The following is a 576,716-nucleotide window of genomic DNA, read 5'->3' as shown; positions in this document are numbered from 1 at the left end:
ATGTGCAGCCCACACTTAACAAGTTGGAGGTTATGCTCATGACTTCAAGGGTGGAATATCTACATAAGTTGTCTGGTATGCTTCTGGGAGGGAGCATTCTCTATTCTTATGTATTTATTTATTTATTTAGGTTATAATCCAATACAGTTTTACTTATTTTTTTTGCTTAAATGATGTGCCATCTATGATCATTTGGAGTTCTTTCAGTTGACTCTTGTGTCCCTTTGACATATCTTTATCATTGTGTGTGTTGGTATGTGTGTGTTCATGTGCATGTGCATGTGTCTGTGCTTAACACTTTCTTACTTTTCTAGACGTTCAAAATGCTCCAGCCTTATTTGGTATATTCCTTGCAGCACCTAAGAAATCAACTATTACTCCCAGGAGTCCTCATGCCACACTTTTAAGTCCAACATCACCTCAAGCTAAGTAACAAATGTACATTTTCTACCATTCGGCCCTAAAAGTCTAGAAATGTTTAAAAATTTCACCATTGATACTTTTCCATGAACAATCACCACCTCCCCTTTGCATTAGCAGCATTTGAGAGCTAAGACTTATCCTCTCCTCAAAAAACCTCCTTCCCCTACACCAGGACTTCGACTGAGGCCAACTATCTTCACAGAGATCCAAGATTCTTTAGCATGCCATCTGTTTGGCAATCTCCTGAGATAATTTTCTCTGCCTGATTTCTCTGAAGTGAGAGGCATTACATTTGCCTCCACACTCATTTCATCTGCTTTTTTTTGTTGTTGTCTTATCATGCCGCTCGACTATCCATTTTCTTGAGTTTTTTTCTTCTCTTTCAAAGCCACTGTTTTGCAGTTATTCAATAAAATTAGAAATGCCAAAGGCTTCTTTTTCTATTTTCTTGCGTTATGTGAAAGAGCTTTTAGAACACTTCACTGGACTTTAAACTACTTATGAGAAAGAGGCATCCTGAAAAGAAATGCTCTTTACTTTACGATTTTCCTATGTTCTTTTCTTCAGCTGGCTTGAACAGAAAAGCATTTTCTGATTCCTGTATTTGCTTGAGCATTTTAGAAATATTTCTTTGCTTGATGTACTTCAATTTTTAAAATGCCACCACATGCACTGTGCAGTTTGTTTTTTTAAAGCTCAATCAACTCTTTGCCAGTATCATATCAACTATCTTATCAGTCAGTATACTACCTGAATTCAATCTACTGGAAGTTTGTATAAATTTTTAATGAAAAGGGGAATTAAATGCATTAAAACATACAATATTGAAAAATACTCTACCATTAATCCATTCTTTCTCTCTCCCAATTTATAACTTGAATTTCTCCTTTCCCGAACACTGCCAAATTTGTTTCAGATTAGACTCATCTGTTTTCCTACTTGGGGATTTTACTCATTTGTATTGTCTTAAATTTAATTAAATGCAGATTTGTTTCTGATAGTTTTTGAGGGTAGGCTAAGAATCTATAGAATCTTACCTTCTCATAAATGAACACTTAGTAGGCACTTATATGAATTGTTAAGGTAAAAGGCTCCTTAAGTCCTTAGTCTGGTGGTACAACATAGACTAAAAGAATTATTATCTACAAATACTCAATTTTACCTTTGTTAAAATGATTGTTGAAACCAAAACCCACAAGTTCTATTGGTGTTTAATGGAAATAGGTGAAATGTGGCATAGTTTTGAGACTATAAAGCAGAAGGACTTTGGGGAAAGTCATCAGAAAGACGTGACTGCAGATTGACCTGTAAACTGGACTCAGGCACTCAGAGGCTTCTCACCCGGTCTCCTGTCCTTGAAATGTGGGTTCTGCTTGCCTTTCCCCTCTCCCAGAGGCTGCTCCAGGGACACAGCCATAAGGTGGTGATGTGGTGTGGAGAGCACCTGCATGGTATCCATGACTGAGCCCAGTTAGGGCCTCTATAAACTTTTAAGATTTGGAGGGTGGGCGTGGGGATGCATTAGGCTTGCTTGCCAAAGACAAGCCTGTATGTAGGTTCCCTTTTCTCTTATTAAACTGTCACCTACCAACCTGGATGGCCTGCTTCTTTCTTCTGTCTCACCCTGCCCTCTTTGCCCTCTGCATATGAGGGGCCCATTTTAGATTACACCAAGGAAGCTCCTGGAGGGTTATGAACCAACAAAGGAGTTATCCGTCACCCTTTGTCTAGAAAAATAAGGGAGAAAGTGTAGAACACGTACATGCCAGTTACTATAACATTTAAGGTACATCTGTACTTTATGTCGCCATCATGAAGTTGTATTTCTGTCTATATCTGCCTACTAACAGAAGTACTTGGGCTTCCCCCCCTTGTTACTAGCATTGAGATTTAACAGAAGATCAACTTCACCTATAAAGTATATGGTACTTACTAAATACTAAGTAAATATTAAATTTGTCCCTCATCTTGATTAAAAATCTCTTAGATCAATGTTTTCCCTCCTGTTTTCCATGAAATACTAAGATCCTATGAGCTATGAACAGATATTCCCTGAAAAAATGATTGTGTGATGAAGTAAATCTGGGAAATGCCAGATGAAACAGGGTTTAATTGCCTTCTTTTCTACAGAAGTTTTCAGGGTCTTTAATGTGCATCATAATGCTCTAAGATAGGGATATGGTATACGGCATTCCCCGCAGACATTTGAGTACAGAACATTTCTTTTTTTAATTTATTTTTAATTAATTAATTAATTATTTATTTATTATTGAAGTATAGTTGACATACAATGCTATATTAGTTTCAGGTATACAACATATTGATTTACAATTCCTTTTTTTTAAATGTTTATTTATTTATTTTGAGAGAGAGGGAGCAAGAGAAACAGAAAGAGAGCAAGAACCCCAAGCAGGCTCTGCACTGTTAGCACAGAGCCCAACACGGGGCTCAAACCCACGAACCATGAGATCATGACTTGAGCTGAAATCAAGAGTCGGAGGCTCAACTGATTGAGCCACCCAGGCGCCCCTAATTTGACTATTCTATACATTACTCAGCGCTCACCAAGGTAAGTATACAGTCACCATCTGTCACCATACATGATTGCAATGTTATTGACTATATATCCTATGTTGTACTTTCCACCCTTGTGACTTATTTATTTCATAATGACATTTTGCACCTCTTAGTCCCCTTCACCCATTTCGCCCATCCTCCCTCCCCTTTAGCAATCACCAGTTTGTTCTTTGTACTTATAAGCCTGCTTCTCAACGTGTTGCTGCTGTTGATTGTAACACTTTCTTCAAGGAATACCAATACTCCCAGATCAGTTTTGGGAAATGCTAGATTAATATGAAGAACAAGGGAGGAAGAAACTTCAGACAAGTGTTGGTAGGAGGAGGATGGTGCTGTTAATAGCAGCAGGAAACAGGAGGGACAAGTTTGCAATGGAAAATTATTTCATTTTGAACATAGTGAGGTTCCGTTACTCTCTGGTACAGATGAGCAGTATATGTGAGAGTCAAGCTCAGGAGAGAGGTCAGGGCTGGAGTTATTGATGATTATTGATCAAAAGTCCTCCACTATACAGTCTCAGCACTCCAATCCATTACAATCACTCATGAGATAGGTCACAAGTAACCTTTGCCTAATATTAGTTAAAATACCAAGTTTTCAAGTGATTTACACTTCCAAAGAGAATAAAGAGTATTAAAGACTTTTCTGTATGTAATGTTATGAAGAAAATTTATTTTCTCCGCAATTAGTGAGTAAATGAATACTTTAATAAATATGAGGGTGGAGGCTGGGCTTCCAGGTCCTCAAATCAACAATAGTAGGCAGACCTTCCCCACATGTGAGGGTGAGTTCAATTCCTGAGATAGAAAGGGGGAGAGAAGACTTGTGAGAGTTTGGGTGAATGGATGACACAAGAGAAGGGGGGAGAGGAAGAGGTGTGAGGGCAGAGACAGTGAATGGAGATTTTCAAGTAGAGTGTCACATGCTGCATGATATAATGCATCCTCATGCCCCCACAACGGAAATAAGCAAAACACAATTTGCTCAAGGTAGTTTGACTTTTTAAGAGAAACTCATTTTTCTTGGGCAGAGTACCATGACAGCATCTATTTGTAAGAAAAGAAAAGGGATAGCCAGGGTCCAGGTGACCCCTTGGGCGGACTCTGTTGGCTACCTGCCCAACATCTGTTTCCCTCCTTCTGTCTTTCTGACAGGACCTTGCTTTGCCTGATGTAACCAAGCAACGGAATCCAGAAGAAGCTATCCCCATTTGCATGAAGCTCAGGAGAAGATTCTGGTTTGTCTAACCTAATCATGGCATTCCCCTTGCTGGGTTTCAGGAATGTACATGTAACCCAATTCTGGCCACTGAGATTGCATGATAGAGACATCTGGGGAAGCTTTCTCAACTCCTGAGAAATGCACTCAAGGAGAGACAATCATTCTTTTTCCTCTGGACATCCTCATGTCTGGACATGACGGCTACAACAGCTTCAACCACAATGCAGCCAGTGTGAGGAAGGCAGAGGCAAAATACGTGCAGAGACTGGATGTTAGCAGACTAGGGACCTGCCCTACCCTTGGACTTCTTGTTAGGTGAGATCATAAATGTGCTTATTGTTTAAATCAGTTTAATAATTTTGTTTCTTGCAGGCAAAAGTATGTGAACTAATGTATGCCTATAATAACATCACTCTAATTGCATTCTGAAAAAGTTTCCCGGGTAGGAGAGCATTTTTTTCTACAAATACATCTCATTGCTGTACACCAAGACTGCAAACTGCATACCTTTTCTGTTTCAAATTTCACTATTTGGCCAGCTTCTATATTTTCTAAGATCTGGGTACTGGTAATATAAATTAAGCTTTCAGAAAGAGAATATGAATTTTAAAATAACAGTTTTGCCTGGAAGATGGGAATTGGCACCTATCATTAGTATTTTTTTTCTTTTTTTAATGTTTTATTTATTTTTGAGAGAGAGTGAGTCCGTACATGAGGAGGGGAGGGGCAGAGAGAGGGAGACAGAGGATCCAAAGCAGGCTCTGTGCTGACAGCAAAAAACTCCACAGGGGCTCGAACTCACCAACCATGAGATCATGACCTGAGCCAGAGGTCAGATGCTCAACCCACGGAGCCACCCAGGCGCCCCCTGTGTAATTTTTTTCTTTGAATTGCAGCTCAATAGAATACCTATTCCATGGTTAATTCTTGGTCATCCATGTGCTGTAAATAGGTACACTGTGAAGAAGTCAAACTTGAATGTCATTCCCATACCTCATTTTGATTATATATTGCAGCTTTCTTGGGGGGGAGAGAGCTTGTTTTACTCCTCCGAGATGGCTGCTGTCCGTTCCCAGTCTGTGATAGGAAAGTGACTTGTAAGAACCACGTGGTGTTTGTGTTCAGGGGAATACAAAAATGACAAAACTCTGTCACTTATTCATAAATATTTTTCAAGCCCATAAAATAAAGACAAGGCACCATGAGCAGGGATATAATGAGTTGTCGCCAGTAACCTTTAGCGAACTTACAGAACAATTTCATTTTCCGTACTAAGAAATTTAAGTGAGAAGGCTTGAGGCAAACACAAAGAGGCAAATTATACCACTTTAAACATTACGTCTCAAACATCCAATTCAGCACCACTGTCCTCCAAGTTTATAGCTTCTGTGGGCAGTTACACTTTAGATAACCGAATGTGTAACAGTGGTTGTGGACCACAGAAAGGCAGTGTGCACACTGCTTTTTCTTTGGTGCAGCATTTCCTTAAAACAATTTTCCTCTCAGCCCCTCTTCCACACCATCTTTTCAGCCCTTAGGCTCAGCAGCTGCCTGTATCGTGCCCATCACATGATAGCATTCAACTTTTACCCGCCACAGGAGCGGTGTTTGTTCTGATTGGTGCTCTGGCTTACAGACGAACAGTGTTTCACTGCAAGAATGATTGCAGTCGGAATGACGGAAGCTCTGGCAAACTGTCTTGCCCTCGGTGCATGAAACTTTCTTAGGCCAATTTTGCCAACTCCTCCCATTTCCCAAGATTACCATTGAAGCCCTTGGTAATACAAACATGCTAATTATCTGAATCCTTCTAGACAAAGCCGTTCCGATTCCATGGATTGCAATTATCAGTTACCCATGCACTCATTCCTAACGGCATAGGATTATGACAGGGGTCTTTATGTGAATTCCTTCAGCACTTCCGAGTGCCCACTGTGCTTTAGAAACACGTGGCCCCCAGATGAGTAGAAATGATCCCTACTCTTCAAGAACCCCTGTGAAATGGCCATAAGATAATCAGGTGAGTGCCATGAAAGACTCATACAAAAGTCACAAATGGTGGAGGAAGTAACCGATTCCGGACTTGGGGAGAGAATTAGGGACTATTTCACTGGGGATAAGCATATTTTTCAAAACAGTAAAAAAAAAAAAAAAAAAAAAAAAAGTCACAATTTTATGTTTTGAGCCTCTCTGAGTCCATAGCATGCTTACTTCTCTCACACTTTAACTCTGATTCATAAAAACAATGGCCAATGAATAATATGGGAAAACAAGGCTGCACATCCATACAATACCAGGTAGAAAGTGGTCAGGCTACGGAAGTACAGAGCTGATCTTCTGTTGGGAGAATCGGTGGGACATGGATTGTGTGACCACTTGGCAAACTGCCCAGAATATGGGCCACTGAAAAGTCACAGGCTAAATGAACAGTATTTCCTTAATCACTAAGAGTTAAATCATATTTGTCTTAACAGTGAGCATCTAGAGAAAGTTCTGGGCTTATTTTTAGGGGTCTTGATTCTAATTCCAAAAGTCACTTCACCAATTGGAAGCTTAAATGCCAAACAGAAGTAATGATAATCATACACACACACATTCATACACACACACACACACACACACATTCATGTACACACACGTATACAATATCCATTAAGTTGTGATGATGGAATTATGTAAATATACTAAAAGCACTGGCACATGTTGGTTCTCAACCCTGTTAGCTGACTCTAGACCTGGAAATTCTATACTACGTCTGGCCCCTGACCTTAACCTCTAGAAAACTCAGGTCATGTTCCTCTCCCATGTAACTGTTGCCTTCTCCAACTTCCAACCCTGGATGACTGGGTTTCGGGGTATCCATAAAGCTCCTGGAAAGGTATGAAGTATTTTGGGTGGATGACACTATCCTACAATGTGCCAACTGCTTTGATCCTTTCGTTGCAATGAGATAGTTCTAGGACAGTAGGAGATAGAAGTCAACAGGTTATTTTTCGTGTTCCTTTATTCTCTACTTGCTATTTCCAGCTGTCTACCAAAGAAGGAACTTCACAGTTCTCAGCTTGCTATCTCAGCTATCCAGTGAACCCTGATTGGAGCGTTCACTTTGTCTTAGGAGTGGGCCTGGAAGAGTTATCCCAACCCATAAGCATTGTGAGGACTGCCAATGACAGGAGCAAGGGTCTGAAGTGACAAAAAAACAAAAACAAAAGCATAAAAACCAACAAAAAAAAAGCCACCAAATTATGTTACCAACTTAAGACAAATGGGAAAAGTCTCTCTGTTTCTCTTATAGAAGTACCAAGTAGGGAGATAGCCTAGGTGGCTCAGTTGGTTAAGTATCTGACTTCAGCTCAGGTCATGATCTCAGAGTTTGTGGGTTCAAGCTCCGTGTCGGGCTCTGTGCTCACAGCTCAGGGCCTGGATCCTGCTTTGGATTCTATGTCTCCCTCTCTCTCTGCCCCTCCCCTGTGCTCACACCCTGTTTTTCTCTCTCTCTCAATAATAAATAAACATTAAAAATTAAAAAAAAAAGAAATACTAAAGGGAAGAGGCACAATTTCTGTACAGAAAAGGACTTCTCACAAGAGTACAACAGTACTCTGGCAGACTGTACAAATGGACCAAACTACCCCCTCTTATCCACACTCTTTGGGAGAACCCACCTACGACTCTGGGATGGCCCCAGGACGTGCTCCAGTCGGGCTGTAGTAAATATGACACAGGCAGATGTTTGAAAAGCCTTGTGCACAGAGGCTTCCCCACACACTGCTCTTGGGGACTTCGCCATCACCATGTGAACAAGCCCAGTCTGCTGCTCAGCCTCTCCGCCTCATGATGAATGACCCCCAGCAAGGGCATCCCTGACCTCCAGCTCACTCTGAGCCAAGAGCCAGTCAGGTGAGTGAGACCATCCCAGACCATCCAGCCCCAGTTGTTGCCACCCAGACTAGAGAGACCACCCAGGAGACCACATGGTTAGCAAATGCTAGTTGATAAAATTACATATTCTCTTTTGTGGTTGCCCTGCAAAAATACATTGTGTGTGTGTACATACATGTATACTTTGTCTTCTAGAAATGGACACACAGACCTTAATAGTAGCTTGCTAAACATTCACAATTTATTTCATCATCTTCCAGAGGAAAGCTTCATTACTTATGACGTCAGAGTGTTTCCCAATGTTCTCTTCACAGGAATATTTGTAACTTTTACAGGGTAAAAGGTCTGGATTTCTTTAGACTGTCAAAGGTGCTCATGAACACAACAGATTAAGATCCGCTGCTTAGAGGGGAGATTTTAGTATGAGGGAAGAGTGTTGGAAAATGAGATGAGTTTGATTCCTAGACAGCAAGCCTAAGTTACTATCCTGATAGGTGAAAAGTAGAAATATGTAATAAAAAAATTAAAGAATACATTTCTACAAAATACAAATCAAGACTACATTAACATACCACCTCACACCAATCAGAGTAGCTAAAATTAACAACTCAGGAAACAACAGATGTTGGCGACAACATGGAAAAAGAGAATTGTTGGTGGGAATGCAAACTGGTGCAGCCACTCTGGAAAACAGTGTTGAGGTCTCTCAAAAGACTAAAAATAGAATTACCCTATGACCTAGCAATAGAACTATTAGGAATTTATCCAAAGGATACAGGAGTGCTGATTCATAGGGGTACATGTGCCCCAATGTTTATAGCAGCACTACCAACAATAGCCAAATTATGGAAAGAGCCCAAATGTCCATCAACTGATAAATGGATGAAGAAGATGTGGTTTATATATACAATGGAATACTACTTGGCAATGAGAAAGGACGGAATCCTGCCATTTGCAGCAATGTGGATGGAACTGGAGGGTATTAGGCTAAGTGAAGTAAGTCAGTCAGAGAAAGACAGATATCATATGTTTTCACTCATATGTGGAAGTTGAGAAACTTAACAGATGACCATGGGAGAAGGGAAAGAAAAAAAATATATAGTTACAGAGAGGGAGCCAAACCATAAAAGACTCTTAAATACAAACTGAGGGTGGAAAGGGTGGAGAGCAGGGAAAATGGGTAATGGGCATTGAGGGGGACACTTGTTGGGATGAGCACTGTGTGTTGTATGTAAGCAATGAATCATGGGAATCTACTCCCAAAGCCAAGAGCACACTTTATACGCTGTATGCTAGCTAACTCGACAATAAATTACATTTTAAAAAATGTTTAATAAAAAAAGAATACATTTCCATAGCATTTCGCAAATAATCTCAGTATTACTTTGACTTACTGTATCAACATTATCAAAAACACTGGTTAAACACACACCCGTGCATTCTAAATCTTCACACGACAGTGCCTGCCTCCAAAATTTTCCAGGATTCTCTTCATTTTCAAATATTGTCACTTTGTAACAGAAATTCCAATATTTGATTCTAAATGAAATCTTCCAGGCTGCTTCTCAAGTTCAGAACGAAAATCTTTTTTTTTTTTTTTAGATTATGTGTACCATTTTTTTAAAAATTATGTTACAAAATGTTATGATCTTGAAAGATAAATAACCCAGTTAAAAATGGAAAATGGATATGAATTAAGATTTCTCCAAAGAAGATATACAAATAGCCAATAAGCACATGGCAAGATGTTCAACAGCATTGGCCATTAGGGGAATACAAAGGAAAACTGCAATGAGACCCCACTTCTCACCAACTAGAATGGCTATGATCAAAACAATGGAAGACAACAGATGTTGGTAAGGATATGGAAAAATTGGAGCCCTTATGCACTGCTAGTGAAAATGTAAAATGGTAAAGCTACATTAGGAAATAATTCGGCAGTTCCTCAAAAGATTAAACAGAGTTCCCATATGACACAGCAGTTCCCCTCCTGGGTATATACCCAAGAGAAATGGAAACATACATTCACCCAAAAACTCATACACAAATATTCATAGCACCATTATTCATAACAGCTAAAAGGTAAAAGTAACCCAACGTCTATCAACTGATGAATGGATACATTGTAGTATATCTTTATGAGTACTGACAACTTCATTCAACATAGATGAAGCTTGAAAACATTATGCTAAGTGAAAGAAACTAGTTAGTCACAAAGACCACACAGTGTATGATTTCACTTATATAAAATATTCAGAATAGGCAAATCTATAGAGAAAGAAAGTAGATTAATGGTTGCTTAGGACTGAGAGCTTGGGAGGGAATGGGGAATAACAGCTAATGGATATGGAATTTCTTTTAGGTGTGATGAAAATGTTCTAAAATTGATTGTGGTGATGGGAGCACAACTCTGTGAAAATACCAAAAAGCATTGAATCATACACTTTAAAAGGGTGAAGTTGATGGTTCAGAATCATATCTCAATAAAAGTTTATGAAAATGTTATAAAGCTTATGATCTTAATTGGGAACACTAATTTACTGTGTGAGATTTTGGGTTTTCCACTTTGACATATGATGGCTGCCTCATGTTTGTCCCACCTCAGCTATTTGGGAGTGGGCTTCCAGTTCTTGGCAAATTGCCCACCACTGTCGCTGAAATAAAGTCAGCTGCTGGTCAACACAGCTTTGAGAAAGTATCTTCCCATTCCTGCCTGGGGTCTTATGAATCTGGAGTTTCCCTCTACTTCTGGAACACTGTTATCCAGGGCTTTCCTTTCTAAGTAAACCAGTAAGCTGGCCAGGCCCTACTTATCTTCATCTGCCATCTCCACATCCCAGGGGTTGGGTCTAGTATGCTTACTTCCTTCCTCACTGCCAAATGGATTTCTAGTATAATCCAGTGGATTTGAGGTTCCCCTGTACTTCTAAAGTGAAGCCCCTGGCTGACTCCCCATCTCTATTTTCTTCATCACATACCCTGGGATCTTGACTCCTATTCGAACTCAACCAGATTTGCTACGTCCCTTCTACTAGGATTCAGTCTCTACTAACCTAACCTTAGTAACCAAGAAGCTGCCAGTTTTGCCATTTTTCCGCTATCCATTCCCCTCCGCTACACAACTTAATTATTTCATGTTTGTCCTGCCCCTCCTTAGGTAAAGGGTCACAAGGCCTCCATAAATGAGTGAAGTGTACCAGGTAAGAACTACAGCAAAATGATGATCTTAGCCCCCATCAAAAGAATGCTTTCCCCCCTGCTGATTGTTGCTGTATTAAAATGAGGCCTTCTGCTGCCAGATCTGCCAATTTGTCAAGGGCATGGAAATCCAGACATTTAAGTAAAATCTCCTAATTTATATAATTTGCCTTGATTTCTTTTAGTTAATGAAAAAAAAAATCATGAAGACCATACAAAACTTACCTGTAAGCCAACTTTAACTCAAGAACCACCATTATGGGAATTATCCAAAGGATACAGGAGTGGTGATTCGAAACAGGTACCCCAATGTTTATAGCAGCACTATCAACAATAGCCAATTTATGGAAAGAGCCCAAATGTCCATCAACTGATGAATGGGTAAAGAAGATGTGGTGTGTGTGTATACACACACACACACACACACACACTAGAATACTACTCAGAAATAAAAAAGAATGAAATCTTGCCATTTGCAGCAGTGTGGATGGAACTGGAGGGTATTATGCTAGATGAAGTCAGTCAGTCAGAGAAAGACAGATATCATATGATTTCATTCATATGGGGAATTTAAGAAACTTAACAGAAGACCATAGAAGAAGGAAAAGAAAAATAAGTTACAGAGAGGGAGGCAAACCATAGGAGACTCTTTAACAAACTGAGGGTTGATGGGGGTGGTGGGTGATGGGTATTGAGGAGGGCGCTTGTTGGGATGAGCAAAGGGTGTTGTATGTAAGTGATGAATCATGGCAATCTACTCCTAAAGCCAAGACTACACCGTATGTTCGGTAAATTGACAATTAAAAAAAAAAAAAGAACCACCACTGCAGTAGATCTATTTAGGATTTGCCCAACCAATCTCCCACACTCCCCACAGCAGTCTGCATCTGCCATGGTGGGCTCACACCAACAGGTCTGACAGAACAGACACAAGGGCCAAAAGGAAGCTATGGTACAAATTTGTGTGTGTGTGTGTGTGTGTGTGTAGATAGATAGATAGATACACACACATACACACACACAATATAAATATACACAACACACAAGAGAAACCACTGAAGCAGTTATCTAAAGAAATCCAAAGCAATACAAAATACTTGCACCTATAAGACCTGGGTTTCAGAGTAATATTGTAAAGTTCATTCAGTCCAACATTCACTCATTCACTAATGGATGGCAAGTGAATATTTGGAATGGAGCAAATCTCTGCTGTATTCTTTATTTCAGTGTGCCATTTTACTTCACTAGTTCAAATATAATCTCTTATTCTCCTTCTAGACCAAACCAAAGTGGATTTTTTTAATGTTTATTTTTGAGAGAAACAGAGACAGAGGCAGACCACGAGTGCTGAAGGGACAGAGAGAGAGGAAGACACAGAATCTGAAGCAGGCTCCAGGCTCCGAGCTGTCAGCACAGAGCCCAATGCAGGGCTCGAACTCATGAATGGCGAGACTGTGACCTGAGTCCGAAGTTGGATGCTTAACTGACTGAGCCACCCAGGCTCCTCCAAAGCAGATTTCTACGTGGATCCCTCATGGTACACGTAGGCCAATTATGGAAACTGTGATGTTAGTCATTCTGATAATACAGAATTTCTGCTAAAGCAGATTAATCTTATTTTCTAGGTACCAGGCATTGTTCAAAGATAATGATATGGCCATTAAGACTTTTTCCTTACAAAAAGGGAAGAAAACCAAATGATGAGAAGCTATTCATTTATATTTGCATACTTCAAACAGCTGTCTACCCTAGATATGTTACTGAGTGTTAGGGGTGATTAAACTTGAATTTATAGTTGGTGGAAGGAAAGGTAATCCTAGGCAGGTAGCCACTACAATAGGCAATATATAAAGAATTAACATTTTAATGCAACAGAATGAAACTGGGTCACTTTCTTACACCATACACAAAAATAAACTCGAAATGGATTAAGGACCTACATGTAAGACCTGAAAACAAAAACTGCCAAGAGAAAACATAGGCATATGTAAACTCTTAAACATTAGTCTTAGTAATATTTTTCTGGATCTGTCTCCTCAGGTCAGGGAAACAAAAGCAAAAATAAACATTTGGGATTACATGAAACTAAAAAAGTTTCACTTTTGCACAGTGAAACCATCAACAAAACAAAAAGCAACCAAGTGCATAAGAGAGGATATTTGCAAATGATATATCCAATAAGGGGTTAGTATCCAAAATATATAAAGAACTTCTACCACTCAACATAAAAAACACATAATCTGATTGAAAAATGGGCAGAGGGGCATGTCTTTTTCTGAAGAAGACATACAAACGGCCAACAGAAAGAGGAAAAGATGCTCAATATCACTAATTCTCAAGGAAATGCAAAGCAAAATCACAATAAAATATTACCTCATACCTGTGAGAATGGCTAGTATCAGAAAGATAAGAAATAACAAGTGTTGGTGAGGATATGGAGAAAAGGGAACCCTTTTGTACTGTTGGTAGAAATGTAAATTGGTGCAGCTACAATAGAAAACAGTATGCAGGTTCCTCAAAAAATTAAAAATGCAAATACTGGAAATACTATTAACCCAGTAATTGTACTTCTGGGTATTTATCTAAAGAAAATGAAAGCACCAATTCAAAAAGATATATGCACCCCTGTGTTTATTGCAGCATCATTTATAATAGCCAACCTAAGCGTCCACTGATAGATGCACAGATAAAGATGTGGTACACCTTTCTTTTTCAGTGGCTTTTTTTACTTGGCGATGAAAAAAAAAATGAGATCTTGCCATTCATAACAGCATGGATGGACCTAGAGGGTATTACGTTAAGTTAAATAAGTCAGACAGAGAAAGGCAAATACTATACGATTTTACTTATATGTGGAAACTAAAACCAAACAAATGAACAGACAGAAAAAGACTCATAAATACAGAGAACAAACTGGTAGTTGCCAGAGGGAAGGGTAGTGGTGAAGAATAGGTGAAATAGGTGAAGGAGATTAAAAGGTACAAGCTTCCAGGGGCGCATGGGTGGCTCAGTTGGCTAAGCTTCTGACTCTGGCTCAGGTCATGATCTCAGGGTTTGTGGGTTCGAGCCCCACGTCAGGCTCTGAGCTGACAGCTCGGAGCCCGCAGCCTGCTTTGGATTCTGTCTCCCTCTCTCTCTCTACCCCTCCCCAACTTGTGCATGTGCTCTCTCTTTCTCTCTCTCAAAAATAAAAGAGGTAAAACTTCTAGTCCTAAAATAAATAAGCTAAGAGGATGACAAGTATAACATAGGGAATATAGCCAAAAATATTATAGTAACTCTTTATGGTGACAGATGGCAACTACACTTACCATAGTGAGCATATTGTAATGTATATAATTGTCAGATCACTAAGTTGTACACCTGAAATTAATATAATAGTGTATATCAACTATACTTCAATTGAAAATAAGAAAAAGAATTAACATTACGCTCATAATATACATTTACATATAATATATATATGTGTATTGTGTGTACATGCAGACACATACTTTAAAGCAGCAAGAAATTATAGTCAAATTCTGCTGATGAATGCTTACCAGGCATATCCACATTTTCTTTTTCTTTATTAGTTGTCATTTCTCCACTCACAAGGCTTATGATCTCCACCATAATTTGCTGATCAAGAGTTGGAGGCAATGCTAAATTAGCATTTATCATAAGTGCTATTTCATGAATTTACATTTTAAAGAAAATAATGACAGCAAATTAATCCTAGGCTGACCAAATAGTTAAACTCACCCTCCAAAGAAAGAAAAGGTCAAAGGTACTTCAAAAATCAATTAGAATCTGCTATTTATGTACCTCTGGGCAACCTGTTTAAATCTCTGTGAGCTTCTGTTTGCTTATCTGTAAAATGGGATGTTAAGTCAAAACAACTGCTAAGATTTCTTCTAAATATAATATTAGATGCAGACATCAAACCCTAAAGTTTTCCCATCAAACCCTAAAGTTTCACTAAGATTCTGGCTACATCTCTCCTATTCCATATGCTCAAAAAGTATTGTCTTAAATAAGGAAAAGCACTATGCTGAATAAACAATCCACACTGCAGTTAGCCAGCATAGATAAACCAAAGTCTATAAATAGATATACACCCCACCTCCACTGCAACTCTCTCTCTCTCTCTCTCTTTCTCTCTTTCCCGTGTTGCCCAAACTTCAGCCATTTGACTTTCATGTCAAATCTGAGTACCATGTATGTTATTTTCCCTTAAAAGTGGAATTTAAGTTGGGTTACTTTTTAAAAAAATTATCCATTCTAAGCAATCATAAGCTTGACTGTGCTAGCTTTATACATTTTTTCTAATAAAATTTAAAATAAATACATAGTCCATAAATAAAAGAAAATTCCAGCAATTACCATCTAGAATTGTGTTGTACACCTTCCCTGGTATACACATTAAACTTTGGGAAATACCAGAGTAGCTTTATGAGAAGAAGGATATATACATGATGGCCTAGAATATTTAAGATATTGTTTTTAAAGGAATCTACTATAGTAACACCATTTCCATTGCATTTATTAGGATAGCAAATCAACTGTTATATCCATTATTCTTTCATTAGAGAATCTGATTCCATATATTATTTTAAAAAGGGGACAATAGGACCACCAGTTAATGGGTAGAGTTTTTGTTTTATATATGAATTAGCCTAAGTCCCACTTTCATCATGCCAAGTGTTGATGCCAAATCTTTTGGAACCATCTAGATCTGTGAACTGAGAACGGCATTTTCTGTGGATTATTGAATAATCATCTTGACAAGGATAATCCTATGGGGGAGAGGGGGAGAAAGAGAAATAATATTGAATGACCGAAATACGTAAAAACGAGTGATTTCTAAAAGTTGATCTTATTAAGATCCAAGTTTAATTTTCACACAATTAATTTAATATCTCAAGTTACAAATGCTTCAATGAAAATATGGCTATTGTTTCATTTACAAATACTTTAATTCTCAAAGAAGAATCTAGTTCTTTTATTTATAAAGCTAAAAAGATGAATTGTTATACATGTAAAATTTTTCTAAACCATAAATATACGGCACAAAGAACCGTTTAAATTTCATGATCATCTACGTAAGACCAAAACAATTACAATTTACCCATCATTCAACATCTTTTTAAACTGAATATAAGTTATAATTATTCCAAAGAATATTATCTTGGGTTGTATCTTTCATAGTCGCTATCAAGTGACTTGCCAGTAAATGCCAAACTCAAAGGTTCATTCCTCTGAGAAATTTACCTCAGGATAACCCAGTATAATGTTTAAGGTATTTATCCCTAAAGCACTTCATAGAAACTTCCGTTGTAATAAAATGAGACACTGTCATTGACCATTTCCAAAAGGGAATATTGATTCTCTCAGATTACATCAAGGATAATGGTAGACAAGGGACATAAAGCCCTTGAACTCACTATCTAATTTCTGCTTCAAATTGGTGCTAATTTTAAAGCACTAACACAATATTGAAATTAAATCACCAGAACTATAAAACAATGAAAGAACATCAAAATAGTTCTAATCTTAGATTGGCTTTATTGAAAATAATTGGAAAATGTAACCATTTATTCAACCATAACAATAAGTATGGGGTCAATCATGGGTTGGGCACAATAGTTGAGTGTTTATGTCTTTTAATCCATAGCAGGACTCTGACATAGGAATTATTACTCCCACTTTACATATAGGAAAAGATATTGCTTAAAATCTCAAGAAAAAGAGATTTTAAGGAATGCCAATATTAAGTAATTCAGCCAGGACTTGTAACTAATTATCTGACTGTAAGATGCATTCATTATCCCTCCAGGACCCTCATGAAATTCTTAATAATTAGGAGATGAAAAGAAACACAAACCACAAAATCCTAAAGCTACATTATATCCATGTTATTTTCTGTATAGTTTGGGCTTTTGTTTTTTGGAGGCAGTGTCTAATTTCTCTGAGGCACATATGTTAGTTTTTGGTCTGGTAGAGGCCCTTCCAACGAAATTTGAGCATTACTGGACAAACCTGCCTGCTCAAAGGGAGGCAGGGTCTGCTCATTCCTACACCAGCTTCTGTCAAACTAAAGGGAGCTTCAAATTCAGGGTCAACGTGTTTCTCTAGCATCCCCTAGGCAGAGAGGATGATTTATTTTGATCAGGTAGGTGAAACGATTAAATGTGATGTTTTAAGAAAAGGATTCTGGCAGCAAGAAGGTATTGACGACTGAAGGTAGAAATGATCAGATTCCAGAACAGTAATTAGAATTAGAATGACAATAAGAATTCACATATCATTAACTGATGTATGGATAAACAAAATGTGATCTATTCATACAGTGAAAAAACATTATTTGGTAATAAAGTGAACAAAATACTGACACATGCTGTAGCATAGATGAACCGTGAAAACATTATGCTAAGTGAAGGAAACTAAACCAAAAAACTACACATTGTATGATTCCTTCTAAAGAATGTCCACAGAGATAGAAATTAACTTTGTGAGGAGCTGGGGGAGGGGGAGAATGAGGAGAGACTGTTAATGGGTGCAGTGGCCAATAGATCACGGGGCACCCAGGCATTTGCTAAGCATTATTTATGAGTTGTGTCTGTGAGGGTGTTTCTAGACGAGATCAGCATTTGAATCTGCACACTCAGTAAAGCAATTTGCTCTCCCTAATGTAGGTGGGCATCTTCCAATCCACTGAGGACCTGAATAGAAGAAAAAGGCAGTGGAAGAAAGAATTCAGTCCCTTCCTGCCTGATAGCTTGAGCTGGGACATTCTTCTTATCCTGCTCTTGGTACATGGTTCTCGGGCCTTCAGACTTGGAATGAATTACAGCCACCAGCTTCCCTAGGTTTCCAACTTGCAGCCAGCACGTTGTGGGACTTCTCATCCTCCATATTGCATTAGCCAATTCCTTAAAATAAATCAATCTGTCTCCCTCTCCTCTCTCTTTCTGTCTATCCTAGTGGTTATCTATTTGTTGAGAAATGTGACTAATAAAATGCATATGGAATTTCTTTTGGGGGTGATGAAAATGTTCCAAAACTGATGATTGTATGACCCTATGTTTATACAAAAATCACTGACTTGCATACTTTTACAGGGTGGATTTTATGGCATGTGACTTATATCTCAACAAAGCTATTATTTTTTAAAAGTGGATAAGTAGGGGTGAGCAATCCAAAAGTTAGGAAAACTAGTTAAGAGACTACTGCCTACTCGTACACACATGAAATTGAGTCCCTTCTATCATCAGAGGTATATTGGTAAGTGAGTTCCCCACCAGAAAAAAAAAAAAAAACCACACAACTTATTTGTGATAATTGCCAAAATCTGTGTTGTAAATACTCCCGCTATGGCTGACTTCATGCTATCAAAGTGAGGTCAGTAAATATTGGGTTGGGAAGACGTGAGTATAATTAGCTCATGAAAACTTTAAGAAATGACTCCAGTTAACCCTGAATCCACTTCTCCCACCCCCCATTGTGTGACGGCCACACGATTTGGGTAGATCAATCCTACTGCAAGCTCTAGGGGCAGAATCTAACTGGCCTATGACAATTATAATAATCTCACGTCCACTCTCAGTGATCTCAGTGATTGATCCAGTGTTGGGCATGTGTTTTGAGTTTGTCCAAATAAAGTAAAGCCCAAGACTTTTGTTCAGTGGTTTGGAGGAAAGAAACTCTTTTTCCATTACTGGAAATGAGGAAGCATCTAGCCCAGGTTGCTATTGGTACTGCTCCTACAATCAGTTTAGCATGAAACCAACACCATAAAAGGCATATCTGAGAGTCAGTAAGAAGCATGATGACATTGCTGTATCAATCCTTTACTGAAACATGACTTTTCAAAAAAAAAAGCGTAAACCAATAAATTGCTTTTATTGTCTGACCTGAGTTGGATTTTGTACAACCTACTAAAAACATCCTAACTAATGTGTACCTGAATAATAGGTAATGTTGGAACACTGAAGTACTAAGAATCAGAGCAAAAAAAAAAAAATGGCCAAAACCAAGGAAGTAGGACAAGTATGTATTTATAGTAGGAATAAAGGCAAACAATAAATTTGTGACTAAATATATAATCAAGAATTAGAAGAATGTGAATATGGAATAGGTAAACAAAACAGGACAATAAGAACACACTGCTGGGATCCAGGAAGGTATAACTATTATATGAAAGCAGAGCAAGAATGGTTTTTCAAAGTTTAATACTAAAGGCACAAACTAGAATAAAACAGCTGTACCAAGAGCCACCTTAAAGGACCTTAATAGTGACTGCAGCTTAGACCCAAGGCCAAATTGAGACGGTAGGAGTCTTAAGAAGTAATTTAGTGTGCCACTCAAATCAAGTATACAGGGGGTAATCATTTCAAAATGATGCGTAGTTTTGCCCTTTCTGTGTGTAACCAGTCATTTGCCCAAGGTGAGATCAAAATTTGTTTCAGAATAAAATGCTAACCAAAGAACAAAGTAGTATCAGCTTCTAATATGCAAAATAGGATTTTTCAGCAAGATAATAGCCTTGCAAACCACTCACAATTGTGAGGACTTTAGAATACCAATGTCCAGGCCTGGAAGACTTCACATTATAGAGTTCTCCAAATGTATAGAAAAAAATATCCTTTCGTTAAGGCTTAACCAAAGGTTGGAATGAATAGTCGGAAGATAGGGAAGAGTCTGGGGAATTATAGGAATGAGAAAACAAGAGAAAAGGGAAAAGCAGGATGGCAGAGACAGCCAATGTATTTCCCAATTTTCCCTTTCCCAGACTTTAAGCCAGCAGAGTCCCTCTCACCCGGACAGAGGGAAGTACATGAGACAAATCAGAGTAATGATGGAAAGGCATAAGAGGGGCCCCCATCCCTCATGAGAACTCTTGAAACTGACCATCTCAGGCTGCCCTTTCATCTGCCTGGAGGCCACCACACCCACGCTGGTGGGGCATCACACTTATGCAGAGGGAGACTCTGAGTCACTTTTGGCATCCTGTGGGGAGTCTGCAGAGGGGGTTACTAACAGGAGCTGCAGAGCTGAACACTGGAGCTGGGGCTGAATGGGAATCACAGAAGTCTTCTGTGGGGTCCACGGTATTTATGGGAGTGGAAACGAGGCTGAGTTATCCCAAGCAAGCCATCTGGGATCTAAGCTAGCCCAGAGAGAAAGAGTGAGAAATAGAAAAAGACGGACGGTTCAATGTCCACAGACTTTAGCCACCAATGCCAGCAAGGAAAAGAGCGGCCAGGTGGACTAGGGACATCATCCCAGAGACCAGAACAGGCAGACAACAGCACACAAAAATCCTACTCTTGCCCTCTGGCATCAGGATGCTAAGGCACATCCCCCTCTCCATACACCTGGATACCATCTTAGGGAGAGTCCTAGTTACCATTACTGTGTAACAAACAGGCCAACCCATGTAGAACAGTACAAAACAATACCCATTTCCAGAATCTTTGGGTTAGGAATTTGGAAAAGGCGTAACAAAGACAGCATCTCTCTGCTCCACAATATCTGAGGCCTCAACAGAGAAGACTTGAAAGCTGGGAGTGACTTGAGGGCTGGGGTTACAAACATCCCTCACTCCGGTTGGTGGTTGATGCTGGCTGCCCGCTGGGACCTCAGCTAGGGCTGTTGACTGAAACCATGATGCAGGTCCTCCCCGCATGCCTGCTTGGGCCTTCAACATGGTGCCTGGGTTCTGAGAATGGCAGTGGCACTGAGAGAACCAGGAGGAAACTGCATTGTTTTTTATCACCTGGCCTCCAAAGTCACATAGCATCACTTCTACCATAGTCACGGTTCACCCAGTCCTAGGGGAGGTGATAAGGACTCTGCCTTTCAATGGAAGGAGTATCCAAATCACATTGTAAGGGCATGTGGGATGACCACATGTATTGCACCATTTGGGGAGAATGACAATCTGCCACATGGAGAAAAAGTAGGATGTGTTGGGGTTCTCAAGACTATCCCTGGATTCAGTGATTTCTAGGAGGAACCACAGGACTCAACATGTAGTTGTATTTGTGGTTATGATTTACTACAGCAAATGGATACAGAGCAAAATCAGCGAAAAGGCACACAGGCTGAAATCCAGAGGAAACCAGGTGCAAACCTCCAAGAGTCCTCTCCCAGTGAGTCACACAGGATGCACTTAATTTCCTCAGCAACGGATTGTGAAATACTGTTTACTGGGGAAGCTCATTAGAGCCTCAGTAGCCAAGGTTTTTCTCAGGGGCTGGTCACAGACGCACTCTTTGCCTAGCAAAATTCCAGACTCCCAGAAGGAAAGCAGGTGTTCAACATGAACCATATTGTTTGCACAAACTGTTTAGGTGCAGTGAACCACTCTCATTAGGGAGTTCTAGTCCAAAGTCAAGTTTCTAGATGCCAGACAAGGGCCAACCTTGCAAGCAGGCTTTTTAAGAGAGAACAGTCTCAGTTCTGCTGTTAGCTCTTTTCTGCAAACAAAGGATGGGAGGAGATCTCTGAGAAAGTGAGAGTTTTTTTTAAAGGGAAATCAAACACTTCCTATAGGAACTATTTAAATTACAGAATCAGACTAAGCTGTAAATGGATTGAAGGGTGAGTGTTTTCCCACTGGTGGTGGGCTCAGGAAGAAGGCCAGTTATCCATTAGACACTTTTCCTCTGCATATGTGAGTTGTAAACAGTTGTTATATTTCCACACCCTAACATAATATTTAAATATGTACATGTTCAACATTTATTTAGTGGGACTAGGAAGAAATGTTTAGAAATTGCATATAAAAACAGAGGTGCGAATCACCACACATTGTTGACTGTTCACTGTTCTAGTGCTACACCGACCCTGAGTTCTGACAATGTTTACTTAAGATAGGATAATCACCACAAGCTTTTACTGGGCCCTTAAGGTAGATGAGGATCTCTGGTAAAATTTGTCTGGGGTGTGGACTGAATGGGTATCGGTGCACAATGGCTTACGCAGAGCCAGACTAGAAGACGCATTTCACGGCAAGAATTTAGAGGACTCACCAGGCCAATGGGGCTAAAGAATCAAAGATGAACTATAGCTTCAAATCTGGATGGTGGGAGAGTTCTAAAACCAGTAAAAGAATATGAAAGACATGGAGATGGAGGGAGGAATTGTTTTAGGAGATAAATGATGAGTCACATTTTAAGACATTTTCAATGTGAGATGACATCAATACAAAATCTTTGTTTGAAATGTGGTGCTGTGGGATAGACGGCTGGGAAAGAGGTCAGTGCCCTGTGCACAGTAGTAGATATTGGCTGGGGAAAAATAAAGAACAGTATTGGAACCATGGATGATATTTGAATACAGACTGTGAATTACATAATTACACTGCATCAATTATTCCTAAGTTTAAAAATATTACCATAGATATGTGTCCTTGTTCTTAGGAAAATCACATGGAACTATTTATAGGTAAAGGGGCACAGCCTACTCTCAAATAGTAAACAATTGGTCACTTGGGGTAAAGATTATATGGGAGTTCCCTGTGCCATTCTTGCAACTTTCCTATAAGTTTGTAATTATATAAAATATATTATCTCACCCCCCCCCAAAAAAAAGTAATGGTTGGAGAGCCTTGGGTGTGGATGAATTCTCTGAGATTGCATAAAACGAGAAGCACAGAGTTCTGGATCCCAAGTCTTATGGACACTCATGGTTGGGTCCATAAAGAAGCCATGAGGGACAAAGGAGGAGAGGTATGAAGTGCTGCAGGGTCATCAACTCTGAAGGTAGAGGGAGGTGGAAGAATGCAGTGGGAGCCAACAGGTGCTCACTCCCAAAGAAACATCATACAGAGCAAGACCCGACAAAATATAACCAACAGTGCCGTTCCAGAGAAACAGAGAGGAAGTCTAATGAAACATCCTGATCAGAGGTAGAAGCAGGCATTGGTGGTATAGTGGTGAGCATGGTGGCCTTCCTGATGAAAGGTGGAAAGGAAAGAGTGCCAGAGAAAGATACATCTATGGCCAGGACAAACAGGCCGTAGAAAGAGGAAGCACTAAAGATGCAGCAACAGAATCACTATGGGGAGAATCTGCCTTCAGGTTAAGAAAGCTTTCTTCCTTTTCTTCTAGTTCTCTTCCTCCTTTTAAACAAATCTTGGAAAGACAGGTTAGGACGTTACAGGAGGGTCCTCTGGGTGAGGGGGCCCCCCACTTGACATTCTCTCATTGTGAAGGAAACAATATAGTTTTACCACCTATGTCAATAAAATGTATCAGTATCTTTAAGTGACAGGTATCCTGCTCAGATCCCCATCCCCTCACCACCCTCATCTCCACTGACCCTTGGGTGCTATATTCTTACTCTGAACACCATTATCTCCTGAACCTTCTTTAGAATAAAATGACCTTACCATTTCTTGGTCAGCTGTGTACTCAGTCTTGACCAAGTTCTGGCTGTACTTAGTCTTATTTGACTTCACCTTTTTTCTTTAGGATCTTTTATTTTTTATAGCTTAATTTTTCAAGGTCATTTTCAGTTTGAAGACTATCTTCTGGAACATGAGTAACTCTGCCTAATTTAATAGTATACAATAATTTGAAAGCTTAGTCTCAATTCCTTCATCCAGATCATCCATAAAAATGCATAATGTGTTATGATTCCTGGCCAAATCAGTCACTGTGAACTAACCTTGTGTCCACCATTACAGATAGCTATTAGCCACCTGGCACTCATATAGCAAAGACCATTCTTCCCTAGCATGCCTGTAAGTATGGTCATTTGGGGTACTCCATTTACTCTTAAAAAGGCATTTGAGGCAGCAAGCTTATTTATGTGAATATCACAGTGGATGGAGTGAAAGTAAATATACAGGTAGATTACCGTGATATTTTGTTTCATTACTTTCAATATACATAATTTATAAAATTCCTTAGCTGTTATACGCACTTGACTGAAGACCTGTCGTCCTCTAATAAGATTGTCTTCTGTATACACATGCGGAGTGATGTGAGAGCAAAAGAACAATTTCCACACAGCCAAGTCTACTTTATCAACCCTAGAGATGATGGAGGATAGGCATCCCAGACAGACTCCTTCATCCATTTCCTCACTATTTTAAAAATGACTTCATTGCTATTGGATATTTTCTTCTCCCAGTGATTGTATCACAGACACAAGAGTAATTGGCAAATACAGCTACAACAAACATGTTACTAATTGGATATATTTTTGTTATATATTTGAAAAACATTTACTACTCTTTTTATTTGATAAAATTTTACAAACGAAAAACACTTATAACCAATAGAAGGATGCATCTAAAGGAAAATAGTCATGGGAGGCACAAGGAAGGTTAGGCTATCATATAAATATAAATATTAATATCACTAAAGAGTCTGATTATCACGAAGAAAAATATGGAGACCCGCATGAATAATCACTTTACAAAATAAGCTGACTTTAAACAATATCATAAACTTTAGTAATGTCTAGCATCAAAAACTAAGCAATGCCACATTAAACCTTAGCTATTGATACATTTTTAATGCACAAACTTTGATTGGTCCTATCATAGAAAAAATAAATACGATTTTTTTATTCCTCAGTGTGTATTATGTGAGGACACCTGCCACTATTTTATACTTATAATGGCATGGTTAGTTATAAATTTGAGGCCCAGTGTTTTCAATTAAAATTTTTTTTCTTCCTTTACACAAGTCAAATATGTTCAATGTAGAAGTTAAACATAATTAAAAGAAAGAAATTAGAACTAAACTCTTCTGACTTAACCCAGAAACAAAAGAAGATCATAGCTACTTCACTTCAAAAGGCAATATAAAGTGAAGGTGTAGTTTTAGAGAACACAGGGTTCTTTCCTCTAAAAAGAGACAACACAAAAACTGCTTGAAAATCTGAGTTTCCTGAAAATTAAGACCACAATTTCTCAACTGTTGGTGATACACGAGATGAGGATGAGTTAAAATATTAACTTCCTAATTTTTTTTTTAATTTTTTTTTCAACGTTTATTTATTTTTGGGACAGAGAGAGACAGAGCATGAACGGGGGAGGAGCAGAGAGAGAGGGAGACACAGAATCGGAAACAGGCTCCAGGCTCTGAGTCATCAGCCCAGAGCCCGACGCGAGGCTCGAACTCACGGACCGCGAGATCGTGACCTGGCTGAAGTCGGACGCTTAACCGACTGCGCCACCCAGGCGCCCCTTAACTTCCTAATTTTTAAGTAGACTTGAATTAAATGTTTGCCAAGGTCCTCATCAAAAAGATTACTTGGTCATAAATAAATACCATTAGGATGGGACAGGATCAATGAGAGAGAATCATATCATCTCGAATACATAAATAGTAAAATTTGAGAGCCCAAGAGCTATATACGTTAGTGAAAGTCCTCCAGAGAAATAGAAACAATAGAAGATAGATAGATAGATAGATAGATAGATACATACATACATACATACATACATAGAAAGGAAAAATGTCTACTTATCTATCCACCATATCTATCTTCTATTTCTTCTATTTCTATATGTATGGGACAACAGGTGACCCTTGAACAATATGGGTTTGAACTGTGCAGGTCCATTTATACACAGATTTTTAAAAATAAATATAGTGCAGTACTATAAATTTTCTCTTCCTTATGATTTTCTTAATATTTTTTCTCTAGCTTACTTTATTGTAATAATGCAGTATATAATACACATAACATACATAATGTGTATCAATCAACTATTTATGTTGTTTATGTTATCAGTAAGGCTTCTGGTCAACAGTAGGCTATTAGCAGTTAAGTTTTTGGTGAGTCAAAAATTATTTGTGGATTTGTGCATCAGTCAAAAATGATTTGTGGTTGGGGGGTGGTGTCAGTGCCCCTAACTCCCACATTATTTAAGGGTCAGCTGTGTATATATATAATGAGAGATCCTTCCTTCCTTCCTTCCTCCTTCTCACCTATTAGCAACTATATATTCCCCCCAATAAGTCAAATCTTTTTGTATTCCAATGGGGAGGCTGTGGAATGGAGCTATGTGAACAAATGCCAGCAGATCCTAAAGTTGAAACTGGGGTCTAGGAAATGTGGTCCCTTAATGCTGGCAGAATCCCATGAGACTCAGAACTAGAACTATTTGCCTCAAAGTACAAAATCATGTGTATACATATCTATGCATATACATATATGTGTATACATATAATCTCAGCACAAACGTGTAACACACAATGAGATCTTTCAGGCATTGTTTTAGACTGAGGAAGGCCACCATTTCCTTCTGAACCCAAGTAATAGAGGGCCGTTCCTGTGGTTAGCTAACAGCAGTATTTTGGAACACCTTGACGTCAATCAAAAGATAATAGGTACAACCACATGACCCCTTCCCTCTTCTCCAATTTCACCTTCCAACCCTATCTCATTTGCAGGTGAATCTAAAACTCTTTTGCATTTTAGTCAATAGTCAATGTAATGAGAAAAACAAGGATATGCAGCAAATGCCCATTATTCTTTTGTCAGTAAATATTGAATTAGAACATTAACAGGACACAAAAGAGAAAATTAAATAGTAGATATATTAAGATTCAAGGCAAAGAAAAGTAGTACTAAAATAAAAGTCATGAAAACACATCATGGAACCTGGAACATTACCTAGTTAAAAATTACACTTCATTCTGGAGTATAAGGCTTATACATGATTTTTCAATGTGGCCAATTCAATGGTACAACTTTGCACACTATATGTTTTTAAAAGAGAAACAGAAAAAGAAAAGGACTATATGCTGAAACGAAATTATGGAAGATCATGGGAGTACAGAATGGAACAAAAATACAATGAGAGGGTTTTAAAAAAAAGTGAGAACCAAAGCTAATTTCCTTCAGATGCTTCCTATAGCACTCCCAAGCTGTTCTAGATTCATTTTCTGTCTCAGCTTTTGGTATTTTCTGCAGATCATTCTTTCCCTCCTCTTCTTTTTAAGGGCCCTGGTAGGCATCCCTTCCTGAGAGGCAGAAAACTAAAGGCAAGTCTAGCCTTTGGGGAGTTTCTTGCATGTGGATAATCCCAACTGAACAACAGTGGGTTCTTAATGATGCTGTCCACCTCTGACTGCTAGCCAAGGTACATTTTGATCTGGGATGATACTCAGAGTATTTATCAATCTATACAGTCACTCAGACTGAGCATGTCCTAGAGGCCCCTGGTAAGACAAGTATTAAACTTCCAGAAGGTCCAGGCTGGGCCCACTCAACCATGAAGCACAGGAAGCCCAGTACCTAGAGCCCACAGTACTTTTGGGGACTCACAAAAATGTTGTCATTTATTTTAAAATCAGAATTTTTAAGATGAATCTAGTAACAATGTGAAGGTACTTAGTGCCACTAATTCTACGTTAAACAAGGGTCATATAGTAAATTTTATATTACATATATTTTACCACAATAAAAAATGCAGATGCCATTTTGCAAAACTAACTGTATTAAATGGTAGAAACTCTTAGCTAAGCCAGGAAATGTTGCTGGCCATTTAATATTCATAAACATTTTAGGGTAGAAACTGATGATAGCTATTATACACAAAGTTTTGTTTAAAATAGGGTACAAGAGTACTTCTCAGAAAAAAAAAATAAGTATTGTACGCTTTAGTTTTGTGTAATAACACCCACTGGTACATTGGTAATAACTTCAAGAGGGTTAACAATAACATGGTCATATAACATGGCCATAAAATACAATAATATAGTCATAAATAGGCATGAAGACAGTATAAGGGGGAAAAGATGCGTAATCTTTACAAAACGCCAATAAGAAATACAGCGTAAGAAATGTATTTCTTTAATAAGCTTTTAAATCCTGCCCCCCTCCAAAAGTGAATATGATCCAACTTGGATTATATTTGTCTTTATACCAATGCAGTTATACAATATATATTGTTTAAAATTTTTAATGGAAGAAGGAACCCATGACAGCCAAAGTCCTTAGGGTCCAGGAAAGGGTCCATAATGCAGTCCTGGGTCCTGGGAGTCTAGGGAAAGGGCTGGAGCTACTCACAGGGCAAGGTTGTGGGGAATTCAAGGTGACAGAAAATTTCTAATCAGCACAGAAATGTCAATATTTTAACAATGAGATATCTGTGCCAGTGCATAAAGCCCCAGTGGTAGAACAGGTCAATCCTGCTGTTGTTGGGAATAATGCTAAACAGATGCAGTCTCTTTTTATACCTACTGTGCACCATGGCAGGGATATTCAACATTTTGGGGGTTCAAGATACACATATGCCTGGAAAGATAATTCAATAGGCAGCTCTATTTAAGAAAACAAAATGGTACTTCACACTTGATAATAACCAACTAGATGCACCCAAATGGCAGCTGCATGCCTGGGAGGAGCTGTTAACCTCCAAAGAGCTCCCACTAAGGGTTTGGTCATTTGACTTAGTCATTGGCACTACCTTTCTTTCCTGCTGTCCTGTAGGTTGATTTCCAACACCCATATTTAGAATCTAGCCAACACTCTGGCTTACTATTTTTTCACCCTCTCAAGTCAATGGTTTGGATTCCATTATAGAAACTCAGCCCCATGGCCACATACTGGGCTCTGTCATTCCTGAGAATTGTTCTACATCTTTTGGAGGCTCACAAAAATGTTGCCATTCCTTTTAAAATCAGCATTTTCAAGATAAATCTAATAACAATGTGAAAGTACAATGTGAAATTCCAATAAATTCCAGTATATCCCCCTTTGCTCATTACCTCCAATTCTTCCAGCTCTTTCACTTCTTCACTACTGCCATGATTGGTTTTTGTTCTCAACATTCTCATTCCTTTGACCCTTCAACTTCCTGAGTTTTCTCTCTGCCTGGACTAATTCTTTTCCTTACTCATTCTGAGTGTGTTCAGTAAACTCTCCATCATTATACTTGGCTCACTTGTCCTTTATCCTAAAAGCTCATGTACCCCATAAACAGCCAGTCTTGGACCAATCCTCTAATGTACCTTCTCTGTAAGTTTTCCTCTATTTTGGTTCTTTGGAAGAAGGAGGGGGAAGCTTTTAAGAGAAAGTATCTTTCATTGAAATTGGGATGAGCCATAATAGCCATAATGAATACCTAACATAAAAGGTGGAGTTTTGAGGAAGTACCTTCCAATTCTCTTCCATTCTCCTTAAAAATGATTTCATAGCTTCCTAATATTCTGTGTTAATTTACTCATACCTAGAGCTATAGGATGATAATTTGCTTCACTTTAGAACTCCTATAATGCTATCCCACTTTATGCAAATATCAATTAAACAAATATAAAAAAATGATAATATAAAAATTAAGTCTCAATTCATGCACAAAATTTGAAATATGAATCCAAATATTTTAAGATTTCTTCAGGAATTGCATAATTGCAAAGGCAATAGCCTGAGAATGGTGTACTGTGTTTATGCTAGGTCCACACGGTTTAGACTCTAGCAAGAAAAAATATTCTTTCTTTTGTCAGTATTTTATGAATCATACACTTGTTTATATGCACAGTAACTTCTGTGTCAGAGTTCAGTCATTATTTTACTGTTATTTAACCATTTGCTGTCATTACAATTAAAAAAATTTTTTGTATCCTATAACAATGTAACAAGGTAAGCATTCATTAAATGGGGGCGCTGGGAGCAGTGCTAAAAATATGCCTCCACGTCAATTACTTTGGCATGGAACTTAGAAGTGAATGAACAAAATTCTAAATAAAACCACGGAACTGCCATGGCACACTGTTAATGTGGACACAGCAGCATGAGAAACATTAGAAATAATGCTGAAATATTAAAAGCACAAACATACAACACAATGGCTAAAGATTTATGCACCCTAAGAATACAGCTCACATTCTTAATATTTATGCCTATGGAGAAATTAGTCCTTTGAATTTTGTGAGTTTTTAATTATGTGTCTTGCAACTGCCTTTTGTTTAGAGATGCAGTCAGATCCCATGTATATAAGGAAATGGACCTGAACTGCATTTTTAAATAATATATTTATTGCCTTGTGGTTTTTCTAATCAGAAAAGCCACCATGCTTGTTGCATTGGAAAATTCTAAAATGTGTAAAGATGAAGAAATCACCTAGAATCTCACCATCCAATGTCCAAATTTACTAGCATTTTGACAGTTCCTTCAGGGTTTTTTTTCCTCGATATTTTTACATAGTGTTTATATGAATACACTATATCCATATAATAAACTGTAATATGTGTACAATTTTGTATGTTAATGTTTCTCTTAACCTTAAATCAAGTTTTATCAAGACACTAAGAACCATCTGTGGACATTATATAGGCTGCAAAATATCTCCTCATATGATTATAACATATTTAATTAGTAATACTCCTAATACTAAAATATTAGGTACTTTCCAAGTTTTGTCATTACAAATAATTCAGTGATGAGTATCCTTGGATATGAGTTTTATCCCTAGTTGAGTTATTTTTATCTGAGGAAGTTTCTTAGAAGGAAAATTATTAGATCAAATAGTATCTTGATATATATTGCCAAATTCTTTTCCAGTAAGATTAAAACAACTTCCTGGCAACAGATAAAAGTATCCATTTTACCCCATCTTCAGCCCATTAAGTATTATTATTTCTAAAAATATTGCCAATTTTATTAGCAAATATTTTTATTCTTTTAATTCAGATCTTTTATTATTTGTAAATAATATATTTACAAATAGCTACATTTATTAGCTAGTTGCTTATATTTCTTGCTTTGTAAATTGTCTATATATGTCCGTTAGTCATTCTTCTAGGTTCTCAACATTTTTCCTTCCAATATGTATAAGTTCTTTATGTATTAGGCATTAATCCATAGATATCATATTTTATTTTTTGATGGTTTGAATGCTCTTTTTTAATGAGAAAAAATAAATAAGAATACGACATATAATAAAGTTAGTATCATGAATCTTGTACTTCCCTAAATTGGCTATATCACTGTTTCAAAACTTTTGATTATTCTCATCTGGTTATTCTTTCAAAAAATTCTTACAATCTTACAGTTCTAACAGAAAACAAAATCCATTGGGATTTTCAATATAATTAAATGTATGAATTTAATTCATAATCAACTTAGCTTTCCACTCTCCTAAAATGGTTCTTATTCCCTCGTATTCAATATTTCTGTCTCACTTATCTTTGGATGTATTTTTTTTTAAATAAACTTAATGGCTTCAAACAACAATTTATTATTATCTTCTTGGAATCTTTCATGGGCTGCAGTCAGATGGCATCTGGAGCTGCCCTCCAGACTCAATGGGGCTGTATGTCCAATATGGCTTCCTCACTCATCAGTCAAGCTCATCAGCGTTCCTCCTCATGTCCCCTCCTTCCAGCAAAGTACCTCGATTTCTTACATGGTAACACCGAGCTCCAAGAGTTGGAGGCAGTCTTCTTCAGTCTAGTCCAGATCTGGCATAGTGTCACTTGCCATGTTCTATTGATCAAATCTGTTACCTGACAGCTTAGATTCAGAAGGTGGAGTATCATTCACCTTGTCCTGGAGAAGTGGCCTGTGCAAAGTCCCCCTTTGGAGACAAACTACCAACCACACTTTCTTTATTGATCTTTTTTTGGTCTAGAATTTTCTTCACAAAAGTTTTTGAAATTTGTGTTGCTATAGTAATTTGTACTTTTTTTTTCTCATAGTTTACTAAGCAGTTAGGGCTGATATGAAGGAAAGATCTTGTTTTTTGATATACTTATTTTGTATTCAATTGCCTTACTAGATGGTCTTATTTATTCTAATTACTCCTCAGTTTAATATTTTAGTTCTCCTAAGAAGATAATCATACTCTCTGAAAATAAAGATGACTTTTTATCTTTTTCAATAGTTAAATACTACCTATTGTACCAGTCAAGACTTTCATAACAAGACTAATAGGAGGCATCCTTGTTTGGTTTCTGTTGTATAATTTTTGAAGTGCAAGTATATTGAAGTTATAAACTGGACATATTTTATCAACATACACATCTCCCAGAGCTAAATTAAACTACTTATTTTTATGTGTCAATGCAATACAAATGAATAGAAAGGTAGGTTTTTATTTCACATAAATTGAATTCAGGGAAGGGGCCAATAAAACAAGATGAGGAAGAAAACAACTAATATATTTTGGACACTGCAATATTTTCTTCCTGATATCTATAAACTTCCAAAAGGAAATCATAGCCATAAAATATTCCATTGACTCCCACAAATAGCTAATATCTCTAAATAAATATAAAACATCATAAATTTCTGCAATTTGTCCTTTCTTCCCAAGCTTGACTATTTATACTAGAAATAAAGAATCATTTTAAGTACATAAATAAATATTAGAATAGGGCTTTTCAGCCATCTTATACTCACAAATGGCTGATAATCATATGGTGGAGCATAGTCTTCAGCATATGTTGTCAATGCACACCTAAGAGGGATAAGTCAATATGTGAGAAAAGAACAACCCCAAAAAGAATGATATTTAAGATGTTTAGTGCTATCTGCTTTACATGAAATAAAAACATTTCAAGGAGGATTGGTCCTAATAAAAATGTTAAAACCTACAACTGGAGCACCTGGGTGGCTCAGTTGGTTGAACTTCCGACTTTGGCTCAGGTCATGAACTCATGGTTTGTGGGTTCCAGCCCCACATCAGGCTTTGTGCTGACAGCAGGGAGCCTGCTTGTGAGTCTCTGTCTCCCTCTCTCTCTCTGCCCCTCTTCCGCTTGTGCTCTTTCTCTCTCTGTCTCCCTCTCTCAAAAATAAACATTAAAAAAAAACCCTACAACTATCCCAGACCTTGTTTATAGCATTATCTACCACTATAGGATGCCCTTCCTTCAATTACTTCCAATTCAGTACCACTTACTACTCTCCTGTACTAATGATATGCTACCAAGCCCAAGTCCCTGAGCTTAGGTGCATTCCAGACTTTTGGGATTCTCTTTACCATTTGCTTTCGGCGTCTCAAACCCTTTTGACTCTATGCCCCATGTTCGCTGCTAGATGACAGCTGAAGGAGATAATAGAAGACAACCAGGTGGACCGAGATTATATAGCTTCCCTAACCTCCACCCAATTAAACACAGAGCAATGCTGAATAAATATATCCTCCCTTCCCCAAGTCTACAAGCACAGCCAAGCTCCAAGGGGAAACCCTGAGGTGCCCGAAATGAGGACGATGCTCACTAGAATGGCAAGCTGTAAGATGACATGCCAAGACTAGAAGGTAGAGTGTGGGCTGCATAGGAAGGGCTGGAGACATGGCTTTGGGGTCACGGAAGGCACAGAAGGCTGTCCTACTCACAGCCAGGAGTCTGTAAAGTCTGTAACCTCAAATAAAAGAAATCAAAGAAACTCCAGCCACCAGTTTAGGGAAACTTGCAAGAAAGCTTCTCTGTTTAGAACTCAGCGTGGGACAAAAATTATTCTCCAATGAGATATAATTAAATAAAATAAAATAAATTAAATAAATAAAGCCCTACTTCTGTTTCTGGCAGTATTATGGGACTAGACAGTCAAAGAAACTCTTCTGAGAATTCTCTTCTGAGAAACCTAAAAATATTGGGCACAAGGAAATTTAAACATTTTAATGCTTGGCTATGCTGGTGAGAAAGAGAATTCAGTAAGTAAAAGAATTCCAAAATAACAAGGAAGTCAAACTCAGAATGGTTATTGGGTACAGGTGCTAATATTTTACTTGGTGATAACCACCAGTTCCTTCAGGGCTTTCATGGTGTGGTTTCCAGAGTAGTAGTATTAGCATTACCCGGAAACCTGCTAGGAATACAAACAAGTGGGTCCCAACCCCAATCTGCTGAGTTAGAAAGCTGGGGGTAGGGCCCTGTGGCCTGTGTTAACAAGCCCTCTAACTGATGCTGACGCACACTCAAGTTTGAATACTGGCAGTTAAAAGAACAAATACTAGAAATGTAATTTTCAAACTAGCAAGTAAATTTTTAAACTTTTATTATTTTTTTAAATCTAAGTTTGTTAACATATAGTGTAGTAATGGTTCCAGGAGTAGAATTTAGTGATTCATCACTTACATATAACACCCGGTGCTCATCCCAACAAGTGCCCTCCTTACTATTATCCACTTTGCCCATCCTCCCACCCAACACTCCTTCATCAACCCTTAGTTTGTTCCCTGTATTTAAGAGTCTCCTATGGTTTGCCTCTTTCTCTATTTTTATCTTATTTTTCCTTCCCTTCCCCTATGTTCATTTGTTTTGTTTTTTAAATTCCACATATGAGTGAAATCATATGCTATTTATCTTTCTCTGACTGACTTATTTCACTTAGTTCCATCCATGGTGTTGCAAATGGCAAGATTTCATTCTTTTTGATCACTGAGTAATATTCATTGTGTATAATAACACATCTTCTATATCCATTTATCAGTCAATGGACATTTGGGCTCTTTCCATACTTTGGCTATTGTTGATAGTGCTGGTATAAACATTGGGGTGCATGTGCCCTTTTGAGTCAGCATTTTTGCATCCTTTGGATAAATACTTAGTAGTGCGATTGCTGGGTTGTAGGGTAGTTCAATTTTTAATTTTTTGAGGAACCTCCATACTGTTGCAAGTAATTTTTTTAAAGACCAATCTAATAAGAAGAAAAGAATAAAAGGAAGAAATGAAAATCATTTTTGCTTATAAGACAAATTAAAATCATAAAAATAAAATTAAATGCCTTTGCAAATACAATGAAAGTAAAAGGGTTAAACTCATCAGTGAAAATATTTTCTTAGACTTAAACCGAACATAATATTGTATTATATAGTACAACTCTATGCGTCTATACCTAGAATAAATTATTTTCAAACGAAGTTTGAAAATAAAAGGATATAAAAAGGTATATCCAGAAAATATTAACCAAAAGCAAGTTAGTATTCTTATATTAATATCACATGTAATCGACTTTGAGTCAAAAGTTATTAGTAATAAAGATCATTATGTATTGATTAAAGGAACAAACACCAGGAAGATCCTAAGTCAAGAAACCTAACAACACAGAATGTGTAAGTCAAAAAATGACAGAATCACAAAGATAAAATGACCAATCCACAGTCAGGACAAGATTGTTACACTTTCCTAGATCCTTTGTTTCCTTAAACCCAAATATCTACATATATCCTCCAAAATCTGGTGATAACCCCCAGTTTCTTCAGGGCTTTCATGGTGTGGTTTCCAGAGTAGTAGTATTTGCATTACCCGGAAACCTGCTAGGAATACAAACAAGTGTGTCCCAACCCCGATCTGCAAAAGCAAATAAAATCACACAATCACCCATGCCTAGTGCATAACAGTGGCTAGAGAAAACTACAAACTTCAGCGCATGTGTATGTGGGAGAAAAATCCAAAATCAGTAGAGCCATATCCAAAGCCCATACTGGAGCAAAATCAGGTGGGTATTACATGGAAGAGAGGAGAGAGTGGCAAGTCCCTAATGGGGATGGAACACAGAAGACATCACCCCCAGAAAAGAAAGCATCCTTCACTGATGGGAAATACTGAGAACAAGTCTGTGACTAGAGGATCTGAAGATTGGCTTTCCAAGAAAGAGGCTTGGAAAGTATTTAAGACCACAGTGGCAGTCTTGGGAAGGACCTGCCTCTGGGAAATTGGGAAGCAACTAGCAAGGTAAAGAAAAACAAGAATTCAAGCTCAGAAATGAAAGGTCCTAGAATCACCACTTTCAAAAAAGATGGCTTCAATAAAATATAGATCACTTCACTATTCCAACAGTAGAGGGCACTCTTGAACTAAGAGATTAATAAAACTGCCCAGACTTCTCACTCCTCCTTAGAATTACCCGATTGCTGCTCTTCCAGGAAAATTCAACATATGATAAACAGAGTAGTGCAACATCACTATGAGAAGAAAACAGTAAATCAAAATAAAGACTAAGCCGATGAAAACCTTTTCTATAAACATTCCCAAATAGGCACAAATTCTGGATTCTATTCTATGAATTGGAGATTCTAGAAAACGCAGTAAAGCAAGGAAAAGAAGTGTGAGTATAATAACTGGAATAAAAGAAACAAAATTCTTATTTTCCACATATAAGATTATCTACATTTTAAAAATCCAAGAGAATCTACAAATCATAACAACAGGCAAGTTTCAGGGAGGTTGTTGGATACAAGATCAATATACAAAAATAGCATACCCATACACCAACAACAAGAAATTAGAAAGCATAATTAAAGTCGAAATATCTCATTTATAACTGCAATAAAATCTCTAATTTTCCTATAGGAATGCATCTAACAGATTTAAAAGACATTTATGACAAAAATTTTTAAATCTGCTGAAGGACATAAAACAACCCCTTTATTTATAGGTGACTATTCAATATATGTTACATATACATATGTGTGTATGTATAATTTCTAAAAGGTTTACAATCTGACATTTTATATATAATTCTTGATTAAATTATGATTTGAATTTTCTATCACTCAAAAGACACCATAAACAGTGTTACAAGAGAATTCATAGACAAGAAGATATTTACTGAAAAATTAACTCAAATAATATCAATATCCAGAATAAATAAAAAAATCTTAGAAATCAATAAAAGACAGTATCCTATAGAAAAATGGACTAAGACTATAAATTCTTCACAGTAGAAGAAAACAAAATGGCTATTAATATTTGAAAACAAATTCAGGCTTAATATTCAGTCTTAAATTCAGCAGTGAAATGCAAAGTAAAACAGTAAGTTACCATTTAATATCCATTTGGTAAAAATTAAAAATCTCTACACTGTTTGTAAGGATATGAAAGTATGAGCATGTTCATACATTATTAGTGGCAATATCTTACAGAAATGAAGGTGCATATATCTTAACTAGCAATTATATTTCTAAGTATTAAGAAATCCTTGCACATATACTCAAGAAGACATACATAATATTCAATGCAGCCTTATTTGTAACAGTGTAAAACTGGAAGCTAATGTCCATCAATATGGTGAATATATTGTGAATATATGGTGAATCTATAAGTCATGATAAATGGTCTTTTTTAAAAAAATAAGAAGCAAACATGGCAAAGATATCAACTTACATTATAACTAGGAAATAAGTAGATGGATGTCTGAAGAGTATTTAAATGGAAATATTACATAATCTTAAAATGTTTAAGTGTTAGTAGATGATGGCGAACTTATTTCTCTACCCCATCCTCATCCAAAGTTACAACTCAAATGATACAATTATCAGTCAAATAGAGTGATGCTTTGGGCAGGCCAACCTCGCAAAGCAGCTTTGCGCATCTCTCAACCCACTTAAAGCACTTAATGGGCAGAAACCCATTCCACCTAGCTCAGGTCCTTCTCTCTTTCTTTATTATCACCTCCCAGCACAGAGTCTGATACAAGGTAGGCACTGAGAAATATGAATTAAATGAATAAAGCAATTAAAATAAAATTAGAATATAAAAAGATAGAGATTTACTACAAAACTCAAAGTAAATAAAGGTAGAGGGTTAAAATATTCAGTTATCTTTTTGAAAATGCAATGTGGCTCAACAAAATGGAAACTTTTATAATAGTGAATGATGAATTTCAGTCAGTCAGCTATAAACTCTTTGTGATCACTCACCTCCCCCAAGCATTTCAATCTGAAAAACAGGGCAACAATCTTGAAGTGATATATTTTGTCCAATTTGAAACAAGATGGTCTTTTGAAAATAAAACCATAGATCTTCCTCTTCGATATCAGCTGAAGGCTATAGCCAAATAAATAATATAATGAAAGAATAAATCCCTTAGAAGAGAAATGGTCTTCAGAGAAACTCAAGAAAGCAAGAGATGAGGAAACTAAGGGAGGCATGTGTTCTAGGCACAAGGAAGAGGTGTCCTGGCTCATAAATAGACCTCTCTGGAAGGTTCTGGGAGCAGAGCTGCAATACATCAATGTCAGTGTTCCAGTCTGATTATGACAGCTAACAGTGACTTTAGCTCATTGTCTGGAATCACCTCAAGCCAGCCTTGTGTCACATGTCCCTGCTCTACCACTCCATAACTACCCACAGCTGATAGGTCTAAACATCAGCTCCTAGTTCAGATTCCATCAGGGCTCTGCCATGGGATTTCTTACTAGAGATGAATGGGAAAGAGTCAGTCCCTCTTCTGTGATAAGAACCATGGGATGTAAAGTACCTCCCCTCAGAAGGAGAAAAGGAAGCCAACAGGGAGAGAATCCTGGTTCTAATTCCAGTAGTCTTGGAAGCCCAACTCTTCCAAGGACTTTCCCAGAGTTCCATCTGGTAATTTAAACTCCTATAATAAACTCTCCTTTTGACTCAAGGTCATTTTAATTGTGCAATTTTTACTTACAACTGAAAGAGTCCCACTATAATCAGGTAGTCAGGATCTGAGGCCATTGATTATTGTAATCTTATAACTAACTCACACACTCTGAACAACACTCTGATTATACGTTGCCTTCCTATCCTTTTTTTTTTTTTTCCAAGAGAATCCTTTTGTTAAGGCTGACATGACTGGTATGCTTGAACATTTTATTTCCCATTATAAATTAACTAATTAGAATAATGGCTTTTCTTGTGAGTTTAATGAACATAAGTCAGTCTTCATGAGTCAGATAAATTCTGAAGCACAGATAAAATTGTCTTTCTGGAAATGTAAAACTGAAGACCAGATGCTGATAAATTTACCAATATAATGCCATGCTGTAAGAACGTTTGGAAAGTGGACAGCTGGCTTTCACCCGGCACCACCCACAGTTTGCCACACATGCCCTCTTCAACCTTTAATGGTTGTAAGGTAGAGAACTGCTAAAGGTGTTCTGCAAGATGAAAAAGGAAAAGAAGTCTGATATTGAAGTTTTTATTAAAGCCATGATATTAGTTAAAATGCCTACAACTACACCAACCTCTATGGTAACATGTGTAAATCTGACAAGATGAAATACCAAAACCCAGGGAATCACAATTTCTTAAACCTGGAAGAAATTTAAAGGTCAACCACTTCTTTTCTGTTTTGTCTGGAGGACAAGCAGATATTTCACCCAGCTTCCCAGCAACCAGAACAAGGGCATGTGACATCTATCTACTCAGCAAATCAGACAGTCCCACCTAAGAGTCTGAATCTGAGTAAGTGACTCAAAAAAGCAGAGAATTAATTTGGAATTAATCCCATTTCCGGCAGCAGTAGAAGCAGCATCTGTTATTTAGGATGAGGAGAGGCCCATGGCAATGGATTCTACTTGACTCCATGTGGTAGGATGGAAGGGGAGGTTACAACCACTCTGGGAAGTTCTGTCTCATTCTTAACAGAAATCATCATTCTTTTTTAATCTCGGATCTACCTAAGGAATGAAGCCACACAGAGCAAATCTGATAGTTCTTCCACATCTGCTGAATGCTGCCCTCCCCCTTTTTAATCCATCACTTATTTACTCTCAAACTCCCCCAGCTGTGTAATTCTCATCTCAATATGTTCAGTTAATTTTACTTCTTGCGAAAATTTCTCTTGGAGACTTCTGTTCTGCTCTGGTCTCAGGAGATTCTTCGCCCAAACTGTGACACAGCTGGCTCATTAGTCCTGGGGATAACTGCCTCTGCTCTCATTGAAGGATTTTCTATTTTAGGGGGCCCTTATCTTTTTCTACCTTTGTTTACTCCCTCTTTTTTTAAATCATTAGCATAGAGTGTTATGTTAGTTTCAGGTGTCCAATATAATGATTCAACGATTCCATACATTACTCAGTGCTCATCAAGGTAAGTGTGCTCTTAATCCTGTTTATCTATTTCACTCATCCTCCCACCCACCTCCCTTATGGCAACCACTCGTTAGTTCTTTGTATTTAAGAGCTGGGTTTTTTTGTTAGTCTCTTTTTTCTTTGTTTATTCATTTGTTTTGTTTCTTAAATTCCACCTATGAATGAAATCATACCATATTTGTCCTTCTCTGACTTACTTCACTTAGCATTATACTCTCTAGGTCCATCCTACAAATCAATCTCAAAGAAGCTAGAGGGCAAGAGGTGGAAAGAACAGATGAAATGGCAGACAATTTGAATCTGCTTTTATTCCTGATCCAAGCCAAGCCTTTGCTAAGTTTCCTAGCAGTGTGGAAGCAGTTCTCTCCTTCTGTCAAGAACACAGAGTTATAAACCCAGAGATTCTAGTGTCTTCTTGACTATCAAGTGGCCTTGGGGTCTTGAGCAAGCCATTTAAACCCTTATTTACCCCCATTATTTTTTATCTTATTATTTATCTTATATTTATCTTATTTACCCCCATTAGTATCTCTTCCATAAAATCTTAGAGACTAGACAGATAGATTAATTAATGGAAAATTGGATTCTTTGATTATCTCTGTGCTTTGATTTCCTTGTTTATACAATTAAGAAAATACAGACTCATATGACCTTGTATAAATGTTAGGAGTGGATAATGCATGTGAAATACTTTGAAGGAAATGGAGCACTCTACACAATTAAGCATGAAAAGCAATGTACTATAGTGGTTAAGGACACAAACTCTGCAGTCAGACAGACCAGACCTGAGTTTTAAAACCCAGCTCTGGTGCTTCCTAGGCTAAGGAAATTTTGGGAAGTTATTTTACCTCTCTGAGCCCCTTTTTTAATGGAGATAGCTGCAGTGTCTATCTCAAATAATGAGAATTAAATGAAATAAGGCATATAAAGCCCTTAGCTCAGTGCCAGACACACAGTATGTGCTCATTGACACAAGAAGAAAAAGCGATACTGCAAGGATACTAATTAGAGAGTGGAAGAACATGGTTCTCTTTGCATTTTATTTGAAATATTCAAGCTGCTGAATGGATTGAAAGGGACAAGACTGGAGGCAGAGGAACTAGTTAGGACACTTATATTTGCAACTGAATCTGGGTCACTGACCTCGCTCATGCTCCAGTGTCAACTATCCACCTGCTATCTGGTATTTTCTCTTCCTCTTACCTTCACTGCCTCAATGAATGGCCCCATTAACCCCCAGGTGCCTAAGCCAGAGGCCTGGGAATCAACCTTGAGTCTTCTCTACCCTTATAACTAATCAGTTACCAAGTAAATGTCTATTCCTCTCTCTTAATATATCTAAAATGTGAAATCTTTTCCTCCACACCACTATTACTAGAGGTCAGGACGTTATCATCTTTTGCCTTGGTTAGTTCAATAGCCTTCTCACTGCAGTCCCAGTCACCTACAATTTGCCTTCTGCTTTTTAAACACAAATCTGATCATTTCTACCCCATACTTGAAAACCTTTCATTCTTGCCTTCATGATAAATTTCAAATTCTTTTTTTTAAATTTTTTTTAACGTTTATTTATTTTTGAGACAGAGAGAGAGACAGAGCATGAACAGGAGAGGGGCAGAGAGAGAGGGAGACACAGAACTGAAACAGGCTCCAGGCTCTGAGCTGTCAGCACAGAGCCCGACGTGGGGCTCGAACTCATGGACTGTGAGATCATGACCCGAGCCCAAGTCCGACGCTTAACCGACCGAGCCACCCTGGCGCCCCAAAGTTCAAATTCTTTAACATAGCTTTCAGGCCCTACCTGCTTTGTCCCCAACATCTTTCTCCAACTTTGGATGCTATCACTGAAAACTTGTACTCTATGAACCAAGACACGCCCATCACAGGTACCATTATCCCCTGCCCTAAATCCCTGTCTAGGGTGCCCTTCTCTCCTGTTGATCTGGCTGACTCTAGCTCAAACTTCATGACTCAGCTTAGGTTTCACATCTACCTGGAAGCCTTTTCTAACCTTCCAAATCTGAGTTATGTTCTCCTCTTGCATCCTCTGTTCACCCTAGCATGTTGCAACGTGTAGGTTGGCTTATTCAACAACTATTCCAGCCTCCCTTCTTGTGTGTCTTTCTCTACTTAGAAGACTCTTGTAGCCAAGGGTGGCCATCTAGTAGATGAAGAATGATGGTTCTGAGGGGGTTTCCCTTTACCTCTTCACTTTCCCATTTCTTCCTTTCTAGAACAGATTGATGATGTTGGGAGGCACAGCAACCCTCCTGACACTATGAGGATGAAAGCTTCCTGCAAAACTTGTAGAGAAGACAGACAAAAATGCCCTGCATCATTGATGACATCATGTAGCTGCTATACCAGTCTTTTCTTTTAAGTTAATTTATTTTCGAGAGAGAGGGAGGGACAGAGAGAGCATGCATGTGGGGGAGAGGCAGAGAGAAAATCCCAAGCAGGCTCCATGCTCAGCCCACCGTGGGGCCCGATCCCACAAACTGTGAGACCATGCTTAACCGACTGAGCCACCCAGGTGCCCCGGTGACATTCCAGTCTTATTCAAGTTACTACTAGTGAGGTTTTCTGTTACTTTCAACCAAGGGTATTCCTTACTGATACATGAGTACTGATTGGTTATTTTTCTGTCTCATGTATTAGACAGTGAGCTACTTCAGGAATGGGTGTCTTTTGTCTCTATATTCCTAATACCTAATTGTTCCTAATTCATAGTAGCCACTCATTATGTCGAAAGGATGAATTCAGATATGTGGAACAAACATAATTTCCTCAGGACTAATAATTTTTGCAAGCCATTTTGAAGGGCATTGTAAGCCTTATCTATTAAGGTAATAATTTAACTATGAAAGTGCTAAATATAGAATCAAATTAAACACAGATAGCAGCAAAGATTTCCATAATGCTGTAAAATTCTTGTTCCTATGAAACCACTTCTATGGCTCAAAGATGCACAGTATAGTACTATCCACTGAGACTCACTGAAGACTTCAAGTAATTATAGCATTATGACAACCACATAAATTTCCAATATTATAAAGAGAAATACTAGTAATGCAGTCTCACCATTATGTGGAATAAAAGGAAATGTCAGGATTACATATAAATTCCATAATATTAACATTTTGAAAATCTTTGCCACTCATTTGTTTCATGACCTCATCAATCCCAAAATTTGAACTGCTTGTATTCCCAATGGATTAGCAATGACACCAATTCACCTGTAGGCCAAATAAAGGTAGAAGCAGCCATATAATCATGGTAGTTAGAGACATGAAGCTTATTTCAGTTATCTACTACTATGGCGTATAAGTTAGTGGCTTAAAATAACAACTATTTTATTATCTCTGATTATTCTGTGGGATGACTGGGCTCAGCTGTGTAGTGTTTTGGTCCATGTGATGTTAATGAGACCTACAGTCATCCAGGTACTTGAATGGATGGAAAGATCCAAGATAGCTCATTCTCATGCCTGGCAGTTGGTTTTGTCTGTTGTCTGGGAGCTTAGTTGGAGCTGTCAACAGATGCCTTGGTTCTCTTCCATGTGTCTTGAGCTTCTCACAGCATGTTGGCTAGAGGCCAAGAATCAGAAAGTAGAAACTACCAGTCTCATAAGGTCTGCTCTCTGATGTCCCAGAGCATCACTTCTGCTACATTCCATTGATCAAAATGAGTCACAAGGCCAGCCCAGATTCATAAGACAGGAAAATGACCTCTGTCTCTTGATGGGAGCTGTGGCATGCATGCACAGAGAAGGAAGGGATTGTTTCTGGGGACTAGAGACCAAATAAGTAAATTGAATAAAGCTGTCTTCATAATTTTATCTTGAGGGCCTCACTGAGCACACCTGGGTATGCAAATAAACTTGAACTTTAATTTGGTAGGTGTAGTGTGAATGGCTATTCTAATGAAGTTAGATACAATACAGACAGGTATGGTCTGAGTCAGCCATGAATCCACTATGATGCCAAAACTTTGGATCTAACAAGCACTATACCGGGTGCTTTCACATAAATTTTCTTATCAAATTTTATGAATTACCCTGAAAGGATAGCAATAAAGTAGGTCATTGCTATCCACCATTAAAACACTCCTGTGCCAAGGCACACAAGCCAAGTCAGGACCTGAGCCATACCCCCAAATATTAACAAATGGGGAAGTGTCCCGCCTACTTAGCTGTTTGGTTTCCATGTATGTCAGGTAACGGCAGATACCTTATATGCAGGAGTAGCACAAAGAGCAATAGCATTTAGGTTGACTCTGAAATCATTTCAGCAAATTTGACCAACTATAAAAGCCATTACCATTCAGCACCAGCCAAGCCACCCATTCCAGGCATCCCAGGTGAGTGAGATGAGCTCAGGCAGGTTTCTGCTTCACAGGGGAAAACTTCCAAACCAAATCCAAGATATGTCTTAGGAACCAGTAGCCATATTATTTGAAAAATGAAAAAATTGAATCTAGAAATTTCAAGAGATAAAGAACCTTTCACCAGTATTTCCTTTAAATGGCTTGGTGCTCAAGACCTGGGCCTTGCCTAAATGGAGCAAATAACATCTCCATGTTCAGAGTTCTCTTAGTTGGCCTAGCATTCATAGAGGCAGAAGAGAAGAGTGGCTAAGACCATGAGCTTTGGCCTTAGACAATCTCAGTCCAAATCCTGACTCATACTTGATTGCTCTGAAAGTTTGAACATGTTACTTGACTTCTCTGTGCTCTTGTTTTTCCCACCATAGAATGCAGATAATGTAGATGGAACCAAGTCGTATGAGTTTTGTAGGAAGTAAATGAGTTAGCAACATCAGAATGGTGCCTGACACATAATACATACCATATAAGTATTTGCTATCAGTTGTATTACTTAAAGTTGTAAGTTATAGAAACCTAGCTCAAACTCAAGAAAAAAAAAAAAAGAAGGAAAATACCAGCACATATAAAAAGAATACCATCAGAACAGTCTTTTTCCACACCTCTGCTTAGTTTCATTTACAGAGAGATGCTCGCCCCACAGCTAGATGCCCTCTGTAACTTGCTACCTGGAAAATGTTAGGGCATCTTGCCCAAAACTTCAATTATAATCCTAGAATGCTTTCTGATTGGCCATACGGGTCATATGACCAACACATGGGCTTGAGGGAGGTGGGAGCAGGGGGGAAAATCACCCCATTAGCACACAGCCTGGCCACATTACACTGCATGGGAAGCAAAAGGTCCTCCAATGAGTAAGATGAGGAATCAAGAATGGGATTCTGGTCTGTCTCACTCCTATTGTATGCTCATTCCACAATATCATTCTCCTCTTCACATTTCCTTTGTTGTTACCCTCATCACCTTCATCACAGGGCATTTTTTAAAACTTTTTTTCCTTCTGGAAAAATGTCCACCAACTGGGTGGCATTTTACCAAGAGACAAGCCACCACATAAATGCCTGAGTAGGAAAAAAAAGCAAATGCCTTGCCCTGGAGTTTGAGAAAAGGAAAAAACAAAATAACACCTCTTACTATTCATATTCAGTCCCTTTCTTCTGAAGAGTGCCAAAGGTTTTACAGATGCTAAATGCCCCAGTGAGAGAAATAAATTGAAAGAGTTTAAGCTGTGGCCTAAGCTCACTATGGTTACTGGGAAGTAATCGCTCCGCACACATATGGATAAGTGCTCTATGCCAACAATGAGCACTTAACTGCCTGAACTACTTTTTGGCCTCATTTAACTTGTCCATTTATGAGACTACAGATGCCTTTCTCCTTAGAACCATAAAATTTTAGAGCAGGAAAGGACTTTACAGATCATTTGGTTCAATCTCTTCATTTTATAGATGGAAACAACTGGAACCCAGAGAGGCTTATTAGCCAGCACAAGGTCATATAGCAGGTTTAGTGCAGGCCCAGTAGAACCATCTCCTATCTCTCCATACCATGCCTTTTCTGAAAAACAACTATCTCCAAAAAGCTACCCAGTGATCCAAAACACTATTAATTTCTTTCTTCTCCAGTCATGTGGATCACATAGTGTTTGGATGACTTCTGGAAACAAGACACATTTATTATAAAATTTTGACAATATACACTAATCACTAGCACCGGGATACAATGAAATTTGGTAAAAATGGCAGGATGCAGTAGTTAACTGCTGTCCTTGTAAGAGGTCTACCTTTCATACTTCTCCATCCTCCAGCAGATAGTCAGTACTTCTGGGCTGCCCTCAAACTGACACAGGCTCCCATGCGTATGCTTCTCACCCAGTGCATATTCTATGCCAGAGTTGGCTTTCACTGTCAAAAAAAATTAGCTCCTCCTGTGAACCATTATCCCAGGACCATGCATGGTTAATATGCATATTTAAGTTAAGGGCTTCTGAGAAAAAGATCTTAAAACTATATTTATACTAAATCTCATTTGCAAAATTGAATCTGCTTGATACAGCTTTTGTTGTTGTTTGTTTCATTTGTTCTGTTGTTTTGGTTTCTGGTTGGTTGCTTGCTTACTGGTCACAGATGCCGTCCAAATATTATACATGGAAAACCTTACTTCTTAGAATGAGTCAGCTACAACTATCTGTTACAACGGACAAATCATAAAATGATTTTGTATAGATCATCACATATCTAAGGGCCTTCTGATAATCAGTGAATTAGCTTTCCAGGCCTCATGAAGAGCTTCCAAATTACGTATAAGTTCCCGAGAACTTGAATTCGTGAGAACAAGATGGGAGGGCAAAGAATATCTTAATTTACTAATTATATTCAGGTTCTTATCCACTTTTCCTATGTGCCTTGAAGGAAATGTGTCTCTCATTACTTTGCTATGCCTTTAATGTCTCTACCCATGTAGTAAAAGGAGTATGTGTCAGAGACCTCCTAGCCACGCAACTGTGCCCACCTGAGATCAGAAGAGCACTGTTGGTGGCTGTGGTCTTTGGGCCTCCCTGACTCTCACCCCTGCTGTTACTGGTCAGGGTGAATTCCTTGGAAACTCACTGATAGAAATGTAACCAGCTTTCAAGAGAAACAATAACTCTACTTCTAGACAAGCTCAATCCAGCCTCAATGTATATAAATCCTCACTTTTAAAGTTAAGTCATTGATAGTGCTTTTAGTCTCAACCTTACTTCCCCCCACATTATAATTTTTAAAAATTTGGGGCGCCTGGGTGGCGCAGTCGGTTAAGCGTCCGACTTCAGCCAGGTCACGATCTCGCGGTCCCTGAGTTCGAGCCCCGCGTCAGGCTCTGGGCTGATGGCTCAGAGCCTGGAGCCTGTTTCCGATTCTGTGTCTCCCTCTCTCTCTGACCCTCCCCCGTTCATGCTCTGTCTCTCTCTGTCCCAAAAATAAATAAACGTTGAAAAAAAAAATTAAAAAAAAAAATTTATCTCAGTCTGTGACGTATGTGGGAGGAGTTATCCACAGAGTCCTTTTCTCTAGGTAAGGCCAGGAGTGATGAGTGCTGTCCAAACTGTAGTCCTTCCGATTTCCAATATGTTCCAGAGATGTTTGCTGCCAGTTTAAGGAGGAAAAGTGTTGTGTCTTCTTGATATTGGTCCAAAATAAAGTAGGTTGGCTATCAGTTGAGTTGTGAGAAAAGAAACAGACTGTTGGGTGCCCAGGTGGCCCAGTCAGTTAAGTGTTTGACTCTTGGTCTCCCTCAGGTCATGATCTCACCATACGTGGGATTGAGCCCCACATCAGGCTCTTTGCTACAGTGGGGAGCCTGCTTGGGATTCTCTCTCTCTCTCTCTCTGCTCCTACCCCCCAGCCCCGTGCTCATGCCTTCTCTCTCTCTCTCTCTCTCAAAATAAATAAATAAAAAACATTTTTTTAAAAAAGAAAGGACTGTCAAGTGCCATCAAAATATAATGAATGTTATCTAAAAATTAAAATAAATGCATCTAGCTAATGTCCCCTTAACAACAAAACTATACCTACATTCTGATTTTTGTTAAGAGGTAACTGGAAGTTTAAATTTACATTATGATTACAGCCTTTCTTTTATAAGTTGAAGCACATTACTTTGGTCCATTGAGCAAACTCATTCTTATTCATTGCCTTTTAAAGTTGACATTTAACTTCCACAGCTGTACAGTTGGTAAGAAGCAAAAGAATATTTAATATTAAAGAAAGCAGACTCTAAAACACCACAGCATCCTATGGTATGGAATATCCTATAATTAGCGTACATTAACTGAAAGAAGGAATTACATACGGAATTAGTGAAGGACAGTTGAAGGTACTCATGTATTTATTTCCTTGCTGATAATCAAATAAGACAAACAAGTAATTCGGCAATTCCAACTAAGAAGGACTGATTTTTCTAAAAGACTATGTCTTCCAATGCATTTACCAAAATAGAACTGAGAACTTTTGGTTCTACAAGTCTTGAAGCCCTAAATCAAATAAGATAGGAAAGAGCAATACTTCTCCTCTGTAAGAATTTTCTGTTCAACACCAGAAATAATCTATTCATTCAAGAAATGATTACTATGCAGCTGCTATAGGTCAAGCTCTCTGGTAGGCACGGGGGATGGAGCTGTCATGGTCTTGCCCTTTAGAGCAAGTTTAGCAAGAAAGACAAACAGGGATGCAAGTAATTGCAACTAAGATGAGTATAGTGTTAGGATAAAAGAAGCACACAGTGCCATGGACACCCACAAGGGATCTACCAAGTCGTAGGGGCTGGGGTGACAGTAGGAAGGGAGGGTCCTTTGGAGGACGTGACATTTCAGATGAAACTTTACAACTTCAGAGTTAAGATTAACGGTACACATTGCATTTTGCTTCTCCAAAAAGCTCCACTAAAATCATATGAAAGAGGCTTTAAAAAAATAAACCCACAACGATATGAAGAACAGGAAAAGGGACATGAGAAACAAGTTTTGGAAGCTTGGAGAAGATGAACAAACAAGTGGTGTGTGACTTAGCAGAAAGCTGAGTAAGTCCTGAAGCAGCAAAGGACAATTGGGCTGGAGTTGCTGGAGAAGCAGCTAGAGCCGCAGGTCTCTGTCACTCTCCACTGCTGGGTACAGCACCTTCTCTCTTCCAGCAGGAACTAGAAATTTATTCACCAGAAAAGGTAAAAGAGGGGTGCCTGGGGGACTCGGTCAGTTCAGCGTCCGACTTCAGGCTCAGGTCATGATCTCACGGTTCATGGGTTTGAGTCCCATGATGGGCTCTGTGCTGACAGCTCGGAACCTGGAGTCTGCTTCGGATTCTGTGTCTCCCTCTCTCTCTGTCCCTCCCCTGATTGTGCTGTCTGTCTGTCTCTCCCTCTCTCTCTCTCTCTCTCTCAAAGGTGAATAAAGATTAAAAAAATAAATTTTTAAAGGGTGAAAGAGAAAGTCATTGATCAACAACATGGTTCAGTGACCATACATAATGAAGGATTAATATTGATGTCCCAGCAAAACGCTCTGCTCACTCCAAGAACACAGGTGCCAACCCTTCACCCTTCAGAGGGTCAAATAAGGGAGATTTCTCTGGCGAATCTGACCAGCCCAAGAGGAAAGACTAAAATACTGGCACCAGGGCTTCTGGGGGGTGGGAGGGGAGGGAAGACCCACCTAGATCCTTCCAGTAAAACTCCAAGACAGTAAGTTTCACTCACAGGCTCTTAATCATGAGCAGAAAAGCAAGGATTACTAGACCCCTCAAGAAAGCCTCCAGCACAGATAGATACCATACAAACAAAACCCAAACAGAAACAAAAAAAGCATTTTACATGAAATAGAGACTATGCATGGAGAAAAAAATTTAAGAAAAACAAACTATATCATTAACATCCCCAGATAGATAAGATATTATAGTCATGAAATAAAAAAAGGATCCAATAAAAACAGAAGGATTTAAACAAACAAACAAAAAACAACTCAATAGTAGGGTCGAAGAAACAGAGAGAAGATAGTAAAGAAAAAAATAAAACAGAAAGACAAGAAAAGTAGAGGACAAGGCCAAGCAATTCAACACCCAAATAAAGGATTTCCAAAAAGAAAGAACAGAGAAAATGGAAGGTACAAATCATCAATGAAATAAATTAAGAACATTTCCCTGAATTGATAGAGTTTCTAGACTCAGGTTGCTGAGTGTCTAGCCCAGCAGACTTGCACAGCACTTACCACGTACACATCAATTACTTTTCTAATTATCTTATGTATATTAACTTGCTTAATCATCACTGCAACCCTAGAACATGGACACCTTTATAATTATCATCCTCATTTTACAAATGAAGAAACTGAAATGGCTAAGCCACTTGCCCAAGATCACACAGCTGGTAAGTGGGCAGGGCCAAGATTTGAAGGCAGGTCATGTAGCGGTGGAACCCACTGCATGAGATTACCAGGTAGGATGGAGCATCACTGTAAAATTTCAGAATACACTACAGACAGTTCTATTTGATTTTTTAACACCAGGGGTGTCTATTATTTCCATAGTGCGTGCAGGGCTGCATACTTGACTGAGAACCCAAGGGAACCCGATGTGGACTCCTGTTCCCACCTCCACACACAACTTCCTTCTCTCTGACACCCTGGTCCTACAAGTTTGAGTCACATTCAGAAGTTCTAAAATCCTATTCCTGCTTCCTAGCTCAACAGGAATATTGCTCTGCAGTGGGGCTCACCTGCCTGCATCACAGCTGGAAGACATGTCCTCAGAGAGTAAGTCAGGGAGAATGAGACGCCCTCACCCCCATCTCAAGGAGCACAGAGACACACAGTTGCTACCCAACACTTGATGACAGTTGCCTACTATATTTTGCCCGGTTCTATAGTTACTCGTGGCAGGATGGTAAGTCTGCAACCAGTCCTTGTGTCTGAAGATATCTTTGTCTGACCCTCCCATTTAAATAGTTCTAGGTTCAAAATTCTTTTCCTTCAACATTTCAATGTTATGGGTTCACATCCAGTGTTGCTGTTGGAAAGTTAACGTCAAATTGATTTTTATTATTTTGTCTTATGTTTGCAACTGTTTATTTCCCCAAGTAATAAAGCTTTAAATTCCCATTCCATTTGTTCCACCAGGTCTGCTTCCTCTGGTATAAGTCACCTATGTCTTGTTATTCTTCATGATGCTTTTTATTCTTTAGATGTGTCATGATATTTTTTAACTAGAACTTTGTCTGTATTATTCCTGAGACTACCAGATGCCTCTGCTTTGATGACCACAAAGGTGGCCCATTGAAAAGGGAGGCCTAGCTCGTGTCTTCAATGTGAGTGAGGGTGATGTGGGTTGAGCACCACTGCTACCGCTCTCTGGGCTTAATGGTGCTTTTTCTCCCTGGCATTTCTTCCTCCTTTACGTGCACTGCCTCGTTCCTCCATATCCAAGATTGCTTTCTCGAACTGGAGTTGGAGGAGACAACTCAGGGATCTACTGGCCATCTGTGGCTGGAATTACAGATTTCAATGCTGAGATCAGAGTGATTTCAGGGAGGTAGATTGTTGGTATCAAATCATCTAGTATGTAGAGCCCTGGTGTCTCCTTTTCTGTCCTGGACTAAAAATAGTAGACAAAGCCAGTGCAGAAAAATCCAACTTTGAGCTTATACTCCAGGTTTGCAAACACAATAAACAAGACTCTTTGAGCTCCTGCATAAGACTGGCCCACCGAGAACACTGCTTGCATCCTGGTCTGGCTCAAGACTCCATCTAGAGACTTCAGTCTTTGCCTTCTCTCTTCTCCTCCTCCCCTACTCCATCTCCCAGCCCGCTCTTCCTCTAACCCATCATTTTCTTTAGAGTTTCTCAACATTTTGATACAGTTGTCAAAGTCTGCCTCTGGATTCATTCTGCCTTTCCATGTTGTTGCTAGAATTTCCAGATTTCAGTGCAAGGAAGGGAGCCAGTGGGATTTTTTTTTTAGCTCATCATCTTCATGGAAGCCAGAAGTCCACCCTCCTCAGCGATCATTTGGAAATACTCCCTGTGGGCCTTCCAGCCCACTTAGATATGCTACAGCAGCCTGTGGGAGACACAGGCCAGGCCAGCCCCACTGCAGCAATCAAGGTTAGAACCTGCATGGTAGAACACCTGGCCAGAATTTCAAGTGACTGTGAAATGGGGTGTGGGGCATTGTCATTTAGGACGTTTCCCACCTCAAGCCCAGGCAGACTGCAAAGTAGCTTAGTTCTAATGCCAGACAGTTGTCACAGGAAGCAAAAACATCTAAACTGCTGGTAATGATGACATGTCCCCATGTCCACACAGCGCACAATTCAATACTTAGAATTTTATAGAGCTTGTAAGTACCTATATTTCCGTATTACTTATCTATATGTCATTACAGAAATTATGAAAGTTTGTCTTGTTTACAAAGATGAGTGGAAGATAAATTCGTTTTCTGTAGTAACAAGTCATGCCTCCCCAAAATAAATATATTTCTTTTATCAGTAAAAATTAGCAGTCTCTTGCTCTATAGTCCAAGCTCATAACTCATAGTAATGTTCTATAAAGTCACTGCAAACACTGAATTAGCAAACCCTGAACCGTTGCTCTAGGGGAAACACAGGGTTAGGTTCCTGAGAGCCTCTGGCCACAATATTTTCATCAGCCAATTAGTACATGTCCTGGTTTTATCTGCGTTTCTATTTAAAGTCACTTTATTTAATATGCACTGTTAATTCATTAACATTGAACATGGCCAACAGCACCATAACTCATGCCTGAAGGAAACTTACCTAATGCACATGTTTTCTCCATAAGTCACATCACAGTCCTCTTGTGCTTGGAACACAAGACAGCACTTTAACATTGCACTTGCAAGCCATTTCAAATAGCAAAATCACCAACAAAAGGCACACGCAAAAAGGCAAAAGTCATTGCAGTAAAAGACTGTGAGAAGGACACTCAGGTACAGTACAAGAGCCAAAATGGGAAGATACAGTTCTACTTTCCTCCAGGTCAGCTGGGAACGTGCACACTGGTTGGCTCAATTTTTTTTTGCCTTTCTGTGCAGATCCGTGAATGACTGCAACAGCACCCTGAGCATTGATTGATTTGGGGGTTACGAATAAATTATAGCAAGTAGGAGAATTTGCAAATACAGAATCTGCAAATAATGAGGATTGACTATATTATTATTACTAGTGCTTGCATATTGATGGGAAAACAATACTTTTGTTAAAGGAGTCTGTGAAATGCTATGTAAAGGGTATTTTGTTGACTATGTAGACTCCTCATCCCCTCACCTCCGCAAACAAACCTCCTGATTAATTAAGAAGTATTTTGTGCAATCTGCAGCAGGTTTAGGGACTACTAACATTTTGCGATGATCTGGTGGGTGTCTAGTAAAGAGAGCTCCAAAGCCAGTAGCAGGCAATCCAGTGTCCCTGGAAACAAAACAATAATTTTTAGAGAATATGTCAGACTGACATTTATAAACTTTTATAAACTTTCAGAGCTATACAAAACTTATTTGGGGCTGGATTTTTTAAATCCTTTTTATTTTTTATTTTAATTCTAGTGTAGTTAACATACAGTGTCACGTTAGAGTCAGGAGTCAATATAGTGATCCCACCGTTCCATACAAAGAAAGCAGTATTTTGATTGCAGTTGGCTAATAATCTAGTTATTCAAGCTGCTAAAATGGAGAGTGATACAACAATAGCCAAATTGTGGAAAAAGCCTAAATGTCCATCAACTGATGAATGGATAAAGAAATTGTGGTTTATACACACAATGGAGTACTACGTGGCAATGAGAAAGAATGAAATCTGGCCCTTTGTAGCAACGTGGATGGAACTGGAGAGTGTGATGCTAAGTGAAATAAGCCATACAGAGAAAGACAGATACCCTATGTTTTCACTCTTATGTGGATCCTGAGAAACTTAACAGAAACCCATGGGGGAGGGGAAGGAAAAAAATTGAGGTTAGAGTGGGAGAGAGCCAAAGCATAAGAGACTCTTAAAAACTGAGAACAAACTGAGGGTTGATGGGGGAGAGGGAGGGAGGGAAGGGTAGGTGATGGGCATTGAAGAGGGCATCTTTTGGGATGAGCACTGGGTGTTGTATGGAAACCAATTTGACAATAAATTTCATATATTAAAAAAAATAGTGTGTATTGATTACATGCTGAAATGATAATATTTGGTATGTGTTAGGTTAAATAAAACGTATTGAAATTAAAAAAAATGGAGAGTGATAGTAGTAAAAGTATGGCTGTAAGTAGGACTGATCAAGCAAATAATGGTGCTTGGTATTGAGATAAGGCTTGTGGTTTTGTATTAATTATAGTAATAAAATTGATAGAACCTATAATTTGGGATATACTTGTTAAATGTAGGGAAAGGATAGTTAGGTCAACAGAAGCTCCTGGATGAACAGGATTACCAGCTGGCTGGAGGTGGGCACACAGTGCAACGTGCTCCAGTACCTGCTTCAACTATTGATTTTGTGAGCAAGGGACACAGTGATGGGGGCAGTAGACAAAATTTTTACCTGAGAAAATACTCTATCAGGAGCTCCAGTTATTAATGGGATTGGTCAGTTTCTGAATCCTCCTTTCAATTATAACTTGTATAACCATTAATGGGATTGGTCAGTTTCTGAATCCTCCTTTCAATTATAACTTGTATAACCATGAAGAAAATTATTACAAATGCATGGGTGGTATAGCTGGGGAGGAATTTTTATGATAGATTTTTATTTTTTTAAATTTTTTTTTCAACGTTTTATTTATTTTTTGGGGGACAGAGAGAGACAGAGCATGAACGGGGGAGGGGCAGAGAGAGAGGGAGACACAGAATCGGAAACAGTCTCCAGGCTCTGAGCCATCAGCCCAGAGCCCGACGCGGGGCTCGAACTCCCGGACCGCGAGATCGTGACCTGGCTGAAGTCGGACGCTTAACCGACTGCGCCACCCAGGCGCCCCTATGATAGATTTTTAAAAGATTTTCATGTCTGCACCTTTCATGCACTTTGCAAAATAAAATGTCCCAACAAGTAAATTAAAAATTCAGCATTTTGTCATTGTTTTCACTGCATTTTCCAATAGTTACAAGATAAGACAAAGTCTATGGATAGAGTTTTCCATGGAAAGGCACTATACCAAGTTTCAGGACTACAGATATGAACAGATAAGAAATAGTTCTATGGGGTGCCTGGGTGGCCCAGTTGGTTAAGTGTCCAACTCCTGACTTCAGCTCACGTCATGATCTCACAGTTTGTGAGTTCGAGCCCCACATCAGGCTCTGTGCTGGCAGCACCCCTGCTTGGGATTCTTTCCCTCTCTCTCCCTCTCTCTCTGCCCCTCCCCTGCTCACACTCTGTCTCTCTCAAAAATAAATAAACGTTAAAAAAATTTTAAAAAAAGAAATAGTTCCTACTTTCAAGGAACGATTTCAAGGGAAACACACATACATATAAATAAGTAGAATGTAAGTCCAACTGTTATGTAGAGCATTAACAAAATGCTCAGAGGGCAAGAATATAAGAGCAATTAATCCTGATTGACAGCTCACCTAATTTTTACTACTTGTCAGGCAATATTTCTATGAACATTTCATACTTCTTTACACCTACACTTCCCAACAACCTTATGAAGTAGATACTGATTTTAATTCCCATTTGACAGGTTGAAAAACTGAAGATTATAGATACTGTTTACTTTCACAAGTAAATGGTGGAGCTGGTGTTCAAACCTAAATAGTCAGAACACTGACCAGAAAAAAAAAAAAATGTGTAAAGAGGACCCATAATGGGTAATGCTGATTGGCAAACACTTGAAGGAAAGGGAATTCTAGACAGGGGGAACAGCATGAACAGAAAGCACAGGAGATTGAGATGTGTTCACCATGCTTGATGTGTTCCTGTAATGGGTATCCAGGGCCACTGCACCTCCTCACTGCTCATCCAGACCCTTTCCTGCACATATATGTTCTGTAAGTGAAGGAAAGTATTAAGAATACCTTTCAATAATCCCAGAGCTCATTGTTTCTTCATTCAGTAAAGCCTTTCTCTTTATTGTAGCCAATTCTCTGTTTAAATAAACTTGTGCCATTTGTTCATGTGTTTCTGATATCCAAATCTGGAAAAATAGAAGCTACATATGAGAAAAGTAAATACATTGCCAAAAATGGTCAGTTATTAAAATATTTTTGTTGAAGTACATTACTGATTTTTTTTTTAAGAGAGAGAGAGAGAGAAAGGGAGTATGCGTGTGTGTGAGCAGGAGGAGGGGTACAAGGAAAGGGGGAGAGAGAGAATCTCAAGCAGGCTCCACACTCAGTGAGGAGCCCCACTTGGGGCTTGACCCAACAACTCTGGGATCATGACCTGAGTTGAAATGAAGAGTCAGATGCTTAACTGACTGAGCCACCCAGGTGCCCCAAAGTATATATTGATTGTAATTGTTGACGCTGTTGACATTAAAAAATAAGTAATATCTTTGGGCACCTGGGTGGCTTAGTTGGTTAAGTGTCCAGCTTCAGCTCAGGTCATGATCTCACAGTTTGTGGATTTGAGCCCCACGCCAGGCTCTGCACTGACAGCTCAGAGTCTGGAGCCTGCTTGGGATTCTCTCTCTCTCGCCCTCTCTCTACCCCTTCCCCACTTGTGCTCTCTCTCTCTCTCTCTCTCTCTCTCTCTCTCTTAAAAATAAATAAACTTAAAAAAATACCTCTTAGCAGTCAACGATTTCATTGTAAATATGTGAAAATGCCAATTCCTTACTATGTTACTGGAAAATAAAAAAATCAAATTGGTTGTTTCTATGAAATGCCTTCAACTAAATACTGCTTTCCCCTTTCTTCTCAAGGATCATATATGTTAATTTCTCTAAGTAAGAAAACGTTTGTAGCAATTGCTTTGTAAATCACATGGGACTTCAGATACCAGCACCAGCAAAGAGCACCAGCAGCAGCAGCACCATCATCATCCATTCTCTATCAAGGATGACTCAACAAGCTATCAAGCAATTACTCCTATGAGAAAAACCTGCAAATTGCAAGATGTCCTCAAACCAATTGAAGAAGCATCAGGGGTAACATCTAGGGGATCTTACGAACAAAAATTGGCATTGAGTATTCAATATTTTTTCCATTCCAAACTCCAGAAGATCATGAATGTGGAGGTTCACAGCAGAGAAGCAGAACTCACCACGACCAAGAGAACCCATTACTTTCCCCAAACCTGAAGACTAATAAATATATATATATATATATATATATATATATATATATATATATATATATATATATATTTTTATTTTTTTTAAAGAGAGAGAAAAATCTCTGTTTAGATATTTGGAGACTTGAACTGCAAGAGTATCTTAGCTATAGTCAAATACCCATGGCCCACTTTGGGTCAGTAGAATAAGGTACTGCTGTAACTGGGAGCCTACCCTACTCAAAGCAGTTTTATAGTCTCTGGTCCTGGTTCCCTGGTCTACTCCATGGCTCTATAGATCCTTGGCTTCTCTGACCAATGTTCTCTAAGGCCTCAACCTCCTGAATCACCATCCACCCAGCCCAATTTCTCAGCTCTGACTCCTTATACCCTTTGCTCAACTACTCTTCCTCATAGATTCCCAGGTTCACAAGTCCATGGTAAAAGACACTGTATTATTGAGCTTCATATTATATACTTTAACAAAAAAATAAGACATTTACTTTGGGAAAAAAATTACTATGCACAATTTTGTTTTAATGAGTAAGGTTGACCCAAAAATTAACCTTAGATAATGCTCTGGTCATATTCAGCAGTAAAATATTTCAACATTTTCAATCAATCAACACCTTTGAAAATTATATGAAACGAAGATATTTGCAAACATGAAATAATGAGGAGTTAAAAGAAAAACAGATGATAGCATTAGTGGATTTAAGTTTATTGACTGAGTATTAAGCACTTCATAGGCATGATTTCATTAAATACTGAAAGCAATCCTATGAGTCTTGTGTATCAATCGTAGTCACAGAAAGAAAAGAACAATCAAATGGGTAACTGAGTAGAGTTTAATGGAAGATTAGTTTATAAAAGTGTGGCCAGCATTCAGAAAATGTTGAAGCACCCTGAGGGTAGCAATTGTGGAGAGCCATAGGGTAGAGCAGTTACTGGAAACTAGCAAGGCCTATAGCTGTAAAGAGAAGGTCACTTGGTACTTGTGGGTTTCAGAACAGACATACAGTATCTTAGTCCATTTGGATTGCCCTTATAAATGCCATAAACTGAGTGACTTATAAACAACAGAAATTTATTTCTCACAGTTCTGGAGGCTGGGAACTCCAAGATCAAGGCACCAGCAGTGGCTGGTGAGAGCCTACTTCCTGGTTGATGGACAGCCATCTTTTCACCGTACCCTCACACGGCAGAAGGAGGGAAGGAACTCTCTGAGGTCTCTTTTATTAGGGCACTAATCCCATTTCTGATTCCATCCTCATGACCTGATCACTTCCCAAGGACCTACCTCCTAATTTCATCACCCTGGGGGTTAGGATTTCAACATTTGAGTTTTGGGGGCACATAAACATTCAGTCTATAGCACACAGCCACTGCCAAACCATGGCCCTGCAGGGAGAAAATCACAGAATAAATGTCCAAGCTAACTCGCCCACCACCTCTGATCATCTGTGAGTGCCTTCCACAGGCTAATCTGAACAGAAAGCCAGAGGACAAGGAAGCTCATCAAAGCCATCCATAAAGGTCAGCTTCTGGGCACAGAGCAAGGTTGAGAAGGGTGGAAAGTAGATCTGAAGGGAGAAAAGAAGAACACTTGGCATAGTTTTTATTCATTTTAGGGAAGGGAAAACTGAGGCTGAAACAGATTAAGTAACACCTAGGTAAACCAGTGAGAAGGTAGAAGTTACACAATTCAAAACATGCAATCTGACTCATTCATTGATCAATCCATATCTATGAAATTCCAGGCTAGAATAGTAAACTAACTCCAGAGTCTCTACTGACTGTAGCTTAGTGAGTTGCAGTAAAGCCTGGGGATAATGGTAATAACAACAGCACATGTCAGACGCTATTCTAAATGTCTTCACGTTAAGTGTTCATGAAAACTCTAATATCCCCACTTCACACTGGAAAAAATAAAGACACAAAAAGTTTTAGACTCTTGATCAAAGTTACAACCTAGTAAGTGGTGGAGCCAAAGGTCCAAGAGAAGCCATCTGCCTCCAGAGCCCAGTCTGAACCTTTGTTTCCTGTATCAGGGGCAAATGTTGTCCCCCAATTTCATCAGTAATAGAACATCAAAATTTCAGGTGGGCATATGGTGTTTCAAACTACATTTTCTAGTGTCCTTTATTTTTAAAAAAAAAGTTTTTAAAGTTTTAATTTAAATTCCAGTTAGCTAACTTACAGTGTCATATTAGCTTCAGGTGTACAATATAGTGATTTAACACATCCATACGACACCTGGTGCTCAACGTAACACGTAAACTTCTAGTCTCCTTTATACATAAATAGAACTAGTGACTGGTTGTGAACAACGAGACATAAACGGAAGTAATTTATACAACCTCCAGGAAAGGTCCTGCTTCTGTTTTTCTCTTCCTGCTGTCTGAAATGTGAACATAATGACAGGCTTCTAGCCACCATGTTGGACTCTGCACAAAGGATGGCAGAGTAGAAAGCTGGAAGGAATAGGTCTCTGACAATCTGCGCGACTTCCATGCCAGTCCTGACCTGCTATCCTCCAGACTCTTTACGGGAAAGAATAAAACCTTATGTGAACAGCCACTGTTGATCTGTGGTTTCTGTTGCATGTGGGCAAACCTAATCCTACACCATTTTAATGTGAAAAATCACTTTGGCCTAGAAATGTTCATAACCTGACATAAGGGTGCATAATTTATAAAAGCACTACCATATGTTTAAAAGTCTTTTGGGCTCTCTATATACATATATATATCACAAACTGGAGATTGGCAATTTGGTGTGTGAGATAGCTAAGTTAACAGAGCACAAACTCACAGGATAATCACTAAAATTTCCATTAAATTTGCATAATAAAATCTAGCTTGAGTCAAATGATAATCTAAAAAATATCTAATGTGTGTATAGGAAGTTTGCTTCGTAACTTTATTCTTATTCCCCATTTTCCTATCAATTTTTCTTAAAGTCCCAACTTGTAATCTTCCAAGATGAACTCTTCCTGTATGTACAGCATTTAAGAAATCCCAGTAGACATGTAACCTGGGTAACTGGCACAGGGAAAGAGAAAGTCATTTATGACTGCCCCTCAAGTTCCACATTTGAGGGTAAACAGACTCTTTCTGCTGTGGATGACTTACTTACAGAAGAATCTCTCTTGGGAAGATTCATTTTAGATGATCACTAATTGACATTTCTTTCTTATGTTGCTTATCGGGTCCCCAGAAAGCAGACTCCTCTGACTCATACTGAAGGAAATGCAGATATTTTCCTTTTCTATAAACATTTTTTAAATGTTTATTTATTTTTGAGAGAGAGACAGAGCATGATCAGGGGAGGGGCAGAGAAAGAGGGAGACGCAGAATCAGAAGCAGGCTCCAGGCTTTGAGCTGTCAGCACAAAGCCTGACGCAGGTCTCGAACTCATGAACTGTGAGATCACGACCTGAGCCAGAGTCAGACACTTAACCAACAAACACCCAGGTGCCCCTGCAGATACTTTTCAAGTCAAGTTCCCTCTCTGATGCCACAGGCTGCTTTGGGAATAAGTCAGAGCTCAGTCAACCAAGTTTCCCAACTTCAGGGTAATACTTAATCAAATTCCCTGCCCAGAATGAAGTAGCTTATCCTATGGGGATAGGAGGGGTCGAACTCAGCACAGAAATTCTCTCCAAATTCCAAATACTCTCAGCCAGGTCTCTTTAATTTCAGCCTTTTCTTTCTTTCTTTTTTTAATCTTCAAGGTGGATAAGGGACCAAGAGGCTCAAAACCAGTCACTGCCCCCAAATGCTTCGCATGTTCTATGTGACAGATTTGGCACCTCACTCTGGAATACTTAAGTTGGCATCTATTATCACAGATCTTCAGTCATAACTGAAGAGTTTAGTTTTACCCTGTAAAACAGCACTTCCCCTGTCAACTGTAGCTTTCTTGTACTATTGCCAAAAAATCATCATCATCAAGTAATATTGAGACTTTGTTAAAAGTCTTTATCTTTACGCGTACCTGGGTGGCTCAGAAAGGATGCTTGGGATTCCCTGTCTCCCTCTCTCTCTGCCCCACTCATGTGCACTCTCCCTCTCTCGAAAATTAATAAATTAACTTTTAAAAAGTCTTTATCTTAAAAAAAAGGATGATTCTTATTTCTCAGCAGTAGTTTTGCTCTTGTAAATTCTGGCTCTGTTTTCATGTCTAGGAGAACTCAGCAGCTCCACATACAGATTATTTAAAAGATCTCGAGAGAAGCAGAGAGGCCCCCTTCCCATCATTATTTTGAACAACTGGGACTCATGGGGTACAATCAGAAAAATGATTTCACTCTTTTTTTCCACTACTTGTTCAATCTTTTCTTATGATCACTGTCAGATAACAAAACTGTTTCTTTTAACAAAAACAGTCTCAGTTAAGTAATTAATATTAGTAGAATAATCACAAGAGGGCATTTTAGTTGTTGTCTGAGGGAAGGAAAAAACAGAGCAAGTGAAGAAATAGAAAATCAGCCAAACCTCCCCACGTGGACACACTCCCCTCTACGGACTTCCCTGGCCTGGAGCACACTCTAACTGGAGGAGGAGAAAATCTTTTGCCTTCAATGAAATTTATCATTTTGATGAGATACTTTAATTAGTGAAATGTGACCAATAGACTTTCTATTATCTGAGAGTGAGCACAAAAATTATAAAATATGTACAACATTTTATCCAGGGACACCAGAAAGAAGTAACTCCACAAAGTAGGGTGAATAGACAGTGGGGACAAAGAATATGTGTGTGGGGGGGCGTGTGATTGCATCTTTTGAGTCCCATTTGTTCAACATAACAGTGGCATGTGCTTAAGCAAACTAATATACTGAAAAAGTAAAATCTAGTTTCTCTAAAAGTTAAATTAGGCATGATTGTTGATACCGAAAAAGAATTGTGAAGGAGAGTGATGGATCAAAATGGCAGACGCCTGTGTTCATTTTGTCCCAAATCCCTAGAAATGGCAGAGAAGATATGCTAGAATAAATAGGCCTACAATATCATGTGCTGATATTGGAAAAGACACTCCAGAGTAGACCCTCGAGAGGACGCTGGAACTGGTGGCATCAGCTCTAAGCCCAAAGATTATGGAAACATGAAGCAGGAGGACGCCCTCACTCCACAGCCCGCTATCCCCAAACATCTTCCTTTTTCCTGGTTTAAGTGGTTCTCCTCCAATGGTATTTAAAATTATTCCATTTACAAAAATTTGATTCATATGCCTCTTTCAGGTACTTAGAGCTGAGTGCAAGAAACATCTGTAAGACTATAGAGGCCAAAACACTATTCTACTATGTCAAGGAAGAAAAAAAAATACCTGAACCAATTAAGTAAATTATAATTGATTTTCTCAGATCTGGTAGAATTATATGCCTTTATATCCTTTTTAGGTCATCAGTTTTTAAATGTCATACTTCCATCCACTAAAACAGTTCATATTTGAGACCTACTTGGCTGTTCTCTATCACTTCATAAAATGAATGATAGCACACTTTTGTACTATTCACTTATTTTCCATTTTAAAGTCCAAAATGACTGTAATGCTATTAATAGTAATATTAGCCTAATTTGCTCATCCATGTTGCCCTTTTAGTTCCAAAAATGCCTTGGCATTGATCCATTAGCTGTATAAGAAAATCTGTTTAGTAAAATCACTCATGGTTTTCCTTGTTCTTTTATGTCTGATAAGTTCTCAGCTTTATGACACAGCATCAAATGTACGTTGTACTTAATTCTTCTGAGTTTACTTCCTCAGAAGCAGTCTTACATACTGATTGTGACACAGCCTTTAGAAGTGGTGTGAGAATCCTTAGGTGAGGGGCTTTGCAAGTGAAGAAGCAATGATAGAAGGACTCCTGAGCATTTTAGTTTACATGGGACTCACTCTGGTACAGCTAAGCAGCACCTGAATAAAGTTTAAATAAAATACCAAGGCAAAACACTACAGTTTAAAATACAATTTCCCATAATTTCTTAGACGAGTAAAATAATCAGAGAAACTCCAGTGGCTCAAATGACTGCTCCCCTGTGAATCTGCAGCCCCATGGCCCCACTGGGTCTCCCCAAGCCTGAAGGACCACCACGGTAGGAATTTGATTGTGCCACCACTGAAACCTGACTGGCATGTTTCCAGATTTCACCAACAAATGGTTCTTTAGATTCAGTTCGAGAGCTTCACTGTGGCCGCCTCCACTAGGAAGCCATCCATGATCCTCCCCTCAGCCCATTTCAGTTCAGGTGTGCCTGTCAGCATCCTGATCTTCTCCCTATCGTAGCATCCGTCGTACACTTAGCCACTGTGGTTGTAAACCTGCATCGTCTCACAAGCCTGTGAATTCCTGATGTACAGTGACCTTGTTCCAAATTATGTTTCTTACCCCAGCACTTAGCAAAATAATAGGGCCTTAATACATATTTGTGGAATATCTTTGTTCCTCCCTCCCTCCCTCCTTCCCTTTTTTCTTCCCTTCATTCCTTCTTGCCTTCCTCCTCCTCTTCCTCCTCCTTCTTCTTCCTCTTTTGCCTTTTTCCTTCTTTTCTTCCTTCATTCCTTCCTTCCACAGATGTTTATTAAGCACCCACTCTATACCAGGCACCATTCTAGGAACTGGAGATACAGCAGAGAACAAAACAGACCAGGCTTTTCTCTTACGGAGCATGTGTTCTAGTCAAGTAATTTAAATTCCACGAAGAAAACTAAAAGAAGGGAAGGGGATAGAGAGGGGTGATGTGGCCTGCTCTTTTATACACAAATGGACAACTAGTTCACTGAATAGGTGGGACTTGTAAGTAGGTACAATCAATAAACAAATCTATTCTTCCTCCATCACTGCTCATCCATAGTCCTTTGGAGAGGTGGATTCTTTCTTATGCTCCTTGATGAAATATAGAACAGTTGCCACCACTTTATGGTCACTCTCAGCTAATATAAACATCTTCTGGCTCCTTCTGTCCCAGGAGGAATCTAACTGAGGTAAGTAAAATACCCAGTCCCAAGTACTGGCCAAAACTCCATTTAAAATGAAAGTTTCATTTAAAATTCCTGTACCTTGGGTCAGCTTTAGCTTGGCATAACTCAGTAGGAAAAGGGGGCACATTTAGCTTCTTCTCAATTGTCCCCCTTAAACTTCTTTCCTACTCCTCAACTCCCTCTGGCTTCTGGAGGGTTTAAGATGAGTGAGTGGGGATATGAGGAAGAGAGAGGTAAATGCAAGAAAAATAGAAGTATCATCTTGTTTCGGTTTCCTCTGGGCATGTCTGAAGTCTGACCCTCTCCAGCATTGATTGATGTTCGAAACAGACCTCCTTGAGATATTCTGTTGGATATTAAGATCCCTTCTGGAAATATTCAGTGGTTATGTTCCATGACACAGGCTGCCACTGCCTGGACTTAACTGTCCTTCCTCAGCCCCTGGGAACCCAGTCAAGGTCCCTTAAATCCCTACATGAGGGGCTCTTGGGCAGGTTCTGAGATGACTCCCTGTCATCTTTCTCTTCTACATGGCCCACATCTGATCCCCAAAAGCCACCCCTGGGCCTGAGTACTCATTTATCTTTGTCCCACCAATAATGTACAGGTAGCTAGTTCCTCTCTTTCTGCTCTGCTGTTTCAGACAGATCACCCGAACCTCATATCTGTAACTTCACCAGGCAGATGAGACTCACAGTACACCTTTTCCAAAACCCTGTTTCTTCTCTCAAACTCTACTTTTGGCTTCTTGGATTTCAATCCTCTTGTATCCTTCATGTGAGTGCTGGCCTAAGGGCACCATCTTTGGGGGCCCCACTCAAGTGGCCTAATATTTCACTTTGGCACATGGGACTATGTTTTTGTTTGTGGCCTTTTGGAGTTTCAGCCAAAATGTAGACACAAAGAAAGGCTAATTTAAAAGCCTGGTACAAACAAACAATGCTCACAATAGCCCCAGCTACAGCATATATGGGCAAGGAGAACTTCATGCAGCAGAAGAGAAATGCTGGTGGACATAAAAAACAACCACTCAGCAGCAATACTGCAAAAATCCAAAACTGCTAAGAAGACATTTAGGAAAAGAGACATATGGGAATGGGGCTAGCTGGCATGTGTGTAGACGTAATTCAGCAAACAGGATAGAGGTTATAGATAAGATGTAAGAAACCGATGCCCCAACACATATGTACTGAGATGTACATAATGCCCAAGTCAGAGGACGAAAGCCAATCAGGTTCATTTTCTGCAGGGAGGATGCAGTGTTGGGGGTTAAAAAGACCACTGGGCTAGGGGTGGAACAACTTAGTGCTCCAAGAGGCAGTTGGAGAAGTATTTAAGATCTTAGATTCTGTAATCAGAGGGGAAAAATAGATTTTAAATTTTAATACAACTTTATAGCTGTTTGACTTTGAACAAGTCATTTAGCTTCACTTGACCTCAGTCTCTTCATTTATACAATGTGGGCCACTCAGAGGGCCAATCTGAAGATTGGTCCAGACTCTGAGATAAAGTCAGAATTGATCCTATTGAATTGATCCTGTTGAATTGAATTGATCCTGTTGCATCAGTAGGATGCAATTCATGAAGCAACTTCATTTTAATCATACTGCCTCTTCCAGCCCCCATGGATGGCTAGTTCTCTCCTTTCGCTTAATGGAAATTTTAAGCAAGTCCCATAACGCTTCTAGGTCCCTCAATCTCAAGAAGGATCTCATTTTAGTTATGAAATTTTCCAGTCCAGAGACATAATCAAAACTTCTAACTGTATTATATTTAAACTTCTCACTTTTCCAACTGGGGGGTGCTTTAGACGTAGAATCCTGCAGCAGGTGGGCCTTGCTGTTGCACATGTGTCATATACCTGGAACCCAAGTCATCTAAATTCCAGGACACAAATATTAATCTGTCTCATTCCCTTGAAAACTGAGGAAGGAAAACCTCTCACCTGAGGAAGAAGGGGCATGCAACCCACAAATAAATAAATCCTTCCTGAACTCTAGACTCTAGTCTTCAAGGACATAATCACTCATACTGGCCTAACCTGGTTTAGAATATCTTAGCAGGTGCCTAGATGGTCTAGGATCTTGCTTTAGGATGTGTGGTTTTCACCAACTATTGAGAGTATCCTAGTGTTTAGGCCTCTATCAAAACTCTGTGGCAAGAGGAAGAACTCATCCATACTCCTGCTATATCCAGCATCACACCCGACATATGAAAATATGAAGGTTCTGTGCCTGTATCCCTCTCCTTTTTACACCTGGGACCTTGGGGGGAATCACTGAATATCAGTGAGTCTAGGTTTAGAACTTGAATAATAATATCTTTCTTGTCAACTTTATAACTTTGTTGAGAAGAGCAAGAAACAAGATGGATGAACCAGTGCTTTATACACAAAAATACACAAAAATGTAACTTACTATTAAGATATGAGAATAGCATCAGAAATAGTTGACCCATTGATCTATTTTCATTCCTATCAATATACCTATAAACCTGGAAGAAGAAGCACACAGTTTCAATGACCATGAACAAAATAAAATATTATCTAATTTATACATCCTCTATTAAACCTGAGTCTTGATTGCTATGATGTGTAGATGGAACAGAATGAATGTTTGAGGTTCCTACATCTCATAGTTCACCTCATCTCACATCCTCCCACAACCCAGAGGTCAAGAACATTTTCATTGAGAAATCAAAAATAAATGGTTTTTAAGAGTCAAAGATGCTAGGGGCACCTAGGTGACTCAGTCGGTTAAGCGTCCGACTTGGGCTCAGGTCACGATCTTGCAGTTCGCGAGTTCGAGCCCTGTGTCGGGCTCTGTGCTGACAGCTCAGAGCCTGGAGCCTGCTTCGGATTCTGTGTCTCCCTCTCTCTCTCTGCCCCTCCTCTGCCCATGCCCCACCCCACCCTCTCAAAAAAAAAAAAAAAAGAGTCAAAGATGCTAAATGCACGCCAGGTAATGCCTGCTTTGCCCAACTTGCTCTTGTCCTGACCATGTAGCCCCGTGCTCAAGAAAGCAAGGCAAAGCTGGCTCTGGTGGAACAGGGCAGAGTGGCTATTGACAGAGTTGAGCATCAGACTTGGGAACCCCTCCACGTACTGGCTAGTGACCAAAAGACGGCTTGGTGCAAGGTAGAAGGGCAATGTGGGAATTGAGGAAACTATCAGAATGCCCTTGAGATTGGAGCTATAGGGGCAAGAAGGCAATGAGCAGCAAAACAAAATAAGGATGCCAATGAGACAGTGTGTGTGTGTGTGTGTGTGTGTGTGTGTGTGTGTGTGAAAGGGGAGGGGGAGGATGTCTTGCTTTAGACCTGTTTTGGTTCCTGTGACTGTCCTTGATTCCATAGCCAGATAGCTGCATCTTTGTAGTAAGTCCCCATTTTTCAGGCTGTCCTTATCATTCTCTGTCCATTGCAAGTATAAAAGGCAGGAAGGTAACAAGCATGGGCCCTGGATAGGCTAATTCGTTCCCATAACCCTGGAGAACTGAGAATCTTCTAGCTCCATTTCCAATATGGAATTACTCATCTTACTGGGCTTGCCTTATTTCAAGCTAGCCCTGACTTTGGGGGCAGAATGTGATGCAAACCCAGTCTTCTGAACACATTCACATGTGTCCTAGTCAAATTACCAGCTCTTCAGGCCCCAAAGCCATCCTATAAGGCCGAATTGAGTCTTTAGGCAGTCCTAAAGCTCTTAACATGGTAGGACACAATTTGGGGGTCTCTGGAGAGGTGAGCTCCTGCCTTACACTGATTGGGCAGGCACCAAAATAGCCAAGGAGTAAGCCACTCACGGCAATTCAAATAGGAAGTACTTGTGCAGTGAATATTCCTTTAGGAATTGGATCATACAAACGTTAGGAGAATAATACCAGCATGTTTTAATAAGTCACAACTTCACCACCTCAAGACAAATACAAAAGACTTGAAATCAAAGAACTGGATTCAAACTCTCACTCGGCCACTCCCAGCTGTTTGACTTTGAGTAAGTCACTTAACTTCTAGGAGTTTCTCCCCATCCGTAAAATAGAAACAATAATACCTACTGCACAGGGTTATTGTGAAGGTTAAAGGAGACATTGAACAAAATGCCGTGGCTACAGCAACAGCATCATAAGAGCACTAATAATTTCTTGAGTGCTCACTACATGCTAGGTACTGAGGTAAGCACTTTATTTGCTTTATCTCATTGAATTTTCCCAATAATAACTTTATGAACTGTGCACATTTACAGGTAAGGTCACTGAAGCACACAGTGACTAAGTCACCTGCCTAAGTAACCAACATAGCTTAGGAGGGTGGCACAAAGTGCTTGCACCTTTACTTTTCCATGTTTCACCTGGAAGAAGATTCCACTTAAAGGAAATCAGGGGCACCTGGGTGACTCAGTCAGTTAAGCGTCAGACTCTTGACTTAGACTCAGGTCATGATCTCACAGTTTGTGAGTTGGAGCCCCACATTGGGTTCTGTGCTGGCAGCACAAAGACTACTTGGGATTCTCTCTCCCTCTGTCTCTGCCCCTCCCCTGCTCATGCTCTCTCTCTCTCTCAAAATAAATAAATAAACATTTAAAAAACATTTTAAAATAGAAGAAATCAGTAGCAATTACTTACTGGGGGTTCATTGGTTCCAAGTCGCCAATATGTTGAATTACACAGTTTTTTTATTTCCTCGGGACCTTCTATATCATAATCTTTGGGATAGGCTTCTCTGTCATGGTGCCTGAGAAAATAAATTAGAATCTGTTAAGAGATAAATCTTAGTTATCATGTATTGCTTTAAAACAATTTTTTAATGATCCAATGCAAATTTACCATATTTATGACATTGCTTTAATTACAAATTCACTGGATGTGGGATATATAAAGTATTTTCCACCTCTTTTCAAGTAATGCTGAGGCTATTTTCTAAAAACAACTTAGCACATATGATAAAACTAATAGTATCACAAGCACAATACTTATCCAACACAGCAATTACTCAGTGACTCCAATGAACTGAAACTTATTCAATAATGTAGATTATTTACCAAAAGTAAATTCAAAAATAAGACATAGTAATAAATTAAAAAGGCAATTTGTCACGTTAGAAATTTTTTCTACCATCAATTTCTTTTTTTCAAAATGAGAAAGAGCAAAGTATCTGTTAAATGGATTCATAACATGTGCTTCTGGCATTTAAAGAGAGTTTAAAGAAGGCTGACAAACATAAGCTGAAAAAACATGTAGATGGAAGAGGGAAAAATATTCCAAACATCTAGACTACAAGGGTGGATAGAAATAATAATAATGGAGGGATTGGGGAATGGGGAAGGAAAAAGGAAGTGAAGTGGCCTACAGAAGAAGTATCTATTTTTGCAAAGCTTTCTTAGGTGACATAAAGGAAGCTGAACCCAAACATCCCTCAGAAGAGGCCTTGTTATTGAGGGAATACAGGGCTAAGATTATGTAAGGGACACTGAGGTACTCAAGAATTCATCCATCCATCCATCCATCCATCCACCCATCCACCCATCCATCCATTCAATTGTCTATTCATTCAGGAAATATTTTAAGTACCTACTGCATGCCAGGAGGGGATGCCATGGGAAACAACCCTAATGCAGTCCTTGCCTTCAGTTGCTCACAGCCAAGCAAGAAACACAGACAAACAAGAAAATTCTACAATGGGCACAGGGTTGTGGAAGCAGAAGAGCATCCACTCACCTGGATGGGGCACCGAGAATCCAAGTCAGGAGGCCCTAGGCCCACCTCATCCCATTGTTTTGGGACTGGGCCCCTACACTGCATTCGAACTATACCCTTGCTTCCCCACCTCTGAGAGGAGAACAGAGAACTGCATAGAACACAGCAGAGAGAGAGCCCAGGGTAGAGCAGCAGAGCTCAGGCATGTGAACTCTCTGCCCTCCTAACATCTGAGCATTAAATTGCAAAACACTAAAAGCATTTTGGTAGCATATCGGCATTTTTAGAGAGCCTCACAGGAAACTCTCACTTAAATCCTTAGGGGGGAATATTGAACATCAAAAACCAGAAGTGAGAGAGTGAATGGGGCCATGGGTTTGAGTCATTGCTCAGGTCCTAGCTGTGTGACATTGGGCAAGTCACTTAATGTTTCTGTGCTTTCATTTCCACAGTATAAAATGAGGACAGACGTAATACCCATGAGATTTTTGCAAAATGAAAAAAATAAAAGCAGAAGATCCTTTATTACTGTCAAGCACCATAAACACCTATGTATAGTGAATACTAATCCACCAAATTTTTGGTGTACAAGAATTGCAACTTTAGTTTTTCCATAATTGTACTTAATTTCTTTTCCAAATGCTCATATTGCCAAGATGGAAAAACCTTAATCTTGGTCAATTATGGATCCCTTCCAACTCTCAAGAGCTTGTGTGATGCTGCAATGCCAAGAATCCATTTCTGTTGTCATCATCTCTCCCTGCTGACATCTGTGGAAACCTCCTCATTCTCCTGTAGTCTTCTAGTATGGATCCACACAGATCTCTGCTCTGCCCTCCTGGTCCTGCCACATGGACTCTGTGTAGACTGGCACTCTGCCACAAGCATGCCATTTTCTAGGCCACCAAGAACCTTCTTGTGTCCCTCTCCACCCAGGGTTCCTGGAAGCCAAATGCCATCCCTAAGCTGTTTGCCTGGCCCATCAAGGTTTCATGGTCCCACCACACTGGGCTTGGGAGGCACACAGAAGCCCCACAGTTCAACACCTCCAAAATCATTACCCGGGAATAGAGGGCTAGGCAGTGACAGGGCCCACCTGCTCAGGGATTTCTATAAGGTCTTAATTCCAATTTGGGGGTCCCAGACAAACCCACATGCTCTCGGCTTCTCTGGTGCCCTCCATCTTCAGTCCATGAACTCTTCATCTCCCAAGGGACGGGGCACCCCGGCCCTTCATCTCCTCTTCCAAATCTAGGGCATCATCCTAAAACCCATCTTAAAACCCATGCTTTTGAACCCAGAAGCCAAGAACTTGGTGTTTTTATTGCTTTCTATGTCTTTCTTCCTTGAGGCAATAAAACCAGACTATCTCCCGGGGAGCATGAGAATGAAGGGGAAAAAGATAGTTAACATTTCATTGTGTGACCCTCAGTGCTCACTTCTTTACTGGTTACCACAGGCACAGTGCCCAGGGTACACGGTACCTTTAGGGTCCCACAAGAGTGTTTTAATAATTTTTTAATCATAAAATAAGAATACAATCCATCTTAGATTGTAGCCATCTTTCTACCAATGTAATCATAAACTATCATTTTTAACTTTTTTTTTAAATGGAGGAAAGGAGCCCATGAAGGCAAAGATAGTTAATGTCCATGAAAATCAGAATGCGGTCCTGATTATGCCACCATATATTTTAAGTTGTATTATAACTAGATTATTACAAAAGATGCAGATACGTTTACTTAACAGCAATCTCAGTACTAAAAGTCCAGCACTGAAAACACGAATCTATAATGAAAATGTTTCTGGGGAGGACTGCGCTAATGCAACTGGCATTTCCTAGGGTCTGCCAGCTGCCCGTGAATGTGGTGCCCACAGCCCCCTGTAAGTTATGAGAGATAGACAACTAAAGAAGACCTGCCCCTACTTCTCAGAGGCTGCCAGCCGAGCGAAGAGAAATATAGGTGTTTAAAAATTATAAAGTATATAGAATAGAATATAAATATAAAATATATATTTGGTACATACTAAATATATTATATAATATATATAATACTATACTATATATACTATATACTATATACACTATATACTATTTACTATAGTATATATAGTATGGTATTATACCATACTATAAAATATATACAGTAAAAGTGATTAGGGTATTATAAAGGAAATGAGAGACTTAATTAATTCCCTGATTATTTTGTCAGGTGAATATTGGCTTGTGCCTCAGTTTCTCTGACATGAACTGAGAATCATACACTGAGGAAACAACTGAACCAATAGATTGAGAGTCTTAAGTGAAAAGTGACATGTCAACGCAAAATACTATTATATGTAATAATACTTTGTCTTTCTACACTATGCTTTAGTTGAGAGTTTTCAATACTTTGTTAATGCCAACTAAGCCTTACAGCATCTTTATGAGACACATATCAAGGTATAATAATAGATAATAAAGGAATATACACACACACACACACACACACACACACACACACACATACACACACGTTAAAATCCTGGATTGTGAGTAACTTGTTCCGCAAGTGTTCCAAAAGATGAGCAAACATTTCTAACAAACTTTAACTTGATAAACGAGCAATGTCTTGCAATATGAGTAGTACATGAGGTAGAATGTCACATAATCACAAATGAACCAATGGTTCTTCTCTCTCTCTCTCTCTCTCTCTCGCTGTCTCTCTCTCTGCACAATTGTGGGTCATCATCTCCCATGCTCAGATGCTTGGTCTCAGGCTGTGGTGTTGGACAGAAATCAGTGATTTTTTCAGAACATTGGAAGGTGCCCACAACTGGCATCTGACTATTGCATCAAACTGTTGGATCTCAAGCAATAGCAAGAGATTATGGAGGTGAGCTCGTCTGCAGAGGAAGAGGAGAAAAAGGTGGAGAAATCCCTCACTTCAAATGAGATCAGGAAGATGTGTAAAATATGGGAAACACTACAAAGTTTTGTAGAAAATCACCACCCGAACAAGGCTGTAGCAGTGTGAATGATGAATCTGTTTAACAACAACACTATGTCACATTTCCGTGAAATCCTCAAAAGGAGGCAAAAAAAGTGTCATTGGATAGGTTCCTTGTTAAAGTTGCATGAAAAGAAAAAGACTCCATTGAGCCAACAGATAGCAGTGATTCCATTAGTGACAGTGAAAGTCGTCCTACATAACAACCCTCCTCTCTCTTGTCTCCCTCACACCGGCCACAAAGGTTTTCAAAAGCAAGTGCAGGTTAATTTGTTATTTGTCTTTATATTTTGTATTTGCTTTATTATGTTGTATTATATTACAATATTGTAATCATTTTTATATGCATATTTTTAGGCTGTGAATGAATCATCTGAGTTCCCATTATTTCTTATGGGGAAATTGGCTTTGACATACAAGTGCTTTGGATTACAAGTATGTTTCCAGAACAAACTGTGCTCTCAAATGAAGACTTTACTGTATTTTAATAGCTTTGTTCTCCTTGCTACCTGCATTTATTAATGGTCACCATACAAGTGACCATAACCTGTTGTTTATTGCAACAGAAATTCTTTAAGAGAAAATAATAAAATAAACAAATAACAATAAAATAAAATTTACAATGTCTCTGGAGTAGTACCTTTCAAACTTTTTGAGCACAGCCCCACTCAACCCACCCCAACCCACCTAATGCCTGAAGGCATTTTTAGTTGCTATGTCCAGATGTGGAGGGTTGTTACTGGCGTCGAGTGGCTAGAGGCCATGATGCTGGAAAACATCCTACCCTGCACAGAACAACTCCCTGTCCAACAAGGAATTACCTGGCTCAAAATGCCAAAAGTGTCAAGGTTAAGAAAGCTCTAGGGAACAGTTGTATACCAGACTCTTATATCAGTGGTTCCCAAAACCTGAATGTTTCATGGAAGAAATAACAAAACAATCCCCTAAAATCTGTAGAACCAACATAAAATTGCCAACTTTTGTTTTGACAGAAACATTATTTTGACAGAAAATAAAATAGCCATTGGGGCGCCTGGGTGGCTCAGTCAGTTAAGCGTCCAATTTCGGCTCAGATCATGATTTCGCGGTTTGTGAGTTCGAGCCCGCATCACGCTCTGTGCTGACAACTTGGAGCCTGGAGTCTGCTTCGGATTCTGTGTCTTCCTCTCTCTCTGCCCCTCTCTGTCTCTCAAAAATAAATAAATGTTTAAAAAAAGTTTTTTAATAAAATAAAAATAAAATAAAATAAAATAGCCATCTATTGCCTTTAATAGGAAGACTCCTAACACTAAAGATACGTAAAAACCATCTCAGATTCCTTTAAACCAAATACAGTTAGCTATATACAAAACTTGCTACATTGTCTTTACAGTTTGTATTATCACCTTGGATTGGTAATAAGGTCATTGTTGACCAGCAATGGTCTAGTCTACTGACTGGCTTCTCCAGACATTAATTTGTCCAGACATGAATTTGACAGCAGCTGGTCAGCAGTCAGTTCAAGGTCAAAGCTGCTTGAATACAGATACTCCATGCTGCTGACTGAAGGAAGAGCTGTGTCTTCCAGGCCAAGCACGCAAATACTGCTGACATTCTTGCTGGTCCACAGGGCTCCCTGCCAACATCTTCCTTGACAAGCAGCCTTCCTTCTGCTTAGGACCCTGCTCTGTCAAGCCCAGAGCTGAGTGCTATGGCTATTTCGTTACATGAGTAATCTTTATGTAAGATATCCTTAATAATAAGAGATGAAACTTGCATTCTCTACCTTGTTGTGGGAGAGATAGCATGAATATGAATAGAATTGGGAATGGAGAAAGAACTGACAGGACAGGATCAGAGTTGCCAACTGTATGAAAAGGAGCTTGGAACCATGACCCTGTTGTCAAAAATGCCAGAACTGATTCAGAGGGGATTAAGGTCAATGGAATCTAGTAAGTCAAAGCTAGCACGAGCAGGTCCTATTATGGACAAATGCCCAACATATCCAGTTGGTACATAACTTTCTACCACCAATCCTACAATCACTGGAGCCCTCTAGATCCTGAACTTTCTATCTTCTCTGGCCTAACGTGGTCCCAAGTAATGCCTTGTCAAAAGAACTTTCCGGGTCTGCTTCTGGGGTCCTTTGGGAGCTTGGGTTTCCTACCACAAAAGTTGCATGATTCCACATCAAATCAGATCTGTTAGCGTCCCCTGAGTAAACACATACAACTCCTCCCGTGAGTTGTAGAAAAGACTCAAGTCGGAGAACACTCAGGCAAGGACCTGCAGTTCTCCTCAGGCTGCTCCAAGCCAGAGTGGTTCAGCTCCCAGTGGAGGACAGGGTGGGGTTAGGCCATAGGATTCTCCATGCAGGAAAGGAAATAACTCATACTCTAGTGAACCAAATGACATTCAAGTTATACTGAAGTTTACTCTCACTTTCTGGGGTCCCATGTCTATGTGGGGTATGCAATAAAACCTTTATCACTGCTCCACCTTTCACATTTTTTCTTTATAACTGTTCATTAATGAATCTGCCTTCTCATTACACTAAGAGTATTTTAAATGGCAGGGATTATTCTTTGTTCATTTTCATAATCTCAGTACCTAGCATAGTCTAATACATTATAAATGCTCATTAAATCTTACATGATTGATTGACTGAATGTTCTTACATTGTGCTACTGTCACCTTAACATAAATGTTGAAAGCAGAGGCTTTCAAATGTGTCCATAAAAATAAAGAGCATCCTGGCTCACTCTGCAAAAGCACACAGAAAGGAGTGATTATGCATATAGAGATGCTAGTCCTTTGCAACAAAAACTTGTCTCTAGAGGAATTATAAATCTGCTTGCTGAATGGGAAAGCTCTCAACATACATATGCATAACTCTGATTGCAATGGGGGTGTGAATCTAAGCGATATCTGACCTGAGAACAATGAAAGTCCTAGCTGTTCTAGCTTCTCGTTACTTGACAAGAGACACCTTTTCTTTGTGAATTTCAAAGATGTTAAAAATGTTTAGTTAAGACTCCAGATGGAAGAATATATTAATTTTAAATTTTAGAATTATTAATGTAGTTCACAACTACTCTGTCAGTTATTGTATTTTCTGATTTAAATCTAACCCACAAGAGAAGAGAAAGACCTTTTCTATTAGGTTTTATAAACATCTGCTATCTAGAACTTTAAAAGAAAATTACCCCAGAGAGTCAGCTATATTTCCTGACACCTTAAAAGCATAAAACCAGCAGAATCAAAGGCTACAAAGAAACATTTGACAATGCTCTTTAAAGATTTCATGGGAAAATGATTTACGTGCCAAGGTAGTGTTATTTGGTAGCACACTCATCAAACTGACAAATGAAGACTTTTAGATATATCTGCAGAGTCATAAAGGAAATCTTGTGTCCTTGGGAGAAATGATGACATTTCAAACTTATGAAGAGGGATTCTGGTTTTCAGTGTGTCTCATGCCATATGTGATTTGTGCATCTATAACCTGAAACCACAGAATTTGAAGCCTAAACTGCACTCAAAAGACAATGACTTGACAAAGGCAGATAAGTGAAGTCATTTTCTTCACTCGACATATATTGAGTGGCATGTAAATAAGACCCTTCATTATTATGAATTTTCTTTCATAAAATCTTCAGAAAAAGGAGGCCCTATGGAGAATATTGGGAGGAAACAAAAAGGAGTCTAGTAGTGGGAGCCTGTGTCTAAACAGTTTAAATGTTAAATAAATGTTGTCAGTCTGACTAACTGCCAAACAATGACTTTGAAAACAGATGAAAGGACATGTAGTAGACAGAGTGACACTGTAATTGATGATCCCACCTGGAACACTTTCAGAGGGAAATGAGGTACTAAGTCCACAGGGAGGGGTGGAAACCAGGTCTTTCCTGGTCAAACCAGGATCAGGACATTCCATTACTCCATGTTTCGACAATCAGATCTCAGTGATCTTCAAATCCTAGGATGCTTTTCGGGGTTTCTTTGATCCTGACCTCCAGAATCAACTTATATTGACTGAATAAAGACACTCTGGAAGGTGGAAGAGTAAGACTAAAGAGAGACATAGAGTTTTTCAAGTGTACTATAGACTGGTAATTACAGTAGTCCAAAGAAAACCTTGACTATATATCTTACACGAGTGGCATGAAGACCAGTTTGCTTCCCTGCAAAACAAAAAGCAAACACCTGATCACCTGTATAAGCTCCTTCCCTACAGTCTTAATATTGCTGGTTTAAATAATTTGAGTTAACTGTTCTAGAATAACATCAAAAGGTTATATTATGTGAGCTTACAGTCCATTTTAATGCACACTTCTGTGAACCCATGAGCAAGGCATATTGCCTTGGTATTACAAGGTTCTTTGGTTTCAAAGCAATTCATTTCATTTACATGAGAAACAAATGAATAAGCCTTTCTTCATAAATAGAATCTAAAGTTTATTCTTCCATTATGAACATAGTTATACAAATAAGCATTTTCCCCATGTCTTCCCAGAAATCATTCAAAAGCAGCCAAGGAAGTGGAAAAATTAAAAGCAAACTAAATTTTTGGCAAAGTCAGAAGTTATAATCCCCAGATCACATTGTGTGCAAGGACTCTCATAAGCAGCCAAGATCCAGTCAAAGACAAGTGGAAGCAAAGAATGTGTCAAAGACAAGTGGAAGAAGTAGAGACAAGAGACTGTAGTGAGAAATCTCAGTAATGAGATTGGCCAGAGGTGGGAACTCTTGGAGTGACAGCCAAATGATATTTCCATAGTTATGCAAATAAATTCACAATGGAAACAATGGAAAATGCTACATAAAATACATAGTTTTTAAATTCCAACACATTAAACGGATTTAAGGGCTGAAAATCCAATGGGGGAATTTCCAGGCCAATTTTTGGAAGAAAGCCTGTAACCAAAGGGTTAAGTAGAATTTCAAAACACTAAATCTGCTGATGCCCTTGAGGTGTTTGCCAACACTGCACATGAGCAACAATCTCAGGTTTGGAAGGACAAAACTCTGGCCCTAGAGCCCACCTAGGAGGGGAGTTTTATAAGAAAGTCTTTCATATGTGATAGACATTGTGCTTGCTAGTATACTTTCTCTTTCTTTCCTGGGAACACAAGAGGTTAAAATTCTCAGCTCTCTTGCAGTTAGTGGTGCCATTTGATTAGTACTGGATAATAAAATAAATTTTAGCTGAAGTAACAGATGTCATTTCTTTGACAGTGAAAGCTCTTTTACAATTCTCAACTCTTCCCCTGCCGGAGCAGTCCATGACTTCCTAGATGATAGAGCCTAAATCATCCTGAATTGCAGAGTATCTATGTGGAGGAGCACCTACTCCCCACCAACAACCTACAGTCAACTTTGTGAGAGCAAGAAGTAAACCTTTATGTGCTTAAGCTACTGAGATTTGCAGGGCTGTTATCACAGATTAAGTTTAGCCTATTCTAACACAGAAATCAGTACCAAAAGTGGGTGGGTATTATTGTAACAAAAATCTAAAATATATGGCATTGGAAAAGGCAGGCAAAGACAATAGGTAACTGATATTGCAGGCTGGAAAGGCAAAACAATTCAAAGCCCCAGTAGGTAAAGAGTCAACTCATGTACCTAGAACAGCCAGAGAAAGAGATTGGGATAAAGTTTGTTAATTCTATGTGTGAACTGTGATTGCTTTTTGCCAAGGTATTTATAAAAGAGAGAGGTAAATTCAGAAAGTTGGCTGATTTACAAGAAGATAAGGGAAATGAGAGATTCCCGAAATTTGGGACCTGAAAAGTTGGAAGAGTCAGCAACTTTTAGATTTCAAACAGTAAGAGAGAAAACTGAGATCTTTTCGAGACAAAGTTCTATCAAAGCTGAGCTTCACAGCAATGTTCACCCCATTGTTAGACACTCCCAATGAATTAAGTTGTATTTAAACAAACATCTGCCTAAGGAGATAGCCATGCAGAAATTCCCAGGGCTTCTGATTTCTGTAACTACAGCAGTCTCAAAGTGATAATTGAGATATTATGAGGAGAAAAAATAAGGAAATATAGCAGAATTCTGACTAGAAAGAATTGTGAGGTTATTAGCAGTTGGAACTATCTGGATTCAAACAAAAATACTGGTGAATTTCTTAGAAATTGTTCTTCCAAATAAGCCAGGAGTCTGCACTTAAAATCCTTTAAAATATCCTTAGGCTCCCAAACTTTTGGAAATAGGAAATGAACGGAGAAAGCTGAACAGCTCACAGAAGAGCATAGTTTACAACATCCATTGCAGGTGTGGTCAAGGAGAATAATAGAAAAGATCACACACTGAGCACAGCCAAAGACCACAGAGAACAATGGGAAAGGGAGCCTGCTTTCAGAAAGCAGAATTGGATCTAACAGAATCAGAATCTAACAAAGAACATTCCTGGCACCAATGGGCTCTCAAACAATGCATACCTGACAGGATTTAAGAATGACTGTGGACAAATGACATTTCTGTCACTTCTGTCCTTCCTCTTTCTGACCAAGAGTGCTTATTCCAGTTATCTGTCCATGTCCTGCCATTATGTACTGGGAGAAAAAATTTGTCTTTTTGCTTTATAGGTTTTTGAAGCAAGTAGAGCTACAGCTAGATTTCATAGAGAGACAATAGCATAACATGTGGAGATCTTGAACTTTTGACCTGTGACTGGGTAGAGTTTGGGTCATTATCCTTGCATAAATGACTGAATACTGTATATGGAAAGAGTGAAGCCAATTTTTGGTGTCCTGCCTGAACACAACACATGTAACTTTTACAAAAATTAAGAACAAATATTTTTATGTTTGAAAGATATAAATGACAATGCAATAAAACACACAGTGTGTACAGTGTGCTCTTGGTTTTGGGGGTAGATTCCCGTGATTCATCGCTTACATACAACACCCAGTGCTCATCCCAACAGGTGCCCTCCTCAATACCCATCACCCACCCTCCCCTCCCTCCCACCCCCCATCAACCCTCAGTTTATTCTCAGTTTTTAAAAGTCTCTTATGGTTTGGCTCTCTCCCTCTCTAACTTTTTTTTTTCCTTCCCCTCCCCCATGGTCTTCTGTTAAGTTTCTCAAGATCCACATATGAGTGAAAACATATGGTATCTGTCTTTCTCCGCATGACTTATTTCACTTAGCATAACACTCTCCAGTTCCATCCACGTTGCTGCAAATGGCATGATTTCATTCTTTCTCATTGCCAAGTAGTATTCCATTGTATATATAAACCACATCTTCTTTATCCATTCATCAGCTGATAAACATCTAGGCTCTTTCCACAATTTGGCTATTGTTGAAAGTGCTGCTATAAACATTAGGGTACATATGTCCCTATGAATCAGCACTCCTGTATCCTTTGGATAAATTCCTAGTAGCGCTATTGCTGGGTCATAGGGTATTTCTATTTTTAATTTTTAAAAGGAACCTCCATAGTGTTTTCCAGAGTGGCTGCACCAGTTTGCATTCCCACCAACAGTGCAAGCGGATTCCCATTTCTCCACATCCACACCAGCATCTGTTGTTTCCTGAGTTGTTAATTTTAGCCACTCTGATTGGTGTGAGGTGGTATCTCAGTGTGGTTTTGATTTGTATTTCCCTGATGATGAGTGATGTGGAGCATCTTTTCATATGTCTGTTGGCCATCTGGGTGTCTTCTTTGGAAAAGGGTCTATTCATGTCCTCTGCCCATTTCTTTACTGGATTATTTGTTTTTCAGGTGTTGAGTTTGATAAGTCCTTTACAGATTTTTGATACTAACACTTTATCTGATATGTCATTTGCACGTATCTTCTTCCATTCCATCGGTTGCCTTTTAGTTTTGTTGATTGTTTCCTTTGCAGTGCAGAAACTTTTTATCTTGGTGAGGCCCCAACAGTTCATTTTTGCTTTTAATTCCCTTAACTTTGGAGATGTGTTGAGTAAGAAATTGCTTTGGCTGAGGCAAAGAGGTTGTTGCCTGTTTTCTCCTCAGTTTCCTGTCTCACATTTAGGTCTTTCATCCATTTTGAGTTTATTTTTGGCATGGTGTAAGAAGGTGGTCTAGTTTCATTCTTCTGCATGTTGCTGTCCAATTCTCCCAGCACCATTTGCTAAAGAGACTGTCTTTTTTCCATTGGATATTCTTTCCTGCTTTGTCAAAGATTAGTTGGCCATACATTTGTGTGTCCAATTCTGGGTTTTCCATTCTATCCCACTGGTCTATGTGTCTGTTTTTCTGCCAATACCATACTGTCTTGATGATTACAGCTTTGTAGTAGAGGCTAAAGTCTGGGATTGTGATGCCTCCCGCTTTGGTTTTCTTTTTCAAAATTACTTTGGCTATTCTCAAAGCTAGAACAAACAATCCTAAAATTTGCATTGAATTACAAAAGACCCTGAGTAACACATTTTTAAAGAGATCCTTCTTCAATCCGAAAATATTTAAACACTTTATCAAACTACTCTTGAATCAAAGATCAATACAAACTTAAATTGCTGAGTTTCTAAAAAATACCAATAAATTGAAATATCACTTACAAGAAGCCATAGGATATAGCTATACCAGTAGACACAAAAAATTTCTAAGCTTTAAGTACTTATATCAAGAAAAATGAAATGAATATAAGTAAAACATCTAATTCAAAAACATAGAAATAGAACAATCAAGCCAAAAGAAACCAGAATGTACAATAATTCAAGATTAAAAAAGCAGATAAAAGCAGAATTAAATATTTTAGAAAACAGAATAACCAAGTAAGCAAAATGGACAAACATCTAATAATCAAAAAAGAGGGTAGGGGAGATATAAACAAAATAGAGTGATATAATATCCACATTATGGAATATTATTAGGCAATAAAAAGAAATGGAGTATTGATGCATGCTACAACATGGATGAAACTTGAAAACATTATGCCAAGTAAAAAAAAAAGCCAGTCACATAGAACAGTATATTACTTTATTCCATTCATATGAAAGGTTCAGAACTGGCAAATCTACACAGACAGAAAGTAGATTAGTGGTTTCTAGGGCTTGAGGATTAGTGAGGGCAGGGGGAGTGGATTCAGGAGTAACAGATAAAAGGAACAAGATTTCTTTTGATGTTAATCAAAATGTTCTCAAGTCAATTGCTTTGATAGATGTTCAACTAGGTGAATATACTAAAAGCCACTGAATTACACAATTTAAAAGGTTGATATGTATAGTGTGTGAGTTATATCTTAATAAGGTTGTTAAAATAGGATATAGCCATCAAAATAGAAGAAAAAATTTTAAAGCATTAAAGACTACTTTCCATAACTCTATGCAAATATATTTGGAAAGCTAGATACCACTTGTAACTTTCTAAGAAAAGCAATTTACCAAAATTGTCCTCAGTAGAGACAGAAAGTCTAAATAGACAATTCTCAAATAAAGAATAGAGAATGCTGTCAAAGAAAAAAAGAGTTGTCTGCCAAACAGGACCAGGCCTGGATGATTTTATTGTAGAAGGAAATTTCTTATCTGTATCTTAATGTCTAGAAGAATGTTTGACTTGCCTTGATGTCCTCAAGTGTCAGAGGTACAAAGGTATGGATAAGGTCAATAGGACCTACAGTGGATCATGCTACTTACATTCACTACACTCACTTTGACATAAGTGTAAAACAACCACAGGCAGCCTTTCCAAATTATTTATACTTATTATAAGATGGTTTAACACACACAAATACAATTTAAAAAACCCATGCAATAGATTAGGTTAGATTACATTAGATCTCTCTAATAAATCACACAATACATATACTTCTATTGAGGTCTAGATAGAAGGCCACAGTATGTTCATCTTTAGATTGCCTGCATGAAATTTTGGTTGCTTTGCTGGCATGCACCCCTACACTGAGAGTAGGTGCCACTAAGTTCTGAAAGTTCAGGATTCTTAGACAGTAATGAGTAGAGAATTCCTTTTCTGTGATGGTCACACACCATGGAGTTTTTCTGTTCATACCCTTGTTATGAATGGCCATATGTAAATTAGCTGACCTGAATGTGTTGGCCCTAGATATATATTAGCTCTGTTGTCCCCACTCACCTGGCTATAATTATGGATATGTAACTTAGGCATCACATAAATAGATGGTTAAATGCTATTAAGATGCTATGACCATTCCTAAAACTAAGAGTCACAATTCTTGGAGCACCTGGGTGGCTCTGTCAGTTGAGCATCCAACTTCGGCTCAGGTCATGATCTCGCAGTTCACGAGTTTGAGCCCCATGTCAGGCTCTGTGCTGACAGCTCAGAGACTGGAGCCTGCTTCGGATTTTGTGTCTCCCTCTCTCTTTGTCCCTCCCCTGCTCACACTCTGTCTTTCTCTGTCTCTGTCTCAAAAATAAATAAACATTAAAAAAAAATTTAAGAGTCACAATTCTTGTAATCACACACTTTACATTACTAGATACTGATAATTACACAATAAAAAATGTCCACACCTATTACCAAACACTCTAGTGGAAGGGGTAGTAATGCTCTCCACTGAAAACTAGCTAACATGCCACCTTTAGTTTTCCATGTGAGCCCCTAGGAGTTAGGATGACCTCCTCATGAAAGCTCTACCTGGTCCAAAAGGCCTAAGGGCTCCTCTTGGATGTTCCCAGAACACCCTGCTTACCCTACTACTAGCACATAACACAATGCGTAGTATTTGCCTGGTCAGCCTTGCCCACTCCTGTCACATAGTAATCTTGACCTAACTGCCAAATCTCAGACCCAGCAGAGTGCCTGCAACATAGCAGTGGTTTAATAAATATATTTTTAAAACAAATGATATTTTAAACAAAAACAGAGCTATTTAGAAATAAAAACATTTTTTAAGTGATTTTTTTTTTCAAAAGCTCATTTAACGCTTCTGGTTCCTGGTTGAGCATCTCAGTATTTTTCCAAATGTTTAAAAAATTCTGACAAGTCATTCATACATTTTAATTTCAAAATCTTCTTCCTACCACTTTCTATAAAAGAAAGATAAATTCTTTGCAATAAGTAAGTGATATTATGTTAATTCTTCCATTTGATTGAACCTAGAACAATCTGATTGGGGATCTAACATCTTACCAAAGAAACATATTATAATTCTTCTGCCAATTAATTGTTAATGCATCAAAACTTAATTAAGTCAAAATAAAGAAATGTAATATGTGACTAATAATTAAAATGTAATTTTATTTGAAAATTAAATAAAGAAAACAGTAAAAAATATTAGTATCTAAAAAAACCCAGTAATATAATATTCAAATCTATTCAGAGTAAAGTTTTCAAAGCATTGTAAAAATATATTTATCTAATGTCTTCACAAGATTTCTTTTTACATTACATCTTTTCACATTACATCTAAGATCAATGCTTACATCTAATAGCATTTAACCATCTATTTATGTGATGCCTAAGATCAAGTTTTTAAAAGCGTATTGTGTAGGTTCTGGTTGAGTGGGGTGGTGGAAAGTTTAAAGTCAAAGTAACAGCTAATGTAGGAAATCCCTAATATATTAGTGCATATTTTCTAAACTTTTGCTATAAAATGGGGTGTTTGGAACATGGAATTCATTCTCCACTACAGTACCTCTCTATAGGATATAGCAGATACAGTAGATATCTTAGGATAGAATGGGATATAGTAGATACTTATAGGATTCAGCTCAGCACTCCTTTCTCCTAGTATATTCATCTTGTTCCATTGTTACTGGAGAGCTGCCATATTTCCACCTAACCTTGCCTATTCAGATGACCCCACAGAGATATGTGGTCCAAGACAGGATATCTAACCTGGAATTTTTGTATTCAATACTGAAAACACATTAAAATCAACTTTTTATTGTAGGATAAAGATAAAGATACATCAGATATAAATTCCAGAACTGCGGCAGCCATGTTTTCCATAGTTTTCAATGATAAGATGAAGCAAGTACACAAAGAGGAGGAGAGAGGAGAAACTAAATGAGACCTGGTTGCATTTGCATCTTTTATTACAGTTGTTCTTAAGGTGGAGCTGCACCCTTGTCCTCCTTACCTGGTAATCAACCATTTCATGACTGTAACCAGCCGATTCATTCTCTTGCTTCCTTAGGCTAGTGCAAGCTGAGTATTTGTCACTTGCAACCAAAGAAGTCTGAGCAGTACACACAGACAATAGTACCAACACGTGACTTCCCTGGCCAACTCAGAGAAGTTTATCTAATAATACTAGTTCTAGTGCTGTTAAAAACCTTGAACCCTGAGCCTGGGTATCACAGTGTTCATAGACTGAATCTCACCTTATCGAAATGTTACTGGACCCCAAATTCTTCTTACTTCCTCCCTCATTCCCCACACCCTTACCTAGAAAGAGATCATCAGTAAGAGAAAGAAAGTTTAGTGGAAAAGTATTTGTGACTGTCTGTGAGAGGAAAGACTTCAGCAGCATTACGATGTAGAGTGGCCTTTGGTGGCTCCTGTGGCCCAGGTGGGAGATGGTCCCGAGAGTAAGTAGAGGGTTGGTTCAGAGGGACTTGTCTACAGCAATGATCTTTCCTAATCTAAGTGCACCCCTATGTGGAAATGCCCATTCCATCATACTCTGCCTTACAAGGATCCATCTTGCAAGCAAAACTTGCAAGACATTTTACTTTGGCCGCCAATTAAGTTAAGCAAAACCTCACATAAAGGTCAAGGCACAACAATCCTACAACCACCGGTTTTCAGGAAGAGAACTTGATTGGAATTTCATGAAAGAGAGCAGCACTGAAAGAAAAATTCAGTCAGGGCAAAAGGATACAGTGTGTCCTAGATTTCATCTTAAAAATAGAAAATAAGGTGCTTCTCCCCAAAACTACTACATTGAAGATAATTTGTGGGTATGTGCGTATGTTGAGGAATAAGAATGTAGGACTAGATTAAAAATAACTGTGGCGTAGGAGCTACCATTATAGAACAGAGGCAAGAATGAAAGGGTGGTTAAACCGAATGAATGTGAATAACATCATCCTTTTTACCCAACATAAAACTAGCAATTAAAAAGATATTTTAAAAAGACTCATAATAAACCATGAAGAGTGACTCAGACTCTAAAAGAGATGAAACACTGTGTCTACATTCTGATCATTTAGAGAATGTCTGCTTCAGGGAAAAGCTGCAGCAAATGACATCAAAATTTTAAAAGTAATTTTACTTTATTCTTATTATGCAGATAATACATGTTCATTGTGGAAAATGTAGAAGTGGCAAAGAGGAAAAAAGAAAAAGACAAATAATCCATAAATGTACCTACCATCCAGCAATAAGTATTTTGTGTTCTATGGTGAATGTTCTTTCAATCTCTTTTCAAAGCATATAGACCTACACTTTTAACAAAGGAATTCATTACATACTTTTTTTTTTCACTTACTCATAGCGGGATTATATTTTCAAATATTCATCTTTTCACTTTTCTTTGTTTACCTCTGTAAAATACCTTTGCTCTAATAAATTAAAGGCATCCACATTTGTCTTGGGAAGATTTAGGATTGTTTTGACAGGAATATGAAGGAAAATGAAGCATGCTAATAAACTTCTGAATGACCAAATGGAATTTTTGAGTCCTAAGTGAGGTATTATTTTTCTTGAAAGTCAGTCACTGTGGAGAAATAAAAGGTCTCCATTTCTTAAGCTTCTATTAACATGACCCAGGAGCTCCCAAACATGGCTCAGATAGGGTGACCTCCTAATTTAGGTTTTAAAGCAGATCACTTGAGAAAGTGAAGAAAAACACTTTTAATAATTCTCAGGCCAATGGGAATAAACTCTCCTGGGCAGAGCACAGCACGCACACACCATCTCCAAGGGGCATTTGACAGAAGCTGTCAGAGCGCCAGCTGCGGGGAGCCATGTTGAGGGATGACATGCCCCTAGCACAGTGGCTATGGGGTGACCAGCCTAAGTCAGGGGCTTGGGGAGGAGAAGCATGACAGGGGGATCCGTAGAGCCAGCAAGAGCCAAAGTGGAACTAAGACTCTAAGCAGAGACATCCAGTCCTCCACAAAGTCTATTGGTCACAAACTCACCAGGAGCAGGGTCAGAAGTTGAACAAAGGAGGACGTGAGCAACAACAAGGACCCACACATAGATCTGGGGGCGCCTCTCCCCACCTCCAAAATAACACACCATCTCAGTCCCTCACACACACAGATCCACTGGGGAAAGGAGAGGAGAGGACGAAGGACTCAGAAATGGTGGGCACTCTTCTGAAAGAGACAATTTTAACTTAAAACAAGCTGTTTAAACTTGAAGAGACTGAGATGCTCTTTAGTTGGCAAGTTTGAATTTTTTCCTAGTGACTAACAATTGAAAAGCCATCAGGATCAATTTTAGAAAATAAATTTTATATATGCATCTGAGTTGTGTGCAAATTTCCAGTTCTGCTATCTACTTGATGGTGAATATATTTCATGTCTTTGGTCTACTATAATGCCATCTCAAATGGTCACATGATATTATAATTTAGAATTGTTTTTTTTTTTAAGCAGGAGTTAAGAAATAAAAATATCTCTTTAAAGTGTAAATTCGTTTGTCTCTATATAAACTCAATTTCTTCTTAGTACCTGTCAGTCCCTGATAAGTTAAGCACCGCAACTAGTAAGAGTACAAGTTGAGCTCTATTTTAAATTCTTTACCATTCAAATCAGAAGAGGAGTACATTATATCCCTCGAAGCTCACTTACATAGAGGTGACCAAACATACTTCAGTGTCATCCTATTACATCAGGATCGTGGCTGTGAAAATGGATTCTGGCTTTATTATGAGTTTGTGCTATCCTGTAGACTGTTTACCTCCAGGCATTTTTACAGCATAAAATAGAGGGTCCCATCCCAGTGCCTTTTGGGTTTCTGTGTGTGTTCATTCTGCCCGCTCATTTGTTCATTTCTTTGATGAATGTTAACTGAGCACCTGCGGTGTCTTTATGCCTTGTCCTGAGGTTTGCTCTTCTCACCTCTCATTATTGGCCCCCCCCCAAAAAAAAAAAAAGCCTCTCTAAAGGCTCTTCTCTCTTCTCTCCAAAGTCTATGCTGGAGGGAGGAGGGGGATGCTGGCTAGAGAAGGTCTGTGTAACTCTAGCATGGCCCTGATTCATGTGAAGAACTCCAAATACTTCCAGGTTAGTCCCTGAGAAAGTCACTGGTTAAATACAGGTGGAATGATACAGCAAATTAGAAAACACAGCTCTATTTTCTTCAGAAGGACACTAATGATATCTAGTTGCCTTGAAACTAGGTTCTCCCCTGATTGTGGAGTGCCTTAACTGTACCCTGTTCAGACGACACAATAGAGTGTGAGTCGGAAGAGCATCACAGAAAGCTCTTTCTTTCCCAATCCAAATGATTTTCCATAGAAATCTGTAAAACTATGAAGTTCCCTACCCCACAATTATCACTGCATTTTATTTTTCATCCTTCTTTTCCTTTCTCTTTCTGTTTTCTTCCTATTATGGGGAGGGAGGTGAGGAAATGGAAGAGTAAACTGCACAGGCTCTTTACTTAGGGCTTAGGCAGGGGAGAAAAGTAATTGAAATTACACATACATAAAATTAACCTGAGGTCTTAAAACTCTAGGTGTCACCATGGAGACCAGAGCATGAACTGTCTCCATGGAGACTCAAATGATTTTTTAGACTTTAAATTATCATCACTTATTACCTGATGTCGATTTGGGCAATGAAGAGATGGGTTAAAATACATACATAACAATGTAAGAAGCAGCCTCACACCAGAGAATTTTCATTAAGGGCAAATGTAGTTGTTCTGGCTCTTAGTATTCCATCATTCCAATGAGTGGGAAGATATCCCAAGAGAAGATTTCCCCTCAGCTCGGAATTCTCACGGAGCCATCTGATGATACGGCTCCACATACGCTACATGAATGAATAGAGAAAAATAATTTCTAGGAAAGGTCTCTGTGACACAGAAGCATCAGTGTGATGCAGGTGATATGCTTTGTCCATCACTCCAGCTCCAAGGAGGATATGGTGCCGAGGCAATGTCTTATTCTAGTAATGGACCGGAGATACTTTTAACAACCATGCTGGGTATATCACTTCACCAGGTCTATTATATACAGATGGTTTTCAGACAGATTTGCATTACAAGCGACAAAAACAGAAACACAGGAATCATGCAAATGTTTAAGCTATATAAGAGGTAAAGCAGAATTTTTCCCAGTTACAGATTCTACTTTGGAAGCCTAGAGGTACAGTAACTTAACTGATCAAATACTCAGTCGAGAGGCCATCCAAATGGTGTATCATAGATAGTAAGTATTCATCAATTAAAGTCATTCATAAAAGATTAAAATTTAATAAAAGTTTTAATATATAACAAGTTAGTAGAAAGCAAACAATTATGACTGGAATGCATAAAAAGATAATTGTTGATTCGATTATGCATTTGGAAGTTGATACAATTTGAACTTTACACAGTTTTTTTTTTTTTTTTAAGACAGATCTTGGTGACTAGTTGGCTACAGAAGGAAAATAAGGATGCCAGCGGCACAGCCCAGTCAAAGAAATGTAAATGTTTCTCACATTTTATGATCAGTTCTCATTATTTGAGGATGCTATGTTTTATAAAGTTGTCACAAATAATCAGCAAATAGTGAACCATTGCTCCTAGGGGAAATAAAGGAGTAGGTTCCTGTGAGCCTCTGGTCACATTTTCATCAACTAATCAATATATAACCTGGTTTCATGTATGTTTCTGTTTAAATATACTTTATTTAATATATTTTGCTGACTCATTAACATTGAACTCACTGCCAACTGCACTATAACTCATGACTGAAGTTTATTTAACACATATTTTCTGCATCCTGCACATCACGGCCTTTTTGCACTTAAGAACACTAGACAGCACTTCAGTAATATGGGGAGCATATTAACAATGAAACCACCCATAAAAAGCACAAAAATGCTCAATAGACCGTGGTGGGGAAAAAAAACCCGACTTGTTTACAGTTGATAGCTGAAATAAGAACGCAGAATGTCCACTTTGTCTGATCTCACCTGGGACCATTGAGGGTGTGCGGGAGAGGGGAGGAAGAGTGACTCAAAAATTTTGTCTCTCTGTGCATGTCCATAAATGACCATGAAAATGCCTTTAGTATTGATTTGGGGTTATAAATAAATTTTAGCAAGCTGGCAAATTCACAAACACAGAATCTGCAAATAATGAGGATCCACTGTACTTACCCACTGTAGAGAATTATTTCTATTTCCCTATGATGTTGCTTCTGACTATTCCATTGCACTTGCCTTTTTTCTTTTGTGCACCTATGGAACTCCTATTCTTCCTTCTAAACCCTGCTCAGGAACCACCCCCCCCCACCCCCACGCCACACACACACACAAACCTCCGCTTCCTGTTACATTTGTCTCTTATACTCATCTCTATTTAGCACAAATCAATTACACTGAATTTATTGGTATTCTTCTTAACTGATCTATGAAATTCATTGAGGTCCATGACCATGTCCTAATACATGTATATAAGCTTTACTGTGCTTATGATGTGCCAGGCCATATGTTAAAAAGTGCTTCACGTACAATAAATTGTGTTTAATCTTACAATAATCCTATCATCCCCATTTTACAGTGCTAGAAACAGAGGCCCAGAGCAGTCATGTCACTTGCCATATCACATGTTGCAGAAATGGTATTGAAACCTAGAGTCCAAGTGTTTAACTATTATATTATCTTAAAAAGTTAGTATTAGCTGCCATGTATTACTGACCACTTACTATGTCCAGGCATGGTGTTAAATGCTTTTGCCAAATTAACTCATTGAATCTACTTTACCTCTGTGTCTCAAACACATAGCAAAGTGCATGACACATGAATGTTTCTTGAATTGAATTCATTTCCTTCTACTCCCAAATGTTCTTTCTAAAACCAACAGCACGAGAACTCTACGTTTTCAGCAGTGACCAGATGACTTCCATGTCGCACCACACTTCTCCCCCACCAAATTCCTCATCTCCTTCTCATTTATGTTCTTCTGTAGTTCTGCTATTGATATCTATGATGTCCACAAGTCATGGTAGTGTATAAGAGAGAAGCAGTTCTTCTTTGTCTTTAACAAAGTTCTTTCTCTTTAACAATCATTTCTAATAGTGATTTATATTATGACCTCATCTTCACGGAGTAACAAAATCACGCAAGAGCTAAGTGTTTTACTTGAGGTCTGTGAGGTAAGCCCAGTATGAAGCTAAGAGAGGATTTTCTATTTCCCTGTATAGTGTTGGGTTCCAAACCTATCCAGCTTCTAACATTGAGCTCAAAATAGGCAGAGAGTCAGTTTTAGGGATAAGAAGTCAAATTAGGGGAGTGGGCTTATAGGAAAGTGGGTAGGCTGTAGAAAGTTTGCACGACACAAACTGCAGGGCTCACATACATTACATGAATGAAATGGGATCAAGGAGGGCTTAGCCTTAGGGCTAGAGTCAAGTCAAATCAGTCATCTTTGTTCAAAGGCAAGTATAAAGGAGACAATCTTTTCCCTTATCTCCACCCTCTGCCTCAGAATATCCCAAATACTCTGAAAGTAATTATTGTCAATAATACAGGAAAATGACCCAAAAGACAAAGTTCTAAATGCCCTAATGCCTAATTTTTTCCCAGTTGTCATGGTTTTGCTATTAGTCACTGCAATATTTAATAAAGCAAGAGAATCTCTAGGTGAATTTGAATTCCCAAACCCAAAGCAGATGAAGTAAATCAAACGCCTCCTGGAGCCAGGCAAGAACCTCTATGAGTGAAATTCCCAGAGAAGGAACTCCCGTCTTATAGGGTAGACAGTGCTCAGTTCCAATAACTGCAAGAAGGAATAAATCCCCTGCTGCCAGGACCTTCAACTTTTCAAGAGAAGACACAATCCTGAAGGTTTATGTACTATTTCTTAATTTTAAATGTGGGCAATTAATTAAAAAAAAATAAATACAGTGCATGCAGAAAAAAACTATGTCCATTGGCCTTAGCCACTGGGAGATGCCAGTTTGTAATCTCTGGCCAGTAGAGTCTTAGTGGCCTAGGGAATATTTAGGGACCTCTTTCAAATCATCCCGTATGCTTCACTGCCCCCAAGAAATGGCAGCCCTGGAGGCCATCCTCTGGACAGCCATCTCCCTCCTGCTGTCCCCTGGTGTCCTAATGGACCCTTCCTTTTTTAAGTAGTTATCTCAGAAAAGTGATTTCCAGGCCTCTGCAAACAGCCTCGCCTCCATCCTCCGTGTGGGCAATCTACGACCTCTGGTAGACAGGAGCTGGCTGCAGCAGGTCTCAGTGTGTCTGGGGAGCTGCTTTTGGAGGCTTTCCTATCTCCTCCTGCTGCCCCAACTCCCAATGCCCTCCTCCCATCCCCACTTCGAAGATCTGTTTCCCTTTCTTTGGTCTCCCTTGTCACCTCTCCCAGTTTTTTCACCTGTCTCATCTTTTCCTTTCTCTTCTCTTCTTTTTCCCCCTTTTATTCTCTTCTCTGTTTATTCCAGCCTCTCCACCCTTGCCCTCTATTGCTGTCCTTTCCTCTCCTCCCCCATCCCTTCTCCCAGCGACCAGGGACTGCAGAGAGCTCGCTCACCAAGAATACACCAACACTGGCTTCGAGTACTTCTTGTGATGGGAGCGGAGGGTCAGGGAGCCCTTGCGCTCCAGCAAGTCCGTGGGTCCGAGCTCAAACCCGTATTGCCTACTGCTGCAATAGTCCTGGCAGAAGCTGTCAGAACTCTCCATGGATGACCTCCACATTCAGACCTCGGAGGATTTCTTTTCTGCACCTATCATGCTCCCCACGCCAGCAGCACCGACCAAGATTCGGCGTCTCTCATTTCCTGGGCAACCTGGGGCGGGGTCAATGGAGAGGGCGGGGCCATTGGAGGGGCGGATCCCTTAAACCTAATAGCCCTGGTTTCCAAGAGTGTGGGTTACTGATTAGAAAGAAACTACATTTCCCGGAATGCAATGAGGAGCGAACCGGCTACAGAGGGGTTGGGAGGCACGTCCTCGGCATTCTGGGATCTGGAGTTTCGCCCGCCCACCAGCCTATTTCTCAGAGTGGCCTTTGGAGTTAAGGGGGATCCGTGGGTCAGTTAGGGGCTAAGGGGACTTGAGCCCAGAGCAGGTCTGCTCCTGCTTCCTGCAGAAGTTCTTTTTTACCATCCATCATCTGTTGCCAGCACACCTTCTACTTACAAGCATGTAAAGTTTAACCAAAAGGGAGCAAGGGAACCCACCCCTCAAACCCTAAAATAGGTCATTTATATTCAGATTTTCTGAGAAGGAGGAGCAGAATCATTCAGTAAATCAGCTAAAAAGTGTGAGGATGAAAAGGCCCTGACTAATTCCAGTTTCAGCTACTCTCTCAACCTAGAAAACAGGAGTTTCTTCTTCTGGGGGGCGGGGGGGGGGCGGGAATAGGGTATGGGACCGAGGAGAGGGTTGGGTGGACGCAAGAATCTGAGGTCCCGCGGGGCGCCTGGGTGGCGCAGTCGGTTAAGCGTCCGACTTCAGCCAGGTCACGATCTCGCGGTCCGGGAGTTCGAGCCCCGCATCAGGCTCTGGGCTGATGGCTCAGAGCCTGGAGCCTGTTTCCGATTCTGTGTCTCCCTCTCTCTCTGCCCCTCCCCCGTTCATGCTCTGTCTCTCTCTGTCCCAAAAATAAATAAACGTTGAAAAAAAAAAATTAAAAAAAAAAAAAAAAAAGAATCTGAGGTCCCTCCAGGCTGTAACACTGAAAAATCCAACCTTTAGGTACAGCTTAGCACTCTGGGGCATTCAGCTCCCCAAGACCTGCCAGTTCTCATTTTAACATTTGATATTTTATGACAACACAAATTCATCACGTTATTGTGTTGTTTATATGCGACAAGGATTCAAAATGATTACCTATGGCATTGCCTTCAAGAAATGACTGGATAGCTGTCTTGCAGAAGGAATGTGCTTATTTCATCTTTGGCTTTCCAAGAGAGGAATATTTAACGCATTAGAAGTCTCCTCCCCAACTCAGGTGAGCACCATAAGGGCATTAGTGGACTTAATCACCGCCATCCCTTGGACCTGGCATATGCTTAGTACATAGCATCATTTCAGAGTATTGAGTGAACAAATGAACGACTATTATGTTAATCCTTTAGATTAACCTGGGCTTCAGGTTAATTTCAGAAGGGACTCACTTTAAGAAGACCACATGTACACAAAAATTCAAACTTAAAAACAAATTAAGAGATATTTCACAATACAAATAGATTCTATAGTTTGCAAAAAGATTTATTATAGCACTCCTGTAAATAGTGAAGTGCTCTTCTGGATCAGTTTTCACAAATTTGATTACACACAACTACTAAGTGCTTCTCTGTGGCCTGTGGTACCCTGTGTGGGCGCCTGTGGTATGCTAAGGCCTCTATTCTACTGACAGCCATAGTTAAGTCACGTTATTTAAAACCAAATAAAGAGTCCACTCTCACCAGCTGAGTGCTAGTAGAGTACTGAGTGCTGTTTTAGCACTTTTCTTCTTGAAGGAATGAAAAGAAAAATAGAATTTAACTTTAAAAGGGTAAATAAGATCCATGTTAAGCTCAATTCTGCCCAAAGCATAGCATATTGCTGTCAGTCCAAAAAATATCGCCATCATTACTATCATCTGTTTTTTTTTTTAAATTTTACTTCACCTATGCTTAAAGTATATTTATTTTGCTTATGCTTAAAGTGATGGCAACATAATATATTTGCAACCAAGATGTCAGGTCTCTGTAGCCAATTTGTGTCAGAGACAGAGCTGTCCAGAGGCAAGTCCTTTCTGTGGTACATGGTTACTACACAGATTTAAAAGTGTTTCGGTACACTGAGTAGCAGTGTGTTAAGAAAACTAAACAAATAGAGCTTATTATTTTAGAGGTCCTTAAACCAAGCTGACAGGCTAGTTGCTTTTTTGTTCTGTTCTTTCCCCTTTACAACAACTTTACCAGCTTTATTGTCTTCTGTGACTGGTAAACACTTTCCAACATCTTTGTGTGGGGATACATGAGATTGACTGTCTAATATCCTCAAGTTCAGATTCACTCCTTTCTCTTTGGATACACCAGTACATTCTGTGGAATTTTTGCTTTCCTGATTCCTTATTGATGAAATAAGAATAGAACGATATTTATTGCAGAGGGGTTTTATTACGGAAGATAATATATTGAAAGCAGGTGGAACAGTGCCTAACGGATGCTCAGTGCTCAATTAAATTTCAACTACTACTGCTATTACTACCTCTGGACTTTGCCATTATCTCTTGGGAAAAGTACCCTAAAATGTGCTTGTTGTTTGTGCAGAGTTTCCTAAGTATATTTTCTGTTTTTCAAGCTTTGTCTGTTTATAAGGTCTTTTTAATGAATATCTTTTTATTATATTTTAATGTGAAATGTAACAGTCTGAATCAGAAAAATGTTGGCAAGATATTTGGACATGTTGCCAATGATAATGATGGTTTTATATTCATATGGAATCTTTTCTCTTCAAGACCATTAATAAGCTTTATGCTTTTTAAATGTGAATTGCTGATCCTCAATAGACTTGAGTTATTTGTGTTTTCCTCAAACTTCATCAAACCAATGAAGTGTGGGGATTAAAGCAATGTCTTCTCTTTATATCAATTTCTTGCGCCATAATATCCCTGGGGTAAGAAAATTATAGCTCAGGTGGCTCATACAGGACTTTTCTGTAGGAAAGTGTGACCAGACCAACTCGAGAAGTGGGAATCCCACCATGTGAGCCTACTCTAATAGATTTATCAGCCTTATCAGATCATTTAAGAAGTTGCCAAGAAGATCTGACCAGAACAGCAAACGTAAAATAGATGTTTATCAGCTAGATGTAAGTGGCCACAGAGGCAAACCTATTCATCTCCTTTCTCTTCCTGTCTTGACAATCATCTGATTGATTCCAGACAAGCCCCTGCCCAGGACCTTTCAAAGTCGCTTTCAGCATGTTCTCCCCCCAGCATTAAACCTTCTTCTACCAGATGTCATGCAATTAAGCTGAGGAAAAAAACCAATTCTCTAAGAAAATTAGCTTCTACTAACTCCATGTTTAATCATTTAAATCTATTTTAAAAACTTGCATTTAAACAGTTTAACACTCAGAAGTTTAAGATTAAGTATTTGTGTCCTAATCAAGGATTGATGGCATAGTATTTTTTTAATTCTCTAGGAATAGGGAGCTCCCGTCACCCACTCTGTGCACATCTTGAGGTTCACTTTATAATATTTGATATAAAAAAGTTAGAGTCCACTTGCTATGTCAAAATGAGTGAGATGTCTGGTCCTCCCCACTGCCTCCATGCTCCCTCGTCCGTCTTTCTCTCCTCCTTCCTCCTTCTCCTTTTCCTTTGTCCATGTCTCTTCCCTTTATCCCTTCCTGTTCCATGCTCTACTCCTTCTCTTCTTCCCTCCCCTTCTTTCTCTCTCTCCTCCTTCCCTCTCCCTGTTTCCTCCTTCTCTTCCTCCTTTGAGAAGTAATATGGATTTCAGAGTCAGAATCTATTGCTGAGCAACCAAGAGAATCTGGTACAACTCAGTTCTGTGAAAAAATATGAAATAAAAATAATAAGATACAGATACCAGGGCCAAAATTTATATGAATAAGCTCATGTTTAATGACCCAGGAACTCTCAAAAGAATCAACCACAACAAAAGCTTCAATCTTCTTTCCTTTCCTTTAAGTATTAATAACTAGCAATGATCTTTTTAAGAATGAATTTAACTTTGAGTATGATTTCTCTGTGCTTCTAATTTGGGTTGCAAACCTATTAGACATTGACTTGCTCTCAAATGATTATTATTAACTAGTATATTGATTAAGTGCTGTCATGCAACAGGCATTATTTCTAGAACTCCTACCATGAGCACAGGGGATTAATTTATTAAATATTCAATGTATAGTATTCTATAATTCAGCATTTCTCTTATTTTGATACCCAATAAGTGAGATTCTTTGGCAGAATTGTCCATAACTATAATGATAAAATTTTCATGTCCTGGATTAGTAACGACATGCTCTAACATAAATGTAGATTAGGGATTTCTTTAACATCCTACAGATTGAATATCTTTAATTATTCAAAGACCAGATATCCATTTTCACAACTTATCTAAACCCTTGGTTTTCTTCCTTTTCTCTCCTCTGCTGCTTTGGTTTCTTGGCACCTTTACTGTTTATTGGCAACAATAATGAGACCATTTGGCTACCAGTTAACCGTTCTTATGAAAGGAGTGGTACTTGAAATTAAGTTCAATATCATTGTGGCTTTCTTTGTTCCTCATGCTCTTTAATCTGGATAAAGGAACATCCTCTCCCAGAGAAGAGGCTTAGAGAAAAGAAACTGGATTTGGGCTCCTTTTGCTCCTGGTGGTGGTGGACATTTTCCCACGTCCCCACAACACCCACGCCCAGCTGCACGGTGAGCAGGCTGGTGAGAAACCTACTGAAAGTCTTCCCTCAGGGGACCAGGTATGTTCAGGATGTTTCTGGCTGTGGAATACACCAAACACACAGCTGAGGATGTCACAGTCTGAGGTAAAGGTTGGGAGCTCAGGGAAGAAGCTGGAGAACTGCCTGAACCTTGAAGGACTTTCTGAGTGTTGCACGATTTTGAGTTTCTGGTGTTCAGCTGGCATATATGTCAGACTTGTGGTGCTATTTCCTCTGTTAACTAAATCTCTTTCTGTAGCATCGTGTTTAGGTTGCTTTAAACTAGGGAGGCTGAGGCTATTTCTTTCTTTTTTAAGATTATTTATTTATTTTGAGAGAGAGCGAGAGAGAGAGAGAGAGAGAGAACATGCACACAAGCGGGGGAGGGGCAGGGAAAGGAAGAGAGAGAATGCCAAGCGGGCTCTGTGCTGTCAGTGCAGAGCCTGATGTGAGGCTTGATCCCACAAACTGTGAGATCATGACCCCAGCCACGATCAAGAACTGGGTGCTTAACTGACCGAGCCACGCAGGTACCTCAAAGGTCATTTTCTAAAGGGCCAGGAGGGAATTAAAAGCAAGTGCAATAACATTAAAAAATAATAATAAAGGAAGTAGACTGAGAGTAAGGATTATCTTTTTTTTTTAATTTTTTTTAACGTTTATTTATTTTTGAGACAGAGAGAGACAGAGCGTGAACGGGGGAGGGTCAGAGAGAGGGAGACACAGAATCGGAAACAAGCTCCTGGCTCTGAGCTGTCAGCACACAGCCCGACTTGGGGTTCGAACTCACGGACCGCGAGATCATGACCTGAGCTGAAGTCGGACCCTTAACCGACTGAGCCACCCAGGCACCCCTAGAGTAAGGATTTTCAAGACCAAAAGAGCATTTACTCTTTTGGCACCCATTTTATGACCAATCAGTACAGTTGACACTTAAACAACTCAGGTTTGAACTGCACACGTCCACTTCTGTGAGGAATTTTTTTCAATTAATATATTGGAAAAGTTTGTGGAGATTTGTGACAATGTGAAAAAAACTCGCAAACTGTGTAGCCTAGAAATATCCCCCCCGCCAAATTAAGAAAACAGTAGTATGTCTGAATGCATAAAACAGGTAGATGCTAGTCTCTTTTATCATTTACTGCCACAAAATATATACGAACCTGCTACAGAAAAGTTGAAATATATCAAAGCTTGTGGACACACAGAGCTTTCATGGCACCATTTGCAGTTGAAAGAAATGTAAACAAATGTAAGAATGCTATATTGAGTCATAACTGCAGAAAACAAACTACATACTGCACTAAAGCAATAATTTGGTAGCCACCTCCCATTGCTACTGCAGTGAGTTCAAGTGTTGGGAGCATCCTCCTGAAATGCCCCGTGACCCTAATCATCTCTGCTTGAGCAGTGTGGCTCTCCAGTAAACTGCATCACAGTAAAAAGCAATCTCTCACGGTTCTCAAATATTTTTCATTGAGTTTAGTGCAACATCATAAACCTTGAATAACACCAGGGGACCCATAGGAAATGCCACTAGTGATGCTGGAAATGTTCCCAAGAAGTCATGACGTTACATGAGAAAGATGATTTACTTGCTATGTCTATAGATTGAGGTCTGCAGCTGGGGTTGCCCACCATTTCAAGATAAATTAACCCAGCATAAGGGTGCAATTGTTTTTTTAAAAAAAGGAGATTTCTGAAGCTGCCATTGCAGCTATGCCAGCAGGCACGAAAACCTTGCACTTTCTTTGAAATACTTTTTTATGTCATATCGAAAATGCAGCTTTTATATGGGTGCAGGATTGCTATATGAAAGCCACACCTGTCAACTCTAATATGATTCATGAAAAAGCAAAGTCATTCTATGACAAGTTAGAACAAAAGGAAAGTGAAGGAACTAAAGCTGGAAATTTTAATACCAGCAAAGGATGGTTTGATAATTTTAAAAAGGTTTGGCTTTAGGGGCATCTGGCTAGCTCAGTTGGTGGAGCATGGGACTCTTGATTTGGGGGTTTTAAGTTGAAGTCCCACCTTGGGTATAGAGATTACTTCAAAAATAAAATCTTTAAAATAAAAGGTTTGGATTTAAAAAATGTCAAGGTACCAGGAAAGGAAGCTTCTACCAACCAAGAGGCCGCAAACAAGTTCCCAGACACCATAAAGAAAATCATTGAGGAGGAAGGAGATCTGCTTAAACAGATTTCTAATGCAGAAGAAAGTGCCCTATTCTGGGGGAAAAATGTACAAATGTACTAGTAAGGAAGAAAAGCTAGCACCAGGATTTAAGGCTGGACAGGAGAGGCTGACTCTACAGTTTTCTGTAAATGCAGTCGGGTTTATGATCAGGACTGTCCTAATCTATAAGGCTGCTAACCCCTGAGCCTTGAAGAGAAAATATAAACACCAGCTTCCAGTCTTTTGGTTGTACAAAAAGAAGGCCCAGACAACAAGAACCCTTTTTTCTAAATAAGTTCCATTGTGATGCTTTGTCCCTGAAGTCAGGAAGTACCTTACCAGTAAGGGACTGCCTTTTAAAGTTCTTTTGATATTGGACAATGCCTTTGGTGACCCAGAAGCCCAGGAGTTCAACACTGAAGGTGTCAAAGTGGTTTACTTGCCCTCAAACACATCATCTCTAATTCACTCTAGATCAGGGTATCCAAAGGACCTTTAAGTCTCATTACATACAGTACTCTATAGGAGAGGAGTCAATGCTATGAAACAGGACCCCGAGAACATCAAGAAAGTCTGGACAGTCTACACCATTGAAAATGCCATTATTGTTACAAGAAAACACCATGGAAGACATCAAGCCCTAAACAATAAATTTCTGCTGGAGAAAACTGTCCAGATGTTATTCATGTCTTCACAGGATTCATGACAGAGGCAATCAAGGAGGTCTAACCCTAACCCCCTCCTCATTGTCTAAGGGTCAACTGTAATTGCTTTAGTATAAATTAGTTGTGGAGCTTTTCCAGGTAACACTAATAATTTCTAGTTAAAGTTTCCCTAATTATAGGGACTCAGCTAGTACAGTTTTGATGACAAATGACAGAAAACCAAATCAAACTAGTTAGGACAGAAAGAGGAATTTATGTACTCACGCAACTGGAAACTCCAGGGGCAATTCTGGTTTCAAGCACATCTGAATCCTAGGGGTTGATGATATCTCGGAATGTTATTTCACTATTTCTTGGTTCTGTTTTCCCTCTTGGGTTAGCTCATTCTCAGGCAAGCTTTCCCCAAATGGCCACCAACTTACATTGCTCCCCCACTCTCTCACAACATAAAGTGCTTCCCTTTCCTCCAGCTCTAACAAAAGTCCTAAATGCTTATTGGCTTGACTTGACTCATGTGATTGTTCTGAAATCACCAGGGCAAGGCCCAGGGTTGATGTAATATACTCCCCAGCTTCATCTGTGTCATAGGCTCCCCTCCAAGGGGAGGTCTGCCCTCTCTGACTAATCTACACTGAAAGTACGGGATTGGACTAAAGGGAAAAACAGATCACTATTCCCAAATTAATGGGAAAGCATGCCTGGTAGGCAAAAACAACAGATACCCACTGTAGACAGTAATAATAAGAGATCCCATCCATATATCACTTTATTAAATATTTTTACATACACTCTCTTACTTGGCCCTTGAAAAATTATGTGGGATGCATATTGTCATTTATATTTCTAAGATGAATAAACTGAATTACACATCTATTTAGAGGCAAAGCCAGTCTTATATTCTTTAGACTCCAAGGAAGGTTCTCATTATTATTCTTCTACAGACACTATATATATATTATATATATATATATATATATATATATATATATATATATATATATATTTTTTTTTTTCCTTCTGTTTGCAGGATCCTGGTCTCTAGTAGGATTACAGGATTATGTCCTTGGCTAGGCTTTACCTCTGTAATTTTTGTCTCCTGTGGATATATCATGACTTTTCTACTTAAGGCATTAAGTTGTTTGTATGTTGGTTTAGCAGTATGTTTCCAAAATTCTTCCCTTATTAATTTCCTCTGAAATTATACAATTCCATACTCCTAAAGCTTTCATAAAATTCAGTCAAATAGTTTGGGTCTCTCATCCCTTTGCCTGTCACTTGGGATCAAATTTCATTCTTGTCCTGAAGAACATCTGGCTCATATTTTACCTTTCTTTTGCTCTCATCCTCCCTGTGTCTGGATTGATTTTTCCTTTCTCAGAATAACCCCATCCCTTTGGGGTGTGTCCATTGTCCCGAACAAGACTATAGGACTTGAGTCTTTCTTCCTCAGAGCTCTCTTGTCACTCTAGAATCCAGAGAATAAAAAGGGTACCTGGATTTCTAAAAGATTTCAACATCAGCTTTTATTCCACAGTGAAAGGTTAAATGTATTGTTTTCCCTAAAGTGATGATTTTAGAACAAGTGTGATTTTATATTCATATAAAATTCTAAGAACAAAAATACCAAGATCTCAATATCCTTTACAAAAATATTCAAAAATTCATTTCTGTCAAGAATTACAGTTTTAATATTAAAGGAAACTACCCTGAAATGTATTTTAAATGTAATTATATAGCTCATACTGTGTCATCTATTCTCATTTACCAGTGTCTATTCTATTTAGTTTAAAATGAACTAAATTTCTATTTCTGACTGAACCTTATTATTACTGAAAAATGCATCATATTTTCTCCCAGTGTAGATATGCATGAGAAGAATATTTTGTGTAAAAATTAATTGCCTTTTTTTTCTTGGCACATTACAAGGAGGACTATTTTGGAAGTAAAAAATATTAATGATTACTCTGATTCACCAATTGGACGTTTCTTCAATACTGTGACACAAAATTTCCTTCCATTGTAGTCGGAATGTGAGATAAATGTGTGTTTTTTTTCCAGATGGCTCTAATTCCTTAGTTTGTATCTAAATTTATAAGTCATGGAATAAACAAGCCTAGAATCTGGCTCCCTGGGACAGTGAAGGTTATTGGGCACAGTATCTTGGCCAAAGGAGAAGTGTACTCCTGGCCTCTAAAATACTACTGAGGAGACTTATCTGACCTCTACACGAGCCTAGAGGAGAGAGCTCTCACCTCACAAAGGCAGCCTGTCCCAATTCTGTAGAAATATAATCATAAGTTCCATCTTATGTTGCACTAACATGAACCTTCTTGGTAGATGCACCTATTGGTCCTGCTTCTGGAAGATAAAAGATAAGCTTTATTTCTCTCTTGTGAAAGATCCTTTCAGATATCTGAAGACAGCTAACATGCCTTCTCTGTTCCCAGGTAAACAAAATAAACAAACCTACATATTTTTCATGTTTATGTTGGTTGAGGCTCTGGATGTGTATCACTTTGATCATGGTCTCCTTAAAAACTGCTTCTCAGAAAAGAGCAGAATGTTTTACACTGACCAGTGCCAAGTACAGTGAGGGCTACTATTGTGTCCCATGCATTTGATCCTTTGCATTTATTAGCATAATCTAGGCATGGGAGAAAGGAAGTAAGGAAGGGTCCCAGACAGGGTGGAAGAGAGGTAAGAAGGGAGGAAGAAAGAGAAAACAGATGAATTGAAACAAGATTGGGGAGAAATAAATTCAAAATACATGTATTCCCTGAAGCTAAAACTAGGATCAGAACTATCATCTAGTGACTAAGCTTTGGACCTCTGGCAAGGCTGGAAAGCTCATATCAAACCTCCTGCATTAAGTCTGGGGCCTTTGAAGGGGCCAGCTGATGGGGACTGATGGGGACTATGAAAATACAAATCCTCTCCCAAGCAAATATCCTCAAATCACACTCTCAGGTTCCCCCAGACTAATTAAACAAATGTGAGCTCATCAGATGTTATTGGTAAACATAGAAGGAAATTAGCTAGGATGAGCAAAACCAACAAAGAACAGATTTAGATCCCCCACTACAATCGCCCCCCCCCCCCAACTCAAATATGTGAATTATTAGATGCAGCCTCTGAGATGATTCTGAACAGAAATTCCAAAGGAAAAAATCTTGGAATCATGAAACAACCTGATTAAGGGATAGATCACTGTCAAAAATGGTCAGAGAAACTTTTAACATGATCATGGATGTATTGGTCAGCAGTTTCCCCTGTTCAGCATAGAAATCTGAAAGCCACAAAAATGTGGAAAACAAAATACAAATTTTGGTAAAATTAAGAGACTCCAAAATAGTTGTAAAGGCTGCTGAGCCTTTAAGATTCACGTGGCAGTAAGTGGAGAGAAGCCTATGAGCAATGTGGTAGGCAGAATCCTAAAATCCATAACCCCCACCAACATGTCCTGCCCTCATCTAAGGGAGTATGAATATGATGAATGCAATATTACACCTGTGATTATGTTACATTACACGACAAATGAGATTTTGCAGATGCAATTAAGAGTACTAGTCAGTTGATTTTGAGTTAATTGACAGAGAGATTATCTGGGTGGGCCTAATTTAATCACATGAGCCCTTTGAAAGCAGAGAGTTTTCTGTCTGATGGCAGAAGAGAAATCTCTTTCATCAGTTTTCTGTCTGATGGTGGATCTAAAACAGAAGGCGTCTACTATATCGTACACCTGAAACTACTATAACATCGTATGTTAACTGGAATTAAAATAAAAACTTAAAAAGCCAAAAACAAAACAACAACAACAACAAACAAACCCAGAAGAGTTCAAGGTGCTGTTGCTAGCTTTGAAGATGGAGGGGCTGTGTGAAGGATGAGAGTGGCTTCAAGGAGCTCTAAGAGTGGTGTGCCCCTGACAGCTAGTAGGAAAATGGAGACCCCGCGCATATAATTGTAGGGAGATGAACTCTTCCAATAATCAGAATGAGCTTGCAAATGATTTCTTCCATAGAGACTTCAGATAAGAGCCCAGCCCAGCTGACACCTTGATCTTAGCCTTGTGAGACGCTAATTACAGAACTCAGTGAAGCCTGCCCCACTTCTGGCCTATAGAACTATGAGCTAATGTTTTAAGCCGTTAAATTTGTGGTCATTTGTTATGAAAACTAAAGTTATAGAAAATTAAGTGATATTTCAGAAAGTACTACTTTTTTTTAAGTTTTTATTTAAATTCCAATTGACATACAGTGTAATATTAGTTTCAGGTGTAGAATTCAATACTTAACATACAATACCTAGTGCTCAACCCAAGTGCCCTCCTTAATCTCCATCATGTATTTTATCCATTCTTCTACCCAATTCCCTTCTGGTAACCATCAGCTTGTCCCCTATAGTTAAGAGTCTGTATCTTGGTTTTCCTCTCTCTCCCTATGTTCATTTGTTTTGTTTCAGATAATTCATATGAGTGAAATCATATGATATTTGTTTTTCTCTCACTGACTTATTTAGCTTAGCGTAATACTCATTAGCTCCATCCACATTGTTGCAAATGGCAAGATTTCATTCTTTTTTATGGCCAATATTCCAGTGTGTGTGTGTGTGTGTGTGTGTACACAGTGGAATATATATATATATATATATATATATATATATATTCCACTTATATATACATAAGAAATATATATATATACATATATATATATATGTATATGTATATATATATATATATATATATATATATATATATACTTCATCAATTCATCAGTGGATGGACATTTGGGCTCTTTCCATAATTTGGCTACTGTTCATAATGCTACTATAAACATCAGGGTGCATGTATCCCTTCAAATTAGTATTTTTGTATCCTTTGGGTAAATACTTAGTAGTGAAATTGCTTCATTGTAGGTTAGTTCTACTTTTAACTTTTTGAGGAACTTCCATACTATTTTCCAGAGTGGCTGTACCAGTTTGCATTCCCACCAACAGTGTAAGAGGGTTCCCTTTTCTCCACATCCTCGCCAACATGTGTTGTTATCTGTGTTATTACTTTTGACTATTCTGACAGGTGTGAGGTGTTATATCATTGTAGTTTTTATTTCTTTCTCTGATGAGTGATGTTGAGCATCTTTTCATGTGACTGTTGTCCATCTGTATTTCTTCTTTGGAAAAACATCTATTCATGTCTTCTGCCCATTTAAAAAAATTTTTTTAACATTTATTCATTTTTGAGAGACAGAGCATGAGTAGGGGAGGGGCAGAGAGAGAGGGAGACACAGAATCCAAATCCGGCTCCAGGCTCTGAGCTGTCAGCACAGAGCCTGACATGGGGCTCAAACTCACGGACTGTGAGATCATCACCTGAGCTAAAGTCAGACACTTAACCTACTGAGCCACCCGGGTGCCCCCCCCACCCCATGTCTTCTGCCCATTTTTTAACTGGATTATTTGTTTTTTGGGTGTTGAGTTTGATAAGCTCTTTATATATTTTGGATACTAACCCTTCATCAGATATGTCATTTGCAAATATCTTCTCCAATTGCATAGGTTGCCTTTTAGTTTTGTTGATTGATTCCTTTGCTGCATAGAAGCTTTTTATTTTGATGAAGTCCCAATAGTTTATTTTTGCCTTTATTTCCCTTGCCTCAGGAAACATATTTAGAAAAATGATGCAGTAGCCAATGCCACAGAAATTACTGCCTGTGCTCTCTTCTAGCATTTTTATGGTTTCAGGTCTCATACGCCATACACAAAAATAAACTCAAAATGGAGTAAAGACCTGGAGTAAAGACCTAAAGGTCTCTTTACTCCATTTTGAGTTTATTTTTGTGTATGGCGTAAGACAGTAATGTTACAAAAGCAACATTCTTTTGCATGTTGCTATCCAGTTTTCCCAGCAACATTTGTTGAAGAGACTGTCTTTTCCCCATTGCCTATTCTTTCCTCCTTTGTTGGAGATTAGTTGACCATATAGTTGTGGGTTCGTTTCTGGGTCTTCCATTCTGTTCTGTTGATCCATGTGTCTATCTTTGTGCCAGAATCAGAATCTTGATTGCTACAGCTTTGTAATAGAACTTGAAATCTGGAATTGCGATGCCTCCAGCTTTGCTTTTCTTTTTCAAGATTGCTCTGGCTATTTGGGGTCTTTAGTGGTTCCATAGGAATTTTAGAATTGTGTGTTCTAGTTCTATGAAAAAATACTGTTGGTATTTTGATAGAAATTGCATTAAATGTATAGATTGCTTTGGGAAATATAGACATTTTAACAATATATGTTCTTCTGATCCATGAGCATGGAATGTCTTTCCATTTCTTTGTGTCATCTTCAATCTCTTTCATCAGTGTTTCAGTTTTCAGAGTACAGATCTTTAACCTCTTTGGTTAGGTTTATTCCTATGTATCTTAAGGTTTTTGGTGCAATTATAAATGGGATTGATTCCTTGATTTCTCTTTCTCCTGCTTATTAGTGTATAGAAATGCAACAGATTTCTGCACATTGATTTTATATCCTGTGACTTTACTGAATTCGTGTGTCAGTTCTAGCAAATTTTTTTGATGGAGTCTTTCGGGTTTTCTATATAAAGTGTATACAGTATCATGTTATCTGCAAATAATGGAAGTTTGACTTCTTCCTTGCTGATTTGGATGCCTTTTATTTCTTTGTGTTGTCTGATTGCTGAGGCTAGGGCATCCAGTACTATATTAAATAAGTGATGAGAGTGGACATTCTGTCTTGTTCCAGACCTCAGGGGAATGGCTCTCAGTTTTACCCCATTGAGGATGATATACGTGTGTGTGTGTGTGTGTGTGTGTGTGTGTGTGTGTGTGTGTTTTATGGCCTTCATTATGTTGAGGTATGTTCCCTCTAACCCTACTTTGTTGAGGGCTTTTATCATGAATGGATGTTGTACTTTGTCAAATGCTTTTTTCTGCATCTATTGAAAGAATCATATGATTCTTATCCTTTCTTTCATAACGTGGTATATCACATTGATTGATTTGTGAATATTGAACCACTCTTGCAGCCTAGGAATAAATCCCACTTGATCATGGTGAATGATTCTTATAATGTAGTGTTGGTTTGCTAGTATTTTATTGAGAATTCTTGCATTCTGTGTTCATCAGGGATATTGGCCTGTAGTTCTTTTTTCAGCGGAGTCTTTATTTAGTTTTGGTATGGGGACAGTACTGGCCTCATAGAATGAATTTGGAAGTCTTCCTTCCATTTCTATTTTTTTTAAATAGTTTCAGAAAGACAGGTTTTAACTCTTCTTCAAATGTTTGGTGGAATTCATCTGTGAAGCCATCTGGCCCTGAACTTTGGTTTGTTGGGAGATTTTCAATCACTGATTCAATCTCTTTGCTGGTTATCGGTCTGTTCAAGTTTTCTATTTCTTCTTGTTTGAGTTTCGGTAGTTTATGTCTCTAGGAATTTATCCATTTCTTCCAGGTTGTCCAATTTGTTGACATATAGTTTTTCATAATATTGTCTTATAATTTTACTTTTGTGGTGTTGATTGTTATTTCTTCTCTCTCATAAGTGATTTTATTTATTTGGGTCCTTTCTCTTTTCTTTTATCAAAAAGTCTGGCTAGGAGTCTATCAATTTTATTAGTTTTTTCAAAGAACCAGCTTCTGGTTTCATTGATCTGTTCTATTGTTCTTTTAGTTTTTATATCATTTATTTCTGCTCTAACCTTTACTCTTTCCCTTCTTTGGCTGACTTCAGGCTTCTTTTGTTGTTTCTTTTCTAGCTCCTTTAGATGTAAGGCTAGGTTGTTCTTTTGAGATTTTTTTCTTGCTTCTTGAGGTAGACCAGCATTGTTATACACTTCCCTCTTATGACTGCTTTTGATGCATCCCAAAGGTTTTGGACAGTTTTGATTTCATTTTCATTCATTTTCATGTATTTTTTAATTTCTTCTTTGATTTCCTGGTTGACCCATTCATTGTTCAGTAGCATGTTGTTTAACATCCATGTATTTGTGGTCTTTCCAAATTTTTCTTGTGGTTGACTTCAAGTATCATAGAGTTGTAGTAATAAAATATGCATAGTATGATCTCAGTCTTTTTGTACTTGTTGAGGCCTGATTTGTGACCTAGTATGTAATCTACTGTGGAGAATGTCCCATGTGACTTGAACATAATGTGTACTCTGCTGCTTTAAGATGGAATGTTCTGACTATATATGTTAAGTTCATCTGGTCCAGTGTGTCATTCAAAGCCATTGTTTCCTTGTTGATTTTGCACTTAGATGATCTGTCCATTGATATAAGTGGGGTGTTAAAGTCCTCTGCTTATTATCAATGAGTTCCTCTATGTTTGTTATTGTTTTACATATTTGCGTGCTCTCATGTTGGGTGCATAAATATCTACAATTGTTAGATCTTCTTGTTGGATAGTCCCCTTTATTACTGGCCTTCTTGATTTCTTGTTACAGTCTTCGGTTTAAAATCTAGTTTGTCTGATATTAAGATTGCTACTCCGGCTTTCCTTTGAAGCATGATAAATGTTTCTTCATTCCCTCACTGAATCTGCAGGTGTCATTAGGTCTAAAATGAGTCTTTTGTAGGCAATATATAGATGGTTCTTGTTTTGTTGTTGTTGTTTTATTTATTTTTATTTTTTTAACTCATTCTGACACCTTATATCTTTTGATTAGACCAGTCTATTTACATTCAGACTAATTATTGATAGATATGTATTTAGTGCCATTGTATTACTTGTTTTGTTGTTATTTCTGGAGATTTTCTCTTTTCCTTTCTCATCTTTATCAATTTTGGTCTTTACTTTCTGTTGAAAGAGTCCCCTTTAATATTTCTTGCAGGGCTGGTTTAGTGGTCATGAACTCCTTTAGTCTTTTGTCTGTGAAACTCTTTATCTTTCCTTCTATCGGAAAGTTAACTATTTAAAAAAAAAATCCCTAGAGATGATGAATGAGATCTGCAGGTACAAAAAAATGTCTCTAGTGAGCAGCACATGGGTTGGGAAGAAAGTGAGGTGAATGCTATCAGATTACCCCCTTATGAATGACATAAGAAGTGAGCAGAAAAGAGGTTCCTCGTTTATAATGTCCATTGAGCCTAGTTCTTATAATCTTTGCTAATAGGACATTTTGATTGCTCTTTTCTCCAATGTAAAGCTATGTCCTTTGTTTCATTTTAATTCTTTTGACTTTGAGTTACACTTGTTTGATATTAATACTGCAACATATACTCTTAGGTTATTTGTGTTTTCCTGGTACATCTTGGCTTATCTTTTTATTCTTAAGTCATATGGCATTACTTAGGAGGGAGTTCACTAATAGATAGAATATAGTCGATCTTTGCTTTTCAAAAAGGAAGTTTAAACCATTTTCCTTGGTTGCCATAACTTAGTTTTTGTCAAGTTACATTATGTTTTTCTTTCTTTTCAATGTTTTCTTGCTTTCTTTTTATCTCTGTCTATGGACTATGCTTTATTTACTATTATCCCCATTGACTTCAAAAGTATTTATTCAATTTTTTCCCATAGGTGCCCCAAAGTATATATTGCATTTTTAATTTTACTAGTGGTTCTTATGAAGCTTTTTCAACATATTCTTTAACTTGTGCTTCCCTGTTTTTCAAGATCAGGAATGGAATGTCACCTTTTGACATCATGTGAGATGACAATGTTGAGAACAAGGTATGCCATGAACACTTATTTAATTAGACTGAGTTGAAATTAGTTCTCATTTTTCAATCTTATTTGAAATTGCTTGAAACATGAGACTCACACAATGGCTCAGGCAGCTGGAGGCGGGGGAGAAATTTAAACAATACCACCTCTGGTAAAGGAAAAATGTTTCTAAATGAATGGTAACAGAGCACTGCCAGAGTTTTGTTATTATCACTTAGTTATTATTACTTAATACTCATTGTTGGGAGCCACTGAAGTGCTACATTTTGAAATGTATGTATAAAAATCAGTTCAGTCATTGACAGTCAATCTCTCTGCCTGCTCAGATGAAACCCAGTGGGGAATGACTGGTTCGTTTACTTTTCAGTGTCTTTTGCTTCCTTATCTAAACTCCCATGTGTAGCAGTACCTCCACAACTCCCAGAAAGAGTCTCTGAATGCCTGCGTGTGGCATCCTGTCCAAGGGCAATTTAATTGTCAGGATATATCATCATCAAGTCCTTTAGCAAGTTGCCCACTTACCACTATAGCTCCATGAATAGCTTTATCAGGATGACACAGTCTTAATCACTTAAATCCAAGAGAGAATAATAGTAGAGAGCTGTTTCAAAGGTTCACACAGTGGTTGCATTAAGGGGTGTGGATAAAACATGATGACTATGAAGGTATTTTGTGAGAAAAATCAGTCATCATTTTAATTTGCCTTCCATTTCCTGCCCATATTATTTTTCCAACTGCAGGATAACTTTTATAGCTGATCCAAGGATTTGTTAGCATGACTCCCAGAGGCTTCTGGGAAAGTGATCTCTCTCCTGGCTCTGCGGTACTAAGTTTAAGAATATACTTGGATCATTGGGTACCTGGGTGGCTCAGTCGGTTAAGCGTCCAACTCAGGTCAAGATCTCATGACTCGTGAGTTCGAGCCCCACATAGGGCTCTGTGCTGACAGCTCATTGCCTAGAGCCTGCTTTGGATTCTGTGTCTCCCTCTCTCTCTGCCCCTCCCCCGCGCACGCTCTCTCTCTCTCTCTCAAAGATACATAAACATTAAAAAAAAAAAGAGTATACTTGGATCAGGAAGCAGCAGGTTGCATGTACAAATATGGTGAATAGGGACAATTCATGCTTAAGTTTACTGTATTGTGGTGTACTGACTCCTATGATTATATTCGGTGTTATATACATTAACAATGACCAGACCATATATAAAAACAGAATTCTGACCTACAACCTGCAACAACCTGCCTATCAAATCAACCAGCCCAGGAAGTCAGCCTGCTATAAGTTACGGTGTAAAGTCACACTGCTATCTCTCTCTAGTGATGGCCCAGGAGGCCAGACAATAACCCCAGTAACAATTGTCCCCAAATGACAATTTGATTAATGATGGCCAATTCTCCTTGTATTTGTCCCCAACCTGCTTACAGCTTCTTCATGCCCACAGCTTCCAATCAGGGCATACTTGAAGCCTTTCCCACCCCGACTCTTCTGCCTGCCTTTGAGTATCTGCCAAAATGCAAGTGACGTGGCTGGCTCCCTTGCTGTAGCAAGCTCCGAATAAATAGCCTTTGCTTCTTCTCATTTGGTTGGTCTTTGTTGAGTTCCAGTACAAAGCTGAGCTTAATGAGGTGCTTCTGGTGTCAAAGGAGTGGTCCCCAGCACATCCCCAGGCTACTCTGCTTAGAGAACTGATCCAGTGTTACACATTTAAGTTTAGATGTAAAGAGAAAGACTATTAACTCCCCCAGAAGGACTGATAAGATTCTCCCTTGGGTCTTATCATCTGTAACTATGTACGTACGCAGTGGTGAGGATTTCAGAAGCTAGAATCTCCATCTGGCCTGAATGATATTGCTGACCTCTGTGATGTCTATCGTGACTGTGCTGACTTCCTTGCATACCCTTTAGAGAATTAAACCCTACTTGATGTGCCCAAAGAGCATGTGGGTGGTCTGTCAGTCTGAACTTACAATGACTCTGTCAATACAATGGTCATGCACACCCCACATCTCAGACTGGGTAGGTAACTGTTATATATTTTGGAATTGAATATAAAGACTTTTGTTTTCTGTCCCAGGCTAGAATTTATAAATAAATGACTGCTTATGGTAGTATTTCTTAACCTGGTACCATTTAGAACTGAAAGGGCAATATAGGCAGAGAGAGCAGCATAAGAAAGGCGAGGAGGCGGGGACATATAGAGTAACGCTGTGCATCTCATGGGACTCCAAAATACGCCATATGGTTTGTCTCTACCTTCCAATGTGCACTTGCAGCTCCTACAAGCAGAGGGATTAGTGCAAGGAAAAACCGAAGCCAACACCTTTGCCCTGAGGGAAGCCTTTTAAGACCATTAAGTTCTGAGTTCTCTTGAACTAAGGGAAAAAGCAAATCGACACAGGCTCCTCTGGGCTTCCAAGACATTTCCATCTGAATGCTGTTCTCCTTCATTCCCACTGCACACAGACCACAGTCACGTTTGACTCTAAGTGGAACCTTAACACAGTCCAGATGTCCATTTTCAATCATTTGAGACCTAAATATGTCAACAAATATTTCAGAGGGTATATTAGATAAAACAGTTATTTGCTAAATATGAATGTCTAATTCTCTCTTTGCATTGCCAATTCCCTTTTTGGTATTAATCATGGTTGCTAATATTCACGTCATCATCTATAATAGAGCTCCCAATCTGTCAATTTGTGATTCACCATTCAAGTACCAGTGATTCTTTTTTTAACCTTAAGATTTTCCTATCTTATATGTATATTGTAGAAAATAAGAAAGAAAAAGAAATAAGGAAGGAAGAAAAGAAAGAAAGGAGGAAAGAAGGGAGGTCACTTAATACCAACACCACTGTTATTATTTTGATATAAAAATTTCCAGTCTTGTTGATGTTACGTAATCACAACATATATACCATTTCATAACTACTCAATAATATGTTAACACTTTTCTACATAATTAAACACTCTACAATGTAAAAGTTAATGACAGGAAAACATTTTTAGGTTTTGAGTAGTCCACACAATGTCTCCTACTGTTAATAATTCATTGTTTTCTATTTTACGTTATTATAAGGAACACTGCTATTAATATCCTATTACTAAACATAGAAATTAACTTTATGGATCAAAAAGCTAAGCACAGCTTTACAACTTTTTTTCTATGTTTGTTTATTTTTTAGAGAGAGAGAGGCAGAGCCACGAGTGGGGGAGGGGAAGAGAGAGAGGGAGACACGGAATCCAAAGCAGGTTCCAGGTTCTGAGCTTGGGGCGGAGCTCACAAACTGTGACATCATGACTTGAGCTGAAGTCGGATGCTTAACCAACTAAGCCACCCAGGTGCCCCAATATGACTCTTGATCTCTGAATCAAAAAGCCCTCCAGAAAGGTTGTAAGAATTTATACTCCCTCTAGCAGTGCATGAATGCGTTCATTTTCCCATATCGCCTTTGTATGAATATCATAGTTAAGGAGGTCATTTTTCCTCTCTTTGCCCTTTCTTCCCTTTCTTCCTCTTGCCAACTGTTAATGCAACACTATACCAAGGTTTTGCTAAAAGAAAGGTTTATTTGTCTTGTCCACATTTCACCACAATGCATCCCAAGAACTGTGATAGATAGAATCTGAAGAATGTGATCCAGCCCTTCCAGGATAGATCAGGCATCTGTCTGGGGAGGGTGGGGGGTGGGGAGAAGAGTAACAGAAGAAAGCCTGGGGGCTGGAGTGGAGGTGAAAAGAACAATGAGAAAAATGAAAATTGATCCTTGTGTGTTCATCTAGGAAAGACTCCAAGCAGAGTTGTAGGTGACTAAATGAGAAAAGTAAATCTATGTTTTGCACCATCCTCTGGATACACTGTCCAGCCTGGACTGTATCCCTGAACTTCAGACTTACGTAATTAATGACCTATTTTGAGATTTACACTTGTTTTGCTATTTCTCTCATAATCACTACCATCAACATACACTCCATTAGGAAAACCTATTCATCCTGCCTTCAAAATATAGCTTGATTTGGTCCCCTTTTCTCAAATGATGACGGATTCTTAATTATTTCCCGTGTTCCTATCATCTATTCTGTACGCAGTAGCCAGGGAATGAAGAGTCACATTGTGTCATCTTCCAAATTAAAATAATTTAATGGCTTCCTATGACTCTTAGAATAAAATCACAACTCCTTATGTGGCCTACAAGCCTTTACTCATGAGTGGGATCCTGTCTACCTCTCCACACTACGAAACACTAATTCTCACCAATTCCCATCATTCTGCACCAACCACACTGACATGGTTTCTGCTTCTAAAGCACACTGAGTTCTCACATTGGAACTGTTGTTTTTGCTGTCCCACCCCCTGATTACTCTTTTTTTTTTTTTTTGCATGTGCAGTACTTCTCATCCATCATGCCCCTCTTCAGAAAGAGCCTCCTTGACTACCCTACTAATGTTGGCTTCAACCACCAACCCATTTACTTTCCATCACACAATCCTACTTTTCCCCTTTGTTAGGAAACCCAAACAACTTTGTCTCCTTGGTCATTGTCTTCTCTAGAATGTAATCTTTATGAGTCCAATGACTTATTTTGCACTGACCTACTGTATCTCTAGCAACCTAGTAGAATGCCTAGCACGTTGTTGACACTCAAAAAATGTTTCAGAAACATTTTTTGGAAGTAAATTAATGGGAGGTATATGCATAGTCAAATAAAATCATATTTTCTTCATGGTAAAAGATTTTTCTCATGTGCACATACAATCATAAGTATAACCAAGGAGTTATTTGATTTTTAAATATTTTTAAATTTGATGAAAAGAAGCATGACATTGTTGAATAGTCTAAAAACTATTTAATCATTGTGTCACTGGAAATAAAGTTTTTGCAAGTTTTCATTATTATAAGCCATATTACCATATATAAACTTGAAGCTAATATATAATTATTAAAATTTCTTACTAAAGTAGCTTTGCTTGGTCAAAATCTTTCTATATTTTCATCAAATTTCCCTCTGAAAATATTAAGCCAATTGATTTCCATCAGCAGTGAACTAAAGTTATATTCTTTTCATTTTTTAATGTTTATTTATTTTGAGAGAGACAGAGACAGAGTGTGAGCAGGGGATGGGCAGAGAGAGGGAGACAAGAATACAAAGCAGGCTCCAGGCTCCGAGCTGTCAGCACAGAACCCAACTCAGGGTTGGAACTCCCAAATTGCAAGATCATGACCTGAGCCCAAGTTGGCCACTTAACTGACTGAGCCACCCAGTGAACTAAAGTTCTTATGTGCATATGGTGTATCAGCCTGCATTCAGCCAAAAAGAACAGAGAGCCGAATGGAAACTAGTTAGATTGGGAATGTATCTCATTTAACAAAGGATGGATGGTAGAGCAGTTTTCAGGATCACTTGACTAAATGGCTTAATAATGTCATTCTTCTACTTTGCCCTCAGGTTGATTCCCCTCAGGATTACAAAACAACTGAAGCAGTTCTAGGTTAAACATCCCAGCAAGACCACAACCACATGTAAAAATGGATTATATCTCCTGGTGTCTCCTTCCTAGAATGAGGAACTCTTTCCCAGAAGACCAAGAGTAGACTTACTTCAGTTCTCATTGGGTAGAAACTGGTGACATGCCCTCTCCTGAATAAGTCACTGATAAGTAGAATGGAACTACCAGGAAGAGTAATAGTCTTAAACCAGTCTGGATTTTATCCTAGAGTAAACATGAGGATTCTACCAGTAAGGAAGAAGTTGAGGTGAGGTGGATCTTGGCAGGCAATCAATAAATAGTATCTGGTAATACTGAATATTCAGATTTTTAAAATCTTTGACAATTTGTTTGACAAAGAGCTATTACTTAACATTGCATTTATTTGACTACGTTAGTTCACATTAACATTTTCTCCTCTGTTCTACTCTTTATCTTTGTTAACTCCTTTGGGAGGTTTCAACCCTTCTTGGTGGCAGCAAAAAATAAATAAAAAAAGAAGAAAAAGGGAGGCTGACAGACTGACATCATTACTAGAATCTCAAATTAATTGACAAGACCCATTTCTTCAGGAGAATTCCCTCCATAATTTCCAAGTCCATATGGCTCATCCAAGCACACTGACTACTCAGTAGAACAGGGAAGACAATACAAATCCACAAAACATTCATTATTTGCACTAACCACATCAACATCAACAGGAGAATCAATAGGGCTGCAAGAAGAATTTTCAAGAAGATTTTTAAATTTTACCGACAACCCAAGACCACCCCCTTGTAATTTCATGTTAAAATCTGTGTTCCACACTTTTCCCAAACCTGTACCCAGACCTTCCTTTAAGGTGGAACAAGTTGGATTACACATAGCTTACCTCCATGTACTCTTTGACTTGTTTTCTTATGGGTTTTCTATTATAATATCACTAACTTAAGGAAAGCTGATGCCACTGAGTGTGGAACTCACACAGTTTATTCTTTTTTTCTTTTTTGAGAGAGAGCATGAGTGGGGAAGGACAGAGGCAGAGAGAGTGAGAGAGAATCTTAAGCAGGCTCCATGCTCTGCCCAGTGCCCAATGTGGGGCTTGATCCCACAACCTGGGATCATGACCTGAGCTGAAACCAAGATTCAGATGCTCAATCAACTGAGCCACCCAGGCACCCCCACACAGTTTATTCTAGTTGGACCATCAGCTCCACTAATTGGAACTCCAACAAGAAACAGTCAGTCTGCAATCTCTCCTCCTTATCTTCACTAGTTTTCTTCCAATATTTCAATTTTAATTATGAATTAAATACAGTTTAATTACAATAACTAAATCATGCTTTTCCTTCTTTGAAAAAATATTTCTCTTTGAACAATAACACCTAATATGTTCATTGGACAGCTATTGGATCGTTCAACATTTGCTTACTGATATATGGGCTATTTATGTATTAAGAATATTGATTATATATCACACAGATTACCAAGTACCTTTTTTTATTTTTCAAACTTGATTAATGTGATATATATATGTATTTATATAATCCATCAGTCTTATGTCTTTATATTTTCTGCTTTGGGTGACACATTTACAAAGACTTCCCAATCCGAGATCAGGTATGTCCACTCATTCTTTTCAAGGATCAAAGCCTTCTGATTTTATAGTAAATGTCAGACTTCATTTATGTGTATAATTATGTATTTAGCTAATGAAAACCTTTCAAATACCAACAAGAAAATTATTTGGGGGCAGTGCATTACAGTTGACATGATAAATGAGGTCTCTCATGCAGGACATAGTCCTCCTGGTGGCGTTCTTCTCTTTCACATTTATCTCCTCTCCCTGGATAACACCATCCTCCCTCACAGGTACTACATCCATACCAATAACCACCACATCCAGATTCCAGACCAACATGTAAAGGAAGTCTCTCAGTTCATTCAAAGTAGGAGAAAATCAGAGTCAGGAGGAAAGAATTGAGACCCAGGGCAAAAGCTCTGATGGAGGAAGGTGAATGTTGTCTATGTTGTGCTGGCTCTATCATTCAGAAGCCAGGGATCAGCTCTGGCTCATTCATCTTCTGTTTGCTCTGGCCAAGGTCAAAGTGATTCCAGCTATAATCTGCCATGGCAAGAAACATGGATACTATTTAGAACCAGAAATAAAGAACTGTGGGAGACACTGAGCAAGGAAAATATGGATGGCTTTTTCTCAAAATTTGCATTTTCAGGGAAATCAGGAACCAAGGCTCTCATAACAGTAAAGAGTATACACCCACTTAACTGTCACAATTATAATTCATGGACTGAAAGGAAGGGAAAGGGGTTCAAGAATCACTTCCCTCTGAGCATGTCTTAAATACCCACTTTTTACATAAAGAGATTGGTACACTGCTGCTATTTAAAGAAAAACTATACTCTAATAGAAATCAAAACCTGAAAATCAAAACTAGATCAGTTGGACTTAATTTTCCAGAGATAAACTAATGAAATTCTTAAAATATTCTTATACATTACTCTAAGGGTTTTCTTAGAAAATGACTTACAAGTGAGAGAATTCAGGATACTGGTGTTTAGGGTTGTTTTCTTTGTTACTGAATTATTGACCAAGATGATTGGTTTAACCTTCCCTATGTTCAGTGAGGGGAGGCACTGGGGAAACTGTCACTGACTACTGAAGTTTAAGAAAATAGATATCTCAAACCAGTTGAAAAAGCTTGATCAAACACATGTAAGTTAGAAAGGGGCAGAATTAAGAACTGGAAATCAGATTTTTAGATTCTAATTTTGGCATTGTTTCTACTCCACTGTTCCTTTTACTATCGAATTCTTGTTTTCTCGGATTTTATACTAAAGCCAAATGATATTTGATTTAAAACAATTTCTATTGATTGGTAATATTTGAGCACTAAGAAGGTAAGATTGGGGAAATGAGGAGAATGGGAGAAGGAAAAGGTTGTCATCATACCCTTTCATTTAATCAGTATGGCTTTGAGCAAAGAGAGAAGAGGAGAGGCCCTGTAAAAAGCTGATGTGTGACACCCCAAATTCTAAAAATAGCTATCCCCGATTTAAAAAACCAAAACCAAAAACAACTTCTAACCATTCCATCTAACCAGAGGAAGGCATGCAATGGATTGTGAAGCTCAACAGAAGAACATGAGCTCTGTCAAGAAGTTGGCCTGGGTTCAAGTCCCAGCTCTGCCACTAATTCACTGTGTGGCTTTGGGCTAAGCCACTTATCTGAGGCATACTGTTCTCATTCAGATAATGGAGAAGAATAAAGCAGCCCCTTTATGGGGTTGCCAAGGATTAAAAGTACTAATAATGTAAAGCATTTTGCACTGTGCTGGGCACAAGATAAACACAGTAATGACCTCTTGCTGTGGTTCTGTCACAATAAAGGAGCAAAGATAGTTCAAAGAGGCTGCTTTATGGTGGCCCAGAAAAGAGCCAGTTCCAGAACCTGGAATCCTTCTTTTATCCACCTTCTTGATGTTGGATCAAAGAGTAAACCCTGATGTTCTATCCACCGTGATCATAGAATTTGGAGGCAGACGGAAGTCTAAGTCAAATTTGCTGTGTAATCTTGAATCAGCAATTTCATTTCTTTGAGTCTCATTCCTTATCCGTGAATTGAAATACAAATAAGATTTCAGTGAGTTGTTTTGAAGGCTAAATAGATGGGTAAGAGATAGTATTTATGCATAAAAAGCCTGTGTAGACTCAAAAACTCCATACAATATGGGTTATAATCATCACTCCACCTGCAGATGTAGGAATGGTATTACTATCCCCAAGGCCTTCTCCTATTTTTCAAGACTCATTTTCCTGATGCCTATCTCCTCTTCCCAGGGCAATTCTAAGTTTCCCTATTTTAACCAAATTAGGTTTGCTTAGTGGACATATTCACTCAGGATTCTGAAATGTCATGGTAGCTCCTGTTTTATGAACTAACCAGAGCTAAGTTCACAATCTACTGAGCTAAGTTCACAATCAGTGAACTAACTCTTCAAGGTTGTAAGATCCAACTTCTCATTTCTCTATGCAATCCTGGTGGAGTCTAACAATGGGGATTAAGTCCAGACATAGTAGGCTCGGTCAGGCTATGGAAGCCTTCTGTCATGAGCAAGAATTTGGAAGCTGTTTACCATATAATTGGCAGTCATATTTTGTGCATTATAAAAATCACTTTGGAAGTTGTGTAGAGGTTAGCAGAGGGCTTGGACTGGAGGTATGACCTGTGTAATCAACATCATCAAGAAACGGAGAAATACGCTAAGAATTCTGCCTAATACGGAAGGCAAGTATTGAAAATAACCTTTCGGGGCTCCCTGGGTGGCTCAGTTGGTTAAGCATTCGACTCTTGGTTTTGGCTCAGGTCATGATCTCACGGTTCATAGGATCAAGCCCTGCCTGGGGCTCTGTGCTAACAGTGCAGAGCCTGCTTCGGATTCTCTCTCCGTCTGTGCACATCCCCTACTGGTGCATGTACTCTCTCTCTGTCTCAAAATAAATAAACTTAAAAAAATAACCTCCCAAACATTTCCATTAATATCCTTAACATTGTAATTTAATTATGTTCAATTATATAATACTTAACCATTTTTGAAATATTAGAGAACACAGAGAAACAAAAGGAAAAAAATTGATTATCTACCTTATATCACTCAGAAAAAAATGCTATTAACATTTTGGGGGTACATGAGTCTTTTCAGACTTTTAATGTGTGTGTTATATGTGTGGACAGGGAGAAGGAAAGAGAGGAGGAGAAACCTGACATAAAAAGAAGTAACAACACTAAACTATGTCAGGAACAGAAGGAACCAGAGATGAAGGTAATATATATGAGAAAGCATTCTTAGGGGAGGGGTGACAAAAGACACAGTCAAAAGTTATATATGTATGTGTGTGTGTGTGTGTGTGTGTGTGTGTGTGTGTGTGTGTACACACACAAAATGGTTACCACAATAGAGTTAGTTAACATGTCTAGTACCTCATATAGTTACAATCTGTGTTTGTGTGTGTGTAGTGAGAACTTTTAAAATCTACTCTCTTGGCTACTTTCAAATTTAACTATAGTTACCATGTATACTGCCTGTTACCACTCTAGAACTTAAGCATCTTAGAACTTAAAGTTTGTACCCTTCCACCACCACCAGCCATTTCTCCCACCCTTAGCAACCACCAATCTATTCTGTTTCCAGGACATTAGTTTTTTTTTTTAGAACCCACATATAAATGAGATAATACAGTATCTGTCTTTGACTTATTCCATTTAGCATAATGTCCTCGGGATGCATCCATGTTGTCACTAATGGCAGGATTTCCTTCTTTTTTATGACTGAATAATATTCCATTGTATATACATATATGCCCTATTTTGTTCATTCATCCACCAATGGACACTTAGGTTATTTCCACGTCTTGGCTATTGTAAATAATGTTGCAGTAAGCATACAGGTGCAGATGACTCTTGGAGACAGTGAGTTCATTTCCTTTGTATATATACCCATTAATGGAATTGGTGGGTCATATGGTAGTTCTATTTTTAATTTTTTGAGGAACCTCCATACTCTTTTCCATAGTAGCTGTACCAATTTGCATTCCCCCAACAGTGTACAAGAGCTGCCTTTTCTCCACATTCTCTTTAGTACTCATGTCTTTTTATGTTTAATGCTTATTTATTTTTAAAAGAGAGAGAGAGAGAGAGCACGCAAAACCAGGGGAGGGGCAGAGAGAGAGAGACAGAATGTGAAGCAGGCTCCAGGTTCTGAGGTGTCAGCACAGAGTCTGATGTGGGGCTGTAACCCACACACCATGAGATCATGACCTGAGTCAAAGTTGGATGCTAATCTGACTGAACCACTCAGACACTCTTGTCTTGTCTTGTCTTTTTAATAACAGCCATTCTAACAGGTGAGGGATGATATCTCTTTGTGGTTGTGATTTGCATTTCCCTAATAGTGATGTTGAGCACCTTTCCATGTACCTGTTGAATATCTCCTTTTGGAAAAATGTCTATTCAGTCCTTTGCCCATTTTTAAAATGGATTTTTTGTTGTTATTAAATTGTATGATTTCCTTATGTTTTTTGGATATTAATCACTTATTCAATATGTGGTTTGCAAATATTTTCTCCCATTCTAAGTTGTCTTTTCATTTTGATTGTTTCCTTTCTAGTCCCACTTGTCTATTTTGCTTTTGTTACTTGTGCTTTAGGTGTCATAGCTAGAAAATCATTGCCAAGACCAATGTCAAGGAGATTTTTTCCTGTATTTTCTTTTAGAAGTTTAAAAAACAAAGCCCACAGGGACAGAAATGATCAGTAATTCCCTATAGTACAAAAGGACTCATTACAGCTTGTTTTTAGTTCTCCCACAGTATATTTTAAATGTTTTTCATTATGTTATATGCATATATGTTATATGCTAAGTTATAGGCATTATCTGACCTTTCTGAGATATTCTATCACATAAAGCAAGATACCCCAGAATTTATATAGCTTTTTTTTTCAAAGTTCAAAACTAGAAAGGTAGTCTACTTTTTCCTGGCCATAGGGAAAGCCATCCTTAGGCATACTATTTCTTAACCCCTCATCATGGAAGGATATTCATAGATAAAAGCTTTCCCAATGTAGCAATTTGGAACCAAGTATGTAAATCAAAAATATTTAGCAATTCTGTCTCTGTGTTTTTTATTAATACATATTGTCCCTGTTATGACTTCCCTTTTGCTGGGATTATTACAGACTGAAGAATGAGCACGATTCTCCATATGGCATAAAGAACTATGTTCAAGGGGTAAAATTAAGCCATCTGTGGTGGTGTTCATATTCTTCCTTTAAATTGGTCCTTTTAATGGTAAATCATTAAAATATATGAACATATTTCACCTTCACTGGATTTCTTCACCACAAACAAAACTGTGTGTAACCTGCACTGGTTACAAACTCCTTTTTAGTTTTTACTTTTTGATGGATTTTGATGACCACACACAGTCACTCCTCCTTCAAAAGCAAAATGCAATAACAGTAAATAATAATATCATCAATTGTACATGTATTTCTTGCCATAGAAAAGCTGAAAATATCATTACAGGCTTTTATATGTTTTTTTTTCTTCCAACTGGTTTCTGTTAAATCTTGGAAATGAACAAAAGGCTGAATTATTAATTCCTCATTCATCCCCAAAGTGATGAAGTTGTTGCTGCTGAGAGATACTTAAGGGAACATAATGCATACAAGGTCATGTTATTAAATAAAGGCACTTAGAGAACTGACACAAAGTTGACAATCAATTAAAATGCATGCTGAATGGATGAATGGATAAATACATGAAGTGGAACTGTGGTTCCTGAATCCAGCTTTTGACTTTTTTTATTCTTGAGAAGAAGTATTTTTTGGACATTTCAAAATGTTGCAATGTTATAGTGGATCAGTGGGACAATTACAAAAGGTATAATATACACATAATGGGAATGTCAGAATGGGAAGAAAGAGTGAAAGGAACAACAGAACATAGGTTTGAAGTAATAATGGCTGAGGATTTTTCAAAATTAATGACAGACACCAAACCACAGATACAGAAGGCTCAGAGAACACTATGCAGGATAAAAAAAAAATTTACATCTTGGTATATCATATTCAAACTGTAGGGAATCAAAGACAATGACAAAATCCTGAAAGAAGCCTACCTTAACTTAGAGGAGCAATGATAAGAATTACATTGTACTACTCTTCAGAAACCATGCAAGAAAGATGAGAGTAAAGTGAAATATTTAGAGTACTGAAAAAAACCCACCAATCTATAGAATTCTGTAGTCAGAGGGGCGCCTGGGTGGCTCAGTCAGGTAAGCATCTGACTTCGGCTCAGGTCATGATCTCGCAATTTGTGAATTCAAGCCCTGCGTTGGGCTCTGTGCTGCCAGCTCAGAGCCTGGAACCTGCTTTGGATTCTGTGTCTCCCTCTCTCTCTGCCCCTCCCCTGCTCACGCTCTGTCCCTCTCTGGCTCTCAATAATACATAAATGTTAAAAAAAAATTTTTTTTAGTAAAAAGGAATTCTGTAGTGAGAGAAATTATCTTTCAAAAGTGAAGGAGAAGTAGAAGAAGTAGAGAAGAAAAATGATATAGGTCAGAAACTCAGATGTACGTAAAGTAGGAGCCTTAGAAAAGTAACAAGAGTAAAATAAAATCTTTTTCTTGTTCTTATTTGATCTAACAGATAACAGTTTGTTCAATATAATAATGGCAACAGTATATTAGGTGATTATCACTTACAGATAAGTGAAATGAATAACAGCAACATTATAGGGGACAGGAGGAAGGAACTGGGAATACACTGTTATGAGGTACTTGAAGCAGTATGTTATTTGAAAATAGACTTGGATTAGTAGTAAATGTATACTGCAAACTCTAGAATAACCACCAAAAAAAAGTTTAAAAAGAAGTATAATTGATATGTGTTATGGGCTGAATTATGTCTTTCCCCAAATTCATGTGTTGAAACTCTAAAGCTTAGTACTTCAGAATGTGACTATATTTGGAGATAGGGCCTTTAAAGACAAAGAAAGAGAAAAGTGAATTAATGATTATGTGATTGTTGATAATAAATCAGCTAACATATGAATAGGTTATTTTTTCATGTCCACAGGCACTATTGTAAGAAATCCTGATCTAATATAGGAAATAGAATCCTAGAACCTTAGAAATGTATACTACCTTTTTGGAAGTTTAAGGTGTCATTAACTGACACCCACATAGTTTGATAACAGACACTTAGGGGTAAAATATATATTATCACATCTCGTGCCAATTGAAAAAACTAAAACAGTGATTTTTTTAAGCATGTCTTATAATGAAACTTTGGTATACACAGTGAGTTTAGGGGACTGCCAATTATGTGAACTGTTATGAAAACCAGGAGATCAACCCAGAAGGGTGAATGGATGTTTACTAAGCATTTAACAAGTGCCAGGCACTGTGCTAAGTGCTTTCATTTAAATCAAGGTTTCTCAACCTTGGCACTTACATTTGAGGTTAATTTTTGTGAGGGGCTGTCCAAAAATAATTTTAAAAAGGTCAATGGTCTAAATATATCAAAAAAGATGGGGGCTGTCAGAGTGGATAAAAAGGCAAGACCCGGCTACATGTTGTCAACAAAATTACATTGGATCCTAATGGAGGAAAATGGATGCAAAGGTACTGAAACAAGGGGAAAAGGTAGATAATAGCTAACAGAGAAATGGAGAAACTCTTGAGAAGACTACGTGCTCCATAAGAATTGTGTGCCCAGTGCTTAGAATGGTGGCTGGAAAACAGTAGGTGCTCCACAAATATTCATTGCATTAACACATGAATTTGAAAATCTGAAAGACAGTCAGGAACCTAATGTATGTCATTATCCAACAACCACCACAAAATCAATCATTCGTTCACATGAAAAAATAAGCAAGTGTTATTCTTCCGAACAGCCCATTAAATGCTCCTGTGCGTTCACTTTGTGTTTTCTTCAGTTAGTGTTTCCATAGCCTGCTTTGTACGAAACCCTTAGAAACAAAAAGAGAAATTAAAGAAACAGGATGTAGAAAGAAACCCTTTCAACTCGAATCTCCTTTTCTATTCTCTCTCTATATTCAAGTGTGGAAGAATGAAGGCAAGTGGTATGAAACAGAATTTTCTTCTATATGAGTGATCTTAAAATACAGACAGACACACACACACACACACACACACACACACACACACACCACGCCTCAAAATACTACATGGAGCATGTTCTAATGTTTTTTTAGTTTTTTGTTTTTTGGTTTTTTTTGCAGTGGGGTCAATCCAAATGCTGATAGAAAAGGAAAGAAGCTCAGAATTCAAAACCAGTTTTCCCCACTCAGATAATTCATGTGTTTCCAAAGCCACATCTACCAGCAAAGAGCTATCTAGAATAACATAAATTGCCCTTGAACTTCTTCTTTTATCAGTTCTTGAAAGCTTGAAATAGCCTAGGCTATATAATTATGTATTCTAAAGAGCTAAGTTCTTATCTTCACGTCAATATATAAGAATGGACTGAGAGCTTGCTTCTAAACCCTGTGCTAGAATTTAAAAGGACAAGCCTAGGGGCACCTGGGTGGCTCAGTCAGCTAAGCAGCTGACTCAGGCTCAGGTCATGATCTCGTGGTTCATGGTCTGGAGCCCCCCATCAGGCTCTGTGCTGACAGTTTGGAGCCTGGAGCCTGCTTTGGATTCTGTCTCCCTCTCTCTCTGCCCCTCCCCCACACATGCTCTATTTCTCTGTCTCTCAAAATATAAATAAAAACATTAAAATTTTTTTTAATAAAAAATAAATAAAAGGACAATCCTAGACTTTTTTTTTAGCCATCTTATTTTTAAAATCTACATTTGGCTGCTAATAATATACAATTAACTCCCCCTTAAAAATAAAGGAATTAAATTGCATGGCACTGAGTTCCAATTCTGGTTTATAATTCAAAATGAAAAAGTCTTATTTACATGGTCAAAATGATGTCAGGGAGCAGTTTAGATTTTTCCAAATACAATTTCTGAAATACGAGTCTGAAATATATTTTGTGTAAACAAATTATATCTCCTTTATTAGTATGGTACTGATTGAAAGCTTTTAATGTTCTAATAGATAGATAAAACTTTTTAGTTTCTCAATTTCCAAAGGAAGTCTTGACATGCAAATTAGATTTGATCTAAGTAAGATGGTAGGTAAGTGAAATTAATCTGATTTAGAAAATAAGTTTCCTGGGAGCCAGGTCTCTTTTGGTCATCGTCGTCAGCTCCACTGACATGCATGCATATAGCAGATACCCAACAAATGTTTGCTCACTTGAAATACTTGATCAAATGGATTGTTTATGTGAAAATGGATGTTGCTAACCATAAATGAACCCCATATTTTTATTGCATCAAGTTAAAAATATTACCTTAACAGTTCCAGCTGTTGAATAGAGTACTTGAAAGATACAAAATCACATTAAAATTAGTTCTACAATGCAGGTTTCCCACTAGTTAGACTGACTCTCCCTAAGTAACTAAATTTTTTATGTTTTAAAGAAAACTAAATTTTTTAAGTTTTAAAGAAGAATATAAAATTAATTTTTAAAGTGCTTTCACTTATTTTTCTTGATAGAAAAACACATATTTATGAAATAACACCTTTCTTATTGAAATGGAAGAGAGTTGTTAGCTCTTTTGAAGCCAGTAATAAAGAGCCCTTTCATTCCTGATATTGGTATTGAGTTGGCACTATATCATGGACTTAACCTAAGCATTTTATCAATGAGGAAAATGATTACAAGATGGCTTACATTAGTTGGTTCTATTACTGGGGTATGATCTGTTGGCTCAAATGTCTGTCATCAATGGTATCCAGAAACCTAATTCACTCTGATGCTGACAGAAATGCGTGTGGACTTTTGGGGGCCCTGAAGTGCAATGTGGTCAGAACAACACTTGGTCAGAATTAAATCTTGTCAAAAATTTTGAGAGAAAATATCAAAATGAATGTATTTTAACTGAAATATACTTTTACATTTTATTTGAACTTTTGTATAAAGAACATATTCATTAGCATGGGATTAAATTTGCACAAGTAATACATAAAGTCATTTTAACTGGAGTGTATGAAATACAGGAAGTTTCAAGCAAATAATATTCATGAGACTGTATAATATTGTTAGTATTAATTAAGGCTATTTCTTTGCATTAATAAAGTGGCTATCGGTCAGCTTCCCACCTTACATTAAAAATATAAAAAAGAATGAAATCTTGCCATTTGCAACAACATGAATGGACCTAAAGAGGCTTATGTAAAGTGAGATAAGTCAGACAGAGAAAGACAAATGTCACTTAATTTCACTTATATGTGGAATCTAAAAAACAAAACAGAAACAGACTCATAAATACAGACAACAAATTGGGGTTGCTAGAGGGGAGGGGCATGAGGGGATGGGTGAAATATATAAAGGGAATTAAGAAGTACAAAAAAAACAAGTCATGGGGATGTAAAATTCAGCTTAGGAAATACAGTCAATAATATTGTGATAACTTTACCGTGACAGATGGTAACTATCTTTATGATGTTGAGCACTGAGTCATATATAAAATTATGTTGTACACCTAAAACTAATATAACATTCTATGTCAACTGTACTTAATTAAAAAAAAGGAAGATACATGTGAACACAATGGCTTATGTGTTCAATTCAATATTCTTTGCTGTCAAGAGGCAAAAGAAATGGCAGGAAAATTTTGTTAAAAGTCTTACTATATTCAATATTTGTAATTTCTGTTCATTATAACTAAACTATAAAAACTATATTTTTTTCTAGCAAACTATTATCCACAAATACTCTATTTCTATGAGAAGTTTTCTGTCTATAAAACAGAAGATAGAATGTCCTTGTAAGTCTATCTCACAATAAATTTCCTCTGGATTAGTTTCCTATAAAGTAAACAAATTTAAGTGAATTAGCAAGACAAAATGTAATTAAGTATATCTGAGCCACAATGCATGTGCTGATGGTACTTTTTGTCACTCAGACTCAAACGGAATAAGGAAATACGAATTTCAGAATTCTAAATTATAGTTATCTTTACAATTATTCATTTTACCTTTAATGAAATATTTCAACACATTTTATGAATATAAATCAATTAACAATTCTTCTTATAATACTTCATTAATAACTACTAGAGTTACTTGGGTTAAAAATCCACAGTTGCTAAATCATTGCTTTTCTTTATTAAATTATATAGTAAAGAGACGTTACCTCTATACTTTTGCCCAAGGTTTTTGCATGATCCCATTTGTTGTTAAGAATGAAACATGTGGGACACATGGATGGCTCAGTGGGTTAAGCATTGGACTTTAGCTCAGGTCATGATCTCAGGGTTTGTGAGTTCAAACCCTGCGTGGCGCTCTGTGCTAATAGAGCGGACCCTGCTTGGGATTCTCTGTCTCCCCCTCTCTCTCTACCTCTTCTCAGCTCTTGCATGAACGTGTGCGATCTCTCTCTCAAGACTCTCTCTCTCTCTCAAAAATAAATATTAAGAAAAACATAAAACATCTTTTCTGCAAATAAAATATGCTGTCATAATGTACTCACAAAAATCAATTTGTGTTTAATTTACAATTAGTGAACTATATCTAATGAATCCAAAAACACTTCAGTAAGGTCTGTTGTTATGAATTCTAGATAGAAATGTCTGCTGTTTTCACCTGGCATATGTTGAGAGCTAACTAAATACCTTACTGTCTTTTTTAAAGTTAAAAATCCATAAACTAGTGACTTATGGCCTAATGCCAAGTTTCTTTTTCATGTACATTTCAAATAAACCATTTTGCCAAATGACAGTAAGACTTGATAAACTTGGCAAACATATAAGAGTAAAGACAAGGAAAAACCCAAAATTTTTTTTAATTTTTTTTTAACGTTTATTATTTTTGAGACAGAGAGAGACAGAGCATGAACGGGGGAGGGTCACAGAGAGAGGGAGACACAGAATCTGAAACAGGCTCCAGGCTCTGAGCTGTCAGCACAGAGCCCGACGCGGGGCTCGAACTCACGGACTGTGAGATCATGACCTGAGCCGAAGTCGGACGCTTAACCGACTGAGCCACCCAGGCGCCCCAAAACCCAAAATATTAATCCTGTCTATAAAATGTAGAATCCCCTATAAACATGTAAAAAGTTAATATTTTCTTTACATATAATGCAAAACTAAACCTGAAACTTGCTTTGTTTCCATCTTAAAGTAACAGTAACTATGTTTACTGTTTAAATAAAATACTGCTTCATAATTAATACTGTTTAATAACGTATAGTTTAAATAAAACAACCTGTTTAAATTAAGTGTAACTATGCAATCCTTTGCCATAGATTTTTTTACCCTAGGAGTAGGCCTATAGCACACTGAGATTTTAAGGGGGTTAACAGCATAATTCTTCCTGTAAATGAGTTAATCCTAAAAGATAATTTAATTAAAAGGAACACTACAATTTCAGAACTACCAGAATAAAAAGCTGCCTAATGAAAATGTTCGTGTTCTTTAAAACTTTGTATACTTGTAGCACCCAGTCTCCTAAAAAACAGTGAGTGATTCTATAAATATTCATAAATGACTTTCTGTGATTAATCTAAGTATTTTAAAAATGTCTTTTTAAGTTTCCATTCCAATCTTTGTCTCTTAAGGCAAAGAATAAGAGATTTCAGATAGTATTGTTATAGGTTTATACTCTAATGCAGACTTCTATTTCTAAAGTGGTGGGCTAGATTGTTCAATCTAATCTTCCAGCTGAAAATAACTGCAATGCTAAAGTTTAAAAAAATTTCCTCAAAGCACCAAAGAGCTGTCAAGAGACTAGAAACCAATAGGTCAAAAATCTAAGGGAAAGGGGAACCCAAATAGCTATAGCTAAGTGGAACACCTGACCTCCTTAGCCATGCTTGTCCTCAGGACACTTACTGATCCAGGTACATGCCCTTTGGTTTTGGCAGTCTCACCTGTAATGGGAATAGATGTCAAGACCAAGGGCCAACCCAAGATGAAGAATCAAATAGGATCTCAAAGGGACACGACTGATTAGAGTATGGATAAACCAGATGTAGACACACCCTTACCTCTCTCACTCATACTCATGGCACTCTGTGGAACATGGGAGAGAGTAAAAGAAAAATATCCTGAGAACTTAAGACCATAGGGTTGCGTTAAGACAGATTTTTTGTAAAAGGTTCATATTCGGGGAACCTAAGCTGTGATCTGGCTTAAGGTGGTGTCAGACTGGTGGTATACCAGGCACCTGAATTGAGCAAAAGTAAATCCTTCTATGAAAAAGGTATCTTTATCTCAGGCTTTAAAGAATCCCTTCAAAATATTGTCTCATGAATGATAAGTCCACATGGAAACAGTATCATAAGTAACTAAAATAATAACTCAAACAGATATGTAAAGACTTCAGATATTGGAAATACTACATACAGTTATAAAATAAGTACAGTTATTCTATTTAAACAAAGAAAAAGATAACCCTGAAAATATCTGAGAGGAGCAGGTAACTCTAAAAAGAAACCTACCATATTTGTAAAACAGCTTCTAGAAATAAAAAAATGTTTTAATGAAATCTAGAATTCTAAGCATATTAAACATTACTAAATGGTGATTTAGAAGGAAAAGAGGAAAGAATAGGTAATATCTGAAGAAATATTGAATGAAAAACACCCCAAATTTGACAAAAATTATTAATTAATACATGAAAGAGACTCAACAAAACTCCAAGTGGGATAAATTCAAAGAAAGTCACAGCTAGGCACTTCATAATCAAAGTGTCAAAAGACAAAAGAAAAACTTGAGGACAGCAAGAAAAAGGTTTTTCAATAGAATTAACACCTGATTTCTCATCAGAAAAACACACAAGCAAGAAGATAGTGGGATAATATATCCAAATACTGAAAGAAAAAGAGTATCAACTAAGCCTCCTACATCCAGCAAAACCATCCTTCAAAAATTAAATGGGGGAAAAAAGACATTCCCAGATAAAAACAGGATTGGTCACAAGCATATCTGCCACGCAAGAAATATTAAGGGGAATCCTTTAGTCTGAAATGAAAAGACACTAGACAGTAACACAAATCCACATGAAGAAATACAGAGCACTAGTAAAGACAACTGAATAGGTAAATAGGTAAATAGGTAAAATACAGTATAAATGTATTTTAAATTTGGAATTCCTTTTTTATGTCTCCTATCTGATTTTTAAAACAACTGCATGAAGGAATGATTATAATCAGTGCTGATGGGCATACAATATATAAAGATGTAATATATGTAACACTAACAGCACAAAGGAGAAAGGAGGGAGTGAAAACATATAGGAGCCAAGATTTTGTACACTACTGTAAATTAAGTTGTTTTTACTATGAACTATATTGTTATAAAGCAAGATTTTAATTGTAATCCCTAGGAAACCCAACAAAAAAACTCAAAAAACAAATAAAAAAAGCTCATTAAAATGGTACACTGTATCTATTTTAATACAAATCAAGGAAATAATAGAGGAATAAATAATAATAGAGGAATAGAGGAATAGATTTGAAGACATAAGGAACTTGGTGGAGGGGAGGCATCTGGGTGGCTCAGACGGTTAAGCATCCGACTTCAGCTCAGGTCATGATCTCACAGTCTGTGAGTTCGGGCCCTGCGTTGGGCTCTGTGCTGACAGCACAGAGCCTGGAGCCTGCTTCAGATTCTGTGCCTCCCTCTCTCTCTGCCCTTCCCCTGCTCATGCTCTGTCTCTTTCTGTCTCAAAAATAAATAAAAACATTTAAAAAAAGACATAAATAACTTGAAAGGAAAAGGACAGGTGATCCCTTTCAAAATAACACCAGCAGTCTTCACAGAGCTAGAACAAACAATCTTAAAATTTGTATGGAACCAGAAAAGACCCTGAATAGCCAAAGTAATCTTGAAAAAGAAAACCAAAGCTGGACGCAGCACAATCCCTGGGCTTCAAGCAGTATTACAAAGCTATAATCATCAAGAAAGTATGGTACTGCCACAAGAAAGACACTCAGATCAATGGAACAGAATAGAGAACCCAGAAATGGACCCACAAACGTATGGCCAACTAATCTTCGACAAAGCAGGAAAGAATATTCAAGGGAATAAAGACAGTCTCTTCAGCAAATGGTGCTGGGAAAACTGGACAGGAACATGAAGAAAAATGAAACTGGACCACTTTCTTTTCAAAAAATAATTTTTTTATTGTTTATTTTTGAATGAGAGAGAGAGAAAACAGGGGAGGGGCAGAGAGAAAAGGAGATACAGAATCTGAAGCAGGCTCCAGGCTCTGAGCTGTCAGCACAGAGCCTGATGTGAGGCTCAAACCCATGAACTGTGAGATCATGACCTGAGCCGAATTCGGATGCTTCACTGACTGAGCCACCCAGGTGCTCCTCATCTGGACTACTTTCTTACACCATACATAAAAATAAACTCAAAATGGATGAAAGACCTAAACGTAAGAAAGAAATCCATCAAAATCGTAGAGAAGAAAGCAGGCAAAAACCTCTCTGACTTCAGCCACAGCAACTTCTTAATCAACACATCTCCGGAGGCAAGGGAAACAAAAGCAAAAATGAACTATTGGGACCTCAGCCAAATAAAAACTTCTGCACAGCAAAGCAAACAATCAGCAAAACTAAAAGGCAACTGATGGAATGGGAGAAGATATTTGCAAACAACATATCAGATAAAGGGTTAGTATCCAAAATCTATAAAGAACTTATCAAACTCAACATCCAAAAAACAAATAATCCAGTGAAGAAATGGGAAAAAGACATGAATAGACACTTCTCCAAAGAAGACATCCAGATGGCCAACCAACACATGAAAAAAAAGGCTCAAAATCACTCATCATCAGGGAAATACAAATCAAAACCACAATGAGACACGACCGCACACCTGTCAGAATGGCTAATGTTAACAACTCAGGCAACAACAGATGTTGGCAAGGATGCAGAGAAAGAGGATCTCTTTTGCACTGCTGGTGGGAATGAAAACTGGTGCATCTGCTCTGGAAAACAGTATGGAGGTTCCTCAAAAAATTAAAAATAGAACTACCCTACGACCCAGCAACTACACTACTAGGTATTTATCCAAGGGACACAAGTGTGCTGTTTTGAAGGGGGCACATGCACCCCAATGTTTATAGCAGTGCTATTAACAATAGCCAAAGTATGGAAAGAGCCCAAATGTCCATCAACAGATGAATGGAAAAAGAAGATGTGGCGCATATATATATATATATATATACACACACACACATATACATACATATACATATATATACATATATATGTGTGTGTGTGTGTATATATATATATATATACACACATACATATAGTGGAGTATTACTTAGCAATCAAAAAGAATGAAATCTTGTCATTTGCAACTAGGTGGATGGAACTAGAGGGTATTATGCTAAGTGAAATTAGTTAGAGAAAGACAAATATCATATGACGTCACTCATATGAGGAATTTAAGATACAAAACAGATAAACATATGGGAAGGGAAGCAAAAATAATATAAAAACAGGGAGGGGAACAAAATACAAGAGACTCTTAAATACAGAGAACAGGGGGCGCCTGGGTGGCTTGGTCAGTTAAGTGTCCGACATCGGCTCAGGTCATGATCTCACGGTCCGTGAGCTCGAGCCCCGCGTCGGGCTCTGTGCTGACAGCTCAGAGCCTGGAGCCTGTTTCAGATTCTGTGTCTCCCTCTCTCTCTGCCCCTCCCCTGTTCATGCTCTGTCTCTCTCTGTCTCAAAAATAAATAAATGTTTAAAAAAAAAATACAGAGAACAAACAGAGGGTTGCTGGAGGGGTTGTGGAAGGGGGGATGGGCTAAATGGGTAAGGGGCATTAAGGATCTACCCCTGAAATCACTGCACTATATGCTAATTTGGATGTAAATTAAAAAACAAATAAATTATAAAAAAAAAAGAAGGAAAAGAAAAGGATGGGAAATGATACACCACACAAATGGTATACAAAAGAGAACTGGAGTAGCTATACTAATACCACAAAAAAAATAGACTTTAAGACAAAATCTGTTACTAGAGACAAAGAAGGATATTTTATAATGACAAAAGGACTTATCTATCAAGAAGACATAACAATTTTTTTAATTTTTAAAAAATGTTTATTCATTTTTAAGAGAGAGAGAGAGAGAGTGAGCATGAGTGGGGGAGGCGCAGAGAGAGTGGGAGACACAGAATCTGAAACAGGCTCCAGGCTCTGAGCCGTCAGCACAGAGCCCAATGCGGGGCTCAAGCCCACAGACCACGAGATCATGACCTGAGCCAAAGTTGGACGCTCAACCGACTGAGCCACCCAAGTGCCCCAAGAAGACATAACAATTTTAAACATACATGCACCCATCAACAAAGCCCCAATACAGGAGGCAAAAACTGACAGAATGGAAATGACAACTTAACAATAATAGGGGCACATGGGTGGCTCAGCTGGTTAAGCATCCAACTCTTAGTTTTGGGTCAGGTCATGATCTCATGGCTCATGAGTCTGAGCCCCACATTCAGCTCTGGGCTGACAGTGCAGAGCCTGCTTGGGATTATCTCTCTCCCTCACCCTCCGCCCCTCCCCTTCTCCCTTTCTCTCTCAAAATAAATAGATAAGCTTTTAAAAAATTTATAAAAGAAAAACAATATATAAATTCCCATCCATTTATGTATTGCCCATGGTTGCTTTTATGCTACAATAGCACTCGAGTTGAGTAACTGGAATAGAGGCCATACAACCCCACAAAGTCTAAACTATGTTCTATTTAGCACTTTAAAAAAAGTTTGGAACTTCTGGTTTCAGCTACAAAATGTATACAGCTTGGAAGTCTTCACCTACATCTTTAAAACAAGACTAAAGGTAAACAAACTGAAAATAAATGACTTTTCTTAGACCCATCAGAGAATTAAGATCACAGGACAAACCATCACCCAGAAATCTGAGAGACAGCCAAACAGAGAGAATCACAGCTGAGATCAGCTTATGTGGAGCAAAGATGGTGGAGTCTTAAACTGCTATGAATACTTAAGTGATAATCTTCACAAATCGCTGGACACTGAGTGTGTACCAGGTCAAGACTGAGAAGCTCCTTGGGGACCCAATCTTAGGGGAACCCAAAGACTCTTATGAGTTTTACCTCAAGGAACCCCACCAGGTTCTCATGGTAATGACCTCCCAAAATACCCACCCACTTTAAATTACCATTTTGAAATACACCCAAAGCATTCTCTGTAATAAAGGCCAATGCTCCAAGTAAAATGATGTTACCAGACCCTTACATGACCCAGGGAAGGGCAATTAGCCAACTCCAGCCCCTCTTGAAATCCTATTTAACCTAAGAGGAAAAAGATCAAAAAGCTAAGGAGCACTTTTGAAAGTGACAGCCCAAGAACTCAAGCCCACTAGAGACGGAGACTCATTCATAAAATTACAGAACAATTCCTCTCCCACAACATCTTAGCGCCACATCAGCAGGGTTCCAGTATAATCATAGCGGATTATAACTGAAAGAGTGTCCAGACACAAATTCTATGTAAGAAGGAATTCTTAGGGAAACCTAAGGAAATGCACCTGAGTAAATGGAGTCCTGTGGCCCCTACAGCTGTAGCTACAGCTATGACATGAAACACAGTCCAGCTCCTAACTACAAAAACATAAAACCTCTTACTAAAGGCCTATTTCCCTCAGTTTCTATTGCCCCAGATATCACGTCCAGTTTTCAACAAAAGATTAGAAGGCATGCTAGATGGAAAGAAAACAAACCCTAGAATCTGAAGTGACAAAGCTAACACGAGAACCAGATTTGGTAAGGGGTGATGAAAATGTTCTGAATTACATAGCGGTGATGGTTTTATAACCTTGTGAGTATACTAAAAACAACTACATTTTACACGTTAAAAGTGTGAACTTTATGGTATGTGATTATCTCAATTTAAAAAGGGTTTTTAAAAAAGATTTAACATGATTTGTAACTTTTTCCAAAACAAAAGTTTTCCTGTATCATCCACACCCAATTTGTGAAAATAACATTATAGAATAAATCTATGAGAATCACAATGGAATAAATTTTAAGAATTATGATTTTCATTGTATAGTTATTTGCTACCTATAACATTAACAATAAAAGAGTAAACATACTGTCTTTTTGCCACTCAATAAATATATACTTAATGTCTGCTTCATATAAGAAACTGTACTATGTTGTTGGGCTACAAAAATGAAGCTGACGATTCCATAAAACAAAATGAAAAGTGCCAAGCAAAGGCTACATAAAGTACAATGGACTTAAGAATATAGGAGAGTATTACCACCTGGGGTGATCAAAGAAGTCTTCATAATAGAGGTAGTATTTTAATTGGGTCTTTATTTATTCATTTAACCAATGTTGAAATGCTCATTATGCTCAGGTAATATGCCAGGTGCTAGGAAAACAAAATTAAAAATGAAATGGATTCTCTCACTGTGTCATGAAATAAAACTCGAAATGTGTATGTACAAATATGTGTGCTTATTTACATATGTATGGATAACTAACTACAGTATAAAGTAATGAGAGCACTTTTGAAGAATGAGTGAATGTCAGCCAAGAAACATAAACCCTTTTAATGGCTCCCTGACGCCTTCCAGAAAAATTTCAACTGCAGAAATACGGCCTTGAGTTTCCTATGATTAAGCCTCTGACTAAATTCCTAGGTGACTTCCTCTACTGCTTCTTTATTACATCTATATTATGTGTTAGCTCTTCTGTCCTTTCCTATTTTCCCCCCAACCTTTCCTTTCATCCCTCTAACCATTTATTTAAGTACTAATTGAGAGCCCACTACATGCAAGGCGAGGCACAGGGATACAACACCACACAGGACAAACAGGGTTCTAGCTTTTGTTGAGCTGATCTTCTTTCCAAGGGTAAAGATCCTGAACGAATAAGACAACCATTAGTTACATGTGATATATGCGACAAGAATATACAAGTCTATGAGTATACAATGATAGTTTTAGTCCTTTCCTCTGAGGTATTTGACTTCACGTGTAGTAAGTAGCAAATACTCTATATTCCTTGGGAAGAATTTATATGACAGGGGATGGAAGATAAACCTTAAAACATTCAAGGGACTGAAATCATAGTGAAGTTGCTAAGAGTTCAGCCATCTGGGACATGTCAAAATATTTCTACCAAGGTGAAGGGCAAGTTGCTTCATCTTGCACACTCTGCCACTGAGAAAGAGACACATGGGTCACTTTGGATTCAGGAGGCAAGATATACTCCATGTGAATGTTCTAGTTTGAGTAATTTGCTGAGTAATTCATAGTTTTGAATGGACCCCAGAGCTTCCAGGAAAGCTGATCTTGGGCCATATGATCCAGAAGACCCAATAGCAGGGAGGAAAAAATCATGGCAATACCTTAAGGTTAGGGAAAAAGGCTTTTTCCCTAAGGTTTGGGGAAAAAGCCACCTATTCATCTTCTACAGATAAATATTACCCATTTGAGAAATAGTTCCAGGCTTGCTACTGGGCTGCCCGGGCTAAATACCTGATTCATGGTATACCAGATAACCATGCAACATGAGCTGTCCATAGTGAGCTGCCCAGTGTAGCATGTAGAAAACAAAAAGGATATAGAAAGGAAGAAAAACTGGAGCTAGGTAATAATGCTCATAGTTGACATTCAGGTGACTGCAATACTGAATCTGAAATCACTTTACAAACACTGTCAGGCCAGTAAAAGTTACTAGTTTGGTCTTCTTTCGGTTACTGAGACAGGCTGTGTAAGCTCTTTTCTTCTTAGAGCCTTCACACATATTGTTTCCACTGCTGGTGTGGCTCTTTCCCTGCTTTTCACCGGGCTGGTCCTTCTCATCTTTCATGTTTCAGCTTAAGTATCACCACACAGAACAGACTTCCCTGATCACATTTTCTAAAGCCATGCCCTTACCCCCACACTATTATCATCTATCATGGTACTCTGCCTTTCCCTTCTGTGCCTTGTATTACAGTTTGTTGTTATACATTTGTCTGTTTACTTGAATATTGTGTAGGTCTTCCATCAGACTGTAAGTCCCACAACAAGGCAAGAATAATGTCTGTTTTTCTCACCATTGTATACCCAACCATTGACACACCATCTTATACACAGCAACAGTCATTAAAATTTGTGGAATAAGTAAGTGCAACTGCTTGGACTCTCATTCTTTCAGCAATGGTAGTCACCCTTCTCCATCTATAAACCAAACAGCCCATATTTTGCACTGGCCTTTTTGCACACTGATGGTGATTTGGGAGACTTACCAGAGAAATTAAAGTGCCTAAAGTCAGCAAAAATTGGGGAGTTACTCTATGGCATTTCTTCCTAAAACTTAGACAATGGGACTATACTCCTCTATAAATGCTATACTCAAGTAAGAACATAATTCAGTATTTAACAAAGAATGCTCATCATTTCCTATGGGTAATTTTGGCCTAACGTTAATTTTGACAAGTGTCAGCACTGGCTTAAAATAGGAAAACAAGAAGCAACTGAGAAATATGGTGTATGTTTGTAACCAAAATTCTGGGTTGTAAATTAAGAAGGAGATGAAAGAAGAGGAGGTACAGCCTTGTCTTACTTTTTTTTTTAATTTTTTTTAATGTTTATTTATTTTTGAGAGAGAGAGCACAAGCGGGGAAGGGTCAGAGACAGAGAAAGAGACACAGAATCCAAATCAGGCTGCAGGCTCTGAGCTGTCAGCAAAGAGCCCGACATGGGGCTCGAACCCATGGACCGTGAGATCATGACCTGAGCCGAAGCCAGATGCTTCACCAATTAAGCCACCCAGGCGCCCCAGCCTTGTCTTACTTTTAGGCAATTACTGAAGAAGTCTCAGACTGAAACTCTGCTGTAGTCAAATGAACCTTTTACTAACTTTCTAAATGATTTTTTAACCTAACTCTAAGGTTTTAATACAGTAATATTTATACCAAGGAACAAACAAAACAGCAAACAGAAAAAAAGCCCTAAGAATGTACTCACAATTGGGAACTTGTTTCACTTAACCATCCAATAGGAGGCATATTACTAAGAAAACTCCTACAACAATTTGACATCTTCAGTATACATGAAACATTCATTGCATTATGGAAACATACCTATCTCCCTAGCTATTTCCACATACAAGTCCTGGACCGCCTCTTTTTCTCCGTGTTTTCTCTCACACAGCTTCTTCTGTTCTTTTCTGAAGATTACATCATGGGTCTCCTGGGCCTCTGTGGCAGGAAGAAAGAAGAGGGCCAAGCAAAAGGATGATATTTTCAGACTATCAAATGTCAAGAAAAATAAAACATCACTTAGTCAGCAACAAAAACCTTATTATGCAACTAGTATCCTCACTTCTGTAACCTCAGGGATTCTAATATCAGCATTAACTGCCTATTTAAATCATCTTCATGATTAGCATCTTGATAACATTTACCAACTCTGTCAGGTTAAAAAACCTTCATGTTTTAAGTAGGAGGCTTATAATCAGTATACTTTTCTTTAATAATGTTAAACAGAGTTTCATATTGAAGGTTAGTATTTGCCTTATCTTAGTTTACTGTTGTGTTTTAATACTGATTTACTTATTGATTTTATTTTAATTTTAGAGAAAGAGAGCATGCATGCAAGTTGGGGAGAAGGGGGGGGAGAGAGAGAGAAAGAGAGAGAATTTTAAGTAGGTTCTGTGCTCAGCACAGAGCCCAATGAGGTGCTCCATCCCATGACCTTGGGATCATGACCTGAGCTGAAATCAAGAGTTGGACACTCAACCAACTGAGCCACCAAGGTGCCCCAATACTGATCTACTTGTAATGAGGCTTTCTTTAGTCACAGAAATAAGTAATCATTTACATAGTGCTTCCAAGTTTAAAGAATGGTATCAAATGCATTCTCATCTTTATCTCAACAATTAATGAAGGGCTAACAATAACAACTAAGTGTAAAAACATAGTACTTGAGAGGGGCGTCTAAGTGGCTCAGTCAGTTGAACATCCGACTGTTTATCTGGGCTCAGGTCATGATCTCAAGGTTCGTGAGTTCCAGCCCCACTGTGAGGTTCTGCACAGACAGTCCAGAGTCTGCTTGGGATTCTCTCTTTTTCCCTCTCTCTGCCCCTCTCCTGTGCATGCATGTTCTCGCTCTGAAAATACATATTAAAAAAAAAATCATACTTCATTATCCATGAAATTTTCTTTGGGGAAAATAAACCCACACCCCAAGGCAAAGGGTATACCAAAACTCTCCTCAGTTTAATGCACGTGCCATTTAAAATTCATTTATTGGGGCACCTGGGTGGCTCAGTCAGGTGAGTGACCAACTCTTGATTTTGGCTCAGGTCATGGTCCCAGGGTCATGAGATCAGGCATTGTGTTGGGGTCTGCATTGAGCATGGAGCCTGCTTAAGGTTCTCTCTCTCTCTCTCTCTCTCCCCCCCCCCGTCTCTCCCTCCCTCTGCCCTTCCCCTGCTCATATGTGCACTCTCTAAAAAAGAAAAAAATCATTTACTAATTTCTTTTCTTTTTCCTGAAGTGGTATTTAATAAAAACTTCAAAAATGATTATCACTCCTGTTGGCCTCTTTTAAGAATTCATTAAAAGACATTGATATTGAAGCTTTCTGACTAGCATCCTTATTTCCCTTCTATTTCTTTGCCAGTAAACTCTTGGATTTTAGGTTAATACGATACTGATACAGCTGTGGTTTGGCACACTGTAATTACATAGTTACTTACAATGGTAATATTATAAGGAATCATTTCAAATTGAACATTTACTTTTTCTTAATGGTGGAAAGAAGTTTGCTTTTGTAATAACGGCGCATGGCAAGAACATGTTTAGTACTATTTACACTCTATCTTGTGTAACGTTACCCGTGGGAAATGGAGTCCAACCCAAATAAATAAATAAACAACACATCATAGTGTTAGAAGTAGAATAATAGAGTGAAGATTGAAAGAGATTATAAGTTTCTTTACAGCACTTCACGAAAGAAATTACTAGGCTCGTCATTAAAATCACCTTGCTTTCTTTCCTTCCAAGGCCCTTAATACGTACATTAGGTTTTTCATCGTAGAAAATCTGGAACATCCAGAAGAACATAAAGAATGTACATAGGTCTTAATTATCTCAAGTAATTCCATCATATAGCAATAACCACTGTTAACATTTCAGTTTATAAACTCCCAGTCTATTATATGTATGTATATGTGATTACATTGATATTACATACAATTTGTTTTACATATACATAATTAGCATCGTCTTGTATGCTGTTTTGGTATTTCTTTTTGTCATTATGTATCTACCTTTTCCCCATTATCAAATAGTCTTCTAAAATAATGAAAAGTATGATTCTGAGGGGGGGTGGACTGTCAAAATATATTCACAGATATGTGAACAACTAGAGGTCACTTAAAAATCAATATCTCTAAGAAAATTAATATGCATACGAGATAGTTGACTTACAAATATTTTTATTAACATAAACTTCTAAAATTCTTCTTAAATTATAAATATTATACTTTGTTCTTTGAGTTACTTAGTAAAATTCTCCTATAAATATATCTCCCACTAAGAGTTTGGTATATACTCTTTTAGTTTTAATGTGCTTTTATTTATTTATTTTTTTTAACAATTTATGATGAATTTACATCTTTTTTTTTTAATTTTTTTTCAACGTTTATTTATTTTTGGGACAGAGAGAGACAGAGCACGAACGGGGGAGGGGCAGAGAGAGAGGGAGACACAGAATCGGAAACAGGCTCCAGGCTCTGAGCCGTCAGCCCAGAGCCTGACGCGGGGCTCGAACTCACAGACCACGAGATCGTGACCTGGCTGAAGTCGGACGCTTAACCGACTGCGCCACCCAGGCGCCCCTTAATGTGCTTTTAAATGACAAATAGTATTTGATCTTATAGATTTACTATAATTTACTCAATTCCCAATGTTGGGCATTTAAGGTATTTACAATATTTCATTATTAGCAGTAAATATATTTTGCAGATCCCTGAATGTAAATCTTTGACAAAAGATTTCAACAAATCTTTTCAACAAATCATGCTAAATTTATCACATCCTCTCCTTATATACATATCATTATAAAGTCTCATGAATTTACATTCTTAACTTCTTTGAATCTATTTCTTTATATGCAAAATTAGAGGGCTAGATTACAGTTCTAATATGCTCCAATTCTAAAAAATTTGAGTTCTAAACATAAATCCAAAATTGGGTGAAACAATTTGTGAATTCTTAGAAGAAACATGAGACATATAATTCACGCCTTTCAAATGAGTTCAAAGAAGGTGTGTGTGCACCTAGATGTGTGTTTGTGGGAGGGCGTAAATAGAAAAACAGAAAAATTAATTATCTTTCTGGAATATCAATTTTACTTCGGGATCTAAGGACAAAGTTTGTGGTTTTTTTCCTGTTAAATATATTAGAGTGAAAAATTTTAAATCTCATTTTTTTTTAATGTTTTATTTTGGAGAGACGCAGAGATTGTGGGGGCGGGGGTGGGGGTCGGGGAAGGCAGAAAGAGATGGGACAGAGAGAACCCCAAGCAGCCTCGGCACCGTCAGGGCAGAGCCCGATGTGGGGTTTGAACTCATCAATCATGAGATCATGACCTGACCCGAAACCAAGAGTTGGAGGCTTAACCGACTGAGCCACCCAGGTGCCCCCAAATCCCACTGATTTTTAAGATAAAAATGGAAGTCTCTGAAAAAAAAAATGTTTGTATTTTTGGGAAGTCAGGATTTATTTTCCATCTTTTGTTAGGAAAGGATGCAAGGCTTTTAGTGAAGACGAAGAAGACTTGCCAGTTGTAACACGAACCATTTGAGGATTGGTATCATATTCTTAAAGAGTAACTAGGATATCTGAAGTAATCCTTGGCCTTGGAATCTAAACACACATTCACTCACGTCATTGCCTCATTTGGGAACCTGTCAAGAGGTTAAGGATTGTTTCCTTTTACTCAAATGTCCCACCTGGCTTTTATACAATTTTATGAACCTTCTGATTCATTTCTTTTAAAACCAGAAGGCCGGCGTCCAGACAGCGGGTCTAACTAACCTTTACAAACATACCCACAGGGAATAGCATCCGCTGGATATAGTTCGTTTATATTTCTCACTCACGAATTTGGCAACAAATGTATGGTTTCTACTTTCACAATCATCAATCCTACTTCAAATGTGCCACATGTTTCACAGTAAACAGACTATGAGCTTGATTTTAAAAAGTTTTTTTTTTTTTTTTAAAGATACGGATCTCAAGCAAGGATTAAGTAAAAATAAGTGAACCAAAGGCACCCAGATTTTTCTACCACAGAATGGTGAAGGGAAATCTGATCTGTGAAAATTATGGCATTTCAAAATCTAAATGAAGTAGAAAGCTAGGTTTTCTTAAAAAAATTTTTGTAGCAGGGTTAATGGCTATTAAGCGCAAACTTCGTCAGGATCTTGGTTTTCTAACTCCAAAACTGACACGCAACGTTCGAAGCACGCCAAATGATGTACAAAATGAAGTACAGTCAAAGTAGAAAATCTAAAACATATTCCTGTATGTCCACACCCTATATCCAGGTGGCAAATAACTTTCCTTTTTCCTCTTTTAATGGATTAATTAAATTTTTCTTAATTCACTTTTTGAAAATGGCTGCTCGGAGGGCGAAATTGGCACGCGGGTACAAAACAAGGTCACCAACACGGTCCAATTGGGGCTCACTCCGCCACCAGCGTCTGCGGACCGCCTCGTCCCTCCAGTTGGGAAAATAAAGCGAAGAGGCTCTCAAACACTCGGGGACTAACAGCTCCAGAGGACCTGCGCTCTCCGTTAAACTTTCCTCCAGAAGCTCCCGGGGGCTGGTTCCCAGAGCAGTTGACAGTGGGTGGCCCGGGCGGCGTCGGGGGTGGGGTTCAGACCGACTCTGGCTCCGGAAGGTTGACTTTAGCAAGACTCCACCCTCCTCGGCCCTGAGTGGACTACAAATTAACATAAAACGTGTAAAACATTGACCTCAAGTAACTCCGCAGCATCTTCCGGGACACTTGGAAACTCGGGTACCAGCAAAAGTCGGGGACCAACCAGGCGGCCTCAGCCCCAGTGGGCGGCTGGCGCCACGCCCCGGCCTCCGGCGGCGTGACCCGGAAGTGCTCGGCGGCGGCGGCGGCGGCGGCTGCGGCGGCGGCCGCGACTGCGGCGGGGGCGGGAGCGCGGCCAAACCGGCGCACACGCGCGCGCTCCCCGCGGAACTCCCGCCGGCCGTCCGGCGCTCTCCCGGAGGCGCGCCCGAGCCGCCGCGGCCGCCACCAACATGGCCGAGACGAGCGAGGAGGTGGCGGTGCTGGTGCAGCGGGTAGTGAAGGACATCACCAACGCCTTCAGGAGGAATCCGCACATGTGAGTCGGGCGCCGGCGGCGCCGCCGCCTCGGTCGCCCCCGGGGGTCTTCGGGGGCGGGCAGGGGCGGAGCCGAGCCGCGAGCTGATATCTAAGGGGCAGGTCCCGGCCCGCGCGCCCCTCGCCGGAGGGGACCGAGCGAGGTCGGCGCCGGAGTGTTGGCGGCCGCCGCAGGGCCCGCTTGCCGCTACCGGAACGCGGTCGCGGGCGAGTCCCTAGAAGTGACCTCGGAAAATCAAAACGGAGCGACTTTTTTCGCCCTCCTTCCCACCCCTTCCCTAGGAGTTCTTGCAACTCGAAGGACTTCACCCGTGTGTCCACATCCTGCATCCGCGTAAGGTACACGGGCACACACAATGTGGCTCTGTAGATGCTTTGTAAATACAACTCTTTGAGGTTCGTCCCGGACCGATGGTAAGGGGGGGGGGCAGTGTCACCGATCGTCTTCTTTTCAGTGGACCAGAAAACCCTCAGCTTCCTAGCCAAAGGTAGTTTGAGGCTGCTTTTGACTTTTGCCTCACTTGTCCCAAGGTTGTGGAAGGACTCGGATGAAACAGCCTGCTTTGAAGGTGATCAGGGCATTTTCAGGAGTGTAGCTTCGGTAGGTGTCGGATGGGTCTGGTGTAAAGCGGATGCAAACTTGACACTTTGTAGCGTTAGCTGATTCATAGTTACAGGGAACATAGTCACTCTGTTCTTATCCTGACACTGCTGCCCTCTTTAAGTAGGACACCACAGGGCTGACACATGTATCGTTCCCTCCTTCCTTTTCATGGTACTTGGAGTACTCTGGGAAGATACTAGAAGACACTGTATTCTTTCTGACACTTCTGCTTTCATGTAACGAGCGAAAAAGGAAGCTAATAAAAGAAATGTCTACAGTATACAGAAGAGTCGGGAGAAGCAAGAGTGTTTAATTACCACCCTTCTCTCGTTGCCCCCTCCCCTACCAAAAGAAAGAGTCATGGAATCCAGTTTTATATTACTGTATTTTCACTTTTTCTAATTGTGGGGTTTTTCTTTTAATATTTTATTTATTTTATTTCTTTTAAGTTTATTTATTTTGAGAGAGACAGAGAGAGCACACATACGCATGAGTTGGGGAGGGGCAGAGAGAGAGGGTGAGAGAGAGAGAGAATCCACAGCAGGCTCCACAGAGGCTAGTCCGGGACTTGAACCTATGAACCATGAGATCGTGACCTGAGCTGAAACCAAGAGTTGGATGCTTAACCCACTGAGCCACCCAGGCTCCCCTAATAATTTATTTTTTAAACTGGAACACATGAATACTTACTCTTTTTAAGCCTTTTAAGCCCGACACCCTTAAGCTTTTCTGCCTAAAGAAGGTAGCAGACCTACATCTAAATGATGCTTCTAGAAATTCAGAAGTCCTCAGATGTCTTGCTCCCTTGTGGCACACAATTGGAGACCGTAACAGCGCCTCATTAAAAACAAAAGGCTGCTGGTCTCAGAACGCACCTGCTGCCTCTGACAGCGTCCACTTCCTTTCCCCTTGTGACTGCTGCCTTTTTTTGAGGGAGTGTTGGGAATGATCTCCTGGCAGTCACCATAGTGGGTCCTGGGTCTTCTGAAGAATGCTTTGATGCCTTGTATATCAGTCTTTCAGTCCCTTTTCGTGAATGAGAGCTTGGGTGTAAATAAGAGACAACCTCAAAAAAAAAAAAAAAAGTTGGATAAGTGAAGGGCCTCTTTTCTCATCAATGATGTTGTTTTTCTTGAAGAAATTATAGCAGAGATTAGAAAGAAGTCTAACAAGTACAGTAGTTTCTCTTCTCTGCGATGGATTTAAAAAGCACATCGGTGTTTTATATTTGAAGAAACTGAGATTGAGTGTTCACTGGCTTGGTGGGTTGAGACAGTGCAGTTTGGAGCACATCTCGTTCTTCTGGGTCCTATTTACTGAAACTCATTAAGGACTTTTATACCCCCCAATCTTATTTTTAATGGTGAAATCTCATTAATACGCTTCTATCAGTGCCAGATTTAATATTATCAATAAACACTTAGATCTTTCAAGATTTAATAGTTTGAAATAAGTTGAGCATTTGAAATAATTTGAGATGATGATACATACTATAGGCCTGAAGAATTGAAATAACTCATTGCTTAATATTAATCCTCAGCTATTTTTTAGTATATGTTTCCTACAATAATGATATTTTCAGTAGTATTACTGCGCAGATTCTTTCAGAATGTTTGATTTGGATTTTTCAAAATTGCCTGTACTTCTTCCCGTAATCTATCCCTCTTACTTCCAAAATAAACAGGCTGTATTTCTGGTTTGGGCGGGGGGGGGGGGGCGGGGAAGGCATTGTTTATTTTGAAAGTTAGTACCTAACTATATTTTTCCGTATTACCAAGAAAAGTTTTTCTCTTTACTTTCTGTTTTCTTTTTTCTTCAAACACAAGATAGTTTGTAATTTTATTCGACAACATCCACTCCATTAAACATACTGACTTTGTTTCTGTAAGAATGCTTCCCAGGAGGAGTCGAACATGCATTGGTTAAGATGTAGATTTTGTTACAGTTGGATATGGATAGGTTACCCTCTGTTAACCTCAGTTTCCTCTTCATTTGGTGAGGTTGATGAGAACACGGGAAAATCACCTCACGCTGTGTCTGGCCCTTATCTGCCACTTGGTAGATACTAGATTTAACCTGAATTTCCGTATTCCTCAGAAAACTGTACTGGCCAACTGGATGATGAATGTGAGGTACTTCATAAACTGAAAAATACCATAGAAATGTTATTTGTGTGGTTGACTCTTAGAGAATACCACTGGAAAACAGCTGAAGGCTTGACCCAGGGATTAACAATAGTTTAATGTATAGACCTTTGCTAACGTGGAAGACAGATGTTTATGGTGTAATTAGGGTCATGTCAAAGGTTTCTTATCTACTGAGTTATTTTTTTTATTAATCTTTAAAATATTTATTGAACTCTCACTGTTTATGAGATGGTGTAGGTAGTATCCTCATGGTATAGATAGGAAGAAGTATAAAATCTAGTTCTCATACTCAAGGCACAGAAATATCTATGATGGTGGAATTGCCCCGTTTCTGTGCTGTCCAGTGTGGTAGTCACTAGCCATGTGTAACTATAAAATGTTTCAAATGTGGCCAATGTGCATGAGGAACTGAATTTTAAATGTTATTTAATGTCGTTTGACTTACCCATGGGTCGTATGTGCTCAGTGACCACTGTATTGCACAATGTAGCTCTAGATAGAGACCAACACCCACCTGCGTGGATAGTAAATTAGGATTTACGGCAGAGCAGTTAGTGGTAGAGGCTGGGCTAGCAGCATGGGGAGCAAGTGCTGTGTGAGTGTATTAGACATAGAAGGAAGGCTTCGTATGTCTAGGCCAAGGGCCTTAGGGGAGGTGGGCTTTGAGCTGAACTTTGAAGGCTGGTAGGATTTACAGTTTCAGAGAGGGAGCCACCTCCACATGGAACTGGAAATTAACCTGAAGCAGCAAGATGTGATAGAAAAGATACAGTAGAGTCAAATTATGGAAGTCCTTGACTTAATTTCTTGCATTCCATGTATGCATTCAGCAAAAGAGCACCTGTATTTCACAGATAGAATTCCAGCCCCTGGGTGTGCAGGTCTAGGAGTGGGGTGAAGACTGGTGAACATATCACACATGGTCCTTAGCCCAGTGGAACAAATCACACAGATTATGGGAAGAGCCTGAAAGAAGAAGTATATTTGAAAGAATAATAACAGAGGGGACTAATTTATATTTGAAGCTCAGGATAGTTCTTTTGAGGAAATAGCAATTAAGTTGAGACATGAGGGATAGATAAGAGCTGGGTCAGGGAAAATACACTGCATCGGCAGTGGAGAGGCCCCAGTGGAAATTTTTGAGTAATGGAGTAGTAAGGAAAGGCAAATCTGTAAGTTGAGCTGAAGAGTAGGAAACCACAATCCTAATTGTCTTTTTACACTTGATTTTTTATGTGTTTATTTAAATAATAGTATAGTTGTAAAAGTTTGAATTTGAATCTTGGCTTGTCAGTTAGTACCTGGGTAGACTTAGACAAGACTGTTTATAAAGAAGGGTTAAAATTTCTGCTTTATGAGATTATTGTATGAAACAAATGAAATAGTTTATGTAAAACCAAACACAGAGCAGTACACATAATGAACACTCAATAAACAATAACAATTTATGTAGCTGTTTTAAAAATAAGTCCAGTAAGTGATATGTGAAATTAGTACTCTTTAGAATTGAGAAAGCCTATGAAGTTTCTGAAACATCTTGATTTAATCACTGGTAGTTTTAATTGTCTATATGAAAGGGTTAGCTATTTCACTAACTCTCCTATTTCGTCATTTAGGAAGGATTTCCAGGGTAAAGAAATAACAAAATGACTATTGGATTAAGAAGATTTGTACCGTTTACAGAATCCTTGGGCTTGTTTTCTGTGTGGTCGCTCCATGTTACAGGATCAGTTTAGTATTTGGGGACCGTTCTTCCCACATAAAAGGGAAACTGGGTGATACTACTTTTGAAAATAATATGTGGGCCTACTCTAATTGAGGGTGTTTCTAAAAAGTGCAGACAAGAGAAGCTGTCCAAACATCAGGAACAAAGTCAGTGTCCGTGTTATATGAACCTTGAACTTCATCTGGAAGCCATTGGATCCCCATTGTGAAGTGAAGCACTTAGAAAGCTGTACCATGCTGTGGATGATCTTTTCAAGTAAATATGTTGGTACATTCCATTTTGCTCTTTTTTTGGAGCAGCCTTCGAAGATAACCTAAAAAGTGAGCTTCGTGGTATCTCTTTAGTATTAGAACTTTTTCACCATTCCAAACCTTCATGTCTTTAAAAATCCTATGACGTTGGTTACACAGGTGTTGAGTGTGCTTGTTAAACACCAGGAATCTAAATTGCCAGAAACCTGAAAAAGACTGGAATTTGGTGGTGGTGAAAGAGAGATTTTTCTTACAACATTATTTCACAAAGAAGTAACTGGAGTTGTATTTCATATTTATAGCACATTCATTGCAACCATTTATATTAATATATAAAAATTAATTATGTAGGAAAATGTTTAATGTGAACTGTTGTTTTTAAAGAGGATTATAGGAGAGTATGCCCACTATAATCCCACTTCTGTGAAACATTTAGAAAAAAAGGATGCATTCCCAAACAGTAGTGTAGAGGGATGACAAAAGACTTTTAGTTTATTTTTTGCCCCCAAGTTTTCTAACTTTTCTTGAGTATGAAATTAGAATTTAAATAGCCAGAAATCTTCCCAGAAATCTGGAAGGAATTAATCTAAATTCTGCCTGCTTTCACTGATGTTTTTATCATTAGCATCATGGGTTCTGGGCTAACTATTAAGAGATCCAGATTTTTAACTTAGCATTAGCAATGTGACCTTGGGTGATCATCTTAACCTCAGTGGACCTCAGTTTCCTTGTCTGAAAAAATGAGATACTGGGGGAATGAGGTCCCTTCCAATTTTAAAATGATTCTGGAATCCTATTCCAAATTGTCTGAAAAAAAAAAGTGGACTATGACCTCAGGGACTCAGCATAGAAGAAGTCTGAAGTCAAACACACTGTTACTTGGAAGCTTACTGACCTACCTATCTTTCTAAAGTACATGTTATATTTTTAGAAAGCAGCAAAGCACTGTATTTTAGGGTCAAATAATGACAAAGGCTTAACTTTTTTGCTTCAGCTTCCCATCTGTTAATCGAGTAACTTTTCTGTTTGGCCTCAGGCTCTACTGAATTAAAGATAATACACTTCATCTTTGCCTGTCACTTTATAGCTTACCACATACTTTACCTCGTGTTTGCTTTTCCTAGCAGGCGTTGTTATTCCTGTATTGCAGATAAGGGTACTGATGACCAGTGACTTGCCACATTCCCATTGGACTTTTAGACCAGAGGGTAGCGAGAACCCTGGACCTTGGAAGATTGGGTGCTTTTGCTACCTCTCTTTTAATGTTCGCTCCCCCGATGTAGCCATTTTCATTCTCCTTACATGAGAATAACTGTCAGGTTTCTCAGTCAGAATTTGAAAGCTGAATGAGACCTAGCAGTCCATTTCCCTTAGAGATGTAATGCAATTCCACCATTTTACAAATGAGGAAAAGTGAGGTCCGTAGAGGCCACATGAAAACTTAGGACTTAGGCCCTCTGCATTGGAAGGAAATCAGGGACACCTGAGTGGCTCAGTCCATTGAGTGTCTGACTTTGGCTCTCGGGTCATGATCTCTGGGTTTGTGAGTTCGAGCCCCGCGTCTTCGGGCTCTGTGCTGACAGCTGAGAGCCTGGAGCCTGCTTCGGATTCTGGGTCTCTCCATCTCTCGGCCCCTCCCCTGCTCATGTTCTGCCTCTCTCTGTCTCTCAAAAATAAATCAATGTCAAAAAAATTTTTTTAAAAAGAAGGAAATCAGATATAATGTTTTCTTGGAGAGTCAAGAAGTGATATTCTTTGAAAACGATTGATTTGAATGTTATTCCTCAAGTTCACAATAACCAGCCTTTCGGCGCAGTTACTGTGCATCTGCATTATCAGGGCATTCTTGTTTTTAAAAATTATTTCCTGGGAGAATGGTACCCAACTAAAGAAGTGTGTTTTTTTATTTGTGCAAAGGGCTCTGTCCTTTCATTTAGGTACCGGATTATTAATTGGGCATTTTACTTTTGGTATAAATAATGAGCAAGGCAGGTTTTTACATGGCGAATTTAACCCCCCCCCCAATGTACCCAGAATATAGGATTCTTTTATTCCTGTTTCTCTGGCATTATACTGTTGACTTCTGCAGTTCTTTGAAGTGTTGTAAGTGGTTATTAGATCTCAGAGATCAGACTTCCTTAAAATAATGATGGTGAGTTTATTTTGTTTTACTGTAATTCTAGTTTAATTTTTAAATGTTCTACTTTATATAGTAAAACCTGAAAACCAGAAAATGCCGGAGACTCAGCCACGTATTAGGGATAGCTCTGGATGTGGCTAGTTATCCTAATAGCGGATTAGGTAGATTTTACATTAACCAAACACAAATGCAAAGCATTTTTGAATACTGGGTGAGGAGCTCAGGTGTGCTCTCGGCATTGCTTTAGTTCTTCTCACAGCACTTTCTTTATACCACTGGAATGGCACAGTGGTAACATTTTATTATAGATATTGATACCACTTCCATCAAAACTGTCAGCCCTATGAAGTCTGGGTCCACCTTGTTTTATTCATTTTTGCATTTTCAGAACCTAACACAGTACCCAGTATCAGAAAATGTTTAAATAGTTCCGACGTCGTATATCAGCACACTTCTGAATCAACTGGGCCAGTGGTCAGGACAAAAAAAGCCTTAGGTCTCAAAATCTACCTTAAGTTAAATCACCTTGAAAGAATGGTTAGTAACTTAACCCGTAGAGTACCCTTGTTTCTTGATGTATCCCTCTGTCCTTAAGGAAGCGATAAGTAGAAAGTAGCGTACCTCTGTGCTCTGCTCTCCAGTTTAGAGTTTCCAGGAAGGATTTTATTTTAGTTCCATAGCCTCCCGCCAGTTTAACAAAAAAAGAGGGCTTTTCTTATAACCTGTAATTGAACATGTTTCCCCCTCTTGCATCTATCATACTACTCTGTTCTTGGTCAGGGAATCCCAGGGACATAATAGATAATGTCATACATAAGCTCTGAAAACCAGTTTTCTATTTTTTTAATGTAGCCAGTTATCATAACTTGTTTATAGTTGAAAGGCATGTGCAGGTTTTGCAAAACCATTTTTATGCTTGCTGGTTCATTTCCTACGTAAGTCAGCGGCTGTACATTCTGTTTATTGAATCTCCACCTCAAATGTAAATTTTCAACTAAGTTGAAGTGGTTTGAAAGAAGATGCCACCTTAAATGCAAATGATCAGATTCTAAAATGTATTTTCTGTTTCAGCAACATTTATCGGTGTGTGTTTATTTTTTTTATTAATAACGTATAAAAGATCATAAGAAGAGGCCCACAGTCTCATTGACAAGATAACGTCTTTTGATAATTTGTTTCTGCTCATACATTATTAGGCAACCCACAAGTACATTTGTTGACATTTTTAAAAAATAGAAATGATACATTCAAATGATTAGGAAATTTAAACTGTATAAAAATAAAATTCTTTGTCCCCAAATTTCTTGGGATTCTTCTTCTAAAAAGATATATATAAAAGGCTTTGTGCCATACACTGTTGGGCATTTTGCTCTTCTTCTGGTTTCACAGATCTTGGCATCCTTTCCAAACCAGTGTATGCCAGTCTGCCTCATTTTTGTACATCTCTACCACATGGATAAGCCACATTCTTCTGTCTTATGTTGACACAATTTAGATTGTTTGCAATTGTGTTGCAGTGTTGCAATAAACATCCCATTGGTATACTTTGGCCTAGGATAACTTCTGAGCAGTGGAATCACTGGGGGTCAAGAGTATGTGCAGTTTAAAATTTTGAAAGACGTTTTCATATTTCCATCCAAAGATTAGACCAGTTTTCATTTCTGTCAATGGGGAGTCAGCATACTAATTTTCCTGTACTATAATCTGTATTAAAAACTTTTTTTTTTTTAGTGCCTACTAATCCAGCAAGTGAGCTAAATACTATTTTTAAGAGAGGGAAATATGTTGCTTTTCTTTTTAATACTCTGGAGGATTTGAAAAGCTAGCAGTCTTATCTTTAATTCTTCTTTATGTTTTACATATTCAGAGATGAGATTGGTCTGATCCCATGTCCTGAAGCAAGGTATAACCGGAGTCCCATAGTCCTGGTAGAAAACAAACTTGGTGTGGAAAGCTGGTGTGTCAAGTTCCTCCTACCGTATGTCCACAACAAGCTCCTTTTGTACAGAACAAGAAAGCAATGGCTAAACAAAGATGGTAAGTATGAACTCTGTCCTCTTCTTTTGTTTTTTAGAAACAGCATGGAATACCAGGCGAAGAACCCTTTTTGGGTGTTGGCATTCCTAGATTTTGGTTCTGGCTCTTTCCTTCACTGCCTGGGCAGCAGCTTAACCTCTCTGTCAAATGAGGAGTTTGGACCCATCAGTAGTTTTCAAATGTTTCATCGAAAGTGCTACAGGACTCTGGGCCACCTACTGCAACCTGGGCAGTAAATCAGAGGAGTTCTGATTTTACCTGTTTATACATCAGAGCTGTTTGTAAAATTTTATTTGAAGAAAACATCCTGTGGTAAAGAAGTTTGAAAAGTACTAAGGAAGACTCTAGTACAAGCTCAGGTTCTTGGGTGGTAATCCTTTAGTAACTCTGTGAGCACTAGAACTCATTTTGGTAGCAGACCAAATGAGATAACGGAGGTGTGTTGGTGGTAGTTATACTGTGAACCAGCTCAGTAATTTATGGAGGTGCTCTTGTGCTTTGAATCCCATTTGAGCTTTGGCCCTCTGTATCCTGTTCTTGTGCTGATAGAAGCAAAAGAAAACGGTCCCAGAATTCACTTCTTTTGCTCCTCTGAGACAGTTCTTTGCTGCATGGGACACTCTCTGTTCATCCTGCCTGGTCTCTTTTCCTAGCTTTCCCCCATATGTGACATTAAGCCTCCATGTGCACAAATCCCCTTTACTTTTTAGGTTTAAAAAAAAAAAAAAAAGAGTCATCCAAGACCGTGTTCTCGACTGTTTTTATGAAGCTGCCCCTTTCTGTATAGAGTGGTACCTTCCCCTTTCCAATACAGCGGTACCTTCAGAAGTGCCCAATACGCCTGGAGGCTAATTTTGAATAAGAACTTTGTTTCCTGGAGAGTTTTAATTACCAGCTTGGTAGCCATTACCATGAGCCTACTCATACCAGAGGCTCTTCTAAGCACTATGGGGATAAAGAGGTGAGTAATACAGGTTCCCTTTACGCAAGAAGCTTACAGTCGGGTGAAAAACAGCCTCCTTGTGGAGTGTTGCCAAAGGTATGACATACTGATTTCCTTGTATTCCTCTCAGCCTCATCCCTAAAGGACTGTCCCAATAGCCCTTTTCTCTGTTTAGACCAATAGAAAAGGAATCTGATTTGAAGATTTAATGTGAAATAGTTTGAGTTTTCTTGTGTTGACTCAATTAGTCCTCTGATACATTTGTCTTACTGTTAAGGCTCTGCCTAAGTTTATGGCATAGTTGAGGTTTGTGGCATAAGCGTAATGGTCTGAGTTCAGGTATAAATTGAAAGGTAAGGGTATTTATCAGTTGTTGGGCCCTATTTCATTCTGCCTTCCATCGCCCTAAGTAGATGGATAGCATGGTTATGAAACCTGTGGTAGCTTTCGGTAACATTAAGGTACAGAATAACACCATGTGAATCCATCCGGTTATTTTTTGCCAACACAGCTGTATTGTGTATGTTCTGACAAACAAAAATGTATAATCGAGCCAATACATAGCTAGCTTGGGGAGAGGGGAGACAGAATGATGCTCGTGTGGTGGAGAAGAAGCAGTCTGAATTTTGAAGTGCCAAAGGCTTCTGTTAATGTTGTTCCAGATCATTAGTTTTTGCCGATTCATGTGTGCTGGCCCAGCCTGCCGTCTCCCTGGAGGCTTCCAGGTCCTTCTCTCCATCTCCCTGTGTCTTGTCTCTCCAGATACTATTGTACTGCGGGCTTTGCCACATCTCCTCATGAAGTGAGGAAAGGTCCAAGAGGACCCAGGCAGAATCAAATGGTTAAGCTCATCACACGAATAGCTAGCGTCTAACCTTCGAATTCTGGTGCAACTGTGCATGAGAACAGAACCAACATGACATTATCCTCACCCAGATCCTCATGGAAACAGTTTTGAATTTCACTTTTTTGGTGGGTGGTGACAGCATAGTGTAGTGTGGTATCACACAGTACTCAGGTTGTATATTGTGTTAAGAATAAAAATATGGAAGTGAATTTCTGATAGGACAGGAAAAGATACCTGGTAATGCTGACTATCAGAGAATTCTACCAAACTTGTCAACTGAAGCAGTTACTACACAGAGGTGAGTCTTGCTAAAAAAAAAAAAAAAAAAAAAAAAAGTAAAAATTGCTAGGAAAAATCAGTTATTTCGTGAAAATGCTGTACCTTTAAAACTGTTTTTGTAGAAAACATACATAAAAAGCACCAAGTGAAGAAAGCTGAAAGAATTTCAGAAATGTCAGTATCTGTGTGAGTGATCAAGCCCAGATCCTAGGCATCGCTGGGGAATGTATTCTGCAACTGGAGGTGACCTTTATTCTTGGGATACATTTTTTCTTTTTAACCAAACTGAATTCATGCTCTCATTCTTGTGCTGAATTCCTTAAATGTTTGCAAAGCACCTGTACTGGTTAGAGTTCTCTGAAGAAACCACCAGAATATGTTATATATAGAGAGAGATTACTTATGACAAATTAGCTGATAGGATTATGGAGGCTGAGAAGTCCCGCAGTCTGCTTTCTTCAAGCCGGACACCCAGGAAAGCCAGTGGTAAAATTTAGTTTGGGTCAGAAGGCCTCAGATCCAGGGGAGCCAGTGGTTTTAAATGCCAGTCCAAAGGCCAGAGGAGATTCGGTGATGTTCCAGCTCAAGCAGACAGGAAGCGAAAAGACAGGACACTAAATACCTCTGAACAGATTGTATGATGTTCACCCACATTGGAAAGGGCAGTCTACTTGATGGAGCCTACCGATTTAAATGCTAAACACCCTCACAGACGCTCAGAAATAATGTTTAAGAGCATTTAACGTGGGCACCCTGTAGCCAGTCGGGTTTAACATTAACACCAGAATGAGCCATCACAGCCTCCCTGTTAATTAGTGCCGGTTTTTAAAAGTCTGCTGCAGTAGTAGCCATATTTGGTCTGGGAGAGGAACAATACTGTAATTCTGATTTTTGAGAAATCTGTGACAGAAACGAAAAGGAAGAGAGAAGTCCCGGCGTTGTGACCGAGTAGAGCTCAGTCCCGCAGTGTGTGTCCAAGGGTGCCCATCCGTCATTTTCCTGTGCTGCTCCCTCTTTCTTACGGCCTCTACCCAGAGCCGCACTCTCTCTTCAACAGCCATCTTCCGTTCTTCGTGTCTGTCTTCTCGTCTGGACAGATGTAATTATCTCATAGCTGGTCTACCCTGTGTTCAGTCCCTTCTTCTATAATCCATGTTCATGACACCACTAGCCAGTTGTTTCAAACGATACTTCCCAGCAGCACTTCTTAGAGACACAGTTTGAGGGATGCTTGTCTGAAGTACAGATCTGGGCATCTTCTTTCATGACACCTATGGGTGTCAAGGTGGAGTTCAAACTCCGTGGTGTGGTGTTCAGGGGCATTCACAATCTGTCCCCAGCCTCCATCCCCAGCCTTTTTCCTCTGCTTTACATCCAGCATCGGAGGGTGTAGGTTTGCAGCCCCCAGGCTGAGGCCAGCCCGCAGATAGATTTTGTTTCCGCCTATAGGATGTTTTTTTCAACGATTTTTCATCTGTTGGATAAACGTTTAAATTCAAGATGAACTTTTAAAGTTAAGATGGAGATCTGGATTTGTTTTCACTTGAAAAAGCAGGTACATAAGTTTCTGCACAGCAACAATTGGCCGGGGCTCGTAGCCTCTGCTTTCTCGTGACTGACTCAGCCTGTTCACTTTGCCGCAGCCTCCTCCTGTCCATCAGATACGGAGGCAGAGTGTCGACTGCTCCTTATCATCAGGTTTGCTTTGCTCTTTTTTTTGACATTCACTCAAACCCTAGAAGCATTAGAATTTGCAGCCATTTGCCATACCTTCCAGCCACAACAGACACTGTTCCATTCTCGGACTTTGCTGTGCACCACTGCCTTATTTCCATGCCTTTGCTGAGGCCAGCTTCATGTCTTATGTTGTCACCGTTGTTGTGGTGCGAACACACACCCACACACAGCACACACTTGTGAAGGCTGTTTGACTGCTCCAGGACGTGGTAATTCCTTCTCTGCACTCCCCTGGGGGTCTTTATTCAGACTGCTTGCATAGTAGCACTTATCACACTTCATTGTCGTTGATTATTTAAAAACATTTTCCCCAGGTAGATTGTGAGTTTGTAAGAAAGAGGGATTATGGCTTGTCTGTCTTTGTATACTCAGCACCATTGTGTGTTCAACAGACATTTGTCAAATAAGTAACAAGAGTTTGGTAAGCGAGAGGTTTTAGCTCAGTCTGGCTATCGATTCACTGATTGTATTCTGTAATAACAGGGCCTTTCTGGTGTTTACCACATAGCTTTATCTCAAGTGTCTCTTCTTGTGGTAACCTGAAGGTATTTTGGAGGAAGAGATTAGCCCACCTAGTTGGCCTTGGATTTATTTCTAGATGCATGAAAACATATCTCTGTCAGAGACAGTCGTCCATTGCAGCGACCATTACCAGGTGACTCCTGGCTTGGGGCCATTTCTGGAATGCCATTGTGACAGAAAGAATATTGATTTTTCTCTGACACTTCTGTAGCATCCCTTTGTTCTCTCCTTGTCACAGTTGAAATTTAGCTATTTTTCTGTGTATAGTATGTCCCGATTCATTTTCTCCTTGTGATGTGATGTGATGTTGAGTTAGACATGTATCAGAGTGTGTGTAACAAAGAAACATTCATTTGCTCATATATGTTCTGGTATTTGGAGAGAGATCTTGGGTGATTTCAAGAGACCATGGGGATATCAGTAGTTCACATCTGCTGGGTAACAAAGAATATGGTATGTGGGGCACCTGGGTGGCCCAGTTGGTTGGATGTCTGACTATTGATTTTGGCTCAGGTCATGATCCCAGGTTCGTGGGATCGAGCTCCACATTGGGCTCCATGCTGAACATGGAGCCTGCTTGAGATTCTCTCCCCTTCTGCCCATCTCCTCCTCCTCCTCTTTCCTCCTTCTCTCTCTCTTTAAAATTAAAAAAAAAAAAAAAAAAGAATACGGTATATAGTTGATGAAATGTAGAAGTAAAATAGTTCCTGTTAACTATTGATTATATATGTTTATCTTTAGATCTTGGTTCAGTCCTGACTTGAAGAGGACAAAGTATTGTACACAGTGTGCTCGATTAAGAAAGAGCATCTGCTTTGCAGGAAAACATCTGTATTTAGACTCCATTTGTTAGCATGCTGAAGTCACTTGGCAGTGACTTTAGGCAGATTATTTAACCTCTTCCTATTTCCTCACCAAAAAAAGGGAATTGTAAAAGGTGTCAGAGGGTGTTGAGAGGATTTCCTGAGCCAGTGTGTATAAAGCAGCCAGCACACTCTGTCCCAAAAATAAATAAAAAAACGTTGAAAAAAAATTAAAAAAAAAAAAAAAAAAAAGGGGCGCCTGGGTGGCGCAGTCGGTTAAGCGTCCGACTTCAGCCAGGTCACGATCTCGTGGTCTGTGAGTTCGAGCCCCGCGTCAGGCTCTGGGCTGATGGCTCGGAACCTGGAGCCTGTTTCCGATTCTGTGTCTCCCTCTCTCTCTGCCCCTTACCCGTTCATGCTCTGTTTCTCTCTGTCCCAAAAATAAATAAAAAACGTTGAAAAAAAATTAAAAAAAAAAAAATAAAGCAGCCAGCACAGTGCCTGGCCTGTAGTAGGCTCTCAAGAAACATGAGTTTCCTTTCTCTGGTTTATCCAGAACCAGAGGAGAAGAAGAATGGAAATATACATGTAATTCAGGAATGATTCTTTAATTATGTCCAATATTTCTAAGCTGGTTACTTCTCCTTCTTTGACCCTTTCCCATTTCTGACATTTTACTTCACTCTTAACCTCTTGGATCTAACTGGAATACTTCCTGACGGAGGTCCTATCTGAACTTGAGTCTTGAGTTTGGAGGAGTTGGCAGTGTGTCACAGAGGAGGGGAAAAGGGCTTGTCGCTCTTGCGGGTCACCAGGCACCACTGATGGTTGAGGCTGTTGATCTGAGATTCTTACAAGTTAAGAAATCACCTTCTGTTGAGCAGTCACTGCTGAGACAGCTTGGGAGATTGTTTTCCTCCCTCTGGTGGCATCCAGTCCCACTATAGTTTGTGGAACTGGGCTAGGAGATACAGGCTTTGGAACTGGAATTATCATTGAGTGCTTACTGTGTGTCAGGTACTGTCCTAAGGCTTCGTGAATGTGAATCGTTTAACACCCCATGAGGTAGTACTGTTAAGAGCTCCATGTTACATACGAGGAGGACACAGAGGCTCAGACAGATTAAGTGACCCAGTAAGTGGTAGGGCTGGGCTGTGAGTCCAGTAGCTGCTGTTGCCTTGCTAGGGCGAGCCCCTTTCCTAGAGGAAGCCTGACTCTGATTAGCTCTCCTTTCCACACAGCCACAAAATGAAAAGTGGCAACTTACATATGTTCTATGTTTACTGGCTTCTGCCTTGTGCTGCTGTATAGAAGTATCTCTGTAATGGAGGATGAACTTGTCTTCAATTACGAGTGTGGAAGGAGAGCTGTGTTAAAGTGTAGTTGACTCTTCAGCAGTGCAGGGATTAGGGGCAGTGGAGTCACCCCGCCTAGTGCATTCAGAAATCTGCATATAACTTTTGACTCCCCAAAGACTTAACTAGTAATAGTCTACTGTTGACCGGAAGCCTTAGTGATAACATAAACAGTCAACATGTATTTTGTGTGTTATGTGTTTAATATACCATATTCTTACAATAAAGTAAGCTGGAGAAAAGAAAATGTTAACAAAATCATAAGGAAGAGAACATACACATTTACCGTGCTGTACTGTATTTATCAAAAAATATTGGCATATAAATAGACCTGTGTGGTACAAACCTGTGTGTTCAAGGGTCAGCTGTACAAATAAATGGTGACTGCTGTTGGTCACACACATTTTAATGCCAAAAGGGAAAGCCAAAAGACTAAGTACCAGTTTACCTAGGTAGTATAATGGATTTCGAAAAATTGTAGACTTGAAATTCTGGAAGCTTGTCCTATCATGCACAAGCATTTCCATATAGCTACTTAACAATTGGATTTTTTTTAATTCCTTATTTTATAAGTTTAGAAATTTAGGTAGTTTCACTGTAAGAACTCATTTCTGATTTCTTTGATTAGTTGATGTTGAAAGTATTCATTTCTTGGGTGGTAAGTAGTAATGATGTTCCATTGAGCAAGTATTTGGTTTGGTTGAACACTCACTGTGTATCACGTAACTATGGAGAAATGGAATGAATCTCATTGGCTCACAACAGAGATTGATGTTCTCATCATCCTTATTTCACAGATAAGGAGACGGAAGGTCGAAGATACTAAGTTATATTGGCAATTAAGTGGAGAAGCTGGGATTCAAACCCAGGCGGTATGGCTGTAAGGCCTTACCACTCCTCTGTGCTGGGGGTAGACATGGAACTTCTTTTGTTGGGGCCATATTTTTCTCATCTTTGTTGAGTGAAGGAGTAATCTGAAGGTGTTATTAGACAGGACCTTCCTCCAAGAAAATTTACAGTCTCATCAAGAAGAGATTATTTATACAATATTGGTAACAAAGTAAGGTAGCACACAGAACATAGAAATAAAAGATTATTGGGATTCTCTATCTCCCTTTCTCTGTGCCCCTTCCCCACTCTCAAAAATAAACTTTTTTTTTTTTTTTTTTTTCCAAAAAAAGGAAGATTGTGTCTAGGTAAATAGGTCAGGAGAGACTTTATGAGTAAAATTTTTTGTTTTGTTTTGATATTTAGATATAGGAGGACATTTCTGGCAGAGAAGAGCAAGCTGGTAAATCTGAATTGTCCAGAGAGGGTAGGCAGATAGGAGGTGTGTTTAGAGAATGGAGGGGTTTACTTCAGGTGGAGTGTAACACAGGAAGGGCAAGTAGTAGAAGGGCAGGCTGACCAGGAGATTGTGGGTTCTTGTTTCTGACCAGGTTCTAGCTTTCTGGTACATTTCCCCAGCAGTCTCCTGGCGAGCACCCTGTGTGAACAACCACGCCCCTTTATCCTTGCTCATACTGGTTTTCCGGTCTGCGGTGCTCTTTACCACTTTATTCACTTATAGCCTTCCCTGGGTACTCCAGTAAGAATTATTTTCAACTGCTTTGGTGGTCCCCAAAATATGGTATGTGTTTCTGCTTCGTAATTATTTCCTTTTGTCTTCTATAATTGTATGTTCTCTCCAACTAAAGGGTAGCCTTCTAAAAGGCAAGATCAGGTCTTACTTATCATTATATCCCTTCTGTTAGTCCTGAGGGCCCACTTTAATATATGCACATTATCAATATTTCGAATATTTGTGGAATTAATCAAATAATAGTATAGAAAGTTACAGCTATTTTTCTTGGTAAATATTAAATTAGTGCCAAAAGCTTCTAAAGGTAAAAGAAGAGAGATTAATGAGATTATTCTCTTTTTTTCAAGTTTATTTATGTACTTAGCACACACGTGAGCAGGGTAGGGGCAAAGAGAGAGGGAAAGAGAGACTCCCAAGCAGGCCTGGCAGTGTCAGTGTGGAGCCTGATGCGGGGCTCGAACCCATGAACGGTGAGATCATGACCTAAGCTGAAATCAAGAGTCGGATGCTTAACTGACTGAGCCACCCAGGCACCACATAGTATTCTTTATAGACGTAATTGTGTTTATGCATATAATGACTTGTCATGAAGATAGAGGACAAAAAATGTATGCTAATGCTACCTTTTGTTTCTTATTTACTGAATGTCATAGTAATGAAATCACAGTCTCACAAAAAATATTAATTTTTAAGATGCTTGAGAATGAAGTAATTTTTTTGTTCATATAGAATATTTTTATTTATTTATTTATAAGTTTTAGGTCATGCCATTATTTTTTTTAAGTTTATTTTTTTGACAGAGAGAGAGAGAGAGAGAGAGCATGAGTGGGGGAGGAGCAGAGAGAGGGAGACACAGAATCCAAAGCAGGCTCCAGGCTCTGAGCCGTCAGCACAGAGCCTGGCGCGGGGCTTGAACTCAGGGACCACGAGATCATGACCCGAGCTGAATTCGGACACTCAACCGACTGAGCCACCCAGGCGCCCCTGTTCATTTAGAATATTTTTAAATGCCTATAGAAATACATTTGTACATGTTCTTTTGTGTCCCAATTATTTATTATAGACGCATATTTTAATTGCAGTATAATTGAGTTATTAAAGACAAGTCAGATGCTGACTTTGCCACATACTGATTGGGTGTCCAGAGGCAAATTATTTAAACTTATATCAGTTTCCCTATCTATGAAGCAGAATAAGAATATCTTGAACCATAATCCTGAGAACTCAATGAAATCATGTAAATAAAAGACTTACTGTGGTGCCTGGTATACACTATTGCTAAAAAATTATAATTATTTTTATTATTTTGTTTTACTTAGTGTTTAATATGAGCTTGGTAGAGGTTATCTCAATTTCATGTCTCTGCATTGATCATCTTAATCCTAAACTTCTCTTTTCAGTTTTAATAAAAGGAAGACAATACGTCTAAATATATTAATGATTTTGTTCTATTAAACAAGCTTTTGGAGCTTATTTGAATATATACGAGTTCTGTCAATATCATGATCACTAAATAGCTAATGAATATGAATGGGCTGTTAAAAAACGAAAATAGAAAATACCAAACAAAAATGAAAAAAATGTTTATATTAATAATTGTAAATTAAAGTTGTAAGATAAAACAGAAACAGAATAATTTTGTATCTGCTACATTTATTTTTTATTTTTTATTTTTTTTAAATTTTTTTTTCAACGTTTTTTATTTATTTTTGGGACAGAGAGAGACAGAGCATGAACGGGGGAGGGGCAGAGAGAGAGGGAGACACAGAATCGGAAACAGGCTCCAGGCTCTGAGCCATCAGCCCAGAGCCCGACGCGGGGCTCGAACTCACGGACCGCGAGATCGCGACCTGGCTGAAGTCGGACGCGTAACCGACTGCGCCACCCAGGCGCCCCTACGTTTATTTTTTAAATACAGTTACCTCGGTTAGAGTTACAGGGACATAAGTACACACTTGTTATTCTTGGCAATGTGAATAGATACAATTCATTTGAAGGACAGTTCGGAAATGCTTAGTAGGAGCCATACTGGTATTTACATTGTTTGACCTAGTAGTTCAACTCCTGGAAATATGTCCTAAGAAAATAAGCTAGGAGACAAAAAGTGTGTTTATAGTAATGTTAACTATAATATTAAAAGCAAACAGGAAACAACCTAAGATAAAGATAAATGATAGTATATTACACTAAGAGCTTCTTATGTAGCTGTTAAAAATGCATACTGTAGCAGTATTGGAGAATGCATATGAAATAATACTGAATGAAGAAAGAGAACAAAATTGTGCATTTGTCATTGCTATGACTATGTAAAAATGTGTATGACAAAAGATAATCTTTGCAAAGGAACGTGAATGAATTGTGTTAAATGATCATGAGTAGGTTTTTTTCCCCTTTTGAAAAATTGCACATAGTCAACTACTGAAATATTTGTGGAATTAAAAGAATAATGGTATAGAAATCATATTTCTTTTCCTTGGTCAGTATTACATTAGTGCCAAAAACTACTATAAGAATGAGGAGATTAATTTGCATATTCTTTGTAGGTACATTGTATTGTGAAGTTGTTTGAGTGTCAGCTTTTAAAAGATTGTTACATTTGTCATAAAGTAGAAAAAAATCTTGAGGATATCTTCATACTTCCGGCAGCTTAGAGCAAGGTGTTTACCATTCAAATTATATGACATGGCATATACATAAGGATAACAGGAGACACAAATATACAGGGCCTTGAAAGAGAAGCCAAGCCTCAAAGGGTAGGACTCTTTTTAATGTGACTTCTCTTTATTTTAGAACTGATAGATGTCACATGCACCCTGCTGCTTCTAAACCCAGACTTCACCACTGCATGGAATGTAAGGTATGTCTTCTCACCAGTGATCAAATGAACTTGTCCAAATTTCTGAAGACCTCTAAGCCCCATGAGTTGTTAGCTTTTTGAAAAATGAAATATAAACCATGTATCTATTGCATTTTATGCTTATGTCTTCTGCCTGTTCTTTATATTACCTCCATGGACAGTTCTGACTTAAACTTGGCTCCTCCTTGTATGTCTTTGTCTTTGCTCCATAAACTTTCCTGTCTGAAATATAAATTATTATGTTGAATTATAGTATGCCATTGGATACATGCTTTTATTTTCCTTCCTTTTTAGAAGAGTAGATGCAACCAGTGTAATTGGTTGGTTTGTAAGGCATTGGTTATGTATTTGTGAAGTACAGTGGGAAGTATGTAGGATGAGGATTCAAGGCCATGACCTTTTAGTCTCCGTTTAGTTACTAATATTGTGACCTCTATGGGCAGATCACTTCAAGTCTCTGGCACTTGGGATTTGGGGAAGGGATCACATACATTGATTAGTATCTTAGTTCTTTCATCTGGTTATTTTAGCTTTAAACACAAAATACTTTATGGAAATATCGAAGTTCAGACCAGGTTCCTGTTTTTTTTTTTTTTTTCACTGAAATTTTTTCAGTTATATAATATGTATGGTTTTTAAAAAATGGTGGTCTCTTTGACTAATACAAATTCTCTTAGAGGAAAGCAGGATACAAGTTAAAGATAAAAGTGAAGTCCTGTTGAACATTGTGAATACATTTTAAATTTTCCCATAGGAGAGACCATAGATTATAGCTCTTTATCTTTAAAGATGACTTAAACAATTTATTTAATCTTCTGGGTAAGCAGGGTTACATTCTTAGTTCGTGTTCTGTAATACCTAGTTTTGTATGTGTCACTGATTTTTTAAAATTTAGGTAACTTCTATTATATGTCTTTTTAAATTTTTGAATAATTAGTATTCAGGTATTTAGAGTAAGGAGTAAGAAAAGTATAGAATGAGTTATAGGCTTTAAAATTTACGTAATCTTAGAATTCTGATTTTCTTTTCTAGAAAGCACCACAATGGTTTGTTCATGAGTGGCTACTATATTATAGGGACATACTATAACTTTACTCGTTACCTCATTTAATCCACACAATAGTCGACAACATTTGTTCATTTATCAAGTATTTATTGATCGCTGTATGCTAAGTTCTCGGCACTGGGACTAGAACCACGAACAAAATAAACAAAACCCTGTCCTTGTGGAATTTTTATTCTAATAGGGGAAGAAAGGAAATAAAGACATTTACTAAATAAAATATACATTAGATCAAATGGTGGTTAAATCCTGCGGTGAAACTGGGACGGGAAAGTGGGGAAGGCCGGGAGGAGGATGGGAATACTAGTATTGCAGTTTTAAGTAGGGGGCAGCAAAGACTGCCATGAAGATGGGGATCAATCTGTGAGTTCTGGGGTACGAGCATTCCAAGAAGAGGGAACAGCAGCAAGCGGGAAAGCTGGCGGTGGTGCCCAAAGTGCTCCTTGGTGCACTGAGACAGCAAGGCAGCCCGCGCGGCTGGCACAGCGGGAATGAGGGAGAGAGTAATAGAAGAGGCCGGAGTGTAAGGGAGCCGATCTCACAGGGCTTTTGTAGATCTTCCTAAGCTGTGGTAGGAACTTGGACTCTTACTCAGGGGGAGATAGAAAGCCCTGGAAGCTGAAGAGGGACAGTATCTCACTTTAGAAACTCTAGCTCCTGTGGAAAGTAGACTATAGGAGTGCAGGGGGGTGGTTGGGAACTTAGGCAGTGGTTGTGGTAAAAGATGAGATGCGGTTAGGTGAGAGATGCTGTGATTGGAGGTAGAATTTAGAAATGGAAAAGGTGAGATTCTCACTGTATTTTATTGAACTGTATAAGCTTTGTATTTAATAAACCAATTTTAAAGACACAGATGATGAATTCGATGCAGGAAAGAGAAAGAAGAAGGTCAAGCCTGTGTCTGGTTTTTGGCTTGAGGAATGGAAAGGATGGAGTTGCCCTTTACTGAAATGGGGCTGCTTGGAGGAGGAGCGGATCCAGGTGGGGGTGCTGGGTGGAAGTGAGGAGTTCAGCGTGGGACACATTAGATTTGTGTCCTTGTACTTGTGTATGAATCTGAAGTTCAGGCAGGAGTTCGAAGCCAGATGTAAATATGGGAGTCACTAGAAAATGGGTGGTGGTATTTAAGGCCCTGAGACTGTTTGAGGCACCCAAAGGAGTGGGTGTGGATAGAGGAAAGAACCGGCGTAGAAAGCACTGGGACACTACAGGTTTCTAGTGTTGCACAATCCAGTATAGTGGGACACAAGCCATGTGCGGCCCTTGAAAGGCGACTCATCTCACTTGACATGTGCTGTAAGTGTAAACTACGTATCAGATTCCAAAGACTCAGTACCCCCAAAGGTAAAATATCTTGTTAGTAATTTTTAGATTGAATTCCATGTTGAAATTATATTTGGGGCATATTGAGTTAAATAAAATACATTGCTTTATACTTGTTTGTAAGGTAGCTGTTATAAAAGCTGAAATTACATACAGGGCTCACATTGGTGACTCACATATTTCTGTTGGGCACTGCTGTCCTAGACTGCGTGATGAGGAATCCGTAAGGGAGACTTTTAGGAAGGAGCTATAAACTCAGAACTGAGAGCTTTCTTATGGGTAGGGACCACGTCTTTTTTTTCCCCCCTTTCTTTCCCTACCATCGACTACTCTAGTGCCTGGCACATAATCAGCCTGGCACTGAACATAATTAAATTGAGTGAAAAAGAAATGAAGGTAATAGAGAAGTGGGAGTACCGTTTTCCCTCGTGCTCTCAGTTCATCATTATCACAGAGGACTTGAAAATCCTTCAACCAGAAAAAGATTGTTACTAGCACAGTGTACAAACATACACACGTACATAGACATCTACACACACACATATATAATTTATTGTATATTTTATAGGGAAGTTCAGTTCAGGAGAAAGAACCTGGTCTTAACATACATGGATCTCGGTCCTTTTTTCATTAATTAACTAGCAGTTGACTTTAGAGGCAAACACTGTTAACTTCACAACAGTTTTAGTTTCTATATCTGTGAAATAAAAGATTTGAGCTAAGTAATTTTTTTATGATTCTTTTCAAACTGTTTTCAATTTTTGCATGGTCTGGTTTTTGGGAAATTCGCTCCATAAATGTGACTTCAATGATATTCACAGCAATCACTTTTGAAAGTTATTCTAGTAAGATGATCAGTGAAGTTGTGTGCTAAAGGAATAAAAAGGAAACTTTGATTCTTTAAAAAAAAGTCCATTTGTGGGTGTGTGTTCTAGTAAGTCTTAATTCGTATCAGTAAGGCTGACATGAAGACATAGGATCATGAGTACATTTTATGCAAAAACAACCAGCTTTGGAAAGTAAATTGATCTAACCTTGTAAGGTCTCTTGCAGATCAAATACTTAACACTCTGTTTAATTGTTGGTGTATTTCTTGTGCAGTAACTCTGGGAAGCATTGATTGATTTTGACTGTATGTTAGAAACCGCTAAAACATGGTATTAATACATCAGCATTTCATTTTATAGGTATTGTGGCCTCAGGGGAAAAAATAGACGCAAGAATAAGTTTTTGAGCTGATTTCCTGTGATTACAGTGAGTGATGGATATAGTTTAAAAATCCAGCCAGTTGCAGAAAAAAAATGAATGGTACTTTTTTTGCCTTGAAATTCAGCAAAGTACTTCATGAAGGAGCTTGGCTTCATAACAGTGTCCTATTTTTTCCATCATTCCGTGAACCTACATAGAGTAACAAGCAGAACATCTTTGAGCAAAGATAAATAACAAAATAGCTGACGCCAAGTTCCCATGATCGTGTCCTTTACTCATAGCCTATCGAGTTAACCTGGGGACTTTATTTTATGCAGGTTAGATGTTTGCTTCCAATCTGAGTTCCAGGACCTTGAGTCTAAGTTACCTATTCTCCCCTAGCTTCAGTTGTGTCTTCTGTAAAATTGAGGTGATAGTAGGTTGTGCCGTATGGAATTGTTTTTATAAATCAGAAACGATTAAACCTAAGCATCCAGATCCTGGTTTCTAACGCCCTTCTCTAATAAAAGGAAATAGGCTTCTTGAAGAAATGTCTCATTCTAAGAGCAGGGCAGGAAATAGATAAGATGCGTGTGGAATATCTCAAAGAGCCAGAAAGTAAGGAAGTGCTCAAAGAGGAAAATGATGGGAATATGTCAGGGGTTTCTATAGCCAAAGCTTGAACACCTGAGCAATAACATACCACTGGATTGTACCCTGAAGTGTAAAATGGGTGCTCATAGTGGCTCAGTGACATAAATAATTGACTAAGCAAGCAAAAAGTAGACAGATCTCCCGTATAGAAGGATTCCAAGTAATTTATCCAGGCGGTCCCCTCAGGGAGCTGGAGTACAACTCCCCTACTCCTTAAGTGGAATTTCTTTCCAAAAAGCACGGTGGAGAAACCTGACATGTACCATCTTACCGAGGTCATCAAGGTCAGCATCAGCTGGGACAAGTCATGATATTCTGTGCCCTGGGAAATGATGCGATAAAGGTGGTACTTTGTGGTCTCTTCCTCCTCAAAACCCTGGTCTAACCGTAAGAAAAGTTTCATATAAAATACCTCATTAGGACTCATAAAGACTGTCAAGGTTTATCTGAGCAGCCCAAGGAGACATAACCAAACGCAATGTGATGTTCTGGTCAGGGTGCTGGACTAGATAAAGGACATTTGGTAAAAATGAAGGAATTCTGAATAAAGTATGGACTTCCAATAGTAATTTACTGATGGTGGTTCATCAGTTATGACAAATGTACTATAATATATTAATAAAGGAAACTGGGTACAGGGTATACAAGAATTCTCTGTACTATCCTTAGAACTTTTCTGTAAATTTAAAACAATTGTAAGATTGAAAGTTTATTTAAGACTTTTTTTTCTAAGTGATCTCTACACCCAACATGGGGCTTGAACTTACAACCATGAAATCAAGAGTCACATGCTTTACCCAGCCAGGTATCCCAAAAGTTTATTTAAAAAAAGAAATAAAATTAAGACATAAATTCTTAAAAAAAAGAAACTGCCTGGGTGGCTCAGTTGGTTAAGCGTCCAACTGTTGATTTTGGCTCAGGTCATGATCTCGCAGTTTGTGAGTTCGAGCCCCACATCAGGCTCTGTGCTAACAGTGCTGAGCCTGCTTGGGATTCTCTCTCTCTCTCTCTCTCTCTCTCTCTCTCTCAAAATAAATAAATAAAGTTAAAAAATGTTTTTTAAAAAAATAATAAAGACAAACCCCCCAAAAAACCCCAAAACAATTGAGTATCGGCAATTTCATATGGTTCTACATAATATAGGATTGTTTTGAGGATTAAATTAGATAATATGTGTAAGTCACTTAACACAGTGCCTGATTCAGGGAAAGTGTACAGTAAATGGTAGTTTTTATGAGGATGATTTTTATTATCATCATTATGGTTATTTCAGACAGAATAAAGATATACAGTAAAAAAAAGATGGCATTTGTTTATTCACTCATTACTGTGTGCCATGCACTGAGCTAATCAGTGAAGACTTAGCCATGGACAAGATACACGGCCCCTGGTTTCCTACAAATTAAATCAAGTGACAGCAGAGAGAAACCATAACTAATAACTTGAGATGGAGAGAAGACAGAAAAACTTAAATGAGACAAACTTTGTAGAAATATAAAAGCCCTCGCTTAATTTCATCCCAGTAAGTTGTGCGTGTAGCACAGCACTGTTCCCATCACCCCCTGCTCTTAATAAAACCACACAGGTGGCCTTTTCCTTTCCAAGGTACTTCTCCCCACATTTATTTGACCTTTGTTTTCTTCCTTCGTCCTCTGTTAGCAGTGTATCACCTAAGGCTTTTAGGATGAATCTCAAAGCCCAGCTTATTCAATATGCCTAAAAATAAAGCCACCTCAAATTTAAGGTAGTACTCCATTTCCTCAATAAGAAAAGTCTAAAAAAAACTTTTTAGGCTAATATCAATATGTAATCTTAAACTATGTGCATGAGATAAACAAATGTCATACTCTGATAATTTTTAAATTTAGTCACATACCTTTAAAATAGCATGTTATGTAAAGTATTTTAACTTATTAATTCATCATATTCTTACATTTCATCAAACAATTTAATTCAAATGTTTTATGTGGTTTATGGACATCAGTGACTTTGTCATCATGAGAGTTATTTTTTCAACTTACTCAGCAGTTTTCCAGAGCACATCAAGTTTACATGTATCTAGCTCGTCTGAGATATAGCACTTTATGAATCCATGTGTGACTAAAATTTTTCTCAAGATAGATTCCTACTTGAATGCATTCGAGCAGTTGATTTTCTTTTATGATTATGTCTTGGTTCTGTGATAGCTATACCTTAATCAATTACTGTATTTCTTTTTCAAGTGATCTTTAAAATTTTATGACAGTATTTAATGCCTACAGTGTTCAGTCCTGTCCCCAGGAATGTTTATTAAATTGTTATTTAAATTTTGCTTGCTTTCTTATGATTCTATTTGGTGATATTTTATTTATTTTTTTTAATGTTTATTTTTGAGAGAGCGAGAGAGAGAGAGAGAGAGAGAGTGTGAGCGGGAGAGGGGCAGAGAGAGAGGGAGACACGGAATCTGAAGCAGGCTCCAGGCTCTGAGCTGTCAGCACAGAGCACAATGCCCGGCTCAAACTCACAAACCATGAGATTATGAGCCCAAATCAGACGGTTAACCGACCGAGCCACCCAGACGCACCTATCTGGTGATCTTTTAAAGCATCCATATATGATATTGATTGAGGTTATTTCAGGCTGATATAGCTTACCATATATGTTGTTCAAAATAAATTAAGGGAGCACCCCTAATTTTACAAACTTTGTAAAGATTCAGATATAAAGTGACTGCTCTTTTCTGAAGAAAATTTTGATTATTTCCTCACAGACATATATGACAGTCTATGTAGGCAGTTGTAAATAAGGTGAGGTTTAAAATTTAGTCAATGGAAACGAGGCTGCCTACAGTAAATTCTATACCATAGAGTTTGGTGCATCACCTAGAAGGCTTGTCTAAACACAGTGCTTTGTCACTGGCTTTTGAATCCGTGGGTCTGCGATGAGATCTGAGAATCTGCATTTCTCATAAGTTTCAGATGATGGTGATGCTGTAGTTAAGGACCTTACATTGAGAAACACTGTGTTACAAAGAAGTTAAAATTGGGGCGCCTGGGTGGCGCAGTCGGTTAAGCGTCCGACTTCAGCCAGGTCACGATCTCACGGTCCGTGAGTTCGAGCCCCGCGTCAGGCTCTGGGCTGATGGCTCAGAGCCTGGAGCCTGTTTCTGATTCTGTGTCTCCCTCTCTCTCTGCCCCTCCCCCGTTCATGCTCTGTCTCTCTCTGTCCCAAAAATATATAAACGTTGAAAAAAAAAATTAAAAAAAAAAGAAGTTAAAATTATATAGGAAAATATTTTGCCTCCTTTTACACTGTAGGTATGCTGACTTACTGTGTGAACGAAACATTACTGATGTCAGAAGAAAGAGGACATAGGACTGCGAAAGTAATTTGCTGTTGCATTAGTCTTTCAGTGACTAATACAGAAGTACATAGACTTCCTGTCCAATGAAAGCAAAATAGCAAATCCATTTTTTAAAGCATCCATAAACCTCAGTGTCACTTCAAATTATATTCTGAAATGCCTGACCTAAATGGTTATAAAATATAAATATTTGTTATCACTGTTCAGTATTTTCATTAAAAGGGAAATTGTTTCTCTTATCAAACAAAAATGTAGAAAGAGCACATCGCTGTTGGAAAGAAAATGTATTGTGGTAATTAGGAACTAAATTCATCTAAATAGGTGAGGTATATGATCTGGGCTCTGGTCTTCATGGGATTAAATTTCTCTAAAATAAATGAATTACCAACCCTACCACAGGAAGGACTTTTTAAGATTAGTAAATTCTAGTCAGTGACCTAATTGTATTGTAATAGATTCATTGCAAATTAATTGGGAATATAATCAGGACTATCAGAACCTGAGAAGTAGGTTGAGACCTCTTGCATGACAGTCTTACACCTGCACAGAAGCTCTTCTGTTGGTATTTCAGAGAGCAACGGTCACGGTATCAGGGGCCGTGCAGGTATTTCACCCAGTAATAACATCTTCTGGGAACTTATCCCAAAAGTAATGGTAGAAACAAAAGAAGTCTTAAACATAACGTTCTGTTTCAGAAATATTTCAGAATAGCGAAAACTTGGAAGCAACCCAAATGTCTAACCAAAGAAGAAAAGGTCATTAAATGATAGCGTAGCCAATCAGTGGAAACTATTTGACTGTTTTAAATGTTCACTTTAGAACTGTGGGGTAAGGTAACTCTTAAGCTGTAAAACATAATATAAAATTATATGTTAATTAAATATATATACATATGGGGAAAGACATAAGGGAAAATTGAAAAATAAAAATAGTAATTTTGTTAGGGTAATGTTGAATGAATGATTTTTTCCCTTACATCTTAATCATACTGTGTGTACGATTAACTCCAAGTAGAGCAATTCTTGACTCGTATTGGATCTGCCCTACAGATACTGATGTCAGGCCTTGTGAGTTCTGGAAATGAGACAAGCCAGAGAAGCTCTTTGCCCTCTCCAGCTGGGTAATTCAAGTTCCACTACTGATTTAAGAGCTTCTGTTTCAATTTATTAATCCTGCTAATTTTGAGATAATGAGAATATATTCTCGATTACTTTGTGTGATATTTATGAGAGTTTCATGTTTTGTTTTTTTTTCTTTTTCTTGGAAATTCACTTCATAGTGAGGTTCCATTAATAGCCATGCAGTATGTTTAGATGGAAAGATAAGAGTAACGGTTCTTTTTACTTTTCTTTTACAGAAAAGAGCTGATCCTCTCTGGCACTTTAAATCCAATTAAGGACTTACATCTGGGAAAACTGGCCTTAACTAAATTTCCAAAGAGTCCAGAAACATGGATTCACAGGTGTGGTAACTTTACACTATAGGATTCTTACTTAGGATTCAGAATGGCTGGACAAAAAACACAGTGTCAGTCAGGGTCACATATTGGTTCAGAGTATGAATTCTTAAGCCAAGTTACCTACTTTTAAATCTATATGCCATCACCTGCTCTCTGTGTAATCTTCAGAAATTCAAGCCTCAGTTTTCATTCGTAAAACGGGAATAATAATTACACCTATTTCAGAGTTAATGGTTGGCTTTATATGAGCTAATGTATGTTAACACTGCCACAGTGCCTGGCACATATTAAATACTCAGTAGATTTTAGCTGTTATTATTAACTCTCTGAGCAGTCATAATAGAGATGGCATTTACATATTCAACTATAATGAGCAACTCGGGTTTTAGAATCCATTCAGGTGTGTTTCTGGTACAGATTGCCGTAGTGATGGTTGTGGTTATTAAAACTGACAAAATAAGGGCAGCTGAGGTGAATGGTGTATAGGCCACGCTGAAGTTGCTAAGATGATAATCGCAAAGGATATTTTTAGGTTAAAGGCCCGAGGCAGCCAAAATGCACGTAAAAACTCATCTCAACATCCTGGCTCTCTGAAGCATCTTGCTCTTGGGACTCCACAAAACGACTCCATTTTGACTAAAATGGGATGGTGTGGGCTTGCGGCTGGGGTCAATGGGGAAATTCTTTATAAAGAAGTCCATTCTCAGTTTACTAAGCCACTTAGAACTTTTCTTAAGTCCTGAGCATTTTTAGGATCTTAGTTCAAGATATCTTAGCTGTGATCTTGCCTTTGGCTAGCATTGCAAATCAGCTGCTTCCACTGTGGAGTCCATGGTATTTTCTTAGTAGGAATTGGGATGACACTTCAGAGAGGCATATGAGCGTGTGTATAGAGGTTTGGAAAGGGGTGATGGCAGGGGAAGTGCATTATTGTACCAATTTATAGGTTTATCTAATATTTTATAAAACAGGTTTTTGTTGTTAAGTAAAAACCTTCTGTTCGAAAATGACAAAATGAATTTTTATACTCAATTTCTAGTAACCTTTGGGTTGGAAAATTTCGTCTATAAGAATGCTTCTTACTGAGAAAATATTTGTAAAAACTAAAGACATTAGGTGGTTAGACATGCTTTTTTAGTGCTTTTCATTTAAATGTATGCTAATGAAAATCTTAAATAGACAAGGGGAAAATCTGTGGATAAAGACATTTTAAAATCTCCTTGATGGTTTAACTAATTATATTGTATTTGTGTCTTTCCACATTTTCTGCTATAATAAAGAAATTCTGCTTAATGAAAGCAGTCATAATGCAGTTTCTTATTTGCAAACAAATACACATAGGGTGAGGCATGTACATATAATTAAAGATGTGAACCATGACTCCTCTTCTAGGATTTACCAGCCATTAATTAATATCCCTTCCAGGACCACCACCACCACAACCTGGTACACACACACGCGCGTGCATGCGCGCGCGCACATACACACACATACATACACACCCCTTGTCTTTGCATTTCCTGGCCAATTGGACTTTTTTATATAACTATATTTATATAGTTATATTGGAACTAGGCAATCTCTTTTTGACACATTTTAATGCTTTAGAAAGGTTTCTCTCTCTGACCTTTCTTCCTCATCCTCTCTATCCATGGTCCTGAAGCTAATTATATCTTTAAAAAATTTTGTTACTGTTTTATTTATTTTTGAGACAGAGAGAGAGACAGAGTACGAGCAAGGGAGCGGCAGAGAGAGAGGGAGACACGGGATCTGAAGCAGGCTCCAGGCTCTGAACTGTCAGCATAGAGCCCAATGTGGGGCTTGAACTCGTGAACCACGAGACCATGATCTGAGCTGAAGTCAGACGCTCAACTGACTGAGCCACCCAGGCACCCCAATATATCTTTAAAAACAAATACAACAAAGTAATCCCACTGCCGCAAAATTGGGCTCATAGATAGGCATGGCACGAATGGAAATTAAGATCAAAGAAAACTGGCTGTTTTCCTCTCTGATTTATGTTCTTTCCTCGTTCTCATTCCCACATGTACCTTAACAGGCGATGGGTGCTACAACAGCTAATTCAGGAAACCTCCTTGCCTTCCTTTGTGACAAAAGGAAACTTGGGAACAATTCCTGCAGAAAGGACACAGAGACTAATACGAGAAGAGATGGAGGTCTGTGGTGAAGCGGCAGGGAGATACCCAAGCAACTATAATGCCTGGTCCCATCGCATCTGGGTTCTGCAGCATCTGGCCAAGCTAGACGTCAAGGTAAGGCTGTTCCTCCAGTCTCCCTACGCACATTCCCTGTCTGCCCTTTAAATCTTCTGATAGCAATTCCTCCTCAGAGGAACTTTTAAGGAAGAAAGTAGAGGAACTAATGGCCCAGCAGCCTGGGAAGGATCTAGCAGCTGATACCTCCAGGGAAGCCGTGGCAATTCAAAAAGTTCACATTCCTCACCAGTGCAGTTTTTGGCACTCTTCTGGTTAGTACGTTGGTAGAACTAACACAAGTTTAAGCAGCAAAGAAGATGGAGCATAATTCATTTTGCCCTGAAACAGGAAGAGATTATTAAGCCTTACAGAATTGGACCGCTTCTTTCTTGGTGGTCTTCCGTTCTGCGACTTGATGTGCTGAACCAGCTGGCTGCCTGTTCACCTTCTCTCCTGGGGAGGGAAAAGAAGATCTCACCTGGTGTTCCCAAACTTGGCTGAGTCTGTCAGTCACTTTAGGATTTCTGAGTCTCACCCCAGGCCTACGAAATTGGGGAAAGGACAGGATTTAAGATCAGTATTTTTCACGGGCTCAGGGAGCTTTCTGGATGCAGAGCCGGGTTGGAAGCTGTCACAGCCTAAACCTTTCAGTTTAGAAATGAGGAGATGGAAGTTTCCAGAGAATTTTAATGACTTAGGCTTGGCCACGGTTATATGACTTATTATTCATCAGACTGAGACCAGCTATCCTTTTGCTCCATCATACATATGACAGCTGCTATTTTTCTTCGCTTCTTATGTTTTAGTGCCATAAGAATCCACGGTACTCCTCTGAAAGCTTTCCAGGCTTGAGACACCTTAAAGGGGTCAAAATACCTCGTGTGGTGCTTTGAGATTAATAGAGAAGCATTCTCTAATTTTGCTCACCACCCCCTTCTACATCTCCCTTCTCATGTTCCTGCTCCCCTCTCTGTATCCTAACCAGAGATTCCTCCAGGATTTTTTTTTAAATTCCAAGGGAATTTTAAACCAACAGTTCTGGAAAAGTAACCCCTCCCCTCCGGTTTATATTGGCGTTGTGTTTCGGAGGGGGTGTCCCTTAATGTTATTGGAGTAGAAAGAGCACAAAGACAGATTCATACTGACCTGGCTTCAGATTTTGGCCCTACTAGCCCTGCGTGGAAAGTGAGGCTTTAACGTTTTATCTGTGAAATACCAGCTCGACTGCCTTCCTCAGTGGATTGTGAGAATTACTGGAGTTTGTGCATGTGAAGTACTGGGCACCTAATAGAGGCTCACTGAATTTTAGTTCCTTTCTTTGTTCTCCACGGACAGAAAGTTTAGGTGAAACTGGCTACCAGTTTGCTAGATGAACTCAGTGTAATTTATTCATGAAAAAGTACTGAAACTCTTTCATTCCCAGACGCCAGCCTATATGCTGGGTGTAGCATAATGACAAAGGGAGTGCTCTCAACAAATTGAAAATCTAGTTGAGGAGACAGATGCCAGCAATTACAACATGGTCTGACACTTGCCGGAGCCGAAGGAAGCACGGGGTGTGATGGGAGCCCGGAAACGGCTTCTCATCCAGGCTGGGCTCATTGGAAACGGCTAAGGCTGTGGCCCCGTCAGGGGTCTGGTGGGGTGTGGGAGATCTGGGTCCTTATGGAGTCTGGTCATCCCAGCTCCACAGCTTGGTAGTGCGTAGGGGGTGGGGAGGGGCACAGGGAGCGTTGAAGATAAAGAAAAAGGCAGAGTCCAGGTGAGCCGAGAGGTCTTTGGAAACTTTCCTACCTTGATGTGGCCCTTTTAAAGTGGCATTCCCATAAAGTCAGGAACACGGGGCCAAGGGGAAATTCTTGGTTTCTTGACACTTTTCAGATGTTAAAGATGAGAACTCATGAGCGGTGTGTTGACTCAGCTGCCTGGGTCCAGTCCGAGGCTCACCTGGGCTGTCCACCTGCTGTGCCCTGCCCTTGACCTCGGTGCTCTTCCTGTCACCACTGCTGCCACAGTGCTCTCTGGGGGCTGGATTTACAAAATCCCCTTTCTGCACTTAGAAACCACTGGGCCCTGCTAGGAGATCATGCCCTACTACGCTTTGTCTATTAGAGGAAGTAATCACAGAGGAATCACTGGTACCTGTCAATGAGCTGGCATCTTTTTACATAGACAATTGAAAATACTATTTTTTAAAATGCTGGTATCCAGCATTGATAAGGGTGTGAAAACAAGCATTGTAGAAACAGGTATGATCTTACTGAAGGGTAACATGGCAGCGTTTACAGACTTTACCCAAAAAGAGGCATGTTCCTTTTGATCTAGCACTTCTGCCTAAAGACGTAACGGGAGACGAGGTTCGGTGGTGTCGTGATCAAAGGCTCCACTCGGTGGTCACGCAGACCTAACTTGAATCCTGACTCTGCCACCAAGTTGGCTTGTGGCCCTGGGGGGGGTTTCTTGGCCTCACTAACCTTCAGTTTCCTCATCTGTAAAATGGGCATGATGGTAATCCCTACCTCATCAAGTGTTGTGAATTAAATGGGAGAATCCACATAAAGTGGCTCTCACAAGGGCTCGTACTAAGTGTTGGGTAAACACTGGCTATTATATAAAATATGAACATTTGGTATATAAAAATACTGTTTATCATAGTGAAAAACTAGAACAGTCTAACCCTCCAATAATGACAGATTAGTTACATTGAGTTATATCACAAATTGGAATATTTTGTTGGTACTAAAAGTTATATTTTGGAAGATAATTTAAAGAAAAATGTTCACTATAGGATAAGGATCTAAACTAAATATGAGATGGCCCTAATATAATTTTTAAATAATTAGCATTGAATGAGATTTTGAAGTGTTTGGAATACTGCTTGGCATGTTGTAACTGCTCAACGTTTATATATATCCTCACACATGATGTTACAGATATATTGCTTTGTGTTTTCTGTTACAAGCATGTATACATTTTCTGCTCAGAAAAAAAAAGAATAAAGAATTGTGAACAGTGCTAGGGTGGAATTATGAGATTTTCATTTCCTATTTTCTATTCTGATTGTGTGTTCTAAGTGGATTTAAGTAGATTTTAAAATAGTCTCATTTGTGACTGTGGGGTGAGAGGAAAGATCACGGTTCACCAGTTTATTACTCCTAGCCAATTGAAAGTTGATACCTTGTGTCACCTGAGAAAGCACATAGGGTCATCTCTGCAAAAAAGATACACAGATGGCCAATAAAGACATGAAAAGATGTTCAACGTCTTAGCCATGAGGGAAAAGCAAATGAAAACCAACTAGCATGGCTAAAATGAAAAACAGCAGTTATAAGTGTTGACACGGATGTGGAGAAATTGGAGCCCTTATACGTTGCTGGTAGGAATGTTAAATGGTGCAGGCACTGTGGGAAACAGTTTGGCATTTCTTCAAAAAATGAAACCTAGAGGGGCGCCTGGGTGGCGCAGTCGGTTAAGCGTCCGACTTCAGCCAGGTCACGATCTCGCGGTCCGTGAGTTCGAGCCCCGCGTCGGGCTCTGGGCTGATGGCTCGGAGCTTGGAGCCTGTTTCCGATTCTGTGTCTCCCTCTCTCTCTGCCCCTCCCCCGTTCATGCTCTGTCTCTCTCTGTCCCAAAAATAAATAAACGTTAAAAAAAATTAAAAAAAAAAAAAAAAATGAAACCTAGAATTACCATATATGACCCTGCAGTTCCACTCTTAGGTACATATATATATACCCCAAAGAATCAAAAACATGTTCATACCAAAACTTATTACAGCAACGTTTATAACAGCATTATTCATAATAGCCCCAAAAAGGTAACAACTCAAATGTTCAATAACCGACGAGTAGATAAATGCAATGTGGTGTATCCATCCACACAATGGAATATTATGTGGCCATAAAAAAGGAACAAAGTCCTGATACATGCCATAACATGGATGAACCTTAAAAACATTGCTGACTGAAAGAAGCCAGATTGGGAAGGCCACATAACCCTATAATCCCATTTATATGACATTCAGAATAGGCAGAGCAGATTAGTGGGTGCCAGAGACTGGGGGGAATGGAGATTTAGGGGACTCCTAATAGGAATGGAAGTTGTTTTGAAAGTGATGAAAATGTTCTGAAATTAGACAGCAGTGATGACTGCACAACTCAATATATACTAAAAACCACCAGTTTATTTTTTAACTTCAGAAATTGGTTCTTAAAGTACATTAGAAAGAATAAATCTTCAAGAATAGCTAAGAAATTGTTGAAAAAAATGAAAATGAGGAACAGTGTATACTAGTATCTATCTAAATGTTTATAAAAAGAGAGTAATCTTGGTACTACTCAGTAATTAACACACTAATGGAAAATACGAGGCCCGGAAGCAAATCCCAATACATAATGTGTACAAATTTCATTGAAATATGGAATTTCACATAACTGGAAAAAGGATTCTTTGTTCAATCTGTGATGCTGATTAAGATTGACCTTTTAGCAAATATTTGTCAGGTTTTAATATCATATACCAAACTGAACTCTAAATGGAATAAAAACTTACCTGAAGGAAAAAAATGGAATTAAAAAAATCAGTTGCAGTAATATAGTAAGAAAGATATTTTTTAAAAAAAGAAAGATATTTATAGCATAGGGACCTAATACCTTTATAAAGATCTCTTAAAGACTTGTAAGAAAAATTAAGGACTATCACAAATAGTAAATTAGGCAGTTATAAAAAAAAAGAGAATTAGGCAAAATAGGCAGTTTGCATAAGAAGACACAGGAAGAAGAAGAGAATAAAATAAATATCTAGCCTTAATGGTAAAAGGAAATGCAAATTAAAATGACATGATTTTCCACTTATTAAATTAGTGAATATTAAAGTACTAGTAAGGAATTTAAGAAATATTTAACATGTTCTTCCAGTAGGAATATAAATTACACAGCCCCTCTGGAGGGCACTTTGACAATATATATGAAGAACTTTAAAAAATGTTTCTCACTGTTCCAGTAAATATACTTCTAGAAATTTCTCCTAAGTAAATAAGTTGTGCACATAGACTTTATATATATATGTGTTCAAAAGGGTGTTACTTATACAAGAGTGGAAACAAAATGAGCGAATGGTTAAATTGTGATAATCTTTAGGATGAAATATCATGCAAAAGTTTAAAATTACAGAGTAATATTTAATGACATGGGTATATGTATATAATTTAGTGGAATGAAATCAGAATAAAAGAGTATCCCAAGTCTGTGTTAAAAATAAACTGCGCATATGCATGCATAGAGAAAAGCTGAAAGACTGGTGATAGGCCAGAATGTTAAGAGTAGTTTTCTCTGGCCAATAAGGTGATGAATGATTCTTTTTGCTTTTTTTGTATTCTGTATTTTTGAAATGTTCTAGAATGATCATTTTGTGTCACTCATAATCAGAAAATAACCAAATGTATTTTTAAAAATTTATAGGGCAGATAGCATATATATATATATATATATATATATATATATACATATATGTATATATATATGTATATATATATGTATATATATGTATATATGTGTATATATGTGTATATATATATGTATATATATATATATATACACACATTTTTGGTTTTAATTTTAGGATTGTTACCTGTTATCCTTCTGGGTCATAGCCCTGCTTCTGTGGTTTTCTTGTAGCTATTTATTCACTCATTCATTTTTATAAGGAGTGCTGAAAAAGAATAGTAATATGTGAATTATACCATCTATAGGTCATTGATTCTGTCAGTACCTTACATTTAAGCCATATCTCTATGCAGTGTCTTTAAGATCATTTTTTTTTTAACATTCATTTCTGAAAGACAGAGACAGGGTGCGAATGGGAAAGGGGCAGAGAGAGAGGGAGACACAGAATTCGAAGCAGGCTCTAGGCTCCAAGCTGTCAGCACAGAGCCCGATGCAGGGCTCAAACTCATGGACTGCAAGATCATGACCTGAGCCAAAGTCGGCCCTTTAACCGACTGAGCCACCCAGGCACCCAAGATCACTTTAAAAGTAATGGCTGTCACTTTAAAAAGTCATTGCTTACATCTCTCAACCTTTTTATTCTAGTAAAAAAAAAAATGCCCTGAAATTCCTGTTAAAGTTTCTTTTCTAGTTTAGTATGCCTCTTAAATATATCAAGGGAAAAGAACACAGTGAATTTTTCTCCTAAAAAGTCTGTTAAAAATTTTTTTTTTAATTTTTTTAATGTTTTGGTTTTGAGAGAAAGAGAGCACACATGCAAGTGGGGGAGGGGCAGAGAGAGAGGGAGACAAAAAATCTGAAGCAGGCTCCGGGCCATCAGCGCAGAGCCTGACATGGGGCTCGAACGCATGAACCGTGAGATTATGACTTGAGCCGAAGTCAGATGCTTAACTGACTGAGCCACCCAGGCCCCCCAAAAAGTCTGAGAAATATCTTTAAAGGAATTAAATTGATACTGTTGAAAATCTTTCGTGTCTGTGCTATTTTTTGTCTCAAAATTACAAAAAAAAATTAAAATTTTTGTGTATAGAAATATGCAGTAAGAAATAATCTAAAGGTTTTTCACATTATGTAAATTCCTTTTAAACATGTTTTGTACTCTTCAATCAATATTAAGAAGCCCTACCAAAATTAGTAATCTGATGTAGTATAGCCTAAATGTTCTGCAGGTTAATTCTTCAAAAATGTAACAACCTTAAGGTTAGTATGTATTTTTCTAAGGTAGAAGTTTATCTGGTGCTATTTTGTGCACTATTTTAATCAAATGAACAGTCTTGTTTTCCATTTCTCAGAGATTCACCAGTTCTGGAAACAAACTTATTTGGCTTCAAATAAACTCTTTAGAACTTAAAGGAGATGTTTAAAACATTTCACGGATATAAATCTGCTTTCCTAGCTGGGAGTAATCTTGCCCCTCTGTACTGGTCACTTAATTCCTTAAATTGTTCACTTATAAAATACTTAGACGTCCACTCTGAGGCCACTGGGTATAGAATGATGGAAACAGCAATTAGGAGTGACTAAATATTTCAAACAACTTTTAGAGTTTAGTGAGGATGAAAAGATGTACAGTAAGTTCTGTAATATATATGGGAGAACACACAGAAACTGTGGAGGTTCAGAAGAGGGAGAAATTTCTTCTAGGGAAGAAAGGGCATGTGAGAAATGGAGAGGTGATCTTGGTGCAGGAGAAGGAGTTTACCTGGGGCCCTTGACGAGCAGGTGAAGGAGGAGCCCTTTGGCTTTGTGCGGTAGCTGCCATTCACTGCTGAAAAGTCTATGTCTTTTTTCTTTAGCTGATCTGAAAATCCTGTGATGGAATGTGGCACGCCCTCAATATGGCTTTCACTGATCAAAATCCACTTGCGTTTGCTACTTGTACAAGACAGTGCCAAATAATTTATTTTTTCATAACTGCTGGCTTTTCTTTTTATCATTCCATTCGAAATTGCTTAGCTTGCAGGATTGATAATACGAAGGCTTTAACAATTCACTGCTGAATTTTGTTTCATCTACTTAACAAAATCATTTATCATTGATATGAATTGAGTTTGACATGAACAGTGAAAATTATGAGCTCTTGGAAATTCCTATTTTTCATGCATCATGTTTTTTGCACTAAGCCCTTAGAATTAGGTAGTGAACAAAACTGACATGCTCTGTGCCCTCATGGCACTTACATAGTGAAGAACAAATCACTACCTTGAGTTGATTGTTCAATAAATAATAAGTTAAATATTCTAGTGTTGGTTAAATGTTAAAGTTTACCTCAAAATAACCTCTGAATTTATATTTTCTCTTCAACATCAGCATTCTTGTAAATAATCACCCTAATGTTCATCATTATTCTAGAATTTGGCTTTTCTGTGGGTGTGCCAATCAGAATGTGATTGATCAAGGTCCAGGGAAAGAATGACAAGTCTTAAATTCTGTGGTGTATATAAAAAAATCTCTTATTTATCAGGGAAAGGGGGAAACTAGCCTTTACGGAGCTTCCACTAAGTGACAGCACTGTGTTGGACATTGTATACAAAGTATTGGTAGAAACAATTGTTACCAGAAAAACAAGAACAAATCAAAGAAATCCAAGGCGTTAAGGGAGAAGAAAAGCCTTTGGCTATTCCACTTCTCACTTCCCTTTTTTCTTCCTACAAGATTCTTCTTGATGAACTGTCTTCTACTAAACACTGGGCCTCCATGCACGTTTCAGACCACAGTGGATTTCACTACCGCCAGTTTTTGTTAAAGTCTTTGATTAGCCAAACTGTGATAGATGGTTCTGTATTGGAGCAAAACCCTCTGAGAAGTGAGCCAGCTCTGGTTCTTGCAAAAGATGAAGCAGCAGCAGCTTCAACAGAGGAAGCAAGGATAAATCTTCCCCATCTTCTCGAAGAAGAAGTTGAATTCAGCACTGATCTTATTGATTCCTACCCAGGACATGAAACCCTTTGGTGCCACAGGTAAGAGAAGGGAAAAATCCGCTTTCTGCATGAAACCACATGTCTTCCTGAGAGCTGTAGAAGGTCCTACATCGTAGGCCTGCCTTCTGGAGTAAATATGGTAATCTGATTGTGGAGCTTTGCCTGAGTTCAGAGGAGTTTTCGTTACCACATCCTCATGATCTTCAATAAGAAGTTCCTCATGCAGATCTTTGTCTAATGCTTAGATGGTGGCATTCAACCTTGACTGTGCAACAGCTGTGTTACTTCCAAACTGAAAACAAAAGTTTCTAGACTCCCTCCTTGGAGATCCTGATACTTGTAGCATGTGTGGGGTGGAAGGCTGCCATCTAGTCTTCAAAAACACAATGGAAAGAAACTTAGCAGGTACATTCTGATGCAGAGTCGGGTGTAGACCATTGATCAGACTGTTGACTGGACCTTGAGAATAGTTAAGCTTACTGAAGGTCTGCAAATTAACGTTCCTTAAGTAATAAACTCTTGACACTGGTTGGGGTTTTTTTGTTTTTGTTTTTTGGTTTTTTTTTTTTTAAAGTAAGGTGTACTTTGGGAGCAGGGCAGAATTATTAGGAAGGAGTGAAAGAGGATTAGCAACCTCATAACCTGAGTTCTGAGTACATTTGACAGCCAAGTAACTTTCATGTTGGAAGGAAGTCCAGGTATGGGAACCCCCTGATTGGTTCTTTTTTGAAGCATCTCTGTCTCTATAAATGTGGATTCTGCTTCAGGCTATAGGATTCTATTTGTAGACGAAGGACTTGCTGTGCCAAGCAGGAGATAGGCGTTTTACATATTTGTATGTTTTTAAACTTGTTGAGATTTGCCGCCTTTTGAGGAGACACGTTCAGCTGCTCCTCCATTCTAAGTACATTTAGAAGATGGGAGACCGTCTACCCTCTTCGGCACCTTCCTAAATTTCTTTTTCTCATACTAAAGAGACACTCTGACTCCACATTTTCTAGAGACAAGATAGATACTAACCTCCATGTCATTGGGGTGTTACAGATTTTTTTGTTGCTATTTTATATTTAGGTACATCGGTAGCAAGGTTGAGAAAATTTTAAAATTATATTTGTGTTGAAGAGATAGCTAGATTAACAGAGTAGAAGCTTTGTATAAAAATTATTTGAAGTTTGGGGTGGGGCATGGGGAAAAGAGACAGTTGGGATGGCCTGGCTGTTATACAGGCCAGTTTTCTACTACTGAGCCATTGCCCTTAGGCACCTTATCTGTCCTTTGAGTTTTATCCTCTATAAAATGGGTAAATTATATGCTCCCTGTCTACTCCAGAATATGCTGGGGAAATGGACAGAATTAACTTTTCAGAGTTTAGAGTTGCTAATATGAATAATGAGATATCCCTGCTGCAGGGATATTTAATGAGACTATAGTTATAGTGACAGATTTCAGGGAAAGTTAAGTTGGTTTTTAGATAATAAGACCTGTTCTTATTAAAGGAAATACTGGATAGAGGCCATGGACTACGCCTCTAGCGGAGCTATTTAATCCCCTTGTTAATTCACTTCTGTTTTAGGATATCAGTGAAGTTAATTTTTGGTTCTGTTTTTTGTTGTTGTTGCTTTTTTTTTTATAGCAGAGATTGGGCTACGACCTATTTTCTAATTTCCGATTGTAGTTACAAAGAGTAACAATGCCAGGTGATTGCCATCATCTCAGTCGGTGGTATTAAAAATCCTTTGGGGGTCGTATTATTCTTTCTCACAGTCCAGTATTCTGGGCTTGTAAGACTCTGGTCTAAATATGCAGAGACTTCAGGGTAACTACTCCGCCTCCTTCCTCCAGGTAACTCAGGGTTACCACGGGAGCCATGAACTGAGTACAGTATGTTTTAAAATTATCAGCTTTTTTTTTTCCTAAAAAGTTTTACTTTGTGATATGAGTTTTCTGTATTCTCTCCCCCTCCTCTTTCACAGGCGGCATATTTTCTACCTTCAGCATCACTTACGTGGTAGGTTTCCTCACAGTGTGACCCCATTGTCACCTGCAGACAGCCCTGGGGGAACTTCGAGTGACTTGCACCTCATCCCAGGAGGCCCCCACATGTCTCAGGCCATGGAGGTGGATGGGCTGAATGACTCTAGCAAGCAAGGCTATTCCCAGGAAACCAAACGCCTGAAGCGGACCCCAGCTCCAGACTCTCGGGGCCTGGAGATGGAGCATAGGTTCATCGATCAAGTATTGTCCACCTGCCGGAACGTAGAGCAGGCCAGGTTTGCCAGTGCCTACCGGAAGTGGCTGGTTACGCTGAGTCAGTGAGAGAGGTGGATTAGTCCTGCAAGGTTCCCCTTTCAGTGCAATATTGCTTTCCTTTCTTACATAGTCGCATGAATTGTTTGCTGGTATGTGTTCTTCATCTTTAGGTTAAAAGTCCATAGTAAATCTTTAATTTTATTTATTTTGTTAAGAACTGGCATTCCTCTGGGGATAAAATAACTGTGTAGTTTCTTCCTGCTAAACAGTGAGTCTTAATTTTTTTCTTCTTCTCATCCTTTATATTTCTATACGTGAAGCTTCTTCTCATTTGGTTCTCCTAATCGGTTCACAGACACATCTACCCACCTCAGTGCAGTTGCTTGCTGTATAGGCTAGTTTTTTTTCAATTAAAATTTTAAGTTGTAGTTCAGCCTTAGAATAGTACAAGCTCAAAATTACTCCATCTGATTACTGCTTTGAGAATCAAATGGCCAGATAGATGGGATTTGCAAAAATATAAATCATGTCTCTTTCTCGACTCAAGTTATCGACCAGTGTAACCAAAGTCAGAAGTATTAGAATTTATATAAAAAACATGCTTCCAATGTGTAATCCATTTTAAAGTGGTTATTTTAAAAGAAAAACTAATTTTAAGAGTTTATGTAATTGCAGTACTGGGAATTATTTTTATTACTAGTTTTGATAGATTCTTTTTACCTCAAATTTGGTATGGGCCAAAAACACTCACATTAGCCCTTATATAAACCTTTTTTTTTTTTTTTTAACCTGGAATGCCATTTTCAGTTATTACTACTTGTTTTCCTTTTAAATTCACCATGAAAAGTGAAATATGCATGGAAATGTATCCATAAACAATCTTCCTTTGTAAAAATTTAAGTTCTTGAGGATACACTTAAACCACACAATTTTTATGAAGTGGTTATTACAGATTTGCTGGCAAAAGCCAGGGGGAAAGAATAGATTTTGAAGGTTAGGTCTTCAATCTTTATTTAAAAAAATAAAACAACTTAAAGACTTTGATACTAAACTTATCAGGGATGAGGTACCAAAGTAGCCACCGAACAGCTGTATCTTATTTCTCAGTAATAAGGGCTGGGTTCTTCAGGTCTGTGGGAAAAGGGCCGGCTAATGTTTACTTTCTGAATACGTTTCCCCCCTTTGTAAATGGTCTGTGTTTGTTCTTTCCCTTCCACTTATCTCTTCTTCATTCTCCCAGTCCCTTCCATATTTTTTGACACTTTCACTTTCGTATGTTTTTCCTTACTTGTCTAATTTTAAGGATGTGTTCTGAAGACATTCTCCGTCCTCTTTCCACCGAATCTCATACCCCATTAAACACACAGACACACACAATATTCACAGGAACTGCCCTTTCAAAGGTCCCCTAATGATGGAAAACGCCTGTTGTCCTGTGTGTGTGTGTGTGTAGGATGCCACACTGCAGAAGTAAGTGACCGCCGTGCTTTGCTTGTTTTTTTTACTTGCTAGGTCACCTTTAGGGTGAGGGAACAGATGTAAAGGCAGACTTCTCCTAGTATATATTATGGAAGCCTTGGGCTTGAGCGAGGCACACTGCCTTAAGCTTAGGAAAAGAGCAAGTTCTTTATTTGTGCATCATGATTTTGTTGAGCAGCAAACTGTCAGGGGAGACTTGAGAATACCAGAAAAACTGTCCAGCCTGGCCCTTGTAGACAGAATCTGCTTTTCTCTCTTGGGGCAAAATTTCATAGTATTTAGGTAAGAAAATAATTGCCATTATGAACATAATCCCATGGCCCTTTGTCTACAAATACCTCAAGGTCTACCTAGACCTCTGTGGATAAAACCATTAGTTGATGATTTTCTCTACCTGCAGGGGATAGTGGGGAGACTACACAGAGATGACAGGAGAGATTCAGCCCATTCCACTGGATACATGTTGCCAGATCCTGGCCTCACTCAGTATTCCCTTCCACGCATCATTTTCAGTATCCCAAGTAATAGGGCTTCTTCTGCTTTGATGTGAGTGTCAGGACAGGAGTATAGACAGTCCCCTGTGAAACAGCGGCTCCGCGCCTTTTTTACCCTCCATACGGTGCCCTGCCCACCTTTGATGTTTTCTGCCTCCATGTGTTTTAAGGCCCTTCATACACCCTCTTATGAAGCCATGCAGTCCTTTACGATATCTCGGTCTCTTCTTCCTAATAAAGTTTTGAGTAGGCAGTAAAAACACAAACATCCGAAGGATACTTAGCGTTTGTGACTTTCGTGTGCTACTTTATTTCTAACGTTCGCATTTTTCAAGTGCTGATTCACAGAAGAACCTAGCATTGCCCCATATGGTTGTGTTTTTTTCCTAAATGGTTGACATCTAAACTCATTAGCTGTAGCATGGTAGTATCTCTTTGAGTGAATAAGTTCATGCTGTGGAAAGGATGTATCTTTTCAGGGACTTGTTAGTCTTTACCTTTTTTTCTATAAATATCCTTGTTGAAAGAAAAAGATAGTTTAGATCGATTGACACATTTCATCAAACTTTCATTAGGAGAATAGTCGGCCATCATACTGTCCTGTGGATCAAGAATACTACTGACAAGCCAAAAGCAATAAGATCTGTAAATACCTCCACACCACCTTCCTCCCCGGCCCCACCTTTTTTTAAGTATACCTGTTTTGGTAATTTGGTGTTCCCAGATTCTACTGTGTGCCTTGCACATGGCGAGGACTTATCAAATGTTTATCAAATTAATAAATGATTCACTGAAAAAGGGAAAGATTGATCATGAGTAATGGATAGAATGAGTTATGATTGAGAAATTGATAAGTTAGAGCAATGGATTGTGAATGAATGATACATTCTAGCCTCATGATACTACAGGTGAGCTGTTACATATAGAATAAGTTAATTTAGATGATTCTTCTTCATTTAACGACCTTGTTTAAGCTGTTAAATGCAGCTCTATGATTATGAATTAACTGTACTTTAATATATATTAAAAATTCATAGAACAAAGCTCGTTTGCATTAAGAACACCACTTTCTGTTCATTTATGGTATTGGAGGACAGATCTTGGCAACAGAGCCAGAGACTCTTTGGGGCATTTGAAGGAATTCTTTGATTTCAAAGACTTGTTGATTTGTATTTGTGCAAGGATAGTCATTTTATGCTTCTCCTTTTCTCCTCCCCAGCTTGAACTATAGACCTTTTAGGTATTTCTTAAACCTGTGTGAGTCATTTTCTTTTTCTCTTATTAGGCTTAAGGATTAGATACCTGTTAATGTCCCCTTTTTCTTTTCCAGGTTTTAGCATTTTTGTTACGTCTTTGGAAACTCTGGGCCCAGACTCTCAGTCATATCCCTTATTCCTATGGTACGGTTCTGATTAAAGGCTTCATTATTAATAGGATTAAATGTATACATGTTGTCACTAAAAGCCATTTAAATCTTCAGATAAGGGCTTATGTGACACAAGATATGAAAACAAAAGTTCCTTGACTTTTACATGGCAGTTTGTAGGAAAGCATTTATGGTGGTAGACTGTGTGATTTAGATGAATTCAGGTCGTCGTGTGAATTTATGCTTGTTATATAAAGAGAACTTTTAATATTGTTGAGAACAAGTTACCATTAGTAATTTTCTGTAGCACAAGATAGTATTTGACATGGGCTAAATATTAATTTAGGAGTACAGCTGTCACTTACTATACAACAGTCTAATCCGTATCTTAGTCCCTCTTAATTACAGAAGATACTAAAGGTTTAGTTATAAAAGGAAATAACATATATTCTTTGCAGAAAGCTTTTGTAAGCTAACAGTTATTTTGTTACTAGTAAATCAAATTTTAGACCTTTCAGATATTTAAATGATGCTACGGAATTCGAACAGCGCCATTAAAAACTTTTGACTTCTGAGTGAACTTCTCCAGGAGAATGGTGCAGCCCCTGGCACTTTGCATGCTGCTGCCTCCCCATGCCTAGATGCACTCTTACTGTGCTCCTGTGTACTGGAGAAGTCTGGAGGCACAGCAAGGTGGAGACGTGCCCTGGCATGCAGGCAGCGAGCAGGAAAGAAAATCAGCCCTGAAAATCCTACTTGTCACACAGTGTCTTTGAAACAATAGCTATATAAACCTTGTTAATTTGAGTGCCTTTCTTATTTCTGGAGGGAGCAAGATTAATGTTTAGGGGGAAAACAAAGGACAGAATTTTTATCAAACAGTTGATTGTAACTCATTTTATTTATTCCAGTTGCTAGACACGGTCCCGTGGAGTTTTTTTATCCATTCATGACATACTGATATGAGCAGGTAGGATGCTTTGGTTTGTATTTCTTAGTTAGCATTTTTAAGCGCCCTGCCAAGAAGAATTAGTTCTTTCCCTGTGACAACTAACTTTTTGGGGATTGGAGGTATTTAGAGGACAGCGTGTGCATAATTACAGGTTAGTCCGAAACCTGTGCAGCCCATGTTCAAGGGAAACAGTGGCACTGTGCCTGAAAAGAAAGGCCGTATGATTGTCGTAAATGAATCCTTTGCCTCACTTTAAGGGTTTTAAGAATTCCCTCCCAAATTCTGTGTTGGAGGAAAAGAAGTAAATAGATGAAATTTAAAATATGGCATTTTATGTATTTGGTTACAGGAGAGGGGAGGGATAGAGAGTCCATATTTCAAGATTGCAGATAACTTTTAATTGTAATTTCATAAAAATATACAGCTAAAGATTCCAAAGTGCTTTTCAGAGGACTATTGAATAATATATTCCTAAATGGCAGCAATATGTCGTAGTTCATAGTGGAGACAGAAAACCATTGTGTCAGTTGTAGGTGTGTGTGTGTGTGTGTGTGTGTGTGTGTGTGTGTGTGCGCGCGCGCGCACATGCGCGCTTGCATTGCAGGAGGCACCTCTGGCTCTCAACCTGGACATCTGTATTCTCATTAGGTTGTGTTAAGACTGTAAAACCAAACTCTGTGCTAAAAAAAAAATAGAGAGGAGTAGCTTAGTCTGCTGATGAACCTTTGTGCTTCCAAGAATATTAGCTCTTATAGGTTGTGCTTTTTGGACAATAATATGGTCCACAAGGCTGACCCTGGCATTCTTTTATTAATCTGTTATTCCTCAGGGTGTAGAAGATTTAGTAAATTTAGGACAAAATTTTATATTCAGTGGCAAAAAAGAAAAGGCAAAAGTATGGTAAATATATTACTAGCTCTTAAAACTTTAGTATAGATAGTATTTTTTATAAACCCCTACCAGTGCAGTAGCTCATAGACGCTCTGTGCCTGCCTCACTCTTCACCTCGCTGCTTCAGTCCCTACGGCTCTATTATGAATGTTCTCTTAACGTCTTCTGCGGAAACAGTTTCTGTAATGTATTGTTTTCCACGTTGGGCAGAGGTGGGGGTGTTTCAGTTGACATCATTTTGTTTCTGGAAATCCTGTTCAGGAAATGATTACCGTTCGTTTTCAAACTGACAACTGTTTTGCCTCCTAAAACCTCACTTTCCCTGAAAGAGTGTTCTGTGTGCAGACCCCGTATGTGTTCAGTACATTGCATGATGCCTCACGCCTTGTAGGAATCCAACGGGGCGCAATCGTTAAAGGCTAGAAAGTGAAAACTAGCCTCCCTCTGTCTCGGCACCATTGCCCACATGCGTGGCTTCAGGAGAAATCCAGTATTGTGCGGAAGGTACATAATTAGCTTCAAACCATGCAAGGCAAGATACACAGCTGCATCACATTGTAAGTGAAATTTTGATACTTTTAAGGCATATATATGTGTGTGTTCACATACATGTATGTATATATGTTTAAACGAGATTTGGAACTTGAATTTATATAGTGATTTTACAGAGAATTTTATTTAAAGGGTTTTTATTTTCATATTTGCTTAAAGTGCTCCTATTTAAAAGCAGTTTTCTTTATTAAACCAGCCCCCTCAAGCAAAGTTGGAAACCTAACACAAGTGCCATTTGCCTGAATTAACCAGATATTTGTGTAAAATGTTTATTTTTGTCTTTGGATGCTTATGCACCATGACATTCTGGCTTTTCTTCCATACCTTTAGGGAATCAGCCTTAATTTTATGTATGGCCATCACTTTCCTCAAAGTACTATGCAGCTTACTTCAAATGTTTATTTATCTTTATAAAGTGATCAGTAATACATATTCAGATTTTTTTTCATGTCCTGGGGTGAACAGTTTCACACGTTCAGATAGTGACTCATAAAGCATTTTGTCAGAAGTGCTCAAATATTATCTTCCCTCACCAGTGTCATCTTGCATTTGAAGCAGGTACTTTTTCTTAGTAGTTAAAGAATGAGTGTAGACTGAGTGCAGTCATAGTAGGTGCTCAATAAATATTTAGTCAGTTATTGATCTCATGGCAAATTAACAGCTTTCGGAGAGGAAACTTGTTATCTTTTCACGGAGGAGCATATTTTTAAAGCAATATATGTTTGAAACTGAAAAAATTACATCACTTGGCATCAATTACTAGGCTTATTTAGGCTGGAGTTAGTAACATGCAATAAACGTACTGTTTGTGTAGAACACGGTCTGAAGATAGGAGATGGGGAAAGTTTAAGCAGCATCTTTTTGTGCAAAGCACATTAATAAATGTGATTAAATGTCTTAATAGGCTGCCAAACTCAAGAGAGAGAGAGAATTACTGTAGACGCCTACAGTCGGTTTCTCTGTTGGTGTACCTGGTGTTACCTGGCTTAGGTTCTATTTATTTCTTCTTAAAACTTGGTTGCTTTCCAGTGTCTTCAAAGTGGTAATGGTAAAATGCAGAATTATATTAAATAACTTCTCCTTGTTTTCTCAGAACATCTTTAATATGAGGGAGAAATTGTTATGAAAGATACAGTAGTTTCAGAATCTGCTCATTTGTGACTTTCAGAGCATCTTTGACAGAGCTTACTCGGTGTAAACAGATTTAAACGGTTGAAAAACAAACATTCCAGCCTGAGCTGTGAGGAACAGAGTGTGTAATACGAGTGTAATTAGGCATCGCCTCCTGGCGAGGTTCTTGATGCATGACTGTGATGCTGGCCTCTGACTGTGGTGACCGCTCAGTATTATATTTTGGTGGTGTTCCTGGGAGAATAATGAAATGTGTGCTAGATTAATTTGTATTTGAGATGGACACAATAAAAGATGATGTGGTATCAATATGCCAGGGATTTATACACACTATTACTGAAATTTTTTTAAAAAAGAGGAGGGGAAGAAAATGACAAAAGGTCAGTGATATTTTTTAATAGCCTCTAAGAAAGTTTTTTTTTTTTAAGTCCAAGTCTCTTAGACACTAAGCAGTTGCTAACCTTATTTAACACTGTGGAACTTTAAGGGATAGTTCTCAGATACTGTCTGCTGTTAGAATTGACAACGTGTGTGAATTTTACATTGCTTGCAGATTTTCCAAAAAATGGAGTATTTAAGTTGCAGTTTAATGGTTTTTAAAGATTTTCTTGTAGGTCGTGGTTCAGTGGACAAGTTACATATATGATCTGTGGTGCAAGGTCCGATCCTGGGCATTAAAGATAAGTTTGGCTACCTTAATTTTACTGAAGATACTAATTGTTTCCCTCTGATTGCACTGTTATTTTTTTTTTTAACTATTTTCCTCTGTGTTCCAGTCTGCATTGAAGTTCCTTTAGCTCTCACAATACATAGTAATTGACATTTCTTAAGGATTAAATATTTTGTGAATTCTTTTTACCCTTAAAATGTGTATCTTGCAGAGGGATAAAAATTAATTTTGCAGTAAAGTATGTGCAGAGTGTGCTTACAGTGTCCTGGGAGTTCGTACTCCAGATTACTTAAAGTAGGATGGCTAAATTCTAAGGCTAATAAGTGACTGTAGACTATCTGTATGAGCACTGTCCAGTAGGAAGAAATGGGAGCCACATATGTAATTTTTAATTTTCTAGCAGGCACATTAAAAAAGAAACCCATGACATTAACTTAACTATTTTAATTAACCCAATATATTAAAAATATTTCACTATGTAATCAGTATACAAAATTATGCAGATATTTTGCTTCCCCACCCCCACCCCCCATAGTAAGTTTCTAAAATTCATTGTGTATTTTGCACTCACAGTGCCTGTCAGTTCTGACTAGCTACTTTGTAAGTGCTCAAATAGCCATGTGTGGCTAAGGGCTGCTATATCGGACGGTGCAGGTTCATAGGGTACAAAATTTGACTTTATTTTAAATTGGGGAGATGGTGAGGTAGGCATGAAATTATGGTACTTTAAAAATTAGTATACTTAGAAAAGTATCTAATACAATTATCCACATTGTCTACATTTTAAATTTGCTGTAGAAGTAGCTCAATCTGTTCCAATTTGCCAAGCATTATCTAAGGAGGAAGAAATTCCATGCCATGTAAAATACCATGATATGCTCATTATAACAACACATTATTAACACATTTTTCAATGTGTTCACTAAACTCAGTCCTGTCTCTTCAAAATAATAGCTTAAATTGCATGTTAATTGTGTATCTGTACTTGTTTTGTTTTTATATTATTCTTATAATAATGTGTATTAACAAACAGCCCTAGGATTCTAATCTTCCTATGCATCTGTCTTCCAGTACTTACTGGTACACTTACTAAGTTGTTACAAGTGGCAGAAAAGTAGAATGAACCATCGTTTTTTTTTTTTTTTTCATTGTTTTTATCATGTGATCATGTACCAAGCCAGCTATAAATTATTGTATTTCTGTAGAATATGAAAAATAGTGTTTATGTCTTAACTTTGCTAAATGTTTGCAATTTCTAAGTAAACTTTTCATCTCCTAAGATGAGTGAAAGTGTGCGTTTATTTTTGCTTGTTTTGGTGGTGGTGTTTTATATTTTTTAATTTTTAATGTTTATTTTTGAGAGAGAGACAATGCGAGCAGGGGAGAGGCAGAGAGAGAGGGAGACACAGAATCTGAAGCAGGCTCCAGGCTCTGAGCTGTCAGCACAGAGCCCGATGAGGGGCTCAAACTCACAAACCATAAGGTCATGACCTGAGCCAACGTCAGACGCCTAACCGACTGAGCCACTCAGGGGCCCCAACTCGTTTTGGTGTTTTAAACTCCACTCCATTCTGCCAAGCAGTCCTGTTTAATTGCTGTGATGGTGGTAATGGGATGGATGTGTGAGCTGTTGTCTAAGTGAAACCAACTGATTTGATTACTTATGCTTGTAGAAGGAATTAAAAATGTCATTTGTGTCTAGGACATTAAAAAAATGTCGAAAACAAATTAGAGAAACTGTCACACTTGTCTTTAGAGTGCATTAACAATGACTAATTGACTTATGAAAGTCATTATAACTAGATATGCTTTTTCTCATACATTTTAAATGAAGGCATAGAGCAGAGAATTACTTGATTATTTCGGGGTTCTATCCCATGTTTTCTTAACCTGGAACCTTACTTCCATATATTTTAAGCTGGACACAGCATTTACAGTTATTTAAATGGCTTTAATACCTAAGTATACTCTGAAAAGTATTGATGACGTGGATACTTTTTTTACTCAGATTTTAAATACTCAAAAAGTTGTTTTGTGGGAAAAGCCTTTGCTGCCTTGTCCCATGACTCTTTAGGATTATATTTTAAATAACGCACTATTACCTATGCCTATTTTTGGTAGGAAACAAGGTACAGAATTTATTTGCATCATGCCAAAGTACCACAAACAATGTTTTCGCTTTGATATGCTAAGGAAGGGAACTAGCTTGCTAAAGACAGTGTTGGTTTGCGTTAGTAGGCAGATTATATAAGAAGTGTGACAACAATTTATATTAGCAAAGTGCGTCCCTGGGAAATTGCTTTACCTAATAGGATGCTTCTTGAAATGAAAGATTAACAGTAAAAACAGAGGCAGGATGATACACTAGCTAATTAAAATTTTTAAATATGATAAGCCGTTCATCATTTGTATATATTTAGCACTTTCCTCATGTTGCAACCTCAAATTTTTGCTTTTGGTGTTTTTTGGTTTTGTTTGTTTTAGGAGAAGAAGCAGTGATTTGTTTTTTTGTTGTTACTGCTTTTTTAAAAAGTGGCAGGGTTCCTATCTTTCCCATTCTACTCCAAAATGGCTAGATTGGGCATCAGCTTTATTTAAGATAGCAAGTTACAGTATGCCCTTTTCTTATGAGAAGTACAGTATTATTATATATGCCCTATGCTACAGAATTGAAAACAGAAGCAATAATTACTGTACTAACTTTTCTTTCACAGAAAGATTCTTAGAGTAACCCTGGCTACCAGGAAGAACTCCCTTACCACTCCTTATAATTATCTGAAGAACAGACATAATACTTCTGAATTTATACTTTTACTATCAGAATCCTCCGAAGATACACAAATCTCTTGTATCAGATTCCTTATTTGCTTCTCACGGTAATTACAGTATGATTAACGAAAGGTCCGCTCTCTGTGTAGGGGAGCTAACTGTGGGCTGAAATTGGGCCTCCATCATATTATTTTTGTGTTCTCATATTTCTTAAATCGCTAGTGATCTCTGTAGACATGTTGAGAGAATACTGGAAGGTTGGTGAGTAATTGGTATTGGTGCAGCATCAGTCACCCCTCTGTTTTCAAGGAAATTTGGTAGACACTTACAGTCTAAGGTCCCCTAGAGCAAAAATCACCAGTTTTTTCTTGTTTGTAACTAAGTTGCGACATACCTAATTTGTAACATTGATCTCATGAGTCTTAATATTAGTTATTCCATGTGAAGAAATTTTTAAGTTTAAAGCATTTTGTGTGGCATTTGTTAGAGTAAAAATCAGAAACAACTTGAATACACAGTAGGAGATTCAGTAAATTGGTATTTTCCTACAGTGGTGGTATATGCACTCACAAAAATAGAATATAAAATTACATGAAAAAATGTCATAATAGAGGGCGCAGGAAGATGGCGGCGTAGGAGGACGCTGGGCTCACCGCGCGTCCTGCTGATCACTTAGATTCCACCTACACCTGCCTAAATAACCCAGAAAACCGCCAGAGGATTAGCAGAACGGAGTCACCGGACCCAAGTGCAGACGAGAGGCCCACGGAAGAGGGTAGGAAGGGCGGCGAGGCGGTGCGCGCTCCACGGACTGGCGGGAGGGAGCCGGGGCGGAGGGGCGGCTCGCCAGCCAAGCAGAGCCCCCGAGTCCGGCTTGCAAAAGCGGAGGGGCCTGACGGACTGTGTTCCGACAGCAAGCGCGACTTAGCGTCTGGGAGGTCATAAGTTAACAGCTCTGCTCGGAAAGCGGGAAGGCTGGAGGACAAAGGGAGGGCGAGCTGCGGAGCCCCCAGACGACAGAGCTCAGTTTGGCGGGGAACAAAGGCGCTCGCCAGCGCCATCTCCCCCGCCCATCCCCCAGCCAAAATCCCAAAGGGAACCGGTTCCGGCCAGGGAAATTGCTCGCTCCGCGCAAACACCCAACTCTGTGCTTCTGCGGAGCCAAACCTCCGGCAGCGGATCTGACTCCCTCCGGCTGCCACAGGGCCCCTCCTGAAGTGGATCACCTAAGGAGAAGCGAGCTAAGCCTGCCCCCCCTCCCGCCGTGCACCTTGCCTTCCCACCCCAGCTAATACGCCAGATCCCCAGCATCACAAGCCTGGCAGTGTGCAAGTAGCCCAGACGGGCCACGCCACCCCACAGTGAATCCCGCCCCTAGGAGAGGGGAAGAGAAGGCACACACCAGTCTGACTGTGGCCCCAGCGGTGGGCTGGGGGCAGACATCAGGACTGACTGCGGCCCCGCCCACCAACTCCAGTTATACACCACAGCACAGAGGAAGTGCCCTGCAGGTCCTCACCACACCAGGGACTATCCAAAATGACCAAGCGGAAGAATTCCCCTCAGAAGAATCTCCAGGAAATAACAACAGCTAATGAGCTGATCAAAAAGGATTTAAATAATATAACAGAAAGTGAATTTAGAATAATAGTCATAAAATTAATCGCTGGGCTGGAAAACAGTATACAGGACAGCAGAGAATCTCTTGCTACAGAGATCAAGGGACTAAGGAACAGTCACGAGGAGCTGAAAAACGCTTTAAAGGAAATGCAAAACAAAATGCAAACCACCACAGCTCGGATGGAAGAGGCAGAGGAGAGAATAGGTGAACTAGAAGATAAAGTTATGGAAAAAGAGGAAGCTGAGAAAAAGAGAGATAAAAAAATCCAGGAGTATGAGGGGAAAATTAGAGAACTAAGTGATACACTAAAAAGAAATAATATACGCATAATTGGTATTCCAGAGGAGGAAGAGAGAGGGAAAGGTGCTGAAGGGGTACTTGAAGAAATAATAGCTGAGAACTTCCCTGAACTGGGGAAGGAAAAAGGCATTGAAATCCAAGAGGCACAGAGAACTCCCTTCAGACGTAACTTGAATCGATCTTCTGCACAACATATCATAGTGAAACTGGCAAAATACAAGGATAAAGAGAAAATTCTGAAAGCAGCAAGGGGTAAACGTGCCCTCACATATAAAGGGAGACCTATAAGACTCGTGACTGATCTCTCTTTTGAAACTTGGCAGGCCAGAAAGAATTGGCACGAGATTTTCAGGGTGCTAGACAGCAAAAATATGCAGCCGAGAATCCTTTATCCAGCAAGTCTGTCATTTAGAATAGAAGGAGAGATAAAGGTCTTCCCAAACAAACAAAAACTGAAGGAATTTGTCACCACTAAACCAGCCCTACAAGAGATCCTAAGGGGGACCCTGTGAGACAAAGTACCAGAGACATCACTACAAGCATAAAACATACAGACATCACAATGACTCTAAACCCGTATCTTTCTATAATAACACTGAATGTAAACGGATTAAATGCGCCAACCAAAAGACACAGGGTATCAGAATGGATAAAAAAACAAGACCCATCTATTTGCTGTCTACAAGAGACTCATTTTAGACCTGAGGACACCTTTAGATTCAGAGTGAGGGGATGGAGAACTATTTATCATGCTACTGGAAGCCAAAAGAAAGCTGGAGTAGCCATACTTATATCAGACAAACTAGACTTTAAATTAAAGGCTGTAACAAGAGATGAAGAAGGACATTATATAATAGTTACAGGGTCTATCCATCAGGAAGAGCTAACAATTATAAATGTCTATGCGCCGAATACCGGAGCCCCCAAGTATATAAAACAATTACTCATAAACAGAAGCAACCTTATTGATAAGAATGTGGTAATTGCAGGGGACTTTAACACCCCACTTACAGAAATGGATAGATCATCTAGACACACTGTCAATAAAGAAACAAGGGCCCTGAATGAGACATTGGATCAGATGGACTTGACAGATATATTTAGAACTCTGCATCCCAAAGCAACAGAATATACTTTCTTCTCGAGTGCACATGGAACATTCTCCAAGATAGATCATATACTGGGTCACAAAACAGCCCTTCATAAGTTTACAAGAATTGAAATTATACCATGCATACTTTCAGACCACAATGCTATGAAGCTTGAAATCAACCACAGGAAAAAGTCTGGAAAACCTCCAAAAGTGTGGAGGTTAAAGAACACCCTACTAATGAATGAGTGGGTCAACCAGGCAATTAGAGAAGAAATCAAAAAATATATGGAAACAAACGAAAATGAAAATACAACAATCCAAACGCTTTGGGACGCAGCGAAGGCAGTCCTGAGAGGAAAATACATTGCAATCCAGGCCTATCTCAAGAAACAAGAAAAATCCCAAATACAAAATCTAACAGCACACCTAAAGGAAATAGAAGCAGAACAGCAAAGGCAGCCTAAACCCAGCAGAAGAAGAGAAATAATAAAGATCAGAGCAGAAATAAACAATATAGAATCTAAAAAAAACTGTAGAGCAGATCAACGAAACCAAGAGTTGGTTTTTTGAAAAAATAAACAAAATTGACAAACCTCTAGCCAGGCTTCTCAAAAAGAAAAGGGAGATGACCCAAATAGATAAAATCATGAATGAAAATGGAATTATTACAACCAATCCCTCAGAGATACAAACAATTATCAGGGAATACTATGAAAAATTATATGCCAACAAATTGAACAACCTGGAAGAAATGGACACATTCCTGAACACCCACACTCTTCCAAAACTCAATCAGGAGGAAATAGAAAGCTTGAACAGACCCATAACCAGCGAAGAAATTGAATCGGTTATCAAAAATCTCCCAACAAATAAGAGTCCAGGACCAGATGGCTTCCCAGGGGAGTTCTACCAGACATTTAAAGCAGAGATAATACCTATCCTTCTCAAGCTATTCCAAGAAATAGAAAGGGAAGGAAAACTTCCAGACTCATTCTATGAAGCCAGTATTACTTTGATTCCTAAACCAGACAGAGACCCAGTAAAAAAAGAGAACTACAGGCCAATATCCCTGATGAATATGGATGCAAAAATTCTCAATAAGATACTAGCAAATCGAATTCAACAGCATATAAAAAGAATTATTCACCATGATCAAGTGGGATTCATTCCTGGGATGCAGGGCTGGTTCAACATTCGCAAATCAATCAACGTGATCCATCACATTAACAAAAAAAAAGAGAAGAACCATATGATCCTGTCAATTGATGCAGAAAAGGCCTTTGACAAAATCCAGCACCCTTTCTTAATAAAAACCCTTGAGAAAGTCGGGATAGAAGGAACATACTTAAAGATCATAAAAGCCATTTATGAAAAGCCCACAGCTAACATCATCCTCAACGGGGAAAAACTGAGAGCTTTTTCCCTGAGATCAGGAACACGACAGGGATGCCCACTCTCACCGCTGTTGTTTAACATAGTGCTGGAAGTTCTAGCATCAGCAATCAGACAACAAAAGGAAATCAAAGGCATCAAAATTGGCAAAGATGAAGTCAAGCTTTCGCTTTTTGCAGATGACATGATATTATACATGGAAAATCCGATAGACTCCACCAAAAGTCTGCTAGAACTGATACATGAATTCAGCAAAGTTGCAGGATACAAAATCAATGTCCAGAAATCAGTTGCATTCTTATACACTAACAATGAAGCAACAGAAAGACAAATAAAGAAAATGATCCCATTCACAATTGCACCAAGAAGCATAAAATACCTAGGAATAAATCTAACCAAAGATGTAAAGGATCTGTATGCTGAAAACTATAGAAAGCTTATGATGGTAATTGAAGAAGACTTAAAGAAATGGAAAGACATTCCCTGCTCATGGATTGGAAAAATAAATATTGTCAAAATGTCAATACTACCCAAAGCTATCTACACATTCAATGCAATCCCAATCAAAATTGCACCAGCATTCTTCTCGAAACTAGAACAAGCAATCCTAAAATTCATATGGAACCACAAAAGGCCCCGAATAGCCAAAGGAATTTTGAAGAAGAAGACCAAAGCAGGAGGCATCACAATCCCAGACTTTAGCCTCTACTACAAAGCTGTCATCATCAAGACAGCATGGTATTGGCACAAAAACAGACACACAGACCAATGGAATAGAATAGAAACCCCAGAACTAGACCCACAAACGTACGGCCAACTCATCTTTGACAAAGCAGGAAAGAACATCCAATGGAAAAAAGACAGCCTCTTTAACAAATGGTGCTGGGAGAACTGGACAGCAACATGCAGAAGGTTGAAACTAGACCACTTTCTCACACCATTTACAAAAATAAACTCAAAATGGATAAAGGACCTAAATGTGAGACAAGAAACCATCAAAACCTTAGAGGAGAAAGCAGGAAAAGATCTCTCTGACCTCAGCCGTAGCAATCTCTTACTCGACACATCCCCAAAGGCAAGGGAATTAAAAGCAAAAGTGAATTACTGGGACCTTATGAAGATAAAAAGCTTCTGCACAGCAAAGGAAACAACCAACAAAACTAAAAGGCAACCAACGGAATGGGAAAAGATATTTGCAAATGACATATCGGACAAAGGGCTAGTATCTAAAATCTATAAAGAGCTCACCAAACTCCACACCCGAAAAACAAATAACCCAGTGAAGAAATGCGCAGAAAACATGAATAGACACTTCTCTAAAGAAGACATCCAGATGGCCAACAGGCACATGAAAAGATGTTCAGCGTCGCTCCTTATCAGGGAAATACAAATCAAAACCACACTCAGGTATCACCTCACGCCAGTCAGAGTGGCCAAAATGAACAAATCAGGAGACTATAGATGCTGGAGAGGATGTGGAGAAACGGGAACCCTCTTGCACTGTTGGTGGGAATGCAAATTGGTGCAGCCGCTCTGGAAAGCAGTGTGGAGGTTCCTCAGAAAATTAAAAATAGACCTACCCTATGACCCAGCAATAGCAATGCTAGGAATTTATCCAAGGGATACAGGAGTACTGATGCATAGGGGCACTTGTACCCCAATGTTCATAGCAGCACTCTCAACAATAGCCAAATTATGGAAAGAGCCTAAATGTCCATCAACTGATGAATGGATAAAGAAATGGTGGTATATATACACAATGGAGTACTATGTGGCAATGAGAAAAAATGAAATATGGCCCTTTGTAGCAACGTGGATGGAACTGGAGAGTGTAATGCTAAGTGAAATAAGCCATACAGAGAAAGACAGATACCATATGGTTTCACTCTTATGTGGATCCTGAGAAACTTAACAGGAACCCAGGGGGGAGGGGAAGGAAAAAAAAAAAAAAAGAGGTTAGAGTGGGAGAGAGCCAAAGCATAAGAGACTGTTAAAAACTGAGAACAAACTGAGGGTTGATGGGGGGTGGGAGGGAGGGGAGGGTGGGTGATGGGTATTGAGGAGGGCACCTTTTGGGATGAGCACTGGGTGTTGTATGGAAACCAATTTGTCAATAAATTTCATAAAAAAAAAAAAAAAAAAAAGAAAAAATGTCATAATAAATTAATTTTTAAAAGGATGTTATAGAGGAAAAACAGGAAATTATAGAGAAGTTTAAGATTCTGATTTTATTTTAAACATTGAAGTTAATTACCATTTCCAACAATGGCAGGACAAACACTCCTACTGAACACAAATTAAAATGTTGGAAAAAATACTAAAAATTTTTTTCAAAGCAGGATAAAGAAATCTACATCATACTGAAACTGCAGAACACCAATAGAAAGATAATATCTTACAAGTAATTGAAGACAAAGACATTAAGTCAATAGCTAACTTCTTGTTAGAGTCAGAAGGTATGGGAATGATAAATTTAATGTGCTGGAATTATGTAACTGCCATTATAGAATTCTGCATACAGAAAATGTTCTTTGAGGAATGAAGGTAAAAGAAACATATATACTGAAATCATATGCACATATATGATTTTCATTCATGTAAAATTTTTAAAATAGTCAAGTCTACAAAGAAAGCAAGAAAATTATGATTATAAAGGTCATGATTATTATAAAGCTCAACCAGGTGCATCTGGTTGGGAAAGAACAGAACCATGATCAAGGATGGGATCAAGATAGGGAACTTCTGGACTTCTGGCAGGATTCTGTGTCTTGAATTGGGCCATGTGGACATGTCTTATATATTTTATGTACTTTTCTCCATGTTCTATTCACAATAAAAGAAAAATACCTTTTAGAGGACAAAGTTATTTTTAAATAAAGTTTACTATTTGTGGAATACATAGTCTATGAAATATTCCTACCAAATTGACCTGTAAATTCAACATAATCTATCAACTTTTCAATTAGTTTTTTCAGTGAAATTGATAAACCACTTGAAAATTTATATGAAAATGAATAGGATTTAAAGTAACCAAAACAATCTTGAAAAGCTGGCTTACTCTCAAGCTGTAGTAATCAAGACTATTGTTTTGGCATAAGACTAGACAAATCTTTGGAACAAAATAGAGCCTGGAAACAGACCTACACACGTAGAGTCCATTAATTTTTGACTGAGGCCATCAGGGTCATTTCAATGGGGAAATCTAATAAATAGTGCGGGAATAATAAAATAATCATATGAAAAAAATAAGCCTCAACCCTTAGCTCAAAAAATATACGAAAATTAATTAAAAATGATCACAGAACATAAAACTAAGAACACATAAAAGCACTAGAAAACAGGAGAATATTTTTGCATCCTTGAGGTAGACTGACTGTATTGGACAGGACACAAAAAAGCCCTAATAATAAGGACACGATCAGTAGAAATTTTAAATTTAGAAGGCCATGCAAATTTATAGGAATGTGTGTGTGCTCAGGAAAGACCTGAGAAGGTCATAGCTTTCACCTCTCACTCCACAAGCAGGAAGTGAAGGCTAAGACAGTTATAAACTGCCTGTCGCAACATGCACTCAGGACCCTTCAGCAAGAAGTAGAGATTTGATTCAAGGGACTCTGTCCAATCATCAGCTGACCACTGGGTGACTGAGTAGAGACTTCAGTGGCTACACGCTATAAAGAATATGGGCTTTACAAAAGTAGTTCAGAAAAGTCACTAAACAACAACAATTAGTGACAATAAACCATGAGGATGAAGGAGAATCTGATACCCAGATCTGGCACATTATATTATTCAAAGTGTCTGATTTGTAACAATAATATAATACATAGAAAGAAACTATGGCTGATACCCAAGGGAAAAAAGCAATCAATAGAAATTGCCCTTGAGAAAAAAAAGACATTAGACTTAAATCTTTAAACAAGCTATTTTAAATATGTTCAAAGAACTAAAATAACCATGTTTAAAGAACTAAAGCAAAATGAGAACCATGCCTCACCAAATAGTGATGGGTATTTTAAAGGGAATGAAAGTGCTCAAACTCAGCCAAATAGACCCTAGCTGACATACCTCTGGGAAGACAGATACATAAGTGGAATGAAACAGAGATTCTGCAAAGTTGGATAGTTAATTGTAGTTTTTGTACCAAAAAAACCACAGGGGTCACCAACAGATTCGAATAAGATGAAAGGATGAGTGAAAACATGTCAACTGACAACGTATTCAGTCTGAGAAACAAAAAGAAAAAGAATAAAAGTACATAGAGCCTAAGGGACCTGTGGGGCACCATCAAAGTGACCAATGTATGTATTGTAGATGTCCTCAAAGGGAAAAAAGTAAGGAGAAGAAAATATTTGAAGAGCACAAATCTACAAATCCAAAAATGTCAATGAACTGTAGGCGGAACATATTCAAAAAGACCCACATTGAAGATACATTATAACCAAACTGTCAAAAGCCTGTGGACAAACAGCAAATCTTGAAAGCAGCATGAGAGGAGACTTATCATGTATAGAGGGTCCTCAGTAAGATCAACATGTGATTTCTCATCAGAAACCATGGAAGCTTCTAGAGGGCACTAGCGGATATCTTCAAAGTGCTCAGGAGAAAAACTCAACCAAGAATCTTATATCTGGTAAAATGAACCTTCAAAAATAAAAGAAATTAAGACAGTCCCAGATAAAAACAGAGTTTATCACTAGCAGAACTGCCGTAGGAAGAAATGTGCAAGCGAGGCCTCCAGGCTGAAATGAAAAGACACTACAACTTTCCACATGAAAAAATTAAAAGTGCCAGTGAAAGTAACTACATAGTATGTATGTACACAGTATGTAACTATATACATACCCTTTGTAACTCTTTTCCCCTCTAACTTAAAAGGTAACTGTATTGCAATAATTATAAATTTATTTTCTTGGATCTACAATGTATTAAGAAATAGGCCATGACGAAATAGAAAAAGGGTGGAGAACAGAGCTATGCAGCGTACCAGTTTTTGTATACTACTGAAACTAAGTTGGCGTCAGTACAACCTAGACTGATCTAAATTAAGATGCTAATCCTATTCCTGGGGTGGTCACTAAGAAAATAAGTCAAAAATATGCATAATAGAAGCAAGGGAGTTAAAATGGTGCACTGAAAAATATATAACAAAGAAGGCAACTGTGGAATAACTAAGGAGCAAAATAAGAGACATGGAGAAAACAAAGTGACAGACATAAATCCTACCTTGTCAGTAATTATACGAAAAGTAAATGGATTAAACTCAAAGTAATAGGCAGAAATTGGAAGAATGGATTATAAAAACATGATTTCAGGAGAATGAGGAGACAAGCCATATTCTGGGAGATAATATTTACCAAAGATATAGCTAATAAAAAACTGTTATCCAAAATATACAAAGAACTCTTAAAACTCTAAAATAAGAAAATGAACAACCTGATTAAAACTTGGCTGAAGACCTTAGCAGATACCTCACCAAAGAAGATATGCAAATAAAAAATAAGCATATGGCAAAGCTCCACTCCACGTGTCATTAGGGAAATGCAAATTAAAACACTGAGATACGACTACATACCTATTTAAAAGGCTAAAATCCAAAACACACCACCAAATGCCGGCAATGATGTGCAGCGTTGTTCACAGGAATGCAAAATGGTACAGCCACTTGAAAAGACAGTTTGGCAATTTCTTATAAAACTAAACATAATCTTACCATACAATCCAACAATTAAGCTCCTTGGTATTTGCCCAAAGGAATAAAAATCTTACGATACACACAAAAATCTGCACACAGATTTTTATAGCAGCCCTATGCATAAGTGCCAAAACTTAGAAGCTGTCAAAATGTCTTTCAGTAAGAGACTGGCTAAATAAACTGTGGCCTGTCCAGATAATGAAATATTAACACTAAAAAGGAATGAGCTATCAAGCCATGGAAAGGCATGGAGGAAATTTAAATGCACATTACTAAGCAAAAGAAGCCAGTAAAAACCATGGACTTTGGATGATAATGACGTGTTAAGGTAGGTTCATCAACTGTAACAAATGTACCACTGTGTTGGGGGGTGTTGATAATGGAGAAGGCTATGTAAGTGTGGAAGCAGGGAGTAGATGAGAAATCGGTTTGTCTTCCAATCAGTTTTGCTGTAAACCTAAAACTACCCCCACAGTGAAGTCTATTAAAATAAATAGAGGCACCTGGATGGCTCAGGAGGTTGAGTGTCCCATCCTGACTCTTGATTTCATCTCAGGTCATAATCTCATGGTTCATGGGTTTGAGCCCCGCATTGGGCTCCATGCTAACAATGCAGAGTCTGCTTGAGATTCTCTCTTCCTCTCTCTCTGCCCCTCCCCAGCAGTCTCTCTCCCCATGTCTGTCTCAAAATAAATAATTTTTTAAAATTATTAAAAACAAAGAGAGAAAGACCTAGTCCATAGTTTATATGTGTTCCTAAGAATAAATACTCAGGAATACACTTAAGAAAATAAGTGCAAAATACATACTCTGAAAACTATAAAACAATGCTGAAAGAAATGAAAGAAATATAAATAAATGGAAAAGCATCATATGTTGTTCATGGATTGGAAAACTTAACTTTGTTAAGATGGCAATACTCTCCAAACTCATCTACAGATTCAACATAATCCCTATCAGAATCCTACCTGACTTTTAAGAAATTAAGCTGATAAAGAAAATTTATATGGAATTGTAAGGGACCAAAAATAGCCAATACAATCCTTAAAAAAGAAGTTCAAAGCAGGAGGACTTACAGTTTCAATTTCAAAAACAACTACAAAGCTCTATAGTAATCAAAACAGTGTGGTACTGGCATGAAGATTGTCATGTAAGTCAACTGAATTGTGTTGAGAGTCACACACACACACACACACACACACACACACACCCCAACCATGCACAAATGGTCAGTTGTTTTCTGACAAGGGTGCCAAGACCACTCAATGGGAAAAAAATACTCTTTTTTTCTTTCCTTCTTTCCTTCCTCCCTCCCTCCCTCCCTTCCTTCCTTCCTTCCTTCCTTCCTTTCTTCTCTCCCTCCCTGTCCCCCCTCCCTCCCCTCTTCCTTTCCTTTCTCCTTTCCTCCCTTCCTCCCTTCCTCTCTTCCTTCCTTCCTTCCTTCCTTTCTTCTCTCCCTCCCTGTCCCCCCTCCCTCCCCTCTTCCTTCCTTTCCTTCCTCCTTTTCTCCCTTCCTCCCTTCCTCCCTTCCTCCCTTCCTCCCTTCCTTCCTTCCTTCCTTCCCTTTCTTCTCTCCCTCCCTGTCCCCCCTCCCTCCCCTCTTCCTTCCTTCCTTCCTTCCTTCCTTCCTTCCTTCCTTCCTTCAGAGCACAAGCAGGGGAGGGGCAGAGAGAAGGAGAGACAGAATCCCAAGCAGCTTCACACAATCAGCACAGAGCCCAATGCAGGGCTTCAACTCATGAACTGTGAGATCATGACCTGGGCCGAGATGAAGAGTCAGATGCCACCCAGACACCCTAAAAATACTCTTTATAACAAAAGATTTTTCAAACAACATGCATCCAAACAACATGCATCCAAAACAATTAATTTGGATTTCTACCTCACACCACGTATAAAAATTAACTCAAAAAAGATTAAAAGACATACATGTAGAGCTAAAACTATAAAACTCTCAGAAGAAAACATAGGTGTAAATCTTTGTGGCCTTTATTGGGCAATGTTTTTGTTGTTACGACATCAAAAGCACAAGTAACAAAAGAAAAAACAGATAAATTGGACTTCTTCTAAATTAAAAACTTTTGTACTTAAAAGGACACTGTCAAGAAAGTGAAAAGAAAACCCACAGAGTAGGAGGAAATATTTAAAACTCATATATCTTCTAAGAGATTAGTCTCCAGAATATATTAAAAACCCTTCGAAGTCAACCATGAAAAGCAAACGACCCATTAACTTGTAGGCAAAGGAGTTACCTTCTATCTTTCTACATAGAAGATACACAAATGTCCAATAAATGTTAGGAAATTAGGAAATGCGTATCAGAGCCACACTGAGATACAACTTCACGTTCATATGGGTGGCTATCAATAATGTAAAAATAAGTGTTGGCGAGGGGCACCTGGGTGGCTCAGTCGGTTGAGCGTCCAACTCCGGCTCGGGTCATGATCTCGCGACTTGGGGGTTTCGGCCCCTCGTCGGGCTCTGTGCTGACAGCTCAGAGCCTGGATGGAGCCTGCTTCAGATTCTGTGTCTCCCTCTCTCTCTGCCCCATCCCCACTCATGCTCACACTCTGTCTCTGTCAAAAATAAATAAACTAAAAAAAAAAAAAAAAAAGTGTTAGCGAGTATGTGGAATTGTGAGAAACTTTCATTTTCTATTTTATCTTTCTTATGATGTTAATGGTTTTAAAGAATGTGTAGTTAGATACCTCTTACCATACTGATACGATATGCCACCTGAAAAAGCACATTGGGTTATTTGTCCAAATAATAGATTCAGATGGCCATCATGTATCCAAATTAGGTATCAGGGAGAAAGTTGAACCTTCGGCTCAAACAAGGGGAAAACATTACAAAGTGGATTTATAACTAAATGGGAATAAATACACTTTGGGATTTATTGGGTTGCTTGAGTCTGTAGCAAAGTAGATTAAGGAGTATAAGTAAATATATATCAAAACTGAAAGAAGGGACCAGAAGGGAAAAAATCTAAAAGTGTTGAGACCACTTTTCCAGCTCGTTTACTGGCCTAACCTTGAGCAATGTCATAATCTCCAATGACCACGACAGTATGTGGTTAGAGTAAATGTGTAAAAGTGGCTGGATATAAAACTACATGCCAAGCTCCTTGTATTTTTACTTGGTTGCACTGTCTTTTAAAACATCATGGACAGTTAATAAAACTGTCCCCCTGGCCTCATATACACAGCCTACAGCTGCCAATTTGTAACCTCTGTTCAAGAGTATGATTACTTCATTGGGAAGCAAACCATTCAAAGGCTAACAATGGAAGCCAACATAATTTGGCTTATTATTTTAGTAAACATTGGACAGACAGAGGTAGGTGTGATTACGTTGTAAAGTGGAATTGTTAACATCATGTCAAATTTAAGAATATGTCATCTTTACTGAACAGAAGTTTTAACTGGAAACATTAATAAAACCAAAAATATTTTAAATGTGGCTTCTGGATCTGTTCATTTCAATCATAATGCTTTAATTTGAACCATGTTGAACACAGCAGTACACTGGAAGATTGTGAGAATATTGTTACTGAATCTAGAATTCTGTTTTTTAAATTAAATCAATGGCAAAATATGTAAATGTCAAATTTATCTAATTATAGAAGCAATATTTAAGTTTGGAAAACAGAAAAAAAATTTACTTGAGTTGCCACAATCCTAATAATTGTTTGAATATACATTTTATATATAATAATAATAACAAAATGTTGGATCCTACTTTTTAGAAAATTTAACATTACATCACACTAATTTGTCCATATAATCAGCATAAAGAATAGAAAATGGTGAATCTCAAAGGTAGGATTTTGAAAACTTGGAAACCAATCAGAGGAGTTTTAAAATATTTTTTAAAACCTTAATAAAAGTTTACAAAATCAGCAAAATGAACATTTAATTTGAAAAATTGATTAGAATGTTTTTAACATTCTAAAAATTCCATTTGCCAACACATTTGGTAACACGACAAAATGACCAAAAAGTTAATACTCTTCTGTCATCAAAGTTGATACTTAAAATTTTTTTCCAGGGAATGAACTTCTTACATTTCATTTGGCACAGATTCTAAGTTCAGTAAATATTTGAAGAGATCAATGTTTTACTTTTTCTTCCACTGGCCACCCTTCAAAATGATAAAGATGGCTTTCACAGGTGGTACATGATGGTCCCCATAAACACAGGTACAACTTTTTCACCTCAAGCTTTTGTTTATGCTTTATTCCTTGAGGAGAAATCTCTAGGGCCAATATTAGACTATTAGTTGTTTATTCCATGTGTTGGCTTATAATTCCACAGATGGGAATTGGTTCTAAGCTAAGCTGCACTCACACAGCCTCACCCCATTGAAGAATCTACCCCATGCAGATTACTGTAAGAGTCTCACTCAGAAAAATGGCCCCTTCACAGATGGTTAAATTCTTCCAACAGGATAAAACACGGTTGCTTTTTAACTGGTTTTGAATGAGTCTCCCATTTTGGGATGAGCTGAATGTAGGAGATAAAAGAAAGACAAGCATTCTTTGATGTGCAGACAGCACAACTATGATTTTATCTCAAACTAACAATAACTTTAAAAACAACTGACCCTGCTCCCTAATTGCTGCCACTACAGAAGTACTGGAGATGAATTATTCTGGAACGAAGTTAATAATTATAGAATTCTTTCCCAAAGCTTAAACACGTTTAAAATAATAAACTCTTACAAGCGAACTCATTCGGTTACCGAGAGGTACGTTATACATATGCTTCATCTTGAATAGTGCATCCAGAATAACATAGCTTAAAGCTAGGTGTTCTCTTTGTAATTTTTAAAGGAGCAATGATTTGTTTGTTTCATGACTAAAGCAAGCATCTGGTTTTATTGCCTTAAAAATATTCAAACTAAAAATACTATAGCCATGATTTAATAAGCAACAACTCTTGGCACCAAAGCTCACCCTTTAATCTCTGTTAAAGGGGATCCAAAGCTCTTTGTAAAGAAAAAAATTGAATCTTCCTCCAAGAACTCTCCCTTGCTCATTTCTGTCAGAGGGGCCATTTTATTCAGGGCACCAGATCTTCTGTAGGTCCCTCATTTCCATGAGAGAATATAGGTCTGACCCCAGTTAAACTAGTTGGTAAGGCAGATGTGTTTATTTGGCTGGCCACACAAAATAACCAGAACATGGGTACTCATTACAGAATGCAAATTCACTGTAAAATCTCAGGTGAGAAACACAGTGGTGATGGGGAATTTCCGAAGGATACAAAGATCCATGCATTCTTACCCTAGGATCAAGCTAGAAGAGAATCAGAAAGCCAGGTATTCCTAGAGGAAGTGAGTAGAGAAAGAGCACATACTCTGAAGTCTGAACTTGATTTTATCACTTACTAGCCATGTAATCTCTTGCTGTCCTATCCAATGTATCAGTTCCTGTTTTGCATTTTTTCTATCCTATCATAGTCTTTGTATCCTGATAAGCAGCCTTCAGTTCACTGAGATAAACTGGGCGGGGGTGGGGGGGGGTGGACAGTTATTTCTACAGAAAACCAAACAGATAAATAATTGATAATACATAATATAGAAAGGAAGTCTAATGTATCTTAGGTACTTATAGATGGTTTAATATTTTACATTATATTAACATATCACATCAGTAGCCCAACTAAGGAAGAAAATAATGCCTAGATTATTTCAGTTGATTCTGAAAAGGCATAAAATAAAGTGAAGACTATCCAACAACAAACAGAAACAGACTCATAAATACAGAGGACCAACTGGTTGCCAGAGGGGAAGGGGTTAAGAGGATGAGCAAAATAGGTGAAAAAGATTAAAAAGTACAAACTTCCACTTATAAAATAAGTCACAGAGATGAAAAGTGCAGGTGGGGAATACAGGCAACATCGTAATGGCATTGTACGGTGACAGGTGATAATTACGTTTAATTGAGGTGAACGTTACTTAATATATGGAACTACTTAATCACTATGTTGTACATCTGACACTAATATAGCATCGTATGTCAACTATATTTAAGTACAAAATTTTTAAAAATAAAAAGCAACTGAACCTTATTAAAACCTGATAAATTTAGAGGATATTTGCCCCCTCAATCTTTCAGATTCTGTATACTCCATATGTGCTCCTTATAGTTCTATTTTTCAGGCAGGCATTACTTTAACATTTGAGGATTACTGGGCCACTTTTCCTAATTCATATTTTCATGGCCATGAATTCATTTGCTTTAGAGAAAAACAAGATATAATCTATATGTATACAGTATGACTTCTAGTGAAAAGTAATTCAGTGAACTTGTATGTCATGTTGGTTTATATAAAACTAAATAATGGTTGTGACTATTTGTTATTACCAAAAACAACAACAAACAAACAAAATCCCTGATTGCTTTAAAAAGCTCTTAATAACCCAGGACTAAAGGCCAATACCTTAATAAAAAAAAAAAAAACAAAACTCTCTGAAACCAATAGCCACATAATTCCTCACAGAAACATATTCATTAAAATTGGAAATAAAATAAGGTATATAACTTTCACATTATTTAACATTGGGTTAGAACTCTGGTCAATGCAAATAATAAATGGCACAGAAATGAGATCTACATTTTGGAAAAGAGGAAACATAATTATCATTACTTATGGATGATATTATATACTAGAAAAGCCATGAACATAAAATGAAATTTCTAGAATTGATTCAAGCTCAATAAGATGCTAGACATAAATATGCAATTGGTCCTTTGTTATTAGGAGACAGCATAAATTTGCTTGTTCTTAATACAGCAGCAGTAATCAGTTACAAAACATAATAGAATTCAATGGGGAAAGACTCTATTCACAATGTATTCTGATCTCCAAAGAAATGCAGAGGACCTATATGAAGAAAACCACAAAAATGCTGAGAGATATCAAAAGAGAGATTTCATGTTCTTCGATGGAAAGAACAAATTTTGTAAATTTGTGAATCATATTTTATATGTGTTACTCAATGCCAATTAAAGTCACAGTTTTCTTTAGAAAATGATTACAAAGTTTGGAAAAATAACGAAGTGACTATAACAGACTTACATAAAATTATAATAATTTAAGACATATATAGAGTACAAGCATAAGGGTAGACAGACACATGTACAAAACAGGCTTTACTACATTCAAGAATGAATATGTGATCAATGGGGCACTGCAAACCCACAACAGGAAAGTATTATTCAATAAACTGCTTGGGGGTGGGGGGGCGCCTAGGTGGCTCAGTAGGTTAAGCATCAGACTTTGGCTCAGGTCATGATCACACTGTCAGTGAGTTCAAGCCCCAAGTCACGCTCTGTGCTGACAGCTCAGAGCCTGGAGCCTGCTTCTGATTCTGTGTCTGCCTCTCTCCCTGCCCCTCCCCCACTCATACTGTGCTCTCTCGCTCTCTGTCTCTGTCTCTCAAAAATGAATAAACATTAAAAAAAATTTTTAAAAACTTTGCGAAATACTCATTAAATATTTTCGGAAAAAACAATTCAGATACTCATCACACTTTTGGGGTAGGCTAAAAGGATAAAAGCTAAATTATTAAAACCATTTCAACAGATCTTGACAAAAATAGAAGTAAATCTCAAATTTCTTGAGTGGGGAAAACCAGCTTTGAAAGGATTAAATAATTCAGATAAAAATGCCCAGTAGACTCAAAATTTAAGTCTAAAATTAAAACTAAATTCTAACACCTTAAACTAATAGAACACTGTATGTTAACTATACTGGAATTAAAAAAAAACTACATCCTAACATAAACTACGAATTGAAGGCAACATTTGCAGGAATGTCACAGATTTTTTAAAAAATGAATGTTGCAGTTCTTTACACTGTACGTGCAAATTTTCTGTAAGTGTATTTCAAATAAAAAATAGTTATAAATACCCTTGATATATGAAGAATTCTTGCAACATGATAAGAAAAATACTAAGACCCAGGTGACAAGTTGGTCAAGGATATAAACACAGTACAGACACCCGCGAGCATACACACACACTCACAAAAGGAGGGAAAAAAGGTGGTTAAAAGACATGGCAGAAAAATAGTCAGTCTTAATAGCAAAGAAATACCAATTAAAATAAGACTTCAGGGGCGCCTGGGTGGCTCAGTCAGTTGAGCGGCTGACTTCGGCTCAAGTCATGATCTCACAGCTTGAAGGCTTGTGAGTTCGAGCCTCGCGTCAGGCTCTGTGCTAACAGCTTTGAGCCTGGATCCTGCTTGTGATTCTGTGTCTCCCTCTTTCTCTGTCCCTCCCCTGCTCGCGTTCTGTCTCTCTCTCTTTCTGTCTCTCAAAAATAAATAAACATTTAAAAAAAAATTTTTTTAAAGACTTCAATTTACGCTTATCAAATTAGTAAATGTTTTTGGTTTTGTCTTTCATAATAATACCAAATGCTTGCAAGAGTATACTAAAACACGCACTCTTTCTCATGACTGGTGGGCCTATAAATAAGAATAAGTGATTTAGTTGTTTGTATCAAGAGTCTTAACATCCTTGAATACAGTATGCCCACCTTCAGGTATCATGCTAAAGGGAAAATCCTGAAAAACAAACAAAAAAAGGCTTTATGCATAAAGAAGTTCACTGAGCATCATTTATATTAATGAAAATTTGGAAACAACTTACATGTCAAGCTATTCTGGGGGTTACTGGATAAATTATGAAATATTATATAGACATGAAAATGGTATTTACAAAGAAATTTTTAACCCAGATATTTTTATTTTACTTTTTATTCCAATATAGTTAAAATAGCATGTTATATTAGTTTCAGGTGTACAATACAGTGATTCAATAATTTTATTCATTACTCAGTGCTCATCACAATTAAGTGTACTCTTAATCCCCTTCACCTGTTTCACCCATCCCCCACCCACCTCCTCTGGTAACCTATACTGTTCACTATATTTAAAAGTCTGTTTTGTTTATCTCTTTTTTCTTTATTCGTTTGTTTTGTCTCAAATAACACATAAGAGAGATATGTCTTTCTCTGATTTATTTCACTTAGCATTATACTCTCTAGATCCATCTATGTTGTTGCAAATGGCAAAGTTTCATTCTCTTTTATGGCTGAATAATATTTCATTGCATATACATACCACTTCTTCTTTATCCATTCATCTCTCAATGGACACTTGGGCCACTTCTATAATCTGGCTATTGTAAACAATGCTATAATAAACAAAGGGGTGCATATATCTTTCCAAATTAGTGCTTTTGTATTCTTTGGGTAAATACCCAGTAGTGGGATCACTAGGTCATATGGTAATTCTATTTTTAATTTTTTAAGGAACCTCCATACTGTTTTCCACAGTGGCTGCACCAGTTTGTATTCCCATCAATACTGCAAGAGGGTTCCTATTTCTCCACATCTCTGTCAACACTTTTTGTTTCTTGTGTTTCTGATTTTAGCCATTCTGACTGGTGTGAAGTGATATCTCATTATGGTTTTGATTTATATTTTCCTGATGATTAGTGATGTTGAGTATCTTTTTAGGTGTCTGTTGGCCATGTGTTTGTCTTCTGTGGAGAAATGTCTGTTCATGTCTTCAGCCCATTTTTTTAACTGGATTACTTGGTTTTTGGGTGTTGAGTTGTATAACTCTTTATATATTTTGGATCCTAACCCTTTATCAGATATGTCATTTGCAAATATCTTCTCCCATTCAGTAGGCTATCTTAGTTTTGTTGATTGTTTCCTTTGCTGTGCAGAAGCTTTTTATTTTGAATAGTCCCAACAGTTTATTTTTGCTTTTGTTTCCCTAGCCACAGGAGACATATCTAGAAAAATGATGCTATGGCCAATGTTCAGAGAAATTACTGCCTGGGCTCTCTTCTAGCAGTTTTATAGTTTCAGGTCTCACATTTAGGTCCTTCACCCATCTTGAGTTTATTTTCATGTGTGGCATAAGAAAGCAGTCCAATTTTCCCAACACCATTTGTTGAAGACACTGTCATTTTCCCACTGCATATTCTTGCCTCCTTTGTTGAAGATTAATTGACCATATAATCGTGGACTTATCTCTGGGCTCTCTATTCTGTTCCATTGATCTATGTGTCTGTTTTGGTGCCAGAACCACAGGGTTTTGATTACTCTTACTTTGTAGTATATCTTGAAATCTAGGGTTGTGATACCTCTAGTTTTGTTCTTCTTTTTCAAGACTGCTTTGTCTATTCAGGTTCTTTTGTGGTTCCATACAAACTTCAAGATTATTTGTTCTAGTTCTGTGAAAAATTCTGTTGGTTTTGATAGGAATTGCATGAAATCTGTAGATTGCTTTGGGTAGTATGGACATTTTAACAATATTTGTTCTCCCAATTCATAAGCGTGGAATATCTTTTCATCTGTTTGTGTCATTGTCAATTCCTTTCATCAGTGTTTTATAGTTTTCAGAGTAGAGGTCTCTCACTTCCTTGGTTAAGTTCATTCCTAGGTATTTTATTATTTTTGGTGCAATTGCAAATGGGATTGTTTTAATTTCTCCTTCTGCCACTTCATTATTAGAGCATAGAAAGGCAACAGATTTCTGTATATTGACTTTGTATCCTGCGAACTTACTGAATTCACTTATCAGTTCTAGTAGTTTAAAAAGGAATTTTTTAGGGGTGCCTGGGTGGCTCAGTCGGTTAAGCATCTGACTCTTGATTTCAGCTCAGGTCATAATCTCACAGTTGTATGATTGAGCCCCATGTTGGGCTCTGTGGGACTGCTTAAGATTCTCTACCTCTGCCCCTGCCCCACTCACACATGCATGCTCGCTCTCTCTCTCTCTCTCTCAAAAAAAAAAAAAAAAAAAAGATTTTTAATTTTTTTTTTTTCAACGTTTCTTTATTTTTGGGACAGAGAGAGACAGAGCATGAACGGGGGAGGGGCAGAGAGAGAGGGAGACACAGAATCGGAAACAGGCTCCAGGCTCCGAGCCATCAGCCCAGAGCCTGACGCGGGGGCTCGAACTCCCGGACCGCGAGATCGTGACCCGGCTGAAGTCGGACACTTAACCGACTGCGCCACCAGGCGCCCCAAAAGAAGATTTTAAAAATAATGTGATAAAAATGTGCTAAATAAAGAAGGCAAGATATACAATTGTCTATATACTATGGCCACATATTTTAAAAAACGAAAAGGGAAAAAAGCATTTTTAAAAGTACCTGCTAACAGTAGTTGTTTTCAGGGGAGGGTCTGTTAGTTGTTTTTAACACCTCTTTTATATTTGCCCCACTTTCCTCAGGAGAGTGTATTAGTTCATACTTTTATAATATATAATATGACTCAGAAACAAATCACTGCTGTGTCCAGCACAGTGGGGGAATCTGATGGTATGTGCTCCCCATAGATTCCAGGTTTCTGTCTTTAAAAAAGAATTCTATATGAACTTTTAAGCCAATGGTGGCAGTTCTTTCAGTTCCATCTACACCACCAGCCACACAGAAGCCGGGTGTATAGACAAAGGCTGACTGACCACAAATGCTATTGGGAGGCCCTTCGATGCCATATGATATCCAGTGATTAGTTGGGCCTGAAGAGGAAAAAGAATCTTTTAGAAAAATAATACAATTCTACTAAAATTTTTTAACAATAAATTCTTGTCTGCTTTTTAAATTATTTTTTTAAATAGTCCTTAAGTGTTTTATTTATTTTTTAATATATGAAATTTATTGTCAAATTGGTTTCCATACAACACCCAGTGCTCATCCCAACAGGTGCCCCCCCTCGATGGCCCATCACCCCACTCCTCCCCTCCCTCCCACCCCCTGTCAGCCCTCAGTTTGTTCTCAGTTTTTAAGAGTCCTCTTATGCTTTGGCTTTCTCCCACTCTAACCTCTGTTTGCCTCTTTTTTAAGCTACTTTTTTCAAAGCATAACAATAATAAATGCTTGTTATAAAGTTTTTATTTATGCTCTATTTATGATGGGTAAGGTGATTCTCACTACTATAGTTTGATATATATTACTCCAAATTTTTTGAGTGAATATCTTACATTTTAAAAATAACGGGACCGTTTTAGACACGCTGTTTTTTAACCCAAATCTTCAGTGTAACAGTATGTCACAGTTTGCTTTTAAGACACGAGACCCCTCACTGATTTTAATTGTTTACGATATTCCTTTCTTAGTTTACTCTAATTTATTGAAACCAACGCCCTATTGATAGTCCTTTTGTTACCAACTCATTATTATCGACAATTGAATATTATGAGTTTTCGTGCACTTGTGCAGCACAAAAGTGTCTGAAATACTTGACTGTTTTACAATAAACACTCATCATTCTTGAATATTTCTGTGATAAATTCCTAGAAATGGATTTTCTGGGCTAAAGCTTCTTGCTAAGCAAGTCTCTACAAATGTTTATATTCATAACTACTCTACAATGAAAATGCCTGTTTTCTTACATCTCCAACAATGCAGTACATTACCAAGTTTTATTTTGTTTTGGCCAATCTGATAGGTACAAAATATTGTCATTGCTTTCTTTTGCATTTCTTTAATTATTATAGAGGTTGAGCATCTTTTCATAGATCTCTTGGTCATTTCTGGTTAATTCTAGAAACTGGCTATTATTGTGCTCGCTTCGGCAGCACATATACTAGAAACTGGCTATTATTGTTCTATGTCTGTATTTCTTTTTTTTTTTTTGAAGGAATTATGTTGTTTATTTAAAATTCTTTTTCTAGTCAGTTATTTAGCTATGATATTATTCCTGGCAAATCACTGTGCATATCATGAGGTCTTTTTTTTTTTAATATGAAATTTATTGTCACATTGGTTTCCATACAACACCCAGTGCTCATCCCCACAGGTGCCCTCCTCAATGACTATGTCTGTATTTCTACTTGCTTGTCTTTTCTTGTTGATTTGTCAAAGTTCTTGTTATATAAAGGAATATAGCCCTCTATTATGTCATTTGCATAAATTCCTAAGGCTTTCTTTTGACTTTTTATTTTAAGTTTAATGTAGTTATATTTACCAGTATTTTCTAATTCTGGGTTTGTGTCATGCTTAGAAAGTCCTTCTCCATATATTTATGCTTTCTTCAAGTATTTTTATGATTTCATTATTTTACATTTGTATTTTTGAAGCATCTAACATTTATTTTAATGTAAAGTATGAGATGGAGTCCCAGTTTCTTCTTGTCACAAATGGCTAATCAGTTGGCCTGATACCACTCATTAAATAATCCATCTTTTCTGTACTAATTTGAAATGCCACATTTATGATGCAGTAATCAAATATAGTTGGTGTATTTCTGGGATCTATTTACCTTAGCCCCTGAACCAGAATGTGGCAATTTACTTTTGAGTAAATACATTCTTAACAGAAAAACAAAATACTACTGCAGTGGAGTTCAACATCCCTAGACAAAATGGAAAATTCCTCTTTACCAATTCATCTTTCAAGATGAATCTTTGGCAGTAGGGTTAAAATAACTAAACAATTCAAATTTGGCATCATGCCCAAGTTACTGTGAGCTTTACCCACAATTCCTTACCCCCACTTTACGTGTCAAGGAGGGATTAATAATGTTCATCTCTCGATGTCTGGCCAGTGTGTTCAGAGTGACAAAATAACCACAAATTGAAAGTCTTGTGTATAATAAAGGTTTCTGGCATCAATCTAAGCAGTGGAACTTCTCCTCTGAAAGAGGCCCTGAGTATGAATGGATGTTTAGGTTCATATGTAGATGTAACTATGAATCTCTTTTTTCCACTAGTGTATCTAACCCTGTGTAGGTTTACATTGAACATGTAAAGCAGACATGGTATTTTAGTTTAAGGGAACATATCTGAATGGATACAGTTCACACAAAATCAACAACGGGAATTCCAGTCTGCTTTCTTGCCTGTGTGTGTGCTTGTGCGTGCGCGTGTATGTGCGTGCATGTGTGCATGTGTGTGGAGACTCCCCTTACCACAGCATGAAGGAAAAGAATGACCCTGTAACCCACCACCTCAGGACCTCTGATGGAATGCCACATTGTGCCTTTTGATTCCATTGTGTGGGTTTTATACATTAACTCAGTCCTCCATTTACCCCAGGGATACAGGAGTGCTGATGTACAGGGGCACATGTACCCCCAATGTTTATAGCAGCACTTTCAACAATAGCCAAATTATGGAAAGAGCCTAAGTGTCCATCAAATGATGAATGGATAAAGAAGATGTGGTTTATATACACAATGGAATACTACTAGGCAATGAGAAAGAATGAAATCATGCCTTTTGCAACAACGTGGATGGAACTGGAGGGTATTATGCTGAGTGAAATAAGTCAGTCAGAGAAAGACGGATTATCATACGTTTTCACTCATATGTGGATCTTAAGACCATGGGGGGAGGGAAGGGGAAAAAATAGTCACAAACAGAGAGGGAGGGAGGCAAACCACAAGAGAATCTTAAATAGAGAACAAACTGAAGGGAGGTGGGCAGGGGAGAGGGGGAAATGGGTGATGGGCATTGCAGAGGGCACTTGTTGGGATGAGCACTGGGTGTTGTATGTAAGCCAATTGGACAATAAATTATATTTCAAAAAAAAATACCTCACTCCTCCTATGTAACACCTGTCTGTAGGGTCAACTTGCCTATTAGAGTAGGCACAAAGCCTAGGGTCCTCAATACTTCTAGGGGGCCATAAAGCTGTTTTAATTTCTTTTCGAATCAGAAGCAAAAAAAAAAAGCAAAATGTTTTTTCATATAATAATTAGCATTATATTATTAGCATATTCATCCTTAATTATAATCTTATTATAATATTTGTCTTTGAAGGATGGGGACCACAAGAGCCATAACACAGCCTCACCAGTCCCTCAAAATTAGAAAGGGACAATTAAACATTTTAGGTCTTACATCTCTATTCTCTTCCTGGAAATTCACAATTAAAGGCTCACAGGAGCTCTGCAATGAAAACAACTCAACCCAACCCAACACAACAGGAAACAAATTAAACAACTTTGTTTTTACTCTAGGGTTCTCAAGGCTTATTTGATCCTGGAACTTTTTTTTCTTCTCCATAATAATTACTATTTTCTCCGAGCAATCCATGGAAGAATTTAGGAAATAATTAGCTTTCTATCGCATTAAGATTCAACACTGATCCAGAGAGTCTAGAGCTGAAATTTCTCAACCATCTTTTTTTTTTTTCTTAAGCAGACTGCTGCCCAGAAGCCTAAAGGATTATTCCTTGCTCTATGCAAATAGAACGAGAATGATAACTTGATGCTGTTTCAGCAGCCTCCCACCAACACGGCCCCGCCTTTCCATTCGGCAGGAGAATCTTCTTGTTGCCCAAGATTCAGATTTATGCGACACCGCTCACTGAGACCCATTTCCATTCTGCTTTCTTGATAGGTATGCAGCAGCGTGAGGATGAAAATAATTCCCAAATGGCAAGGAAGGGTGAAAAGCTGCTGTCCTGAATCCCAGAACATGTTACTCCTTAACCTATCAGACCTTACTAGGAGTGACTTAAAATCTCTCGGTTCTCAAAAGGTTGCTCCAGGAACAGATTTCTTGGTTCCATCTGCGTTCCGGCTGTTCCCACAACCCCACAGCCTACCGAGTTTGGCAGTGCTTGGCTGCACGAATGCTTAAAATTACAATGTGCTTTCAAAATTCAATCCACAGCAAAACTGACCTCACCTAGAAGCATCTCCAAGTTACATTTAATAAAACGATAGGAGTTTGAGGTAGAAGGCAGAAGAAGGGTAAGGGGGTCTGGGTTATAAAATAAAAGAAGAAAGTGTCTTTTTTTTTTTTTAAGTTTATGCTAACTAATGTCTCTTTTTAATATATTTTTTAATTTTTAAAAATTATTTAAATGCTTATTCATTTTTGAGAGACAGAGCACAGGGGAGGGAGGGGCAGAGAGAGAGGTAGACACAGAATCCGAAGCAGGCTCCAGGCCCTGAGCTGTCAGCACAGAGCCCGACGCGGGGCTGGAACTAATGAACCACGAGATCATGAACCTGAGTGGAAGTTGGACACTTAACTGACTGAGCCACCCAGGGTGCCCTGATGTCCCCTTTTTAAAATCAGTTTTCTTTTTGATAGAAGTCAAAGACCCTATGTCCTTTCTTTTCAGTTTTCCAGGGTTTATCCATTAGGGAGATGGTCTCTATTATTTTCCTGGAAGCAAATGCATTTGTCTGCCCTTAGTGCTTTAAATAAAGTACATATGTTTCTCAACCGGGAGATGCTTGAAGCCTTTTTGTTAAATGGAAGCCATCAAATCTAGGTGGCCATAAGATTTTTTACAATTAGGAAACAAAATTTCTTTTAAGGAAAGAAGACTGCTCGTTTAACTACAGACCTGAATCCTAGAAGACAGAGAACTTAGTTTCCTGAATACACAGTATTTAGCAAAACAAACAATGATGGCAACAAAAGTGAAAATACAGTTTGGCCATGTCTTGCTTTGTACATCTTTTATCATGCCCAGTGGAATTCGCTAAAATTATTTGTCCATAGGTCTGCCTGTCTTTCTTAATGTAGAAAAGTCCTCAAGGATAGAGAGCTTGTGATATGTGGCTTGGTCTTTCAAATGCCTACCAAGTGGCTAACATATATTAGAAGCTTAATGAAGCTTATTGGATGAAGATGTAAATATTAACCGGCTGGGGCACCTGGGTGGCTTCGTGGGATCGAGCCCATGTTGGGCTCTGCACTGAGAGCTCAGAGCCTGCTTGGGATTCTCTGTCCTCTGCCCTTCCCCTGTCCATGCTCTCCCCCCACCTCAAAAATAAACATTTATGAACAAACAAATAAATAAATAGCGAGTGGCTTTTCAATAGTATCACCAACTGGAAATTGTCAATATGTCTGTGACTATTAGTTATATTGTTACTGTTCATCCTAAAAACTGATACTCTGCAACCATATAGCGAAAGCTCCCAAGACATAGTGCTTAAACTAAATAGAATTTCACAGGATCCCATCTCTGAAGGGCGTGTATTTGTGTGTGTGTGTGTGCGTGACAGGCAGAGAGATTATCTCCTTTGGCTGGCAAAGTCTGATAAAATTGCTTACCCTGATTTTATTTCCTACTAAAGCCCTACCTGGGCTCATTATTTTTGAGTCAATAGAGATATCTGTAACTTTTTTTTTCAGAAGCTATTGAATGCTTACAAAATAGTAACAAAGGAAAAGAAACTATTTTAAAGGGAAAATCACTTCGATAATCTTGAACAACCCAACTGGAGTAATTGGAAGGATAGTTAACAAATGCCTCATCAGCTAACAAATATGATAGGTACCCTACTATATACCAGGTGCTTGGTGGAGGGGACACAAAGGTAATAACAGAACTGACGTTTACATCTAATCACTAATCGTGAAAGGCTTGTGAACTAGTTGGCGGGGGGGGGGGGGGGGGGTAAATACAACATACCTGAAACAAAACACCAATAAGAAAATAGGAACAGAGCAGTGATTTTAAATCATGTTTCCACAGGTCAGTGCTATTCTAGAAACAGAAGTGAGGTATCTCCTGCCAAAATGAATATGGTAGCCTATTTCTTGTTTATGAATTGGTAAAAAAAAATGGTTATTAGAATTATATCAATTTTGTATTTTTAGTCCTATCCATCTTACTTAAACTTTGGTGTTTACTACCACGTAGCTATTATAAGATGGCAAAGAGATATAAACCGGTAGCAAACACATATGTAAGAGAAAAAGAATTCTGAAATTGCCGAGGACTTAATCTCATAGTTTCTTATTTTAAGGAAATATACTCCTGGTTGTAATATTGTATTTTTTATAGAACCAGTCGATTTTCTTCTAGTAAAAGTGTTCCCAGTTTGTGGGATGAATTAAATATATCAAAATTTTATGGTGCTCATACCTGATGACCATAATATTCAGGTATTTTCTACTGAAATAAGTTGGGAAACAGATGTCCAACAGAACGAGCAAACCATTTTATCAATTTTTGTCTATTTATATCCTGACATTGCAGAGAGGCTATAGGCTGTTAATGCTACAAACACATTTTCAGATAATAAGGTACACCAATGAGAGCAACATAGCCTGAAAATGTTTTCCCCGAAGTATGTGGTATCTCAAAATAAACTTGGAAGGATACATCAATCTGGAAAAAATGCTTTGAAATGCAAAGAGAGGCAGTAGTATTTTTATGGACATCATGGTGGTAACGTTATTTTACAGCCACATTTAAGTAATACTATTCGCATTGTTCAGAGTCATTGTAACATTATAGAAATTTTTTAGACTACTAAAGCATCAAAAGAGGAAAATAACCATACTATCCAATGGACTAGTACTAACATTTTGATGTACTTGATTTTCTTGTGCCACTTTTTAACAGTTGTAACTAACTGACAACATAATTTCGTATCCAGAGTTTATTCAGTTAAGATAAAAACTTAAACTTGTTCTCACATTATATAAAAAAAAAAAATCATTGTCTGGAGTGCGTGGGTGAGAGTCAGTCAGTTAAGAGGACCAACTTTGGCTCAGGTCATTATCTCGTGGTTCGTGGGTTCGAGCCGCACATCAGACTCTGTGCTGACAGCTCAGAGCCTGGAGCCTGCTTCAGATTCTGTCTCTCTCTCTCTCTCTCTCCTCTCTGCTCCTCTCCTGCTTGCACTCATTTCTCTCTCTCTCTCAAAAATAAATAAAACATTAAAAAATTTTTAATAAAAAAATAAGATAAAATAAATCTGTGGATGTGGTATCTTAACAGATGCTAATTTAACACTGTAAAGATATATCAATTTATGTACTATTCCCTTATTCGTATATTTAGGTTAAAGTGTTTCATCTTTCACTTTATAAGCCTGAAATGAACAGAGTAGTTTGAATGTCTTTGTTTGCCTCTGTCCATTTCCCTGCTCTTTGTGGTACGTAGGTCTTGCTCTGTCCTCCATCAGCCATGTGGTTTGAGGAGGACTGACCCAACTTCAGGAGTGGGAGCCCGGCCGTTATTGGCCATGGAGGTTGGTTCAGGGAGAAGCATATAATCATTTTAAAAAAAGACAGTATGTTAGAGCGCCTGGGTGGCTCCATGGTTGGGTGTCTGTCTGACTGTTGGTCAGATAAATAAATAAATAAACTGAACAAAAAAAAATTTTTTAAATACATTCCCATGACACTCTTCACTCAAAAAGATCATTCAGAAAACTTCCGAGGCAGAATTACTATTTGTGGCACCAGAGTGTCTCCCATGTATCACATAAACATAGCCATAGCACAAAATTCTCGTTCAAATCATTCAAGGTCACAGTGAAGGTGATTCAGAAAAATAAAGAGGGGCCTGACCTGTTTGGCAAACAGAAAGGAAAGGAAGGGGACCTATCTGAAGCCATGACAGAATTTACATCCAGAGAAAAGGCTGGTGAGATAGAATCAGCATATAAAAAGCAAATGTATTAAAGTTTAGGACATCTACATTTCATAACTGTAATTTAGTTCATAACTTAGTTCATTCGTTTAAAATTCTGTGACAAAAGCACTATTCTGTGGATTAGAAAGGTTTCTGAATTACCAAATGTGAGCAGAACTAAAATCATCGACAACCCTCTTTACCCGAAGGGTGTTGAATGTCTGTTCTACACATACCCTTCCGGTCCTCAGACTGAGGAGCTCGGGGACTGAGAGAGAGAGAAGGGAATCAGTACGGAACTTGAAATCAAGGAAGAGTGTCTACTGCTACCAGCAGAGACATGTCTACTTTTGGCTGTCCAGAGTCATATCAAAGACGTGGTCACACTGCTGTGAAGTCTGAATGGATTTGGTGAATCCTGGAATCTTCAGGTCACCGCTGACAAAAAGAAACCTAAATGAGTAAAAGTTCATGGATCCCTGCCCTCTTTTCAAGTGACAAACAGTGCTTGTTGTGTACGGGGCAGGCTGATGGAGCTTGGGAGCTTGGAGATCACACCAAAGGAAATTATCTATGAGCCAGTGGGAGACAAATTTGTCCAATACAAGGCTCTAAGCTAGTATACGCAGAGACTTCTGATTCACAGAAGCTTGCGGTGCTGGGCAAGCTTTAATTTAAAACCCAGTCTGGGGCGCCTGGGTGGCTCAGTCCATTAAGCATCCCTCTTGGTTTCAGCGCAGGTCATGATCTCACAGTTCGTGGGTTTGAGCCCCGCATACGGCTCTGTCTGATGGCACAGAGCCTGCTTGAGAGTCTGTCTCCCTCTCTCTCTGCCCATCCCTTGCTCTCGCTCTCAAAAAAAAAAAATAATAATAAATAATAAACATTAAAAATTTAAACCCCCCCAGTCCCTTGGCTATAGTATAGTTACCAGCTACAATGGCTGGCAGGCTGCCAATGTTTTATATACTGCCTTCTGAAACACTGAATAGCAGTTCTGACCCTCATTAAAAGTAGGTGGATACAAATATTTTAAGTGCCTTCTAAAAATATGTATAATATATAGGAGAATACAGGAAAACTTGAGATAGAAGAACAAGACCAAAGGAAGAGCTAAAGACATAGATATGACTGCCCTGTGGATCCGCTCATTTCCTGCAATGACCCGCAAACTTGGCTTTGAGCTGTCTGCCAGCCAAGACACAAGAGTAAATGAGCACTTGAGATGAGGATTTGCACTGTCCGTAAGGAATAGCATATTTGTGTTTTCATGGGAGGATGGGGCAGGAGGAAGGAGTTTTCCAGATATTAATATTTGGTAACTAATTAGTTATGAAGGTCTCTAAGCTGCCATTATAACCATTATTACTTTCATTCAATAGCACTTAAAGCTCTGCAGGGTAATTTACACACTTTCTTTAGTTTGCACAAAAATCTGTGATGCAAGATTTGAGACGATGGTGTTATTAAAGCAATAATGTATCCTCACTCATGCATCAAGGAGCTTTGCCTCACTGGGAACACACTGAAAAGGAGAAAATAAGTAGAAAGATCTCTGAGATAACAAACCAAATAGCACCAAGGGATGCATAGAAAAAGAGCTCCTCACTCAGAACCTATATCCCCTTACTTAACCTGAAATTCTAATAAGGGTAGCTAACTTCCTTCCTAAAACCACAGCAGATTAAAAGTTAACAAAACAGGGCTGTTACAGAGAGGCACTCTGAAGGACCCCAAAAGCAGTGTGGTGTAGAAACTGAAAACCCTAAAAACACTCACCGAGTAGCATGGGCAAGAATGTGTTAAGGGTCAGAGTTTCTCTCGCCTGGACCCTGACTCTCCATGAATCAGTTGTTCACATAGGAATGACATGAGTATCATGATCACCCGCCCCAACCACTTACAGCCTTTCAGAGACCTTCCATGGCTGATAAGATAAAAATCCTTATTTAAAATGGCCCACAAGGCTCTGGCAAGTTCTGGCTTCTGCCACCTGCCTCTCTGGCCGGTCTCACATTCCCTCTCACTTCTACCCTACCTGCGTAGACTGCTGTTGCACAATATCTTCTCTCTACCTTGGAAGTGTTTCACGGCTGCCTCTCCTGGGCAATCCCAAAGGTCATTTCCTTGGGAAGCTTTACCGAATCCTGGAGTCTAGATTAGGTTTCCCTGTGAACCCTCAGCCCCTTGGCATTTGAGAGTTGATCCCAGTTGCATTTGTTAGTCTGATTGTTTGATACCTGTTTGCTCCGGGGGCTGTGAGTTCTGGGAGGACAAGGGCCAGGTCTGGAACACATGCAGAATAAATATTTACTGAAAAAGAAAAAAGGTATGTAATGTCACAGGACAAGCATGATACATCTCCCTGGTAAGTATTTCAATTTTACTACAAGATCTTTTCAGGAAGGGAGAATCTATTATTTTCTTATAAAGAAAAAATCTGAAAAAATCCTTTATGGAGTAAAATGCAAACTCATATGAATTTTAAAGCTAAAACAAGATCCCAGGAATGCTTCAGCCTCTGCTTCCCCCACCCCCCCCCACCCTTCTGAAGGCATTGTGCTTAATATGGAAACACAGTGTGGTAAAAGATCCATTTCCCCAGGCATCTGGATAGCCAAGGCTCACGTGCAAATATAACTTATTATTACTGAGAAATCTGTCCCGAAGAGGGGGAGTGACTTGGCACGTGTTACACGGCCAATTACAGGTGAGGCTGACGCCAGGACCCAGGTCTCCGGGGGCCTGTCCTGCCCACTGCTTTTCATTAACACACAGCACCTGCCACCTGCTCCCTACTGCAAAGGTCCCCTCCCTCCCGGCCACATCTGGGGCTGATGCCCTAAGCCAGCCTCAAATACATTTCAAGTTCTGACCAACCAGAATTGAGAAGCGGGAGGCAGGGGGGTGGAAACCCAGGCGGTCCGTTCCCGGCATCATAAGCTGGAGGCTTTTCGCCCGGCCCTCAGGACTGGGCAGTTTCCCTCGAGGGCTGCAAACGCGGCCAAGCTTCGCTCGGGCCCAAACCCGAGGGGCTCTCCCCCTAGCGGCGCAAACGCAGGACTGCAAGCGCGTGCCGGAGCCACCGTCAGGCTGCTCTTCTGAGAAGTGCAGGCGGTATTCACGGGGCTGGGAAGCGGGAAAGCTCGGGAGTAACTAACGCAAGACAACACCCGGCAGGAGCCGACGCGGCTGCCAGGCTTCGCGGTCCTGCGCGCAGAGGTTGGCCTCAGCTGCCGCTTGAGGACACCGAGACCCCTCGGGCTTCCGCCGGGGAGGGCGAGGTCCCCGGCCTCCACTCCGGGATGCGGCCGCATTTCCCGCTCCGTGCGCCCGGCCCGCGCACGCGGGGCTCGCCGGCTGGCCAGGGCGCTAGCCGGCGGCGGCGGCAGGCACGCGCGCCGCGCACAGCCCACCCACGCCGGGGCTGGCGCGCTGGGGCGGGCGGGCCGCTGGGGGACGCCGCCTCGCCGCCTCGCCGCCTCGGGCTCGCGCGGTCGCGCGTGCGCCGCGGGTGGGCGTGGGTGGCAGGGCGCTACTAGCGCCGGCCGTGCGCGAGCGCGCTCCCCCGGCGCCCTCCCCGCGCAGGCCGGCCCGGCTCGGCCCCGGCGCGCGTCACGAGGGGCGGGCGGGGCGGGCAGAAGGGTGGTGGCCGCGGACCGGAGGGGCCCGAGCGGCGGCTGCCGAGCCTAGCCGGAGCTGGGCGAGGCGGCTGCGGTCCCGGCGGCGGCGGCGGGAGAAGATGGTGGCGCTGGAGGTAGGAGCGGCTGGAGCAGAGCTTTATTCCGGGCTTGGCACCGGCGCTGTCAATTAGCGCCGCCTGCTCCCGCGGGCCCGCGAACCCAGCTGTCCAGGCAAGGTACCGCCGCCAGGGAGGGGTGGTGAGTGGGGGGGGGGTGCCCGGCGCCGATGCTGCCCCCACGACGAGCCCCGGTCCTCGCCGAATGGGTGCCCCCGGGCGCGAGAGGGGCTGCATGGAACATAGTGCGGATGAGCGGGGACAAGCCGGCGACATCCAGGGGCAATGCTTTAGCCAGTGGAGCCAACGTGGCGGGGGAAGGGGGCGCCGAAGCAGGGACGCCTGTGTCCGGTGCGCGCTGAGATGCGGGGTTTTGGGGGCAGCGGGCGTGCCTGATGACAGTCAAGGCAGGAGATGAGAGAGAGAGATGAGAGAGGAGGAGAGAGAGAGAGAGGAGTGTGTGTGTGTGTGTGTGTGTGTGTGTAAAAGGTACAGCCAAGGGGATGGGGGTGGCGGACCGAAGGTGTTGGAGAATGACATTTCCAGGAATCCCCGCTAGGATCCCTCATCCCTCGGCCGCGACTCTCCCGGAGAGTGTGGTGATGGCAACGATGAAGGCAGGATGCACTTGGTCTGTGAGTGTGGAGAGAGGCGCTGGGGTAGGTGCGGATTTGTAAAATCCCATGTGTGTGAGTGTGTATGTGTGTGTACTCGTGTGATTGCATCCGCGCTCCCCTAACTGCGCTCCAAACCCAGAGATCTCCCGGTGCCCTGACTCGCTGTCACCCGCTGACTGTGGGACAGTGTTTGTTATCTTGACCCTGCAATTCTGAGTACAGTCTGTGTTCTGCTCGTGTGTGTGGATGGGCGGCGTGCAGGGATTCTCACTTCCCCTTTCTCTGGCTTCTGGACATGAGGATGTGGAAGTGTGCATGTGGGCTTAGGGCGCATGGCAGGCAGGAAAATAGGATAATGGTACCCCTTCTGGGCTTGCTAGCCTTCTGGGGTTTGGAAGGGAGCTTCTATCCCGTGATACTTCTCTCCTCGGCCCCTGTTCTGTAAGGGTCTCAGATGCCCTGACTCTGCAGTTTCTATTGTTTATCTCTTGTCTGACCTGAAGGAGAAGGGTCTTTAATGGCCACATTCATCTCTCCATCCCCACAACTTTGAATATCAACCAGACCTTCTTTCACATTTCAGCACTGCAAACCTTAAGGCTGGAGAACCGGTGATCTTTATGTTGCTTCTTGTAGAATGAACTCTGGAGGTGTGAATAGAAAGATGGGGTCAGGGGAGTGTTTGAAAAGAAGAAAAAGATCATACTGAGAAATGTTTGGTACCCCCCCCCCTTGGTCAGCGTCACATAGGCAGGGCGTTTTCCTAAGGAAAAGGGACACTTTATTTCTACGGCTGGTGTCATCCACTCTTCCAGCTTTCACAATGGCTCGGTGGTGCCATATGTCATTCACGAACTGAAATCTCCTGAGACCCATGATAATGGGGTCCTGGGTTGGTGAGGTCTGCTTTCCTAGCCAAGGTAGCCTGCTAATAGAGAATTTGAAAAATGTCACGCTGGCAATAAGTCACCCAGTGGGAGCCAGGATGCAGAATTGCATCCAGAGAGTATAGCTGTTTAATTGTCTCTGTGTGATAAAGATAGGCTTATGTGGGCTTGGGTAGAGATAGGGAGATAGCATATTCATATGTGTGTCCACTGCAGTTTGACTCCCAGTGCCTGTATTTCTCCTGCGGTATTTGTGGGAATTAATGCACCTCTACACTTAATATCTTGAGACTTCTTTATAAAATGTTGTGTGACTAGATTAGCCTGCTGAGAACATATTTAAATCACAACACCTTAAATTCTACTGCATTGCTGTCAGAATCCAAACTGTCTGCCCCAGTCCTCTTTGAAAAGCCTCTAGCAGGCATGGCTATCCAAGTAAATATATAACACGTTGGCATCAGAGGGTTCTTTCTCTTTTTTCCTTCTTAAAAAATTTTTGTTTTGGCAAAGGTTGCACGATATTGTTGTTACATCAAAAATAATAAAACTCGTGCTGTGCTCATACGGTTTTTCTTCCTGTTTATCTTCTCTTAATTAACGATGATATATAGACCAGGTGCTCTTGAAGCTGTGGACATTACATTTCCCCATGTCCTTCAGTCAAGCCTTCTAAAATTTTAATGTGAGGTTGTTGGATCTCCTCCAAGATTTAAGGATAGATTTATAAAAATGAATTTTGAATCTTAGTTCTTTACTCCATGTCAGTTCTGCCAATGTCTTTCTGAGAAAAGTACTTATGGAATTTAAAAAGCATTCGAAGAGGGTGTGTGTGTGTGTGTGTGTGTGTGTGTGTGTGTTTAAGTTGTCTTTATATTTTCAAGTAAAATCCAGAGATGTAAAGGTCTTACAAGAAAGTTTAAGAATGTTAGAAATTGACAAGGTAAATACACTGTTCAGAAGAAGAATTATACAACAACACAATTGATGACTCAGGCAGGAATTAGTGATTTCCTTTCTAATATAAATGTGATAATTAAAAAAAAATACAGTGGCTGGCTTTTCCAAAGGCTGGACTGGTAAGGTTAATGATACAGCTTGAATCCTATAATTCAGTCTGGTAAACAGCCTTACCTTTTGCTGTAGCCCCCAGCAAGCTGTTTGTTCTGCACGGATGCATTTTCTTCACTTAAAGTACCATTAATGCTTTTCTTTTCCATTATTGGGTCTCTTAAAGAAGTTAGTTTTTCAGAAAACTTGGAAGTAAAAGGCATTTGAAAATTGGCCTGTGGGGCCAAAAGAAATAAACTATGGTACCGTGGGGAGATGGGGCTTGTGTCCTACCAGGAAAAAGTAACTGTTACTAAAATGGAGAGAATTTCAAGGACTAGAGGCCAAAGTTAACCCTTTGGGTTACAGTCATTAACTTACAAATATTTCTTAACTGCCTACTTGATCTCAGGCTGTTTGTACCTTTGAATAGAGTTTGGGGGATGTCCAGAGCGGCACAGATGTGAAGAATAGGGAGACTTAGATCCTGCCCAGAAGAAATTCATGGCCTGGAAGGAGAGACAGGGCATACACATAACTGACTACTATAAAAATGGGGCAAAAGTGAGGTACCTGGGTGGCCCAGTCGGTTAAGTGTCTGCCTTTTGGTTTCGTCTCAGGTCATGATCTCACAGTTTCATGGGTTTGAACCCCATTTCGGGCTTTGCACTGGCAGCACAGAGCCTGCTTGGGATTCTCTTTCTCTCCCTCTCTCTCTGCCCCTCTGCCACTTGGACTATCTCTGTCTCTCTCAAAATCAATAAACACTAACTTAAAAAAATGGGCAAGGGGCGCCTGGGTGGCGCAGTCGGTTAAGCGTCCGACTTCAGCCAGGTCACGATCTCGCGGTCCGTGAGTTCGAGCCCCGCGTCAGGCTCTGGGCTGATGGCTCGGAGCCTGGAGCCTGTTTCCGATTCTGTGTCTCCCTCTCTCTCTGCCCCTCCCCCGTTCATGCTCTGTCTCTCTCTGTCCCAAAAATAAATAAAAAACGTTGAAAAAAAAAATTAAAAAAAAAATGGGCAAAATGGCTGCATTACCCAAAAAGCCGCATTCCTCCCATGCTGTGGGTGTTCGCAAGGTATAACAATGACTTCCAGTGGAAGAATTAGTGAACATTACATGGAAGAGATCACGTTTGAGCTGTGATTTATACAGGCGGTGTCTGGGCTGGCAGGGAAGGAAGGGCATGTGTGAGGAGGAGTGAGTAGCAGAGACTTGGTGACAGAAAAGTGTGTGTTTGCCCAAAGAATCGTGTGTTTTGGCTGAAGTGCAGGGAATGCCAAGGGATGTAATGAGAGAGAAGGTGAGAAAGAGAGGCTTTCAAGGTTGTGGAGCAACCGCTGTGTGGATTTCAGTCAGTAAGTACCAGGGAGCCATGGGAGGCTTCTGAGAGAGAGGGTCAACAGGGTCAGAACTGTGCTTTAGGGCAACAACCTTGTAGCAATGTGTTGGACATAATGCAATGAGAAAAGACTGGTTGGAGGGAGACTAGATAGAGTCCTTTGCCAAATTAAGGGTAAGAGGAAATGAGGCAGTGGGAAGAAGAAGAAGAGAAGGGCTCCAGGTGGGGTGTGGGAATAATCTAAATACTGACAAAGGAAGTCAAAAGTCATCATTGAGCTCAGCCGAGACAGTGATGGGGCTGTTGTCAGAGAGGAGGTTCAGAGGAGGGTGAGGAAGAGGAGAAAAAAGAGCTTTCATTTTGGCCATGACAGATTTGTCCAAATGAAGGGACTAGAATACAGGTGTAGGTGTCTCAGAGAGAAGTCAAAGCTACAAAGAGAGATTTGTGAGTCCTGTACTTAGGAGTGATTTTGATATCTCAGGAATGGCCTGGGAAGAAAATGGAGCAAAACAAAGGGTAAGGGTAGGATCCTTGGGGAATGTCTGTATGTTGAGGGGTGGGGGGAAGAGAAAGAAGAGAATGGGAGCAATATTAAACAAGGGACAGCTGGAGCAATATGGTGGAAGTCACATGGTGACACAGAAGCTGGAAAGGTGAGGGAGCCATCACCATTCCTACATCATTCATACAGCGCACCCCATAGAGCCAAGGGCACAACAAAGGAAAAGCCAATGGATTTGACTCCTCGCTTTCCTCAATTATCTCTGAGGCAGGTGGAAGTGGGGGTTAGAGTCAGGGGTGTGGTGCATGTGGAAAGCAGTGAAGACAGACTTACTTTCAAATAAGTTGGGTGGTGAGAGGGAAGGGGAGTTTGATGCATCAGAGAAATGACATACTATAGAGAAAGTAATGTGTTTCTCGTAGAAGGCGTGGGGCCTACCTTCTCATCAGAGAAAAAAGAATCCATAGGAAAGAAGAGACATTGAAAATCTAAGAGAGACTCTAAACTAATGGAATGGAATCTTCAGGAAGGTGGGGGGATCCTGAAGGAGGGCAGAGGAAGGACTCTTGAGACAGAAGCATGGGAGCTTTCAGGTGGAAAGAGAATAATTTGGCCACAGTCTCCTAAATAAAGTCAGAGGTGGGCAGGTTGAGACCATGGGCAAAATGACAACTTGGAATATGCCTTGTGGAAATGTAGCAGTGAGTCAGTTAGGGGCGAGTAAAAGATTTCCCCCCAACTATGCGGACCACTGCACTGGGGGAGTGTGAATTTATAGTGGAGCCAATTAGCCCTATGTAAGCAGAGTTGGACAACTACTTATGTGATTTTTGTAATTGTGGGCATTTAATGTTGTTAAATACAGTGTTAAATCCCGTTTCCCTTAAACTCAATGAAGAGCGAAAAATGGTTACCTTTAAAATTAGCTAATTAAAAAAAATACTCCACCCGAAGTATTTCCTGTGACTATTCTCCCTGAGGGATTGCTGACTTAAATCAATAAAACATATAGTAAAAGAATGGGGGGAAAAACGCAAGTGTTTTCTAAAAGATGGGCTTTCTCTATCTGTAACAGCAGGATATGGCTTTACCGGGGAGCGTGAAGTCGATTTTTCAAAAGAAAAATCAAATATAGCACCTCACTCAACACCATACTCATCATAAGCAGTCAATAAATATTTGTCACATGAATACATGAATAAATTTATTTTTTTAGTAAGCTAGGGATAGTATCTAAGATCTAAAATACTGGGATTTCTTTCTGATTTACACCGCAGACATTGAATGAGTTACATTCCATGGCCCATACAAGTTTATGATAGAATTAAAGAAGTTTTATTTATTCATACCTGCTATATATGTTGAAGCTTTATAAAAAATTTCGTTTCACAAAATAATTGTGTATCCTTTAGGCTTTTGAGTTTTGGGGCTGTCGTGATTCTGGATGAGTTTATAGCACTTCATCTGTGGTTGAGTGATGGTTGGGGTGTTCTAATGATGAAAGAATCTATTCATTTCTTCAACAAACATTCCTTGAACCCCTCCTCTAGACCAGACAACTATTCTAGATTCAAGGGGTACAGTGAGGGGGAAAAGTTGCTGCTATCGCTGACCTTTTTGTGGGGGGAGATTAAAAAATAAATAAGCTAATATATATAATATGTCAGGGGATGGTAAGTGCCATAAAGAATAAAGTAGGGAAGACACTAGAGCGTGATGATGTAGAGGGTGCTGTTATTTTACAGAGAGTGTTAAGGGAAGGCCCTGAGCAGAGAGTTTAATGAGTAGAGGAATGAGCCATACAGCTATTAGGGGGAAGGACCTTGTAAGCAGAGAGCATGTCAGGAGCTAAAGGCCTAAGCCAGACATGCTTGGCATGATCAAGGAACAGCAGGGAGGCCTCATGGGTTTCCTTGCTTCACCAGGCTGTGTCATATCGTACCTCATAGGTGGAGCAGTCGCTTGGGGATCCTTAAGGGACTTGTAAGGCAGTGCGTGGCTTTGCCTTTCAGTCAGTCTCCCATAAGGCTGTACCAGCAGGTGCCATGTTTGGGCTGACCTGTGTGTGAGTCAGTGCTGGGTTTATCAAAAGACGGGTTGGGGCACCTGGGTGGCTCAGTCGGTTGAGCGTCCGACTCCAGCTCAGGTCATGATCTCACAGCTCGTGAGTTCGAGCCCTGCATTGGGCTCTGTGCTGATGGCTCGGAGCCTGAAGCTTGCTTCGGATTCTGTGTCTGCCTCTCTCTCTGCCCCTAACCCACTCGCATTCTGTCTCTGTCTCTCTCAACAATAAATAAACATTTAAAAATTAAAAAAAAAGAAAAGATGGGTGTCCTTGAGCTAACATTGAAGCTGGAAAACTTGAAAACTGGCTCCGTCTGGGTAGTGATGAAGCTCTAGTCAGCTCCAGGTTGTCCCTCTCCTGGAACTGCCACATGGCTCTTCCACAGTCTGAGTCCCTCTTTAGTTATAGGCTTGCTTTTCTTCCTTCCTCTTTCATGTCCCATTCTCAAGTCCTTGAGGCTGGAACCATGTTTTGTCCATCTGGGCATACCCTACAGCCCCCAGAAATACTCTCTGCATCAGTGAGGGATCATCAAGTACTTAGGGAAAGGAATAGATGAGACATTTCCAAAGATGTAAGTAATCCAGGTGGAAAGAATGAGGGTAAAGCTCATCCACCTTGACTTGTGCAGACAGCTGGTTTAGAGGACACAAAATCGCCACATGACACTGAAGTAGCTTATGCATGCGGGGCCTGAGACAGGGGCTTGGGTGCAGGTAGTTTTAGTGGGGAGGTGATCCCAAGAAGCATGAGTGAGAGAGTGGAGAAAATGAGACCGGGAAGAAAAGAAAGCCAGTAAGAGGTGGGCTGATGAGCAGATTACCATTGTGGGCAATGGAGGCTCGGTTCTGCTGGGATAACATAGAATGCACTTTATCGTTGTCCAGCAAGTGGTGGGGAAACCAGGGTGTTCATCCATCATGTGATACTAGACATGCTGAATCCCCAGCACTTTAGGGGTGCCAGTAATGGCCTGAGCAAGCCCGGGAGGCACCAGAGAAAGCCCTGGGGTGGATTAGCAGAAGGCAGAGCGGGCTGGAGGTGGGGATTTGTCAGTGTGCATGGGGGGTCCCGCAGAGCTGAGAAGGGGGCTGAGGAGACGTGAAGCAGGGCTTCGTTCAGCATGGAACAGAGCGTAAAGAATCTTGTAACAGATAAGAATCAGTCCGATAGCAGTTATTGGTGTTTTAATTTAGGGATCTTAATGCATTGCAGTAGCTACCTGCAATCTGGTTCACTCACGTGCGGACCACGAGGAGCCTTGGTTATGTGGGATGCAGGTCACCATATATGCCCACGTATAAGGTACCCTCGATGATAAGGTGGTCCCCAGTTGTCCCATGAGATGGTTTTTAAAAAGGCTTTACATCAACTTGAAAAAAGCACATTTTAGGGATACAGATAAAGGGCGAAATGTATACTTGTATTCAATTTTTAACTTACTTGCTTATAGTTAAAATCGTATTGTGTAAAAATTAGCAATTTCAAAAATATGACATCCTTCTATTCTCACACTGTATGATATTGTTTATTCCACTGTTTCACCGGCTCCTTTGACTTCAGAGTCTTTTTCGTCATTAGGCCACGTTTGGTGTGTTAATTTCTAACTTGTTTGAAATATAGTAGTTCTTTTTTTTATTTTAATGTTTATTTATCTTAGAGAGAGACAGAGTGTGAGCAAGGTAGGGGCAGAGAGAGAGGGAGATACAGAATCTGAAGCAGGTTACAGGCTCCGAGCTATCAGCACAGAGCCCCACGGGGCTCAGACTCTTGAACCACAAGATCATGACCTGAGCCAAAGTCAGATACATAACCGATGAAGCCACCCCGGCGCCCCAAACTATAGTACTTCCTAAATGCTTGTATGATGCTGCCACTACAAACTATATCCCAAGCCCTGTGTGCCCATTTACATAAGAACAGTTGTTCCTATAGGTGTATATTCACAATCTCACAACCCAGCACGTCTGAATTATTTGGATAAGGACATCCAATATAGGAAGCTGTGAAGAAATATTTACTTAAATTGGTATTAAAAGCGTGGCCTCCTTCGTGCATGTATGCATGTATTCATTCATTCATTTATCCATCCTTTTTCAATCATGTGACCTCCATACACATTCCTGTGTAATATCAATGGTGATCATTTCAGACTCTCTTCCCCAGATTTTTTTCAGGTAATCTGCCTACCCCTCCTTTTCATGAAATCTTCAGGCTTACTGGGAAAAATGTTTTTGACATGGTTTCTCCCCTTAAAATCATCTGTCGTCACAACCAGCATTAATGAATTGCTTGATTTCAGCTCTTGTTATCTTGGAGATAATGGGCTCTTTGCTTTCGGGTGTTCAGAAGAAAGTAATTGAGAGAATGCCTCATAACGTGGAGATTTCTATGGAGTCAAACTAAATCTTTTTCCAAAATCTAATTTTTGGGTGGTAGTAATACCATCCCTGTCCACTAAGTTTCCTCTCCAGCCCCTTTCTCTTCTGTTCCCTGGTAAATCAACTCGTGTAAAACATACAGTCCCCATTTACTTCATAAAGGAGTTGGTTAGTTATCATTCTGAATAACGTAATCATTCATGTTTCTGATTTCTAATACATCCTGTATCTTGAGATCAATTCTGTTTTCATTGTCAGATACACCTTATTTTAAAGACCAGGTATACTTGACAAGTTATGCATACTTTTTCCTCCTGTCAATTGTAGTATGTTTTAAATGCAGAGGAAGAGTTTGACATTGAAAACATTCCCACTCATCAGGAATAATTAGCCCTTAACATGACTGTTCAGTGAATTAGGATTCTTATACCGGACTTCCCTGAAGTGATCACACTCTTCTTCGGTGGCTTTAAAATTTTTTGGACCATGATCCCTACTGAGAATACAATTTACACCATAGCCTGGCAATACAGATGACTAAATGTAAACACACATGTACACACACACACACGCACACACTTATCACTGAAACACAGAGGTTTCACTCAACAGTGCTTGTCCTTTATTATGTATGGTACACTCTGATATTTTCTGTTTTGTTCTGTTCTAGTCCATATGGTTGGCAACCCATTAAAATGATTTCAGCACTAATGGGTTCTGACATGTAGTTCAAAAAACACTGTTCTGTTGTATTACATCCATCAAAAAGAGTGCTTCTTTTTCTTATGGTGTGAAATGATTCTGTGTCAGAAGTTTAGGGTTTATTTCTTTCAGATCATCAGCATACCTAGACATCGGGCGGTGTGCACGTACAATGTCACAGTAGTCCTAAGAGGAAACTTTATTTTTCAGTCAATGTCTTATTTCTGAAAGAAGAAATTATTAGTGTGGAAAATGGAAAGCAGAATCAAATCTTAGTGGCTTTCCTGGGCTGTGCACACCACGCCTAGGCGCTGGGCCCTGACCTCACCGTTGGACTGATTACTCACTGGCCTGCCTAATCTCTCCTTACAATTCTTTCCTCCCCTTCTGCCTTCCTGCCTCTTTCCCAAGCTGCGGCCACCAAGCCCCGGGAGTTCAATTACTTAATTCTCAATTGCAACCTAATATATTTCTTCCCTGATGTGAAAATAGTTTTTACACCCAATTCTCTTCCAAATAACTTGAGAGTACACGAATTTTTTTCCCCCTGAGCTAATGCCTAGGGGAATTTTGTCCTAAAGGAGCTAGAAATTGTTCCACAGATGGAATGTTTCCATAGTGTTAGGGAGCATGAACGTCTAACCGGATCTTTTATGTTCAGGTATGAATTCATCCTTTATGGCTCTCTAGTTATCTAACATAAGTACATATTAATTACTGCTTTATTTTTTTGTTTTTTAATGTTTATTTTTGGGAGAGAGAGAGAGAGCAGGAGAGGGGCAGAGAGAGAGGGAGACACAGAGTCTGGCAGGCTCCAGACTCTGAGCTGTTGCGGGGCCCAAACTCATGAGCCGTGAGATCATGACCTGAGCTGAAGTCGGATGTTTAACCAACTGAGCCACCCAGGCACCCCTGTCAATCCCTGTTGTAAAGTGCTCAGCACCCAGGGGCACCTGGGTGGCTCAGTCGGTTAAGAATCCGACTTCAGCTCAAGACATGATCTCACGTTTTGTGAGTTCGAGCCCCACATTGGGCTCTGTGCTGACGGCTCGGAGCCTGGAGCCTGCTTCCGATTCTGTCTACATCTCTCTCTGCCCCTTCCCCGCTCATGCTCTGTGTCTCTCTCAAATATAAACAAAGCGTTAAAAAAAAAATAAGTAAATGCTCAGCACCTTCCCCAAGCAGTGAATGAAACAACAAGGTAACATCACAACTGCAAAGTGCCAGGCGTTGTGCTGAGTAGTATACACGGTTAACTCACTTGCTTCTCCTAATAGTCTCATTTACTCTTCAACTTCATCAGGACAGGATTTATGCAGCAGACAGGATTCTGAGGCTCCCGGATGTTGTCTCAGTGACTACAAGACCGGATGAGGGCACTCACCCCAGGTCCAGGGACACGTACCGTCTCAGGCTGCTTTTGCACTACAACAGTGTGTAAACCAATGAGCAGGGCTGCATTCCAATAAAACTTTATTTATGGAGACTGAAATTTGAATTTCGTATCTCTTTAACATGTCACAAAGTTTTGATTCCTTTCTTGATTTTTTTCCCCCCAACCATCCAAAAATGTAAAATCATTCCCAACACCCAGGCAGGACATAAACAGGCAGTGGGCTTGTCCCCTGGAACTTAGTTTGCTGACTCGTGGGCCCAGACAGTTCCTGGTGCCAGTCTCCTTTGCCCTGGGGCCCTGAGGTAGCCCCTCACCCCACTCACCCAGCTGGCCTCCCTTCTTTATGATGCCCTTGTCCCACGTGTGTGTGTGTGTGTGTGTGTGTGTTGTCTTTCCAATCTCAGCACCATGGGGTGGAAAGGTTCAGACACTATCATATGATGCTGCCATCAATCAGTTGCCAATATTGAACAAGTCTCTAGATTGGGCCGAGCGAACCTCAGTTTCCCCAGCTGTAAAAGGGAGGATGATGAAACCTGCCTTTCCTACCTCTTCCTATACAGAGCTGCTGGGAGGGTCAAATAAGATATAAAGGGCTATAGAAAAGTAAGGTAGACATGTCACTTCCTTCTTAATGACCTTGGGCAGAAGTGACATCTCCCTCCTCTAACCAAGGGGTTGGCAAACATTTTCAGTGTAGGGCCAGACAGTAAATAGGTCCTGTGGGCCATACGGGTCTCTGTCACAGTTTTAGTGCAAAAGCAGCCATAGACAATATGTAAACCAACAAGTGTGGCTGTATTCCAATAAAACTTTATTCATGTTTGCCGAAATCTGAATTTTGTATCACTTACACATGTCACAAAATTTTGATTCCTTTCTTCATTTTTTCTCAACCTTCTAAAAATGCAAAAGCTTCTCCCGTCTCCCAGGCAGGAAAGAAACAGGCAGTGGGCCAGACTTGTCCCATGGAACTTAGCTCCCTGACTCCTGACATAAATGCTTACAACACGTTGTTCTGCTTGTTAGCAAGCAACCACAGTTCCCTTTGGACCACAGAAACGCGTGCCCACTTTCTTCCTTCTCTCTCCTGTCCTTCCAAAATGTACACCCGCCCACCTACATTTTTTTTCACCTCCTTTAGCACTGGGAAGGATAATAGCATATGGACAGCATGCACATACGTGCACATATAGAGTATATGCGGAGTACATGTTTGTTGAATCAGTGGGGATGAGAAAATCTGTCGCTTTTCTGTGTATCTTATTTTTCCCATCTTTTTAAAGAAATCCCACCTATTCTCTAGCAAACTTTGGGGAATGACTGAGTCAACTTCTGTAATTAAATTTAAGAGCTTTAAACTTCATGCCTAGGAGTTTTCTCTCCCCCCCCCCCCACCCCCGCCCCTGTTATTAACCATAAAAGGAAAAGAATGTCAGGGAAGAAAGAAGGAGAAAACAAACAGTCAATAGAAAATCAGCCTTTCAGCATCAAAAGGGCTTATTGGAGAATAACCAGAATGGCCAAACATTTAGCTTTAGTCCCTGGGGCTTTCTGTCACTACCCTGAGCTCTGGAGGCTGAAGGCTTCTGTGCCTCAGCTGTCAGAAGCCCTGCCTTTTGCTGCATGTTCTCAAAAATTTAACTCGGGGTGTGGGGGGGGGGGTGCAGAACTCTGTGCCTTTGTCTATGAACAAAGAGAACCTGGTAGAATGTACTTTATTTTTTCGTCTGTGTTGCCCTATTGTGTATCAAGGAATCCTGCACATCTCTGAACAGCAAAGCCTTGAACACAGCTCCCAATTTTTTTCTTTCTTTTTTAAATGTTTATTCATTTTTTGAGAGAGAGAGAAAGTGCAAATGGGGGAAGGGCAGAGAGAGAGGGAGACACAGAATCCCAAGCAGACTCCAGGCTCTGAGCTGTCAGCACAGAGCCTGACATGGGGCTCGAACCCACGAACCGTGAGATCATGACCTGAGCTGAAGTCAGACGCTTCACCGACTGAGCCAGCCAAGTGCCTCCCATTTTATTTCTCAATAAGTATAGGCCTGAGAGTGGAATGATTAGGAAATGTGTACATTAAAATTTTTCCTCTCAAATGAGGTGGACAGAAACTGGATGGTGGAATTATAACAGCATGTTATACGAACAACACGTTCGCTAGTTTTCCAGATATTCTTTGATGAATATGTTGCTCTGTGCTCTATCATGAGGAAACTCTATGTGTGTGTGTTTAAGGGGTAAGAAGAAAGGAACAAGCTAGAAAATTGGAACCAATATTATTAATAGAATGCGCCCTTTAGAAAAATTTGTTAAGGAAAGGAGCAGTTAGATAAGCTTTCAAATAAGCACTGTTTTAGTGTGCCCAAATATATTAATTTTCTGTAACCTGGGGAAAAGATCCACGGCTGGTGTGAAATAAATCATAATGTATGCTTTCAGCCTGGCACAGACCATTACAGCTCTGGTAGATGCTGTCTGGCCTCTAAGACAGAAGGTGAAGCTGGTGTTAGAAGTCACGTGAAGTATTTGAAGCTTGCCTGGGGAAGCAGATAGGCTGAGGGGCTCAGGGTTTCATTCCCCATTATGTCCGAGCTGCTCCGGGTGAGATACAACATACTACTTACTGGTAGTGTGAAGACCTTTTTCAAAATGACCCTTAGTGGGTGGAGGCAGAGGGGTGCAGCAAGGTGGTGGGGAGGTAATTACCCATCCGTCTCCAGTTTCTTGAGTAGAAGGAGGCTCCCCTTGATGAAGTCAAGAGACTGTTTATGAAGGCAGAGGACGACAGTTTGGTTCGTTACGTTATCTGCACAGCGAACCTTACCTTTTTTTCTTTCTAAGTGTGATTCCTCCCTGTCTGACCCACCTGCCCTTCTTTCTTTCTTCCACTTGGGCCATTACAGCGGGCTTGTGAACAAGTGGATGGCTCCCCCCCCCCCCAGGCGGGACGTGTCTAGCAAATGTCTGGTTATCATTGATTGTCCATCCATGTGCAGGCTGTGACACTGAAGCTGGTCAGAGGTCTGTACCAATTGGTAGGGTTTGTGGAGGTCTTAGGCTGGGCTCCCTTGAGCAGACGCTGAGAAGAAGGAATCTCCAAATGCCAGCGGGTGGCTTCTGGTCACATGTGTGTGGCATGTAGCAGAGGTCTGGGATCTAACTGTCTGTTACAGTGAATCTCCTGTCTCCAGAGTCTTCTCTACCTCCATCTTTTGCTAGGATACTACAATCCAGTCAATTCCAGAGAAATATGTTGAAATCTCTTGTTTGTGGATCTTCTTGCTTTCATTCTCTTTGTGGATTTATACCTTATCTATGCCTTTGTACTTATATAAGTGGGGTCCCGAGAGGAAAAGAATAAAAATATATGTGGTCACACTGCCACCTTTAAGCAGAAGCCACTCAAAACAAAAGCTCAAGTAGAATCTTTGAATGCAGTAAGGGCACACCCACACTTCAACATTTACAGAACTGCAACTTCTTGGAAATAGGCTGATCATTAGGAATTAGCCAGTCTAAGTATTATCTAGCAAAGTGCTATATTAGCTAAAAGCCGTACTTATAATCTGTTATAGCCATTAGCTGGATAATGTGAGCCAGTCGTTACTGTTGATATCTTTGGGCTCAGCTTGGGGATGTCTGTCTTCTGCAATGTTTTTTGGAAAGTAACCTAGACACAGGTCAGTAAACTATTGATGTCAGCCTCAACCATGCTTCCCGTGTTATCACATCAGAGTTAATCTTGGCAATTCAATAGTTAACAGAAACCTAAGTAAATAACTTTGGCAGTCTCCAAAAACACCATCTTGTTCAGGGAATCTTGAATTAAAGCAACTGCTCTCTGAGTTTAACAGGTTTACTGACAGGCAGGGCTCAGTACCGTGGAGAGAGAGCAACTGTCTCTCCAGTTTTTCTTGCATGACTCCTTCCTCTCCACCTAGCAGACCTGTCATTTCTTCTTTAGTGGAAGAAAATCTCGGGCAGGTCCCTTAGATCTCCCAATTACTCTTAAGTGGTGAAAAGTTAAATCCAGTCTATTAATCACATGATACAGTCCTGTGTAATAATTAAAATTCCAAACTCCTACCTGATTTTTGATTTTTAAAAGTTGCAGTATTACTTGAACAGAAGTGAACAACAGCAATCTCAAGTGTAGTATGTTTGATTTTCACATATTTGAAAAGCCATCAAGACACAGAACATTTCCTGCCCTTCCTGCCTTCTGCCCCCACCCCCAGGCTGCCTCTCACCCCTCCCCAGTCAATATCAACCAGCACCCCAAGGTAACCAAGGTAACCACTACTCTGCCCTCTAGCACCATAAAGCAACTTTACCCCTTTTTAACTTCACATGAAGAAATCACAGAGTATGTAACCTTTTGTGTCTGACTTCTATGCTCAATAGTAGAGAGTTAACCATGTTGCTGTATGTATGGGTGTTTCATTCCTTTTTGTTGCTCATAAGTAACACATTGTGTGAATATACAGAGTTGACACATCCATTCTTGCCTTGGAGATCAGCTGGGTGGTTTCTCTGGGAACATGCTTGTACACTTATTTTGCTGCACGAATGCACTCATTTCTGTAGGCGTGGCATTGCTGAGTCAGAGTAGGTGCATTTTTGGGTTTTAGGGATGTTGTCAGTTTTCCGCAGCGGTCTTAATAATGTCCTCTCCTGACCACAGTTCATGGAAGTTATCGTTGTCCCTCATCCTTGTCGGCACTGGCATCCTCCCGTCGGTTTGGCGCTCTAGCTATTCCGGGAAGTGTGCAGTCATGTTACATGCGTAGTTTTAAACCTCACGTCCTCCAGCTCGAGCAGGCTGTTTCTGCGGAGCCCACGTTATGACCACAGGAAACACACGCCCTGTTCTACTTGCAGAAGTGCCTTTTGCTCTAAACACAATCCCTTCTGTCTTCGCCCTGCTAGCTCTGACTAGCTTTAGATTGCTCACAGCCGGAGTCAGACCCTGACACCGGAGGGCCTATGCCAAGCTCCTGGGGTTCCTCTCGAAGGCTTCACCTGGTGTATTAGTCACCTAGGGCTGCCTTAACTAAATAACACACACTGAGTGGCTTAACCAACAGAGATTGATTGTCTCACAGCTCTAGAGGCTGGAAGTCTAAGACCAAGGTGTCACACAGCAGGTTTGGTTTTTCTTCTGAGACCCTTCTCCCAGAATTGCAGACATCCACTTCTGGCTGTGTCCTCGCATGGTCTTATCTTGGGGGGGCACATTTTGATGTCTCTTCCTGTTCTTACAAGAACATCAGCCATGCTGGATTAGAGCCCCACTCCATTTAACCTTAATTACTTATAAAGGCCCTGTCTCCAAATATAGTTACCTTGAGGATTAAGGGTTTCAGCCTTTGAGTTTGGGGGGGGGGGGGTGGGGAGGAGTGGGCTACATTTCAGTCTATTATTCTTGGTTTAGTGTATATGTAGGGAGAGTACTCTGTCAGTTCTCTAGCGACACATGAAATACTGAAGGCACAGCCAATTTTGTTAAATCAAAGTACAATCAGGGGCACCTGGGTGGCTCAGTTGGTTAAGCAGCCAACTTCAGCTCAGGTCATGATCTCGCATTGGTGAGTTAGGGCCCCGCATCGGGCTCTGTGCCACAGCACGGAGCCTGGAGCCTGCTTCAGATTCTGTGTCTTCCTCTCTCCCTGCCCCTCCTCCACTCACTCACTCTCTCTCACACACACAAAAATAAATAAACATTAAAATTTTTTAAAAAAATACATTTGGTCATGATTTAAAGTAATAGCTGGGAAGATATTTTTTTAATAATATAAGGAAAACACATGCATTAAAAAGCATAAAACACCCACATTTTTATCACTTGATGAATTTTAGATATGTATAAAGTACCACCCATATCAGGATGTAGAAGATAGCCAGCACCCCTTAGATTTCATATTACATGCATTAAAAAGCATAAAACACCCACATTTTTATCACTTGATGAATTTTAGATATGTATAAAGTACCACCCATATCAGGATGTAGAAGATAGCCAGCACCCCTTAGATTTCATATTACTCTTTCCCAGTCCCTATTTGTTACTACCTCCCCAGGGGGAACCACTCTTAGGCCTTCTATCAACATTTATCAGGTTTGATGATTCTTGAGCTTGATTAAAAAAGCACATATGTACTTTTTAAATTCAGATTCTTTGAAGTGGCATAGTATGTGTGAGATATATCCATGTTATTATATGCATAGGTAGTATGTTCTTCTTGTTGATGTACAACAATTTGTGTATCCATTCTATTGATAGACATCAAGGTTATTTACGGCTTTTGGCTATCACGAACTAAGCTGCTATGAATATTCCTACATATGTCTTTCTGTCTTCATTCATATTTCTTACATATATACTTAAGAGTGGAATTCTTTGGCCATAGGGATAGGTGCATATCCAGCTGGAAATATTTTAATTGACTGTTTTTATAATAAAGTACCTTTCTTTTTTATAATTTTAACATCAACTCTTCACAACTCAAGGATAGATGTAGGTATACATTGTGCTTTTATGTGGCAATTTGTTTCATTTGACTTTTTCTGATTAATTTCATTGTCTACTTCAGTTCACTGAATGTGATTTTGTTACTTTATATATCAAAGGTAAACGAGGTATATGCTTGTGAATTCACTAGATACAGAACAGGTTACTCATGCATATTTGAGGAATATTTTTGTCACACTGTTAAGAAGCCAACAAGCTTCTGGGGCGCCTGGGTGGCGCAGTCGGTTAAGCGTCCGACTTCAGCCAGGTCACGATCTCGCGGTCTGTGAGTTCGAGCCCCGCGTCGGGCTCTGGGCTGATGGCTCAGAGCCTGGAGTCTGTTTCCGATTCTGTGTCTCCCTCTCTCTCTGCCCCTCCCCCGTTCATGCTCTGTCTCTCTCTGTCCCAAAATAAATAAACGTTGAAAAAAAAAAAATTAAAAAAAAAAAAAAAAAAAGAAGCCAACAAGCTTCTACTAACAGGCATTTTGTTTGTTTTATCTGAATCAACAAGGTTATGCATTCAGAATATTTTTCATTAGAAATAGTTTTATGTGCAGCAAAACAAGCCAGTGCATATTTCAGTTTTTAACATCTTAGTTGTAAGCATTAGCTGAGACCCATTCTGACCAAAATATAGCAATTTTAGCTAGAATACTGTAAAGCAGCTTTAAAAAACACCTAACAATAATAAAATGGCAAATATTTATGTATTGCTCACTATAAGTAATATCAGATACTGTTGAAAGCATTTAACAGACATTAACTCATTTAATCCTTGTAACAACACTTGAAAGCACGCTCTTATTATCCTCAATTTACAGAGGAAGCTACTGAGGCACAGAGAGGTCAAGAGACTTACCCAAGATCACACAGCCAGTAGGTAGCCAGGGTCCAGAATCTATGCACATATAACCACTATCTCATACTGCCTTTGAACGCTCATCTTTCTGTTTATTCCTGGGAGTAGAGACTGTGGGAAAGAGCATTCCCGCTTTCTCCATTTCTGGACTTTTTCTCAGTTTAGACTGAAGCTGTCGCAGTTAAAATCTTGATTATCACTTTGATTTCCATTAGTCATATGCAAAAGGATGCAACCTGCTGTCACTATCGTTAAAAAAATCACATTAAAAGAATACCTCCCTCCCCCCACCTTTTAAGCCCTGAGGTTATATTGGGGCATCTGTTGGGGGACACGGGAAGTTCCCACGGATGCCCTGAGGCCCTGAAGACCAACACTTGTGTGGCATGAGGATGATCCTGAGAGACACAGGCCTCAACCACTGTGATCAGAAGGCTCGGTCCCCATTTGCTGTGCACACACACTGTGCCGAGCCCGGGCAGGACCCAAGCAGGGCCCACGCAGCGCCTCTCCCCAGGGCGCTTCAGAATCCAGCACAGGAGACAGGCATTCACACAAACCACACGCATGTCGTTGCTGTTGTTACTCGTGTGTGACAGGGACACTGGTCCTGTCAGGGTCACTCAAGAAGGACTTCTCTGTGTGAGGAAGTAGCTGAGGGGGTGAGAGGAAGGAGCTCCAGGGCCCTGGGACAGGAGGAGGTGTGCAGAGGGGACAGTGGATGTCAGGTGGCTGGACGCACCCCCAGGGCCGGGTCAGGCCGGAGCTCCAGGCTTCTCTTTATTCTGAGGACAGTAAGAAGCCATTTTAATGTTTCAGATAAAGAAAAGACACGATCAGATGTGTGCTTTCTCTCTGACAGTAGACTGGAAAGAGGCCAAGAGGAGAGCACATGTGTAAACATTTTGCAGAATGGAAGGTGATTCCCATTGGAGCACATTCCCAAACTCCAAGGGGAAGGTGGTGATTTGGAATCTGCTGGCAGAAGAGCTCGGATTGGAGACGTGTTTAGCAGGTGAAGTCATCAGGGCTTGGGGACGTGCTGGGTGTGAAGGGTGAGGACATAGCAGGCATCACGGCAGATGCCGTTCCCAGGAGGGATGGGGTTTTCGGGCCCTGAAATAAATAAGGGCTGTAATATGGAAAATGACTCAGTTGGGAGTGTGGGCAGGGAGTGAAGAAGGCACTGACCTTAAGGTGTCTGGGAGGCCTAACTGGAGGGGTGTAAGGTGCGTGCTTCGATATACAAGCCCAGAGCTTTAAGGAGAGCTCTGGACTAAAGGATATGCTAATCAAGCGTCATGGCTTTAGAAATTAGATTCATTAATCCATAGGGATGCCTTGAACTTTGGTAGATCAAGTGCTTTACAAAGGCAGCACGGATGAGGAATAGAGCAGAGAGTCAGGAGTTAGACTTGTCGAATTGTCCTTTCTCTAAGCTTCAGACCTCCAAAGTACATCTGGAGTGCTAAAACTGTAGACCTCTATGATAGCATGGGTGGTCCATGCTCTTAAGTAGAGAGCCCGTATATGGCTTTAGAAACAATTTTTAGCTACCACGAAATGGACAGATAGGTTGAAAAGAGAAATGGCTGAACAGATAGCAGGTACTTCCCCATTGGTAAGTATTTGATCAATTTGTCTTTAAAATAGGTGCGCATTTTGTATAAAATGTTTATAAACGTGTTTCCATATAAACTTGGCCAATAGTAAGGTTTATAGTAACAATTGCTGAATAATTGGAAACGTTACTTTTATGTCCTGACCTCTGGGTGTCTAAGGGCAGCTTCTTCTAGTGTTCTTTGTAACTTCCTTGTGAAGGTAAACGCATTCACGAATGCTGACCCAGTCCCTGGGATAACTTTGTTCCTAATTTTGTTCCCATCTCCCTTCCCATGGTGAGAAATCTCGAGGCCAAGTAGTGGCTGGACTGGGAGTAACCAGTGGAAAGGGCTTGGCCCCATCCTCTTTACTTCCTGGCAGGCGACTGCTAGCCCTTCATCTGTCCAGACCCCCGTAAACAAGGGCATCAAGGTACCTTCCAGCTCCAGCCGAGTGCACAGAGGGGCGCTGCAAGGTTCAGGCCCACAGCAGGGCCAGCAGTGTGGCCCCAGCCTGGGCAGCGACACCTGAGGCTCACCAGCCACACAGTGCTGGCCTTCAAGCCCGTTCTTTATCACCCTCATGCACCTACTCCCGGAGAGGCAGGCACCAAAACCCTGCTCTGCAGCCTGTCCGTTCTATTCAAAGGACTCCTGGCGAACTGCATTGGTCATTCAGTGCATCTGGCTTGATTTCCTAGAAAACAGTGCTGTTGGAAACATTTTATCTGAAGATTTGTAGACACTCACTATTATTATCCTGTTTTTGTGTATTTTTGTGTGCTCAAGTCTCCATGTTTTTTTCACAGCACACGTTCTGGTACATGAAGGAAGCCAACTTTTAAGGCTTGTTTGAGGTTTGCTTTTCTGTTTAATGATATGCATAAACGGTTTCTTTCATGACCTTGAGTTACAACTTAAGAATAAATTTGAGGAAACTGTTGTCAGGAAACCCAAGAAAGAAGTGATTGGCTTTGGTTAGTGTCTACCCTGAAACCCCATCAGATGGAGATTATGTGTAATATTTGGGATTCGGCCGTCTATTTTACAGTAGTTTTTAAGCACACTCGCCCTATCCAGCTACTTTGCAGAATGCTGATAAACTCTTGGGAAGGCGGGTGTGTTTTTATGGCTTGATTTTAAGAGTAACAGTTTATGAATCTTAGATATTTTATCTGAGGGAGGCAAGGAACAATAAAATAGCCGAGGAACAACTGCAGATTTGAGATTCCATGATTTGCTTTCTTTTCATTTACTTTGTGTGAAGGAAAAGGTTAAGATCAACAGATAAACTTTCTAGGCTTGAACAGTGCCTGCTTTCTGAACAAAAAGAGCTATAATCCCATTAAAATGTCTTGCTGCTTATGAAACCTCAGGGCCCAGCTTCAGATATTTTATTTGATGACACAGGTTTTGTATTGCTGTTACCACGGCACAGAATCCTGTCGAGGGGTTCTGAATATTAAGTAATGATGCGTTTCTTGAGGAAGCAGCGGGGTGAGAGGCTGCAGGCCCACTGGCAGCTCATCGGGGGTGGGGCTGGGGGCTGGATGTCTTCTCCCCAGTCACGGGCCATGGAGTCAGGCTGCCTACCACCCTCTGTTTCCCTGTGTCCGGGGACTTGGGCATGGAGGGCGCCAACAGGAGAAACAGCGTTGATCGCAGGTCCCTGGGTGCCTGGGTGTGTCTGGAGCTACTAACTCACATCCCTCAATTCCCCTCCCAACTCTGGAACCGGATGAGAAACAAATGGAGCTCTGTTACTGATACAGCCAGTTGGAAACTGTGCCTTGGGTGTGCAGCTGCCAGGGACCGGCTCGCACGCTCAGCCCTGGCTCGGCAGGGACAGTGCAAGCCTGAGAAGCCCACCTGGGAGCAGAGAGCAGGTTGCGGTACAGCCCACAGTCGGCAGGCAGAGGTGAGGAAGGGGAAGGGCTGAAGCTGGGCCAGCTCTGGACTTCCGCCCCGCATTTGGGTCACTCGGGACACACCCCCTCCCATGAGGAGGGGTGAATGTTGGGGTGGGGCCGGAAGGGCCAGGAGGTTTCTCCCCAAGAATCCCTCCCTCATGGGACCTGAGACCAAGAGAAGGAAGCTGTTCCTGAAACAGGAACAGCGATGGAAGGTAATGATTGGCATACCTGCACAAAAAAACCAGACAAGTTTCTAGATGTTCTAAAATAACTTTTTATCACACAAGAATTATAGTAGAAAACTTATAAACCATATAAGCAAAATGAAGGAAATCAGTGTCGTTCATTGTCCTACTAACCCAAAATAATGACTGTTAACAGTGTGGTGTAATCTTTTCCCGTGTGTGTAACAGAAAAATACAGCCTACGTGCTATTTTATATCCTTCCTCATTTCGCTTAGCAATATCCTAAGTTTTAATAAATCTAGAAGGCTTATAAATTGGGAGCTAATCAAAATAAAACTTTTCCTATTTTCAGCTTGCTTATCTGTTAGAGGACTTGCTTTCAACTGGTTTTAAGATTAGCTACTGGAATACACACATGGATGGTTTAAAGCAAAGTAGAACAGTGACAGTGTATCAGCCAGGGTTCTTAGATGCTGGCTGACCAAGCAGAAAACTTACTGGATACAACTCTCTACAACTCTCAGAATTTCGGGGAGAACCAGGAGCTGGGATAAAGGCTGAGCTTCCTGGAACAGCATGCAAGGCCAAGCCTCAGAACCGGTCTGACGAGAAAATGCCATCTCTCCTGAGTTCTCCATGAGGTACAATGAGGTGCAGCTTTTGTGTCAGGACCCACCATCCAGTCCCTGATGCTACCCCCGTGTCAGGTACTCAGCCGTGTAGCCACCACCTCTTCTGCCACCACTGCAGAGAGAGGGGGCTCCCTGTCCTCTCCTTTCACCCCACAAGCTCCTGAGTCCACCTCTGTGTGCACATTTGCCTGGTGGGCAGAGCCCTGGTCCCATGCCTTTTTCTCCAACTTACCCCGGGAAACTGGGCAAGCCGGTGTCTCCATTTTTCTCCCCTGTTGGGGTAGGCAGTCTTGCCTTGCCAAATGGGACTCATGAAATGGTGAACTCACCAAACACAGAACAAAGTTTAGGCAGCAGGGAGCCAAATGAAGGATAAGTGTTTTGCATGTGCCTTGTCATGAGTCCTTCCTTTAACTGATGTTTCCAGATAAATGGACCAACCTCTTACCCCAACATGGTAGAAAAATTGACAGTGGTCCTGTTGGTTCATGTGGCTGGCACAAATCAAGGCTTTCTTACCTGCCTATCTCACAGGTCAGTAAGGATCAAATAAGATGAAAAATGCTTTGCAAACAAGGAAAAACATAGAAGCTATACTTTTTCAACCCCTCGACCAAGTTCTTTATCTCTCCTTTGCAGTCCAACCTCCATGTGAAGCTGTTATCTTGAGGATGACCATCTTGCTCTAGTTCCCTCCCCATATATACTTCTGGTCACTCACCAGTTTGTATCGACTCTTCCCTCACTCCCCACCTCTTGTTTGCTGGGGCCCCATTTCCAGAGCCCTGTTCAGACCTTTGTCATTTTCCATCCCAAATAATTGCAGTCACTGGCATTTGAATCATTGTAACTAGGCATCTTCTTAAAACACAGCTCTCATTACCTACCCCAGCTCAAAACCCATCTACTCACAGAATAGAATTACCTCTCCACTACTCACAGAATAAAGTTAGCTTCCAAAGCCTTCACCGTTAGGACCCTGGCTTCCCAGCCAGCATTATTTCACAGTTTTCAACAGACAGCCCACCCCCCCCACCCCCAATGTCCTCTACTTAGACGGATTACTTGCAGTTTCCCAAACACACCCACCCCCCGGCTCTATTCTCATTGTGTCCTATTCCTGGGGCACCTCCTGCCATCTCCATCTGTCAAAACATCCTCTACGCTTTTAAATTTCGAAACCTCTGTTGTGTCTGTAGTAATTTCTCCTTTTTCATTCTGTTTTGTTTGAATCCCCCACCCCCACCCCCATCAGTCTTGGCAGATTGCCTATCTTATGAAACCTTTCCAAAGAACCATCTTTTGGCTTTGTTAAGTTTTTTAATTTTGGTTTGTAGTTTTCTAATTTATTGATTCCCACATTATTTCCTTCTTTTTGTTAATTTGGGCTTGCTTTTCTCCCCCTAAACTTTAAAAAAGGTTTTATTTTTACGTATTCTCTACAACCAGTGTGGGGCTTGTACTTACTACCCCAAGATCAAGAGCCATGTGCCCTACTGACTGAGCCAGCCAGGTGCCCCTTTTCTAACTTTTTCATTTGCAGGCTTAGCTCATTTATTTTTAAATTTTGTTACTTAATAAATGTATTTAAAGCCAAAATTTTCCTCCAAATACTGATTTAACCACACCAACATATTTTCACATGTAATTTTCACATTCTAATTCAGTTCTAGATATTTCTCCTCTCTGTTTTTCAAGGCCTTTTTTATATGCTACCTCCTTCCTAATACCTGTCTCATCACATGTCTAGAAACTGTTGTATTCTGTCCTCCTTGACTTTGAAAGTTTTTTTCTCTTAGTACCCTCTTATAATCTGCCTTATTAGTTACCTGTGTGGATTTTTTAAGAAGTCTTTTTTCAGCTGTATAAATTTTTTTTTATTTTAATGCCAGTATAGTTAACATACAATGTAATATTAGTTTCAGATATACAATATAGCACTTCACCAGTTCCAAACAGCACCCAGTGCTCATTACAACAAGTGCACTCCTTAATCCCATTGCCCATTTCACCTCCCCTCTGGTAACCAGCAGTTTGTTCTCTATAGTTAAGAGTCTGTTTCTTGGTTTGTCTTTCTTCCTCTCTTTTTGTTTTCCCCTTTGCTCATTTGTTTTGTTTCTAAAATTCCACATATGAGTGAAATCATATGGTATTTGTCTTTCTCTGACTTATTTCACTTAGCATGCATAATACTCTGTAGCTCCATCCATGTCATTGTAAATGGCAAGATTTCATTCTTTTTTATGGCTGAGTAATATTCCATTGTATTCTATACACCTCATCTTCTTTATCCATTCATCTATTTATGTACAACTGGGCTGCTTCCATAATTTGGCTGTTCTAAATAGCTATATGGATGTCCTAATTCCTGCACTGAAGAGTCTATCCCTTAGCAAGGTCTAAGGATTATGTATTGTTTATCTCTTCTGGCTCCAGTCTCCAATACATGCAACAATACCGTATGTTCACTATTATTAAATTGTCTGCAACAAAGGTTTTTATTTTTCACTCCCATTTACTAAATGATCAATCATTAAGTCTCAATCTGCAAGTACTTGTTAAGCATCTTTTGTTTACAAGTCCCTGTGCAAAACGTCCTGTAGGTGGGTTTAAAGCAGCTTAAACTCAAGGTGCCATGCTGGCAAGAGACATGGCCAAGTTGCAAAGAGAACAATAGCATTGCTGGGCCTCTGGAAATAGAACTTTCTAGTAAGAGCATTTGGATCTTATGGATTTCCCTAAAGCCAGGCTAAAAATGACAGAATGTAATTAAATAGTCAAGAGGAATTGAGTTGAGTCTTTTATTGAGAACTAACAGAATTTGAGGAGATGGGGGGAAAAAAACCCTAGTGTCAAACTTGAAAGTCTTCAAAATACCATAGACATGGTAGGGAATACCCACCATGGGATATTATCATTGGGGGTAAATGGATTGTGATAATAGTCACTGAATTAAAATAGGTGTGTAAAAATCAATACTTTATTGAACAAATATTTATGGAACATTTACTCTGTGATACTGAGGGTCTTGGTGATTTAGTAGGGGACATAACAGTTCTTACTCTCATGAAGCTTCTAGTTTCTACATTCTAGTGGAGAAAAAAAATAAATTAACAAGTAGATGTATATCATCATGTCAGGTTTTTTACAGTGTTCCAAGGATGAATAAGGTTTTTACAGTGCTTCAAGGATAAATAAAGCAATGACAAAGAATGTGACAGAGGTGTTGGTGTTTGGATAGGACAGTCAGGGAAGTCCTGACCATTTGAGCAAAGGCCTGATGAAGTGCTGGTGCCAGCCTTGTGAATGTCTATGGGAAGAGCCTTCTAGGCAAAAGGAACAGCAAATGCAAAGGCACCAAGGCATTAGCATGGCTGGATTCCTTGGGAATTGCAAGAAGCTAAGGGCCAATAGTATGAGCTCGTTATCAGTCCAGGTTGGGCCTCATAGGCCAGAAGACTGATCGTGTTTCCCCAGCTCCATATCTACCTCCCTGAGCATTGTCTCATAAGCCAGCCCCTTCTTGCTCACTGGACATTGAGCCTTGTAATATGAGCTCAGAATCCATAGTGAAATAGACTTCAAGATGAGTTAATCTTGAAATTCTGAGAATATGGGTGTAAGACTTTATAAAGTGATAGGAAGCCAGAAGGGTCTGGGCCAGCTTGTTTGGCTCTTATTCCCAGAACAAAAAAAGAGAAGAAACATGAGGCAGATATGACAGGAAAGAGATGGATATGAGAGACTGTTGGATCTTGAGGAAGAGAGGAGATATGTCAATTCTTGTTTCAGACCTTCCAGAGGCCAGCTATACTCCCTGCTTTCAAAATTCATAAAATATCCATGTCCTGGTTAGTAAATCCATGTATACCGAAGCCAGCTTGAGCAAGCTCCTATTTCTTCCAACTCTACGGTCCCTGACTTGGACATGATTTTATGCCTCGTGAGGGGTATGGATGAAGGGCTGTTCTGTTGATACTGAAGAAGGCAAATTCATTGGGATGGGGCAGGTCACCGGCCTAAAAAATTCAATGGCTGTTGGCACATAGGGAAGTATTTCCAGTTTTCATAATGCTTATTTAGCAACTGTTACCTTTTTCTTAATAATTGAGGTATAATGTACATACAATAAATTCAAGGGAGCCTGGGCGGCTCAGTCAGTTGAAGTGTCTGACTTCGGCTTAGGTCATGATCTCTCTGTTTGTGAGTTCGAGCCCCGCATCAGGCTCTGTGCTGACCGTGCAGAGCCTGCCTTGAATCCTCTGTCCCTCTCTCTCTCTCTCTCTCTCTCTCTCTCTGCCCCTCTCCCCCACCCCTCTCTCAAATAATTTAAGTATTGTCTTTGTAATGTGTGCAGTTTTATGAGTTTTGACAACTGTATGCAGTTTTGTATCCTTCAGCATAAACCAAGATACAGATATGTCACCCCAAAAAGTTCCCTTCTACCACTTTGCAGTCAATCCCCTCCCCTCAGCCTCAGCCCTTGACAACCACGGATCTGTCTTCTGTCCTAGTTTTGCTGTTTTGAAGAATGTCATACAAATGGAATCATACGGTGTATAACATTTTATGTCTTCTTTACCTACTATAATACATTTGAGATTAATCCATATTGTTGCATGGGTCAGTATTTCTTTTTTATTGTTTTATTTTTATCCCATTATATAGACATACACAATTTGTTTACCAGCTCATTTTGGCCTTATTCCATTTTTTACTATTATGAATAAAACTACTGAGAATATTCACATTATTTTGTGTCTTTGTGTAGACATTTGTTTTCATTTTTAAGGAAGTAAATCCTTAGGAGTGGGATATATATGTAATGGTAGGAAACTGCCTATATTCAAGTTGTCCAGATAAATAGAACCAACAGGATATGTATATATAGAGAAAAAGAGATTTATTTTAAGGACTTGGCTCATGTGATTGTGGAGTCTTGGTAAGTCTAGAATCCAACAAGCTGGAGACCCAGGGAAGAGTTGCCACTTAAGTTGAAAGATAGTCTACTGGCAGAATGCCTTTTTGTTCAGGGAAGGTCCATTTTTGCTCTATTCAGACCTTCACATGGTTGGATGAGGTTAACCTACATTATGAAGGATAATCTGCTTTACCCCAAGTCCCCTGATTTAAATGTTAATCTCACCAGGAAAACACCTTCACAGAAACATCCAGAATAGTGTTTGCCCAGATATCTGGATACCATGGCCTAGCCAGTTCGACACATAAAATTAACCATCATACTGCCAAACTGTTTTCCAAAGGGGCTGGATCATTTTGATTTTTCTGCCAGCAATGTATCAGAGTTCCAGTTACTCTGCATCCTTGTCGACACATGGAATTTCCAGTCTTTTTAATTTTAGTCATCTTAATGGGGTTGTAGAACTAACTCATTGCATTTCCTTAATGACTGACTAATGAGGTTGAGTACCTTTTCATGTGCTTATTGGCCAGTCATATGTCATCTTTAATCAAGTGTTCAAATCTTTTGCTTCTATTTTTAGTGCATTATTTGTCTTATACCTAAAAGATACAGACAATTCTTACAACACAGTAATAAGTCCTTTAGCACATACATGCTTTGCAGGTATTATCTCCTAACCTATGACTTGTCTTACTGTGTTAATGGTGTGTGTCAAGGGATAGAAGTTTTTTGGTGTGAAGAAGTCCAAATTATCAAATTTTTCTCTTACGCTTTCTGTTTTTCGGTGTGTCCTGTTTAAGAAATCTTCTCTTAGCCCAAGATCACAAAGATTTTTCTCCTGTGTTTTCTTCTAGAAGTCTTAGAGCTCTAGCTCTTACCCTTAGGTCTCTGACTCATTTCAAGTTAATTTTTGTATATAGTAAGAGGTAAGGATCGAGGTTCTTTTTCTTTTATATATGAATGTTCAGTTGTTCCAGTACCATTTTTTAAAAAAAACTATTTTTCCCCATTAAATTATCTTAGGACGTTTGTAAAAAATCATCTTCCTATATATAGTGGGTCTGTGTCTGGATTCTGTTTTGTCTCACTGATCTATATGTCTATCCATATGTCAGTACCACATTGTCTTGATTACTGTAGCTTTATACTAAATGAGGAATCAACAAGTGTTGACTCCTTGAAAACTTTTGCAAATTATATAGATCCCAATTATATAGATCCTGTGTTTTCTTCTAGAAGTCTTAGAGCTCTAGCTCTTACCCTTAGGTCTCTGACTCATTTCAAGTTAATTTTTGTATATAGTAAGAGGTAAGGATCGAGGTTCTTTTTCTTTTATATATGAATGTTCAGTTGTTCCAGTACCATTTTTTAAAAAAACTATTTTTCCCCATTAAATTATCTTAGGACGTTTGTAAAAAATCATCTTCCTATATATAGTGGGTCTGTGTCTGGATTCTGTTTTGTCTTACTGATCTATATGTCTATCCATATGTCAGTACCACATTGTCTTGATTACTGTAGCTTTATACTAAGTGAGGAATCAACAAGTGTTGACTCCTTGAAAACTTTTGCAAATTATATAGATCCCAACAGTTCTAAACTCCCCCCAAGGGGTGGTAGTACCTCAGATGAGGATTGCTGTCCTAAGTTTTCCAAATGTGCTTGATTTCCCAAGTGTGAGAGCTCATGCTGTTCTATGATTTCCCAATCAAAAATACCATATTCTAGGGGTTCATGGGTGTCTCAGTCGATCAAGCTCCTGTTTTCGGCTCAGGTCATGATCTCACGGTTCATGGGTTTGAGCCCCGCATTGGGCTCTGTGCTGGCAGCTCAGAGCCTGGAGCCTGCTTTGGATTCTGTCTCCCTCTCTCTCTACCCCTCCCCCACTCGTGCTTGGTGTCTCTCTCTCAAAAATAAACATTAAAAAAAATTTTTTAAATACTATACTCTAAAACTGTTACAGTTTTCTAGAAATTTTTAAAGCAATGATTATATTTATAGGTGCATACAGGGGGTGTGTAAGTGTGTGTGTGTGTGTGTGTGTGTGTGTGTGTATGTGTAAGGGTTCTTGAAGCTGTTCTTATATGTACCATAGAAAATGGACTGGCATAAAATCTGAATATAGCTTGCCATCATTAACATTTTCTGTTATCTCTCTCTTTCCTTTATAATTTATTTGCAGGAAAAAAAAAAAGGTCAGTTTTCCTATAGGATGTCCCAGAGTCTATATTTTGTTTGGTGTCCCCTGTGATGTCATTTAACATGCTGTCTCTTCTCTGCCTTTTATATAAATTGGTAGCCAGATCTAGAGGTTTTATCAGATGCAGTTTCAGTTGTTTTCTGCAAAACTGTTTCATGAATGGTTTTTCTAAATCCATTCATTTATTGGGCATTACAAAATGATAACTTTCTAATTTTACCATCCTCCTCTTTATCAGGTGGATGTCTTCTATAAAGAGAAATGTCCCTGTATCACCTATCTGGTTACTTTTAATTAATTACAGTTCACGCGGGCAAGGCAGGATAATTGCTTGATTCTTTTTCTTTGTTTTTACCACTTTTTGAAATAAGGAGTTGGTTTGCTGACATTCTCCTAGAGGTTAACCAGTGAGGAGAAGGTGTTATTGTGACCCTTGACTTTAGTGCCATGAATTTAAACACCTTTGATGTGTTTTTGCCCATTACAGTTTGGCCAGTAGGAGCCTATTAAAGCTGGCTCCTGAATCCTTTTGACAGAATCCTTGTAGTCCTTGACAACTCTCCTGTTTCTGGTGATACGATGTTTCAGTTTCATCTCTCATATTTCCTGCGCCAGATCTGGAATCAACCATTTCTCCTAAGAATCTTGTTTCTTTTAGGAAGAAATGGGAAAGACCCTGATCCCCTGGGACTACTCATTGCTACTGGGGTGGCTGTTATTTCTAGGCCAATTTAACGGCCAGAATTGGGAGATACATTTTTTTTTAAATAAAATACATCATGAGTTAATGCTGATACTTCCCATTCAAATTCAATACCATAGGATTACAACTCCCCTTTAAAAGAGAATAATCTGATACTTCAATTTAAAAAAATCCTTAAAGGGCGCCTGGGTGGCTCAGTCAGTTGAGCATCTAACTTCGGGGTCAGCTCATGATCTTGAGGTTCACAAGTTTGAGCCCCACATCAGGCTCTGTTGTGACAGCTTGAAGCCTGGAGCCTGTTTCGGATTCTGTGTCTCTCTCTCTCTCCACCTCACCTCTGCTCACATTTTGTCTCAAAAATAAGTATTAAAATTTTTTTTAAAAATTCTTTAAGGATAGATGAAAATAATACTATAAAAATGTCTTTTAATTGCAAACTGTCCCTGTAGAGGATTTTTTTCCCATTTATAACTAATAAAATAATTTAGTGCAAATGTTGAGAGCATAAGATTGGATTATTTTAGAAATTAAAATCTCAATAAATTCTCCTAGGGTTCTAGAGGCCCTGAGGTAAGGCATGTAGCCACCTGTTGGAGAAGGCCTGTCTCAGGCTACATCTCTACCTTTATTCTCTTGTGACTTCCTTAAAGGTTAAGCCTTTTTTTTTTAAACCTTTAATCCATTAACTTCTGAATGGTCACCAAGGCATCTGAATAAAAGCTTTTTTGTATCTGCTTAGTCTGACTCCAGGCTGTCTTTTCTTAGTAAACATTTGATGTGACGTTTAGTCACTTTAGAGTCTTTTGCTGACCAGAAACCTGAGATTCTTTAAACCACCTAAATACACGCATACTGGGCATGCCTGCATACATACGCTGACTCCTTCACCTCATGCACACAAATGAAGAGAGGGCCTGGGGCAAGGGCTTTATTCACAGGAGGATTTTGTCCATAAAGCTCGATTCCCTCAGCGCACTTGAAATATGATTCTCTGTACAAAAAAATATGATTTGTACATAGCTCTTCAGCGCATCTCCTGAGTAAATACAATTACAACTCATCAGTCGTGTGGTGTTCTGGAAGAAACAGCACCATTTTCAGAGGTTGCTAATGTCGCTTACATGTGAGTTTTGCAGGAAGGCGTTCATGCTTAAGTCATGACTCGTGAATTATATGCCACCCTTGAACGATGTGGTAGGCCTGATCTTCCGGAATTTCCTTCCTTTCTCTGTCTCATGTGTCCTGGCTCCCTTTCCTCTATGTTCAAGGACTCTTTTCTGGCTCCATTTTTAGGCCCATTTTTCATCCTCCTAAGAAAATGTAACTTTCAGCATTATTATTGATAATCATGATTTTGATAATCAAAATTATCATGATAATCAAAATATCATGACTGTATTGAAAATCTTGATGTTGGGGCGCCTGAGTGGCTTGGTCGGTTAAGCGTCCGACTTCGGCTCAGGTCATGATCTCACGGTCCGTGAGTTCGAGCCCCGCGTCGGGCTCTGGGCTGATGGCTCAGAGCCTGGAGCCTGTTTCAGATTCTGTGTCTCCCTCTCTCTCTGCCCCTCCCCTGTTCATGCTCTGTCTCTCTCTGTCTCAAAAAAAAAAAAAAAAAAAAAAAGTAAAAAAATAAAATAAAATACTTTAAAAAAAAAAAGAAAATCTTGATGTTTTATGTTAACCTTGCTCTTCCGTGTTTGGGGTCCACATCAAACGGACAGAAAGTCTTCTACAAGACAAGCACAGCTTCTCTGCACCAGGACTTGTCTGCCTTAGAACTGCCTTTAACCTGGGTCCGGAAACAGGCTTTGCCATTTCACTTACTTGGGCCAGTGGTTCATGACCGAAGCAGCCCGCAAACATTTCTTAATTTTCTCATATAGACTATGACCTACAGATGCAATTAATGATTAATTCATATTGTGAAGCCGAAAGCTGCTGTCGGTGTCACCTTCTAAAATTAAGCTTCTGGTTATAATTAAGAGCTGCCGCCCTGGGGCATCCAGTATGACTGCTGGCTTGATTGTTCACAGGGAGAGCTCCAGGATGTATCTTTCAACTCCTGTTCCACCAGGCCAGCTTGGAAAAGGTGAGGTGGTGCTGGAGAGCCTTGTGTTTGAACTTGTTCTCAAGGGCACGGTAGCAAATGGCTCGGTGGATTGAATGTGGATGGACAGGACACTTTGATCGTTTGAGAGCTGGAGCAGTAGAAAGTCCTCTTATCCTGCAAGTTGCCAGGGAATAACATTTACCTGCATAGAAGGTCGGTGAGGACAGCGAGTGCTGAGAGTGATAGGAATCCCTCACTTTGTCGTCCGCCTGTTACCAGCTCGGATGACAAGAGCCGGAAGCAGAGTGATCTGGGGGAGAGTCTCGACCTTCTGGCTCAGCTGCTCTTTTTTCGCCTGTATACAGTGTTCAAGGTGCCACCCTTCCGGCACGTTCTGTGTGGATGTCACAAAGCGTGCTGTCAGTCTAAATCCCAGCAGGAAACAATCAGGTAATTTAGGAGATCTCAATGAAGGGACTATTTAAAACCACGTGTTCAAGGTTAAGGAAAACATCAAGAGATGATGAAACATCCTAGGGCTTGTAACAGAGAGGAATCTTCACCCACGCTAGATTTGAAAGAGGATTTATCGGGGCGCCTGGGTGGCGCAGTCGGTTAAGCGTCCGACTTCAGCCAGGTCACGATCTCACGGTCCGTGAGTTCGAGCCCCGCGTCAGGCTCTGGGCTGATGGCTCGGAGCCTGGAGCCTGTTTCCAATTCTGTGTCTCCCTCTCTCTCTGCCCCTGCCCCGTTCATGCTCTGTCTCTCTCTGTCCCAAAAATAAAGAAACGTTGAAAAAAAAAAAAAAAAAAGAAAGAGGATTTATCAAACCCTGGGGAGAGTGGCTGTTGCGTAGGAGAGGGAAGCCTGGCCAGAGCTGTGGCCTCTGGAAGAGGTTGCCCGTGGTGACCCAGCAGACAGGGAGTTAGAGGAATCGACACCTTGAGCTCACTTTCCTTCCTCTCTTCTCTCCCCTCCGGTGCCTCCCTGGGCTGAATCCAGCCAGAAGCCAGAGGATAATAAGGAAGCCCATTGAGGCAGGAGGCCAGCCTTCTGGGACATGACAGAGGGAGAGCAGATCCAGGGAGGCAGATGGAAAACACCCAGCGACATCTATTTCCTATATACACACAGAAAAGTGGGATGTTTTATACGGGAAAATGACAGGTGTGGACAAGTGATTCAGATATCTGATTTCAGATCACCCTGTGGGTTTGAAGGGAGCATGCCAGTGACAGTGGGACTGAAAATCGTAGTCACTGTTCTCATCTTAATATTCAGTAGGAGCTTACTCTGTGCCAGGTGCTGTTCAGAAGACTTTATATTAACTCATTTTGTCTTCAAAACAATCCCACGAGGTATCTGCTGTAATCAGTCCCATCCGACACTTGAGCGTGCAGAAGCACAGGGAGCCTGAGGTGTCTGTTCGCAGTCCCACATCTAGAAAGTGGGGCGGCAGGACCGCGGTCCAGGCTCCAGAGCTGGGTTCGTGCCCCATACTGCCTCTGACTCCGTAACATCCAGACACGTCAAATACATTTGCGGTGGGGGGTTGCAGTGTTGATACATGACTAGTATTTGCTTCCAGTTGACAAATGGAAAGGGATTTTGTATGTTAGAAGTCTCGTCCCACACCTGGGGATTTCAGGCTTAAAAGGCAAAGTTCATTTGTTTGTGGGGCATTAGCAGTGACTCTACCTAGAACAATTTACTGGTGGTTTTTCTCTCTTTAATGTTATTTTTCTTTCCTCTATTATTCAGGAAGAAGGTTTTCTTTTTGAGCCTCAGAAGGACAGTAACCCCAGAATAGCATCCACCGAGTGCCAGACCCTAGTTGGAGGACTTGAGAAGGATAAATTAATCGATCTTCATTAACAGCCCTGCCAGGCAGCTATTAACATCCCTATTTTACAGGCAAGAAGACTGAGTCCAGGAGACACAGTTTCTTGCCCAAAGTCAGTTAGTAAATGCAAGCCTAGGTCTCACTTTCTCTGGTTCCATCTTTCCCACCAGAGTGTTTCTTGGACACTGTGACTTGCCCTGGGCCAAGGCAGGTGATGAATGTGCTTTTACTTAACCAAGGTCCCTAAGTATTCCCCCCCCACACCCCCCTGAACACTTATATTTTTCTGTGGGTCATTCCCAAGAAGAGAGGCTGAGGAGAGGCCAGAGACCCTGGAGAAAATGAGGATGGTTATGGTGTCATGGAGAGAGAGGAGTGTTTCTGGAAAGAGGGCGTGGTTGGTTACCTCGGTTACCTATGCCAAAGAGCAGCAAGTCAGATAAATTAAGGACCAGTGGCCTTTGGACTTGGATGCACGGAAATCATTTGGTGGCTTTTGCAAGAGCAGTGTTAGGGGAAGGATCCAGTTAGAGTGAACTGAAGAGTAAGATGGGGGGGGGGGAGGGGGGCAGGGACAGGATGTGGAGGCCGCGTGTCTGGACTCTTCCTTGGAGAAATTTGGCTGGGAGGGATAAAGACACTGAGTGGCAGCTAGGAGGATGGGGTGGTTCCTTAAAGATAGGAGATGATAGAATGTGTTTGTGACTGGTGAACAGGATCCACAGACAGTGTAGCAGAGATGGGGAACAATGAAGATGAAAGTTGGCCTTTTTGACTTGATTCTGTGTGATTTGGCTCCTGCACACATCCCCGGCCCCCTCTCCTTGTTCCATACGCCCAGTCACTCTTGTTTTTCTGTTCCTCTGTGCTAAACTGCATCCCGCCTTAGGACCTGTGCGTTTTCAGTTTCCTCTGCTCACAGGTCTTTGTGTGGCAGGCTCCTCCTTGACATGGAAGGTCTCGGCTAAAATGCCATCTTCTCAGAAAATACTTTCCTGGCCACTCCATCTGAAGGAGTCCCCTGCAGCCCCCTCCAGTCACTCCCCTCTGCCCCTGTTTGCTTCCTTCAGAGCACACTTTTTTCCTTCAAGCCTGCGCAAAAGTCGCCTTCTTATTGGTGTCTCCCTGACTGCCCCATTCAGAATTGTGGCCACTCACTGCCCCTTTATACACACACTTCTAATCACCTCTATTCTCTCTCTCTTTTTTTTTTTTTAAATAAAACAGCACCTATCACCTTCTAACCCCAGTATATCAATTACCTACTTATTACAACTTGTGTTATTATTTCTTTCTGCTGCTAGAATGCGATCTCTGTGAGGGTGGGAATCTATGTCTGTTTTGTTCACTTGTGAGGACTCTCTCGTGCCACAACACAGCCCAGCAAGCACAGGACCTCAGTAATATGTTCACTTTCCACTATTAGAAGTCACCTTCACAGTTGTTGGCTTGCTGGCTAGTTATTTGTCTCCCCTACTCCCCTGAAAGCAGAGGTCTTGTCAGTCTTATTTGCTGCTGTAAACCCTGCACCGGGACTGTGCCAATACCTAGCAAGTGCTCAACAAATATTTGTTGAGTGATTGCTGGTTACATTCCCTAACTTGACTGAACTCCCCGACTTGAGACTTTTGATTTGCCTTGAGTGTAGCTGATCCAAGACTCTCAACCTAGACTGCCAGCTTCAAGACCTTTGCCAGGCTTTGTCCCTCTGGAAATTTCTGGAAGTATAACATCTGCAATAACACAAAATATGGATTCAGACTCCATTTTATGTAACTGTTATCATCATTATATGGGTGATATTATGTCTTTTTTCACTTAATACCTCTAGATCCTTCATAGTACTCAAAAAGTAAGACTAATTATGAACTATTAACACTAGAAGGAACCTTAGAGGTTATCCAAATGTATAGCATGTATCATGATTAGTATCAGGAATGGGTTAATATCAGAATCAGCTGCCTAATCATGATACGTAGTAAAGTTTCAACTAAGAGCTAAATATTTCAAATGTTAGATAACCTTGCCATTCACCAGATATTTCACACTGACATTAAATAAGAGAAAGCGAGGACCCTTGATGAAATCCTGAACATATATTTAAGAGTCATAATTGGTTTCAATTCAGTCTTCAGCTGTAATTTCTGTATTTATGCTTCACGTATGATAGGGGCTATGTATTCTGAAGTTACCTTTTGAATAGTTTGATATCAGCAGCCATAGGTGGTTAATTTTAAAGTTCTTGAAAAAACTGTTAAAAAGCTATGAAGAGATTATTGAAAGCCTAAGAAACAGAATTAAGAGTTAACATAGGGAGAGATTAACACATGAAGTTTTGTAGCTAGTCTATAGAAACCCCTTCAAAGTGGAAGTTCCCATTAGGCATTCTTTCTTTTTAATTCACATATAGTCTGGAAATACGGTATGGACTCACAGGTATAGAGATGTGATGGAAACTTATTTGCAAAAACGTGAGCTATAGGCAGATGAAGACAGATTGATTGTCTCACTGTTCTGCATTTCCAGGAATTTTAAGGAAAGCTACTTAGAAGTTCCCTTTATAGTATAATAAGATTTTAGAACATGTCACTATGCCCATTATTTTTCATTGCCAGCTTAAGAAGTTTCTCTGGTTAATAAGCTTTCCATTGTGGGATCCAGAACATCTACGAAGCTAAGAGGCCTCCTTTGGAGGGGTTGACATGTGCTCAATGGACTGGCTCTGTCCAGCACTATCTGAACGTTTCTTCCCATGATTACCTGCAGAGGCAGGAGGCCAGCAAAGCACTCTCTAGCCAGACTTAGAGTAACCTTGGTTCCTTTTCAGGGTGCGCAGAGAAGGAATTGTGACCCTCATTTCTTCTCCCAGTGAACTAGTTTTCTATTTCTGCATAACAGATTACCACAAATTTAGCGGCTTAAAACTGCACATTTCTCATCTCACGGTTTCTGTGGGTCAGGAGTCTGGGTACAGCTTTGCTCGATCCTCTGTTCATGGTCTCACAAGACTACAGTCAAGGTGTTCACTGGGCTGTGTTCTCACCTGGAGGTTTGACCAGGGAAGAATCTGCTTTCGTGCTCATTCCGTTAGGGGTGAAATGTATTTCCTTCGGCTGTGTGGCTGAGGGCCCAACTTTTGCTAATTGCTGCCTGCAGTCCTCCCACGGCTCTTTGCCACGTGGACTTCTCAGCATCGATATTTACTGCACCAAGCCAACGAGGAGAATCTTTCACTGTAAGAGTCTTGGGAGTGACATCCTATCAACTTTGCTATGTTTTCTTGGTTAGGAGCAAGTCACTGGCCAGGCCTACACTCAAAGCAGGGGTGGATTATGCAAAGGCCTGAACAGCAGAAGGCAGAGTCATTGGGGTCCCCTTGAGGGCTGTCTGCTGTGCTCGGGTATCTCACCCCCTCACTGGTCATAGCCATCACGTTATAGCTTTTGCTAAAGTGAGTAGTGACATAAAATGGAAGAATTGGGGCCTTTTTTTCCTAGTTGTGGGACTAATTTGTATTCCTTTCTCAAGCTTCTTTCTGTATCGTGGGATCGCTCTGGGTTTGAGGGTGGTAAAGAATCCCTGAGGGTAATATAAGGAAAACAGAGGATTTGCTCTTGAGGAAGGAGAGATTTGGCTCTAGAGTTTTGGGGTAACCGTCATGTGCATTCCATGTGGCATTAACACAGTTTCCACTTGGCTTGTCATTATGTCACCCAGGAAATTCGTTTGGATTATAACAGCAAAATGACACCCAGATGGCACACGTACTGTCAGAGGAATTCTACAGTCAGGGTGGGAGCCGGTCCAGATGAACTCAGCAAGCACGTCCCACCCACAAATACTCTGCGTTTGCTGTAAAATTAGAAGGTCTGCCCTCCCATGCAGGCCAGTTAAGGAAAGGTAGATCCCCCAGGGAGCTAGTTAACGGAAGACCTGTTTTTCAGAATCTGACTGAGAGCAAAGGAAAAGTAAAAACCCTAGGGTGAATCTAACTGCATTGAACTATAATGAGCCTAAAGATGGTGTTATTTGATAACAACAACAAAAAAGGGACCCTTCACAGTTTAAAAAAAAATAGTAATTTTGAGATATTAAAAAAAATTCTCTCTCACATTGAGAGTGCCCATAGTTTTGGTAATTATGATGTGGTATATTTCTGTTTACGTTCTTACTAATGACTGGCTTTTGAAGTGCTTTAAGGAATGCCCACAGAGTGCATTAGCTTTATTCTGAATAAAGAACAGATCAGCTGTGTGTGGCATTGTATGGAGGGTTTTGAATAGTGACTAGAAGGCACTTTTAAGTGCTGACAGCCAGAATTACTGAGGTAGAAATCTGAAAAAGCAAAAGCATTATTTAAAATAGTAATTCTGAATTTGTCCAAGTTTTTTTTTCCCCCATAAGTGCTGTTTTTCTCCCACTGGCCTCAGGATTATAAACGTTGGGGACTTAATGGCTGGCATTAGTAGGCAAATAAATATGAGAAGAGATGCCATTGGTTTTTATGGATATTGGTATGCCTTAGGATATGAACAGAAAATCATAATATTCCTTTCTTTTCTTGGACTTCGAAAGCTTGTATTCTCATTCCATTCTCTCAAGGAGGTCTGGCCTAGTCTTGAAGAGCAAATTCATATAAATGGCCCAAAGTGCTAGGAGTTTCTCAGGAGTCAGTTGACAGATAAAGAGGCCAACATGTTTCATTTTTCCCCTTCCCTGTTTTTGAGGAGATGCTTATTTGTGTAGTTTAACTTATAGCCTTTTCTCACTGTCTCATGTGCTATTACAAAATTTGTGACCCCTCTTCCTTAATGGGAAGGGGGATAACATATTAAAATGGACAAAAATTGATTTCAATTTTATTTACTGGATCACCACTGTTGGCTTTCATATCATTCGTCAAAAGTACTAACAGCTCCTAACATACATTTGTCAAAAAAACATACATTTGTCAAAAAATCCCTCTGCAGCGGAAAGACCTCGGTGGCCAAAATCCGAGCCAACACAGCTGCCCTTCGCTTCTGGGTAGATGCTCACGGCTGAAGCTCAGTTTGTCATCAACATAACCGCATACATCACCGGTATGCTTGCTGCCCTTCACTGACCTTATAAGCATGTGAACTATATTTAGACTCCACCAATTGGTTCTAGAAAAATACTAACCTCATTTAAAGGCTCGAACAAAAATTTGATATAACCTGTACTTAACAAATAGCTTTTTCCTAGATCTAGAATTACACTTAAATGGTAGTTAACGTTTGAGTCTCCCCCAGTATCCCAGTTAATCCCCTTACCAGATAACTCCGATGAAACCTTTCCAGATGATCAGGGTAGCATTGGATATACTGCCCCAATCATGTGCTTAAGAACTAATCTGCTGAATTTGTTTCCAGAGAGTAATTTAGGCTGTGATGAAACTCAAACCCAGTGACATATGTTGTCCTCTCATGTATTCAAGTTCAAGGTTGTGCGTTGGGTCAAACTCTCTTGTGGTTGTTGGGATGTGTTTCAGAATTTAGGACAACTTCTCTAATTAATAATAATAATAATATGGTTAACATTAAATTTTACAAAGAATAAATGAAAAGGTTGAGTTAGTTTTTTAATTAAATTAGCTCCAGCTGAGGAAAGCGATACATACTCCCTGGGTCTATGAGTGACGCTTCTCTAAAGGCCCATTAATGCTTGAGCCCTAAGATGAGACAGCCTCCCTGTTTTCATACGCACTAACCCAGTATGTATCTGTGGGCCTACTGTGTGCCGTTCTAGGCGCAGGGGATACCATGGTGGTCATTACGGACAACATGCCTGTTCTTACATTGCATTTGAAGAAGAAGACAGTAAGCCAGACTATAAATGTTCAAGAGTAGTGTCAGCTGAAGTATCAGAGTATTATATAGGACCTTGTGATCAAAAGTGATCAGACAACTAACTACTTCAGATGTGGGTGGTTGGGGAAGGTCTCACTGAGGAATTGAAACTTTAAATGGAGACCCCAATGTCAAAAAGGAGCAGTCCTGGGCAAGCATTGCAGGCAAAAGGGACAGCTGGTGTAAGCCTGATGTGGTCAAGGCCAAGGAAAAGGCCTCTGTGGCTGATGCATACTGGGGAAGGGGAAAGCGGCCCAATGTCTCAGCCAGATTGTACAGAGCTTTGTAAGGCAGGGAAAGGAATTTGAATTTAGATTAAGCACAGATAGGACCCAAAGGTTCCTGAAACATAAACTCCATGAAGACAATATTCAGGCAAGAGGCCTGGTGGGAGACCATCGCTGTGGTTTGGTTGTTAGCAGTTGTGTGTCTGTAACAAAGGCTGCTTGTGACCTATTTTTCCTTTGAAAAGATGGGAAGAAAAACCTGGAGATATATGTCCCAGTTTGACAGTGGAGAAAGAATTTGAAGCATGTTTAAATTTATTTTGATGTCCACATCTGGGTCTCTCTGCACTTAGGAAAACTTAAGCTGTAAATCATGCTTCATTTCCAAACCCTTGCTCAAGAACAAAGTTTTGGTCACACCCTTTTAAGGGTTTTTTTTTGTGTGTGAAGATCAATGTAATTCCTTGGAAATTTGATTTCAGTGGGTTGTTCTCTGGGATTCAGAACATATTTAGCCTTCCTCTGAGGCTGGTCTAGTTAAGGTCAGAGTGTGCATGGTAAGATCTTTTGCGGGGTACCTCACCTGGGCTTTGGGGGCAGGGGTGGGGCATGCTCATTCAGTGTTCATGAGGACAGAACAAGGACCCCCTGACTCTCAAACAAAATGCTGGTTTGTACATACTTTCCTTAATAATTAATAAGAGAAGGGAATTAAAGAAGTTATTGGAGCTATAAAAATTGTTTCCAAATTGAATGTGTTTTTCATTTAGGATCTTGGCTCCGTCTGAGCAAATTGTTCGGTACAGTAAGAATGAACATTATTTGCTCCGTAAGTGTGTGGGATGATTTCATCTTAAGCCTAGCCCCATCCCTCCTTGGGCTGATCTTATGCAGTGTGGCTACTCATTTAAAATTCACTGTACTGGAAATTCGTGCTGCTCTTTATTAAATTTAGAGACCATTTGATTTTCACTGAAAACTGGCTCGGACTACACAGTATCCTAATTTGGGCCTCCAGGAACATTTTTTTTTTTCATATCTGGAATCCCTCAGAAGCACTTTGCCAGCATTTCTAAATATGGGTTATAAATGAGTGAGAAAGAAAAAAATGGATTATGATTTATGTTTTACATTTTATGTTGCTTTACATTTCTAAAAAATACATTCACACCCACCTTATGTAATTCTCAAGACATCCACGTGAGAGAAGTATTAACAACAAATGAGGAATCAGAGGCGCTAAGGTGAATTGCTCAAGGTCACAAAGCTAGACACAACACAGCCATCCACCAGTTTTGCTCCCCATGACATGCAAGGAGTCAGCCGTGTTTCCCAGTGTCAGAGGCACCATGTGCACCGGGATGGCCAGGAAGCCTTGAGAATGCAGGTTCCAGGGCCCCACCCCACCTGAAACAGCCCTCGAGGTATCTAGGGATCTGCATTTTCAAAGCACGCCTCCTCCCCTGCTGATTTTTAGATGCAGTAACATCGGGAACAGCAGATCTCAGGGTCAGCCCCTGGCAAATGGTGCCGCCTGGGAAGATTTGCTGTGCCCCATTCACCTCCTGCTCTCAATCTTGTTCTTCCTTTCCAGATGTCAAGCTCGCTCACTGCTTTCTTTTATCAAACACCTTCTGAAAAGAGGATGTGCTAACCACTCCTCCATAGGGTTTCTGTCTTTTAACAGATCAAGTCTTAAGTGAAAAAGAGAAGGGAAGGGAAGGAAACAGTAGGGAGGAGGTAGGGAGGGTGGGAGGGAGAGAGAGAGAGAGAGAGAGAAAAGGAGGAGAGAAAGAGGAAGAAGGAAAGAAAGAAAAGAAAAAGAAAAAAGATGATCTCTTGGAGAAGTAGAGGAAGCATGTAGGAATCAAGACCCTCTCTGGACCAGTAGAATCCCCCTCATGTCAGCTCTTCTTTCTGTCACAGTCTCTGCTCAGTTCTGGGTACAGCTCTCACATGCAGGATGCACATTCCAAAGTGACTATGGATTGATCATGTAGGTTTTTTTTTTAATTTTTGTTTTTTTATTTTTTGAGACAGAGAGAGACAGAGCATGAGCAGGGGAGGGGCAGAGGGAGGGGGAGACACAGAATCTGAAGCGGGCTCCAGGCTCTGAGTTGTCAGCACAGAGCCTGACACGGGGCTTGAACTCACGGAGCATGAGATCGTGACCTGAGCTGAAGTCGGACGCTCAACCAGCTGAGCCACCCAGGTGCCCCGATCATGTAGGTTTTTGAGTGGAGTGTCTATGAGCCTCTCTCTACTGAACTTGCTGTTTTCTGGACTTTTCAAGCACTATGCTATTTGAACCAAAGATTGTGTCAGACACTGGCCCCTTAGTGACAAAGCTTGGCCTTCTTTTTCTAGTGAGACCCCTTGGAGAGTCTTTGGAGAGGACCCTGGGCTCTGCCAAGAGTGTGGACACTTGAGTCATGAGGTCATCGTCGCAGATTCTGTTGCTGCCTGTGCTAATCACAAAGACAACACGTGCCGTTTCTAGGCTGTGATTGCCAAAACCGCAGCTGACCATGAGCTGCTTTCCAAACGTCAGAGGGGTTTGTTGTGAGCAATTTAGAAATCATATTTCTCATCCTTGCTGGAACTTCCAGGGAGAAATCTTGTGCTTGGCAGGAGTTTAGTTCCTGAGCTCTGGATAAGTTGTTCTGGGACATACAAAAGAATGCATCACAAGAAGATTCAAAAAGGCTGCTTGGTACAAAAAGGTATAAAAACGGGCTTTGGTTTCATTTGCACTGGCCTTAAACGCTATTGTCACTGAATGACTTCACAGGCCAGAAACATCTCTCACTGGCACTTCTCTCTGCCAATGGAAGAACCCACGGACCCTTGCCAGAACCTACCTTTTCTTATAATGACCTAGACGCTGACATGCTCATATCAAATCACCTTTCAAGATTAAGCCCTCAGTGTATGACTCATTTCTGTTTCACTTTCTAGAGATGGTTTTGCTGGAGGAGACATCTGTGATGTGTGAGCCTTGCTCTGCCTCTTATTCACTCTGAGATGGCGGGGAGGTGGGCTAATTCTGCTGGGTCTTCATTTCATTATCTTTGACAGGAAGGGAATGGATTGAATCAGTGGATCCCAAATGTGGATGATGACATCTCCAGATTCCTGGGACCCATCCCAGACCTACTGAAACACAAACTCAGAATCTGAGCCCTGGGAGTCTGCATTTTAAAAGCTCCCCACATGATTTGGGTGCTCCTCAGTTGGGTGGCCGCTGCATCGGTGGTCTTTTAACACCTTGCTGGCTCTGAGGGACTAGGAGGCATCGTCTATCCCATTTATCAGGCTGCCATTTGGGAAAACAGAGCATGGTTTGTTGCTAATCATAGCCAACATTGGGTTCCAATTAATTGCTTCATTTCTGCCAAGCACCGTGGTTTATTCACTAGTAGAAAGTAAATTAAAGACCATAAAACATTTGCCTACAAAGCCTGCCGAGCCTGATTCACTCACATTTTCCTGTTATATTCGTGAAGAATAGTTGTGGCGATGGCCGATCCTCATTTAGTGCCGTGTCCCAAGTACTCTCCTCAGTGCTTGAGGTATACCAACTCACCTGATCCTTACCACCCCTCTACACTGTGGGGCTACTATCATAACTGTTTTACAGTTGTGGAAACTGAGCCACAGAAAGGATAAATAACTTCCCACAGTCCTACAGCTAATAGGTTAGTAGGGCCAGGACTTGAACCTGAGCTGCCTGAACTCGAGAGCAATGCACTTGGCCACCGTGCTATGCAGTCTCCCTGTCACTGGCTTGTCCCGCTTTTATTCTGCATTTCTGGTTCTGTGATGGTTAGTTGGACGAGTGGTCGGCCACTGCTCATGATAGCGTAGCAACAGGGGGCCACGGGTTTGGCAGGGAAAGACGGAGCTGGCGACCTTTGAGTTGATATCATGGATGCTGGGAAAAGTTGGGCCTCACTCTCAGAAGAAGAGGCAGGGCTAGGAAAGCAGAGTGGAGGAAATACCAGAACGGACATGGACAACACAGGTGAGAAGCAGAATCTAGAACGTCAGCAAAACCAAACAGAACAGCAACCATGGAAGTTGCCTTCCTTCCGGTCCAGATGGACGAGGATTCAGCCAAGGGCAAAGGAGCAGAGAAGTATTTTCTCAAAGACAGATACAGTGTTAAGCGGTGCAATGCCAAACAAGTGGGAAATTAGAGAGAGATGCTAGAAATCACGCAGCTAGGACCTCACCAGAGATCTTTCAGAAAGGAATTTCAGCGGCGTTGAAGTCGCAGACAACGAGGTGATGTCGCATGAAACAGTGTTAATGTGCTATATTTAATTTAATTTAATTCATTCACGTAAGCCTCCAGGAAGTAATACCTGTGGAGTTAGAACTTGAAGAAAACCCCACTTGCATCAAGGCTAGCTTACCGCATTCGGTATCTTTAGTTGAGCTCCTCTCGCCAGTGATGATAACCAGCCTTTGGTGAATGCTTCCTCTGTGCCGGGCACTGATTGTTACCGATCGTCCTATTCATCCCCATTTTACAGATCAGGAGACTGACACGCTGAGACGTTACATAACTCGCCCTACGTTTCAGTCAGGACAAGACAGGGCCCAGATTCAATCCTGGCTCGCGCGTCAATCCCCGGCCCTGCCTCATTCTGCCTCGTGTGCCCTGCTGCTGGTTCAGCCTCTTCCCTTCCGGAACCTCACTGTTGTTCACCTGTGCCACTCCTTGCTGTGGCCAGACGAGCCTGAGCCTGTGCACCGTTACCTCCTAGCCGGCATTTCCACAAGGAGATGGAGTGGGTGGAGAGGACCAGGACAGGGCCCCGCAGCCACTTTCTGACCCCTAGGACTTGTCCTGGCCAGCCAGAGAAGGAAGACGTGGTATATTATGTCACTTACAAATAGCCTCAGGAGACAGCCTCTCGGTCACCCATTTTCGAAGCTCAGTGTGTACCTTACAGCCTCTCACGTTGTTGTTTTTTTCCTTCCCGAGGACTGGTAATACCAATTTGTGGGGGAAAGGGAGCTAGAATTTCTCCCAGGTTTTGCCCTGACTTACAGAATAATTTTTCTTTAAAACCCACTAGACCGTCGCCAGGAAAAGTTGCAAGCCACCAGTACTAACTGCCAGGTCTAATTTAGGGAGAGACACAGAGCAACGCTAGTAACCAGCGCCTAGTTTTCCAGAAGACAGACAGGGCTTTGAGACCAAGATGTCAAGGGAAGACTGTTTTCCGTTTTCAGTATTCAGTTGCTTGTTTTTGAGTGTTGGGAATCTTTTTAGTTTTCCTTATATTCTCAAGATTTCAGGCAACTTTTTATATAGAAACCCAGGACAAGAAATTTTAGTTTTGTCAGCGCATTTTGCTGGCTGTGCAAACAAGGAATGGAAAAAAATGCTATTTATGTCATTAAGCAGAACAGTGTGTGTGTGTGTGTGTGTGTGTGTGTGTGTGTGTGTGTGTGCATGAGTGTGTGTGTGTGTGTGTGTGTTGCACATACAAGGGCATCCAAAGTACCTTTGCCAATGTGAATAATTAGGTCAGAACCCATCCATTAAAACTTAGAATTCAGGAAATGTGTGACAGGCTCAAACTTTGTCACCAAGCAGATTTTATTTTGTAGGCAGGTAAAAATGTCATCATGGCTCTTCTGTTTGTCCTAACCCAAGCACAGGGGAGATAGGGAAGGGGCCTGTGTTTTACTGAGAGGTTTTTCTTGTGCTCTTTAAGATGATGGTAATAATGATGTCTTGCCTTTGTGTGGCTCTTGATGGCTGGCAGGGCCTGTGCATGTACGTGATTTTTTTTGAGTCTCACGACAGCCATGTGAGATGAAGGAATAGAGATTCAGAGAGGTTAAGCAATTTATGTAAGGGCACACAGCCAGTAAAGAAGTAGGATTGAAATAGCAAATATGTTTGTAGTATTTGTGAGTCTCACACTTTCTCTCCTGATTTATAGAGACCTCTCCTGTTGCTTCCCTGGTCCTCCCAGCCTTCACAAATGAAGATAGTGTAATCACTCAGAGAGTATGTTTCTACAGTAATGTTCATGTTATGAGTTCCTTTTTATGAATGTAATTTATGTTCTTAGGACCCTCTCCATTGCACATTTCCTTTTCTTCACCACTAGATGAATTCCTTGAGAGTGGGACCTAAGATTTAAATTTCTTTCCAATTGTCTCCCAGCAACAAATACTGTGCTTGTTTCAATAAATGCCTACTGATGCGGTTTGTATTCCATCGCAAGACTCACAACCCCCTTAGATAAAAGGGAACCAAAATATATTAAGTACCTGTCATGCGCTGAGCACTTTGCAAGCTGCTCTACAAACTGCATCCCAGCTGACTTTCACGCAGCCCATCGATAAGCGTTATCATCCCTATTTTGTACCTATGACATTCAGAGAAATTGAAAGACTTACCTAATGTCCCCAGCTAATAGATGACATGGTTAGGATTTGAACCCAGATCTTTCTGGCCTCGATATTTTTGTAGCTCTTCCTCTATAATACATCTTTAAAAAAAAGACTGAAAATATTTGCTAAGAATCTCTTAAGACACATCTTGAGCCCTAGCCTGTCTTTGTATCCATGTATCTCTGCCCTGAGCCTGGGTCCTTTTCTGCCCTGAGCCAAGGATTACACTTCTTCTACCCAGGCCCACCTTGCCTCTCAACCCTGCCTGATTCTACCTGTCACAATCCTCTGATCTTTTTTAACCCAGACCAGCCTAACTCAAATATAAATGGTGATCTTGACTTCCTTCGTACTTCCACGTTTGTCTTTCCAGGGAAGCTATCATATCCTTCCTCACATAAGAGTTATCCAGGCACCTGCCTTGCCCTCTTCACTGTAAGCTTTAGAGGGTTGGAATTTCTCCTATTTAATCATTGTGGCATCTGGAACGGTGTCTCTTGCACATAGCAAGAATACACTAAATATTGAGTGGATTAAATTCACAAGGATCTCCCTGGTTCCTAGAGAAGTGGGTGATGCCAGCCCAGCTGCTTGTATCAGCAGCCGGCAAACAGTTTGAGAAATAGTGGGGTTGCTGCACAAAGCTGTTGTGCACAGCTGTGTGCCTCTCAAAGAGCCTGAGCTCTGTTCCATCTCTGTGAACATGTACTAACGTGACTAGTCCATGGATGATTAATATGTATCATACATGCTGCCCTTATTCCTCCCACACAGCATCCTAGCAGACATCTCCCAGCAATTAAAGTTGGCATTTAAGAAAATGTCCTTGCTGCTCCTGTGTTGGTCGACCTAGGGGTGTGTGTGTGTGTGTGTGTGTGTGAGCTTGATATTAAGACATTGAGAGCCTAGAGTTCTAGCATTGCCTGCTTTAAGCATGTCAGTAAGCACCCAGGCTTAATCTCATGAGCAAGAAAGCAGGATTTAAAAGGAAGTATAGCTCACAGTAGTGTGAATGTACTTAATGCCACTGGATTGTATACCCCAACATGGTTAAAATGGTAAATCCCAATTTCTTCCCCATCATGTTCTCATGTTCTCAACAGTTCCCCAGCCCTACAGCAAATATGGATCATGATCTTGTACCTGTTACTAGCTCTTAAACTGGGGAGGTATGAATAGGGAATAGTCCATAAGTATTTGTCGGTGATGGGAATGATCAAATCTAGGTGGGATGTGTACAGACTCACCAGATTAGATTCCACTATTGGTTATTCAGTGTAAATACAACTGCTCCGTCAGTTTCTACCCTGAGCCATCTTGGTAGTGCCTAGGTCCTCTCCATCTGGCATGAGGCTCTCTACAGACAAAATAGAAGACAACTCCTAGAATACGAACCCTATGAGACATGGACCATTGTTACTTTTATTCAGCATCTTTTCTCTGTCCCACCCCCCAGGACAATGCCCAGCAAGAAATAAATGTAAGCATTAAAATACATGGTTGAATGAAGAAATAGAATTGACGTCTGATTCGTTTTGTTCTTTGTTACAGCGCCTAGCCTAGTCTGTCACACATACAGTACATGTTTATGGGCTAACCTGATGTTTTAGCTGAAAAACATCCCATCCCACAGTAGGCATCTCCTACTTGCACAAGAAGAGCTAATTGACTATTATTCTAATAATTCTAAATTATTAGAATTTGTCTAGGAAATATTAAAGTGAACACAGTGGCACAGGGGTGGAAAGGAGCCACATGTAAGGAGAAGGGATGCAGGAGATGGAAACATTGGATAATTAAGGGCCCAAAGTTGGGAAAGCGTACTTGGTGGGACTATGGCCAAACCTGCGTTCTCAGCATGGCTGCTCTTTAATGCAGTTTGCTGTAGGCAATTGCATCTAATTATCATCTGGGTCTCTATCTCTGCTTCTAGGAAGAAGACCCAAAGGGGGCTTCTTGCAGATAATGGAATTTAGATGTCCCTTTGTCCCCTCCTTTCCCCATGTATGTTGAAGTCGCGTGATGGAGATGCTGTATTTATGGGGACCAGCACCTTAAATAAGACTGGTCCAAGCAAGGTCCTCACTGTTCATCTCTGAAGAGAGAAGCCCCTTTTAGCCCTTGTGATGCTTTGAAGTTAGCTGTGAGTGTTGGTTATAGCTCTGCTGTCTGATCCACCTACCCACCTTTCCTTTTGAGTAATTTGATGATGGTATAGATTCAAAAATTCCTTTCAATTAAAAAATAAAAGAGGAAACCAGATGGATTAAGATACATCTGATCTTGTGTGTGTGCATTAATTCATCACTGTAGCTGTTTCCACCTTGGTAAACATTTCTGTTTTTTTATGCCTGAGTGTGCACCCAACAGTGCTCACCATTCTAATTAAAAAAGATTTTGTGATTTCTCTTCCAAATATGGTACTAAATATTCTTAGGGGAATAGCACTGCATATAAAAAGAGTAAATTGCAGGGCAATTTATAGTATGATGCGTTTGGAATTAAGTGATAATCTACTGTGTTCAGAGTCATCTAAAGTAGTAGGTATGGCTTGTTTCCACCCTATATTACCGTGTTAGCTCTAATATCTTCTAGGCATAATCTAATATAATAACTAACATTTATTTATCTTTTATATGTAATAGGCACAGGGCTAAGTGCTTTACATGTATGACTTCACAAAGACCCAACTGAGAGAGCAACCAGTAACATCCCCACTTTACAGATAAAGAAATGGAGGCTTGGGGCGCCTGGGTGGTGCAGTCGGTTAAGCGTCCGACATCAGCCAGGTCACGATCTCGCGGTCCGTGAGTTCGAGCCCCGCGTCAGGCTCTGGGCTGATGGCTCGGAGCCTGGAGCCTGTTTCCGATTCTGTGTCTCCCTCTCTCTCTGCCCCTCCCCCGTTCATGCTCTGTCTCTCTCTGTCCCAAAAATAAATAAAAACGTTGAAAAAAAATTAAAAAAAAAAAAAAGAAATGGAGGCTTAACCAATTTATGAAATGTATCCAAGGTCAAACAGTTGGCAAGAGACAACCCTGAGATTCTAACCCAAGTAGTCTGACACTGGAGGCATAGCTCTCACCACTGGTTAGTACAGCCTTCCATGAGCAATTGGTTGGTACATACGAACCAGTCTTTGTCCCATTGGTGCTTTACTTTAGTAAATCAAAAATTAACACAGGACATTTGGGGGAAATATAAGGAAATATGTGGTTTTATTTGGGGATGAGTGCTACGGTGTGTTCTTCAAGATGGATAGGGTAAAGCTTAGCTTTAAAGGTGGAGGAAGCTTGAACTGAAAACTATAAATGTGCCCATTCACTAATTCTAGAAGTAGCCATGGATGCTGCTGCTGTTTCTCTTTTTTTCAGTCCAAAGGTGATGACGACACAATAAACTAATGGCTGACCTTCCCACTTTTTAAGCCAAAATATCCTGGCTGAGACTGTGGGGGTTTCTTTTCTTTATTTTCTTTTTTCTTCAGTTTATTTTTTATTTATTTTGAAAGAAAGAGAGCATATGCACGTGTAAGCAGGGGAGGGGCAGAGAGCGAGGAAGAGAGAGAATCCCAGGCAGGCTTTGCACTCCATCTCAGGACCGCCAGATCATGACCTCAGCTGAAATCAAGAGTCATGACCTCTGCCAAAATCAAGAGTCAGATGCTCAACCAACTGAGCCACTCGGGTGCCCCTGTGTGGATTTCTTTTAAAGAGCCTCTACTCTGTTTCTTAGAAAAAAATGAGACAATATCATTTTACTTTTTTAATTTATCCATTGACCCTCAGGACAGGAAATCACCTCTTCATCTGTTTTTTTATCCCTTGTTTTCTTGCCCCCCTCATCACCCCGTGTCACTTCTTTAAGGAAGCAACATGGTCCATGAACAGAGGAAGGACTTTAATTGTACGGATTTGGGTTCAAAAACTGACTTTCCACTCCTTTGCTGTGTGAACCTTGTTTAACTTCTCTGTCATTATTGTCTTTATCTGTAAAGAAGTAAGTGATATGTTAAAGCCCACCCCACAGAGTTCTTGTGAAGTTTACACTACAGATATCAAATTCCTATCACCGAGCAATAGGTGCTAATATAATTCTAGGTCCTCCCCCTGCCTTCTTCCTCTGTCCTATTCCATTGTACCACCATTTTCTGGGTTTTGTTAATCCAAAGCAATTCTTTGCTAATAGGTAGAAACAAGAGGCCGTCCTTTGCTGCACTGGTATTCTATACCAGTCCGTTTGCTTGTATACCAATGCTTTGTTTTTAAAGCGAGGTGGATATAAAATCTAGAGTGTACACATGTGGATTCTTTTTGGGCATATCTATAGCAGGTGAGCCTGTTGGCAAGAGTCTCTGCCTGTATTCTTCCTTCACATCCAATGGGACCATGGGTATATTTCTTATAGAATTCTCTTTGAGTATTTTCCATTCATCCACTCAGTCAGTCAGTCATTGAATAAATATACATGTTGAGTGCTTACTACATGCTAGGTACCTGCTAAGTGCTATGAATAACACAGTCAACGAAGCGGACTCAAAATCTCTGACCTCATGGAGCTTCCAGTTCTAGTGAAAGTCATTTTCACAAAGTGAATAATTTAAATGACATTTTGAAACCAGATTTAATGTAAGCACATTCTAGACTCTGGGCGACCACCTTGAAACTGAATACAGCTGCAAGGTCCCAGTGCCCACAATGACATGTGTGTTATTAGTATCCTGGAGTCAGATGGTTTTTCTTTTTTTTTTCTCTTTTAAACCTTTTATTTATTTTTTTAATATGAAATTTATTGTCAAATTGGTTTCCATACAACACCCAGTGCTCATCCCAACAGGTGCCCTCCAGATGCATATAATTACAAATGATGCCTTCCAGCCAACTCCAAATGACAATATGGGGCAATGTCTGTGACAATGAAAACTGCATATAAAGCCTGAATAGGAAAAAGTGGATGGAGGGAAGCCTGAGTGGCTCATTCGGTTAAGCGTCCAACTCTTGGTTTCTGGTCAGGTCATGATCTCGTGGTTTGTGAGTTCGAGCCCCACATCGGGCTCTGCGCTGACAGTGCAGAGCCTGCTTGGGACTCTCTCCCTCTCTCTCTGCCCCTCCCCTGCTCTCTCTCTCTCTCAAAATAAATAAATAAACTTAAAAAAAAAATAGAAAAAGTGGATGGAGAAGTGAGTCATCATATAACATACAATAGAACAGAGAGGCCAAATTCAAAAGAACCAGGCCACAGTGTGGAAATCTAATTTCAACAATATATTATATGTCAGGTTAATTAATGTGATTCATTTGGATTTTATTGGCTCTATGAATTTGTTTGTATTATCAGTTATAAATTTGTTCTGATTTTATAGCTATGTAAGAACTTAAAACATAAGGAATTTATAGCCTCATAATAATTTTGTTTTAGCCCGAGGGAGGCCTGAGATAATTTTTTTTTTACCGTAAAGGAGGTCAGTACCATTACTTAAGTGCAGAAATGTTGTTCCAAAGAAAGCTTCTCTACAGGTAAAAATCCTTTGGAAATATGAACAGTTTAGGAAAACTAGTTATATCTTTGATTTATCAGAAAAAATAAGAAAAGGGCTGTGAGGAATGATTGTTGTTCTTGTTTTTTACCCCAAAATCATTCTGTATTCTTTTTTTTTTTTTTTGCAGTTGTGAGCTATTGCTTTTATGTTAGTTATGACTGAGTTGTCTCGCTTTTAAGTATTTCTCATCAATTAAAAAAAATTATACCAAATTTTCTTCCTTGCCACACCTTTCCACATGTACATACACACACACATGCACACACGCACACACGCACACACACACACACACACACATACACGCTGACTTCCTGTAACCTCTTCTGACTACATCATACTCACCACTTATTTATTTCAGACCTGACCGCATTATAAACTTCTTTGTACAGGGTTGCCAGATTTGCTGCAAAACACCTTTTTGTATTCAGGGTAACTTGAGCCTATCTGAAAAGTACTAAAGAGAAATCATAAGAAATGATCTCTTTTTAATAATTACCATTTTCTGCTATGTAATGCAGAGAATCTGATTTCCCCTTCCGGATTCTAAGCTCCAAGGCAGGACCCGGGAGGCGGTTCTCTGTTGCGACCGGGTGTGGTACCCACACACAGGGTGACCACACATCTATCCCCCTCTGTCAGCCACTGTCCAGTCTTATGTCTGCTGTCTCAGCTTGTTAGAGGTGCCCCCGCTCATCCCAAAAGTACCTCATTTGGATTATAAATTATAAGGTCACTCTAGTTACACAAAACACTTTGGCCGTATGGTCCTACTAGACCCAAACAAAGAAGCTGCTTCACAGCCTCATTTTAATCACTAATTCCCTTTCTTCACATGCTCTTAATCATAGATCTATCTTTGAGTCTATACAACAGGGAAGTATTTTATGAATAAAGATGTGGTGGTATGCACGAGCTCGTTGGCGATGTCTCTTTTAGGGGTGACAACAAGTTCATCATAGAAATGGCAGGGATCTGTCAGTTTGGAGTGAAGATTGAGCTTCAGCAAAACTTTTTGAAATGTGAGCTGATCAAGACATTTCACATCCAGGTCAAATCCGCTAAATTCTGTTTCAGTGAGCTGTTAGGATCGTAACACTGTTTTCCTTCAAAAATTAAAAACGGAGGGGGTACCTGGGTGGCTCAGTCGGTTGAACATCTGACTCTTGGTTTTGACTCAGGTCATGATCTCATGATTTTGTGGGTTCGAGCCCCACATTGAGCTCTGCTCTGTCAGTGTGGAGCCTGCTTAGGACTCTTTCTCTCTCTCCCTCTCCCTCTCTCTGTGCCCCTCCGTTGCTGATGCTATCTCTGTCTCTCTCAAAATAAATAAATACACTTAAAAAATCCTTAAAAATTAAAAATGAATCATTATGTCCTGCCTAAAACAAATGACTCATTGCCTGGATAAGATTCAGAAGTTTTGATTGGATCCTGCTATTTTGGATGACCATCTTGCCTTTGTCAGAAGTTTATCATTTTGGGGCTAAAGCTGAGGTTTTAAGGCAGCGATCGGGCTCAGATGGTGGTTTGTGGTGTAAGTGAGCACATGATGAATGAGCCGGTCAGTCTGGAGTTAACTCTTCATTTGACCGTGGCCCATGCTGTGCTTCCCCCCTGCCTCTTGTTCTTTAACTTTTCGGTTTGAGCCTTGCAACCCTCACAGAGGACCCGGAAGAGGAAAGAAGGGAAAATTCCCACGTACCAGTTTTCTAGAAAAAGTCATTCGATGAAAAACATGATTGAGTCTGTTTTGCTTATTTTCATGGCACCTGTGAAATGGCACATGTCTGTGGAGAAGGGGGATGAGGTATCTTTGTTGTTTGTCAGAACAAGTATTTTCTGTTTTCTTCCCTTTTTTGTTAATTTTTTTTTTTAACATTTATTCAGTTTTGAGAGACAGAGAGAGAGAGACAGCGCACAAGCGGCAGAGGGGCAGAGAGAGGGAGACACAGAACCCGAAGCAGGCTCCGGGCTCTGAGCTGTCAGCACAGAGCCCGATGCAGAGCTCGAACTCACGAACCTTGAGATCATGACCCGAGCCGAAGTCGGATGCTTAACCGACTGAGCCACTCAGGCGCCCCGACATTTTCTGTGTTCTTGCAAGTATTTTCTTCTCACTGAATATATCTTGTTATTCAGTGAAACACATGTAGTCGCTAGAAGAAAATCTCCATCGGGAGATTCAGAGCTTGTGTTATTCACCAGTCTGTCCCCCTCTGCATGAAACAGTGCCTGGTGCTAAGGAGGTGCAATCGTTTAAATTGCACAAAAATCCGAATGAGTGAATACATTATATGCCTTACACGTAGTCATAATTCTTTGGGCAAATGAATGATTGCTCTTCTCCTACCAAGATAATCTCAGTGTCTCTCTCAAAGCATGGCGTGTGTGTGTCATTAGTTGTACAGCGTGGCAGTTATCTGGTCGGAAACATTTGAGGGGAGGACGTTTGGGGCTTACTGCCATGCTTGAACCTCAGCTGGGACTGGTAAGAACCCTCTTTGGTAAATGTAGTGTAGCATCTCTGGGAAAGTGGGTCTGTTTGTGAGTCAGAGAGTAAGTGCCTGTCCGCCGAGACTGTGTGATTCCAGAACTACCAAAGAACACTGCAGGGCAATGCTTTTTGAATATTTTTTTTCATATTGGAGGAGAGAGACCTCTCTATCAGAGGCAATTTCTGTTCAAATCTTTCCAGCTCTTCTATTTCTGCTCTTTTTAAGTCAGTTTAAAGTTCCTATGAATCTGTTACTCTTCAGAGAGCAAAATCTGTCAAAACAGATTAATGCCCTCACCCAAAACATTTGGCTGTATGGTGACAATCCGGAAGGATTTATCAGAATTCGTGTAATTTAGCCACTTACTAGTTGCCAGCAGGTGGTTATATATAGTTACTCAAGTCAGCACATGCAGGTTATGGAGGTGGGGACAGTTTTGTATCCTCTTTAGCACAAAGTCATAATCAAATTCTAAAAAAAATAATAATAATAACCTTCCTATACTTCAGGCCATTTTCTTGTATTATCTTTTCTCTGAGGTAGTAGATAGGAAATTAGTTGAAAAGAGTGTTTACTGTCATCTGAATATTAAGTAGTATCATCTTTATTCTGTCTGAAGAACTATGTTTAGAGAAATAAGAAAATGACCTCCTGATCAAAAGAGGGATTTAAGACTCTTTGAGTTTGGAATATATTAACTTTCTCTGTTTCAAGCTTTTTCTGAAAGGTGAATATCTTTCTTGCTCACATTAAACTAATGAGCTCAGTAGCGTGCATCTTTTTTGTTGTTAAAACAGGTGACTCCTATGGATACTGTCATATTGTCATCAGCTTTTCTTTTCGTGCTCTAAAGGTATTTAAGGATACCTAAGATTTCTATAGCTCTAAGCTTCACTACTACTATTGTTAGTATTAAACATTTATTTTTTTATCATGTTTAGGAAGTGGGCTAGGCCCTTTACTGCTATTGTCTCATCTGTTTTTTTCTAAAGTTTATTTATTTATTTTGAGAGGGAGAGAAAGTGAGTAGGGGATGGGCAGAGAGAGAGAGAGAGAGAGAGAATCCCAAGCAGGCTCCACACTATCAGCACAGAGCCCGACATGGGACTTGAACTCACGAACCACAAGATCATGACCTAAGCCGAAATCAAGAGTTGGATGCTTAACCGACTGAGCCACCCAGGCGCCCTGCTATTCTCATTTGATTCACACAACAACCCCCTGACGTGGAAGTTGGGTTGATATCCTGGTTTTAATGTTGTACGTGGCTGACACAGAGTCGAGCTGGATGTAGACGTGACCCAGGGCTGCTTTCACTCCTGTGTCCTCAGGACTCCCACGGGAACACCTGCCACCCCCACTTTACAGATGGGGAGGCCAAGGCTCAGGGTCACGCGGCTTGCGAGAGACAGAAACAGACTCAAACTGAGGTCTTCTGCCCCCCAAACCTGGTGATCTCTCTACAGAATCACCTAACTGTAGTCAGTGAAATCATAGGTCACCACAGCCTGTGCCTTTCCTGGTCTCCTTTGAGCTTCCAAGAAGAAGGTGGAGAAACGGGGTTGACAGGAGACCTGATTTTTTTTTTAATGTTTATTTATTTATTTTAAGAGAGAGTGTGTGTAAGAGAGTGGGGGAGGGGCAGAGAGAGAGGGAGAGAGAGAATCCCAAGCAGGCTCCACTTGGCCAATGCAAAGCCCAACACGGGGCTCGATCCCACAAAGTGTGAGACCATGACCTGAGCCAAATCAAGAGTCAGATGCTCAACTGACTAAGCCACCCAGGTGCCCCAAAACCTGATTTTTATGGTAGCTGTGAAATATTCCCTTTCCCTGGGCCTTACCAGAGAGTCATCAGATTGGATAGGAAGGGGCACAGCTGCTTCCCTGAGACAAACCAGCAAGGCAGTGTGGGGCGCTTTGGTCCCACTTCCCGTGGGGGGACACGGAGGCTGTAATCAGATTACTGTGTCTGCAGAAATGCCACAGGCACAGTGAACTTTCGACCTGTCTTGGGTTATTCTAGTCAAAAAAACTCAGGAAGTCCCAGAAAAGAAGCACATTGGTATTCTGACTGTACTCACTCTTAACGTTGGTTCTTAACATCTTGGAGGAACAGACCCCTTAGGGAAGCACTTTTCAAGCTTCCTTGTGCCTCGTGATCCCCTAAAGGACTTGAGAAAACACAGACCTCTGGGCCTCACCCCCGGAGTCTCCGCGAGATCTGGGCAGGGCCTGAGGATTGCATTTCTCTCATAGCCCCCATGATGCTGATGCTGCTGGTCCAAGGCCCACACTTTGAGAACCACCACCTTAGAGAATTCGGTGGAAGTGCTAAATACCCCCTCCTCAGGTAGGTAGCAAGTAGATAGTGGGAATTGATGAACTATTGAGCTCTGGCAAGCTGGCGTGAGTACTGGTGAGTAGTTCGGTATTGAAGGAAATAGGTAAGGGTGTAAGTCACTGTATGATCTGAGGTTGCTTTGGTGAGTCAGTTAGGAACGGCTCCTGGAGGACACAGAGGGGACACTGCCTATTGTGCATGAGTTATAAGAAATGGCTTAGAAAGCATTTACAGTAGGGGCGCCTGGGTGGCTCAGTCAGGACTTCAGCTCAGGTCCTGATCTCGCGGTTTGTGAGTTCCAGCCCCGCGTCGGGCTCTGTGCTGACAGCTCAGATCCTGGAGCCTGCTTGCGATTCTGTGTCTCCCTCTTTCTCTCTGCCCCTCCCCACTTGTACTCTATGTCTCTCTCTCTCAAAAATAAACAAACATCGGGGCGCCTAGGTGGCGCAGTCGGTTAAGCGTCCGACTTCAGCCAGGTCACGATCTCGCGGTCCGTGAGTTCGAGCCCCGCGTCGGGCTCTGGGCTGATGGCTCGGAGCCTGGAGCCTGTTTCCGATTCTGTGTCTCCCTCTCTCTCTGCCCCTCCCCCGTTCATGCTCTGTCTCTCTCTGTCCCAAAAATAAATAAACGTTGAAAAAAAAATTTAAAAAAAATAAAAATAAAAATAAACAAACATCCAAAAAAATTAACCACAAAACCATTTACAGTATGGGCACAGCTGTTATAGGCTGTGGCTAAAATGATTTTTAAAATATTGGCAGTTGCAAAGAAGTGCAGTTCTCTAATACATACAAGTGATATTTAGACTCATTTTCTTAGATTCACTTTTTAATCGTTCATTAACCGTAGCACGAAGTCTACCATTTTAACCAACCTAAGTGTGCAGTCCAGTGGTGTTAACTACGTTTCACACTGTTATGCAACTACCACCACATTCCGTCTCCAGAACTTCCTCATCTTGCCAAACCGAAACTCTGTCCCCGTGAAACAACTCTCCCTGCCCCCTGTCCCCCAGCTCGTGGCAACCCCCATTCTGTGTTCTGTGTCTGTGAATTCGACTGTTCTAGGTATCTCATAAAAGTGGAATCACAAAACGTTTGCTCTTTTGTGAATGGTTTAGAGTATTTTTTGAAGAAATTGTGAAACAGTTATAACGTGCAGTAGTAACACCCATAACAATGAATGGAATATAAGCTAAAATATAACTCGAAAAAAAAACATGTGAAAAAGCTTGATCTTTGGGCTTTAAAGAGTCCTCCTTTGCGGACCACCATGACTTGAAATCTATTTGTTAGTGAACTGTAGACCCAAGGCCACTCTGGATGTATGGATGGACTCCTTTTCCTCTCCCACCAGGTGAATCTTGCTCCTGGTTCCTACAAAAACTCTGTCATCTTGACCACCCCCAGGCAGAGCTGGGTCTCGGGCCCCAGCCTCATGCATGCATTTATTAATTCAGCACACCCTAGGTGCCAAGTCCTGTTCAAGGGGAGCCGGACTCCTTACCCTTTCCATTGCCTCTTATGCCAAAGCTTCCATTGGAGACCTGGAGACTCACAGAGTAAGATACACTGTGTCACGTTGATTTCCCAGGTGACCAAACTCGTGACTTTAAGATGTCTTTTCAAACCTTTAACCATGGTGATGGGACTCTTTCCATAGAGTATCAGTCCCTCCATGCCTTAAGCACAGTGTGACAAACATAATTTAACCTTTCCTCCATAACCTAGGTCTGTGTTGCACTATGGATTTGCTCTCCCACTACATGGCTCTGAGCTGCAGCATGTAATGCAGCAGCCTTTGCTGTTTCAGCTGTCGGTTTTCAAGGTGCCTTCAGATCCCCTTTTAATCTGCTAGTTCTAGGAATATCTGAGGAGAAAATCACATATTCCAAGCTTTGAAAACCAGCTCACTGGGCTGAAGATAGATTATATAGTATCTCTCTCTACTTCTAGCTATTTAGAATTCTGATTATCTGGTTGGGCACATGGCCACGAGAATAGGAAGACCACGTTTCCCAGCTCACACGGACCTATGTGTAACCAGCATGACTAAGGGCTAGTCAATTATGAACGCATCTTCTGGGAGGTGTTCTTAGAGAATTGTGTGTGCTCTTCTTTCTAAATAATCATTAGTTTCTTCTTTCTTCTAATCGTGTGTGCTTGGTACATGGATGTGGTAGCTGGAGCTCCATCTTGAACCATGAGGATAAAGAAAACATGTTTGGGAAGGTGGGAAAGATGTGAGATGAGCCAGCTTCTAGCTTGAAGTTTGTGCTTTTATGCCAGCCATGATCTGGATTTTTATGTGAAGGAGCAATGAACTTATACCTTGTTCATTCCTTCTTAGTTTGTGTCTCAGTTACTTCTAGCTAAACGTCACTGTCACTAAAACACAGGTAAATTTGATGATTCCTGGAAAATAAGTATGTTCTACATCAGTGGTTAAAAAAAATTGTGAGCAGAACCCCAATATATAAATAGATAAAAAGGAACTGGTTTTGATTGGGTGGAGGTATCCAGTGTCCCACTGGTTCAGCTTTCCTTCCTCTCTCCCAGGGCTCTGAGGCAATTCTGATCATGAATTGCTAAAGAACCCAGTTTGAAAACTGGTGTGCATGACCTTACATTCTTTTCCCACACTTAGATTCTGGGAGGTAAACAGAGCCACCCCTCAGATCACTCTGATTGTTGAGCTCACGTTGGGATGTCTCCTTAGGAATCTTACATCATCATCTACCAGCAGCCCAGTAGATCCAGAGTATCTAATGTCAGTGCAGATATGACTAGATTTAGCCAGAGGCTGGTGAACTTTTAGAAACTTCAATCAGTCTGGAAATAATCTGTGAACCCATGAACAAACAAAAATTAACTGTGAATATGAAGGAACACCATTATTGTCTAGATCACACCCCTTGATTGCATGGGAAACACAAGGTTGCTCTCAGACTGATGCCAATGGACACAAAACGGCATCTGAATCAGAGATCCACTAAAATATTTCTTGAAAGAGTGACATACATAGCCCTGAGCTCCAGAGAACAGGTTGAACGAGGCAGTATCAGAGGTCTTTGCCATTCTATAACAAACTGCCATTCTATTAATAATCAGAGAGGCAGAAGTTGGGAACTCAGTGGATTTTCTTTGAAGTTCCCCATAAGTACAGATTCCCATGGAAACCAAAGTAGAAGAGCAAAAGGAGATTTAAAAGAGTAAATATTTAATTATTTAAAGACTTCTTGAAAAGATTTCTTTAAACAGGTATTAAAAATATTAAATATTAGGTAAGTATTCCTTTGACTTACAGCCTGCGTGGTGTCTAGTGTGAGACCTCAGGCCAAAAGGCAACATTACAGACATGACCAGGGCTCTCCCTGGCAGCTTTTCTACAAAGTTGGTTTGAGCCCTAGTTTTTCATCTCTTTATTGTTCAGATGGTCACCTCAAGAGTGAACTGTAACAATATGAGGCTGTAGAACATAGATTTTACCATTAATAAGACTTCTGATAATTGGGGCGCCTGGGGGGGCTCAGTCGGTTAAGTGTCTGACTTTGGCTCAGGTCATGATCTCATGGCTTATGAGTATGAGCCCCACGTCGGGCTCTGTGCTGACAGCTCAGAGCCTGGAGTTTGCTTTGGATTCTGTGCCTCCCTCTCTGTCTGCCTCTTCCCTACTCACTCTCTCTCTGGAAAATGCATACATACATACATACATATTAAAAAAATAATACTTCTGATACTTGTCATGATCTGAGTGCTTACTTCATGCCAGCCTTTGTATTAAGTACGTCATACCACATCTCTCAATTAATTCTTACAATTAGGAGCACCTGGGTGGCTCGACAGTCAGTTAAGCCTCTGACACTTTGCTTCAGCTCAGGTCATGATCTCACCTGACCTGTCTGTGAGTTTGAGCCCTGCATCAGGCTCCTCGCTGATAGCACAGGACCTGCTTGGGATTCTCTCTCTCTTCCTCTCTCTCTGCCCCTACTCTGCTCCTGCTCCCTCCCTCCCTCCCTCCCTCTCTCCTTCCCTCTCTCTCTCTCTCTCTCTAAATAAAATAAACTTAAAAAAATTTCTTACAATTAAATTGTAGTTGTTAATATCTCAACTTGATAGGTGAGGAAATTTATGTCCAAAGAGGTAACTTACCTTCCTAGTAAACGGCACAGCATGCTTCTGGCCTCTTAACAGACTCCAGCTCTTACCCACTGTTTCCCTACCACAAGGTATTCTACAGTTGTTTTGGGTAATGCTGAAAACGGTAGGTAGAAAGCATTTCAGAACTCTTCGGGCCATGAGTGGGATAAGCCCTTAATGTTTCTTTTGTTCACCGGGGATCCCCCAGACATGTTATTGTTATATATTACTATAATTCCCAATCAGATCATAATCATATAATCATATTATTATGCACAATTGTGTTATATTCACGATAACCACCCTCCTCTATGATCTTGTCCAAACAGTTGTTGGTCATTCCTCTCCCCTTCTCTCTCTCTCTGATTCCTCATGCAATCCTTGGTTTACCCTTTGTCTGCTATTTCATGGGAAATAGTAATTCAGATGGATAAGGAGGACCGATTGTCCAAGGGCTAGTTTGACATTCTGGCTCACCAGAGGAGATGCGGGCCTGAGAATCTGATGATACACCCAGCTCCTTGGGACTCCAAACAAGGCATGTGGATCAGTGGCAGGACCCGGAGCTGAGTAGAAATGGAGACTCTGGGACCCCACCCAAACCTACTGGCTCAGATTCGGCATTTTAAAGACTCCCCTGACCCCTGCCCAGATAATTTGAGGCATGTTAAAGATCGAGAAGCAATACCCTTGTCCATAGCTGCAGCCATGATATGGCGGAGTTAATCCCAGGGGCTGTGGACAAGGAGAAAGGATGGGCAGGGGCAACAGGAAGAAGACTCAAAGACTTTCCTTTTTGGAAAGTAATTTTGTATTTTGTTTATTTGCTTAATAATTTGTGTGTGTGTGTGTGTGTGTGTGTGTGTGTGTGTTTTAAATCCTAACCCTCTTATCTACTTTTTCATTGGAGCCAAGAGGAGTGTGAAAGAATTGACCTCATTTGAAATTTCCCTTCAGCAAATGGTCAAACCTTTGTTTTCTGCTCCATTGTTTTCTAAACTGGTGCATAAAAATAACGCTTTTGCTTTAGGCGTGTGCTTGCAACGTTAACCTCCTTTAATTGCCTGATTCACATATTACAACTGTATCTGCTCCGTATGAACCTTGCTCCTCACTCTCTCAGGGTCTCCTTCATGCTCCTTTTGGCCCCTTGTTGATGGTTGTTTGATAATTCATACGGTGATAATTCTGTGAATAGTTTTTCAGTTATAATTGGATGGGATCTGAGCAAGTGAGATATAACACACTGCATTTTTTTCCCTTCCAAGGCAACCCCGTATCATATATGCACAATAGTGCAGTTGCTGACTTCAAAACTGATTCTAGAAGAAAAAAAATGTCATGTCTCCCAGGGATTATCAACGACTAGACCAAGATAAGCTCAAATATATTTACATCAGCCTCCAAATACTGTAATAAGAGGAAAGAAATACAGTCTGTTATTTGACTTTCAGGGGAGAAGTTTTTAAATATAATAGAAATGCAGACTCTTGGCTTTGTATTTTAAATGCATTATCTTTGGAAAATACTATGATATTATGAGGAATGGACAGTGCTATGCCAAAGATTAGGGTCTTCTGATGGTGACAATTACTCTGCAGTATTTGGAATGCCCACATTTCTTACGTGGCATTTCATAACACTTCTTGGTTGCTGAAGCTTTTATGATTTTACCTCATTTAATATAGTAAACTGACATACCATTTGTATGTATATAAAAGGCCTCAGGCTCCAGTAATGGAGTGCACTCGTATTTACAGTTCGGTTTTCAGGTTCAACTATTTTAGTCTTAACAGTATGAAGAAAAGCTTATATAAGAAACCACTTTCTTTGGCACAGAAATCATAAGCTTTGAGGGTTCATGAGAATGAAGGAAGACCTCATAAAATACTGTGACTGTAGGATGTGGAGAGACTCTAGTTTCCTGTTCAACATTCTAATAGAGGCAATATAGGTAAATTGCTAATTGTTGAAAATGATGAATGTATCAAAGAAAGAAAGAAAGAGAGAGAGAGAAAATAAAACCCAGTCATAATGCATTTTGTAAAATTGATTTCTGCACTGATCAGGTCAGGTGAGGACTGGTCACTATTATTAATAATCACCTATCCCGGGGCGCCTGGGTGGCGCAGTCGGTTAGGCGTCCGACTTCAGCCAGGTCACGATCTCGCGGTCCGTGAGTTCGAGCCCCGCGTCAGGCTCTGGGCTGATGGCTCGGAGCCTGGAGCCTGTTTCCGATTCTGTGTCTCCCTCTCTCTCTGCCCCTCCCCCGTTCATGCTCTGTCTCTCTCTGTCCCAAAAATAAATAAAACGTTGAAAAAAAAAATTTAAAAAAAAAAAATAATAATCACCTATCCCATCAAAATCAGTTAGGAAACATAAGCATGGGTTGAGGACCTGGCTTGTTGACACAGCCACGTCTAGTTGTTGGCTTGTGTGTTGGGCATTCAAAAGAAGTAGCAGATGTGGTCCTCTGTTTTGAAGGGTGCACTTAATTGAAGAGATTAGACATCTTATACATGAAGTTATTTAAGAATATTTGTGAAGTGGACCCATGGGTGGCTTTGTTGGTTGAGCATCAGACTCTTGGCTTTGGCTCAGGTCATGATCTCAGAGTTTGTGAGTTCAAGCCCTGCATTGGGCCCTGCACTGACAGTGAGGAGTCTTCTTGGGATTCTCTCTCTCTCTCTCTCTCTCTCTCTCTCTCTCTGTCTCTCTCTCTCTCTCCCTACCTTGCTTTCTCTCTCTCTCTCTCAAAATAAATAAATAAACTTTAAAAATTAAAAAAAAAAGAGTATTTGTGAGGCATCTATTTCTGAAAGCAGAAAATGTTACTCCACTGGAAGATTTTTATATTAACTGTGGGTTCAGGAATCCATAGGAGAATAACACAAAAAAAGACATAGAACTACAGAGAAGGAAAGAAGAAAAGCATGTGCAGGTAGGGGAGAAATGCAGTTAACTGGAAAGCATCAGGACTTAAGATCAGAAGCTCTATTTTGAAAGCATTTAGAAAAATGGGGCCTACGAGGCAGCGTGTTTGTCCTTCTAGAGCCCTGCCTTAGCCTCTCATGCAATTGTTTATCTCCTCTCATAGTCTGGGACAGACCCCCAGGGCCTCTCAGAGTCATGGCAACGAGGGGAGAAGATTTTCCTCACGGGTCTGTTCAGATTTGCTCTTGGCGAAAAAACTTTCTGCTGAAAGTTCCCAGTGCTTTCTTAGGACTTCGGTCTTAACGTTGAGTCTGGAGCCAGATGTGGAGATTGAAATACACAGAATGGTCTCTCTGCGGTTGAGTTGTCTGTAGTGCATGCCAGAGAGCAGGACCCCGCTTTCTTCAGGTACCCAGGTGTGTCCCCTGCCCACCTCCACCTTGGAGGGGTGAGGCAAGGGCCTGGGGATAAGGTCGGGAGAAGCCAGGGAAGCAGAGCACGTGCACTTGGCTGGAAAAAGACTGACACAATTAATAGACATTTGAACACGATTCTCTGTCTGGAAATTGAGGGTGATTATTTCTCCTTCATTGTGTGTAGCATCCTTTTGAGATCGTTTGGGGAGGGATTTTGTCAGACTGGAGAATTGTGATTAATGATGAAGGCCTCGTAGAGCCAGCCTGCGTGAATGCATTATCCTCAGTTGCTTTCCCATCTGTGTGCTCAGATCGCTCAGTGCCAGAGCCTTGAGGCCTGAGCTGGACCAGCCCCATTATTCTGGATGACGAGCAAACAGACACAGAGAGGGTGAGACGCTTACTCTGCAGCTCACAGCGAGTCAGCCAGAAGCCACGGCGGGCACCAACATCTCCTGTGTCACAGGGTTCTGTTCCCCTGGCAAGCTACCACTACTCGGTCCACCGTTCAGCTCAGCAGCTCTTTATTGAACCCCACCGTGTATCACTGAACTGGGCTAAACCCCAGGGTTTCTAAGGTAGGCAAGACATGGAATTCATAGTCTGGGAGGGAAAGAGAAATTGATTGCACATCTCATCATTTAAAAAAAAAAATTAAGGCAGAAATGAGCACTGGCATAAAAACAAAGGACAAGAGCACAGGACCATCCCAAGAGTGCTAGAAGAGGTGCCATTTGAGTGGAGGCTTGAAGGACCCACAAGGGTGACTCCCAGGAAGAAAGTTGAGAGGCTCGTCCAGAGGAGAGAGCAACGTGAACCTCGCCACTGTGCTTCCCGCCAAACCGCCTTCTCTCGACCCTCTTCTGAGAAGCAGTGTGGTCTCCTTGAATCTAGTAATCTCGTGTCTCTTCAAATTGCAGGTGGAGGGTGTGGTGGGTGTTTTGAGTTATTCTTTTCCTATTTCATCTAGTGGAAGATTGACCTAAAATGTTTGGCCAGAGAGAAATAGAAAAGCCAACCCCAGTTTGAACTGCTTGTATCTGATTCCGTCAGGATCTCAGATCTTTCTACTCCTAATGTCAGCTTGTTTTTTGGAAGTGACTTGAGGCCACAGAATGAGTTTACTATTTAATGGACTAACGGGTATCCTAGTAATCTGGAAGGCCTGACTGGAAAGCATGGGCTGAATGAGCTACTGAAGGAAAGCTGTGTGCTGAGCCCACCCACCCCTTGTTTCTGGTGACCCTGTGCTCCCACTCTTGTCATGACATCCTGTACGTACCCTTCTGAAGAATGTTCTAAATGCTGGCGAAAGAAGAAGGTGAGCCAGGGCGTTAGCAGGTCCTTGTTACATGGAACTAAGGAAATTCAGAGGTGAAAGAGAAGAGCAAAAGAAAGCCTTTTCTGTTTGGGTCTCACCTCACACCATTTCGTCTTTTCCCATGAGCAATGAAATCAAGCAACAAGTGTGGACTGAGAATCTTCTAGGTACAAAGCATTTTGCTGAGTGCTTTGAGGATGTAAACAACAAAAAGATACAGTTCTCTCCAGCACCATATATTTTAGTTCAGGAGATACAGCAACACTTTGTGACAAGGTCTCATGCCATGTAGGGTAGAATTCTACTACCAGAACTATTTGTTTAATAGTTATGTCATTTTTGGCAAGTTGCCTTACCAAATCTGACTTTCCATTTCCTCCTCTGTAAAATGGGGGTGCTTGCTTACAGGGAGGGTTGTGGTGAGATTGCATGAGATTATCAATGTGAAGTATGTCTTGTGATGCCCAAGAGATAATACATGCTAGTAAATATTAGCTGCCATCATCATCATCGTGGTGTAGAGGAGCTAAGTTCTGACATCTAAGATCCTATGTCTTCATTGACATCTATGCACAGATCTTTAACAGGAATGTCAAACTTCACATGTCCAAAAATGGTTACTTTTCTTGTCTCATCGTCCGATTAAATGGCATCACCATTTAACCAGTTACTCAAACCAAAGACTTAGGAGACATCGATTTCCTCCTGTTTTTCTTCCTTAATTTCCAACCACCTAGAAACTTTTGTCTGTACTACTTCTAAAAAAATACAAAGAGTTTGTCCAATTCCTTTCCATCTTCATTGCTACCACTCTGGTCCAAGGCATCATCATCTCTTGCCTCAACTATGGACCCCTCCCTATCACACTTAGACTGCTGGACCCTTTCATCCTCTTACTGTGACCTTTCTATTCCTCCAATATGCCACACCCTCTTTTGGCATCAGAGCTTGTACACTAGCTATTTCATCTATTAGGGATGTTCTTTCTTCCTCTCCTCTCCTTAAAAACTTTATTGCTTCTTTGCTTATGCAAGTAGGTCTCTACTCAAATGTCAGTCCCACAAAGAAGTCTTCCCTGACACTGTCTCCCACCTCACTCCCCACTCAGTTTCTTGTATCACACTTACTCTGTTTTGTACCTTCTGGCATATTTCATAGGTGCTATGGAAGGGGAAAAATTACCAGAGTATCTTATAGGCTGTTTTTTGGTAAGGGCTTGAAAGTGGCTTACATCACTCCTGTGCATATTCCTTTAGCCAGAGTTTAGGCTAATAGACCAACCTACCTGCAAGGGGAGGCTGAGAAGTGTAGTTTTCTTATGTGCCCAGGGAAAGGAAGCAATGTAGGGACATGTCATTAACTGCCACAGCTCACATAACTGAGAATCCGAGTGTGCAGTTTTATGTAGATACTCAACGACACCATGGTCCTTTTTTCCATTTCCATCTCTGGATTCCCTTTCAGTTTGGCCACATGTTCAGATAGGCTCTCTTTGACTGAAGCAAGATAAATGCACAAGCTCCACATCTTGCTACTTAACAGTGGTATATAGTTAGAGTCTTTCCTGGAAGCTCCAGAAGTCTCATTGACTCAGAAGTCCCATTGGCTGACCTTCCCATCACATAACCAGTTGCTGTGACCAAGGGAATGTGACCTGAGAGCAATGTGTGTTCTCCATCCCTGGATTTGGGGCATGGGCAGAGGGGCAGTTGAGCCATAGTGAATCAAGATTGGGTGTGAGATAGATACCAAAAGACTTCTTATGGGATATAGGATAAATGGATGCCAATGGCAAAAATACCAAATATCCCCTACAACGCCTGGTAAGATTTATTGACCAACACTGTGCAATTCTCAATATTCCCCAAATCAGTTAATCTAAGGATCAGTGGACCACATTTTAAGGAAGATTTTTCTTCTTTAATTATCTCTGGCAGCAATGGACTACACCAGAAGCATATTGTACAGCCACAGCTATTTGTGAAAGTACATGGAAACTCTTGATTCTTTGATTTGTCCTACTTCAGCCTACATTTTTTGTTGGTTAAGGAGAAACCTAAGTGGCTTCTTTCCAGTTAAGAAATAAGTATTTTTAGATGTGAGTTGTAATGAATATCAGGACTTCCCTTATATTATCCCATCTCTGTTGAATTCACAGAGAATGCAGTTAGAGCTCGTGATAAGTTTGAAAGTGAGACTGAGTAGCTGAAATAAGGTAAGAACAAGACTGTTGGAGGGGAGGAACTTGTAGTCATGCTGTTATTAGGATGTAATTGTGTACGTTGAAATCATCCAAAATTATGATGCCAGGGAAGGACCCAGAACCCAAGGAATGAAACTAAAGGACTCAGAGATTGTTGAACGATGGAGACAATAGTGGGTCATTTATAGTGTGATCAGGTGAACTTCAAGCTGAGGGGGTTTTAGGGAACAAGGAGAGAATGATGCGGTAGGAACATCAAGTAAGGAAGACACTGGGATGCCTGGATGGCTCAGTTAGTTAAGCATCCGACTCTTGGTTTCAGCTCAGGTTATGATCTCACAGTTTGTGAGTTCGAGCCCCATGTTGGACTCTGTGCTGACAGCAAGGAGGCTGGTTGGGATTCTTTCTCTCTTTCTCTCTGCCCCTCCCCCACTCATTCTCTCTATCTCTCAAAACAAATAAGCAAACTTTAAAAAAAAAACAGGGTGCCTGGGTGGCTCAGTCAGTTGAGCATCCAACTTCGGCTCAGGTCATGATCTTGCAGTTTGTGAGTTTGAGCCCCGTGTCGGGCTCTCTGCTGTCAGCTCAAAGCCTGGAGTCTGCTTCAGATTCCATGTCTCCCCCTCTCTCTTACCCTCCCATGCTCATGCTCTGTCTCTCAATAATAAATAAGTGTTAAAAAAAAGTAAGGAAGACACCAATGGCTCCTCCTGGTCCAGAAAAACAAATGTTGCAGTAAAGAAGACCAGTCACCATTCAAGAACTTTAAAGGGGAAGCAGTGCCCTCATGAGATCATCAGGTTGTGGCTAGATAAAGAAGATAGAGAAGAATGTTCAGCAAAATGTTGACGTCTGCCCAGAAGCCAGTTTACCATGATATTAGTGCAGGTATGGGCTGAATCAAGGAAGACCCTTGTGTTAGTCAACCAGAGGCCACCTTCTGTTGATGTCCGGCCCTCCCTGTGGTTCAGAAGATACCGTGTGAGCAAAGCAGGCACAATCCCTGTCCTCATGGCGTTGATAGTCAAATAGAGGAGATAGATATTAAATAATCAGATAAGTATCTGAATATAAGTAGAAACTCTGATAATAAAGATGTGCAAACATTCAGACCATAATAGAGAGAAATCTGATTCTGGCATGATTCTATGGAGGAAGGGGTAAGAAGACTCTAGGTGAGTATCTGGAGACAACTACTCAGTGCTTGATGTTAACTACTATAATGGCCAAGCCCTAGAAGTATACTCATCTCTCTTTTTAGTGGTTATGGTATGTGGATAGGGTGTTGAGTGTTGGCCCCAATTGTTTGCCCCAGCAGAAATTCTATTGAGCAGCCACAATGAGGGTTCAAGAACCCCATGGCAACAGAACAAAATTCATGAGCCAGACAATCAGCCATTGTGGTAGGGCTCCATCATGAAGCGACAAAACAGGCATATACATGGGTGGGCAATCCAGAAACAGGCCCAACTTGAAAATGCTGGGAAAAGTTGCCTGCAGGTGGCATGGCCAACTGCAGGGCTATATAGGACTATATGAGATGAGTGGGAGAAAGGCATGCAGTCCCCAGTCCAAGGAGTATTGAAATGCTCAGCAGGTGACCAGAATGAGCCTCAGTACAGAGATTAAACTGAGAATACTGTCACCAGAAGTGGACCATTGGTTAGGAACCAAGTCTCATGAGTAGGGAGGAAGCCCACTTTTCCAAGCATTGAGTACAGGTCAGAAATAGTCCAGGGGATCTGGATACTGAGCCCTGAATGTCAGACCAGTGCTCCAGAAATCATATCATCAGCGGGTCAGAACTGAGTTATGGGGACCTGGCTGGGCTGAGCCTGCAGCAGGGGTCAGATGACATCACCAGGGCCCGTGGAAGTGGCATCAGCCTGGGAACCAAAGCCAAGGCTGGATCTCTCTTTGAAGTTCTCCTCTTCTCTACAGGGTGCTTCAGCCTAGGGCACCCCCCTGCCCTGGCAGGAATGGGGGAAGGGCATACACCCCTTCCCTTGCTTCCCAGGCTCTTCTCTTCACCCCCTTTATTTTCATTCAGAGGATCCTCACAGAGGTTTACGGTCACGTAGCTGAGTTAGCTGACCTACCAGATGATTATGGTTCAGCAACTATTTTAGTCTTTATATCTTTCCCTTCTGCCTTTAGTATTTTAAGGAGCAGGTAATTTTGCAAATGCCAACTTACTGCTTAGACATGGTGTTATTACTATCTCACATGTTCTTATGTACTTATCTGTTTGCTGACACCATAAAAAAAGTGCCCAAGGGCAGAGACTTTGTTTTCTCCACTACTGGATCCCCAGCGTTTAGATCAGTGTTAGTGACAGAGTAGATGCTCCACATGTTTGTTGAGTGAATAAATGTGAATAAATAAATGAGAACATTCCATTCTAATAGGCTGGGAAAGCTCAATTCTGTTTATAGACATGCTATACCCAAATAAGATAATCCACAGATTTTGACTAGATATCAAAAGATTCTTCTCAGGGGCACCTGGGTGGTGTAGTCTGTTGAACATCCAACTTGGGCTCAGGTCATGATCTTGCTGTTTGTGAGGTTGAGCCCCACATCGGGCTGTCTCCTGTCAGCACAGAGCATGCTTCAGATCCCCTGTCTCCCTCTCTATCTGCCCCTCCCTGCCTCATATTGTCTCTCAAAAAATGAATAAACATTTAAAAAGAAAAAAAAAGATTCCTCTGGATATCATAGGCAAACAATGACTAATGTATTGGACAATAAGTGACCATTCCTTTGTTTTCCTGGCTACTCCGAGAGTAATTCAACTTTTTACGTCAGTTGAAACTTTGATCCTTTGTTCTTGCTTTCCTACAAGACACCAAAAAAAATGAGCTTTGCTTGTTTGTATTTATAACCAACGAAATGGATTTTACTTCATAGAAAAGATATTATTTCCTCTTTAAAATGGACCTATGGTGGGGTGCCTGGGTGGCTCAGTTGGTTAAGTGGCCAACTCTTGGTTTCAGCTCAGGTCATCATCTCACGGTCGTGAGTTTGAGCCCCACGCCAGGCTCTGAGCTCACAGCACAGAGCCCACCCTGGGCCCTCTGTCTCCCTCTCTCTGCCCACCCCAAAATAAATAAATGAAGGGCCCCATAGTTGCATGTGTTGTGATGGTCATGATCACGTTCATCATTATTCTACTCCCATCTTACATATGGAGAAGTTGGGGGTACAAAAGGTTAAGTAACTACCCTGAAATCACACTGCTGATCAGTAGAGGAGCTGGGAGTATTCTTAACCATGAGACTGTAGAGTCTGTAATGTACCTGAAGGGCAGGCACATTGGTAAATATCACTCAAGTCATTTATTAAGTGAATGGAGGGTAAATAAGACATGTTGACTGCCTCCTAGGCTTCTTGTGAGGATCACATGAGTTAATACATGTAATGTACTTAAGACATAAAAGCAGTATCTGCCACATGGTAAGCACTCAACCAACGTGAGCCATTTTCATCCACCACCGCCTTCTAGGAGCTCATGATATTGTGGCAAGATGACAAGCATGGCTATGTATGGTTCTCCACATCTACATTTTAATCTGGGGTTGGCCACTATTTTCTTTCACCGGAAGAAGTTGGGAGAGAAGGGCCGGTGACATTGAATGAAGTTTACTTAAATAGCAAATGTACGGGAAGGGAGTATGACTCAGTTCAGGAGAGAGTGCACATCTGTGCCATTCTTCCACTGACCCAACAGAAAAGCATTTTACAAGTAGGAAGAAAATGGCCGACACTTACTCTGCACTCACCATGCGCTGGACACTGTGCTAAGCACCTTGCGTAGATTAGGCTCTCGAATCCTCACCACATCCCTTCCAGTTATGTACTATTATCCACCTTTGGGAAATGAAGACACGGAAGCCTGGAGAGGCAAGTACTTGCCTCGGGTCCCCCAGCTGGCGCGTGCACTCTACAGAACCAGTGCTTTTAATGACTGTGCAGTATCACACATTGCAGCATTCCCTGGGTGAGAGGAGGGTGTGCAGCCTTCGAAAGCTTTTTATGAAATGCAGGGCATAGTCGGGATGGAAACCCTGGTAATTTTTTTAAACTATATAATTAGAAATCTCTTTTAAGATGATTTTTTCTTTCAAATCTCATTCATTTGCTGGATAATTTTCTGGAGCTAACTCTAATAACACCATTTTAGTATAATTACTTGAGATACAGGAGCTTAAGATAGAATTCTTAAGAACAGTGTCTGATTGATGAGGGGTAATTTTTGTAGTGCAGTAATACATTTAAAATAAATCCCAGTTGTCAAAACCATTAACACTTAGGATTTCTGTGCAGCCCGGTTGTATGTGTCTTCATTTCACTTGCTTCATTCATTCCTTCATTCATTCAGCGTGTATATATCATGAGTGTGCATAGTATCTGGTCTAAGTGAACATGACAGATTCCCGCTTGCATGAATCTCAACTCACCGCCGTAGCTGGGGGGGACCAGGAGTGCAAACAAAAGCAGGAAATTTCGAGACTGGAATCTAAGTCCCCAGTTAGAACAAGAGGCTGCTGACGTGAGACCCCAAATGAGAACAGCCTGAATAGGGAGAAAAAGCCACTATGGGAGAAAAGCAGAGGGTTCCAAAGGACAGAGGAGGGCACCTCAGTAGCATTTCCCCATTTACCAGCCAGGAAACTGGTAGAGGAACCTAGGGAGATGGGATGGGAAGTGGGATAAGCCAGAGGAGAGAGTAACAGGCAGCTTGCCGAAAATCTAGAGAAGCACCCACTTTACCATCCCTTTATCTCAGAGTCTGCAGTTCATTTCGATGGGCTGACACATCACTGTCCGAGCGCCTGATTATCAGGCATGGAGAGTAACGGGTCCCCACAGTGGGAGGGCTCTGTGAACGGCCTGGAAGCAGGTTGGAAAGTTCATGTTTTCACTTCTGTGTTGTGCCCTTAAACGTTATTAAGAAGGTAAATGTCATGTTAAATGTTCTCACCACCACTAACAGCAGCAACAGCAGCCATAAAAAGACATCACCTTTTTGTTTGGACCCCTGCAGTAGCTAAAGGGGCGGCTTGCTTATCTTCCTTTGTATCTGATCCTTTAAATCAGAAGACAAATTGTGCTCTCCTTCATCTGTTGGGTGCTATGTTAGATGCCCATGGGCACTTAGAAGGGGTGTATCTGTGGCTAAAAATGTAGCTTCTCCTTCCTCTTGTGTAAATAACTTGAGCATCATGAAAGAGAGGGCCTCAGGCCTTTTCTAAGAGTCACCTAGAGTGACAGCACACTTTATCTGCTTGTGAAAAGCTGTTGTATTCCCGTGAAGACACAGAATGCACTGGCCCTCGAGCCGGGACGGGACCCCTGTTGTCATCCACCTAGTCCACACTGGGCTACGGTCCCCAGTTCACAGATCGCCTCCAACTTTACAACAAGGCCCTCATGACATTTCTGAGAGAGAAAGCCACTATGGGTGGCTTACCCTCAGATTACCCTCAAGGGAACTGGGGCTCGTGGGTGAGGTGACTGGACCTGCTCACACAGCTGGGAAGTAAGAAGTGGGAGGCAAACCCTAAGAGACTCTTAAGTACAGAGAACAAACTGAGGGCTGCTGGAGGGGAGGTGGATGGGGGCATGGCTAGATGGGGGATGGGCATTAAGGAGGGCATGTGTTCGGATGAATACTGGGTGTTGTATGTAAGTGACGAATCACTAGGTTCTACTCCTGAAACCAGTACTAGACTATATGTTAACTAACTTGAATTTAAATAAATTAATTTAAAAAATAAAAGAAGTCTTGGCGCTTCTGGGCGGCTCAGTCAGTTAAGCGTCCAACTTCAGCTCAAGTTATGATCTTGTAGTTCGTGAGTTCAAGCCCCGCGTCGAGCTCTGTGCTGACAGCTCAGAGCCTGGAGCCTGCTTCAGATTCTGTGTTGTCCCTCTCTCTCTGCCCACACCCCACCCCCCACTGCTCACACTGTCTCTCCCAAAAATAAATAAGCAAACATTTTTTAAAAAGTCTTCCTTCATTCATTAAATATTTATCAGGTGCCTGCTGGATGACAGGAACTGTTCTAGGCTACCCATGTCTCTACCTTCCTGTCCCGAAGCCAGATTTCAAAAGGCAAAATACGAGAGTCCCTGAAGTGTGAGATTTCCATGAAGTCACGTCCCCCTCCCCCACCAACCCCTGAAGACAGTATATTTGTCTAACAAAATAATATGTCCCCTTGCATCATGTAACCTCTCTGAAGAAGTCAGGACTGTCCTTTTTTTTCCCCCCTTGCCCTGAGAGAAGCGTGGTGAGCTAAGCTTCTGGACGCACTAAGGTAAATGTCAGAGATGTTTTCTCAGTGAATCTTGCCGGCTGATTTTATTTTTACTTGCAACAGAAATAATAACTGTGGCCATGCTAACGTATAATCCTGAGGTGAGGAAATTGCAGGGCAGGGTGAGGGAGAAACGCATTTTGACACTTTTCCTTTGACTGATACCACTTCTGTGGCCTATTGTGAGCCTGAATTCGATTCAGGTCAGATGTACCAGAAAATTACAATGGCAAAAAAGGGTGCCTGGAAATGATGCCATTTGCAGGGCATGTCAGTGGCGTCACTGATTGGGGCCGTCTTTGATCTCTGGCACCTGCCGCTCAGGAAATGAGTGACTATCAATTATATAAGCTGTCAGAGGCTCCGAGCGGCATGTCAAGCATGGATCCAAGTCAGAATATCCATCGGGAATCTGGGAATGCGATTCAGCTGTTCAATTTAGGGACAACTCTTCAGCTCCTAATGGGTCTTCATTTTATTTAACTGTTTGAGTACAAACCCTTAAGGCTGCCAAGGTGACACAGAGAAGGATCCGTGGAATTTATGTAGTGGGGACCTGCACGTACTTTGTATAGTCCACAGGACTGTGGTCTCCACCAGTATGGTCACGGAGAACAATGTTCGGTGTAGTGAAAAGCTTTTCACACTCTTGGTTTTTCAAAAGAGGCCTGTCAGCAAGTTTCCTAGGGCAAAAACTAACTGAGCCATAGTTAAACTTCACTAAGAGTCCTATCCCATTAGATAATGTCATCCCACTGTGAAGAGGAACCCAGGGCTTTGCTAGAATAATAGGATACTAATCACTACCCATAGGATTTGTTAACGCAGACCAGTAGGGTTGAGTTGGGTCTCCTTTACCCTTCGTGCAAAGTCTGTCTCCCTGTCTCAATATGTATTCTCTGTCCTGAGGTCAGGCTGGGTGAGGAAAAGTTGTTCTCTGGTACTGTGATCAAGATGAACGTTTCCAGGGCTTAAGTCAAAGCAAAGGAAGAAATATTTGTTGAGTATACACACTCAGCACTAGGCATTGTGCTAGAAACTTCCCCAGTATATGCCCTTGGCAGACATCGCTGACAGCACCATTTACCCATCCGGCCTGGATTCAGGCTCAGAATCCTCAGTATAGGGTTCATGGTGGCCTTAGTCAATCGGTGGGGTTTGGACCACATGCATGTGCCATCCAGGTATTTAAAAATATTTCCTTAACGACAGAGACCCTGGCTCTCCATCTCCTCACTTGTGCTTAGCTGTGTTCACTGCCCGGTAAAGGTCCTTTGTTAAATTAGGGCTTGCGTTTTGAGAATGGCACCCACAGGCCAATGTGGTTAGGTTTTTTTAAGGAAGTGGAAGAAAAGTCCCTATGGGGTTGCAGATAGTCACAGCTCTGGGTCAGAGGCTGGCTGATACAGTCGGGTATGCACCACTATAAGAACCGCTCTGCGGCTAATTGGCTTTTGAGAAATGGGATAGGACCAGCAAGAATCAAATTAGATCTACTACCCAATTGGCTTTCCTCTGTTTCCTCTTCTTCCTCCTTCCACATGCACTCATTTACCTCTCCCTTTCCATCTTACTGTGGTGATGATGTGTTTATGGGAATCAGGTAACACGCATTAATCGAGATCCGTAACTTTTCTGTGAGCACTGTGATGGGTTTGATGAGACACTTGAGAACGTTGGTTTAAAAGTCAGACTGCCTGCGTTGGCCCCTCACTGTCTTTCCTTGCTAGCTGCATAACCTTGGCCAAATTGACTTCTCAAAACCTTAAAATTGCAGCAGTCACAGAAAGCTAATCCCAGCATCACTTTATCGTGAGGATCAAAAGTGATTTTACGATTCGGTAGATGAATATAAAATATAGCCCCTGTTTATACTCTAATTGAGGAATCATAGTAGCAAAGTGGAAATGAAACAAAAATGCAGATATTCCCCTACAGTTAGAGTCACCATAAAGCAAACCGGATACATAAGAGTTCATAGTCTGGGGCACACAGTGTCCATCCCGAGTCCTCTGTCAGTGACGATTGGACTTTCTTAGGAATTAGTACCATCCCTGGAAAAAACACTGCTCCAAGTGCAGCCCAGTGGCACTCTTCGTGCGGCTTTCTTTGTATGTTAGCACCACTCTGTAGGTTATGTTCTGCTGACTCTGGTCCCTGTGTGATGCGTGGAAGGTGAAAGAAACCCTTAATATCAAGCTACATGTTAACAAACACTGAAGTTTCTTAGCGATGCTTGTTTTTTTTTTTTTCTTTTTTAGTTGTACCTTCTTATCTATAAAAATCTCATTGAAATTTCTGTAAGAAGTAGAACTCAGTTATTTCTGGAACTCTGTTCCCTAATCCTCTTTTGTCCATTGAAAGAATGGCTCTCTATAAAGGAGTTTTTGACAGCCCAAGTGTTCTCATCGATTCAGTGATGCATCAGTTCGTCCATCCCTCCTCCTTCCTTCCATCCATCCATCTATTCAACAAACATTTAGTGCCCGATGTGGTAACATGGTCCTAGATGCCGAGTGCACAAAGACAGAGTCTCTGTCCTCATGGAGCAGTATAAATGTTGTGACGTTCTGATAAAATTGCACGTGTTCACACACAGATAGCCTCTGATACTAGACAGACTGCATTGCTAAGCTGGACTCTGAACGCCTGGGCAGGGAAGGAACAGAGGAGGTTCCGGTCGTGGCCGGGAGAGAGGTCTCCCGGCTTCCGTGAAATCCACCACATCTTCCTTGGCCTCCCGTCCACATAATAATATTGTCGGTTAGAGACACTTGATTTCTCAGTCTCTGTAAAGTGTGAATGACAAAAAAATTATTTCATTTTTAGAAACTTCGCAGTTTTTTCTGTTTATAGCATATAAACTAAGTAAAATCAATGTGCTTGCTCTCAAACCGGATCACCACCTCATGGCCCCTTCTATCCAGAAATTCTGGATGAAATTTAAAGAAAGGGGAAATAATAAAAGTGATTAAGACTCAGAGAACTTCAGGCAGGGGATGCCCTGTGAACCAAGCTTCAAAAGATGATTAAAATCTTGACCCTTGATGCTTTGGGCTCCCGTACCTGATCAGCAAGCACACGCTCACAAAGAAAACCACCTACAGCCACGTGCGCTCAGGCTTGACGCTGTGGCTTCTGGGAGGACCTAGGAATAGCTGTAGTGGTTGGATTCCGTGCTCCAGCGTGCAAGGCTAGCTTCTTGCTTCTCGTGCTGTGTTGGGCCTTGCCAGGGGCTCCCCTGACACTGCAGCTGGGATGCTCTAATTTTGCTTGGTTGGTTTAATTTCTCACTCTAGAGGGAGAAAGTGCAATCAATGTTTCCTAATGTGCCTCCAGACTCCTCTAACAGTTACCTTCAGCACAGCGAATCTGAGGCACTTTAGTTTTCAGAGCAGCTAAGAGGTGCAGAAGAGAACGCTTGCAGAGTCACTTGAGACAAAAGGATTTCTCATGCTGGGCCAGTTCTTGGTGATCGCCTAGGTCGCTGCCATCTTGGGGGTGTCATGAGGGACAGGTCCAGAGATGTGGACTCTAGCTGTGTGACCTGGGGCAGCTCACTTAACCCCTCTGGACCTTACTTTTCTCATCTGAAATGGGAAGAGCTTAAGTGAAAGTTTCCTCAGGTGTGGTTAGCCAGATAATTTTCAGTGGCTAAAGAATGAACATTCTTTATTTGCTAGTCATGTATTTTCATGGTCAGTTCCAATTATGTTGAGTGATACTAGGTTTTCATAATAATAATTGTTTCTTGAATTTTGTTTGAGCGACGTTTTCCTCATGTGGTTTCTTTCCTCACAAGCCGAGCATGACTCCTTAGTCGTCTTGTTCCCCAAGTCCTGAATTGTAAACCCTACAATCTCCTTTCCAAAGCCTGTTCTCTTGGTCTTTCGTTCGGTGCTGGTCTTGAGGGAAAATCCTCACGTTGTGTGTGGGGTGTGCTACCCTCACTGGAAAACCATTTGGGTGTTTTAATTTGGAGTTGGTCCAGCCCAAGGCTTCCCAGCCATGCTACCTCCATAGCTGTTGTCTTGTCCATATGCCACAACCTGCTAATAATGGTTTGACTGGGTTTATTTTCCACTCAAAATTGTTTGTGAAGCTCTTACAAATACTTTTCACCTTTACCTAAAACAGGAGTAAAATGAGCACATCAAATAGAAAGAATTATCATGACCCTTTTTATACCGTTTAAACTAGTTCCCTGGGACGTCATAGGATCTTTTACCAGACTTTCAGTAAGACATCAGTAGATTCATTTGCTTTGTGGCAGGCTATCTATAGACCTAGAGGCTTTAAAAGTTTCTGTTTCTTTTTTTTTTTTTTTTCAACGTTTATTTATTTTTGGGACAGAGAGAGACAGAGCATGAACGGGGGAGGGGCAGAGAGAGAGGCAGACACAGAATCGGAAACAGGCTCCAGGCTCCGAGCCATCAGCCCAGAGCCTGACGCGGGGCTCGAACTCCCGGACCGCGAGATCGTGACCTGGCTGAAGTCGGACGCTTAACCGACTGCGCCACCCAGGCGCCCCAAAAGTTTCTGTTTCTTAATCTGGGTCTATTCTCTTGACCAAAATTGAAAGAAAGGAAAGATTTTAGGTTGGAAAGGCAATCACTATATTGCAGGTTTGTAATGGTTTACAAACATTAGCAAGCTCAGAACTTTTCTACAACTCAGTAGCAGAAAACAAACAATACAATTAAAAAATGGGCCAAGGCCTTGAATAGGCATTTTTCAAAGAAGACATAGATTGGCCAACAGGTACATGAAAAGGTGCTCAACACCATTGGTCATCAGGGAAATGCAAATCCAAATCCCAATGAGATTTCACCCACACTTGTTAGAATGGCAAGAGAAAGAAGAGACAAGTGTTGGCAAGGATGTGGATAAAAAGGCGCCTTTGTGCACTGTTGGTGGGAATGTAAATTGGTAAAGCCACCATGGAAAACAATATGGATGTTCCTCAAAAAATTAAAAGTAGGACTACTGTATTATCCAGCAGTGTCACTTCTGGGTATACATCTGAAGGAAATGACATCACTATCTTGAAGAGATGACTGCATCCCCATGTTCATTCCAGAATTATTCACAATAAACAAGACATGGAAACAACCTAAGTGTTCATTGATGGGTGAATGGATCAAAAAACTATATGTATATATATGATGTATATATGTATAATTTACACACACACACACACACACACACACACACAGAGGAATATTATTCAGCAATAAAACAAAAGGAAATCCTACCATATGTGACAACATGGATGGACCTTGAAGACATTATGCTAAGGTGAAGTAAGTCAGACAAAGAAAGACAAATACTTTGTATATACTTTGAAGACAAATACTTTGTATTATACTTTGAAGTATAATATCACTTCTTTGTGAGATCATAAAAAAAGCTGAACCAATATAAACAGAGAGTAGAATGGTGGTTGCCAGGGGCTGAGGAGTGGGGCAAATGGGGAGATACTGATCAAAGGGTACAAACTTCAGTTATGAGTAAGTTCCAGGGATCCAATATATAGCATGGGGACTGGAGTTAACAATGCTGTGTTGTATACTTGAAAGTTCCTATGAGAGTAGAGTTCTGATGTTCTTCCCATAATAACAACAAAAAACTATAACTATATGAGGTGATGGATGTGCTAACTAACCTTATAGTGGTAAACATTTCCCAATATGGTCATGTATCAATTCATCCCATTGTACACCTTAATCTTAAAGTTCTATGTCAATTATATCTCAGTAACGCTGGCTGGAGGGAATTTTTCTGGGAGCTTTTAAAATACAGATTTCTGGGGCACCTGGGTGGCTCAGTCGGTTAAGCGTCCGACTTCAGCTCAGGTCACGATCTCGCAGTCCATGAGTTCGAGCCCCGCGTCAGGCTCTGGGCTGATGGCTCAGAGCCTGGAGACTGTTTCAGATTCTGTGTCTCCCTCTCTCTGCCCCTCCCCCATTCGTGCTCTGTCTCTCTCTGTCTCAAAAATAAATAAACGTTAAAAAAAAATTTTTTAAATACAGATTTCTGTGCCCATTCAATAAGTAGCTATGGCCCCAGATGACCATTAACCAGGTCCAGAGAATGACCCACATTTTGAAGTTCTGTACCTGCATGTGAAAGTACTATTTTTAAGATATTTGTGGGGTGCCTGGGTGGCTCAGTCGGTTAAGCGTCTGACTTTTGGTTTCAGCTCAGATCATGATCTCATGGTTCGCAGTTTCCAGTCCCGCGTCTGGCTCCTGAGAGTGCAAAGCCTGCTTGAGATTCTCTCTCTCTCTCCCCCTGTCTCTCTCTTCCCCTCCCCCATTCACAAGCATGTGCTCTCTCTCTCAAAATAAATAAACTAAAAAAAAGATATTTGGTGGGGCAAGATTTTTGTTTTATCAATAATACATTTATGTGGAGATCCATAAATATGTATCTATGTATATACACATATACAAAAATTGCTATTTTTTTGTAGGAAAAAAGTTTGAATGTCACCAACTTCACAATACCTAATAAAGTTCGAAAGAAAGCATCATAACTGGGGTCAGGAGAGAGGAAATCTCACTGAACACAAACGCAATGCAGCGTCATTTCCGAGTTGTTGCGCTGAGTTGCAGGGACTCCAGATTCATAGTCAGCTGACTGGTGTCTATGGGCCAAACGCTAAAGAACACCTAGGATTTCTTCCCTTTCCACCGACCTCATGGCCAAGGTGGCCGCTCCAGGTGTAATGTGTGTGTCATCAGAGCCCCAGCTCAGCATCGTGGGAATCATCAGGAATACTGAGGTTCTTCAGCAAGGACGCATTTTGTAGGGCAAAAGTTAATCTGAGCAATTGAGTTGGTGCTCATAGACAGCAGCCATCAGCATGTAGGACCGAGCATGGGCTGTAAAGATGTGAAGGCCTCCACTTTGACAAAGTATTCAGATGTTCCAAGTCAACAGTTCTACACCTTAAACTTTATTCTTTTTTTAAAAATAAGATTGATGTACTAGGATGTTCCCTGTTAATTATTTATAACACCTCCCCCACTCCCCAACCAAAAGGGGACTGCAATACATAGATTATAGAGCGTGTAACACAGTAAGATACTACGTAACCGCTAACATCACATTTCTGGAGACAAATGACATGGCAAAAAAACATTCAGGCAACCCCTACCTTGAGTGTTTACTGTGTGTGAAACCCAGCACTGAATGCTTAGGACGGAAATAACAGCTCTGACCCAGCAGGCCTTTCAGAAAGAGAGAAATAAACCGGCAAATATAATGTGGCGAATGCTCAGAATGAGGTACTTACTAGGGGCTCTGGGCCTCCTTCCCAAAAGAGGGGCAACTAACCCAAACAAGGGGTCCCAGAGGGATCCCAGGAGCGTAGACACTTGACCTGGGTGGGCAGAAGTTGGCCCCAGTGAAGATGCAGTGAAGGGTCTTTCTAGAATGAGCAATACACAGAAAGGCAGTGGATCCCGGGGTGGGGGCGGGGGCAGGGGGGGTGGTATTCAGGCAACTTGGAAGGATTCATTCTAGCTGGAGCTACAGGTGGCTGGAGAAGGGGTGGGGGTCAGGGAGAGATAATAACAGCAGCACCCTTCTCCCGTGTCCAATGTGCCAGGAGTTCTGTACCCATTGTCCCATCTTGTGTCATTCCTTGACCATCAGGCAGCAGCAGGACAGGCTTCTGACTGGAAATGGCCAGTGGCAACACCTGTGCTCTGAGCTCTGTCTTGAGGCTGGGCCAGTGGGCAGAGATCCGGTCATCAAGACCTCGTTTTCCACATTAAGCAGTTCAGATGTGGAGGCAGGCAGAAGTTTAGAGCATGACTTATAAGAGCCAAAAGTGAGTGAAAAAAGGCCTCCATTTCCTCACAAAAGAGAATTAAGTAAAAAAAGTTAGGTCCATTCAGTGGCATATTGTGCAAGTATTAAAATGATAGTTATTGAGGGGCCCCTAGGTGACTCAGTTGGGTAAACGTCTGACTTCAGCTCAGGTCATGGTTTCACAGTCTGTGGGTTCGACCCCTCGAAAGGCTGTGTGCTCAGAGCCTGGAGCCTGCTTCAGATTCTGTATGTCTCTCTCTCTCTCCACCCCTCACCCGCTCATGCTCTGTCTCTGTCTCTCAAAATAAATAAATGGTTTTTAAAAAAAAAAAATGATAGTTGTTGACACTAGAAGCATAGGAAATTTTCATTCATTCATTCATTCATTCATTTTAGAGATGGTGGGAGCAGAGGGAGAGGTAGAGAGAGAGAGAATCTTTTCTTTTTTTAAAATATGTATTTGAGAGAGAGAGAGAGCATGAGCAGGGGAGGGGTAGAGAGAGAGAGAGAGACAGAATCCCAAGCAGGCTCTGCACAGATGATGCGGGGCTCTGCCCGATGCAGGGCTCGACCCTAGGAACTGTGAGATCATGACCTGAGCTGAAATGAACACCAGTTGGACGCTCAACCGACTGAGCCACCCAGGCACCCCATGTGGGAAATTCTTAAAGTAATATTTAGAACTTTTTTCTAATGTAAAATGATAAATGTTCATTGTAGAAACTTTGAAAAATTCATAAAAATGATTTTAAAAGGTAATTCTACCATCCAAAATAACCACCATTAATATTTTGGTATGCTCCTTTCTGTGTGTGTGTGTGTGTGTGTGTGTGTATACAAACAAAAACTAGGGTTGTATATTATATAGTTTTGTATCTTGTATTTATTAATTAACATTATACTAAAAGCATTTTCTGTTTCATGCCATTAAGTATTCTCAGAAAATATACATTTTAATGCCAGTATAATCCATCTTATACACAAATAATTATTTAAATGAATAAAAGATAAGAATACAAAATTGTATGGACTTTGTGATTCCCGCTCTGTAAAACTGACATAAGAAACAGACCAGTAAATGCTAGGGTTATGGGCAAGTCTTCTCTTAGTGTGGTTACTCTCCTGACTTAGTTTTTTTAAAAAATTTCAACCCTTGGCATTAGTTCTTTCAACAATGAAAATATTTTAATCATTTTACAACTGACAAAATTACCAATGAATTATAACATTGTGCTCTGTGTGACATCCAGTGCTGGGTTTGGGTTTGGAGAAAATGCACAGGGACCAAGAGGGAGGGAAATCCAACAATCTGTGATGCCTGCAGATAGCCTCATAGCACCTACCATCACACTCCCACCCAAGAGCTGGAGAATTGCTTTGTCATTGTGAAAAGTAATGAAAACCAGGAGGGACTTGTTTTATTAGGCTGATATTGTTTCATGTTGATTTATTAAGTCTAATGTTTTTTTCTTTAGAACATGGTCACAAACAAGCCAAAAGGGAAAATTGAGATTCTAATCAGAGGCTTTGATGATTCATGGCTCTGAGAGTGGGATGTCATTTAATTTATAGTCTGCTCATGTCTGTACGTAGCACCTACAACATGATGTAGGGAGAGAAACACAGACGCTAGCCTGTGCCAGTGAGGATGTAATTTGTTAGTTGGGTGACAGGTGATGGAGAAAGGTGAGGGGGACTGTTCTATCAAAGCCGATCCAAAAATTCCTTGAAAGAGCTACAAAACTGGTTGGAAAGTAGTTTTTTTTTTTTCTACTACAAAAGAATTTACTTGGCCCCCTTTGAGAGAACCATTCTGTTATATATCTGTTTGTAAAGCTCTAGAGGTCAAACAGAGATGCTTAAAGGAAACTGAAATATCTTTGGGAAGTCACTTTGAATCTAAGATAAAGGAGAGATTATAATATGATACACTGTCTTAAAAGTAATCCTATGTGGGGGAGCCTGGGTGGCTCAGTCAGTTAAGCCTCTGACTCCTGATTTCAGCTCAGACCATGATCTGGAGGTTCGTGAGTTCAAGCCCTGAGTCAGGCGCTGGGCTGACAGCACAGAGCCTGCTTGGGATTCTCTCTCTCCTCTCTGGCCCTCCCCAGCCCGTGCATGCATGTATGCACTCTAAATAAATACATAAATACATAAACACTTTTAAAAGATCCTATATGACAGTGAGGAAACTTAACTTTATACCATCAAAACCGTATTCATAAGCTGGGCCCCAACCCATATTCCCAGCAGCATCCCCCCAGCCTGTCTTATCCCCTCACAGCTGTGCTCTCAGCTGCAGAAACCCAGTGTGTTGAGCCCCCTGAGCATGCAGTGACATTGGATACCTCAGTGTCTTTTTTTTTTTAATTTTTTAATGTTTATGTATTTTTGAGAGGGGAGAAGCACAGGGAGGGGCAGAGAGAGAGGGAGACACAGAGTCAGAAGCAGGCTCCAGGCTCCGAGCTGTCAGCATAGAGGGGGGTTCAAACTCACCAACTGAGATCATGACCTGAGCCGAAGTCGGACTCACCAAACTGGGCCACCCAGGCTCCCTGATACCTGCATGGCCACACCATTCCTTCCACCCCACCAAATACATCTGGAAAACATTCTTCCTCTTTCAAAACCCAAGAGCAGATCCCCTTTCCCAGGACACCTTCCTTTAACCACCCTAGAGAATGATGCTTCTTCTGTTTCTCTCGGATTTTTGTTTGAACATTGAACTGTTGCCCTTGTGGCATGACCCTGTCATTCATTTGCTGTGCATCTCTCCCTCACGAACCACCAACGTTTGAGAGCTGGGTCTCCCTGTTTCCCTACCGCCTGGCACATAGTAGGCACTCAATACATTTCTGTTAAAGTAAATGTTTCCATTTCATAACACAAGGGGCTCCTATTAAAGTGTTCTGAGAAGCCTTAGGTCCTAAAACCTGGGCAGGATCCCACTGCTCTGAATGACACCTGCACCACCCCCTTCTTGCTAGAAGGAGAGGCGATGATGAGGTAAGGGCCTTCCCAGGCCTCTCAGAAATGCTGATTAATATTCTCCATCTTAGAATGCTTTGAAACCTCTCCCTCAGTTCTGACCTCCCCAGCAAGGAAGGGAACAGGACTTTGCAATGTTCCTCACCCACAAGAAGATTGCGTGCCTCGCAATTTGATTTAATTATTTCGGGAGCTTGATTCAGGCTGTTCTAATCTGCCTAGGAAGAGAGAAAAGGCTCTAGTAGGGTTCTTGGCCACTTTTGAAACAGTGTTATCCCAGAAGAAAACAGAATAATTGTCGTTTACTTCCACCTGAATCCTGGCATCCACCTCTATGGCAGAGTTTTACTGCACAAGAAGAATGTGAAGTCTTACTGAGAAAGCTTTCTGTTTCTTCATCTTCGTAGAAATTTATAATCGTGTGTTTGTCACCCTCAATAGTAGTAGAAATATATACAAATATATATGTTTTTTCCAGGGCTTCTCAGCCTCATCACTATTGGCATTTGGGGCCGGATAAGTCTTTGTGTGGAAGCTGTCCTGTGCATTGTGGGATATTTAGTAACATCCCCGAACTCTATCCACCAGATGCCAGAAACACCCCAACGCACACACGTGTGATCATCTAAAGTGTCTCCAGTTAGGGCGTCTGGGTGGCTCAGTCAGTCAAGCATCTGACTTCCATTCCTGATCCCATGGTTTGTGGGTTTGAGTCCTCCATTGGGTGAGCATGAACCCCATTCAGGTGAGCCCTGCTTCTCTCTCTCTCTCTCTGTCCTTCATGGGATTCTCTCTCTGCCCTCGCTCACTTGCACCATGTCTCTCAAAAACAAAATGGCATGTATAATGGGGAGGGGAGCGAGACAAAATCATTCCCAGTTGAGAGCCACAGATATACATGCGTGTGTGTGCACACACACACACCCACAATGATGTATAGAAATACATATAACACTTTCTTATACTCTCTCTCATATGGCCTTGACACTTGCCATATTCTGCTTGGCTTTTATTTCTTATATGAAAATCACTTCTTTTAGAGATACTTCTCCAGTTTAGGGGTGTGGTGTGGTGTGGTGTGGTGGTGTTGGTAGTGGTGTATGTGGGTGTTAAGCCACATCTGAATGACAAACCTAGGCTGCAAGGAAAGGTGACCAAGTTAACTTCCCTTTTCTGGGGGAGATACCACAGGAAGTGAAACAGAAACACTACAGGAGGTTCCATAGCTAAGTGCTATTTATAGTAAATATACTAATATAGTAAATATAATACATAATAAATATAGTAAATATTTGCCCTTTTCTGTTTCTGCTCTTTTGGGCTTTCAGCATCCTTTTCCATAGCTAGATTTTGGAGACCTGTCAGATTGGAGATAGAACCTTCCTGGAAAGTCAGGTTCTTAGGCACATACACTTCTAACTTGCTTAGCTAGAAGTAACAGAGGTAGTACTATTTTTGCATCACTGACTGCATGCCAGACTCTATCCTGAACCTGTACCACGTTATTTCTAATGTAGGATCACATTTTTTATATGATCTCCTCCACTGTGGGTTAAAAATGAGGGGGGCTGGAGGAAAGGAGAATTTACTTAAAATTCTAGTAGAGGTGATCAGAAACATGGCTGGGGAAGACTGCTCCTTTCTCTGATGGCTACATGCAATATAACGCATGCATTCTGGCCATGTTTTTATATTAAGTGGAAGATGTAATTGGTTTATTTCTATTTCAAATAACACATTGAAGCTCTAAAATGAAGACTGGCTGGATTATTTTTCTCCCCAAATTTACATTTTCAAATGAGAGAGCTGATCCACCTGAATCCTAGCACCTTCCATGAGTTTTTCCCCCTTCGTTGAAGTGTTATCACAGGTTGACTCTGCTTAGGAGCTTTGAGAAATGAGAACTTCCACTGAGGGCACGTGAGACATTCTTGGGGAATCCCAGTGACCCCCGCCCCAGCTCTTCTGTAAGTAGAAAACATTTCCCCTTCATCTCCCACCTGGACAGCTTGATCACCTCCTCCGTCCCCGGGGGGTGTGTAGAGTGGCCCTAGAATGTGTCATCCTCTTAGTGTGGTGGGTAAGCCATTTTGGCAAAAGGTATAAATCTTTCTGGGGGAGGGTGATGGGTTTCTCACAAAGAGGGAGTCTGGAAAGGAGAGGGAGGCACAGCCAGGACAGGCCAGCTCTTCCCAGGATTCTCTGCACAAGTCCAAGGGTCTCCATTAATTCTCCTGTCTCCTTCCTGCTGAGGGAGGCAGCACTTCCTCCAGGACACAGGTTCATGGGACAGAGAAGTTGAAGGTGGAAGGTCAGCGGTGGGGGAGTCCCCCACCACCACAGGATGCCCGGGACCCTGGTGTCATTTGAAGAAGCCCCACAGCTCATTCTGATAGGCCCACCTATCAGGAATCTCAGCATCAGTCAACTGACACAAGAGGATGCGGTCCAAACCCAAGGTCCAACGTTCATGAGGAATGTGGAAAACCCAAAGATTAACAGTTCGAATCATGTGAATGACTATGTATTGGGTGTCCACGGGGCTGGTGGGAATTTCCTTAGTGTTGGCAGAAGCTTTCATATCCCTGGCCTTCTGCTTTGCAGGTGCAGTTTTTCCCTGTGGGGAACACCCTCCTGTATCTGGCAGATGTCTGCTCATCTTCCAAGAGCCCACTGCAGTATAGTTTCTTCCATGTGGAATGGTTGACACCCCACTGGGCTCCCCTGCCGTATGCAGGATCCAGTAAATACTTGTGGCATGAATGGATAACTCCACACTAGAGTCTATGCTTTTCTTTATTATTAAAAATAATCGCAGTAAAACAATTGAGACAGTACTGAAGTGCATAAGCCATTTAGTTTTGAGCATTTATTCATTCATCATTCATTCAGCAAATATTCCTACTGAGTGCCAGGCATTGATCCTACAGCTGGGAATACAGGTCAGATAACACGGACAAAGTTGCAGCCTTCTCAAACCTGGCACTCACACAGGGCAAGGCAGACAGTAAACAAACAGCAAATACCTAACATCAGAGGATAATGCCCTGCGAAGAAATATAAAGCAGGGCAGGAGGGCTGCAAGCCAATGGTTGAGGTGAGCCTGCCGCTATTTGAGCAGACATCTGAGCAGGGGGACAGCTGAGCAGAGGCCTCAAAGGACCTGGGGAGGCAGGGACAGGGATGTCGGGGAAGATGGCTCCAGGTGAGGGAACAGCAGGTGCAAAGGCCCTGATGTGAGAATGAGCAAGGGACAGTTGAGAACATGAGGTCTGATAGGTTAGGCAGGGGCAAAATCATGCAAAACTTGATTGGTGGTAAAAAGGACTTTGAATCTTATTCTGAGTGAGAGGGAAAGCCATAGAGCAGGAAAGTGACAGGATCAGACTTCTGTACGGAAGAGTCACTTTCAGAGCATTTTTCTCACCCTTCATTCAACAGGCATTAATCACCACTGGGTGCTAGGCACTTCCCAGATCTTGAGCAGTGACAGATAAGAGACAGCGTACATGCCTTAAAGAAGCATGCAGTGTGGTAGGGAAACCACTCTGCCCTTTGACAATGACAGCACCGTGGGTTAACGTCATGGTCGGCAGGGTGGAGGGCTGCGGAATGCGGGACCAGGGCAGAGGAGGAGATTTTTCCAATGAAGACATTGTTAATGAGCCTCCTCATCTGCGCTGTGACAGCAGGACTTTATGTTGCTATGGGGACAGGTACCAGGAAGACAGACCCCAGTCTGGGAGAGGTAAGGGAAGAACCTTTGCGGAAAGAATTATTAGACTGCGTTCCAGTCTGGTCATAACCCAGAGTGGAAAAATAAAAGCATTTTGAAGAAAGGACATGATTAGAGTTGCATTTTAGGAAAGTCTGGCCACGTGGTGGAGAATGTTCTGGAAGGAAGCAAGGTCAGCAAGGAGCTAAGCTGTCACCTAGATGAGAATGGATGTTGTGTGAACAAGGGATCTATCCTTGGGAGAGTCAGGGTGCGGACAATGAAGGTCACGAGATTGGATGCGTTGCTCAGGAACAGGGTGCAGAGAGAGGTAACTGAGAAGCACCCACATTTAAGACCGCATGAGGACTCTCGTCAGATGTGTATTTAAACCCCAGACCCTTCGCCCTCTTACAGCGGCATCGGCTATGGGCACCGGGGACGCGGTGTGTCAGTGTGCATTCTGAGGCTCCCCTGTTAACGGGGGATCCTTGTAATGGGGCCCCTGGATGATAAATGAGCATAGGTCTCTACCTGACAAGGGCTTCAATCACCTTCACATTTCAGTTGTTGGGAGGCTTTTGTGGGTGAATAATCAGTCTTGTTTTCTGTTTCTTCCTTCAGGATTAGGAGGAGTATTTTAGAATGTTTTCTTCTCTTGGCTTTATGCCCATACTGTATGAGGTGCAACAAAGGAAGATGTGCCTTTTTTTTTTTTTCCTTACAGACTTGAGCTGCAGCCTTTCCATTAAATCCTACTAGCAGTATTTCAGCGGGGAGGGGCCATGAGAGGAATCCCCAGGGTTGCGGGGAGGGGAGGTGGTCAAAGGGTACAAACTTCTAGTTACAAGATGAATAAGTTCTGGAGATGTAATGTATAGCATGGTGATGATAGCTATCAATATTGTATATTTGAAAGTTTCTAAGACAGTAGACCTTAAAGGTTCTCACACATACCCCACCTCCACACACACATATACAGACATTATAACTTGCTAAGGTGATGGATGTGTTAACTAACCTTACGGTGGTAATCATTTCACAAAAAATACATATATTAAATCATCTTAAACTTATACAATATTTTATGTCAGTTATAGCTCAGTAAAGCTGGGGGAAAGAAAATATCTCATACAGCTTCAAAATGGTTGCTAGATGTTATAGAGAGTTGAGATTTCCTTGAACCAGAGGCGTGGCCATGAAAGAACAAACATCTGGTGAATCATACTTGGCAAAGGCAGAATCCATCATTTTTGGTAACACCTGATTATAGTAATATCATTTATTTGGATTGCTCAGAATGAGAATTGACATCAGTGGTCCTTTCTAGCCCCGCTGAAGTCTGTATGGACTTACATGATAGCCCATGCAACACCAGACACCCTACCGTATAGTAAGTCTTCATGGAATCTTACTCACCATTATTGTTGTTGTTGTTTTGTTACTATTACTTGACTGTTCTTACTATTACTTGAATGCTTGTGCATTGCCCCCACACAGGAACTAAGGCAAGGATCTTGATCTTTTCATATCCTTGGGACTAGCAGAGGGGTGCCTTGGGTGGCTCAGTCGGTTAAGCATCTGATTTCAGCTCAGGTCATGATCTCACAGTCCATGAGTTGGAGCCCTACATCGGGCTCTGTGCTAACAGTTTAGAACCTGGAGCCTGCTTCAGATTCTGTGTCTCCCTCTCTCTGTGCCCTTTCCATGCTCATGCCCTGTCTCTCTCTCACAAATAAAATAAAAACATAAAAAATATTTTTATATCCTCAGGAATAGCAGAGTCCTTGACACAGGGTAGAAATAAAGTCTTTTATATTGATTTCTAATTGGTTGATTATAGTAGTCATCTTTTCCCAGTTGGAGTGTTAGCTCCTTAAAGACAAGAATGATGTCTTCTACTTCTTTACTTCTAAGAATTCTAGCCCTGTGCTGAGCACATGGTCGTTACCCACTTGTATTTCTTTAAACACTGACAGTTTGAAATCACGAGTTTCATTTTTGTCAGCTGAAGAAGAGCATGAAAATTATAAAAACATTTTGTGGCCTCCTCCCCCAGCAGCAGAAGCAATGTCAAGCTTACCTTATTGATATGCACATCCAGAACCTGTAAAAATGATGGGCCTTTTACAACTCAGAGATGTTGCGGTCGAAAGTGAAGACATACTCTTTGTTTTTAAATATTGCTCTTTGATCAAGGTATTAATATTCATAAAGCTCTTGAAAGGAGATTGTCATTAGGTATTAAAGCCATTATGGTTGTCACTGGGCTTGGAAGTGTTGCCACAGAGATGAAATTGCCCGAGTGTTTCCACCGCTTTTCATATAAACTGTATTCGGGTGTGAGTTCTACCGTTCGTTTGCAGACCTATGTTTCGAAACCAAGAGGTGGTGATTAGAAGTACAGAGGTCGAGGGGCACCTGGGTGGCTCACTCATGTAAGCGTTTGACTCATGATTTCAGCTCACGTCATGATCTCACAGCTTGTGAGTTTGAGCCCCATGTCGGGCTTTGTGCTGACAGTTCTGAGCCTGCTTGGGATTCATTCTCTCTCTCTCTCTCTCTCTCTCTCTCTCTCTCTCTCTCTCTCAAAAATAAATTAAAAAAAAAAGAGGTACAGAAGTCGAGAGAGAATGCTTGAAAAGAGCGTCTGGAATTCAGAGTTTGGGAAATTGCATTGTATGTGCACTTTATGACGGTAGTGTTACTGGGAACAGAACACCACCACCAGAAAACAGCCTCTTGCTGTCAAATGAATGCTACCCTACATACTTTATTGAGAATTGGCACTGAGGAGAGGCTATGCTGTTTGCTTTCTAAGTGAGTACTTTGTATTTCTTGACATTTTATCCCAGTGACTTTTACATTAATAAAAGTCAGGGGATCCTATGGAAAGGATCAGTCTTTGGCAAAGCTCAGGACTTCGTGTTCTCTTAGACATCTGGGAGAAAGCTGTCCATATGAGTGTCAGGAACCACGGGAGCCCAAGCGGTTCATCTAGAAGGATGTTTTCTTAGACAACTAGGAGAAAGCTGTCCATAGGAGTGTCAGGAACCACAGGAGCCCAAGCGGTTCATCTAGGATGTTCTCTTAGACACCTGGGAGAAAGCTATTCATATGAGTGTCAGGAACCACAAGATCCCGAGCAGTTCATCTAGAAGGATTTGGGTTCCTCACAGTGATCTCCATCTTGATGGATGGATAGACAGATGAGTCTAATGATTTTTTTTTAATCAAAACCAAGTAATCAGTAAACTTGGAATGATATGAGCTAATATGTTCTCTAGTTATATGAGTTGATAAAATGAGCTGTTTGAGTCATTTGGTAGCCACACAATTCCTATAATTCAGGTAACCTTTTCTAATTTTGATTTTAAGAATGTTTTTTATTTCAGAAAATAGAGTGTAGACCTTAAATTGGATCTTAATGAAAATCCTGTTAATGCTGCAACAGCTTTTCACTTGTAATCACTTTAGAAGATGTGTTTTGATGGTATCTCCTTTGCTGGTGATAGCAGAGGAGAAATTTAATAATAAAATCATTTTAATTTCAAAGTCCATTTTGAGTGGATGGGGAAAACAAGTCATTTAAAAAAATTGTTTTTAATCTTTACTTATTTTTGAGAGAGAAACAGCATGTGAGCAGGGGAAGAGCAAAGACAGAGGGAGATAACAGAATCCAAAGCAGGCTCCAGGCTGTGAGCTGTCAGCACAGAGCCTGACGTGGGGCTTGAACTCACGAACTATGAGATCATGGCCTGAGCCAAAGTCGGACGCTTAACTGACTGAACCACCCAGGTGCCCCGAAAACAAGTCATTTTTAACTGAAAAAATGACAAGTTGGATGAATTTATTAAGAATGCCGTGTAACCACAAATGGTTATATAATTCTTTGCCAAAGTCAGGTGACTATATGTGTAGAATAAGACAGACTTGAGACTTGTGTATAGAAAGTGTTGTTTACAAATGGACTGGCCCAGACTTTGGGGTCCTGCTGACACCCAGAGCAAAGATACACCAGAGGCTTTTAAGGATAGTGAGGTGACTTTATAGTGTGTGCAAGATTTAGAAAACTGTCATTTCCCAAATAACCATGTAAGTTTTGTAAACCACATTTGGAGTTGACATCAATAGTGAATTTTACAGTAATTGTTTTGTGTGGTGCTCACGTCTACCAGTACTATTTTATCAGTTTGTTTTTAACTTCACTGTTTTTAATTCAGTGTTTTAAAAAAGATCATCATATTTTTAAGCCCAGAATTAAAATGTTCTGTTTAGGCAGGTCTAGTACATTCTCTTTGCAAGAGACCAAGCACACTCCATGTTTCCTTTGGGTTTTCTGTTTTGTTTTCTTTTGGTTTGTTTTTTGTAGTCCTTAACTCAATCTTTAAAAGTTTTGGCTAACTTTTAGTTGGCAAAAATTCAGAAGAGAATCAACAAAATCTGGGATATTTTGAGAGTGTCAGTAATATTTACACTATAAGGTTTAATTTTCTTGCTGTCCCACTACAAGGCTTTAAAATTGCTTCTGAGTTGAATTTAATGTTTGATTTGACCTTACAGTGGCAATCTGATTCCTTCTGAATGTACATGGAAAATATTATTAGATCTACTTTGGAAGCACAAACCAGTCCAGCTGCGCTTTTTTTTTTTCCTTTTAGAAAATAATGAAAACACTAATTGAGGAAAATTATCCCCTCCTACCAAAAGAAAAAAAAAAAACACCTGTAAGAAGGGAAATTAATAGAAATGAATTTTGTACTAAGCATAATCACTTTACAAGATCCCCTGGACCCACAAATGGTAAGTCATAGGACTGGCAGATCCAACTGGATCCCCAAACCAGCTTTAGTCAAGACCCCAGTGGACCTCTGGACTGTGTAACAGACGCTGATTCATTCATTATAAACTGGTAATGACCTTTCCTCAACTACGTAGCAGAATTAGTTCTCTACCTGAGCTTATTGCTTACTCAAGCCCTGAGCATCCTTTTCTGAGGAAAAAGCACTCTCCTTCCTGTATAACAGTAACATCACTTCTACAATTGTGTCAAGATATCCCCAGAGCCGCACTGTTCGAAGTGTGATCCTCAGACCCAGTCAATGAACTCTTTATTACTGGTCTGCAGCGAGTTGAGGGAGTTGGCACCACCGTATAAACCAACTACATCGCTAAGCACATTGTTCAGTTCATCCGTTGATCACAACACCTTCCTCAATGAAGAAGGCAAGTGCATTGATTTACATTCTAGGGGAAGCAAAGTGCCAGTGTTCTCTCTCTTAATGTTCTCTTTCTGACTACGAAGGATTTTCTCTACACTTTGGAAAGTTCAGCTCAGAATGTATAAAATATGAGAACATAGGATTTTTGTAGGGCACAATTTATAAAGAGCAACATGATGTATCCTGCATATACAGAGCTTATAGTATCATAGTTATTCAGTTTACTTCTTTTTCATGAAAGATACTTTTCTGTTTCTACATTGCATAAACTTGTACGTGACCTTGATTCGTAGGTAGGCAAATTAATTAACAATATCATTATGCAGTATTTCATGATATGAATAGTTACTGATGAGTGCTTACTAAGGTACTGTGCCAAGTGCTTTATCTATATTAGCATATTTTATCCTCCCTACAACCCTTTGTGGTCAGAATTTTTATCATCTTCTTTTTGGGTTGAGGAAACTGAGGCTTAGAGAGGTTAATAATCTACCTAATACCAAACAGCTCATCAGTGGTGATTGAAAATTAGATTGGCTTTCCTAACCTCAGCAATCAGACAACACAAGGAAATTAAAGGCATCCAAATCAGCAAGGAGGAAGTCAAACTTTCACTCTTTACAGACAACATGATACTCTATGTGAAAAATCCAAAAGACTCCACCAAAAAAACTGCTAGAACTGATACATGAATCTAGGAAAGTCGAAGGATATAAAATCAATGTACGGAATCAGTTGCATTTTTATACACCAATAATGAAGCAGCAGAAAGAGAAATCAAGGAATCGAACACATTTATAGTTGTACCCAAAACCATAAAATATGTAGAAATAAACCTAACCAAAGAGGTGAAATATCTATACACTGAAAACTATAGAAAGCTTATGAAAAAAAATGAGGAAGACAAAGAATTTGAAAAACATTCCCTTATTTTATTTTATTTTTTATTTTTTAAAATTTACATCCAAATTAGCGTATAGTGAAACAATGATTTCAGGAGTAGATTCCTTAGTGCCCCTTACCCACTTAGCCCATCCCCCCTCCCACAACCCCACCAGTACCCCTCAGTTTGTTCTCCATATTTATGAGTCTCTTCTGTTTTGTCCCCCTCCCTGTTTTTATATTATTTTTGTTTCCCTTCCCTTATGTTCCATGATCATGGATTGGAAGAACAAATATTGTTAAAATGTCAATACTACCCAAAGTAATCTACATATTCAATGCAATCCCTATCAAAATAACCCCAGAATTCTTCACAGAGCTAGAACAAACAATCCTAAAATTTGTATGGAACCAGAAAAGACTCCAAATAACAAAAGCAATCATGAAAAAGAAAAACAAACTGGGAGGCCTCATAATTCTGGATTTCAAGCTGAATTACAAAGCTGTAATCATCAAGACAGTATGGTGTTGGCACAAGAACAGACACATAGGTCAATGGAACAGAATAGAGAACCCAGAAATGGACCCACAACTATATGGCCAACTAATCTTTGACAAAGCAGGAAGGAATATTCAATGGAATAAAGACAGTCTCTTCAGCAGTGGTGCTGGGAAAACTGGACAGCGACATACAGAAGAATGAACCTGGACCACTTTCTTACACCATACACAAAAAATAAACTCAAAATGGATGAAAGACCTAAATGTAAGACAGGAAGCCATCAAAATCCTAGAGGAGAAAACAGGCAACAACCTCTTTGACCTTGGATGCAGCAACTTCTTACTTGACATGTCTCTGGAGGTGAGGGAAGCAAAAGCAAAAATGAACTATTGGGACCTCATCAAGATAAAAGGCTTCTGTATAGCAAAGGAAACAATCCGCAAAACTAAAAGGCAACTTACAGAATGGGAGAAGATATTTGCAAATGACATATTAGATAAAGGGTTAATATCCAAAATCTATAAAGAACTTATCAAACTCAACACCCAAAAAACAAATAATCCAGTGAAGAAATAGGCAAAATACATGAATAGACACTTTTCCAAAGAAGACATCCAGATGGATAAATAGACACATGAAAAAAAGCTCAACATCACTCACCATCAGGGAAATACAAATCTAAACCACAATGAGATACCACCTCATACCTGTCAGAATGGCTAAAATGAACAACTCAGGCAGCAACTGATTTTGGTGAGGATGTGGAGAAAGAGGAACCCTTTTACAGTGCTAGTGGGAATGAAAACTGGTGCAGCCACTCTGGAAAACAGTATGGAGGTTCTTCAAAAAATTAAAATAGAACTACCCTACAACCCAGCAATTGCTCTATTAGATATTTATCCAAAGGATACAGGTGTGCTGTTTCGAAGGGGCACATGCACACCTATGTTTATAGCAGTGCTATTGACAATAGCCAAAGTATGGAAAGAGCCCAAATGTCCACTGATGATGAATGGATAAAGAAGATGTGATATGTGTGTATATATATACACATAGATACACACACACACACACACACACACACATACATGCACACAATGGCACATTACTTGGTGATCAAAAAGTGTGAAATATTGCCATTTACAACAACGTGGATGGAACTAGAGTGTATTATGCTAAGCAAAATAAGTCAGTCAGAGAAAGACAAATATCACTCATATGTGGAATTTAAGATACAAAACACATGAACATAAGGGAAGGGTAGCAAAAATAATATAAAAACACAGAGAACAAACTGAGGGTTGCTGGCAGGGTGTTGGGTGGGGGGATGGGCTAAAGGGGCGATGGGCATTAAGGAGGGCACTTGTTGGGATGAGTTATATTTAAGTGATGATTCACTGAATTCTATTCCTGAAATCATTATTACACTATGTGTTAACTAACTTGGACTTAAATTTAAAAAAATAAATTGATAAAAATAAAATAAACAACAAGGAGATACTACTAAACACCTATTAAAATGGTTGAGATCCAGAACACTGACAACACCAAATGCTTGCATAGATATGGAATACCAGGAACTCTTCACTCATTGCCGGTGGTTGAATACAGCCACTTTGGATGACAGTTTGGCAGTTTTCTACAAAACTAAGCTTACTTTTATGATCCAGAAATCACATTCCTTGACATTTACCCAAACGAGCTGAAAACTTTGTCTACACAATAACTTGCACTCAGGTTTTATGGCAACCTTATTCACTTTTATCCACTTTATTCAATTGCCAAAACCTGGAAACAACCAAGATGTCCTTCAGTAGGTGAATGAATAGACTGTGTCCCATAGAGTCAATGGAGTATTACTCAGCACTAAAAAAGAAATGAGTTATGAAGCCATGAAAAGACATGGATGAAACTTAAATGCATATTACTAGTGAAATAAGCCCATCTGAAAAGGATATTTGGTGTATGGTTTAAACTATATGACATTCTGGGAAAGGCAAAAAGGAGACAGTGAAAGGATCAGAGGTTGCCAGGGGTTGGAAAGGGAAAGGGAAAGGGATGATAGGTGGAGCACAGAAAAAGTTCAGGGCAGTAAAACTACTCTGTATGATACCATAATGGTGGAAATGCATCATTATACACTTGTCAAGATGCATAGAATGTAAAACACCAAGAAGAATGGACCTTCATATAAACTATGGACTTTATGATGTGTCAATGTAGATTCACGGATCATAACAAATACACTCCTCTTGTGCAAGAGGTTCACGGGGGAAGAGGTGTGAACATGTGTGTCAGAGGACACATGGGAACATTCTGTAGATTCTGTTCTGTTTTTTTCTGGTTATCTGAAACTGGTCTAAAAAATAAAGTCTATTTAAAATGTCAAAAAAAAAATTAGGTTGGCTTTGCTTCAGGGCCCTTGCTCTTAGCCACTCACAAGCCCCCGAGGACCAGCCAGATAACAGATGCTGGCAACATGGTGGCCAGAGTTCATGTCATCTCCTTTAACCACAAATAAGTAGAAAAGTTTGTTAAAATACACTTGTTTGACGTGTCATAGGAATTGAGATCAAAAGAAAGAAAGAAGGGGACTCACCAGGTGCAAAAAAGGAAGCAGAAGCTCAAAGGAGCCAGATAAGAAAGTTGCAGTTATGGCCCTGGGGTGTGGGTCTGGAAATAGACCCAGCGTTAACTCCCATACATGCAGGGACAGCAGATGTGACCAATCGTGTGCATGCAGAAGCTAAAACTTACACGCCACACAAGGCTCGGCTCAAGAGTTGCCCTTTTTTCAACTCATTCCATGTCCTGGTGTGGGGTCCAGTTCTACTCCAGAGATGCAGAAGTCTGGAGAGATTGTCTGTGTCTGAGAGTCATAAGCCCTCAGCTGGAGGAAGCACTTTGACTTCTGTCCATTCTTTCAGCATTACCCAAAACACATCCTTCTCTTGATGCAACATATGGACATTTTAGAACACCAAAGATGAAAGGAGCATTTTATTGTTTTTAATGTTTATTTATTTTAGAGACAGAGAGATCATGAGTGGGAGAGGCACAGAGAGAGAGACACACACACACACACACACACACACACACACACACACACACAGAATCAGAAGCAGGCTCCAGGCTCTGAGCTGTCAGCACAGAGCCCAACGCGGGGCTTGAATCCATGAGCCATGAGATCATGACCTGAGCCAAAGTCAGGCGTTTAACTGACTAAGCCACCCGGGTGCCCCGAAAGGAGAATTTTAAACATAACCAGAAGGGGGAAAGGCAAATAACCCAGAGAAAGCAGAAACTGCCATTAAAGGAAAAACAATTCAACTGGCGACATACTTCTTTTGGGCAACAATAAAGACAAACCATTGATATAACATCTTCAAAAAGCCTGGAAAAAATGACTGTCAACCGGGAATTCTCTACCTGTAAACCATCATTTAAAAGTCATGATAACATGCAATGCATAATGATAGGGAAAACTAATGATAAACACAATAATCCCACAAATATTATATTGAGGGAAAGAAGCCAGACACGAAAGAGTATTACACACTAGATGATTCCATTTATATGAAATTCAAGAAATAGACTAAATTAACCAGTTAGGAGAAATATCTGAATGGCAGGGATGAGTATTGACAGAGAAGGGGCAGAGAGAGACCTCTGGTGTGATGAAAATACCCTAAATCTTGATCGGGGTAGTTTTGGCTTCGGTGTATATGCAAAATTTCATTGACCTAAGTTACGTGAATGCATATCATATACCTCACCATGTGTATTTTCACACACACCCCCACCAAAAAAAAATAATTTTATTTATTGTTTTAAAAAAATTTTTTTAGTATAGTTTACTGTCAAGTTGGCTAACATACAGGGTATACCGTGTGCTCTTGGTTTTGGGGGTAGATTCCCATGATTCATCACTTACATACAACACCCAGTGCTCATCCCAACAAGTGCACTCCTCAGTGCCCATCACCCATTTTCCCCTCTCTCCCGCTCCCCCATCAACAAGTGGGAAGGCATAGTAAAGACTTTTTAAGTTTGCTTTCTATAAATTCTCACTAAAGAACTGCTAAAGATTTATTTCTGGGGGCACCTGGTTGGTTCAGTTGGTGAAGTGTCCGATTCTTGATTTAGGATCAGGGCATAATCTCATGGTCCTGGGATTGAGCCTCAGGTCCTGCCTGGGATGCTCGCTTGCTCTCTCTGTCTCTCTCCCCCTCTGCCCCTCCCCTGCTTGCATGTTCTCTCTCTCTTTCTCTCTCGGAAGGGAGGAAGGAAGGAAGGAAGGAAGGAAGGAAGGAAGGAAGGAAGGAAAGATTTATCTCTGTAAGAATGAGATAGAACCCACAGGATCAGAGTGGGCTGTAATAATGAAGAGCGAGGAAAGAAAGTGGTAAATAAGAGGTTTCATTTAAACAAACATTGACTAACAACAAGAATAAGGCCTTTGGGGTGTGGGGGTTAAACCCAAGATGGAATTAAAACACTAGATAACAAGCAGTGTGTGTGGTAGGTGGTAACTGGAATGAAAGGGTTCTAAGACCCTTTCTTTTTTTCTGGAGGAGGGTAGAAATGTTGATTAACTTTGAATCAATGTTAAAAATGTAAGGTAGTCACAAAATCAGTAGGCACAGGATACCTGTCAATTGATCATTAAATAAGAATTAAGTTATTCACTCTAATAGTAAGCAGGAAAGGAGAAAAACAGAAGCAAAGAACAAGGCTTGGTAAATAGAAAAAAAAAGAAAGCAATAGTAATTACAATATGGAAGTAATAGTAATGGAACTAATTAGCAATTATAGTATAAATATAATTTATTAACAGATGTAACTTTTAATATGTTAGAAGACAGAGATCCTACCATACTATTTATGTGAGTGACTCCCAAACCAAATGACATAAAACCAAAGGGATAGAAAATGATAAACCAGAAAGATGTTTTTAAAAATAAAAGCTGAGGGGCGCCTGGGTGGCTCAGTCAGTTAAGTGTCCAATTTCAGCTCAGATCATGATCTCATGGTTCATGGGTTCAAGCCCCACTTTGGGCTCTGTGCTGACAGCTCAGAGCCTGGAGTCTTCTTCATGGATTCTGTCTCCCTCGCTCTCTGCCCCTCCCCACCCATACTCGGTCTCTCTCTCTCTCTCTCTCTCTCTCTCTCTCTCTCTCTCTCTCTCAAAAATAAATAAAACATTTTTAAAATTTTTAAATAAGAGCCAATATAACTACATAAATGTCATGCAAAACAGACCTTAAAGCAAAAACATTTTTTTCAATAATTCATCAATAAGATATAAAAATCCTGACCCCAAACCCTCAAAGTAAATAAAACAAAATTTGATAGAATGACAAGGAGAAATAGACAAATTCATACTTACAATGGCGGGGGGGGGGGGTTGCTAACACACATTCCTCAGAAAATGATACCTTAAGCAGGCAAAAAATGATCAACGATGTGGAAGAATTGAACATTAATAACGAACTTGAGCCTTAGAATATAGAAAGACCCCTGCCCCAACGGTTAGGCAATATACATTCAAGCACAGCATACATCATTACAACATTTAACATGTATCAGACCACAAAAGAAGTATCAGCAAAGAGTAAACGAAAGTCAAAGACAACTGGGAGCATCTAGACTTGCAGCAGACAGGAGAGAATGTGCCTTCTAATGGCAAAGCCAATAAAATAGAACAAAACAAAAATACTCTGCAGCCTATAGCCTCCAGTGTGAAATTTCTAAGAGATTGCACTGTTGTGAAATTATCCAAGCCCATCCAACATCCACTGTTGCCTTTCTGTCTTGTTGCTTGCTCTCTGATCTTGGAACAACTCAGCTCTATTCAAAGAGGGGAAGATGTTATCAGTGGATAGGACTGCCTCCCATCAGTTACCTTTGGAGTTGTAAACACTTCTGATATAAAACGGAGGAGAAGAAAGCCACTGTCTTAAAATAGGTTGAAGCATCCCTTGATGAATTTGGGGTTATTTGTCATCTCTGGTCCTCAGACTTTCACCTCGAGGGGAGTTTCTATGAAGTCTTTCTCTGAAGGTGTTGAAGAATTTGTCAAATTCTTTGTTCCTGGATACAGTTAAGGCTTTATGTATTGAACACATTCAATAAATGCCTTTCCTTTTTCATGGTGCAAAGAACTATGTCAACCTGAGAATACTTGGACATAGATTCTCTTTGTGAATTTGGCAAACACAGGATTTACCAGGAACACTATAGGATCTCACTGAAACATCTAGTTGTTTCACCTTCTTTTTCCATGGTTTACAAATAACATTTTTCAGCATCATGGTGATAATATTCAAGATTTGGTGTGCGTCCTCCTAATTTGTTCATCCATAGCATTCTTAACCCTTTGTAAATGATTTGTGGCAACCTCTCATTTTGTTAGATTTTAGTATCTCTTCTGTATCTTTTGCTGACCTGGAAATTCTACAGGCAGCTCCATTTTTAGGCTGATGAAATGCAGTGATCCCTGAAGCTATCTGTTCAGTGTCCCACAGGAAACCTCCTTTAAGCTTGAAATGATTCCATTTATTACCATGAATCCCTGCCCTTGAGAACATTTTAGCTGAATGTTTGCTAATTTCCTTCTCTGCTCTGCCTTTGCACACTGGATATCAGTCTTTCTCCCAAAGTCTTTCTTAACTTGTTTAAGTTAAGGAATTGATCACTAAGTTATATATCCCATGGGTGTTTGGGGTTGATAAAGAGGAACAAACTACCCATCATGGTTAATTTTACAGGGTAATTGAAGAGCTAAGGCAATGATGGAGGGTGGGTATCCCTCCTATCTCTAAGGAATAAATATTGCTTAGATTTGTATTTGTCTGAAAGCGCTAACACTTGGTCCCTTTGCCGAGAGTAATAAACCACAGCTGCCCTTGGTCACACACTCATCCTGGGCACCAGAATTCTTACCACAGTGGAAGATGCCATTGGCTGCATCTGTGTAAAATCTGACAGGCTGCCTGGCACAGTTGTGCCCACAAACATCCAGGGTCGGAGTCTGCATCCAGCACATCTCTGGTTTCCCATATCTACCCCAAAGATTTCAGTCTTTAGTGTGTGGACTGAACAAAGACAGAAAATTCTTTGGCTTGTTCTTACTGAACAAAGGAAACCTGGTTTTGTGCAGATCCGGATGTATTTAAAATGATTCAGTATTTTCTAGTCAGTATCAAGTGGGGGGGGGAACGTGTCAATGCGATAGTGACAAATTTCTCTGAATTATTTCTGAGTCGTTGCTGTGCTTTAAAAGTTCTTATGAAAGATTTCATTCACTGCATCTGAGTTTCTACTTGGAGAATTATCTAATTGCTTTTCTGATTTAGGCTCAAGTAGCAATTCATGTTAAGCTATAAATATGAAAGCAGTTTGGTGTGAGTTTTTTGCTTTTTTCTTTTCTTTTTCTTTTTTTTTTTGTTTTTGTTTTTTTTTTTTTTTGTTTTTTTTTTTTTTGTTTTTTTTTTTTTTTGCTTTTCTACTTAACTGCTTATTTTGGGCTGCTCCTTCCTTTAGGATTAGATCAAAACAAACAGGCACCTGCATCATAAAATTTGATAGTTTAATGGATAGTATCCTCATTACATAGTTTATGCAATTTTTATGAATAATACTAAGGCCACAATAAGATAAGTTAGTAGAGGATACGAACAATTTGCTAAAGAAAAAACCCAGATGGCCAGTAGGCATTTAAAAACTGTTCGACTCACTAGTAATCATAGAAATGTTAAAACACCCATGGGGCCTCTTTTCTCATCTTTGAGATTCGACTTGAGTAAGTTACTCAAGTTATTTCTAAACATTTTTCTTATAAAAAGGCATTGAAAACTTTGCCATTATCTTGTCGAATTGATGAATTTCGACATTTATGCCCCAGGTGTTGGCTAAGTTGCTGAGCGAACCATGCTCCCAAGTAAGCGAGTGTATAGAGGAGATTCCTATCCCTTTGCGCTCTTGAGTATGTTGAGATGATCCATTTTTAAAATGCTGCTGAGTGAAAAAATTACTGCATGACTCTATGATACAACACTTACCTATATTAAATGTATATTTTTGAAGATTTTGTATAACAAGGAAGAGCTGCTTATGCGAAGGTCAAAGGACATTTGGGGCAGCCCCCGCCTCCACACTCTACATAATCAGAGGGTCTAAGGGCGGAGGAAGGCTGTGCAGTAGCCAGCACCTGCCCATCACCAGAGTGGTTATCCATTCCCTTGATCCCACTTCATACAGCCGAAGGAGAGTCTAAAATCCAGATGCAACACCCTACAGTATAGCTCCTTTCCTCCCGCGCGTTAGGAAATGGTTGTGCAAATATCAAAACTTGTTTCTGTGGTTAAATCGTCAACTACTGTTTTGAAGAAACCTGGATTGCCTCCAAGCAAAATAAGCTTCTGATGTTGAAATTTTCTTGTCTGCGGTGCCTCATCTCACTTGGTTTTTTGCATGCTTACATTACATTACGGGGATGTTGTCTCCTCAAGACACATGCAGATGGCAGAATCAGCCGTTGTTCCCAGCCCTCTTAGCTTGTTCTCTATCTTATTATCTGTGGCGGATTCTTAAGAAACTGTCTTGCAAAGAGAGTCCATCTTTCTGCAGGTGTCCTTGTGATTGAATCAAAATGAATAGAGAAAGCCCTCATGGGAACACTTATCTTTGGAATATGAGATATCTCCGTATGTGTGTGTGTGTGTGTGTGTGTGTGTGTTTTAACCTAAAAATATCTGCCATTCTTTGCTGTTTTTCAATGGGTGTGCCTTATTTGAGAGGCAGTAGCAAAATTTCATAATCAAAATAATTTTATTTTTAAGGTAGAAAAATATTAGAAATGATGAAGTGTTTTGACTGGGGCGGTGCTGAAGCATGGGTGAAAGCTGTTTTTATAAGCACATCGGATACAAGTCTTTGTCGTATAATATTTAAGCTCCCTGACAAGAGCTGGATACTGGTGGGAGCTTTGGGGAACAATTCTCTTTTTTTAAGATTTAATTTTTTAAAGTAATCTCTACATCCAACGTGGGGCTCAAACTCACAATCCCAAAATCAAGAGTGGCATGCTTTACCCACTAAGCCAGCCAGGCACCCTGGGGGACCAATTCTTTTGGCACAAAAGTATTAGAGATTTAAATTATCCCTCATCAAAACCATGGACAGATCACAAGTGAGCCAGCTGTATCTGTATCTAACTTGGTTAAGTATGAAATTGATGGTGCCAACCAATTTTATAAAAATGTTTTAGTGTAAAGAGGGTGGGTATTGGAATGGGACACCGTGGGGTAAAGTTCTGGCTCTGCTACATACCAACCACATGACCTTAATTTATTTAATGCCCCTGCATTTGTTTCCTTGCTCAAAATGTGGGAATAACAACACTCCCTTGGTAGAGTTGTGAAAATTAAATATAACAGATGAAATATATAAGAATTAACATATCTTAATTTCCATCAATACTTCCTTAGCATCTTATTAACATTATATACGTAGGTATTTAAGTCAGTTGTTTTTCAAATGACTTTATGATCGACTCCAATTGACCACAGTGTACTTTGGGTTACATTCCTTGTTGGGATGAGGAGTTTTTCCAGGTGATGCATGCAGACCCTTTCCACTAGCATTGAGCCCCATAGCACATACTGGTGAGCACTTTTCTGACCTGGGAATGGGGCTCTTGTCGCCAGAAAAAGCAATAAGCTCATAGAAGATTCAGTCCACACTTGTGTAGTCATTAGCACCATGCTGAACCAAATAAATTTAACTGGATGCTTAATAATTCTGATTCAGACACCTTACAGGGTGTGAGAAAGATAGGTTCTGTTTCTGCCAGGAACTTGTAATGTAAAGTATCCAGAACAATCTGTAAAAAAAAATCTGCATTCATAACTTAGAAGTCTCAGTTACTAGGGCGCCTGGGTGGCACAGTCGGTTAAGCGTCCGACTTCAGCCAGGTCACGATCTCGCGGTCCGGGAGTTCGAGCCCCGCGTCAGGCTCTGGGCTGATGGCTCGGAGCCTGGAGCCTGTTTCTGATTCTGTGTCTCCCTCTCTCTCTGCCCCTCCCCCGTTCATGCTGTGTCTCTCTCTGTCCCAAAAATAAATAAAAAAAAAAAAACGTTGAAAAAAAAAATTAAAAAAAAAAAAAAGAAAAAGAAGTCTCAGTTACTTTCTTGTACTTCTTCAGCCTAGCCTTAAAAGCCCCAGTGGAGATCTGTCAAAAACAGTGTCCAAATATCCAAGTATCGGTAACCACCCAAACAGCCATCAGTAAGGAAGAGATAAACAAAGTGTAGTGTGTTCTTATGTTGGAATTCTAATCTACAGCAAAAAATTCAGAGTTATTGACAGATGCAACAACACAGGTTAATTTCAAAAACTTTGTGTTGAGCCATAGAAGCGAGACACCAAAGAGCGTATACTGTAAGATTTCATTTTGGAGAAGTTCAAGAAGAGGCAAATCTAATCTATGATGGATAGAAGTCAAGGTAGCAGTTATCCCTGGGCATACTGACTGGGGAGGGGCAAGAAGGAATTTTCTAGGGTGATAGGAATGTCCTGTATCCTGTAGATACAAGGTATACACACACACACACACACACACACACACACACACACATTCATCAAGCTGTACCCTTAAGATAATGTGTATGTACAGTGTGTAAGTTACACCTCCATCAAAAAAAAAAAAAGTGCCCAAGACATGGCACCATTTTGTTTGGGGAAAGTAAGGTAAGAGTATAAAGAGATTAACTCTTAAAATATCAATCTTTCTAAGGTTTAATTTACATTTTTATAAGTTCTGTTCCCATAAAAATGAATTTGCCATTGAACTCTGGTTTTTAAACTAAATAAAGCTTGTCAGGATAGCTCCCAGTAGACAAATAAATTGGATCCCAACTTTTTTAAAGAAAGTTTTAGCTCTGAAGCAGAATAACATAACTGCCTCTTTGGATGCATCAATATTTCAGTCCAGAGAAAAGAATATGCGTTATGTTGTAAATTCATCTCCCATCTCGAGTTGGTTAAACTCCTCTGTGGGAGCATCAGGAGGATAATTTACTCCGAGTGAAATGTGAGTGTGTGTTTCAAGTCAATGTAAATTGATTTTCATGCAGGACATCTTCATTTTGTGCATAAAGAATGAGCCATTAGTTGATTACTGTTCATTTGCTCTGTGGTATGCTTTTTCCTAAGACTTGAAGAGAAAAACACAATAAATCAAGCAAGTGGGGGAACATATGTAGGCAGAGCCTTACTATAACCAACACCTAACTTATGAAGATCAACTGGAAGGCACATACAGACTCTACCCGTTCACTTTTTTCCTTCAAAATCATCACGATGGTTGAAAAATTTGTAAACAACCTCTTCTGTTACAGTATTCAAAGCCTTTCGAGGTATTTTTTTCCTTAATCTTTCTAGACATGCTCCACCAGTTTTCTGCCGGAATCCCCAACCCCCCCCCCCAGCTTTGTATCTGCAATGAATGATGTGATTCCTTAAAAACTCCGTGAACGATTCCTTTTCAGCCTCTCTGCACAAGTCATGTCTCCCCTGCCATGTGCCTGCCCATCTCTCTCTGCATTAACCACAAACACCATGCCTCACACAGAGTAGACATGGAAAGTTTACGGAATGAAGGGCAGTGGGAAAAGAGCAAGGCTCCATCTGTCTGAACAGCAAAGATTAAAAGAAAGAAATGATTTTCCATTTCATGGTACACAGGTTTTGCACTAATAAAGATTTCATGGAACCTTTCAAAAGGTTTCTTCCTGCCTTCAAAACCTCATAATACAGAGTATTAAGATATTTGTTCCAGGGATTAAAAAAAAACTCACCTAGACCCTCGTGTAGCAAAATAGTATAACAGTTGCAGGGGAAAAAATATTAATGTCAAGTATAAAAGCCTATAACCCGCTGAGAGTCACAGTGTGTGTCAGCGTTATGAGGAGCTGAGACCTCATCCACTGAAATCTGTCACCAAGGCCTAATAGCTGGTTACAGATCCATAAGATAGCTTTTGAGTTATTTTTCCAAACATTTCTCTTTTCACAAAAACACAATGGTTAATGAACATTATCTGAAGATAGAATGTGTCAACACTAGTTTTTCTCATGGCTAAGGATTTAACATTACTTTTAATGAAGTGTTAAAATATTCATACATGTATTATATATTTACATATGTAATATCTGTTATGTATGTTTATGCATGTATATGTATATACATTGATAGAGGATACCTACATATCCGTGAGATGGCCAATAAATTATTTATACATGGTGAAGGACAGTATGATGCACTTCCTTGCTCCTGCCTCAGGACCTTTGAACATGCTGCTCACTCTGGCATGCTTTTCCCTCAGGTAACTAACTGCATTCTCACTGCCCCATCCGTGTATCTTCACCCTTGTTTGTTTCTTTTACAACCCTTCTCAGAACTCACAGCATACATTTGGTTACTTGTAAACTCCCCAGTATGAGATCTACAAGGGCGAGGATCTTGTCTGTTTTATTCATTTTTCTATTCCTAGTGCTTAGCACAACACCACACATATGACAGGATAATTTGCACAACAAATGACTTCAAGGTCATATGACCAACCCTCTACTGTGCATATGAATTCCCAAGGAGAACCTACAGTCATGAATTAAAGGCCACTTATGAAACAATATGGGAACAAACTGACTACAGAAAGGTGAAAATAAAATAAAGCAAATGAATAGCCCACACTGAGTTGAGAAAGAGGAGGAGAAGAATTTCAGAGTTCTCGAAAGGAAAGAGAAGAAATCAATCTGACTCATTTAACAGTATTGACACATGGCTGGCTGGTGGACAAAAGAGTCATCATTTGTCATGGAGTTTATTATTATTATTAATATTAATTTTGAGAGAGTGTGTGTGTGTGAGCACAGGAGAAGGGCAGAGGGAGAGAGAGAGACAATCTTCAGCAGGCTTGACACTCAGCGGGGAGCCTAAGACAGGACTCCATCCCACAACCCTTGGATCATGACCTGAGCTGAAATCAAGAGAGGGACGCTCAGGAGAACAAGTTTTCCAGGCATCTCCAGAGTTTATTATTTTTATTCCTTAATCCCTGAGAAATTAATACCTGTGTAGCACTTTATCAGGTACAGCTTACGAACATTTCAAAATAATAAGTGGATAAAGAAAAGCAAGCCGCATGAGGATTAATGATGAGAGCATCTCATGCACTCATAGGGCAAACACTATACATGCCTCCCCTAATTAGGACCTCATGACAACGAAATCAGTACGACAGGTGTATTATTGTCCCCACCTTTCAGATGTGGAGACCGAGTCGCAGAGAATTTAAATGATATCCCTTAAGTTCGTACACCTTCCACATAGCAGATTCCAGATCTGATGCCAGATATTTAGAATCTTTAGATTCTAATGTGTGATGGAAAAATTTAGTTCCAATTTTTGCAGCAATCCTGGGAAGCAAGTTATAAAAAAAAAGAAATTAGAAAATTATATCTTGTACGTCCTCCTTTACGTGTTGACATCTGGAATACTTCCACATATTCTCTTTTTATTATTATTACAAACTTATTTCTAGAGTTCTCTACTCTCACTCTCCTTCCCCACTTTATGGATTGAATTGGTGTGAATGGGATTGCTTGCGTGTAAAAGGGACTTAGCTCTGCAGTTACCCTCTTTAACCACGAGAGGTCACTTGCAGGCCAGTGAGTCCCAGAGCCCTGAAGTCGTAAAAGAACTCAGGAATTAAAATTTGTGGACTATGTCACGACCGCGGACAGGGTGTGCAGTTGATGACTCATTGGATCAAGGTGGCAGAAAGTAAAGTCGTTGTGGGTTTTAGACACCCGGAGAGGAGAGAGTGGAAGAATACAGGAACACAACATGCAGACCCATTAAGGGATCCAATCACCCTTGACATTATTATTTCCTTAAGCAAACACTATTCTAAGCACCTACCGTATCCCCGGCACCGCGCTGGGTGTTTGCACAAACACAGCAAAGACGTGGGCCTTTCTCCCCCCAGACCCGCTGCCTAGTGGGGTGGCTGGCAGCCTGCTCCCACGAATCTTATCCGCGCTTCGCTTTAGAGACGAGGTTGCAAACCTGCGGTGGCCCTGGGGGCCGCCAGCATTGCTTGGGGTTGGCCCACGCTCTGCTCTGGAACTGTTACCGTTTGCCTTTGCGTCCACCCGGCTGGCTTCTGTAGACGTGTGGGTTTTGTCCCTGTGGTTTCTCTGGCCACTCTTCCACCTTGCCCGGTGCGCAGACAGGCCCTGTCCACTTCTGTGCTCCTCTGGCGAGAGGTCTGGTTACCAGCGCCCTGGGCGCTTCAGGGCCTCAGCTGTCTTGCTGCTTCAGCAGCTGCTGTGAAAAAGGAGACGTCAGCTACCTCTCTGGATGAGATCTGAAGGCAGATGACCTTGTTTGCCTCCAAGAGAGGAGCCACAGGGTTTTTTGGGGAGGAGGGGAAGGTGTTCTACCTGGAGCGCCTTGAGCATGGCTGGCTCCGAGGGCACGGATGGCCGAAGGCTGGTGGCGCCAGGCAGCCTCCGACAGCATATGACCTTGTCCTTTCTCTTCAGGGTTTCATTTCTCCGCCCCTCTCCACCCCCCATCCTTTCCTTCTCCCTATTTCTGACCTCAGTTCACCGACTTACTCATGTTACCCCTTTCTTCCCATGTGTTCTGACTGCTTTCCGTGCCTTCTGGCGGCCTTAGCAGAATCTGATGGTGACGCAGGGGCTGAATGAAGCCCTGAAGTGGGTATCGTTCACCCGGTGCTGTGTTTTTAACTCCAACTGCATTTGAACATCTGTGGAATGGTAGGCATCGTCCAGTTCATGCCACGGTCCCCATCCCTCAGTCACACACCTGCAGCTTTATTCATTCAGTTTGCCCGCCAGGCCCCAGCCCGGATCCCACTCAGGTACTTCAGAGTTTGTGCAAAGGAAAGAATGCATGTTCTGTCCATATTGTTGTTAAGACGTGGCTTTTCCGATGCGGGGGATCTCAGGCGTCCTGACCACCTTCCCCCTTTTAAGAGCTTCTACCTGTTAACTTGCCACACGGCGTTCCCGCACAGGTAAGGAGACGCTGCATTTTTGAGCTTGCTTAAAATTATGGAAAATGGGGGAACCTGGGTGGTCCAGTCGGTTGAGTGTCCGACTCTTGATTTCGGCTCAGGTCATGATCTCACGGTTCCTGAGATCGAGCCCCACATGGGGCTCTGCATTGGCGGTGTCTGCTGGGAATTCTCTCTCTCCCTCTCTCTCTGCCTCTCCCTTACTCGCTCTCTCTAGCTTTTTCTCAAAATAAATAAATAAATGTTTAAAAAAATATATGGAAAACAGCATAAAAGAGCTTGTAGCCTCTGTCAACCCGCTTGTATTCGTCTCCTGTCGTGTCTTTCACGTTATCACAAATTTAGTAACTTAAAACAATAGGACTCATTATCTTAGGGTTGCACAAATCAGAGGCTGAAATCAGGGTGTCTACAGGGCTCCGCTCTCTTCTGGAGGCTCTAGAGGGAGATCCGTTTCTTTGCTTATCCAGGTTGTGGCAGAATTTAGTTATCGGGGTTGTCAGACTGAGGTCCCTACTTCCATGCTGGCCCTTCTGGCTTCTTGGGGCCACTTGCATTCCTTGGTTCATTACCTGCCCCCCCATCACCACTTCAAGTCAGCAACAAGGAGGAGGGTCAAGTGGCTCTCCTGCTCCAAATCTCTTTTTCTTCTAGCTCATCTCTGTGATACAGCTGGGAAAGATTCTCTGCTTTTAAGGACTCATGTGATTGGGCTGAGCCCACCTAAATAGTCCCGGATAATCTTCTGTCACAGTTTCCATCCTCTTCCTCACATCTGCAAAGTCCCTTTATCACATAAGGTAGCATCTGTAAGTTCTGGGGATTATGGCATGGACGTCTTTGGAGGACATCATTCTGCCAAACACGCCACTGATCACAGCTCCTGGGTTGGTAGGAACCTCACGTGGTGGTTTCATTTGAAAACCACTCTGGGGGCCAGCCTGCTGAGTAAAGCGCTTAACCAGGAAGGGGAAAGGTTTGGATCTCACTCCAGCCCTGCAGTCATGACCCTGGCCAAGGTTATGAAGCTTTGTTTCTTTTAGGAAATTGCTAAGATGCCCAGCTTAAACTTATCTTAGAAATGGAAAATGAATACAATAAATTGACATTCTAGTGTTCACATTTTCAATTCCTGGTATAACAGAAACCTATTCAATATTCTTCCCTCCTTTTTTTTTTAATTTTTTAAAATTTGAGAGAGACAGAGAGGGAGAGACAGAGAGAGAGAGAGAATCCCAAGCAGGCTCCATCCTGTCAGCATAAAACCTGATTCAGGGCTCAAACTCACAAACCGTGAGATCCTGACCTGAGCCGAAATCAAGAGTCGGACACAACTGACTGAGCCACCCAGGCGCCCCATCTTCCCTTCTTAATTACTAAAAGAACCCATGTTTTACTTGGTATCCATCCAAAACAAAAACAAAAACAAATAAACAACAACAACAAAACAAGCAACAGCAACAAAATCTATGGTTCTGAGCCTTTCTTGCAGCTAGAGGTGGTAATTGTGAGGCATTTTTGGTTGGGGAGCTATAAATGGAAATTACTGGATAGGCATTTCAGGAAAACACTTTAAAAGGAGCTGACTCAGCTGATACATACCCCTCCTTGCCCTGTGCCCTGCCCCATCTGCCTGCCTGAATTACACATATGGTGGCAGGCACTCTGGCCGCCATCTTGAAAGTATGAGGGTGAGAATCAAGGCCTAAGGATGACAGAGAAACTGGAAAGAGCTGAGACCCCAACAATGTAGATATTGTAGAACCCCCATACTGGCCCTGGACTGCCCACTGGAGGATTTCTTTTATATGAGAGAAAAATATGCCAATGCTGGGGCTGGAGAGAGGGAGAAAGCAGGGGTGCTCTGCTCCTAAGCAGCTAAATTTAATTCCTCCCTGGTTTCTGCACTCCAACAGTTGATTTTTACCCTAAAGATTATCACAAGATTCCAAAGTGTCTTCTAGCAGTGGGAAATGAGCTGGGAAAAATAACTTCGGTCCAATAATAAATTGAACTACCAAATGAATTCAAAACAGAAGTGACTATAAATGTATGTCTAAAACTTTTAAATCGCAATCGCTTTCTCGCACACATTATCTCACTCTACTATCAGAATAATGCTCTGAGGCAGGTGGGTCGGACATTGGATTGCTTTCACTTGCAGTTCAGGAAACCAAGGCACAGAGAGCTTTAGCAGCCTCCTTACAGGTCCTAAGTCCTGATTTCTATTTTTTTGACTTGACACCATTTGCTCTTCCTGCTTCTTAAGGCTTATTCCTTAATATCATATTTTAAAAGAACCACCGACTTATGATGTGAAAATAGTACAGTTTTTTTTTCTTTGCCTATGTTGGGTATTTAACATGGAAAAACTATAAGATTATCCATCGAAAGGCTTCCCTGCCCACCCCAGGCATGGGCAACCCACCCAAGCTAGCTCTAATTAAGGAGCTGGTCATACCCACCAAACGGCCTCTCAGAATGAGGACAGCCAGGTCCTGGGAATGGATTTGTGACTGGAAGCCTCTATGGAGCGTCAGCCTCTGGGTTCCTGACTGACGCCATCCCTCCTGGTCTCGCCTCATTGAGCCATGGCAGCCTGGGCCGTCCCTCCAGCAGAGTCCCTGGGTGGGAACAATTCCTGGAGAAACAGAATTGTTGACAGGAAAGGCCACGCACCACCTGCCTTTGGTAGTTATTTCACAGCACTGAAGTCGAATGACCCCTGAGCAAGAAGAACTCGCTCTACTGCTGTAGTGAATCTCTGTCAGGGGGAGTTTAGATTTCCGAAGTCTCATGAGTTAACCTGAAAGGCAGAATGCTGATGTTTATGATAATGCGTGGAATCTAGGCCATAAAGTATAAATGAGAGCTCCAAACACAAATGTACCTTTGCATTTTCCTCCATCTCAAGGGCTGAACAATTCTTAGTCCAAATTGTGAACTTTCAGGAGTAAACTTTTCTTGTGTAATTTCCAAGATTATAATGCTTTAGAAATGTCCTTCACCGAAGAGGAAATAAGGAACGGGTTCCCCCTGGCCAGGGCAGAGGTAGCTTTTCTTTTTCTTTAAAGGTTTTTTAAAAATGTTTTTTATTTATTTTGAGACAGAGAGAGGCCAAGGGGCAGAGGGGGTGGGGGAGGGGGGAAAGAGACAGAACCCCAAGCAGGCTCCGTGCTGTGAGTGCAGAGCCCTATGTGAGGGCTCGAACCCACAAACTGTGAGATCACGACCTGACCCTAAATCAAGACTCAGACGCTTAACCGAGTGAGTTGCCCAGCTGTTCCAGGTAGCTTTCTCAATACCTTCCTTTTCCTTGAAGAGGTCAGGACTTTGACCTGGATCTTCTGTGACATTTAAAAACCCCTATATCAAAGGTCATTTATTGGTAAATTAATTGACTTAAACATCTTATTTTCAAATTCTGTTTCTCTTAGCATTGAAAATAATTTCACATCTGAGTCAAAATGGTAAGATTGGAGACATTGAAAAGGCATCATCATGAATGCAAATTTACAGAGAACTCCCTACAGGTGTACATTACGAAAGGTGTTGGGAGGGTCCCTAATTATAGCGGAGGCTGCGAGTGTTGGCTGCTATGTTCAACAGGAAGTTCTACACATGAATTTAATTTCACTAGTCTCCTCTTTCTTTTTTAAATTTGTCTCTAGACACCTTACTGCATGGATGTATGCTATATGAATAAATATAATAAATTGGTAAAAAGCCTTTTCTGACAGAGACTATTTAACTGACTTTGTATTGCTTTCAATTCTGTGCAGTAACAGGAACTTGGCCGACAAAGGGTTGATAGGAAAAAGATCCTCTGTAAATGTGCCATAAGGAATATTTAAGCATGATTTGCAATTTGCATGGTGATTGTTGACATGTGAGCAAATGCTTTTACAGTGTTTTAAAATATCCCTTAAAGGTACTCAAACTGCTGTTTGCACCATTTTACAAATTCTCCTTGTAGATACTGGAAAGGGAAAGTTCCATTTCAGCCTTAAAATAACAGTAACAATAAAATAATAGTAGTAGAAGCTAGCATTACTGTGGCAGCTTCTTAATACAGGGACTCTACACTTAATAAACATCTGTTGGTATTATTCTTGCAACAAATACCATATTGTATCTACCCTTGTTTTGTAGAGAAGGAAATTCAGTTTGAGAGGCCTGCAATTTACGTCAAATTATTTGGATCCAAATTAATGTGTTTTTACTGTTCGTAAAATACTGCCTTGAATGGAAGAAATGATGACAGAGAGATTCAATTAACCCATTAGGTTAACTGAGGGAAATTCAGAACATGCTGGCAGATTGTGGCGATGCCATAGCTTCGTGATTAAGAGCAGATCCTGGAAAAAAACAGATGCTGCGCATTTAAATCCCGGCCCTCCCACTCACCTGTTTTGTGACCCAAGTCTTCTTTGGTGTTCACCGCTTTATTTATTTATTTTTAAATGTTTATTTATTTTTGAGAGAGAGAGAGAGAGACTGAGTGTGAGTCGGGGAGGGGCAGAGAGAGAGGGAGACACGGAATCCGAAGCAGGCTCCAGGCTCCGAGCTGTCTGCACAGAGCCAGACGTGGGGCTTGAACTCATGGACCATGAGATCATGACCTGAGCAGAAGTTGGACACTCAACCGACTGAGCCCCCAAAGCACCCCGGTTTCCACCTCTTTAAAGTGAAGCTGAATAACAACTATTTTATAGAGTTGGCATGAGGATTAAATCATAGTGACGTGCATAGGGGAGTCCCTGGGACATAGGAAATGCCAGCCAAGTGCTTTTGATCCGAGCCTGTGTCTGTAGCACAGGTGAGGGCTGTTGCTAAATCGGTGGGGTGATCTGGAAAGACAGCAGGGCCCAACGTCAAGTGCTTCCTCAGCCCCATAACTTTCCACTTTCTTATGGTTTCCAGACCTCTTTGGCCTGCCCGTGAGTGGGGAACCAACACAGCGGTCAGGACCCCAGGCACAATGCCGGGATGGAGTACTGGCCAGGTAGGGAAATCCCAGCACCACCCACAGTGCAGGCTGGAGAACTGAGGGGGGCCTCCCTCCAGTTAGCGGCTCCTGCCCCTCCCAGGACTGACACACTTCCATTTTAAGTCCACCAAGTGCCATTCCTAGCAGCCAAGAACCCTTAACCAATTGGACAATAAGAGTATGGTCTGGAGAGGACGGCACATTTAATGGGACTGGCAGAGATTTTTACCGCACGCCCCACTCTGCAGCTGGCTGGCTGGGCCTGCACAAGTCTCATCCCCTCGTTGGGCTGGTTTCCCCCAGTGAGGAAAATGAGAGCCACTTCCCTCGCTCTGTCTCTCCTTCCCCATAGTCCTCAGATTAATTGCGTTTTGTGATTCCTTCAGATTTGGCTCAAAGAAATGCAACCACAGAAATGCCGGAGTGCAACTCTGTTTTTCTGTAATTCGGGAGAGATTATGTCTGAAGTGGAGTGGCCATTCATTTTGTCACCCAAACGTTGACACTTCTGAGAATAAGAGGAGGCACTGAGTATCATTAAAATTATGTAAATTTTCTTGGAAGGCAGGTTAGCAGTTTCTTAACAGAACTAAACATATTCTTACCATATGATCCAACCATTGTGGTTTTGCAGTATTTACTGAAAGGCGCTAAGAGCCGAGGTCCACACAAAAGCGTGAGCGTGGATGTTTACAGCAGCTTTATTCATAACTGACAAAGCTTGGAAGCTATCAAAACATCCTTCAAGACGTGAGTGAATAAATAAACTGGTACCTCCAGACAAGGGACTATGATTCAGCACTAAATAAATAAATAAATAAATAAATAAATAGCGAGCTATTCAGCCTTGCAAAGCTATGGAGGAACCTTCAGTATATATTCCTATGTTCAAGAACCAAATGGAGGAAAGGGACAAAGAAGTGCTTGGTTGGTTCCTGATGTGTTTTGAAGGTTAGAGAGGAGAAGCAAGGGCTGCTGACACATTTCATATCAGATACGAGAGAAGGATGACCCCAAGGCTTTGCCTGAGCGGCTGAAAGAAAGGCAGTGAGGAAGACCGGAAGGAACAGGTTTAGGAGGAATCAGAAATCTGTTTTCAGGGGCGCCTGGGTGGCTCAGTCTGTTAGCCATCTGACTTGGGCTCAGGGCATGATCTTGCGGTTCGTGGGTTCGAGCCCCTCGTCGGGCTCTGTGCTGACAGCATGGAGCCTGCTTGGGATTCTCTCCTTCCCCCTCTCTCTGCCCCTCCCCCACTCACGCACATGGGGGGAGTCTCTCTCTCTCAAAATAAACTTTATTAAAAAAAAAAAGCTCATCACTTGATGAGCTGCACCAAGTGACTGCCGAATTTTGTTGGTGCCCCAGACAAAAGCTGACTGAGTGGTGTGCCGGGGATGACAGCCCAACGGGAATGGGCTCAAGACAGAGGAAGAGAAGGGAGAAGCCAAGGACGGGCTTCGAAGGGTTAACCACCTTGCTCATGGGAGCTCGTCTTGTGACCAGGGGAGCCAGGGTTCTAACTCAGAGCTTTCCTACTCTGAAGTCTAGACAGGACACAGCAGGGGAAGGAGCCCTGAATTAGGACACTTACCAGCTATGTCACCTTGAGAAACTCATCATTGAACACACATCTTTGAGGTCCTACTAGGTGGCAGGCACCGTGCTGGCTGGCAGTAAGGACTCCGGAGATGAATAACAGACCCCTGACCCAGACTAGCAGGTGGGACAGGAAGTTAGGGGCGGCCTCCACAGAGCGTTGGAGCAGCCATTTTGGTTTGTCTCCTCTCTTAAAGGATTGGGGAGGTTGATCAGGAAAGCTCTAAGCACCTTTCTTATCCTTAAATTCCATGGATTGGGGTATGAGCAAATCCTTTCATCTACTGACGAGAAAGGGAAAATCAGCACAGATTTTCCACCTCCTCTGGGGTATATCACCAAGGTATTTTAAAGATGTCAACCCCGGGGCGCCTGGGTGGCGCAGTCGGTTAAGCGTCCGACTTCAGCCAGGTCACGATCTCGCGGTCCGTGAGTTCGAGCCCCGCGTCAGGCTCTGGGCTGATGGCTCAGAGCCTGGAGCCTGTTTCCGATTCTGTGTCTCCCTCTCTCTCTGCCCCTCCCCCGTTCATGCTCTGTCTCTCTCTGTCCCAAAAATAAATAAACGTTGAAAAAAAAAATTAAAAAAAAAAAAAGATGTCAACCCCTAATTAGAATTTTAAATTGGGAGAAAACATGTGCAGGCACTTCAGGTGCAATTAGTACGGTAGATTAAAATCATTTTGAAGTGACCTCATTCACTTCCCCAACTGTTTAAATTGATTTTTCAATTTTCTGCCCATGTAAGTGACCAGATGACATACACATAGCTGGGGAACTACTAGTAGATTTTAATGAAATTACCCTTGCCAGCCGAGGGAAAAAGGCAAAAACTATGCCTTTTTACTGCATCAATAATAAAAATAAAAGGCTTCATCCCTTCTCAATGGGCTTTTACAGTCTTTCCAGCAGACCAAGAATGCCCAGGATTCTGTTGTATTTCATTACAGCAAAGCGGTCCTCATCTGTGCTAGGTGGCACTCCTAAAGAAAAATTCGAAGTTTCTCTATGGAAAGAGCAACCAACCATGATCCAATCAAAAGACAAATGATACATAGGGAGAAAACATTTTCAACAGTGTGACAGTCAAAATATTAATATTTCAAAAACGTCCTACCTCTAAGAAAAAGACTTAACGAAAAGACAGGCGGTTCACCAAGAAGGAAACCCAGTGGCCAAGAAGCTTGAGAAAAAGAGGCCACCTTATTAGTTGTCAGGAAAACTCCCATGAACACGTCGCCTATGAGATTGGCAAAAATGGAATAGATTTAGTGACATCTGTTGGGGGACCTCCATTTCCCTGTGTCCTGGTTCATTACAAAATAACACCTGTGGACCGTCTCCTTGCCCCTCATTCCCTCTTCTCCTCTCTCTTGCATGAATTCGGGAGACAGCCTCTGTGTTCTGCATTGCTGCCAGCTTAGTCTTCTTTTCCAGATCTATCTGCCTGCAGGGAGGATGCATTCGGGTGTGCTCCTAGCCATATGCTAGACTTTCCCCAGGTCAGCTTGTCACCTGTGAGGGACACCTGCGGTTTACCAGTGTGCTAGTGACTAGGTGGGGTCCCTACAGCCAATGCAGAGGCAAAGCATTAGTGAGACAGTTCGGCTAAAAATGTAAAGGCAGATCATCCAATCCAGTGCTCCATATGATATTTAAAGAATCTCCATTTGTGTGGCTTCTATATGTATCTCTCTTGGTTCAGAACTTGGGAAGCGAAGAGAGGAATGTTGATCATTTCCTGCCTGCCCTCATCCCCTGAAAAAGAAAGAAAGGAAAACATACCCATGGCTGCATGTGGAAAAACAGACATTCTTTGGAGTTGAAAGGGAATTACTAAACTTTGGGGAGGAGATACGCAGCAGTATCTATTAAGATTTGAACATGTATCAGTTTGGATGATTCGGTGTCTGGCATTTACTTCCACATAATCCAAGAAGGCGCAAGTGGGTAAGGGATACGGATACATCAAGACTGGCCTTTGTCATGCCTGCAAGTTTTTGCATCCTTTCAAATTAAGAGAATAATACTATTTTCTCTAGCTTTCCGTGTTTAAAACTTTCCATAGTAAAAAATTGTTTTATAATGTGTATTACTTTCAATCAGGAATCTCACTTTTAGGAATTTATTCCATAGAAATAGCTGTATCAGCCCCTAGGGATATATGTTTATGAGGATGTTTATTAAAACACTATACAGGAGGGGCACCTAGGTGGCTCAGTAGGTTGGACATCTGACTCTTGAGTTTGGCTCAGGTTGTGATCCCACGGCTTAAGTTTCTCTCTCCCTCTGCCCCTCTTCCCTGCTCGTGCTCGTTCACTCTCACTCTAAGTTAAATTAAAAAAAAAAAACTGTATAGGAAAAAATATGGAAATAACCTAATCATTAATAAGAAAATAAGCACCTTTCTTATCCTTAAATTCCATGGATTGGGATAGGAGCAAATAAATCCTTTCACCTCCTGATGAAATAATGTTGACATTATTTAAACGGAGTAAATTAGAGGAAACAATCTTACACAACATCAAGGGAAACTCACACCATCTCCCTCATCCTTTATTTTTACATATGAACAGATAGGAATCACCAAAAGTTGCGTGGGGGGAGGGAGGGAGTAGCAGCATGAAAGAAAAGAAGGCCAAAATAAACAGAAAAACCGACGACAGAAGAAGCAAAGATAATCCAAGAAGCTTCAAACAAACACATAACAACTCTCAGTAGTATGTTCAGAGAGACCCAAGAGCTCATGATATTCATTTTTAAATTATATGAAATCATCTAATATACAAAGAGCCCTTAGAGATTAAAGACAGGCTGTCCACAAGTGCAGTAGAAGGGCTTGGGGAAAAATAAGATAAGGATGATTAAAAGGACACAGAGCAAAGAGAAAGAGATGATAGAGTAAAGACGAGAAGCGGAGGGCCAGCCCCAAAACTCTGACAGAGCCACTCGAGAAACCAGTGTGGAGGTTCCTCAAAAAAGGAAAAATAGAAATACCATACGATCCCAAAATTCCACTTCTGGGTATTTATCCAAAGAAAATGAAAACAGGCTCTCAGAGACGTACCTGAACCTTCATGTTCATGGCAGCATTATCCATACCAGGCAAGACACGGCAACAACCTACGTGTCTGTCATTGGACAACGAACGGATCGGGAAATGGATGAATGGAATGGATCAGTGGATGAGTGGATCGTGATACCCACACATGGTGGAGTATGATTCAGCCGTGAGAAAGAAGGAAATCTTTGTGACAACATGGCCAGACCTTGAGGACGTGATGCTAAGTGAAATAAGTCAGGAAAAAGGCAAATGCTGTATGATCTTACTTATATATGGAATCTAAAAAAATAAGTACATAAACAGAAGTCCTAGAAACAGAGTAGAAAGGTTATTGCCAGATGCTACGAAGTGGAGGGAGTGGGGAGAAGTTGTTCAAAGAGAGAAAACTTCCAGTTATAAGGTGAATAAGTTCTGAGAAGCTAATGTATAGCACAGTGATTATATGAATAATACTATATTATATACTTGGAAGTCATCAAAGGAGTAGATCTTAAATGTTCACACCACAAAAAAGAAATGGTAATTATATGATGTGATGGAGGCATTACCTAATACTATAGTCAGAATCATTTTGTAATATGTAACAAATCAATACATTCTGTACCTTAAGCTTGCACATTGTTACATGTCAATTATATCTCAAAGCCGGAAAAACAAACAAACAAACAAACAGACTCCAACATCTGACAAATAGGAGTCTCAGAAAGTAAAACCAGAGAAAATGGCAGGGGGAAAGGGACGAAATTATCAAGGAAATAATAGAACATTCCCCAAAGCTTAAGAAAGACACAGATCTTCAGGTTAAAATGGTCTATTAAGTGCAGAGGACAGTGATTAAACAAAACAAAACAAAACCCTAAAGCCTCATTCTCCTGAAATTTCCAAACACTAAGAATAGGAACAGTATGTTGAAAGATTGAGGAAAAACTACAGAAGGGCGTCAGCTAGGCTAACCGACTGCTCGTCAGCACCGTTGAATTCTGGAAACACTCCTCCAGCGAGGTCTGCAGACCGGCATCAGCAGGATCATCGTCTGAGGGCTTATCAGAAATGCAGAATCTGGGACCCCACCGAGACCTATGCATCAGAATCTGTATTTTAACAAGATCCCAGGTAATACGTACGCACGTGAACAGACTAGAATACAAAGGGTGATGGTTTCTAGATATGAGAAAAAAATTTTTATGAGCTTAGAATTCTATGCCCAATGATCAGTTGAGTGTAAGAGCGGAATGAAAGTGCTTCAAGGCAAAATACAAAATACAAAAAATTTTACCATTTTGGTGAGTGATGTGGATAATGAGGGAGTCCATGCATGTGCATAGGCAGGGGGGGGTTGGGGGAAATCTCAGGACCTCCTTCTCAATTTTATTGTAGAGATAAAACTACTCTTAGAAAATCTTTTCTTAGGAGGCTAATATTTAAATTACAGACATAGGGGTGCCTGGGTGCCTCAGGCAGTTAAGCATCCAACTCTTGATCTCAGCTCAGGTCTTGATCCCAGGGTTGTGAGTTCAAGCCCCATGTTGGGCTACATGCTGGGCATAGAGCGTACTTAAAAACATTTTTTTTTAATACAAATCACAAATATAAAATAAAAACGTGATTATTAAGCATTGGGAAATGGAAGGAAAAAGATTAAGTGAGCTAAATTCTCACCTTTCGTTATCTTCCTTGGCAGGATGCTAATAGATTTAGCCTAAATTAAGTCAGTGAAGGGTCGCCTGCGTGGCTCAGTCGGTTAAACATCCAACTTTGGCCTGGTTCATGATCTCACTGTTCCTGAGTTGGAGCCTCACATCGAGCCTGTTTCAGATTCTGTGTCTCCCTCTCTCTCTCTCTGCCCTTCCCCCACTCACTTTCTGTTTCTCTCTCAAAAATAAACAAACATTAAAAAATACATAGGGGCGCCTGAGTGGCTTGGTCGGTTACGCATCCGACTTCAGCTCAGGTCATGATCTCGCGGTCCGTGAGTTTGAGCCCCACGTCGGGCTCTGTGCTGATAATTCAGAGCCTGGAGCCTGTTTCAGATTCTGTGTCTCCCTCTCTCTCTGCCCCTCCCCTGTTCATGCTCTGTCTCTCTCTGTCTCAAAAATAAATAAACGTTAAAAAAAAAATTTTTTTAAAAATCGGGGCGCCTGGGTGGCTCAGTCGGTTGGGCGGCCGACTTCGGCTCGGGTCATGATCTCACGGTCTGTGGGTTCGAGCCCCGCGTCGGGCTCTGTGCTGACCCGCTCAGAGCCTGGAGCCTGTTTCGGATTCTGTGTCTCCCTCTCTCTCTGACCCTCCCCCGTTCATGCTCTGTCTCTCTCTCTGTCTCAAAAATAAATAAACGTTAAAAAAAATTTAAAAATATATATATATAATAAAAAAATGAAGTCAGTGAATTGTGATATATTATTTAGAGCTTTGGGGGTAATCCATAGAACTGAAAACAGAAACAGGAGTTTTTTTCCTCCCATTACTCAGTGATTCTTTTGTGAAGTTGAGAGTTAGTGATTTGTTTTGAGGCCCTGCTGAAACATCCCCGTGCACTGATCGATTAGAATAACATAAGCAAGCTCCAAAATGTTATTGTAGTCACACATCGAAAGTTAATTTACTAACAGTGGCCATCCAGTGCAGGCTATTTCTGGGCAGTGGACAGTTTCCTTCCAAGTGCTCCATTCAGGGATCCAGGCCACCTCCTTCCTGTGATTCTGCTATCCTGCGGGTCTCGAACTCTTCTGCATTTAACCAGCGGATGAAGAAGGACAGCATGAAAAAGGCAATCTCTCTCCTTCAATGATCTGGCCCAGAAAAGTCTTTCTTCCCTTGGAGAGAAGTAATCACGGCCCCATCTAGATGTCCAGACGGCCTGTCAGTGTAGTTCTTGGCGACATTTCTACATGATGGAGAGTGAGCTTGAATTTTTGGTGGGCAAGAAACCATTTCTGACATGCTTTGTATTCAAATAGCCACGTAAAAATGGCATGTACCCCTTGCTCTCTCAGCAAGGACCTGTGGATTCTGGACACCGGAAAGTCAAGTGTCCTGGAGGCAGAAAGAATGGCATGGCGAGCAGATTTGCTTTGGGTTGTTGGAATATCTTTAAGTCTTTCCCCTTGCTCTGGTACCATTTAGCCAAGCATCTTTTTGTGATTATTTTCTTTCATTTCGTAGATGTGTCTGTTGTAACTGGATAGCATGTGAAGAGAAACCAGGTAACAATGTGCTTCTCTCGAGTGCTAGCTTAACCCGGGTGACTTTGAAGGAGCCATATAACCTCTCTAACCCTTGGTGTCCCAATCTGTAAAATAAGGGACTTGGACATTGCCACGTCTTTCGGTTCTAAATTGTCGCTCCTTTGTAATTGTGTTCATCAGTGAAATGATAAGGTGGGGTGTCTGCAATGGAGACTTCGGTGACCAGCACCAGTAGTTTCCAAGTAAGCGCAGTGCCTCTGAAAATGCTCGTTACCACTCCCACCCTGCAAGCCGCCCGCAGAGACATCACTCGCCAATAGTGAGGCTCAAAGAAAAATAGAGGTTGAGTGCCAGCACGGCAGCGAGGGACCTGACACGTGGGGAGAAATGTCCATCAGTAACAGAAGAGAAAGGTTTTACAGGGACTCAGCTCCTGAACCCTATAGCAACGCCCTCCCCAACAAAGAAGGCTGATCGGTTTTCCCAGGTCCTTGCAGGTCGGCAAGTAGACACCCTCCCCAGAAAGTAGGCAGAACAGGTTAATTTCGTTACACATGTAGCATCTTTTCAAAATACGTTCAGGGCGTTTACATGAAAAAGGACAAAGAGGCGTATGATGAGAAGCTTCCATATTCCCTCCTAGTCCCCATCCGCCCAGTTCTCCTTCCTTACCCCTGCCCCCTCTGTCATTTCAGAGATTTTTTATCCATATGCATTCTTTTCCTTCCTCCTCTCATATAGGACAATATTCCTCATCCACGGTTGTGACCTTGCTTTACAATTTAATATATCAGGGAGTCTTTCTAGTATCTGTACGTAAAGATCGCCCTCTTCGTGTTGTCTAGAATTCTATGTATAACCTCTTTCCCCGACTTCCTAACGGTGGACATTTTAGTTGTTTCTGGTCTTCCGTGAACACAAACTATGCTTTCGCGATTTAAATGGAGTCGTACGCAAGTCATTTCACACGCTTGTGCCTGAGTGCAGTATGTAAATTCCTCAGCGGGCGAGTCTTCGTACACCTTCGTACGTGCTGTTCCGAATTACCCTTCGTGGACCCACTTCATAGATGAGGCAAGGGGGTAAGGATTTATGACTGCAAATCGAGGGCTGTAAGCACCTTGCCCGCCCGCGGGCGTGCTCGCCCTGAGTTGAGCCGGACGGCTGGGCTGAGCGCAAGGTCAGAGAGATTTCGCGCTGCAATGAGGCGGGACGCTGCGAGGCGGCCCAGCAGACCGACTCAACTGCTCGCTGGAGCGCAGGCCCAAAGCGTGGGGCTTAGTTGCAGTGCCCCGGAAAGTCACCGTGGCAGGTGTGAGCCCAGGGCTCTGAGGTGTGAGCGGCCACGCTGCGAGCCAGCGGCCCAGCGTGCAGCACCCGCCCGCTTGGAAGCTCCAGAAATAACCCGTACGCACACATCGCAGGGTGGCCTTTGAGCCGGGTGGCCAGGAGGTGACACCTTGTGCCAGTCAGGTTCCTGCCACCCATATCTGGGGCTCATCGCGCCTTAGAATCGGGACAGTGGCAGAGATGTGGCCATCCCACATGTCCCTTAAGCTTCAGTGAGGGGTAGGGGGCTAGTTTTAAGGTGGAACAGTGCTGCTTGAATATTTTAAGCCATGAAATATATATATATATATATATATATATATATATGTATTTATATCTTCAAATATAATGTGGATTAGTTACACTTATTTATGTTATGTATTTAAGTATTTTATATGATATATATTTATATTATATTTATATGTTTATATATCTATACTTTTTTTTAAGAGAGAGCGCAAGCATGAGTGGGGGAGGGGCAGTGAGTGAAGGAGACACAGAATCTGAAGCAGGCTCCAGGCTCCCAGCTGTCAGCTCAGAGCCCGACACAGGGCTCGAACCCATGAACTTCGAGATCATGACCTAGGTCAGAGTCAAATGCTTAACCAACTGAGCCACCCTGGCACCCCTATATATCTATATTTTTTATTTATATGATATATATTACTGTAACACATAGAATAAAGTATATATATATATATATTTGTAAATAATGGAATTTTTTCATGTATATTTTAGAGCATTTTGGGGTTCCCAGCAAAATTTAGTGGCAAGTACAGACATTTCCCTCATAGCCCCTGTCCCATGCATGCATAGTCTTCTCAACAATCAATACTCCATTCCAGAGGGTTCATTTATTACAGCTGATGAACCTACATCAAAACACCATTGTCACCCGAAGTCCTTGGTCCATAATAGGTTCATTCTTGGTGGTGTACATTCTGTGAGTTGACAAGCATATTTTGTTCTGTTCCTCCTGCTACATTAACTCGTTTAATTCTCCAATAACCCCATGAGGTAGGTGCTACCATTACTTCCATTTAGAGAAGAGGAAACTGAGGCACAGTAAGGTTAAGTGACTTGCCCAAGGTCACCTGGCCAGTGAGCACTGGAATTGAACTTGAATATTTGAACCTCCATGTTATATTCTTAACCAGTATGTTCGGCTGCCTATGACTCGATTCCCTAATCCCTGGGATTCTCTTTTGCCTTGTTTTGCCACCCCTTCTCCAGGTGAGAGGAAAGGGTTCTCTGTGTTCTTACTCTGCCTGGCTTCTCCAGAGCCTCATTGCCTGTTTGAGAAATCTTTGAACAACTGCTGTTCTCTGTGAGCAGAGACCCCAGGTTCTGAAGGGCAGGAGCTGTGGGTTAGTATGGCTGTGAGCCTGAAGGTTATCTTTTGGGGGGACAAAGGGGAAAGGGAGTGATGGAGAGGGGAGAGGAGCAAGTATAAGCGGCCCTGCACTGGGTGCCAAAGAGAACTCAGCTTAAAGGACAGTGGTGAAGATTGGGGGAGAGGAATGTGGGACCAGTCCCCTTGGGAGACTGATGACGATGACCAGGCAGTATAGGACTTGGTCCTGGGCCACAGCAACAAGCAAACTTTTCACTCATTCGTTTATTTGTTATAGGTAATCTCCTGTTATTTGGAGGGAAAATTCTGATAACTGGAGAGTCTTTTGTTTGTTGAACAGGGTGATGGAGGAGGGTGACGGCATACACTTTTGGGAGAGCTTGAACACAAGCAAATTGTTCTGCAAAAGAAAAAGGGAGACTTTGGGAAGCCCAGAAGGAAGATGTAGAACTGTGTGATCCAATAAGTAGCCACCAGCCACATAGGGTTATTGAGCGCTTGAGATGTGGCTCGTCCTAACTGAGATATGCCGTAAGTGCAAAATTGGATTTTGATGACTTAGTAGGAAAAAAAGAATGTAGGTTGTTTCAGTGCTAGTTGTTTATACTGATCATATGTTTAACGATAATATTTTGGATATGGGAGGTAGCTAAAATATTAAAGTTAATTTTACTTCCTTTACCTTTTTCAACGTGATTGTAGACATTTTCAAATTACATGCGTGATTCACATTATGTTCCTCTTGGGCTGTGATGATCCAGAAGGAAGGGACAAGAATCATAAAGACTCGGGACTATAGAGGAACGTTCGTGAGAGGGACTCCCTAAAGCTGATGACTGAAAAAGAAGATGGGTGAAAATTAACCAATGAGTTTTGGGGGGTAGTGATATGCGATATAATCTCTTAACCTCTGCCTTCTCTGTGACACCTTCACTAAAATCAACACCATTTTTTCATTAAGCAAATTTAAAATAATTTCCTTAGGAGTCTCTCACATTTAGGTGACTGGAAGGCTCTGGGTGTTAGAAAACCATGTTTTCAATGTCTGGATTTGGGGCCTACATGCAGTTAGCTAACTAGAACCATATAAACACCGGTATGAAGTGAAGACATCCTATCTCTCCACGTTCTTGTCAACATGTCCAGTGAACTCTGAAGAGTTTCCAGATGATCCATGAATCATTTTGAAGAGAAAGTCATTTTCTTCTTCCCCCACATTATGTTTCTTTCCCTATTAACTTTTTGCTAACACGACTGATTAAGAGAGCTGATTGTCATAGGAGGCTTTGAATCAGTATGGAATTTCTGGCTCGTCAAATTCAAATTCAAGTCACTACCAATATTGCTACTTAATTGTGGCTTAATGGGTCTTGTTCTTTGGGAGTTTTGTTCTTTGGGAAGCTGACGTGTCAAGAGGAAACCTTTCTGAATTTACTCTTTTTTATCACCTCGTTTAGTCCTTGCATATCAGATTTGAGGTATAGCTGAAAAAAATGTTTGAGGATGATGGCCAGCAGACCCCAGGCTGCTTTCTTGATCTGCAAAAAAAAAAAAAAAAAAAAAACCTCGGAAACAAGAATTTGATCCAAAGCTTCATAATTGGGATCGTGGCTGCTATTCTGGTGTGAATCTGGAGAAGGAAAATGCTAGAGGAAGCTACGGAAAACTTGAGGGGATTGAGAGAAGCAGTTACCTGACACTCTAATGAGCCGAATAATTTATAAAAGTAACAGTAGCAGTAAATTTGAGGTGATGTGATCTCAAAGGAAAGACTCCGTTTTAATGAATTACTGTTCAGTTCATCCTCAGCCTGATATTCCCCTGTTTCCATGTGCTTTTGCAGTGTGAAGTAATGAGGCTCTGAAAACTAACGTAGCTGAACTGATTTTAGAGATTTACTATCTTTAACACTATAGTGCTGAGTGTGCATGGCTTTCTGTGTCCTAGAAATATTGGGACAATGAGCCAGATTGCTTACAACTGGTGATTTAATACTCCTGAACTCAGTGTAATGTAGCAACAGAGATAGTAAATGTAGTGGGGGGTAAGGAAAAGAAGTTGAATAGGGGCATGAAAAAGGAGATTGTAACAGAAAAAAGAATGCTAAGTCTATTAAACCCTCAATACATATGGATTATGCAGCTATGTGTGATTTTGTACCGGGTGCCTTTCACAAAAATTCAGATAGACTTTTAATCGGCTTTGATTTCCAGAAAACATTCCTTGAATTTTCTAGAAAATTTGTAAGATTTCCCCTCTGAGCTTCTGTGACTGCCTTAAGCTTATTTCCTGTGTTTTAATGAAATAAGAATGATGAATGAATGATTCAATTGTTAAAATGCTAGATGAAGAGCCAGACAATAAGGAAGTCTGCAGAAATTCAGATTTTTCTCTTTAATCAAAGGCTGGGTTGTGATCAGGGCTCTTGGGTTGGCACGACTGAATTATTCCAAGAAGACGAATTAATTTCCCTGCCCAGTTAGTGTTGGCCACAATTGTACAGATTTCAAGGCGGGTGAACGTAATGAACCTGATTTTGCGGTAATTACACAAGAACGCATTCATTCGGACGACCTCTGGCCCTCTGGTTACCTGCAAAGATAAAAGCTTATGGTAAAGATGTGGCCATTGGCCAAACAATTTTTAAGCCATCTTTTGGAATTGACTTCAGAGCTTGAAGTCTTTTTAATAATCTTGGCTGGTGCACACCTTCATCCTTTAGGGATAGATTTGATATTCGGAGAACATCAAACAGCATTCACAGCCCAATCTTGTAAATTAGGTGGATAATAAATCTGGATGATATCCTTTGAGGTCAGAAATCAAATATAACTAAGTATGAGTATAGAATATTGAAAACGATTTGCTGGTAGCTTCAAAACCTTTAAATTAACTTTGAAATCAATTCCAATAGAGGAGTGGCCAAAGTGTTTTGAGCAAAGGCAGTGACTGCCCTTGGAACATGTGAGTATAGAATCTGCCAAGGTGACTATTCTAAATGGGATTACCCCAATTTTGATGTCTGTTTAAAAAAAATCAATCACATCACTTTATACGCTCAGTAAAATGTAATAAGAAGAACATGAACAGTGAGATCCAGACGAATCTACAGCCAACCCTTTCAGCACTGAGTGACCTTGGACAAGTTATTTAAGCCATCTGACTTCTGTTTCAACATTAGCAGTTGGGAACAGCCAAATTATGGAAAGAGCCTAAATGTCCATCAACTGACGAATGGATAAAGGAGATGTGGTTTATATATACAATGGAATACTACTTGGCAATGAGAAAGAATGAAATCTGGCCATTTGTAGCAACGTGGATGGAACTGGAGGGTATTATGCTAAGTGAAATAAGTCAGGCAGAAAAAGACAGATACCATATGTTTTCATTCATATGTGGATCCTAAGAAACTTAACAGAAGACTGGGGGGGAAGGGAAGGGGAGAAAAAAAGTTACAGAGAGGGAAGGAGGCAAACCATAAGAGACTCTTAAATACTGAAAACAAACTGAGGGTTGATGGGGGTGGGGGAGAGGGGAAAGTGGGTGATGGGCATTGAGGAGGACACCTGTTGGGATGAACACTGGGTGTTGTATGGAAACCAATTTGACAATAAATTATATAAAAAAATTAAAAAAATAAATAAGACAAAATTGTGGTTAAAGCCCCAATGAAAAAACAAAACAAACAAAAACAAGAACAAAATTAGCAGTTCGGGACAGTAATTCCCACTGGGACTGTAGTGAGGGTAAGAAACACAGTATGGAGAGCACCACGTGTATTGGTCTACACGCATAGTCGGGTTTGTGATTATTATTTGGTGGATTTGTTTGTGCCCAGCCTTACTTCAAGATGATTAGAAGTAGCTTAAATACTTATTTTCCATCCCAACATAGACTTCTTTGGGAAAGAGTAATAATAAGGGTACCATGTGCTCAATGCATTTATATTAGCGTCATTGGTTTTAATATTTTTTTTTTTGCTTTCTAAAAACTATGTATTGATCTGTGAAATACTAATTATGATGTGTGCAGAAAGTACGCTAATGAATCTCAGGTAGCACTTACAATGTATCAGGCACTGTTGTGTGTTATATATGTAAGTCGTATCATCCAATAACCCTGTGATGCAAGTACTATCCCCATTTTAGAAATGATAAAATTTGATCATTTGCTATAAGTTATCCAAAGTCAAAGAAAGTGGTGATGCGTCACAAGTAAGTGATGAAACCATGTTGCGGGTGGAGGCAGTCTGCCACCCACACCTGTCCCCTTAACCACTACGATATCTCATTAAGTGTATGGATGATGACATCCTTTAGACATAACTTTGATATTTGAAGAATATCAAGCGCCATTCCTAGCCAACTCTTGTAAATAAGGGGAGGGATAATCCTTTGATGGCAAAAATCAACAGACTTTATATTAGAATAGAATACTGGGAACAATTTGCTGTTAACTTCATATCCCAGAAATTGACTTTGAAAGCTGTTGCAATAAAGGAGTGGCCAAAGCATTCTGAGCAAAGGCAATGGCCTTGAAACATAGGACAAGAAACCACCCAGCTAATGTTGGGCAGGTGCTGAAAGACAAGTTCAGTTGCATGTGTGGATGAAAGTTTATTTCAGCAGGCATTCCACCATCTCTAAAGGCTATGGGGACCATCAATGAGTGGCCATCCAAAAAAGCCATTAGCGTTCTTGACCCAGAAAATGGGGTATCCATGGTGTTGAAGCAGCCAACTTTGGGGCAGTCTGTGTACAGGGGAATAAATTGAATCACTGGATGGAATATCATAGGCCAGATCCTAATTCTGGAGTGAGGGGGAAAGCTAGGTCTCAAATTAGGATTGAATAGAGACTAGGAACAGGCTATGCCTGCAGTTGACAGACTAGGGCAATACGATGTCAAGTGGCTTCTGTCCTTGGAAGAGGAGAAATGTAGAGGTGGAGGCCCAGACAAGACAGACAGACAGGCAGACAGTCTTTTATGCCCATAATGTTTCCTGTGTGGATTTTCCATGTCAATTCCCTGATCCCATGTAGCCTCTGGAGAAGGAGTACAGTGGGGCTGAGAAGACACAACAGAGCCTGGTATAGTATTTCCCATTAGGGTGCCACCTCCGTGATGTTTACTATAGCTCTAGTATTTATTGTTTTACATCTGTCTTTAAGTGATTTTTTTGTCATCTGACAACATGGGCATCACACATTTGGTATCAGGGTCCCAGCAGGTAATAGATGGGGAACTCAAATTAGATAATATGCAGATAGGCAGATAGTTGAATAGAGAGATCCCCACCACCCCTACCACCCATAAGCCTGAAGAAAATGGAAGGGAGCCATCATGTAAAGCCATTTGGAGTGGGCCACCTGCAAGGGAAACTGAGGATGTCCAGCCCACATGTTCTCTGCAAAGCAGAACAGGGTCAAGGACACAGCCCTGCGTTCCAACCACAGAGACCTCACCCTGGTTGACATCTGGCCATTCAGCAATACTCCTTGGGTGCAAGTGCTCACCTCAATCTGAAATCATTACCAGTACTATCTATCAAGCCAAGCTTCCCAATTTCAGGCACAGGAATATCCAGGGAAACAAAATAATATTTCACTTGGGTAAGATGTGCTGTGTAAGGAGGCTTTCCTGACCATGTGAATCTATTGAAACTGGAAATGATTTTAGGATGGAGAAATGTGTGTTCTCTATCCGTCTTAGCTCCCAGTATCATTACATTTAATTTCCAAATGAATCAAAGGAGATTAAGCTTTAATGAACTCTATTTTTTACATTTCTGTCTTCTATCTGTCACCCTTGTAAATAGATGCATTGAGTTTAGAAAGTTGATTTCCATGGGGTTCTCGTTGTCCTTTGGATTCGCAGTTGATCTAACTTCTAGAAGGAAAACATATTTATAGAGTAGGGATGATGGGTAAGAATACCTGGGTATTCTTATTCTGTCACCTTTTTTTTTTTTTAATGAGAACCATTAATCTCCCAGCCTGTGTGGATGGATGTGTGTGTGTGTGTGTGTGTGTGTGTGTGTGTGTGCGCGCGCGCGCGCACATGTACGCATACAACATTGAGGGCACAATCCTGTTCGGCAACCAGAACTGATTGTTATTTTGGAGATTAATATATTACCACGGCCTCAGGGGCATCAGCAGCCCCTGCAGTGGCTTGGTGGCAGACATCGTGTTGACAGGAAATGTATGTGGATGGGCATGGATGCAGGTGGATTAGGACAGGTTACAGTCCAAAGAAATAGGACTTTCCTTCCAACGCTGGCAGGAGACAATGAGCAACATTCCTTAAGTCTACAGGAGCTATTTGTACTTCTTAAATGTACACAAAAATATAAAAACAAATACACGGAATCATATTGTTCCTTCTAGCTTTCTTCCCCCCAGGGGAGAGGATGGTTAGTACCATCAGTCCTATTCTTTTCCTGTGTCTCTGCCCCCCACCACCACGTTTTCCTTCCACCTGTATCACTGTCCCCCAGACCTCCATGCTAACCACCTGATAGGACTTCTTTTGTTATTTTTCACAGTGCATTTTGTCTTCAGTCAGACCTATTTTCTAAAACTACTTCTGAAAATGTTAAAAGGGACGGTCTATTTTAAATTCTTATCAATGACTCCTTAAGGACAGATCAACCAAAGTCATTTACAGCCTTCCCTTCCATTAATCCCAAACCAACATGAGTCTCAGCTAACAGTCTGAGATACCTGGATTCAGCTGCTGAATTGTGAAATGTTCTATTTATAAATGGTGCACTGCAGCGGAGTTCCTTTCTTTTGTTAACCTTTTCTAGCTGGCTGTAGAACATTCCAGTACTAAGGGCTAGAAAGGCACCTGTGCTTCACCACAGGCAGCCTGGATTCCCTCACTCCTAGAGCGAGGACAGCACAGAAACCCCTCTTCATGTTGTGTCGGAGCTCCTGCAGGAGGACTGTCTTGCCTCTGTCTTCCAGATCACACAACATTTTTGTAGAGGGGGACTGATTTTCTTCATCCAGCTGCTTCTCCTCCCTTTGCCCTAGCCTCTAGAGGCACAAGGGTCCTAGTCAAGGCCATTGATTGGATGAAGGCACTCTTCTCCCAGGCCTCAGTTCTCAGATGCTTATGAGCTCATGACATTAGACCCTGTAAGAACTGCAGCACTCATATGACTCACTAAGGGGATGCAGATGTGGTTGTTGTTCTAACTGTAGGCTCCTTTGGTGGCTTGAACCTATTTCTATTTTGTACAAGTATTACCATTATCAGTAGGTATTATAATTATTAGAGCCGTCTGCCCTTCAAGCCTGGAACCATGCATTAGAAACTCTTCTATGCTTTTTGCCTTTGCATGCTACCTGATACATATCTAATAAATGCCAACTGGATCAATTCGTTCAAATGTAGGAAAACACTGGATCGCTAGAGTTCTTTGGGAACTTACAGAATCAGAAGAAGGTAGAGGAGGGGCACCTGGTGGCTCAGTTGGTTGAGCGTCCGACTCTTAGTATCAGCTCAGGTCATGATCTCAGGGTCGTGGGATTGAGCCCTGTGTTGGGCTCCACGCTGAGCATGAAGCTTACTTGGGATTTTCTCTCTCTGTTTCTGCTCCTCTCCCAGGCCTACTCTCTTTTTTTCTCTCTCTCAAATAAAAATAATTTTGTTTACTAAAAAAAAGGGAAGAGGAAGGTGGAGGAGGTGCGTGGGTGGATGAGGGCAGCAAAGATTCATGAGAGAAAGAAGAAATGAGTTCTCCAGAGGCTAAGCATGCCAATGGCCAGAGGGCCCCAAATACTGGGGGCAAACAGATTTTTTCCTTTTAATCACTAAAACATCATTGACTACCAACTGTGCACCCTCTGTGCTTATCAGTGGGGAATCAAAGATAAGTGACAAGTCGTCTTTTCCTAAGGACTTCTTATTTATAAAGAATTGTTGCTTAGTGTGACAGGTGCTGTGCCATATATATATATACATATATATATATATATATATATGTATATATATATATATATATATCTCACGTATATATGTGATATATTATATGCCTGGCATATATATATATATATATATATATATATATATATATGATATGTGTATACGTGTGTGTGTATATATATATATATATATATATATAATAGACAAAGTAAAGTGGGGACAAAGTGAGGGGTTAATTAAACCTTATCACTCGGCTGATTGAAACCAGTCAATGGCATACACTTGAGATAAAATCCCAACTCTTTACCATGATGTACCAGCCTTGCCAGCGCTTTCCATCTCCTCATCCTCATTTCCATCCACACCGCCCCTTTTGCACTCACAAACATTGCTTCTGCCCTTGAACATAGCAAGTGCCTTCTTGCTCATGGCCCTGCCCTCAGATTTTTACACGGCCGCCCCCTTCCTTATCATTCGGGCCCCAGCTCAAACATCACCTCCTCTGGCCACTACCTGCATAACTCCCTCTTCTTGGTGACCTGCTATGCCTTCACTGTTTCATTTTCTTCGTAAGACATTTCACTATTCGGACCTATCCTGTTTATGTACTTACATAATCACTGTCTGTTCCCCTCTCTTTTCTCTTCACCTCCCTCCCCTTTCCCCCCACCCCATGCATAAAGTGGAGGCTTCAAGAATCAGAGAAGCCTATCTACCTTGGTCACCACTCTGCCCCAGTGCCTAGAACATTGCATGGAGGCTGGCATATGATAGACAGTCCTCAGGTGTGAACTTGCTCTGGGGAAGACAAGAAAGATTCACCGAAAATGAGAAAGATTTACCAAATCTAGGTGAAAAATGTGCTGAGAGTAGGGAAGGCAGTTAGGGTCAGCACTAGGGGTGTTAGAACATGGGGTGCTGGTGAAGTGTGGCATGACGCTGGAGGAGTGATGTGGCTCTTGGGCTTTGTTTGCAGGGAGTAGGACTCAAGAACGAAGAGCTAAAGCTGGACAGTGAGGGTAGGTGCCATTTCCAGCATCTCCATGGCTTATGTGTCCCGGGGCAATCACCTACCCCCATGGTGCCTCCATTTCCTCAGTTTTAGTTTTTGTATTTATTTTGACAGAGAGAGAGAGAGAGAGAGAGAGAGAGAGAGAGAGAGAACAAGTAGGTGAAGGGCAGAAAGAAGGAGAGACAAAATCCCAAGCAGGCTCTGCGCCATCAGCACAGAGCCCAACGCGGGGCTCGAACTCATGTACCGTGAGATCATGACCTGAGCCAAGATGAAGAGCCAGATGCTTAACTGACAGAGCCACCCAGGGACCCCCATTTCCACAGTTTTAAAATAGCTGATAATTCTCCCTAGAAAGAGGGTAGAAGAGGACTCTCTTCATAGGCTAGAGTGAGGATTAAACAAGTCATGGGGTAAAAATGCCTATGAGTGCCTGGTAGAGTTGGCTAAGCATTTGTACCGTGCACCAGAGGGGAACCATTAAAGAGTCTGAGAAATAGGGTTATGGGCTTCAGATTTGTATTTTGGAAAGATCATCCAGCTAGCCCGGGGGAAAATGGTCTGGAGGGGGCTGAGACATTAGCCAAGGAAATAATTGTGTAGGTGAGACGGACCAAGGCAAGACAGTGGCAGTGAGGGTGATGCAGGAGGTAGGAAAACAATGGACTTGGTCATCAGTTTGGGGAAGGAGGTGAGGGGACGAGATTCTTTGCTTTTTAAGCACATACCGTGAAAAAGGTCTTTGTCCACATTTGAGTTTTTCCCTTTAGATTTCTCTAAGTAGAACTGCTGAGGTGAAGGTATGTTACCTTTTAAAGATTTTAATTCACCTTGCCAAGATCACAACCCAAACTATATTCTTGAAACTGTGACACTGAATGAAATATAAATACTCCATGAATAAATACTCCCCTGAGGCTGGGGGATGGGGATATGAGGACAATGCACTTAGAAATCTCCATGGTACGCTACAACATTATTTTAACGGTATTTCCCCCCAGAGGGTAGGCTTCTTGTAAATTTCTTGGCCATGATTTTATGTACATACGTGCATGGAAACCCCATCTCCACTGAATCAGTAAGTGCTCTAGGAGAGGGCACCGTTTGCCATTTTTACCCAGAATAAACTAAAACTTCTTTTTAATACATATATCAATAGATGTTCATCAGTAAAATCTATTTTCACTGGAGACAGTGTTATCATAATCACATGATAACATGTGGTTATCATGAATTGTTGCATTGGCCATTCACATGCGTTGTCTGCTTTTTATTGTATTTCCAGCACTAACCACACACGGCTGACATATCTCAGGATAATGGTACCCAGGGAAGGGTTTGGTATGTTCAGGATCCCTCTCTGTGAACGCTTGCTTTGTGTCCGTGAGACTGAGATTTGTACATTAGTTTTTAATTTGTTGTCTTATCCAGAGAGTCTTCATAAAGGAAATGTGGGTACACTGTTCTTGTCTATGTGTTGTACTCAACTGGATATTTGTTCTGTATTTTCCATGATCCCTGCGAGACCACTGAACCAGGGGCCTCAGCACCAATACCTGCCTCTTCTGTTCAAAGCATTAACCATCCATCAAAGTCTAAACACAGCCTCGTACTTGCTTTTGGAAAACTTTCTCATGCCTAGGCCTAGTTCCTCTTCTCAGGCATTAGTGAGGAGAGGCCACAATTTTCATGAGGAGACTGGGTCTCATTTGTATGAAGTGGGACTCCTGTCAAGGAAAGCAAGCAAGAAGGATTGACCATCTGTAGTAAACCATCATTGTTTTCTTCTGGCGTGTCAGTCAGCCAAGGGGAGGGAAGGGGGTGGATCCATGAAAAAATGGGGGAAGAGGATATTTCTGCTTAAAGGTGAACTTGGTAGCTCCAAATGCCCTCCTTTACTGCTGAGATTGTCATAGTGCTGGAAGGAAATTCCCATGGTTGTGGTGGGGAGCTGAGTAGAATGTATTCCATTGCAATATTAGACAGTCAATCAAATGCCTCCTGGAGCTTTCCGCTAGCTCCATTAAAGAGTTCACATCCCAGGGCGCCTGGGTGGCTCATTCGGTTAAGCGTCCCACTTCGGCTCAGGTCATGATCTCACAGTTCATGAGTTCGACAGCTGTGCTGTCAGCTTAGAGCCTGGAGCCTGCTTCAGATTCTCCTGTCTCCCTCTTTCTCTGCCCCTCCCCTGCTTGCGCTCACTCACTCTCTCTCAAAAATGAATAAACATTAAAAAATAATTTTAAAAAAGTTCATGCCCATCCATTTTGTCCAATTGTAACGTGGGTTCTCCAAAAGAACACTATAAGAAAAGCCTACTTATTATTGAACCCATTTATTGCAGGTGTCTTGAAATCATACGGATCCTACCTGTTTTTGTTATTCTGTACATCCTTTATATTTATTTCCATACACTGGACACATTATGCCATAAATAAGCATAATAATATGTGATAAGAATAAGTGAGAGAAGTTGAAACCAAATCTGTCTCTACAGGTTTCTCTGGAAGTAGGTAGAGACATACCTATATTTTTTTGAATGTTTACTTACTTATTTGGGGGGCGGGAGGGGAGGTGGCAGAGAGAGAGGGAAAGAGACCAAGCAGCTGCCATGCTCAGCGTGGAGCCCGATGTAGGGCTCGATCCCACGACCATGAGATCGTGACCTGAGCCAAGGAAGTCAAGAGCTGGGCACTTAACTGACTGAGCCACCCAGGCGCCCGAGACATATCCATATTTTTAAGAAATTAGCCATAATTTTCACATACCCAGTACCGGCTATCATGGTAATTCATAGAGTCAAAGAATTTTTAGGTCCAGGGTATATGGGAAGTACACTAGTTAGTGTTTCTTTACGTGTATTTGTCAGAACATTGGCCTCTAGGGGAAAAAAGTGTGGGGTGGGTTCCTAGTCACACAAATTTGGGAACCCCCACATCTTGTGTCTTACTCCTAGATTCTTCACAATGAAAAGTCAAGTGTAAGTCAGCATTTCCCAAACTTACTTGACCACAGAGTCTTTGCCCTGTGGAACAGCTGTAGGAAATGAGTGGGTTCTCACAGTGGAGGCTCAGAAAATTAAGCCACCGGTCCCAGGTAACAGAGCCAGTAGTGACAGACAGGACAAGAACCCTCGGAGGGTAGGTAGCCTGCTTCCGAATGGCTGTATATTTGTATTGACAGCAATAGCTCAAAACATTTCGAGATGATTTTTTCCCCTTGAAATTTATTTAAAGAACCGTTTCTAAAGTATCCAGGATCCTAGTTTAATTTGGAGAGATTTATCCCTTAGCAGATGGAAAATGTGTCAATTGGCTCATTCAATTTAGTAGTACTCTTTATTCATATGCATCAGAAATGGAACCTGAATAGTAAGCTTGGTGGAGGGAAAACAAACCGCTCGCGAGGCTCTCAGTCTGAGGGGTGGGGAAAGGAGAAAGCCAGCAAGCAATTAGACAAGTAGATATGTAATTACAAATTACGACACATGCAATGCAGAAAATGAACTGTGTGCTGTCGGGCTGAGTTTAAATTTGCAATCTTTTTTTTTTAATTGACCCGGATTCAGAAGGGGTCAATAGCAGCTGTTTTTACGGTTTCTCTGGGTGCTCAGCCCAGAACAGTGTGAAGCTCGTTAACAGCCCCTCCCCTTCTTGTCTTCCCAGCCGGGTGGAGCAAAATGAGCACGCAGTGAGCCGGCCCAGCCTCTGGCCCAGCCTCTCTCCCAGCCGGCCCGACGCCCACCATGAACCACTTGGAGGGCTCCGCGGAGGTGGAGGTGACCGACGAGGCGGCAGGCGGGGAGGTGAACGAGTCGGTGGAGGCTGACCTGGAGCACCCCGAGGTGGAGGAGCAGCAGCAGCGCTATGCGGGCCGCCCCGGGCGCGGGCGCGCCGTCGAGGACCCGCGCGCCCCGCCGGGGCAGCAGGAGGAGGAGGAGCGCGGGGAGTGCCTGGCGCGCTCGGCCAGCACGGAGAGCGGCTTCCACAACCACACGGACACGGCCGAGGGCGACGTGATCGCCGCGGCCCGCGACGGCTACGACGCGGAGCGCGCGCAGGACCCCGAGGACGAGAGCGCCTACGCCGTGCAGTACCGGCCCGAGGCCGAGGAGTACACGGAGCAGGCGGAGGCCGAGCACGCCGAGGCCACGCACCGCCGCGCGCTGCCCAACCACCTGCACTTCCACTCGCTGGAGCACGAGGAGGCGATGAACGCGGCCTACTCGGGCTACGTGTACACGCACCGGCTGTTCCACCGCGGCGAGGACGAGCCCTACGCCGAGCCCTACGCCGACTACGGGGGCCTCCAGGAGCACGTGTACGAGGAGATCGGGGACGCGCCCGAGCTGGAGGCGCGCGACGGGCTGCGGCTGTACGAGCAGGAGCGCGACGAGGCCGCCGCGTATCGCCAGGAGGCCCTGGGCGCGCGGCTGCACCACTACGACGAGCGCTCCGACGGCGAGTCCGACAGCCCCGAGAAGGAGGCGGAGTTCGCGCCCTACCCGCGTATGGACAGCTACGAGCAGGAGGAGGACATCGATCAGATTGTGGCCGAGGTCAAGCAGAGCATGAGCTCGCAGAGCCTCGACAAGGCGGCCGAGGACATGCCAGAGGCCGAGCAGGACCTGGAGCGCGCCCCCACCCCGGGCGGGGGCCGCCCTGACAGCCCCGAGCTGCAGGCGCTGGCGGGGCAGCAGCGGGCGGCGGGCACCGCGGGCGGCGAGGCGGGGCAGCGGTACAGCAAGGAGAAAAGGGATGCCATCTCGCTGGCCATCAAGGACATCAAAGAGGCCATCGAGGAGGTGAAAACCAGGACCATCCGTTCGCCTTACACCCCCGACGAGCCCAAAGAGCCCATCTGGGTCATGCGCCAGGACATTAGCCCCACCAGGGATTGTGACGACCAGAGGCCGGTGGATGGAGATGTAAGTACGCGCGGGTTTGGGCTCCAGCTGCGCGCGTGGCCTTGCTTGCCATCGGGAAATGACTTCACGAGAAAAGGGGTCCTGGGGTGGGGGGGACGCTAAAATCGCGCCCACGTGGAGCCTCGGAAGCAGCTTGTGTTTAAGCACCCCTGAGTGAAACACAGGTGGATCGGCGTTTAAGTGTTGAAGGCACTTATCAGACCTTTAGAGGGATGGCTGTAAATCGGTGGTTCTCAAATGGTGCCTGGAACGTGTGTTCAGAAATTGATTTCTAGACACATCACACTCTTCCCACCCCTCACTTCTCACTTAGAAGCCCCAGGGGTGGGACACGAGAATTTTATTTTTAAAAATTTTTTAACATTTATTTTGGAGAGAGACAAAGCACGAGCGGGGGGGGGGGGGGAGACAGAATTCTAAGCAGGCTCCAGCTCTGAGCTGTCAGCACAGAGCCCAATGCGGGCCTCAAACCCACAGGAACCGTGAGATCATGACCTGAGCCGAAGTCAGAGGTTTAACCGAGCCACCCAGGCGCCCCGAGAATTTGTAATTTTCACGTCAAGTAAAAACCACATGTGGGTCGAGCAAGGAGAGACTCGGTTGGAAACGCTTTTTTGCAAAGGGGAGAAAGGTTCTTTTGTAACAGGGGATGGGCGGGCATATAGCGGTCACATGCCATGACAGGCAGAATGTTTTAAATAAAGCACAGGTTTTGGCTTTTGCTTTGTATTCACTCTTCATAACCTAAATTCTCTGGCTGTAGAATCTGCAAGGTTCTCTGTGGCTGGGCAAAAAGAGGGTCTCTTTTATAGGGAGGAGCAAAGTGGGCTGGAAAGAAGGAGGCATGGGGAACAGGGGTGAAAGCGTGGCTTGAATGCCTTGCAGACAAGAGTGTGTTTTAACTGGAGGCCAGCCCGTTCCCACCCAGAGGGGCCCTTGAGGAAGGGTTGTAGGCTGGCTAAAAGTTCAAGGACCTGGAGGAACGAAAAAGGTTCAGGCAAAGATTAATTAACCGACATTTTGTTCTGACTGATGGACAGTTAGCTAATCATTTTTCAGGCAAAAAAAAGTGAATTTGAAGGGTCTGTGTCTGACCTTGTCATAGGTAATCAAGGGGACTCCTGTGAGTCTTAGGTGAGTCATGGCGGGGGGGGGGGGGGGGGGGGGGGGGGGGGGGGGGGGGGGGGGGGGGGGGGAGGGGCAGGGGGGGTGGTCTTTCCAGTAAGCTATTCCCAGAACACAAAAGGGTAGGGGGGAGGTTTCGTTACCTTTGCTGTTTTCCAGAATCACAGGGCTCAGGTGAAGTTGAGGGTCAACTAACAGGGTCCCAGGTGGTACTGATGCTGTTGGCCACAGGACCACCACTTGAGAGCCACTTTCTTAAAGTAATCCCTTAACAGTTTGGAACCGCCATTGTGGCACCTTTTGGAGGGCATCAAGGGAATCCTTCTGAGGTTTTTCCTGCCAGAAGTTTCTGCAGTTTTTCACCCACCCTGTGCCTCACGTTGTGGCTTGCAGTAAGGGAGCCCGGGCACCCTTCTCCACAAAAGTCCTGTTTGGGGTTTTAAACCGAATTGTGCTTCGTTGAGAAAACGTACAGAAGGCTCTTGCTGCCCCTGCTAATGTTTTATTTTCCATTTTTGAAATATCTAAGAAATTTGGTAACCTGGTAAGCTTGGATGTCACAGTCCATTCAAAATAAATCGAGAAGGCTAACCTTTGCCTCCACAGCCTGGCACTAAAGCTTCTCTTGAATAATTTTTAGGCATTTTCATTTAAAATGGGAGCTTGGACTAGAAGAAGGTTTAGGAGGTTAAATTCAATTTCATTTCATTCTGCATCCTGTGGTTGCACCAGGTTATTTCTCCGTCCATGTTTTGGAGTGAGAAGCCATTATTGGAAGCCGTTTGTTCGTTCGACTTATGCGTGAAGGGCTGTAGAGGTCAGGGGTATCGTTCACCTCCTCTTTCAGTAACAGTCAACATTTGCTGGTAGCTAATTAAATCGCTGGCACCTTTCAGGAAAGGTGGGAAACTGGTTGGGAATGGATCTGCGTCCTCCCCAGCAGGGGGGCAGCGTTGAATCAGGTAGTTCAGCGATGCTCTGCGTCTCCCTTCTGTTGTCACATGCCAACAGTGAAAGACAGGTGCACTCACGTGTAGTCTTCCCCTTGGCCTCCAGCTGCCGCCAGGTTCCTTCTGGCCAGAAAGGAAATACAGCGGCATTTTGCAAATGTAGGGGAAGTGGAGCGGATTTTCAAAAGTAAGGAGATGGTCGGGGTGCCTGGGTGGCCCAGTCGGTTAAGCGTCCGACTTGGGCTCAGGTCATGATCTCTGTGGTGTGTGGGTTCAAGCCCCGCGTCCGGCTCTGTGCTGACAGCTCAGAGCCTGGAGCCTGCTTTGGATTCTGTATCTCCCTCTCTCTCTCTCTGCCACTCCCCCACTTACCCCTGTCTGTCTGTCTGTCTGTTTGTCTCTCTCAAAACAAAATAAAATAAACATTAAAAATTTTTCAAAAAAAGAGTAAGAAGGTGGCAAGAGACAGGGTTCTACATCCTTTTAGAAACTCGGAAAGCCATCAGGAAAGAAGTAGCAAGAACATTAAGTCCAGTTGCTGTCTTTTTTCTCACATACACTAGCTCCTTGACGTAACCGACTTCACCCTGTGGTCCCTGCAGCCTCACGACGAACCCACAACACAGCCCACATTGGGGCTGGGGCTTGCTTTGATTCATTTGAACTGAGAGAACAAGTTAAGCCTCTTACACGATGTTTCATTCAAAAGCTAGAATTATGATAGGATATCGCATGATGCGTTAGAAATTCATTCTGTCAGAAATTCAGCTTGATGGTCAGAGATTGGTGAGTAGGGCTTACTAGGTTATGAAGAGTTAATGCAAAGCAAAAGCCAAAACCTGTGCTTTAGTTAAAATACTCTGCCTGTCATTTTTAAGCTGTTTGGATTTGTGGGTTTTATTCCATCTGTCTTGCCACATTCATAGGAAGGACCTTACGGGCACCTGGGTGGTTCAGTTGTTTGAGCATTTCGCTTCAGCTCAGGTCATGATCTCATGGTTCATGAGTTTGAGCCCCGCATTGGGCTGTCTGCTGTCAGCACAGAGCCCACTTTGGATCTTCTGTCCTCCTCGCTCTCTGCCCCTCCCTCCCTCCGTGTCTTTCTCTCTCTCTCTCAAAAATAAAACATTAAAAGGTTTTTTTTAGAAAAAGGAAAGATCTTCATTTCTTACCTCTTGGATGGCATCATGAGAGGAAAATAGAAGTATATACATTATGTTGATTTCCATCTTAGCATCAAAAAATAGTTACTGAATGCTCTGTGTATGCTATTGTAGAAAATGAAAAAGCACTGTTAAAAAAGTGTGGCCCAAAGTCTGCCGGGAGAGTGTATTTTTGTTAAAAATACAAATTACTGCCTTTCCTTTCCAAATTGGAATACCTAGGGTGGGGGCCAGGGATATGTTGTGGTTTTGTTTGCTTTGGTTTATTTCATTTTGTAAATTCTCCCTGTGATTCTAAAACATATAAAAGATTAAGAACCACTGATTCGCAGGAAACGAATGTATCCTCTGGACAGTCGGCCCATGCGAGATCTGTGGTTTTGAGACTTCGCTAAATCTTTTATTAGCCCAGGTCTGGTTTTAGCAAAGGGGACTGTCCCCTTGTGATCGTGGTCAGCAGACCCGGACAAGGGGCCTTGGATTTCTTGCTGTAGGAGCAGTGCATTGTCAAATGGCATGATAAGAAACTACAGTGAGTAAATAGAAGGAAATAAAAACCACCTGCATTACCAACGTGCCAGAGAGAACCGCTGATGGGCTGCATCTGCTTCCAAGTTTTGCTCTTTCCGGGAGCAAAGTGGTATTTGTTTGTGAGCGAGTCGTATGGAAGGTGAAAATGGGATTGCTCATTAGCCAGAACTTGAACATATACTAGAGGCCCAGCACTGATCGAAAATAATTGTTTTCAGGGGCGCCTGGGTGGCTCAGTCAGTCAGTTAAGTGTCTGACTTCGGCTCAGGTCATGATCTCATGGCTCGTGGGTTCCAGCCCTGCGTCAGGCTCTGTGCTGATGGCTCGGAGCCTGGAGCCTGCTTCGGATTCTGTGTCTCCCTCTCTCTCTGCCCCTCCCCTGCTTGTGTTGTCTCTCTCAAAAATAAATGTTGAAAAAAATTTTTTAAAAGAAAATACTTGTTTCTGGAAAATTGTACCAATACTTAAGTGCTTTGCTTCTAGTAAAGATTTCTCTATTCCTCGTCTGTTTGAAAACTACCTCCCAAACCCCTTCTGGAAAAATTAAGGAATGACCAGTTCTGAAAAGTTTCACAATCTACCAGTCTCTCTTTAGCCAACAGAAATCGTTCTGCGGGGCACCTGGATGGCTCAGTTGGTTGAGTGTCTGAATCTTGATTTCGGCCCAGGTCATGATCTCACTCACGGTTCATGAGTTCGAACCCCCCATCAGGCTCTGCGGTGACAGAGTTCGAGCCCCGTGTCAGCACAGAGGCTGACAGTTCCGAGCCTGCTTGGTATTCTCTCTCTGCCTCTCTCTTTCTGCCCCTCCCCTTCAATCTCCCTCTCTCTCTCTCTCTCAAAACTAAAATTTAAAAACTCGTTCTGAGTAGAGAACAGAGCATGGTGGAATCAGAGAGATGGGGAGTAACAGGCATCCGGCGTCATTTGGAGGGTTGTGGCTGTTTTGAGTGGGGATTGTGCAGCTGGAAATGGTGTTTATCTCTACTCACAGAGCTGCACTAAAAGGACGGTAAAATAAGAAAAAGATGTAAAGCCACCAGGAGACAGCAGCAGAAAAGAACACACTGCCAGGACCCCGAAGTGGGGCTGGCTGCAGGGGACATTGGTGCTCCCCGGGGCTTCCAGTTGTCCTCTTCCTTCAGGCACAGGGAGCCCGGTGCCACTCTCGCCCACCCCCTGGAAGTCGGGCGTGGCCTCTAACGTGGGAGTGGTGATGTGCGATGCTCCTTCTGAGCAGAAGCCCTGAAGCCTCTCGTTAAGATGATGGGGTCATAGGCACCTGGGTGGCTCGGTCGGTTGGGCGTCCGACTTCGGCTCAGGTCGTGATCTCGCAGTTCACGAGTTCTAGACCCGCATCGGGCTCTGTGCTTCCAGCTTGGAACCTGCTTCTGAGTCTGTGTCTCCCTCTCTCTCTGCCCCTCCCCCACTCGTGCTGTCTCTGTCTCTGTCTCTTTCTCTCAAATATAAATAAAAATATTAAAAAAAAAAAAAACATGATGGGGCATAAGATGGCGGAACCTCTCTCGGCACGGGTCCCAAGGGACCGTGATGAGCAGGGCTCCCTGATGACTCTGGGGACATGTAGCATGAGAGAGGAATACACTTGTGTTGTTCTAAGCCTTGGGGATGTGGAGTGGTTGTTACACAGCCTGGCCTGATCAATACCGACTAATACACTGATAGGTTTCTGTTGACTCTGCTAAATGTCTGTGAGGATTCGTGCCATGAATTCCCCCAGAAAGGTTCAGGAATTAGAGACCCCCGCATACCTCAGGTGGCTGGCATATGGCTGAAAAAAAAAAAAAAAAAAAAAGATGGTTTGGAAAGTCTGTCACCGGAAACATTAGATTCCTTCTCCAGCTCAGGCACCAGGTTACCACCCCCTGCCCCCCGGCCCCACAGAGGGTGGGAGGTTTACTGTAAAGGAAAGGGTGACTCAGAGAAGCCCTGGACCTAGGGACACTAGTCACTGCTAAAAATGGGAATGAGGCACCTTGGAGAACACAGGGCCTACTAAGTAGTGAGAGAGGCTGAGAATGCCTTAGAATTCTTAGCTGTCAGGCTTAGAACCCACCCGCCCCTGGCCCCTTGCAGGAGGTTAGAGTATTCCCCTCCTCCGCCCCCCCCCCTCCCCGGAGGAGACAGGCCCAAGAGCAAATAACTACAGATACTCATGTTTGGGGCTTTCCTGACGGAACACCTGGGTCCCCGCCTGATCTCACCGCAGTGAAGTTTCCTGCCTCTCGTGAATCTTCCAGTGGGCTTTTTGGGGACCGACTGTTGTTAAATGAGTGCACGCCCAAGGATCACCAAACATCTGAAGAACATCTATAACGAGAAAGACAAAGACACAAAAAAGCAAACGGAGAAAGGTACTTGAAGAAATAAAGCAGTGCGCTGAGCGAGAGAAAACCGTAAGATACTTATTAGTATCCTCAGAAAGGAGAAAATAAGGGAGCCATCAAATTAGAATAGGACACCATCAGGGCACCTGGGCAGCTAGGTCCGTTGAGCGTCCAACTTCGGCTCAGGTCATGATGCCACAGCTTGTGAGTTCGAGCCCCACGTCGGGCTCTGTGCTGACGGCTCAGAGCCTGGAGCCTGTTTCGGATTCTGTGTCTCCCTCTCTCTCTGCCTCTAACACACTCGCATTCTCTCTCAAAAATAAATAAACATTAAAAGAAAAAAAAAAGAATAGGATGGCATCTTTAAAAAAAACTCCTGCCCCCAATTTTTTGACTGGCAAATATGATAGCAGAAATTAGAAATTTTAGGGGCACCTGGGTGGCGCAGTCGGTTAAGCGTCCGACTTCAGCCAGGTCACGATCTCGCGGTCTGTGAGTTCGAGCCCCGCGTCAGGCTCTGGGCTGATGGCTCAGAGCCTGGAGCCTGTTTCCGATTCTGTGTCTCCCTCTCTCTCTGCCCCTCCCCCGTTCATGCTCTGTCTCTCTCTGTCCCAAAAATAAATAAACGTTGAAAAAAAAAAAAATTAAAAAAAAAAAAATTTTTTAAATCTTTGAGTAGGAAGAGGACAAAGTTGAGGGAGTCATCCAGAAAGTAGAACAATGAAGGCAAAAGGAATGGAAAGTAAGTAAGAACATAGATAAAATGGAGAAATCGTGAAACAAAGGATGTTGAGAACTGCCTGGCAAAAAGATTGCCCTGGGTCCCTAGAACAGTGATGTGAAAATACAAAAAGGCAGGGGGCACAGAAATTTCGGAACAGACAGGAGGAAGAGAGGATCCTGCGGGCTTGCCAAGAAGTTATAACGGGTCCCAAATGGTCAGGAATCACCGTCATTTGATCACCCTCAAAATGGTATTGATCTTCTCAAAAGCAATGCTGGAAACTGGCAGGCCTACACACCCCTAATTTCCAGTTGAGTGTAAAGGTGGAATCAACATGTTTTCAGATACGCGGGGGTCCCAGGAAATTTACATCCCATGTACCTTTGCTCAGGAGGCTACTAGAGGATTGCTCCCCGAGAAGGGAGCATAATTCAAGAAAGAATATGGGGTGCCTGGGTTGCTCAGTAGGTTAAGCATCCCACTTTGGCTCAGGTCATGATCTCACCATTCGTGAGTTCGAGCCCCACGTCGGACTCTGTACTAACAGTGCGGAGCCTGCTTACGATCCTGTCTCTCTCTGTCTCCCTCTCTCTGCCCCTCCCCCACTTGCACTCTGTCCCTCTCTCTCTCTCAAAACAAATAAACTTAAAAAAAAAAGAGCTTGGGGGAATGAGGTCCCACACAGGAAAGAAACAGAGGGATTCCCCTGGGTGATGGAGAAAGAGATCCCAGATGACAGCTGTGTAGAGGGACAGGGCATAAGCCAGCGCAGTGTGGGCCAGAACCTGGAGGGTTTCCAGAAAGTCTGGAAGTGAGAGATTTCCTAATATATTTGTACCGAGAGGAATCTTCGATTGTTTTAGCAGAGTTTGGCATAAATTATTGATGAGTACACAGAAAACGAAGCAAATGGAAAAAGCGCAGTTATTTGCGCGAAAAACAGTTGTTACACAGGCAAGAAATGCAATAATATACCGCGTGTGTCCCAGCAGGGAGGAGCATAGGCATAGTCTTCAGAGTATAAACACTGAACATTGATTCACCGGAAATCATGACATGACGAGGATGAGGGAAGGTATAGTGTAAAAGAGGTAAATCCCGGTCTTTTGTAGATGCCAAGAAATAATGGCTAAAATTGAAAAGTTAAGGTGAAGCAGCACGAGTGTGGAAGATCCCAGAAGGAATGCTGAAAGACTGGGCAATGAGGCCATGGAGGGAGGAAAAATGGGGAAAGGGACGATGGTGTTTGCCAAAAGCCTGACTTTTCAAACTATATTCACCCATGTCTTTGCCTTAAATGAAAAATATAAAAGAGTAGGGGTGCCTGGGTGGCTCAGTCAGTAAGCGTCCGACTTCAGCTCAGGTCATGATCTCAGGGTTCGTGAGTTCGAGCCCCGCGTCGGGCTCTGTGCTGACCGCTCGGAGCCTGGAACCTGCTTTGGATTCTGTGTCTCCCTCTCTCTCTGCTCCTCCCCCACTCATGCTCTGTCTCTCTCTCAAAAACAAACATTTAAAAAAATTTTAAAAGAGTAGAATCCCTCAGAGATCATTCATGTACAGCATCATCTCAATGATACTGTCCGTTTTCTTGACAAAAGAGAGAAGAGCCAACATCTCTATTATGTGCACGATTTATAGAAAATGTGTCGTATGGTCACTGTGTCATATGGTGAGACACATGTAAGGTTTTGTGTGTGTGTGAAGCATGCACACTTCCATTTGGCTCACCTCCACACACAGAAGAGTAGAGAAGGAAAAGTAGGTCAAGGCGGAGGGTTGAAGAACACTAATTGGGAAGTGGATTTGCACCTTGACAGTGAAAAGTTTGAAGAGTTCAGGAGCTGTGGGCTGGATAACGGGCATTGAGTCTGGAAACCACTGAGCATGTACGGGAGGACGTGAAGCAGGGATACTATTTACCACAGTGGGAACAGCACTGGCTGAGGTCAAATGTGGATGCCCTTATTCCTCAGATTTGTATACTTATTTAGGTTCATGGTTTTTTTTTATTTTGAGAGAGAGCACAAGTAGAGGAGGGGCAGAGAGAGAGGGAGAGAGAGAATCCCAAGAAGGCTCCTCATTGTCAGCACAGAGCCCGATGTGGGGCTCAATCCCAGGAACCATGAGATCATGACCTGAGCGAAAATCAAGAGTCAGGCGTTTAACCGACTGAGCCACCCAGGCGCCCCTAGGTTAATGCTTTTTTACCTTGAAAATGAAATGTGTTCGAGATACCTTCCTTTACCAGGGTACATGTGCGGCCCATTCTGCAACTTAGGACCAGCAGCAGATTGTCATATCCCTACCAGTGGGGAGTAATGTTCGAAGTAACAGAACTTAGTTGTCAGTAACAAAAAAGGGAGTCATTTTTCCATGAACTGTGAGGACCTGAACTGACCAGGGTCATTTTTTTGAGAGAGGTGAAGATCTTACTGTTACAAACTTCAAAATGAAAAGGCTTGACCTTGAAATCCCTTTCAGAGCGCAAATAATTCATTTCAGTCATGAAAAAAAAAAGGGGGGGGGAGTGGGAGAGTCTGTGCTTTTGCTCTCTCCCCCTGGATTTGAAGCATCATCTCTGATTATTTAACTCACCTTTAGAATTCCACCTGCCCCAGAGAGGCCCTGTTTACAGGGCTGAACAGGTGTCTCCCCGCTGACCTCAGACCATTGCCGCGTTGGAATCACTGGGGCAAACCTCTTGCCCGATCTGCACAGCAGAAGGCAAGGTCTCCAATTGGACTTTGTGCTGTGTGGAATGAAATTAAGTGATGGGAAGATTGATTTTTTTTTTTTTAACTCCCAGACTCTAATCTTTCCTCTTCTCTCGACCCCGTTCCCAGGAGGAATCTTTCTCAGCTTCTTAATGGATCGTCTCACTAGCCAGTGCCTGTGTGACACTGTGGTGTGGAATATGGGGAGAGCCCCCAGGAAGCAAAGGGATGATTTAGCCAGAGAGAAATCTGTCATCACTTTCCAGATAGAAATTCAGCACACAGGGCCACAGTTTGTATGTCTGACCTGATCGCTTAATCAATTGGAGCTCAGGAAACTTCACAAAGGTCTTTAGAAAAATTGTTAGCTCCCCCGACTGTGTGCTCTCAATATTTTCTGATAAGTGGATGGGGGCTATAGAGGGGAGGAAGGGAGGGTGCAGGGAGAGGAACAGATATATCATGGGTAATTGAATTCAGTGGTAACCCAATTAAACCTGGGCCTTGTAGTCTTGGGGAATTATGAAATATGATTTATCTATAGACACGATCATCTTCCAAATGAGACCCACTCCCATTACAAGGCCAACAGGCAGCATGTTCTCAATACAGAATGCAGTCTCTCAACCCGCTAGCCTTGAGGCAGTTTTCAGTGGCCACTTTCTTGAGAATAGCCATAGAGAGGGTGTTGGGATAACAGGCACTCAACTGTGTGCTTGGTGTGCCTAACTGATTTCTTCAGTGGGTCAGGCCCTGCCAGCGGGACACCAAAAACTTAATAAGAATAGTAATGAATTGGGGGGTGGGGGGTGCCTGGGTGGCTGAGTTGGTTAAGCGTCCGACTTCGGCTCAGGTCGTGATCTCATGGTTTGCGGGTTCGAGACCCATGTTGGGCTCTGTGCTGACAGCTCAGAGCCTGGAGCCTGCTTCGGATTCTGTCTCCCTCTCTCTCTGCCCCTCCCCCACTCGTGGTCTGTCTCTGTTTCTCAAAAATAAACGTTAAAAAAAAATTTTTTTTTTAAAGAAGAGTAATGGATCGAAGAAAATTCAGAGCTGGGCTGGACATTTTGGCCTCAGTTTTCTAGACACAGTAGCTGAATATATCTGGGTTATGTGACCCAGGGGCCTCAGCCTGCCAGTCAATGTCTTTGACACATTTCACAGAGCTTTAGAGGGCAAATCGCCCTGGATATCTGACTCCCTTTGTCTTGGGCAAAGACGAAGAGGTTCCCCCAGGAACTAATTTCTTAGTGTAAATTCCAGGCATGACTAGACAGACCCCACTGGATCGAGACCACATGGCTCCTTCGGTGTGTAAGGATTCCCATCCCCCAGCACCTAGACTCACCTCACTCGTTGGCTTTGTACTTATGAATTCCAAATTTACTTCTGTTTACCCGAACTTGCTCCCATGCCACACATCTTACAGGCTCTCACTTCTGTCCACACCACAGTCCCATTCAGTGGCACCAAGACCCCACTCTCTAAATAGATGATTCCCAAGATTCCAAGCTTCCTGATTAGAATCAGGATGTTGGGTGTTGGGATCAGTATTTCTCAGGCCCGCTCAGAATTGGTAACCACCAACTTAAACTGTGGACTACAGTCTAACGCTTCATCCTTTATGACCTTATTTTCTCCTGTCTCGTAAAGCATGAGCCTGTTGCCTCTTTGATTCACTGTCAGTCAGCTGAAGGCACAGCGTCCTTTCCTCGTCTTGTATCAGAGCACGTCACCCAAAGTGGACGCCCACTAAGTATTCGTTATGTGTAAATCTTGGCCCTGCAGTGGATCTGCTGCGGTTACGTTCAGCTGCTCTCTTCCTCAAGCTAGTTTCCTCGTCAGTACAATGAGTTAGATTTATTCCCCAGGGTGACCCGTGAGAGAAGGGGATTTCCCAGACACGGAGTCCCCTGCGGAAGTGTGACTTGAGAGGCACAAGTGTAGTGCATTCGTTGCCTTCGTAGGTCGGAGCTCACGAAACATTTAGGGTGGGCCATTGGCAAATTGTGAATTAGAGGGAGTCGCCCATAGCACCCCTTCTTCACCTTCTCTGTGCTGGTGTTTCCCTTTGCTTCCCCGCAGCGCTTGGAACCCGCGTGAGCCCTCGCTGTGCTGCCCACCCTGGTGAGGCACCGCAGTGACCCGAGGTCCCCCTTTCCGCCTGCAGCAGCACCGTATGGTCAGCCTTGTTTTCCGGGACTGTCCGATTAAGTCACACTGGGCTGCTAATTAGTGCTAATGGCAACATAGACCACCCTGTTCAGGTAACATTTGCCTTTTATGGGCGTCCTCCATTCGAGAGGCTGGTTGGAGAAAGTCTGTTGAGGCAGGAGGACATTTGAACACTAACACTTCTTAGAAGCCAGCCAAGAAGGGAATGATGCCCAAATCCTGGAAAGTGAGGGCTCGATGTTAACACCTGCTCTGATCATGTGCGTTTTTGCACCCACTTTTTTTTTTCTTTAGTTTTGAGAAAGACACCGAATGAGGGTGGAGAGGTGCCCTGGCTTCCTCTCAGCCTTGGATGCCTTGAGTCACCTCCTCCTTGTCCTCTCTTCTTCTCCCCCTGCCTTGAAATCAGCATCAGCTTTGGTGGATTTTTTTTTTTTTTGACTGTTGCTAGGAGACTATTGACCAAGGTCAAGTGCACATGCTAATTCATTAAGACTTGTTAGCAGCATCTTCTCCTGTTGACCTTCCAGTTGTATTCTCAAGCACACAAGGGCAAAGGAAACAATTGTTCCGCTGCTGAAGGAGTCTGTTTTTGTGAAGGGTTCCTGTTAAGGTATTTTGAACTGAGAGGTTGCCCCTTCGCCAGTCCACACCTCCTCAGGGAGTTCCAGCCAGCCGTAGTTTTTCCAGGATCTGAATAGCAAGGGATGGAGTTGAGATAGGATCTGAAGTCAAGTAGACAGGCTTTAGGATGGATAGATGTTCACTGAGGGCCTTGGTTTCCCCCAAGTGGATCAATCCCTGGCTGGAAGAAGTGTATTCTTGTCATGTGAGGGAGGGAGTGGTGATGGGGAGAGGGGGAGGGGAACATTGCACTGGAATAGTTAGCTCTATTCTGTTGCCATTTGTGTTCTGGAAAGGACTAGACTGTAAGCCTCCTCATCTCAGAGTGTCCTCCTGGCCTGCCGTGGAAGAGTGTACATCCCAGCATGGACCATTAAAGCCAACTTTGTTCACAAAAAGGGGGGGGGGGGTGCTTGGCAGACCCTCTAGGTCAACATCCCAGGAGATTATCCAGAGGAATAACCTGAGAACAAAGGATCTACCAGGAGAGCAAAGAGGGGCCCCAGTGTATTTCACCAAGCAGACCTCCCCGACAGGAAGCTTTCCTGAAGTCAGTGATGTGAAAGGAACAAATGTTCCTAAACCTCTGCCGTGCCGAGTACCATACAGTGATTGGGTTGAGTTGTTACACTTGTTCCCCTGCTAACACTTTCGGGTTTCATTAAGCACCAGCTGCACACAGGGCATCGTCTGTGAATAAGAAACGGGGCCCGGACGCACAGCTACGCTCTTCTGCTTCATTTTGTTGGTGAACCAGAATGAGTTTCGGTTACTGGCCCAGATCACAGATCAAAGCCTGTCTCACAATTTCTCATCAGCTCGTTCAGGAAATATCTTCAAGTTGCTCCTATGGGTCAGGCACTGTGCAAGACACCGGGGGTATAGCAGCAACTGAGACACAGGCTCTGCCTGGAATAGACACAGACCCTGCCTGTGCAGAGTTTACAAGCCACTCGAGGCTAGTCCTTCCGTGCGCCCTCAGCCAGACCCGTCCAGGCCTCCTCTGTTCACGATGCGTTCATCTGAAGCCTTATGTAGTGTCTCAGCTATCTCCCGCTCAGTAACAAATTGCCCCAGAACACTGACCTAAAACAAACCACAGTGGTCATCTCACAGCGTCTGTGGTCAGGAATCTGGCCTGGCTTGGCTGGTCCTCTCCTTTAGGGTCTCTCAGAAGCTGCAGTCAAGTGTCCCTGGCCTGCGGTAGCCTTCAGGCTCTACTGGGGAGAGACCTATTCCCGAGGTCATTTGCTTCTTGGCGGGATTCAGCTCCTCAAGGGGCTATTGGACTCCAGGCCTTAGTTCCCACCTGACTGCCAGCCGGAGGCATCCTCGGTGCCCCACGGGCACTCACCTGTAGGGCACCTTACTTGATAAAGCAAGCAAGATGGATGAGAAGGCCATAGAGGCTGATAGCAAGGTAGATGTCATAGCCTATCGTAATGCACTCACAGAGTGACAGCCCATCACCTATGCTGTATTTTATTGCTTAGGCTAAGTCACTAGCCCACGCTCCCTCCCTAAGGAGGGGATCACACAGTGTCTGGACACCCGGGGATGGGGCTCACGGGGCCATTTGCGAAGTCTGCCTACCACATTTCATGTCTGTCACATGCCAGCAAAGGAATGGTGGACTTAAAACCCGAGGACACAGCATGGCTTGTCCACCCCCAGCTGACCTTGTTGGCCTCTCCCACCTCTGAGGCTGTATCTGTTTCGTTGTCTGGCTGAGAAGAGGCGGATCTGCTGATCCGGAAGTGGCCAACAAGGCGTGAAGCAGCCTGGGTGCGTGGGCCAGCACAGACGGGAGCGGGGCAGCCACGTCGGAGGAGCTGGGACTCAGGACAGCCTATGGGCGTGGGGCACAGGAGGGATTGTCCTGAAGGATTCTTCACGAGGAGAGGATTTTATCTTTGTTCTCAAGGGTCTGCCAGTGTCAAAGGAATTTGCTATAAAGACTCCTTCATAAGTTGGAGTGGTTTTTTTTTTAATATTTTTTTCCAGTGTTTATCTTAGCATGTGAACAGGGGACGGGCAGAGAGAGAGGGAGGCACAGAATCCAAAGCAGGCTCCAAGCTGTCAGCACAGAGCCTGACATGGGGCTCGAACCCACGCACCGTGAGATCATGACCTGAGCCCAAGTCAGATGCTCAACTGACTGAGCCACCCAGGCGCTCCAGGGCAGAGCTTTTTGATCAGTGTCCTCATGATCCCCACTGAACTTTGGGGTTGGGGGTGACCTGGGCCATTGGGCATGTTGCATTCCACCCTGGAAGCATCATCCAGGCTCTGGACCCAGTGTGTTGTATGAATTTATCGCTTCCGTATACCATGATGCAGAAGAGGCTGAGAGGCACAGAGTCGAAGGTCTCATTGGACTAAGAGATCCATGCAGGAGGGAACAGCCCTTGAGGCCGGCTCTCTTCTTGTTGCCCGGACTTCTCCCTCAGGTGTGGAGTGTGGATTGATTCTTTATGCTCCCGTCTCAACCGGCCCCTTGCTGCGGGTCGTTTTCCATCACAGGTTTTATCTATTATTGATGAAGTATGGAGAAGGCAGTGGTGAATAATTAAGTAGGTTTCAGGTGCTGATTGAACATTAAAGGAAGGAAAGAATGAAAATAAGAGAGCCAGGGAAAGAATTCTGAATTCTGTGTGCCAACAGGACACTAGGTGTAGACATTTTCTGTAACTTTGCCGAAGGCCTAGTGGTTTTCTTCATAGTTTGTCTGATTATGGTGGTTCTCTGGTTAATAACTGAACATATTATAAGCTTTCCATAGCAGCAGTGAAGATTGTAATGGCTTCAGCCTGCCCTCAGTGGTTCACGAATCCAAACCAAAGCAATGTTGAAGGATGATAGTGGGGGAAATGGCTTCTCCCATGAGTTCGGGAGAGTCCACAGGTGGGGAGTGTTCAATCTGGACACTTGAGAATCAACACCCAGAGATTTTCTGTCTTTTAAATAGTTAATGGAAAGAAGAAAGCATTTGAGAGATGCCCGGTGCTGTAAATGGGCTCCTGCACTGCTCGCCATTTTGAAAGGGGCTTTCTTGAATGGGGACCGACAGCTATAGGAATTGCATCACACTGACCTGGATTATAGTAGGTGCAGTCCGACTGCCAGCAGGCATGGCCAGAAACATGGCAAGAGGGAGAGAGAAGGACACCCTGTTTCCAACCCTGGCCTGCAGAGTTGGCCACAGCACAGGAAGCCACAGCATGGGTGGATTTTGCAGCTGTGAACTGTTCAGGTCCTTGGCTTCTCTTTTTTCTACCTTGTGACCCTATCACAGCTCACTAACCAAGTAGATGCAGAGAAAGACATGTCAGCATGTGTGATAAAGGGCTTGGTGAGAAGAAAGGCTGAAGCCAGCATTAAGGCTGAGTCTCGCGGGTGCTCCGGGCCCTCCTTCTCTCTTGCACCCGTGTCCTTCCCCATTGCCATGGCTTGTTACGAGGTAGATTGGCGCCGGGAGGTCTGTGTCCCATCTTCAGCCCTCAGAACCACCCTGGCCACCTGTTTCCACGAGCTTCCTCCAGTTCGTTTTTCCACCTGCATTTGTCTTGACCTTCCTCTCCTCTGCCGAGGGCCAGTGGACATGGCCCAGCTCTTGAGCCTGACTTGAGATTACCTGTTGATTTGGGTCAAACCATGCTGGCCCTGGGTACAGCTTTCTTTGGTGTGTTTGTAGGGCTCACCTGCCACATCCCCCTTACTCGGGGTGCAGTGCAAGGATATTGGGGGCACGCAGCAAATGTACGGGGTGGCGTGTCTACCTTCAGCGTCCTGGCCTGCAGAGGCATGGGCCCTGCATGGCACCATGTGCCCAGGTGCATTCTGATGCAGGCACCGAGAGGGCCCCCGTTTCCCACCTTCCACCCCTCCTTTACACATGAGCCGCGTGCTTTTTCACAGGTTCTATAAACGTAGCAGAGTTTAGAGTGTGTGAACGTTTCTGGTTGCACCTCAGATCCGAGTTTATTTTCCCCAGAAATAGTAGGCGTCACTGCCAGAAGGGGTAGGCCGGCCCCTTCTCACAGACATCAGGTGATGGCGCGCGACCAGTGACATGCGACTGCCGGGGGCCTTTCGGGCGCCCAGGGGTTAATGCCGATGAGCCGGACACCCCGGGATGTGGTCACATCTCCTGTTACAAGTTGCATTATCGACTTGGGCATCTAACACCCTGGAAACAGTCCACCAGACGGGCGCTGAGGTCAGGAGTTAGCCTCAGCTCACAAGTAGAGGCACCAGAGCTCGCCCTGCTGCCCAGGTAGCACCTGGAGAGATGGAGAATTTTTGGATGTACCAGTTCGAGTGTCACGATGAAGAGGTAGGTGGATCCCAGGGCTTCAGAATGATGTTTGCCTCGTCGCCCTCGGCGTTCTAACCCTCGTGCTGTGAGATTGTAAATTCTCTGCGCTTCCCTCCGTGCTCAGGGTATAGGAACAGAGCGGGAGAGTGGGCATTCCCCAGGGTGGGTGGGAAATGCAGCCAGGTCCGCCTGTTGCTTGGAAGGTCAGGACGACCTGTAGAGAGAGGAGGCCGTTTGATCACGTAGATGCTGGGCTCTTTGCTTCCTCCCCGGCAGCATTGTGTTCTAATAAAAGAGTGACTGTGGGTCCCATGGCCTCCCCTTCTGTTCTCTGTGTTGTCTTTTGCTTTCACGATGCTAACGACGATGAGTGAGCTTGGTGTCTTACGCATTAGGAACTGCTTTGCTAGACAAGGTGATGGGCCTAACGTACCGTGACCAGGGCCCGGCACATAGTAAGCCTTCCAGACATGGCGGCTGTCCTTGGTAGGTGATGTGTTATTACAGCAAATAACGTGCTCTTGGCTGCATCGCTTAACGTAAACTACAAGTGACTTCGGTTTTTCCTCTTAGGGAACTCAGGTCTGGAGGTCTGGGAAGGAAAGTGCAGGTCCTTGATGGGGAAATAAGAGGTTGGCCCCCTCACTTGTCCATCACAAATTGTAATGCATTTCAAACACCCAGAGTGAGGCCCTTTCAAAGGGTAAAAGATAACCTGTATTTCCGGATGGGCTTTATCAGCTGGTAAGTTACTTCAACTTAAAATAATGACCCTGGTTAATAGTTAATTCGGCCTTTTTTTTTTTTTTTTTTTTGGGGCCTTTGAGACGGTGGCTTCAGAAGCTTAAGGCCCTTTTGATGGTAATAAAATGAATTGCTTGCTGACAATGAGAATGCCTCTCTTTGAGGAGACGCGTGCATCGCAAGGCTGTCTCTGACGTCCAAGGTGGTCCAGGGCTTGGGAGCACCCGCCCTGCTGCTCCCCCCCACCCCCCCATGGGAAAAGAGAGAATAAAAATGGTTAGAATATTTTAACCGACAGTTATCTCAAAATGTTCCGTTGGTATTAATTGAATCCATTATAAATGTGTATATAAAACACTTCATTAGGCCCAGGCTATTATCATTTTAATGACATAATTATGCCCCTACAATGTCTGTGCTAACTTTCCTACTTCACCACATTAAGGAAACAGAAATGTGCATTGATAATATAGTTTGAATTGAGAGTGAGTAATTACGGATTTCTTAACCGGTTTCAATTTTCAAAAGCACAAACATGTCTTGGAGCAAGAGAAACCTAATCATATATTTGTTTCTTTTTTTATAACTCTAACGTGGAGCAGGGCGAATTTAAAACAACTTAAATCAGTGAGGAAAACAATGTGTGTTTATTTGAGAAAGGGGATAAAGCTGGGTCAACCAAGATGCGCAGCAAAAAAGCTATTCGGGGATGCCGGAACTCGCGAAGCCCCACACAGTCCCTGGAGCAGAAGGTTACGTCCCATCACCTGCCACGGGCAACCACGCCTTTGAAATCCCATATAGAACCGGAGTGGTCAGCCTGGTGAGGAATTGAATGACCAAGTGCTTGATTATGGTCTGTTTGAAATGCTACCTTTGAGAGTTCTTGTCGTATCCACAATACTCGTCACATGAGGACGTGTGATTTGCAAGCAGTGTCGGACAAGCGAAGAGACCATGATCAAGGATCAGTGAACAGAACCCTGATCTGCACTTGGGTACTGATACTGTGTGAGCACATAAGTGCAGTGCTACGTGGGTTCAGGACCAACTCTGTGCATCAACGTATTTTGTGTCTTCTTTGTCCTCCGGTACAAAAGGATCGATGTCTGTGCGTGCTTCCCTGTGTTCGACATATTTATCAGGCTCCTGTTGTATATTTTATGGAGAACCTCGTAAAGCTTAAATAATCACATGCTGGGTTCCTCAGCTGGTTAAGCTTCCGAGCTCGTGATCTTGGCTCACGGTTGTGAGATTGAACTCTGAGTCAGGCTCTGTGCTGGCGTGAAGTCTGCTTAAGATTCTCTCTTCCTTTCTGTATGCTCCTCCCCTGCTCACGTCACGTATGTGGTCATTCTCTCTCTCTCCCTCAAAATAAATCACATCCTGCCCTCATAGTGCTTAGTAAAGCATTGTAATTAAACTATCCTATAGTATTTCAATAAAACATAAAGGAAAAACTGACGTATATAAGAACAGCACTAGTGAGGGGGCGCCTGGGTGGCTCAGTCGGTTACGTGTCCGACTTCGGCTCAGGTCATGATCTCGCGGTCCGTGAGTTCGAGCCCCGCGTCGGGCTCTGTGCTGACAGCTCAGAGCCTGGAGCCTGTTTCAGATTCTGTGTCTCCCTCTCTCTGTGACCCTCCCCTGTTCGTGCTGTGTTTCTCTCTGTTTCAAAAATAAACGTTAAAAAAAAAAAAAAAAAGAACAGCACTGGTGAAACATCAGCAATTCTCATGAGAGAGGGCTCCCACTCACCGAAGAGAATAGGAAAGATTTCACTAAAGAAGTAACACTGGAAATGAGGCTTTGGAGGCTCATGGACATGTGCAGTTGAGACAAGAACATGGATGAGGGCAGTGTACAAAAACCCTCAGGTTATATACAGGAAGCAGGAAATAGCTCAGTTTGGCTTGATGGTAGAGAATAATAACCGGAAGGGGGAAAAGTGGTGAAGAAACTAAGGCCAAACCTTGGAGTGCCCGAAGTGCCGGGGTGGAGTCTGGGATTTATTGTCTACACAAGCAGGAACCGCGGAAGTTTTTAAATTGGGGCGTGATTGCTCAGAGCTTGTTAAAATTGTATTTAAAACAAAAAATGTTTATTGTTTATTTGTTTTTGAGGGAAAGACAAAACACGAGTGGGGGAGGGGCAGAGAGAGAAGGACACACACAGAATCTGAAACAGGCTCCAGGCTCTGAGCTGTCAGCACAGAGCCCGCCACGGGGCTCGAACTCACGAGCTGTGAGATCATGACCTGAGCCCAAGTTGGACGCTTAACCGACTGAGCCACCCAGGCGCCCCTAAAGTTGTATTTTAAAATGGGAGTCAACAGGTACTTAGTGAAAGGTGTCTGGTTGTCTTAGTCAGTCTGGGCTGCTGTGTAAGAAAGACACTGCAGACTGGGTGACTTCAACAACAGAAATTGGGGCGCCTGGATGGCTCAGTCGGTTAGGTATCCAACTCTTGATTTCAGCTCAGGTCATGATCTCCCGGTTCTCGTGATATCAAGCCCCACATTGGGCTCTGCGTGGACAGCACAGAGCCTGCTTGGGATTCTCTCTCTCCCTGTCTCTCTCTGCCCCTCCCCTGCCTCGTGCACGCGTTCTCTCTCTCTCTCTCTCTCTCTCTCTCTCTCAAAATAAACATATTAAAAAAATGTATTTACTTCTCACAGTTCTAGAACCTGGGAAGTCTGAGATCAGGGTGCTTGCATGGTCAGCTACTGGTTTAGACCCCCTTCCTTATTTGCAGACGGCCACATTCTTGCTGTGTTCTCGCACGGTGGAGAGCAGAGACAGGAAGGAGGCTCTTTTGTGTCTCTTCTTGTACGGGCACTAATCCCATTACGAGAGCTCCATCCCTGTGACCTAATTACCTCACAAAGGCCCTGTCTCCTCATACTACCCCACTGGGTGCTAGGGTCTCAACATCTGAATTTGAGGGGGACACAGTTCATAGCACTAGTGAAGAAGGTCCATGAGCACTTGGTGCTTGGGTCTCATGGGGTATGTTGGTTGCTTGGTGACTTTAAAAAAAAAACTAGGGGTGCCTGGGTGGCTCAGTCAGTTGAGCGTCCGACTTCAGCTCAGGTCATGATCCCACATGGGTTCGAGCCCCGCGTCGGGCTCTATGCTGACAGCTCGGAGCCTGGAGCCTGCTTCGGATTCTGTGTCTCCCTCTCTCTCTGCCCCTCCCCTGCTCATACTCGTGTCTCTCTCTCAAAAAGAATAAATGTTAAACAAATAAAAATAAAATAAAATAAAAATTTATTCTCAGGTGCTGCGTCTCGCTCTACACAGGTGAAATTACTAAATAACCCAGTCACACATTTGGTAAAACTGTGTCATTTTTAAAGGATTATTTTCTCCTACCTTTTGTCAGCGTGGAATTCTTGTCACTGAGTTTCCTTGGAAGAAATGACCAACGTGTGCTGGGACTGGTCAAGGTTGGCTCGAGCCAGCCGGAGTCTTTCACCAAGGTCCTCACGGAAGGGTATCTCGGTAGGTCTTGGGGTGGCTTTGTTGTAAATTAACGCCTGCGTATGCACCTGATTCTTTTTTTTGTAACTCCCTCGCCATGATAGCATCACTCTCAACCCTCGCGCTGCAAGATGCTGTCTGGACTGGGAGACAGCGGGCATGCCAGAAATCACACACGGTTGTTGTATATACCCCCAGCCGTAGCCGGGAATGTGCGGTTCTCACCAAGATACCAGTAAGAGTCTGGGGGCCTATAAATTAGTTTAGAGCCTATTGTAGTATGATTTTAGAGAGCCTTCTACGTGCTTTTTAACTTTAGCCATGTGTCAAAGTTTAATAAGGAAGGAAACGAGAAGAGGGAGACGAGGAAAGCATCTCCATGGGTACGTGTTATCCTGGTGAGCACTCCCCCGTGGGGGGAAGTGATTGTCGTTGCTGCTGGAATCTTAAAAGACTCGTCAGACGTTGGTTGTGTGCCTTGTGCATACACAGGCCCTGAGCTGGTGCGTGCCTTGTGCATACACAGGCCCTGAGCACGTGGTCGCCGATGAATCCTCATGTCCGCCCCAGGAGGTGGGTAGTAACCGGTTTCCTCAATTCTCAGGAGGATCAGAGAAGGATGAGTAACGGCGCCGAGTCAGAGCAGTGAGTGGGAGAGCGGGATTCAGATGCTGGCCTGCCCGCTCCTGCGGCTGGAGCCTTCTGCTATCTTGAAACCTCGAGAGCTTTACTTGCTCTGCCACATTATAAAATTAAAACATGCCAGCCTTCTTCTTTGTTCTTTATCCCAGCCTCTTTCCAAGGACAAATGGACCTTATGTTCCCTAGACTCACATTGTGCTTTTGGAAACAGACCCTAATATTGGAAGGCCAGATCGTGTTGAATATGAAGACCAGATCCTGTGTCTTAGGAATTTTTTATTTCCACCAACCAACAGGCCTCCCTCCTCTACTCGTGCATTCTGACTCCCTCTCAAATAAATAAACATAAAACAAAAAGGAGGACCAAAATTTCCAAGTATGGGGAGAGGCAAGAGGGGATTTAGTTAGAACCTGATCTTGAGAAACAGTACTAGAAATTATAAACAGAAGTTTAGTTGCTTTATCTTTTGACTAATAACATGTAGGTTATAATTTCACCTACCTGTGAATTCTTTAAAAAAAAATTTTTAATGTTTTATATTTATTTTTGAGACAGAGACAGAGGATGAGCGGGGGAGGGGCAGAGAGAGAGGGAGACACAGAATCCGAAGCAGGCTCCAGGCTCCGAGCTGTGAGCACAGAGCCTGAGGCGAGGCTCAAACTCATCAACCTGGAGATCATGACCTGAGCCGAAGTCGGATGCTCAACCAACTGAACCGCCCAGGCGCCCCTCACCTACCTGTGAATTCTTAAAACAAAGGAGAAGTATTGATTTGAGGAGTTGTAACTTAAAAACAAAAAAAAAAGCCATCGAATGTATGTAGTAGAACCCTTCTTCAGTTCACATGGTGACATCTGCAGCGTGATCCAAAGGGATCCTTCTCGCCGTAAAGAGGACGGTGTCAGCAAAGACATGTGAGGGCTACTACAGTTTTCTCAAGGGCCTCCCTTAATGGATTTGATATTCCAGTCATGCTTTCTCAAAGCACCCCTGGTCCCATCCTTCTTGCTAGGTTAGCGTCCGCCTCGTGAGCTGGTGTTACTCCACCAACTCTCCCAGTTATCCGTGGCTGGTTGGAGCAGTCCTCCAACGGGGCCCGTTGCTTCGTTCTAAAATCCTGCTTTTTATTTACCGTAGAAGTACTCGCTCTTCTGCTCTGCAGCGTGCCTGTAGGCTTCTGGCTTTCCGTTTTGTTTTCTTTGTGGCCTTGTAGCACCACATGGTCCCAAGAGCCCCAACAGAGACCAGCCGCCAGAGACGTGGGCCGGAGAGAGGGGTCGAGGTGGACAGTGACGTCGTGGGTGGTCAGCTGAGTGGCGGCTGCTTTTGGGTTACTGTGACTTTTGTTCTCCTCGAGGACCCAGTGGCCACTGCTTTCAGAGGACACCCTGCGTTTGTGTGTCCGTCTGTCTCCCCTGCTGAGCAAGGGGCTCCCTGGGTGCAGGCCAGGGGTCAGGGCCTCCTCAGACGCTGTCAGAATTTCCATGTTCAACAAATGAATGAGCGGTCCCAGTGGAACTCTCCTTGGTGTATCTTGTGAGTGGAGTCTCTCCAGAAGTCTCTTCAGATCTCTGTATGTCTCTAGGTCGCTGCTTTGTGCTCCGTCCTCGGGCTTTTCTGAGAAGAACACTGTCTACTTGGAAAGAGCCAGCGGACCCTTTGGTTTGGGGGGTGTTCTCATTATCATCCAGTCAGCTTTTCCAGGCCGTAGTCTTCTCTTCATGCATATGTCAAGGGAGAGAGGATTAAGGGAAGGGAAGAGCAGAAAGTGTTAACTCGGTCCCTCAGTTCTTTGGGTTTGCAGTCCAACTGAGGAAACAGTTACTAAGTGCCTAGATTGACCTTCTCTGCTGAAGACAACAGGCCAGTGGCTCACAAAGAAAACCCCACCCTCTGGGCAGAGAGTAGGTGCTGGCTACTTGTCATCAGCGAGGCTGCAGTGACTTGTCCTTGAGCGCCAGCTCATTTCCCACTTTCCTGCAGAGCTGCTCGACCTCCCTGCCTGTTTCCAGAACATTCCCTCCACTCCCCATCCCATCCTGCTCCATGAAGGCTGCACACTTTTCAGGATTCAGCTGAAGTCTCCCCTTCCCCATAAAGCGTTGCACGTATACGCCTCCCCTCCTGCAGAATTGCGCCCTCCCGGCCCCGCGTCCCATGTACAGGTGAATATCCCTGCCACAGCCCTGCCTCCGCACGTCTGCCTCCCCCCCTCATCTGGAAAGGGATATAGGACAGGACCACAGCGTCTCTTTCCTCTTTGTTTAGCAAGCCAGTATCAAGAACAGAGGTAGGCACAGAAATGCCTGTTGAAGGAATAAATGAATAATAGTTCTCTGCCCGCTTTGCTTCCCTGCACATATCACCTCTCCCGCCAGCAGGTACAGCGTGTGCCCCCGGGAGATGTTCGATTGGAAATGAAATGAGTGATTGGCTTTCCCTCTGGATGCTTCTGTATCCTGAGGCCGTCTCCAGCCTAACAAAGGGACTATCCATCTCTTGCCCTGGCCCTGAGGAACCAGACTCTTCGAGCTGAGAGCTCTGCTCTGTGGAGCCCCAGAGCTGTGGTAGTAAAATTCGGACCGTGGTTGTGGAGAATCTGCTAGAACACCACCTGTAGAAGACAAGCAGCTTAAGATCTCCTGCAGTGAACCAGAACAGGGAGTTACTGAGTCGTCTTTGGACATCACAGACGCCTCCTTACAGACGCCCTGTGTGGCACTTTGTGAATTTCCACGCCCACCTTTGCTTCCCATCCTTGGTCTCATTGACTTAAAATGGAATGTCGAGTCAGTGACCCAGAAGGCATGAGACTTCAGACAGAGAAATACATAATAATAACTCACTTTTTGTATCATATTTTATTGGTTACACTTTGCCTCCAGTACATTCTTTGAAAGTAAAAAGTGTTATCTAGTTTCTGGTTTTCTCTCTACTTTAAAAAAAATTTTTTTTAACATTAATTTATTATTGAAAGACAGAGTCAGAGCGTGAGCAGGGGAGGGGCAGAGAGAGAGGGAGACAGAATCCGAAGCAGGCTCCAGGCTCCGAGCTGTCAGCACAGAGCCCGACGCGGGGCTCGAACTCACAAACCGCGAGATCATGACCTGAGCTGAAGTTAGACACTCAACCAAGGTGCCCAGGCACCCCTCTCTACTTTTGAGAGTACAGCAAGGCGGGAGCTGGCAGTGAGGGGGCAAAGGGCTTGTAAAGCAGACATTTAAGTCAATACTAAACACCTTTGTTTAGGCTCCATGGGGGCTGTGCCAGCCCTGAAGGCGCTTGTCCACCTTGACTTTGTCAGCAGTGGTGTGGGGAGTGGTAGGTTCCCACCAGGTGGGGGGGCCTTTCGTTTGCAGACAGCTTGTAGCTTCAGAAGAGCTTTGCTGGAGCTCAGGTCAGAGTTCGAATTCAAAATGCAAGTTTAACATTCCACACGTAAGATCATAGGAGTGCTATCAGAAAAGGGCTTCAGGGCACCTAGGTGGCTCAGTTGGTTGGGTGTCCAACTTTAACTCAGGTCAAGATCTTGCGGTTCATGGGTTCGAGCCCCGTGTTGGGCTCTGTGCTGACAGCATGGAGTCTGGAGCCTGCTTCGGATTCTGTGTGTGTCTCTGTCTCTGCCCCTCCCCCCTAGCACTTTGTCTCTCTCTCTCTCTCTCTCTCTCTCTCAAAAATAAACATTAAAAAAAGGAGGGGGCATCCCATCGGCCAGGAAACAATAATGAAGGAGATCAGTGGTTGACCTGCTTTCTGCAGGTTGGAGAATATGGTAAAGCTGGAAACGACACTGAAGGCATTTATTCAGCAAATGTTCACTGAATGCCTACTGTTGATGAGCCCCACCGCCAGGCCCTTGGATTCCAAAGATGATTAAGATAAGATCCCTGCCAGAGTTCTTGAGAGAGGGCAGACACACACATAATTACAGAACTTGACCCAAGCCATCAGGGGAGAACCGTATACCGTGAGTGGAGTCTGAGAAAACTTCAGCAAGATAGGTACTTTCAAGTTCAGCATCGACGGTGGGAAAGAACGTGGGAGAACTCTCTAGATGGAGGTCATTAACTGCACATGCAAATGGAAAAGTGAGTGAGCTTAGTTGCATGCAGAAGGCTAGAGTGTGGTGCCCTGGGGGGAAGTGGTCCCTGATGAGGGCAGTGTGGGTCCCTCCTCTCCCGCGTGCCCCAGCAGGCTCCGGGCGCTGGTCACGTCACCTCACTGTGGGGTCTGCCCTGCCTCTTCCACATTCCAGCCTGCTGTCTGGATAACCTACATTCTCACAGCATCCTAAGATGACCCCATGTTCCCAGTGTTGCAACGAATCCGTTTTTAGAAGATTTTCAAGAGAAGATGGTTAGATGAGGAAATAGGAACCGAGGGGCTCTTTTGAAGATTTTTTTTCTTTTTTCTTTTCTTTCTTTCTCAAGTGGAGGTGTAACACAGCCCTCAAACCAAGCAATTAAAGAAAAACCAGCTGTACTAGCTTCCCAGGGACCAGACCCTTAAAATCTTTGCGACAGAGGAAATTACTGGGGGGAAAACCTAGATGTAAATATCTAAGGAAGCTCTTCAAATCTGAAAAACTGGGAAACTTTAAAGGCCCTGTAATCTCGTGAGGACTTTCCTGCATTAATTTTGAGTGGTCCACACTAAGCTAACCTCAGCCAGTACCCCTCAGCTCTCTTGGGCGCCAAATAAAAACTTCTGCGTGGGATTTTTTTAAGGCATGTAGGACTCGGTTCTTGCGTCCAGGGGCTGTGGAATTAGGGGGTCCTTTACGTCTGCTCTTACCCTGCACCCACACTCTTGGCTTCACTGGGCAGAGGCTGATTTCTGCCTGTGAATGATTAACAAGCTCATTGGTCCTCATTTCCCTGCCCAGAATCAGCTCTGTGGGCATGGAAATCAAATCCAGGCCTCACAGGAATAGCCTCAGCGTGAATAAAACTGCATTTCACCACATCATCGTCCAGGTCATTTGGTGCCCCCTGTGTTTTCCTGTAATCCAGACTTTCTGGAAAAGATGTATTTTTTTTTATGATTTCACATAATGCTCATTGAAGTCCCATTATTTATTTATTTATCTACTTACTTATTTATTTTAATGTTTATTCTTGAGAGAGAGAGAGAGTGAGTGAGCAGGGGAGGTGCAGAGAGAGGAAAACACAGAATCCGAAGCAGGCCCTAGGCTCTGGGCTGTCAGCACAGAGCCCGACGCGGGGCTCGAACCCACGGACTGCGAGATCATGACCTGAGCCGAAGTCGGACGCTTAACGGACTGAGCCGCTCAGGTGCCCCGAAGTCCCACTGTGTATTAATGTACCCCCTCCCCTACTCAGCACAACCAATCTTGTGGAACATTCTCCTTTTCCATGCAGAGGTCCTGTGCCGCTGTTTCTATCTCGGTTTTCCCAAGGGGGCCAGTTGCAAGAGATCAGAAACAGATTCAGCTGTCACTGGTTGACCCGGCTTCCGTTGTCTGGGACGTACCTCCCCTCACACGGCCCCGCTTCTTCAGAGAACAGATGGTCACGTGGGTTCCGTTTTAGGCTTTCTATCAGACTTCAACAAATGGTGAAGCGGGGTATATCCTTGCCGTCAGAGGACCTCGGCTGCTGCTTTCTTCAGCATCCCTGTGGCTTGCCTGAAGATGCCCTTCATCTGTCAGGATTTCAGGAGAACATGCAGAGATGTCTGGGTACTGGCTGGGGAGGGTTTCCAGCGCCCGTACTAGTCCCACCCTCCGGCCTGCTGGCTTGATTTTTTGGCTGTTCACTGGGAAGGTGTTTACGGAGCACATGCTGTGTTGGGCCCTCACCTGGGGCTTCCTGTTCCCCGTCCAGCAAGACCTACCTGTGCCACCACCAGAGGCAGTAACACACCTGATGGGGACCATATGCCCCGAGGCTATGTTTCTACCCCCTATTTTCAAACCTATCATGTAATAAAGGATTTTTGAACTGTTTCAAGAGCAGCCAAGGTCATATTGTTTGGATGCTGAAATTTCTCTGAATTTTCAATGGCCTGTGGATTAAATCCGAAAAAAATACTTGAAATCTGGACTAGAGAAATACAGGTGGTGTGGTTTCTGGTCATCAGTCCCAGCTGCCACGTTCAGGGTGCCTGGGTGGCTCATTCGTTAACATCTGACTTTGGCTCAGGTCGTGATCTCACGGTCCGTGAGTTCGAGTCCCACATTGGGTGAGTTTGAACCCCGCTTCGGGTGAACACGAGCCCCGCTTTGGGTAAAATACGAGCCCTGCTTTGGGTGAGTCCTGCTTCTCTCTCCCTCCCCCTCACCCTCTCCCCCTCCTGGGATTCTTTCTCTCTCTCTCTCTCTCTCTCTCTCTCTCTCTCTCTCTCTGCCCCTTGCTCATTCACACGTGCTCTCTCTCACTCTCAAGTAAAAAAAAAAAAAAAAAAAAAATGAAAAGTAAAAATACCTGTTTGGGGGCACCTGGGCGGCTCAGTTGGGTAAACTTCTGACTTCAGCTCAGGTCATGATCTCACGGTTCGTGGGCTCCAGCCCCGTATTAGGCTCTGTGCTTACAGCTCAGAGCCTGGAGCCTGCTTCGAATTGTGTGTCTTTGCTCCTCCCCCCATCTCAAAAATAAACATTTTAAAATGTTTAATTAAAAAATACCTGCTTTCATTTTTCCTTTTCCATTCAGGTAATCTTGGGCAGGTGGTTTTGTAAGACCATTAGTATCCAAAGTCTTTGTCAGAATTTTAAAAACCACAGACTCATGTGTATCCCCGTTAGCTTTATTCGTTTAGGACTCTATTCACCTTTTGCTACGTTTTAACACTTGGCCCAAGGAGGAACAAAATGGCAAAGCTATAAAAGTTTCCTTTAAAAACATGGTGGGAGGGGTGCCTGGGTGGCTCAGTCGATTGAACGTCCACCTTCGGCTCAGGTCACGATCTCGCAGTCTGTGAGTTCGAGCCCGCGTCGGGCTCTGTGCTGGCCGCTCAGAACCTGGAACCTGCTTCGGATTCTGTGTCTCCTCTCTCTCTGCCCCTCCCTGCTCATGCTCTGTCTCTCTGTCTGTCTCTCTCAAAAATAAATAAACATAAACGAAACAAGAAAATATGGTGGGAATCTAAAAGAGCTCAAGGGGCGCCTGGGTGCCTCAGGCGGTCGAGTGTCTGACTTTTGATTTTGGCTCAGGTCACGATCCCAGGGTCTTGGGATCCAGCCCTGCGTCAGGCTCTGCACCGAGCGTGGCGTCTGTGTAAGATTCTGTCTCTCCCTCTGCCCCTCCCCACCTCTAAAATGAAAAACATGAACAGAAATAAAAGAGAGCTCGAAAAACGCAGGCCTTTTATGTACTGTTGGTAGCTTCTCTGCAAGAAAGTTTTTCACTGAGGAAGCGTTTGTTCGGTTCTGTGGGGCCCTGTCCTCTGGCCCCCGCCCCGGCCGGGTGTTCCCTTACCCCCCGATTCTCACTGTGTCCTTCCCTTGCTGTGTTCCAGTCCCCGTCTCCTGGCAGTTCCCCTCCCCTGGGGGCAGAGTCTTCGAGCATACCCCTTCACCCCAGCGACCCCGCGGAGGCCTCCTCGAATAAAGAGGTAGGGTGCCGTTTTGTTCCAGAAGCCACCGGCCCGTGTGTTGTCTTACTCTTCTGGTGTGAGCTTTCTTCAGCTTCCTGCCCAAATCCCCCAAATTCCCCTCGCGGCAGAGAAATGCGGATTTCTCCTCTCCAGCCCGGAGTTGGGTGATTGAAGCCGCACCGTCCAGCCTGGTAGCTACCGGCCACAGGTGTCTATTTGGATTAATAAACGACACGGAAGTGCACCTTCTCAGGCACGCTGGCCACAGGTCAAGTGCTCAGTAGCCGCATGTCACTTGTGGCTATTGCATCGGACAGGGGAGATGACACAGAATTTCCATCATTCCAGAAAGTTCTCCAGGACAGTGCCAGAAACTGGAGGGGAAGAGCTCTGTGTAGCAGCATCCTTCCTCGGGGTATTACAAACCTCGGTTTGGGAAATGGACTGGTTTCTTAAGTACCCGTTTATTTCAGGCCCAAGTGAAATATCTCTCATGACATCAGGATGACCACTGGTCCTGGTTTACCTGGGGTGGTTTCCAGTCCACACCTGTTGTGCAAGCAGTGCAGCTAGTGAGCACCCCTCTCCCTTTCTTTTTTTAAAAAAAATTTCAATGTTTATTTTTGAGAGGGAGAGAGGGTGTGAACGGAGGAGGGGGCAGAGAGAGAGGGAGACACGGAATCCAAAGCAGGCTCCAGGCTCTGAGCTGTCAGCACAGAGCCCGACGCGGGGCTCGAACTCACAGGCCATGAGATCATGACCTGAGCTCAAGTCGGACGCTTCACCGACTGAGCCACCCAGGCGCCCCTCCACTCTTCCCTATCCAAGAGAACTTTCTGCACTGGTGGAGATGCTCAGTTCTGTGCTATCCTATATGGTGGTCCCTAGCCACATGCACCTAGGGAGCTCTTGAAATGTGGCTGTTGGGACTGAGGAACCGAATTTTGCATTTTATTCCAATTTAATTAAATAGTCGTGTGTGGCTAAGGACTCCTAGAGAGCACAGCCCGGAAGTGTCCCTCTCCGACAGTAAGTCATGTGGTCGCCCTACTAAATGATGCTTGCTTCCAAGCGAGGCAGTAAAAGGGCAGGTGTTCCTCCTGGAGGGGGGGGCGCTGCCTTTTCCCACACTGTTGTCCTTTGACCCGCAGCCAAGTGCCACCCCAGCTATTTATGAAGTGGCCTCGGGTAACTGTGGGCCTGTGTCTATGTGGTCTCCAGGGGGGTTCAGCTCACTCCAGCCCAGCCAGTGCTGAGGCTGTGCACGAAAGAGGTAAACCATATAGTCAATGACTGTCTCCTCTTCCTCCCTTTTGTTAAGCATATTACGTTAAATGCGACAAAAGGAAGCGGTTTCCACTTCACAGCGAGTGGCAGATCACTTCTAAAGGGAGTCTTCATTAAAATGTACCCTTGAGGCATCACTGAGTACACACACGTTTGCCATTAACTATTCACACAGGGAGAAGTAGATTTTTTAATAACCTGTGTACGTTAACCCAAACGAACATAAGGAGGCCTTCTCTGAAATCACACCAACATTAAAATTTAAATTTGAAATACGCTTTGTCCTCCTCTGGTCTTGTCCTCAGACCCTACCTCATGGGAGCGGAGGGTAACTAGGTCACTGTTTCTCCGGACCCTAGATCCCACAGCTCTGCCTTATCCTTTGTTCATGGTACATGGATGGGTGAGAACAAGAAACAAGAAGAAAAGAATCAAGGCCACAGTGATCATAACTAATAAAAAGCGGCCATTTCTCGAGCATTTACAGTGGTCAGGCATCGGGCCAAGCAAATCATAGATAGTATCTCATTTAATCCTTACAGTAATTCTGTGAGGTGTAGGACTCACTGTCCTCACACTGTGGTTGAGGCAGCATAGAAGCTCAGTGACTTACCCAAGGTCTAGGGCCCACAAGGGGTCAGGGCAGGCTGTGAATCCAGAGCTCCTGTGGGCCCAGGGTCTGAATGCCAGGGTCTTCTGCCCTTGGGGCAAAAAGTGCCTGCAGGCCACACGCTGAGTGGACAAGGTAACTTGTATGTCATGACTCCAGTCGTCGGGTCTCCTGGCTCTGCACATGGTTTAGTGTCTCCTGCAAAATCCCAAGGACTTTGGCCTTTCATCTTCTTGACTGTGGCTTTATTAATTCTTGAATGTGAAGGATCAACTCATGTTCATCTCTGTCCACATGTGAGGAAACAAAGGGCTAATCAGACATCTGAATATTCAGCATTTGATTATTCATCAGATATAATAAGCAAGGCAAATGTGTTATTTCTCGGTTCCTACAGGACTTGGCACATGTTTCTGCATATCCTTAGAAATAATGATGAAAATCCTCTTTGTGTGCAATAATTAGAGATTCTTTCATTTCTCAAAACTCTTTTCGTAAAAAACTTACTACCCCAGAGACTAAAGAAAGCCAGTCATGAGCTTATGAATAGAGAATAAGTAAATGTACCAAATGCCCTCCGTTGTGGCTCTAAATAAAAACGGCAGCTTTTAGAACTATAGACTCAAGTAATTCTTTCGTAGCTTCTGCTAAAATCTGGGGACTGTCCTTGAAGTGAGCATTCAGAAAAGTATCCTAATAGGCCGAGAAGGTCTGAGTTGGCTTCTTGGGTGTACCTGGAGGCCAACCCATTTTGATTAAACAAAGTAAACCCTCTCTACCCCAGGCCCCTTGCTGTTGAGAAATAACTAATTTTAAGATCTTTAGTCTTTGTGAAGACTGGCTCCCATCTACATACCACGAAGTTACACAGTTTTTGTTGTTTGTAGCCAGAATTAGAACTGGCTATTGCCCCTCAACTGACCCTTTCTTCTCACTTGGATCAACGAAAAAGTAAAACCAATGTCAAGCACCATTGAAGTTGAAATTGTAGTTCTCTTTCTTCCTGTCCACCTATCTTAGCTTTCCTTGGGGTGCAGGTTTCCATAAATGCAGAGGTTCCTCTGCAATCTAGCATTTAAACTGCCATCCGATCAGGTTCTAGAAGGTTTCTAGCCAATCATGCCCACAGCCCAACGATGCTGCTGGAAGCCCCTTGCTGTGAGGTGTTACTTAGTGTAAGAAATTCCACAGTTTTCAATTCACTCCTTTGTTTATGTTCTTATGTTAAGGTAACATATACTAAGCACTTACATGATGGAATTTTTAAACCAGCAAGGGACAAAAGGAGCCAAAGACCTTTCTTTCCCAGTGGACTTGTATTTGTAGTTTCCTTAAAGGTTATCCCTTCTGAAATAAGAAACCCACCGTGTTCGGTGTGACGAACCATTTCATCCCCGCGGGCACATTCCGGAAGGTTTACTGACAGGTTGCCTTGTGTGCTATGTTGTGTGATTCGTGTTGAATTCTTGTCATTGTCTTGAATTGAAACAGTCTTAAGCCTGGGTGTGTTTGCCTCCCCCCTTTTTTTTATAGAACAGTTAACACTACTATTTTTAGAGTGTTGTGCAGGTATTTATTAATTAGTCATCCCTTTGCTACAAAGGTGCTACAAGACAGAGCTGTTCCCCTGATGTCCCCCCTCTTTTAGGCCCTACCTCTCCCAGCCGCCAGGCACCCCAGAGTTTACCATCAACCCAGGTCAACCCATTGAGCAGCTATGCTGTATAAGATACCCTTTTTCTAAAACATACAGATTGAAATGACATACCCACTAGACTCTTAGCCATGAAAATCTTTAGGCTTTCTGAGGACAGCCCTGGGCCTTGCAGACCCTCCTTTTTGCTCGTTTGAAGGAGTCTTGTTTTTGACAGTGGCTCTCCACTCTCCTGCAATGCTCACATCACCCTGTCCCCAACACATCAGCTACAAATTCTGTGGCGAGAGCGGGAATGAACTCCCTACTCTTAGGCCACTCAGAGTTCTCTGTGCCACTCAGTTACGGGAGGAACCAAATGGTAAGTATTGTTCCTCTGCAACCTAGCATTGAAACTGCCATCCAGTCAGGTTCTGGAAGGTTTCTAGCCAATCATGCCCACAGCCCAACAATGCTGCTGGAAGACCCTTGCTGTGAGGTGTTACTTAGTGTAAGAAATTCCACAGTTTTCAATTCACTCCTTTGTTTATGTTCTTATGTTAAGGTAACATATACTAATCACTTACATGATGGAATTTTTAAACCAACAAGGGACAAAAGGAGGAGAGGAAAACTCTGGCAAACATTTTTAGCACAGTGAGAGATGACTGAAGCAAAGACCTGAAGGGAAATAAAATTCTCCAAGAGAATTCTTGATTTCAACATATAATCACATTGTTGGTGCTTTTACTCATCTAACAGTTTTTCACTTAGAAACTTTTTAAGCAGATGGACATCTAATTGTGGAATGTGAGATTTTCAGGTTACCTAAAATATGAATGGATGTTCTGGGCTTTGGGTAACCTCTAATAAGAAGTGTGTGTGTCTGTTCACACCTTTCTCTCCGTAATAACCAAAAACGGTCAACACCTGATTAATATCTGTCATTGGTGATCTATTTATTTTTCATGTTGCATGGATAAAGTTGTGTTAATGCATTTTTCACCACGCTTTGCCCTTTCTGAAACCTCTTTGTCTTGATTACAGTCAAGAAAAAGCTTGGCTTCATTCCCAACCTACGTTGAAGGTAAGAGCTGAAAAGGAAGTAATTGAGTACTGAGTCGTGCATGAATCTTCTAGCATTTTGGGTATTTGAAGCACTGGGCGGTAAGACCATAGTGGGGAAGAAAGGCCACAGAACCACTTATTCACAGTCTTAATGATGAGAGAATTTTAAACTAAAAGAAAACAGCCGTGAGCCTGTCAAAGATTCCTTACCTCCCTCCTCACCTTTGCTGATTCTGTCCCTGAGAACCCAAGAGAGGATGCATGGAGGCTGAGGGCTGTTTCCAGCTTAGAAACGGTCATACTCCATCTGAATCCAAATCTCCTCTCCACTAGTCCAGGACACCTCTTACATCCATCAAGGACCATTCCAGTGGGAATGAAGTTTAAAGGAGACTTTTGGTCCTCTAAATTTAGGAAGGGAAAAAAAAAAAAAAAAAAGACCTTCCCAATAAGTCTCATCTCTTGCTTGGATGAATTAAGTGTAGTAACATTTATCAAGCCTGTACTCTGTGCCAGATACACGGTCTTCATGTAATAACTTATTGAATCCTCACATCTATCTTGTGAAGTGGACTTCACACCCCCATGTTACACAGGAGAGAACTGAGGCATTTTGACTCAAGCCGAGGTGAGTGCCTTTCCCAAAATCACACAGTTAGCAAGTTTCAGAGCCAGGCTGTGAACTGGCAGTCTGATTCCACAGCTCTCCAGGTAAATGGTATTCTGTGTAGGGTGGCCACGTATGGTTGTGCAGGTGATTCACTGCTCAAGGGCACCCGTTCAGGAGGCCTAGTGGGGTCAGAACTTGGCCCACGCGGGGCAGCCCAGCTTGAGGTCGGGCCCCACAAACGGAGTGCCTATTCCTCGTCCACACAAAGGTGCTCATTAGCTAGAGGTGCCACGACCCTCTACCAGAGAGGATGGAGGTTAGTTTTTCAGGTAGGGTAGATTGACATTTTCTTGAAAAAGGATTTTCTGGGGACTAGAAACCACCCAGAACACCACCGTGAAGCTCTGTCTGGCCCTTGGATCCCATGAATGAATAGTCAGTGTGAGAATGAATTACCAGGATTCTTAGACCTTTATGACCCTGTAGCCTCGGTCAAGCTCATACGTTTGTTTCACTCAGGTTTCTTTCTTGAGTAACCTGTAAATTATTCGTGCCATTTTTGTGAGGCCCAAGAATTCCATGAGTACTCCTCGGGGAGTTTTTGGAAGTTTGGAAATTCCATTTTTCTTCAGTGACGCTCCCCCAGACTCAGCATTCACGAAGGCGTGAGGACATAACGTGTGAGCAACACGGAGGCCTCCCTGAAAGGACAAACACGTTCCAGAAGGCCGAAACGAAACCTGCAGTTCTTTGAGAGTTAGGACCAGTATAATGTGAATTTTTTTTAACTTTAAAAAAAAAAATTCTAAAACGAAATTACGAACATAACGGCTTTTTTTCCCAGGGTATGATCTAGCAACAGTGACATTTGATTATCCTCAAAATCCCTGGAGGATCAGTGGCCTTAGATCATATCTCAAATGCATAATTTATTTAGGTCCAGCGTAACTGTCTCTTGACTGGTCGGCATTTATGTAGTCATTTAAGTATTGTTTGGATTGCTTTTAAACCTACCCGCATATCCACAGTCACCATGGTTGACGAGAGACCCTCTTCGGGGAATAGCGCTAACTCAGAGATGAACATAGAATCCTGGAAGGCCCGTAGAGAAGTACGTGGTTAATTCTTTATCTTTCTTTTAACATTCATTATTTTCACAAAATAAATGGAAGGTTTTTAAAAGTTACTATCCCAGATGAGATCTTTTTTCTCAATGCCTGTTGGGGCAAACATGATTATGTTTAACACTGTAAACCCCGCACGGGAATTTATGATAGGAGACTGATAATCTTTTACTTTTTTTACAAAGTGTAATGTAGGTTCCAAACCCGTCCATGTATTATTTTACTTAGAGTAGCGCTTCCCGGCTGGACAACTAAAACTGTATGTGGCCAATACCCTGAATCCTTCTCACCTCTATGAAAGTTTCAGCACGGGACGTCTGTGACCTTGGAGAAGAAGGTGAACCACTGGCACATAGTTGAGGCCGGTTTGGCTGAGTATCACTCGCCAGAAGCCTTTCTTGGAAAGATCGAGAATGTGGCAAACAACACGTTTCCTTATTTATTGACTACGCAGATGCTTGGTGAAGGCCTTTCCTAAAATGCTGTTCATTTCTTTGTGTCAGCCACCACCTTGGCTTTAGGAAAACGATAAGATTGTTTTAAGACTGAACTCTGATAAGTAGCTTATCCATGGGAAGCAGCTGGTTAAGCTCAAGATGAGCTCGATGTTGAGGGATAAAAATAAAAATCATTTCAGATTAGCTTTCCAGAAGGAAAAAGCAAATTGTTTCCTTTGCCAGTTATCTAATTTAAGAGCCTGGGGTTTTAACAGTAGGTTAAAAATGTATATTTTAATCTCCCCAAATATGGCATTCAAGCCAAAGAAAATACATATGTTTTTCACTGCAGAATTAAAACGCCTTTCTTTGTGCATCTGTTCTCAAGTCATTTATTAGTCCCAGACATGTTTTAATCTCAAGTAGGGTTTGCAGGTGATGATGGTTAGAATCAGATGCCCCCATTTTAAATATGTTAAAAGTAAGGTTTAATTTAAAAGGCTGGTCAGTGAGAACAGAAAATTCTGCTTTTCCTCGGAATTGATCCGTGTGTGGCTGCAAGCCGGGGACACCACAGCCTGTAAGTCAGCAAGGCTGACATCAGGGGACTCAGGGTAATGTCATCTGCCTCACAGAGCTGGGGTCAGAGGCCATTCTAGGGATCCAGACCTTCTCAAACAAATGCCCATTTTTCCGATTGGTAAGATTTGTTTTCCCCATTATGCATAAAGTGGAAGGGAGAGATGCGAACGTGGCGCTTTAAAATGAGGTTTTCTAATAAAGCGGCCTCCTGCTCACCTAACCATTTGTCTGGCAGACATTTATTTGATGCCCCCTGGGTGACAGGCACCGATTAGACACTCGAGCCAAAGAAGAACATGACATGGTCTTTTGTCCCCAAAGGGCTCCCAGTCTAACAGGAAAAACAACATCCTTTGTCACTGAGTTGTATGTTTCATATTTAAATAAACACATCATTTCTCCCAGTAAATGGCCTGGGCAAAGTGGATGAAGAAGAAATTGTTTCTTCCCTTTGAAAGCAAGGTGTGAGTGAAGGCAGACCCGGAGAGGTGCCTTGGACTGGCAGGGTGATGCACCTGCTCGGGGTCTCCACCGCGGGGGCCACCTGTGCTGGCACTGAGCGGTCGGGGAGGGTGCTTGTGCGGTCAGCGATCTGGGGGGCCCACCCCAGGGTGGCTTCACTCACCCCTGCGGCTCTGTGTGTTCCAGTTCCCGGACCCTGTGACCCCGAAGACTTGATCGATGGGATCATTTTTGCTGCCAATTACCTTGGCTCCACCCAGCTGCTCTCCGACAAAACTCCCTCCAAAAACGTGCGCATGATGCAGGCCCAGGAAGCCGTGAGCAGGATCAAGGTAAGGGGGTGCCGGGGGTGGGTGCGGCGGCCTGAGCCGTCCACGGTGGTCTCCCCCATACCTCATGCATATCTAGTCCCAAGTGTAGGGGAGAGCGGATTGGGATGGTGTACCTGCCAACAGAAAAAAGGTGTGCCTGAGTCCTTCTGGATAAATGCTGTATACTTGGGGTGTTCTCAATGGCCAGTCTTAAGAAGAAGCACATATGATCCTAAACTTTGGAAAGCTGGTAGCATGAGGAACGATGTCATTTTGAGCATCACCTCTCCAGCACGAGAGCTTTATCCCTGGATTTTCACGCACGCCGCAGTCAGTGACTTGAACACTTGGTGTTACGGGCGTGGTTCAGACTCAGCCTCCTGCTTTTGAGCCAGCTGATCCTGCTCAGGCTAGACTGAACTGGTTTGCTCCAGGCGCAGGGAGCCGTTGGATCAGATCTAACCATAACGAGGTAGCTAGCCCAGTGTTTAAACAGGCTTGAGCCAGTCATGACCGATCGGCATCTGCCTCATCAAGATTTAAAAGGAGCAACCCTGTTTTGATCCAGCAAGAGCGACTTTCATCTGGTTGAAACCATTCACAACCACTTTGAGCCAGCTAGAACTGGTTTGATCCCAATGGAAATGCCGGGCTCTAGAATCTCCACCATGATGCCGGCGCCACCTGGAATCGTGGACAGACCTACGGCTCCAGGGACACTTCTGGTGCCAGTAAGCACCACCGGCACCTAGAACCACTGGGCAGGCATGCTGGGGCCACAGGGCCGGTCCACCTGGAGCCCCGGGGATACCAGCACCACCGAAACCCAGAACCAGGTATTTCCAGCAAGCTGGAGCAGGTTAGGACTCCCCAGATTCGGTTCTGTCCAGCTTCAGCCGGTCAAAATCCCATTCCTCCTCAAGGAACCCTTCCCTTTCCTGTGTGGTCGTGTGCACACGTGCCCCGGTTACCTCCTGGTGTCGCGGAGGCAGCGTGGAAAGAGAAAGAACAAGTGTAGGCCAGTCACTTAGGGTCCTTAATCCAGCAGAAACGACTTCTTGAGCCCTTGCGTGTGCAAGGCTGGGCAAGGTCTCCGGAAGGAAGAGAAAACAGCAGTGTGTAGAGGGAGAGCCTTGCCCTCGGGCTCCGCAGCACCAGTGAGAAGTGAATCGAGCCAGTGAGGGTGCAGGGTGTACCTGAGCAGGAGGGCAGGTGTTGGATGCAGGCGGACAGCATAGAGATATAACTCCCACAGAACGCCAGAGCACCCCTCAGCCCCTGTCAGGGAGCACCACCACAGCCCATTCACGTGAGTCCTTCAGAACAGAGCAGCAGCCCGCCCCCCAGAGGAGCCCTGAAGGTCCCCAGGGCAGAAAACTGTGCTGTTTTGACATGCGTTCTCCCGGCTTCTGTCCATCCAGGTTTCACACACGTTCAGGTTAGGGTATCATACTGGGCACCTTGGTTATCGGTCTCCTGAGTGGGAGCCGTTGAGTCCCACGGATAGTTTATCTCTTTCCACTGCCCTGTGACATGTGACCTGGAGGAAGGGAGCAGGCACATCCCCAGAACGTAAAGGCGTGCTCAGCGTGTGCTGTGGCCCCCCGAGCCAGAGCCCGGCCACGACCCAGCGTGCTGTGAATTATAGCTTCCGATTTCCGCAGTGAGGTCCTAGAGCGCGGTTTTCCCTTCTTAAAGTCCAGCCTCCCTGATAAGAAACCAGAAGGTTCGCTTTGAGGCTTCAAAGGATCGGTATCCAGAAGTTCCACGGTTGATTTGAATCAAAAAAAATTAGACGGTTTTGTTGATCATAACAAGCAAGATGAGGCTGTCTGATTATAAATCCATTTTAGACCTGCCTAGAGCAGAGCAGACATCTGGTACACATGTATTTATTTTTTACAGCAAATTATTGTAGTGTAAGGAATTCATTATAGAGTGGTAAAGTTAAGTGGTTACATTTCATTTGTAAGTATCATCTTTGCGACGTGCTTCTGTGCATCTGAAGGGGCTGTTGCCTGTCATTAAATATATTCTGCCTCCTGTTCCTTTTACCTCAATTTAAATGCCCGTCAAGTTGTTTGACTTGACCCCCAGCCTGATGCTTTTTCAAATGCTAGGTGCACAGACCCGTGGTTTAGTTCTGCACTCCTCTAGAAAGCTACTGTGTCAGGATGTGCCCGGAGATTTCATAGAGGGAACCAGGGCACCTAGAGCATTTCTCTGGATCAGTGGGGATGGTCTCGCGGGCGCCTGCGCTGTGGGCCCGCACGTGCGCGTAGGAGACCCCTTTCTGTAAGGGATGTGGTGCCACCCTGTTTCCTAAAGAGAGGCTGACCTTTCAGGAATGAGTCATTCTAGGCCACCTCTATAAAGATGCAGAGAGGAAGGTAGCTACAGATTTGACAGTGTCCAGGAAAGGAAGGAAAGAAAGAGGAAAATGTGTGGATTTATTTGGAAATCCACTTAGTATCCTCAGGACAAACTGATAAGTGATTTCCACCTTGATGTGTCATCTGAACCAGGAGGGGTTTCGTCCTTCTGTTTCGGATTCCTTTTCCTTCCCTTCTTCCCCATGGGGACCCCCATCTTACCCGTCTTTCTTTCCTCTGCCTACAGAGTTTGACCAGTGGGTGTGGGTGAGACCTTCCTCACCATGAGTCTTGGGTGGCCCTGGTGTCTGTGCTACGTTAACTCTGAGCAAACACCAAACCTGAAGCTGGGCTTTCAGAACTCTCTTTAACTTCCTTCCTGGGGGTCTGTTGTGGTGCTCATTGACTCGCACTTGGAGTTTGCAGAATTAATGTTTTCTTAAAGAATTTATAAATTTATTTGCCAAATGGGGAGAGAATTTGGAGTTGTGGTTTGGCCCGAAATTTTCTAGTTAACGTGAGAGGAAAACAAAGGAATTTGGCTCAGAAAGAGAACTGTTCCTCTACAGACCCTTGTGAGAGGCATCTCAGGAGATAAAAACTAACCAAGACCCGATCCTTGACCTTGAGAAACTTGCAGTCTAATAAGGGAACCAAGACGGTTGGTTAAGTAACAGTAATTCAAGGCAGGTTGAGGAATCTGAAATTAAAAGCCTTTCCATCTATCAAAGTGTAATAAATAAGGTGGATCTAAATGCAACATCAGAATTAGAAGACATCTGCCATTTTTCTTAAGTTTTTTTTTTTTTTTTTCCATCTTTGGACCCTCCCTAATGTATCTTTTCTGCCTTTGTTGTTCGTCATTTCTGAGAAGAAATATCCTTTTAGGAAGCCCCCATATGACTAAGGAATGCATTAAAGAGGTAGTTCTCAAAATGGGATTCCTTAACCAGCAGCATCAGGACCACCTGGGAACTTGTTAGAAATGCAGATTCTCAGGCTCACCCCAGTCCAAAATTCATGGTGGGGGGCAGGTAGGGCCCAGGAATCTGTGTTTTCGTTAGCCCTCAAGGAGATTCTGAGGTACACTGTAATTTGGGGACCACTGTCCAACACTGGGGTAGACCATCCTCATGGAGCATCTTTTCTCTGCGCTCTGGGGCATCCCAATCACGCTGCGTGCCTCCCGCCGATGAGGTTCTGTCGGCACATTAGCTCAAGAAACGCCGCAAAATAGATCCCTTTTTTTGAATTTGCCACGTATGTTCTCCTATCAAAGATTTTGAGAACTCCTGTACTGAGATCTCATTCACCTTGTTTAACCAGAAACTCCCATCGTTATCTGAACATAGAATACATGATCGCTGTGGGGTGCCTGTTGAAAGTCATGCCGCTGAGATTCTCTGGAACACGTTTTGGGAGCAACTTCTGCCCTACGTGCTGTCAGTGTCTCTAGCACCGTAGATAGAGACGCCCCATTCGTCCCCCAGTGTGGGAGCCGTGCCTTGACCCTGCCTAGAGACCCAGCCTTGAAGCCATCGTGGCTGGAACCCCGTCTTCCTTTCTCTCCGCTGCATCCATGCCTCACTCCACCCTCTTGCTCGCTGCCCTTCGGCCGGAAGACGGGCTGGCCTGCCGGGCCCTTCCCTGAGCCCCGGAAACCGCTTCACGTCCACGCGGGACGTGGCACACGTGTCTCCATCCTTCCCACATTTGTGACGCTCGTGTCCTTGACTCACAAATGGCGTTGGATGTTTTTTGCTGCGCTTTTTTTCAGGAGCTCTCATTATCACCCATTCTCATGTTTGTCTTCCCTGGCTTGTCCCAAAAAGATGAGATTTTTCTGTTCTTTCCTGGAAAGGTTTTCTTTAACCGTCAACAATCAGGACTTCATTGTGGAATGAAAATCTCTACCAGTGAGGCTTTGTGCAAGCCACGTGACTTCCCGCGTGACTCACAGAAGCCTGTGATTAACATGAAAAGGGTATATGAGCACTTGGAGCACGTCCTTCACATACATTGATCTCACTTACTCAAAATGGAGGGGGTGGGAAATCCTGTGAGGTGGGTGTGATCAGCCCTCCTCACTGACACACTGAGGGGTTTACAGCTGAGACGCTTGCCCGAGGTACACAACAAGTGATTTGGAGAGTAGAGTGAGATCTCAGGGGCTGGGATCTCTGTCCTGCCTCTTAACAGCTGAGCGCCCTTGAGCATGTTAATTAGCCTCTCTGTGCCTCAGTTGCCGCTTCTGCAAGAGGAGAGTGCGGTGCGCACCTCACAGGGTTGCCCGAAGCTTTCGCACTGCGACACACGTGAGCTGCTCAGAAGGACGTGGCACCTGGCGAGTGCCCCGTAGATGTCAGCGGGGGAAAGAAAAGCTAGAATAGTCCGGAGGATCCCCAGCGTGACTAACCTCGAGAGTCTTAACGACAGCAAACACGCCTCGCAGAGTGAGAGGGTGAGTGACAGTTCCACGGTTTATGCCCCCGGTGCCACAGCTTACCGAGGGGCAAGCCGCAGTCGGTCCCGTGAATCACGAGGATCGCAGGGGATGCTGTCACTCCCTGCTTTACGACACACGCAGGCCTTCCAGTCCTCTCGGGCTTCTCTGCTACTGCCATTTCTCATTCCGGATCCGACCGTCTCCCGCGTGTCGTGTGTAAACCTCAGATTAGAATTGGTTTCGGGACACCTGAGCAGCACATGTGGTTGAGCACCTGGTATTACTTTAGGTGCATAAAATCTCCTTCGCTTCATAGAAATTATCTCAGGATGCCTTTCATGAAACTTGGTTGGCCATTTGGGTTCTCTTTCTTCATCAACCATCCCAGTTAAAAAAAAAAAAAAGTGTGGTTGTTCCATTGGCAGCGGACTTAGTTTCCTCTGAGAGGAGGACCCTTTCAGATCCCTGCTCCTTACAGCGAAGAATGTTGACCTGTCCCACAGCTGTTAGGTTTGGGTATCGAGAATATCACAAATTCTTATATGCCGGCCAGATAATTTCAGGGAAAGTGGTAGAACAAACACATGCATGTGAGGATCTCACAGTGGTCATTTATCATGAGGATGGCAGCCGATGCAGATGAGAACACCCCCCCCACCCCACCCCACCCCCGCCATGGGACTGTCGGATCCCACCTAGAAATCTGCACGGTCTGGCGGAGCATCAGCACAGGGCCACTCCTCAGACGCGGACACACGTCCACCATCGCACACAGCAGTTACGATACCCCCTTGCGCTTGCTGCCTTCTGACTTTGCCAGAGCAGACTGTTCACCACGAATTCATGGCCACCAGGAGGAGCTGTGGGGGGGAGGGGGGGGAAGGAGGGCTGCCCTAGTTTCCTGGCTGTACCAGAGGTGAGGTACTTGGTGTTTGGATGGCCGACTCATCTGGTTTCTCTCCAGTGAGATAGAACAGACACCCCCGTTTGACTCATTAATGAACTAGAGACGTGCTGCTGGGAGCAAAAGGGCTTTTCCCCAGGTGAGTACGAAGGAGTATGAGAGAGCAGACAGTCCTCCACCCACCCCCATCACCACAACAGCGTGCGTGGTTTGGCCATTGACTCACCATTATTTGTACAGGATCTGTGTATATCCAGCAAGCCTTACCAAGAGCCAAGAAATTACATTCTGACGTAGGTAAATTATAATCCTGTCACATCCAACACAAACATAGCGCTCGTAACGCACCAGACACTGTTCTAAGAGCTTTGCACACATTTATTTTATCCTCACAACAGCCCTGTAGTAGATACTGTTTTTATCCTCATTTTACAGATGAGGAAACTGAGGCACAGAGACATGAAGCGGCTCGCTCCAAGTCACGCAGCTAGTAGGTCGCAGAGCGGGGATTCAGTTTTAGACAATCTGGCTGCAGTCTGTCTCTCTTTTTTAATCAACTGTGTTCTCTTTTACTTATGAGAAAAGGTGGGGGGACGAATGTTAATCTATTTCTAGTTAGGAATAGGCTGTATTAATAGTACACAAATTTAAGGCAAGAATTATTACTAGAGATGAACAATAAAAAGATGAATCCAACAGAAAGACGCAAGTACCTTAAATCTGTATGTACCTTATAACACAGATATAAAACAGATAAAGCAAATATTAGCAGAACCAAAAGGAGAGAGGGACAAATCCATAGTAACAGCTGGAGATTTTAACACACCTCTCTCAGTAAATTTTAGAACAAACAAAAATATCAGGCAGCACACAGAAGATTTAAACTGTACCCTTAACCAACCTAACTGACCTCATTGATATTGGTAGAACACTATTCCCAACAACCGAAGAATGCATCTTTTGAAGTCCGCCTGACATTCACCACAGTCAGTCATGTTCTGGATCATAGGGCTAAGAACCCAGCACAATTCAGTATGTTCTCTGACCACAGTGGAATTAATTCAGAAATAAGTAACAAAAAGAAAACTAGAAAATCCCCAAATGTATTAAAATTAATAACACCACTCTAAATAATCCACAGTTCAAGGGAAAACTCACGATGGAAATTAGAAAACATTTTGAAGGGATAATTAGATTGGAATATGACAAATTTGTGGATACAGCTAATGTAGTGCTTGGAGGGAGATTCACAGCTTTAAATAAATGTATTGGGGAAAAAAACAAGTTTAAAGATCTGTCCTTTAAATTTTCATCTCAGGAAGCCAGAAAAAAAGAAATCAAATGTAATCCAGAGAAAGTAAAAGGAAATTCAGATGTAGGTTGAAATCAAGGAAGTAGCCAACAGGCGTACTATAAAGAAAATCAACAGAACCAAGTTGGTTCTTTGAAAGCATCGATTGCAGTTACATAGAAAAAGCACCTCAATCCGTTTCCTTCCTCCTACAGCCCCTGCCACCTACGAAATCGTGAGTTAGGAAATTGATTTTCTGTAGACCAGGATTTTTTTTAAGTCAGTTCTCCTGACACAGAAATGCTTTATGCACTATTGATACTAGTTTGTCAATTCCCTTTTTGGCTTTGAGTCTCTGCAAATTCTTTTCTAACTGTTCTCCTGTCTCTGTTTCCATGCTAAGCAGATGGCCCAGAAATTAGCCAAAAGCAGAAAGAAGGTGCAGTACAAATAACGTCATCAGCTTGGTGTTATGCCTGTTCTTTTCATTTATTTACGTTTTGCCTTTTTATTATTTTGTGTTTTTGTTTTCTGCATCCAGCAAGTTTTCGTTCAGATTTCTTTTTGAACCGCCCCATTAGCCAACGTTTCTCAAAACTGAGTTGCCCAAAGTGGCTGTTTTCTGTTGCTCATGAGCCATTTCACATCAGAGAGACAACAGGCAGCGGATTGGAGATGCTAAATGAATCCTACAGGAGTGTGCAAGTTCCCACCCTTCAGGAGCATTAATGTGGCAGGGACTTGGGTCTGTTCAATTACAGTCACGTTTGACTTGTGGATTTGTCAGATTGCTGGATGCAAAAAAGAAAACTCGCTAATAACCACACTGTGCGGACTTAAACCCTAAGTGAACGAGACGGATGTGCTTGTTTGGTTATCGAGCTTCTAGGTGCTTGTGGGCTACCTATGGGGTGTTGAGGCATCTGGGGCTCCTACTTAATGGGGTGGCTTCAGGAGTGGGTACGGCTTCTGTGTCGCTGTGATGGTGTGCGAATGTGAAGACCCTTTTACCAGAACTGCATCCAAATGACTTTGCTCCTGCTCTAAACATTGTCCCCCATCACTTGAACAGGGGCAGACACTCTGACTTCTCCAAGGTCTCGGGGTGTGGGTCACTTGCCCTTACTTTTCAATCTGTTGGGCTCCAAAAGCCTTGTAGAAAGGGCAGTTCACGACCGTCGTTCCCAGAGTCACACCCTCCTTCTGTAGGGGGAGAAGCAGAGGGGATTGGGCGTCTTCCCCCTTAACCGGCAATGCTCACCCTGGTTCGTGAGTCCGTCCTCTGTGGTCCCTTCTGCTTTGGCGGTCGCAATCTGGAGTCAGCCCTGCCGTTCTGGTGACTGTGTCTCAGTGCCTCTGTGTGTGAGCTAACCTTGCTTCCGTGCCCTCGAGTCGGGGTGAGGCGTTAAGCTTTCCCTTGGTGCATCTTTCTTCTCAGGCTCCCGAAGGGGAATCTCAGCCGATGACCGAGGTGGATCTCTTCATTTCTACCCAGAGAATCAAAGTACTGAATGCCGACACACAGGTATTAGCTGGCCGGCCACCTTTCCCGGGGTGAAGTTCCCAGCGTGGCCGCTCCCAGCCTGTGCCCGTGTCCGTAGGTCCCCTGTCCTCAGCTGCTGGCTTCCAAACAAGCTAGAAGGCTGTGTCTGCAGCGCCCGCTGCGGGGGAGGGGGCCGTGGTGCTCTGGGACCGTTTCCTTGAAGATCTAAGGAAAAAATAAGCCGTGGATGCTGTTTGCAAATCCTTCTCATAAGTTTTCACGAGAAGATTCGTGACCTTGAACAGATTCGCCTTTTACGAAATTTTGTTTAAAATCACATACACACACACACACACACACACACACACACACACACATGCACGCACAATGCAACCATCACATGTGGATATTTTATTCTTTGAACCTCTCCACCAGAGATTCTACTGGTTGTAAAACGACTGAACGTTTTATTTCGCATACCACAGACCCCTTCTTGCTCTGGGTCATTGTTAGTCCTGGGAACTGCCCCCAGGCCTGAGTGGGTGCATGTAAATCTGGCAGCAGCCTTTGAACCCAGCCCCCACCCCCCACCTGCCACTCGGGGACTGCACTTGGCCGGGCTGTGGGGTGACAGACTCTCTCATGGGCCATTAGATGCTGCTCCGGACTCAGCATCCTCTCCCTTATGCCCTCCAGGAGACGATGATGGACCACCCTCTGAGGACCATTTCCTATATAGCAGACATCGGGAACATCGTCGTACTGATGGCCCGCAGGCGGATGCCCCGCTCCAACTCCCAGGAGAATGTGGAAGCCTCCCACCCATCCCAGGATGGAAAAAGGCAGTACAAGATGATATGCCACGTCTTTGAGTCTGAGGATGTAAGGATGCCTCCCCGGATCTTTTCGCTGGGTGACCTGGGCTGCCTTTGGGTGGGCCAGATTCTCTTTCTCAGAACCTGAGTCGGTCTCAATCATACATGAAGCACATATTTGTTGAGCGCCTATTATGTGTCAAGCACTGTTTTAGGGATACAAGGCTGAATAAACAGACAAGGTATTCAGTATGATGCTCATAGGAAGATAGAAAGTAAATAGATAAATGTACTTAAGCTAGATAGCCAGAAGTTCTGTAAGGAAAACTAAAGCCGGGACAGGAGCTATTTCAGGTAGGATAATCAACAGAGCCTTCTCTGAGGAGGTGACATTTGAAGAGAGACCTGCATCAACTGAGACTAAGAAAAGAGCAAGTACAAAGGCCCTGAGGTAGGGGCCCACTGGTATAGTTTGAGGATGGCTTAGAATGAGGGGAAAGAGGAGAAGGAAAGCAGTCAGACCCATGAGGGCCCCAAGCGCATGTCTCCTGGGCATGAGGGCATTTGGGGAGGATCATTCGCGGTTGTGTAGCATCGCCCTCTAGACCACAGGACAGTTAGGATTCCTGCTCCTACCTCCCCGCCCCCGCCAGCGGCTGAAGCACCGCCTGCCAGCTCTCCGTCCTCACAAAAACCAGCAGCTCCTCCAAGCCAGTGAGTCCTAACCCCCATCTTCCCAGGCATCACAGTCAACGGAGAAAATTCATTCACCGCAGAGGCAGGGCCCCTTCCTCCCTTGGGCCTTCTTCCCCCAGGCATCCCTGGAACTGCTGGGGAGGCCTCTGGGCTTCAAGCTTCGTAGGCATCTGGCTTCTCCTCAGGCTTGGCAGGTCTTAGAAGCTCCCTTCAGGGCCAGGGGCCATGGCCCCGTGATGAAGGTCTGGAACCATAGAGCACCCCCCCCAGTGGGGCCGTGTCCGCGTCATGGTGCTGATTTTCCTCCCGCCGCAGCGGCGTAAGCACTGTTACTCATGTTGAGCAGAGAGCCCGTAGCTAAAGAAAATTGCCTGTGGGAGCCTTGGCTCCCTAAATGAGGCCATTTTTCTCCAGGAGGGTGTTCATCTAGCTGCAGTAAATTGCCTTCCTGCAAGAAGTTATGAGTCCAAGGCCAGCTGTTCTTCCCCAGGGCTTCAGCCACAGGGAGTGGAGACGCTCACGCTCTCTGCACCATCGTCCGCTGGTCTGGTTCCCTAGAATACAGCCCCCCGGGACGAGATCGCTGAGAAGGCAGCCATCCTCTCTGGTATTCCTTGAAAGCTGGAGGCCAGGCATGCAGATGGGGAGAAAATGAGTTCTGGAAGTTTCTCAAAGTTTCGGAAGTGACACTTGGAAGCTTAAGGCTCGCGTGTCCTGCAGGCAGGCTGGCAAGGTGGAGTTAGCTCTGCAACCCCCCCCCCCAGGCATGTGGATGCCCACGTGACGCTCTGCTGCCCCCAGCTGGCTCTGAGCTCCTAAGGAGGGGGTCCCTTTTTGTGCAGGCTCCCATCTGGGAAGATGATGAAAGGAACAGGGAAGCAAGAGGTGTGATAAGAGCGGACCCGGCAATCTTACTTTTACCCCCTTTGCTTCTGAAGCAAAGGACAGAAGAGCATTGACTCCAGAGCCAAGAAAGCTGGATCTCGATCCTGCCTCCGCCTACAGGCTTGTGAGGCCCCCAAGCTTGTGCAAAACGACAGCATCTCCCCCATGGGCTGCCGTGTGGCCCCAGGAGACAGCGCGCACACAGCAGCAGCCTGTGCGTCTGCCAGGGGCCTCCGTCAGTAACGGCACGCGTGCTGCCGTTTTTCAGGTCATCCATCCACATGTGCCTCTCGTGCCTGTAGTGATGCCTCGCTCCCGGTTTTACTCAGGACACGGGGTGGCGGTCCTCGTTGTTCATGACTCATGCGTGTGAAGTCCCCAGATTCACAGAGTGAGAAAAGTGAAGCATTTCTTTGCCTGCAGCCAGCCACCATAGGAGGTTCCGATTTCAGTGTTCATCAGCTGCTTTTAGCTAAACTGCTACCTTCACCTCTCAGCCTCTGTTCCCTGCCTGTCCAGCGGGGGTGATGAAACAGACCCATAGTTCCCAAGTCTAAAGGGCTTCGAGAAGCAAAAGGGGTTTTTGTAGTCCATTGGCTGATAAGCCTATCCGGGACTGCCATGAGACCATGTCTAGGATTTTTCCAGCTTACCATGAATCTTCTCCATTTTGCTGCAGGAATATTACTGTTGGCTACAGGGCAATTCCCCGGGTTCCGATGGGGTTTTTAGACCGTGTGTGATACATGCACCCTGTTGCCTTTCTAAAATCCAAAATTTGCTAAATTCTGAAACATGGTCTCGAGAGCTTAGGATGAGGGCCCGTGGCACTATCGTGCTCGCGTCAGTCACAGGCTAGAGGCGAGGACTGCTGTCACCGTCCTTGGCTAGTGCCGAATGAAGCACAGGCGCGTGAGAAATGCTGGTGGCGGCCAGCGAGCTGAATTCATAGCGTGGGTGAATTAATGCAGGGAGAGGCTGCCGAGAAAGAACCTACGGAAGCAGTTCCTGCCCCGTGAGCTGTGTGACCTTGAGCAAGTTCCTTCACGTCTCTGGGCCTCAGCCTCCTCACCTGGACACTACGGGTTGGGCTCGATCAGGGTTTCCAACTCCGCGGGACCCAGAACCCCCTTCCTACAACAGATATTTTGTGCTGCCCCGTTACCGTCCTGAAATAAAATTCATAGGTAATAGAACCTCCCCCTTTGAAAATTTGTCCACAGACTAAAGCGTTGCCATAAATGTAATACAAAGGAAAATTAAAGGAAAGCAAGCCCAAATAAAATTGTACTTACTACAGCATGTCGATGCTCAGGCCCGGCCATTCCAAAAGGAATAGCAGAGCCGTCCCATGCTTAACGCCGACATAGCGTTTCGCTGAATATTGGAAACCCTTCTTATTTGACCTTTTGAATTGAGAGCTCAGTAGGAACGTGGACGTGTAGACGGGCCCCACCCTCATGCAGAATCCCCTCAGTGTGCAGCAAATACACAGGCTGCTGGTGATGTGATTTGCTGGCCACCCAGATAACCACCGATAGCGTTGCTGCTAATGATTTTCCAAAATCTTGAAGCTTACGTCTCGGGGAAGATGCTGGACGAAGCAAATCATCATCTTCTCTCACTTAACATAGCAGCTGTGTGCTCGGAACCTTCCATGTGAACTAGAACCGTGCAGTTAGTGCCTTTGTGTTCTACATAAGTTGAAGTGGCACCCTGGACTCAGATGGTTTCATCCGGGTGGTCCGTGGATACGAGCGTCCAGTGGGCTCGGGAGTTGTTCAGGGTGTAGAGTGGCTCGTCTTTGGGCAGGACCGTCCTCTTCGTGGCAGTGGGTCCGGCAGCCCTGACTCCTGTCCACTGGATGCCGGTGGCTCCCTTGTGATCACCGTCATAGTGAAACACGTCCCTAGTCATTCTGGGAACGGCCCCTCGCAGGAGTTCGTGCCGCGTGTCGACCCACCGGCCCGGCTGGTGCCTGGGGCTCCCGGTCCTGCAGGGACCCGGGCACTTTCGCCAGCAGGGCTTGCTCGTTGACCTCTGTCTTCCCTCTCCGGCTACCGTCCAGGCCCAGCTGATCGCACAGTCCATCGGGCAGGCCTTCAGCGTGGCATACCAGGAATTCCTCAGGGCCAACGGGATTAACCCTGAAGACCTCAGCCAGAAGGAGTACAGTGACCTGCTCAACACCCAGGACATGTACAACGACGACCTCATCCACTTCTCCAAGTCGGAAAACTGCAAAGATGTAGGTATTTCTCCGAGCTCGGCCGGAGGGGCAGGAGCCCCAGGAGTGTGGGGGCAGCCCTGCCGGGGAGGGAAGGTGGGACGGTCGAGGGAGGAGCGCGTCATCGGCGGGACGTTGCCGGGGACTCAGGCCCGACTCCTGCTCCCCTCTCGTGAGGGCCTGTCACCAAGGTGGACCGTCCTCTGCTCCGGGCAGTCCTGAGCGAGGGTTGGGGTGGGTTCCAGAGGTGAACAGGACCCGTACCCCGCCTTCCCAAGCCCACCGTCTCGGAAACGGCACAGAAAAGTTTAGCGATGGTACTGAGCACAAGCACTGGTCAGAGACCGCTGTGAGAATGGAGCAGATGTCGGGTCTCAGGTGACAGACTCTGTGCTCCTCCAGGGGCGGCCTGTTGCTTCAGACGGAGCTTTGCAGGAGTGTCTGGAGGAAAATGCAGCCATTGGAGCTGGGCTGGAGGTCTGGGTATTCTTTGGAAAGTGTAAAAGACTGCAGAGAGCTGGGCCAAAGTACAGAAGCCTGGAGCTGTCTGGGGGGCCATGAATGAGAGAGCATGGCTGGAGCATGGGGTCTGTGTGGAAGAGGCCCCCCCAGGGCTCAGGTCAGAACTGGGTGTCTTCAAAGTCTAGTCCAGGGGCTCGGCTTCCCCAAGGAAATACAAAGTACTGTATTAGAAAGTGCTCTTTTTATCCACCGATGTAGGTTTGGTGTCCTCTGTTCCCTAGAAGCAGAGCCTGAGGCAGGGATTCTTGTTCAAGGGATTTGGGGAGAGAGGGCACTCAGGACAAAGTGAGTGTGGGCAGCAGGGTGGTAGGGACGCTAAGCTTAGAGAAATGTGGCCTTGCTGGAGATGAGCTTCATTCTGATCCAGAGGAAGCTCTGGGTCACAGGGAAGACTTGTCCCACCTTGGGCCAAAGGATTTGGCAGACGTTTGTACCCTGTGTTGGTCAGTCGTTGACTGACCAAGATTGGAGGAGGGTGGATCCGTGTATTCGGGCTGCCTTAACAGAGTACTTCAGACTGGGTTTCTTCAACAAAAAAACGTCGAAGTTCTGGAGGCTAGCGGTCCAAAATCAAGTTGTCCGTAGGGTCGGTTCCTCCTGAGAGCTGTGGGGGAAGGGTGTGTCCCAGACCCCTCACCTTGGCTTGGAAATGACTGTCCTATGCCTGTGTCTGTACATCATCTTCCCCTATGTGCGTGTGTGTCTGTGTCCAAACTTTGCCCTCCTGTAAGGACACCAGTCGTACTGAATTAGGGCCCACCCTAATGACCTCATTTTAACTTGATTGCCTCTGCAAAGATTCTGTATCCAAATAAGGTCGTATTCTTTTAAATTTATTTATTATTTTTAACGTTCATTTATTTTTGAGACACAGACAGAACGTGAGTGGAGGAGGGGCAGAGAGAGAGAGGCGCGCACACACACAATCCGAAGCAGGCTCCAGGCTCAGCGCTGTCAGCACAGAGCCGGACCCGGGACTCGAACTCACATACCAAACTGTGAGATCGTGACCTGAGCCGAAGTTAGATGCTTAACTGACTGAGCCACCCAGGCGCCCCCAGATAAGGTCATACTGGGATACCGGAGAGTATGGATTTCGAGGAGGACACAGCTGAACAGCCCGTCATAGGGAATGTGTCCCGCTGGGCAGCTCTCCAGAGAAGCAGCCCGCTCTGGGCTTCGGCAGCCAGGAGAAGGGACATGAGCCTGTGAGGAGCCTTTGTCAGGGCCCAGCGGCCGCCACCACTGTGTGTGTGTGTGTGTGTGTCTGCGAATCTGAATAAAGTACACATTCTCTTGGTCAGCTACTTCCAGAACGTGACTTGCCCCTTGGTAGTGTGTCCGCACATCTTACGAGACTGCAGATAACCAACACTGACTCCTGTCTTCTCTGCCCTGCCTAGGAAGCAATTATGCCCATCTAAAATACGACTTTCCCACTTCCTCGACCAACCTTTCGGTGGAGATAAGCTTAGCATCACTTTTTTTTTCCCCTTCGTCCTCAGTTTTCTCCTTGCAAAGAGAGAATGTCTATAACGTCTATTTATTTATTTTTAACACCAGAATCTTCAGTGTTGGAGAGAACTTGTGAAACGCTGGGGATTAGGGCAGCCGGTGTATAGGACCCCAAAGCTATTTCCGGAAACCATAAGGCGCCACCGAAGTCCCCACCTACACAGCCTCTTTCCCCCTCCCTGGGGACTACATTAAAAAGCACCCGGTGCTCTTTGTGTTTATATTGCCAAAGACAAGATTGCTTATGTGCCATGAGAATTACAAGAAATCATATGGACCTGTGTTTCTTACCAAATGCCATGGAATCAAAAGAAGACAGGACTCATTTGGGTTGGAACCTCAGGGAAATGTCTTCCTTTTTTTTGTAATGTTTTTTATTTTTGAGAGAGAGACAGCATGAGCGGGGGAGGGGCAGAGAGAGGGACAGATTCTGAAGCAGGCTCCAGGCTCTGAGATGCCAGCACAGACCCGGATTCAGAGCTCAAATTCACAAACTGTGAGATCACGACCTGAGCACGAAGTCAGATGCTTAACCGACTGAGCCACCCAGGCACCCGAGGGAAATGTCTTTCTTGAGTCCAGATAGGAAGTGGGGAAAAGTTTTGATTTGTGTCACTACCCTGGGGTTACTGATTCAGGCTTTCTAAGTGTTGTCGTTTTGTTTTGTTTTTTTTCCTTCCCTTTCAGGTCTTCATAGAGAAGCAGAAAGGAGAAATCCTGGGTGTAGTGATTGTGGAGTCTGGCTGGGGGTCCATCTTGCCAACGGTGATCATCGCCAACATGATGCATGGAGGCCCCGCCGAGAAATCGGGGAAGCTGAATATCGGGGACCAGATCATGTCCATAAATGGCACCAGCCTGGTGGGCTTACCTCTGTCCACCTGCCAGAGCATTATTAAGGTACCTGGAAATGGGAAAACCCAAAAAGGATGAAGTATGACTGTATTTCAGTCATTAGCACTATGAACATAAACTGAGGGTCTGGCACAGAAGAGGACGCAACCACAAAAGGCATGGGCTTGCCCTCGGGCTCTTAACAGGCTCCTCCCTGAAATCATTTTTTGATCAAAGACGGTCTGTTTGACTCGCATAACACCACTCTCTTGTCTGTGCCGTCGCAGGCATCACTAATCAGTCACAGCACTCTATTCCCCTAAGCCTGCACCCAGCCTCCACCAAAGTTCCACAGCCCAGTAATCCAGATAATCACTGATAATCCGCTAGATGTACTTGAGGTGATTGGCCATCCCTGTTACAAATCATGGAAATGCTTCAGGTCTGAGAGCACGGTTTCCTTCACAGTGGCCGTGGCTGTGATCCAAGTGAGCGTGCCCCCCACCCCCAGAGCTTATGTAACATGATCCACACGTGCCAGGTGCTATGAGAAGCGGGGGAGCTCCTGGTACGGGCTGTGTGTTCCTTCTTACTTGTGAATGTCATTCCTTCTCGTTCAACCTGAACAGACACTCTTGCTCAAGGCTGAGAAGAGCTACTCACATGAAACTTTAATAGGAATATGTGAGAGGAAGAAATTAGATTTTCTTCTAAGAAGTGAAACATCCATGTGTAGTTTCTCGAGCACATGGGAACTCGGTGATTGCATGGCCAGTAGGAACATTTCTCCTTCACCTCAGTATCTAGAGACCCCAGCTCCAAGCCAAGCACTGTGACACCACAGGCAGACTGGGTTCTAGGACTTTGTTTCATCCCTCGAGGTTTCCTGAAGGCCTGTGACCTAGAACATAGCTGTGTACGTGTGTGTGTGTGTGTGTGCATGTATATGGGCTGCGAGAGTGAATGAATTCATATAATGGTTATTCAAAATAAAATCACAAAAGCCAACATCCATGGCTGGGAAGTAGAAGGTGGGAAGTCAAATTAAGCGTCTAGGACACAGAGAGGGGTGCCTCTTCGTTTGTAGTGAAACAGATATATTCTGATTTCTCCACAGATTATCATTCGCAGAGAAAAAATAGTCCTCTTTGACCTCATTTAATTTCTTTTTGTTACATCTTAGACTTGAATAAATTCTCTACCCCTTCTTAACATACATTAAAGATTAAAGAACCTTGGGGCGCCTGGCTGGCTCAGTCAGTAGAGCATGTGACTCTCGGTCTCAGGATCTTGATTTCAAGCCCCATGCTGGGTTAGAGCTTACTTTAAAAAAAAAAAAAAAAAAAAAAAAAAAAAAAATATATATATATATATATATATATATATATATATATATATATATTAAAAGGCCCTACTTTTAATATATATGTGTGTATGTATATATACACATGCATACACACATATATATTTATATATATGTTTATATGTTTATATATACATATATATGTATATATGTATATGTTTTTATATATTGTATATTATATATAAATTAAAAGGCCCTACCTTTAGTATATATGTGTGTATGTATGTGTGTGTATGTATATACACACACACACACATATATTTATATATATGTTTATATATACATATATATGTATATGTTTATATATATTATATTATATATTATATATTATATATTATATATTATATATTATATATTATATATTATATATAGTGTATATATTATATATACAGTATATATGTTATATATTGTATACATTATATATTATATATTATATGTACAGTATATATATTATATATTATATACATTATATATTATATATTATGTATATAATATATATGTTATGTATATATTTATAATATATATATATATATTATATATATATAAAAGACCCTACCTTGAACGTGCATATTCACTCATGAATGTTTAATTGGGCCTCCGTTAGGCAGAGCTGAACTTTGGAGAAGCAGAATATCAGCACTTCTGTGGAGGATAATTTATCACTGAAAGGGTTTGGTGGGCCTAATGGCAACAGAGAGGAGAAATGCTGCACACATGCAGAGGGAGGAGAATTCTTTCTGATTTTTAAGTTGGGCTTGGAAGGGAAGAGTAAGATCTAGGCGGATGGATAACATAAAGGAAAACGGCCTTCTGGAGTTGCTGCTTGACTTGATGGGCTCTGGGCTGGCTTTGCAGCCGGTGGAGACAAGCCTGAGCACAGCCAGGGAGGGCTGATTTAGTGGTGTGGTACCCCGTGGAGAGACCAGGGGTCTGGGGGCTTGGAGTGGGGACACAGGACCCACCCACGTTTGGCAACTCACACGTGTCAAGGTTCATGGATACCCTTTCATACTAGTGAGCAAATGACTTGTTTAACACTGTGCGTGCATGAAAACCCCTGAGGGGCCATGGGAACCAGACACACACGATATACAGTCTGCACCCAGGAACTTGATCTTGCTGGAGAGATGTGAAGGAAAGAACGGGGAGCTAAAGGCAGCTGAGCTCTGTGTCCCTGGCACCATTATGAGAATGTGCGCGTTTGCTCGTGGAACCCTCATGGCAGCCTTCTGTAGGGTAGGTACTATTGTCATGCCCGTTGTGCAAGTAAGGAAACCGAGGCACAGAAAAGTGATGTAATCACTCATCAGTGGTGGGTCCAGGTCACTCAGCCCCCTTGATATCACTCAGCCCCTGAGGCAGTGGTTCTCGGCCGAGGATCTTGACACACACCTCCTTCCTCAGGAGAAGCTTGGCAGGGTCCGGAGACAGTTTAGGTTGAGAGAACTGGGAGAAGGAGATGCTGTAGCATCTCGTGGGTAGAGGTGCAGGAGGGTGCCAGACACCCGGCCCCATGTGGAGAATGAGCCCAAGTGCAAAGGCTGAGAAAGCCTGTCTTGGGAGTGCAGGGGTTCAGAGGTGAGGGAGGGGATCCATTCAGAGAGAGGGAGGTGGGTGAGGGAGCATGGGGAGTGGATCTGGGCCTGGAGACGTTTGGGGAAGAGGAGCCGGAAGAGGGAGAGAGTACGGAGGAGAAGCTTCCTGAGGCTTCCTGCCCGTGCCCGTTACGCACCTGCCAGGCGGCGCCCACCTTCATTCCCTCCCTCCCTCATGGGCACCTGGTTCACAGACCAGCCATCAGAGACCCCCAGGGTGCAGATGACCTGCCCAGGTTTCTCCTGAAGACAGCTGCATCCAGATGTAAGAAGGCAGACCAGATGAGGGAGGCTGAGACCCCAAGGCCAGTGCCAGGCGCAGGGGCCCCACAAGGACTCATCTTCTCTCTCCCATCAAGGTAGACACAAAGCTTGCTCCGCGAGCAGTCAGAGCACCCTGGAAGCAATTTCTTACGGGGAGAAGGTTTGTTTGCACCGGGAGCTGATCTTTGATGTCTATAAATGGAGTCTCTGCGGAATCAGAATTCAAAGGCCACACGGTATCGCTGCTGAAGAGGCAGAGCAAGAAAAGCAGTGCCTCCAGGGCCGCCTTCAGCAGACGAGGACGTAGCCAGCAGGTCCAGCCAGGACACAGCCTACCGTCCTCGGTGCCCTGAGATGTGCTGCTTTGTCAAGCAGAGAGATGCGAGTGGTCCATCCTGCCTGGGACGAGAATTTTACCACTGACTTCAGCTAGGATTGCCAGCACCAAATGCAGACTTTCTGTGGGTTGTCATATTGTTCTAAAATTCCCTAGACAGGGGCGCCTGGGTGGCTCAGTCGGTTAAGCATCTGACTTTGGCTCAGGTCATGATCTCAGGGTTTGTGAGTTCGAGCCCTGCTTTGGGGAAGCCCTGCTTCTCTCTCCCTCCCTCCCTCTCTCTCTCCCTCCCTCCCTCTCTCTCTCCCTCCCTCGTGGAATTCTCCCTCTCTCTTTGCTCTTCGCTCACTGGCACGCTCTCTCTCAAAAAATGAAATCTTTTTTAAATTTTAAAACAGTCCTTAGACGGCATACCTCTTTTGCCTCCACCTAAGCACATGATCACACTGCCCCGCCCCACCTGTGGGGCCAGCGCAGGGGAATATTCTGGGCTTCTTCAGGGCTTCTGGTCGGTTGCTCATTTCACTGTTGTGCCAGTGCACCTTGCAGTGAAGTTAGCAGCTCTCATCCCGACGGATCCATAGATGGATAGTTCACGGCTTAGAAAACTTTGAATTGAAAGCCGTGGGGCTGTTGTTGAAATGCAGATCGCACGTGTCTGCGGTGGGATTCTCCCTCAGCAAGCTGGCAGGTGATGACGTCACCAGTCTCCCAAAGCCCTTTGAGAAACAAGGGTCTACACCATGTATTCTGTGTCTTTCCACTTTAACGCATGTTGACTTCCCCCACCACCACCCCCAGTTATAGGAAAATAGAAACATTTCTAGAAAAGAGTTAGAGGTAATGAATCCTTTTCATTGCTTCCTTCCCTAGCACCTGTTTCGCCTGTCCTAACTCCTAAGGCGTAAGTGTTGGTAGGCAAAGCTTGTTAGCAGTCAGTTCCTTGCCTTGTTCCTGCCAGTTCCTTAGGCAGTTCCTTGCCTCTGTGGTCCTGCCCTCCTGATTATTTTTTTCTTTTTTAAACTAGAGCACCGCTTTCCTCTCCCTTCCACAGGATCATGGTCCTGCTTTCCTGTTACTATAGAGACGATTCTGGCTTCTGTCTCCTCCCTTCCCCTCTCCCCTCTCCCTTCCCTTCTCCCCTCTCCCTTCCCCTCTCCCCTCCCACAGTATTTCTTAATTTGCTATAGCATTCCACTGCTGTCATGGGGACAGAATGACCGCTTATTTAATTGGCATTTCCTCTCAGATGGCAGCTCAGAAATCCAAGTTAATGGGACCCAACTTGGAGCGCTGATGGGGAACGGCGGAGCAGTGGCGTTCTCCGGCTACTCCAAATTGCCGCCTCTTTAAGCCTCATCAGGCAGCACATTTCCTCAGTCTAGAACTTCGTTCACTGAAGGACAGATCAGGCCTCTTTAGTCAATTCACGTACACGAAAAAGGAACCCACCGGAGCGATGTGAGCTTTTTTGGGGTAATTGAGAAAATAGAGTCCTTCTCTGGCTTTTCAGGGTGTGCTCTCTGAGCGTCACATGCACACCTGCGTCACCCCATGCACAGGTGTAAGCACTCAAAGCTGGTGGCACTGTCTGAAGCTGGAATTCTGTGTGCTCGTTTTGGGGGCGTACTTCCCTCTGGTTCCAACAAATTCCTGGTCTCCTGCTGTGTGATTGTGGAGGGCGGGAAGGGGGGCCAGCCCCTCTGGTTGCCCTGCGTGTGCCTGCAGCCCTCCCCGCTGCCTAACACCAGCCTTGGCACGCGGGGAGTGATCAGTAAATATTGACTAGTCAAGTGGATGAGAAAGACGAGGCACCGGAGGGAGAGAGAGACGCGCTTGAGCAACACGGGCTTGAATTAAACGGGCCCATTTATCACAGGTGTTTTTCAATAAATACAGCACAGTCCTGGAAATGTATTTTCTAACTTGTGATTTTCCTAACAACCTTTGCTTTCTCTCTAGCCTACTTTATTATAATAACACAGTGTATAATCCATCTACAAGATATGTGTTGTTAATGTTATTGGTAAGCCTTCTGGTCACCGTAGGCTGTTAGTAGTTAAGTTTCAGAGGACTCAAAAGTTATATGTGAATTTTCAACCGCACAGTTTGGTCGGTGGGGGGGGGGGGGTCAGTGCCTCTGACCCCTGCATTGTTCAAAGGTCAACTGTATGTGCATTAATATCTGAGCACCACCTTCCTGAAAGATGCCCATTTTTAATTTTAGAAATTGGTTTTTTATTAATATTTTTTAATGTTTATTTTGAGAGAGAAAGAACGTGAGTGGGGGAGGGGTAGAGAGCAGGAGAGAGAGAGAATCCCAACCGGATCCACACTGTCAGCGTAGAGCCCGAGGCGGGGCTCGATCTCACCAACTGTGAGATCATGATCTGAACAGAAACGGGTGTTTTTAAGCATAATGGTCGAGACATGGTGTTGTTGGCAAATACGCTGAGGGAAGGAATGCGTGGAAAGGGTGAACTCAGAACTAGAGCTGGAGGGGACCTCCGGGTGTCACCCACCACTTATCTGGGTGATGTGGAGACAGAGGTGGAGGAAGGGAGGGGTGGAGTGTCGAGGACGTCCGGCTGCAGAGGCGGAAACACAGCTTGATGCATCGGAACCCTGTGGAGCCCTGTGCCCGTGGACGGCAGGCCTGTGTCGTGTGGAAGGCCAGTCCCTGGCAGACTTTGCCCGGGGAAAACTGCTCTCAGCTCGTCTGCTGCTGCTGCACTTGGACATCATCACTTTGTGAACCAGAGAAGCTTCCCAGAGATCTTCCAGAAACCACAGAGAGTGGCTGGCGAGGGCTGCCTGCGTGTGAGCACCGAGCATTACCCAAATTGCAGCCCCTGGGAGGCTCCGATCCGGCAGAAAACAGAGCGATTCAGAACGCGCAGGAGACGGGCAGAGATGCTGGAGGTGGGAAGTTAAATTGAGCACCGTCAAAACTCACACGTTGAAAGGACCAACTGCATCCATCAAAGGCAGTGGGGAAGTCAGATGTTAGGAGCCCTGGACTCGAGCCGGGTAGGAAAGTAAGCTGACGACAGGGCCCCGTGCAAGGCCAGAATAGAAGCTTTGGTGGCACGAATTCATTCTTTTATTGCTCTCCCTGGCTGCTTGGTCGAGCAAGCCTTACTCGTGAATGATACACGCTGTCCCGTTGTCTTTAGGGGGGATCATGGTGTAGGCAAAATGCTTGGTTTTGAAAACAGAACAGATGTGCGGTTGGATCCCGCTGCGGGCGAAGCGGGGTGAGTTGCTTAGGATCTCTGAGCCTCGGTGTCTTCTGTAGAATGGACATAGTTAGAGCTGCAGTTTGTCAAGGAGACTGAAGGAGACAGCTCCTGTGGGCGGCAGGAGCCCACGCTCAGTGACGGGCGGCTCAGCTGGTTTCATCGGCTGCACGGGTTTCGACGGACCGTGAGGGTAGGGTGCCCACACGTGGTGCCAACACAGAGTGGCTGATTCTTAAGCAGCCTCCCCAGGTCTCCCACAAGCCTTGTGCGCTCACAGAGCACACTGGCCGCAGGTGTGAGGGGTCAATGAGCTCTTTGGGCCCTGAGTTGGTACAGGCTAGCAGCGGATCGTCCCTGCTTGGACACGGTCGGCCTGCATGCGGGTCTGCTTCGTGAGTCCCAGAAATAATGGAAGATCCCTTGGGACTCCTTAGGACTCCATTTGCCTTTGGTGCTGTCTGCTTGGATCTCTTCTGCCCGCCTCACCGGTCACCATCTCCACTGTGCTCCATTCACATTTCAGGGTTTGAAGAATCAGCCCCGGGTCAAGCTGAACATCGTGAGGTGTCCTCCAGTGACGACCGTGTTGATCAGGAGACCGGACCTCCGCTACCAGCTGGGTTTCAGCGTCCAGAATGGAATCGTAAGTAGGGCTCCACACTTTCTTACAAAGATCTGACAAATAAAACCGTGGCACAGTGTTAGTTTTTTAACTTTTATTTTTAATTTATTTTTAATGTTTGTTTTTGAGAGAGAGAGAGAGCATGAGCAAGAGAGGGACGGAGAGAGAGAGAGAGAGAGAGACACAGAATCTGTCAGACTCAGGCTCCAGGCTCTGAGCTGTCAGCACAGAGCCTAGTGTGGGGCTTGAACCCACCAACCGTGAAATCATGACCTGAGCTGAAGTGGGACGCTCAACCGACTGAGCCACTCACGTGCCTCTTGACGATTATTTAAGTACACGGTCCAAAATCTAGTCAAAACTCATGTTATAGATCGAGAAAATTTTTCATTCATTCATCTGCATATATATTTATTGAACGTTTAACTGACTGAGCCAGCCAGAGGCCCCAAATTTTTATTTTTTAAAGCCAGGCAGTTCCCTGAGAGAACCCAGCAAGGAGAGGGAGGAGTGGGTGAGGGCGGGCCCTGTGTGCCCCTGTGGGCAGAGAATCCTGTGCCCTTTCACATGAGAAGGGAAGGGTGGTTCCCAGAGCCCTGGCCCTGAATCTCTCTGTGATGGTGCAAGGGTCAGCCTCCCAGCTGCCAACTTGAGATAGGCTGGGATGTGTCACCAAGTGCGTCCTTCCCCTCCGGCCAGGGGATGCCATTGTGTCACCACCTGGGTACACCTGTTAGCCCCTATAGAGCTGCTCAGCCCCCCACCAGGGGTGGGCAGCACTGGGCGGGCTCCCCAGTGATTCCAGGGCACAGTGCAGGTGGAGAGCCCTGGCCCCCATGGCTGTGATGCGTGCATGTTTTCTGCCTTGCCCATTTAACCTGAATAGCACTTTAGGGATGAAGAGTATTTTCATCACGTGGATATCTGTCCGGAAACAATACTTTTCTTTTTTAATTTAATATTTATTTTTGAGACAGAGAGAGACAGAGCATGAACGGGGGAGGGGCAGAGAGAGAGGGAGAGACAGAATCCGAAGCAGGCTCCAGGCTCTGAGCTGTCAACACAGAGCCCGATGCGGGGCTCGAACCCACAAACTGTGAGATCATAACCTGAGCTGAAGTCGGACGGACGCTTGACTGACTAAGCCACTCGGGTGCCCCTCGATCTAAACCATCTTTAAGCATACAGTTCAGTGGCATTAAAGTACATTCACAGAGTGGTATAACCGTCACGACTGTCTCTTTCTAGAACTTTTTCTTCATTCCACACGGAAACTCCATACTCAGCATTACTCCCTTTTTGTGCTGGTTTGCCTTATTCTGCAGTCACAGTAATTGTGGGCTCTGATGACCATCCTGTTCTCTGTCTGAGACCTTGATTTTTTAGATTTTGGATGTGCTCTCCTTCTCTTTCCCTTCGTCTTTCCACATTGAAGAACGCTATTCTTTTCCCCCTTAAAAATCTCAATTAAGAGTGGTAGGTTTTTAAAATTTTATTCCAAGTCTGTTTCGAGGTTTAGAAATACCCTTGAAGTAGCTTTGAAGTTCCCCTTCATCTGTTCCTTGGACCTCAGCGGCCTCACTTTCCTCTTAGGAAGGGAGCCGGGGTTACTTACTCCTTACGCTTTTGGGCAGACACCTGTTTTTATCTGCCGATATTTCCTTGTTTGCTTTGTTCATATGCAAATAATTTTAAAAGTTCAGCTATGAACAAAGAGTTGTTGTATAGCAACAGCAGGTCCCTCGGTTTTGTCTCAAGTGTGGGAAGCACCTAAGCAGCATTCTGACCCCAGAGTACCGGGTGGGGGGCTCTGCGGGGTCCACACACTCGGTCACAGAGCATTGTCGCACGATGCCACGGTCTTGTCTACGTGGACTTAAAAGGCGCACGATCTGGGGCGCCTGGGTGGCTCAGTCGGTTAAGCGTCCGACTTCAGCTCAGGTCACGATCTCACGGTCTGTGGGTTCGAGCCCCACGTCGGGTTCTGGGCTGATGGCTCTGAGCCTGGAGCCTGCTTCGGATTCTGTGTCTCCCTCTCTCTCTACCCCTCCCCCGTTCATGCTCTGTCTCTGTCTCAAAAATACACAAACGTTAAAAAAAAAATTTTAAAAAAGGTGCACGATCTGGTGTGAAATGTCAACTTTGTAAACTAAAAACACACTCTTTTGGAGAAAGTCTCATGTTCTGTTTGAAGTGGGGGTGGCCTTCCCCTGCAGGGCTGAGCCCTGAGCCCTCCAACTCCAAGCCCTGGGGAGCTCATTTCCACCGGCCCACAGCTTCTGCACACCATGATGTGCGGCTACACAGAGACAAAACCCAGCCCCGTTGTCCTTTCTGGGGGGAAGTGAGTTTGAACACGGGCTGCTAAGTCGAGAAGGTCAAAAGGAGCCAGTCCCGGCCAGCTGGCCACACTTTGGAAACCCAAAGCGGGGTTTGGCTCATGTAACCGTGACCCTGAAAAGCAGGCTGCAGATTATACAGTTGGATGTCTGAGTCCTAGCGGTGAATGTGGGAAATAGTATTCGCCTGCGTTACACAGGCTGAGAGTTTGAAACCGTTGGTGACTCGGTGACAGGTCCAAAAAGCTCTTTTCCCCAGGACCCAGCTGGGATGACAGGCAGTCGGAACTCAGTGTGCCGTGACCTCCTGCGATGTACTACATCCCTCGGGTGGGGTGCAGCGGCCGGGTAGCCCTGTGCGCCCACGGAGCCCTGTCGCTTGCGAAAGGAAACCGAGAGATTGGAATGCCCCAAAGTAACCGTGGAGAACGGAGGGCAGGGGTCCAGGAAAGCCAGTCCTGTCTCCGCCCAGCTCTCCGACATGCGATCCTGCCGTGAGGGTTAACGGTGTGGCCTTTGGCTCTGACAGATCTGCAGCCTCATGCGAGGGGGCATAGCCGAGAGAGGCGGCGTCCGCGTGGGACATCGGATCATCGAGATCAACGGGCAGAGCGTGGTGGCCACGCCTCACGAGAAGATCGTCCACATCCTCTCCAATGCGGTGGGGGAGGTAGGAGCGGGGGCTGGGGTGGGGGTGGGCCTGGGGGACCCCGGCCTCGCGCTTGCGCGGCCCCACACAGGCCTTCCAGGCAGCGTCCTTTGTGGTTCAAAACCCTGCTCAACAGGCAGAACCGTCAGACTCAGGCCAGAGGTCACCCACTGCCTAGCGGCGACCGAGAGCGGCTCCTAGAAACAAGATTCACTCTCTCCTGCGTTATTTGCTCACCTTTTCTTCTCAACTCTCAGCCTCATTATTGTGGCTTCCCCCCCGGGGCCGCCCGAGTTCTGTCCATTCTTCCAGTTAATGTCACCACACCTGCTGGGCCATGGAAGTCTCAGATTGACGTCTGATAGATGGACCAGGCCTCCAGGGGCAGCTCCGGGCTCCAGCTTCCTCCAGGTGGCAGGGCTGTTCCAGGGCCCGCCTCCTGAGCCACCTGACCCCCTGGGGGAGGGGTCCCGACCCACCGCCACTACCTACTGCCACTCTCCCTTGGTTTCAAGGGACTTTCTCCTTTTGCCTTGGCTGCGAAACAAAGCTTCCCCGGTTTTCACTGCCCACTCTGTGCCACCCCACACGTTTTAGAAAGCCCGTGGATCCCTCTCTTCCCGGAGGCCTCAGTCAGGTCCCTGTGGCTGGTGGGGGGCGATCTTCAGAGCTCCCCCCCACCCCGCCGTGGTTAGAGGTGCTGCCCCCCCCCCGGGGCAACGGGGGGCCATGGCCACACAGCCACACCCCACCCCACCCCGCAGCCTCAGGCCTGCTGCTGCACGTTTCTGCCCTCAGATTCACATGAAGACGATGCCGGCTGCCATGTACCGACTGCTGACGGCCCAGGAGCAACCCGTTTACATCTGAGGCCGTGCCCCCCCGCCTGGCGGCTTGCATGGAGGACTGTCCTCACTCGTGGTGTGTTTCTCGTGCTGCATCTGTGTGCCCACTGAGACATTTCCCTCTCACGCCCAGCACCGGTTCTACACAGGAAGAGAAGAATCTGCAGACCTCTTTACTCTCTCTCCAGTTTGCTTTTTTTTTTTTTTTTTTAACACCCAGAAAGTTTTGTACACACGCCCTTGAGGGTAGAGAGCAGCCAGTACCCACCGGGTGTCTGCCCAGACCATCCTGAAGGGCCCCCGGGGGTTCCCAGGAGGACCGTCACGGCTCCAGGGGAGTCCTCCCTTCCCCCAAGAGGTGCTCCTGGGGGGGACAGTGAAGGAGCTGAGTCAGCAGTGCCTACAGTCCAGCCGCTGGTCTTGGCTCTGATTGGCTCAGTGTATGGGAACACGGTGTATCAGCGGAGACCAGCTGTGTCTTTCAGGGTTTGTCCTGCCCACCACACTGGACTTGGGGCTCCACACCCCTCCGCCCAGAATTTCTGAGCCAACCTTCTGCCTCTTGTGTAACTACTTTTAGTTTCGACATAATTGCGTTCTTAAAGGTGAGCCTTCTCCCCCAAGGGTAGGAGGGAGACGGCCTGGGACCAGGGTGCCATCTTGGTGCAGAGAGCTCGGCAGGTCCTGGGGCAGCCCAGCCGCCTCAGGCTGTGCTAAGGTCACCAACCAGCCGATAGACATGGGCAGGTACTTCCTTCCTCCCTCTCTGCCACACACGTATGTATACAGCCTCTCTTGTGTATGTATCGCCCTCGCCTCCTTCCCTCACCGGTGAGGCACACAGAGCCCTTGGAAAGCCCACCTTGCCTCTCCACGAGGTCCCTTCCCCTGGCAGGTGAGGCCTACAGGGGCTGCTCAGCCTTGTCCGGGGCGAGACTCCCCCCTGCCCCCCCTCCCCGCCCCGAGGCCTGGCCCCACCAGCGCCGCCTTGGCTCAGGGTCCTAGTGGACTCCCTTCGTGCCCCCACTCCACACTCACCCTGGGGGTCTCGGAAGGACGGACTGCTCCCGTGGAGGAAGAGAATGCAGATGCAGTCGTGTTAGGCTTCCTGGCCCAAGGTAAGACCAGCTTTCCTCTCTGCTCAGGGCCACGTAGCAGGATGGGATTCAAGAGGCCAGAATAGTAGTAAACGACAAAACTAAGGAGACGAGGATGACCTCACACGATGCCTAAGCATCCCCAGATGTGTTCTAGAAACATCAGCTTGCTGCCTGGTGGGTCTGAGAGCGCTTGCACTTGGGTGAGATGCTGCGTGTTCTCACCAGGTGCCTCATGTTGTGGATTCTGTCTCAGTTCATGCAGATGTTGTAGTGATGTTATCCTGAGCCAGTTTTCAATTACTCTTGGTCCAAAGAGCATTTTCTTTTCACGTAGGTGGGTGTGGGTTGGTTTGCTTTTTTTTGTTCCATTTCGTTCATGACCTCAGCAGAGACAGGGGAAGAGAAACTAATATATTTTGTAATATTACGAGTCCCTGCTCTCTGCACATGGGATATTTATGTTGTATCTGTGGAAACAGGAATTCGGTGAGCATATGTGGACTGGCTCATGTATTTATTTGTTGGAGGGATTTCGGGGAGGGAGACACATAAAAAAAAAAAATCGGAACAAGAGACCAGCCCCAGATGACTGTGCAGTGTGTTCCCCTGGGATTTCTGTACCTCAGGGTTTCTGTGAGTCAGCAAAGCCGAATGTTCCAAAGGCATCAGTGGTCGACCCTCAGTTTGTAGTATAAACCTTAATAAAGTAGGGGCTGCCCCCTCTGCAGGGGAGCCAGCCTGGACAGTCCAGGACCCCTGGACTTCAGAGGAGGCTCAGCCCCACGCAGCCCGAATCAGCCAGAACCATGGCCCCAAGTTCTCAGTTTACCAAACTGTAGTGTGTCTGACAATATAGTCAAGGACTCAAGAGTCTTGTGTCGCTCTTCCCTCTGCCAAAAAGAGAGAGTAGAACAGGAACAAAGCATTAGTGGTGGGGTGTGAGGCCTCAGGAGCCTTGGAAGGTCATGGGAGGGGTTCATGCCTGTCTGGTCCCAGGGTGACCACTCGGGCCACCTCCCCCAGCACCGGGACAGAGGCCGATCCGCGATGGGCCAGCAGTGCCTACGCAGCCTGCCAATATCACAATTAGGCGTCTTCACCCAAAGGAGAGGGGACAGAGAACACAGATTCTGCCGCTACGGCACAAAAGTCTCAGAACGTTTGACGAGTGCCGCAAAAGCCCATTTGGTAAGAGCTGCTGGAAGACCAGCATCTTCTAGCAGAAGAGTGAGGTTACTTGTCCACCACCTACCTTCTGTTACTGAAAGTGGCTCTGCATCCCCAGATACTCTCGTTCCCGGAGCTCGGTACAGGTTCACCTGGAGTGTATTCTTGGCCCTGCTCGCGTCGGATGGAGGGAGTTAAGCGTTAGTAACTCGGTGTGTGAAAATCCACAGGACGTGGCTGTCTCTTCCAGCATCCCGGTATATATAGTTATATATGTAAATATCTGAATACCCCCACCCCCACCCCGTCACGGGGAACACTATGTACAGAGCAGCCTTCCCCAACAGGGCCCAGGCAAAAAGCCACTCTTGCTGCTTGGCTGGGACATGCTGGTGACTCAGCTTCGGGGACAGGTTCTCAGCTTCGTCTACCCGTCCTGGCCCAGCCAGGGTGCACCAGAACGCATCCTGTCTCTGCCTTCTCACACGGGAGCATTTCAGGGAGCCACCGTCAGCCTTGGGTTCACAAGAGGAGGAGACCCCCAGAGACCAAGGCCTGGAGTGCACGCCCTCCCCACAGCAGGCTCCTTGGGGCCTGGAGCCCACCATGGAACAGCGGCCTCAGAGAGTCCCAGACTAAACGACTACCTCCCCCATCACTTCTGCCGCCCCTGAGGCCCCCCCCATTCGCACCCAACGTCCCCATCTGCACGCTGAGGAAACCCATCCACACGCCCTTCTTGGGTCCCTCGACCCAGTGGTGTGGCTGTCACCAATGTTTACAACCAAGGGCCACCTCCTTTTAGACCTGTTTACTCTCCCTCTTCCAAGGCCGCTTGCTGGTTTGAGCTTCGTGTCTGTCTGCGCCTTCCCTGGCTTGGGCCCTCTGGAGCACACGACCCGATTCTTTGCCCCCCTCCATCACAGCAGGGCGTGAGGACCACGTGGGAAGGAAATTTCTTGTACATATTCAGCACAGCCCCTAGAGTCTGAACTTGTACTATTGTTCTGTAAAGAGGGTGAAATAGAGCTTATTGTAAAGCTTGGGACAAGTAGAGTATTGTATTTGTAACAATATTGTTCTTTGTATACACAAAACTCAATGATCTCTATATATAAATATAAATTATATAAATAAAATATATATACACGTGAGCCCGGAATGATGGCACCACACACCCACTGAATGTACTTGCTCCGACAGTCTGGTCACCGGCCCGGCCCGCCCTCCCCTCCTCTGTACCGTTTTGGGGGTTGTGATGTATTTAATGTGTTCTCTTCCTTGATTTCACTGAACGCTAATGTCTGTAAGAGTCGCTGCAACAATAAACAAGAACTTCGCCTCTTGGCCCAGTGTCGTGTTGTTTCGGGGGAGGGACAGGACGCCAGGTGGGGGAAAGATGGCATCTTGTTCCCTGCGGGCCCCCTCCTGGCCCGCCCGTCAGGCCAGCACCAGGTGGGCGCCACAGCGACTGGGCCTGCTCTGGCCCCCGTCAGCAAGCCCCCTGCAAGGGTGCTGTCCCCTGGGGGATGACTGTCCCCTGGGAGTGGGGTCTGGCACCCGACACTTTCCCCCTCGGCATGATCTCCGCCACAAGTTGCAGAACTAGAGAAATTCCACTCACCTGTCCCGCCACACACAGATCCCTCCTTCTCGTCTTTGCTCTAGAACTTCCCCTTGCACTGTGATCCTCCAGGCTGGCTTCCTCATCTGCCGAAGGGCGTCTATCTCATGGGGACCGTGTGAGCGTCAGCTAATGCATTCAGAGCATTTGGAATCCCACGGCTCGCAGAAGGGCTCAGAAAGGGCAGGCCGCTCTCAAGAAAGCACCGTCTTTCGTGGGCGCCGCAGACACGGGTCCGCATCAGCTGCCTGGGACTTTGGAGCAGCGGCCACAGCTCAAGAAGGTCCCGGAGAACATAGGAGCTGGCGGTGTCTCTGCTCCGTTCACGTGGCCCCAGGACACCGGAAGCCCCAGCTTGGCTGGCAGAGCATCATGAACTGATGTATTCGATTTCATCCCACAAAGGCATGTTTAAATTCCTGGTTAAAAAAGAAAAAGACACCTCTGGAAGGTCAGGGTGTAACTTCTTAAAAGTTAAAAATAGGACTGTCCTACAAATACAGGATGAACATGTCAAAGATTTATCAACTCGTTGATGAGGACACGAGTGAAATGATAAAGCTGGTCCAAAGAGCATTTCGAGGTCCCGAGCATTTTTAGACATTTAAAAAGCGATGTTAGATTAAAAATGCTAGGTTGGCTGGCCTGTGTCTTTTGTATGCCATCATTTGTATGTCTAGTTGGGGGCAAAGGGAGGGTGCCTGGATGGGGTTCAGTGCTGTGCAGAAAGAGAAAGCATGGAAAAGAGCACATGCATACCATCACTCTTCACAAGAGTGGGGCAACCCACGCATCTACCAACAGACAAATGAATAATCAGTATATAAATATACATATAGTGGAATATCATACAGCCTTAAAAAAGCAAATTCTGACACATGCTACAACATGGATGACGCTTGAAGACCTTATGCTGAGTGACATAAGCCAGACCCAAAATGACAAATACTCTATGGCTTTTACGAGACAGCCGGAGCAGATTCATAGAGACAAAAAGAACAGCCATTGCCAGGGGGTGGGGGAGGGCAGAGTAGGGGGTTGTTCAGTGGATGTAGGGTTTCAGTTTGGGAAGATGGAAAAAAGTCTGGAGATGGATGGCGGACATGGTTGCACCACCACGAGAAGGGACTTCATACTGCAAAACTGGAAAAATGGTTAAATAGGTGACATTTTGTTGTGTAGATTGTGTTGTGTAGTTTTTCTAAAGAAGAGTAAAGCATGGAATGGGTTCGGAGGTACTTTTTTTATGGGAGGGCTAGGAAAGGCCTGAGAGGGAATGTGGGAGGTTCCTGGAGATGTCTAGGCGGTCAGTGTTCCAGGCTGAAGGGACAGCACACACAAAGGCCCTGAGGCCAGATCTTGCAGGGAGTGTTGGAGGCCGCGCTAGCGGGCCTGTGTGGCTAGAGCTGAGCAAGGGAGGTAGCAAAAAGCTGGAGATGAACTCGGCAGGGTAGGGGTGATGGTAATAGATGTAGACAGTTGGAAAAAAACTCTGGTGCTGCATGCAAACACATGCACACACGCACCCCTAATTGTTTCCACACAAACCCACACACACAGCTCTCACTCATCACCTCCTCTGAGCTCACATCCCGAAACCACCCCTTTTTGAGAGAACCAACTTGGCAGGAGCTGGGATTTGGCGCCCTCTGGTGGAGTAACATAAGAAATGCCCAATCCAGACAACCACCTGCAATGCCAGATGGTGGTGAGTGAATGAGGAATCTTAGCCACCCGTCCCAGGCCCATCTCTTCCAAACAAGGAGTAGGACTTGCCCGAAGCCACACGGTGAGGAGTCAGCTGGAACCACGCTCCCTGACAGCTGCTGCTGGAGGGAGGGGGTCCTCACCTTCCTACCGGCCAGGCCTGGAGCAGCCTGGAGACCCTCTGGGGAGCACAGTGCTGTGACTTCAGCCTTGGGGCCACCCCTGGAGTCTCTGTGGGTAATTTCACCAGCTGCCTAACTAACTACACTGCAGCTCTCTTTCCCCGCCACTGAATAGTTTCCGAAGGGCAAGGGCCAAATCTTTCTCAGCTTTCTAGTCACGGTGGCTTAGAATCAGAAGAGTCACCGACAGGGGTTCAAATTATAGCTCTGTATGACACTAACTCTATTCTCCCTGTGCAATCCTGGGCACGTGAATGAACCAACCTGAGCTGTCAAACAGGCACAGCTTGTCCCCTTGAGGCATCTCGCAGGTACAACAGAGGCAGTCACCATGTGTGAAATACAGGACTAGTCCTGGAGGGCAGGTGTCAGGGAATTCTTCTCAGAGGAGGTGATGTCTCTGCAGGGTTTTGAAGCTGCTGTAGGAGTTTTCCAGGTGCCATGGCTGGAGCAAACACTCCATGCAGAGGCATAGGAACCTGGAAGAACGATGAGAAGGTCCAAAAGCACTTGGTACTCCAGAAGCATATTGCGGTGGTGGCTTTTCACCACATCAACTTGGCTAAGCTGGGTGCTTTCGTGGCTCCCACAGTGTCGTTGGGTGGCCGGTGCCCACTGTTGGCTTGGACAGAAACCATCCAGTGGCGCCTCTGTTTCATCGATGGGTTCCGAGTCCTGGACTAGGTATGTGTGCAGCCGGCTCCAACAGGTCACCACGTCACAGAGGTGGGAGGTGATAGACTCAGGGCCACTCTGTGCCCGTGGTTTCCAGCCTCTCCTTGCCCCCATTCACATCTGCTTTTCTCTACAACACCCAGCCCTGCCCACCCAGAGGCACAGCCTTCCCTGGACTTCTTCACCAGCTCCCACAACCGCATGTGGCCTGATTCCCCACAGTAAATGCCTCCTGCATACCGCTCAGAGTGACCAAACCCAAACAGGCGGAAAAGAGTGAAACAGAGACGGAAAAAGAGTGAAGAAGCTCAGTCTGGGGCTGATCACGGAACACTCTGGAAGGCCTGCTCAACACCGTCAACTTTGTTCCCCTGCAAGTCCTTCTGGCTGAGAATGCACAGCTCCTGGGTGCTGCGCCCACCCCTGAATTGTGGAAGATGGAAGTCATTCCTCTTTGTCATGGGATCTGGAGATGTGAGGACGTTTCAGTTCCTTGAAGCTCTCATGAAGAACTCGTGCGGGAAAAACTACCCCAGCCCCTGGGGTCTGTGGAGGATGCAGCTGCGAGCTGCCTCCTGTCCATCCCTCTCCTCACAGCCATTGGCCAGAGCATCCCCATTGTGCTCTGAGGAAACTGAGGCTCAGAGACTCAGGAGAATACTTGGCCCAAAGACACACACCTCCAAAACAGTAATGGGTGTCCCCGGTCTGGGACTCCAGTCCCAGCCATGTCCTAAGAGGAAACTAGGAGGATAGTAGGGTGCCCTTGTGTGCGAGGGTGGGGCAACAGAGTGACATTCTCCCTCATGTCCCCAAATTCACACCTGGTCTCCAGCCTGCCAGTCAGGACGGTTTCCCGACGGGCTTCCTCGCCAGGCGGGAATGTGGAGGATGAGGAAAGATAGGTCGTTCATGGCTTTCAAGGGCCCTAACAACCACCTGACCCCACAGGGCCTCAGAGGACACCCGGCAACTGGCTCTCCTCCGGACATCCTGGGGGCAGAGCTGCCCTCGGTGTAGGGTCCCTGTGGCCACACCTGCTGCAGCCAGCTTGGCATCACCCGCGAGAACCCACTGCCCCATTTTCAGAATCTTGTTGTTAAATACAATCTCTACTAAAATTAATGAACTTCGGTAAAAACAAAGGTAACCAGTCATCAAAACTCAGTCATTACTACCGTGTTTCACCGTTAATCCACACTCTTCCGTTTTTCCCCGCCGTCTGAACGATGGCAACACCAGCTACCGGGAAGAAGCACCTGTCTTCATGACTGACCTCAGCAACGTCACACTGAGAGCTCACAAGTGGCCGTGGGGGGGGGGGGTATGTGCTCCCAGATATGAGCAAACTTGATCTATTGTTTTCTTGATCGTCTAGAATTAAGAAAGTGGTGGAGAAGACATGAAGAATACAAACTAAAAGTTTCGTGCCTGCAGCCACGACGTGGTGACTAGCACAGAAACATGAGGTTAGAAGTCTTTCCACACCCGACCCACCATGAGCCAATTTGGCAAAGAAGTCACTTGTGGCATGCACGGGCAGGGACGTTCTGACACAAACCTCCTTCGTTTAGGATCTGTCTTACTCGTTAACATAAACGAAACCAGCGGCATGGGGTGCCCGGGGGGCTCGGTGTGCCGAGCGTTGAGCGTCAACTCCTGATTTCGACGCAGGTCATGATCCCAGGGTCATGGGACCGAGCCCCACGTCAGGCTCCACACTGAGCATGGAGTCTGCTTAAGGTTCTCTCTCTCGGGCGCCTAGGTGGCTTAGTTGGTTGAGTGTCCAACTTCAGCTCAGGTCATAATCTCAGGGTTTGTGAGTTCAAGCCCCACATTGCGCTCCCTGTTGTCAGTGCAGAGCCTGCTTGAGATCCTCTGTCTCCCTCGATCTCTGCCCTTCCCCCCACTCACCCTCTCTCTCAAAAGCCAAAGCATTAAAAAAAAAAAGACTCTCTCTCTCCCTCTGCCCCTTCCCTGCTTGTGTGCACACATAAGCGCTCTCTAAAAGCAAAAATATTAAAAATTTTACAAACCTCGGCTAACATTCATATCAGAGTGGCACTCATTTTTCGGTGACGTCAGTGACATCTCTACTGATTGGAATAGGGGATAAAGTTGTTGTACTTTGTGTGCTCTATATACATCCTTTGTGCGAGTTACTCTATAGTGTGTGTGGCCCGGGAAGCACTCTGCCCCCAGAGAGCCGGCCGTTAACCCCTTCCCAGCACACCTGCTCCAGGCCAGCTCTTCAGTCGACTTGGGCCGTCCCCAAGCTTACTTTGTGGAGAGCTGGTCTGCAGATCTTTATTTAAAAAATAAATAATGTTCTTATGGGCCATTTGGGAGCAAACAGTTAAAGTGTCAACGAGTCTTGTTAGGTATCTGTCACAGCAGGGGACAGGCTCTGGCTCGGTGAGGAGAGGGACACATTCTGGGGAACATCTGAGGGTCCCTTCGGTGCGCTAGGCTCGGGGGCTCAGAGCAGGCTCCCACCCGGCTTCCGACTCTGAAGGCTGCAACTGCATCACTGACGTGGTTCAGTGTCAACAGTGCAAACTGATCTCTTTATCCATCACCCTCCCCGCACATCCTCACTGGAAACCCTCTAATACTCCATCACTCCTAGTAACTTCCCAACAAAACACTTAGCACTCACCGGGGTTTCATGAATTCCAGCCGGTCCCACTAGCACCCACTAGCAGGTAAGCAGATGTTACCTTCGGCTCACTGATAAAGCAACTGGCCTCAGATGTGGTAGGTAATTTGCCCGAAGGACCAGAAGCAGTGATTTGCCCTCAACCCTGTCTTGCCAGTGGCTGGCTGTGCAGTGCCTTCCCCTGTTTTCTGCGGGGCCATGTGGTCACCGGTGTGGCCCGCGGGTACCCAGGCACCTGAAATACCAAGCAGGATGCTGCTAGTGTAAGATGTCACCTACAGGGAGCCTGGGGGTGGATGGGCAGCTACCTGGGACAAGGGGGCCAGGAACAGGACGCCAGGGGCCACGGAGAATAGTCAGCCCACCGTTTGGCAGGAAAGGTTGGCGAGCGTTAGGTTTGGGGGCCCGTGCCGTCCAGACAGGAGCAAGTCTGTTTCCAATTGCCTTTTATTTCACCTATTTCACTTTTCACTCAAGAAGAGTTCCAGGGGAAGGGGCTCGCACAAGTAAACACCAGCTTACCTTCTACCCTGCCCGCTCCCTCAGCGCACTCCTCCAGCTGGGAGCACGGCTTGGGGCCAGTCACCGTGCTGGAGCGGGACACAGAGGGTAGGGGCTAGTCCCGTGCCCTGGGGGTGCACAACAGGAACCTGCCAGCTGCCGTGTGGCCCAGAGACTGGGCCAATGCATGGGATCTGGTTCCCTTTCTCCCTGGATCCCCAATAGCACGGAGGCATCTAGTAAGTTACCTAAGCTCGGTGTGCTTTGGTGGCCTCACCTGATAAATGGAGACAATGACCATGCTTCCCTCAGAGGCTGGCTCTCGAGAGTAAGAGAGAAAGCAGATGAGATACACAGAGCAGCTAGCTAGCTCCTGGCCGTGGAAACACTCCACGGTGTTAGCCATGCTTCTCCTAGGACAGTCTCAGGGGCCGACATCCTCGTCTGCCGTCCCTGTAGGAAAACACAGAACAGCCCTGCCTGAAGGTGGGCCAGGGGTCTCTGTGCAGCACCTGGCTGTCCTGGCCGGCTGCCCTGGCCTTCTTCAGCCCAGGCCAGCTTGCTGGGCCCATCCGTGATATTCTACAGCCACCTGGTGGGCCATATGGGAACATAGCAACTCATTCAATAAACTCTGGACTCTGCTCCTAGAGCAAAATGCATGTGTAGATTCACTCCCCATAGATTGTCCAGGGCCTGCGTTTTCCAAATTTCTCTTTAGTAAAAAAGAGAACAGTCATTTGGTGTTCCCTTGGTTTATCTATAGTGGGTGAGATTGGGGGCAGTGGGGCGGGGATAAACCCTTTCCATTTTACTGCTTGGCTCAAGTTGTTTTCATTAAAAAACCCGTTAGGTGCAAAGAAGACACCGGGCTACGGCCTGGAGATGAGAGAGGGTCTCCACCGACTCCAGAACCTTCCATCCCATGCAGTAGCTCTCACTGGCCAGGGTTCCAGGGGTCCCAGCCAATCTGGCCAGGAGGTAGTATGTTTCCTAGGCTGGCACTCCACAGCTTGGGACACCAGTGAGCCCCAAGTGCAGCTTACCCTGGTGAGGTGGGGACATCAGCCCGGAAGCCACGAACAGAGTGATGTAGTTCCTGAAAACAAACCAACAAATCACATGGAAATGGAATCCTTAAAAATGGACTCTAACTTTAAATGAACCAAGAGATTTACAATTGAAAAGAGTCAAGCCACCAAATGCCTTTTACTAAATGATGGCAGATCTGATGTTCCCTGGAGGTAAATGGAACACTTGAGTTCTTTATTTAGATTCAACAAGCATTTACTCAGTATTAATACCGTGCCAGGAGCTGTGAACAAAACAAAACCCCTGCCCTCCTGTAATTTATATGCTAATGGAAGAGACAAAAACCAAACAAGTAAAATATATAGTTATGATGTGTGCTAGGGATAAATATTAAGCAACAAAAGGATCGGAGTGCCAGGGGATTGTTTTGGAGAGGGTGCCCAGGAAAAGGCCTCGGTAAGAAGGGAATAGGTGAGGGCAGCAAAACACAGAGATTTCACAAAGCATTGCAGGCAAGGAGATGGTAGGTACAAAGGTCCTGGGGCGTGTTCAGCACAGTGAGGCAGTCGGAGCAGAGGGCAGAAGGAAGGAGAGGGTAAGAACACCATGTCAGGGATAACCCTAAGTTCGGTATGTGAGTCCCTGTAAGTGGCTACGGATTCTGGCTTTTATTCTGAGTCAGGTGGGAGCCACTGGAGGGTTTAGAGCAGAGGAGGAAATTGATCTGGATTTTATTTTAATAGGATTGCTCCACCTGCTGCCAAGAAGGGAGTGAGGAAGAATACAGATCTTTGACTCTTGCCTCCTTCTTTCTCCCATATCCAGTTAGCCCAAATGTTTGTCACTTCTGCCTCCGAAGTATTTAGTCCTCCCAATCAGGTTTTCAAGACCATCCTTCTGAATCGTGTTAGCCAGTCCTTATTTAAAATCAATGTTTAATCTTGGGGCCCCTGGGTGGCTCAGTCAGTTCAGTGTCTGACTTCAACTCAGGATATGATCTCACTGTTTGTGAGTTGGAGCCCTGTGCAGGGCTCTGTGCTGACAGTTCAGAGCCTGGAACGGGCTGCAGATTCTGTGTCTGCCTCTCTGTCTGCCCCTCCCCAGCTCACAGTCTGTCTCTCTCTCTCTTACAAGTAAACATTAAAAAAAATTTTAAATAGAATCAATGTGTAACCTTTATATACAAGCAATTTTTCTGATTCCAAAAGTAATGCAAATTCCTGTGAAATGTTGGAAAATTTTAGACAAGTAGAAAAAGGGACGCCTGGGTGGCTCAGTCAGTTAAGCATCCAACTTGGGCTCAGGTCATGATCTCACATTCATGGGTTCGAGCCCCTCGTTGGGCTCTGTGCTGACAGCTCAGAGCCTGGAGCCTGCTTTGGATTCTGTGTCTCCCTCTCTCTGTCTTCCCCTCCTGTGCTCATTCTCTCTCTCTCTCAAGAAAATTTAAAATTTTTAAAAAAAGAAAAGTAGAAAAAAGAAAATGGCAATCACATGTAATCTCAGCACCTAGAGAAAATGACTGTAAACATTTTGCTACCTTTCTGTTCAGACTATATACTGTGCACTGTGCTGTATTTCCTAAATCCTTTTACTTACGTTATATTGCAAACTCTTCCCCATGTCATTAAGAATTTCTTTGAAAACACTTTTTAATGGATACACATTATTCTATCACATTTGCCAATTTAAAAGGTTTTAATGCAAGAAGTTTTAACTAGGCTGCTTAATTAGGCTTATTTCAATTTTCTCTTGCTATTTTTTGTTGTATTAAAAAACTTTTTTTAATATTTTTGAGAGAGAGAGAGAGAGAGAGAGAGAGAGCAAGCGAGCATGAGCAGGGGAGGAACAGAGAGAGAGAGGGAGACACAGAATCCAAAGCAGGCTTCAGGCACTGAGCTCTCAGCGCAGAGCCCGATGCGGGGCTTGAACTCACCAACCGTGAGATCACGGCCTGAGCCGAAGTTAAACACTCAACCGACTGAGCCACCCAGGCGCCCCTGTCTTGCTATTTTTCAACTGTACTGTGATCATTATCTTTGTTCTTAAATCCTGTCCTGATAGTGTTAGCAATAACAGCTCCACAGGGGTCCGTGTTTTCGGTTTCCTCCGCTCCAACCTAGGCCGCCTGGGACCTGGGAGCTCTTTCCAGGGCTCCCCTCCAACCCAACTGCCTCAGCCTGGGATTCCAGGGTCTCTGTAAGTGGATCCTAACTCTCGTCCTGCATCATCTCCTGCAACTGTTCCCTGCTTCTGGAACCACCTGTCCTCCAAACACAGCTTCTCCCACCACCAGGACTCTTCTTCCTCTGCCTGGAACACCAGCCACCCCATTCCTGCCAGTGGAAATCCCCTGCGGCCCTCCGTGTCCCCGCCCAGAGCAGAAGGCTCGCTGCCTTGTGACGCCTCGGGTACTTTTCACGGCCTGTCGCACAGCACGCCGTGGTGCACGGCTCGGCTGCCCCTCTGCCCTGCTATTCCGGGAGGGCCGTGTGGTCTCGCTCATTTCTTTCCCCGTTAGACCTAGCACAGTGCCTGGAACATGGTACGCAGAACATGGTGTATTCAAGCAATGGTCACCACTCGGCTAGAAGCTTACAAAAGTGGCAGGAACCTCACTGTCTGAGGCCAGCGACCCCACCGCCTCCACGTAAGCGGCTGTGGCAGGAGCCACATCTGAATCTGACCGTGTCTCATGACGTCTGCTGCGTCCTCCTTAGAACCACCACCCACCCACCACGGTCACCACTCCCTGGGTAACTGCAGCAGCCCCCTGTCTCCTTCCCTCCTCCTCCCCGTCTGAGCAGCGGCCAGAGTGAACCCATTAGCATGGCAAAATCATGTTAAGCCCCTGCTCAAATCCCTTTAAATGGGCTCCATCCCACATAGACTTAAAAACCAAGAACCCTGGGGGCGCCTGGGTGGCGCAGTCGGTTAAGCGTCCGACTTCAGCCAGGTCACGATCTCGCGGTCCGTGAGTTCGAGCCCCGCGTCGGGCTCTGTGCTGACGGCTCAGAGCCTGGAGCCTGTTTCCGATTCTGTGTCTCCCTCTCTCTCTGCCCCTCCCCCGTTCATGCTCTGTCTCTCTCTGTCCCAAAAATAAATAAAAAAACGTTGAAAAAAAAAATTTTAAAAAACCAAGAACCCTGGCCTCCTCTCTGACCCGTTTTCCCATCCATCGTTCCCATGCTCTCTCCATCCCAACCAGAACACTTCATCAACACACACCAAGAACATTCCTGCCGCAGGGCCTTTGCCCTTGCTCTGCTCTCTCCCAGGGGCCCTGTGGCTCACTCTCATCTCAGGTCTCAGCTGAAATGTCACCTGAGCAAAGAGGATTTCTCTGAGCAGGTCCTCTGATACAATGCAGCAAGACCTCATCTGTTTTCTCTGTCTGGGGGCAGCGGCACCGGTCACCTCCTATCCTTTCATCGTGCTTTATTTTTCTTCATAGTCCTTATCACTATTGCTGTTGTTTTAATCATTTCTTTATTATCTGGCCCCTCTCACTCAAATCAAAGCTCTCTGAGCCCAAGGACGGGGTGGAATGTGTTTTGTTCTCTGCCTCATCCCCAGTTCCTGGAACCGCACCCACCATCTAGTTGTCACTTGATAAATATTTGCCAAGGGAGTGAGTGAATGAATGCGGGAATGAGGGCAACCGCCTCTCCCTATCCCACAGGATGAGGAGGGGCTTAGATCTCCAGGCAGAGCAAGGAGTGGGTTCCGGAGGATGACCTCAGTCTAGGCAGAATCCCTGTTCTAAGTCCCACGGCAGAGATAAATGCTGAAGCCTCCCTTTGGCACTGTGGTGGTTTTAAAAATACATGCACACGTATTTGGATACACCTTCAAAGGGTACAGCTGAATTCCCCTCCCCAGATTGGGGGCTGGACTTCATGGCTTGCTTCTAACAAACAGAAATGGTGGCTTGTCACTTCCAAGGTACAATTTAAGAAGCCTGCAGCTTCCCTGTCAGCAGTCTCTCCGGTTTTCCTCTGTCTCTCAGATCACACATTCCGGGGGAAGCTGGTTGCCTTGTTGTAAGCATCCCCACAGACAGGTCTATACAGTAAGGAACTCAAGTCTCCAGTCAGTAGCCAGTGACAAACTGAAGCCTGTCCACACCACAGGAGTGAGCCCGGAAGCCAGCCCTGAGTCCCAGGTGAGCCTTCAGCTGGCTGCTTCTCTGACTGCGTGACAGCAACCTCATGACTGTCCCTAAGCCAGACCCATCCAATCAAGCTGCTCCCAGGTTACTGACTCTCAGAGCCTGTGAGGTAGTGAGTATGTATTGTCTGAGGATGATTTGTTACACAGCCATTGGTGACTGATACAGTCAGCATGCTTTGTCCACCACCCACAAAAAGTAACCGTGCGCCACCACCACTTGCCTTTCCAGGTGGCTTTCTGAAATACAAGCTCCTGAACCGGCTGTTCGGGGGAGGAGCACACGGCCAGTCCCTTCTGGGTACCAACAATGCCGTGTGTGTAGTGACAAGGACAGGGGCTTCCGGGTTGGACTTGGCTGGGTTTAATCCCACTAGCTGTGTGATCTGAAGCAAGTATTTTAACGTTTCAGAAACTCCTTCTTATTGTTTATAAAATGGTAATAGTAAAACAATCAGGCATGCGGTATAGTACGGAGATAAATTCTGCCAAGTGCTAAGCACAAGCAATGCACACACCATTACAGTTCATTCTCTTTGCAATTCTGTTTTCTTGCTACTCATGTGTCAAGGTCTTCCCTGACGACTAAGTCATCTCAAAATGCCAACGACAACTATCATGTGTAAATCCCAGGCTTGTGTTTAAACAGAGGTGGACTTACTGTGAAGCTAGTAAAATTTCAAGTATGATGGCCCCTCAATTGTATGCACCCCTTTCAAAGCCAGGTACCTAATTTTATATTCATAATTTTGTATACTTTTTCCTCAAGAGGGGTCCCTAATCACAATGAAAACATACCACACTCTATAGAATGCAATTAAAGCAATAAATAAGAAAAATCATCGCGCTACATACATTTATCAATAAAAATAAAAGGAGTTCAACTTCCAGGTCAAAACAGCTGAAAAAGAACAACAGAGTAAACCAGAAGAAAGCATAAAAAATAATAAAGATAAAAGCAGAAATTAATGAGTAGAGAAACAGTAGATGTAATTGACAAATAAAATTCTGTTAAAAAATTGATAAACTTGGGGCACTTGGGTGGCTCAGTAGGTTAAGCTTCCAACCTCATCTCAGGTCATGATCTCACAGTCTGTGAGTTCGAGCCCCACGTCAGGCTCTGTGCTGACAGCTCAGAGCCTGCAGCTGCTTCAGATTCTGTGTCTCCCTCTCTCTCTGCCCCTCCCCTGCTCATGTTGTCTCTCTCTGTCTCAAAAACAAATAAAAACATTTAAAATTTTTTTTAAAATTAATAAACTAACCAAATCATTAGCAGGTTGGTCATGACAGATAGGCAAGAACACAAAATGAAGAACGTCAAGGGGGAAATAACCTTTGGAACAGAAGTTTACTTTTACTTATGACTACTTCACAAGACTTCTATGCAAATAAATCTGGAAAACTATATGAAATGGACAATTTCCCAGGAAAATTAAAATTACTGCAATTGACCACCATTAGAATGAGAAAGTTTAGGGGTGCCTGGGTGGCTCAGTCTGTCAAGCTTCTGACTTCGACTCAGGTCACAATCTCATGGTTCATGGGTTCCAGCCCTGCAAAGGGCTCTGTGCTGATGGCTCAGAGCCTGGAGCCTGCTTGTGATTCTGTGTCTCCCTTTCTCTCTGCCCCTTCCCCACATGTGCTCTGTCTCTCTCAAAAATAAGTAAATATTTTAAAGAATTATAAAAAGAAAGTTTAAAGGGACCAACTCCATTGAATAAATGGAGATATTAAGGAACTAGCCTACACAAAAGCACCAGACTCAGATGTTTCCACAAGAAATTCTACCACACTTTTACAGACAAGATAATCCAGTGTTCTTAAAATGTTCCACAGTGGGGCGCCTGGGTGGCGCAGTCGGTTAAGCGTCCGACTTCAGCCAGGTCACGATCTCGCGGTCCATGAGTTCGAGCCCCGCGTCAGGCTCTGGGCCGATGGCTCGGAGCCTGGAGCCTGTTTCTGATTCTGTGTCTCCCTCTCTCTCTGCCCCTCCCCCGTTCATGCTCTGTCTCTCTCTGTCCCAAAAATAAATAAAAACGTTGAAAAAAAAATTAAAAAAAAAAAATGTTCCACAGCACTGAAAAGGAAGGAAAACTTTCTAATATGTTTTATGAAACAAATATAACACTGATAGCTAAACCAGAAGCAGTATAGAGAAATATATAGACCAGTACCATTCATAAATATCACTGCAAAATTTCTAAATAAAATATAAGCAAACAGTGAATCTAACATCTAACACTAAGAAAATAATTCATCGTGAATAAGTGGGATTTGTTCAAGAATGCAGTGTTGGTTCACTATTACAAATCCATTAAAACCATAGCCCATGTTAATAAATCCAAGGCAAAAAAAATCATGATTATCTTCATAAATCCTGAGAAAAATTCAATAGCTCTTCCAAGAAAAAAGGGAGGAAGAGGAGGAAGGAAAAACCTCAAAAACTTCAAGATTGTTGTATACTTCCTTAATATGATGGAAAATATATGATTTTGTCCTAAAGATAACATCTTTATGGGAAGCATCAGAGGCATTTCCTCTAAGATCAGAAAAAAAATCAAGGATGTCCGCTCATCTCCACTACTGTTTGTACTGGAGATATCAGCCAATGCAATTAGACAAGAGAAATCAAGTAAAGCCCTAAGAACTAGTGAATTTAGTGAATTGGGACGGTTATTGTGATGATTTCAGAACTAAGTTAATACGACAGCTCTGGAAGGACTCCCAATAAATGTTAGACATTATTAATATTTTTAATTGCTACATTGGTGTTAATGTTACAATTGCTTAAGAGTGCCTGCAGGTGTTTCCTTTACCTTCTTGTAGCTCCACGCTAGGGCAGTCTGGAGAAGAAGGCACTGTCTGTGATGACAGAAGGAGGAAGACATAGGTAAAGTTCTTGAATTCTGACATTTGTAGCTTAGGTGATCCTCAGCAAATGAATTAACCTCTCTGGATGTTGGGCTCCTCATCTATAAAACGAAGAGGTAGGCCTCTGTCCCTGACACCTCTGATACTGTGGTTTATGATTTCTTGTTGAAAACCCACTTGCCTCCACCAAACAGATGCGGAAGCAGTGGGAGAAACTGCTCCTACCAAAAGCAAAGTAATTCCAGCAACTCTCCTTGCAGGGAGCCCTTCCTGTCTGATAGGTGTCCCCCCTCCCACCATGAAATGGGTCCTTTTGCATTCATGCTCAGCATCTGCAGACACTGGAAGAAGTCTCCATCCACCTGGGTCCTACAGCCACTTTTCAAAAGAGAGGAACTAGGATTCATCCAGAATTTTGGCCCTAGCTCCTTTGTTAGGGCAAAACACAAAGGATCCTGCCAGCTGCGGGCATGAAAAGAAGCTTCCTGCTGAGACAATGACATGCCTGAGGCCAAGGACACAGTGTGGCAAGAGGTGCTCTTTCAGAAGAAAAGGTGCTCGTCAGGACAAAGACGCTCTCCTTGGCCAAACTTGAATTGGCTCCTCTGAATCCTCTTTCTGCCCAGGCTCCAACCTTGAGCTCTGTCCTTGGTTTTAACAAGGATCCTGCTGGGGCAGTATAGCAAAAAACCCTACTCCCTCTCCCAACCCTTGGTATCTGATCACCATGGCCTGCCTTCCAAAGAGTCCTAGTGAGTTGGTCTAGCAAACATCCCGCAGCCCTGATGTCTCCTCTTGTCATTTTCCATCCACTGAGCCCACCCTGCTCCCTGGCACTTGTCCTTGTAGTCAGAGTTGAGCCTGATCTGTCTCCCCTACTGCAAAACGCCACTGCAGTTTCTCCTGAAATAAGTCTTCCTGCCCATCTTCAACAGGTGTCACGAATAACTTTTCTTTCAAGGATTTCCAAGATGGTAACCACCTGCTGCCACAAGCCCAGGTGGGCAGAGCTCTGCCCTGCGGCTCTGACCTTGTCGCCAGGACCTGTTTCACAGTCAAGGATGAAGGATCCTTCAAACCATCCTGATAAATCAGGCCCAGGACCTTCAGTCTTCCCAGGTGACCAAAAGACCGTCCCTTGGGGTCAGGGAGCCGTTCAGCAGCAGCCCAGAGACATGTAACTTGCATTTATTATTTGCATACTTTATTAGCCCCCTCTCTCCTCTGAGCAGTCTTTCCCCAGCACCTGGCCGGCTGCCTGGACTCTGGAGCTCAATAAACACCTGCTGAGTGAGTGGGAGGGTGATGGCGCCTTCGGGGAGAGAGAAATGGAAGCAATGTGGTGCCTTGTGGCCCCAGACTTGGCTTCCCTTGCAGCAGCGGCAGGGAGGAAGACCACGTAAACAAAGATGCCCTTGTCCGGGTCCCTCCCTCACCCCCTTCACTGTTCTCTTCTGCACCCTCCTTTGGTGGGGGGAGCGGGGGGGGGGGCGAGGGTGGAGATGTGCTACTTTGTTCTGTTTCCCCAAATGCTGGGTGGAGACAGGAGCTACTTCTCTCCTCCGCCAGCTCTCCCGAATCCTGAGGGGCTTGCCAAAGCTCTTCTCTGTGACTGCAGCCTCAGAGACACGTGGGTGCGGAGGGAAGGGTGTCTGCCCATCTTCCCACTCCCAGGCTTCTTCATCCGTGTCCCCAGGGCCCCGCACACAAAACAGACTCAGGGCTGAAAGTGGGGCTAGGGGAGGAATCCCAACATGCTCTGTTCAGAGTGCAGGCCACTGACCCAGGCCAAGAACGCTTTGTTCTTGGCCCGTGACAAGAGCAAGTTCTGGAAATGCAGCTCTGGGTTGTGAGATGCTGATGGGGGAGGGGGGGGATGGTACATGCCTAGGGGCGGGAGCTGTAGGAGAGATCTCTGTACTTGGTGTTCAATTTGCTCTAAACCTCAAACTGCTCTAAAAAAGTAAAGGCTGGGAGGTTACATCTTTCTGTGTTTTTTTCCTTACTATGATTTCATTTTCCTGGTCAATCAGTACTGTGGACTGAATGTTCACGTCCCTCAAAGTCCATCTGTTGAAGCCTTAATGCCAAGAGTGATAGTATCTGGAGGCAAAGCCTTTGGCAAATAATTGGGTTTAGGTGAGGTTATGAGGGTGGTGCCCCCACGATGGAATTAGTGCCCTTAGAAGAAGAAAAAGAGGAACAGACTTCTTCCTTCCTTCCCGCCTGCCCTCTCTCCCCCTCCCTCCCTTTCCACTACAGGAGGACACAGCAGGAAGCCCACCATCTGCAAGCCAGGAAGGGGGGTGTTCTCGCCCGACACCGAATCTGCTAGCACCTTGACCTTGGACTTCACGGGCTCCAGAACTGTGAGAAATAAAGCTTCTATGTCTCCAGTCACCCAGTCTTTGGTAGGCTGTTTTAACAGGCCTAGTCAACTAACACGGTTTTCACTCAGTCTATAATTCACAAAAGCTCTTGGTCCATGACAGACTGGAGGGGGGAAAAAAATTAGTCCTTCATCCCCAATAGTCTGAGAAGCTCTGACCTGCACCCATAGCCCTGGTCCTGGAGCCAGAATTACTGGTCTCCTTCTGCTCTGAGCCTCAGTTTCCTCAGGTGCAAACTGGGGGTGTAGATGGATTGGACCTGCCCAGTGCAGCTGTTCAGCAAATGTCTGGTTCTTTGGCAAATATGGGCAGCCTTGTGCAGTTCCAGCCATGGACCCCTCTCCCTAATCTCACCATTGGGTAGGCTGTTCCAAAGAAAGCAGGTCTTCAAAGAAATTCCGCCAGCCAGACACAAACACTCACCGGCTTATCTGTGCAGAACAGTTTGGAACCTTGGGAAAGTCCCACTCGGTCTTCAGACACTTGGACACACAGCTTGTGTGAAAGGCTGAGGTACAGATGCCAACATTATGAAGGAGCAGCCCGTGTCCTGACCCATCCCAGGGCAGTCTCACGAAGTGGGGACCCGATTCTTACTCCCCATGGGAGCAGAGGCGACGGTTGTCACGCGAGGCTCCTGCCCAGCCACACATCTTGTACCTCGCCAGTGAAAATGTATTTTAAAAACCCCTCACGCCAATCAGTCAACCCTCTGGGGTCATTCTGATAACTACATTTGAGATGCTTTGTCACCACCTCTGTGGTCCTCCAAGGCTAGAGAGGCGGACGCTGTCTGCACGTGAGGTGCCCACCCCCCTTCTCGGAGCCTTCCGGGTGAGGAGGCCCTCAGTGGCAGTTGGAGGTAATGGTACAGGAGGGGAAGAAGACGGATGCGGCTAAAGACAATGCCCTCCCAGAATGGGAGAGATCAAAAACCTAGAGATGTGAGAAAGGCCAGGCCCTCCCCGCCCCCCCCCCACCCCCACCCCAGGGAAGCGGACCAACCCCCAGTGGGCAGCTACAAGGCTGACGGCGAGGGCTTCTAGAAAAATGAAGAGATTGCTTGCTGCCACAGAGAGTCCAGTGCCTGGGGGTGGGGGAGGAGAACAGAGAAACTGCAGGTGGGGAAGCCGCCGTCAACCTCCTCCACAAACACAGGCCGCCCGCCCCAGAGCAGCCTGCCAGCCCCCCAGCTCTCCCTCGCGTCCGGCTCTGCTTCCACAGCCAGTGCTCCCCACCCACCCCAACCAGCGCCTCCAAACGGTCTTCCCCCCTCTTCCTTACTCAGCCCCTCCAGGGGCCCCGCTGCAGTTCCCACTCTGGCCTGGCCTGGCGGCTTGCAGCCGGGAGCGTCTGTGCTTCCGTCAGCCTAGCTAGAGGCCTCAGAAGCACTGCGTGAAAGAAACGGGAAATGTCAGACTGCACCTGTTCGGGAGGTGGAGCGAGACCGTGGCTTCTGGAGGGGCTGCTCGGGCGGGCACGACATCTCTACCACTGAAGGGCTGAGGGACCTTGAGCAAGTTACGGAACCTCATCTTCCTCATCTGTAAAATGGGACCAGGAAGAGCACCCACCTCTTTGGCCGTCGGGAGGTGAACCGAGAGCTTGGAAATCCCCCTACCACAGTCCCGGGAGCACAGGCAGGGCCCGGCAAGGAAGACAGTCTCTCCTTTTATAGCCTCAGCCCCCAACCTAAACTGTTCTCCAGCTGCACCTGATCTCTTGAAACGTAAATGGAATCTGTTACTCCAGTTGAAAACTCTTCCGGGGTAGCTCATGGTTAGCAGGGAAATCCAGCCTGAGGCTCCTCCCACCTCTGCCCTCTCTCTGCTCCCATTGGCCTCTAGCACTGAGGGTTGCATTGGCCATTGGCTCCTCCTGCAGCAGCCTCCCCTGACTCTCAAAGTCGAGCCCTGCTCAAACATCAGCTCTTCAAAAAAACCTTCTCTCCCTTCTTCGCACAAATCCCCTGTCTGTAATGACTGATCCGCTGCTCACGGCCCAGCTAGAAGGAAGCCGTTCCCTGAAGCCAGTCAGTCAAGCGCTGGCTGAATGAACGAAGGTCGCGTTGTGATCCCCAGGGGGATGCTGCTTTGGAGATGAAGCCGTTTTGGTGGTCTGCCTGGACCTGAGCAGCTGCCCACCTTTGCTTCAAGTGTTCAGCCCTTCCTAAGGAAAGGCCTAGGTCACCTAGACACGTGCAAATGGTATACACCGAGCCCAGAGGTCCAAAGTACTCATTTTTATTCTCCGCCAGGCCTTAGCCATCTCTAGTTTCGCAAGCACGAGTAAATGGAATCAACAAGACCCTCTCCCAAACGTCTTTCGTTACGATTTGTCACTGAACGAGTTCCCCGTTTTTCCTAAAGAGACTGTGATTTGAGGGTGACCTAAAATGAAGCTTGACAAGTGCAGAAAACATGGGGGTTAATCGTCCTGCCTCTGTGCCCACTGCTCTCCCAGGGAGCAGCGAAAGGCTGCGGGAGCTATCAACAGCGGCCCAGCAGATCTGTCCTTCCACTGTGGGAGGCACGCGGCGAGGAAGAGAGCCACGGGGTGTGAGGTGGGCAAAGAATCACTAGCCCACTTTCTGCCCGGGTGACCTGCCAGAGGCCTCCAGATCTGTGCATCCAAAAGCCAAAAGTGCCCGGAAGAACCTGCCTGTCCACCCCTGAATGCGCTCAGTCAGCAGAACGAGGTGCCAGAGAGGGGGAACAAATGTCCTCCAGCATGCTCCCCCCTTTTAAGGAGTTCCCGGAGGGCGCGCCAACTCCCAGCCAGGGGACCCCGTGGTTGGGGATCATTCCTCCTTCCGGGTCCATCTTCCTTCCTGCCCCCCCAGGGGCCTGGCCTCACAGGTTCACAGGACAGTCTCCCGGATGACGCCGATGAGGCTGTGGGGCCGCTCGGCCTCCGCTCGCCGGGGCCTCCTCTGGGCTCTCGGCCTCCCCGCCGGGACGAAGGTGCTGAGGTCCCCGCAGCTCTGCAGGTGCAAGAGTCCAGGCTGTCTCCGGGAGGGTGGCACGTGGGCCCTGGAAGTGCTGGGCTGCAACGGGGCCATGATCTTAGGGAGAAGAAGAGGGTGAGGGACACGTTAAGCTTCACCACATGAGGTCCCTGCAACCGGCCTCCTCTATCCATCCATGCACTCTGTAGCTCAGTTGCTTTGGAAAAGAAAATAGGCTGTTTTCCCCACGTGGAACACAACTGGAATTCACAGATGCTTTCAACAGACTGCCTCTTTTCTAACGTTCCTACGAAATTCCCCCAATTTTCTATGGTGTCGGCTGCCCACCTGCCTCACTTTACCTCCCGGGTCTCCACGTTTCTGGAGGGGACAGGAGCTGGTGACATGGATTCCCAGCTCCCCGACAGCCATTGTGACGTGGGGCTGGAGCATCAGTAGTTCTAACAGGAGCCCAGGTGGCAGCAATGGGCTTGAAAAGTGAGTAACTACCAGTCTGGCATGGAGTCCAGCTAATGAGGTTAGAAAATGTCAACCAAAACCAGCGACACTTCCAATCAACCTGACAACCCTTGGATAAAAAACACAATAAACAACATAAAAACTAAGCCACTCTATTTGTAAAAATGTTTCAGAATGCTTCTGCTCGATCTGTTTTGCAGTGGAGCACATATGTGACTTTAAACACGTCAGAATAGCACTTACTTCGTAAAATGGCAAAATACAGGGAATTCCTCATCCAATTGGGACTGACGAGGGGAGAATTGTCGGGTAGGTACATGGAAGTTTCCAGAAGCGGCACAGTCATGACTATATGACCTGTAATACTGTTAGTGACTTGAGAAAAACCCAGGTGCTTCATTACTACCTGTGATTGTTCTATCACAAAACAATCACTGGGATGACTTTTTGTCTCATTTGTACCATTCTGAGAGTTAAAAAAAATTTTTTTAATGTTTGACAAAAAGAGAGAGAGAGAGAGAGAGAGCATGAGTGGGGGAGGGGCTAAAAGAGAGGGAGACACAGAATCTGAAGCAGGATCCAGGCTCCGAACTGTCAGCACAGAGCCCAACGCGGGGCTCGAACCCAGGAACAGTAAGATCATGACCTGAGCTGAACCCGGACGCTTAACCAACTGATCCACCAGGGCACCCCTGTACCATTCTGAGATTTGAAGGTCATGGGAAGAAAATCCCTCCAAGACATGGGACACTAAATTTTGCTACCATACTGTTATTATATTTGTCCTTCTGGTTAAAAAGAAAACTCCAGCAATCATAGACGTCAATTGTCATTACGTGTAAATTAGGACAAGTAGTTTTGACACAGATAAAAATTAAAATGGCTCTAAAAACGCATTCTAGTAATACCAGGAAAAGTAAAATTGTGCAAAGCTGAGTGGAGTCAGAAATAAAAGCTCTCCTTCTGCTTGTCCCTACTTCCTTCTGTCTGGGGAGAGACGTGACATTACAACACATCACCGCTGGGGGCCACTCCTGGAAGGAGCCAGCAGATGACCCGGAGTCCACTGCAGCAATCCCAGTGCCTGAACTTTTATCCAGACTCGGCACAAAGACCCGGCAGACATTCACGGTGACAGCATCTGTCGAACTGAAAGTGCTTGTTCTTTTTCCCCAAAGCTGTTTTCCAGAGGAGCTCGTGCAGAAGGTCCACACCAATGGCTTGGCAGATACACCAGCTCTCACCTCCCTAGGGCTTGGCAGCCTTGCACAAGTGGCTCCAAATGCTTGCTGTTTCTCGGGCTGTCGGGGCTGGACAGAGAGGAGGAGGTAGGGAATGACTTCCGGCGTGGGCCCGGGATATGAGGATGTAAATGTCTCCCCTACACAGACCCTAACGAGAGCCTGACCCAAGACCACAGGCTGACCACTGGTTTAGAAAGCAGCCAACAAGAGGGTCTCCGGTTCACGTACCTGCTCATGTGAGTAATCAGATGTCTCTTCTACTCCCCTGGGTCCCCTGAGGGGTCAGGAGAGAAACTGGCTTCTGTCAAAAGAGGCCAGCAGGTAGAAAGGGGAAACGGAAAGGAAGACGAACAGGGACTTTGTCCGTCTTAACAACTCACCGAGGACCCTGTGGCAACTTCCCTTGGGCCCAGCAGCCCAGTGTATGCGTTGGGCACTTAATGCACACAGACACCGGCAGGCATCATCCGTGAGCCACTGTGCTCTGAGATCTACGATGGCCGCCCCTCATCCAAGGGGCAACAAAGTAAGTGCCTAAAACATAACGGCTTTTAAAAGAGGTGGGTAATTAAAGCTGTGACCCGTCCACAGTTCTCATCAGGAGCAAACCCTCTTCGTTCAGAGGCACAGGGGTGGAGACCACCCAGTCCAAGGCTTCACTTTTTTAAAAAATGAGAAAACTGGGGCACCTGGGTGGCTCAGTCAGTTAAGTGTCCGACTTCTGATTTCAGCTCACATCATGATCTCACGGTTCATGAGTCTGAGCCCCACATCGGGCTGAGAGTGCAGAGCCTGCTTGAGATTCTCTCTCTCTGTCTCTCTCTCTCTCTCTCTCTCTCAAAATAAATAAATACACATTAAATAATCAAATAAAATAGGTAAAAATGAGAAAACCGACACCCAAATGGATTATATTACGTGCCCAATGTTATCTTTCCACTGGGTGACTTCAGATTAGGGAATTGCCTTGTGGTTTTTAATCTATGCAGAGGAAAAGGCATTTATTCCTTTAAGTCCTATTGGTTTAGATATCTTGCCAATACTTCGTGGGAATATCAACAGCTCCCAGAACGCTGCCAATTTTAAAATTCAGGGATGTCCATCATTGTCACAGGGCTGAGAAACCATGCCCTATCAATCAATGCCCAGACTCCTTGCTTTTCTGCCCGAGCCGCACCCCTTTCTTTTCCCAGGAGTCCTTCCACGTCCTAGGAAAATCACTTTCTCTCCCTGGGCCAAGGAGCCTGTGGAAAAGTCATCATACCTGAAAAGAAAGGGCTTCAGCTTCTTCTCTCTCCCTCCCCAGACCCCCTAAGAATCCCAATTCCCTTGATACGTGACCAGGAACTTATGTGCCTTGGACTGGAAATCAGAGAAGCTGCCTCAGCGGCCATGGAAACAAGTTCTCCGACTCGCGCCCGAGATGAGTAATAAAACTACCTGTTCGAGGAAACTGGCACTCGTGATGGCCTCCTCCATGTGCTCCTCGTCAGACTTCAGAACAGATTTAATGTTCTCGACGAGCTCATGGATGTCCGGGGTCATACTGCAGGAGGACTGCTCCAGGAACCTGGCCACCAGCAGCTTGGTGTCCATGTAGGACTTGTAATCTATCAGGGACCGAGGCCGGCATCGCGAGGCTCTGCATCTCAGACCTCTCCTCAAGGTCACCGTGGCCAGCTGCGGTCTTCCCTCTGTCTGCGTGGCAGCTTCACAGCTGAGCACCGGGGCAGCTGTGGGCAGAGACAGACAATACGTGCCTGTTGGCCACGCCCCCGTGAACGCACGCCTGGACGGAGACAGTGAGGGCCGCTAAACTTGGCGTGGAAAGCATGTTGCAAATGCCAATGACCATGCACGTCTTGCTTTTCGTCTTGCAGAGGGAAAAGGAAAACAACGACGACGACGACACAAACTTATTCCCTGAAGTCCCAAAAGGACATGTCCCCGAAGCATTTTATTGTGCCACATAAAACACAACCACCAAGCTGAAGACAGATGATAGAGAAGAGCGTCCAGAATGCAAACTGCAACGGAGCAACGGTTCCATGGAGTAACGACCGGTAAGTGGGGATGGGTGGCGAGCAGGAAACAGGAAAAGAGATGGCCGGCCCGATGAAAGAATGTTCCAAGGGGCGGGGGGGAAGGTGAAGGTGGCACTTAGACTGAGGAGAGACAAGACTGTGGGATGAATGGAGTGCTCTGCTCCCTGTGACTGTACCTTTGCCCTAAACATCCTCAGGGCATGGTGCTGACCTATGGATGCTCACACCATGGCTGGGAGGCAGCTCTATGGCTGACTATTAAGGAGAGAAAAATCTAGGTGCAGAAAAATCACACGTCATTCTCGAAGTCAACGCGTGGCCTGGGAAATCCACCACAGGCCCTAATTTCCACAGCTACCTACATCAGAAGGGTTTCAGGACCAGCAGAACATTACTGCACCATCAAGTGGGTGAAGTGAAACTCAGACCTGGTCTCCACGTTTTCGTCAGCCAGCCAGCAGCCCTCAGCGTACACGACACTGGAGAATTGAGTCTGTGAAGGCCTGACAAGCGGAAATTTGATATTCGAGGAAGAAAGGAGGCGGAGGGTGGGAGAACAGGAGGAGGAAGGGGAGCACTCCTTTTCCTCTGGAGAAAAGTAGACATGGGGAGCTCTAAACAGGGGTTAGTGGCATCCTCCAGGCTGCCATGTGCATGGGGAGGTTTTCAGAAATGCTCCCTACAGACACTCATGTGTGAGGATGGTCAGGGACTGCATACTGTCACTGGAAGGCAATCTGGTCCCTTCTACAATTGAGGGCTCCAACAGGTAAACATGTGTCATCCTTGCCCCCGCAGCACTGCAGAATGGGGGAGGGGCTCTGGAAGGATCCCACTAAGCTGTTCAGACAGCCAAGTTCCCGTGGAAGCAGGCAGGTGGCCAGCTCGAGTCCTCAACTTGCCAGGTAGGGTAGAGACCCTCTGTGAAATGGGCTTGGGGAGCTGAGGGGCCAGGCTGCTGGCCTGTGGGCTTGCAGAGGTGCTCAGTCCCAGGCGGTGGGACTCCTCCAGCGCAGAAGACAAGAGGAATGTTCCCTCTGGCGCCCACAAGGTCAGTCCAGAGCTGTGGCAAACAACACAGGCTGTCAGAGGGACAGAACCAACACTACAAGTGGGGGGAGGACAACACGGGGCCCCAGAGAGAGCAGGGGGAGAGCGTTTGCAAAGTCATATTTGCATCGAGCTTCAGGAGAGCGGAGGCTACTTGTTAGAACAGGTCACCGAAAGAAGGCTGTACTGGTGGCCTTACAGTTTCATTGTCTTCCTTTATTTCCTTTATTTTTTATGATTTTCCACAATGAAGAGCTATTTGGTATTCACGTATTCAGGTATTCACGTATCCAGAAAAAGGACTCAATGTTCTTTAAATTTTTAAAAATTTTTAAATTTGGGGGGTGCCTGGGTGGCTCAGTTGGTTGAGCATCTGACCTCGGCTCAGGTCATGATCTCTCAGTTCATGGGTTCAAGCCCCACATCAGGCCCTCTGCAGTCAGTGTGGAGCCCACTTTGGACTCTGCCTCCCTCTCTCTGCTCCTCCTCTGCCCACGTGCACACATTTGCATGCACTCTCTCAAAAATAAATAAACGTTAAAAAAACTTTACTTAAAATTTTTTAGTTAAAAAAATTTTTTTGATTTAAAATTATTCAAATAACATCTATACACAAACTCAAAACGGAGAGGGAGAAAACTGGAGTGAGTCTCACTCTGTCTAAAGTTCTCAAAACAAGCCAGATTTAAATAACTCAAGTACTCATACACAGTAAAAAAAAAAAAAAAAAAAAAAAAGGATAAATCAAAAGAGAGGGGGTAAAAAAATACAGCCCTTTAACTTTTTCCTTCAGAGAGAAGGTTTATTTCCACAGGACTGTGAGCAGCCAGAAATCAGAGTCAGGTTTGCATTGTTTTCTTCACATAGTAGCACTCCACGGTCATGTGCAACCAAATGCTTTTGCTAACAATGACTCGAAAAACTCAATACCAGTCTTAAAAGATGGGGCAGATAGATCTTCCTAATGTGCATGCAGAATATCTTATTTTCCCAAGACCTCTTAACCTCTTTCTAGACATCTCTTAAACTGCCCCCACCCCACCCCCAGCTTTCACCAGGCACCTTTGGGCAAACACGTGCACGGGGCCCTGCAAGTAGCTTGGGGAGTGCCATCACCTCTCTCCGCGGAATGATGGAGCATAGGGTCGCTCCTGGATCTCGCCCTCAGCTGCGGCGGGGCTCTCCGGCTTCCCGCAGGACGCAGCTGGTTTGCATTGGGCGCTGACACGGACCCACCTTCTTCTCCAGGTATGTTAGGACTGTCCCCACCTGATTCTTTTTTTAAAAAAAAAAAAAAAGAGAAACGCACATTATTTCACCAGCTGCCGCCTTCAAAATGTTGGGCAGGAAACACCTGTGAGCCCCAACCTGTAGGGACAGGAAAATATAGTGAACAACATTTGCTTCGGCTCCGGGCCCAGTGAGTTTTTACTTCCCAGCACTGTGGGAACCGCCGCCTCTCCAAACCATCCCTCCACACCTAAAACAAGCAAACAAAAAACTTTAAGTCGAAGAGCAGAGCAAAATAAAGAAGCCATTCCAAAATGTCAGGGTGTGTGTGTGTGTGTGTGTGTGTGTGCGTGTTTGTTTTCCTAAGAGTGTTAGAATCTTCTCCAGGGAAAGCTCCTGGCCGCTTTCCCCATTTCTGAGAATTCAGGGTGAGCTTGCGTGGGTGGAAGTACATGCCTGCCCAGGTAAGGTGACTGTGAGGGCTGCAGACCAAAGGCAGAAAGACGAGACATTTGCACGCCCCAGAGTGGAGGCCACGCTCGGGAACTCCTGAAGGCCAAGGGAAAGAGCCAGGGCCGCTGAGCAGATAGGTAAAACCACTCAAGAAACGGGTGACTTCTGCTCAGGATGACCAAATCACGTCATTTGTGAGCCTGAGTGTGGTCTGGGCAACTTTTTTTAAGAAGTGGAAGAATCCCAAACATGCTTAGGAGGGAGAACGCAGCTGCATTATTCGAAGATGGAAGGTGAGCAGAACAGAGACCTGTTCCAAACGGCGCCACTGAAAATTCACCTCCGTCGAAAATAGCTACACTTGATCCATTATTTATCATCACTGCCATTTTGTGCTGGTGGACAGTTTTCTGGGCCATTTAAAACCTCTCCAAAGAAAGAAAGAAAGCTGTAACAGTGTTCCCTTAAAGGACAAGGATAGCTGTAAACTGACTCTAGTGTTTTGAGGCAGGACTGAAAATCAGCATTCACTCTGTGTGAAGGCAGCGTGACATAGACCCTAGGTTAAAAATGACAGCACAATCTCACAGAAAATCATCCTGAAATCAACAAAACTCCTTTTTCCCTTTAAAAAAGCCCAGCTTATTTTAACAGGAGAAAGAAAATCTGAGATGGGAAAACTTGGGACTGCCAAATTATAATCTATAATCCATTTCACAGGGCGAAGAGCCTTGTTACTCCTCAAAGATTCTTCTTATAATTTTTTTGTCATGTTTATTTATTTTTAAGAGAGGGAGCCAGACACAGAGAGGGAGCCAGACACAGAGTGCGAGCAGGGTAGGGGCAGAGAGAGAGGGAAACACAGAATCCCAAGCAGGCTCCAGGCTCTGAGCTGTCAGCACAGAGCCCGACGCAGGGTTGAACCCATGAACTGTGAGATCGTGACCTGAGCCGAAGTTGGACGTTTAACAGACTGAGCCAGCCAGGCACCCCACTCCTAAAAAAATTCTAAGAATATCTTTATTTCTGTTTACATAGTATCTCCCACTTGCCAACCCTACTTGTTGACAGTACTTTTACACCTGGACAAAGGATACAGTGTGGACCATTGGCTCCAAGGTATCTGACCCCCAACAAAGTATCATATAGGTCACCATTTTGTATCTTACGCTACTGAACCCTGAGTTTGAGCAGTGATAATGTTTATTACCTTGAGTCACTGGCATGCAGATTGGCTCCAAGGGGCTCATGGCACCTTCTGATCCTTCTGGCATGTGGAATGAAGATCCCTACGTCACAGGAGAAAAGAGGGTTATCTGGTGATACTCAACCCCACCCCCATCTGGACTCCACTGAACTTCAAAGCAAGTGCAGGGCCCAGTCTCCCACCCTTCTCTGTGCCCCATGCTGCACCTCCTACTAGCAGTCAATGTACCAAGGAGAAACTGTAGACTGTACCTGCTCCTGGTCCGTCTGGCTCACCACGGCCTCATAGGGAGGCGGGGGGTCCAAAGGACAGAACACTTCCACACCTTTGATTCGCGCTCCGTAGATATGTGGGAGTGGAATAACATCAGGACCGACCATCCTAGAAAAAGCGTCTTGGCATCAGGAAGCAGATTCTACGGGGATTCTGCGCATCTGACAGCAGCTGCAACTAACTGCATGGTGGCCTTTGCCCGTGGAGGGTTATCCACTGACAGCGTGGATGACCCCTCACCCCTCCATGACCATCTCCCGGCCCTGGAGCAGGGGATAGTCTAAACTGCTCTCCGATGGAAAGCCCAGAGTTTCTTAGGCAAGTGCAATGCCATCATTCCTTTTATGATTTTCAATGTTTTTACTTATTTTTGAGAAAGAAAGAGACACAGCAAGTCAGGGAGGGGTGGAGATAGAGAGAGACACAGAATCTGAAGCAGGTTCCAGCACAGAGCTGACAGCACAGAGCCTGATGTGGGGCTTGAACTTAACGAACCATGAGATCATGACCTGAGCCGAAGCCACGTGCTCAACCGACGAAGCCACCCAGGTGCCCCTGCCATCATTCCTTTTAAATCCAAAGCAAGCAATAATCCCAAAGACAGAAAGCAGGTTAATGGCTGCCAGGGGCTGGGGGGAGGGGATTGGGGCATAACTGCTCGGTGGGTACCAGCCTCCCTGGAGGTGATGAGATCGCTGCAGAACCAGATGGGGGTGGAGGTTGCACAACATGGTGACTGTACCAAATGCCACTCAATGGTACGCTTTCCAATGGTTCCACTCATGTTATGAGAATGTCACCTCAATGAAAGACAAAAACAAAACTAGGGACTCAGGGAAGCTCAATTATTTCTTACATTAGGATACGACAAGATTTCTTGCCTGGGTTTCCCTAATGTCTGATTCATGGAAACTCACTCATGGAAACTCACTGTTTGTTAAATAGTTGAAGGGATGAATTAATTTTTCCAGAAAAGTGAGCGACATCACAGCTCAAAGACAAAGCAGTGTACTTCAGGAGTCACAGAGTAACCCATCTTAAATGTAGTCAGTCAACAAACACTGACTGAGCACTTGCTTCATGCCAGGCACTGTGGCTTTTGTCCTGTGAGTGAGGGACCCTCCAAAGCAAATAAATGAAGAAACAGGGGCGCCTGGGTGGCTCAGTCAGTTGAGAGTCCGACTTCGGCTCAGGTCATGATATCGCAGTTGACAAGTTCGAGCTCCGCGTCAGGCTCTGTGCTGACAGCTCAGAGCCTGGAGCCTCCAGGAATTCTATATCTCCCTCTCTCTCTGCCCCTCGTCCACTCATGCTCTGTCTCTCTCTGTGTCAAAAATAAATAAACATTAAAAAAAATTTAAATGAAGAAACAAATCTCAAGATTTTCTGCCTGTGTTCGTAAAAAACTACACACACACACACGCGCGCGCGCGCACAAGAAGGTTGTAAAGAACCTAAATTGTAAAATGGTAGCTTAAAATACACAGACTCTTGTACCTGTTGACCAAACTTCAAATTATAAAATAAATAAGTCCTACGGATATAATACACAGCAGGGTGACTGCCGTTAATACTATTGTATTGCATATTTGAACGTTGCTAAGAGAGTAAACCCTAAAAGTTCTCAACCCAAGAAAAACAATCCTGTTACTATGTGTGGTGATTTACCACGGTGATCACTCCACAATATACACAAATATTGAATCATTATGCTGTACACCTGAAGCTAATAGAATGTTCTAGGTCAATTATATCTCATTCTTTAAAAGACACAAGGAAGACCAGAACATCTGTACTCAGGCTGTGGAGTATTAGAGAATGAAAATAAGAGACAGGAACAATAGTTGAACGTCTGTTCTTGAAATGTGAAAATGGGACATAACCTGAAGAGACTGGTGATAGATTCTGGGCCAGCTGCGTGCAGGGCCTGCTTTTCTCAGAAAGGTGCTCTGGGGGGTTACGGTTGTTTCATTTTATTCCTGTGCCCACTCTGGTGGAGGAAAAAAGTTGAAAAACATGTGATGTTCTTTTTTCCTAACGATACAACCAGTGAACAAGGAGGCTCATTTCACTCAGTGAGCCCTAGGGACTCCTTCTGTCCTCTCCAGAGCCATCTTTCCTGTACTCCCAAATCCCTCAGCCAGCTCCCCCTGAGTTTCTTTTTTTTTTTTAAGTTTATTTATTTTTGAGAGAGACAGACACAGCGTGGATGGGGGAGGGGCAAATGGGGGGGGGGAGAGGGGAGGGGAGGGGAGGGGAGAGAGAGGGAGAGGGAGAGAGAGAGAGAGAGAGAGAGAGAGAGAATCCCAAGCAGGCTCCGTGTTGCCAGCATACAGCTCGATGTAGGGCTTGAACCCACGAAACCTCGAGATCGTGACCTGAGCCAAAACCAAGAGTGAGACGCTTAACCGACCAAGCCACTCAGGCACCTGCCTCCCCTTGTGTTTCTTCACTGAAGCATCCTCCCCAGGAAGGTGACTACCCCCAGCTTTGCCAATTTGTTTGTTAGCTCTGGTGGTCTTTTGTTTGATATTCCCCACCCAGTGGCTACCTGTATGTTCACAGAGAAGAGAGGTCTTGCTTGGGGCCAAGAGGTCAAACGGACCTCCATTTTAAATCTTAAACTCTTCAAGAAGGAAAACTAGGGGGAAAGGGGGCACATTTTCTCTAAATTGACTGCAAATGAATGGCTTCTTACGGTGGTTACTATAATGACCAAGAAAGCCTCTGTTTGATAGAAGAGGCTTCTAGAGGAGAAAAGGAAAGTTCCTTTCCTATTAAATAGTTTTCTCTATTTCACCTCCTTTGGGTACACAGGGATCTGGGGAGGGAAGCAGGTCTGCTATGACCTGGCAGGTTTTCTCCTGATCCCTCGTGGCTCCTGACCGCAGCTAGGGAGTAGAATCACCCGGGGAGGTTTGCAAACTATGGAAGGCCCAGGCCTCACCTCTAGAAAGTCTACTCTAATTGCCTGTGGTGGGGCCCACACAGATAAAGAGATTTTTGTCTCTTAGAAATCAGCTAAGCGGCCATATGACACCACAGCTGAAGAAGGAATCTGGGGGTCAAAAATGGTAAGAGATCCCCCAAGGGCAGCCTGGTAACAGACTCCAGAGTTTGGGCTCTTTCAAGTTCATCCCAAACTCTCCAGGAATCCTTCTCTACTGAAGATAGACAGAAAACCCCAACAGACCATGGCAAATGCGTTCTGCTTTAAGTTGACCACTAGGCCTTGAGAACTCAGGCAAGGGTCATACAGCAACTCATACGACCAAAGAGTGGTCCTCCCCTATGTCCTGGAACAGTGATGTGGACGCCAGGCAAGGGTGCACTGAGCACCGAGTCACCCACCAGCACAGCCTGGCTCCGCTTGAGTTTGGGTTTTGAACTTCATTAGGAAAGGAAATGAGCTTGTTATGTTTACCACCAAGAAACAAATTGCCCGTGTTCTGCTTTCTATAATCTTAAATTTTCCGTAACACATTACATCACCATGGTTCAACTAGGTCCACAGTCACGGAACTGCTTCTTGACTCCTGGCTCCAACCAATTTCTGAGGATGGGGGGCTCCCCGGGGTGACGGAGGAAGAAGACACAGCCCCTGCTGCCCTTACAAATCAAGTCACGAGACAGAAACCCATCTTTGCACAGAAACCTTCACTGCAATCAGGTTTCTGTTTATGACGGTAATTTGAGAAGCCCTTTCTCAGGGAGGTACCAATGCACGAAGTGGTTGTATTTATAGAAGTTAAATAAACAAACTTCTCTGAGAGGTCATGATATCTTACAGGAAGTGGGAGCTTCCATTGTGTGAAAACTCTTAACTGGTTGTGGAAATACTAAAGAAAACATTCATCAGTCTTCTGGCCTGCCTGCTTACAAGAAAGAAAATTACCAGTTAAAGTTGAAGAGCTAGTGTCTATAAGGTAGATAGCTAAAAATCTAGCAAAGTCGGCCAAATTTAAGAATGCTTTTGATACAATATGTATGCAAAGGTGAATACATTTAACCATTTTAGTAAGGAAAGTGGACTGCCCTCTGATACTGGGAGAATTGCAGAAAATAAGGGTGTTTGCCCATTGGAGATATGATCTCGGCCTCCAGGTATATACTTCAGGCCCAGCAGTGTCTTTTTTCTCACAGGGATGGGTTACTTTAACACCCCCCTCCATGTTCCTTCTGGCAAGTTCTGAAAGGCAAAGCTCTTGAGGAGATGCTTGTCTGGATTTGGAGAGGACAGTCTCAGGACTCAGAGGGGCAAATCCAGGGATGCACCCAAAGGTGGATATACCCACATTGATAAGCATTACTATGGAGGAACTGATAAGAGAAATGGAAGAGAGAGGAAGGGAAGTGGGGAGGGGCACTGCTGGACAGCAGGACTCCAACACCCGCATGAGTCACTTTCCCTTTCTGCCACCGCAGGAAATTAAATCTGTCTGCTGCCTCCTCATAGGTCAACCAAGGGCTCACCCACAATATCAGAAAGCCAATTAATTCTTCTTCCTGAAGAGGGCATTTCTCTTCCCAACCATGAAATAACAGGCATTTTCTACGGCCTTCCAATATGTCCACTGCACACAGCCTGAAACTGGGCTACAGTATGAGCAAATGTGTTCTACGTGCACAAGGAATATGTGTTCTATTGCTCTGTCTCTCTGGCCCCTGTAATTCTTGGCTCATTTCCTAAAAAACTAGGGAAGTCATCCTAGCCCCCGAAGCTTTGACATTCCAGCACACCACCCCTTGAACAACAGGGAGGCTGAGCTGTCCTCCGTGCACCCAGAAGCTGTCCCCTCCAGCTTTGTGGCCATCCCTACCTGCCCCTAGGTGGGTGAGCAGAGGAGGGCATGGAGATGGGGTTTAGGTACAACTCTGAGCGACAAGGCAGGAAGACAACCCACTGAAAAGAACATTAACGGCATCTGTGTAGGGGCTCCCACTGGTGACCTATTTCAAAGCCACATGTGGCTGCCCTGAGCATTAGAAAATGGATTTCCAAAAACCTCAAGCCTGGCACCAAATTTGACAACTCTCCTTTGTGTACCTTGGGGATTAAAAGTAGAAATTCCTGGCCCTCTGAATATTGAGCTAAAGACAGCAGTCTTATAGAATTCAGAGATTTTTCTTTTGGAAGCTTAAATATAGTTTGCTTATCCTTTAAATTCAGCTTAAGATCACTTCATCCAGAAAGCCAACTCTGGCTGGCTGACTCTGCCTTCAAGCTCTCTGCAGCCCATTCACGATCATGGGTTATGTGGGCCTCCTCTGTGCACCCAAATCTCTCTCTTGAGATCTACTATGATCCTTGTAATACTCCTCCATAATGACCCAGACTCTGAGCTATGGAGAGGGGAAGAAGGTGGATCTAACTCATTCGGAATGTCAATAACCCAGCATGGTGACTAGGAAGCAGCCGAGGACTGATTAAATGTTTGTTGAATGAATAAATAAAGTCAATCTTTAAAGAGGTATAATTCTAGAAGTCGCTACCAACCAGAAAAACACATGCAGCATTTCTTTCTGCAAATAGTTATTCCTGAGGTTTAAGAAACAAACGATAAATTTTGAGCTAGAATTTGAAAAAGAAAATAAGCATGGTGTCTATTTTTTCTAGACCAGGGAGATGTCATGAATAATTAATCTTTTTTTAATGGCTGGGAAGAATGTCATGATTTGGGAACCTGCTGATGGTGTTATAATGAACATCGATTTGGCCTGAGCGTGTTTCCAGGGCAACGGCAGCTCTCAATCTTGTCACATTATAGCAGCCATCTCACTGGGTGTCAGTTTTCCTGGGAAGCTAATTGAAGTGGAAAAAGGGTACCCTTAGGTCAAGGTGTGACTTTTCTTTGGTTTGGCGTGGTTTATCAGACAAAAGGGCAGGGTGGGGGGTATAGAAAATCCTGGAAAATAACACAATCCTCCATGAGTCCTCACAGAGAGCTGGGGTGGGGGCACCCAGGCTACCTGCGGTTCATCCGGGGTGTGCACGAGTAAAATGTGGCGAAGTAGGAAGGCGGGGGCACTGGCGGCACGAAATCATCGGGGTCTGGGATCCGTCCATGTTCTTCCACCTCTTCGACAGAAATCTGGGACTCATCCTAATGAAACAGCACCTTGGTTAGTCAACAACCTTTGCTACAAAGGCTCAGTGCAACACAGTCCTGGTGTCCCCGTGTCTGGACTTACGATGCAGGATCTTCGGGCTGCAAATATCTGGAGGTAGCGAAGGGCAGCTGCCACCAAGCAGACGGTGGTGGTCAGGGCGTTCAAGGCACACAGGGCGAAAAGAACTTTCTAGAACAGGGAAATAATAACACCACCGAGTACTTCAAAGTTGATGACCAGAAGGCAATATCAAAACTTTTAAAAATAATAATGGTAATGTCCCAACAAGGCGATTCTCATGAGAAAAACCACGCAAAGGACTTTGACGTTTGGCTTATGGTAAGTGCCAGATAAATGCTGGTTATTATTAGGACTCTCAGGCAGTAATGTATACTTCTTAATTTTAAAAACTGATCTCGGAAGCTTGCTGTCCCCAAAAGCCCTAGGATTACGATTTTTCTTTTTGCAAGCATCAGAATGTGGTCTGGAAACGTTCCTTCCAGGAGAGCAGCTGAGTGTCGGTTCTGAAGGTGGGGTCCTCAATGATAGCAGTTCCCCGCCTCCCCCTCCTGCAGCCTCCCAGCAGGACAGCATGCTGTTTAATCTGTGGCCACGGATTCTATTTCAGGAGCGACCGGCTGGGCTGCCCTGGGCACCTAACTATGACAACGCAGGGGGGCAGGCCAGCCAGAGTGTAAATAGGGCGTCTCTTCTCTAAACACGTCTCAAAATAGCAGGAAAGGCAATTCCAGAAGTTTCTGTTGCCACAGTCCTGGCTCCTTAGCGAGGCTTTCCCCAAGAGGGGTTGTGGCTCGGAAAGTTTGGGGGCGATTCAGCTACCAGAAAACCAAGAAGCCAAAGAAAGAAGGCCATTTTCACACTCTACACAATTCAGAGAGCTGGCAGCTGAGAGATCCCTCCTTTGAACAAAAAATAAACCCAAAAGAAAGATCTGAAGAAAGCCTGTCAGTGAGGGATTATCCAAAAGCTAATACCTCAGGGTTCACCAACTGATCTTGTCACTCACGGGACTAGCGGCCTTGCTTAAGTCAGGACAAAACTTTCATCCAATTCCCTAAGAAAGGGTAATTCTGAACTCCTCTCTGCAACTGGAATCATTTCTTTTTAATCTCTCAGTTACTATAGTTGCAGCCTATTAAACAAGAGGTAAGGTGCTTGAATTTCTCTTGCATTTACTAACAGATATCTCTCCCAAGCCTATGTGTCCTGGCTGAACATCACCCAACAGCCCACAGGACTCGATGAAGCCAACAAAGGAGCATCAGTACAAGGACAAACGGGCATGCAGTTCAAACGTTTTGCTCAAGGCCGGGGCACCTGGTGGGCTCAGTTCATACAGCATGCAACTCTTGATCTCAGGTTCGTGAGTTCAAACCCCACATGTGTGTGGGCCTACTTGAAATATAAAATAAAAGCCGGGGCACCAGGGTGGCTCAGTCAGTTAAGCATCTGACTTCAACTCAGGTCATGATCTCACAGTTCATGAGTTCGAGCCCCTCATCGGGCTCTGTGCTGAGAGCTCAGAGCCTGGAGCCTGTTTTGGATTCTTTATCTCCCTCTCTCCCTGCCCCTCCCCTGCTCACACTCTGTCTCTCTCCCTCTCAAAAAATAAACATCAAAAAAAGGTTAAAAAATATAAAATAAAGGCTTTGCTAAAAGCTACATCATATATGTGTAGTTGCATCGTGTGTGGTATGGATATACATGTACATAAATATATATACATACATATGTATATACTTAGGCTTCTTTACATTTTTCGCTATCTTATAATTCTTGAACACAAAGAAAGCCATCCATTCGTAATTTAAGAGACACACAGTAATCTGCGCTTTTTCCTGAACTCAGTTCTGTCCCTGGGTCATTGATGAGGGTTGGCTCCTATCTGCGTTCAGCAGCCCAATTATTGGAGGGAGGTAACAGGGTAGGAATATTTCAAGTAACTTTGCCTTCTTGGGGGCTCTATAGCCTATTTACTGATGAGGGTCGAATCCATTCGAGTACCTTGAGTAGCAGGTGAACAGCATTACAAGGCTGAACCGGAAAGAGTTTCAAGGCATTTTCTTTGTCTGTGCATTTGGCTGGTTGAAATTCTTCACAACAGAAGCAAATCTTGCCTTCGCCTAAGTCCACCTTAAAGGGGAAAAGGCAGAACAACAATCTGATTATTGAGAATGAATACACAGGCTACCCTGGAGCACCAATCCTGCAGAATGAGATATGGTGAGGTCCCATGCCAGGCAGTACCTATATCACTCAGGGTAGGCTAGGGTATGCTGTTGTAACAACAAGGTTATTTCTTGAATATTCTACATGCCCACTGCAGGTCAGCCGGGGGCTCTGGTCATCATATTCCATTAGGGACCTTGGTTGATGGAGCACCCACCATCTCGAGATTAATGATCACTATGCCAGAGGTGGAGAGCACATGATAAAATGCACACTGGCACTTAAAATAGGGTTGCCAGGAAAAATATTGGACACACAGTTAAATTCAAATCCAGATAAACAACATCATTGCTTAGTATAATTATGTCCTAAAATATTGCATGAGAAATGTTTATAGTAAAAAACAAAAACAAAAAACAAAAATGTATCAGCTATTTGACATTTAAATTTAATTGGGTGCCCTGTGTTTTTAACTCGCTAAGTCGTCATAACTCTAGCCTAAATCTTCCTCTTGGAAATGACACTCCTCGCTTTAGGTCACATTTCATTGCCAAAACAAATCTTATGGCTCTACCTAACTCCAAGTGGGTAGGGAAATTTAAGCTATCATGTGCCTATAAGAAACACAGGGTATATTTGGTGAACGGTATCCCCAAACCACATAGACTTAATGAGATCTCTCAGCTGACATCTTCAAAGTGGTCACAGGTTCTAGCTTTCTTTATTTGAAGTGATAACATCAGAGATGAGTAATCTCATATTTATAGTGAAATGTTTGGCAAACTTTTGGCCATATTTCTAAGTTCCCCTTGAATCAAGTTATAAAAATATGCAAAACCTGATGTTGGCTAATTAAGACCCATAATTTAGGAGCCAAAATTCATACTTAACTTGCTCTGCCTCTTGAGCTGTTAGAGTTGGCTGTTAAATTTTGGCTAAAAGGAAGAGACATACCTTTTTCATACTTGTTAGATTAATTAGGTAGCTTCAACATCACTAGCTGCAAAATTCTTTAGTCATCTTTAATAACTGAACATCTACAGTGTTTTAGTTACTTAAGGGGAAATATGAGTCTTCTTTCTTATTGAATGAAGATTTTTACCTTCTAACCAAACTCACCCTGTAGCTACCCTCCTGTAACAAATTCATGGTACCTTTCCAAATTAGGAGAAAACATAGTTCCTTTTAATACATGTTGACTATGAAGCGAAGGGAAAAATGTCCACTGATGATTACACACGTTAATAGACACATTATGTTTTGGTTTGGTTTTCTCTTTCTTGGATGTGAAATTTACATGCACACACACAAAATGTACATACAAATCTTAAGCACACCATTTGCAGAATTTTAAGTAACGCATAACTCCTGTGCATCCCAAATCCTTATCAACATAGAGAAGATAGAATCACCAGAGAAAGTTTTATCATGCCCTTCCCCATCAATCCCTGCCCCCATCCTCCTACAGGCAAACACTGTTTTGATTTTTTCCACATAGATTAGTTTTGCCTCTTCCAAAACTCCATGGATTCTGTAACATTTTTTATTCTCTGTCCTTAAACCACAGTGAAAGGGATGCATTATTATATCAAACACTGATGCCCAGATTTTGATATAAATTCTGCCTCAGATACAAAAAATTACAGTAACTAGAGTTACCTCGATGGACCCTATCCATTCATTTCCACTTGGTTTCTGTCCTTTCCTGGTTTGTCCACAGAGACTGCTGTCTTAACAATGTCCCCACACTAGATCCACAACATACCCCGCAGACGCACATAGAAGCAAAAGGCTGTCTGTGTTTGAATTTTTCTTCCACTGTCTCACATGTCTGAAGGTACATCCTGCTGCTAATATCTGCACTCAATTTTTGCCTTCTAAGGGAAAACTACTGTGGCGGTTCAGACAGGAGTTCTCTAGGCAGAGTCTGGGCGGGGGGATTTTATTTCCTCTGAGGGATCAATGGCTTTCTCTTAGCCCCTCTTCATAATTAGCAAGAGTCCTTACACTGGGCTAAATTCAGCTGGGAAGTATTATTCCCAGGGAGTTGCTTCCCTCAAAGTCTCCAGCTGAGAACTCCCTGATTTACTACTAACAGTACTTTTTAGTAGTTACAAATAAGCAGCTATTAGAGTTGCTACATTCTGCTTATGTACACGAGGCTCTCTTCTTCCCAAACACCAACCAAGCTCAACCAAGTTCACTTTTTCAGCACCATGCAGTGTGGTTTCTATTTCTTATACTTACGTAAGCCTCAAAATCCTACCCAAGGATTCTGCCTCCCTCAGGTAATACTAGGTGTCATCTTGCAAAGTACTCCCCTCCCCCTCGAGTCCATTCTTGATACAAGGCATTCAAGTTAAGAGAGAAAACAGGCTTGTGCGGGCTGCGCACGTGTGCGTGAGCACACACACACACACACACACACACACACACACACACCTAGACACGTGGCTGCATTATTTACACACAACCAGGCTTCTGTGTATATGGAAACTTCAGCTCTCTGGAACTTCCTGGGTGAGCTGGTCTGGATGGAACAGCTTTCCATATCGGTGAATGTTAATCCCTTTACACAAGACTTTTGGAAAGTTTAATCATTATCCAAATAATAATGAGTATCAATCGCTGTGCCCAGCAGACACAAACAACCCTGAGGCTCTGTATAAAATGATGCCAGACAACTGTGTATTTTGTATTTCTTGCTCTTTCTGTCCTGATCCTCCACCTCCCTTCTCAATCCCAGCTGTGCCCCCAATATTTCTGCAGCTATATTCCAACTTCTCCTTGATCTCTTTAACCATCCACAAACAACCCTGTTCAAGCCTCTACATGAACAATATTCACCCTTCAACCTTGATAGTGTTACCTGATGCCACCAGAGAGATCCTCCCCTCCTTTTCATTATCACCAGTGTTGTGGTTCTCAACCCCGGCTGCCTGTTAGAATCTTCCGGGAAGCTTTTGAAAAATGAGGACCCCATCTCTAGCAATGAGGGGACTGCAAGCCACTATAACCCACTGGCTCCCACACCAGCCCCTCAGACTGACAAATTTTGGAGAGAAACACTTGTTGGCTGACGGAGGGGCACCAGTAGAAATGTAAGTTGAGGCCCTTTAATAAAGAAACCAGCCATGTATTTTAAATTAAAAATACTTATTCTCCTGGGGCACCTGGATGGCTCAGTCAAGCGTCTGACTCTTGATTTCAGCTCAGGTCATGATCTTGTGGTTTATGAGTTCGAGCCCCATGTCTGCACTGACAGCTCAGGAGCCTGCATCAGATTCTGTCTCTCTCTCTCTCTCTCTCTCTCTCTCTCTCTCTCTCTCTCTTTCTCTCTGCCCCCCCCCACCCGTGCTCTGTCTCTGTCTCCAATAAATAAACATTAAAATTTTTTTTTAAAAACTGAAAACAATACTTCTTCCCCAACCACCTTGGGAAACCATCTAGCAGCTTCTTATAAAGTGACACACACTTTTGCCACATGCCTCGAGCAATACCGTATCACTTATTTACTTGAGAGAAAACGGGCTCACAAGTAAAACCACAGCTATGCAAAAATGTTTATAATAGCTCTGTTCATAATATCCCCAAGCTGGAAACAACACAAATGTCCATCAACAGGAGAACGGATTAAACAACTTGTGATGTTTTCATATAATGAAATACTGATGTGCAAAAGAAAAAAAAAAAAAAGAAGGGACTGATACAACACAAAATCACGGATGAATCTCAAAAGTGTTACGCTGAGCAAAATAAGTCAGACACAGAAGGGTACATACCTGACCCCATTCAGGTGAAGTCCAACAATGGGCAAAACTAATGTTTTAAATCTCGTGTGGTGTGTATTCACCAGTGCATACATTCGCCAAGATGCATGTATCCACTGGTCAAAACTCAATGAACTGCACCCTTAAGATCTGTATATTTCATTTTAAGTTTTACCCTCAATTTTAAAAAATAGGGTCCCCAAATGGTTGAATGTGTAATTTTTTTAGTGTTTATTTTTGAGGGGGGGGAGGGGAAGAGAGAGAGGGAGACACAGAATCTCAAGCAAGCAAGCTCCAGGCTCTGAGCTAGGAGTATAGAGCCTGATGCGAGACTCAAACTCACCAACCATGAGATCATGACCTGAGCTGAAGTTGGACACTTAACCGGCTGAGCCACCCAGGCGCCCCTGATTGTGTAATTTTTGTAAAAAAATGAGACAAACAGAAGAAAAAATACGCCTTCCCCACCAGGAACAATCTCTGACCTGGGAGCTTCTTCCATGGAGTGAAAAGCCCCCAGGGAGAGAATGGTATGTGTGGCAACATTGTTTTTATGGGCCAAACCCCAAGCCATCATAGACAACAAGGAAATAGAGGGCTAACCTTTAAAAAAAAGAATAAAAAAGAGGGGGAGTGTCTAATACACCTTTAAGTGAGAAAAACAGTATGTAGGGAAGTAGACACACTATGTCCCATTTTTGGAAGATAAATCATTAATGCCCCCACTTCCTACATATTTATGTAGGATAACAACATGGAAACACAAATGGAGACTCCCCAGTTTGTTACCAGGGATTTGGGGTGACATGGTGGAGAGGGAAGGACAGAAAGTGTCCCCATCCCCAAAAAGATTTCATTTGTCAAACAGCCTCCCTGAAGAAAAACAACAATTATATGTTCCCACTGATGGAAAATTATGTGTGTTTTTATGCATAAAGAGGTGCCCCCAAAATCCATCAGTGGTTAACAGTGCTAACCCAGAAGGGTGTGATTTCAAATGATTTTTAAGTTCTGTCCTATACTTTTAGGGCTTGTCCAAATTTTTAGTTTTATAATCAGAAACAATCACAGAGTTGGTTTTGTGGTGGGGGGAAAAAAAAAACCTTTAATTAAAAATACACTGAAAAACATAAGAAGACACACAGGGCACCTGAGTGGTTCAGTCGGTTAGGCATCTGACTTTTGCTCAGGTCATGATCTTGTGGTTCATAAGCTCAAGCCCCACATCGGGGTCTCTGCTGTCAGCACAGAATCCATTTCAGAACCTCTATCCCCTCTCTCTCTGCTCCTCCCCCTTTCATTCTCTCTCTCTCTCAGTTATTTATTTTTGAATAATCCAAAAAAAAACATAAGAAGATACTGATGCCAAGGCCCCCACTCCAGGCCGACTGAGAATCACTGAGTATAGAATCTCTTTTTTTTTTTTTCTTTAAAAAGTTCCCTCAGGTGACTCTAATGGGCACTCAGGGTAGAGAACCACAGAATTTCTTTTTTTTTTTTTAATATTTTTAACATTTATTTATTTTTGAGAGACAGAGAGAGACAGAGCGTGAGCAGGGGAGGGGCAGAGAGAGAGGGAGACACAGAATCTGAAGCAGGCTCCAGGCTCTGAGCTGTCAGCACAGAGCCTGATGCAGGGCTCATACTCACAAACTGTGAGATCATGACCTGAGCGGAAGTCAGATGCTTAACCAAGACACCCAGGTGCCCCTGAACCACAGAATTTCTCAGAAAAGTCCATTAAATATACCCTTAACCCCTTGCAATTTTCCAGCACCACCAGGGCTGATTTCCCCACTGTCTTCTGAGTCCTGTCTTCTCTTGGGTTCTACACACTCTCCTTATTTATCCATTCTGCAAGGTCCAACTCAGATACCTAGACTCCAGGTAGCCCTTCCCTATCTGCCCCCGGATACAAGCCCTTCTTTCTCTGCTTGCCCTGAGCACCGTGTGTCAGTCTGACGGGCAGCCCCGCTCTAGCTGCTTGCAGTTGGGCACATATTCATGTCCTGCCCAAACACTAATCCAGCGTTTGCCAGGCTTATCCCGTTCCTCCTGCTACGTGATAAACTTCCAGGTCAGAAAGGAGGTCTGACTTTTCCCTCCTACTCTCAGCAGCCTCTAACACAGTCTCTTGCACCTAAGAGATGCTACAATTTTGCCAAACTGTCTTTCAGTGTACTATGACTTTTCACTTCCAGCCTGTGTCTGGTCTCTTAGCCTCTTCTAATTTGCTGTGTGATTAGTAATTGGAAACCCAAGTTTTGTTCAACATTTTTTTTTCTGGAAACTCTGTACATGAAGGAATAGAAGGCAGTGAAGGGGGCCATTGGGCCCAAAATAAGAGAACCAGACGCTGCCCTCAGGCTGATCCCAGCTTGGAGGAACGGAGAAGCCAGGTATATAAAATGTCTCCGACCCCAAAAATGAGAAGGATAAATATCTACAAGATGTACATATAGGACATTCTGGAAGATGATCTTCCCTGGGGCTTCAGGGACTGTTTCTTGAAGAAAATAATCTTTGAATGGGGCTTTAAACGAGCGATACCATTTGAAGAACAGGGAAGTGAGGGATGAGGAATTTGAGGGGTGGGGAGACAGCGTTGTTAGAGGTCAGAAAGCAGGGCAATGCCAGGCAGGCTTTGCAGTGTTACCAGGAGCGTGAGCTGCCTTAGGGAGCAGGCAGGGCGATGGTGAATCGCAGGGGACCTTGAAAACCAGAAACGGCTGTGAGCCTGGGGTCCCGTAACTTAGGGTTATTACACAATGCAATGACAAATCAGAAAACTCGTAAAGCGGTGTTAAGAAAGGGCAACAGGTTTGGGGTGAGTCCCTGAGGAGCTCTCCTGCTGGGTAAGGCCAGGACTTCTACCGTCACATCCATTGTGAGACACGCGGCCACTCTTCCACTTACATCCTCCTGGTTTCTAAGGGACGACACTGCCTGGGAACCAAGTTCCAAATAGGTGACACTGACTACGGCTTCTCAAGAGTCTGTTTCTTTTGCTTTGTGCCACACAGAGGTATTTGTCACTGAGAAGTCCTTTTAAAAAGTCCAAAGATGGGGGCACTTGGGTGGCTCCGTCAGTTAAGCGTCCAACTTTGGCTCAGGTCATGATCTCATGGTTCGTGGGTTCGAGCCCTGTGTCGGGCTCTGTGCTGACAGCTCGGAGCCTGGAGCCTGCTTCAGATTCTGTGTCTCCCTCTCTCCGCCCCTCCCCTGCTTGTGCTTGCACTCTCTCTCTCTCAAAAATAAATAAAAACTTAAAAAAAAAAGCCCAAAGATGGGGGTGCCTGGGTGGCTCAGTCCATTGAGCAGCCAACTCTTGCTTTTGGCTCAGGTCATGATCCCAGGGTCGTGGGAACGGGCCCTGCATCAGGCTCCATGACAGGCATAGAGCCCGCTTGAGATTCTCTTTCTCTCCCTCTCTGCCCCTCTTCCCTGCTTGCATGCATGCACGTTCTCTCTAAGAAATTTTAAAACTTAAAAAAAAAAAGTTCAAAGATGGCCGGCAATTGGGTACAGACCCACAAGAATTGAAAGCACGCTCTCCAGAGAGATATTTGCAAGCCGATTTTTATGACACTTAAGCATTTTTGTGGTTAAAAAAATTATATATGGTATACACACGCGATGAAATATTACTCAAGCCTTAAAGGACATCTGACACATGCTACATGTGGGCGTGTTGAAGACATTAGGCTAAGGGAAATAAGTGAAGTAAGCCAGTCACAAAAAGACACATGCTGTATGGTTCCACTTATATCAGGTACCTAGATCAGTTAAATTCATAGAGTCAGAAAGCAGAAGAGTGGCTGCCGGAAGCAGGGTCGGGGGGGGGGGGTGCGGTGGAGTGGGGGGAGGGCCAGGAAGGTAGGGGAATTGTTTAATACATACAGAATTTCAGTTTTGCAACAAGAAAAATGTCCTGGAGATTGGTTGCACAACAATATGAATGAACTTCAACTACTGAACTTAACTCTTAAAAATGGTTAAGATGGTACATTTTTTTGCTACATGCATTTTACCACCATTAAAAATTAAAGGAAAAAATTCAGAGATTGTGCAGGACCACAACCTCTTATCCACAGTTCCGAAATCCAAAAAGCCCTGAAAACCAAAAGTTTGGATTAAAGCCTGCTGTCCCAGAGTCCCACAGTGCGTTACAGAGGAAATCATGTATGCACCACGTTGATCTTTGGAAAATTCTGAATGCTGAAACACACCTGGCCTCCAAAGGTTTCAGATAAAGGACTGCTGAACTGTATTCTGATAATCTCCATTTTCCCTCTTCAGACGAGAGCAGACAGTTATTGCTTGTGGAGACCTGACCTATCCATCCATCCACTAACTAACGATGCGGCATATTACTGCGGTGCTGGGGTTCTGCTAGATGGTCCCCGCTTTGGAAAAAAACAGTTGACAATGTGAGTAAAATAACTAGCAGGCCAGTTCTTTGTTTTGTTTTCCCACTTTCTCTGCCTGACTTCAGATTTCACTTTAGGATGCTGCTGGGCACACACTGGCACCCCTGGAAAGCCAGACAGGCCAGGGTCCATGCAGGTGCACGGCCATGCTCTAGGATTACTTACCAGATCACACCGGGGCACGCTGGACACAAACTGGGCCCCTTGGCAGCCGAGAATAAATCCAGCTAGATTTAAGAGGACACACACCACAGAGAGCAGCACAAAGAGGTTCACCTGAAGTAGCAAGGAAAGAGGCAGTTAGAACAAGATGATGGCTAAATTCAGAGATAGTTTTGTCTGAGAAAAAAAAATCATATTCTCTTCCTAAAGAATACATTAAAAAAAAAAAAAAAAGAACCAAGGCATCTAAGCGACTCAATCAGTTGAACATCTGACTCTTGATTTCAGCTCAGGTCATGATGCCAGGCTCAAGGGAATCGAGCTCCGCGTCAGGCTTTGTACGGAGTGTGGAGCCTCTCTCACTCTCCCTCTGCCTCTCTCCCCCTCTTGTGCACACTCTCCCTCTCTCAAATAAATAAATAAATAAAATTAACAAATTTTTTAATTTAAAAAGTCAGAACAATGTTTTTAATGTATAAACTTTTTATTCATATTTTAGAATTTTTAAATTGTGTTGAGGAATGCCATGATTTTTAAGTCTTCTAAATAATGTCAAGTTCCTAATTTTTTATTTCTTTGCATTTAAGGGTGTTCTGACCCCTTCAGCTTTTATCTGTTCATTGCATTAAGCCATGGCCACTTCCTCTGTGAGCCGTTGTTATTTTTTCTGAGTTTTGCAGGATCAATGGTAAGTATACAAATGGAGAATTCTAGAATATAGGTGGAACCCAAGAAAACTGAAGGTATTCGAGCCCTTATTAGCCAAAAGTCACAATATACAAACAAAAATAAAGATAAGTCTTGTTTCAGTTCCAAACAGGGTAGGTATCAAAGATTAAGTCTATAATGATCTTCTACATACTTTTCTCCAAAGTTAAATATTACAAACGGTATGCTAAATAATTCAGAATTGACAGAAACCAACCAAGAAGCCAGAATTTACTTAGCGTAAATTAGAGACTACTAAGGCTTTTCAACTTGAGAACTATGATTATTATCAAAATCAAACCTTATCACAAATAATAAAAGATCGGAGCTAACAATGATCAGCGTTAGAACCAAGCATCATTTCAAGTAGCTAATGTCAGCACTGGCTGGTCAGTGAGTTCGCACATGAACGCTAATTCCGAAAGCTCGTTCTCTGTTGCTGGTATTCCAAGAAGCTTGAAAGCATCTCCCCAGAACCATGTAATGAGTCAATATTTAATATCACATGATGCCCCTTCTCCTAAGAGGAATTCTTTCTGCCTCTCGAGGAGGAGTCTGGAGCTTGCTTCTCTCCTTGTTTTGTTAATCTGTGCAGTCGGTCATCAAATCTTGGGGAAAAGCTGGCAGCAGCTGCTGGGTTACTGTTTCTCATGATTCCTCAAGTGTCTGCAAGGGCTTAACTTGAGCGGCACATAGCACAGCCCTCTCGTGCACTGTGTCATTCACTATGATGCCAATGCTTCAGAAAATAAGAATGCAAAGTTGGCCAAGGACAGAACGCCACCTTCTTACATGGGCTTCTTCTATGCGCTGGCATTTGCTACTCAAGAGACCTAATACATCTGGAATCTTCACGCTCCGCAATACAACTGCTGTTACTATGGGGAAGTCTAACTTTGCTCTGCAAATTTTCTCTTCATGCCCTATCAGATGCCTTGAAAAGAAAGCATGGTTACAATCCTTATGCCTAAGAGCATATCATACATCTTTGTAACTAAAAATTTGCAGCATCAGATATAGAATGAGTGAAGGCTCATTACTTCCAATGCTGGTTCCCAAATCTCTTCATTAAAATCTTAAATCCAGCTCATCAAACGACACCATTAAGAAAACCAAAAGGTAGGGGCGCCTGGGTGGCGCAGTCGGTTAAGCGTCCGACTTCAGCCAGGTCATGATCTCGCGGTCCGTGAGTTCGAGCCCCGCGTCGGGCTCTGGGCTGATGGCTCAGAGCCTGGAGCCTGTTTCTGATTCTGTGTCTCCCTCTCTCTCTGCCCCTCCCCCGTTCATGCTGTGTCTCTCTCTGTCCCAAAAATAAAATAAACGTTGAAAAAAAAAAATTTTTAAAAAAGAATACCAAAAGGTAAACCACAGACTGGGAGAAAATATGTCATGCATTTGTGAAACAAAGAAACTTTACCCAGAATATACAAATAACTCCTCGACTCAATAATAAAAAGACAGACAACACAAACAAAAAATTGGGCAAAAGACTCAAAGAGTTATTTCACAAAGGAAGATACGGGAATGGGCAATAAGTACGTGAAAAGTTACTCAACATCATTAGTCATCACGAATGCAGGTTGAAACCACAGTGAGATACCCCTTCACATCAACTAGAACGGTCAAAGTCAGAATGACAACAGCAAGTGTTGGTGAGGATGAGAAACACACAGACTCTCGGGCATTACTTGTCCAAGGATAAAGAGGTACTGCCACTTCTTAAAAACTAAACATAAATCTCCCATGCCAAAGAATTCAATACGATTCCATACAGTTGACCCCTGAACAATGAAGGGTTTAGGGGTGCCAACCCCCAGCCCCTGCATGCAGTGCCAAATCTGAGTAGGACTTCTGACTGCCCGTAAAGTTAACTATTAATAGCCTAGTATTGAACGGAAGCCTTGCCAATAACATAAACAGTCAATGAATGCATATGTTGTATCTTATAGTATTATATACTGTACTCTTACGATAAAGGAAGCTAAGGAAAAGAAAATGTTACTAAGAAAATCATGAGGAAGAGAAAATACATTTACAGTACTGGACTGTATTTATCAAGGAAACAAAACCTTGTATCTAAGGGGACCCGTGCAGTTCAAACCCCCATTGTGCAAAGGTCAACTGTAATTTATGGAGATATTCCATCCTCGACTCCTTACTCCTTAAGCGTGGCTTGTACACGGTGAACACAGTATAGAAAGGGGAGCAAGGGCAGTCTTCCAGGGGAGAAACCTCACAAACATGACTTCAAGCAGGTGACCAAGGTTACCATCACTGAAAAGTCATGTTCATGGCATGTACCCTTGATATGATGTGATGAAAACGGCATTTTACCTCTGTGTTCTTCCTCTGCCAAACCGATGGTAATTCCAGTCTATGCAGAAGAAAAACATCAGCCAATCCCAACTGAGGTCCACACTACCAGATACCTGACAAGTCCTCCTCAAAACAGTCAAGGTCATCAAAAACAGGGGAAGTCTGAGAAAATGCCACAGACAAGCGGAGCCTAAGGAGACATGACAAGCAAATGTAATGTAGTGTCTAGGATGGGATCATGGACAGAAAAAAAAAGTAGATAGAAACTAAGGAAATCTGAAGAGTATGAATTTTAGTTGATAATAATGTATCAATATATATTCGTTAATTGTGACAAATGTACTATACTAATGTAACATGTCAACAATGGGGAAACTGGGTATGGCATATATAGGACCTCTCTGTATTATCTTCGAAATACTTCTGTAAATCTAAAATTATTCTACAACAAAACATGTATTTAAAAGTTGCAGGGATGCCGGGATGGCTCAGTCAGCTAAGTGTCTGACTTCAGCTCAGGTCACGATCCCACGCCTCGTGGGTTCGAGCCCCGCATTGCACTCTGTACTGACAGCTCGGAGCCTGGAGCCTGCTTCAGATTCTGTGTCTCCCTCTCTCTCTCTCTCTGCCTGCTCTCTCTCCTCTCTCTCTCTCGCGTGCGTTCTCAAGAATAAATAGATATTAAAAAAAATACAAAAACTGCAAGAAAATCTGAATATACACCTACCTATGACCTGCAATTCCACCCTTAGGAATAGACCACAGAAACAAGTGCAGATGCCCACAGAAAGACTTATAGAAGAATGTTTATAGAAGCTTTATGTATATCAGGCCAAAAATGAAAATAACTCGAATATCCAACAGCAGGAGAATAAGCAAACAAATTGTGGTATTTTCAAACCGTGGTATACTTCCAGCAATAAAAAGGAATACATTACTGATACACAACAACACAAACAAATTCAAAGGCATTAGGTTGAGTGAAATAAGCCAGATACTGTATGATTCCACCGACATGAAAGTTCAAGAATAGACAAAATAATCATGCTGATGATCATTTAGAAAATAATCTTAGAAGATTTAGGGCTATTAGAAGTCAGAAGAGTGGTGCCTGTTTTCAGGGGAGGTGTGAAATGAAGGGACAGACTCGGAAGAGAGAAGAGGATTTTCGGGAATGATAAAAATGTCTCATATCTTGGTTTGGATACTGGCTACATAGGTGTATCGAACTCCCAAAACTTAGGTAACCGAACACTTACGATCAGGGATTTATATAAATTATATTTACTATATTAAAAAGACAGAAAGACGATTCTGAATCCACTTGCCAAGCAAGGAGTGTGAGATCATACCATGAATGAGGCTACTTCTCAAATGTCAGAATAACAAACAAGAGGAGAGATTGCTCCAGGGATTCACTGCCTGGTAGACTTAGCTTCTCTCCTGCACTGGATGGGCTGCCAATGAGAAGTCAAAGTCAAATTACCAGAATGTCACCCCTGCAAACCCCAGAATGAGGACGTGGGCCAAGGCACATAGGCTGTCGACAAAATCACCACGCACTCTTCCCCAAATGTATTCCTGCATATGGCTTTTTCATTATGATCATTAAAACTCTGGCCAAACTTGTTGACTATTCAGTCATCTGAATTACTCTAGTGTAGACCACTGCAGCATAATCAGACATGGGGGCTATTAGGATAGCACGCATATCTCTTTCAGAGGTTGGCTCAGGTTCAAGGGTACACAATACTGGAATTATAAGGGACCCCACTTAGGAGGGTCCCTTTTATCATCACCAGAGGGTGTCTCCCAAATAGAAGGCAGGAAAACATTAGCTGCAAAGGAGGAATATCATAGTCACAAAATCCACTCAGCTATATCTGGAAAGGGGAAGAATTTCTTACATTCCTTATATTATCATCATTCTTGCTTAAAAAAAAAAAAATGTTGCAGGTGATTTGAGTTTCTCTTTGTGGAAAGCACCTGAATTTGGAAATCAGGACACCTGGTTCAAAATCAGGCTTTCACTTATTTTAGGCAACCTCTGTGAGACTCATTTTTCTCATCTGTGAAACAAGTCTATATTCTTTTTTTTTTTTAAGTTTATTTATTTTGAGAGAGAGAGCGTGCACGCAAAGCAGGGGAGGGGCAGAGAGAGAAGGAGAGAGAGAATCCCAAGCAGGCTCCACACTGGCAGCACAGAGCCCGACACAGAGCTTGAACTCATGAACCATGAGATCATGACCCAAGCTAAAACCAAGAGTCAGAGGCTCACCTGACTGAGCCACCCACACACCCCCAGGTCCATATTCCTAGCCACCTCACAAAATCAAATACAGACTCACACAAAATGATGTACATAAAAGTCCCTGTATGCTGCAAAATGTTGTGCAATCAGTTTTATTGTTCATAATAATGGGCATTTCCTCTTCAGGGGAGAAGCCTGTTATTACAAAATGAATTTCACTAGGTCTGATACCTGTACTTTGTTCTTAACACTTATGACATACCTGAATTAATGGCAGCTGGAAGAAGTACTCTAATTGTAAGAATGATCTGCAGGTAGGGGCGCCTGGGTGGCTCAGTCGGTTAAACATCCAACTCTCGTTTTCACTCAGGTCATGATCCCAGGCTCGTAAGATCAAGCCCTGTGTCAGGCTCTGCACCAACAGCCCACAGCCTGCTTGGGAGTCTCTCTCTGCCTCTCACTTACTTGCACACTCTCTCAAAATAAATGAATAAACATTAAGAGAGAGAAAGAGTAATCTGCAGGTACACTGTTTCCAAAACTTCTCTAAAAAGAATTCTTCCTGCAGCCTGCAGATAGTTCCTAAGAGAACTCACCCATGCTGACCGTTGACACATGTGTGCCAGATATCTCCTGTTTGCCCTTCCAGATCCTTTCTCCACTTTTCTCTACCCTGTGATCTTCCCGAGGAGGCTGAGCTACAAAGTATCAATGGGGTATCAATGGGGCTCCTTTGCCCTCTTGCCTCTAGTTAAGTTCAGCCAATGGGGCACCCTCGCAGAAGATGTGAGGGAGGGAAGAGAGTGAGGTTGGGGTATTCTACAGGTTCTTTCTCTGTCACCTCAGGCTGGCTGTGACCCTTAATGGAAAGCCATGGGTTCTTTTAAGGGGTTCTCTGTACATGATCCCAGATTCCAGAGTCCAGCCACCTCTTTTCTGGTCAGGCGTAGGGACAGCCCTGGCTTCACTGTTCCCTCCACCTTGTGCTTTCCTTTGTGAACAGCCCTTCATTAATCTCTTCTCAAGTTATAATTTTATTGCGTTATCTGTGCCCTGCCAGGACCTTGGCTGACACAACGTGTCTATAAAATCTCTCCTTACATTTGACCTCATTTTTTTCCTGATCTTTAAGCTTAGCTCCTATTGTTCTCGACTCAAATTCATTGCCACCTCCCCAGTGAAGTGCACACCATGGGTTACAGTTCCTGAATTTCTACTGACACCAGTGCGTCATTGGGATGTACCATCAAGAAAACAGGAAAGCCCAGAGTCAATGCAGAGATGTCTTTATAGAATTTGTATTTTAGACATGAAAGACAGTGGGACCCAAAAAGTGGTGGACTTGCCCTCTGTGACAGGCACCCTGTGGCTTTTAAGGGTAAGATGCAAAATCCGAGATCCAAAAAAGCTGGTCCTCTCATAGGGACTGACCATGTGAGTGACACTTTTTATACTTTTGGTTTTATTGAACTAACTTGAACCAGGAGTATTTTATGGTACTTATATACCAGTAGCTTGATGCAAAGGCATTGTGTTTTTCATTTCAGTATTTGGAATTCACCTCCACTCTGATCTCTTGCAATTGTGCCCCCGGCTCATTCCAGGTCTCACTTAAATGACCCAACAGGCGCATCTAGGTGGCTCAGTCAGTTGAGCATCCGACTTCTGCTCAGGTCTTGATCTCCCCGTTTGTGGGTTCAAGTCCCGCATTAGGCTCTCTGCTGTCAGCACAGAGCCCACTTTGTATCTTCCATCCCCTCTCTCTAAAAAATAAACATTTTTAAAAAGTGACCCAATAAAAGAATGCTAAGGCTACCAAGAAGAAACATCACCTTCAACTTGCCTGTTCCTACCTACTAAAAAGTTCTCATAATCCCCATAACATAGTATCATTAAATAATTATGCCTATCACAGCTTGGTATTATTGAGTACTCTTTTTTGATAGAAGATTTCATTCCCTAAATAGGCTGACCTTTCCCTACCGTCCAAGGACTTGCATTTTGCTGCTTCTTTGCTACTGCTCCAAACTCAAGATGCAACTGAAACCCATCTACGTGTGTTTAAATAAATAGTTCCAGTGATCATGTGAAGGTAGCATAGTTTAAAAATGAATAGGTTTAATATGGCGGAGTGAACATAAGCATTTAGTTCTACTAATTCCTGATAAACCCACTAAAACAGCAGTAAAAGAAAAACCTTAAATGGAGAAATCCATAAGGACAGAAAGAACAGGAAAATAGCATGAAAATGTTAAAAGCTGGCTAGCCAATGGGCCAATGCAAACTGGACTCAGTGGTCCGAGAAAACGAAATCCTACGACAGCAGCGAGAGCCAAAACCACAAGATTCACTCCTTAGACTCTCCAAGTACTCAGAAATAGGCAGCAGCAATGAAAGGAAATGAGGCTGAAAACAGGACTGACCGAGAGTCTACGAAGCAGTTAGACATTGGAACAACCACTATGAGAAACGACTGGCATTTACTACCTCTAACAAAATTCAACATCTACTGCCCTATGACTCAGCAATTCACTTTGAGGTGTGTGCTCAAGACAAATTAATGCATATGTCCACCAAAAGACATGTACAGGAATGCCACAGCACTGGTTCATAACAGCCCAAACTTGGAAACAACCCAAATGTCCAAGAATAGGAGAATGGAGGAATGAATTAGAGGAAGCTCACAAATGGAATAAAACTCAAGTGCTGTGTCTAAATGTCTGTGTCCCCCAAAAACACATATGTTAAAATCCTAACTCTGAGGTGTTGGGTGTCGGGAGGTGGTGCCTCTGGGAGGTGATGAGGTCATGATGGTGGAGCTTCATGAATGGGATTAGTGAACTGGTGTACGTATGCTTCTATTTAAATGTCAAAAGCTCACCAAATTCTTTCCTCATGAAGAGAAAGTTCTCGAAAAACTTCAATTTAAAAGATACTAGTATCGCCTCAGAATTCTTTCCATTCACACTTTTATTCATCTTTCCATTTCCCAAGAAACTATCACTGGTAGTTGTTTAATCACTTTCTTCCACCCTGCTCCCCCCATATAGCCTTTTGATACTGCTCAAGATAAATGAAGACCAAAATACACTTTTCTCCAGTGGGGCACCAAATCTGAACCAAAGACACAAAAACATAGGTGGTCTAAAATTATCCTGAATGAGTGGACGCAGGAATCCATCAATCAATTAATAAACAAAGGAAAGAAAGTCAATTCATTATGATAAATATTACGTGGAGGCATCATGCATTCTTATGAATATTCTGGAACATATACAGAACAGGCTCGGAAAGACAAACACTGGATTTACTACCGCTGCTTGTGTGAAAATGGCTACCACCATTGCTCCTGGTGGGAACTATCACTTTCTGGGGAAAGAAGCTGGGACTCCTGTCCCATTATTTCAAAGAAAGAAGGAATATGGGTGGTGAGTGAGTGTGTAGAAGAACAAAGAACCCAGTCCTTAGAATTAAGTTATATTTTCCAATTGAAACAAGAACATTGTGTGATTTAGCTGGGAATCGAACCAACATTTTGACATTTATGTCCTCAGAGACAGGGAGTCCAAGCTCCAAGTCACTGATTAGTCACTAGTTAATAAGACAAATGTCATAGGAGTTGGTTAACTATTTAGTTAACTCTTAATATTTAACACTTTAATTCAGTTTGGAGAGCATTTTTTTTTTTTTTAATTTTTGAGAGAGACAGAGACAGAGCACAAGCAGGGGAGGGACAAAGAGAGAGGCTGAAGACAAAGAATCTGAAGCAGGCTCTAGGCTCTGAGCTGTCAGCACACAGTCCGACACAAGGCTCAAACCCATGAACTGCGAGATCATGATCTGAGCCAATGTCAGATGTTTACCTGACTGAGCCACCTAGGTGCCCCTGGAGAAGGATTTTAATACAAAGATGTAGAATCATGAGCAAAGTTATCTGAACACAACACACAGGCACTGGGAGGAAAAAAAAAACTGAAGACACCAAACTAAAACATTTCTGAACAATTTAAGCAAAATGAATGTTAAGACTGACCACCCAGCACCATGACAACCAACAAAACATAACAAATCACAGCCACTCACAAAGCCCAGACTCTTGCTTTAAACCTATTTCAGGAGCTCACACATGCACTGACTTGGTTTGCCTGTGTGTGCCTTTAATCTTTAGATCCCCAAAGAACCTACTCCAGGCCTTCACTTCCTTGACACTCTTTAAACTTCTTCCAGAAGCTTGGCAGATATATTACCAACGTCCAGACTGGTTCTCTTTGCCAACAAACCAAACACAGGCCTGTTTCTGTGAATGGAACCAGACATCTCCCTTTTCTCTCAAGGATGTTTAAGTATCAGATTTATTCATGTTATGGCTGTCCCCAGATTTTCTTTTCAAAAAGTGTTTAAAATACAGGAACATTTATTTCCAATTCCTTTTCCAATAGCAGTGAAAGGCTTCCTCCTATCTGCACCACAGTCAGACAAATTGTCATCAGTTTGGGATACAGCTTCGAGGTGAGCTAAAAGCACTTGTAACTCAGAGCTGTTAATTCCTAGTGAAAATGTACAAATCTCAGGGGCACTTTTGAGGTTCCTTGCTTGTGAAAAAGAAATTCTGCCTTACCATGGGGTCCTTTCCCCTGTTCCTGGCAGACACTGGCCCCCCAGTCTCCTAGGCCTCCTTTTCAACACATCACCCCTCATTGCCCAGAAAAGTCTCTTTCCTCATGACCCTAGCAAGCAGGCATAGCAGAGAAGGGGGTGCCCTTAGTGTGTTTAGCTCCATTATTCCCCAATACAACTTAGAGATACCAACCTAAATTAGCATGTACCCACTGGGAATGTGGTAAGGACCAGGAGGAAAATATCCTAATGAGAGTCTCAGGAGAAATGACATGACACATGACATTGGCTTTTGAACAAGGTGAAAGGAGCAGGAATGTGGTTTGCTGTGGCCCTTGGGAATTAGGTGGCAGAAGTAAATTTGGATCTGAAGATACAAGAAGCCACAGAGAGGTTTAAACGAACTTGCAGATCTGTGATTCTTGAGACACCACCTTCCTTACTCCTTTATTCTTTCCTGCTTTCCTCCGTGCTTCTCTGATTTTGGTCTTTCCCTGCTTCTAGTTGCTTCTCCACTGCTGTCAGCTTCTCAAGGTTCAGCAAGTTGGAGAGTCAGACCTTTTGACTCCCCAGCAGGGAAGATCTCAGCTCTCGAGAAGCTCTGCAGAATCAACAGTCTCCACCGACGGCCGCCATCAAGTCCTTCCTCTTTACCCAAAGGCTGTTCCTCACAAGAAGTGGAGTTTAATACACTCTGAGGAATATTATCCAGTCTTAAAGAGGAAGCAAAAGAAAAAAGGAAAAGAGGAAAAGAGGTAGAATGCAACTCCCAATTTCCCTTCTCTTGATTCTAAGCTGGCCTTAGGATCTTGTGTGCCAACAGAATGTAGCAGACATCCAAGGTTGGATCCTAGGAAGCCTGGGCACCCCACCCCAACCCCTGGGCCCTTGGAACACCCACCTGAGACAGTCCCTCTCAGAACCCAGGCACCATGCTGGGTAGCTGTCATGTGGGAAGGCCACACGTCTACGCTCTAGCCAACAGTCCTTGCTGAGCTACTGGCTGTATCATTTATAAATACATATTGAAACATTTGAGGACGAAATGTTCTGAAGGCTGTTATTGATTTCAACAAAATCCAATGGCAAGAGAAAGAGAAGAGAAGTGGTAAGGGGTATAGATGAGGCAAGTCTGAACATGAGCCAATGATTATGATAGCTGGGCTCTAGGTGCTAGGGGAGCTGTTGTTTTTCTCTCAGATTAGGAGCATATTTGAAATTTCCCATATCAAAAGAAGAATGAAGGAAATGGGGAAGGGGCAAAGATAAAGGAGGAGGAGGAAAGGAAGAAATAAACCAATGGACTCATGTCTTCACAAAGTCAATTCCTGGGGACAAAGGGGGGTAAAGGAGCCGGAAGGGTGTTCTAGAACATGAAAGACTAAAGAGACAGAATAATCAAATGAAATGACTGAACCTTGATTGGGTACTGGATATTACAACAACTAAAAAGAAGAGCTAGTCTACACAGGCTTACTTTTTGATAGCACACCAAACTGTTTACTTACACATACGGAAATATACACACAACACCACACTTCAGTTAAGCTTTGATTCTGAAAAAGTTACACAAAATTTTGGAGTAATGGGGGAAATGTTAAAATGGGCTGAATATCACATCACATTAAGAAATTCCCAATAACTTTCTTAGTTGTGATAATGTTATTACTGGATGGTAGAAGAATGCCTTATTTTTAGGAGATGCCTCATAACATACATAGGAGTGAAGTACCAGAAATCTAAGGCTTTAAAAAATTAAGAAACAAAAAAGCTAAAATTCCAGAGGGCCAACATCTGCCTATTAGATATTCTAGGAAGAAAGAGCAAATGGAGGGAAGAAAATAATCAAAGAAACAATAAAGAAAATTTCTCAGTTTGGAGAAAGGTACATGTCTTCTCAGTAAAAGACCTCAAAGCCTCAGAGAGTAAATGTACTCAAAAAAGGATGAAGGGAGAGGAGACCCACACCTAGACACATCCTCATGTAATTTCAGAAGACCGTCAAAAAAATTATCTGAGAGGCGCCTGGGTGGCTCAGTTGGTTGAGCATCTGACTTCAGCTCAGATCACGATCTTGCGGTTTCTGGGTTTGAGCCCCACGTCAAGCTCTGTGCTCCCAGCTTGGAGGCTGGAGCCTGCTTCGGATTCTGTGTCTCCTTCTCTCTCTGCCCCTCCTGTGCTCGCTCTCTCTCTCTCTCTCTCTCAAAAATTAAAAAAAAAAATTAAAAAAATTTTTTTTAATTATCTGAAACTTGGAAAAAAGCAAAGGAGATTACTGAGTATTCCATTTAGTTATCTGCCTGTTTGACTACTTTACAATTCTGTAAAGGCACAGTTGACGTTGCAGATTTTTTTTTTTCAGTAGAGATGAATTCTGTCCAATGGAACAGAAAACCTCTAAAGTTGCCGTATAGGGCCCTGCTGGACATCCACCAGTTTCCTGTCCATCCTGGCAGTCAGCTCCTAGCATCATCTATAAACACTTCTCAAATGTTCCTTGAAACAGTTTTCCCTCATTAATGACACATGTACACTGTACGATTTCCCAGGAGTTGTGATTTTATCTTCTTGAAAATTAAGTTTTATCAATTCCAAGGTAAAAAAAAAAAAAAAAAAAGATTCTAAAAGCTTCCAGACAGGAGGAAAAAAAAAGAGGCTGGTTACTAAGGAACAAGAATCAGTCAGCATCAAGCTTCTCATCAGTGACAGAGGTCTCATTAAGCAATACCTTCAAATTCTGGATAGAAAACTTTTTGACCCTAGAATTCTCTATCCAGCCAAACCATCATTCAAGTGGGAGGGCAAAACAAAGACACATCAAGACATTTAAACCCTAAGAGAGCTCCCCTCTTCCCTCACATCATTTCTGAAAAGTTTTAGTTGATCATGTTCTCTGGTAAAATGAAAAAGGGATTCAAGGGGGGGAAAAATGCATGAGGCACGAGGTCTCAGAAACAGTGGCTATCATCCAAGAATACAAAGAAAAGAAATATTCAGATGACATCTGTGTAGCAAGCCTAGAAAACAATTAGGTCCATACTGGAACAAGAAGTCAGGAGTCTTAGAAATGTCCAAAGGAAAAAGTAACTAATGGGGCATAACTAATGGGGAGTGTGATTAAGAAGCCAGATGAAGAAATCTCACGGTCAGACTCAGCTGATTTTCAACAAGTGCTCCAAAACAATTCAGTGAGGAAAGAACAGTCTTTTCAATAAATGATGTTAGGACAACTGGACACCCACATGCACAAGAATGAATTTGGTTGGACCACTGCCTCACACCATATGCAAAAATTAATTCAAAATGGACCACAGACCCAAGCATGAGCTAGAACAATAAAACTCTTACAAGAAAATATACAAGTGGGGCCCATGGGTGGTTCAGTCGGTTAAGCATCTGACTCTTGATCTCAGCTCAGGTCATGATCTCACAGTTCATGAGTTCAAGCCCCACGTCGGCTCTGAGCTGACAGTGTGGCACCTGCTTGGGATTCTGTCTCTCCTTCTCTCTGCCACTCCCCTGCTTGTGCTTTGTCTCACAAAATTAATTAATTAATTAATTAATTAAAGAAAATATAGAAGTAAATCTTTATGACCTTGGGTTAGATCAGCCTTGTTAAATACGACTGTTTTGCAACTAAAGACAAAGTAAACTGGACATCATCACAATAAAAACATTTTTGTGCTTCAAAGGACACCATCAAAAAAGTAAACTGCTAATCACATATCTGATAAGGGACTTGTAATAAAAAGACAAATAACCTAATCGAAAAATGGGCAAAGAATCTAAATAAGACATTTCTCAGGGTGTCTGGGTGGCTTTGTCAGTTAAGTGTCCAACTTCGGTTCAGGTCATGATCTCACGGTTCGTGAGTTCAAGCCCCACCTCAGGTTCTGTGCTGACAACTCAGAGCCTGGAGCCTGCTTTGGATTCTGTGTCACCATTACTCTGCCCCTCCCCCCACTCACTCTGTGTGTGTGTGTGTGTGTGTGTGTGTGTCTCAAAAATAAACATTAAAAATTAAAAATTTTTAAATAGACATTTCTCCGAAGAAGACATTCAAATGGTCAATAAGCACATGGGAAGATTCTCAACATCAAATCAAAAACACTCTGAGAGACCACATCACATAAAATGTGGCTCTAATCACATAAAAATGGCTCTAATCAAAAAGACAGGCAGTAAAAGTGCGGACAAACATGCGAAGAAACTGGAACCCAGACACTCCGCTGATGGGAATGTAAAATGACACAGCTGCTTTGGAAAACAGTTCCTCAAAATATTAAACACAGAGTTACCATATGACTCAGCCGTTCGATCCTAGGCAAATAGGCAAGAGAAATGAAAACATGGCCACAAAAAAACTTGCAAGCTAATGTTCACAGCAGCATTATTCATGATAGCCAGAAAGTGGGAATGTTCACCAAGTGATGAATAGACAAATAAAATGTATTAACTAACATCCATCACTGGAATAGTATCCAACAATAAAAGTGGGGAAACATGCTAATACATGTTATAACATGGATGACCCTTAAAAATACTCTGCTAAAAAATATGCGAAGTGAAAGAAGCCAGTTACAAAGGATCACATGTTATATGGTTCCAGTTTTTTAAGTTTATTTATTTGACAGAGACAGAGATAGCACAAGTGGGAGAGGGGTAGAGAGAAAAGGAAGAATCCCAAGCAGGCTCTGAACTGACAACGTGGACCTCGAACTCAGGAAACTGTGAAATCATGACCTGAGCCAAAATCAAGAATTGGACGCTTAACCGACTAAGCCACCCAGGCGCCCCTTATATGATTCCATTTATTTGAAATAACCAGAATAGGCAAATATATGGGGACAGTTCATTAGTGGTTTCTGAGGGCTGGGGGTATTGGAAAGAAATGGGAGGGACTCCTAATGGGTCCTAGATTTTTTTCTGGGATGATGAAAATGTTCTAGAATTGTTGCTGAAGACGTTTGTGCCTATCTGTGAACATGCTAACAACTATTGGACTGTACATTTTACATGGGTAAATGTTATAGTATGTCAAATATATTTCAATAAAGAAGAAAAAGAAGGAGGAGGAGGAGGAGGAGGAAGAGAAGAAAGAGCAGCTATATCATCTCCAAGATTAGGGGCTTTCTTTGTCAGAATAAAAAGAAAAAAAGGCATTTAGAAACTCCAGAAATAGGGGTGCCTGGGTGGCTTAGTCGGTTGAGAATCCGGTTCATGATCTCGCGGTTCGTGGGTTGAAGTCCCTCATCGCACTCTGTGTTGACGGCTCAGAGCCCGGAGCCTGCTTCGGACTCTCTGTCTCCCTCTTCTCTGCCCCACCTCGGCTCATGCTCTATCTCTCTCTCTCTTTCTCTCAAAAATAAACACTAAAAAATATTAAAAAAAAAAAAATAAACTCCAGAAATAATATAAACCTATCTACCAAAGTCATGGCCTAAAGCTGAAGCAAACTGAAGTGTGGCATGATACTAAGCAAATGACAGAGAATAAGAAAGAATAATAGATTTGACGTGGCTGCCCAAAACTGTCCTCCTTTTAGGGACATGGGGTTACGTTTCGTCTCCCTAGACCCAATCATTCATGGTGGTGCTACTAAAAATAATGTCACCAATCCCTCGAGCAAGCAAGGTTCATGGGGGCCAATAGAAAACCACTTTGGTCTCTTCCTCAATGTTGTTCAAGCCCACTCTGTAGGGCTAGTTTGTCCAGACCCCTTAGATGAAATCTGGGGTCAGGCCCATGACTTCTCTGGTCAATATCAGGTGCAAAAAGTTCTCCATTCACTTTAAGTTACAAACAGTCTCTTTTCCTGGGGCGCCCCTGGTGGTGCAGTCAGTTAAGCCTCTGACTCTGGTTTTGGCTCAGGTCATGATGCCAGGGTCATCGATCAAGCCCCGTATTGGGCTCTGTGCTGAGCATGGAACCTGCTTGAGATTCTCTCTCTCTCCCTCCCCCCCCACCCTGCCTCTGTCCCTCCCCTGCTCATTTGCATAAAATGTCCCAGTCAAAACTTGGAAATTCATATTTAAATTTAAGCTTCTCTCGCTCTTATCAGGCTGATCATTGCAGGGAGTGACTGAAATCTTGTGGCCACTTCTGAGGTCTGCCAGGCACAGCTCTGTCATTTTGAAGAGGAGGGAGTAAGGGGGAGACTGGGCCCCGTTGGTAAAGAGGATAAGGGCGGCAAAAGTTCACTTGACTCTTCATGTCTACATTTGGCCAGTGTTTACAGAGGACATTCTCCCAAATGGTGTTCTTGGTTCCTCTGAGACACAGATTGTTGAGCCTGCTGTTCCCTCCACTCGAGCACCCAGCAGTGCAGGCCAGGTCTCTCCCCGCTTGGGCTGGGTATAGGAAAGTACAAGAATTTCCCAGCAGTCTTTAACTCTGAGGCCACAAGGCACTCCAACCAACCCTTTAAAATTCCCCAGGCAAGTGTCTGACACCGGTCCAGTCGACCAAAGGACCCATATCAGGTTCTCCAAGTGCTTATCTTTAAGCACTCATTCCCTCCCCCCTGCGGAGGTGGACTCAAAATGCCACAGCAATTCGGTAACATTCTCCAAAACATTTGTCTCTTTAATCCCTAATCTTTTTATAGGCTGGGGGATGAAGATCAGCTAAGGGTTGCAAAACTGGTTTTCACCCAGAAGCTTTACAAGTCCTGCTTAGATAGTCTAAGGCTGGAATGTGGGAGATGTTGGCTGTAATGCAGCCCCAGGTGAATCTGAAAAAAAAGAATCCAATTCTGACAACCTATTACAATCACATTCACATAATGAAAATACTCCAAATGCTATCGTTGGTTTTCACTATTTTAGAAACAATTTATAGACAAAATTTGAATGGTATAATATAGAGCGAAATATAAATGTTAAAACACTAAGAATATAACAGTAATGGTTTTACTATCATAAGGAGAATAGAACAAGATTGAAGGGCTAATTTCTTTATCTTATAAAAAAGAGTCAAAAGATACTATTCAAAGTTGATGAATTAAGAAGTTTATATTATTTAAAATTGTAAAGTCATTGAGAGGAGTAGTAAATTTCAAAAAAAAAATAGGAGAGGATAAATGGGAGAGCATGTTATGAATCCCTCACCTTTAGGATGGAGACAAACCACCAGGGCACTAAAATCAGAGAGTCTATAATGGCTAATTTGGGGAGTGTGATCAGGTTTTCACTAAAATCAGAAAATTTATAATGGCTAATTTGGGGAGTGTGATCAGGTTTGGGGGCTTAGAGAAATGCACAGAGGTCTACTGACTATTTTTAATAAGTGTAGGAAGGCTCATGAGTTCCCCCCTTTATAAATAAAAAAGATTCTGGCACAAAAACACTCAGATCAATGGAACAGAACAGAGAACCCAGAAATGGACCCACAAACTTAGGGCCAACTAATCTTTGACAAAGCAGGAAAGAATATCCAATGGAATAAAGACTCTCTTCAGCAAGTGGTACTGGGAAAAATGGACAGCAACATGCCAAAGGATGTACCTGGACCACTTTCTTACACCATACACAAAAATAAACTCAAAATGGATGAAAGACCTAAATGTAAGACAGGAAGCCAACAAAATCCTCAAAGAGAAATCAGGCAAAAACCTCTTTGATCTTGGTTGCAGCAACTTCTTAACATGTCTCTGGAGGCAAGGGAAACAAAAGCAAAAATGAACTATTGGGACCTCATCAAAATAAAAAGCTTCTGCACAGCAAAGGAAATGATCAGCAAAACTAAAAGGCAACTGATGGAATGGGAGAAGATATGTGCAAACGACATATCAGATAAAGGGTTAGTATCCACAATCCATGAAGAACTTACCAAACTCAACACCCAAAAAACAAATAGTCCAGTGAAGAAATGGGCAAAAGACATGAATAGGCACTTCTCAAAGAAGACATCCAGATGGCCAACCAACACATGAAAAAATGCTTAACATTGCTCATCATCAGGGAAATACAAATCAAAACCACAATGAGATACCACCTCATACCTATCAGAATGTTAATGTTAACAACTCAGGCAACAACAGATGTTGACAAGGATGCGGAGAAAGAGGATCTCTTTTGCACTGCTAGTGGGAATGCAAACTGGTGCAGCCACTCTGGAAAACAGTGTGGAGGTTCCTCAAAAAAGTAAAAATAGAACTACCCTACAACCCAACAATTGTACTACTAGGTATTTATATATAAATAAATATATATCCAAGGGATACAGGTGTGCTATTTTGAAGGGACACATGTACCGCAATGTTTACAGCAGCACTATCAACAATAGCCAAAGTATGGAAAGGGCCCAAATGTCCATCGATGGATGAATGGATAAAGAAGATGTGGTATACACCTCATGCCAGTCAGAGTGGCTAAAATGAACAAATCAGGAGACTATAGATGCTGGAGAGGATGTGGAGTAATGGGAACCCTCTTGCACTGTAGGTGGAAATACAAACTGGTGTAGCCACTCTGGAAAACAGTGTGGAGGTTCCTCAAAAAATTAAAAATACATCTACCCTATGACCCAGCAATAGCACTGCTAGGAATTTACCCAAGGGATACAGGAGTGCTGATGCATAGGGGCACTTGTACCCCAACGTTTATAGCAGCACTGTCAACAATAGCCAAATGATGGAAAGAGCCTAAATGTCCATCAACTGATGAATGGATAAAGAAGATGTGGTTTATATATACAATGGAATACTACTTGGCAATGAGAAAGAATGAAATATGGCCTTTTGTAGCAACATGGATGGAACTGGAGAGTGTTATGCTAAGTGAAATAAGTCAGGCAGAGAAAGACAGATACCATAAGATTTCACTCTTATGTGGATCCTGAGAAACTTAACAGAAGACCATGGGGGAGGGGAAGAAAAAAAAAAAAAAAGAGGTTAGAGAGGGAGGGAGCCAAAACATAAGAGACTCTTAAAAACTGAGAATAAACTGAGGGTTGATGAGGGGTGGGAGGGAGTGGAGGGTGGGTGATGGGTACTGAGGAGGGCACCTGTTGGGATGAGCACTGGGTGTTGTATGGAAACCAATTTGACAATAAATTTCATATTTAAAAAAAAAAAGAAGAAGGTGTGGTATATATATACAATGGAGTATTACTCAGCAATCGAAAAGAATGAAATCTTGCCATTTGCAACTACATGGATGGAACTGGAGGGTATTATGCTAAGCAAAATTAGTCAGAGAAAGACAAAAATCCTATGACTTCACTCATAAGAGGACTTTAAGAGACAAAACAGATGACCATAAGGGAAGGGAAGCAAAAATGATAGAAAAACAGGGAGGGGGACAAAACATAAGAGACTCTTAAGTATGGAGAACAAACAGAGGGTTACTGGAGGGGTTGTGGGAGGGGGGATGGGCTCAATGGGTAAGGGGCAGTAAGGAATCTACTCCTGAAATCATTGTTGCACTATATGCTAATTAACTTGAATGTAAATTTAAAAAAATTAATTAAGTAAAGTTAAAATTGGAGATGAAATAATTAATTTATTAATTAAGATTTTCTTCTCTAGGGGCGCCTGGGTGGCTCAGTCAGTTGAGCGTGGGTGGAGCTCTGTATTGGGCTCTGTGCTGAGTGTGGAGCCTGCTTAAGGTTCTTTCTCTCTCTCTCTCTCTCTCTCCCTCCCTCCCTCTTCCCCTCTCCCCCACTCTCTCTCTCTAAGATAAAATTTTTAAAAAGATGTTTTTTAAGATTTTCTTCCTCTTAAAAGGCATTTAGTAAAGTAGCAAATGTCACGATGTCACAGTGGTGTGTTTGATATATATGTAGTGCCTGTATATGCCATATATATGTTTGATAAATATACAGTGTGTTTATATTAGCCATATATGTTTGGCTAATAGATATATAATTTATAAATTTATAAATATATTTAAATATATTTAAATTTATATTTTACATGTATTTAAATTTATAACTTTATAAATATAAATAAATATATTTTGTAGATATAGACATAAAATAAATATGAGACAGTCTGAAAGAGGTGATTTATTTACTATGCCCTAAATTATGCGGCTAATTAGGGGACCCCAATCAGGTCCAGGTCTGACTCAAATCTATACTCTTTTGTCTCCATCAACTTACAGAATGGGGCGCCTGGGTGGCTCAGTTGGTTAAGCGTCTGACTTTGGCTCAGGTCATGATCTCACAGTTGGTGGGTCCGAGCCCCACATCGGGCTCTGCGCTGACAGCTCAGAGCCTGGAGCCTGCTTCGGATTCTGTGTCTCCCTCTCTTTCTGCCCCTCCCCCACTCATGCTCTGTTTCTCTCTGTCTCAAAAATAAAATAAACATTAAAAAAAACCTTACAGAATACTTGCTAAAAGACAATGTCTGTTTATAAATTATTCTGTTTTCTTCATTAAAGAACTTCACAGGGTGCCTCGGTGGCTCAGTTGGTTAACTGTCCAACTCATGATTTTGGCTCAGGTCATGATCTCACCATTTGTGAGATCAAACCCCCCACAGGGACCTGTGCTGACAGTGCAGAACCTGCTTGGGATTCTCTGTCTCTCCCACCTCTTTTTGCCCCTACCCTGCTCATGCTCTCTCTCTCAAAATAAATAAATAATCTTAAAAATCTTTTTAAATAAATAAGTAAGAACTTCCCAAGGCAACCCTCTACTATCCTCAATAAGAAACTGGAGCTAGAGGGGCACCTGGGCAGCTCAGTAGGTTAAGCAGCTGACTTTGCCTCAGGTCATGATCTCATGGTTCGTGAGTTGGAGCCCCGAATCAGGCTCTGTGCTGTCACCACGGAACCTGCTTTGGATCTTCTGCCCTCCTCTCTCTCTGCCCCTCCCCCACTTGTGTTCTGTCTCTCTCAAAATAAATAAATAATCTTAAAAAAAAAAAGAAATTACATTTAGTAAGACCCAGTTGTGCCACCACCCCAGCCCTGACATCCAACATCAAGCACTCACCATTAATGAATCTAATTTGATTACCCACTGCATTCCTTATTCTTCCATGGAAGTACCATAAATGGCCAAACATTTAAAGTGAATCCCTTTAATTTATTTTTGGATTCGTTTTTTAAATTGTTATAAAAGTAACATTCATAGAAGAAAAAAAATCACGGTCCTACAGCAGATTTCTTAATTATATTATGAATAATGGAAACCAACTCAGGCTATTTAAGCAGAAGAGGAATTTCTTGCAGGGCTATCAGGTAGCTCACAGAATCCCCAGGAACCAGGCTCAGAAACCTGGGAAGGAGCCAAGGGAAGCTGGGAACTGGGACCTCTACCAAGGTCGTGCCCCAGGAAAACCAGAGCCTCGGTTGCCAGCCTTAGACACTGCCTGAGCTGTTCCGCATCAACAGCTCTAGCTTCAGAGTCCTGGGCAGGAGCTTCCTGAGTGGAGGTCAAGGAGCTCACATCCTGGCTGCCGGCGTCCAGAAGTGTTAGCATCTGGCCTCGGAAGCTTCCATCGCTTGAAGCATGTCCCTGCCTCCCACTGAGATTCATACAAAGGCAAATAAACAAAACCCAAAAAGAGAGCTCTGATACAGAGATACTGGCCACCAAACCCAAACAAAACAAGGAAACCAAAACAGCCTCTTGGTTGCACAATATAATGCATGTCCTCTCCAAATATAAAGTGGAAAGTCAGGCTCCCCCATTCCCCTTCCCACTGCACTCAACAGAAGTGCCTTCTGTAAATGCTTTCTTGCATATCATTTCAAAAATTTCCCAAGTGACAACAAACACATATGTATAGATCCCCCAGGCTTAAACACACACACACACACACACACACACACACACACACACACAGTGGCACTCCACACATCATAACTTTCCCCATGACAATGTATCTGTTTTAAGATGCTCGCCAACTCAAAACGGTCTCCCCTCTTGCCCCAAATCACTCTTTGTTCCTGCAGTTCTCTTGTAGTCATATCAGAAATAGATCCCTCTAGTCTGTTAGTCTGTAACCCAGACACTCAGCTACCACCACAGTGTGTCTGCAATGCACTTCGAAATACTTCGGCACAGACAGTGGGATACTATGTACATATCGGTTGGAACAAGCGACACCCTAAGGGCAGTCAGGAATTCAAATTCCAGGACAGTCATGGGGCGCCTGGGTGGCGCAGTCGGTTAAGCGTCCGACTTCAGCCAGGTCACGATCTCGCGGTCCGGGAGTTCGAGCCCCGCGTCGGGCTCTGGGCTGATGGCTCAGAGCCTGGAGCCTGTTTCCGACTCTGTGTCTCCCTCTCTCTCTGCCCCTCCCCTGTTCATGCTCTGTCTCTCTCTGTCCCAAAAATAAATAAACGTTGAAAAAAAAAATTTAAAAAAAAATTCCAGGACAGTCAGCTAGCATTTATGAGAAAGGCCACACTCCAGAAGCTTCCTTTGCCTTCATCTCTCAACGGCATCTGAGCGACTTTGTTAAATTAGCAGAGTGATTGTGGAAATGAGTTTTGTTCAGTGGATGGAACCGTTGGCTTGTTTAATTAGCACAATGGATGATAAAAATGGTTTCTCCATGAAATTCGTGGTGAGATCTAAAACCAACATATTTCCTGTCCCAACGTTAATCAATTCTGGGATTGGCCATACTTTTCTGACTCTATATTAAACAACACTGAAAACAAGCAAGATAACTTAGCTACTTGCCCCAGGATATACTTGTTCCTCAAATGTAAGACTGGGAACCAACTAAAAGAGTTGAGCAAAACTAACAGGTTATTCATCACATCTTGCTTCCAGGCCCTCCCCTCCATTCACACACCAATCCAAAGCTATTATGTGATAAGCTCTGCTCAAACCCTATCAATTCCCTATCTCAAAAAGCTCACCTTACAATCCCCCAGCAGGGGTCCTCAACCCTACAAACATGCTCTCTTGATTCACCCCTTCTGAGAACACCTCCCTTACTGCAGCAGATCCAATCAACTGAGCTCTGCTTGCGCCACAGGATTTCAGGGAATCAGCAATGGTTTTCAAGACGAATGGGTGCAACCAAAATTAGAGGTAAAAAATTGTTCACACTGCTCTGTAAGCTCAATAAAAATCTTAGCCCTCTACCCTTTACACTCACAGAACAGAGTGCATGAACACTTGTTTTGTCTGTTGGCTAATAAGTGTTTGCGTGTACAGCAGAATTTGGCCTGAGGCTCACTTTCATTGTAATAATTGACTTGGCAGGAAGGTTACCCCAAAGCTTTGGTGATTACCTGTCTCTGCTAAACCAAACCTGCTAATGAGAGCACACCCATATGGCTGAGGCCACTCTGCAAAGCAAGGAGTCGCCTGGGCCTTGATTCTGCCCAGAGACAGGCCACCCAAAGTGCTTCCAGTTTTTGAGGATGCCAGGTTCTCACCCAATTCACAGTTTGGGGGAGCAGCCAATCAGAGCAGAAAAATGAGAGCTCGGTTGCCAGCAGACTAAACCCACTGTGGTCACAGAGAAGCCCAAAGCCAGCCCGGGGGGCTTTCATGATGCCTAAGTCCATACCTTGCCGCCATAGGTTCCCCAACGACACAGCCAACCAACAGACCAAATCTCCTCTCGAAGATTTTCTCAGTGGCTGCTGAAAATGATTTATAAGGTGGTTGCCTAGCCTTAGATCTTGTTTTACATGTTACAGATTCAACATGCATCCCCGTCTACAAGCCTGAGAGGTGGGTGCATCCCCATTGTACATGTGAGAAAATGGATCAGATCATTTCCTTGGCCGCTCACTGGTTGGCTGTAGCAGGACTAAGACTCCAAGCCGACCTCCTGTTACCTTGTTCAGTTCTGCCTCTGGCTCTTTTCAATCAAGGATAAACTTGCTGAACCTCCTGCCACTGTGGAACTTAAAGAAGAACTGGGCAGTCACAAATAAGAAAATAATTAATTTGAATTACACACACACACAAACACACACACACACACACACACACACACACACACTTCTGCCAGAGAGAAGTACCCAGGAATGTGCTAATGGAGGAGGTGATGGAATGGTATAATGAGAGGAGCACTAGACTAGGAGTCATCGTCCCTGGTTCTTTCTAAAAATAGTTCCTGTGTTTGTGAACTGGACAAGCCCGTTAACTCCTGAGCCACGGGTCCCTTATCTATCAAATAGGAAAACTACCTGCCATGCAAATCACATGACTAAAGATATAAACTCTTAAGCATTATATATGTGCAGCAGAGTATTATTAAGTATTCAGAAGAGGGAGAACAGCCATCCATTTTATACCTTAGGAAAAAAAAAAACAAGAGTGAAATAATCATAGCATTTATCCACAGGGAGCTTCTAATGGCCTGCTGAAAATGTCCATCTAAAGTTAAAACGCCCTCCGGGTAACTAAAGAGGATTCTGGAAATCTACAAAATGAGAGTTAAAAGACTCTTAAAAAGAACGTTCTGATGTAAGTGCCTCATTTTTCAGTCACAGAAACCATGAGATTTCCCCAAGGTCACAGATAATTAGTGGTAACGTGTCAGCATTAAAATGCAGGTTTCTTGAACTCTCAAACCAAGGCTTATTCCAAAGTTTTGACCGCTAGGAAATATATGTGAAAGAACCAGAATGTACAAATTCAGAGCTCATTTTGTAAATGTATGGATTCCTAAAGTGTCCACAGGTATTCTGACCCCTCCTGGTCTCTATGTCATCAGAATGAAAGGACCACCGTCCATCTTGCAGCCAACGTACCTACAAGTATTTCTTTTCTTTCTTTTTTTTTTTTTTTTATGTAGGCCCCACATCCAGTGCAGAGCCCTACACGGGGCTTAAACTCATGACCCTGAGATCAAGATGAGCTGAGATCAAGAGTCAAATGCTTAACCGATGGAGTCACCCAGGCACCCCTACCTACAAGTATTTCTAACTATCTGGTGGGCTAATTTCTCAATCTCTTGACCAAGGATCTGTGTGATCCATGACTCTCCCTTCAAGGCACAATAAAACGGAAAGAACCTGGATCCCCAAATGGCTTTGTGGAACAGAACCACCTTGCCAGCCTAGCCTATTTGGACCACTAGATGAGAGGGGCAGAATGTCTGTATATCTTACTGAAACCAGTTTTGAGTCTCTTTTTGGGTAATGAAGTTTTACCCTAAATTCCATAATATTGAAGTTAGAAGGGAAACTGACAGATCATTTTTTAAAATAGCCAGTTCATTAACCTCTTCTATTGTCCATCTAGGGTGCAAATCCACATGGCTCATAGCTGGGAATAAACCACATATGTGACCAAAGAACATTACCAGGGAAGTACTTTCATTCTTGATGCTAAAGAATAAAGCTGTCTTTTTATCAGCTTTAAGGTCATATTCACCCCATCTCTTCCAAACTGCATGGGAAAAAAAAAAACCAATATGGAGCGCCTGGATGGCTGATTCGGTTAAGCATCCGACTTCAGCTCGAATCATGATCTTGCGGTCTTGTGGGTTCAACGCCCGCATTGAGCTCTGTGCTGACAGCTCAGAGCCTGGAGCTTGCTTCAGATGCTTTGTCTCCCTGCCTCTCTGCCCCTATCCCACTTACTCTCTGTCTCTCTTTCTCAAAAATAAACATAAAACAATTTTTTTAATTAAAAAAATAAATAAATAACAATAGTTCAAATCAAAATTCATAAGCAACCAAATTACAGGCCAAAACTCTGGCTGGAGTTTCACGGTAGCAATTCTTACCAAATGCACCACCAAAGAAAAACATCTTAGTAGGGCAATTCCAGTTTTTAACTGAGGTGCCGAGACAAGACTATCTTTTAGGTCATTTCCAGCTGTGAGTTTATAATTTCTAAAAATTTATAAAACATTTTATTTGAATGAAAAAGGAGATACCTAGAAGAAATAAGAACATTCTTTAAAAATGGAAATGTTTGGGGCGCCTGGGTGGCTCAGTCGGTTAAGCATCTGACTTCAGCTCAGGTCATGATCTCACAGTTCGTGAGTTCGAGCCCCACATCGGCTCTGCGCTCACAGCTCAGAGCCTGGAGCCTATTTCGGATTCTGTGTCTCCCTCTCTATCTGCCCTTCCTCTGCTTGCACTCTGTCTCTCTCTCTCTCAAAAAATAAATAAACATTAAAAAAATTTTTTTTAAATGGAAATGTTTGGGGGTGCCTGGGGTTAAGCATCTGACTTCGGCTCAGATAATGATCTCAGAGTTCGTAAGTTTGAGCCCCCCATTGGGTTCTGTGCTGACAGCTCAGAGGCTGGAGCCTGCTTGGGATTCTGTGTCTCCCTTTCTCCCTGCTCCTCCCCACTCACACTCTGTCTCTGTCTCTCTCTCTTCCTCAAAAATAAATAAACATAAATACATACATACATACATACATACATACATACATACATACAGGAAATGTTTCTTCTTGATAGAAAATATACAACCTGGAATGATGTGCACGTACAAATGCATGCACATGCACACACACCCTGGCTTCATTCTATTCATAGTCAAAAACAGCTATAAATATGGGGCGCCTGGGTGGCTCAGTGGTCGAGTGCCTGACTCTTGATTTTGGTTCAGATTGTGATCCCAGGGTCATGGGATTGAGTCCCAAGGGATTCTCTCTCTCTGTCTCTCTCTCTCTCTGTCTCCCCCTCTGCCCATCTCCCCTGTTCTCTCTTACTCTAAACTTTTTTTTAAATAGGAAAGATTTCTTTAAAAAAATAACTATAAGTATTTACAAACTATGTTCCAACATTATTATTTTTGTTATGGACACATGAGTATTTTCTCAGCATAAGGAAGAAGATCCAGTAAATGAAAGCTTCCAACTCTGAGTTTCCATGAAAATTTGAGTGTGAAAGAATTGGGTCAGACTGAGCCTTCTTTGTTCACACCAGTATAAAACCTAATGTAATCGCTGAGACAATCACAAAAGAAGGAGCACAAATAGAAATGGTTTTCAAAAGGAAATATCCAAGTGTTCTAGATTAGTGTGTGCCCAACAACTCAAAATGAGGCCAGCTGGCCTCTCAAAGGGCCCTGGAAAGACCAACCTGCCCCCTCCCAGCCTCCACCACCATCATACTAACCACCCTGAAGTAAAAAGGGGAAGAATAAAACATTCTACAGAACAAAAACAAGTGCGAGAAACTTAAGACAAAAGTAAAAAAGAAATGTCGAGAACCTGGGACCTAAATTTCCTTTTGGCTGCCAAATTAACTTCACGGTCAACAACAGAGGTGTAGGGAACACACTGGCCCTGGGGAAACAGGGTGAAGAGGACAGACAGGACCCCTGTCTTCAAACAACCATCTGTGGTGGGGAGACAGACAGCAAGTGGTACGCCAGCAGCACACAGGTGAATTATGGACCGTGAAGCCCAAAGTCAGTGCTGGGACATGATGAGAGGCAGGGACGCAGGGCCACTGTTAGCAGGGTGGTCAGGGAAGGTCTGTCTCAGGAAGGGACTGCTGAGCTGAGACCCAGAATAAAAGGAGCCAGCCAAGCAAACAGTTGGGGAAGAAGGTCCCAAGTGGGAATAAGACAGTCTGGCTGTGTCGGAATCAGAAGGTACAAGCTGTGGGTAGAGTATAAGACGTGAAGGGGAAAAGGGCTAGAACTGCCCAGCGAAGTCCACTCTGCCTTGTGGGAACAGAAACCTACAGGGCCCTACTAGCTCTCTGATGGAACGTGACCTCCCGCCCAAAATCATCCAGGGGCACAGTCCTTAAATTCAAGAAGCCAAAGAAAAGGTGAAGCATCCACTAAGTGGGGTGGGGGGAGGGAGGGCAGAGGTACCCCTTGGTGTCACTAGATTATCCCCTGCATGCAAAAAAGAAACTAGACTCAGAAAAGTTAAGTGGCTTGTACATTACACAGCTCTCCAGGGGATGAGCTAGGACACAGACTAGGAGTGTCTGACTGGTATATCCAATTCCTTTCATTACATCCCATGATTATTTCTATTTTTTAACATAACAAAAGCATCTGGCAGAAGTTATAATAGAATATTAAGATTCGTGTGAACTGAGGATTTTTCACTTATGATATTGACCAAGGCTCAAATGATCCCTTGATGTACCCAGAAAGTTTGTCCTTATACAATTCCTATCAATTGATCTAACTTCTTTATAAATTGATGTTAATTAACACTTGGAAACAATCTCTACATGATCTTCTAAATACATAATTCATACAAATTGAAATATAGAAGCCTATGGGTCCAACAGGCTTACAACTGATGGTAATACAGAAATATGACAGCAGGCCATTCAGGCAGGTTTGGACCCCTTGTACATGGAAACATCATATTTACTGATATGAACTTAATGCAATATTAAACAGAAAAAGCAGAGCACAACATGGAATGTACAAATTGGTTATAACTTTGACAAAGTTGTACATATACTTATCAACAGCGATGAGAAATAAATTTAAAGGCATAAAATAAAGATACATTTCTATGAAGGTCAGTTTCTTTTACAGTACCTTGAGCTCACTAAATAAATCTATGAGGCACCTTTCCAAAAGAAAACAATGTTAGAGAAATAAATGTCTTAAAGGTCAAGTTTCTTAATATCTACCCAGAACACAGGCTCATATTCTCCTCCCCACTTAGAATCTTAAAAATACAAATAGCATTAGAGATTTTCTGATTTTAATTTAAATACCTGAGGGATGTATTACTCGACATTTCAATAGTGGCCCAATGGAAAAATCAGGGCAAAAAATGACTCTTAAAGCCAAATATTAGTATAAACATTGAACACCATCCAACATTTTTCTAGAGAACTGTTGCAAAATAAACATCACCCACTCATAACACATGCCATAATACTCATCTGAAGCCTCATTTTTCTCCTACCCTGCTATCTCAGAGATTAAAATGCTGCACCAATAATTTACTCCTTCCAGAAATATTTACAGAGTTTCACGAAATGTAGTAATTGAAGGGCTTCCAAAATGCTGCCTAAATTGTCTAGTGGGCCTGAAAACTTTTAAGTTGTTCAAAACCATCAACACAGTTCTGGGACCCATTACTCTGTCTTCTGCAGTGTGTTTCTTCTCCTTGCATGTACGAATTTAGCTACTTTTGTATTTATCACCCGCTGCCCAGCAAACAGTGGCCTGCTTAAGATGAACTGTTAAGTGTATATACAAAATGAATTTCGAAAACTATTTAACCCTACATTAAAATGAACGGGAGAAAAGTCAAAAGAAATGCTCTATAGAAAAAAAATTGTTTTCATTATATTTACTTCAAATCAAATTTCTTAGATCCTCTACTTCATCTTGAAAGTTGGTAACTCCATTGGCAATTATCGGTTTTATATAGTATTCCCTGAATCCAAAGGACATAGCAAATAAAAACAAACAAAAAAATGAACATTGGGAATGTACTAAATGCCACTGAATTGAAAACTTTAAAACGGTTAACTTTGTATTATGTGAATTTTACCTTAACTAAAAAAAAGGATAAAGTTACCAATATATGCCTATGGTACCATGAAAATATATATGTGATAGAGAATATAGAAAGTCTAAGCAATGAAACTGTAAGGTTGTCCAACCAAAGCATTATAACAATAAAAAATTATGTATCATGATTTCATGTCTGAGATTTACTTCAAAAGAACATGCAGGGGAAAATATGGGGAGCCGAGGAATGGGTAAGGGTCTAGCTGAACAAGATTGGCTGAGTTGGTAGTTGTTGAAGCTGGGTGATTGGTACGGTGAGTTCATTATATTATTCCCTTCGCTTTAGTATATGTTTAAAAATGTCCATAGTAAACCATTTTTTAAATTATATCTTTACAACAGATCTAATTCTGGAACTAAAAACACATAGACAGCACTGGGTACATTAAGAAGCTTAAAATAAATCAGAAAATTGACAAAACTGAGGCCGGGTTTCCTCTAGGAGGACAGGAAGGAAGGGTTCAGTCCTGGCAACCTTGGTGCAATGTGGTTCGAGATTCTGCCCGGGATCGGCATCATGGTCATGTGCTAGCATAGCCACTGCATACATCCACAGGTGCAGTAACGGGGGGCAAGGGAAAAAGGGCTGCCTGTTAACCTTTTCAGTGGAGTTTGATGCAAAGAGATAGGCTTGTCTCTGGAGTTAATCGTTACTATGTGTCAAAGGGTTTGGATAATATCAATTAAGGAAGCCTTTTCCTGATGGATGAAAAATAACTTGGTTGCGCTCATCCACCCCTTCTAGAAGGTAATGCATTGTGTCAATGTGGTACATAATAAGAACAACAAAAAGGTAACCCCCAAAAAAAGGAAAACTGGCAAAATTATCATCTCACTTTGTCATTAGGAGAACACCTGACTTCTAACATTGTCCGTTGTTAGTTTCTTTTTTTTCATGAACAAGAAAGCTTGGGCATTTTTCTTCAGTGACTGATTTCACAGCCTTCGTACACAGCACATTTTACAAAGGGTAACAATTTATGAGATCAGTACATACCAGCAGTATCATAGGCCGTTTCCAAGTTGTTAATCCTATGATTCCAGAGAGGATCACCTACAAGGATAAACAGTATCATAAATCTAGAAAAGGGACCAATTCCAACAAACTAATCCTAGTCTCTAAAGTATACTTTTTTCAAAAAAAAAAAAAAAAAAAAACCCTGAAATTTCAAAGTCTCCTAACTCAAACATTTGGTATTCCTGTTGATTGATTATCTGAGCCCTGGTAGACCACTTTGGACTCTCCTTCCTACAAAGCCCCCAAAGCTTTTTTATTGACTGTGTATGTTTTTTCTTAAGGTCAATTATGAACATAGAGAGTAGGCTATCCTTCCAGTTAGTGAAGGAGTCCGTATTGCTGACCCAAGCTCCCTGCCCCAGAGCACCCAACCTGTTACCATTGTCAGCCTCGTAAGACATTTGTGTGGCTACAACCCTCCATTCGTTAGGTGGGTACCCACCCTTTATGGGCCAAGTAAATGCTCTGAAATGGTACACAACGTCTCTCAGGATCTTCCTCTGCCCACTTCTCAAGCCTGGTTTCTATGCACCACTGCCCCTGCCCATCTTCGACCCAGGCACACCTGTCCCCCATCAGATTGGCCAGACTCTTTTTTTTTTTAAGTTTACTTATTTATTTTGAGAGAGACAGAGACAGCATGAGTTGGGGAGGGGCAGAGAGAGAGAGAGAGAGAGAGAGAATCCAAGTAGGCTCCACACTGTCAGCATGGAGCCCAATTTGGGGCTCGAATTCACGAAACCATGAGATTATGACCTGAGCTGAAACCCAAGAGTCAGACGCTTAACCGAATGAGCTACCCAGGCACCCCAGACTGGCCAGGCTTTAACACTGAGGGGCTCTGCACTTCTCTTGGTTGCAGTATCTTCTCCTCTCAGCTCCCCTCATAGCTATCTGAGAACTCCTACACATCCTGCAAGATCCTGGCTAACACTCACCTCCTCCAAGAAGCCTTTGCTGATCCCACCACTCCACACTCCTGGAAGCCCTCTACACAATTTTTCCCCCAAACTCTCTTTGTCATTATAACTTGAGAGGTGCATCTCTGCCTTGCCCACTGACCATGATCTCTTGTCTCCCAAATCCTCAGCTCCCAGCCTGGCACCTGTCACGTGACGGGCAACTGATAACTGTTCCTGAGCATTTATTCCACAAAAGGGAGAGGGGACTACAGTGAGAGAAGTCTCATATTGTAAAATGACACTTCAATAAACAACTAATTAAACCCCTTGGTAAAGAAGAATCAGCATTTTGCCAAAATGAAAACTGGAAATCAATGTCAGCCCTTTGGATAACACGGTTCACTAAGCAGTTGGGAAAGAACAATCAAAGTAATTATTCAGCTCAGGGACATTCCGATGTCACTGGGGCACATTTACCTTTGTATAACAGGGTGCACGCATCTGCAGAATGCGGTTATGAGGGTTTTCCTTTATGTGCGCTTTTTACCAAAACCCCTCCAATGTACCAGTTCACAATGATGGTTTCTCAACGACAAGTCTGAAGGGATTTTACAATATTGCTTCTAAAGACTCTCCATTCTCCATTTACTGGCTGAGAGTAAATCATTGTCAAATGAGCAGAGGACAAGTCTACCCACTTATATCAAGGACTTAAAGACCATGTATGGGCTGACAGGCAACAGATTCTTATATCCCATTTATGTTTAAACATACTGTCAGCTGCCTGCCCACCAGGCACTGTATTCTTGCAATCATCTTAAAGTCAATAGGCTATTTCTTTGTTCTGAATGATTTCTGCCTGGAGACACACAGGGCGTGTGTCTACATGTGGTTGCATCTACTTTACAAATTGTGACTTGAAATCCAGGAGACCTTGGGGTGTGGGTTCCCCACCTGGCTTTTAAATAACTATACAAACTTGGCCAAGTCTTATCGCTTTTCTGGTCCTCACTCTTGTTTCCTTAGAAATGTGGTTTAAGTGAAGGAAACTCCATCTGCGGGTCTCTTCTAACTCAAAAATTTGCCCTGCTGTGATGATAGAAAGTCTTCAGGATCCCCTGCAATCCAGTGCTGGCTCCACCTGCAGGCTGTGTGTGGACATGCGCACGTTATGTCTGTGTGTGTGTGTGTGTGTGTGTGTGTGTGTGTGTGTGTGTATACGTGTGTGCGTGCGCATGCGCCCACATGGGCACCTGTTCCCTGCCCGCCCGACCAGCGGCTTACTGGACTTAGCTGGGGTAATACAACTATTTTTTTTAAGGTTTTATTTATTTATTTATGAGAGAGAGAGAGAGAGAGAGCATGAGTCAGGGAGGGGCAGAGAGAAAGGGGGACAGAGGATCCGTAGCAGGCTCTGTGTGGACAACAGAGAGCCAGACACGGGGCTCAAACCCGTGAACTGTGAGATTATGACCTGAGCCGAAGGCAGACGCTTAACCGACTGAGCCACCCAGGCGCCCCAGAATTGCAACTATTTTTGTAAAAACAAAACTGAAAATTTTGACTGCCCTTGAGGGAAACACAACCTGCCCACTTCACTAAAATCTAAGTATAATGCAAATTATCAGTTAGTGTTTGATATTTAGACCGTCTCCATTAATAGAGAACTCTGTGATTCAGCTCTTTGGAACACATGTTTTTCATTAAAACAACATTATCATTAAAATGAGGTGTCCAGCCCAGACCATAAACACCCATAAAAGTAGCAAGAGACCTCAGCTATGCTTTCCACCTCCCCCACCAGCCACATCACCCAACCCTCCCCACATTAACAATTTGGTACGTTTACATATATTACACATGGACATATTTTTCTTTAAATTCTTATTACTAGACAAACATGTATATGTGCATATGTATTTTATAAAAAATGGGTCATAAAAGATACTTTTCCTCCTTTTTCTTTCTCAGGAAATACTTCCAGGAAATCTCTTCATGTCCACTGGAATAGCTCTCATTCATTTCTGTTTAATGGCTACATAATATTTCTTTGTATGGCTTACCTCCTGTATTCGATTATTTCCATATTCATTAGTATTCACTGTATTTCCAGCTTTTTGCCCTCATAATCAATGCTATGGTAAACATCCATGGCCATATAATGCTTAAAAACAATTGCTTTTTATTTCTGTTGGATAAAGTCCCAGGAATAGTGTTGCCAAGGTGAATATAGATGTATTCAGTAGATCATGGCAGATACAATTGTCATTTAAAATCAAAGGTCTCTGGAATTAAGGAACTAAGCTATCTTTATTATTTTTTGAGGGGTATTTACATATATAAGCAACAAACTAAACTCCAAACATAATTTTAAAAATAGGTACAGGGATGCTTGGGTGGCTCAATCATTGAGCATCTGACTCTTGGTTTGACTCAGGTCATGATCTCACAGTGCATGGGTTCGAGCCTTGTATCAGGCTCCATGTTGTCAGCAGAGCCTGCTCAGGATTTTCATGCTCTCTCTCTCTCTCTCAAAAATTAATAAATAAAACTTTTAAAAATGCGTTTGACAAATAATAATATCAGAAATCTCAAAATACATATAACTTCAAGATACTTAAGACCTAGTAGGAAGAAATATAAACTTAGTAAGCAATATTAAATGAAGACCCAAATAAATGAAAGACACATACTATGTTCATGGATTGTAAGGCAAAATATTTAAAGGTAACAAATTTCCATTTGAATTATTTATAGACTCAACACACACTCACACTAAATCACAACAGGATTTTTGTAAACCACCCTTCTTTACAGGGATGTTTTAAGAAATTATACTCCAATGGCAGGTGAGAATTGTGGTTACATCCAGTCCTGAACGCAGCAACAAAGGCATATACCTACTTCTACTCAATTTCTCCCATTCTTCAAGCTCAATTAAACTCAACACTAAAAAGCAACTTCATAGCATTCTTTCCACCAAGTGCAAGATATAGCTTGCCCTGAATGAACAAGCAAAACCGATTTCTAACATTAAATTATCTCTATATTATTATAATGAGGTTTATTATAATTTTGGTTTCACTTACTTGTAACCCATTCCTTGTAGCTTTTAGGAAAAAGCAGAGGCCTTTCTTTTTTCTGATATTGCAAAGAAGGATTCTGAGATACTCCATGCAAGAATCATTGTTACTCACCACATATGGTTAATGTGCCTTAATTTCCCAACTTGAAAATCAAATCATTAAGATCAAAAGCTTATTATTTTACTGCCCTTATTATTTTTCTTTGCTATCCATTAACATGCCTCAGGGCAGAAATGTTCTGGATTGTTTGCCAAAAGTTGCTATATCTAAACACAGAGATAAAAAGAGCCAAGCTGTAAATGTCCCATGTTTGCCTTATAAATTAAACACACAATAATCAAAGCTCTCAAAAATTTACTTTGCCCTATAGCTTTTATACTGGAAACTTGAAAAAATGTGTGTGTGTACATGTGTGTATGTGTTCATGTATATTATTCTTCCTTATATGTCCAGCATGATTCATTAAAAAACTGAGGAAGTAGGCAACTGAATATTTCTAATGTATACATGGTGGTTACTAGAATGTCCCACAGAAAACTGGCCTTTTTACCTTATTTGGATTAAATATGACCTTGATGTTTAAAAAACACTGATAGAGTTTGTTCTCTAACTACACCCTCACAAAATCAGTTCTGAGGCAAGAATCATTGCACCCATTTTACAGATTAGTAACTGAGGTTGGGAGGCTCAATGACTCATTCAAGAATTTATCAATGTCACTCTGCTGCTGTGGAAAATAAATGACCAAAGAAAATCAATAAAATTCATCACAAAAAATTATATTTTAAATGGCCTATTAATATTAAGTATTTGATGATACAGTAGAAAAAATGTATTTATTGTTTGTTTAACTAGTAGAGACTTCAGAATTTTTGAGCTAGTTTCTCCTTTGAACTATTCATTCTTTTTTAAGTTTGTTTCATCACTGCAATTTTTAAAAAATGGTTTACCTTAACGTTCACTCTTGTCTGTCTCTTTATAAGGAACTGGAATCTTGTCCAAGAATTACAGACTCAAGGGAGGGGTAACCATGAGTTTAGGTCAGTGACTCAAAGCAGAACATTAAGGGTATTAGGGCTCCCAGAGAAGAGCAAAAAAAAAAAAAAAATAATAATAGCCAATTCTCTACCATTTGCCTCAGATATCTTCCAAGGATCGTATATGTCATCAGAGTAAGGTATTTTGTTTTCTTTTTTATTTTTTTTAATGTTTATTTATTTTTTGAGAGAGAGACAGAGTGTGAGCAGGGAGAGGGTCAAAAAGAGAGGGAAACACAGAATCCGAAGCAGGTTACAGGCTCCGAGCTGTCAGTGCAGAGCCCGACATGGGGCTTGAACCCACCAACAGCGAAATCATGACCTGAGTCAAAGTCAGACGCTTAACCTGCTGGGCCACCCAGATATTTTGTTTTCTGAAGGAGGAGATGCAAACCAATGCAATCCTCTCTGTCATTAATCCAGTGTAGTATGGTAGTAACTAAATATGCCCCGAAATCAAGAGCCAGGACAGCATGTCTTGAACACGGTCTGGGAGACCCTCCATCTGTCACCTACCTGGAGTCAAACTTGAGGATGCTTTTAAAAGTGGCTAATCTCTTAGCTTCATGCCCTTCAGGAATAATAACAGACTGAGTCATTAACCAAAGAGACCAGGAAGAAAAATGATCAGAGAATGCTCAAAAACAATGAATATGTTAAAAACATGTAAAGCATGGGAAAAGACCCTTTATAGAACTTGTTAATTCTTAAATATATATTAAAATAGATAAAATACCTTCAAGGTCCAGACAAACGAAGGAAGCTTCCAAATCTCAAGCTCAAGGTGAGAGCACTTACAGAAGTACATATGGAAAAATATTCTTGAATTATACTGTGTTAATAGTCCTTTCAATGAATATATCTGTACCTTGAATTTAATTTTGTATCAAATATAGAAGGAGAATTTTTACTGAAGCTGAAGAAAGATCTGCCAATTTAATGGCTAGAGCAGACTAAGGCACATAATGGTCGTTCAAAGCTTGGAATATGAGGATCTCCTTCTATCTTCTGTGTTCCTACGGGGGTCCAAAGCAACCTGCGACAGACTGGCACTGCCTCTCAACTACCTAGTTCCATATGCCAACAAAACTTCCGAGTGAAAAATAAAACGTGGCATATCCATACAGTGGAATCTCATTCGGCAACGAACAGGAAGGAAGTAGTGACATGCCGTAATTATGAATGAACTTTGCGGACACTGTGCTAAGTGAAAGGAGCCAGCTGCAAAGGACCACATGTTGTATGATTCCATCTATACGAAATGTCCAGAATAATCCACAGACACTGAAAGGCAGTTAATCAGTGGTTGCCTAGGGATAAAGGGGTCGGGGGAAATGGGGAGTGACTGCTAATGGGAACAGAGTTTCTTTACGGGATGATGAAAATTTTCTGAGATTGATTGTGGTGATGGTTGTGTACCTCCGTGAATTCACTAAAAACCACTGAATTGCACACCTTAAATAGGTGACATGTATGGAGTGTGAATCAGATCTCAATAAAGCTGTTACTTAAAAAAAAAAAAAAAAACCCTGCAGCCCTCGAGTCATAATTTTTAAGCTTTTTTCATAAAAATCTTAGTTTAGCTATCTTTATAATCAGCACATTACTATATGCTATTAAGTCCCTCTCTTTATCTAGTAACCCCCCTTTTTTAAGAAATCCATACTGAAATATTGAATGGCTAAAATTACGATACCAGAGAGTTGCCTTAAAATAATCCAATAGGCAAAGTGGGTGTGGGTGGAAAACGGCCATGTGTTGATCACTACTGAGGCTTGATGATAAATAAATAGGGGTTCATTATAGTATTCTTTGTACATTTTTTGCGGAGATTTAAAATTTTCCTAGTAAAATGTTAAAAATGGAAGGGGGGTCTTAAGACTGCCCGGTCACTTCTATGCTGTCTCTCTATTCTGTTTATATTTTCTTTCTGTTTAGATTTTCTTTCAAAAACAATACACACATGGAACCATTTACAGATGAAATGATGTGATGGCTGAGATTTGCTTCAAAATAATGTGGGAAGTTAATCTGACAAAGAGCCTAGGGAGCATGATGGAGCTCGTTCCCACCCTGCCTCAAACACTCATCCTTCTGATATTATCAGAACACACAGAGCCAGCCGCAAAGCCAGGAGGAGGCAGAGACAAAACAATTGTTGGCGCTGGGTAAGAGGGATAGGAGGGTTTGCTGGGCAGTGTTTGAATAAATTTAAAATTTCCCATAATGCAGAATTAAAAAACAAGAACAAAGCCTCTCTCATGTACATAAATTCAGAAGGTACGTGCCACTGGTAAAACTTCTTCCTATAATACCATGGTCATGGTGCCTAATGTCATCCTCCAATCCCATCCAGTCATTCTGAACATACAGTTTTTGTTGGTTCTATTGTTACTTTGTAAATTCTGTGGTCAACCTCAGAAATAGGCCACACACACAAAAAAAGAATAATGAACAACTGCAGGTTTGCATATAGAGCTGGGCTGGGGTGGGGTGTGGAAAACAACCCTATAGAAGAGAATTTAGTTCCAAGTTAGTAATTCTTTCCCTGCTCTGTTTTGCCAGGTTCAAGTACACCTACTATGCTCCCAGTCACCAAGTCAGCAGGTCCTGGTTAACGACTTTCATTTTCTGGCCTTTAAGGCTTTTTTTTTTTTTTTTTTTTTTTTTTTCAATACTTCATCAAACCCAACTGTGGCTTGACTGACATCTAAGGGCATTCACCTCTGAAATAATTCACAATAGTACACTGATTTGAGGTTTTGATTTCCAAAGGGAAAAAATAGCTTTAAATAATCCTAAACTGGGGCTGCCTGGGTGGCTCAGTCAGTTAAGCATCTGACTTCAGCCCAGGTCATGATCTTGCAGTTTGTGAGTTCGAGCTCTGCATCGGGCTCTGTGCGGACAGCTGGGAGCCTGGAGCCTGCTTCGGATTCTGTGTCTCCCTCTCTCTCTCTTTGCCCCTGTCCTGCTTGTGCTCTGTCTCTCTCTCTCTCTCTCTCTCAAAAAACAAAAATAAACATTAAAAAAAATTTTTTAAGCACAAACTAGCTATCTTTGAGAGGACAAGAGATTATGATTTTATAAAGACGAAATCCCTAAAAATGTATGCAACATTCACTTCTGGCCCATGGTATTTAGAGAAATGAAATGCATCCACCATTTGGCTCACTTTAGTCTGGTGAATGGACTAGGGAGCATAATGAATCTAATCCCTACCCTGTTGTTTTAAAAAAGACTCAGGAAGGCCACAGGGAGAGCCCAATAGCAGGTCCAGGAGGGTGGGATTCCTCTCACATGAGGCACAGAGGATGAACTCTGGCTACCACAGCATGGGCTGATCCAACGTAAGACCATCCAGCGTCAAAGTATTTCCAAAGGAGAGCAAATTGGCATTGGTTTAAGCATAAAATGTCAGGCAGGGCTCAGGGTACTTAATATTCTTAATGTTCTCATTCAAACAATTACTTTGGGTTCAATTAGTTCTCCCTATAGTCTTAAAATTTGGCCTTGAATCTGGGTGTGTGGGGACTGCAGAAGGACGATTTTATCAGCACATACACTCCTTGCAGATCTTAATCAAACTATTGGCACTCCCAGACTTAGACTGACTTGCTCCATAAAAAAGGTCGTTTACTTTCAAGTACCCATCTTCTACAATCATTCCACAAAGACCTATTTCCAAGTCTCTCAACCCCCAGCAAGCCTCAGGAGGACGTACGCCTTAGAAGCTGTGACATTTTAGGAGGCAGGGGTGAGGGGCCTCCTGGAATCCAAACACAGTGGAGGCAGCACCTTCTCCAGGGGCTGGGCACCTTTTTCTCCAGATCAGCCTTCCCCATTGGAGGAACCAGGGCCAGGTCACTGAAGGGGGTCAGGTATCTCCAGTGAGCTGCCCCCTGCACCTGGGGCTTTGGGGAGCTCATGCATAATGACCATTTGGGTTCTTGAGAACTAAATTCTGTGCAGCAGCCTGCCTGGCTCCAAAACTCAAGTAGGGGCCTCCTTTAATGACCAGGTACAAGTATGTTTGCACACACCCTGTCATTACCTCCTGAGCTTGTCCCCAAATAGAGTGGAGCCATACTACACCAGATACATTTCACATTTACATGTGTCTTAAAGTGGAATAAAATAAATGACGTGCCCCAAGTCAAGCTGTCACTTCAATCACCCCACAAGTACACCTACTATGTGCCAGGCACTGTTGATGCCTCAATGGAGAAAAGAGATCAAACGGCCGGCCTCCCTGCGCAGACACGGTCAGTGAAGTAAATACTCAATGGCCCAAAGTTGAATCATTTTCTCCTACTTTCCTATCTTCCACCCCCATTCTTCCACTCTCCCGGAGCTGGAAGTCTATTGTATTCTAGTAACTTGCCAGGAACAACACAATCCTTCAGCTGTGAGGTACGGAACACTGTCCAAGTGCATCCCAAGTCACCCTTGAGCTGCTCTCCGTTTGAGCCTTTGTTTTTCCCCCAGCCTCAACGCCTCCAAAAACTTCAATTGGCCCAAAGGACCGTGTTCCCCAACCACAGCCCTCGGAGGTGGGGAGCCAGTACCTGGGGCAGCGGAGGGGACCGGCCGGAGGTCCCTGCTCCCCCCCTCCACCCCCCGCCGCCCCCGGTGGGCCCTGTCCAGGCGAGCGGGGCACGCGCGGCACTCACCGAGGAGCCGGCCCAGAACGGACACGAGTTCTTCACCTGCGGGGAGCTGCTCAGCGACAGCGCCCCGAAGCTCAGTGCCACCATGCAACAGCCCAGGATCAGCTGCAGCAGCCCGAGCGACAGGAGCGGGCGAGCGGGCAGCAGCGCCGAGCCCGGGGCGGCGGCGGCGGCGGCGGCGGCGGCGGCCCGGCGGGAGGAGAGCGCGGGCGGAGCCGCCAGCACCCCGGCGGCGGCGGCGGTGCCCGCGCAGCGAGGCCGCGCGGGGGGCTGCAGCGCCGCCCGGGGCCAGCGCGGCCGCAGCGGGGGCAGCGGCGGCTCCTGCGCGGCGGCGGCCCCGGCGCCCGGGCCCCCGGCCTGCGGCCCGCCCGAGAGCCCGGCCACAGGGCAGCAGGAGCCCGGGAGCACCACGGGCAGGGACATGGACCGGCGGGGAAGGGAGCGGCCGGCGGCGGCGGCGAGGGGGGACGCGGCGCGGAGCCGCGGGCGCCGCGCACTGGGCACCGCGGGCGGACCCCGAGGCCGAGGGGGAGGGTAGGAAATGAGCACGGCCCAACCACTTGCTGCCGCCGCCGCCGCCGCTGCCCCGGCTCCCGCCGGCCGCACCCACCTGCCACCCGGGCGTCCGCCTCCCGCCGGCCGCGGGCGCGCCCTCGCTCTCACCCACACACGCCCGCGCCGCGCGGCTGCTGCCCGCTCCGGGGCACCGCCGAACGCCCCGCTCCCCGGCGTCCGGGAAAGGCGCCCGGCCCCAAGTTTTTAAGGGAGTCGCTCGGGCTAGGAGGGACCTCGCAGTCTGGGCGCGTAGGAGCCGGTGGCGGACAATCTAACACGCTGTCCCCCACGCGCCGAGCTGGGGCTGGGCAGAGGCGCGGAAGAAGCGCCGCGGACCCTCGCCCCCTTCCAGTCCAGCCAAGAGAGACCCCCCTGGCCAGCGTAACGCAAAGGGAGCCCGGCTTTAAACTTTTTCCCCCTCCTGAGGCGGGGGGGGGGGGGGAGGCAGGAGGAGGGGTTGTGGGTGAATTGGTGGGAAAAGTCTAAGCCTCAGGGCTTCGGGGAAGGACGAGGCAGAGCGAAGTCACCACTCGCGTGAGGCTTCCGGGCGCTGACACTGCGCGTGGAAGGAGGGGGGAGGGGCGGGCGAGAAGGGGTGCGTTCCTGGCACCGGGGTAAGAGCCAGCGTCAGCGTGAGGTTACCTCGGAGGTGTCCAGCATCCAGAAAGAACGAACCGGGGGCGGTCTGGCGCGCGGGGCAAAGGTTCCAGGGTGTCCGCCTCTCCTTGACTTGTGCGCTCTATTAGGCAGCATCTGGTGGAACACAGAATCCCAAACTTCCCGAAGAAATATCCTAATAAAATCCTAATCTGTTTTTTGGTCATTTATAAGGCATATTTAGAGCTTAAAAAAAAATGATTAGCCTTTGCGAAAGGATTTTCTCTAAGAATACATGCCCTTCTTTCCAAAGATTCTTCTTATGTATTGAAAGTGTTCTTATGCATAATACCATCATAATAGATTTTTTTTTCCAGGTTAAAAACAGGGCAGTGTCGCTTTGCTGCAAGTCAGTCTCTGTATTTGGCAGTTCATTTTGTAAGTAGAGTGAAGGTATTTAACCTCCTGCCCAATAAACCACGAGAAATGTGTATCCGTTTTTATGCGCTGCTTGCAAAAGCTGTATTTATTTTGGTCTTACTTACTTCAACCCACAATGTGATGCATTGCCAATGGGCATGTGTGTTTACATATATACTTTTTGAATTATTCAAGCATCTGTGGTTAACAGTCCCTAGGACTTCTTTTACAAAGTCTCCTTGGAAGTAAACTTCAAACTCCATTTTCTGGAGAAATGGGGAGCTATATTCTATTCTATTTTCGAGAGAGAGCGGGGGAGGGGCAGAGAGAGAAAGAGAGAGAGAGGGAGAGACTCTTAAGCAGGCTTCATGCTCAGTGGGGAGCCTGCCTCTGGGCTTGGTCCCAGGATCCTAGGATCATGACCTGAGCCAAAATCAAGAGTCCCACACTCAACCAACTGAGCCACCCAGGCACCCCAGGAACTGTATTTTAAAATAAATGTTTAAAGTATGTTGTTACATGCACTTTAAAAAACATCTTACAGTACAATGTTCTTAAATTGCAGGTAATGCTAAAAGTTTGTGTGTTTAGTTTATTCCTTTTATTTTACATGCAAGCCTGAAGGTATTTAATTTTTAAGATTCTATTACACCGTGCAATATAAAAAAAAAAGTCTGAATGAGTCTTGAGAAACTGTCAGCTTAATGAATCTACTCTGATGGTCAATCCTTGACACCTGAAATGTACGATTAAAAATGTATTGTTTGGGTCTGGGAATGTTGGTGCTAGAACTTGGATATCCTCCTTCTCTGCGGATGGTTAATGACTAGAAAGAGAAGAGTTCCAGGGAAGCTGATAACCATCTGTTTCTTGCTGTGGGTGCTGGTTACAAGAGTGAGGTTCATTTTGAGAAAATTCATGTAGTCACACTTTGCATACTTCTCTGTATGCACTTAAATACTTTAAAGTATTTCTAAGTACTTTCCCCTTAAATTTTTAAAGTGAATTTCCCTTTACAGGAGTCCTCCCTTATCCACAGTTTCGGTTTCTGTGGTTTCAGTTACCCGCAGTCAACTGCTGTCCAAAGCAGATGATCCTCCTGACAGAGCATCAGAAGGTCACTAGGAGCCTAGCACCAGGTCACAATGCCGACGTCACTCACCTCACTTCTTCTCATCCTGTAGGCATTTTATCTTCTCACATCATCACAAGAAGGGTGAGTATAGTACATTAAGACATTTTGAAAGACGGAGAGACCACATTCACACAGCTTTGCTTTTACTACAGTATATCGTTATAATTGTCCTATTTTATTTTTAGCTATTGTTGCTCTCTTACTGTGCCGAATTTATAAGTAAAACTTTATCATAGGTATATATGTAGAGGAATATATATATATATATATATATATATATATGTGTGTGTGTGTGTGTGTGTGTGTGTGTACTATCTATCTGTATCATCTATATCTCTATCTGTCTATAGTTTGGCACTGTCTATGGTTTCCAGTGCTCACTAGGGGTGCCTGGACCATATTTCCTGCACATAAAGGGGGGACTACTATACGGAAACAGATGCTAGCATGGGTCATGAAAACCCATAGTTTCAAGCCACTAAACCTTTTCCAAAGCTGCTGATTACGAGTTTTTGTCCTGTAGTTTTCTTTTTTTGTTTTTTGGCCACATTTATAAGCTGTGGGTTTCTTTTTCTGCTTATCATAAATGTGAATCCAAGTGACATTGCCCCAACCTTTAAAGTTACACCAAATACACTCTTCAGTGTTTGGACTTTGGATGTTGTAACCCAAGCTTGATTCTCGGCTTCCTCCAACACTCGCTTACAGTAAGTCCTTAGTGACACCTGACCAAGCTGAGCTGTATATAAGTGAGACCATATAAGGTGATTCAGAGTCATTGGCTTCTGGTGGACTTAAAAAAATAATAAAGTGAAGACTTTAGAAGCACAGTGTGGCAATTCTTCTAAAAGTTAAACATAGAGTATACACCCAAGAGAAATGAAAATAAAAGCTTGTACACAAATAGCATTATTCACCTGCACCGAATGTTAGAAACAACCCAGTTGTGGATGCATGGATAAACAAAATGCGTTAATCCATGAAAATGGAACATTTTTGGCCATAAAAAGGAATACTACAACATGAAGAACCTTGAAAGCATTATGCTAAGTAAAAGAAGCCAGTAACAACAGACCACATATTATATGATTCCATTTGTATGAAATTCCCAGAACACATGAATCCATACAGACAGAAAGTAGATTAACAGTTGCATCCGTGGCAGGGGGTGTGGGGAGAGACTGAATGGGGGGAAGGGTGAGAGATAGAGGTCTGGGGTTACTTTTTGAGGTGATAAAATGTTCTCAAATCGATTGTGGTGAGGACTGTACTCTGCTGTGAAGAGACTAAAAACCACTGAATTGTGCTTTAAATGGGTAAATTGTTTCTCAATAAAGATACATGTAGGGGCACCTGGATGACTCAGTTAAGCGTCTGACTTGGGCGGCTTCACAGAGTGTGGTCCTTGGACCCCAGAACCATTTGGGGGGCCATGTCAATATGCAAGTCTGCGGGCTTCCCTAACACCCATGGAATCCAACAGTCTGGATGAGAGGCCTGTGAACCTGCACTTTAACAAATTCAAAACAACATTGGTGGACGGTACTATTCAGACTCCAGAATATTTACACGGGAATTTTTGTAGGAGAGGGGACTTTGGGTAGCAAATTCGTTGGAAGAGAAGGTAGAGGGTTTGGCTCAAAAACAACCTGAGATGGAAATATGCTGGAGGAAGGGGCTCTGCAGGTCCCCAGCCACGCACTGCTGCCCAGGTGACTTGTATGCACAGGGAGGAAGCAGACCACCGTGTTCTAAGGGGAAGGGTACCACATTAGAAGCCAGACTTCCTGAGCTCCAGGCCCTCCTCCACTCTGATCTGGAGCCAGTTCCAAGCTTCTCTAGCTCTCAGTTACTTCATCTGTCAAGTGCAAGTTTGCGATGCTCCATCAGCCTGAGGCGGGGCCATGCAATCAGCTGGAGTCCCTGAGACTTGCACTTTTGCAGTTCAGCCATTCTTATCTCCCCAATCTCTCAGCTGACCATCAAGACAGCCGGGAACAAGAAAAGCAGATGAACTGGGGTGTGGAATGGCTAAACCTGCAGACCCAAAATACCCAGGACCAAACCGGAGATTCATCCTGAACTTTAAGGCCTTGCGTTCCATGTTCTCATATTTTTTCCATGAGGTACAGGATTGCATGAGAATTGTGTCAAGGAAACGGAGAGGCAACTTCAATGATAACTGTTTCCCTTCACAGAGAAAGGGCTGCAGAACGGTTTTTTTTTTTTAATTAAGAGAGCAAGAATAGAAGAAAGCAAGCAACCCTGAGCAGTGCTGGCAGGCTGGGCCCCCCATTTTTCTGAAATAATGGAGCAGATTTCTAATGCCACTGGCCTCGAGACAGACTTATTTGTTAAGCCAAAGGGCTGCAGCCGTACTGTTCGCATTGTTGAAGCAAACACTGAAAACTTCCTATGATGCAAATCCCACAAAAGACAATTCAAGTCCACTGCCCTACAATTTATGGCTTATAAATTTCTAGGGTAGATAAGCTACACAGAGAGATGTAATAAAGTGTGTCTTGTAAGAGTGTGTGTGTGTGAGTGTGTGTGTGTGTGTGTGTGTGTGTGAATGTGTGGGTATGTGAGCATGTGTGAGGGTCTGAGTGTGTGAGAGTGTGTGTGTGCTTGTGTGTGTGTGTGTGTGTGTGTGTGTGTGTGAGAGAGAGAGAGAGAGAGAGAGGGAAACCTCGTAATAGCCAAGGTTCCTGAAGATTCACATTTCAGTAGAAGTCAAAACTGCAATTCATCTTTGAGCAGAGACTATTCCTTCTGTTCTGGGGAAATCTCTTCAACAGGCCTTTCAGTGATGCAAATGTGAAGCCTAGACCATTTGGAAACAAACATGTTTAGGAAAGAGCCGTGTAATAACACGCATGAGAGGCTGCCTCTGGCCAGTGTGAGCAGTGGTACATAGCCTCCTCCACTAAGGTGCTCTTGGTCTGGGTGCTTCTCAGACTCACCAGGGGAACTTTGAGAATATATACAATTTCGGGGCACCTGGGTGGCTCAGGCGGTTAAGCTTCTGACTTAGGTCATGATCTTGGCTCAGGTCATGATATCATGGTTTCTGAGTTTGAGCCCCTCAAGGGGCTCCGTGCTGACAGCTCAGAGCCTGGAGCCTGCTTTGGATTCTGTGTCTCCCTCTCTCTCTCTGCTCCTTCCATGCTCACACTGTCTCTCTCTCTCTCTCTCTCTCTCAGAAATAAACATTTAAAAATTAATATATATATACATATACATATACACATACATATGTGTGTGTATGTATACACATACATATAATTCACACAGATAATTTGTAAGCCCCCAGTTGTAGAGATATTGACTTGTGAGCTCTGCACTGGGGTAATGCCCATGCAGATATACTAAGTAAAAAGCTCCCCAGAGTTTCTAGATGCCCTCAAATATACCTCTGTGACTGTGTAAGTGGGTGTGTGTGTGTTTTCTTCTTTCCAGCAACCATTCATGGAAGAGAGAATCTCAGGCCCCCCAAAGATTGAGTCAGAGGATGGGCATTACTGCCCAACAAGCTGCAGAAGAGACAATAAAAGGGACTTGGCCTGGGCTCATGGAGACTGAGCTGGACATGCCCCCACGTACTGGGTTTTTCCAGACTGACACACCCTAACTGGAAAATGTACAAAGTCACTGGATCTGCTATGTCTTAGCCATTGACCTGAAGACCACACAGTCACCCCGGGGGCAAGAGGTGGGGTATCCCCAGAAGGAGAAGGCACAACTACTGTCTGCCATCCAGCGGGAGGGCCTTCCCGGGACAGGAAACGAGACCTGAGGAAATGTGGAGCTTAGGTGCAGGAAGAGGAACACCACTTTGCTTGACTGTCCGCCATGACCCAGCTTTGCGCACATTATTTCTAACCCTCGTAGAATAGGTCAGGTCGATCCTTGGCTTCACTGGGCCAGAAAGAAGAAGAAAGGGAAGGATCATTATTCGTCTTGGTGCCTCCTGCACTCATAGTCCCTCTTTGCCTTTCAACAGTCCATAAGGATTGCCGAAAAATAGTTTCTCTGCATGAAGTGTCATGATATTAAATCACTCTCCTAGCTCTTCTGAGCCAGTAAACAGCTGCCTTTCTGTTGGTCTGTGCATTTGAAAGTTCTGTGCATTCGAAAGTTCTATGCATACTTACCAGCACACCTAGTTCTGATTTAACAAATTGGCATCCTGACATAATGTCAGTCTTTTGTGCCAAACTCATTTCTACTTTTGGAGTTTCAAATGTGCTGTTCCCTCTACAAAGAACACTGTCCCATGCCTCCCCCTTAGTACCCAACTAAAAATCATACGCATCTCCTGGGACACTTCTGCCCATCCCCAGACTACAAGTTGGAGCTCCTTTGTCCACGAGATCATCCTCAGCATCCCCATGGGCCACCCCAGAGACCACAGGAGGTGAGTCTGCTTTGTGCTTTGTATCACCTTCTGCTTCCCTTCATAGTTTTCCCCACACCATATTGTGATTGCCTGATTTCTTGTCTAGATTCCTGTCTAGACTCTGCATGTTGGACACACCCATGTTGTTGAGCGTGGTCAAGACAAGATCTTTTTTGAAACACTGGAAGTTCCTGTTCCTGTTCAGCCCTACCAGCAACTGCTGATAAGAGCATGTAATTCGTTCTACCAAATGAAGTGCAGCCATGAGTCCTCCCCATCTCTCAAAAACTAAGTCTGTCCAGACCATCTCTGAAGCGCAAGGTTTGGTTATGAAGGAGTTGGCTGTTTGTTCGTTCAGACCCTTTCCCCCAAAGCTCAAGAGCCCAATATATGTCAGTTTGAATGGAAGAGATGAGCACTGGGTGTTATATGTATGTGATGAATCACTAAATTCTACTCCTGAAATCACTATTACACTATATGTTAACTCACTTAGATTTAAGCAAAAAAAAATTCAAATTTTTTAGAAGAAAATAAAACATTTAGAACATTAAAAAGAAAAAGGATTCTTGGATCTACCCCCATAGACACATCAGTCTCTAAAAAATTATTTTTTTAAGTATCTATACCTGCCAGGATTTCTGACTTTAAGTATGTTTTTAATATACTCTTTTATTTTTTTTTTAATTTTTTTTTCAACGTTTATTTATTTTTGCGACAGAGAGAGACAGAGCATGAACGGGGGAGGGGCAGAGAGAGAGGGAGACACAGAATCAGAAACAGGCTCCAGGCTCTGAGCCATCAGCCCAGAGCCCGACGCGGGGCTCGAACTCACGGACCGCGAGATCGTGACCTGGCTGAAGTCGGACGCTTAACCAACTGCACCACCCAGGCGCCCCATCTTTTATTTATTTTTTTTTTTTGTTGCATTGGCTTTATCTTAAATAACAAATGTATTAAGTTATATGTACATCACATGATGATTATTAAATTATTAGTTTAATTATTAAATTAAAAAATGAATGGAAAGAGGTATATACTGCCCACCAGAGATAAGAAACAGAAAAGCTAGGACTTTTCTCTCTATCTCATGACATTCTGCCAGGCTTGTCCCCATGATGGCAGACTGGACTGTAGATACTCCGCCATCTCATCTTTACAACGTGCAGCCAAGAAAAGGAGAATCCTTCCATCTCTCCAACGACAATGATCCTTAGAAGGATCATGATTAGGGGCTCCTGGCTCAATCGGTTGAGCATCCAGCTTCGGCTCAGGTCATGATCTCACAGTTCGTGAGTTCGAGCCCTGCATAGGACTCTGTGCTGACAGCTGGGACCCTGGAGCTGGCTTCAGATTCTGTGTTTCCCTCTCTCTCTGCCCTACCCCTGCTCACTCTTTATCTCTCTGTCTCTCAAAAATAAACATTGAAAAAAATTAGAAGGATCGTGATTAGTGCAGCATGGCTGGTTTGTTCATTCTTCAACCAATGCCGGAAGCCAGGGCAAATGAGTATTTTAATTGGCTATGCTGGCTCAGAATTCCTACTCTGTGTTTAAGAAGTACAGTCTTCACTGAAAATAAATAAAGGAGAGTGGGATATGCTAGACAAACAAAACCAAAGAGCTTCTACACTGCCTACCACGCCTTGGCACATCCCATCTGTCTGTCACTTTGGTTTGCCATCAGTCCTGCCTGCAACAGAACCTTCACGCCGCCCCCTTGAGAGTCATCCCCCTGGTCACAGGAGCCCCCAGTACCTCCTGACCCCCAAGAATAAACTAGTATACTGTATTCATTGGACCATTTCACGGCACTCTGGACTTTAGTTTGGAGAAGGGCGGGTCCCAGATGAAAGGAAGATATTTGATACTACTTACATCCATCACTCAATACTATAATAACGTCGTGAGCCAGACAGCACACAGTTTCAGAAGAGAGCTCCATATCTGAACATCATCATCTGAGTGAAAAAAGACAGCTCAAGAGGTGAAAGTTCCATTAAGAAACAAGGGACATGAATGCCTTTTGGAGCACTGCCTTCTAGAATCATAGAGGATTACACCTCAAGGACACTGTAGTCATTCTCTAAGGGAGTGATTCCCCAGCTGTAGGTCAAGAACCACTTGGACACCATGTCCTAGGTGAAGACCAAATAAATAATATCTCATATGGATATTTTTCCAAATGCACACAGGTATGTTCACAGTTGATAAAGAAGCATTTAAAAGCCTTACTGACTTTATCTAAAATTAACAGATACTAAAATACACCTGCTGTCAGTAATGGTCAGAAATATTTGAACTTGAAAAGAAGCTCAGACAATTCAATTCTTGAGTACAAACCCAAGAAACGTGAGTGTTTATGTCCAACAAAATACCTGCACAAGAATGATCGTAGCAGCTTGTCTATAAGAACTCCAAACTGGAAAGAACTCAAATGGCCATCAAGAGGAGAACAGAGAAATAAAGTGTGATATTCGTGTGATGGAACACTACCCTGCGATGAAAAACAATTAACTCTTGCGACTCTCAACAACATGGATAATCTCAAAAACATAACTTTGAGGGGCGCCTGGGTGGCTCAGTTGGTTAAGTGGCCGACTTCGGCTCAGGTCACGATCTCACGGTCCGTGAGTTCGAGCCCCGCGTCGGGCTCTGTGCTGATGGCTCAGAGCCTGGAGCCTGTTTCCGATTCTGTGTCTCCCTCTCTCTCTGCCCCTCCCCCATTCATGCTCTGTCTCTCTCTGTCTCAAAAATAAATAAACGTCAAAAAAAATTAAAAAAACCAAAAAACAAAAAAAAACAAAAAAAACAAAAAAAAACATAACTTTGAGTAAAAGAAGATGGGCATTAAAAAGTTCATCCTGTGTGATTCCTTCTGTATGAATTTAGGAACAGACAACCCTAATGGATGCTGGTAGCAGTCAGATAGTTGTCTGGCAGAGGTTGAGAGCAGTGCATTGGCCCAGGGAGAGACACATCATTTAAAAAGGCTTCAGAGACACTGGAATGTTTTATATCCTGATGTAGATGATGAAGTCTCACATGCATACATAAAAAATTTATCAAGCAATGCATGTAAGATTTGTGTACATTTCTGTACTAAGCTATAATAACCACAACAAAAAAGTCAAGATACATGAAAAAATTGGGAACTCACCCATTTAAAACTAAAAATTAGACTCTAGGGGTGCCTAGGTGGCTCAGTCAGTTAAGCATCAGACTTCAGCTCAAGTCACAATCTCCCAGCCTGAGTTCGAGCCCTGTGTCGGGCTCTGTGCTGACAGCTCAGAGCCTGGAGCCTGCTTCAAATTCTGTGTCCCTCTCTCTCTGCCCTTCTGCTACTCACACGCTGTCTCTCTAGCTCTCAAAAAATAAATCAACATTAAAAACATTTTTTTAATGGGCACCTGGGTGGCTCAGTCGGTTAAGGGTCCAACTTTGGCTCAGGTCATGATCTCGTGGTTCGTGAGTTCGAGCCCCCTGTCGGGCTCTGTGCTGACAGCTTGGAGCCTGGAGCCTGCTTCCAATTCTGTGCCTCTCTCTCTCTCTCTCTCTCTCTCTCTCTCTCTCTCTCTGCCCCTCCCCCACTCACGCTCTGTTTCGCTCAAAAAGTAAATAAACATTTTTAAAAAAAATTTTTAATAAAAATTAAATTCTAATTAAAATTTAAAAACAACAATCTGATCTTCCAAGAGGGTTTGACCACTATTGCACATTCAGTAGGAGAACAAAGATTGTCCCTCAGGTCTCCTGATCTCCCAGTCAGAGCTGTTTGTGTTTTGCTACATTGAGGTTCTGCATCTGTTGTACCTGTGAAGGTCACAAATTCTGTTCCAACCTGAGCAGCATGGTGACTTCTAGGTTCTTAGAGTCACTCTCAAACCTGGACAGTATATATGACATAAAGACCCCTGAGACACCCCTGATGACTTAGAGGTAGTGTAGTTTGATGAAGGGGCTATGGATGGCAAATCTAGACATCCTGATCATATTGGCCTCCTTACTGCACCAGGGCCTTTGCACCTGCTGTTCCCTCTATTTGGAATGCTCTTCCCTCAGATATATCTTGAGTCCTCATTTCATTTACTTCTTAGAGAAACAAGCCCACACCACCTTATCAAATGTAATACTTCCTCTCCTCCTTCATTCCCTATCCCCATGGTCTGGATTTCTTCCTGACACTTAGCACCATCTGACATTACGTTGTTGTTCATATCCATGACCATATGACAAATACAAGCAACACAAGGGTGGGAACTTTTTGTTGAGTAAGTTTATATTTTCATCTCCTAGAACATGCCTGGTAAAGAGGAATCAATAAACTTTTATTGAATGAATGAATGAACGAATGAATGAATGAATGAAAGGTCTTTGCTTTTTCTCTCACTTACTGTGTGATCTTGAACAAGTCACATCACCTCAATGGGCTTCAGTCTTTTCCATTAACAGAGGTTGGGGAGGGGTGGGCAAGGGAGGGTTTAGACCAGATTATATGCATGGTTCTCTCCAGTTCTAACATGTAATTCTAAATGCTGTCTTCTTAAGGAGCTTTCGTCTCTTTGGAATAGTGATATCCGATTATGAATCACCTCAGTGGGAAAGTACAAAGAAACACGTGTGCGTGCGTGTGTGTGTGTGTGTGTGTGTGTGTGTGTGGTTGTGTAAATAAATGAAGCTGAAAGAGAACCCAGGGCCCTGAAGGCCTGGTGTCAGGCTACCTGCCACTTGAATATCAGGTGTCCCACTCAATGTGGCTATGTGATCTGTCAGTCTCAGAAGTTAGCCCCAGAGAGCAGGAGGTGTGCCCCTCTTCGCCGGAGGGGATGACTAGGGTGCACTTGGCTATGACAGACCTCTGAGGAGACTGACATATCTAACAACCAACCAAACCACCTTTGCTGGGATTGGGTGGGTCAAGGGGGGTGGGGGCAGGGGCAGGGAGCGGGAAACAGTGGTTCATGGTTTCCAGTGTTCTTGAAAGTGTGGATGGATGCGGTCTGGCGAAAACCTTCGAGGACCTTGGAGGCCACCAGCTAGGGACCTTATAAACGGAGACCCTACTGGCAACATGAAGCGGAGGGGTGGACGCGGAGAAATGCTGAGTACGCTTAACCAGAGGTGAATCTGAAACGGCTCCGGAAAGCAGTGTGCTGTGGAGCCACGGTGCAGGATATGAAGAGTCAGAGAGAACGAGAAGACAGATGTCTCCCGTTTGTGTAAATCTTCTACCAACATCGTCTCATATAACACACCAACAAACCATGCCAGACAGTTAAGTTTTACTCAGCGATGGAAATCTTGAGGCTCAGAGACAGAGAACGACTTCCTTAGAGTCAAACCACAAAGCCAAAGCAAAGACCTAGGGCTTCCGACTTCTGATCCAGTTTCTTCCCCGTATACCACAGCGGCATTCTGTGCACAACTTTACTTGTGATTCAGGGAAGTGTGGGAGAAGGCCCTCAAATGGCTGAAGTGAACAAGACATTGTAGGGGCCAAGGGCAGGCCTCTCTAAGATGGGCCACTCTGACATACTGATTATTTCAAGTAAAAATTAATTCAAGAGATAGTCTATGCAAGAAGCACACTCAGACCTTCCTCTGTTCCTCTGAAAACAAGAAATAAATCTTCCACATGGAAGTTACCCTCCCTGTACCGGGAGGTAAAGAGACCTCCTTATCACAAGAGATAGGAAATTTAGAACCAAGAGGGTTGTACAAATAGCCCTTGTTACTTACTAATTTACTATCCCAGCCCAAACTCTGCTTAGAATTTCTTACTCATTGGAGGCACCTGGGTGGCTCAGTCAGTTAGGCATCTGACTTCGGCTCAGAGGCATCTTGACCTCACAGCTCTTGAGTTCCAGCCCCGTGTCAGGCTCTGTGCTGACAGCTCGGAGCCTGGAGCCTGTTTCGGATTCTGTGTCTCCCTCTCTCTTTCTGCCCCTCCCCTGGTTGTTCTCTCTCTCTCTCTCTCAAAGATAAATAAACATTAAAAAAAATAATTTCTTACTAATTGAAGCTCCCAAAGCTTTCTTTGTCCTGTCAATTCTTCACAGATTTATTGTCTCTTTGTCTGAAAAGTATAAAACTCACCTGCCTTGAACATTTCTTTAGGTTTCAATTTCATTATCGGGCCTCACTGCACATGCAGCCAAGCTTTTTCTTTTCTCCTGTTAATCCGCTTCATGTAAAATTTAATTCCTGGTCCAGCTGTAAGAATTTAAATGGTAGAGAAAGAATTTTTCCTTCCCTTCAACATTTTCAATTCTGTCTGCCTGTCCCCATGTCTAAGGACTACCCTTTGTCCTATTCCAACCACACGGTCCCAGACAGGGCTGCCATATTCTTGCCTGACTCCATCCCTCGCCTGGAGACTGGGTCTAGAACAGGTACCTGACATGGGTGGATCCCTCTAGCTCTTTTCCTTTGGTCAACAATCCATTGGTACTTTTCAATAAAATGATTTCCTCATTGTAACTGCAGAGCAGACAAATCCATAAGAATTGTGCAAATAAAAAAGTAGGATATCAGGATGCCTGGGTGACTCAGTGGGCTAAGAGTTCGGCTCAGGTCATGATCTCATGGTTCATGGGATCGAGTCCCATGTGCTGTTGCGATTCTCTCCTGCCCTCTCTCTCTGCCTCTCCCCTGCTCTCTTTCTCTCTGTCTCTCGTTCTCTCACAAAATAAATAAATAAATAAACATTAAAAAAACAAATAGGATATTCTTTGTAATATTTCCTTAACAAGAGGTTTAACCAACTTCAGCATCTAAGAGAAAGAAGCCAGTCACAAGAAATCACATATTCTATGATTACATTTGTATGAAATGCTCAGAAAAAGAAAACTGATAGAGACAGAAAGTAGACTAGTGGTTGCTTAGGGCTGGGGGGAGTGGGAGTATAGGTAAAAGGTATGAGGTTTCTTTTTGAGATGATGAATTGTGCTAAAACTGTGGTGATGGTTCACATATCTGTGAATACACTAAAACTACTGAATGATACACTTTTATTAAATGGGTAAATTACACAGTATGTAAACTATATCTCAATGAGGCTGTTAGAAAAAGCCATTCCTGATTTTTTAAATCTCTTAATAAAATAAATGGCATAATTTCTTAACATTGTATCTATCCCAAGTCATCACCAAGAACATATAAGACAGTTTCATTAAATTGAGAAACAAGTTAAGAATGCCTGTGTTCTCATGTATCCCAATGTTTATAGCAGCACTATCAACAACAGCCAAAGAAGAAGAAGAAGAAGAAGAAGAAGAAGAAGAAGAAGAAGAAGAAGAAGAGGAGGAAGAAGAATGTCTGCATTCTCAGGGTGACTGAGTGGCTCAGGTGATTAAGCATCCAACTCTTGATTTTGGCGCAGGTCATGATCTCATAGTTTGTGAGGTTGAGCCCCACATCTGGCTGTTCACTGGCAGTGTGGAGCCTGCTTGGGATTCTCTCTCTCTCTCTCTCTCTCTCTCTCTCTCTCTCTCTCTGTCCCTCCCCTGCTTGCTCGATCTCTCTCTCTGAAAATAAATAAACTTAAAAATATAAACCACAATTTATTTATCCATTCATCAGTTGTACTACGTGGCAATGAGAAAGAATGAAATATGGCCCTTTGTAGCAACATGGATGGAACTGGAGAGTGTTATGCTAAATTAAATAAGCCATACAGAGAAAGCCAGATACCATATGTTTTCACTCTTAGGTGGATCCTGAGAAACTTAACAGATACCCACGGGGGAGGGGAAGGAAAAGAAATAAAAAAGGAGGTTAGAGTAGGAGAGAGCCAAAGCATAAGAAACTCTTAAAAACTGAGAACAAACTGAGGGTTGATGGGGGGTGGGAGGGAGGGGAGGGTGGGTGATGGGTATTGAGGAGGGCACCTTTTGGGATGAGCACTGGGTGTTGTATGGAAACCAATTTGACAATAAACTTCATATATTGAAAAAAATAAAATAAAATAACACTCTAAAAAAAATAAACTTAAAAATAAAAAAGAATGTCTGTGTTCTCCACTTGAAAGGCTGTTCTAAGCTTCCTAGCTAAGGAATGACAAATGTTTGAAAGGATAATAATTATAATTTAAATAAATGACTTATACCTGAAAAAAAAGCAGGGTAACCCTAAATATCTGGAACATGAAAGAATTAAAAAAATACATCAAATGCAAATATCTTTCAAGTTCAATTAAAAAGTATTTAAATAGCAAAGCCTCCCATCAGTTTCAAAGTTGGATGGGGGGCGGGGGGGGGGGGGAAGATACTCTTTCTACTAAAATCAGACAGATGCAAATCCAGTCAAGTGACCAAGTAGGGTACTTGCAAATTTGGTGAGCAGGCAGACACTCAAGTGTTTGGATAAAATGAATTAGCTAGTGGTCTACACAAGACACGCTTCTTTTTTTTTAAGTTTTAAGGTCATGTCACAGGCAACCTCAACATGGCAGTGGTGTCGACAAGATGAAATGTACTGGGTGTCTGCACCAGCAGGTCTGACGCTGGTCTCAATTTCTAGTTTTAGGTAATCTCAATTAACTGAGATGGTACCAAGTCTCATCTGACTTAAGATACCATCATTTTACATATCACTCAGAAAGACTAACTGTTGCCAAATAAGGTGCCATTGACTATAAGACCCAATTTCAGAAATGTTAAAATGGGAAGGGAAAAAAAAAAGTATATCTTAATTAGATGAAATTTTTTTAGTGAGTGCACATCTTTCACCCTGGGAAATTTTATAATTACATATTCAGAGCTCTCTGGAATTCTATTAGTATTCCTTAGTCAGTGCCAGGTCTGGAAAGGTTTAAAATTTAAGCATTAAAAATGTTAAGGGGATCAAAACCATGGTGTTTGTATTTTGATGTTTAGAGAAACTCTATTCATATCTGATATCTTGTATATTTGTAACATTGAAAAGAATGTGATCTCTAAGAGTGACAGCCTCATAACTCCAGTTTAAAATGTACAATTAAGGGCCTCTGGGTCGCTCAGTTCATTGAGCATCCAACTCTTGATTTTGGCTCAGGTCATGATCCCATGGTCACAGGGTCAAGCCCCACAATGCTGAGTGGGGAGCCTGCTTGGGATTCTCTCTCTTTCTCTCCCTCTGCCCCTCTCCCCAGCTCATACTCCCTCTCTTAAAAAAAAAAAAAAAAAAAAACAATTGCATATATATATATATATATATATATATATATATATATATGCAATTGAGTAACTAAGACAAGATGTTCTATTGAAATCCCACCAAGTTCGTGTACAGCACTGAGACATCTAAGAGAAGTTTAGGTAGGTTTCCTTTACTTATAACATTAATTTATTGCATTTATAGGAGTTATTTAAGCCTTCAGGAAGATTTGTTTGTTGGGCTAAGCAATTAAAATACTTATGAAGAAAATAAAATATTAAGTGGATAAAAGATGTTTGAAATGTTGAAGCAGTTTAATGAACTGACTTTTTAAACAGATAGTAATGATAATTATTAATTTAATTTAATTTAATAATAAAGTAATACTTAAATATCCCTTGAAAAGTGATTGTTAACAACTGCTAGATTTATAAATAGAATTAAAAGTGTTGTAAAGCTAGAGCCATCACAAACTGAAAGCAACTTGTTTCCACCAAAAGTAAACTTGTAAGGACTATTTTCTACAAATAAAAACTATCCTCAATGTAACCAGAAGCTTCATGAACTGTCCAAAGAGGCACATGACCCTAATTGGCCAATCAGACATCCTCCCTAGAATTTTTTTTTTAAACTGGAGCTGGAAACAAGGGTCTTCGTGGCGGTGTAGATTTGGAGTCCAGGGTCTTGTGAGACTCCCGTAGTCTTGCGTTGGGCAATGTGGAGGAGCCCAGCCTGTTTGGAGAAAGAAAGCTAGGGGCAAAGAGATTGAGAAATAAGACCTAAAGAAAGAGAGAGAGAGAAGGTGTCCTGGTGGCACTCAAGTTTCAGTCCAGGTCCCAGCTGTTCCCAGGTCCAGCTTCACTTCACACTTCCTGCCCTGGGGCTATTCAACATTTCCTTCAATTACATGAGATAACCTCATTATCGTTCCTGCAAAATCTCCTTTTCTGACTACTTAGATTTGCATTTCTGCCTCTGGCAACACAAACATTTCTATATTTCCACTGAACTTTGATAAATTCAGGTAAGAGCTATATATCAGGAATACCCCAGCTCACACGGGAAGACTTTGGTCATAGTTAATATCATCAAGTTGTTAATAATAAACTACGTAGGGAAATTCTGCCATAAAAAGCTTATATTTAAGCTGCTTGTCATTTATGGAATGGTATGCCTGCAATACACAAACATTAGCTCAGAAGCATAAATGTAAGAGCAAAAACCATAAAATCCCTAGAAGAAAACACAGGAGTAAATCTTTGTGACCTTGGGTTAGGCAATGGTTTTTTAGATATGACACCAAAAGCAAATGCAATGAAAGAAAAAAATAGATGAATTGGAAACTTTTGTGCTTCAAACCACACCATGAAGAAAATGAAAATGCAATTCACAGAATGAGAGAAAGTTATTGCAAATAATATGTCTGATAAAGGATTTATATGCTAAAGAACTCTTGCAACTCAATAATAAAAATACAACTAACCCAATTTAAAAACAGGCAAAGAACTAGAATAGACATTTCTCCAAAGAGGATATATAAATGGCCAATAACCACAAGAAAAGATGCTCAACATTATTAGTCATCGGGGGGGAAAACATAATGAGATACCACTTCACACCCACCAGGATGGCTAGAATAAAAAAGACAAATGGGGCGCCTGGGTGGCTCAGTCTGTTGAATGTCCTACTCTTGATTTCAGCTCAGGTCAGGATCCCAGTGTCATGGGATCGAGCCCCATGTGGGGCTCTGTGCTGAGCATGGAGCCTGCTTAAGATTCTCTCTCTCTCCCTCTGCCCCCTCCCCTACTTGTGCTCTCTCAAAACATACACACACACACACACACACACACACACACAGATAATAACAAGTGTTGGAGAGAATGTGAAGAAATTAGAACGCTTGCTCATGGGTGGTAGGAGTATAAAATGGTGAAGCCCATGGAACATTCTCCAGGAGAGATCATTTGTTGAGCCACAAAACAAATCTTAACGAGTTTAAGAAGCCTGAAATCAACCATATCAAGTATTAATTCTAACCACAATATGAAACTGGAAATCAGTAACAGTAGAAAAATTCACAAGTATGTCAAAATTAAATAACACATTCCTGAACAACTAATTGATGAAAGAATAAATCAAAAGGGAGATCAAAAAGCATCAGGAGACAAATGAAAATTGAAATTGGATATCCATATGCAAAAAAATTAAATTGTATCCTGATATACCATACACAAAAATTAACGCAAAATGGTAGAATGACTTACATATAAAACCTGAAACCATAAAACTGCTAAGGGAAATCTCCTTGACTATGGTCTAAGCAATGATTTTTTTGGATATGACACCAAAAGTAAAAACAGACAAATGAGATTACATCAAACTAAAAAGTTCTGTGCAGCAAAGGAAACAAAACAGAATGAAAGGCAACCAATTACATGGGAGAAATATTTGCAAAAAATATCTGATAAGGAATTGACATCCAAAATATGTAAGAAACTCATACAACTCAATAGCAAAATAAACAATCTGATTTTAAAATAGGCAAAGGACTTGAATAGATACTTTTAAGATGAAGACATGCAAATAACCAAAAGGTATATGAAATGTGCTCATCATCACTAATCACCAGAGAAATGCAAATCAAAGCCTTTTAGAATGGCTGTTATCAAAAAGACAAAAGATAAGCGTTGTCAAGGGTGTAGAGAAAAAGGAATCCTTGAACATTGCTGGTGAGAACATAAATTGGTAAAACTATTATGGAAAACAGAAAATAGAACTACCATATGATTCAGCAATCCCACTTCTGGATGTATGTCCAAAGGAAATGAAGTCAATAACTCAAAGAGATACTTGCACTCCAACACTCATTGAAGCATTATTCACAATAGCCAAAAGGGGGAAACAACTATCTGTTGACAGATGAATGGATAAAGAAATTGCTATCTCTCTCCCTCACTTGAAAGATAGATATAAGATAGATAGATAGATAGATAGATAGATAGATAGAATATTATTTGACCATAAAAAGGAAATCCTGCCATTTGCAATAACGTGGATGAGTACGGAGGACATGTGGAATAAGCTAGATACAGAAAGATAAATACTACATGATCTCACCTACATGAGGAATCTAAAAATGTCAAACTCACAGAACCAGAGAGTAGAAGTTGGTTGCCAGGAGGTAGGGGTGGGTATGGGGAAAATATTGGTCAAAGTATGTAAACTTTCAGTTACAAAATAAATAATTCTGGAGATCCAATAAACAGCATGGTGATTATAATTAATAATAATATATTATATACTTGAAATTTGCTAAGAGAGTAGAACTTAAGTATCCTTAACACACACACACACACACACACACACACACAAATGGTAGTTATGTGAGGTGATAGATCTATTAATTAACTTGATTGTGGTAATCATTTCAGAATGTATGCACACATTAAAGACCATCAGGTTTTATACCTTTAAAAAATCATGTTGTACAACCTAAATACAGATAATCTTTATTTGGCAATCATCCCTCAATAATGCTAGGAAAAAATAAATTAAAAGTATAATAAAACAAAACAAAACAAAACAAAATAAAATGGTGTGGCCAAATTGGAAAACAGTTAGACAGTTCCTCAAAATGTTAAACATACAGTTACCATATGACCCGTCAATTTCAACCCTAATTATATATACAAAAAATAAAAACCTATGCCCAAACAAAAACTTGTACACTAAGACTCAAAGACACATTATTCACAAAATCCTAAAAAGGGAATCAACCCAAATGTCCATTAGTGGATAAATAGCTAAACAAAAATTTGTTATATCCATATAATGGAATATTATTCGGCCATAAAAAGGAGTGAAGTATTGTTACGTATTATAATATTGATGAACCTTAAAAACAAGTGAGTTGAAAGAAGCCAGTCACAAAGGACCACATATCGTATGATTCCATTCATACAAAATTTTCAGAGTAAACAAATCTTGTTGTCTGGCGCTGGAGGAGTAGGGATGTAGTGAGGGGTAAGATTGGGATACGGTGGATAATGGATACGAAGTTTCTCTTTGGAATACTGGAAATGTTCTGAAATTATATATTTGGTCATGGTTGCACAACTCTGTGAATATACCAAAACCACTGAATTCTATACTTAAAATGGGTAAACTTTATGGAATGTACATCATATTCCAATAAAGCTGTTCTAAAAGAAAGGAAACAGTGATTCTCCTTAGAGTTTATGTTAAATACCCACAGGCATCGCAGGTTCTAAAGTAAATCTTCTCCAACACCAGGATCTTAAGATTTCAGGAAAACAAATACTGTTCTTTCCTCTGAAAGGTTGAAAGTAATTAGAATGAGCACATGAGTGAAAAATAGTTTAAGAAACATGTTGAGAAAAGCCATCTCCCAACTATTATATTCGAGACCCTCCGTTAGCAACAGACTTTCTTCCTCAGTCCAAAAATGAAGTCTGGACTTAAATTCACTACTAACATCTTGGAAGTGTTGGTAGAGATCTGGAAGGTTCTTCCAGCTTCTGGTGGCTCCAGGTAGTCCTTGGCTATGGTTGCATCACTCAATCTCTGCCCCTGTTTTGTTCTTCTCTGTCTTACAAGGATACCTGTCATTGAATTTATGGTCCACCCAGAAAATCCAAGATGATCTCATCTCAACATCCGTAACCTAATTACATCTGCAAATCCCCTTTCCAAATAAGGTCACATTCTCAGATTCTGGGGGTTACGAAATGCACATGTATTTTGGGGGAGCCACCATTCAATCCACTATAGTATATGTGAGGATCACTAAGAAGCACATAGATTGACTGTATGTTACAGGTGCCGCCTGATACGGCATTTAAAGAAGACAGAAAATAAACCATCACCATCCAGATAGTCCCATCCTCCACTCTTTTATGTTAATAGCTTGCCCTGGAACATTCCCAGAGCTAATCTGTTAGCCAGGTGGTACTTCCCTTAAACACACACACACACACACACACGCACGCACGCACGCACGCACAAACTTCAAAGTGGATTATACCAGCCATCCTACTGTATGCCCCTTCCGCATAAATGCCAAAACGTTTGATTATATTCTGCTCCAAACTCCACTGCCACCACTAACAAAGCGCACACACAGAAAGAACTGTGTCAAAATTATTCTTTCCCTGCAGCCTCGTTCTTGCTGAATTTTAAGTGCCTGTGAAGAGAAGCGTCCAGAGTCTCTTTTCTGAAGACAGGCCAAAGAGCAATCCCCTCGCTTTTCCAAAGAAACCACACCAAGTTTGGTTTTTCCCTTCCAGAAATAACAAAAACTTTTGCAGACGGTCACATGGCAGAGAAGGAAGAATAGGAATGCAAAGGCTTCCTGTCTTTTGTGGAAGGCTCTTGAGTCCTTAAGTAGTTACATTCCAACATCACAAGGAGGCTGAAGGGGGCAATGCAGCAGGGAGAGTGTTAGAGACAGCCTGGCATTCCTCCCCTGGGGGATGACCAAGTTTGTTCACGGCCTCAAGAAGTTAGGGTGCCCGGCAAGTAGTGTGGCCACCTGTGTCTTCTGTGAGTCTACCTGGAGGGAAAGGGTGTCTTCCCTGGGTTCCTATCAGCCGCCTACGACCTCCTCAAACACCCACCTGGATGCTTACTGCATCCTTCTCACCCTTCTCACTGCAGAGAGGGTGCCACCTCACCTCACGGCAAAGATGGGGGTCCATTTCGTCCACCGTGCATCTTCCTACCGTGGACTTTCTCCCCCCATAACCAGAGCGTGCCCCTCTATTTTCTATACTTTCTAACAGCACATGACTCAGTTAAGTCCTCCTTGGGCAATCCTTCCCTCTCACCTAATACCATATTTTTCCCCACTGTTCCTACATCTGCCACAGCTTAAGCCCAATTATGTCATTAAAATTTATCTGTCTCCCATTTGCAAATGAAAAATAAATAAAAGTAAGTACCCACTCAACAAACGGTGCTAGAGCAATCAGATATCCATGGGCAAAAACAACAACAACAACAAAAACCAACAACAACAAAAAACAACAACAAAAAAGTGCTTTGACCTAAACATCACACCTTCCACAAAAATTCATTCCAAATAGATCAGAGACTTAAATGTAATATTAAAATTCTACACATTTTAGGGACACCTGTGTGGCTCAGTTGGTTAAGCATCTTTTTTTTTTTAATGTTTATTTATTTTTGAGAGAGACAGAGACAGAATGTGAGTGGGTTAGAGGTAGAGAGAGAGGGAGACACAGAAGCAGAAGCAGGCTCCAGGCTCGGAGCTGTCAGCACAGAGCCCGACGCGGGGCTCGAACTCACGAGCTGTGAGATCATGACCTGAGCCGAAGTTGGACACTCAACCGACTGAGCCACCCAGGTGCCCCGGTTAAGCATCTTTTTAAAAATTTTCTTAATGTTTATTTATTTTTGAGAGAGAGAGAGAGAGACAGAGAGAGAGTGTGTGAGTAGGGAGGGGGCAGAGAGAGAGGGAGATACAGAATCTGAAGCAGGCTCCAGGCTCTGAGCTGTCAGCACAGAGCCCAACGTGGGGCTTGAACCCACGAGCTGTGAGATCATGTCCTGAGCTGAAGCCGGACACTTAACTGACTGAGCCACAGGCACCTCAAGTGTCTGACTCTTAATATCGGCTCAGGTCATGATCTCATAGTTGGTGAGTTTGAGTTCCACTAGGGCTCTGCACTGCAGCATGGAGCCTGCTTGAGATTCTCTCTCTCTGTCCCTCCCCTGCTCTCTCTCTCTCTCTCTCTCTCAAAGTAAATATTTTAAAAATGTTAACTACTTTAGAAAAATAGGAGAAAACTGTAAGTTAGGATCTAGGGCTAGGCAAAGAGTTTTGACACCAATCACACAATCTTTAAAAGAAAAATTTGAAAACTGGACCTCATCAAAATAAAAAACCTTTGTTCTGCAAAAGATCTGTTAAGAAGACAAGCCTCAGACTGAGAAAAAAAATTGCAAACCATTTATCTGACAGAGGATAGTATCTAGAATATATAAGGAACTCAGCGGTACGAACACAAACAACCCGATTAGAAATGAGCAAAAGACACAGAGTGGCATTTCACTGAAAAGGATATGAACACGACCAACAAACACATGAGAGGAAGTTCGGCATCATTAGCCATCAGCAAAATGTGAACTAAACCCATGACACAACCGTCAGGACGACCACAAAAAAAGAGGGACAACACCAAAACCTAGCAAGGACGAGGTGAACTGAATCACTCACACATTCCTGGCGGGAATGTAACAGGGCACAGCCACTCTGGAAAATAGTTTGGGAGTTGGTAGAAAGACCACACCCACAACTAGCAAGCGACCTGGTGATGGTGTTCTTCCCGCAGAAAGGAACACCTATCTTCGCACAAAAACCTAGACGTGAATGTCTGTCACAGCTTCACGTGTACGCCCGAACTGGAAACGATCCAAATTTCCTTCGAGTTAAACTGTGGTATGTCGATATCACAGCATAGTCCTCAGCAGTGAAAGGAACGAGCTATTGATACAGGCAACATGTTGGATGACTCTCCAGGGAAACGATGCTGCGTGGAACAAGCCAATCTCAGAAAAGGCATACTGGGTGATTCTGTTTATGTAGCATTCTTGAAATGGTGAAATGATACAGATGGAGGGAAGATTAATGGTTGCCAGGGTTTAGGGATGGGGAAGGGAGTAGATGCAGCCACAAAAGGGCAGCGAGAGAGCCTTGTGGGGCGCCTGGCTGGCTCAGTCGGTTGAGCGTCCGACTTCGGCTCAGGTCATGACCTTGCAGTTTGTGAGTTCAAGCCCCGCATCGGGCCCTGTGCTGACAGCTCAGAGCCTGGCCTGCATCAGATTCTCTGTCTCCCTCTCTCTCTGCCCTTCCTCTGCTCATGTTCTGTCTCTCTCTAATATAAAGAAACATTAAAAAAAGAGAGAGAGAGCCTTGTAGTAATGGAATTGTTTTGTATCTTGATGGGGTAGTGGTCAAGAATCTACACATGTGATAAAACTACATAGAATACAACACACACACACACACACACACACACACACACACACAAGTTCATGCAAAACTGGTGAAATCTCAGTAAAGTGGACCAATTGTAACCCTTCGGTTCCCTGGTTGTGAGATCGTACTATAGTTATGCAAGATATCACCAAAGGGAGAACCTGACAGAAGGGTGTATGGGATCTCTTTATTATTTCTTTGAAATTTTTAATGTTTATTTATTTTTGAGAGAGAGCGAGCGAGCCTGAGTGGGGGAGGGACAGAGAAAGAGGTAACACAGAATCTGAAGCAGGCTCCAGGCTCCGAGCTGTCAACACAGAGCCCGATGTGGGGCTCAAACCCATGAACCATAAGATCGTGACCTGAGCTGAAGTTGGATGCTTACCTGACTGAGACACCCAGGCAGCCCTGTTTTATTTCTTATAACTCCACATGAATTCAATTATCTCAAAAGATAAAGCTTTGGCAAGCTTATGAGTATGATGGCTGCTTATGCTTATGCGAATGATGGCTGATACGCATAGGATTAGGGTTAAGGAAACACCTAGATTAATGAAAAGGGAAGGCATGAATCTATGAGGTAAAACTGACCTCACTGGATGAAAACAACATGGGAAGAAATGTCCAGAACCATCTTCGCCCCATGAAACGGAGCAGGGAGTTACCCTGTCTGGGTGTCCCTAGATTTCATTTACAGATTACTTGCTTGAGACCAGGACTACCAGTTGGTAACTTTTTTCCTATCCGTGAGAAAAGGAAACGGGAAAACCGCTCGGAAAGGATAAGAAATGTCACTTTACACAGAGCCCAGGGGCTGAGGCTGCCTCTCCTTCCTTAGATGGGTGGTTCTGTTCTTACTTATTCAGATTTTCCAAGCTCCATTTCCTCATTCAGCTCCCCTGGCTCTGGCATCCTGAACAGCATCACTCTGCACCGGAAGGAAGGGCAATTCACAAGCTGGACAGCTGGCCCCATTCAGTTCTCTGCCTCCCTATCTTCCACTCTAGAGCACTCCAGGCATCCACTGCTGATTTGAGAGAGAAAAAGTAGCCCATCTCTCAGCCAGGCAAGAACACATACATACAACCTCAAAAAATGTTCTATCAGATATTTAATTCAGGTTCAGGCAATGCAATCCAATGCACATGGGCTCCAAGGTAGGGAAGCTCCTTCCTATTTTTTAACCTTAAGGAGTTCCAGGCTCAAGGAATGGGATGGAAAGCAGTGGGGAGAGGAATAGACAAAATGACCACAATAAGGTGTTTTTCAGCAGAGGAATGGACAGGTTGGACAGAAAGTGTTAAGCCATCTTAGGAAATAAATGTCACACGTCAAAAAGGTAACATTAACAAGGTGACAGACTAGGAGGTCCATCCAAGCCCTCATTCCCCCAGAAAAATACAATGATTTAAAGTTTTATTTTAAATGTGATTGAAGTTTAGCTGTTATCAACTTAAAATAGATGGCTTTAACTACAAGATATTTTATACAAGTCTCAGGATAACCACAAAGGAAAAAAAAACAATAATAGATACACATAAAATAAACAAATAAAACGAAAAGAATTGTGGCACCTATGTGGGTCAGTCACTTGAGCATCCAACCTTCGGTTCAGGTCACGATCTCACAGTTCACAAGTTCAACCCCTGTGTCGGGCTCTGTGCTGACAGCTCAGAGCCTGAAGCCTGCTTCAGATTCTGTGTCTCCCTCTCTCTGTCCCTCCCTCACTCTCTCTCTCTCTCAAAAATAAAGAAGCATTAAAAAATTAAAAAAAAAGAAACTGGTCAAAGCAAATCACTACCAAAATAAAATATCATCAGATAACAAAGGAAGACAGCAAAAGAGGGGACAAAACAACTGTAAACAGATGGAAAATAATGAACAAAATAACAACAGTAAGTTCTCCTCTATTAATAATTACTCTAAATGTAAATAGACTATACTCCCCAATCAAAAGGCATAGAATGGATGAATGGATTTTTAAGAGATCCAGTGATATGCTATCTATAGGACATTTTATTTTATTTTTTAATTTTTTTTCAACGTTTATTTATTTTTGGGACAGAGAGAGACAGAGCATGAACGGGGGAGGGGCAGAGAGAGAGGGAGACACAGAATCGGAAACAGGCTCCAGGCTCCGAGCCATCAGCCCAGAGCCCGACGCGGGGCTCGAACTCACGGACCGCGAGATCGTGACCTGGCTGAAGTCGGACGCTTAACCGACTGCGCCACCCAGGCGCCCCTATAGGACATTTTAGATCAAGGACACACGTAGGCTGAAAGTGAAGAGATGGAAAAATATATTCAATGCTAATGGCAATCAAAAAAAAAAAAAAAAAAGCAGAGATGGCTACACTTGTATCACACAAAATAGACTTTAAATCAAAAACTATCTGTAGAGACAAAGAAGGTTGTTATATAATTTTAAAAGGGTCAATGAATAGGAAGATACAACCATTATAAATACATATGCGTCTGACATTAGAGCACCAAAATGGATAAAGCAAATATTGGCACATCTGAAGGGAGAATTGACAGCAGTTCAAAAATGACAAGTATAGACAAAGATGTGGAGAAAAAGGAACCCTGGTGCACTGTTGGTGGGAATGCAAACTGGTACAGCAATCAGTGTGGAGGTTCCTCGAAGTGTTAAAATAGAGCTACCTTATGGTCCAGCAGTCTCACTTCTGAGAATGTATCTGAGAGAAATGATATCATGTATCTGAACACCCATATTCATTGGAACCTTTTATTCACAATAGCCAAGACAGGACACAACCCTAAATGTCCACTGACAGATGAATGGACAAACACTGAATGCATATTATTTATATACATTATATCTATCTATCTATCTATCTATCTACACAACAGGCATTATGATACATAATGTGGGCATTATATAGAAACACAACAGAATATTTTCCAGCCTTAAAAGAGAAGGAAATCCTGTTATTTGTCACAACATGGATAAACTTGGAAGACATTAAGCATGAATGAATCTGGAGGCTAAGTGAAATAAGCCAGATACAAAAAGAAAAATACTGCATGATACCACTTATATGTGGAATCTAAAATAGTCAAACTCACAGAGGCCAAGCATAACACGGTGATTTCCAGGGGCTAGTGGGAGGAGAAATTGAGGAAATGTTGATCTAGGGGTACAAAGTGTCAGTTACACAAGATAACTACGTTCTAGAGATCTAATGTACCACAATGTGACCTTAGTAATACCGTATGGTGTACTTGAGATTTGCTAAGAGGATAGATCTTAAGTGTTCTCACCACCAAAAAGAAATAAAACAACAACAAAGTGGGAAATGCTGTGGATGACAAGAATCACACAATGGTTAAAACAAAAATAAACCAGCTATTCAGGAGAAGCAGAAGTTTTTCTGGAACTTCCTTCATTACAACTTGCAGGAGTTCTGTGTGTTGTAAGAGACAGTATTCTCATAATCACCCTAATGACAAAGCAGTAGGCGGTTTCGACGGGGCTCCTTCTGAATGTGTCATTCACTCTGAGAAAAGCGGAACCCGGAAGTCATTAAGGAATCTTCAAAGGTGGTCGGAAAAGTACCGTCCAGGTGTGTGGCTCTCAGATGACCAGACAATTATAGTTGAAAGACAATCTTCCAGACTATCAGGTAAATTGCAGGTAGTGTGACAGTCCATGACTGTCATTTCTTATAGCAACACTCTTGACAAACACTGGACAACAGAGAGACATATCTGACTGCCTCAGGGACTTGTCTATGAAACTGCTATCTGCTCTCTGTCTGGACCCTTCCCCTGGGCATGGAAAGCTTTAAGGTCAGCTTTTGTGACCTGATTTTCTTTCTTACACACTGTACTGACCCAGGCCCACCCACACCCTGTGGGGTAAACCTTCTGGAACCCAAAATCTTGTCCCTGCTGCTGTCCTGGGGCTGACAGCTCATGTATTGCTTTGATCTTCTGCTGACTAGATAGTCAGACACTGCCCAGAGAATGTTCAGCCTCTGTATCTCTTGATGTGACAATAAGTTTTGTGCCAAGGTCAAATCAACTTCCTCTACTAGGCTCTAAATTGCTTTGCTATCTCCCCAGCAGTGGAAGTGATAAAAGAAAAGCATTCTGCTTTGGGACTGGAGTAGATGTATCTATGCGAGTGAAAAACTGTAGCAACTTTTTCCCCTGCCGTCTTCAATTTAAACAAAGATGTTTACGTGTAAAATCCAGAACAAAAACAATAGACTGTTTTCAAATTCGGTTTAATCAGCGTTTCATAGATCAGTAGTCGTTAACAAAAGCTCAACGTGGGACCAGACTCGAACACTTTGTTCTGTGCTGCACACTTGCCTGGTCTTGGGCCTCCCGTGTAGGCTCCGAGTGGTGGGGGGTGGGAAGGGAGAATGGCCAGATGCCGTCTGCTGCCAGAAGGCTCTAGAAGCAGGATGCTCTCTGGGTGCCAGGCATAGTGTGGGTGGAGCATCTTCCCAAGAGATCCAGTATCAGATCCTGACACTGGATCTGAAATAGCTGGGCCCAGAGAGGACTCATCAGCCGGCATTAACTTGACTTTGGGACTTCCAAGGGTTTTTTTAACCATTGCCATGATTCTTGTCACCCACAGCACTTCCCACTTGGCTTTGGCTACTGAGTCGCTCAGAGTCCATCTGGTGTTGCGTCACCAGCAAAGAACACGCAAGTTGTATCCACCTGGCTCATCCCTGGAACAAACTGCTTTTCTTACACCAGGCATTTATGATGGCATCGCCTTTTGTTACTATTTTTCATCCTGCTTAATTCTACACATCTCTGCAAGCCACTTTAAACACTGTGGGGGAGGGGCGCCTGGGTGGCTCAGCCAGTTAAGCGCCTGACTTCAGCTCAAGTCATGATCTCACGGTTCATGGGTTTGAGCCCTGTGTGGGGCTCTGTGCAGACAGCTCGGAGCCTGGAGCCTGCTTCGGATTCTGTGTCTCCCTCTCTCTCTGCCCCTCCCCTGCTCATACTCTGTCTCTGTCTCTCGCTCTCTCAAAAATAAACATTAAAAAAAATTTTTTAATGAAATAAAACAAACACTGTGGGGGAGAGATAAGGTATAAACAAGTGAAAATAAATCAGACAGGTGATTGACAGAAGTCATTTGTCTTAAAACACATTTACTCCACTTTTTTTTGTAATCCTACTGTGTCTGTCCTTAAGTGGCTATGTTTACAAACCACCATTTTCCTTAGTGTAGAATGTTTTTAAACGACCGATATTTAACTTCTGATGTGATTTATTCCCACTATTGGACTTCTTCCAATGCCATAAAGAGTTTCTAATGAGCTCTGCAAGAGCGTTCTGGACGTGTTTTCCAAGACACACAGACTCCTAGGTAGTTTTAGGGGGCACCAACAAACACGGACGGCGGCAAAAAGCAACACAGCTAAGTGGGAGAACCCAGAGGTGGGAAGTATGTGCGAAGTGCAGAAAGTGGAAGCAGGGCACATTCGCCAGGTTTCTCCTCAGAGAAGTCAGGAGTGTTGCCAGGCGGTTAGACCCGGTTAAGAGGACATCCGGAAAGGAAGAGCCCAGAACCATCTGGGAGGGCAGGCTTTGAGACAGGGAAGTCCTGAGAGGCTGTCAAAGGCGGACATCCAAGAGGCATGGCGGAGAAGCACGCCTCTTCTCAAGTTTGTCTCTGACGGCTCTAGGTGGCACTTCAGGGCTGACTATGAAGCATGGGGACATTGGATGAACAGAGTCCACACGGGGCAGGGAGGGGGGTGTGTGGGGGGTAAACCAGAGAATCTGTACAAGGAACTGATGGGTATGTGTGAGGACAGAAGGATTATCAGAGTTTTTAGAGATCCAAGCAGTGCTCATCACGTCCACGTCTTTTAGTTTTTCTCTCTCTACGTCTCTCTCCCCAGTATCATTTTTTAAAAACCAGACGTATCTCTTTAAAATGTCTTTTACTGTGGTCAAAAAATATATGTAACGTTTGCCATTTTAGCCCTTTGTAAATGTACAGTTCAGTGGCACCACGTACATTCACCATCACCACCATCTGTCTCCACAGCTTTTTTCATCTTCCCAAACTGAAACTCTACCCATTAGACACCAACTCTCCAGTCTCCTTCCCCCCCCCCCACCCCCGCCAGGCCCTGGCAACCACGATTCTACTTTCCACTTCTACGAATTTGGCTTATTCTAGGTACCTCATATAAGTAGAATCATACGGTCGGTCCTTTTCCGACTGGTTTGTTTCACTCAGCATCATGTCTTCAAGGTTCATCCATGTTGTAACACGTGTCAGAATTTCCTTCCTTTTTAAGTCTGAAAAATCCTTCGTTGTATTCATATCTGATACATTGTGTTTCTCCATCCTTCCATCGGTGGATATTTGGGTTGCTTCCTCTTTTAGTTCTCAAGAATAATGCTGCTGTGAACACGGGTGGCCAAATGTTTGTTGAAGTCTCCGCTTTCAATTCTTTGAGAGTCTATACCTAGAAGCGGAATTGCTGGACAACAGATACATCTTTTTTTTTATTGCAGAAAATTTCTAATATGCACAGAAGTAGAGAGGAGAGCGTAAGTAGCCCCAGGCACCTTTCACCCGGCTTCAACCATTAGTGACCTGTGGCCAGTCTTGTTGCATTCATACTCTCTACGCCCTTCACCACTGGCATAATTTAAAGCAAATCTCAGACATGATAGCATTACATTCATAAATGTTTTAGAGACTATTTATAGCAGAAATGATCTAGATATTTCTTAGGAAGAAATGTACATTGTGTGTGCCTGATTATTATTATTTAAAAAAATTTTTTTAATGTTTATTTATTTTCGAGAGAGACAGACTGTGAGCAGGGGAGGGGCAAAGAGAGAGGAAGACAGAATCTGAAGCAGGCTCCGGACTCTGAGCTGTCAGCACAGAGCCAGACGCGGGGCTCGAACTCACAGACCATGAGATCATGACCTGAGCCGAGGTCGGACACTTAACTGACAGAGCCATGTAGGCACCCCCTGAGTGCCTAATTATTAAATATTAAATTATACCAATATAGATAAATAAACACTGAATATCAATCATTGTTTGGAACTGCTCAAAGAAGCAGCCTTTTAAATAAATATTTGATCATAGGGGCGCCTGGGTGGCTCAGTCGGTTAAGTGTCCGACTTCGGCTCGGGTCATGATCTCGTGGTCCATGAGTTCGAGCCCCACGTCAGGCTCTGTGCTGACAGCTCAGAGCCTGGAGCCTATTTTGGACTCTGTGTCTCCCTCTCTCTCCGACCCTCCCCTGTTCATGCTCTGTCTCTCTCTGTCTCAAAAATAAATAAACGTCAAAAAAATTTTTAAAAATTTGATAATAAAAACTTTCTTTTTTTTTAAGTCTATTTATTTATTTTGAGAGAGAGAGAGAGAGAGAGAGAGAGAGAGATCTGGGGAGGGGCAGGGGGAGAGGGGGAGAGAGAGAATCCCAAGCGGGCTCTGCGCTGTCAGCACAGAGCCTGACGCAGGGCTCAATCTCACGACCCCGATATCATGACCTGAGCCAAAATCAAGAGTTGGATGCTTAACCAACTGAGCCACCCAGGTGCCCCTATCATAAAATCTTTCAAACATACTACAAACTAGAGAAAGTTGAACAATGAACTCCTATGTGCCTATCACCCACCTTCAATGATTATCGATAGCAAAATGGTACTCCTGTTAAAAATGTGGGCATTAGATTGTACAGATGCTATTCTGACACTTTATTCCTGGGGAGGAGAGAACAGGGACTGGAAAAGAACTGACAGCAGAAGAGTCCTTTCAATTCTGGAAAGTTTATTACTCACCCCTAAAAGCACATATTTTAAAATGACTGAATCTTTGCTATAATTACTCATAAATTTCAGTCTGAGTTCTCAGCCACAATATGATTTGTGGTTTTTCTGAGCTTACTTGTCTTCCCCTGGGCCTAAATCTAGGTGACTCTCAGCTTTCCCAACGTACATGGTTACTTACAGAAAGAACAAGTTGACATTTAAATAAAAGCAATGGCTAAGATGTTATTTCTCCCTTTATCATAAGCACAGAATATGTGTGGTCAAGAACCGATCCTGTATAGGGTGTCTAACATTTTATTCAATGAGGAATTTGTATAACTTTAGAAACAGATGCATTTCCCAGTTATTTTCACAAATGAGTGTATCACTAAAATTTTGTTGCAGGATAAATCACCCCCAAAATTTAGTGGCTTAAAACAACAACCATCAGGGTGGAAGGATTTTCCTTATTGGATATCAAAACTTAGTATATGTCATTGATTCTAAGACACATTTTATTATCCTTGAAACTAGGCTGCACAGACCTAATAATCTATAGCACTGTGTAATTACTCTTCACCAGGCATTAGTCAGGACATATTTATTGCTGCCTTTACAAAACTGACCTTGGTCATTTGGTTATTCACCTTAACATCACTTCAGCTAAATAGTGTGCACTGTGGTATGCATGTGTTAAGTGATCTTCAAAAAGATTATACTACATTTCAGCATGAAAATGAGAAGTTATTATGTACCTATTGTCTATCTTGAAAGGTGCAGAAACAGTTCAGTTGGGTATAAAATTGTTATCAGTGAAACAAATTTTCATTGTTGAAGAACTGACCTCGATTAGATACATATTTCTTCCCAGAGCTGTGCTTTTATGAGACCTGAGAAAAAACTAGGTGACACCGTGTTATACTTTCTAACTGAAATGCATGCAAAACCACTGCCAATCACATACTAAGAAGGGGTATCAGAAGCTTGACCAAAAAAGTTGTATAACCAATAGTTGAGCACTCCTTTAAAGAAGGACTACATGTTCAATGCTCCTGACAGCTGGCAGAAAATCCAAAATCCTATTGGCTCGACAAGCTATAAATCTGTTTCTCTGAGATATAAAAGAATTCCAGAGACAGACTGTACAGGATTGGTAGACAGTAACACAAAGTTATCAGGGATATGGTTTTGTTTTATTTTGTTGTTCTGCTCTCTTTTGCACATGCCTCCTGCCTCACAGTATAATATAGCAGCTTCAGATCTGGGCATTACATCCATATTCCAGCTAGCTGATTGGAGGAAGAAATGAAGAGGGAGCAAAGGACAGGTGCAAATGACTTTCTAGAGAGTTTCTTAAAAGCTGCCACACAATATTCATTCTATTTCATTGCACAGAACACAGTCATAGAGCCAATTCTAGGAAGCCATTTCTTCCTAGTCGCAAAGAACATTAGTTTGTGTATTTGTTCATGTCTTATGATTCTATCAGTTTCACATTTTGTACTTAAGTAATTGAGTATTCTTCTTTATTACCAGTGAGGCTTCTATTTTTGAATTTTTTTCTGACTTTATAAGCTTTCTTTTACTTAGTATTTGCTTGCTATATCTTTCCCCATTCTTCTATTTTCAGCTTTTCTAGTGGTAGTGTTGTAGATGTATCTGTTTTAAGTATAGTTACACTTTAAAGACCCAACTCATTATCAATCTTTAATGAGACAATTTTAATACATTTAAATTTATTTTACTTGTTGACTCATTTTTACTTGCTTCTATTGCTATATTACATATTTTCTCTTTAGTATCCTTTCTCTACTTTTTCCTCTATTCCAGACTGATGAATTGACAAGGTTTTCTATATTTTCCCTTTCTGTATCCCTCTGCTGGTCTGTACACTATAGTTGCCTTCCCATACTTTTTTTTTTTTTTTTAATTTTTTTTTCAACGTTTTTATTTATTTTTGGGACAGAGAGAGACAGAGCATGAACGGGGGAGGGGCAGAGAGAGAGGGAGACACAGAATCGGAAACAGGCTCCAGGCTCCGAGCCATCCGCCCAGAGCCTGACGCGGGGCTCGAACCCACGGACTGCGAGATCGTGACCTGGCTGAAGTCGGGCACTTAACCGACTGCGCCACCCAGGCGCCCCGCCTTCCCATACTTTTAACATTACTGTCAACGCCACCCAATTTTTTCCCCATAAATATTGAAAGCTACTTGATATTTCTATGCTACTCCTGGACTTGGAAAAAAAACCTCACCACAATTTGCACATAGTAACTCTTCGCCCATCTCCCACCCCTTCATGTTACTGTTGACCTGAACTTAAATTTGCCATTTCATCTAACCAAAAAAAACAGCTGTGCTCTTGGGTTTATAACATACAAGTACGTAGCGTATATGACAATGACAGCACAAAGGGGAGAGGTGGGGCTATGTTCAAGCAGAGTTGCTATATTTTAGCAGAATTAAGTCAGAATCAATTGGAAGCAGATGGCTAAAAGTTAAAGATAGATATCATAATTCCTAGAGCAACCACCGAAAACAAAATCTCAACACTCAAAACTCTGTGGCAAATCAACACAGGGCACCAAAAACACAAATAGTGAAGGAAAAAAATAGATAAGCTAGACATTATAAAAATGAAAAACGTGCTTCAAAAGATACCAGTAAGAAAGTAAAAAGATAACCACTGAATGGGAGAAATGTGTGCAAATTGTGTATTTGATTAGAGACTTGCATATAGAATATAAGAAGAACTTTTACAACTCCACAATAAAAAGATAACCCAATTTAAAAACGAGAAAAAGACTGGGGCGCCTGGGTGGCTCAGTTGGTTGGGTGTCCGACTTCGGCTCAGGTTATGATCTCACGGTTGGTGGTTCAGGCCCTGTGTCAGGCTTTGTGCTGACAGCTGAGAGCCTGGAGCCTGCTCCGGATTCTGTCTCCCTTTCTCTCTGCCCCTACCCTGCTCACACTCTGTCTCTCTCTCTCTCTCATAAATAAATAAACATTAAAAAAAATTTTTTTAATGAGAAAAAGATTAAAATAGACATTTCTCCAAAGAGGATGTACAAATGGCCAAATAAACAAAAATGCTCAATATCCACTGGTGATGTAAAGAACTGTTGGATCACTATATTGTACACCTGAAACTAACACAACATTGTGTGTTAACTACACTGGAATTAAAATAGAATAATAATTACAAAATAAACATTAAAAATACATTAAAAACGCTCAGTATCATTACTCGTTAGAGAAACACAAATCAAAACTATAATGAGATCCCACATCACATCCACTAGGATGGCTAGAATTAAAAAGATAGACAAAAACAAGTGTTGGCAAGAATACAGAGAAACTGGAACCCTCACACACTGCTGATGGAGTGTAAAATGGTGCAGCTGCTTTCCAAAAAATCTGACAGTCCTTCAAAATGTGTAACATAGCGTTACCACAGCACCCAGCAATTCCACCTCTAGGTATATGCCCAAGAGAAATTAAAACTATGTCCACGCAAAAACTTGTATGCAAATGCTAATAGCAGCATTGTTCATAATCGCCAAAGAGTGAAAACAGTCCAAATGCCCATCAGCTGATTAAGAGAGAAATAAAATGTAGTGTATCTGTACAATGGAATGTTATTTAGAAACAGAAAGGAATGAAGTACTGATACGTGCTACATGAATGACCTTTGGAAACATCATCCTAAGTAAAAGCAGCCAGATACAAAGGACCACATATTGTATGATTCTAAATGTCCAGAATATGCACATCCATGGAGACAGCCCCTTCTTCCATCTTCCTCCCTGGAGAACTTGGGCATATAAATAGCTGGATCTCCAACGGTGACCTTGAAAATGGAAGCCAGCGCTAGGAAGGATGGTGACGCCTCCTTCCAGGTGCCTGTAAAACCACTATACCATCTCCAGAAGCGCTGCTTCCCAGTTTCTTTCACTCTAGAGGGAAGAAAATTCTGTTTAAGTCACAGTTATTTCAAATTTTCTGTTATATACAACTGAACCTCATCTTTACTAATAACTCTACTGAGACGATGTCAGGAGGGCATGTATGTAGGGATGTGGTTAAGAGAGGCACACCCTCGGGGCGCCTGGGTGGCGCAGTCGGTTAAGCGTCCGACTTCAGCCAGGTCACGATCTCGCGGTCCGTGAGTTCGAGCCCCGCGTCGGGCTCTGGGCTGATGGCTCGGAGCCTGGAGCCTGTTTCCGATTTTGTGTCTCCCTCTCTCTGTGGCCCTCCCCCGTTCATGCTCTGTCTCTCTCTGTCCCAAAAATAAATAAACGTTGAAAAAAAAAAAATTTAAAAAAAAAAAAAAAAAAAAAGAGGCACACCCTCAATATCAATAACAAGTCATCAGACAGATACTGTCAAAAACAGATAAATTGAGAAATAACAACATAACCACACTATCTACAGCTCAACGTGCTTGAAAGCCATTGCCTCAGAGAGCAGAACTGGGGAATGGGGCAGGTGAGGCAGGGGCTATTTTCTCTTGTTATAGGTTTTTAACAAAATATTTTATTTTTTAAAATTATATGCATGTATTACTTTGATAACAATCAAAACTCACTTCTTTAAAAAAAAATGGCAAATCCAGCACACAACAATTTCTCTAAGAATGCAGTTCTTGGAATCTCAGCGCTCAACATCTAGGGCAGAAACTCTGAGCCTTTTCTCTCACCAACTTAACAGCAGTTAAAAATCCTAACTCTTGATCCCACCTCTGATCACCAACTAAGATTCCACACCCAATTCTAATGTTTGGGGGTGGGGGGAGTTCCCACACCACCAGGCAATTCTCAGGCACCAATTGAGTGCCCCACAATCTAACTCAATTCTGATGCTGTCTGCCTGGAGATGGCATCACATCCACAGGTTAAAGGCTCAGTCCTCCAGAGAGACAGCCCCCTCCCTGCTCACCTCAGGGGCCAGTCTCAAGCCCAGGTGTCATCTGTGCTTCTGACCCACTGGCTGTAGATGGACCTCCACTGTTGGGTTGGATTAATCTGCTAGAGTAGCTCAGAGAACTCAGAGAAACATTTTGCTCACCAGATGACGGTTTATTATAAAAGGATATAATTCAGAAACAGTCGGATGGAAGAGATGCACCAGGCAAAGCGGGGAGAACAGGCACGGAGCAGCCAGGCTCTCTCTGAGCATGCCCCCCGCCCCAGCACCTCTAGGGGTGCACCAGCCCGCAAGATCTCTGCAACCCTCCTTTTCTGTTTTTGTTTTCGTTTTCGTTTTATTTTCGGAGGGGTGGGGGTTGCTGTCACTGTTTTATTCTTTACGTAGGCATGTTTGATTGAATCATTGCCCATCGGTGATCAATTTATTAACAAAAGACCTTTATCGATCGATCACTCTTGTTACTTAGGAAATTCCAAGGGTTTTAGGAGCTCTGTGCCAAGAACAGTGGATAAAGACCAAATACATATTTCTTATTATAAATCACAATACCACACCAGTCCTCTTTTGTTCTTGTTTTTGTTCTTGCTGTGCACCTGGCTATTCTCTAACATAAGGACACAGAATGGCTATTTACCATTTAAGGGTGACCCACTCCCTGTTCCCAGAAACTTGATGCCTCAAACCTTGAAGATGGCTTGGATTTAACTACATCTCACCACAACACAATGGTCCCAATATTGGTGCAAGTATTAGGAAGAAACTATATCAGGGGGTGCTATTCCTTATGCAAGTTCTCCACATTTTCTCCTCATTCTCTTTTGCCCCTGGAAAATCTAGGAAGAAAATGAAGTAATGTATATTTTCCTGTTACGACACATTTATTGAATCCCTCCTTATGCTCACCACAGGAGCTAAAATGGAAGAAAAAGAAACCACACCTTCTTTCAAAGAGCTTAGAGCCTAGAGGAGGAGAAATACCATTCAGAAGGCAATAATCAACATTTTTTTACAATGTGACAAATGATTTGCTAGTGGGAAAGGTAAACTGCTGTGGGAACCCACAGCAGGGCCCCTAACCCAGCCCTAGGAAGGATTCCTGGAGGAGGCAACATTTAAGATAATACCTAAAGCAAAAAATAACAGCACTAGTCAAAGTGGTTGAGCTCCTGAGGAGGACTGATTATACTGAAAGAGAAAGTGGAGGGGCCTAGGTGGCTCAGTCAGTTGAGCGTCTAACCTCAGCTCAGGTCATGATCTCACAGTTCATGGGTTCGAGTCCCACATTGGGCTCTGCTGACAGCTCAGAGCCTGGAACCTGCTTCAGATTGTGTCTCCCTCTCTCTGCCCCTCCCCTGCTCACACTCTGTCTCTGTCTCTAACAAAATACAATGTTAAAAGAATTATTTTTAATGTAAAAGAAAGAGGAAGTGGAAATCTGGAGACTACCAGGAGCCCTTTAGGTTAAGAAGGAAAACTGAGGGGAGACAGAAAGAGCCAGAGATAGAGACACAGAGAAGTCTAGAACACTGGAGAAGTTGCTCTTCTGCTGACGAGAAGGCGATGAAAAGAACTTTTTACTTGACAAATGTTTTACAGAGGAAATTTCCACAAGTATAGCATTGGTCGTCTCCACACTACTTCCTAGAATGCTCTAAACCTGAAGCTTCCCTACCGCTTTCTAGTTTTGGCTTCTGGAACTCCCAGAGTCCAGGATTCTCTCATTGCCTGCAGATGTGCGCGTGGTGCACATCTCAGCCTGGGTCTGGGCATGAGAGAGGGGGTGTGAGGAGGAAGGCATTGGAATGATGGATGGAGGCAAGAGGCCTGACCAAGAACACCTGGAAGAAGCCCGAGGAAAACCGCAGAACGCGCCAACAGCCCTGACAATCTGAGACTCTGTTCCCTGGCCATGCAATTTTCTACATCCAGCACCCAAGGCTTGAGTGGGAATCAAGAGGAGGCTATGCTTGTTGAAGGAAGAGTCGATAACGTACCCAGGCCCAGGCCATCCACTCTCCTCTACTATGAGGCTGGGGCTGGTGCCAGCAGAAGGCTACCTGAGAGTCGCCGTGTGGGGAATCCAGGGGGTACGTCTGTGTGAACTCTTGGCTGAGGCGCAGCCCAGAAGTCTCAGTAAAAGGGAGCAGAAGCTTCCGCCTCAGCCTCCTCTCCTCTCTTCTTCGGACCACGTCTCCCGGACCCTTTTGTCCCTCCATCCTTGGGTGAGCATTTCCCCGCCACACTCCAGACCACGGTTCAGGCTATGGAGTCACTAAGACACCATCTCACCCGTTTTCAACATCTGGTGCCTACTAACCACTCAATAAATCCACTCGGAGTATGTGAATTAACACACTTGCAGACAGGGGACTGAATTTCTAATGGCATCGCCTGCAACTTGTGGGCCCCTACCTTTGCAAATGGGCGTGAAAACAGAAATGGGTCAGAAAGCGTGTAAAGGCTCGAAGCTCCTGTTCACAGAGCGTCTTGGAGGTTTGCAACCCTTGTGCTCCCTCTGGATGCCAGTGCTCTGACAGCACAGCACACACCTAGGACACACAGAATGTCACCTACTGGTCAAGCTTGAGACCCATCTTTAGTCTCAGATCTTGGCCAATAGCCCAGCCCTCTCCATGGTCCCCTTTCCACACGTGTCACTGGAGCTGTATACGTGAGGCACATTGAACACACGTCAGAATGGGGCAGACTTGGTCTCTGCCTTCGTAGAGCTCTGTCCTTCAAGTTTGTAAGAAAATTCAACTTTTTTTTAAATGTTTTATTTATTTTTGAGGGAGAGAGAGACAGAGACAGAGACAGAGCATGAGTGGAGAGGGGCAGAGAGAGACAGAGACACAGAATCCAAAGCAGGCTCAAACTCACGAACCTCGAGATCATGACCTGAGCTGAAGTTGGACGTCAACCAAATGAGCCAACCAGGCGTCCAGAGGATTCAACTATTTAAACTTAAGGTCTTGGGGCACCTGGATGGCTTAGCTGGCTGACCATCTGACTCTTGGTTTTGGTCATGACCTCACGGTTTTGCGGGTTTGAGCCCCACGTCGGGCTCTGTGCTGACAGTGTGGAGCCTGCTTGGGATTCTCTCTCTCTCTCTCTCTCTCTCTCTCTCTCTCTCTCATTCTCTCTGTCTCTCCCCCCCCCACCTGCCCCCTCATTCACACTGTCTCTGTCTCAAATACATAAATAAACTTAAAAAAATTTTTTAAGTAAATAGTACACTTAAGGTCTCTATAGCAGGCCAGGGTGTTTCAGCCAACCAGTAAACATTTTTGAACTAGGCTCCTTCCTATGGCCTTCCTTTTTCTTGGACTTTCTCTCAGCAATCGCTCTGGGAAACTGGAACAAACGTCTATCCTAGTTTATCACAGTGGAGCCAGCCATGCTCCTTCCTGACATCATCACCTTTCTCCATCTCAAAGTATAATTATTGAGTCTTGGAAGCACCTCGGTGAACTTGCTTAGTGACCTGTGTGCAAATGTGGCAGGTTATATTTTCCCAAAGTCACCCCAGTAAAATTTCCAGTCTCACCCTCTTCCAGAACCTGTCTCTCTTCATCAAAAAGCAGATTCTAGTGAGTCTCCCTCTGAACCTGAGTGGGACTGATGACTGCTTCCGTGGATAGAATGTGGTAGAAATAATGACTTATGACTTGTGAGGCGAGGTCAGAGGAGATAGAATTTCTTCCCTGCTCCCTCTTTTGCAGCGCTTGCATGGGGAACACAGCCATTGTGCTCTGAGGAAGTCCAACCCAACTTGCAGAGAAACCACATGGAAAAGTGGAAACTCCTGCTGACGGCCAGCATCCACCTGCTAGACATGTGTGTGAATGAGCTCTCAGATGAGTCCAGCCCCCAGCCCTGACGACCTCCAGCTGAGGCCCCAAACATGGGTTACAGGCTTCAAACACGTAAAGTGCCCGAGGCTACCGAGCTGGGCAGGGGTGGAGCTCACCCTGTAACAGTAAAACCCTTTGCCACTTTACAAGAGCAGGCAACTGTGCTGAGAAGGCAGAGAATTTCACTGGTTTCTCCCAGCAGTTCTCAGAAAATGCAAAAATATCCTTTTGGCCTCCAATCAAAAGCCTCTGAGGAAAAAGTCCCCAAGTGCACAATAGAGAATTGTGTGGCAAACGCGGATCCAGGACTTCCAGTAGGAAGCCCGGCTGAGAAGGAGCATTCTCTGGGACCCTTAATAAGCCTCTCCAGCCCAAGTTACTTGTGTGATTACGCAGCTGGCAAGATTACAAGAAACATATGGAAAACAGAACCACAGACCAGCGGCACACCCAGGAGCAAAGAACAAAACTGAGCTTTAGGACTGTTAAAGCAGCCCTGGCAGGGAGCACATTTCCTCGCGGCCCCATCGCTGTCACCTTCCTTCATCAGTCAGGCGCCTATTCTTAGTCTGCAGTATCTCAGCTGTGACCAAAGAGAACTCTCAACTGGCTGAAGAATTACAGGGGCCCAGAATAGCACATACGAAGCTGGGCAATGCAAGCCAGCAGGCCTTGCTAAATTGTTAAGTGGAACAGAGCGGGTAGGAGGGAGACTCTGTGGGTCCAAGAGCCTGCCTGTAACAGGACCCTGCTTTTTACCTAGGGAAAAGGTTGGAATAGCCGGCTTGTGGCAAAAACAATGCTTTAGGGAAGGAGAAGCAAATTCAAAGGCGAGAGCTCTTACAAAGAAGCCAGAAAATGAGTCTTTGTCCATTTATTGCCTTGTATTCATTTTGCCAGATTAAAAAAAAAAAAAAAAATGGAGAGGCACCAGGGTGGCTCAGTTGGTTACGTGTCCCATTCTTGATTTCAGCTCAGGTCATGATCTCATGGTTTGTGAGTTCGAGCCCCCCGTCTGGCCCTGTGTTGCTAGTGCAGACCCTGCTTGGGATTCTCTCTCTCTCTCCCTCTCTGTCTTCTCTCTCTGTCCCTCCCCCTCTCCTGCACATGTGCACTCATTCTCTCTCTCTCTCTCTCTCTCTCTCTCTCAAAATAAATAAACAAAAAAATTATAAAAAATAGAAATCACTTTGTTGTCTTGTAGCTATAAAATTAATATAGTCTCACTGTAAAAAACTCAGATGTAAAGTATAAAAAAGAAAGTAAAAAACCACTGGTAATTTCATTATCTAAAGCTTAGTGATATACATTCATTTTTTGGTGTTTTTCAGTATGCAACTGGTATTTGCCACCCAGAAATTTTTCTCCTTCCTCTAGGAAAAGTTTCCCCAAACTTCTTTTGAGACATATGCTCCCCTGCTAGTTCTCAGCCTGATGATTTAGAGATTTACTCACTGCGGCACCATGGCTGGGTCTTTAATATTTCAGCTAACCATTATAGCCCATCCCCCTGGCCGAGATATTTGATTCAAGAGTGGTCATGTGACCCAAGCCAGTTCAACCAGAGTGAAGTTCGTATCTTTTTCTGGGACGTTGAAACAAAGATGCTGTCTAGGTCCTACTGGACCTTAATGAGGAAACATGTGACCCAAGAATTGTTGGCAGCTCTCTTGGGATCTTGAGAAAAGAAACAACTCCATGGAATGTACGAGAGAGAAACAGGGAGAGAGACAGAGAGAGAGACAAAGAGAGAGCAACCAGGTCCTCTGGGACATTACTGAGCCCCTGGAAATCCTGCCTTTTCAGGTATAGGAATCAATCACTTACTTTACTGTTCAATCAGCTTTGAGCCAAGTCTGCAGTTACCAGCAGCTGGGGACATGTTCTCATCAGATTCAGTTCCTTCAGGCTTCCTTCTGGACTACATCCCCCCACAACCCCCCCAATACAGTTTTATGAAAAACTAGGGCTTGTAATATCTTTTCATGTCAAAAAATACAGACCTACATAACAATGATTTCTAGTGTCCTTCTTGCCATTTACATCTCTACTTAAATCTCAGTCAGGCTTTTCCTGACTTACTTAATCTAAAGTAGCCTCCTCCCCACTCTTTATCACATGACCCTTTTAATTTGCATCATAGCTAAAAAATAATAATAATAATAAAAATAAATTTAAAAAAGGGGGGTGCTTGGGTGGCTCAGTCGGTTAAGCATCTGACTTCGGCTCGGGTCATGACCTCACGGTCCGTGGGTTCGAGCCCTGCGTCAGGCTCTGTGCTGACAGCTCAGAGCCTGGAGCCTGCTTTGGATTCTGTGTCTCCGTCTCTCTTTGCCCCTCCCCCACTTGTGCTCTGTCTCTGTCTCTATCTATCAAAACTAAACAAAACATAGAAAAATAGAAAGTAAAAATTTATTTTTCTATATATTCTATGTCACCAAGTCCTAAAAGCTCCATAAAGAAAAAAGGAGAGATCATCTGCATCCCCAGATTTTACAACAGAATTCTCACAAAGCAGGTGCTCGATAAGTGCTTATTAATGAATGACTCAGTGTCTGAATGTTTCATGTATAAACCATAATTTATGTAAAGCAAGTTCCTGTTTTTGGATATTTAGGTTGTTTCCAAGACTTCACACATAAAAACGGCTCTGTGACATCTTCATACTTTATTTCCTTAATATAAATTATTGAAATGGAACTGTGGACCCAAACCCAAGGGTTCTGATGTATATTGCTATGTTGTCTTACAGAAAACCTGGACCAGTTTTTACTCCAACTACAAAACATAAGGCTCTTAAGGCTCCACATCCCCCACAGATGAAAACCAGTATCTCTTTGTTGTCTTATGTTCATGTCATTATTAGTGAAGCTAAATATTTTTCCATATAGTCATTAGTTAGGTGCATTGCTTTTTAAAGAAATTTTATCCTTTGCCCATTTTTCTATTGGGCTTTCAGCTTTCTTTGCTGATATAAAGGAATGTTTTTTTAAAAGACTAGATTAACCGACACATTTGTATCCTATCCGTATGCAGGCAACTAGATCGGAGCCTGCAACCTGCAAACATTCACAGAAGTTAAAAAGTCCAGCTGCAATTTCTAGTTCTTTCCTTGGGCTTCTCTGAGAGGGAAATGATGGCATCCCAGGGTAGTGGAGGCCAAGTGGCTGCACTTGATTATCAAAGACAGGGTAGGCGTGGCTACAGTAAAGGGCAGCGGAGAGGATCAGTAATCACCAGTCTGGCCTGCAGAAGTCTTTGGCATGGGCTAGTTGATCCTAGTGTCCCCAGAAGTGATATAGATGGCTAACCTTCAGAAATCTTATTCAGGGGCGCCTGGGTGGCTCAGTCAGTTAAGCATCAGACTCTTGATTTCAGCTCAGGTCATGATCTCGTGATGCGAGAGATCCAGCCCCACTAGATTTTGCATGTGTGAATGTGCTCACTCTCTCTCAAAATAAACAAACTTAAAAAGAAAAAAAAAAGAAATTTTATTTGATTTGTATAAGCCAAAAGCTGTAGGTTTACTAAAGAGACATGAATCATCCTAATGGGAGAGGCATAGCCCCTCAGTCAGTTTTTAGTTGTGAGCAGTTCACATACCCCTTGAAGGAAGGGGGAGCTGGGCTCATTGAGGAAAGAACTCGCTACACCACCAGAAAGTTAAGCCTCCCAGCCTTCCTTCCTCCAAGGGACCTGAGACTATTTATCAGATGACTATGGACTGGAAAATGAAGAAATAATCAGACTTTTGGAGGATTGCTGATCATCTGTTAAAATTGAATTACTGATTTGAGGGCGCCTGGGTGGCGCAGTCGGTTAAGTGCCCGACTTCAGCCAGGTCACGATCTCGCGGTCCGGGAGTTCGAGCCCTGAGTCAGGCTCTGAGCTGATGGCTCGGAGCCTGGAGCCTGTTTCCGATTCTCTGTCTCCCTCTCTCTCTGCCCCTCCCCCGTTCATGCTCTGTCTCTCTCTGTCCCAAAAATAAATAAAAAACGTTGAAAAAAAATTTTTAAGAATTACTGATTTGAATTGATCCTACTTTCTTGTGACCCAAAATACCACTGTTGCCCACCAGTCAGAGAGGACTCATGGAGGTTAGATAATCAATGGGATTCAGGTCCATCTCATGGTGGCCCTGGTGGGTCCCTGAACTCACCAGTAGTTATTTCCTCATTTCAAGAATGTATAATTGGATTCAATCCGTACAGTAACTGACAGAATCCCCAAAGGACTGTAGCTCTACCTACCTATCTATCCACCTACCCACGTCACTACCACTACTGCTACTACTAACTATAACTAGTAATCAGAAAATATCAACCCCACAAGGCATTATGATAACAATAATAAGTTACCTCCTACAGAGTACTATGTATCAAATACTGGTCTAAGCCCTTTATATAGGTTTAGTCACTGGTTTCTTATGACACAGAGATCCCAAGGAACCTACCTCATTTTGTTCATTTTTGAGGCCCTGGCGACCAGACATTCAATAAATGCATGTTACAGAAAAGGAACCATGACTGGTTTGTCTGGTTGTTGATGATACTCTTAAACAGACCTTCCCCGTGGGCAAGGGCTTTGGGCTGCCCTTCCTGGTTCTCTCCTCTTCTCCAGGGTTGATGCACTGTCTGTTGACCCTCTGCCTATTAACTCGATGTTCGGCACCTGCCTAAGGCCCGGGAATGTGAAGTCTGTTTGGACACAGTTCGTGAGGCTGCTTCTCAGCATTCTCGTTCTTAAACATGGCTGTCTGCTCTCCAGCATCATCAGCAATAGCTACGGGTGAGGGATGACCCACCAGCCAGGGAGGCACATTCAGCCCTGACTCTTCTATCACTGTGGGGCTGCAGTGACCTGCAGCTTTGTCTCTCACCCACCCCAAAACATCTGACACCCAAACATGCAGAGAAGGAAGCTCTATTTGTCCTACAAGGCATTTTAACCATTATTTGTTTTTGGTTTTTATCTTATCACTCTCAAAAAGGATTCTAATAATTCTGGAACATTAGCCAGAGCAGTTCAAAGGGTAGTGATAATTAAAATGGTGTTTGAGCCTCCAAAATACTAGACTAAGTGAAAGAAGCCAAACACAAAAGGTCACATGTTACAGGATTCCATTTATAGGAAACATCCAGATTAGACAAACTCTATAGAGAAAGCAGACCAGTGGTGGCCAGGGGCCAGGGGAGGGGCGCATGGGGACTAACTGCTTAATGGAAACAGGGTTTCCTTGTGGGGTGATGAAAATGTCGTGAAACCACATAGAGGTGATGTTGGCCCAACACTGCGAATGTAGTAAGTGCCACTGAATTGTACATTTTAAGATGATTAATGGATAATTTCATATTATGTGAATTTCACATTAAACAAATAGGGTCACCTGGGTGGTTCAGTCAGTTGAGCATCCGACTTTGGCTCAGGTCACTATCTAAGGGTTTGTGAATTTGAGCCCCACATCAGGCTCTGTGCTGACAGCTCAGAGCCTGGAGCCTGCTTCAGATTCTACGTCTTCCTCTCTCTCTGCACTTTCCTCTCTCTCTCAAAAAATAAACTGAAAGAAAGAAATGAAGGAAGAGAGAGAAGGAAGGGAGGGAGGGAGGGAGGGAAGGAAGGAAGGAAGGAAGGAAGGAAGGAAGGAAGGAAGGAAGGAAGAAGGAAGGAAGGAAGGAAGGAAGGAAGGAAGAAGGAAGGAAGGAAGGAAGGAAGGAAGGAAGGAAGGAAGGAAGGAAGGAAGGAAGGAAGGAAGGAATATGTGGGGTTCCTGAGCCGGTGCACACTGATAGCACTGGGCTGGGGCCCCTGCCCACAAAGTTACACCCACTGGCTGTCAAACTCATCTGCAATTAAACAAGCAAGTCCAGGACATGACATACCTGGATTTTGTGCTTAGAACTTTGAATTGGAAGTATTCTTAATTTTCCATGTGAACTTAAAGGAAGATCATTTCAAATAAAAAATAAAGATGAACTTATTCATCTTGGTTCTTCTAAGGCTTACATTTGTTAAGCACCTACTATGTTGGCACATAGTTAAGTAATTACCTGTATTATAGTATGTAATCTTCACCACCATCGTTTCGAGATAGGTGCAATTTTTTTTGAGACAGAGAGAAAGGGCACAAGTGAGCGAGGGGCAAAGGGAGAATCCTAGGAGGGGCAGAGGGAGCGAGAGAGAGAGAGAGAACCAGGGCTCACCCGATACGGGGACGGGGTTAGAGATCAACCGAAGCGGGGCTCTAGCTCACCTGATGTGGGACTCAAGCTCATGAACCTTGAGATCATGAACTGAGCCGAAGTCAGAGGTTTAACAACTGAGCCACTCAGGCACCCTGAGATAGGTGCAATTTTTATACTTAGAGATGAGGAAACTGATGCTGTAACACGGAGGTTATACAATTAGCCCAGGGGCATTAAGCAGTTTTCAGAGAGGGATTCACACACAAGTGGTGTGCTCAGGGACCAACATTCTCAGTCACGGTGCTTTGTTAATTCACTGCCTTCAGAGGAACTCTCCTCCCTAAGCTTTTTCAAAGAGGAAAGAAGCCAACGTACACTGGTGGGAGGTTTGGCTAACATTTTTGCAGTACCTACTGTGGGCCAATCACTTGCATAGATTCTTCATTTCTCACAATCACTGTCCCATCCCACTTTGTAGATGAGGAGACTGAGGCTCAGGCAACTAACTTACCCTGAGTCACAGGACCAGTGAGTAACTGAGCCAGATCTCTGAACTGAGGGATCTGATCTGAACTGGCTCTCCCCCAGGCTCTCAGGCTCCCTCTCCCGGGACCCTTTTCCTCTCTTAGCTCAGTCATCTGTGCAGCAAATAACAAAGTGACGGGTAGGGAGAAGGTGCCACCTCCCCTTCCCATCCCACAGAACAAGCACTACTGTCCTTCGAGGAGACGCCCTTTCAGCCCAGTTAGCCCAAAAGCAGAAGACTGCAGAATTGGCTTCCTTTTCCTCTGTCACATGCATATCTCTAAGTACTGACTAATTTATGAAATATTAATTAATCTAGGCCTGCAGAGGAATACAGGCAGAGGGACAAGTCTACCAGCTGGGCCTGAAACTATTCCCGTTATGCACTCGATAACATTCCACTCCAGTAGAGAATTTTTCAGATTGCATTTCCCCAGACCAGGTCCACAAATATGACCTCTGCAGTCACCTTGCTAACAAAGGTAGACAGCCATCCCTCAGAAATCCCATTGGGTCCTTATTTGGCAGGACTCCAAGCTAATTTTCTAAGTCATACAAATACATCTGCCACCCTTCCCCAAATTGCTTTTTCTTGTTCCAACTCACTCCAGCTGTAGTAGCCACAGAGAACAGGATTTGAATAGATACACTCATTAGTTCCCTTTAGAGCCAGGTGAAATTTCTGGCCCAATCTTGTCAAGAGAGTTGCAGATGATCCCAAGGAGCTGCAGAGTTCCTTCTTTTTGTTCAGAACGCTGGCTTCCTTTGCAGCTGCATGGGTGCTGCACACTGCTTGGGGGCAGGCAGGGGGAAGGGAGGCAGGGAAGAGGCGATCGAGGGTGGCAAACTGCACTCAGCCACGACCAAGGCCATGTTAGTAAGTGAGGCTGGGCGGGTGTGGTCCGTACGGGACAACAGACGCCCAGCTCCAGCCTGCAGCTGTCATGCAGAGATGGGAACCCAATACTGCCAAATCTACAGATGTACCATTTTGTAAAGAAAAGCCCCCAGGGGCGCCTGGGTGGCGCAGTCGGTTAAGCGTCCGACTTCAGCCAGGTCACGATCTCGCGGTCCGTGAGTTCGAGCCCCGCGTCGGGCTCTGGGCTGATGGCTCGGAGCCTGGAGCCTGTTTCCGATTCTGTGTCTCCCTCTCTCTCTGCCCCTCCCCCGTTCATGCTCTGTCTCTCTCTGTCCCAAAAATAAATAAACGTTGAAAAAAAAAAAAATTAAAAAAAAAAAAAAAAAAAAAAAACCCCCAATCTGGACTTGTGTGTAAAATCTGCTGACTTTTAAATTTAAGAAAATTTTATTGCCCTGTGTAGACCAAACAAGTTTGTGAACCACCTGAGTTCTGAGGATTCTGCCAATCTTCAGGCCAGATCGAAAGTGTTTTTTGTTTCATTTTGTTTTTTTAAGTGTAAAATTGAAAACCATACAGCATGATCAACAAACTATTTCAAGACATCCTATAGAAGGGGCCTTTAGATGGACAAACAGGAAGACTGGACTCAGAAACAGAAAACTTTGTTTTGAATCCAAACTCTATATGTGATTTGATAGCTGAAGGAGTCCATGCAAGTTATATAATTAAGTTATGGATTACGTATAAAATTGGCATAACCATACCAGCCATTCTCACTATGGAGGGCTGTTGCAAAGAACAAATCTATCAATTCAGGAAATTCTTACACAAATAATTTATAGTAAACTTTCTGAAAGCAGAAAATGGATCATATTCAGTATATAAGTGCCTATGTATCTCCACACAGACACACCCAATAAATATTTATAATTGACTTAGCTTGCCCAAATTCCTGCTATAATCCAAATTCAGGGAATTAACCTTTTTAACGATCTACAAAATAGTTGGTGTGGCTATTAAGCATAATTGGTATAGTGACTAATTAGTACTAAAACTATCAAAGTTCCCAGACTTAAAGAAATTACATGTTAATGTGTACATTTCTGTCTACTAAAGGGGCAAATAACTTCTGCCTGGTGGAAAAGATATCTACAAAAGTTATTTACTATTCTGTAGGCTATTAACCAGGTTTGTATTTAATTCAGAATTCTTACTGTAATATTCCTTAATTAATTGCTCATACCTATCTAGTTCCTCAAGTGCTCTTTAAACTAGCATGAACACCTTACTGGTACCTTTATTAGGGAATGGATTGAATCAAGTCTTCAACATGTATTCATTTTAAATTTGCAAGAGAATCATAATTTCATCCTTTTAAAAATTATACTTCAGTGTGTCTTTTCCTAGCCAAACTAAATTCTTAGCAGTTTTTCTTGACTTGTTTTACTAATGTTCTCCAGTTTACATCAGTGGTATGAGTTGGGAGTTTAAATTGGGCCTAACATCAGCAAACCATCAGGTCATCAATATGTTCTTGTGGAAAAATGGCATGTTTCAATTTATCTCCCCCTCATTCATTCATTTTTTTCTCCCCGACAAACATTTCTAGAATATATGCAGGGCACTGAAGAGGATACGAAGATGAGTAGGTCATACACATACTCCCTTTGAAGATTAGAGGTGAGTGGGAAGCGTATACATACGTTGACACTTAGAATATCAGAGAATATGGTTAAAGGGCTATGGGAGATTACTGAAGGAATTGGTGTTAAATTCGATTGGAGACATCAGAGAAAGCCTGACAGAGAATGTGACATATTAGCTGAACCTAGAAGAATGAGTACGATTTTGAAAGATGGTAAAGAAAAGAGAAGGGTATTCTTAGCTCAAGGAACAACAGAGAATTCAAGAAACATATTGGTCAACTGACATCAACTCCTTTAGGCTCCTCTGACCCAATTCCAATGGGTGTGGGGAGAAGTTCCCCCCACACAACACCAAGCAATTCGCAAACACCATTTGGGTGTCAGAGAATTCAACTCAGTTCTGACACTGCCTACCCAGCGATAGCATCAGATTCCACAGGTTAAGGACTCAGTGCTACAAGACTGCCCTCCACCCAATTCTGATGCCAGGCACAAGCTCCAGGTTGTTGCCTGTGTTTCTGACTGGCTACAGATTAGAGGTTCCAACCACTTCCTCATCACAGAACTCAGAGTAACACTTACTGATGTTACCAGCTTATTAAAGGATATGATCTAGGATGCAAATCAACAGCCCGATACATAGGGCAGGGATGGGGTAAGTTTGTGGAGCTTCCATGCCCTCTCCTGGGTGCCACTCTCCCTGCATCTCCGTGTGTTCACCAACTGGGAAGCTCTTTGAACCCAGTCCTCTTGGGTTTTTATGGAGGTTTCAGTGCATAGTCATGATTGACTAAGTCATTGCCCATTGGCTGGTTCAACTTCAGGGGTGAGGGGGTGGACACTGATGGTTCCAACCCTGTAATCACATGGTTGGTTTTCCTGGCAACCTGCCCCCCATCCATGGGTGGAGACCAAAAGTCACCTTCGTTAATACAACAAAAAATGCCTTTATCACTCTTAACACTTCGGAAATTCCAAGGGTTTGGGGAGCTGTGAGCCAGGAACTGTGGGCAAAGATAAACATTAGAAATATATTCTGGTTATCCAAACGACCAAATATATATTTCTTACAAATCACAGTATCACAGTCAGGAACAAGCCCTTCTTTGAAACTGGAACATATATGGGCTTTGGAGGACAAAGTTACCTGAAAAAATATTTGCATAACAAAGTACTCCAAAATTCAATGGTTTAAAACAACACCTGTTTCCGGGTGCCTGGGTGGCTCAGTTGGTTAAGCGTCAGACTTTGGCTCAGGTCATGATCTCCAGGTTCATTGAGTTTGAGCCCTACGTTGGGCCCTGTGCTGAGAGCTCGGAGCCCGGAGCCTGCTTCCAACTCTGTGTCTCCCTCTCTCTCTCCCTCTCAAAAATAAATATTTTTTTAAAACATTAAAAAACAACACCTGTTTATTATTTCTCATATATCTGCCGATATAGGCTGGGCTCAGGTAGAATGTCTCTGCTCCACAGCTCTCTCTCACCCTCCTGAGAGAGAACAGTAGCTAGCCTGAGGAGCTTCCTCTCAGAGGTGCAAGGGAGAAAGACACATGGTCAATCCAAAGCCAAGAGGTGGGAAAATATATTCCAAGGCTTCAGTGGAAGGAACTGTAAAGTGAGGAAGGGCATGAAGAATCAGAACGAATGATGCAGTCTACCACAGGTACAGATAGTAGAAAAGCTTGAATGCTATGATAAAGAATTGAATTTGGTTGCCAAGGGACTAGCTCTTACTTGTTCTCACCACAAGAAAAGAAATTATGTAACATGATAGAGGTGTTAGCTAACACCCAGGTGGTAATCACAATGCAACACATAAATGTATCAAATCAACACCGTTGCATACCTTAAACTTACACGTGATATGTCAATTATAGCTCAATAGATTAAAAGAATTTATTATTAAAAGAATTAAACTTTGCCGTAGGCAAGGGGAAGTCATCGCGTGTTTTAAGTAGCAGGAGACATTCTCAGATCTATGTTAGAAAGATGATTCTGCCTGTTTAGCTAGATGGAGGATTAGAGAGTTTACAACCATCTGAACTAGGGTAGTGGCTGTGGGAAAAGGGACAACAGAGGGACAAATTAAAAAATAGCTAAGTAGAACAAAGTAGGTCATCATTTGGAGGAAGAGCAAGAAAATCAAAAACACCACTCATGTTTCTAAATTGGTATGGTGAAACCAAATGACGACAATACTACTAGCTACTTTTATTGAGCACTTACTTTGTGCCAACTACTGCAAACATTTTATGCACACCATCCCATTTAAGTGCCACAATAAAAAAACTGTGACATGGTGTTACCGTTTTCTATTTCATACATGAAAAGAATGAGGCTTAACCAGTTGGGTAACCTGCTCAAGGTTATATGCTAATAACTGAACAAAACTGGTGATTGATGGAAGATTGCTTTGATTCCAGAACCTGAGCTTATCACCTCTAAGAGCTGCCTCCGCAGGAGATCACCACCTGCCTCTACACGCGCTGCGCAGATTGTGGAGGTACTAATTTTATGAGCCAATTCCTTAAAATAAATCCCGATATACACACACATCCTGTTGGTCCTCTTTCTCTAGGGTCTCTAGGGAACCCTAATACAGGTACGTAGGCTCTCCCCTTCCCACTCCCCCTACAGACGATGCTCTCGTTCTTCTACTGTCTCCCCCAGCCCATCCTAAAACATCATACAGAAAACATCTCCCATTTTGGAAGGCTCAGGAGATTCACGGCCCACTCACCATCCTGAAACACGCGGTCAGGTTTCTTCCGCCCTCGTGCCTCGCTCCACTGGGCGCTTCACCCTTTTCAGCAGTGTCTCGAGCCTTTGCTTGAGGGCGAGGAGTGAGGCTGCGCAGAGCAGACGCACGCACACGCACACGCACGCACGCACGCACGCATGCGCATATGGGCGGGCGCATGGGCGCGCGGGGAGCAGCCCTGAAAAATTCGAGACCTGCTGGTGAGCAAGTAGCCCGGCTCCCTCCCGCCTGGAGTGGGAAAACTCTGAGGCACGTGTTTTACGCCATTCATCGGCGTTTCTTGGTGGGATTAAGCGCGGGTCTCCCATCACGGAATTACCTCGCACTCCGCGGGCACTTTGTGTCCTCCCCTGGTGCCGAAGCGGCTACCCGAATTAAGACCTCTCTTCAGCCTCCTTTCCCGCCATTTCTGCCGCCCGTGAAGCCAAATCGTGGTTGACAGCACCAGGAAGCGCGGGGGCGGATGCGGAGTTACGAAGCCCTTTTCTGGCTGGCAGAGACTGAGCCCGCTGCTTGTGGGGCAGGACCACGCCGAGGACGCCGAAGGTCTTGGGTGAGGTGTCGAGGCCGGAGGCCGGGCACCTGCTGAGGATGCTGTGGTTGGGGTAAGTGCCAGGTTTTCTTCTGCGCCTTCGCGTGGTTTGCGTTCTGCTGCGTGAATCTACCCCTGTGTTTGAACACCCCGCTCCCCCCAGTCTGAGTAAAATGGATTTTCCAGAAGGCGGATGTATGGGGGAGGGGGCTTTATGCCTGTCGTATGGGTGGTTGGGAGGCGTTGGGCCTAGATCCTCTAGAATGGACGTCTGGATTAGTTCACGCTCCGGGGTAGGGTTTCAATACTGCAGTTTTCGGGCGCCCTTCTCCAGAATGTTTACTGAACGGCCCTTGGAATTGTGCTGCTGGCTTACATGAAAGAACACGGTAAGAAACAGAGCTCCGGGGCTGTGGATGGGGCGTGCGAGTCTTGATCCCGGGGTTGTGAGTTCCGGCCCCACGTTGTGTGTAGAGGTTTCTTAAAAACAGAATCTTTTAGGGGCGTCTGGGTGGCTCAGTCGGTTAAGCGTCCGACTTCGGCTCAGGTCACGATCTCGCGGTCCGTGAGTTCGAGTCCCGCGTCGGGCTCTGGGCTGATGGCTCAGAGCCTGGAGCCTGTTTCAGATTCTGTGTCTCCCTCTCTCTGACCCTCCCCCGTTCATGCTCTGTCTCCCTCTGTCTCAAAAATAAATAAACGTTAAAAAAAAAAAAAAATAGAATCTTTTAAAAAGTGGGGGGGGGGGGGGTACGGAACTCCAAAGTCATCCTTGCAAGCAAGTGGCCATGGCTGTGGGACACAAGGTAAAACAACACAGAATAAAAAGAATGGGAGTAGGGGGTTGACTTCTAGAAGTTTCCCCACCTCCTTATGGACACTTTGAGTCCAGTCAGGTACCAGTCGTCTCGTGCCCTACACTGGCCTCTGGAAAGCAGAGGAGCCCAGTGTGCATAGTGAACACTACTCTCACTAATGGCTTTGTCTCTCCTATTCTGATATTCTCCTCTCTTCTTTCCTCATTTGCCTAACACCCATTTCTTTTTTAAATTATAATCCACATGTGTTGTAGGCAGCCTTAAATCCTTCCCAGAACAAAGAGTGTTAATGAAAAAGGGCTGGGGCAGGCTCTGTGGTCCATGGGGCATACTATGGGACATTATGGGGAACAGAGGTCCTGCTTGTCTGCATCAGTAATTGTACCACAAAAAAAAGTGCTAAAGCCAGATGGCAGCCCAGCTCCTGCTGAAATGCCTCCTCTCCCCTCCCTGGCTTTGCAAAAAAGCTTGTTCGGGTAGATAAAAGGACACAAGCAAACTAAATCATCATATAACCAGTGTATCTTTTTCTGTCCGCAAAAGGTGACTTTATTGACAAAATACAGAGATTTGAGTCACTGTCTTCAGGATTGCTCAAAAATTCAAGGAACTGCACTAAACAGTTTATGAATTACAGCACCCAGACTGATAGAG

General features: G+C 42.4%; 4 protein-coding genes, 1 long non-coding RNA gene and 1 pseudogene across 20 annotated transcripts; 3 read left to right on the top strand and 3 right to left on the bottom strand.

Moving 5' to 3' along the window:
- Positions 1 to 15,810: 15,810 nt before the first annotated feature.
- Positions 15,811 to 100,565, bottom strand: CD4H9orf135 (chromosome D4 C9orf135 homolog). Of its 3 annotated transcripts, none has more exons than XM_030293321.1 (6): positions 100,384 to 100,565; positions 68,756 to 68,864; positions 55,952 to 56,085; positions 53,306 to 53,374; positions 32,656 to 32,713; positions 15,811 to 16,079 (listed from the first exon to the last, which is right to left on the bottom strand). In XM_030293321.1, exons 1-6 carry the CDS (start codon positions 100,422 to 100,424, stop codon positions 15,960 to 15,962), a joined length of 531 nt encoding a protein of 176 aa, XP_030149181.1. In that variant the 5' UTR covers positions 100,425 to 100,565; the 3' UTR covers positions 15,811 to 15,959. The 3 variants fall into 3 exon arrangements, with proteins under 3 accessions (XP_030149181.1, XP_030149179.1, XP_030149180.1); XM_030293319.1 differs by lacking the exon at positions 100,384 to 100,565 and adding an exon at positions 92,406 to 92,626; XM_030293320.1 differs by lacking the exon at positions 100,384 to 100,565 and adding an exon at positions 92,406 to 92,626 and having other exon boundaries at positions 55,952 to 56,070.
- Positions 100,566 to 144,123: 43,558 nt separating this feature from the next.
- Positions 144,124 to 194,839, top strand: PTAR1 (protein prenyltransferase alpha subunit repeat containing 1). Of its 3 annotated transcripts, XM_030293314.1 has the most exons (7): positions 144,124 to 144,275; positions 153,010 to 153,179; positions 164,038 to 164,104; positions 173,033 to 173,137; positions 175,194 to 175,407; positions 183,510 to 183,814; positions 185,749 to 194,839. In XM_030293314.1, the coding sequence occupies exons 1-7, from the start codon at positions 144,190 to 144,192 to the stop codon at positions 186,089 to 186,091; spliced, it is 1,290 nt and encodes a 429-aa protein (XP_030149174.1). In that variant the 5' UTR covers positions 144,124 to 144,189; the 3' UTR covers positions 186,092 to 194,839. The 3 variants fall into 3 exon arrangements, with proteins under 3 accessions (XP_030149174.1, XP_030149177.1, XP_030149178.1); XM_030293317.1 differs by lacking the exons at positions 183,510 to 183,814; positions 185,749 to 194,839 and adding an exon at positions 177,232 to 178,599; XM_030293318.2 differs by lacking the exons at positions 183,510 to 183,814; positions 185,749 to 194,839 and adding an exon at positions 175,485 to 175,572 and having other exon boundaries at positions 144,125 to 144,275.
- Positions 167,021 to 229,153, bottom strand: LOC115499420. 5 transcript variants are annotated; one of them, XR_003964153.1, is made up of 6 exons: positions 228,682 to 229,153; positions 228,042 to 228,114; positions 180,979 to 181,059; positions 175,886 to 175,892; positions 175,720 to 175,803; positions 167,021 to 167,888 (listed from the first exon to the last, which is right to left on the bottom strand). It is a non-coding gene; the product is annotated as an uncharacterized LOC115499420 (long non-coding RNA). The 5 variants fall into 5 exon arrangements; XR_003964150.1 differs by lacking the exon at positions 175,886 to 175,892 and having other exon boundaries at positions 175,555 to 175,803; XR_003964151.1 differs by lacking the exon at positions 175,886 to 175,892 and having other exon boundaries at positions 175,598 to 175,803.
- A 306-nt stretch (positions 229,154 to 229,459) lies between these two features.
- APBA1 (amyloid beta precursor protein binding family A member 1) lies at positions 229,460 to 437,855 on the top strand. Of its 8 annotated transcripts, none has more exons than XR_003964148.1 (14): positions 229,460 to 229,660; positions 368,512 to 369,773; positions 398,794 to 398,889; positions 403,449 to 403,488; positions 406,871 to 407,016; positions 414,415 to 414,447; positions 415,447 to 415,533; positions 416,188 to 416,373; positions 419,956 to 420,135; positions 422,839 to 423,051; positions 430,310 to 430,429; positions 433,277 to 433,417; positions 434,195 to 435,359; positions 436,856 to 437,855. XR_003964148.1 is itself a non-coding variant. In XM_030293307.1 (13 exons), the coding sequence occupies exons 2-13, from the start codon at positions 368,592 to 368,594 to the stop codon at positions 434,264 to 434,266; spliced, it is 2,496 nt and encodes an 831-aa protein (XP_030149167.1). In that variant the 5' UTR covers positions 229,460 to 229,660; positions 368,512 to 368,591; the 3' UTR covers positions 434,267 to 437,855. The 8 variants fall into 8 exon arrangements, 6 of the variants coding, with proteins under 6 accessions (XP_030149167.1, XP_030149170.1, XP_030149169.1 ...); XR_003964147.1 differs by having other exon boundaries at positions 434,195 to 436,765; XM_030293307.1 differs by having other exon boundaries at positions 434,195 to 437,855.
- An 18,684-nt stretch (positions 437,856 to 456,539) lies between these two features.
- Positions 456,540 to 522,334, bottom strand: FAM189A2 (family with sequence similarity 189 member A2). Its single transcript, XM_030293969.1, has 11 exons — positions 521,915 to 522,334; positions 512,199 to 512,255; positions 481,915 to 482,025; positions 473,385 to 473,513; positions 471,441 to 471,548; positions 471,219 to 471,352; positions 465,227 to 465,356; positions 464,979 to 465,057; positions 463,202 to 463,360; positions 460,431 to 460,723; positions 456,540 to 457,383 (listed from the first exon to the last, which is right to left on the bottom strand). Exons 1-11 carry the CDS (start codon positions 522,332 to 522,334, stop codon positions 457,180 to 457,182), a joined length of 1,824 nt encoding a protein of 607 aa, XP_030149829.1. The 3' UTR covers positions 456,540 to 457,179.
- On the top strand, positions 511,686 to 511,888 carry LOC115499792 (annotated as a pseudogene).
- Positions 522,335 to 576,716: the final 54,382 nt, after the last annotated feature.

Source organism: Lynx canadensis, chromosome D4, assembly GCF_007474595.2.
Source record: "Lynx canadensis isolate LIC74 chromosome D4, mLynCan4.pri.v2, whole genome shotgun sequence".
Lineage (NCBI taxonomy): Eukaryota > Metazoa > Chordata > Mammalia > Carnivora > Felidae > Lynx > Lynx canadensis.
Note: the sequence above shows the minus strand (reverse complement) of the source record. Positions and strands in the feature narration are given on the sequence as shown.

Excerpts from the sequence above, each read along its gene's own strand:
- CD4H9orf135 (XM_030293319.1), bottom strand. The coding sequence starts at position 92,572 with ATGTGGAGGTCATCCATGGAGAGTTCTGACAGCTTCTGCCAGGACTAT. Across the intron at positions 56,086-68,755 it reads TTGGAACCAATGAACCCCCA|CTTCTATTTTTCCAGATTTG; the intron begins GTAAGTAATTGC and ends TCTCATATGTAG. Across the intron at positions 53,375-55,951 it reads AGCTCTGGGATTATTGAAAG|GGACACTGGATTGCCTGCTA; the intron begins GTATTCTTAATA and ends TTTTGTTTCCAG.
- PTAR1 (XM_030293314.1), top strand. The coding sequence starts at position 144,190 with ATGGCCGAGACGAGCGAGGAGGTGGCGGTGCTGGTGCAGCGGGTAGTG. Across the intron at positions 173,138-175,193 it reads CCAGAAACATGGATTCACAG|GCGATGGGTGCTACAACAGC; the intron begins GTGTGGTAACTT and ends GTACCTTAACAG. Across the intron at positions 183,815-185,748 it reads GAAACCCTTTGGTGCCACAG|GCGGCATATTTTCTACCTTC; the intron begins GTAAGAGAAGGG and ends CCTCTTTCACAG.
- APBA1 (XM_030293307.1), top strand. The coding sequence starts at position 368,592 with ATGAACCACTTGGAGGGCTCCGCGGAGGTGGAGGTGACCGACGAGGCG. Across the intron at positions 403,489-406,870 it reads ATTCCCAACCTACGTTGAAG|TTCCCGGACCCTGTGACCCC; the intron begins GTAAGAGCTGAA and ends TGTGTGTTCCAG. Across the intron at positions 415,534-416,187 it reads TACTGAATGCCGACACACAG|GAGACGATGATGGACCACCC; the intron begins GTATTAGCTGGC and ends TATGCCCTCCAG.
- FAM189A2 (XM_030293969.1), bottom strand. The coding sequence starts at position 522,334 with ATGTCCCTGCCCGTGGTGCTCCCGGGCTCCTGCTGCCCTGTGGCCGGG. Across the intron at positions 512,256-521,914 it reads CGTTCTGGGCCGGCTCCTCG|GTGATCCTCTCTGGAATCAT; the intron begins GTGAGTGCCGCG and ends TTATCCTTGTAG. Across the intron at positions 471,549-473,384 it reads CTGTTCACCTGCTACTCAAG|AAAGTTCTTTTCGCCCTGTG; the intron begins GTACTCGAATGG and ends TCCCTGTTCTAG.